Below are 576,716 nucleotides of genomic sequence, written 5' to 3'. Positions count from 1 at the left end.
TGCCAATCATGGAGGGGCTGCCCCAGAGGTGCCAGAGACCAGTGCCAAGAACCCAGCAATGGCTGGGGAGCTGCCATAATTGCCAGCTTCCCCTTAGATGGTACCGATGAGCAGACTGTCTGGCAAGTAGGCAGCTGGTGCGGTGCTGCATAGTGCACCTTAGGTGTTGGTGCTGGACAGTTCAACGGTACCAAGGGGGCTAATTCTTGTACCGCAAAGCAGAGTAAATGCCTCGCCACTGCAAATGCCTCCAGCGTAGCTGGCACTGAGATCATATCTTTGTAATGCAGGGCTGCTGAAGTTGACGGTGCCGTTTCTGGCACTGGACTCAACTGGAATCAACTCTGCTGACTTAGGCACTGATTTGGAGAAGTGCTTAGATTTCAGTTGCCCTTCACTCGACTCCCTTTCTCCCTGCTTCACAGGCTTGGGAGGTGGAGATCTTCCCCTGGTCAGACCTCTCTAGAAGAGGTTGGTGGGAGAACCCAGGCCTACCCACTACTCTGGGTTCCAATGCAGGGACTCTATAAAAAGCTGCCACATACCACTTGCTGCAATTCTCTACTGCTATTTCCCTGGGCCTCTTCCCACCTGGCCTCTTTATCATTGCCCCTTAACTCAGGGTTAAAGTTCTCAGGTCCTCTCTCTCCTAGCTTAAGCAAATGCAGCCAGAACCCGAACTCTGGTTATCCCTCAAGCTGCTTTAGCCAGAAAGGAGTAGCCTTCCTTGCTCCTCTGGTCCTGACCAGGAATGACCTGCTAAGGTCCTGAACTCCTTTTATCTGAGCCTGCTGGACTCTGATTGGCTGCAGGGAGCCCACTGCATGCTCCAAAGAATGCTTGCAGGCATCTGCTAGGTGTGCACAGTCTTGTCAAACCTCACCGCTAAGTCCCTGATACGCTTCCCTGGCTTTCCCCATGAGCAATAGGCTCAGAAACTTCAGCTTAGTGGATTCAGCCCATCCATTCAGCTCAGCTTCCATTTCAAACTGCTCATGCAGATCACTCTCCTCCTGTTGCACTGCACTGTAAGGTACCCGATTAAATAGGGACCGTGGTACCCTACCTGGAGGTGGCATATCTGACCCTACGGAGACTATACCAGCATAGCTGTGTCAGCACAAATATGCCAACATACCCTCATAGTATAGATGGAAGAGGTTTTTCCCATCAGTGTAGGAACACGCCTCCCCAAATGAAATTAGCTACTTTAATGGAACATTTGTCTATTGATATTGCTGTGTCTACGCTGGAGATTAGGTCAGCATAGCTATATCGGTCAGGGGCGTGGAGAGACACTGAAGACCATTCTGGAGCCCTAACTTCAGCTTAAAGGGCCTATTTCTCCCCTGCTTTGTACCTTGTGTAGACACTTACCCCTGTGCTTGTTATCAAATCAGAATGCAGATATTTTATGCTCCCTTTGCACCCATATAATGACTATACAAGATGCAAGGCAGTGAATAATCAGACCGGAAATCTGAAATCCTCTTTGCATGCTGTGAGAGTTTGCTTTTAGCCTGATGGGCCTCTTGGTTGCTGGGACAACACATATGCAAGTGTTTGCAGTATTGTTCCCACTGTGGTTCAGACAATTTACCTTTGTAATATTTGCCTAAGGATAACATATTTTACTTGACTGTGTAAAATACTGTTGTCTCATACTACGTGATTCTGCTAGCTACAGTATTCTTCTATATATTTGGCATACGCTTGCTGCAGAAGGCTTTTTGAAGTCAATAAGTTATTCACATGAACACGTTTACATGCTTGCAGAATCAGAGCCTGTATTACCATGTGAAGCATCATTATTTAAAATTATTACCTTATTAGACAAATTTGTCCTCTTCCATACTAGGCCCCAATTTATGACTCAACAGACAAATACTGGAGAAAAGGTAGCAACATGAACTGTTGTTGTCTCATTTTCTTTAACCTGAACAGAGGGAAGACAAATGAGGATACACTCTTCACACCCCAAATCGGTTCATTTATTTTTTAAACAGTTAAATAAAAATAAGGAAATTGAAGTTACAATAGCATTACTTTTTAAATTAGAATATATATATACTTCAAATGCAAAATATGCATTTTAAATGAAATATCATTGTTCCTAATTGTATAAACCAAACATAATTTTAATGATGCTTCTTAGATTAAAATCAGTTCACTCAAAATGATAAGGCGGTATTAACTATAGATTACCATAAAAATGTACACAATACTTCACAATACTTAAAAGACAAGGACCTTGCCCAAGGGGTTTATAGAACAAAACAGATATAGATCATCTATATATCTGATAACTGTTCAAAAACAAAGGGATTTAAACATGATTAGTGTGAAAAATCAGTACCAGAAATTTCACACAAGACATGTTCTCTGAGGAAGGATCTCAAGGAGGCTGCTTGGTGTAAAGGGAATGAGAGGCAAGCATATGGGGTGACCTTAAAGAAGGCATGAAGCAGTATTTATTTTATGCCAAATTCTGCCCTAAATTTTACCTTGTGTAACCTCACTGAAGTCAGTGGGTTTATACGGGATGTAAGTGAGGGCAAAATGTCTGTTTTGTAAAAGCAATACAGAGGCCTGGTCTACACTGGCAACGGAGGTAGATGTAACATTACTTATGTCAAACCGCTAAAGTATGCGTCTACACTGGCACATTAGTTCTGTCGATTCAAAGCGCAAAGTGAAAATACTCCAGGATAAGCCGTGAGGTATTTGTGATGCTCACAATGATTGTGCAGAGCTGAGTGGGCTCCATGTTTCTGCAGCAATGGTGTGCGTGCAGCATACAAAAATGGCATGAGAACCCATTTCCTGTTTATTTGGGGCAAGAAGGGAGGGGGAAGGAGTATTGCATCATGGGAGACGACAATCTTCCCAACACCTCCACAGCTAGTTGCACTGTGGGTTAGATACCCACAGTGCACTGCTTTGAATGTCGAACCAAGCGTGGCGAGTGTGGACGCACGAGCCCGGCGCAAAGAGCGTGGTGTGATCACGCTACTGCAACTTCTAAAAATCGATGGATGAAAGTCGATTTAAAGTAAGTCAACTTCACTCTGCAGTGTAGACATACCCAGAGATAGAATGGTTGCAAATGCAGTTCAGTATTATGCAAATGTATTTACTGCTGATTTAGTAGTTTTGTGAACAGAAATGAATCAAACTGAGAACCATATACTACCGTTGGTCCACATACACAGTTTCTATTGCCATCTCTGAGGGTTTAGTATATAGACAACCATGTGATCTGTGTGTCCAAACATAAAACAACTTTGTGATCTTTTAACATATTTTACATATAAATAAAAATATGCAATACAAATTACATATGCAATCACATCACTATCTAAATTCTTCACTTTTCATAGCTTTGCTCCTATGGGAAAAGAAGTTATTGCAGTTTGCTGACTATCCTCGGCTACCATCAATTTCAGTGATTGTTGAGGCAGTTTGGCACCTCAGAAACTGCTCGTGTAAGTAAAGCTACTCATATGTTTAAGAATTTGCAAGATCAGCCCCTAACCAGTGCAAGGAATTCATAATAGAGCCTTTAAAAAACGAGAGCTAAGATTAAGCTGATGCAGACTCTGTAATTAATTAAACTCCCACAAGGGAACTGTAGGTGAAGTGCAAAGATAGGAAAACTGAAAATGTGTTATGGAACTGCTATAGCACAATATTCCAAATAAAACAACATTTTATGCATTAAAGCTAGCTGACTGATTGTATCACATAGTGACTTATTATAGCTGCAAATTACCTTGGACTGAGAAAAGACTGAACAAAGGTTATGTAGAAGCAATCTGTTGTGGAAAGAATGGAAAGTCTGCTTTCCTTAATTCAATCTGAAGGTTCTTATTCATTTTCTCTAATTTTATATATTTTCTATCTACTTAAAGATTATTCATAAATTAACGTAATAGGAACTTTTTTAACACACAGACCACAGAACAATCATAAGATGGTAAACATTTTCGATCATTACTGATGTGGGTCTCTTTGAAACTGCATCCTGTTACAAATCTCCTGAGTACATCTCCCCTCAAATTTGTGTACATTTTTTCTTAATCTTATATCCTCCAATGTCCTTAGAAGTTTAGGTTCTGATTCAGGACAGCGCTTAAGCCTGTGTTTAACTTTAAACACATTTACTGTCAAGTGATGCTTTCCTGAAACAGGGCCTTATTGTATAAATACATATAATTGGTTTACCAGATTTTTTTACTTATATTTCAGAACCTCTCTCCCTACTTGATAATTCAGTTTTATGAACATTTTTTCCTACTTCGATGTCTTTTAGGTGGAATGGGGTTTTGAGGAGTTGGATACCTCCTTTGCACATGGTACCATGCTGCTTTATGAAAGAGCAGATATGGTCTGAATGAGGAATTCAAGGAGCTAATTGTTCTATAAGTGCCTGATATGGATGTTTGATGGATAGTAATAGGTCAACAGACAATACAACTTTTAGCATGGCTTCGCAATAAAGCAGGTCTTTGGCCTGGAGACCATGAGACTTTACTTACATTGGACAAAGCTAAATGGTTAATGAAATTGTCATTTGCTAGTGCTGATGAATAGATGCTATCTTGTTGACTTGATAGTGACATTGTCATAAATATATTTTTTAATATCATCCCATTTAGGACTGCAAGGAACAGCTTTAAATATGCTTTCATTTTTTCTTGATATATTTTTCAGTGTATCTTCAGCTGAATTTCTGGACTGAAGTAATTCCATACTTATGGTCCTCTGAAGTTTAGTAAAACTGCTAATTGGAGATCTCACAGCAAAACAGCTCTGAGGTTTGTACTTAAGTTTGGCCTGAGAAGGTTTCTCCTGCAACTGTAAGGTGCTATGGGGTCTGCCTTCCACCTGACTTCTGTATCCAAACCTTGGTCCACTACCATGTTTATTTTTTTTCAACTTCCTTCAGTAGACTGAAAAAAAGGCTAGATTTGCCAAGGAATAATTATATCTTTATGAATTACTCTATGAATTGGAAATTAAATAGAAACTTACCACTGGATTTCAAAGGTGTGAGGGTGATCAGGACCAAGAAAACGAACCCTTAAATCTAATGATCTCTTCAAAACTCCTGTTGCTTCTTGTTTAACTTGAAAGCCCGATTGACTATGTAGAAGTTGTCCTGGCAGACGTATGTAAAACAAACGTAATTTTTAAAAAAATATTATTTAGTTTATTCATACAGAAAATATTTAAAATATGTATACAGAAAATATATTATATTTATATATTATTATATTTATACAGAAAATATATAGAAATCTGATAGAAAATCTTCAGAGGAGAGAGAAGTTACAAGGAAAATAAAATTATTAAAACATTACAAACAATCATTTTATTAAAATGGCACAAAATAATTGGTTTGTAAAGTCTTTTTTTTCTTAAAATGGTTTTAAATTTTGGTACCAGCTTTTAAGAATCACTGCAATTATTTGAAAAGAATTCAAAAAAGAAGTCTGCTGTTTGTTTTTTAATCTCTCTCCCTGTTTGATTCCCCCACTTCTGTCACCACTATATATATACCCCTCTGAAGTGATCTGCTTTGCTGAATGTGGCAGAGTAGGAATATATGTATATTTTAACGTCTTATTCAACTCTGAACATGAAAAGACAGTCAAAAGCAGAAACAGTCTTTGTACTCTTTGGAATAAACAAACTCCAGGGGAAGCCATTCTATAAATCCTTGAATATATTACACGAATGTTAGTAGACTATTATAAAGGCTTAGCCAGTGTAAAGGAGCCAAAGATCGATAATGAATTGAATCCTTATATCCATTCAGCTTATGGTGCTATACCTGCGTAACAAGTTAGAGATTGTTTGCAGTGTTGTTGTAGACATGTTCGTTCCAGGAGATGAGAGAGAAAATGAGTGAGATAATGCCTTATTTGGACCAACTTCGGAAGGGCTGAAGAGCTATGTGGTGCTCGAAAACTTATGTCTTTCACCAGCAGAAGTTGGCCAATAATAGACATTACTTGTCTCTCTCAAGTTAGAGATTGTGTATGTGAAATACCATGTGAGTTCTGCTATGTGTATAAATACTGTGCCACCAGAAGTTCCCCCCTGCAGAGGAGTGTTCTTCCCTCAACTGGCCACATCAGCAGTGCAGTATAAAACAGACCAAAGGAAGCTGGGCCAGGACCTTTGACTCACCTGACCAGAGTTCAACAGACACTTGTTCTATGACCTAGCTTTCAAGTGATCCTTACAACCAGGCAAGAGACCCAAGCTAGACCATCAGCTGGCAGAGTTCCACTGACAACCTACACCATGTGAGGATCTGTCACCCAGTTCTCTGTCACTCGCTTCACTAGGAAGAAGTTATTTTAAAGCAACTAGGAAGAGTTTGAAATAAATGAATAACTTTCAAATCGTTAAAAAGCAGAAGCAAGTTAAATAATAGCTCTGCCTTCTTTAAATGCTATAATGAATCATTAGTTCCTCTGTAGGTCATTTAGGTAATGTCATCAATAAAATAAATTTCGGTTATTGCCTAGATTTTTATATCCAACTCTTACTTTTTATTGTTCTTAGAATAACTTAACAAGTCTGCCAAATATTCCTTTACTTCTCCAACTAGAAGATAACTCTGGCCATACAAACTGTGCCTAGTGTGCAAACATTCATGGAAACACTTCCCCGCCCCACAAAAATCTCCAGCAAAGAATCTAGAAATAATAAAAGGATGGAGAACAAGCAAATGAACACACACTACCCCAAACAACATAATAAACACAAGACTGAGGTTCACCTCCAAGAAATGTATTGCACATGAGCAGTTTGTTTGCATATATTAATATTACACACAAAAAACTATTATTAAAGGAGCATTAAGGTTGCAAAGTCAAGCACTCAAAACTTAGGAAATGGCAGAATTAGGGTTGCCCATTCAACTTCAATCCAGTCCTCTTGTACGTACATATTATGATCGTTTTTTATTACATGATCACATGCTATTTTTTCCACAGGACCTCATTCGGTATACAGAATGGACAATGTTCACTTAGTGAGCAGATATTCAATATTTTGTTTTCTCCTCCTTGTTGAATGTCTGGCCTCAGGTCTTATCCACTGCACACTATTTAAACTCTGTTCTGAAGACAGAATTTATTAATTTGCTCATGGACTTTTCTATGGACCTCATCACTATAATGTTTGAGCACTCAGGTGCTAATTAATTCATTTTCACAGCTCCCCTGTGAGATGAGGGGGTGGTATAATCCCCATTTTACAGATGGGGAACTGAGGCACAGAGAGATTAAGGTCAAAAGAGATTACTTCACTAATTTGGGATGCCCAATTTGAGACACTTAGGACCTGATTTTTCAGAGTGTTGACATTATATACCACTGTCTATGTTCAAAGCACATTTGCAGCTGTGAGTGCTCAGCACTTTGGGTTGGGCACCCAGAAAATGAGGAACACACAATTAGTGACTTCCTGTGAAGACTGGATTAAGGGACTTGCATCACATAGGAACCTGGTGGTAGAGGAAGGGATAGAAGCCAGTTCTCCTAAGTGGCATTCAACTGCCTTAACCGTGTGACCATCCTGTTTCTTTCTGCAATCACCTGCTTCATTCACTACACATCTTCCAACTGCTACAACAAATGAAGCTGGGGTCCAAGATAAACAGTCTCCTTCACTACACAACCACAATTTATGCCCAAAGCAAGTCCCTCCTGAGCTCTTGTGAATTCCACCTGTGGGAAGCAAGGCGCCCCCATGGGCAAGCTTATATTCCCCTCTGGCCAGAAAATCTGTCAGCGATATTAGTTGGTGGCTCTTTTATGGAGCCATGAGCATGGGCATGTGGTTGGCCCAATTTACTAATTCCACAGAGCTTTTCCCATTTTGCAGTCAGAGGGAAACCTGGTGCATGCTTACCTAGACAGTACCAGGTTGCAGTACGCTGTACTTTTTTTGTTGTTGTATGTTTGCAGGTTGCAGCACACTGTAGTTATTTTTTGGTGTTGTATGTTTGTCTCTTCCTAACATCTCAGGATGCAGAAACAAATTTAAAAAATAACATCAACATTTAGTTTAATACCTGTACTTTCCACAAAAATCTGTTACATTGTGGCTATGTTGCAGTTACAAGGTGTATGAAAAATAATTGCAATGTAGTTAAATTGGACCCCAATCCTGCAAAGATTTATCCAAGGGCTTAACTTTATACACTGTAAGTAGTCCCACTAAAGATTTCACAGGGTATAAAATTAAGCCTGTGGATAAGTCTTTGCAGGTGCAGGTCCTTAGTATGTACAATACACATACTGTGTTTTGCAAGTGTGATGATGATCCCTAGATAATATTGTGATTGACACTCAATAGACAGTGATGTTAATGAATACATAGATGTTAAAGCCTCTACAAACAAATATTTTTCAACTGGCTCTTTTAATTTTTAAGAGTTAATTTATAAATTGTATTAGAGAAAGTTAAGTACAAATAAACAACAATTAATATTTATGACACTCTTAATGGACAATTTCCAGATTGTCTCATGTTAGTTTTTTTAACTATAATAAAATATTATAAGTATTTTAATTTTATTTATGTAAATATATACAAATATTAAAAAACTAAACTAGGCATATAAAAAGAGGGGATAACTTATACAGTATATAATAAAATGTGAATTTCCTTCCAACTACAAACATTGGAGCAAAGTACAGTTCATGACTTCATATAACTTATACAACATAAAAAGAAACCTGCTTTGTATATAAAAACAAAGTCACATCTTCAATAGATTAAATATCTATGCACCAGAACTTCTAAGAAATCCATATTTTGGATGTTGTCATGCAATTAACAGGAATTTGTGATAAGGGCAGGTATTTTATGCCAAAGCTACAGTTGAGCTATTTTTCATGCATACTGTAACTGAGATACAGCTATAGTATGGTGAAAGTACATATATATGGTTTGCAAGCTCTTAATAGTTTTCTCAATTTGTTGAATTCCTCAAATAGTTCTACCAGGAACTGGACTGAGACCACTTCACTTCACAGAGGCCAAACAGACATTTTAATTTCTCTGTATTTTTTGTCTCCAGCGTATTTTCTAACGAGAGATTAAATATATTTCACACTTTATTCTCTTTGTGTTTTCTGATGCAGCAGTAATACTAAGAAGCAATGTTGCCTACAATTCTCATTACCCTTCAGAACTGAGCCGTATGTTAGAGACACCGCCTCCTTGTTTTTGGCTTAATGACAACAATCTGACAAAGAATCTCAGGGCAAATGCTATCTGTAATAACAGTCACAAGCAAGTAATTCTATAGTATTTGGAAAGTGAACATGGTGAACAGTGTCAAATATGAGTCATTCTGTGCTGCCCAAACCTGGTGAAGCATGTTACACACTGTACTTAGAATAGAACAGCAGCACCATACAAATAATCTGTCTGTTTTATTCTAGGAATTTCTCACCAATAAAGATTGTACACAAAATAGACACATCAGTGTAGCAACACAAAGTGTGGCTCTAGCACCATTTAGCAAGTTCACAAACAACCTTGTCTTAAATAAATGAATCTTGAACATCTCTGGGGAAATCTTCAGCTGCAGGAAACCACAATCACTCCACTGAAATCACACCAGAGGAGGATAAGGCGTAACCAGAACTGATTTTTTGGCAGGGCCTGTGGTTGACATGGGTGGGCACAAGTCTTGTGTCACACACAAAACCACCGTGCTAGCTACGTTAATATGCTATAGTTAGTTTACGATACACCAGATGCTATAGACTTGTAGGTAAACAGTCTGCAAATGTTCTCATACATCATAGATGATACTTTAAATATTTTTAACTATTAATGACTTAAAGCACTCAGCAAAACTAAATTGTGATGCTAAAACACATAACTTTTAAACTTGACACAGCAATTTCACTAGAAAACACATCAACACAATGACTTATAGGCAGGTTTTAAATAAAGAGAATACAAAATATTCAGGGGATTAGCTAAACCAGATTCTTTCTCAGAGATCTATAAATAATTCAATAGCTGTCTTATTAATTTGCAACAATAAACCAGGTAAATACTTTTGAAGCCATCTCCCTTCCCTAAAGAATGAGGTGCCAGGGCTTGCTGTTGAATACAGCAATTATGCTGTCGTAGTCCAATGAATTGCACAGTTCCCTTTTGAATGATAACAATGACAGGTGATTGAGGTAGCTGGTGAGCATTGATGTCCTTGTTGCTGTCTTGATCCTGTTTGTTGTAGAGAAGAGCTTTTCCACAGTGCAAGTTGTCATGGGAAGAGTGATCGGTGCTCTTAAAAGGGCATTGACATTAAGGAAAATGTCCAAATTGCAGTTGTCTAGCATTTTGATGAGAGAACCACCATTTTTTCTTTTGGCTACTTTGCACTTTAATCGCTGTACGAACACAATAAATTCAACCTCCTCCACGGTGATGCCGTACAGGCTGCACGGAGGCTGAAGACTTTCTCTTCGGCTGAAGGTCTCAGACGTTGACAAAAAGACAGCAGAAGCTTTCATTATACCATAGACATCGTCCTGAAAACGGTAATTCAGTTTCGCAATCTGACAGTCTAATATCTCGTTCCACAAATGTGTCAAATCAGCATTGCAATGAACGTGGATTTATTTCAGTTGGATTTTTTTAGTTTGTTATTTAAATTATAAGATTTTCTTTTTAAAAAATATCTATTGAAAATGAAATCTGAATTTAATACAAAATATGTTATCGTCTAAACTCATTATAATTTAGCTGTAAATGCAAAACATATTTTGATAAGAGGAGTTTGTGTGTCCAAAGTATTTAAGGTTATTTTGTTTAACAAAAATAAATACTATGCTGTTTTGTGTGTTTAATTAAATTCCAGTTACCATCCTATTGCAGCTTGACACAAATCATGAGCAAAAAGTTAATTATCTAGTAAACAAGCAATATATCACATTTTCTAATGTACTAAAAATGTGCAATTAATAAAATTCTGAAAACATTAAGCCATATAATTGCTTAAATAAATGTATATAGTTTTAGTGTACACCTTTAGGTAGCAAAAAGAGGAAACAAATCTACTGTAAAGACTCTATGTAGTTATAAAACAGCGTGTTTTAATGGTTATGTCAACCAATGAGAATGCACCTTTCTTCAGAAAATAACTGAAGCACAAATGGAAAAGTTTACTTAAATTTATGATTTAAACCGAGGCTTTCCACCTGTTGATTTAAATCAATTTCCTAACTTTTTGGGAGAATACACATAAATACAGACAAGTCCCCTTTTCCTTCCCATAGCTCTAGAAAACCTAACTCAGATATGACAGCCTTTTTCATCTTATTCAGTAGGTTGTAAAGACTTTTTTTAATTTGAACTTGATGTTTAAAGCTATTTTATAATTGTTCCTAGACACATTTCCCCAACTCATCATTTTTACTTGACTCCAGCAGGGCTGTCTGAATAATAGAAAATAATTATGGTTGCTATATAATTCTCAAAACTTCACTTTTTTAAATTCAGCCTTCCACGTCCATATCAGACCACAGTATAAATGAAGTAAATGTTAATGTACATTACTATCACATTGCTAAAGATTAGCTAGAATTTGAGAGAAAGTCACACAAATCTTTCCAGTTGCCACTCATTATCATATGCCATGGTAACTCGATACAGTCTCCAAAAATTGCTTTGATGGTGGAAGTACTGAGTTAAGACTCAATGTAAATGTATCTTCTTTTGTTCAGGGGGTTCTGAAAAGAATTTGAGGTGCTTTCTCTGATGGGCATGAGCATACCTGGTTACAAAAATAATCATATTTTAACCTGTTAGTCTTTTACACTACAGATATGTGCATAGTCGCTGTTGCAGTTCTGGCCCATAGGTAGTTTGTGTAGCCCAAGGTGGTTATGGGGTCTGCAGCTGGTCCCTCAGTTGCCGTCCCCTTTTCCTTTGCAGTGCCACTTAGCTTGAAAGATAAGTCTTTCTATTATTCCTCTCCTTTTCTACATGGATTACTCCTGAGGAAAAGGAAACCGTCAAATATATGCAACTTCATTTTTTAGTTAAGGATACTTTCAAGTTAACACTCTTGTTCCATTTAGTTAGGCATTTCCAAATGTATCTGTGACAGCTATTTTAAAGTAATTAAAATGCAAGTGGCCATATAAGACTCAGTTGTACATTGAAGGGATTGGCTTGCCTTGAGAGGACTGCTGATTTGCCAAGCCACAGTAGAAACTCCAGAAATCATTGTGCTGAGACAGTTCTGAGTGCAAGGACTGCTTCTGGTCCCCTCAGGACTGGCTCTAACAATCCCAAAACGAGAAGGTTGAAGGAGTTTTGCCTAAATAAGATTTGCAGAATCTGACCCCGTTTACTCAACAACACTGACTGCTGAAACTCCATCCTGATCTTGCCACACACCAGCCTAACCACTAGGTGGCATTGTTGGTGAATGCACAGCTTCTACAAGCAGCTATATGTGTAACCCAGACATGGAAGTTACTTATTATTGTAGGAATAAGAGTAATCTGCATGGATGATGGTGAGTTGTGCAATTGCGATTGTGGGTCAAAGGGTTTAAGCAGACCTAAGTGCAGGCTACTCTGCTTAAGCCATTGGCCTTGCCCTGAAATACCCTTTTGTTAGTACTATCACTGAGGGCCTGTACGGTGGTTTCTCTGGAGTTTTTGGTAGGAGCAGGACTCTTTTCATTTTCCTCCTCCATCGGCTGGTTTACTGGCATGTGCATTGGACAGAAAAAGCTGACCTTTCATTTTAAATATACATTTCACAGCTTATTCCCACTGAAAAGAGGTTATTTCCCTTTTGGATTAGTTGGCTATGCAACAAGGGTACTGGTGTTCCTTTGAATATACTTTTCAGTCTCAGAAAAGTGCATTATGAACGAGAGATGTTCTGAGGACACTTACTTTTGTAAGAAGCCTGAAAACCTGAAGATACTTCTTTACTTTTGATGCTCTTTTTTGTGTCTACTCTCCAGCTATAGTCTTTGATCCACCGCGTAAGAACAAAGAGCCATAGCTCTTGAATAGAAAGTGCTTCCAAATTTTCATTAAGATATTGATGCTCGTTTCTGTACGTTCCACATACACAAAGCTCAGTGGCCAAGATTGCTAGTTGTAATTGTCTCATATTTAACTTTTTGTTCATGATGTCTCTGACTTGACGAAGCAGGATTTCCTTGTGTGGCATTGATAAATGTTTCTGAAAGATTCTTATTTGTTTATCTTTATTGGGAGTATTACAAAGATCCACCATTTGGACATCTGGATGTGTGCTGAGTGATTTTCAGGACAGATCAGAAGAGACAGAAGTCATGATAAATTTGCAGTGAAGTGGTAATGTAGTGGATAACCAGGAACAATCTTTTACCTAGTAAAAAGATCTAGATAAAGAAATATATATTTAAACAATAATTGCAATGCTATATCAATGAACTGGCTCCTTGCAACCTTACCTTAATATATTCTTATGGTGATGTGTAGATGATGCAATGCATTCTGCTGGTGATATGCCCAATTCACACAGTTGTTAGCCCCTTCACATGCAACTCTCTCATATTTTGTTAAGAGAAGGTCACTAAATATAATAAATATAATACATAATATAATATAATAAATAAACTCCTTATAAAATAATATAATATAGTACTCTTTAGAAGTAATAGGCTATAACCAATTTGCTCAGTCTTCATTGCCAGAATTAAAAGGCATGATACCTGTGGTTTATTAATGGGAGAGCAATCTTACAGTCCACTAGGGTGTGCTGCCATCCCACAAATACCTCAGAGCTGATTTCACAGCATATTTTTTGCTCAAGTGTTCAAATCACGTGTAGGCTTTTTGTTAGAGAAGTAAAGATTGGGGCTAAGGGACAATAGAAGCCTAAAAATGGATTTGTGGTTATTTTTAGCTAGAGATGCTTCAGAATAAAAAGTAAGAATTCAACGACAAGCAGCATTTTGGTAAACAGATGGGTGTGAAAAGAAATCTTTCTTCCAACAGAGCATGTCATCATTACTCCATTATTCCCACATCAAACTATGTACAAATACAGTAAAAAAAAAAAAAGCAATTAATTGAGTTAATTGCTCTTGAAGAGAGACAACTGAAATTAAACATGAAATCAAGACTGCAAATGTCATGTATGAGTACTCAAACCCTTCTAGTTCTACAAGCAAATGCTACGTGTCTCACGGGAAAGCTGTAGAATTCCCCTCTTCAGTGCCTGTGGCTGATTTTTCCAATAATTTGCAGTAGTGTAAATCTGGAGTAAATCTACATGAAGTCAGTGAAGCTACACTGGTCTAAAACTGGTGTAAATGAGAGGAGAATTAAGCCCCGTTTTTAGCCTTCATAGTTTGTAAGATACCAGACTTTTTAAACCTATCACTAGCTTGGAACTGTATATAGCCTGTCGTGGGTCTTAGGCCAAAGATTTTTCTGTGGAGAGGAGGAGAAGGACTTTTCAAAATGGCAGCCTTTTTAAGCTGTTCAAGGTTTTAGAATGTTAGAATAAGTTCTGGTGCAAAGGGAGTAGTGAGCAAACTGCAGGTGCGCTAGTCAAAGGACCAGGATAAATGCCATTTGTCTAACACATGGCTATTACCATCACATATGTGGTACATATTCTGACATAATATGTGTAAGTCTGGTCAAAAAGAGAACAATGTGAGAGAGACTTTAGAATTCAAATATGGGAAAGTAGGTCAAGGATTCAGGTCTCAAATATAATGAAAATGGATAAATCACAAATGATAACATTGGTAACAGCCCCCACCAAGACACCTGTCTTCACAGCTGTGGCTGATTGTGTAGCAGCAAGCAAACCAGAATAAAAGAGGCATGATAAAGTTTTCCAATGCTGCTGTGTGTTTCTGGCATTTAAGTGCTTTCCATCAAAAGAAAACTTTTAAAGAACTTCATAGCGTCTTTGCTAAATTGGGTTTGTTTTATTGTTACCTCATCATCCCAATCTTCCTCCTAATCCTCACTTTTCTGTTTGTCCACCTGTTACCACCTTGACTGTAAGCTCTCTGGGACAGGGTCTTTCTGCCCCAAACTGTCTTGTGGGTGAAATTTTAACTTCACTCAGTAATGTAAGGAAGAATATTTGCTATATTTATAATTAAAGCAGGCAAACCTATAAACTATGTTGCCACAGCTATGTTGTGCTATACAAATAACTGTGAGCTAGATCCTCAGCTGGTGTAAAGTGGTGTAGTTCCATTGGCTCCACTGAGCTCTTGTGATTTATATCAGCTTAAGGGTCTGACCAAGATTTCGTAGGTAACATGTAAAAATAGTGCTTCTATTGCAACAGCTGTAGTTGCAAATCTGGAAAAACAAAAAACAGAAGTGATACTATTAAGCAATAAGAAGCACTCTTTGAGCCAAATTCTCTGCTAGTCCAAATGGGCAAAACTTCATTTAAGTCAGTGGAGCTGTGCTGATTTACATGGGCAGCATATGTGAATTTTTCTTTTCTTTTCTTTCTCCTTCTGAACTAAAGCCCCAGTGCAGTAAAGTACTTAGGCACATGCTTTAAGTTTGCGAATGGTCTCACTGGCTTCTATGTTAAGCATGCACCTAAGTGCTTTGCTGGTGTGGGGCCCTAAATGAATTAAAAAAAGAACAAAGTCAAAGCTGTTGTGGAGCCAAAAAGACTTTGCAGTGGATGCCACATCTTGGGTGCTTGCCATGGTTGTCCAGTCTGACCTAAAATTTCCTTCAGTTGTAGAGGAGGATAGAAAATTTGATAACCCTTGACTTACTTGAGAGAAATAATATTCTTTGCTGTGCATATTCTCATTCTCTCTCACAACAGCATGTCTGTAAATATATTGCTGCAGATGTAGGTAACCAGCAATACCAAAACATAAAGACTGTTTTTTTAAAAAAAACTTTGCATTGTGCAATTAGTGTATCTGTACTATAAATTATTCCCCTAGGTATAATTTATCTAAACTTCACAAATTTTACCTTCTGTGTTGAGACTTCTGAAAGGCCATTCATTCCAGTCATTTAATCTGTTCCATCTATTACAAGTACACATGACATTAAGCTGATAGATGTCATAAAGCAATAGCTGAAAAATCCCATACGTCTGAGTTTTCATTGAAGGTATCAGTTGCAGTATGAGCTCCTACATCCTAAGGACATTTAAAAAGTAAGCAAAAGCATATTGTATTTCTAATAAGCCTGTTAAAATCAGAACAACAACAATTGAAAATATGTGAAGCTGATGCACTGATTTTTAAATCAGTTTTTAACTTTTTTTTAAAGTTAGCTAATATAATGAAATATAACTAAATTGACAGATTAGGCATTTTCAATGGCTTCCAATAATATTATTTTATTCTTGCCATTGGCAGCAGACTTTTGAAATTAGTTAAAAAAAATCTGCATAAAGAGGTTAGTTGAAGTATTAACTTGGGCCCTGATCCTGCAAACCCTTAACTTTAATCATGTGAGCAGCCCAACTGATTTCAATGGAACTATTTAATGAAACAGTGAGATTACTTCTGTGCTTAAAGTTAAGAATATGTAAAATATCTGAAGGATCAGTCTTGAGGACCCACTCCTACAAAGTGTTCAGGGCCTTCTGGTAATTACTGAGGCCCAGATCTACAAAGGGATATTGGTTCTGTAACTCTGAGCGTAGAATGCATAACTTTTAGGAAACTAGAAAGTCACAGAAACAACACTGTGATCCCCAAAGCCAAGTTAGGCACAATGAATGGGGGGAGGGAGGCATCTCAGCAAGCAAGCCACAAAAGCTAGCATACAAGATGGGGAGCCACCTAAACTGGCCAATGCGAGATGCTGATGCAGGGGTATATCCTAAGACCCATGTCTCTCTCGGAGATAAGCACCTAAATCCAGGCTGCAGGGAGGCACCTCTCTCTTCTTAGCAATCCACAAACAACAACCCCTCATGTGAAGTCAGGTGGCTTAGGTGCCTAAGTAGTTTATTGTGGGAATGAGTTAAGGCACTTGCCTCACTCCACACAAAACAGCTGAAGGAGCAAGGCTGTAGTATATGTTTAGCCCAGTAGTTAAAGCACCCACCTGGTATATGGGAGACCCAGGTTCAAATTCCCCATCTGCCTGCTGGGGAGAAAGACTGTTGTTCAAATCCTACTATGCTTGAAAACTTAGATGCCAAGTGAGTTTAGATGCCTACAGTTTGCAGCAAAAGCTTCATGATAAGAGTTTCAAGACTGTGTTTATGGCCTTTATGTAATAAAAGAAACAATTAGGAAAGGTTTGCTTAACATTGGTGAAGACTAGTTAAGCAAAATCTCTTAATTTTTTCTTAAGAGATCAAACTGCCTTTGAATCTACAAGTACTTATATCATAAAGTGTAGGCTATTGTCTTTGTGCTGTACATTGAAGTGGAACTTTAATGAAAGTGAACTTCACTATGCAAACAATTTAATCTAAGGAAAGCAATCAACGCTTAACTACACTGTACTTCAGATTATGCCATGACCTCTATATAAACAGGACAAGGTCTGCCTTTATTTTCTAACAAACAGTAATTCCACTTTTGTGTAATTATCAGAGTTGGGTAAACCCACCTTTTTGCAAAACTTCATCTATGGTTTCTTGGTTTAGCAAATCCAATAATAGAGTTGGTTTGGATCTGGGGTCCATTTTATCTCAACTCCAAAAAATCAGAGAGGTTAAGATGAATGATTTCTATTTCCCATCTCAGAAGAATGAAGTGCAGAAACAAAACTCCCATAAAATTTGTTACAAATAGAATTTCATTCACAAGTAGATGAGTGCCACTTTATTCTGCTCTACAAGTTTTCACCTCCTTCAGATGCCTGTATGTACTCCCACTGTATTTGTACTCTTTATTTAGGAATCACACAGAAACATTTAGAAAGAATTCTATTTTGAAAGTGAGGTTTTTAACAGAGTTTGTGGAATATCAGGCTTCCTTTGTTCAAATTTCTGAATAACAACTAACCCATATTTTCAGGCTTCAAAGCAGGAAAAAGTTTTTCAATTACATCAAACCAATCTCTGAAAACTAACTCTCCTAATTCATGCAGATCTCTGTAAAATCTGACAGGTAGTCCTTTATTTACGATTATGGCCTTGAACTCTTAATCTTAATTCTTCTTAGTCACTTTCACATGTGATCTGGGAGAATATTCTTCTGTCTTCTCCATCTGCAGCTCTCCATAGTTTGTCATCGGTGTAGCAATAATCTCTGAAGTAAAAATATTGAAACTGAAAATCATTAGGAAAAACTGCATGGATTATTTCTATCCCAGTTAGGCTGCAGCATTGATTTCCTTCATGAAGAACCCAAGGATAACCATTCTTTGCTATAAAATAGAGATTCTTTTCTACTTTGGATAAACATTGAATGTCAAGTGGATTAGGAGGTAAGGACACTGTGTTTTCAGGGTGAAACTTGCCATATCTCTGGCCAAGCATGCAAATAAAGTAGAGCGATGAGCACATTATGTAGTCTAGGCAAAGCTTTAGCTGTTGACAGACTAGACAGGAATGCTGTTTGTGAAGTCTTGAGGAGGATGGATTTTGTATCTCTTTTGTTGACCATCTCAGATCAATAGCTTTGCAATATGTCCCTCATGAAGTGCAGAGTTTATTAAGTTGAGGGAGAATGTTTGCCAAGTAATCTTTCTTCTTGGAAATCCTTTAATGTTGAACACCTGTAAGGCTGAATAGATGACCGGTGAGTGAAATGAAAATAATGTCCCCAGGAATTAAAGATTAATATTTAATTACAGATTATGTCATGTGACAAAACCTCTAGGAATACGTCCAACCACAATTGGCAACCTCGACACGGTGCAAAAGGCAGGGCCAGGTCTGCAGTGGTGGCTGTGGGAACGTCACTGCTTTGGGACGGCAGGTGTTGAGAGCACATTTTCAAAGGGTTTTAGGAGCCCAATGATGCAGCTGGTGCCTAAGGAGCACTTTTGTCATCTTTAGGCACCTAAATACCTTTTACAAATCTGGCCCTAAACTACGGCAGAGGTTGGAACGTTTGGTCCAGAGCAACCAGCGCTGCCGGTCAGCCCTCAACCTCCACAGACCAGGCACGTCCCAGAGCCAGGACACTGCAGAGACTCCAGCTACCACCTAGCAAGGGGCACCGTGGGGTCCCGTGAAGCAGACAAGCAATAACTAGTACAGGACATAGGCTAGGACTACACCTCCCAGCATGCAACGCATCTCCCAGCAGTCAGCGCGCCCTGAGCTCGCCCAAAACAAGAACTACGATTCCCGTCACTCAATGCGGCGCCAGGACGCAAGCCCCGATACACAGTCCGGTGGAGCGCTGCATGCTGGGAGTTGTGGTCTATGAGGTGTCGGGGAGCCCGCTCCTCCCACGTTCCCTGTGACGGAAGCACCCCGCGCGCTGCCCTCTTCCCGCGGCAGCATTGTTTCCCCGGGCGATTCCCCGGGGTTCGTTCGTACTGGCCTCCGTCACTGGCCTCACCCCGTCCTCTGTAGCTGCCTCCGCTGAGGGTTGAAGCTGCCGGAAGTAAACGTTGCCGTAGTAACTGTCTCTAGTGCAAACATTCCGGGCGCCCCGGAAGTGCTTTGTATCGATCCGGCCATGTGGAGACTTTTCTCGCTTTAGGCCCAGATCTCATTCGTGGGTGAGCCACGTGGCCGCGGAGTCAAACGTTCCCGAGCATTTAACATAAAAAAATTAAACAAATAAAAGGCGGGCAGGTTAAACTAGCCATTAAAAATGATTGGCCGACTTCTCCTACCAATGACCAATCAGAGGCAGCCACGCTAGGGCAGCCGGAAGCCGCACATGGAAGGCTCTGATTGGCAGGGAGCGGGCTCCGCCCCACCCCTCGCGGTCCTCGGTTGGCTCTGTGTTTGGCGTGGTGCGCGCTGATTGGTGGCTGGCTGAGCGCCTTTCCCCACCCCGCCGTGCCGGAGAGTGATAAGGCTGGGGGAGGGCCTGCCCGCGGCTGCCCCGTTGGTCCGGCGGTTTCAGCGATAGCGGTTCTCGGGAGCTCGCGGTCGCAGGCGCTAGAGGCGGTTCTTTTCTCTCCCCTCCGGAGCCCGCGGACGCTGCCATGAAGCCGCTGTGGGGACTCGCGCTCCTGGGTGTCCTGCTCCTGGCCTGTGAGTCGCTCGCCCGCCCGCCCGCCTGCCCGCGGGTTCTAGAAGCTTCTGGGCGAGGAGCGGTTGGGACGAGTGGCCTGGGGCTGCGCGGCCGCCGGGCCCGGTGAAGTGGCGGGAGGGATCTGAGGCGCCCGGGAAACGGGGGCGCGGGCCTGTTTGAGTCCGGGTGGGGGGAAGGTGTGCCGGGGCGGGCAGGGAAAACGGCTTCGAGTCCGCCTCCGCTCCCCCCTCCACCCCCAGCCTCGGCCCGTGCAGCCGGCCGGTTCTCCCCTCCCTCCCTCCCGCAGGGAGACTGGCCCGGCGGGGTGCGCGCTGTCTCTTCTCCCTCAGCGATGGGGGGCGGGGCCGCTACCCGCAGTTGCGTTATCAACCCCTCCCCCCCCCACCCCACAGTTGGGACGCGCTGCCCGGGCCCGGCCTGGAGCTCCCCTCCCTGCATCTGCATTGCCCGACCCGTCATGGCGCTGGGGCTACAGCTCGGAAGCCTCCCCTCCTCCCTTCTCTGCCTCAGGCCGCCCGCCGGGGCTCCAGGCAGGCGCCTGCTTCGCCGTGCTTGGTGGGGGGGGGTGTCGCGCAGTGGGTCACTTCTCTAACGTCTCCCGGCCCCGTCTCTTCCAGCATCGGCTGGGGCGGAGGAGCTCGACGTGGACGGCACAGTAGAAGATGACCTGGGTAAAAGCAGAGAGGGCTCTCGGACCGATGACGAAGTTGTTCAGAGGTTTGTGCCTGCGATGCTTTAAAGAGCTGTCGCTCCCTACTCGCCAAAACACTGGAGCTTCATGTGGCGGCGACTGCCTCCTCCTCCCCCCTTTGGAAGACTGCATTGTGGTGGGGGAGATTTGCCTTTTAATGTAGTGTATTTCAGGGAAAACAAGAGCTCTGGCCTCTTCAGTCTTTTTGCCTCTTTAAAAAAAAAAAAAAAGCAATTGCCCATGTTTTGTGGTTCTTGTATGAAATGAATAACTTTAAAAGTGGGTAGGGGGTAAGTAAAACATCATAGCACTAGTGAAATGGTAGCTAGATTGCTTTGTTAATTTGAAGTCACACAGATTGACATGTCATTGACGTTATTCAGTGCCAGTCAGTGTCCTTTTTCTGATACTCCGTGGGGTTGTTGTACTAGGACACTGGCTTGAGATAATGCATGCAGTACATTGGCAATAACTCCTATTACAAAATAACTGTATACCTTATCTTGTATAGCGTAGAGGTTTAGGGGTTATTAAATATTTATCTTCAAAATGGAGTTTTTAGACAAGGGACTAGTAGGATTTTTTTCTGGATAATAGAGAGAAGTCCAGCTTTTAACATCATCTAAACAGTGCTCTCACCTGTTATCAGACTTTCACAGTAGCTTTCACACTTAGTGCTCCATAGTCAAAATCAAATCTTATCATTCTAAACTGTCATCCTGATGCCCTGGTTTGTAGAATGTCATAGTAACCTAAGATCTGTCTGTTGCTATAAGATCAAATTCAGTTGCTCCTGCCACTGGACTAAATATACAGTAACTGACTACGGTTTAATAAAATATCTGCTGACTTTGTTTCCACACAGAGAGGAGGAAGCTATTCAATTAGATGGTTTAAATGCATCCCAGATAAAAGAAATCAGAGAAAAATCTGAGAAGTTTGCATTCCAAGCTGAAGTTAACAGGATGATGAAACTCATTATCAATTCTCTGTACAAAAACAAGGAGGTGAGCAGTATGTTTATCTAGATAATGTCAACATATATAGTTCTAGCATAAACTTTATCATCCCTAAACATTTCGTTTCAGATTTTCCTGAGGGAATTGATTTCAAATGCTTCTGATGCACTAGATAAGATAAGGCTAATATCACTGACTGATGAAAATGCTCTTGCTGGTAATGAAGAACTCACTGTTAAAATAAAGGTAAGAGCTACTAGCTATAACAGTAATCTGATTTTTTTTCCCTTCCATTACTGGGAAATACTTTCTTTCCTTTGCCCAGTTTAGCAAATGTGCTATTTAACATTCTGCATATTCCAAAGCCTATGAACTACTTAGACTAAACTTGGTACCCTACCATTGGTTTGACCATAAAATCCTCACACTAAGATGTGGGGGTTTGGTAGCAAACAACATTAACAGCTGCCTCTGAGGACTCCATTTCTTTCTGTGAAGAGAGGCTGAACCACTATTGCTTCAGCAAGAGTGTCTTCCCTTATTAAGTTGATATGAATCCATACTCTAGTCAGAATTTTGCACAAACTTTCTTCATGAATCTTCTCAGTTACTGGAACACCTCATTCGCCATTTACAGCATGCACTGCATCATGTTAAAGCTGAATTTTAAAGTGTCATTTAACTGACTATCTTATTCATTTTCTAGTGTGATAAAGAGAAGAACATGCTTCATGTTACAGACACAGGTATTGGCATGACCAAGGAAGAATTAATCAAAAACTTGGGTACCATTGCCAAGTCTGGTACAAGTGAATTCTTAAACAAGATTACTGAAATACAGGATGATAGTCAGTCAACATCTGAGTTGATTGGCCAGTTTGGTGTTGGCTTCTACTCTGCCTTCCTTGTGGCAGACAGAGTTATTGTCACATCAAAGCACAACAATGATACTCAACACATTTGGGAGTCTGATTCAAATGAATTCTCAGTGATTGATGACCCCAGAGGAAACACCTTAGGCAGAGGCACCACCATAACGTAAGTATTGCCGGTGAGCCAGTAAAAGTAGTTTATTAACCTGTTTGATGTATACCTTGCTCATTAGCATGTTATCTGTTCTCTGCATTATGAATTCTGTGCATGTAACTTAGTGTCTGTAGCATGGAATAAGGCATTCAAAGCTAGTTATATGTAGAGACTTGAATTTGAATCTCATAGGCCCAGATTCAGGAAAGCATTCTAGCATGTAAGTGCTTGTCCTGAATAGGGATGACTTCCTGAATCAAAGCTGTGGTATAGGGACTTGAAAAATAAAACTACCAGCTAGAGCTGTTCAATTTTTGCATAGCTTAAGGTTGTGATGAGATAGTAACAGCTATGTTTGATTTCTAGCTTTACAAAGTTGGAATTTAGTAATTGAACTAATTAGCTGAAAAGTGCATACTAGCAGTTTAGCAAGAGCACTCAAGTATTTTCTAAAGTGGACTTAATGACTTGGAAAAAGGTGGACTAGATGAAACAAATGAACTGCCTGCATACTTAAGAATATAAGAATGGCCATATTGGGTCAGAACAATGGTTCATCTAGCCCAGTATGTTGTTTTTCAACAGTGTCCAATGCCAGGTGCTTCAGAAGAAATGAATATAACAGGCAATCAGGTGATCCCATTGGCCATTCACAGCCTCTGGCAAACAGCAGTTCCTGCCTATCCTGGCTAATAGCCATTGATAGACCTATTCTCCATAAACTTACCTAGTGCTGGTGTGTGGGTGGTGTGTTTTTTTTTTAACCCTGTTGTAGTCTTGGCCTTCACAATATCTTCTGACAAGGAGTTCCACAGGTTGCCAGTGCATTGTGTGAAGAAATACTTTTTGTTAGTCTTAAACCTGCTGTCTATTAATTTTATTTAACACCCTAGTTCTTGTATTATGAGAGGAAACAAAGGAGAGTCCTATCCTTTAACCATTACTGATCCAGTAAATACTTTAATAGCTGTACAGTCAATTTTGGTACACATAAACACAGGGTTTTTTGTCTATCTCTGATATAGGTTAATGCACAATGTAGAGAATAACTGTCAGAGTAGAACTCTGAACTTGTATTGCTTTGATTTGTAACTGGCTACTGTTTGTCCTTCCTGCTAGTACAGTTGGCTTGCTTTTCCTATCTCAGGCTTATCAAACTTCTGTAGCTAGAACTACAGAGAAACTTACACCATTTCCAATTTTCCCAAACTTTCCGGGCAAGTTAAACCTTATATTTCCCTGTCTGCTAATGATATTAATCGTTCAGTTTGTATTTACGTCACCACCTTATTTTTGCTGTTCATTTAATACATTTTAGATTTCACTAAAAATAAACCAGACAACTTTCTAGTCCTGTTAGTTTGATTTGCAAATACTGCTAGGAAGGCTTTCCACAACTTAATGTGGTGAGAAAATTAAACAAGTGCTAAACGTAGTAATTCCTCTTACATGAGGTCAAACCACCTGACAAAAATACCTCAAATTTGAAATTGGCTGCTCATATCTGTGGGACTGGCTTGGTGTGCAGCTCATGTATTAGTGACTCAACACCCTCCTCTACATCCTTCATTTGCAGTTTGCCTCTTTGCTGCAGCTAGTTTAGGTTTTGTCTTCGAGGATGTTATCCTTGTTGGGAAGTAAAAAGACTTTGACATTTCTCCATCTCATACTCTGAAGTCCAGTGAATGATGCAGATGGTTTCAAACAATGAGTTAGACTACGCTAATCTGATCTTCAGAGATGCTGAGTGTTATCTATGGCTTTAGTATTGTAGTTCTTAAAGCTGCTTTGTTGGGCTTTCATCATTGGGAAAGCTGCTTTTCCTCTGGAAAAAGGCAGAACAGCAAAGAAGCAGAGTTGACTTAATCCCAGTTTAGTGTGAACTTTCCCAAGAGACTGTACGCTGACTGTTTCCTGATTATACTAGGTTCTTCAAAATATTTATACATAAATTTAAATAAGAAAGTAAAATCGCATTGAAATTCTTGACTGTCTAACATTTGCACTGAATGGCTTGTATTGTCTTCAGTCTTGTCTTGAAGGAGGAGGCATCTGACTATCTCGAGCTGGATACAATTAAAAATCTAGTCAAGAAATATTCACAGTTCATAAACTTCCCCATATATGTATGGAGCAGCAAGGTAAATAGCTCTAACTATTAACTTAAGCTGTATAATGAATGTAATTTTGTAATAAGTTTCAGGACTTGAATAATCAACTTTCTGATAGGAGGCCCTCATCACACAGTTTCCTGAGCTGTTCTACAGAATTCAAGCTTCCTATGAAAATACTTATACTCATGGTTGCAAAAACTACCAGCCAAATAGGATGGGGAAGGAATAACTATTTCATCCTTCAGAAAGCTACAGGGTAGCACTCTATATCTAATAGCCAGAAGCAAAACCAAAAGGTGGAAGACTTCAAGCAGGGCTCAGAATGCATCAGTGGGGGGGGGGGAGGGAAATACTCTGCTTCTCACTAAAGTATTGTCTGGGCCTCGGTGGAGGTTCACATTCTGATCTTTTATCTGCCTCTGGTTAGTAAGTGTCTTGAGCTTATAGTATAAAATTCAGACATTAGTGGTTGAAAATCAATTTAGACAAGCTTGTTTCTGCTGCAGCTCCATTCCCATCTGTTGCTATTCCGATTTGAATTAGTACATACCACTAATATTCAGAATGCAGAATAATATCTTAAAGCATGCTTTTAGTTACTTTAAAACAACAGCTTCTTGTGGCCAAATAGTGACTGATTTGAAAAATCTATATAAGCCCTTTATGATTTGATTAAGCCCTTATCAATCTGATTGATAAGCCCTGTTTGATTCATGAGACCAAGGAAAGGCTGTTTGACCAGGTTCTTCTGACTTGAGCAAAGTGAGCTTACAGCTACGTGTTCCCACAGACTGAGACTGTAGAAGAGCCCATTGAAGAGGAGGAAGTAAAAGAAAAAGAGGAAACAGATGATGAAGCTGCTGTTGAAGAGGAGGAAGAAGAGAAAAAACCAAAAACTAAAAAGGTAAGTTTTTGGTCAGACTTCAAAGTGTGAAAAACTTGGTTTACAGTTCCTTGTTAAAGGGTTCCTTCATCTTCCCAATGTGCATGATATATTTTTAGCAACAGTGGTGCCTTCTAACTGTTGCCAGAACAGCAGAAAATGTCTTACAGTTCAGAAACACTGGTATACCTTGTGAATGGTAGCTCCTGTAAGGATTTCTTTACAAAAGGCTGAGAACAGGGCTAGGCATACTGTAATGTATTTCTTACATTGGCAAGTAAGCAGGGATCAAACTTGCAAAATCAGAATAATTCCAGCAACGCTACTAGAAAGCCTCTTCACCCAAACTCAAGGCTCAAGAGAAACTTAATATTTTGACTGGATATAAATCCATTATGCATGTTTTACTTTTACTTGTATTTCCACAATGGGTACAGCAACATAGCATTGAAATGGGAATGACATCATTCCATACTGCATATTAAACTTCAGACTGTAAACGCTTCGGGGCACGCACCATATCTCTAACGTTACTGTAAGCTTTCTAATATATTACTGAGCACTTAGTGTAGTAATAGTTTGTGTATGCAGAACATTACAAAAAGGTTGACAATACATAAACTTTCTAATTTGAGATTCCTCAGTGAAGCGGTAACTTCTATAAAACAGCAATCTCAAGTAGATGCAAAAGAGCTGAACAACTTGGAATTGCCTTTTTCATACACAGGTTGAAAAAACTGTCTGGGATTGGGAGCTTATGAATGATATCAAGCCAATTTGGCAGAGACCCTCTAAGGAAGTCGAAGAAGATGAATACAAAGCTTTTTACAAATCATTTTCAAAGGTAAATTTGGTGTGGGCTTCAAATTTCTATTGTAAACTTCTGGTACAGTACAAGTTCAATCTAAAGCAACATATCGGAGAGAACTTCCCTTACTGAGATGCTTGGTGAGAATGGGTGATCTGTTATTCCTGCAGGAAATTCTGTGCAAAATTCTGTACACAAGATTTTAGAAATCCACATATTTGTCAAAATAACACACTATAATCATGCCAGCTTCAACTATTTTGTTAATTTATTTCAAAATACCTGTCACAAGTATGTCTAATATAGATGACGAGAGTCAGTAAATGTCTTTTGACAGATTCTTTACGAGGCACGTATGTTCTGTATTAATATATCTGACATTTGTTTCAGTGAAATTAAATATTTCACTTAAAATCATTATACAAAAGTGTGTTATACAAAATTTTTGTAACTACCTGGCATAAGAGGGCACTAGCATCCTTTAAGGACTGTTTTCTGTCTTGTCCAGGTTCTAGCTTCTATGTGTATTGTAAGATATTTTTTTTTGGGTCATGCCATTATAGTGAGAGGGAGCTGGGTGAGTTAGCAGTAGATTAATTGTAAGATAGCAGGTGGTTAGCATGAGGAAGGGAAACCCAGGGTAGTGTGTGTGTCAAGGCAAGTGTTTGTGTGAGTTGGGTCGTGTACATGATTCACCAGCCCCAACCCCCTTTTGTCTCTAGAGGTCTGATGTGTGCCCCATGTCAGGTGCAGGTGGGAGTGCTGGGGGATGGGTGCAATGATGTGTTGGTGCAGAGTGGGGTGGGTATAGACTGGAAAGGAATATAAAAGGAGGTGCCACTAGTTCTGTGCACGCAAAGATGTTATGGATATACCTAGTATATGTATGCACAAAACTGGAATTTTGAAATGTGCAAAACTGGAAAAGCATTTTGGTGGAAAACACAAATTCTGTGTGGAAAAATAATTCACTCAGGAATATTGATTCTGCATAAATTCTGTTGTGGAGTGGTGCAAAACTCCAACAGGAATAATCTTTGCATCTTTCTTCATGTCTCCTTGCAAATACCAGTGAAACTTCAGTGTTTTGTGTAATGGCTGTTGTGACTAGTACATTGCTTAACCTTTCAATTTCAATATTTCCTCTGTTTTGGTAGAACAGACGGCTTAGTAATACATTAGCGAAGTACTGTTCACATGTTTAACATGGAAGTAAGCTACCAGAATCTGGGGTTTAAGGTTTTGGTCTCAGTACTTAATTGGCAATTTTGTTAATCTCATTTCAGAAGACTCTAGAATGAAATGGTGGTGGTAAATAAAATTTTCCTTCTAAAAGATAGAAGCATCTATGGTGGTTATGCAAAGGATACCAGCATTCTTATTTATCCCATGAATTATTTCTACATCCCTAGTCCAACTGTTCCTTCCACAAGTGCAAAATTTCTCACAAGAATAGCTTTCATACACAAGCTCTGGAAAGAAACACTGACTAAATAACTTTCCTTCCACAGGAACATGATGATCCTATGGCTTATATTCACTTCACTGCTGAAGGAGAAGTAACATTCAAGTCTATCTTGTTTATTCCCACCACAGCTCCACGTGGCTTATTTGATGAATATGGATCCAAAAAGAGTGATTACATTAAGGTAAAAACATAAGTGCTCCAAAAGCTGAAATAAACTTAAACATCCCTCAAACATTCCTAATTCTTTCTTTTCTCATGCAGTTGTATGTCCGGAGAGTGTTCATCACTGATGACTTCCATGACATGATGCCTAAATATCTTAATTTTGTCAAGGGTGTTGTAAGTATCTTAAAGAAGCTTTTTAACTGAAGTCAAGCTTCAGCTACTGTTGCTTCTGCTTCATAAACTCCCCTTCTTTCCTAATTAGGTGGACTCTGATGATCTTCCTCTGAATGTATCCCGTGAAACACTCCAGCAGCATAAATTGTTAAAGGTATCTTATTTAGACATAATTTAACAAGCTGCTTAAGCACAGAGTAGGTAAATCTTCTACTTCCCTGGTTAAGTAACACTGTCATAGCAAGGATGGAGAAACAATATACCCTAACTAGCTGTAGTTAGCCTAGATTCTTTCTAGCCCTATCCTATCTAAATTAGGAATAAAGTAAAAAGCAAGACATCAAGCTTACTTAATTTGGTTTCACTGCATTAAAAGTGAATGTAAAGTGCAGGATTTCATGAAAACTCTTGCCACAAAATCAGTGTTAGATCTTCATTGGAAAAAATGAAAGGGGATGGCTAGAGAAGAGGTGATGTGAGTACTGAGGTAGTACTTAGACCATTCCTTGTACCAGCTGGTTAACAGATTAGCTGTGCTCACTGTTTATGTAACAGTATGGGTGAACTTGGTATTTTGTCTCTGGAATCATTAGGTTATTAGGAAGAAACTGGTCCGTAAAACTCTTGACATGATCAAGAAGATTGCTGAAGAAAAATACAATGATACATTTTGGAAAGAATTTGGTACTAACATAAAACTTGGAGTGATTGAGGATCATTCCAACCGTACCCGGCTAGCTAAACTTCTTCGTTTCCAATCATCTCATCACGAAAGTAACACTACTAGTCTGGACCAGTACGTGGAGAGAATGAAAGAGAAACAAGACAAAATCTATTTCATGGCAGGATCCAACAGAAAGGAGGTAAGAATAAAAATCTTAGTGTTTTAAAGGAAAATATTCAAGCAAGAAACTTGTCTGAGTTTCAGAATGAAACTAGTTGTAATTTAAGATACATTACTGTTTCAATTCAAGGCAAATTACATTAGCAGTCCAGCATTTAGGTTAATATACTTGCACAACTGTCTGAAGAACTACATAGCAATGGAATTCCAGTAGTTTAGTGTCAAGCAATATTAAATTAGTTTCTGAATTAACTGTCTTTGTAGGCTGAATCTTCGCCATTTGTTGAACGCCTTCTGAAAAAGGGTTATGAAGTGATCTATTTGACTGAACCTGTTGATGAATACTGCATTCAAGCTCTGCCAGAATTTGATGGCAAGAGATTCCAGAATGTTGCTAAGGAAGGAGTGAAATTTGATGAAAGTGACAAATCCAAGGAGAGTCGGGAAGCTTTGGAAAAAGAATTTGAGCCACTCTTAACCTGGATGAAAGACAAGGCTTTAAAGGACAAGGTACAAATTCTATGTTCTGAATAGCATTATTTTGAGTTGCTTATTTTATATATATATATGGCATCTGACTAATCCTCCCTTCCGGTGTACACACTTCAGTTTTTACTTTTACAGTCTCATCGTCCATATACACTAGGTTTTCCACCTAGGGACAAACTTCGTTTGTATATGAATATAGATAGCTTTCTTAAAAGCGCTTTGCTCACCTCTCTGAAATGGCTTTTAGATGACAAATACTAATGGGATACTAGAACACTGATTTCCAATTAAAAAGCTCTGAAAGCCTAGAAGTATTTATAACAAGAACATTATAGGACTTTAGTTGAATTAGACAGAATTCAGTAAAACTAACTTGATCTCAAAGATGAGAACTGCAAATTTGATCTCTTAAAATTACTGCAGTAGGAATGAAGACAACGAAATTGGTAGACTCTTCTCTTTATTAGCGGTTCCCTCAAATCTCTGAACAGAAATATTTTTTTTCTAGATTGAAAAAGCTGTGTTGTCTCAACGCTTAACTCAGTCTCCATGTGCATTGGTGGCTAGTCAGTACGGCTGGTCTGGCAATATGGAACGAATTATGAAGGCTCAGGCATACCAGACTGGAAAAGATATCTCCACAAAGTAAGCTTTCATACTTGTCTGTTACTAGATCATGATATACATGAGCCACAGTTAGTATGCATTTATGACTCTCCCAACAGAGTTCCATATTGATCAGAATGGACCTATAAGAAATCCTACCTTTTTAACTAGTTTTAATCTCAAGGATTTAAATATGCACTCATTGAATTTCAGACATATTTGCAGGATTTAATTTAAAGGGATATAGTCATATGGTTAATGGCTTAAACTATGAAATCTAATACATGTGTATATACACTGAAATTTTCTTTTGTATGCAGATAGTCCCCTGCAGTGTTAATAGTGAGGTTTTAGATCCGATAAAACAATTAGAACTAATGGTAGAAGCAAGCCACTCAGATTCCAACAGCTCTCAGGCCTAAGCTTTAAGATAAATTGTCTTGAATACCTTTAAAAGTGTTTAAGTTTGACAAATCAGAACTTTGTCTAGTAGTAATAGTAAACACAACATCTGGTCTGTTACAGCAGCAGTGACTACAAGTTACTCAAATGATTTCGAAAGGTATTCAACCAAGTGCTTCATTAAACTGTTTAGAAAGGGAGGCCTACAGCAGATAAGAAATTAATTGAATCCATCTAGTTGCTAAGCCTTGAAAGTGTTCATTGGCTTGTGACGACCTCTGGTGGCTAGTGCACCTGTTTTGCTTCACAGACTGTTGCTATTGAAGCACAATAGAATGAATTGGGAATAGATGATAAACATCTGCCCAGCTTATAAGAGCAGAACAAATGAAAACAGAAGTAGCAACTAAATATTACATGTAAAGCTGATCTTCTGCACTTTAGTTGTCTTCCAGATTTTGAACTTAATGGACTGTTCTGAAGTAAGCAAAGTCTTAAATGTTAGAGCAAACTAAAAGTGGTAGCATTTTTTTAAAAAGCTAGCTACTGATGTAATCTTCTGTTTGTAGTTACTATGCTAGTCAGAAGAAGACACTCGAAATTAACCCTAGACATCCACTGATCAAGGACATGCTCAAGCGCATCAAGGTAAACAAGTTACAAAGCAATGATATGTTAAATTTGGCTGCATGAACCCTAGTTAATGGTTCTTCATTACTTTTCCAAATCAGGAAAATGAAGAAGATAAAACTGTTGAAGATCTTGCTGTAGTCTTGTTCGAAACAGCAACCATAAGATCAGGTTATATGTTACCAGACACTAAGGAATATGGAGAGAGAATAGAAAGAATGCTTCGCTTAAGTTTAAACATTGATCTTGATGCAAAGGTGAGTTGCCTTCACTTTTGGGTAATAGCTCTCAAAACATTTAAAAAAATCAAAACTTCCACTTCAGACAGCTGTGGGTGGGGGAATGCATGTGTGGGGAATATGGATATTTCTGTACAGCATTCTGGAGTGAGCTTCCTAGCCAGGTCAACAGTGTCTAAATATAGTTGTATATGCAATAGATTGAAGTTAGCCACAACTTTAAAGCGCCGTCTATATAGCTGTTTTTAGAGCACAATCCCTGCTAGCCCAAGTCTGTCAACCTTGGCTTGGAAGACTCATTCCCGAATGCTGTGTAGATGTTCTCAAAGTAACAGTTGGTATCATAGTTAAGTGCATGTAGAGTAGACCTGCTTACTGTATCCAGCTTCTCTGCACATAAGGGTGGATCATTAGTGATTCAGTTTTGATTTACTGGCCACATTGCAAATCTGCTTTAAAGTTCTGTCACTTGGCATAATCCCCCAAGTGACTACACTGTCTTCAACTGGTGCTGTGTGCTCTCATGCTCTACTTCAACCCTTCTTCCCCAGCCTTCCGCCTCCAAATTTGTAGTTGTATGGAGATCATGTAGGAGACAGCTGTACCCACTAGGGAATTGCCACATTTGAAGAAATCCACATGAGGCTGTGTAGGCAGATTTTGCTACTTGAATGGCATAAAGGCAGGTGAATGGGCCAGAAAGATGAGCCTCAGGACCACTTTCAGTCCTATGTCCTATCTCTGGAGTACACTACTTCTAGTGAAATCTTAACACTAAAAGATATTGCAAAACCATTAACTTCCAGTAGCTGGGTCAATAAAATAGTTTAAATCTATTGCCTTGTCTTTGCCTCACTAAAACTCATTCATTCAAGTCATACAATGACTTTCAACTGAATCTTACATATATCCTGTCTCTTACTAAGACAAATAAGCAAATCGATCCATTGAGGATTAACAGATTAATGTGAAATAAAACTCTCTCTCAGGTGGAAGAAGAGCCTGAAGAAGAACCTGAAGACACTGCTGAAGTAGAGCAAGATGAGGAAGAGGAAGTAGAAGCTGATGGTGATGAGAGCGAAACAGAGAAGGTCAGTTCTCAGAATAATACTTAATTGCTACAGTCTCTAATCCACTGATCTTGCTAAAACTCTAATGAAAGTAATAGATTTCAAATGAACAATGTTCATGGAGCAAAGCCTGGCTTCAGTGAGGCCTAGTACAGAAAAAGCTTGTGGAACTCTAATGTATACTGAAGATCTAATACTTAGACATCAAGTAAGCTGGTACTTGTTGATCTTGTCAAATTGGACTATGATGAGATGATGAAGTGATTTGTCCCAGGCTGTATCTAAACTAGGATTAAAGCAAGGCTACTTGCTGTATGCCTTTCCTAATGATTTTACTAAATATGAAGCTTCTAAAATCTTAAAGTGCCGAAGAACAGATTGGAAAGTCTCTTACAAGGAGATCGACTATTTAGCTAGTGACTGAACTTACTTCTGACCACAGATTCAGCAAAGTTATTTCTTCTTAGAACACTAGTACTTCTCAATAAGATACTGAGAAATGTTTGTATTTCCAGTTAGTTACATTTCAGGGTTAAATTTGATGAAATTCCATTTATTGGAGTTCAGTAAAGTAACCCTAGTTTTTTAGATGTCTGCAACTATTTTAATTTAGAGGTTCACAAGTTGTGACACTCCAGGACACTTTTTTCCAATACTGCAGTTCCCACTGCTTCATTCCCAATTCTGAGGACCAGCTGGAAGAGTTAATGAATGCAACAGATTGGATTATTGGCTTCTATGGATTTAGATGGGGGAAGGGCCTCTTCTGTTAATCTGTTCTCTTGGTGATACTAAATGGAGATTGGTGCTGATCTTAAGTCATCTACTTGGAGAGGTTGGCTCCTGTAGCTTGTATCTTTTGCCTTACAGCTGGAGATTACATGGTGGTGCTTGCTTAATTGTACCCAAGAATCTAAGGCTGTTTTTAGTGAAGTATGTACCCAGAATTAGGTTAGTGGAGGGAGATACGAAGTGCACTAGGTACAAATGATTTCCCTCAGGAACAGCTGCCTGTCTAGAGACATAACTGCTTAAATTTACCCGCCACACCTACTCTGAGCTGCTGCAGCTGTACTGCTATGGTAGGGAACTCTATTCTGTTTTGTCTTGCTAGTCCACACTGAGGTCCTGTTAAAAGCTATTGACAGTTATGAACCAGAAAGCCAGCATATGTCTCAGCATTGGCAGTGTTTTTTATTAAACATACAAACGGAGCCCAGATGAAACACAATCATAGCATTTCAAGGTGGCCTACAATGAAGTTGGGCTTTGTGCCCTTTTTGCTTTTAGGATCTATAAAGGGCCTGGAAAACTTGTTTTTAAATTATTACAGATTAAATAGCAGGTGCATTTTCCACTCCATTTGGACTAGCAGACAACTGAAGCTGCTGAAGGGACAGGATGGTCTTAAGATTGCCTGTCAATTTCATCACCTATTTGAGTTAATGGGTGTAAACAGATGTAAAATAGCTTTTTAGGAGGGATTTTTAGTCCCCTTTGTCATAGGCATTACAACTGCTGTGAAAATGAGAAATGCAGCAAACCTGGTACTGCAGAAACTGGCCTTTGGAAGCATTATATAATGCATGGAAGCTATAGTTGTCAGTATACAGACAGACCTATAAATTAAAATGAGTCTAAGTAGCCTTTTTAATTGTTTTGAGATTATAGACTTAACACTCCCTTGTCTTTGCAGGAATCCACAGATGTAAAAGATGAACTGTAAACTGCACTCAACTTGTATCCTGTCTGGGGTGAGGAGGGAATGTGAATTAGATTGTTCAGTTTTTCACTGTAAAATGTTTGGAGGGGGTGTGGTGGGGTTATGGGCAGAAGAGGATTTTTTTAAGTTGAATTTTTTTAAAACATTCCTCATGAATGTAAATTTGTACTATTTAACTGACTATTCCTGGTGTAAAATCTTGTCGTGTGTACAAAATAAAAATGTTCCCAAACACCATGTGTAAACATTACACTAAGTGGAATGCTCCTCTCTTCCCTAACCTAGACCAGAGCATGTAGAAGTTTTCATGGTTGGGTTGCAGGAGTGCCCAGTCAGTGTATTTGGTGGGTGATTAAGGGAAGGTCAGAAGGACCTGCTCACAATGCAGAGACTAATCACTGGTCAGATAATTTAGACTATTTTAACCTCTAAGGGACCATCATGTGATCTGGCAGTTAGGCTAGCACTGCTTGGTTCCTTGATTAATAGCTATGGGGTATATCCTGTGATGTAAAGAGCTCACCCAAAAAAGTCTTAACTAAAACTTTTCTGCTGTCATACTGTTTACTTGTTCTTTGGAGAGACGCAGCATTAACCTTTAAAGATTGTATGTTTGGGCAGTGTGGAAACTAGGAGAAATTGTACAGTACTCTTTTCAAGTACAGAATTACTGCATCTCATTGTCAAGGCTGAAAATGCAAAGCAGGCTTGTACATGCACTGGAAAGTCTTACCAGTCAGGGTTTAAAGGGTTCATTTCACAGATTTGTTCAAAGTGAGGTGATTAAATGGTTAGTTCATAGATTGTAGGCATCCACTATACAGCCCTGTTCAAAGTGCTGCAGAGGTGGAAGACATTTATACAATCTGTAATAGAGCATTTGAGTGAATTAAAACTTTGAATCTAAAAGACAATGCACAGCTCTCAATTATTGCCTCTTTCCCACATAATTTACACCAGCACTCAGTCTTCACACATTTATTAAATAGGGCTTTGGAACTATACAAACTTGCTTGAACCAAGATGAATATGCTCTGTATTGCCAGAATAACTACAGCCTACCATTTATCTTTGTTCTATGAACTACAGTAACTTGTTTCCACAGTCTCAACAGCAGTTGGTACCAACACACCATCCATCCATCCAGTTTGTACTTGAGCTATAAATGTGGAACATTTGTATTGGGCTCTGAAAAGGTAAACTAATCCTGAGACATACCTGTGAGGGAGGCAGGTGAGGTTGCTGAACCAGAAATCTGAGGAGACTTGCCTAAGGCTACATAGCAAATTGGTGCATGGATGGGACTAGAGTAAGACCTTGTCGTTTTTCCTCTAGCCCATGCTGTTGTCTGGGATGTTGATTATGTAAAAGCTGAAATAGTTGAATGTTTCTGCCCCTTTAAAGGTGGTGAATCACAATTTTGTCATAATTCCTCACATTGTCTTGTATGAGTGACTAAATCTGCATATGGGTAAACATTTATAACAAATACAAACAAAAGAGCTTTTTCTTACAATGTAGTAAGCTCAGAATTCACATGAGCTATAGACTGTGCAAAGCCACCTGGATCACTAAACAAAGAGCAATACCTGCCTGGGACTTTAGCAGCTATGTCAGAGGGCAGCATTTAGGATGCTTCTCACCTAGCATCTCCCATGAGCTAGCTTAGGGGGTTCCCTGCTTAGCAAGCTGGCTTTTGTTGCTTGCATTCTAAGGTACCCAACTCAGGGTTGGTGTTCCTGTGACATCTTTCTAAGCACCTAAAGGGGCTGTGGTGATCAGCATTTCAATGCCTAAAACCCTTCATGGATCCCACCAACTGCATGTTGCTGGTGGAAGTGCTCAAGGCAGCTAGTGCAGTTGGAGATACAGGGCAGACCTCAGATGTGCTTCTCTTAAGTGCTGCTCATGGAAGTTGGCTATAGTGTGGATGTAGCTTAGTGCCATAGTACAGCTGATGGCTTCTAATCTAATACCTTTCTGCAACTCCCCTCCCCATGACTTAGTGTTAGGTAACTTATCTGATTCTCAGGTTGGAAGTTACCTACATATAGATTTATTTTTAAGGCCAGAAAGATCTAGTTGGACCTTGTGCATAGCACAGGCCAAAGAACATCACCTAGTAAACAGTCAAAACCCTACTTTGTTTGAACTACAGCAGATCTTTTAAAGATAGTGTCTTGATTTAAAGACTGCAAATAATACAAAACCCACCCCAACCCTCTAAGTTTTTACAATGGTTAATTATCTTTGCTAAAAATCTACACCTTATTTCTCAACTGAATTTTCAGTTTTTAAGTTTGGGTCCCTGTGGGAATTCATTATGGCACATGTATGCTCTCTGCACATGAAATGGTAAGATTTGTCAATAGCAGTGGTCTGGGCCTGTGCTGTATGGCTCCTTGTGCTCTGAATTGAGGTTATAAGGGATGGCACAGACTGACTACTTCTCCAGTTCCTTTCTACGGCTCATGGTTTGAGATGGAACCCCTGTGTCCACATCTTTGCTGGCATGCCTAGTTTTTCTGTTTTCTTGTCAATCATTCTAGTCTTAGCTAATTCTTAGTTTAATGATAGTCAGGGGTAGCATGGTTGTCTTCTCCCCTCCTCTAGTCTTTATTACCCCATCATTTGGGGTATCTAGTATGCTCAAGATTCTAGGCTTTAAGCCCTGATGGGCCTACCCTCAGACATCCCAGTTGGAGACTCTCAGAGCTGCCTATACTGTCTCAGGGAAACGACATGTACTCTCAAATATGAAAGCTGTTCCTCCTTTCACCCTGGGACCCAAAATTCTTAGAAATTCCATTTCCATAGGCACTTAATGGAGCTCTCTATGAGGCCCCAGTCTAATCCTGGGCCTTCCTGCTCCCCTACAACACTGACACACCATAGCTCCAGATCCTCTAACAAGCCCAAGGTCCTATTTTAAGGAGGGTAAAGGTAAACACTCCCTTAAGAGGGATAAATTGGCCAGTGCCAAGTTCATAGGGAACATCTTTCACCATCACTGGTAATGAGAGCTAAGCTCGGTATTGACACAAGGGTTGATCTGAATGCTGCAAGAGAGAGAACCTTTCACTTCCTGTACTGGTGATACTTCACCACAAGAAGAATGCCTCACACAAACCTGCACCAGCAGGTGAGCTAGGCAGGAGTCCTTCCTGCTCCATCTGCCAGACTAGTGGATTCTTGAGGACCTGGGTATCTCCACTAGTCCAGAGTGCCAATCCTTTTGGGCTCAGTATTGCCCAGGTATATTCATACACCAACATCCTATCACATTCCAGTTCTGAGTACTGGCCATGGTGTTGATGCTCCTACAACAACAGTTCTTCGAGTGCTTGCTCATGTCCATTCCACTATAGGTGTGTGCATGTCTCCATGCACAGTTACCCGGAACTTTTTTCCCCTTAGCAGATCTCATAGGGCTGGCTCCAGGGCTCCCTGGAGCCCCACGCACATGCTGTGGTATATGGAGCGCTGCCAGCCTTACGCCTTCTCAGTTCCTTCTTTCCGCCCATGACTGTTGCTGGAACTAGCCTTGCTCTTAGCAAGTACTATTCCCCTTGTTTGGACTTGTTTGTTATTCTAAGTTAGTTTTAGGTAGTTAAGTGTTAAGAGTAGTTAGAGATAAGGCAAGTCCCTGCAGGGACTTAATGCGGCCAGGTCATGCCCCGGTTGCTGGAATTCAAGCCATGTGCCTCCTGCAGGAAGGCCTTCTCACTCAGCAACCCCCATGACCACTGCCTTAAGTGCTTGGGGAAAGCGCACAGAAAAGAGAAGTGTAAGATCTGCAGAGCTTTTAAACCGAGGACTCAAAAGGACCAAGAAATCTGAGCACTTTAGGAAGTCTCTGTTCTGTCTGCGATGGAAACAAATTGTCATGATGGAAGATGCTCTCCACATAGATTCACAAAATGGATTTCAGAGTCCGTTCTCTTCTGTGAGATTATGAAGCCCCTCCCCCTTGAGGTGTCATTGTACACATTGTATTGGAATGTTGTAGCATGGCAACTTGAGGTTCTGTTCACATCATTACTAGGAATCTCTTCATCTAGGATGCCTCCCTTGGTTCAGTGAACCTGCAACATGTGATGCAGCTTCCTCGCACTCTACCACACACCAGGAGTACTACTTGGGAGCCACCAACTGTGTGATTATCCATACAGCTCAGGACTCAAAGAAGAAATGGAGGTTACGTAGCATATAGTAACGAGTTCTTAGAGATGTGTGGTTCCCATGGGTATTCCATGATGTGTGCTCCTTCCCTGCTGCGGAGACCCTCACCTGATTCACAGTGGAGCAGAAACTGAAAAGGCAGTCAGTCCACCCCGCCCCCTTATGCCCTGAGTTGAGAGGAGACCCCAGGTATGAGGAGCAAAGGCGCAGACCAACAAACACTACTACTGAAAAAGCATCCAGTTGCAGGCATAGAAAGCACATGTGCACCCACAGTGTTTACTCCTGGGCATCACATATCTCAAAGAACTCCAGTTCCTATAAGGTAAGTAATCTCTATTTTCCAGCCACTGGATCTCATGCCTTTTTCTGCTAGATTAAAGAGCTCTCTACTATTAGAAATCTCTTTGCCACGCCAATGTTCAGTCAAAAAAATAAATATAACTCTCCCCCTCAAAATGAGAAGTTCATCTGCTCTTGTTTAAAAGAAAAAAGCATACATATCAGCAAGATACTCAAATCCACTGTGTTTCTGCCTTTCCCCTCCATATAAGAAGAGCAGCTACACTGAATATACCTAGATAGTATTATGAAAAGTATTATTTGCTGATAAAACTTCTGATGAGAAATCTAGCATAACTGCTCATAAAAGCAATAAGGGAATTCCTATTTAATCCCAAGGTGTGCAGATGTCTTGTATACCTGCACATACAAATAGAGAAAATATTTAAAGCATGAATCTGTAGTATTAAATATATACTGAAATAAAATTTAAAAATGCTTAAAAATTTCAAGCCACTACCACTAGAGCTCTGTACTAAAGACAACGACTTCTGAGTCTGCAGAGTATTCTGTAACTATAATAATTTTTATTACATTAATCGTAATCAAATTTCTTGTTAATTTTCAAATTCCTAATGACATTTCTTCAGACGAGCTAATTTGAATTATACATTACTCTGTAAGAATTGAAAGTATATCTACTGAAAACAAATACAAGAATTTTAATGAACAACTGGCTGGACTTGTGATAAACAGTATTCCTCATACAATTATTTCTTACACACAAGTTGTTTGGTTTTAAATAAATAGAAAAATAGATTTACAGAACTACAGCATTTCACATACGGGCTTTGGGTACAATTTTCAGAAGTGTGCAAGTCCCAGTGACTTGGGTTCCTAAATCACTCAGGAAAATGAGACTCAGGACCCTAACTCATTTAGGCACGTCTGAAAATTCTACCCTTCATGACTTCTGTATTCTGTGATCATTGCTATGATGAATTAACTTTGCTCTGTCTTTGTTTTAGACCCAAGAGTTCCGTTTTCAACTCTCCAGGCTTAGGTGGAATTTCAGGTATAGTCTGTAAAATACATAAAAAGAGGTGTCAGTGCTCTCTCAAAGCCTGTGACTAACATATAAAAAACTAAGCTAACCAAACAGAAAATTAAACATCCCCTGAAAGGCAAAAAGGAACCAACACTACATTAAATTTAAAATTGTATCTCCCTCTTTCTTGAGCTACTTGTAAACTGATCTCTAGCATCAATCAAATGTCCTTCCAGTTCAACTTCAACTTCTTGCATCTGGCTACATTTGACTTTAGTCCTTCAGAATGACTTGATTTTGAGGGAGGTGGGGAATACCTTGTCTTTTCTAAAGGACCCTTCCGCAGTATTAAATTCCATTCCAGGGATGGGGAAGAGACATTATCTGGGTATTTTATAGAATATAATAAGTGTGGACACCATTTTAGTTACAAAAGATCTGGAGTGAACTGTTTTTTCACCATCGTCCTTCATACTAAAGCTCAAACTGATGCATCTTTCCCTTAATTCTCATGTATTGCCACATGGTTTCCTGATAAACAGCTCTCTCACTTCAGTTAAGTCATCTGCCTTTGTAACTGCCATTCCAGTTAACCTGGTCAGGATGCATGTGCAGAAGGACTCTCAAAAATACAATTTGAAAATAGTGGGGAAAATGGGAGGAGCTTGGCCACAGGAACGAGCCCCTTCTACTCTTCAGAAGAGGAAAGTAGCTGTATTATATGGCCAGTATACATTTAAATTGCCAAAGGGAGCTTCAGTTTGCACTCCAAACCTGCAGGGGTGATATTGGAAATTCACATCCTCACGAGCCTTCACACTGATGATGAAGATGAAACACCTACACTGGGGGTGAAAAAAACACCTTCACATTATTTAATCTTTGCTCCTTTTAAAGCTATAAACCCTTAGAGTTCTCACTAGTTTAAATAACTATAGATGAGCATTTTGTACAGCTATCCGTTTTGTTTTGTCATTATATGTAACAGAAACCATTTTATAAAATTACTATATATTTCCTAATTGTCTACTGGTAGGAAAAGCATCACTGCTAAAATTGTGGATTATTTAAGTATAATGATTTTTTCTAAATAATTCCTGGTTTGAGAAGGGCATTGTGAAACTGGTCTTTGTTTCCCTTGCTACTAGACGGCAGATTCCTCCTCCCTCCCCCCCTTTTTTTTAATAAAGTTACACAAGTTTAAACAACAAAAGCTCTGCGGGGCGGGAGGGAGAAGAGAAATGGATAGCTTATAGGTTGCAGAGACTCTAGGACATTGGTTCAAGCCTAAACCAGGTCAGCAGTTACATCTGATGGCTTAAAATTGGATTAAGACAATCGGTTCAAATTAAACCACTCTGTAGCTAGTGGTTGCAATGTGGACACATCTTCTGTCACTGCAACTGTTATTCTTGTCAGCAGCCTTATGAGAGAAGCCAAAGATCTAATAGGCATGGAGACAGAAGTTACCCCTTCCCCCTAGGATTGCTTCCAGATCAGGGAAAAGTAACTTTGTGCTGGTATTGCCATAATATCTATTCTGTGGAGAAAACATCACTCTCCAGGAATGCGGATTTTTTTAAGTGTTAAATTCAGTTTCTTTTAAATAGATTTGCTTCGAACAGCAAAATTTTGATTGTTTCCTCTACTTTTTCGAGATAGATGGAAGAATAAATAGAAAGTGTGTAATATCACATTAAGCACAAATAGCTCTATCTGAGAAGCTAATAAAGGCTGTTACCACTGCATGAATAAGACAGCAACTGCTTACTTGAGAGCCACATAAGATACTTTATGCTCCATGTGGCAACACTTTGCATCTGCACTGCTGTGGTAGTAGTAAACTATGCTGGTGTATAAACAAGGCAACAAAGTCATATTAATTTCAACTCCATGTGGGAAGAGGAAATGTTTTACCAATGTAAATAGGACAAAGTAAGGAAAAAAGTTGTCAGAGTCAAAAGCTGGGAAAAATATGGAAGGTAAAAAGCAAGCTTCAAGAATCAGATGTCAAACCATTGCAATACTTTTTCCAAGATTTGATTTGCATGGATTTTCACCCTTCAATTTCTAGACAAAGTGAACTACAAACCTCTACCTAAACTATAGCATTTCACCTGGCTTAGGATTGAATCCACAGAAGTTTCACTTGCTTTCCACCCAAATCAAAAGTAGCCCCAACTTTGCCTAAGAGTTCACATCTGAGCTTTAGGTCTTAATAAAGCAAGGTAACTTTTGCCTGGTTCTGTGTCTATTTCTTTCAAAAATAAAGGTTTATTATATGCTATCAGGCCCTGAAAAAACTACTATCTCAGCATGGGTGTCATTGTTACTACTGCACATCTACTTCCCAATCACAGAGAAAGCACTAACTGCTGACTGAGTGATTTAAGCAAAAACATCCTGTAGCTATTACCCAGTTGTGATTCTAGTCTCTTCATACTAGTGAGCTGAAAATCTTATAACCCCAAAGAAAAGATAGCATATTTTGGTCAGAGAAAAGTTATGAGTACCAATTTGCACTGCACATACAGAATGTTTCACTAAGAGCATTACACTTTACTGCATGGAGAAAACATACAGTCACATCCCACAGTGAAATACACTAAATAAAGTATATTAGTTTTCGGTACCTCAGTTCTTTCTTTGTGACTAGACACTGAAATTCCTGGCTTCCAATCAAGATGACCATCAGAATCAGATGTCCATTCTCAGTCTAGTTAAGATAGCCCTTACGCCCACCCCTCCCAGTTTGACCCCCCAGAAAATTGTCTTTCCAAAACCTGGGCTTTTTCTGAGGTGTTTTACATTCTGGATAACCAGATATTTCTTTTCACTTCTGATGCACGCTGCTCTTCAAAACTGATGAAAAATCCTGAGACATGACTTTCTAGCCGCTTCACACATTTGCCTCTTTTTCCATATTATTAAACTTGACAAATGAGCATATCAACCTTTTGAAGTAGAAGTGTTTTGAAATAGAAGTTTTGCCCCAATGACACTATGTCTACTGAACGGCATTTCTGTAGGAGAAAATTCCACACACATATTACTTAGCAGTTATAAATGAAAACCAGAATCTTAAATCACTTACAAGATCCGGTCTGTAATATCTATGCACAACTTCTGCACCTGCAAACATAGCCAATGAACTTGCACCGAGCATTTTCAAGTAGCGAGGCCAAGATACTCCAGCAGGCATAGCCAGGAGCAAACAGCACTTGAGATTTGAGTACTGAGGGAAGAATTAGAAAAAAAAAAAAGTCACAATAATTAGTATGCCAAGTAACCCACTCTGAAATACAATTCGCCCTATTGGCATGTGTTAACAAGAAATGGTGTCTTTAGTTAAATCCTCGGTAGGAGACAGATATGGGGGAGATTTGCAATCAGGTGCTTCCCTTCACAAAGTTTAAAAGCAGGTGAGGAAGAAACCGTGTTTCTAACATGATCAAATCTCTTAAACGCACGACAGAGATAAGGCCTCCCCCGGTGGACATCAGCTGGAAGGATTCTTTGTCCTTATCCCAAGGGCAACTCCACAATCTCCCCACTGCCCAGCCATGCCACACCTATCAATCGCCCTCTGCGGGTGACTGAGGCATGGGAAACGCGCCCACTGCATGCAGCAAAACGCGGCTACGCTGCTCTGACAGCACCTGTGCTCTGCCCAGAACACGGGATGCTAGGAGGGGATCCCCGGTGTCAGGCTCCACGCTCAGACCCGCGCCAAGGGCTACACGGCCCGTCAGTCCCTCTGCAGACAGGAAGGCGGACGTAGCAGCGCTGGCGTGAGGCGGGGCCCCGGAAGGTGGGAACGCCTCTCAGCGAATCATGTGACTCAGGGCCTGGCTGTCGTGTGTCACGTGACTGTCTCCCTGCTGGAAGGATGACTCACCGGTGTTTTAAACATAAGTAGCCCTGTTGGCTGGGACAGGCCCCGTACCGGTAAGCACGGGTGTAAGCGTTCACCTCTTCAGAGCCCCGTGGAAACGCACCAGTCCTCCGTCGTCACCGGCAGTGGTAAGAGCTGCTACTGCGCAAAACAGCGGTGTTGTCTGCGGCAGCCTTTGGCAGGTCCTGCCCCGCTCGCTACGGACTGGCTGGTGGTGGTGGGATTCCTCCTCGCGCCTGGCGCTAGTTCACTTCTCAGGCACGCACCTGCCGTGACGTGCGCGGAGCGGTCCTACGGGCAGGTCAGCGGGAGTGCCTGGCAAACCCGCATCACACGGTCTGTCTGGACGGTCCCCGGCGCTTTGTAACGGCTTCTCAGCGATGCCTTCACAGTGACCAAAGCCCCGGCCTCTCACGTGCGGGAAATAAACCCTGCTTCCCGCGGGCTGGCCGGGCAGCCACGTTCACCTGCATCCGGCAATTCACCGACCACAGCTCGCCCCTCCCTAGCCGCGAGAATCTCACAGGCTGGGGGGAGGGGGTCGGTCGGTCTGTCTGTCTGTCCGTCCGTCCTCTATCCATCCATGCAGCAGGCTGCCGTGGTCCACCACCCCTCGGCGGTAGGACGAGGGAGCAGACAGGCTCCTCCCCCTTCCCTTTCCTCACCCTATTTCTCCTCTTCTTCCCCCTCTCCGCCAGCCTCATGACGCGGCGGGTGCCCGATCTTGATTGGATGCCCCTTCCCCCCCACGTGACCGGTCGGCGCGGCGCTGACTGACGCGCGTGACGTTGGCTGTGTGTGAGGCGGAACCGGAAGGCGCGGACGGCTGGAGCCGGGAGGGAGCGAGCGGCAGCAGAACAGCAGCAGTGACCGGGCTCCGCTGGCGCTCACTGCGGCCCGCTAGGCTGGACGCACCGGCGCCAGGGGATGGAAGCCGAGGAGCCGGGCAGGTACGCGGGCAACCGGATTTAGGCCTGGCCTGGTGTGGGGGGGCCCTGCCGCTGCTGCGCCTCTTTCTGCCCCCCCCCTCCCCGGTAACAGCGCCCCCCCCTCCCTGAGCCGGTTCCCAACGGCCGGGCCCTACGCCTGGTGACGTGAGTGTGGCGGGGATCGGGCAGCCCCAGGGATGGTGTCCAGGGGGTGCTCGGCCCGGCTGGGTGGGGGAGGGGGTCTGTGTGTAAATGGGGGTGTCTGGAGCAGGGGGCTGTGTCTGGGTGTGGGTGTGGGGGGGTGTCTGTGTGTGAATGGGGGTTTGTGGGTCTATATAGGGGCTTTATGGGGGCCACTGTATTTCGGGGTGATGTGTGTGCGTCTGGAGCAGGAGTCTCTGCATGCATGTGTGCGGGGTGCAGGAGTGTCTCTGAGGTCACAGGCGGGTGCTTGGTACAGTATTGCTTAACGATATTAAGCAGTGCACGCTATGGTTAATTGCCTAGGCATCTGCAACATCTTGCAACCCAAAGGGCTTTCACACCCTCTGTATGTGTTAGATAACATGAAGTAATTTGGTGCAAGGTTTAGCAAATTTAAAGTGGGCAAAAGTCAGTTAATTCTAATTGTTGTATGCAGTGTTGTAGCCGTGTTGATCCCAGGATATTTGAGACACATGGTGAATAAGGTAATATTTACTGCACCAACTGCAGTTGGTGAGAGGAACATGCTTTCAGCTTACACAGAGCTCTTCTTCGGGTCACAGAGCTCTGTGTAAGCTCAAAAGCTTGTCTTTGTCACCAACAGAAGTTGGTCCAATAAAGATACTACCTCATCCACCTAATTCTAAGGCTTGGTCTACACTACGGAACAGCTTATGTCAACCAAACCCTATAAGTGTCTACACTACAACGTTGCTCCCGCCAATGTAAGTCATCCTCTACACCGACCTAATTATGCCAAGTCTGTGGGAGGTGTAGTTCTTAGGTTGATGTAGTTAGGGCAACACAGTATCCTTACATCTACTGTTGGCTTTCAGCCCTGGGCAGGACTCTCAGCTGGAGCCTCCCTCCCCCAGGGCTGAGAGCTTGGACTGTTAGCTGGAGCCTCCCTTACCCCAAGGCCATCAGTGCACCACACAGTTAAGTCAGTGAAAGCACTTCTGGTAAGCACATGCACCGTGGACAGAGTGGGTGTAGTGTGGACTTGAACCACCACCATAATTACTGCAGTGGCTGTATGTCGACTTAAATTAGGTTGACATAATTTTGTAGTGTAGACAAGGCCTAAGTTAGTCGGTCAACAGCTTTAACTCAGCTAGATTGCCCACACTCTGTGTATTTGATGATATAATTTTACAAATGTAAAGTGTTATAGAAAAGTAGAAGAAAATAAGGTATATGTTTAATGTGGCTGTAATAATCTGAATATTCTGAGTCTTGTATGGTTAATATTAAATTAATTCAAAAGGAGGAGGGAGTGTCACTTCTGTGTTTAGCAATGTTTGATACCCACTATGTGATCAGAAGCATCCGCTTATTATTTAATGGAGTTGGATAGTCTATGCTTTACTGTAAATGCAGAGTATAACATGCAGCGTATGCCAACTCTGGTTTAGAATATCATGGTTTTATTTTGATTGAGTAATGTACTGAACAGGTTATTAATATTTCAGAATTTTCTTATATTTAGGATATATGGCTAACAATAGTGACTTTTTTCATTTAAGATATTATTCTCCTCTTCAGCAAGCTCAAGCATTTTATACGTTTCCATTTCATCAAGTGATGACTGCAGCTCCTAACATGGAAATTATGAATGAACAACAGACTGTAGAGAGCGTTCCAGATCCAAACTTTGCTCAAGAACCTATTCAAGGTAGTAAAATTTTGATTAACTAGGCTGAAAATGAAATTGATACTTAGTAGTTGATTTTCAAGGATGATTTGTCTTAATAACTTGCTTCTCTAGTCTGCTGGTTTTTCTTTTCTTGGCACTTTTTGAACAAGTGTTCAGAAGAATAACAAAAATATTGCTGCATGTATATAGGAAAATACAAAGCAAACCCTGGTTGTAGTTTTGATATAGCTTAGCCTTGCCAAAGTCTGATTTTCCGGGATGAGTGATACTTTTCGTAAGGGAGTAAACTATCAGTTGATTTTATGTTATGGTTTTTCTAAATAGGTCATCATGGTAAAAGGCAGGCAACTAGACTTTTTGCTTCAGCTAATAAATATTCATAGCAATTTTGTAAAATTAGCATAGAATCTTGTTTTACTGAAAATCTTTTATTAGGGTTACATATTTAATTACTGTGTGTTTGTGGTGCATTGTAATCATTGTACGTTTTTAATTACTACTGTACAACTAACTTTAAACCTCTAACAAATACGAGAAGGCTATAAACCATGCCTTCAGGTGCATTTAATGTTTATGCTCTGAGCATTTCTAGATAGCCCCTATTATCTTTTTTCTTTCAACCTCCTATATATCTTCTGTTTGTTTGTTAGTTTTGGTGTTAAGGATGCCAGAATGGGAGCCTGTGCAATATTGTCATCTTATTGCTTACTTCTTGCCCCACATATCACTCTCTTTTAAAAAGTCAGTAATGTCTACTATGCTCGAAAGCTAGTTTTAAATCTGTAGTAACTGCACTTTTCCACTATCTCAGAATTAATCCTTTATCCATATTTTGAATATAGGTGAGAGTCTCTCTGTACTAACATAATGCTAGAATGTTAAATCGGGGGTGATGGTATCCCATGCTTAATTGTGTGCCACATCTACATAAATATTTACTTTCACAGTAGTTGCTTTAACCCATGGCAAGATGAAATTGTATAGAGAATCTCCATTTTCTATTTCAAACAGTAAATGCCCTGGTCATTGTAACAGAGACACTATACTATTCACTACAGTTAATGCACAACTAGACTATTGTATTTAGTAAAGTTAGGCTTCTCTTGCATGGGGAGAGTTCCATGTTGCTGTAAGGAAACAGTGTCTATAATTACACTTCCATTTTGCTGTAGGTGTTCCAGTAATATTCCATTATCAAGCTATTCCAAGGTCTTGCTGTAAGCACTGAACTAGGTGAAGTCTCCACAGGCTCATTAGCAGGGCTTGAAAAACTTACCAGACATGCACTAACAAGAGGATTAAACCTACTCTCCAGAGATAGATATGAAAGACAAGGTGGTGTGACTCACTGGTGAGAAGCCCATCAACTCCCAGCCTTGGGAAGAGCGAGGTTGTTGGGATTTCCTGCTAGGATGCTGTCCCTGAAACTCTTCCTGGGGAGCTCTGTCTGTAGTGATAGTCTCTAGGTAGTACGTGTCTGATAAACTTGAAATTCAATCCTCTTTTAGCTGCTGGGAGTGAGGAAGAGATTGCTTTTCTCTCTTCAGAGTCTTCTGGCTCCTGGGAGTAGGAGTGGGTCTCTTTCATTCTATGACCACTGGCAAAGATTTCTTGCTCCTGCAATAAGAGCAAGAGGGAGATCTGTTTTGCCCCACCCACAGACTCCAATTTTTTGGGTCCTCCTTTCTTGTGAATAACTCAGTGCATGACTGCTGTTGCTGATAGCTTTCCTAAATAGCAGCGAAAGACTGTGAAACTAACATGATTCTTAGCAGTTTCACTGCTGTCCATTGCAGTTCTGAATAGCAGTAGTGAAAGATTAGTGTGGTGCTAATTTTGTTATGCTGCTGCTTGGCAAAGCACCACCGATGCCTGCAGACTCAGGAAGGCAATGCTGTGTCCATTGTATTTATTTCTCATCTAAAAAATTATCCTTATGTCAAAAGTTTTTAAAAAAAAGAAAAGCTTAAATTTTGCATTAGTTGATGGGTTAGGTTTGTCACTTGCCACTGTTAAATGAGTGTTTGGGTTTTTCAAGCCCTGTTCATTAGTGTCCAAATGTTAGGAGGGTGGGCAGAAAATCATCACAAATTACATGTCATGACCAAGGTAGTGTCAGAGCTGATAGTAAGTACAGAAATTCTGTGCTAGAAGTTCAAAGATTTTTTTTTTTTGGTCTCAACTGCATGAATTACTTCCTGTGCATATGTATCCTAGGATCTTAGATAACAAATTCCCTTATGGTCTGCCTTCATCAGATGGAAAGGTTTATGGTGCACTCAAGTTGCGCCTCATTGGAGGATGTCTCTGTTCAGAGAAGGATAAACTTGAAATAGATCATGCAGTTTTATTCAGATTTCCTGTGTATGCTGTTGGGCTGGGTTTTTGGTAGAGGCAAGCTTATACCTTACATTATGATGTTATCTTTTAGTCATTTATCTTCCTGCTTTCTTTTAATATACTATTCACCCAGCACCTTAAAGTATGCTAGGTGCTGAGAAACTGTGATCTCTATTCATAAGCCTTTGTATATGTAAACTGAAGTCCACTGTAACAGAGTAGAACTTGCAGTATTATTCATTTGAACTTAGGCTTTACTACTTCTGTCTCCACCCATAAAACAAAAGAAAAGCATATTATGAAATCTTCTTACCTCTTGAAGTGTTTCCAAGGGATTGGTGTATATGGCATGTTGATATAAATTATCTGTGTGACTACTGCCATCTTGATTTGTGTTCTATAGCCACAACGTTGTAGTTTCTTCAACTGTGAGAACTGAAGTACTGGTGGTTTGTTCAGGGTTTTTGGGGGTTTTTTTTGGTTTTTTTCCAATTTATACAGTAGTACCCCGTTTATCCAGTCTAACTGTGATCGGGGCCAGATCAGATAATCAAAATTCCAGATAAACCAGAGAATGGGGAAAATGCAATTCTGCATCGCCATCTAGTGCCCACAGGAGAGAGCGCTTGCTTCTGGCCCTAGAGTCCTGGTTGTTCAGGAAATGCGGAGAGCCATTTAAGGGAGTGTTGGATAAACGGGATTCTATTGTATTGACTTTTTTCCAAAAATAAGGAGGGGAGGGTGACACACAAGACACAATGAAGAGGAAAGGAAAGGGGATATGGAGGGGAAAGGAGAACATCTCAGTTTCCATCAGCTCTGAATTAATCAAGGATTTTTAAATAGTCAGACCAAATATTTTCAAATTTGTTTGAGATCCTTCTTCTCTGAAACGTTACCTGCTCTTCAGCTATTGGTCAGCCAAGTAATTGTGCCAAACTTCTATCCCTAGAGGCTATCTGCTCTGCCATCTAAGCAATATGAGCGTTTTTGTTTTTTAAATAAATTATTATACATTCACAGTGGCTACACTGCTCATAGGTATGTAGTTTTTGCTCTGCATGTATTTACAACATGGAAATAATTTTAAAGTTTGTTTGTTTTTTTAAAACAATTCTTAAAAAATGAGACAAGATGGGATGGCTAAGCACATAAGAAAATGTGAAACTCCCAGTATCTACAGTGGCTAGCAAGCATGTAACTCTTTAAGTCAGCTATCATAATTTATAGCAGAACTGTCGTGTGTCCGTAAAGGGCTATCTGCAAAACTTAATTTCTCTAGTAAAGTCCCAGATGGCTAAAGACTTAGTAATAGGCATAGTTAATTAGGAAGCATGGTAGGGAAATTGTGTGGACTTTTCTTGAGAACATCTTACATTTTCTGTAAAGTAACAGTGTATGTCAGGGGTGTCAAACATCCGGCCCGCGAACCTTTTTGATCCGGCCCGCGTCTGGCCAGTTTTTTTGAGACGTGCTGCTGCCCAAAGTGAGGGCATTGGCACTTAAAGGAATTTCTCTGCGTCCAGCATCGACACTTTAAGACTCTTAGATCGGCAATGCATTGGCACTTAAAGAGATTTCTCAGCAACATGGTCCCCCGCGAAATCCCGCTGCCGAAAAGGGCTGATGCTGCGCCGCTGAGAAGGAGAAGATGGCCCGAATTTTTCGGCGAAGGGTATTGCATGGCCCCTGTGAAGTGCAGTTTACAAGAATTTGGCCCGTCACCATCAGCGAGTTTGACACCCCTGGTCTATGTGTTCATTAAACCTGAACTCTGATTTTGATGTAGGTGATCCTATATATAATAATATTCCCAATGAGATAAAATAACATTCCATTGGACAGTGAGTCTAATTTCCATCAGTAGCAAATGAAACCAAACGCTCCCCTTTCATGTTCCCAGCATCTGTCAAAGCAAAATATGCCAGTATTGTCTGTCTGGTAGCGTGAACCTAAACCTCCACAACTTCACTTTCTGACATGGGCTAGTGCTGTTCATACAGAACCTGGAAAACAGCGCTTCATCTGAAGGCTGTTTCATGTAAGGATTATTTTGTATGAATATTTTGAAGATGAGAACAATTTTTGGTAGACAAGTTAAAATTTGACCAGCATATTTTTGTATTAATGTTTGACATAAAACATAAAAACAGTTCTACTACACTTTTAGAAAAACCATGCAAAAAGAAAACTATTACTTTGTGTTTTAGAAGTTTCAAAGGGAAGGAAGAGAAAAACCAAATCAAAAGAGCCAAAAACACCGGCTGCTAAAGCATCTAAATCAACTAAATCAAAAGGCAAGCAAGAGAAGATCACAGATAAATTCAAAGTCAAAAGAAAAGTGGACCGTTTTAATGGTGTGTCTGAAGCTGAGCTTTTGACCAAGACTCTTCCTGATATTTTGACCTTCAATCTGGATATTGTAATTGTAAGTCTTACACACTTACACATTTTAAGTAGCATTTTAAAGTGTAACTCATTAATTGTGATTTACTTTACTGTTTATCTAGCATTTTCATGGTGAGGTCTCCCAGGATAAAGTAACATCCAAGTTATTTGTGTACAGTAGCTTCACACTTTCTGTCAAGGATTATAGTAACAGCATTCTAGTTTATGAAAAATCCTGAATTTAAATGTATTGGAAGGTGGAAACTTCATATGTAGTCACCAAATACTACTATTCTTGATTCTTTCCTTATTGTTTTCCCCTAAGTACTAAATCAATGATTGTGAAGTATATGTTGAGATAGTCCTATGACATTACACCTATAAACTCAGATCTCATCTTAAAGTTTTAAAATCTTGAAATGATCATTGAAAATTTAGTTGAACTGTGATTAATAGATTTGACAAATGCATTATTATATGAGATTTGCAAGTTTGAGAAACATATTCCTTTTTCCCTTCATTATTTTAAAAGTTTTTGAATCTACAATTTACTAATCCTTTGCTCTCTAGATTGGCATAAACCCGGGTTTAATGGCAGCCTACAAAGGGCATCATTATCCTGGACCTGGAAACCACTTTTGTAAGTTTTTTTTCTTTTGTATTTATTGAGATTTGTCGAATTCTGTCATAACGTGACATTTTAAAGTAGGCTGTTTGTATTTTCAGTTTTTTAAACAGTCTGAGTGTTGTGTGTAATTTAATGACAAGCGCACAGTAATATGTTCTGTCATGTAAAGCCACATAAGCAAAACAAAGATGGATCATCAGTGATTCCTCTGATTTTGTTTATAAAAGCGGATTCAGAATTATGTAAACATAGTTACAAGATTATATCATTGAAAAAACAAATTTTGTTTAATCTTAGTTTATTACAGCATATAATTTAAATAAAAATCAATTACTAGTAATTGATTTTTTTCTTGGCTTTTTTATAAATCAACAGTCACCAACTTTCAGAATAAAAACAGAAAAAAACCCACCACCTTTCCCAGATATAGTTTTCTGAATGCCCTATTAATTCTATGTTTACCTCTTTATTAACAAACCTCTTAAATGTCTGATTAAAACACAAACCCCTTCCATCCCCTTTCCAGAACCCCAAACTTTTAGTTTCTAACATTAAAGGAACACCGTTAGAGGTAAAAAATATTGCCATACCTTTACAACTGCTTTATTTATTTTAAAAATTCTGGACGCTTTCCTTCTGAATGTTGCTATTGGAGTTGAAAGGAGAAGTACAAAAATTCTACTTAATTTGTGATTCACTGTAAACAAATTGGGGCTCATCCACCACTTCCTGTTGTAGGTGGGTGCAATAGCTTATTTACTGGGATCTTTATAAACAACTGTGTCTGTCTTTGATCTGTGTGAGCACCTGTTGATGTTAACAGGAATGACATCCAGATTAAAGGCTGGTTTAAAGACACAAGTCTGGGGCCTACATCTTGTACTGGGTTTTTGTTAGTGGACTTTTCACTTATTTTTCTCTGAAATGAGTGTTATGCTGTCTAGAGTGGTGCAAAACCATGAGCGCCTACCTCAGGGCAGACTGTCAAAAACAGGGCAGATACCTCAGACTGGTGATGTATTCTATAATTAGACTTCACCAAGCCAGTAACAAATGTAGTAACCCAGGAATTCCACCAGTCCTAGCACGGAGTTACAGACAGACCCCTTAGACTGTCCAGACTATCTTGCCACCCAGGCAACCTGGACTTAGTGAAAAATGGTCACTTACACAAAAAATCACACCACATACAGGTTGCTTCCAGTCCCATGAGACCAGTCACTTACCCCAGGTCAATTGGTACCCTAGATTTTATATCAAAGACGCCTGTAGCCAATCCTATAATAAAACATCTAAAGATTTATTAACTAGGAAAAAGAAATAAGAAAGTTATTTACAGGTTAAAGCAAGCAAACATATACACATAAATGAGTTACCATCTAAATTCTAAGAATGATAGAATTGTAGCGATCTGTCTATTTAAGGGGTCTTTCAGGGCAGACCACCGGAGGATCTCTGGCTTCAACTTAGTCTCTGGCCCTTCACAGTTCAAACAACCAAAAAGATGCAGTTTCTTGTCAGGGATTTTTATTCCCTTTCTCCAGAATTCAAGCTGATGGGACGAGTTCACATGCAGGTCTCCTCTTCATGTGTGGAGGAGGAGCAATCAAAGTCCTTTGTCGTCTGGGGTTCCACAATTGTTTGTCTGGTGTCTATGGGCCTTCTTTGGTTGGACAGGAGATTAACACCTGCTGTGCCAAACTGGTGTTTCACAGTTGGTAATGTTTCTTTTCTGACTGGGGGAGGTTTACCATTTCAGAGCAAACACTTAAATATTATCTTATAACATGGGCTATAGATATTATAAGTGAGATTAATACATGCAGCAATATACAAGCATTTCATAGAGTCTAAACACTAAATACATTCTTACAAGACTAATACCTATTTTAAGCAAAACTAATGTACAGGTGACCTGGTCTGCAGAGCCTTGTGCGGATGCAAAATTTGTATCCACATTCGATCTGCAAAAATGGTCCATGGATATCCACAAATTTGCAGGGCTCTACATACAAAATTTGTATTTGCATCCTATCCACAAACATGGTCTGTGGATATGATGCGGCTATGCAGGCTGTACTGGTCTGGTCCCCAACTATGAGGTTGTCACTTCTTAGCAGCCTGGGCAAGAACAGGCATCTGACATGCCAGCATCATAATGAGCATTGGACTTAGTAAAATACATATTATGCATCAGTCCAAATATGTGCATGCTGATAAAACCATTATGTAGTGTGAAGATGTTTGTTTACAGTGAGACAAACTAAACTTGTCATTTTAAACTTTTCATGCTACATCAAAAATTGGGGAGGGGCAGAAATAGTACTGAAATCCATAAGATAAGAACTTTAAGTACACAAAAAACGTGCATGCTTTATGCTGAAGAGTTCATGGCAGTGTACAGCACACGACATGACTCAAATACAATAAAATGTTCATCTACTTATTAACATTCAAACAACCCACGTCCAATACAAAAAAAGACAAGCGATGGCAGGATAAGTTAGTAAATTAGACTAACAATAGGCATACCACAAATATAATGGAAAAACAACTTCTGAAATGGTAAGAATTGGTGTGGGTTTTTATGTAGGTGGAGAATAATAGATGAACATCAAGAGGAGTGGCTTTCATCATAAAGATACGGTTGGGTTGCTGACTGTAAACATGATATCGAGATCCGTAAAAGTCGGAATGTGTTGAACATGTATAGCAATTCAGATGATCCTCAAGGAAATCTCAGATGCAGCCATGGCTTGCACCATTTTGGGTTCCTACCATTAACCGTATCAATTTCCTTAATGTTAGTATAGCCTAGATTTGTAAGGAGGACTTTCATTTAAGAAGTTAAATAACCTTTCAGTTTTTTTGCTTGACCAATATTGCTTTCTTTTCGTGCTCTTTGTTTTGAACCCCTGTCTGTAGGGGTGACGTATTTGAGTTTGCTTTTTGTTTATATCCTTGCAGGAAAGGAAGAATTGCTGAAAATGTGTTATCTCCAGCACCACAATGAATTCTCCTTGCCTAGGACAATGCTTCTAATGTTAACTTTAAGGTCCTGGGCTTCACGAGAAGAACCAAATAGAATAAAGTGAAAATAGATATTGATCAAAGTTATTCCATTTTTACATAAGTCATGAAATTCAAACTCCAAATCTAATTTTTAGGAACAAAACCCTTTTAATGGAGACAGGGAATCCGGTGGTTGCATTACATTTTTCATCAGGGATTTTCTGTCTTGAAGTACTGCAGAAACAATGCTTGCTATTGGCAATCTTAAAATAAATAAATGTAGATCAGGCAGTCATCTTCTGAAATAAATTATATTTGCTTAACATGGACTATTTAGCATTCCAATATTATATACCGGGCAGTCCTTTTTTTAAATAGCTTTCATGTTTTTCTTCATTTTAATATCTCCTTAGAAACAAATATTTCATTATAGTATTTTGGCATCTTTCACATGGCATCAATCATTCAGTATTTTAGAATGCATCTGAGCAAACTTATATCTTCTCTTCACAGGGAAGTGTCTCTTTATGTCGGGGCTGAGTGAGGAACAGTTGAACCATATGGATGACCACACTTTACCACAAAAATATGGTATTGGATTTACAAACATGGTAGAAAGAACAACACCAGGTAGCAAAGACCTCTCCAGGTAGGATGATATAGGATAATGCCATATTTTAAATAATGAGTAGTAGCCAAGGTCTTAATGTAGAATGCGATTGTTTTCTCTCATTTAGCAAAGAGTTTCGAGAAGGAGGACGAATTCTGATGGAAAAACTGCAAAAGTATAAACCTCGCATAGCAGTTTTTAATGGAAAATGTGAGACTCTTAATTTTGAATCACACTCTTTTTAGCGACCTTCTATGTGGCATATAATGATCTATCTTCATTTCATTTTAGGTATTTATGAAATTTTTAGTAAAGAAGTTTTTGGAGTAAAGGTTAAACGTTTGGAATTTGGATTGCAGCCCCACAAAGTCCCAGACACAGAAACTGTAAGTTCTTGCAAAGTTTGGTTATTTCAACACTAGTGAAACTTGCACCAACTTATCCCGGTGGTGAATTTTGCCCAAAATGTGTGTAGGGAAGTGAAGGTGTCTTATTTAAACTGAAGAGAATGGGACTGGGCAAATATTATTCTTTCCTCAGCCAGACTTTTCTATGGGTATAAAGGTTTGCTTTTGGAAATGGTGTATTTGTCAGCAGGATAGATGCCTTTTCAGCATGTAACTATAGTCAGAATAAAAAATGTACATGCCATCATGAATACCCCTAATTTACGCACATATAGGATACTACAACTTGACAAGTATGCCATTCAGAAACTCAAAAATCCAATTTAAATACTACTGTACAACCCCCCGCCCCCTGCCATCCCTCCCCAACACATATTTTGTTAACATTGGGGGACTGGAGGATGACCTTGACACTAGTCCAAGCGTGAGAGAAGGAACACTTAGTCAGGCACTGTGCTATAATTGCTAGGAACAAAATTGCTGTATCTGGGTACGCAAGGATATCGGTACTTTAAATGCAGCTTTCTAAAGGTGACTTGCAGTTGCACTTGTTGAATTTTGATGATTCAATAAAATTCTTTGAGGAAGAATATTTTAATGGTGGACTATAAGTAAGAGTGGACGATAAATTACTAGCATGTATAGAATGTTCATAGACTTGATCCGCTAACTGTTCTTAAAATATCCCTTTGATGGATTCCTTGAATTTTAATACTGTATCTGTTTTAAAGATAAATAATCCCGTGTAACCATGTGGGTTGCGTTCTAATTCATAAATACGGCAGTAAATACATTCATAAATACTATATTATTCATAAATAAGAATTATAATATGTTATTGGGCAAGTCACTTCATTTTTCTGAGTTCATTTTAAATCTGAGTTTCTCTAGGGCAGATCATCGGGTGCTATAAATTGTCATAGCTGGGTCAGCTGATCTTGCTTTTCTGTCTGAGTTAAGATCCTCAGCAGGTACAGGAAAACAAGGAAGTATGTATTACCCCATCTCATGAGGATTAACTAATCTTTATATAAAGGCTTAAAGACATACAGATGGTTAAGTGCTAAGTTATTCTTGAGGTTTTACATACTGTATGTTTTACTGACCACTAATTTAGCATTGCTTGCTTTTTGTTGTCTCTCTTGTAAAGCTCTGCTATGTTATGCCATCATCCAGTGCAAGATGTGCTCAGTTTCCTCGTGCACAGGATAAAGTTCATTATTACATAAAGCTTAAAGATTTAAGGGATCAATTGAAAGGCATTATGCCAAACACAGAGGTGCAGGAGGTGCAGTATACGTTTGATTTACAGCTTGCACAAGGTATAGTACTTTTTGGTAATCTTTTCTTACAGTTTATGTGGTAGCCATATCATCAGGCTTGATTAGATAGAATGATTCTATCTAACTATCTAATAGATAGAAGTAAATAAAGAATTATAGGAAACATGGAACTATATTCCAACTAATCTACAACAGATGGTATAGAACTAAGCATGTTACTTATGTTTTGTTAAAAGCTTAATTACCCATTATCTCATGGATGGTGGGATAAGAACTCGTTTAAAATAAAAATAAACGTATGCAGTGTTGTGTGATGTAATGTTTATGGTTCACTATTAGCCTGAAGATTAACATTTTTGAGGCCTTTTTCTCCAGAGGATGCTAAAAAGATGGCAGTTAAAGAAGAAAAATATGATCCAGGTTACGAAGCGGCATATGGTAGTGGTTATAGTGAGAAAACAACCTGTGAGCATGAACAGTGTAATTTTGCTTCAAATGGAACAGGTAAAATGAGATGCTTTTGGCTTTTAATCCACAAATCTTTAAGTGAATATACTAGGATTATTTTTCTTCATTTCTACCATTACAGGCAGCTTCCACAGCTTTTATTTAAAGTTTTGAAGTACAACAGTATTTAAACTGTTAAATTTATAATTTTTTCTGTATCACTTTGTCTGAACATTAGGGCTCCCTTTTCTTTTTTGGGGGAAGGAGGGGAGACTTTCTCTTTTCCTGGACACTGACTTGCATTTAAATAAAATATTTTCTGCAACTTCAAACAACTTTTGGATTTTAAATAACAGATTTTAGATAATTTTACACAAATCTGTTGTGTAAAAATAACTGTAATAATTTACAAGTCATGTGGAACCAACCTATTAGAGCATCATAATTATCATTTTTATGAAAGTTATAAGCAACAGAAAAAACACGAAGGGAGAAACAGAAGGAGAGTTGGAACTTTGTAGCAGAATAGTCAAAATTAGGGATTCTGGTTTTCACTTTAAACCAAAAATGGAGAAAGTGCCATCAGTCACAACTGAACAGGATTTTTATATATAATATATATATATATATATTCAAAAATATGGAAAATTGCCAACTTCTGGTAAAGGTCTGGAAATTTCGTGTCCTAATCTCTCTCTCTGATGTAGATTGCAGCCTATATTTCCTGTTCATGATTTTACAAATTCATTTCTTATTTTCATATAATAGCTGGAACACACTGGGGTTTTGTGTGGTGTTATGCAGTCTGGGTATGCAGGATGCAAACAAAATTGAGGATTTTTAAATGTGTTCTGTGCTGATCTTCTGCTCAAATTTACTGTCACAATTCAGATAAACCAAAGTTATATTTTAGGAAGTTAACATGGACTACAGTAACCAAAAGTAAAAGACTAAATGTAAAAACCGAAAACAAGTATGTCTTTGCACCACAGCTATTAGAGCTAACTGAAAAGTGAAAAAGATAATGCTTGGAAAATTTTCATCAAAATCAACTTTTTCTGAAACTTTCCTGCCGCTATAATGCCAACTAAACTATGAATACTTTTGTTTTGTTTTCTAGCAGCAAACAATCCAGAGTACAATGGGGGCTCATCCTTTGGTGATGTTCCTAATGGACAATGGATGATGCAATCCTTCACAGACCAGATTCCAGAATTCAATAACAGTGGGGCACAAGAGCACGCAGAAAGCCGTGTGTAAAAGCTGCCTCTGTGGCACCTCTGCATAAATGCTGCAGTTTTAATGCAGTTACCAAGAATGGTACCTCAGTTCTCTGACTGAAGCATTTTAATAGTATTTTACATCTTAGGTATTTTATTATAGTCCAAACCAATTGTGTGGTAGATTTAATCCTATGAAGTAGGTCATTTTTAAGGAAATGTCTAACATTTTAAAAAAAGAGCCCTTTTTTGTATGAGTTTTATATTTAACTTACACCGTTTCTTGCAGTTTCTGACAAACCGATTTCTCGTATGTGAAGACTGATTTCTTTTGGGGGTTACTTTAATTCTGTAATTTGTAGTGCAGTCGTCTATGGAATTACACTTTTTTTTACTGATTCCTTCATGTGTTGGGATATTTCATAACCCTTTGATATATAGAGAGGGGAAAATGGGAACATGAAAGCCACTTGATGGTTAAGATTACCACTGCTGCTTGACAGTGTAGCCCTGCTCTCATAGGGAATAGGGTTTTAAAGTCAATGTAGTTAATGACTTGTACATTTTCAAGGCTTGTCTTCAGTTCTCTGCCACAAGTTTCCCACTTTGCTTTCTGAGCTCCATTTCCATTCAGCTTATTAGCCTGTTGACCACCTGGAGCGCTAAGAGACTTGACTTCATCTCCCCCACATTGTAAAGGGAGGAGGAGAATCCAATGTGTTAAGTGGGGGCAGGGCTTGAAGACTCCTGCTTAGTTGTCTTGAGATAAGGCTGCCTAGTATCCACTTTCCCCTTTAAGAAATGAGGTGGAGGCTGTTGGGCTCTGGAGTTAAAGATCCCCCTCTCTCCTCCATGGCTGGTCCCAGACTTCTTACTTGGCTTATACTGAGCAGCTCCTTGTAGTGCAGCAACAGCACTAAATAGAGAGAGAGAACACCTTCATGCTGGCCAGCTTGGAGAGCAACCTTGTGGAAAATGGAGAGGCCATGCTCCCTGTAAAATCAAAGAGCAGCCACCTTATTTGCACATATCACCAAAAGGGAAAAACTAGCATGGGATTGGAACAGCACTGGGGATAATACTCCAGATGTTCAGCTCCCTTCCAAAATAGCTCTCAGTTCCTTCCTATCTCTAAGAGCTTATAAGGATTTCTCCTTCTTGCTGCCCCCCAAAATAATTATGGGATGAAGTTAAAGCCACAGGCTGCTGCTATAAGAATATAAAGTCAATCCTGGAAAATACAGTCTTCTAAAGAACTTAAATAGTTCATGTCTCTACACAAACTTTGACTTATGTGGCCAATGTAATATTCAGGGATTGAAATGAGTTTTCCATGTTTGTGCATAAAATATCACTCTTCCTTTCTTTTGAATAGAGAGGGGAAGCTATGGCTTGAAGCAAAAGCAATAAGCTATCAAAACATTGAACGTTTTAGTGATCTTTGTATACTTGAAATATGCACAAACTGTATCTTCATAATCCAAACTGGTCAAATATTACACTACCAGAGTTTTAAATCCGTTCTTCACACACTTTGGCAGTTGCCATCATGGTTTGAATGGATCCAGTTAATGTAGAACCTAAGCCTGCTAACAACTTTGGATCTCCCACACACAGGTAGCACACTGGCAGCTCAGTGGGAGGCAGGCATGATTACAGTTCTCTTCCCCAGTGATGTGGCTTAATCCTAGAGAACTTTTTATATCAAGACAAAATGTGCATTGTGGTTCTGATCATGTTTGTTAGCCTCAGTGTTCATTATATGGTCAAAGAGATGGAAATTGTTCATTTGTTATTTAAAACGTACTGTATCATGTATCACTGTTTACACGGACATGTTCCTGCAGGTGCTCAAAAGTGCCTTGCATCAGGGATTTGTAACAATTCAATTTATTTTTCAACAAAAGTGTGTGAAGCATGTCATTACTATTGCTGAGTAGATATTGCAATAGTACATAACTTCTGTAAAGGTGTCTTTTTAATTTGAAGGGAAAGCTCTGTTCTTTGCCAGAGGCACCAACTAGATTATGTAGGTATAAAGTAGAGTTAAATGTACAATAATTTAATTAAATATGGCGAGTAATGTGTGTGCATTCTCTCAAATTGGTGCTGTAACATGAAAGTTTTAAACCCATCTTGAAAAACTACTGTTCACAATAAAATCAGGACTTGGATTGGAGTATTTTATTGTGCTAAAGTGTGATATTTTTGCCCTCTTGCTAGTGATGGGATCTGATTATGATGCATGTAAACACCTGATGAATGATTTCACTGTAGTGTTTTGAAAAGAGGCACTAAATGGCTGCTCTGAATAAGAAAATTATACTCACTGATGTGTTCCGTTTCATTTTGATGTAATGCTGCTTAAAAAAGCGGGATTGGAAAACTAAAACATCTTGTACTCAAAACTGCAAGTACTGCTGGTATAGATTTTTTTCAGCAAGCAACTGGAATCTTCTTTTGAAGATACAAGATATTGCATTAAAATCCATTTTGTTTAGTCCTATGTTTAGTCCTAATATCCATTTTGTTTAGATCTTTGTAAATATCTTAGTGTGTTTTAATCAAGTAAACTAGTATCTCACAATGTTACTAGAAGCTCAAGTAATCTGAAGTTTGTATGTTTTAGCCCCATACCAGCACACTTAAGTCAAGTTTATTTTTAGAGCGAATTTAACAAGTATTTAGGATTAGTTTTGTAAAATCAGTTACACATACAGTTTACACAATAGTTATCACAGATTACACAGAAGGTAGACTGTATTGCAAAGTATGGTATAGAAATAGAATAATCCATTACAATCTTGCTGGAAACTGATTTATTTTTAAAAGCAAACATTTTAAATGTCTTTCAGTATTAGCTATTGGGACGAATCAATCTGAACTTCCCTGATGGGTCAGGGATAAACCAGTTTTTCCATAGGTCAGTGTGAACACTAGGATAATCCCAAGGTTTATACCTTCCATTCCAATGAAGTAATTTAGCTTCTTGAAGAAAATGCTCTGAATACCTGGCATTGGGACTCCACCCTGTGTGGTTTTTAAACATAAATAAATCTCTAGTTTTCATAAAGATCAGTATTGGAAGATATTATGCAATGAAACAAAACACAACTTTCAATAACATCAGTTTAAATAAATATGCTAAGTAGTATACTTTTTATTAGTACTAGACATGAGGGACTATTTTGTAAAAGTATTGATCAACTTAATTCACATTTGTCCTTAGGCCGAGTCAATTCTATTTAACACAATATTTTGGATAACAGCACTACCCTATTCTCATATTCTAGCATAGATCGAGTCATAAGGAACCTCAGGTGTCTAATCTAGTCCATTGCCTTGTACTTTGCACAACTGAACCATCAGCCCTCTGTCCAGGTGAATGGACATTGTCCACTAAAGCTAATTGCACAACCTACCCTAGTAGCTTCTGTTCTCTCCCTCTAGGAAAAGTTTGCCTTATTTTAAACTTCTTGCAGCTATATTCAAGCCTCTTACTTTTTCTGATCTTGACTAGTGATATACTTTAGAAAAATTATGTAATTTTCTTCTCCGTTTTTCTTTGCACTAAATATGCCCAGTTCCTAGCCTTTCTTCAAGCTATTTTAAAAAATCTTCATTATTGTAGTCTATCATCTCTGATCTGTCTGGTTTCCAGTACTGGTCAGTCACAAATGATATCCTGTACATGCTGCTTTACAAACAGGATAAAGTGGCCCCCATGCTTCTTTACACTCAGTGATGTTCTTGCCTCTTTAAAGAATGGTGCCCAAATCCTACACTGTTCTGAATACATCTTCATAATTATGGTGGGTGTGGAGAGTTATAGACAAGTGTTACTCCCACTAGTACATCCTAATGTAATATTTGCCCTTCTTCTAGAAAGATGACTATCATAAATCAATTAGCAACCTTAACTGCTAAATATTTCTCAATGGTTCTAGTATTCCCGTCCTATTTTTTTTTCCATTCCTAGGTGAACTGCCAGTCTCAAAAGTACATCTTTAGTGCAATTTTGGATAGTTAACACGAGATGAGTCTTTATTTTAATAGACTATTTTTGCACCTTACTGTGGGTTTCCATCTGATCCAAATATGAAGTTTCCTATATTTGTTGCCTGCCTTCATGCTCTGTAGGCACCAGTGTTTTGGCCAGGTCAGAGCCAGTTTTAGCTGCTCCTTCAGTTATATCTGTTTCCAGTATGAAATACTTTCCTTTTATACATTTCTGGCTATTTTTGTGTAAAATAGATATCCATCCTTTAACCCCAGCCCAAGGGCTGTTATAGGTGACTTAACCTGCAGCTGCTTCTCAGCCCCTGGCTTCATAACATTTAAGGCCAAACGGGCCTAACAGATCACCTAGTCTGCCATGTATTATCTCTGGCTGTTACATTTTACCCCTGTATTGAGCCCAATAACTTGTCTGGCTAAAGCATATCTTCAGGAATGTATCCAGGGAAAGAGAGGGAAAGAACCTTCAAATAAATAGCTATAGTAGGACAAGGAAAGTGATAAAGGGCTAATTTTGAATCTGGAAGGAAGGAAGGTGGATGAGTGTAGAGCAGTGGAAGGGATCTGAAGCATAAAGTAATGTACTGAGGATACACAGAATAATCCACAGAATTCTTAAATCTCTTACTGTATTTTGTTCCAGCCCAGAGTGTTTTGAAATGAAACAAACTTACCAAGATGTCGTACGTGCCACAAGGGATTAATGGTAGAATATTTTCCATGGAATACAATGAGCATTGGCGGGGTGGCCACACCTTCTCCAAGGGTGCTGCTGTACAGATTTTCTCTGTGAAAAGGCAAAAAAAGCAGCTCAAAGTCCTAAAATGAAAAGGATCTTTACTACAAAACCAGAGGCAAAAGCAACATATCCTAATGCTCTGCCTTATTTACTATTAAAATCTGCCTTGTGTAGACAGAAATGCTCGTTTGCCTAATTTTAAATATGCACCTTTTTACTGGCATTCCAACACTTAGATAGATATATATATATATATTTTTTTTTTTTTTTTTTGACTAATTCCAGACGACGGTTGGTGCTGTAGAAGAAACATGGCCAAATTTTATCACTCTTACTCATGGTGAGTAGTACCTTACTCTGCAAGTACTCCTAGCAAAATCAATGGGATGCTTCATGGTGGCAGAATTGAAATCCGTGGGATTCCTCTCAGCGTGAGGAGGCTACTCAATCTAAGTGTGGCAGAAGCTGACCTAAAATGAAGCCAATCTCTGTTTGGAAGTGCCTAAGGTCTAAATGACTGGTACAGACTTTACAGATGCAAAAGGGTTGTCTCCATGAGACCTAGAAGTGTTTTTATTGTGGGCTCTAATTCCATGTACAAAGAATGTGTGTGCACTTCAAAATGTAAAAGCCCTTTGTTATAGCGTTGCATCTATTTGCTGTAGTGTTCATGGGTATTTTTCTAAGCATTAAAAAGGGATAAAATCAAAAATTAAGACAAATGAGACACGGAGAATAAGTAAGTGAGGAAGGCTTTTATTTGCATTCCTCTTCTGTTCCTATACAGTGGAGCTGGAGCGCTCGGTCCCAGGATATTATTCTTCCTCCCCTAGTTCTGTGCGCTTCCTCTCTTGGTTTCATTTGCTATCCCGGGGCAGCAGACAACTGACAAGTGACCAACAGTGATCCATTTTAATTTTAGATCTGCTTTATTGCAGTTTGACGTCACCCTGTGCAGAGTACAGCAGGTGATATTCAAATTACCAATGTGCACTGACAATGGATCAATACCAGAAATACTTTGTGACTAGGCTCGTGTCATTGACCGTACATTGGTTTTTAAAGCGAATACTGTAACGTGATCCCTCTTTTCTCACAGCAGAATGGCCACTTTTACAGCTTTTTGGGGGTTGGATCTTTTTCTGATTTTCAGTGGTGTATGTAAATTAGGGTTCATCTTTTTAAGAAAAATGGGCTTTTCACTGGTATTTAAGAAGTGGTTCTTGAGTTACGTTAAAAAAACCAGTTTGGTTGACATTGCAGTTTGCAGGGCTCCAAGCAAGAGCCAAGGGTTTCTTTCCACTCTGATCCCCCTGCAAGAAGGAGAGATCAGCCCCACCCATACGTAGTCTGAGCCTGAATGGGGCTGATCAGCCACAACTGAAAACTTCATGCACTCAGCACCTCTCAGGATCAGGCCTGGCTTGCTGAGTCAACACAAGACTGCAGAGACCCAAGTGGTCGTCATTTTATGTTGTTCAGGCCTGCAGTTGGATTTGAACAGGTGGAATTGTGCAACATAAGGTTATTTTGCAATATGATCTCTGAAGGGAAGCACGTCTAAAGTAATGGACCTTTGAAAAATGAACAGAAAATTCAACTATAAACTGCACATTCAGTCAGGATAAAGTGAAGACTTCAATATCTGTACATACTCTACATTTCTTTGCATCCATTTTTCTAATTGCTTTGTAATCCGCTGGTGCTTCCATTCTGTCATGTTAGCCACAATTACACCAGGATTAAAGGAGCAAGTGCTGGGACTGATGCCAAGGTCTCTGACTGTTTGCTTTCGGTAGTCCAGATATCCCATATATGTGTTCTAGAAAGAAGGAAAATAATATATACGTCTACTGTAAATCTAATTAATGTCTAGATAGGTTTAGATGCAGCTGTATCTACATCATACACATGCAGAATACACAGGCATTGAACAATAAGATCTGAGTACTGGATTTCTGGATGATAATTACCTGCCTTGACTTCAGTGTGAAGCACAAAGCTAAAGGACAGGCTATTCTAATAATTTTTATGTGTTAGCAATATTTCTGCAGGGCTCTGTCTTTTGGCCCACTCCTTTTCTCCCTCTACACCTTTACTCTAGGTGATCTAGCATAAGACCAGCGTGGTTATCGTCAGGCTACTGGACTTTACTGGCAGTTGCAGATGCTCAGTACCACTCAGGATTTGGTTTTCAAACAATATCTTTTGAGCAGTCCACAAAGTTCAACCCTAACTCCTTCTGAGTTAGCTGAATGTCTAATATCAATCCTAGCAATACTCTCTTCTAAATACATTGCACGCATGACCTACTGAAACGAGGAGTTTGGTAAAATACAGAAAGTACTGCACAAGAATCAGGAGACAGCACATCATCAGATGATTACAGGAAACAATTTCCCTTAATAAACTATGTACCTAAATCCTATGCTTTATCCTGAGAAAACTTTCATTCTGGGATGAAGAAAATTGTATTAAATCTGTAGGTAAAAATCCATCAACAATTTGAATGTAAAACTAACAGCTTACCTGCATTCCTACACTTCTCACCATTTCATGAGTGGAAGGCAAATCACAGTCATCTGAAAAAGCTGCAGCATGGCCTCGAGCTAGCTTTGTGTCATACAGTTCCTGGATATCACCTGATAATACAGAATTGGGAGTTGAAGAATGGATGTGTTTCCTTGCCATGTATCTGTCTTTCAGACCGTTTAGGACAATATCTGTTCTAAGTTACATTGGTACCATCCTGCCAATTTCAAGGGATTGCACGGGTGTAAGGGGGGCACAATTTTGCTCCATGGCATTAGTTTCAAAAATGGGTCCTCTAATTGGAAGTCAATATCCTGTATTTGCATGTATTCATCTATGCTTAGGTGTCTACGTGCTGGTTTGAAGGTCCAAACATGAGACAGGCACTGTAGCCTGGTTGCACAGATGTGCATGGCTGTAGCTTGCCTCTGGATGGGGGACTGTGTCCCTTTCCACTTATGTCACACTTTGGCCCCCTGCACAATCTCCTTTTACCTGGGTTTTTGTTCACGGGATCAGATTTTCTCCTTAAGGCATTATTTCAATATATCTTATGATACTAGGCCTCGCTGTTTGTAAAGTTGGCTTACAATATCCATCGACTAACACCAGCAGCTAAAACGTTCACACTGCTTCTGCTTATACCAATGATGAAGTAAATCTGATCTCATTTGCAAGGAAACATAATAAAGCAATATTAGCATGAGCTAATACAAATCCTGGAAATGAGCAGCAACTACTTCATCATCTTGTTGGGGCAGCTCACCAATTTAAAAACCTGAAACAAGATTCATGTCTGCAATGGGACAAGGTTTGAATTAAAGGAACACTGTTAACTTATTTATGGTTCAAAATTGACCTCCCTTAAAATTGTTATGATCTAGGAAGGAATTTCCTCCAGATTCTAAACAGCTTCTGTTTTGTAAGATGTAAAACAACAAGAAAACCAAAAGCAACGCTTTTGGTGTGACACACCAAAATTCAATGTGTGTAGTATCTCTTGTTGCTTTGCACAACACACTTAACTAACAAATACTATTTCCATAGGGCTAAATCCTGAAATCCACATTCAGTGTTTCCTCTGGCAAAACTCCCATTAATTTCAAAGGGAGATTTGACTAGGTGAAGACTTCAGGATCTGTTCCACAGTGTTTAATATCCCTGCTAGCATCATTGATGATAAAAAAGGCAGAGATGTTGACCCCATCAGAAAGGTGTGTATGCATGTGAGTGGGAAATTTATTTTTTCCCCAATTGTATAATGTGGAAGAAACTCTATTATCAACCTTATTGTAAGTGAAGGAAGGCAAAGAAAACAAATCCAACTTTAAAAAGTGGTCAGCAGTGTCCCTTTAAGTATTGCTGCTCTGAAATCTACATCTGAATACAAGAGATATTGCAGAAAAGCTGCTGAAACAAAATGGACCAAATATTTTGCTGGTATAATTCCACTGACTTCAAAGGTGTTACTCCAGGGATTAATTTGACCCAATATCCTTAGCAAAGCAAAAACTTTCCTTGGACTCCCTACTTCATAAAGATTTTATATGGCTTAATTTAATTAACATTTGTAAAGTGTTTCTGAGATCCCTGGATGAAAGACACAATAAAATTAACAATGAAGTGGGACAGAGCTGAAGGGGGGGAAAGATAAAACAGGAAGGCAACAACACTAGCAAGAAGAAAGAACAGAGAAAGTGGCAGAGAGGAACAAACAGACTGAGAAATCCGACTGAAAAGATAACTGTGCGTCTACTTAGCTTGTGCTGTATGGGGGTGGAGGAATTTTCCAGCATTTGAACTGTCTCCTGTTCTGTCTTTATTAACCATGAGAGGTTAATATAAATGCACCTGATTCTGTGGGGTGCTGAGTGCCCTTAGCTCCCACAGATCTAAACAGGAATTGAGGGTGCTCAGAACAACAGGATCCAGGGTCTTTAACAACCTGATTTGAGTAAATTCTTGTCTCTCAAGAATAAGCAGTTATTTGGGGTAAGGATACTAGCATTTGAGGGGATTCAAGGTCATTGTCACATCTACCAAAATAGGAAATGGCAAGTCCTTCCATTTAGAGAGGAGTACTTGTGCCTGTGCCAGTGAAACTACTTTTATTGCAATTGCTCATGCACAGCAACTGATCAGATGCAATAAACACTGAACGTCACCCACACACCTAAGATCAGGATCAAACATCCAAAAGTAGAAATTTGATTTTCCTTTGCTAAATACTGTATAAGGGGAGGTGCGAAGCTGTCATAAGTGCAGCACTCCACACAACGTCCTCAACTGCAAATAGATCCCATATTTCCTGGTGAGCATTAAAGCAGCTGAATTTCCTGCTGCAACCTTCTGTGACTTTCCAAGAATTTTTGGATGACAGCTTACCTTGCACAATCACATCATCATCCAAATATATGACTTTCTCATGTTCGTGGATAAGCAGGGGGAGATAATAGCGAACGAAGTTCAGCTGTCAAACAAAAAAATAATCAAAATGACAGACTAAGTGGCACAGTGGCTTAATGTAGTCGTCTTGAATGTCTTTTTCCGGATTCAAATGTGATTTAGTCCTCTCATCATTGTACATTGTCCAACTCCCATGTACTGATTTCCACAATTTTAAACTTGCCTCCATATTTTCTTTAAAGCTCCAGAGGTGACTTCTTGGCTCTACTGAAGTCAATGGGAAATTCCTCCAAGTGACTTCATTTGAGCCACACTTTCACCCAAAAACTTTGTAAATACTAACAACAGATTCTCTGTCAAGTATTGGGATTATTCTAAAGCACAAGGGGGCCATATTCTTCCATGGTGTAACTCAGCTGAAGTCAATGGTGATGATACAATAGGAATGTATCTGATCCATGATGCCACAAGATAATGTAAGAGGAGCCACAGGAGATCACCTTTCTCCCTGTCTCAGACTCAGTCTGCTTGGTTGCTTATGTTCAGAGATTGATCCTGTTTCTTTAACTTTAAAAATGTAATAGACCTGGTGGATCAGTATTTATTCACAATGGCCCAGATCTTCTACTGCAGTGCAGCTGCTTTTCACAGTACTGTCAGTACAAAGTGTTCCTAAAGCCAGCATAGCCAACCATTGAAGAATCACCCCAGCATAGGGAAATCCTCCAGTTGCATAGCTTGGCATAACAAATCCTGCACTACACTATTGCAGGAGCAGCGGGCATGGCAGAGGGAAAGGGGTAGGGTTGCCAGTTTTGGTTGGACATATTCCTGGAGGTTTCATCATATGACATCACATTAATCTTTAATTCCTGGAGACTCTTGGACAATCCTGGAGGTTTGGCAACCCTAGAAAGGGGGCAAGTCTGCTGCTTCCTTGCATTTTAGCAATCCTTGTCTTCCACGTCAGTCAATAGCAGTTGCAGGCAGCCAGTGTAATTCAGAGTAGCCTTCAGGCTCTAAATTATGCCGGGAGACTAGCCCAGAATACAACCAGCTCAGGCTCACAAGACAGGAACCCCAGGCTTACGCTACCAAACAGATAAAGTCCCACGCAAGGAGATGGGTAAATTAGCAGGGACTTTGCTGTAGTGATCTCCTCTCGTTAAGTGATGTCTCGACATTTAGTTGTTGGTTTCTTTTCTGAGTGATGTGTAAGAAAAAAAATTTAATCTGTTAGGATTTATGGTCTTGGAGGGCAAGGCAGTAACACTGATTATTTTGATTACATCACTACCAAAGGGTTATTTTTATGGATGTTCTCTGAAGTGCTAGTTAAACTTGGAATCCCCTCTGACCAGCCCAAGTATATGGCCTGGCCAAGATTTAACTAGATCATACCAGGGTTTAATCAAGTCAGGTCATGCCCCTGGAAGGATCCCCCACAACATATAAAGGGGGCTGCACCCAAGGAGATAGAACAGAATAGCAACAATGTGCAGTAGAAGCACTTGCCATAGGAGGAGGGCTAGTCTAGTAAGAAAACTGTACCACTTTATCATCAACTGGTGTGGTGGCTCTAATGCCCCCATGGTTCTGTACGAAGGAGCAGAACACAAATATTTGAAGTCTTCAATGTGCATTACAATCTTGGAAACTGTGACAGTTCTATTTCATTGATATGTGGCGTTTGCTTACTCACAGGATGGAGTAACTCAGGGCGTGATGCATCGGGTCTGATTTTTCCTTTTAGTACCATAGGGTTGAACTCCACAATTTTATACTTTATTTCTTTCAGTTTGGAATTTTCAATCCATTTTCTGAGATGAAAAAGAAATGATAAAAATATGTTACAGAAAATCACAGAAATCTTCCGTATCAAATGGCAAAGTGCTTAATGGCAAATGCCCTGGCTATATTTAAGACTACTGGTTTTAAAAAAAAAACCCACACAAAAAACTTTCAATGAAAACAAATACAATTTTTGGTAGAATTTTCACACCTTTTTACCCCATTTTTTGACCAGTTCTATTCTACCCTCTTCTTGAGCCTCATCTTGACGGGTATTTGCACCTTTTAGAGATCCTACCAAACCTGGATTCAAGTCCCTGCTCCATCAGACTTCCTGTGTCATCCTGGGCAAGTCACTTACTTCCTCTGGCCCAGTTCCTCCAAAGCATTTCAAAGGAAGCTAGGAGCCTAAATACTTTTGAGGCTCTGGGCTTCAGTTCCTTATTCGTATAATGGTGCTAACAGTAATTCCCTACTTCACAGATGTGTTGGGAGCATAAATACATTAAAAGACTGTAAAGAAACTATAGTAATGAAGACTATATAAATATGCAAGAGAGAGGGAGAGTCCTGAGTGAGTATGTTTCTTTATGGTGGTGGCCCCTACACTGATGGACTCATTCCTCATTGGTTTGCATGTGGGTTCAACCGATCCCACTTTAAATAGTATCTACAATTGTTTATGACTGTGGTTGGACCTCTATTTATAACGCTCACCCTTCCTTTTTTCTTGTGTTAGCCCCACTCTACCTGTTCTTCTTCTCTGACGTTCAAGGCGCAGCCCTGAATGTGAAGCAGTGCAAAGCCACGTTTTCCCAGAGGGCGTTTCAGAGGAGAAAAACACACACCGTACCATCCTGCAGCATGTTCTCCCTTCCGCAGCTGATTAGTGCAGGGCAGAGGGGAGTGGCCATGATTTGGCCTAGATTAGTCCCATTTTGGGGAGGCTGGTGCCCCCAGGAGGGCTAGCAGGCAGCAGTCCCTACACCCAGGGGACTGCAAGATCTCTGACTGTGATGGCCTTTGCACAAGAGGGAGGAATGGCTCCCTGGGTCCTCCCCCAATCCCTGTGCACCATTGCAAAGACCAGTAACGATCTGATCCTAACGAAGCAGCAGAATGAATAATTTTTGGTAAATACTGTTACCTGATATGTGGAATTGTGTTCTTTAGGCCAACTATGTAGAACAAAACGTTAGCATCCGTGTTGCTGTAGATGCTACTGATTGCTGCTACAGCTGCACCCATTCTACCCGCAGCAGCACATATCACCACTGGAATTTCTTCTTCCATTTCCTCAGGACTCTCCAAATCAACTGAATATAGCAAAAGCACCAATTTCAGCTCCATTTTATAACAGACTGAGTCGCTGAGCTGTATAAACTAGAAACTAACAGAGCAAAAGTGTTACACTGTCAGGAAACTGCCAATGGGTGAAGAGCTGGGGAACATTATTAACAGCACTGAGACTAGGTGTACCACCAGTGAAACAAGCTACACTTTAAAAACACGGTTTTGCCAATATAACTGTCTACACTAGGGGCTTCTGCCAACACACCTATGTTGCTCAAGAATCACACTTCTTCACACCCTGACCAACATAGCTATGACAACAGAAGTGCGTAGCGTAGACCTCACCTAGGATATGAAGCCTTTCACCCTAAGGTCTGGTCTTCACTTAAAAGTTTTACTGGTACAACTATGTCATTTAGGAGTGTGATTTTTTTATCATCATGGTTACCTGGGAAAATCTCTAGTGTGAAAGCAATTATACCCGTAGAAGGGTAACGTACAATGGTACAGTTCCTGACACTTTTATACCAGTATAATTGCAACCAGTACAGTTTCTAGTGTAGACAAAGTCCTTAGTCAGTGGTTGGTTGGCTCAAGTTGGTTATTACCTGCTACCACTGTTTGATGGCCTATTGGAAATGAACTGGTGGTCTCAGTCTATTCCCAAATGGGCAGGTTCCCATCATTAGAAAACATCATCACTGTTGTTACCAATTGACTTCTCTGTTAATCTCTGCAAAAAATTGAAAATAAGATCCAGCTCTCATTGACATCAGTGGAAAAACTCTCGACCACAAGGAGAGTTGATCAGGCCCTGAATCACAATGGAGATTCTTAGCCACTTCTGATCTGGTATTATTCAAATCAGCTGATCTAAAAATTAAAAGTTCTGTGTCCTAAATCATACCAAAATAACATAAGTGATTCTGTTATAAATTCCTATATATCCTACAGTAAGAATAGAAGCCAGTGTTCAAGTACCATGAAACCTGAATAGAATAAAATATAGAGCTATTTACCTGTTTCATTCTTTAATGTAGATGGCACCTTGTGAACTTTATTATACAGAATGACACAGATGGTCAAAACAAGTAGGAATAATAAGATCTGATTAACTGAAATAAAGAGGACAAATGGTTAAAAGTTAGTATGAAAGCTAATACTAATTGCTCAAATACCTGTATTTTTACTTTACGAGCTCCATGACTACCATTTACTGTATTCCTGTATTTGTTTTGCTTATGAAAATCTCATCTCATCTGCTGTTTGACTGAATTCAAAACAGAAACCGCTTGTAAGATTTAGAAGTTGGCACTGCAGCCCGCCTTCAGTATAATCAAGAATCTGTGGTCAGTTCTTTCCAGAAGTTTTGGTTTTCAAGGATTTTCTGATTGCAACTACTTCCGAAATAGGAAAATTGTTAAATCATTCAGCATATTGTACAAGGGCTACTTACCTGTTGCTGAAAATGGTTGGATCCATAGCTTCTATCCCCATTTTCTTCTTAAATATTGTTGAAAATGGTTTTAACTGCTTTTGTAGATGAGACAAATCCATTTTCATCAGAGTTACAGAAAGCAAGATACAGGGTTGGTGGGACATGGTCTCCTACACGCTTTCTGTAGTGGTGCTGCAAACTGTTTCCATCACCAAATAACATACCATATACTTCATACCCATACAAGCAACCCCCCTCCCACACAGAGTGGTTCAGCTCCCTTTGTGATACTGACCTCAGTTCTTCTACCTTTCACAAAATGCACTCTATTGCCCAAACATGAGAGGAACTGGGTGGGCAGGAGAAGCAGTGGACAGTTGGGGGACAGGGTGATGTCCAATCATCCTCAGCAGATTTTGCTTGGAAAAGGTAATACAGCCTGAGGTATATGTGGTAGTAAGCGCTACATTCAATAATAACTCTGCAGAATCAGGTCCTAAGGAGGAACTGACAACATGGGAAGAGGGATGAAAGTAGAAGGATGAGGAAGAGGATGTGATTATGATGCGCTTGGAAGTCTAATACACATATCTAGAGGGTAACGAAGAAGTGTTCGGTTTTTCTTTATTTGTATAATTCAATGTATTGATTTTAAAATGTGTAAGAGAAGTATAGAAAGACACAAACTGATTTTGGAACCTTTTTCCTGGCTACCTTGTGGTTCTCCAATTGCCATCAGATTTCAGCATTAACCTGTCCCTTTTCTTTACCCAAACCTCCCTTAGATAGACCTTCAAACAGTGAAGCATTTTAGAAAATTTCACGGAAATAGTTCAAGGTCTGTTTGAGGATAGTTCTAAAAGCATTACAAAAATAAACTCGGCATGCCACAGAAACTGTGCGTGTTCCAAAATATTTGCAAAGGTCTAAATATTTTGATTCAAGTACTTTACTTAGCAAAATGAAAGCATGCAAAAAGCAAATGCCTTACTGTATATTTTGATTTTCCAACTTCTACCACAGACTGTCTTGGACTGAATTCTTAAGCAATCTAACATAAATCACCCCTGAGTGAGTAGGATGTTATTGGATAGGTTAGAGCAGTGGTGCTCAACCCATGGCCCACCAGAACATTTCAGAAGGCCTGTGGTGGGGGCTCCTGCTGTCAGTCCCAGGCAAGCGGGAGCTCCTGCTGTCAGCCCCGAACAGAGTATCTGTTTGGACCACAGAAGGCTGTGCTTAGGTTTATGTGGTCCTCCTGTATGATAAGGGTGAGCACCACTGGGTTACAGGTAAATAAGCAGCAGCAGCATCAATTAGCTTGCTGAACATCTTCAGTTCTATTTTATTAGTTATGCACCATCATAAATGTATTTTGTGTAGAATGGGCAAAATATACAAAGAACACAGAATTCTGCCTTCAGTTGCACCTGTAAAAATCTTTTGAGCCAGCTCATCAGCTGGTGTAAACTGGCATAGATCAAGACTGGGAGTGGAGCTATGCTGGTTTACACCAGCTGAGGATCTGACCCACTGACTTCAATGGGGTTGCATGGATCTAGTGAGGGCATAGTCTGGCCCACTTTTGCCTGATCCTTAGGGGTATTGAGAGCCCTGAACCCCATTGGGCCAAATCCTAACCATGGTGCTGAGCAGGCAAAGAACCCACCAGAGCTCTTCAGGAAAGCTGGATTCAGTCCCCAAAGGCACTTATCATGTCTTGAGTGTGGAGCCCTCCCCCTCAATAGTAACAACAGAGCTGCTCCATAGCCCAATAGATCCATCCATTCCCCCAGAGGAAGAATTCCAAGACTCCATCCCCTCTGCTATACTGGCAAGTGATACCAAATAGGAGGCAGTGCCTCTCAAGAGGTTCCTGCTTTTGGGGGGTGGGGGGAGGAGATGTTCCCCAGCTGACTGACAACATGGGAAGCAAGTGGCCTATGGAACCAACAGAGCTGTTAGCCAAGAAAGCAAAGGACTCATCCACCCCGAGGCTCTCTATGCTCCAAGAAAACTGGGACTTGGAGGCCTAGCATAGCCCCTTCAAACTCCCAACCATCCACCTACTAACTTTTTGAAAGGCTCAGAGTAAGCCCCAATCCCTGGATTGCTTCCTGCATACAATCCCCGTCTCCTTCCTGCATACTGCTTCATGGGGTTTAATATTGCCTCAACGCTGCAGTAGCTTCCAGGTTCCTCCATGAGGAAGACAGAAGGATCAGGATCTGCAAACAGGTATAAGAGGTGGTGGAACTGCTTACATGCAAGAGCTTCTATAACTCCAAGGGATCTAACTGTGCACCTGATGAGAAGCCATTCTACAGCCTCATTGTTCTCAGTGTCAATCAGGCCAACATGAAATGGCACCTCTCAGGATTTTCTCCACGGATACAAATTCAGAGGTGATGTGCAAGATGATGCAAGTTACACATCGGTGAGCAGATACAAGAAAGTCTACATTTGTATCATTTCCATACCAAAGACTGGAAGAGAGACAGGTAACAGAAAAACACATAAAGGGAAAATATAGGAAAGCTGTATGTTAAACTAGCCTCCTCCACAGTTTTTAATTTACTCCCTCCTAGATCTATTTCTGGACACTCAACATACGAATTACATCAGTTTAGACTCACTCACTTTTACTGACTTCTAATTTACAGCACATTAGACTTCATTTCTGAATCTGGCCTACTAGCTTCAGTGGAACGTGCAGGTGCTAAGCATGTGTCAGGATCAGATGCTGTCATGATAGCCTTTAATACAGCAAAGCACATGAGTATACCCACTGACTTCAATGAGGTTATGCACATGCTTTAGTGCTTTGCTGAGCAGGGAACGGGTTACTCATCGTAAATTTAAAGTTAGGAATGCTTTAAGTGCTTTGTAGAATTGGAGTAATAAATTAGCATGCAACCCTCCTATGCAATCTCCTGTAAAAGTTTTACATGATCTTTATCTGGCTGTTTAAAAAATATGTGAATCAAATTGATATTTGAAATGTTCTGAATCTTTCTTACTTTTTCTTAATAGAGCCATGGGTTCCTTTGGTTAAGAACTGTGATCTGTAGTTAAAAAAAAAAAGAGAGACAGAAAAATGATGATGATGAAACACAGTGATGAATATTTCTTCAGTATTTTATGGGCCCAATTTTGCACCAGTAGGTTTTGCCTTTGATTTGAATGGGAGCAAGACTTGATCCTAACTTTACAAAGCTTTTCATGGAAACATATTACATTTGTAATACTTTGGGCAACAGTTTATGGCCTTATATAATCCAGAAATTAAAAAGTAAATATGTTTTATAACACAGATTTTTCTTAATGTAAAACAGAAAATAAAACATATGCAAATATGTAAAATGCATCTGTAGGTATTTTAATCTGTTGAAAATTAACCTTGACTCCCCATACAGCAGAACAGCAAATGTAAACATCAAAATGCCATTTCTACATCGTTATAACTGAACACACAGCAACATAGATATTGCCATACTAGATGAGACAAAGAATCTTATCTAGCCTAGAATCCTGTCTCTTAGGCTGTGTCTGCATTGACAATTTTAGGGAACTCTTCCACCACTTTTTTAACATCAGTGTAATTTCACTGGTGACAGCAACAAGGGAACAGTATAATTCAACAGGTTGTAGCAATAAGGGGAGAGCATTGGTGTAGACTGGCCTCGAGTGTTTTTACCACATCATCTATAGTGCTGGAGCAACTGTGAGACGTTTCCTTAAAACTATCATTGCAGACAAGCTCTGAAAGTGGTCAGTACCAGATGCCTCTGAGGAAAGTGTTAAATCTCAATGAACATTTATGGAAAAATGCCACATTTCTTTGTATTTTGGAAGCCAAATTACGTTTTTCTTCATACTTTAGGCAATAAATATTTGGAAAATCTTAATAGCAAAGAACAAATTCTGATTTATTTTTAAATTTATGGGTCCAAATTCAGGCCTGTCACAACTCCCACTGATTTTAATCATGGGTTCATCATATGGCTGTTGTGTTGTATCACTAAATATATATATATATATTACTGGTCATAGACCTTTAAAAAAATGATTCTTTTTAAAAATAAAATACCACAATAGGCCCACATTTGGAAACAAAAAGGATTATTTGTTTGACACTCCTGCAAGGGCTCTCATGACAACACAGTGTGTTGTGTACAGGGAGCACAGCCCTGGCCTTTTTCCTGACCCACATCTAGCTAGTCAGAGCTGCCTTTGGTGCTACCCAGCCCACGTTCCCCAAGCTCCCAAGCACAAGAAACTTTCTTGCCCCTCTACTACACCTATGGAATCATAATCTGGAGCAATATGTTTAAGGGAAATTTCTTTTTACATTACAATCTCCTGAGACATGAAAGCAGACTGAAACTTCAGGAAACAAATTATTGAAGACATGAGATAAGAAAAAAATAAAATAAACAAGAATTACACAGCACCATAAGCAAAAAAGAAAACAATGTATATGTGTGTGCAATTTCTCCCTCTAGCACGGTAGCTGTTCATGGCCTCATAACCCCTCTTTCCCATATTTTCATACCTGGAGATACAGATATTATGTTTCTTATTTTTAAATATAGTTCATTTTGATTCATGAGGAGGGAGAGGAATCTAGAGTGGTATGAATTCTTGAAAGCTGAGTCACAAAATACAGTTATGTCTTATTAGTTAATTCTGAGTTTAAGGAAAGATCTTGAGTCAAGCTCCAATTTTGATTGACAAGTTAAATTGTAATTAGAAAACATAAACAGAACAGTCTAAATGCATGTAAATATTGCGACTGGTTTGAAAAAGTCAGATTAATAAACACAGTGTAAGGTAATACTTATCTTAGGGCTAAATTCTTATCAGGTCTGCACTGTTTATCTAGACTCCAATATTCTGCTCTCCCCATATGCACAGAATCCCCTGATTTACATATGTTAGTAAATCAAGAGATCAGTCAAGAGAAAAGAGTTTTGGTTTTAGAAATCTCCTCTCCTGTGCACAGCACACAAATATTGTTTCCTTTCTAGTCTGGAAATTTGAATCAGTAATTTTTATAAGTGGACAAAATTCTTACTTGTGGGGTGACATCCTAGCCTCACTGAAATCAATGGCAGTTTTGTCACTGATTTCAATAGGGCCAGGATTTCACTCTTGCAATTAGAATTTGCCCCCAAACTGCAAATGTAACTTGTAATCACTGAGATATGCAGCTGGCCTGTCAGAACCCCATGCTATCTCCAGAAATAATTAAAATAGTCCAAATGGCACCAAGTTTTTAATCTTTAAAATCCAAACCTAGAAAGATTCTCATATAATAAAACTTTTAGTTCAATATTTGAAAAGATCCTTAATATCAGTGGTCTGCTTTTTGTAGCTTTAGAAAAAAGAGGGGAACTTGACTTTTACTCTGCAAACATTTACCCTAGTTTTCCTGAACGCAGATTACTGGAATCTGACGTCTCAAGACACAATTGCCAGATCATATAACAAAATGAAGGGCTGCAGCAGGGAAAGCTGAACACAAAACAGTGACATTACTGTTTAGATATTTCCTGCTTAATTAGTGTTTACCTTTCAAACGCAGCGCAGCACTCACGGCTTCTTTATCCAGAAGAATTGCAAGGCGACAACACTTGGTTCCTAGCTGACCCAAAATGCAAGCACTCATGCCAAAGCTGCCTTGCCCATAACTCCCCTTGGAAATCCTAGGTAAAAGAGCCTTAAAAGGCCACAATAATGCTTTTAAATTGGGAATCCTTTTTCAAACCCTTCAAGTGTACTTTGGAGCGGTGCTGGTTTTTCTTTCCTTTTTTCTGCTGCTCAAAATCCAGACGTTGCACTGGCGGAGTGAAAGAGCCCCATAAACCACTTCCAGATGTGCTGAATGATGCAGCCCTAGATCTGGCAAACTCCACTCAGATCCTCATCCAGCAGATTGCAAATAAATCCCATAAAAAACAATAATCCAGATGGGGAAATAAAGCAAATACCTTCATAAGCGACTTCAGCAATCACTTGGTCTCGAGTTACATTTTTATTTAATTGTTATTTTTGGTAATCTTGAAGAGATAACTACTGGTACGCAAGAATCAAGCAAGAAGAATGAGCACAAATCCAATGTAATAACAGTTATACATTACTATAGTGAACATTAGTATGACATCAATAAGTATATTCATTCTTTGAAAATACTCACAATCAAAGGCAGGATGACATGTGTCCTTAACAATCACTGTGGATTAAAGGTTATTAGGCTGGCTTTTTTCTTAGCATCCTTATTGGCAGGTTACATTTAAAAAGAAAAATAAATCAGTTGTAATCTCAATAACAGCAAAGCCTGAACATTTGTGGTGAAATCCTGCCTCCCCCGCCCAAATGAAATCAATTGCAAAACTCTTATTGACTTCAGTGGGGTCAGGATTTCACTCTTGGAATTTTGCTGGAATCTTTACTACTGATACTTTGCCACTGGACTACTGTAACAAACAATTTATTTTTGTTTTTCAGATTACAGATTTTTCCTATTGTTTCATCATGGTTTCCATTACAGTCAAGATCAAGATGTAAACATTTAATATGGATTTCAAACATAAAGTTTTCAAAAGTGTTCACATCCATTATGTTGGTTTGTCCCCTTCAAAAAGTAGGGGACATTTACAAAATTCAGCTCTGAGCGTGGCTTACAATTTTGACCTCTGTCCCTCCCAAATCTTGGAGAAGTCAATGAATGGCGGTTTGGTTTGGAAACCAAGGCAATTTAGAATGTCAAAATTACTACTATATGCTGATATATCTTTCCTCCTGAACACCTCTTTGCACCTTTTCCTATTCTTTTTTCCATACCTATTTTTATGACACCTCTTCTGCTTCTGCCTAAGGCTGAATACCACAGTCCCTATCCAGGCAACAAACTAAAGATATGTGTAAACTTAAACCACTACAATGGCACGGCTGTAGCATGTCAGTGTAGAGGCTACCTACAGTGATGGGACGGGTTCTCCCGTCAGCACAGAAAATCCCATCTCCCTGAGAAGCGCTAAGGGAAGAATTCATCCATCCACCTAGTGCTATATACATGGGGGGCTAGCCCAGCCTCACCACATCTCTCCGGGGAGTGGATTTTTCACAGGTAGCTATGCCCATAGAAGTTCCCAGTGTAGATCAGCCTATGTGGGTGATTGCCCGTGAAGTGAAGGCACGGGGCAGGAAGGCTGGCTCTGCTTCGCTTCAAGCTTTTGACCTGAGCTGGAAAGTTGGTTTTTTGTGGGGTTTGTTTTGTTTGGTTGTTTGGTTTTGTTTTTTTTTTTTGGGGGGGGGGGGGGATTTCTCCAGAGTGGCGGAAAAATTTCAGCTGTTTGGGCCAAACAGGAGCAGGCCACGAGCCAGGCCCCTGGGCCAGGGACATGACATTTCCCAGGGCAGAGCCAGAGGGGGTCTGCCCAGGACCCCAGAGAAGATGGTCTGAGCCCCTTCCCGCTCCCCACACACTTGCAGCTGGGGGCAGCATATCCCCCTGAAAACACACCCCACTGATCTGTCTGTGGGTGGCTCCTGCCCTACCCAGACAGACAAGCCTCAGCTCCCTCCCCCCCTTGTAGCAGCCTGAGCTCTGCCCCTCGCCTGGGGACAGTAGCCAGGCGGCCCCAGGCGCCCTCCCGAGCACCCAGCTCTCAGGGCCGCCGCCCTGTGGTGTCTCCGCCCGCCACGAGGGGGCGCCCGCTTAGAAGGCGCCTTCAGCCACACGGCGGAGCCGAGGGGGGGGCGGGGCGCACTCGCAGCCACTCCCCCCTCTCACGTGTCAGCCACGCCTCCTCGCCGAGCACGTGACCCGTTTGGTTTCCCGTCGCGTCGCGTCCTCACCTCACCGCCGCCGCCCGCGGCTCATCCCTTCCCCTCCCCCCCCGCGCGGTGCATTGTGGTGAGTAGCGGCAAAATGGCGGCGGCCGCCGCTGGCCTAAGCTGGAGGCGGGTCCCTTCCGCCACGGGGCCGGTGCCCCGCTCCCGCCACGGACACCGGGCCGTGGCCATCCGCGAGCTGCTGATCATCTTCGGGGGCGGCAACGAGGGCATCGCCGACGAGCTGCACGTCTACAACACGGGTACGGGGCGCGCGCGCGGCCCGCTGCGGGGCCGCCGCCCTGAGCGCGCTGGGGGCCGAGGGGGGCCTGGGAGCTCCTCGCCCGGGGCGGTGTGAGCGCGCCGGGGGATGGGCGCGCGTGTGAGGGGCGGTGGGGACAGGGTTGGGGGGGGAGGGGCGGTGTTTGCCGTCTCTGCTGCGCTGACTGCCGTGGGGTCGTGGGGCTTCTAGCCCTGGGGGTCTCTGGCCGCGGCGGCCGCCGCTGTCTGGGCTGCAGGCTGCGGAGAAAGAGTCTTCCCCGGGATGGAGGGTCGTGCTGCCTTTGAATGCTGGGGCTGGATTTGCACCCGCCCCGCCGCTCTCTTCCAAGAGAGGCATGGGACGTTTTCAGATACCTTTGCACGGTTCCCATCCCTTCCAGCCCATGTTACTCATCCCCCGGCTGTGTGACTCTGTCAGCTCCTCTGTCGCTGCGGGAGGGTCGGGTGGAATTGGCTGAGAAGGTGTCAGTCGACTGACTGGAGACCGGCTTATCCCTCTTGTCTCTCCTTCGCCCCCCAAGCCCCACTCCTTCCTTCTGGTGGCAGCCCGAGGCATTGAATATGTAGACAAACCAATCCTGGTTAGAAAAGTGAATGAGTTTGCATTGGGAGTTCTTCCAGGCAGCAACTCCTGAAGACTCATTTTATTGATGGGAGATTAGATTCTGAAACACTTACCGCACAGGATCCTGTCAGACTGGGGAAGTTTTGTAGGGTTTCAGTGCTTGACATAAGATGGGGTCTAGCTAGGCTGTTCTATACTTATCAATTTTCACTACTGCTGGTTGGAATAAGGATGAAAAGGACGCACGAGTTGAGAAAGTGAGAGCCAGACCATCATTTTACTTCTCCAAATGTAAATACTCTAGAAACATGCAAATAACAAAGAAATGGTTGTACAATTTTTGTGACAGCATTTTAGCTAAAGTCAGGGACCGTGAAAAGATTTTTTTTAAGGTAGCTCATTCAGAGGAGTAAAGTTAGATTGTCTTGGAGCAAAATTTTGCAATACCAGTTTGCAGATGGGACTTTGCTACACTTAAACAGATGCAGTCAGTTTAAAACCCCCACTTTAAAAAATGTCTTAATCTACCAAATTGTTATAAACAACTCATGAGATTAAAAGAGAATTAAATTGTTTTGCATTTTCCTTTGTGTATTTACAGTATTTCTTGTAGAATTAGTTTCATAGTTCCCCTATTACTTGTGTGTATATGTGGGGGGTGGGAAATCTGACAGCAAAAAGGGATAAAAATATTTATAATAAGAAAATGCAAATATACATGTATTACTGGCAGGGATAAGTATAATACTGAAACTTTTTGACACTGACTAGATTTCAAGTTGACAGTATCCCTTTAAAACAGTATTGTAGTAAAAGGGTATGTGCCTTTGACTTTTATTTCATTGTGACTGTGGAAGATGTCTTTTCTTTGCAAAGAGTCCATGTAGAAGTCAATGAGTCTGACTAGTGTGAGAGACTTTTACTAGTTACCCAGGCCATGTCTTCACTAGAATATTTTTAATGAATTCCCTGCATTTGATAACATTAGTTCAACTTCTGCACCAATCCACTTACCCTTGCTCATAGCAGAGTTAGATGACATAGTGCTGAAAACAGTGTTAGTAACGGAAACCCCGTCTGCACGAAAGCTCTGAGTGTTGCTAAATTAGATTAATCTGAACTGGAGTTAACAATAATGACAGAGGTGCATAGAGAGTGTGATCTAGAAATTAGTATAACTGTAGAGAAAGCCAGAACTACTTCTGCTAGTGACACAGTGTATGAGCTTCAGCAAGTCAGTTACCCACTTTGACCTCATATGTTCTTAACATAAAGATGAGCACAAGAATGATCATATGGCGTCAGATTAATGGCCCGTCTAGCCCAGTATTCTGTCTTCTGACAGTGGCCTGTGGTAGATGCATCAGAGGGAATGAACAGAATAGGACAATTATCACGTGATCCATCCTCTGTCATCCACTCCCAGCTTTTGGAAATCAGAGGCTTAGGGACACCCAAGGCACAGGGTTGTGTCCCTGACCATCTTGTCTAATAGCCATTGATGGACCTATCCTTCATGAATTTACCTAATTCTTTTTTAATCCAGCTATACTTTTGGCCTTAACCTCCCCTGTCAACACATTCCACAGGTTGACAGTGTGTTGTATGAAGAAGTACTTCTTTATGTTTAATATGCAAAAGATTTAAAACCATTTCACTGGGTGATGCCTGATTCTTGTGTTATGGGAAGGGGTAAGTTACATTGCCTTATTCACTTTCTCCACACCATTCATGATTTATAGACTTCTTTCATATCCCTCTTATTCATCTCTTTTCTAAGTTAAATAGTCCCAGTCTTTTTAATTTTTCTTCATATGGAAGCTGTGTTGTACCCTTAATAATTTTTGTTGCCCTTCTTTGTACCTTTTCCAATTCTAATATATCTTTTTTGTGATGGGGTGACTGGAACTGTATGCAGTATTCAAGGTGTGGGCGTATCATGAATTTATATAGTGACATAATTATTGCTGCTTTATTATCTATCACTTTCCTAATGGTTCCTAACCATTCTCTTGGCTTTTTTGACTGCCTCTGCACATTGAGCAGATTTTTCAGAGAACTATCTCCAATTACTCTAAATTTTTTTCTTGAATGGTGACAGCTAAATTAGACCCCATAATTTTGTATGTATAGTCGGGATTGTTTTCCAATTTTGCATTTATCAGCATTTAATTTCATCTCCCATTTTGTTGCCCAGTCACCCAGTTATGTGAAATCCCTTTGTAACTCTTCTCAGTCTGCTTTGGACTTAGCTATCTTGAATAATTTTATGTCCTCTGGAAACTGTGCCATCTCTCTATTTACCCCTTTTCCCAGATCATTTATGCTTGTGTTGAACAGCACTGGTCCCAGTACAGACCCTTGGAGACCCCTCCATTTACCTCTCTCCATTGTAAAAACTGACTATTTCTGCCTTTTGTTTCCTATCTTTCAACCAATTACAGACCCATGAGAGGACCTTACCTCTTATCCCATTACTGCTTACTTTGCTTAAGAGCCTCTGGTGAAGGACCTTGTCAAAGGCTTTCTTAAAGTCCAAGTACACTCTATCCACTGAAACACCCTTCACCACGTGTTTGTTGACCCCACTCAGAGAATTCTAATAGATTGGTGAGGAATGATTTCCCTTTACAAAAGCATGTTGAGACTTCCCCACCATATTATGTTCATCTGTGTGTCTGATAATTTTGTTCTTTGCTATTGTTTCAACCACTTTGCCTGGTATAGGAGTTAGGTTTACTGGCCTATGATTGCCTCTGGAATCTTTTTTAAAAATTGGTCTTACATTAGCTATCCTCCAGTTATCTGGTACAGAGGCTGATTGAAGCGATAGTAATTAGTAGTTCTGCAGTTTCATATTTGAGTTCCTTCAGAACTCTTAGGTAAATATCATCTGGTCCTTGTGACTTTACTGTTTAATTAATCAGTTTGTTCCAAAACTTCCACAATCTGGGACACTTCCACAGATTTGTCACTTAAAAAGAATGGCGCAGGTTTGGGGATCATCCCTGACGTCCTTTGCAGTGAAGGCCGATGCAAAAAATTCATTTAACTTCTCCGCAATGGCCTTGTCTTCTTTGAGTGCTTCTTTAGCATCTTGGTCGTCCAATGGATCCACTGATTGTTTGGCAGGCTTCCTGCTTCTGATGTGCTTAAAAATTTTACTATTAGTTCTTGTGTCTTTTGCTAGTTGCTCTGCAGATTCTTTTTTGGCCTGCCTAGTTATACTTTTACATTTGACTGGCCAGAGTTTATGCTGAGTAACACCTGTTTCACAGAGGAGTGATAGCATTGTTTCCATCAGTTGACTTGCTTTTTATTTTAACAGCCCTTTACTGTTAACCTTTATTAACTATAGGTGGCTCTGAATGGGAAAGAAGAAAAAGTGTCTTTTATGTGTCTTTTGATGGCAGAGATATTAAAGGAGCATTCATTCCCTTTGTGGGTGTTAAAAAATAAAGTTTTGGTTTTTTTTATACTATAGCTACAAACCAGTGGTTTCTTCCTGCTGTTAGAGGAGATATTCCTCCAGGCTGTGCAGCCCATGGATTTGTCTGTGATGGCACCAGGATATTAGTGTTTGGAGGAATGGTTGAATATGGAAGATACAGTAATGATTTATATGAATTACAGGTAAGAAACACAATGAAGATCTTTCAGTTCTAAAGATCACACTGTTTATCCATTTTACTAAAAGATTCTGCTTCTATTTAAGTGAAATAATACATTGATTTTTGGAATGGTTTGACAAGCCAGGGCTCTTAGAAAGCTGGAGTGGATGAGCATAGTGTGTTGTTCTGTTGAGGGGAAAAATAACTAAATTTTGAAAATGGGTCATAAAACAAAAATGTTTTAATGTCATTAGGTTTTACTACTTCATTAATTATCAGTTATTTAACTTTATTCCTGTTTGATTTAGGAGGGTATCAGAAAAAATTCAATAAATTAATACTCCGCTAAAGATTATACAGAAAATAAACAAAGAATAGTCCATGTTGTCATCACCTTGACTCTCAGATTACACTTATTGGTAGTATCTGAGCTGATTTGATTTCTGAAGATCTCTTTTTTTCTTTAAGGCAAGTCGATGGCTGTGGAAAAAAGTAAAACCTCAGCCTCCATCTATTGGCTCACCACCTTGTCCTCGACTTGGCCACAGCTTTTCTTTATATGGTAACAAGTGTTACTTATTTGGTGGCCTGGCAAATGAAAGTGAAGATTCAAACAATAACATTCCCAGGTATGCTGATTGGGTTTGATCAAAATGTCTAAAAAATAGATGTAACAATATACAAACCAAAGAAGCTTCTAAACTGTTAAATGAAGAAGAAATTCATGTCCCAAATGATAATGATGGAAGTACTAGAAATGCATGTTTGATAGCCCTTTTAGTGTACAAAGGCTTTCCTATAGTCTTCCCATTAGGCTTGTTGCATAGGAAACTGGCTAGAAGTGCTGACATATTTGCAATGAAAGCTAAATAGATTGCCTTTTGCTGAACTCCAGGATTGGTTATTAAATTTCTGAACAGTAGTCTTTCCTTCAATCTCTTGTTAGAAAAACATATCTGACCTTATTGTGTATGTCTACATTGCAATTAAACACGTGCGGCTGGCCCATGTCAACTGTCTCGGGCTTGTGGGGCTTAGTCTGCAGGGCTGTTTAATTGCGGTGTAGGTGCCTGGGCTTGGGCTGGGGCACCTCGCAACAGGAGAGGTTTCCAGAGCCCAGGCTCTAGGCCAAGCCTAAACGTTTACACTGTGATTAAACAGTCCCTTAACCTGAGACCCATGAGCCCAAGTCAGCTGATATAGGCCAGCCACAGTTGTTTGTTTACAATATAGATGGACCCTTCAATAATTTTATACAGTGCTATTAGGCTTAAATATTGAAGCTCTAGCATGCTTTTAGTATTTTTTTAAATTTAAATTACTTTAATTGAAGTTCCTAGAGTCGTCTTGCTTCAATGTATTTGGGACGGAAGATTTTATTTACTAGAACATTGTAGGTAACCATGAAATGTGCTGCAGATACAAACACTTCAAAGTACAGTTAATTTTAAATCAAAATATAGAGGATATCAAAGCTGAAAATACTTCTGCATTTAAGACCACTTGCAACTGGCTAGCTGCAGTTAAGTGCCAAAACTCTCTTCCCTCTATGAAACGAGTTTTGGCTGAAACAAGTACCAGAACTCAAACAGTTCTCTAAAAGTAACTTTCAATAAGTGGATTTTATTTAATTAAACAAAAAATGGTGAATTCCCTTTCCACTGCCCACCCTGAGGGTATTCTGCTCAGATTTTGTTGATGCACCATGTCGTAGTATATTTATCATTTACAGCTTAGCAATTAGCTCTTCAATTGCCGAGGAAATTTGCTCAGATGTAGTGAATTATGCTAATGATCTTGGTGTCACATTTGAGCATGCCTTTTTTTGTGGAATGCCACATTATGAAAGCAGACTTTCTTAGATGTACAATTTGTGCTTGAAATTTGCCCTTATTTCATCCCTCCTTACTTTTAAATATCATGTCAGTATTTTTAAAAGCTACGTTTTAGAATGAATACTGGCCCTGTATTTAGCTTCCCTTTTTCTCCATTTTATGAATTGGACCCTCCTCCTTCCTTTTTGCTTGTGTTTTGAAACGGGTGTTGTTTTGTGGAGTTTGGTTTTATTCTGTTTGTATAGGCCCTACCCTCCAATGTTTGATTGGTACAGTAAAATAAATTATAGCCTCTGCTATGGTAAGCTTTTAAAAACACAGTATAAAGTGTTAAGTGAATTTTGGTTCCTCATGTTCCCTTTTATAATCCTTCAGTAATATTTTTCAATATCTTCCCAATATTACACTAGATATTTAAATGATTTCTATGAACTGGAGCTGCAACATGGTTCTGGAGTTGTAGGCTGGAGCATTCCAATGACCAAAGGAATCTTGCCTTCTCCTCGAGAATCCCACACGGCAATTGTGTATTGCAGAAAAGATTTGGGAAATCCAAAGATGTATATTTTTGGAGGGATGTGTGGCTGTCGACTTAATGACCTTTGGGAGCTTGACATAGGTGAGTTCAGTCAATGTGTAAATCAGTTCAAGTGCATATCTGGTGTTGAGGAAAAATGAAACCGTCTCATGATTAGTGATGTGCTATATAATTGCAGTTAACACATGATTTAGTTGTAGTCTTAACACCATTTTATTCAGGGAGACAAGATGTAGCCTATTTCGATGACGAACTGTACTTTTACCACTGGCGTGCTGCAGTATTCACTTGCATGCTGAGGTCATTAGTCTTACTAGGATATCTTAAATAGTCTTACCAAAATAATTAAAAATTAAGTAGCCTTAATGAAATTGGGATAGTAATCCCCATTTCAAATTGCTAAACAGTTTAATGTTTGTCAGCCTTTTGTATAAACCTGAAAATGAACATCAGCATAAAAATCCTCATAGTGTGAAGTTATTAAAGTGTAAATCTTAATATAGGTATTAACTTGAAGAGCTACCTTCTTGCTTTGCTGAAAACTAGCAGAAAGTAGGTATCATGCACATGATTTCCTGAAATCTAGGAAGTAATATGCACAAATAGCTATGTAGCTTATATTTATTATCCTACTGAAATGCTATTATCTTATTTTTTTAGAAACAATGACTTGGTCAAGACCAGAAACTAAGGGGACAGTGCCACTTCCTCGCAGTCTCCATACAGCCAATGTAATAGGAAACAAGTATGTCTGTTGTTAAAAGCTCAACTATAGAAAGGTACACCTAGTAGGAGAACGATGATATAGTGTTTCTTTATTGGATTACCCTTACCCACCACTGTACAATGTAAACAACTTTGGCCTTGTGGAAGCTCTTTTAGGTATTGTTGTGCCTTTGTGGAACTTATGGAGATAGCAATATGCCATGGGTGGCCAAACTTACTGATCTGCCCGCTGGGCAGAATTCTCTAGTCCCACCACCCTGCCGCAGGGCAGAAGCTCCAAGCTCCCAATCCCAGTCTGGTAGGTGGAGAATGCAGGGGAGTGGCATAGGGGATTCGTGAGCCACATTTTAACTGTAAAAGAGCCGCATGCGGCTCACGAGCCACAGTTTGGCCACCCCTGCAATATGCCATCATCTAAATTAAGGCTGTTAAAGAATTTTAGAAGTAGTATTACATTTTTCTCATGCCAATGTTGGCACACAGGGCAGAAATCAGTCTCTTCCATCCCTCTCTGTCATTAGCTGCTGTTTCCATCTGCTCTGTGGTGTTGAGATCGACTCTTCTGCCCTTCCTGCTAAAGGGTCTTCTTAAGGTTTCTTTTGGCCACTCTCGTTTTCCTCACATCAGTTGGCTTCCACTTGACAGCATCATGTGGGAGTCTGCATTTTGGCATCCGGAGTACATGCCCTAAATATGCCCAACGCATCCTTCTAATTCTAGTGGAGATGAGCTGCTGGTTGGTAATTTCTCAGATCTATTTATTGTTAGATAGTAGTTCTAAAGCTCTTTCAGTAGTGGACACAGTCTTCTGTATCAGCTTCACAGCTTTCCTCAAGCCATAACATTTAACAAATTTCAAAAACTCACGAAACGAGAGAGAGCCTTTAAAACATGTAAATAGCCATCCATGACTTTTTGCAGTTGCATAATGGTAATCCATAAAACAGGGTAATCTAATATTTGAACATATGATAACACATACAGGCATCTGAAAGATGGCTCATTCTATATCTTTGTAGGGACTTCAGTATTGTAATATACTGGAGTGGAAAGAAAGCAGGGAGAGAGAAACATTCTGGATACTGAGTGAGGGTGTGGGGGTGGGAAGTGTATGTTGAAATGCCAAACTTTAGAGTGATATTTTTAAAAGACTGATGTTACTTAGTAGTATAAATGACATTCAGCTTGAATAAATTTCTTCAAGTGATACTACTGGGAAGAATTTAGGGGAGAGTAGAGCTAGATCATTACTCGTACCCTTTCATGTCATAGGTCATCCAAGTGCTGTGGAAACACACACACAAATTCACACACACTCCCGCCCCATAAACTTCCATCAGCAGAACTGATTTCTGTATCCTGAATCATGTAATCAGACTGAGTCATGTGTGTATCTAATTCTTTCCCTGGTCCCTTTGTAAAACTATCCAAAATAACACTAAAACTTGGGAAATTGCAGTGTCTTCTTTTACTTTCTAGATTACTTTTCCACCTGCTAGCATAATTCAGTCCGTCAGATAGATTTAATAAAGTAAATATACTTGCTTCCGTTGTTATATCAGCTTACAGGTTCTATGTATGGGGTGTGGTGGGGGAAGAAAACAGTGCCTTCTGAGACATCACACCTTTTGATTTTTATTATTCCTAAAAAATATTATTGGATTGTATTTCATGCAACACATTTCTAATTCTGATATCTGACAATCTTTTAAAACCGTCTGTTGTAAACAATAAGTAGAAGGGCTGTATAAGTTCTGTGTAAATGTTTAACTTCTAAATATCAAGCTGTTTCAGATGCCTTTATTGAGAATACAAAATTAACACACCTTTGGCATATTTCTTAAGTGTCCTAGTGCATGATATGGAATATTTCTTGTAGTTATTTTCCTCAACACTTTAGACAGCTAGAGACCTGTAACAACACCGATTAGAAAGAGATGTGGGGACATATTTTACAAGAGTTTGTTTATGATTGAGACACGAAAATCTGTAAATATTCTGTTTTGTCATAAGAATATACGATGAGATGGAACAATGCAACAGGCCTGGGAAGGTGGTTAATTAGCTTTGTCTTTTTTCCATTCCTCTCTTCTTATTTTTAGAATGTATGTTTTTGGTGGATGGGTTCCACAGGCAGTGGAGGATGAGATTTCTGCTCATGATGGTGAATGGAAATGTACCAGTTCATTTTCTTACCTAAATTTAGGTTAGTGTTTCTGCCCTTTTTGATGATGATGATAAATTGAATGCTTGTTTTAACAGATACATATGAGTAAAGTCTTGAAAAATATTTTTAGGTGACTTTAGAACTAGACACCAGTTTCATATCCCACCTGGAACATGTTTTACTCTCAAGCTTGCCATTAATCTAGGTGCACATTTAATTCAGAAAACATACTTTTTGGATAATGGACATCATGTTGTAAACCAGTGGTTCTTAACCTTTCCAAACTACTGTACCCCTGAAGCCTGAGTCCCACCCCCACGGGGCTGAGGCATGTAACTTAGTTTCATGGCGCCCCTGTGGCTCCAGGCAATTGCCTTTCTTGCCACCCCCAATGCCAGCTCTGCACTTGCGACCCCTCTAAAACCCCAGGTTAAGAAACACTGTTGTAAACATTCAGCAGCATTGTAAATACAAAATAATGCTGGAGTAATTCCACAATAGGTTTTGTACTCTTATATTCCTGTACTAGAAGACACGGCTGTTGCCAGGAACCGTTTAGTTATGGACACAAAGCTACCATAGGACCCATACCTTACCTTTTTACTTTACATTTCCACGTGATACAACCAAAGATCAGGAAAATGGCTTCTACAAATTTATCTCCTGGCAAAAAAAATTGAATTGATCATATATGATACAAATCAATTTGGAGTGTGGGCTCAAATTACTTGCTTGCTGACTGTACAGGATATCTGGTCTAAAATTCAGAGGCTAGAGAATATTGGGAACATTAATAATTCAAATAAGTAAATGTAAATATATGTATATTCTCATAGATGATCATTTTCCCTTTGACTGACTAGTTAGGTGGATTAGTATCTATATTGTTTTGAGAACATTTATTTGAATGGTATTGATTAGTTCAAATTTCACTTACTAGATACAACAGAATGGATAGGTCTAATCTCAGATTGTCAAGAAGACACAAAGAACTTGTTACCAGGGCCAAGAGCTGGACACTGTGCTGTGGCGGTGGGCACTCGTCTGTATATCTGGAGCGGTAGAGACGGTTACAGAAAAGCTTGGAATAATCAAGTTTGCTGCAAGGACCTTTGGTATTTAGACACAGGTGAGTAAGAAAGTAATAAAAGTACTGTAATGTGTTACTACAATGTAGAGAACTTGGCATCAGACCTGCTCAGAAATTTTAGTCTGTAGGAAGTTCATTGAACGTTTAAATTTCAGATTTTTCTAGTAAAATACTGCTTCACTGTTAATGCATTTAAAGATTATTATTATAGCTTTCTGCTAAAAACAAGGATCTATTTCACAGGTCTCAAATTCCACAGGCATTCAATGAGGTTTTATGAGGCTAAATTCAGTAAAACACCTCTAAGATTCTTGGGTGCAAGATGTTAAGAGGGCATGTTATCTAAACATTTGTAAGTTTTTTCCTGATGTGCACTTTACATTTTCCTTAATTTCACTTGGTGGTGGTTCATACCTCTTTCACCACCCTAAACAATTGATATATTTGGTGTTTGCACACTTCAGGTACTTCCGAAGGTTGTGTTCCGCTCTTAGTTGCTTAATGAAATTATAAATATTCTTACGTTTTCTCATAGGGTGTCGTCTGCTGCTGCTTAGCCATTTTTGTTTTATTCTGTCCAACTGTATTCAGTTCTAAAGATACTTAGACCAGTCTTCTGGGTGCATTTTCAATCAAGCTGTCTAGCGAGCCTCTGTTCTCTGTGATCTTTGAAGTGATGCCTCTGCATATGCAGCCCAAAACCTCATTGTTTTTTCTGCTGCCAAATAAGTAATTAAGAAAAGGCATGAGACTTTAAAAAATATGCCTTGTATGGCACTTGAGAGAGACAATTTAGTATTTTTTCTGACTTTATTTTATAACCTGTTTGAAAAATGCTTTTTGTCATATGGCCTGTTACCATATGTACTTGGAGAAATGAGTCGTTGATGTGATGTCATTACACAAATATCATTTGAACTGCAATGAAAGAGTAACTTTAAACATTCCAATTGTATTTAATTGGTGTCTTTTAGATAAACCACCAGCACCATCACAGGTACAGCTGATCAGAGCTACAACTAATTCTTTTCAAGTTAAGTGGGATGAAGTTCCTACAGTTGAAGGATATCTTCTTCAGTTAAATGCTGACTCCCCAGCGCCTACAGTGACTGATGAAATACCAGTTACTGCGGTTCCTGAGACTGCATTGTTGAATTCACAAGGTAACGCTGCAATATTTCCCTTAGATAAAACTGCATTTCTACAAAGGTTCCTGTAGATATTTACATAGATACATATATAACGATACATTAAAAAATTAAGATAAAGACCCAGAGCTTGGCTAGGCCTACGGAGTGCACATAATGCAACTCAGGAGTTGAAAATTTGGCTTTAAGTTGCCTTTGTGCTTCCTGATCCTAAGTTGGCTGAATGGTGGAGTTGTTCCTTGATGGAGGCTAAAACTGCTTGAACCTGGAAGTGCCTTACAGAGTGAAACTTTGGATATGAGGCAGGAAAATATAATGCTCAGAATGGATTTTTTACTTTGATATATGATATCCTGAAATCTGGCTGTGATTTAGGCTAGTACATGAAGTAGTGGGAAAAGAGTTCCTATTTGTATGATTTAAGGAGAAAGTAGTGGGAAAAGGATTTCCATTGATTGATTGCTCTTACAGTTTCATTTCAAACTTAGTGCTACTGTAACTAGTAACAGGTCTTTTGACAATAAGACAAAGGGCCTAATTCTCATTTACACAAAAGCCCCTTCATACTTCTCTGGTGTCCACTCACTGGGATAAAATAGACTCCAAATAGAATCAATGGGTGTTTGTTTTTGTTTACCTGTAAGGCAGTTCTAGTCAACAGCAAAGTCTATAATCAACTACTATCATCCTTCCTCCAGGAATCAAGCTGGATCTTCACAGTCAAACAAATCACGTGGTTCCTAATAATGTAAGTGTAAACTGAAAATTGTCAAATCAAGATAATGTTTTAGTGATGGTCTCACTTTCTACTCTAATTTACCAATTTTAAAGAGCCAGAAATATTTTTAAACTAAAAAATTAACGGCTTAATTAGATTACTATTGTTGTAATGATACTACCTCACTTCCTGATGGAAAGAATGTCTTGAAAAGCCATTCCCGATGATACAAGAGGAAAGCTGCAGTTGCGTTGAATACTGTTATGGTAGCTGGGAGCCTGAAAATCTCCTTCATCCTCCAAGTCCCAGCAAAATAGGTACTGCGAGGCAGAAAGGATATTCTACTTTATTGGGGCCTTAGTGAAATTCTTTTCTTGGTAGCAGGCTCCTAATATGGCCTTTGGAAACCTGTGAACAGCAGTGTGTATACAGATGACTTCCTTTCTGTTCTGTTACCAGAAAGGGTCATTTAAAAAAAAGATTCTGGTTAAAAAGTCTTAAACTTTCAAAAATCTAGACTAGGTCATAACTGTTTAAGCCTCTTAAAGCAGGCAAACTTGTGTGGAATCAAATACTGAAGACACTTCAAGACTACAACTTGTTCCTCAAGACTAATTGGGGCTCTTAATGACATACAAGTTCTCTTTTAATACTATAGTTTCTTGTAGGAAACCTGTTGATATGAATACTCTGGGGGGTTTTTCTAATTAAGAAATTTTATCTTTTTTGGAATATAGTTGAGCCTACATAATTGTACTTTTCTGTGATTATTTGCAAATGAAGGAAATGTACAGGATAAATCTTAATTTGTATTTCCATTTAAGAATACCAACTGTCTCCAAAATAGTGCTTTGAATGTTACAGGAACACTATCAGATCAAATTTAGACTTTGTGAGAAGCTTGTATTTTACTGTTTAATCACATCCATCTTTATTTGAAATTCCAGTGAAAAGGTTTTATGAACAAACATTTCCATGCAATGTTTGCAGCTTAAATTGTAAACTTAACATTTATTGTAAACTAACAATTGCTTTCTTTTTGGCTAGGTACAAGTTTCATCTAATTTGCTGTTAAAACTAGAAGCTAAAGAAAATATTACTGAACCTGAAAACGTGGTTACACAAGAAACTACAAAGAAAAACCATCTAGATTCTGGAGGATTCAAAGAGTCAAATGCCCCCTCACTTTTGCCAGCTTACACTTCCGGTAAGAGTTTATTCAGTAGAGACTAAAGAAAAATTGAGGTTTAAAATTTTGCAAATATAGCAAAGTAAGAATTATTTGTATGTTACAAATACCCTGATATTTGTGGGGTTTTTAAAAACTAAGCCTTTCACAAATTATTTATTACTATACATATTTATAACAGTGGGGAAAGATGAAACCATTATTTTTCCCTAGTTCATTGCATTGAAGGAGGAATAAAGTGCTCAGTTCTGTCATTATGATGACGAATACAGGCTATAAACAGCTCTGTACAAGAAAAAGGTCTGTTTTTTCAAATAAAGGCTTGCAGAACAGACATAAGCAGTAGTAATGACAGTGATGACATTTTTTTTATAATTGACAAGTTGTCTAACCTGCTTATACTGGATGTTTACATTCATGTAGTTACTGTGATGTCAGCATTTTTGCTGCTTTCAGTGATTCTCCATTCTCTTACTGGTGGGTGAGAATAAATGATTGCTGCAGGTTAAAACTTGGCATGCCAAGTATCAACCCAGAAACTAACTTCTACAGTTTATAATCTTCCTAGTCACTTAAATTGCATGGACTGGCCAAAATTTAGGATTTCAAGATTGTGCATGTTTTTGCAACTAGGAATTGCTTTCAGATCAATGTTAAATTTTTGCCACCCATATTTAATGCTCAGCAGAATAACAGAATTTAATCAGATGGGCCTATTTTATCAATCCAGGAATTTAGAAGCCTCGGCTGTACCTGTCTGTAGTTGGGTATTTTTGTGTTTTGTGTAAATATATCAACTGGGCGGGGAATTGTTATTAATTAAATAACACCAAAGCTGGTAGTCAGTCTGGATTCAACCAGTTTCATGCTAGTCTGAATTTGGCTAGCATCAATTCCTATAGTAGACTAAAACAACTAGATTAGGTTGCTATTTGTCAGTTGACATCAATATTGAAGTCGAGTTAATATTTTCCATATTGCAGATCCTCAGACTTCAGCAAATGTAGGTGAATTACATGACCTGGACATACGAACTGTAAATCCTGATGCTTCTGTATCCAGTACTGTTTCCAGCACACAAACTATGGTAACCCAGCAGGCTGTTAAAACTGAGTCATCAAGTACAAATGGGGCAGTTGTTAAAGATGAAACTTCACTAACAACATTCAGTTCAAAATCTGAAGGTTTGAAATGTGTTTCACATACTGTATTTTGAGCCATATTTATCTAAGGCCATCCAACTTCTAGTGGGGTGGGAATTTTGTCATCTTTAAATAGTGGCTGGGATTGAAGTAATGTTTCAGACATTAATGATCTTCAGCAAACTGAATGATCTCTGCCCTGGTCTCACTTTAAAATGAGGATAATCCTCACACACCTTTGTAAACCGTTTTGATTTGTGTAGGTGAAAAGTGCTATAAGGGGTTCATTATGAGTTGACAGAAATCCACCTTTCAGATAATGGTAGCCACCAACTTCAGTGCCTTTGGCACATTTGCGCTCTCCAGTGTGTTGGTGTGCTTTTTTGTGTTTGTTTGCTAAAAAGGCAATACATTCAAATGGTAACCTCAGATTATCTTAATTTCTTTCCAAATTGGAGACCTCATATCACAGATTAAATTAATTAATCACTTTTGTTGTTTTAGACTGACCTCATAATCTATGATAGTAATGTCTGAAATGAGCAGTTTATGTACACTCAATATGCAAACAATGCCAATACAAAATTTCTTAATGGAAATGAATATGCAATATTTGCCATTGCCTGAGAGCAGTAACCACTGGTTGACCCTCTCTTGGTGATGTCTTGCATATGCAAGCATTATTCTAAAAATTTGACTTGTAAACACAGAATACTAATGAAATGGGATAATTAGATTTGTCTGAATCTTGAATATAATCATTATATAAATGTAGTGAATGTTATTTTTTTCTCTTCCAGTTGGTGAGTTATTTTTAAAATGTATTATTTTCTGTATTCCTATTTTAGAGTTCTCACATGATGTGTACTGATATGCATGAGCAGTACATTACAAATTATTAGAGGTTTAATGTTCAGGTTGTTCATATTGGGTGGGCATTATCTGCCCCAGTAGGATTTGTTTGTGTACGGTTAATATTGATATAAACAGAATTTATATACAAGTCCAGGCCATAACTCTTGATAATGCCGCTGCCTTAGAATTGTCGGTTTAGTCTCCTGTCAATGCTATCATTTTAACTGCAATGGCATGCAAGTCTAGACACTTTCAGAATTGTTCTGTAAATTTAAAACTAATAGTTTTAAAAAGCTATTACAATTGTCAGGTTGTAAATAGCAATGCATGTAAAACTTACCAAACTTGTGTCTGAAATATTGAATAGGCTTTTGCAAGAGAGATTTCTCACTGAAATCCATTTACAAATTTTATAAGATAGTTTCTTTACATGTCAATTGTTTTATGTGAACTAATATTTTAAATATAATTCTTGTTTCTAGTTGCTGAAACTACTTTTATAATGCCTTCCACCAAGGTCAGCTCTGGTCAAACAAATAACTCGACTGTACACTTATCTGTAAGTATGTGATCTTGCATAATCAAAACCAATAATTATAATTGTTCTTTGCCTCAGGCCTCTCCAGGTATTTAGTTACATTTTATCTGAAAGAAAAACCTGATCCTTTACTTAGAAGGTTGCAGTGAAAGTTATACATTGTATCCGTCTGTCAAAAAATAAGACCTATGTTGCAAACAGTTTAGTTTAAGAGAATGTGTAAATGAAACAACTACTCAGGAAAGGATCCCGTTTCTTATCACTCAGTAAAGTACAACTACACGTATATCTGGTGTGCATAATAAATGTGTTCTGTAAATAGTACTTTAATTAAAATAAAGTATGTATTCCTATATACTTTAGGTCAGGCATACTGCACATAGATAATTTAATTAAGTTCCTTTTGAACTCTGAGATGAGCTAGTATAGAACTACTTGCCGCTTTAGAGGTCACAAAAGTTCTAATATCCTTCCTCAAAGAACTCGTTTTCTGGGGCCATACTCTTAGAAATGGCATCAGAACATTAATCTTTTAGATATTTCACTAACATTAGAAATACAATCTGCATAGCTTCCACCTTTTTTGTTTGTAAGTATCAGTGTTTTTAAGACGTTTAACCACTCATTGTTTTAACTGCATTTCTGTAATAGATATATATTTCTTCTTTTGAAGTATAACAAAGTGTAACTTACTGGAATGACTGGGAGTGGTTTTTTCATACATTTTAGTCTTTGAATTGTGACTTTTTTATGTTACATTGAAATATGGGTGGTCTATATAACATGTTCCTCAAAAACTAGAAGACTACTCCACTGAGGCAGATGGCAACAGTGAAAGCAAGAGAACGACAGTGGTACGACGTGGGAATTTTTAAAAGTAACAGTGCTTTGGTGAACCAGTACTATTTGTTGCCAGAAGAAAAATCAAGCATCTCTAAAAAGGTAGGTGCTATTTGTGTGTTCTTAATTTTGGAATGTGTTGCCCATGTGTATTAACTGCTTGAGACTAAAGGTTTGGGAATTTCCTGGTTTGATACACTGTGGAGGGAACTAGTGCTAATAGGATTTCTGGATGCATAAGCAAAAAACTAATTCAGGATGCTGGCAGATATCTTTCATTCTTTCTTTCTTTCTTGTGATCTATTTCTGAGGCTAATTCTTCAACCAGCTGAATAAAATGCATGATTATAGGGACGGTGCACTTAAGTTTTCACTAGTTATTCCAATGTTCCTATTTATTTAGGAAATAGCTCTCAAACTGGTCAATTTTCAAACCATTAGAACTTTTTATATGTGATCTCTGGAGGTATGAAAACGTAGAAACCTGCAGTTGGATTTCAAAATTCGGAAATTGTGTGGCTTAGCTTTACATTTTTAATATAATACAGCCTTGAAACTTCTTCACTGTGGTCTCTTCTCCTTTAATTGTGACTCTTTAATACTCATTAACATTGTTTGACATTACACGTGTAAAAAAGAGACATAGCCAAGTGTTGTTTTTAAAAACTATAGTTACCATATTGTTTTGTGTCTAGGCAGCTTTTACAATGGATTCCTCTATTTTGTTTAACTTGTTTATGCATCAATTACATGTGAAACACATTACAAATTAAATTAGCAAAATCTGCAGTTTTGATGGCACGAGTGGATTAGATCCACTCATGAACTAGAAACAGAGCTGGTTAATATAGCTCTCATTTAAGCGGCTAGAAACACCTACAGCCCAGATATTGCTTCAGATAAGTAGAGGCTTTAATTGCATTCAGAACTAAAATCCATCATGTAGGCACTAGTTTAGCAATCAGTCATACATAACCAGTTGATAATGGCTAGATTTAATTTTAGTCATGCTTTCCTTTGGCTAAATACTGATACTATAGGTCGCATGGGGAACTTTGTGCCCTATAATGACCAGCTGCTCTGTCTTATACTTAGTGCCCCTGCTGTAAGTATAGCACAGGACAGGAGGGAATAAATTAAATAGCTCACTAATGTTTCGCATTTATGAATAAAAATTTCAAGTGCCTAATTCCTGTTGACTACCAAAGTATATTGCCAACTTTAACTATCTTCAGCATCAATGTTCATGCTTATTTGTGGCCTGAAGATCCCACGCCCCATTGCTACATCAACCTTCACTCTTCCTTCTTGTGTATGTCCATTACGCTGTCATCTTGTATAGTATACAGACATCTTTCTGGCCTTTATTCAGAAGGTAGGCAGAAATGAAAGTGAAGAGTCTAATTTAAATGTGAAGAATCGGTAAAATGTTAAGGACAAGCTCCAGCTTGTATTGGGAGGATTGACAAGTGGTAGGGAATGGTATCTAGCCTGTAAGGATGTGGGTTTTTGATTGAATATCTCATGAGTGGTGAGCAGGGATATATGGGGCAGAATTAATGTGTTTGTGTTAACTTGGAACTTCCTGGAGAGACAAGATGAGCCCTGGGACCAACACAGCTACAACTACACTGAATTGGAACTTCCTGACACTTTCATATGTTAAATGTGGATTAATTTTTTTGAGGGGGAGGCGTGAAGGAGAATTTCCTTAGCTCTGTGCTTTAATTTTCCTACCACCAAAACATTCACCATAGAGAAAAGAACAGCAAGATAAATTCCACTGCAAAGGGCTTTTTAAGAGGGGCAAAATCAAGGGTTCAGAATAGAACGGAGATCTATGGCAAGAAATCTGTGGCTCCAAGAAGCAGTCATTTAAGGTGTCAAGAAACTTTATTTCTGCATCATGTCCTGAGATGACATGTACCCAGTCACATGGGAATAGTTGAAATCCCCCATTATTATTGAGTTTATTTTTATAGCCTCTTTAATCTCCCTGAGCATTTCACAGTCACTATCACCATCTTGGTCAGGTGGTCAATAGTATCTCTCTCCTGCTATATTCTTATTATTCAAGCATGAAATTACTATCCATAGAGATTCTATGGCACAGTTCCAATTTGAGAACAGCTGGGAATGGCTGACAGGATGGATCATTTGAGGATTACCTGATCTATTCATTCCCTCTGAAGTACCTGGCATTGGCCACTGTCAGAAGACCGGATACTGGGCTAGATGGACCATTGGTCTGACCCAGTATGGCCATTCTTATGTTCATAATGCATCCTACAACTTTAATTGCAACAATGCTTTAATGACCATATAAATATTTCAAATCTTATGTAAGTTTTTTAAAATATATTTTACAATATTAGGCATTCACATTAGTATTTCATATATATATTGCAGATAATTCTGCTTGTGCATGGAAGTGTTTCCAAATGCATGATTATAATGTATAATAATTTCATGGATAGGTTAATACATGTGCATGGCTAATATATGCGTATACTAAACAGTACATGAATTACTAGGGCACACAGTGTTTTAAACAAATGCATACATTCCGTCTTGGTTAGCAGTACAGTGACTTTTAAGATTTATACAACTTTACTTTTATGAATGTCATATCAAAGCAATAGCTTATGACTATCTAAACAGCAACTTCTGAAATTAGAAAAAAAGCTAAGAGACAAAATATAATATCTTGGGCACAAGACTATACATTTTTTCAAATGTATAACTTAAAAAGCTTACTTGTTTAGTTCCCTTGCCCATTCTCTCCCCCCACCCCAAAAAAAAAAAAAAAATCACTCCACTGATGCTAGAAAGCAATCAAAAAGCATTTTTCAGGAAGTGAAAATAGGGATTACAATTTTAACTGTTTCTTACCTTTACTATCATTCCTCTACAGTAGGTCAATTAGTAGCTTTAATTAGTATGATTTTTGTAAATTACCAGAGATAAAAAACCATACTTTATTTGTTTAAAGAAAACGAATAGAATTGTGCCACTAATACAAAGCAATGTATGGCAACTCGTGTGTTTCCTACCAAAGCAAATAATTTCTGTTCAGTCAAGTATCCTGCCTTTGTCACTGACCTTAACTTAATAATCAGATGAAAAACAAACAAGCCATTATCTGCCGCATTTAATATAATAGAGCACGCTTCACAGTGAAACAGCAACTGAGAATTTCTCTGTTACTGATATGGATTATAATCTTCTCTTAGGGTTGTTAGCCCTTATAAAAGTTTGACCTAACTTCTTGGATTGTGTATATACTGTTCACTCACACTTCTAAATTCACTTTAAATTCTGTTTTTTCTTAAGCTGGTCTTGCTACCTGCTAATTTATTAGGTTAGGTGTGATATTTAGTGTTTTAAAAGTAAACTTATTTACTTGAGTTTTGTATTTAAATTTTCAGATGGAAAATGCAGATGTCCCAGACTACAGTTTACTTAAGAAACAGGATCTCTTTCCAGGCACTGTGTACAGATTTAGGGTTGCTGCAATTAATGGCTGTGGTGTAGGCCCTTTCAGTAAAGTCAGTGAATTTAAAACTTGCATTCCTGGTTTTCCTGGGGCACCTTCAACGGTCAGAATCACCAAGGTGAGAGACATGCTTAGGATTTCCATTTGTGTAGTGCTGTCTAAAGATCTATTCAAAAACCTAATTGATACTTTCTGGGTGGGTTTTTGTTGTTGTTGTTGTTGTTTTGTTTTTTGTTTGAAGTAAAAACTGTCCTAGCAGATAGTGTCAAAAGTTGATGGGTAAATTTTACTTACTTGAACAATTTTTGTGTGGCCTTATTGTTAAAAACCACATTAATACATCAAATAAATTAAAACACTTAATATTGAGATAGAGATGTCGACGACACAGTATTACCACCAAATAACAAACATTTTTCAGTTCTCTGATCAGTATAGACTTTATTTAGTGTTGTATTAAACCATCTCTGTCCTGAAGTAATTGCAGCCTAAAAGAAAAGGCCTGACAAAAACACACTGAGATCCAAAGAATGGTGGTGATTTAGAATGTTGTTTACAAATCAGGGCAGTAATGGTGTTAAGATGTTGGTCACTCTGAAAAAAACATTAAATCTCAATGTAATTTTAATAACGTGTCTCAATGACTGTATCAAATTTGTTCATTTACAAATAAAAATACGTTTTTTTCTAACTGCCAGCCCAACAAATTCAACTTGGGATCTGAAAATCAATCTTTACTTTTTCTGGCTTATGTTACATTACCAATAATACATTTTAAAGAGTTTCTTCCCTTATTTACACATACACAACCTCATTACCTCCAAAATATCCCCTCATTTGTAAATCTGAATTGCTATCAAGGGTAAAAGGTAGTAAATGCTTACTTTTGTAAGTAAATTAAGCAGCCATGATTCAGAACAGACGTAAGGACCAGATCTGAATAAGAATGTGCCTTTTCATTCTCTGCAGAATTGAACCATGCTTAAATGGTAACGGAACTTTATGCAATGTGCTAAATTTACAGCTGAGTATCAAGAAATTGTGGTACTACACAATTAATGTTTACATTTTTTTCTCCAGAGTGTAGATTGTATCCATCTTTCATGGGAGCCACCTGTTTCATCTTCTGGAAATATCTTGGAATATTCAGCTTACTTAGCTATTCGTACCGCGCAACTACACGAAAACCCAAATCAGCTTGTATTTATGAAAATATACTGTGGTCTTAAAACATCATGTATAGTAACTGCTGCACAGCTTTCAAATGCCCATGTTGATTACACCTCCAGACCTGCTATAGTGTTCAGGATTTCTGCAAAGAATGAGAGAGGATATGGACCAGCCACACAAGTTCGATGGCTTCAAGGTAAAGTGGATACCAAATGTAGTTTTAAATGGGATTTATCTGCACTATGAGAACTGTTTATCAGACTATTTTTCCGTTATTGAGTCCATTTTTCCTCAGCATCATGTCTGAAGTTCTTGAAAACCTCTTCTCCCTGAATAATCTGTACGGTTTTTTAGGTTTTGGTCATTAATTTAAGTTCAGCATAAAACTTCTTTAAAGAAATTTTGTTCTAGTAACTTGAATGCAAGTAAAAGCAGAAAAGTCTATTTAAAAAAAACAAACAAACCCCGAATCAGTATATTGGTTCACTCCACAGGTATGCATTAACCGAAAAAGAACCCAACCAAGCTTTACATTCTAATAAACTTCATTTCAACTTCAAAATTTTCATCCTGGTCATACTGACAACTAACGCAGTAGCATCCACTGCTTTTATTGGTTCCTTCCATCGTTTTTCCCCTTTAATCAGAGAGTAATTTGTTATCTTTGTGTGAGGTGCCTTGATTCTGTTCACTTTGCAGCTTCTAGTAAGGGCAATGAAATCACTGCTTTCTCTTAAGGTTGCTGACATTGTGTCAGTGTCTTGGCTTATTGCAGGGGTGGGGAACCTCTGGCCCGCGAAAGAATTTGATCCGGCCCGCGGGCGGGCGGGCAGGAAGTGCGCGCCGCCGAAACCCTGCCACCGTTTGCGCCTTTTCGGCGGCGGCGGGGGGAATTCGGCGGCGGAATCGGCGACATGGCCCGCGAATGGAGGCAGCAATATCAAAATGGCCCTTGGCAGGGAAAAGGTTCCCCACCCCTGGCTTATTGGGTCAGTGAGCTGCTCGTTATTACTTTCTAGCCTTTACATTTAAACCATCAAAATTATTGCAGGGCTTAAACTGAAGGTGAACTATCAGAAGACACTGTTGTCCACACTTCTACATGGGTTTTTCCCCATATTAGAATAAACAGTTTTGAAGAGTTCTGTTTGGTATGTACTATTCCAGCCCTGCTTTGAGGGTTTTGGCAATAATCTATATACTGAAAATCTATAGATACAAGCTTCAGGAATATGGTCTGTTTGAACATGTCAGACCACTTTAAATGTTCCATGACTGCATATAGATAATAGCATATCTTCTTCTTTTTACAGACATGAAAACATCAAGTTCAAAATAGAAGCACCATAATAAAATTCAAGTTATGAATGTAATGTTCAACACTTGTAACATTTTGTAAATGCTCCAAATATTTTATTTTTGCATTGTTTTTATCTTAAATTTATATGAAACCCCCCCCCCCCTTTTTTTTTTTTTTTAAACCTTTTAAACATCAGCATTATACAGCCTTGCTCAGGTTGAACTACCATGTATAGGATTTCTTCTACTGAAGGTAAATAATTAGATACTGACCATCTCTGCCAACCACCATTTTGATCAGAAAATTTTAACCATCACTGTCTTTTAAATCTGAAATTGACACTTGAAGCAGAATTTAAATTTGTAACAATTGCAGATGCACAAGATTATCTGCCACTTGTGCCAGTTTTCAGAGATTTTGTAGAGAATGTCTGCGTCAGAATGTTATTGCACAGATAACTTTGTAAAGACTCATTATGTGTGTAATTCTGTTCAGTTGAAGTTCTTATACCACATTCATCACTGTGGTATCTGAGTGCAAGGTGAACATTTCCATTTATTATAGTATCTTAAAATGTATAGAATATTTTAATATATATACTTTTTGTAAAGAAATGATTTTTCTACTATTTGTAATAAATATTTTAATCTTTAAAGGCATTCCTCTGAAGATATGCAAATACTAGGAAACTTAATCACTTCTGTTATGAAAAATATAAACGTAATGTAAATGCACTACTATTAGTTGGGATTGTCCTTTTGAAGTTGTACAAATCTTAAATCTGTAAATATTCTTAATGTTTACAAAAAGACCTCTCTGGTCTAATATTAAACCATTCATGGGGATTCATCCATTTTTTTAAATCCATGTTTTGCTTCCAGCATATGCTTGCTTTTTGCACTAATGAGAAATTAACTTACCTCATTCTTACATTTGTAATCACTTGTGTTGCTTCCATAACATTTGTTATATTTTAGTCTAAAAATTTAACCAAAGTTAAAATAAATGGTAAGCAATTTTGCACATATTATATGCTAATTCTTATAAAATATTTATTCCATTTAGTCTTCATTACTGCTTGTTTGCTTTACCTGTATATTCTACCAATCAATTTAATACTCCCAGTTACCTATCAGTCATTTTTTCATTAATTAGATAGCTATTTAGTTCAAAAAGCACTGCTGTTACGAATAGGTTGATCCATTTCTGTGCTAAAGAAAATGTTTGTTCATAGTAATAGAACAAATAAGCATTTTAATGCAATTTATTTAAAAAAACAAAACATTTGTTTACCAAAGTGTAGGTAAAATAGCTGAATTGTGAGGCTGCTAGGTGAATAGATTTTGAGGCAACTAATACTAATTTTTATAAAATTAGTTACTGCGCATGTGCAATGAAGTTTATACTTTGCACTTTAAATTTTTCCCTCAATGCCAAAAGAATATACATCAAGGTGGAATTACTTGCCTTTTTCCCTTAGGTTTTTGTTAAGAACATGCATTGTAAATATGTAATCTTAAACATTAAGAATATACTTCTGTTTTTGTTTTCAGGACTTTTTTTTTTTTTTTTTTAAAGTGGGGGCATAGATATTTGGTAAATCAAGAAGAGATTGGATAATCCAAATATGCTGGAGAAAATTTTATGGCCAAACTTTAGACCTCTAAAAGTCAGGGTTTATAACGGAAGTGCTGATACAGCCTTAACACAGCCACAGTCTGTGATGTTGTGAAAGTACTGGGGACTTTACAAATCTTCATTGTAGAATGATAGTAGTCTAAATCATTCTACTCATAAGAATAAAAATCCTGACAAGAAAAAAACTTGTGCTTATAGTGGTGATTTCACTTGAAGCTGAGTATTCACATTATGAATTTTTGCGTGTGCAGTTTTTTTCCTGCAAAGTTACACAGGCTTAAAAACATTGTGGTTCACTTCATCAGTTATGACCATGACACTATCCAGTAACTAAAATCTCCACTTACACACAAGTTGTAACTAGAAAAGTATAACTTAGCTTTTCTTATTAGTACTGTGAAAGATGCCTTTTAGAAAACATTTATGGCGTTGACTTTGTTGGTTGATATTATTTAAGAATAAAATCTCCTGGGTACATTTGTAGATGGAGTTTTTGCACTTGGTTTCATATACTTTGCACGTTTTCTTTTTAAAGGGTGTGTCACAATGACCAAAGGTAAAACCGTGGTGTTTTCAATCAAAATATGATTTCTGTGTAAGTATACTTACAGTTGGTCTCTTCCGTTGTTCTAGTTGGGTAATGTTCGAATAGTGAACATATGCAAATCTCCTGTTCCATGCTTCACAGTTTTACTTAACATTAAAGTATGTTGTACACTGAAAATGCACATTTCTGAGTACTGCTGCTCAGGACTGTACTTACAAAATGTCTAAATCCCACCCAAGTTTCATTTTAGAGAGAACATATTGGACAAATATACTGAGATGTCTATTCCAGTTTTTGAAATTATTTGAAATACAAATGAAATCAGCTGTTTGAGAAACTGCATCAGAAAGTCCTCTTTATTTCATATTTGTCATTGTTAAAATACATGTAAACAAAACATCCACATTGATCAGAGTACAATATCAATTTTGTAGAGATTTGTGGAAATGTCAAGGTTTAATAGACTTTTCATGAAAGTTCTCACTGTATAAATAGAAAAGTTATGCTAGCTATGGCAAATATTGCAACAACTTAAGCATGTTTTTATGAAATTGGAAATCAAATGAACGAGAACCAACATTTTGTGTTTAAAGTAATTATAGCAATATCTTTGAGTATAGTCTGAAGTAGAGCACGTGATGACCAAGCCATAAACTTTGAAGATATAATAAATGATACCATTAACTGGTATTTTAAGATGGTTAATTTGAGGTGATTATAGTCTTATGGCCTGTTACTTCAATGATCTCTACAAAGAAAACTGACATTTTGTACAATGAAAAAATAATTGATTATATCTTGTTTGAAAGCATTGTTTATTCTTTGTAATAAAGTGGTTGTCGTATAAAATGAGGTGTATGTCAGTACTTGAAATCCAGAACTACTTGTATACAGATTTGAAAGGTTAGTGTCTTCTGAAAGACTTGGTTCTTAGGTTTTAACTTAAGAATGTGCTTTAAGATGTTGCAGGAAGGAGGGCACTTTCATGATATAGACATAAATTTGTCAACAGTACCTTTCTCCAGATCAATTTTAGAGTAAGACATTTCTGGACCATTCAAATGCATCTCTGCTGCCTGTCCCAAAGAAAATTGGTTGGACAAGCAAAGACAGAACAAATGCAAGTAACTTAAAAAGGCTGGTTTCCTCTTCCTGGTCTTGCCTGAACTAACCTTTGTGACAGGGCCAGACCTGATGGCTACAGGAGAGTAGTGGAGGGGATCTATATTAGCCCCAGAATTAACAAATCCCTGTTCCCTGGGTGATCCAGCTGGGGCTACTCCAGGGCAATTAGGCCAATCAGGCCAGCTGAGGCCAATCAAGGAGCTTACCCCAGCAGTTAAAAGCCTCCCTGTCAGGCAGACGGGGGCAGGTGGCAGGGAGTTAGGAGGAGAAGCAGAGTGGAGGAGAGCTGATACAAGACTTGGAGCAACCACTGACACATACTACAACCCCAAAAGGTACCAGAGACAAAAGGGGATACCTGTCCGGCCACGGCCAGGGATCCAAGGCACTGGCCTGAGGGAGAACCCCTCCCCACCCAGTTCCAGGAAGTGGACTGCGAGCTGGGGGGCCAAGGACAGGCAACCCAGGGAAGGGAGTAAGTCACAGACTGGGCAGTTTGGAGGCTACTCCACACAGGGTCCCTGGGTCGGGTCCCGGGGCAGAGGGCAGGACCGGGCCCCCCTGTGCTCCCACCCTGGCGTATCAGAGTCGTAGCCGAAGAGGGCAGAGTACCCACAAAAGGGCTGAACAAGCCGCTCTCGCCACACCTTCTTAGAAAAAAGTCTCAGGTTATCTATTGAAAGCAAAATACTTCCACATTTGAATTAGTCATTCTTGTATAAGAAACATTTGTTTCTCAATGAACAGGTGTTCTATAAATGTACATTTTGCAATTAAGATTAGAATACCTTTCTTTTTGTTAACAAACTTCAGATATAACGATTAAAAAAAAATAGTTAGGGGATGATCCATAAAGTCATCTGATTCTGACTTGTAAGCACTGGCAGCAGTCTTCTTTTAAAATATTTGAACTGCATAGTTTAACCGTCAATGTATAAAGTAAGGAACAAAACACTGAAAGATTGACCCATCACAATGAGAAAAGATGTTAGTGTGAGGGACTCGGCCCAGTAATTGCATTGACCATGTGGATGTGAGTCAGTACTACTCACTAGATGTTCTCCAATCCCATGAGTGGTTATCACTGAACTTAAGTTCTCCTGGTCAATACTCATGAGTTTGGTCTTTATAGTGTTTATACTCTCTGAAAAACCATATACTTTAAAGCCATGCCCCCTTCCCCCCTATTCAATTGACATAACTTAATCAATGTACTCTGAACATCTGGTTGTTCTTGCTTCTGACTTTATGTACCTTTTAAAAAGCCTTGAAACTAACAATACCCACATGGGTAATTTAAAAAAAACAACAAAACAAGACTAGTTGAACAATACTGCTTTCAGCCTGTGACCTCAGTTAATGTTTTCTGATGCGCAAGCACAGCTTCCCTAGAGCCAGAAATTCACAATGATCACTTTAATCTGAGTCTTATTTTGCCTTGCCATCATTTCATAGACCACAGTGATAGTATGCAGAATGTGCCTTCCTGTCGCACTTGTGGTCCCCCTACCACCCACCCACCCCCACACACACACATGAAATTTGGAGGCAGTCAAATGCAGTTGTTGAGGCTCTGGAACTAAGCCTCGCCCTTCAACTCTGGTCACCACAGGAGTTCTTACAACCTGTAGCAACGCTCCAGCAACCAATTATTAGCATCAAAACTACTTGATATACTGTATTAATTAACCTTAAGAAAATTACATGTCTGAGTTTCCCTGGAAAGAAAAATGTCAATGTGTATTCTGGTGATTTATCAGACTACTGGTGAGAGCTGAATAAGGAGAAAAACTGCTAACAGAAACTTCTTACCTGCTTAATTTTCTCAGTCTGTTACACAACTTCTCTCATTCATTATTAATGGGAAGTAACAAGCAGTAAATCACAGAAATGGGGGGGAAAGGATAAGAAAGTTTAATTATAACAGAATAATAGGCAGGAATGGAAGTTCTCCATATAAAGCAAGGAATTGTAACCAGCCCAGAAACACGTTCCTACCAAAGGTTGCCTCTGCAAAAGAATGGAAATTTACTGTGCATGTTTTCTTCATGTGTGGCTCGTACACTTTCCCCAGTGACCCTGGGGAATTCTGTGAATAGTTTCCCAGATGCCTAGCATGCCAACTGATGGAGGATTTTAACAATTTTGTGGCCAGTGGGTCTTGGCATTTTGGCTAGAATGAGATGGAGTACAGTTGGTGTCTGTACTCTTCATAAGCTTGAGATGTATTTTAGAGTGCTACAAATGCCCATTTATGGGACAACCTGCTGGAAGGAGTGCTAAGAGTTAGAACAAAATGATGGAAGAACTTTTTCCCAAGGATTGTGGATAGAAGAACTTACCTTGAACAGAGGTTGCTGGATCTATAAGAACATCTTTTTCCATACATCAGCAGCATGATTCTTTTTATAGATGGGGAACCAATTCCAAATCCTGCTTGTTGGAGGTAACATCACCTAGAAAGGCCGCCCTTGCTTTGAATTCAGTGGTTTGCTGGGTTTTTTGTTTTTCCTTATCAAGCATCTGCTTTTAATATTTGACATGTTCACTAATAAGTAAGAGTGGCTGCTTTTTAAAACCCAAATAAAAATCTGTAAGGCTCAGGTATGTGTCTTCAAAGAAAAAGTAGGAACATTAGAACTTTTGAGCTATAGGGACTTAGTGGCAATGGTTTTGAAGGTCATTTTAATATCTAACAATAAAAATGTGAAAATATTTCATGCTCTCAGAGTAAAACTATTTCAAACCTTTTGAAAATAAGCAAACAGTGCTTGTTCCCTTATGAGGCGCACACTCACCTATTCCTTTCTTTGTAAGTACAGTGCTCCTGGCAAGCGATGCTATAATAAGACTAGGGAGGGTGTAGTAAGTGCATGTGCTAGATCCCAGCTTTGACATACTTATTAAAGAACCTCTTGTTTTTAGTAATAGCCTAGCAGTTATTGCAAGCAGTAGCTTGTTGTTTCATTAAGCTTTAGAAAGAGGTTTGAAATGGGGAATATTTAAATAAAACTGTTTTATTACCCTTTTTCAATTATATCAATTTTTCATATTCATAGGTTTGTGCCAACAAAGTTTGTCTGTTGCAATAACAGATGCCTCATTTACAGCTCTAACAGAAGGAGAGGAAGTATGGTCTCGTTTTAAAAAAACATAGCCCCATGTGCTGCTTTGCCACTGACTCACTAATTTTTGGAAGTAATTTAATCTCACTGTTTTCCCCATCCATAAAAGAGGTGTGGTGCACCTCAGAGGCGTGCTGGGTGGTTTATTTAATTGTTTATCAATTGCATTGTGCTCTAGTATTGCTTAACTTTACCGTGCTAGAGCGCTTTGTCAAAGCCTACTCTAATTTAACACCGCAGAGCCTAAATCTACACCAGAAGACAGGAGTGTTAAGACATTTATTTATGTCCTGATCTGAAACTGTTCTCAGATGGTTGATCTCACCAGGACCCTGAGGTTTCCTTGAGGCTTACTGTAGCTTTTTTATTCTTCTGTGTAAACAGCCTGTTCAACCTTCTTAAAAGTTCTAAAAGCAGGGGATGTAATAGAAACGCAAGTGCCATTTATCAGTGATTTTAGAGTTCTGTTGATATTGTCAAACATCTACAATAAATGTGTGTCTATTTGAACGTTGATGGAAGCTGGATTAATTCATTAAAATTCATAAAACTCCATTACAAATGTCCTTGGGCCTAGGTACAACGGCTAAATACAAACCAGTTCCAAATATCAATGCAACAGTATTCTCCCCAAAGATCAAATAAATGTAATAAGCTGCTGCTCCATCTTCTTAGGCACAAGCTGGGGAAAACAGATGAGCTTTGCACTGTGATCTGAAGGTCAAAAGAGATGACCAAACATCAATAACTCCCAGTCAAGAATTGACCCCTGGAAATGCTCCACCACAACCCACTCAGAATTAGGGCCCATAACCTGAAGTGCATTAACTGATCTCACTTGTTACTCCAAAGGATGGGGAGAAAGGCAGGCTTTCTTTCTGCAACAAATGTTCTAAATAGAAATTGAAAGTTCCAGGCAATCATCTTAAATTGCATCTGGAAGTAAACAAAATGCCACTGCAGCCTGAGGGACAGATATATGCTTGCTTTGGTCAGTTCTGCTAAGCATAGGGGCTGCTGTTTTCTCTCCACCAGTAACTTCTGAATGGTCAAGTACCACCCCAGGTTGGATTAGTGCAAGGAAGTGAAGCAATGGCACACTCAGTCCATATGAAGTCATGCCATTTATGCCCCCCTCTTGAAAGCTGTTTTGTTTAAAGGAAGAGAACCATATAATCTAATGTATCTGAAGGTGTGTGGAGGGTATTCTAAGGGTAGAAGTGTTCCTTAATGAAACTGGCTGCTTATGCTAAAACTCTCATATCAAGAACCAGAATGCTCTTTGGGGAAAGCAGCGTTCTTGTCTTCCATGACATACAAAACTGTAAGCTTTCACATGTTACTACTTTGCCAACGGTAATCTAAAAATCTCATTTGCTGTGGGCTGGCCCACAGTGATTGCCAGGGATGCAAAGGTTAAATTGCCAGTGTGAAAGATGTTTCTCCTTGAAGAACAGACTTAACCCCCTGAGAGTTTTGTTTCATACAAAGGCAAACCACGTATCATCACTTCTGATAAATGCATCATGCAGACTGCTGTACAGTAAGAGGATATTCCAGAAAATGACCCTGGCAATTTGCCTGGAAGCCTTTCTGAGAAAGAGCATAGCAGAATCACTCTCAACAGCACTGCATCTTTCTTCTAAGCGTACTGAAGCCACAAGTTGGAGGCAGTAATTTAATTTACTCTATGCCTCAGGCACCAAATTTCAAAACCATGGTATGTGGAGGGACCAGACTATGCTCCCTCCCCAGGAGCTGTGGCTTTATATAGCTGGGGGTTGAACTAGCACTGATCTTTCAGTAAGCTTTGCATTACCTTTACCTGCCAATGATCACGTACAGCATGCAGTTCAGTTCATGCTGGCCTTACAATTAAGTAGTTAATCAACATGTAATTGCCTAAGTCAGCTGTATAATTTATAAGCCTCGTGCAGGGCACAACTTCTGAAGAGGTGCACCCTCTGATACAAATGCAAACTATTTCTGCAAAAAGGTCTTTCCTTTGGAAAAGAAAGGAAAAATAGGGACTCCTGCTGTAACAGTATACACATACTGTTACAGCTGCAGTGATTGATTCTGATGTGTGCTATTCCTATTTTACTATTGTAGTTGCATCTGTCTTGGTTCAGTTTACCCCTCCAGTCTAAAACCAGTGGGGGGTGAGGGGAGAGAACCCACTTTTCCCAGAGTGGTAATATTAAAACTATTTTACAATGTATTTGGACCTCAAAATGAAGACTGCATCTAAATATTTTTTAAGATTAAAGTAATTTAGAGAATAGGAACAGAAATTAACAGTTAATTTCTCCTCTTCTCCTTTAATTATTCATGCTAGAAATATACTTAATGGTAATACTTTCCAGCCATGGTAAAAAACCATCTAATGATCAAGTAAACTGAAATCTATTAAGAAAAGTCATGCCCCTTCCCCTTCACCCATTGTACCCTGTGCTAAAACAGCTTTCAGGATTCAGTCTAAAACCAATACCTAATCATTGTAAAAAACATAAAACAGGATTACAAACCTGCACCTGGGATAAAGCATCAGAGGATAGGACCAAATCGATGTCATTTTAGGGTTTGGGTTTTGTTTTTTTAAATGGAAGAGCGTTGAGGGAGAGAGAGAAAACGTATCTATGCAAGTTGTACTATCTGTCTCTGTAAGTAGGGGCCCAGGTACTTCAATAACATTGAATTCATCCCTTGCAAGATTTGTTCTAGAAGCTAAGTTTTAATTTAAAATAAATGAATAAAATCCATCCCTGTCTGAAGAGGTAACCCTGAAAATATGCAGCCTGTGTCCAATGTGCAGTGTTGTCTTCCTGACTTCAGAAAGCCTAGCACTGAGACACGTGAAATGCTCCGTTCAAAAACTTAACTCTGAAACCTAAAGTAAGTTAGAGAAGTATCAGCACTGAAATATGTAAATCAATAATATCCAGTAACGTGCCAAAACCTCTGGCTTCTCACTCACCCCTTAAACATTCCCCTTTTTCCAATAACAAATTCTGCACATCAAGAACTGGAAATATGGGACTGATCTAAAATAAATGGAACATAAAACATACCAGGCTCCTGTACGGCTTGTGTTATTTATCTCCTATTTAATGAAAATATTTTTTTAATAAGTTTAGTCATTGCTGCTGCAAAAATGACACCAGACTGCCACAGCACCAGAGAACACTGCTACAGAAGATATGTTCATCTGCTACAGAATACAGTGGACCTTGTCCAAGGGCTTGCCTTGGCATGTTACTAACCTACATTTAAATTATGACATTATGTCAGTTACCAAAGAAAGACACACCACAACTTGTACCATGTACAGCACAGAATTCTGAGATTTCATTCTTTTGGTTGTTTTGTTTCAACCCAGATTTTCTAGTCCATTAAGGTTTTAAACAGTATATTTATCAAATAGCCACCAGGAAAATTATGGTACTAGATCAAAGGTTTGTTTTTGTTTTTAATATAAAAAGAGATGGGTCGCAGAGTGAGGGTCATAAGTTTCAGATCACTGAAATGCAAACAAATATAAAAAAAAATCTCTGAACTCAACCTGAATAACTGGAATGCTAATAAAGCACCACCCTTACACCAACACTGTCTAGGACACTGAAGTATCCAAGATTACCCACCCTATTACCTATAAAATAAACCAACCAGCAACATTACTAAGAATAGCTCACTAAGTATACAAAATTACATTATCTAGGTACAGTTTATTGCAAAGTCAAGAAGGAGACAGCAAACTAGAAATTTGAGTCTTTCATTTCAGATTTTATCACATTCACATTTCAGTCACTCACACATGCATGTATACACACACCCCCCATACACACAGTGTTTCTGAAACATTGGAGTGTTGTCACAGTCTTACAGGAAACCTTTAACATTTCAGTTTAAAAAGTTAAATTGAAGTCATTTACCACAGGACTATAAAATCCCCCATAACACTTGAGGAAACAGTTGAATTTTAGGATTTGGCTTTTCGAAAACCATGCATAAAAGGAAAGGGTATCATTTCAGTAGCTCTAAAACGACTTTAAATTTAACAAATTATTCTTCAGAAGTCTGTACAGAGTTTTTAGTTAATATAATTGAAAAAGTAGCTTAATGAATGCTTGCAGTAGCTATCTCAAATAAAGACTATTGTATCAGGCACAAACAGTGTTTTAATTACAGTAAACACTGTTGATGGGCACCAGATTTCTAAATGTAATATATCTAACAATTGTTTGCTTCTGGAATAACATTAAGTTCTAAAGTTACATTAAAAAAAAATCAATTGTAACAATTCTTTTGAGTTGCTAGAGTTTCATGAAAAAATCCCTTTCAAAATTTCAATAAATATGTCAACATTAAAAATCTAGTTAAGACATGCAAGACAAATTACATAACCAAGAACAACTCAATTTTTATAATAAAGGCAACTTGCATTCAAAATGAACTTTACCCTTATTTTATTCAAAGGGTAAACAAGAATTAAACTCAGCTGTTTACTTGAATTACAAAAGTAACATGATTCAATATGAAAATAAGAAACTGTCTACAAATCTGACAGTAATAAATTGCAATATACAATGCATACAGGAGTTATACAGAGCAACAAACTCTTGTACAAAACAAAAATACTTTAATACCCTTAAAATCCAATTTTTTTAAAATTCATGAAAAAAGATTTGAGTCAGAATTCACACTTCCATTAGTCAAGTCTCAGGTAGCTACATTACAGCTATTTAATATACAAAGAGACAACCCTCTCCTCTGTCATTTTAAACTAACATCTTTTCTCACAAGTTGTACAGCTTTCTTGTCTCTCCCATTCTCAGATCCAAAGCCTTCTTCAAATCATGAGAACTGAATCTGTTGAACACCAGAGATCTAGAGAGGGGGAAAAGAACGTAAGCTTAGTCTCAAATTTCCCTCCTCCGAAACTGTATCACATTTAGTAATCTTGCATGGTCGTAGTGTCAAAGTCATGACATAGGTCTAAACAGAAATCATTCTCATCTCTTTCAGACTGGGGGTGCTGAAGTAGGGCTTTGAATTTTAGCAACGGACGGAAGAGAGTGGATGAGAGGGTACTGTACCTGTTGATAAGATGTTGTATAAACCATAACATTTTGCTGCTGGCCATCTGTAGTTATTAAACCTGCTGGCAACTGGTTAGCTAAAAGAAAGAGCATTTTAGTTAAGGAAGTTAGACAAAACTGCAGGATACATAGAACCTTGTTTAAAGTGTATAGTATAATTCACAACAGAAAGTTAAGTTATGGTCAGAGGGACTATGGCATAGTCTTCCTAATCATAGCTACTCCCCGGTACTAGAAAGTCACATCTGTTTACTAACAAAAACAAGTTAACTCCTATTAGCAATGCAGAGCTGAAAGATGTTGTTCTGCATCAAATCATTATCTGAAGTCAGGTTGCAAAATTTTTACTGCTCTTGACGTGTGAAGGCAAAACACAGCTTTACTTTCAAATGTGAAGTGGAGAATACCATGCTGGCCACCTAAATTCTAAAAAATTTGTTAGAGCACTGAGCAAATAGTCTGTGCTTTACAAGATACAATGGGAGACTGTCCCTGCCTGAAGGGGATGGGATTTGTTAGTGGAGAAAATGGGGCAGTGATAAGGGTAATGGTAGAAATTAGAGTTGTGATGTAGTCTTGGATGAAATTGTACAGCACTTTGAAGGACATGACAAAGAGATTGAATTTAACACAGGAAGCCAGTGAAGTGAATAAAAAAAAAAAAACTTTTGACTATAAAACTGACCAAATGACGTATGGAAGTCAAGAGAATAAATGGAGAACCTGTTAAGTACACATTTATTGTAACTGTAGATTTAAACCACGTGACAATCAAAGGGTAGAATAAATACAGAAGTCATTGGGGAGCAAAATGATAAACATTAAATTATAACTTTGATATTCTTCATTTGGAGAGAATAAGTGAGGGGATTTTTTGAAAATCCAGCCATTTCTACATAAGGATGAGACGAAAAACAGGAAAATCTCAAAACAACCTTAAATCTGTTTCCCATGTAAAAAAGGGTGGGGGGACCTTTCATTGAACTAAATTGTTCCCAAACTAAAAGTTGCATGCAAAGTGTTAAATCTAAAGTTAAACTCTTCAGGCAAGATATCCTGCATATATGTATGCTACTCACAAAGCACAGTTTTTATAAGAGATCGTGGTTTTGTCTCCTCGTCCTGCCTCTGCTGGGGCCTCCTGTTCCCTGCTAAATTCTAATAGTCTTCTCCAGAACGGCCTTTTTAATGCTGGCATTAAATCACATGTCTGAAGCAAGTTTCCCAACCTCTCAAGCATTGCATCATAGAATGCACTGAACCCTCCAGAGACAGGGGAAATTTGAAATATGATTGGTGAGCAGGTGCCTAGGCATTTCTTCAGCCTTCTGCTCCCAGATTAGGGAGCATCTCCCAGAGACCAAATTTGGGAAGTAGAGAGGGGACCCACACAGTTGATAGGGGTATGCTATCCTCTGCAATCTTCACATCAGTTCTTGAAAGTACTATACTAGTACTTCTAGTAAGCCCACACATTAAAGGTGCTGTTAGAAACACATTCCTCCTAGAAGCATAGGAATGTTTCCTGTGAGTAACACATCAGTGCTTGCATAAAGGGCTCATCCATGTGGTTGAGTTAGCTTTCTCTCCTCCACCCATTTTTCTTTAAATGAGTCCTTGGGATGTTAGATAGGACTCTTGGGTCACTGAGTCCAGTCCCCTGCTACAGCAAGCAATACAGTTAGGGGTAAAAATCCTAAAGGTTAGATCCGAACAATCAGGACATGTAAGAGTTAAGGTTTCTATAGCAATGTTAAGTCACATCACACACACAGTATTTTCTGTTCCTGTTTACCTTGCTAAATATACAGGTCTATAGATTACTGTTTGTCTTTAAATGTATGACAATATATAGAAGGTGCAACACGACTGAGTTAATGTTGCTGTTGGAAAGTTAACCTTTGCATTTGTTGACCTGACCTTAAACTGTGAACTTCAACATTTCATTAAGTGGGAGAGGGGATGCATTTTATTAAAATAACTTGTAAAATTCTACCGCAACGTCCTCATTTAAATTCTTAGAATCATGAGGCCTGTTAGAAACTACCTTTCCGGCCAAAAGAGCCTCCACAGGCTTTCCTACATTCTGTAGAGCCAAAATAGGATTGTAGGTGGAGCAAAGTGCATCTCATTGCTTGAGCAGGTCACCACCCGTCCTCAAGTCTGTAGCTCATCACTAAAACATTAGTTTACTGGTATTTTAATAGAGGTGTTTACCACATATTTTTAAACTGGTATGACTCTTGAAGGTGGTGAAAGCTCTCCCTAACTCCTCTACAACAGCTTTACGTCACCACCCTTTGGTACTCAAAGCAAGAAGAAAAGACTCCATTGTTATTAAGACCTTAATACCAAATTAAAAAAAATACTGAGGGGCCCCTATGAGCCTTCAGGCCCTACTGCAAGATATGGGGAAGTAAGTTACAATGGAGCCATAAAGAATAGCTTCACAAAGATACTTCTCCCCTCGACCACAGCTGCCTTTTCTCCCGCACTTCCATAAAGTCTATGCATTCTATTTACTGCAAGAGAAAAGGAGTGTTTTAGGAAGACAGGAGCCAGAGCGGAGACTCAATTTCATTTTTGGCAGATTCTATGGCTCCAACCCACAAAATGTGATTTACTTTCTTCCCTCCCATGCATTTTTGCAGGAAGATTGCATATGGACTTGAATGTTTAGCTACTATAAGAAAACTTGCAACATTAGCTACAATGTGTGTGCAGATTTTCTTTAGATTTTAAAGAATATAGCACAATTACAGCACTAGTTCATGCTCTCAGCGACTCAAGACACTTCACATTATGATTAGAATTTAACACTATGGCCATCAGATATGATTTACCAACTGTAAAGTTAATATCAAACAACTGATGGATAAATGCTTACCCTAAGCGCACAAAGCTCCCATCGACCCCAACGAGCACATCCAAGTGCAGGTTATTCCCAACACTTCCCAAATGAAATTCCAATTGATTCTAGATCCCACCCAGCTTGTCTGACCCAGGCTCAGCTGCTAAGAAAAAAATTCTGATAATTAACATTTCCTCCAGTCTGAAATCTTAGAGGATCTCTAAATGAAGTAGTAATGAGATTTGAATTAGCAATTTAAAAGTTTACTTACTAAATGCTTCTTCTGTGAGCTCCTCACTAAGACCGTCTGCAGTTGTAACTGTTCCTCCAATCCCTTTCTCTCCTTTCATTGCCTTGAATGGAATATAGAAAATGTTTGCATTAGAATAATTACCTTAGATTGCTCATGATCCTAGTTTCCTAAAACTGGAACTTTTGCAACTGCTTACAGAGCCTCTGTGCAGCAATGAGAAGTTTGACTCTAACATTCAAGGACTGCAATGTTAATGTTTCTTTAAAATGTTAATACATGTAGTATGTGAGCTTCCGAATAGCTGGTTTTAACCTTAGCACTCCTTACATAAGAGATTTGTGCAAAGTATAAAGACTGCATTTCCATAGGAAGGCCTTCAAATTCGGCAAAAGTAAGAGTTCTGTGGTAACTCACAAGGAATAGTTAGGTCTACATGTTGCACCTAAAACAACGAGAGTCCTGTAGCCCTTTAAAAAGACTAACAAATTTAATTTCTGCAGGCGCAAGCTTTCGTGGGCTATAACCCACTTCGTCAGATGTAAGGAATAGAAATCACATAGGAGGTATACTTGGATATGTGTATATATATATATATATACACACACACACACACACATCTCCTATGTGATTTCTATTCCTTACATCTGACGAAGTGGGTTACAGCCCACGAAAGCTTGCGCCTGCAGAAATTAAATTTGTTAGTCTTTAAAGGGCTACAGGACTCTCGCTATTTTTGCTGTATACAGACTAACACAACTACCCCTCTGGAATTTTGCACTTAGAATCCCCAGCAGACTGCAGAATTCCAGGAATACTAGAAACGAGGCAAACATATGGTAGCTGCATAAGCAATCTGTTGCACTTATATGTGGATATACACACTTTCTAGTACAGTTCTTGGGACATAAAGTGGGAAAGCGACAAGATCCCGTGTTGGGTTATTCCACTAACCTATATGCTATGGCTTTAATGCTTTTTTTAATAGCTGTGGGAAGTAATTATGTACAGTGCCAATGTCATACAATAGGAAGGTCATATTTAAACCCAAGATATTGGATTTCTTCTCCATAGTATCCAATATAGCCAGAACCTGAGGTCAGCATGATGAGTTGAGGCACCCAATGAAGTGTGCACTGTTTTATCAGCCATGCTTTTTGTGAAAACATCAAGGCAAGTAATAAAGTGATGACAAGTCCATACATTTAATTTAAAAAAAGTTGAAGCAGCTTCCTTTGTATAGTACCCTGAAGACAAGACTGAGATCATCATTTACAGCTGACAGGCAAAATCAGAACCACCAAATCCAGATTTAAATGCTAGCTCCATTAGCCTATTGGCAAAGTAAATAGCGTAATCTATTTCCCTGTAAAGAAGTAAGTTTGAGGCCAAATGGGTTTAAGAATTTTCTGAAAAGGTACTGCAATATACAAGCTACGATTTGCCATCTTTGATGCAAGCTAACCCAGTATTCAGACACAGGTACAGCTGCTATATGAATATGGCGAAGATGGGTAGTGCATAGGATGTTTTGTATACAGCATGTGGGGGTGGGAGGATGTTGAGGAGGGGAGAAGCAGCTTATTAGCTGAAAGTGCTTCTAACTTTTTTGGACAGACTCAGAGTTCTTGAGTCAGTGTCTCATAAGGAAATTCCCCATCCTTTGGCATAAATTGTCTCAGAAGGATGGTGGGTGAAGGAATAGAATATACATTAATCCCTTCAACCCCCCAGGTGGAAAAAAGCAGAGGAGACAGCTCTATTTTGAATTAAACTTAGGTTGCTGGAAGGAAGAAAGAGAGGTTGCTCATGCTAGATTCTGAGAAGACTAGAGGATATCTTGAAGTATCTTCTGCAATAAGAAATGCAAATCTTAATGCCAAAACAGGGTATTGGCAAGGATTTGACAAGCAAAGCAAAAGAAGTTAAAACAAGCATGTTGCAGACAAGTTTTCATGCCACCAGAATCATGTGTTAAAATACCTTCTCTCTGCAGATTAGAAATGTAATCTGACAAAATGTAGTGGGCTACCCCTCAGCTGGTGTGAGTAAGCATAGCTCCATTGAATGCAGCTGAGGGTCTGGCTGAGTTGTTAACAGGAGCACAAAACTGATTTTTACCATAATATTAGAAAGGGTTCGTTTAAAAAAAATCAGTTGGACAATTTAGCTAGTTTAGAATAGCAAATTTGCCAATACTCTTAATTATGTTTAAGTGTTTTTTATCCCATGTCATGTTCTATTCTGATGTATAAATGTATGTTACATCAGTCACTGGATAGTAGATGCTGGGGTACAGTGCAAATGAACTATTTTCAGCTGTATATGGAGATAATAAAAAAAGCCAACACTAAACAGAGTAAGTTTCTCTAAAACTGTATGGAAAATATAGACTACCAACCTCTCTGAATTTTTGGAGATATAGCTTCAAAGGTTCAACATAGCTATCAAATCCCAAGGTAGACATGGCAAAGAGAATATCTTCTCCATTGATAGTCTTTCGTTTCTCTTGATGACACCTCTCACTTGCTTCAGATGTTATAAAGCTGATGAATTCACTTACACACTCCTGCACACACTCCTTGGCATCTTTAGCAATCTGGCAAGGAAAACCATTACTAAAGTCACCTGAAGTTTGATTAAGCTTCACCATTTTATTAAACTGCAAATTAAAGCTCTACTTATTAAGCCTGTTTCCAAAGCTCAGTTCACAGATCTGATCCTGAAAGATGCTGAACAGCTACAATTCCCCTTGACTTCACTGGAAGTTAGAGGTGTTGAGCCCTATTAGTCTGGAGAGTTTTGCAATATTACGCTAAAAACTTGTAGTACCCCAAACTCTTACTACCAGAATGATAAACTAGAAGATGAGGGGATGTTCCCATAATAATTATCCACAAGTTATATGCATGTTAACTAGCAAGCATATGCAAAACAGCCACTGGATGTCACCACTGCTCCACATAAAATACAGATAAAACAGCATTTTAAATGAAGTAATGTTAGACTATTATGTTACTACTTCAGGTGGCACTGCAGACCTTCACAATTTCTGTAATACTTCATAGTTGCATATATGCATCCAGTTTATAGACACAAGTTGGGTGGCATGCTTCCCTTTCTTCTCTTTGGATCCAAGCCATTCATTATAGTCACAGACCTGAATTCTTAAACTGTAAGTATAAGTGAATCGCATAGTACTATAACTCTCTGGAAATGGAAACTAAGAAAGGTATGAGATTGGAGTCATCATGATGAACCTGACTGGACAGCACTTGATGATGTCTTGTGGGACAAAGCATCTTCATGAATTTCTATTCTCCTTTAAATTGCTCAATTTGCCATGGAGCCTATATCTTAGGCCTTCCAGGACTAAATTTCTGCAGCTCCACCAGGGATATTTTATCCTAATCAGATTCATAACCAGTGCTTGATCCATTTGCCTGGCAGCAAGCCTCTCTAGTGGCTTTTAATATTCTAAGTTTTCTAACCAAGCATTCAGATATGCTCCTGGCAAGAATAAATTAGGTGAGTTAGAATAAAATTCTTATCCTGTTAAAAATAAATTAGGTGATTTAGAATAGCAGAGGATTGCTACACCTGAGTATTTAGGAAAGTAAATAAGCAGGAATCCACTGAAGGATTATCCTCATTTGATGCTTATTCATATGTGATGCATTTATTCCAGCTGGAATATGAAGATGAAAACTTTGTAATAGTAAAAAAGTAATAGCAATCTTTATTCAGAAACCCATTCTCTCTCTCTCTCATAATTTTCAAACATCCAGACACTTAGGGCCAGCAGCTCCCATTGTGACATCTATGGACAAAATTTCAAGACATCTTAGCGCCCACTGTGCCGAGTTCTTTTGAAAACTTGGCCTCAATTGTGGGTGCTGAACACTTTTGAAAATCTGGTGTAAAGAAAAGATTCATAACTAGAACAATTCTAAACTGCAACACTCAGGGCTTTTGAAAGCATCCATGACAGCCACGGCTTACCTATGGCAGGTTATACTTTAAGACATATTAATGTCTTGCTAGTTGTCTAATTATTTTGTAAGCAGTACAGACACAAAGGAAAGTAAGCAGTACTCCAAGTCCTATGTAATATTAGATAGGACTCAGACAATGATGGGAGAACCTCAGAATGTTTGGTTAAGATAAGTAGCTTAGAAGGTTCCAATACTAAATCAAATCTCAAGTCTGCAGAACTGAGTAGAAGTCTCATGAGAAAGACTTCTCATATCTCGTATTTCTGGTAAGGCCAGAAATTAAAGCCATTAAGACAGCCTATTTTACGGCATTTTGCCATCTTGTTTCTGGAAATACAGAAGTTCAAAGATGAAAAACTAGATTTTTCCTTAGATGATTGAGATGGAAGTTCTTATTTAATCCAAACTGGTTCACTCATCCCAATTTCCCTACATCCCAAGTAAAAAAATGAAGAAATCTCTTTCCTACAAGTTGCACAGTTGTCAATATTTGATTGCCATCATGCCTGACTTATCAGGACAAATTTTGGGAGTGAAAGTCCAGTGGCTATTTTGAAAACATTCTTTGTCTATGTAAAGCATTGTAATCACTAGTTAAACACACAAACTAATTTATACCCTGCTAAATCAGTAATTTACATTTGTCATACCAATTTAACTTAATCTCATCAGTCTAAGTGTGTCCACAGAGGGGCTTGCACTAGTTTAAATTGATTTTAAAACAGTTTTAGTTAAACTGCTGTAATCTTTGTGTTTAGATAAGGCCTAAGCAAGCCCACTCAAATATTGGCCTCTATTTTTGACCGAATAAGTCCACTTCTCTGTGGCAGTTATGTATAATCTGGACATCTAGAAAAATACTACTACACATCACAGCCATAGATTCCATAATATGGATGAATAAATAAGCAGTTTTAATCTTTAATCTTTTAATTGTTGGATTTCTGTAACTCAAATACAGTTCAAAATAAATTTTGGAAAACCTGACCAAAAAAAATTTCTCTCAAAGAGCAAACATGCAGTTTCAGCAACTGAAAAAAGGGATGTTGTACTGAAACCCAAGTTTGCCTAACAGAAGAATGAACGTAACACATGAATATGTTCTCATTAGCTGAAAAGCCCTGTTGGATTTAGCCATGGATATTACCTTTCCTGTCTGGGGTATGGCATTTTTCATTATCCTTGCCACATTTGCAATTGGAAGATATATATCTTGTTCTCTAAAACTCTCTTTTGAGCCATTTGTGTCTTCATGATCATTCATACCGTCCTCAGTGTCTAGCAAAATAAAGAAAAGTTAGTACTGGGTGCATTTGTCAAGCACCTTTGATCACCTTACTTGTATTCTACATATTAATCCAGGACCACTAACATTCCAAACCTCTGATCAACTTCAAATAGCTGCCATTAAAAGAAAGCTTACCACAGAAATGTTCTTTCTCATCCACCCCATAATGTTAAATTTCAAACCCCACCTCACAACAGCAAAAGAAAATGGTACTGGTCTGAAACGGATGCCTGGCAATATTCAATGACGTTTAAGATTTAACAACCAGGGTTGAAATGAGAGATTCCCAACTTCTAAGTGAGTATCACACTTGCTTACAGCCCTGGAAGGTCCAGAGTTATTAAAAATTAACCCACATTCCCATGACAGTGTCGTACCTAGAAAAGTTGTTTTTTATCACACCTCACCAATATGTATTCTTTTTATACATTATACATAGACGCATCCAATATTGCTCCTCCAGATACCAGAGCTTCACAAACACGAAGACTTAATTTGTCTGAACAGAGAGTTTACAAAGTTATAAAAAAAATTTTAAAAAAGAGACATTCCTCTTCCAGCAAAGAGGCAAGCAATATCCTTTGATATTTAACACATCCCACCCCACTGAAAGTCAACGTGGAGTAGGTTAGTGTGGATTACTTCTATTTCCCAGAATACTGGAGTGCTTTCCAAGGGGCTCTGATGCTAACACTGAATGTTGCAAACTCATTTTCAAATTGATCAAAACTGAATTGTAAGCAGTGAGTCATTATGAATCCCCATAGATACCAATACTTAGCTTTGTGGATGATGGGGAATTAATGGAAGAGCTAGACGTGAAGTGACAAACTTTATCATACTTAATAATATCATGCTAAAACAAACTTCCACTTTAACTGATAGGTTTCTTACCATCATGAGGCTGTATTACAAAGTGACTGCCACCAATGTAATCTCCAGCAATTCCTAACTGAGAAGCATCTGTTGTAGAACTGTCACCATCCATCTATAACAAAAAGAAAAGGAAAAAATTTTTTTTCCCCCAATCGTCTACTCTCGTATATCACAAATGCTACTGCTTAGTATTAGTTTCATTTAAGTTACCTTTAAAGTAAATTCAGCTCTGGCATAAACAAGCATCTTCCTATTAAAAACAGTGTCCACCGCTCTTCAATTAGGGCTGAATTTGACCTAAGATATTTGGGCTTCAGTAGCTCCTTCACATTTAATTTTGTAGGAAGGAACTTTTAGTGTAATACAATATTATTCATGAAAAATATTAAACCAAGGAAACATCCTTTATCATTCAAAGGGATGCTTAATGTAGTCTATGAAAATGAAAGCAAACAATTCCTCCCTCTAGACCCCACACAGGATTATACACAAAGACTGAATATTCTCCTTTTAGATTATTAAGCAAAACACAGGCAGTCACAGGTTAAACTACAAGATCATATTAAAAAGCTGAGTGTTTAAAAAGAATTACATTGTTTATTTTGAAAAGTAACCAGGTGCACTTTTGTAGAAAAGAGGCATGTATGTTAATATATTTCTTTTACATTTAGGTCATGATCCCTATATTAAAGGTCTGCTAGCACTTCACATAACCCCAATTTTCAATTGCTTATAACTTTGATAAACTTTTAACTGTGTTGGTTGATGTTTTTCATGCTTGGCCTCTGCCTCAAGCTGAGTTTTTGGAGGAAAGTTTCAGCAAAAATTATGCAAGCATTTGAGAATGAGAACAGGGAAACATAGGTAGTTTTGCCGATTTTAGTTTTTAAAAAAGGAGTTCTAAAGCATTGGTTCTCTATCCTTTGAGCTCAGGACCCATTTGTAAATCCTGATGGCCTGTCATGACACAGTAAATAGTTTTAGTGAAAAATATCTGGCGTACTAAATATTTCTAACCCATGATATATAGTATACATATTAACATAGTAAGTATGTTCACTGTGCATGCCACAGCAGCAGCTCCTGTCCTGCAGGGCTAGCTGGGCTGAGCTCCCTTCTCTGGGGTTGTAGCACCACTCAGGTCTGGCCCAGCCCTCCTGAGAAGGCCAGCTAGGCCAAATTTGCAAAAGTGGTGCTGTGACCTTATTCACAGGGTCACAGCACCACTTGCTCAAATTTGGCCCATCCAGCGTTGTCATCATGATGGAGGGGCAGCTCAGTCAATGATGCAGTGGCCCTGTGCACCAGGTTGCAACTCAGTGCTAGCTGGCTAAACTGGCCCCATGAGACCAGAGCTGCAGAACCCACCACTGCAGGGTGAAAGCTGGGCGGGATTTGCAACTGCCTAACTCAGTACTTCCCATCCTCTAACCCTGCACCCCCCGAGAAGCAGGACCCGGCCTCCTCGCCATCCTTTGACATATAATGGCAAACTGATTTTGGGCTGCAACCCACAGGTTGAGAAACCCTGTTCTAATGCCTCAGTGGTATGGAGTAGGAACTCAAAATTTGGTTGGAAGTTAGCCCTGGAGCTACAGAGCCTTTTGCTATCCCCATGAAAATATGACCAGATTTGGGCAAGTCACACAGAAAATTGCCATTTGCTTGTAACTTTCTAGATGCTCTGTCTATCTGCACCACATATGCTTCTTAGTCTCAATGACCTTCTGGCTTCATTCTGAAGCAGGCATGCAGATCAAACGGTTTCACCTCCATTTCTGTCATCTGCTTACTGAAAAAAGTAAGGGAAATTTCTGCAAATTCAGAAGCTTCTTTCATTCTGTTGTAATGGTTTGATTTTTCTGCAGAACTGCTTTTAAATAAAGTTTTCAATGATTTTTCAACTGTGGAAAAATCACAATGCAATTAAACTTTGCCTGTTCAACACCAGTGATACACTCTTCTCCTCCCAAGACAACATGCCAAAACTGGAAAAAAAAGATTTCTGAAAACAAGCAAAAAAATATTTTTTCCATTTAAAAGTTTTAATCGGAAGTTAAAAAAAAACAAAAAAAACAAACAAAGTGTTTTCATGAAAAAATGCTGTTTACATAAAAGGCTGAATTTCAATGAAAAATGTATCTGAAAAAGGTCGGTGCTAACAGCCATGACGGTAAGATTACATCTGCAATATGACTTACACTGCAAACTATGTATGGTCATTTTAATCAGTATTAATAAAATATGAAATTCTAACATTTAATTTAGCATTATTTCAAGAAATCCACTTTACTAAAGTGCACAAGTGGTCACCTGAATAACATTGTTGTACTATGACTTCCCCATTGCTTTCATAGCAGGGAAGCAGCAACAGTCATCTATCACTACCTTGTTATTTACGAATAACTGAGTTCCAGGCAACCATTTTAGAAAAAGTGTGATAACTGGGATGCAATCTATCATATTCACTAAAAAATTAATTCCAGTTATTTAACAGTTCAGCAAGACACATATTGTATTACCATTTCCATATCTGAGAATTAAGGGAAATTTTTCCTACCTTTAGCAGTTGAATTAATCTTATTTGTTTTTTGTCTGTTTCTTGTTTAATCTTACATAGTCACTGGCTACCAAAAAAACCAACCACTCACATCTGGATTTGTCCTTAATGAGAGAATGAAAAGCATAGTCTTACACCTGATCCTACAAAAGGGATCCATCTCATGACTCTTTATGACCACAGAAAGGGTTTTCTTCAAGGGCATAGTCTACACCAGAATAATGAGTACCCATCTTACTGCAACCCACCAGCAATACTGCAGATACACTAGTGAAAGCAACCAAGTGACTTATCAGGATGAAAATGCTAGAGACTGGTCTACCCTACTGGCTTAGATCAGGTTCAACTGCACCAATGCTGGCTGTTATCCTAACATGGGTGCTAGTAGAGTGTGGATGAATCCAAGTTGAACACTATACTTAAAAAGTGTTATAACAGAAGCCCCTTATGCCAGTTAACTGCACACTAGCATGGTTAGAGTTGCAGTACAGACAGGCCCTAACAACAGAAATTTTCTTTAGGGCTGAGTGGCTTAGTATGAGAGTGCTGGGGGATAGCAGAGAGAATCAGACACAGTTTCCATGATTTTGCCTGTAGGGCTTTTTTGGGGAGGTGGAGATGGGGAGAAGAGATTTGTGTTGGAAAGAATCAGAGCTTACACAGGCTATTTAAGAAAGTCTGTGCAGGTCTACTGCCTATGCAGAGACTGAAACAGAGTTGAAGGGGAAGCAGCCCCAGCGGCTCTCTGTACTGTCTATTCCATCAGCACACATGCTGGTAACCATATGAAGTGTTTTAAAGTAATTCAATTAATATTTTTAAAAACAGTCTTAGTACCTTTACTTAAATAGAAATATCCCTCATTTTATACTGTGACTCAAGACTTTTGGCTTTTTCCCCCATAAATTAATTACAATTTTAAGTCAGGGCAGAGTGTATTTGTCCTCCCTTTATCATATTCAAAAATATTTCTCACACTTACAAAAAAATAGTTTAAAAAATAGTAGCTCAAGCAAAGAGCAACAAGCATTTTACCAGACTAATTCAGGGTAGTTTTATTTTTGGCCAATACCAGATATCCTAACATGCTGATCCAATCAGTTTAATTCTAACAGTGTAGCTTATACATTTTAATGAATTATTTAGTAAATAAATAACTTTCACCTATTTTATGTGGCATTAATTCTAAGAAGATAGGCACTTTCTAAATACCATAGTTTCAAAAAGTAATGTAAAAACAAAGGGTCTGAAAAATGCAACCACCTAATTGATTAACCACAAAGTTTTCAGATCATACCAAAGAATTTATTTTAAGAATATTAAATAAAAACTAGATTAGCAATTTTCTCTTTTAAAATCCTGATTAAAACAGTTAAATTGCCTTGGTTAAAGTCAGGGATTCAAACTTTTTCTGCAGCATAGCCTACATCTCAGTAGTCTCCTAGACCACGGTCCTCTTGCCATTCACAGCTGTGTAGAACACCTTCCCCTATTTACAATCATACAGACAGCCTTCCTCTCCCACTGGCAATCAGATATAAATTTATGTGGCAACTACTGCAATTGTTCATATTGAAAGATAATACCAGGATATTTATTTTTAGCTTCTTTTAGTATAGTTAGCAGCTGAAATGCCAGCGGCCAACACTACATAACCAGCCAGCTCTCTCCAGAACATCAACAAATGGTTGATATACTAGCTTGGAAACTAATGACTTAGGATCAGTCCACCCTGAATTATCCTGAGCATTACAAATGGCATTTTTCCTAACATATTAAAACAGATGCAATCCAGACTATACAGACGGGATAATCTATTATATAGCAGAGTTTGGCTGGCATAGTGATAAAGTGTACACACTGTACAGGAAATCCCTTCTACCAACTGCACATGAACACAGTTCTTGCACGTATAACTACAACTATACCATGGTAGTATCCCAAACTGCTCCTTCCATTTCACCTGTCAGCTACTGCTCTGTTTGAGAGACAAGGTGTAAAGAAACAAGCTTAAAAAAAAAAAAAAAAAAAAAAAAAAAAAAAAAAAAAAAAAAAGCTAATTTTGCATCCCAATTAGTTTTTTAAAATAGGTTTTCCAATCAGCAAAGCAAAGGTCATTATGAATAAAATAAGACATTCAAGGATGAAGGCCAGCTTAATTTATCTGACAGTCTAAGACCAGTCATGTAATTGGTGACTAAATATATCAGAAATCCCCTCCCAAAAAATCAGCCGTCACTCCCACAGCTTTCTAAGACTTCTACACTGAATCTTATTTACAAAAGCAAAGGCTTGCATGTTAGTGAGACATGGCCACAAAAAAATAAAATAAAATAAAAGCAGAACTAATTTTCTTTGCAGTTTTACATTTTTGGTGTGTTCTACAAAATGCACATGCTTGAAGAGTTACCTACAGTACTAGTCACCGATATGTTACCGGAACTTTACATTTATTTTCTTTTCCAAGTTATTCTTAGGCAGTCTATTGCACTGTGCTCTTTCAGGGTCAACAGCCTGGATTTGTTTCAAAATGGAAGCAAAGGCTAGCACATCAGAGGAGCTAAAGACAGGGGGGTACGGCACCTTTAAAATGTAAGTGTGTAAAACCATTTATAACTGATTATTAAAAATGGAGTGTTGTAGCCATGTTGGTCCCAGGATATTAGAGAGTGCTTTCCAACCTATACAGAGCAGGATGTGAAGAAGAGCTTTGTGTAAGTGAAAGAGACAAGTTTTTAAGCTAACAGAAGTTGGTCCAATAACAGATATTACCTCACCCACCTTGTCTCTCTCTGTTTAAAAAAAAAAAAAAAAATCAGATCTAGGTTACTAGTCACCATTTGTTATTAGTTATTTTTACATTTCACTCAGATTTGTCAGCCTAATCAATTTCACTTCCCTCTTCTTATGCACTTGAACACAGCAATGCCCAAGTTACAAACACAAAAGGAAAATCTTTAACTTAAATAAGCTTTGTGAATTAAACTTCATGAAAACATTTTAATATTAAGTTTTGTAAGGCACCCACAGCTAAAATCCCCTAAACCCATGATCAAACCTGCTTCACCAGACATCTTTTCTTGTCTGTTGGCAGAAGTTCACATAAACTTTCAAAGGTGTTCAGAAACTTTATTTTTATCAGCTTGTTCAGAAGCAGACCAGTGCTAACTGTAAATGTTGACAGGCACACCTGTAGCAATGGAAAGTCCCTTCTCTCCACCACTTACTTTCTGGTTCCAAGGGAAAGGTTTGCTCTCAGACTTGAGATACCATCATTTTGTCAATGAGAGGTGTGTGTGTGTGTGTTTAAAGAAAACAAACACAGACTAAAATCCAGGATTTCCTCTCTCAAACTGAAACGCCACCGCCTCGCTAGTGCGGAATCAGATGCTCCTGCCTGGTTACTCAGACACTCTCACCACATCCTGGTGTTTTAGGGCCTCACCCTACACTCCTCCTGGAGTCTCTTTCAAGGGATTTTTGCCTCTGAGGGGGGCTGCACGGTTAGCTCCTGCCCTGGGTGCCGCCGATGTCGAGGGGACGAGTGGTCTCCTAGCTCTGACCCCAGGATGCCCCATTTGCTGCCCCACCGCGGCTGGCTGGGGCAGGAGGGAGCAGCTGTGGCTGCGCTCGGCAGGGGCTCGGGCTCCCGACCCGCACGCTCAGCAGGGGGAAGCGGCGGTGGCCGGGCCTGCCCGGGGCAGAACAGGTCCCCCCCGCCCCAACTGACATCAATCCCGCCCGCGGCTCCCGAGTCCCATCCGCCTCGCTCCGCGCCAGGGCGGGAGAGGAAGAAGACGGAGCAAAGGGGGCGCGACCGGCGGTTGACCGAGGACGGGGGGGATCCCTGTAACCACCCCACAGCGGCCAGGGGGGCGGGCAAAGGGGGGCTCGGGGAAGCGCCTCTGCCCCGGTGGGGCCCCGCGCGGGGTCGGGGCGGACCCTGCCTGAGCGGCTGCCAGCCCCCGCTGCGGGGCAGGCACAGCCCGGGGAGGGGGCCGCGCTCCCGCCGCCCGGGCCCACAAAATGGAGCCGGACCAGGGGCCGCGCGCCCCCAACGCCCGGCCCAAGTGGCGGCGGGGGGGGAGGGGCAGGGGAGGGTCGCTCCGGCCCCATCTCCCCCCCCGCCCGCCTGCCCCGTCCCCGCCCGTCTGCTCCGGCCGCACAAAGAGGCGAGCCGAGCGGGCGCTGCTGGCCGCGGCGGGGCCCGGGCCGGGGCTCCTCTGTCTCCCCCACTTCCTGGTCCCCTCCTCGGCGGTGCCGAGGCCCGGGGAGGGAGACGGACATTTCATTCGAGCCTGCGATGGAACCGGTTACCAATCATTGGCCGGAGCCAGGCACAAACCTCCAGTGCGGCCCTGGTTGGCTCCCTCCGCAAATCGGCTGTTTGGTTGGACAGAAAATGGCTGCGAAGGAACCAGTCCCAGCGCGGAGCCCCGCTTCCCGCAGCCGGCCTGCCCTCCCTCCGCGCCGCCTCCCTCCCCCCGCCACACACGGCTCTTCCCGCCGCGCGGACTCCCTCCCGCCGCCGCCTTCCCCTTTATAAGCGGAGCCCAGGGGCGCCTGGGGGAGGTGGTTGCTCCTTCAAACACGCTGTCACCCCCCCATCACCTCACACAGGGGGTTTCACTGGGGTTAGGCCCTGTTCAACTCTCTCCTACATCAGTTTACACACATGGACTGTTGGAAGCCGAATTGTCTGCTGGGCATGAAGAGTCTGTGTAAGAGGAGGAAGGCGTTGGTCGCTGCATCTGTAGGATGGAGCTAGTATTTATGTATTAGGTGTTGATCTCTAATAATTACACTACCTAAAGTTGTGTGAAACTCCTGTTTTACTTCACAAGGGCGTTTGCTAACATTTTCTTTTGCATCAGTCTTGGGAAAATTCAGACATACGAAGGCATGCGAAACCTCAAAGCAAAACTCACCCAAATCCACAAATTTCCACTTGGAAAAAACATGGTTTGTGTGTGTGTGTGTATATATATATATATATATATATATATATATATATATATATATATATAACACCATAACGAGGAGTTGGATTCACTCACAAGGTTCATGGATTTGGTCTCAGTTTCAAGTTATTCATGAAACCAGATCAATTTTGCCTAGCTTCAGGTTTCATTGCAAACATTTTGTGCAGCTTGAACTTAATTCTCACAACACCCAGCAGGTAAGATAAATTCATTAATTTTTGGAAGGTTTTTTGCAAGTAGTATCTAAACAGTCAATAACTTTGCAGCCCTCCGGAAGGTATTTTTTCTCCTCTCTATTTATTTTGAAGCTTGTTTTATCACTTGCTACCACATTACTGTGAGAATGCACTATTAACCTTGCTCTGCAGCTTAAAGACCTTTATTTGGATTCAGTCACACCACCCAGAAATTTCACAAATAAATCAGTGAGTGCACATTGAGTCAGGTACAGAGTTTCTTAAACCTTCGATACTGAAGTTAGGGCCAGATCCCACTACCATTTAAGTCAATGGCAAAATTCATTTTTACTTCAATGGGAACAGGACTGGGACCTGAAACACCTGAATTATGGTCAAGTCACAGCAGGAAAGCTTCAGTGAGCAAGTAGTTAGCTATAAAATGAATGATATTGAAAGAATAAAGTGCTTTAAAACAACAGCTCAAACATTTTCTATTTTGAACACAAACATTTTTTGGGTGAAAACCTACTGTCTTTTAAAAAAATACTATATTATTTTATAGAAATGGCCCAAAGCTTTTTCTAGGGGCACTACAGTGTTTTATACCATTAATATAGCATTATACACACACACACAAAAAACTATGTTAAAAGAACATTATTAAGGTTGCAAAGTCAAGCCCTGAGAAGTTAAGAAATGCCACAATTAAATTTGCCTCTGCAACCTTATTTTGGCCCCCTTGTGTGTATGCACTATGATACATCTTTTCATTACACAATCACATGCTATTTTTTCCATAGGACCCAAGTTTCATTCACTTAATGTTGGAAGCTATTCAATATTTTGTTTTCTCCTTATTGTTCAGTGAGTAGCTCCAGGCGTTTCTTACTACACACTATTCAAACCCTGCTCTGAAGACAGAATTATTAATTCCCCCCTGGGCTTTTTTATGGTACTTATCACTATAATATCTGAGTGCTTCACACACAATAAGGAATTATTTACTGTAAGTAAGGCAAGGAGGTGGTTATGACATTACCTAGGGTACAATCTGGACTGATGGACAGCTGTGTCCCCTCAAATTCCCCAACCTGGGTCATTTTTTACAGTGCTTCGCTGTGAGAACAACCATTCTTGGTCTACTCATGCACAGCTTCAGCATGTAAGTCACTCCTAGCTATATTGTAAGAGTGTGCTATTGCCAGCCACCTGTGAATTATACTTCAGGGCAACACCAGCAAACTCCCAGTCCCAGACTTTCCCTTAGAAATGTACATCTTGTATTGCCCAGCACCCTCCTGGACAATACAAGCGGATATAAAGTCCATCATTTCATTAATAGAAAATGATATGCACAAATCCTGTTATCCCACATGGAGTTTCCCAAACTCTTCAATCCAAACACATAGGTTTAGATAAAACAATAAAACAAATGTATTAACTACAGAAAGATAGATTTTAAGTGATTACAAAGAATGAGGCATAAAAGTCAGAATTGGTTACGAAAGAAATAAGAGGTAAAACACAACTAATATCTAATTTAAGCTAAGTGAAATCAAAGCAAAGGTCTCTTTCACCACAAATTCCAACTGTCTTACTAGCTAAGTCTTTCAATCAGGATCTTTCAGCAGTCCACTGCTGCTTCCTTTCTTTTTCTTCTTCAGGTGTTGTTGATGCTGTTGGGAAAGGGATAGATGATGACTTGGGGAGTTTGTTCTCTCCTCTATAGCCCTTTCTCTTGCACAAGAATTATCTCCAGTTGATGTTCAGGAGACAGAAAGTCTGTATGATAGGATCCTTAAGCTGCTTTTTTTCCAAAATGTAGATTTTTTTGCCCACACCTACTCTCCTGCCGAAAAGTGGCCACTTGATCAGGTGTTCAAGGAAATCATGAGTGACTGGGATACCAGAGAAGGCACATCTGGTGAGTATGTTCTGTAAATTGCATGTCTTTGGTTATATCCCCAGCACAGAATCTTGTACCAGCAGGAAAAAGTGGTGTGTGTGGCAGTGGGGCTGTGCCTCCTCATACTTGGCGTACTTAAGCAGTGGGTTCACCCCAGAAAAGATTATTTATGTGCACAGGGATGCTCCGAGAATCCTCCATGCATATCTCCAGGAAGCTTTCATGTAGGTACTCTGCAATCCTTTGCAGAAAGTTTTTGGGAGGACAGCCTTATTTCTTCCACCACGATAGGACACTTTCCCCCGCCACTCCATTATTAATTGTGCAGGCATCATTGCGGAACACAGAATAGCAGCCTAAAGGCCAGGCCTGTAGCCAGATTCTTGTAGCAAATCCTCCCTTTCCGCCTGTGTGACCCTCAGCAGGCTGTTATCACTCATGGTTACCTAGGGAAAATGGCACACATGTACAGTAGCCACCCAAGAACATTTTTTAAAGTGTGTGTTATTCCACAGCTGGGGATGGTTTCTTGGTTCAGCACACTGCAAATCCCTAAGCAGGAAGTTGTTGCTATGGGCCTTGGGCATTCGCAAACGGGTTCCCATTTTTTTACTCCAGAAATGGTTAACCTGTACCCACCCCTCACCCTTTCTGTCGCCTGTTAAAAGCCTGATCAATGGGAGCCCAATATCCATGCTGCTCTAGGGAGCATGGACTTGTGCGGCATGGGCAGCAGGGATTTCCCTAACATAGCACTAGCCCCTTATTTACCATGGCTGGAATGGCACTCCGACCCCTGCTATAATTAGGCAACGGTATGTGGGTCTAGCCTTCCCTTGGGAAGGCTAAGGAGAGTTATTTATAAATTGTAACCTTGCTTTTCGTCCATGGGACGAGTTAACAATGGGTACCTTGTGCTTTGCTTCCCTTACAGTGGACAATGTGGCCTTCAAAACACGGTCTCGTACTCCTGCAGAGTGCCTATCGCAGATAAGAAGGCAAAAAAAAAAACAACTCAGGAAGACATGTTTAATGAGAGAATGAATGCCTCCACGGCTGTTGACACAGAGCTAAGCGTGTGTAGGATTTCATTATCTGACAGGCTGAACATGGACATGGACAACAGAAAGGCAGCACAGGAGTATGAACGTTCAACACAAGGTGATATGCTGCGTATAATGCGTGATGAGTCAGACATGTTGAGGTGTCTGGTTGAGCTTCAGGAAGCTCAGCGGCAAGACAGACTTCCTCTGCAGCCCTTGCAAAACTCTGAGCTAGCACATTCTTTCCTAGCCCCCACCCCCCAAGTGGTCTAGGAGGAGGTTGAGCAGGGTGCAGTATGTGCTGCACTCTTCGCCAGTTGAGGGGAGCAGAAAGAGGTGTCGGCCCCTTTAAAGACTGGGAATGTGTTATGTTGAATTCCTTTTAATTGCTTGTATTCAGAGAGAGAGAAACCAGCACAGGGACACAGAGAGATGCAACACAGGGAGCGTCTTTATTGAGCTAACACTAAAACCAGCCAGGACTGGCTGAGCTATCCCCTCATAGTCCAAGTCTATTGCTATGGCAACAAGCTAAACTCTGTTGGTATGGCAATCTAGGCAATTAGGCAATACACAACATATTCCTCCCCCCTTAATGAAAACGCCCATTTAACAGAACAATCACTAAACTAGGGAATGAGGGTAGATTGCCTCATTTCCCAGCTAAACCCCAGGGATTATTCTGGCCTGTAACATGGGTTTTCCCCAGTGGTGTACTGAGGGAGGGGTGGGGGAGCCAGACCCCTGGGCGTTGGCCTGCAGTGGGGGCACTGGCCCGGCCCTTCATGATGCGCAGAGGCCTGGGGGTGCAGGAGGCTCTGAGGGGTGCAGAGCCTCCTCTGCTCCCTGCCATCCATCCATTGTGAGGCTGGCCCAGAGCGCACTGAAAATACTGCGGAATAAGTCATGAGGTGTTTGTGATACTTGCAATAATAGTGCAGAGCTGAGTGGGCTCCATGCCTCTCAGGCAATGGCGTGTGCACAGCAGAGAGTGAAGGGTTTGAAAAACTGGCACGAAAAGGCAATCGTCTGTTTGTTTGGACTGGGACAAGAAGGAAGGGGGGGAGGGAGTATCATGTTGCATCATGGGAGGACGACAACCTTCCCAAAAGCATCTGCGGCTAGTAGCACTGTGGCATAGCTACCCACGGTGCACTGCTTTGATTGTCTTGGCTAGTGGGGACGTAATCCCCCAACGCAATGAGCGTGGTGTGATCACACTCCTGCGACTTCTAAAATTTGGTGGGTGAAAGTCGATTTAAAATAAATTGACTTCACTCCTCAGTGTAGACATATCCTCAGTGTCCCTTTCTCCCCGGCTTCTTATCCAGTCTCTTTCCCTAGCCAGTGCAATTTCTTATCCTGCATCCCAGCTCCTTGTCAGACCTGTCTTTCCTTCCCCTCACCCCATTGATTCTTTGTCTCAGTGTCCTAGCCCAGCCCGTCCTAGTCTCCCATTGGTTCCTCATCTGATCTCAGTCTGCCCCTCACCTACTGACTGTCAGTCCCTCCCCCATTTCCCTTTCTTTTTCCAGTCCGGGACTCCTCGCTCAGCCAGTTGCATCCCCTCCTCTCCCAGTCTCAGTCTCCTAGCCCAGAGAGACAATGAGGGTGTGGTAATGTCTTTTATTGGACCAACTTCAGTTGGTGAAAGAGGCAAGTGTTCACGTTTACACAGAGCTCTTCTTCAGGTCTCCTTGTCCACTCAGTCCCAGCCTTCCCTTCACCCCAACTTCCAGTGCCCATTTTCCTCTTCATCTGCCTGCCTCCAGTCCTACACCCCCATGCCCAGCTCCATTGCCCATTCTATGCCTCCTGCACATATGCCCCTCAGACTCCTGAAGTTCCAGCTCTTGTCCCAGCTAAATTGGAATCAGGTGGCTTTCTGCACAGTGTTGTCTGGGTTCATCGGGGAGAAGGAGGGGGAAGTGTCATTAAGAGCACAGGAGAGACACGCTCTGTGCTCAGTTCAGGTGTCTGAATCCAGACCTGGCCCATCCTGCAGCAGTCCAGAGCTGCAGTAGCAAGGAAAGTCCAGCTCAGTGCCATACTGCGGTGTGCCCAGTGCGGATGGACTTTTTGGGAAATTTAGCTATTAAAATCTTAAAAGTCTCTCCTGAGCATGTGCAAACTGTGATTATTCAGAGGTTTATAACCTGGCCAAATTTGGGCAGATTTTCATAGGGATGGCAAAATATACAATCCTGACACAAAGTTACCCCTCCACTCCATGCCAAATTTCAGATCCCTCTTCCAAAGCATGTAAGAGCAAGGGCTTTTCAAAGAAAAGATCTCCAGATTTATTTTACATGGGCAGAACAACATAGTTTTCCTTTGACTTTCTTCTTGGAAACAGCTGAACTGTTTTGGCTGGAACTTAAACAAAAAAATCAGCCTGAGGCAGACACCTCACCACGGAAAATTTCAGTCCAAACAGTTAAAGTTTGGCAAAGTTATAAGCATCTGAAAACAGAGTCTTATAATGGGGAGTATCAGAGAACCTCAATAGTATGTGGTGCTACCAGCCTTGCTAACAATACTGTAGATTAAAAAAAAAAATTCTAAACTGAATTTAGTTTTGGTGAAAGATGCCAGATTGGTAGTTTATGAGACTGAAGTCCTCTGCCTAATCTAAGACAGATACTTGAAACAGGGCATTTGACTGACAGGCATTTAATTGACATATTCCTCCTGAGCTTGAACCTTGAAAGTTGGTACTCTGATTTCTTATGGGCAAGATACATCCCAAAATGTGAACTTTGACCTTTCCATCATATCATCAAAGGGTTATCAGCCTTATTGGATTTCAACTATTGTCCTTTTGATAAACAACCTTGACATTTGATACATTTGTTTTATTATAGGCTGCCATAATCTGTCTCTCCATATAGAACAGCTCAGATGCTGTCTAACTAGAAGGACAGAGGAAAAGAAGGTTCTATGGCAGAATGAGGGAATTGACTGGAGTAAGGGGTTGAAATGATGGGATGAAGTTCAAAAAAATCCAGGAAACATCCCAAATATTAATGTATTCTGTAAAATGGTCAGTTGGAGGAGAAACTTAGGTAATGAAAGGTGGCCAGTTTTATTGAATAGCTGTCAGAAAGAAAATTATCAGAAGTGCAGGAGTGTGCCATACTGATCCATCCTTCCAAACAGAACAGTTACGTCACACTGCTCCATTAGAGTGCTGCAGTCATGAGCTGGATCTGGTCACTCTTTAAAAACATGTGCTTTTAAAAGAGGAAATGACATCAGTGGTGAGAAATGAAGGCACTGGTTGGCACTGAAGTTTGATAATAGGACATAGAACCTTTCAAATCTAGATGAGTAGTGGTTGGGAGTTGGTTGCTTAAGACAGATCTCTTTATTAGAAGTTCTGAGTGTGACACACGGGATACGGCTGTGTCAAACTGTGAACTCCATGTAAATCTTATTTTGTTTCAGGGCTCTACTTTGTATTGTAACCTATTTTGGAGTGTGGCCTTCCTTCAGTATTGTAACCTTCTTTGTGGATTACTGCATCTGTTTTGTATCCAGGGTTTGATCTCTAGTGGAAAGACTATGCCTGAGAAGCTATGACAGAGCCATCAAGGGCCATTAATGTTGAGTAATTCTCCCATACTGGAATAATAGATTTTCAACCAGTAAGGCCATTTACTTTGAATGACTCTCTACACAGAAGATGATGATTGGGGAAGTGCTGGTGCCCAGAACTCCCCTAGAAGAAGCACAAAGGGCTGCTTCTGTAAGCAAGAGGCCAGACCAGTACTGCATGCAAGAAGACCAAGTTAAATTTTTTTTTGTATGAACACAATTTATTGCATGCTTTACTACACCAGCCATACTGAATCATTTTAGATAGATTCTGAATTGCCTTTGAAAAAAAGAGGTCCTTTATGGTTTATCATTGTTACTGACAGGTACACCTGTAGTCTAGCTCCAAGAATGACGTGCAAATGAAACACTTCTTGCTTCATCCTAGTTTGGGATTTTGCCACTGTCACTAGCAGTCTTGTTCTCTTTTTGGCCATGAAATTCAGGAATAATTCAATATATCTATTCTGCACGGGTGACCTGTTCCAGGCAGGGCTGCCCAGCCTAAAGATGCTGACCAAACGCAGCGAGGTCAGACTTGTGTTCTGACTTGTGTTGTTTTAAAATGATCCATAACTCTCAAGTGTGATTTAAGAGTAAATTGTGCTTTTAAAAAGCTCCATAACTCTCAGTTGTGTTAAAAGTAAATTGTGCTTTCCTGCCATGTTGCCCCTGGACAGGTTAATTGGGAAACCAGGACTCCCACAGCAGGTAGACTCTGGGGGATGAATTGGGGATGTGGGAAGGCTTGGGCGCAGGTTTTGGTGTCTAAATTAGCAGGCTGCAGGGTTCCACTGCCCCAAAAGGGTGTCAGACACAGGGTTTGTGCCTGGGAGTGTTCCGGAGAGACCCAGAGCTAGGACCAATTGACCAGTCACTACCCGGACCCAAGGGGCTACCTCCTTTCTTGATCACTGTGGACACCACCACTATCCTGCCTGTCACTCAGGCCCAACGTCATGGTGTGAACTTTGACTCGGACCTCTCGCTAGGTCCTCATCTCCAGGCTATGTCCAAGGGTATGTCTATGCTAGAAATGCTACAGCAGCACAGGTGTAGCTGAGCCCTTGTAGCATTGTAGTGTAGACACTTACTAGAGTGATGGAAGGGGTTCTTCTGTTGCTGTAGTAAATCCACCTGTCTGAGAGGCGGTCAGTTCACTGGTGCAATAGGCATAACTATGGCTCTCAAGGGCATGAAGGCTGCTTGAAGTGGGACTTTGCACAAGGTGGTGTGTGTCACTGCTGACAACATCTCACTCCTCTCTTTCTCCAGAGGCTTCCTCTTCTCTAGCACATCAAACATAACCAACTTGTCTTTGCTTTCTCGGCCCTTCATAGCTTATCCCCCCTCCTCTATCATCTCTGATTCAGTATCGAAAGATTGACTCCTGCATCTGATTGGCCCATGATGCTTCCATTGCCCCCTTGTTAAATTTTCAAACAAACACCTTTGTGCATTCTCCCAGGCTGTGCCTTGTGTCTGAGAGACACTCCCTGTGAGCATCTGCAAAACTAACTCATTATCCTCTTTTAAACCTTCCCTTAAAACTCTCCTATGCCATAAGGCCTATAAAAATTTGACAATACTGCTGGAGGGCTGACACCACTGCTTATCATGCTGACTAATACTGTCTCATTGTTTTCTTGTACTCTCCCATCTGTCTGTATTCATCTGTTCTCTCTCATCTTACACTTCAGTTGTAAGATCTTTGGGCCAAGAGCTGTTTTTGTCCTGGATTTGTACTCTGTCTAGAACAATGGGCTCCTGTTCCATGACTGGAGCTCCTAGCCCTATGATAATACATATAATAAAGCATGGGGATCCAGAAGTCAGGTTCATTTGCAACAGACGGTTGTCTTTCCAGAGAGGGGGACTGGGCAGGTTGTGAAACTGACATTACCATAACTCATCTGAGAGGAAGGGTGTCCTGGTGGTTAGGGTGCAAACTTGAGACTTGGGAGATCTGCGTTCAGTTATCTGTTCTGTTCCACCTTAGATTTATTGTGTGACCTTGGGCAAAGTCATTATGATCTGGATTCTCAAAGGTATGCAAGATTCCTAACTTCCTTGAAAAAAAATGGCTGCTAAAAGCCTAAATACCCGTGATGATCTGGATCTTAGTCTCCGTGTGCCTCTGTTTTCCCTTTGTAAAATGGGTATAAGAGGACCTCTGTACTCCCAGGATAATGTGAGGATAAATACTTTAAAAGAGTGTGAAGTGTTCAGATATTACGGTAATAGGGGCTGTATAAGTGCCATAGATCGAAATGGTAACTAATCTTGGTTTCACCAAGCTCAGCTCAGCTCAGCAGCCAGCTCAGCAGCACCAAGGGCATATCTACACTTGAAACTTAGTCCAGTTTTAACATGTATTAATTAACCTTAGACTGCCCAGGATTAAACATGGGTAGCAACAAACCGTTTGTGTTATGTCCACACTAGAACTGACTTACTCGGGTAAATAAATGTTTTAAAACATGACTAAAAATTCTAGTGTAGCACACCTACCACTAGAGCAGGGGTTCTCAAACTTTTTTTGCTGGGACCCTCTTTGAAAATATTTTAGGCTTTGATGACCTCCCAAAAAGTGACATACCCCACCCCACCCCACGCCTTGCCACCCTTACCAGCATGTGGGGGGACTAACAGCTCACGACCCGCCCATAATAACCTTTCGACCCCCTGAGTGGTCCTGACTCGCATCTGCTGGAAGAAGGTGTAGAGCAATTTGAAGGATTTATTAAAGGGAGATTATCTTAATGGAGCCCCTCCACTCTGCCCAAGAATAAAACAGCAACAGTTGGAGATGATGCGGTAACGATAGCCTCATCATCCTTTATTCAGCAGAGCCGTCTTGTAATTTTACTGATGCACAATCTGACAGGAGCCCTGCTTTGTGATTGTGTGGGAGCCTACAATTGCAGCTTAATGAACAAAATCATTTGCGGTAGTCTTAGCTCCATTTTAAACACAGAAAAAAAATCAATGCTTATCTTAAATGGAAAATATAAAAGCATCTTTATTTGCAAGCATTGTGAGAGTATAACGAACAATGACTATGAAATTAGAAACTAATAGTTCTTTTAATTGTTAATTTTTATAGCTCTGTTTGTTTGTTATGCATTTGCCAATAAAGATCTCTTATCATTTAGGGATTTTTGTTGGTGTTAGTGTTTAATTCAATGTATTCCATTGGCTTTTTGGTCATTCTCAGTTGCATGTGGGTAAATTTCACCCAGCAGAATAAGAACTGTGACAAGCTTCTTATGCGGTTCCACTGGTCTAAGGGATGAATGGCTGTGCAGGGGAACACTACATCCCCAGAATGTGGTGGAACTGGGATCCATACCAGTTCTAGTTAGGTGAGGATGGAGGGAGTACTAGAGGCAGGACAGGCGAGCGGGGATGAGGGGCATGCACTCTGGTCTGGGCCAGTGATTAGAAGGATTCAATGGTCACAGAACTCTACACAGGTCGTGCACTGGAGTTGTGGGGTAGTAGCCATGGAGGGCTGCAGAGCTGTCCCACATCCTGTTTGTGGGTTAGGTGATGATTCCTTCTCCTTCCCATCCCTGCAGAATTCCCTTGCCCAAAACCAATTTTCTCACACTTTGTGCATAGGGTTGAATTTCACCCTTCTCATGGATTTGAGGACTTTATTTTGTTCATGCCATTGAAGGGATTCAGGACTTGCCACAACATGACAGAGCTGTCCAGATCCTCTGGTGTTGGACATCTTTTGTAATTTACATCCTGTGTAGGTTACTATGTGGGACACTGGAATGCACTGAGTTCAGGATCTGTCTACACAAGTACAACCATGTGAGCAACATGGTAAAAACAAAGTTGTCCCCTAAGTCAGTTACAAACATGATTCCAATTAGTAGCATCAGCTGGATCTGAACTGTCTCCTAAGTATCTTGGTTCTTTGACATGGTTGTATCTGTAGTGTAGACAGAGCCATAGATTACAGTATGTTCTTATTTTCTCCTGTGGTCCTAGACACAAAGCTTGCAAAACTGACAACCTATTTTAATGCCATTAAAATCCAGGACATCCATAATTGTGTCAGCTTTAATAGTGCTAAGATATAACTGCTGTTGCAATCAGTGTTGAGATTTCAAACTTTAAATAAACTAGCATTACAGGATCTTGACATTACTGAGACAAGCTTTTCCCTTCTAATTTAAACGTAAGAGCTATCTTATTAATTTTACCAGCAGGAATTGTTAAAAGATAGGAAACAAAGGGCAGGAATAAATTACCAGTTTTCACTGTTGAGATGGGTAAATAGTAGGGGCTCCCAGGGCTGTTTACTGGGACCTGTGCTATTCAACATGTTCATAAATAATCTGGAAAAAGGGATGAATAGTGAGGTGGCAATGTTTGCAGACAATACAAAATTACTCAAGACAGTTAAGTCCAAAGCTGACTGTGAAGAGTTACAAAGGGATCTCACAAAACTGGGTGACTGGGCAACAAAATGGCAGTCAAAAAAGCTAACGTTAGGAACCATTTGGAAAGGGATAGATAATAAAACAGAAAATATCATAATCCCACTATATAAATGTATGGTATGCGCACATCCTGAATACCATGTGCAGTTTTGGTCTTCCCATCTAATATAAGGATATATTAGAATTGGAAACAGGACAGAATAGGGCAACAAACTTTATTAGGGGTATGGAACAGCTTCTATAAGAGGAGAAGTTAAAAAGTCTGGGACTGTTAATTTTAGAAAAGGGATGACTAAGGGCAGGAGATATGATAGTGGTCTATAAAAATCATGAGTGGTGTGAAGAAAGTGAATAAGGAAGTGTTTATCCCTTCCCATAACACAAGAGCTAGGAGTCACACAATGAAATTAATAGGCAACAAGTTTAAAATGAACATAAGGAAGTACTTCTACACACAACGCATAGTCAACCTGTAGAACTCATTGCCAGGGAATGTGGTCAAGGCCAAAAGTATAACTGGATTAAAAAAAAAAATTAGATAATTTCATGGAGGAGAGGTATATTAATGGATATTAGCCGAGATGGTCAGGGACACAACCCCATGCTCTGGGTGTCCCTACACTTCTGACTGCCAGAAGTTGGGACTGGATGACGGGATGCTCATTTCCTCTGTTCTGTTCATTCCCTCTGAATTATCTGGCACCAACCACTGTCGAAAGACAGGCTACTTGGCTAGATGAACCATTGGTCTGACCCTGTATGGCCATTCTTATGTTCTTAATGAGAAACTTGGTGGGAAAAAAGGATCCCAATATTTCAGTGATCACACTAGCTCAGTCGCTGGTCTGGGAGTCAATCATCTTAAAAAACACTGGCCACTTTCAGAAATGTTGGTCATAGTTTCCCCTTTTGTTTCTGTGGGTCTTTCTCATTTTTTTTTTCTAATAAAGGAACGTGATTGTGAAACCACAAAAATAATCAGGGCAGGTGCAGTATCTTATGTTACTTTTAACTTATTTTTCAAATTGACTAACTGTCCATTTGATGGTGTGTCTTTGAAGACATTGACATGGGGCTTGGTGGAATAGAATGACTTCCCAGAACCGGTCCTGAGTTATTTTAATATCCCTAATTCTGAAACCAGAGTATTCCTTGAATGACTTCCAGTTATTACCCTCTATAATAAGTATTGCTATTATAGATGAGTGAATGCAGATATTAACTGTAAAATCTCAGTGATCATTCTCATTACTAGATCACAGGCACTGCTTCATTTATAAGCTCACTGTAATAAAGTCGTCTGAATTAAATGGAGATAGCAGTTTATGCATTATTTTTATGCATTAGATTTAATTATCTTAACTTCACTCTTTTGCCTTAGAAGTAATTTAACAGTGTGGGCCAGAGGTTTCCATTTCATAACTTGAAAAATGTGGCTTTGGTCAAAATATTTTGCCTGCTGGTTTATCCACTTTGTGCAAAATGGTGTTGCATTAGATAAAGGTCAGCATACTTACATACCAGATTTAGGCCCCAATCCTGCAAATCGGCACTTGAATACCTTTATGCATGTGAATACTGCTGAGTTCAATGGGACTACTCATATGTGAGATGTTATTTACATGCATATCTCTTTGTCAGATTGTGGCCTTAGGCAACAAAAGTATTTCAGAAATTCAAGTGTAACTTTTTGGTATTAGAAATTGCAATGAATGCTAGAGATTGGATTGTAGGATGGGAGCACTGTACAGCATTTGTAATGGGAATGGTCCAAATCGTCTGTATAAACCTACTGGGCTTCTGAGAGGTTATACCCCTTGAGCATGGAGGCTATTCCGCCACCTCTGTGGGAGTATATAGAGGCACCCCTATAGAGATCCCTACTGTTGTTTATTATTTGTACTACGGTACTGCATAGAAGCCCGAACTGAGAGCAGGGTCCCATTGTGCTAGGCTCTGTACGAACACATAGTGAGCGAGAGTCCTTGTGCCAAAGGGGTTATAATCTAAGAAGACAAGACAGGTATAAAGGTGGGGGAAAAGGAAGGAGAATTATCTCTATTTTACAGCTGGAGAATTGAAATACAGATAATTGGAATTATTTGCCCATGATCACTTAAAGTGCATGACCAAGCTAAGAAATGAACCTAGATCTTCTGAGTCTCAGGCTAGTGCCTTATCCATAAGGTCATTCTTCTGCTCAGTATGCAGCTTTCCTCGTTTCCCCCCAGCACAGCCCATTAATCAACCTACATAATGGAAGAGAGGATTTGTCCACAAAGACAGTAAGCTTTTTTTTTTAAGCAGATATTGATCATAAGCAGCAGTAGGATATCAGCTTTGATGGACTTATTGTCTGAGCTGGTTTGGCAAATCATATATTTCCCCACAAAAAAGAGAGGAAATGCACAATTTCAGCGAACAATAAGAAAACCACATCATGTGTGCTGTTTTATTTTTACAGTCATGGATTTTCTCTCCTGCCTTTTGTCTGCCTTGTCTCTTTACACTGTAAACTCTTCAGGGCAGGTGCTCTTTCATGTGTCCATTCAACATCTACCACTAGGGTGTCCCAGTTTTGTTTGGGTCTTCTAAAAAGCACTTTAATATAATTAAGAATTTAAGACCAGAAGAAACCCATTCTCATAATCTAGCCAAGGCCACTGAATTTCAGTTGGATGCATACAAAGTCACGTTTTCTTTCTTTTATAATTTCTCTGTTGGAAATTATTGGTTTTGGAAAAAATGACATACTGAAAATGGTCCCATATGGAGATCTTTATTTCAGAATCCATCCTTGGGTTTTTTTTAATCCAAATGTTTCCAAAAGCTAAACAGCATATAAGGAAACGATTTGTGATTTACACGTCTGTGATTTACTTACAGTTAGTCAAAGTTGTCCTCTTTTACCCCTTTTTAATATTTTCAAGCTCGAAACATCAGAAATCAAAAAAATATAATATCTAGCTCTTACATAATGCTTTTCACCTGTAGATCTTAAAGCACTTTACAAAGGAGACAAGTATCATCTCCATTTTACACATGGGAAACTGAGGCGCAGACAGGTGAAATGATTTGTCCAACGTCAGCCCTCAGGCCAGTAACAGAACAGGGAATAGAACCCAGTCTCCTGATTCCAGTCCACTATTCTATCCACCAGACTGCATTGCATCCCCATGATGGTGGACACTTACAGATAAGATTGCAATAAAGGGTAAGTGATATTTTTAATTGTTCACTTAACTACTTTGCATGGTTTCACAAGGAAAAAACATTAGGGATTTTTAACTTTTGCCATGTACTCTGCCATGTACTCTGTTCTAATTCCACTCTGTCAGTCTGCAATATGCTACTTGAGTTGACTCTGCTACATCTCAGTTTCAGTAGTGGTTTCAGCTTGTTATTATATTGAAGGAAAAGAAAGAAAACATAACCACCTTTAAGCAATGTTTTCAGAACTTATTTTAGCTGCATAGGCCTTCCACGGAAATTAAGTAATGTAATATCTTTTACTTCTAAGACCCCTCTGGTTTCAGCTATAGAATATGCAGAATAGTTTGAGGTCTGTCGATAAAAATCTATCTATGGGTTTTCTACCTGCCCATCACCGAGCCATGGCCTTGATTTTGCAATCATTCAAGTATGTGTAATTTTATTACCTCACCTACCTTTGTCTCTCTAATATCCTAGGACCTACATTGTACATTTATGCCGTAGTCCCATTGAATCAGAAGTATAAAGGAATCAGGAGCATAAATGTGCACAGAATCCAGCCCCTAGTGTTCCCCGGGTATATGAAAAGTGCTAGCACCACTGTAAATAAATAAGGCTAATGCAATCTAACAAACGATGCATCACACAATAATTAACCATGATAAGGTCACAAGGGAGCGGCTGCTCAAGCCTGTGGATCTGGGCACAGGCCAACTCCCTCAACAGCTGCTGCGATCCTCCTCCACCTTTCTCCTTCCAGGGGGCCAGATCGGTTTGGCTCAGGGCTGACCTAAAACAAACCACAGGCGAGCCAGGAAGTGGAGGAGCATCTGGTCTCTCGCCCTGGAACGCAGCCGCGTCCGCCGCCAGGGGTCGCCCCGAGCCCTGGGAATAGCGCCGCAGGCACGCGGGGCTGGGTTGGCCGGGGGGGTTCTATTGCTCGCGCGTGCCGGGGCCCGGGCCTTGCAGGGGGCGCGCGTGGGTCCCTCCCGCGGGCAGCCGCCGCCTCATGGTCCGGCAGAGGGCGCCGCCCCCGCCGCTCCCTCCCTCCCCGGGAACTGCTCAGAGCCGCGCCATGGGGAGCGCGGTGCGGAAGGGCAAAGCGGTGCTGCCGGCAGAGCAGGCTGCCCGCTCCCGCCGGGAGCAGCCCCCCGGAGCAGGTATGCACCAGCCGGGGGGGAGCTAGCGCGCGGCGGGCAGGGAGCCGGCTGCAGACAGGTCGCTCTATGCCCATGGCCTGCCCGCCTTGCCTGGCGACCTTTCCTCCGTGTGTGGCTAGTGATGGGGGGGCGAGATCCCTTCAAGGGGGCTGGTGTGCAGAAGGCGCCAGGCGCCCGCCCCAGGAAAGCCCGAGCCCGTTGTCGGTGCTCCCCCCCGCCTAGGAGCACCCACAGCCCCCAGCTGCTTTGCAGACTCTTGGCCGCGCACACACAGGTGGGGCGCGAGTCTGGCCGTAGCCGGCTGTCTGGCGCGCTGCACCGCCTCTCACAACACCCCGCACCCGCAGCCCCCCTTGGCAAAGGCCGCTTCCTCCACCGCTCCAGCCCGCGAACAGAGAACAGCGCGCGCTGCTTTCCCGGTCAGAGAACGCCCAAGTCTCCGGAGCTGGAGCTAAACATGGAGGGGAGGGCGGCACACAACACCCAGAGCTCTCTAGCTCTCTCTCTCTGCTTGAGTTTCCTCCTCCATCCCTGGCGTGGGACTTCTTAGCTTTGTCGGCACCGGAGTATGTACGTGTTTTTGCAGTGTAAACCTGTTTAATGACTATGGAGCACATGGGTGACTCCAGACAAGAAGGCTCCAGTAATAATAGGTTTCTAACATTTAACCGAAGACATTGAGCTGTTTTCTGTGGTTGCTTATACTTGCTACATCCTTCTTTGTCCGTTTTTGATCTGGTTTATGTGAAACAAAGATGATGTGGTTGGTTCAGTTTCTACCTGTTTATGGACTGATTCTGATAACCTGTTTTCTTGTTCTGTGTCTGTACAGTACCTAGCACTTCTAGGTGCTCTTACACTACAAGTAATTGATGATGTTGATGAATAGTACTTTACTCCGTTAATAAACTAACTTAAATCAGTGAAGCTAGTCAGGGAGTACAATGCCGATGAATAAGGATATCAGAATCTAGCAATTGGGATTTACAAGCATCAGTCACCGTGTGCAAGATTCCTAGAGTATATGTCCATTTCACAGAAACTCTCATCACCATAAATAGCACCCTTGATACTAGCACTAGCAGAAGAGAGGGCAAGTTTTTGAAGTGGTATGAAGACTGAATTGTCCTCTCACCCATACAGTTAGTCCCTCCAGGTTAGGATTGAGGCCAATAGTAGGGCAGTGTGAAGAAGCTTGCACTTGAGCTGTCCATTTTGTACTCGTTCTATGGGTAAATCAAAGCCAGGACTTCCATCTCCGGTGTTATCAGCTTGGCACTTAGCATGAATAATACATTCACTGCAAAACTGTAAGAAGTGATTTTAAAAATGTAAAGGGTTTGAAATGCCAAATGGATGGGAATTTAATAATATAAAAAAAATAAATAAATAAATAAAGCCAAATATAGTAAAAAGGCAAACCAGCAAAGCAAAAGGCATTTTTAATAGGACATTCAACATTGCATATTTTTGGATTATGGAAAGTTTTTAATCCACAGCCCTCTCCCTGAAGTTGGATAAGGGTTGTTTTGTTTTTGTTTTAAATACTTGTTGCCATAGAGCATTTTTATATATATGATACTTGGAGAAACATCGGGACTAAAACACTTTTGTAGTTCTGTAAAATAATGTAAACCACTTTACATCTGTTTTATACAGTACATGAAGCTTCACAGGTTCCCCAGAAACATAATGCAGAGAGGAGATTTACTGAGTGTGGAAACTCTCAGATTAAAGACCAAGCAAAATGCTACTGGCTACATTAAGCCTTTAGGATCCATTCTGTAGAAGAGGCATTGTGAAGGTGTGCTGCTCAGAGAGCCACAATTCCTCCATCTTCTCTTGTTTCCCCACTTGCTCCAGAAAGTGGGTGATTTACTGCACCCCTTTCTGGGATGCAGCAGACCTCTCTCTAATCCTAGCAAACTCTTCCCAGATGGGGGTTATGCTTGTAAATTGTGATAATTGCTACTGAATGGTGAAGAATTGCACACATCCTATTATATTTTTTTACCTTGTCTTGTCCACCCCCACCCTGACCTGTTTGTTAGTCTCCTCCACATGTTATATCTTTTAGGTTCTAAACTGTTGGAGTGAAGGACGGTCATTTATGATGTTTATACAATGCCTGGTGCAATGAGGCAACTTGTATATGGTCATAGATGCTATCATAATATAAATGTTCAATAATAATCTGCTGTCTGGGGGATTTGGGAGTGGTCAGACAGGTCCACACTGTATATTTCTCCTTGCTATAATGGGGTGGAGTGAGGGGAATATTGGATTTGCAGCCTCTACTCTCTCCACTCACACTTGCGATTGCAATCCAGGTGGGTCCTTACTGCCTTGGGTGGCTGCATAGGAAAAGGGCACAATCTAGCTCTAAGATAAAATTCCACAATACAAGACCATGGATGCCGAGACATTCAGAAAAACAGCACTATAGGAATTCTAGGTACCTCCCTTGGTTTTGACAGCAGAAAAACAGATGTCGCAAGTCTGAATTGATTTAATCTGTGCAAATTTTCATAATTGTATGATTAAATCCATAGGAATGTGTACATATATTTCTTCTTCCTTTGGGCCAGACTTTGCCACTATTACATCAAGTAGTACCTTATTATGTGAAGAGCCCCACTGAAATCTGGTGAAGTGCTGCTCATTGTGAGCCAGGGTGGCAGAATCTGGCCCATAATTCAATAGATCTGCATGGCCGTTAACAAATAAATTAAACTGGCAAGTCCCTTCTCCATGGAGCAACAATGGAAGGGTTGACCAACACACGGAAATTGCACTGGTTTAACTAAATCTGTTTCTAAATCAATTGAGTTAAATCAGTAATCAAATTAAGCTAAATCTGTATAAGGCTCCCTTAAACCAATTTAAGAATGTCCATACAAGGAGGTTGCACTGGTTTAGATAAATCACTGTAGAAACAGAATTTAGTTACATTGGTGCAATTTCTGTGTGTAGACCAGCCCTAAAGCTCTGATCTTGCACACAGATGTGCCAGTATATCTGCTTACAGGATAGGAGCCTACAGAAGACACAACATAGTGGGGGCTGATAAATGGAAGGATGAGGTTTATTACAGTAAGATCTCATGAGACGTGCCTATTGTTGTGGATGAATCTCTCTCCGTACCATTTTAAAAAAAACATACCAAAATCTGAGCTAATGTGTGGAATTAAGGGCCTGGCAGAAGTCCACATTGGAAGTTTTTATCTCAACTGGAGTAATAAAAAACTATTGAACTGCTTAAGGTGATGCTGTCAAGCCAGCCCTGTTGTGCTCCTACTTGCAAAGCAGTGTTCCCGCAGCACTGATTAGGAAATCAAAGGAGTACTGCTGAGGGTTCTTACTGCTCAGGTTTCTATTAAGGTATGACTTGACAAGCCAAAACAATCCCACCTAGACTACAACACTGCCAGTTAACACAACTTCAGACATGTTAGCCTGACTCTAAGGGCTTGTCTACACTCACCTCGGAGATTCGGCGGCAATCGACCGGAGTTACGCAAACTACGCAAAAAACTTGCGTAACTCCTGTCGACTTCTGTGCTTCTCTTCTGCGCACTGTTTTCACTGCACTGCGCTGACGGGAACCGTGTTCTCATCAACTCAGCGCTACGCCACTTGAGAAGGTGGTCTTAATACGTCGATTTCTGGATCGACTGAGCAGGTCTTCACTGACTGCTCAGTCGATCCAGATAAGTCAATCCGACGGCAGCGAATTTGCCGCGGTCAGTGAAGACCTACCCTAAGCATATGTCTGCACTTCAAGCTGGGGCTGTGATTCCTAGCTCAAGGAAACATACCTGCTAACGCTGATGGAACTAGTATGCTAAAAATAGGGTGTAGCCGCAATGGTGGGAGGGGCTAGCTTCCCAAGTGCATGCCTTTGGTCACAGACAGGTACGTACTTGAGGTGGTTAGCCACCGCGGCTACACTGTATTTTTAGTGTGAATGTGGCTCCTTGAGCTAGGAATCACACCTCCAGCTCAAAGTGTAGATATACCCTTACCAGGACTTTTTAACAATGTTAACATGATTGAAACACCACCCCCTTTGTATCCACCAAGACAGGGCTGCAGGAGTGAGGGGGGTGGTGAGTAGCATAGAATAGATAAGGTAGATTAACGGGCAACTCTTTTGCATGACAGCAAGTAGGGATAATTTATTTGAATTTTGCATAACTTTTCAAAGAAATAATCTGATTATTCTTTGTTTACCTAGCTTTACTTGCAGGACAACTCTTAATCTATTTTTCTTCTTCTTTTGCATAAGCAATCAGAGCCTAGGGCAGTTAGCTTCTTCCATACTCTTATCGCTTCATACACTTACCATTTATCATACCACTTACCACTGTGTATACAGGAAGAGCAGGAAGTGAAAGCGTGTGTATGTGTGTGTGTTTGCTTTCTTGGAGGAGATTGTTAGGGTGGGTGTTGGGCGTGAGCATTCCTTTATTCCCTTTCTGTTCCAAAACCCTTTTACTGTTGTCATGGAAATCGAAGTAATGTTCAAATGGGGAATTACTGTCTTCCTGTAAGATCAAGAAGGATATTTAATAAAACAAACAGTGCCAGTAATTAGCAAAATTGGCAAGGAAAATTATGTACACATGAAAGGTAAATTGATGTAAGAAAAAAGTGTTTGTACTAGTAAAATTATAATATACTATAACACTTTTTCTTAAAGGCAGATGCTCTTTTCTTTACTTATGCTTTTATACCAAGGTATTGTAGAGTCTTCAAACAGTAAGTGGCTTATTGTAACACACACGTGTGTGATTCATTTTGTAGGTGCAAAGGGGTGACAATAAAGAAAAAGTGCCACCATGGACTCCTTATGTTCCTGATGATTTTCCTGGCTTTTTGTTGTTTAATGCAATTTTCTGTTTTTATTTGCTTTTTAAATAAATAACCTAATACATAAAAACGCTCTATATTCAAGGAACATGAAGGTTGCAAAGTCAAGCACTCAAGAGTTATGAAATACTAGAATTAAGGTTGCCTGTACAACTTTAATTCAGCTGCATTGGAGTATGGACTGTGATAGTGTCTTTTAATTACATGATGTCACAGCCCTGATCAAATTGATCCTGCTGCACACTCACCCCACTGCTGCTTAGACACACATGCTGGGCCTGTGTGCTTTTTTCTAAGCTCCCTTGTGTCCCAGTGAGGTTTCAGCCCCTCTCTCTGGCCTCTCTAGCGCACTTCCTGGGCACAGGCACTATCCCTAGCTCTCCACAGACAAGCTGGAGGATGCATTCAGGCAAGATCTGTTCAGGTGCTGATGGTCTTTAAGAACCATCCTGTTCAGAGACACTCAGGCACCCTTCCCTGTCTCCTTGGTGTTAAAGTGTCTGAGGCAAGAATACAGTAAGGAGAATCATAAGGACTTAAACATACAGAGTTCATAATCTCAAACAGAATTCCTAAATTGCACAGAGACAGATTCCCCAAATTGTCACACATGATCGCATACTGTATTGCCCATAGGATCTCCCCCACCAAGCTTCATGTCCTCATCCCAATCTGGTTGCCACCCTCTCCTCCACATCCCTGTCCAATTGTGTGGTGCTGAGAGTCTTTTGTTCCCAATTACTTCAGTAGGAGTTGAGGATTGTGCTCTTGGGACTCGATTCCTTCTCACTGAGGTGTATGGAACATTCTAACTGGAATCTTGGAATGAATTTGATGTCAGGCCCTTTGTGGGTAGAGTTGCAAAATATTGTTACCATTAAAAACCATTGTTGCAGATTTTCTTGTACGAATAATAGCTGGCAGAGCCACAAAATCCAATACAACTTCATGGTATAAAGATAAGGGGCCCAAATCACTGCTGTGTTACACTGGCATAAGCCTAGAGTAACTATACTGAAATCAGTGAAATTACATCAGCATGAAACTGGAGTAACACAGTAATGAATTAGGCCCAAACTCATTTTATTTCTCTTTGTACTGTTTCCTGTAGACATTTCTGCCATATTATTGTATGTGTAGACTTTTAAAATATAACAATAAACAATGCTTCATCGCTGTGTTCACATAGCATTACTGTAGATAGATTCAAGTTTGCAGACTCTGGGCTAAATTTTGCCCTTGTTTACATCAGTGCAATCTTAGGTCTGATCTACATCTAAAATTTAGGTCCATTTGGCTATGTCACTCAACGGTATGAAAAACCCACAGCCCCGAGAGACATAATTAAGTCAACCTAAGCCCCAGTGGAGACACCACTAGGTTGATGAAAGAATTCTTCTGTTGACCCCTCAAGGGGGAAGGTTTTCTACAGCAACAGAAAAACCACTTCCATTAGTGTATCAAGTGTCTATGCTACTGTTGCATAGCTGCAGCAACACAACTGCAGCACCGGTAGTGTAGGCATAACCTTAAAGACTTCAGTTGTAACTGAGAGCAGGATTTGTCCCTTAGTATATGAACTGTCAGCACATTTGCTTTCCAGCCTTGTGCTCATTCAATATGCATGGTTTTTTTTATTCCTATCTATTTTGTTCAGCCTTGTTAAAGTTCTTCAAGAGTTTCGGTTATTTCACATTTGTATTAACCTAGATAAGTCACTTGGCATATCATCTTTTAAATGATTTCTGAATAGATGCGTTTTGTAAGCTGGATGATGAAGTAATTGGAGGAAACTGTTGTGACAGCGCACCTCTTCAGTCATGTCAAGGCTCAGCATTTCTCCCTCTGGCAGTGGGGGACGGGTGTCTTGGGTAAATCAGTCCTACTCCGGAGGCTTAGTTCTTCACATTGGTTTATTTTCAGAGGAAGCCCTAGGGATTGCCCAAAGGGTTCTTTAAACAAAAGCCACAAAAAAAAAATTGCATTTCCTGATTCACTGCTGTATGCCTCTTCATATGCTGGCTGCCAGTCGCCAGCCCCATCTCTAGCCCACTAGGCTGGGAACCAAAGCCCCCTGTCAAAACAGAAATAAACATAAGATTTCCCTTATAGAGAAAAATAGATCTCTACCTAGGAAAAGCCTTATTGCACACAACCCTTCTGCAGCTTGCTTATCATCATCCCTCCTCTCCCTGGAAGAGGTTTTCAAAGGTCACAGGCTGCCCTTAATTAGACTCAGGTGCCCATAATTAACCAGAAGTAACCTTTCAGTTAATAGGAGAAAGGGCTTTAACCGTTCTAAGGCTGATGAACTGGCCTTCAACCATCCTTCCAGAACTACCAGATCTGATTTTGTCACATATTCCCCACTTTCCTCAACTCTGGGCTTGGGGCAGGAAAGAGTGTATTCTTGATAGACCATCAGCATTGCCATGTCTGATTCCAACCCCATGCTGTACACTGAAATGGAAGGATTGTAGTGAGAGGAATGATCTTTTTCTCTTGGTTCCAGTGCATCCACTTCAGGGGAGCATGGTCCATAACAAGGGTTAATCTCCAACTGAGCAGATGGTACCGGAGGGTTTCCATGGCCCACATTTTGCTACGGGGCATTCTTTCTCCACTGTGGTGTATTTGTGTTCTCTGGGAGGAAGTTTTCTACTGAGGTATGAGACTGGGTGTTTTTCCTCTCCTACCACTTGAGGGTACAGCTCCCAACTGTACTTTGGAAGCATCCGTTTGAAGTATGAACTCCTTGAAATCTGGGGCTATTAGCACAGGGTTACTGCAGTGGGCTGCACTGCACTGGATCTTTTTACTATGTCTAGGCCTTTGGCCTTTATCAGATTTGTTAGAGGGTATGCCTGGTGGTGAAGTGGGAAGTAAAGCATGTGTAGTCACTTGCTATCCCGAGAAATGCTCTGACCTCCAAAATTGAGGACTGTGTATTGATATAAGCCTTTTGGCATAGAAAAGGTGGTCTTCCCTTTAGCAATCTCTGCCAGAGGGATTTGCCAGTATGCTTTGGTCAGGCTGAGGGTTGACAAGAACCTAGCTTTCCCCAACTGGTCAGTTAGCTCATCTATTTGAGGTATGGGGTAAGCATCAAACTGGGACACCTCATTTAATTTTTGGAAGTCATTGCAGGACCTCATGGTATCATCTGGCTTACATACCAGAGCGATTGGGCTAGACCACTGACTGTGGGACTTTTCAATGAATCCCAGATCTTAACTTCTTAATTTCTTAACTTATCTCATCCCTCTTTGACCTCAGGAATCCCATATGGTTTAATCTTCGTATTCACTCCTGGGTTCATGATGATGGGCTTCCGTGTTTCTGTCTGACTTCTCTGAAAAGCATTTTGGTTTCACTTGATCATTTTCATGACTTTTATGCGCTGTTGAGGGGTGAACTCTGGAGATATTTTTACTTGTCCCTGAGGTTTATCTTCCTGGGGTGGTGTCTCTAGGGGGACCATATAAGCTTCTCTGTCTTGCCGGTGCTTTAATAGGTCAATGTGGTAAATTTGCTCCTTCTTTCAGCAATCAGGCCGTCGAATCTTATGGTCAACCTCCCCAGTGGCTTCTAATGTTTCGTATGGCCTCTGCCATCTGCCGAAGAGCTTGCTTTCCAATGTGGGCACCAACACCATTACCCAGTCACAGCCTGGAATTTCCAAACCCTTGCTTGTTGCTCATAATAGCCTTGTTGGGCCTTCTGTGCTTTTTCCATGTGTTCCTGCACTATTGGAGTGACATGGGATATTCTGTCCCATATCTGCATCACATGTTCAATGACATTCATTCCTTGAGTAGGATGTTTCCCCAGACCCACTTCATGATGTCCAATATGCCATGGGGTGGTGACCATATAACAACCTGAAGAAAGAAAACCCCCATGGAAGCCAGGAATGCTTCCCTTGTAGCAAACATCTGTTAGGGTAGCAAGGTATCTCAAATGTTCCCTTCTTGACTCACTACTTTCTGTATCATGCTCCTCAGTGTTCTGTTGAAGTGTTTGACAAGGCCAGCAATCTGTGGATGATGAACCAAGGGGCTTGAGGCCCATATTCAAAGCATCGCACACAGGTCCTTTATCAACTTTGACATGACGGGAGTCCCTTGATCTATCAGAATCTCCTCTGTTGGGATCCCATTTATCTTGACTATTTCTTTTCTAATATTTTGATACAGAGAATCATTGGCCTGGTCTTGTCCCAAATTCTCATACGAGGGTCTGATATGTCCAGACTTGAGGGGTTCTATTTCAGTTTCACCTACCGTATTGGTCTCTTGGTGGAACTTGGCTCAGCCTCAAGTTTGGTAACTCTCTGAGTTGCGTTTCTGCCTGTGGGATGAGACTGCTTACCCACGAGCACCACCTTTTCATTCTGGGCTGAGATTTTGGTCCCCAGTATTTTGACTGCTCTTCTTTCTCGTTTAGTCTTCTGGGATTTCCCAGTTGTTGAAAACAAGATGGAATCTAATTCAGAGAAAATGAGAGGAGGGCTATTTACTGGGTCACAATCTCAGCCCTGGGATTACTGCTTTCCCCCAGTCCTTCTTCTAGGAATAGATTTCCAAACCCTGGGAATTCTCATCCTATGAGCATGGGGTATGGAAATTTAGGGATTATCCTGTCCTCACCCTTGTTTCCCTGAACCTCTTTTTGTACAGGAATTGCAGCATAGTAATTAACTGTCCCATATACGTAGGTTATTCCTGTGTGTTTGGTTTGAGACAGCGGGTTCCACTCCACCACTTTCCCAGAGATCAGCCTGACTGCACTCTCTGAGTTTACTAAAGCAATAATCTCTGTATTATTCATTCTAATCAACTGTGTTTATCTATGTGGAGTCATAGCAACTCCTGCAAGGTTGATTAAGCCACACAGATTCTCACTATTACCTACGTTGCACTACATTGGTTCCTCAATATTAGGACACTGAGCTGCTAAATGCCCTAGTTCCCCACAAGCATGACATCTATACACAGCCCAGGGCATCCCCCTTATTCTTTGAGCTATTAGGTGTTATCCCATGGCCTTCTCTCCCTGATTCCCCAAGTCCCTTTGTAGGGCCTCATGGTGCCCTTCAGCATCCCTTCTCCCCAACTGAGTCCTACCCAGACGTTCAGAGATCTGGACCTTGAGTACTGAGACTGGCTTCATGGTCCAGCACATCTCTTCTCTGGTGGTCCCGAGGAAGTTCTTTGGTCATTAAGTGTCTCTGTACGAGGGTGACCAAATCATCATAAGAGGAAGGGTCATTTTTGGCCAGACCATCCTCTTAAATCTGGTGCTAGTCCTCTCAGGAATCTGTCCAAAACCAAGAGTTCCATAATTTTTTCCATGCTGTTGGTCCTGGAATGCAGCCATGTGAGATGGATCAGGTTGAACAGTTATGATCTTGATGCTTTGCTCTTTGGGTATCTCCACTTGTGGAATCTCTGGGCCCTTATGGCTGTAGACACACCAGATCTTGCCAGTATTTCAGTTTTCATCTGGAAGTAGTCTTTAGCCATTTCTGCTGGCACGTCATATTATGCCTCCTGGGCCTCCCCATGTGGGAAAGGAACCAGGAACGAGGATACTGGCCCTCTGGTTTCGAAGCCAGGCCTCAGGTAGGGCTGTTCTTTCAAATGTGAGGAGATATGCCTTGATGTCATCCTCTGCCATCATTTGTAGATAACTGCTAACCAAGTTCCATTGTGGCCAAATCCCATAGGAGTCAGAGTTTTTAGTTTATTACTATTTCACGTAAGGTGACTTGTGTGACACTGTCTGGATTAAGGGTACCATTTATGATATTATTTAACATCAGTATTTCAAAATGACAATCATTCGTATGAGATGTGCCATGTCAGGTACCGTTAAAGGTTATAATTTGGTAAATACTATGATATTGTTTATGTGTATGTGTCATATTTGTATTGGAAGTTATGGATATGTTTGAAGTATCTATATTTCAGCTTGTGTTGTGTTTCTGGGTGACACCCCAGACAGGATGGCTGCAGTACTAGCCTGCTTAACGGTCCATTAAGGGAACTCAAAGGTACAATAAGCCCAGGGAAACAACCCAGGGGCTACATCTTGTGAGTCACTGGGATTTACTCATATGACCTTAGACTCCATCTTGATCTTATTTCTGTAAATTTCCACAAGCAGCATGGCAAAGGGACATAAAAGGCAGCTGCACCACATTGTCTTTAGTCTTCAGTCAGTCTTCATGCCTGCTTCCTACCTCTGGATCAACTCCTCTGTGACTGAGACCTATCCAGGTACTGGATGTACACCAGAGAGACTATACAAGCCTTCAAACTCCTCAGTTCTCCTGAAAACCTGATATATATGGACTTTCAAATCATTTTTATGTATCTGATTGCTTTAATCATATAACACCTCTCACTTTATTTGTTTCTTTTCTTTTATAATAAACCGTTAGTTTTAGTTACTAAAGGATTGGCTGACAGCGTGGTATTTTGGGTAAGGTCCAAACTTATATTGATCTGGTGCTGTGGCTGACTCTTTGGGGTCAGGAGAACCTTTTTGGTAAAGAGCATAGAGTTTTAAATAACTTATCTCTTTACTGGACCTAGTGGCTGATTTGGGAGCCTGAGGCTGAAATGCAGTAAAGGGGGCTGTGTACATTTTGTTTTAGCTTCTTGATAACCAATGTGGGGAATCAGAAGCACTGTTTGTGGCTGATTAGGAAGTCTGACTTCAGTGTCACCCACCAGCGCCGGGAGAAACTTCTCTTCTTTTGCAGCCTGCCCTCACCTTGGCATTTTCAGGTGGTTTACCCTAGGCACGGATGGGTACTGGCCCACTGGTCTCAAAGCCAGGCCTCATGCAGGGCTATTCTTTCAAATGTGAGGAGATACGCCTTGATGCCATCCTCTGTCATAATTTTTTTTGTAGATAACTGCTAGCCTTCAGGGATCGAGTTCCATTGTGGCCAAATCCCATAGGAGTTGGGGCTTTTAGCTGTATCACTATTTGACGTAAGGTGACTTGGTCCAGTGCTGCCTGGTTTATCAGCAGTTGGTTCGTCTCTTGCTGTGTTCATACAGTCTCCTTCTGCGCAGCCGTCTGGACTTTGGTAGACCGTGTTGTTCTGCAGTGGACATTCTTCGTCCATTCTTCTAAATGGTTTCCCTTGCCCCGGGATAGTCTGCGGTGCTGAATCCCACCTCAACACTGTGTGTGACGACACACTTCTTTCATCACATCAGGGCGCAGCATTTCTCCTCTGGCAAGGGTGCAGGGGTTGGGGTAAATCAGTCCTACTCCAGAAGTTGATTCATGATGGTTTATTTACAGTATTTACAGAGGAGGCCCTAGAGTTGGCCCAAGAGCTTCCTTAAACAAAACCAAAAAAGATTCATTTCCTAACTCCCACTGGAGTATGCTCTTCATATGCAGGCTACCAGTTGCCAGCCTTCCTCTCTAACCCACTCTGGGTGCAGCTATGCTGGGAACCAAGACCCCCTCCCCAAACAGAAATACAACATTTCTCTTCTAGAGGAAAAACAACTTTTATTTGGAAAAGCCTTTTGCCCTCACTGCACACAACCCTTCTAAAGCTTGCTTCTCATCCCTCCTCCCCTCTCTCCCTCACTCCACCTGGAAAAGGTTTTTAAAGGTTACAGGCTGTTCTTAATTAGACTCAGGTTCCATAATTAACCTGAGGTAACCTTTTTAGTTCATAGGTAAAAGATCTTTAGCCATTCTAAAACTGATATACCTGCCTTCTGAGGAAGAGGGGGACCTAGGCGATAATTTCTCATGCACCACAGATACACGTTACAAAATTCTAAGCAGTCTGATATTTTTTGTACAACCCTTCCAGAACTGTCAGGTGTGCCTTTGTCACGCTGTTAACATTTGACAGCTTCCACATTGCAAATCTCTAGGAATTGGACTCTCTTCTACTTCAGACTCATTTGACTCCTAGCCTCAAAACACTTTCAGAGCTACTGGGAGACTGCCTAAGAAAACTTGGTTTCCTTTGATCACGTTCACTTTTGATACCTGGTTGATGGTACTCTGCCTTTTGTTCAAAGTACTTTCCTGTGTTTGAGAATCTACCGTGACCCTTGGTAATAGGTCCAGTGATTAATTATTCTCATTCTTAAAAAAATGTATGCCTTATTTCCAGGCAGAATTTGTGCGGGTTCAATTTCCAATCATTGGGTAGTGTTATACCTTTCTCTGCTAGTTTGAAGACCTCATTATTAAATATTTGTTCACCAGGTAGATTCTTATAGACTGTTATCAAGTCACACCTTAACCTTCTTTTTGTTAAGTTAAATAGAGACTGAACTCTTTGCGTCTGTCACTATAAGGCATGTTTTCTAATCCTTTAATGATCCTCATGGCTCTACTCTGAACCCTCTCCAATTTATCAACATCCTTTTTGAATTGTGGGTACTAGAACAGGACATAATATTCCAGTAGTGGTCGTACCAGTAACCTTTCGCCTCCTACTCAAAATTCCCGTTTCTGCATCCCTGGCTCACATTAGCTCTTTTGGCCACACTGGGAGCTCATATTCAGCTGATTATCCACCCATAGCCACTAAATCTTTTTCAAAGTCATTGCTTTCCAGATTAAAGTCATCCATCCTGTAAGTATGGCCTACATTTTTTGTCCCTAGATGTAAACATTTACCCGTATTAAAACACATACTGCTTGCTTGCATCCAGTTTATCAAGCAATCCGGATCACTGTGAATCGGTGACCTTGTCCTCTTCATTATTTGCCACTTCCCCAATTTTTGTGTCATCTCCTGATTTTTTTCAGTGATGATTTTATGTTTTCTTCCACGTCATTGATAAGAATGTTAAATAACATACAGCCAGGAACCAGTTCCTGAGGGACCCCATTGGAAACACACCTACTTGATGGTGATTCCTCTCTTACAATTATATTCTGAGAGCTATTAGTTAGCCAGTTTTTAATTCATTAAATGTGTGCCATAAGAGCTAGTTGTTGTCAGGGTTGCCCCAGATTTGTGTTGACCACAATCATTATGAGCAGCAAAGCAGGAAGCCCAGAAATGCAGGTCATCTCAAACAAGTGACTGTGACTAGTCCATTTAGAGTCTGTATTGTTTGTTTATGCCACTTACAGTATGCTGCATCTTATTAGTCATGTTAAAATGATCTTCCTTTGTTCAGAAGTACACTTTTTATATAAAAACAATAATTGATAGGGGTATGTCCAAAAGATCATGAAATGTTTTATATAGGTTTGAATTTTATTAAATGTAAAATATATTTATATTTTAACATTTGTATCTATATGAAAGATAGGGTTTTTTCCTATTACACCAGAAATGTGTGTAATGCTTTATAAAATACACAGTCCGAACCATTCTAGGACCTGATCCTGCAAATCCTTACTCGTGTATGTAGTTCTTACACATACAAGTAATCCGTTTTAGTTTGTGGGATTGGGTTCTAAATTCAAACATGACATTACCAGGCAAAAATAACAAATATTAGGGAGGTAATGGAAAGACAGGACAAAGGATATCCTTAGTTAATGTTTGTACAGTGTTCTGAAAATAAAAAACACGATGTCCCAGATCCATAAAGGTGTTTAGGCTCCTAACTACCACTGAAATTAATGGATCAGAGCTTATGTGCTAAGAATCATTGTTGTTACTTCTAGGATGGTTTTTATAACCTAATGTGTGCTATGAAGCTTTTTATGAGACATATTATTGATATGTGTTATAATACAAAGCTACAGTAGTTTTATATTTGTTTATTTTAACCAGTTTTGTTTAAAATAAAATAAAATAAAATAAAATGGAAGATGGAAATGTCCAGATACTGGAGTAAATCAATATTAGTAAATAAAATAGTAGTACATTCTATCATTAAGAAAGGGGCATTACTGAAGGTTAGGAGCTGTTGAATTAATTGCTACAGTCTTGTTCTATACTAGGCTTGTGTAATTTATGTTGTGAATACTTTGGAAACATTTAAGATTAGCACATAATTTATTTACCTTCATGTAAAACATCACCATTAACATTAATTAAAGCCTCATGACTAAATCCCCATGTGCTTCACTGAAAACGTGCCACAGTCATGTGGGAAAAGAATCTGAAAAAGGCTTGTCTCTCTCTTGGAAGCCTGATGCTCAGCTGTTGATGATGAAGATTTCGATTCAGCAGTGAGATCTGAATAGGTGGACCCCAGTAATTAGGCTCTGCAAGAATGCTGGGATCTTCCTGCATGGGTCTGATTTGATTGCAGGAACAGAGCCAAATCCTGAATGCTTGCCTCAGCTGTGATTTCCAGGGCAAAAAATACGACTGGTAAGGGTTTTTCATAAAATGTCATGCATTGAAATCCTGGCTTCATTGGAGTCAGTGAGAATCTTGCCCATGGCTTAAGTGGGTCCAGGATTTCATGCTCTGAGGCTGCATCTGTACTTGCAGCTAGGGGTCTGATTCCCTGCTCATGTAGACGTAGTCGTGCTAGCTCTCATTGAGGCAGCGCACCTGAAGTGGTGATATGGCTGCGGTAGCACCAGCAGCTGTGAGCGGCAGCACAGGCTAGCCATGCCCAGTATGTACCCAGGGGATTCAGGTGGGTTGGTACTCAGGCAGCTAGCCCATACTGCCACTTACCACCGCCTATGCTACTGCGGCTACACGACTGTATTTTAGCACACTAGCTTGATGAGAGCCAGCACAAGTACATCTATGCAAGCTGGGAAACAAACCCCCAGCTCCAAGGATAGCCAGACCCTTAGACTTTGCCTGCGGGTGGGTGAGAGGGGACAGAGAAGGAGCAATGGAACAAGGTGACTAAAAACAGGGAATTGTTTTTATAAAAAACCAAACCTTTTGAAATAAATCATTAATGTTTTATTTTCATCTGAACCTCTTATCAGCATGTGATCTTTATTGTAAGCCATTTTACAATCTGGTGTTTGGTTACTCTACTTTGTTTTAATTTCTGATAGCCACAGAAGATTATCACCATGAAGTTCAGCATGCAAACAATGGAAAAGCCATTACCGCTTCCTGCAAAAGTAAAGATGTAGACCTGCAGTTTAAAATACAGACCTACATAGATAAAAACACTGTGATGATCTTCAGTAACACAGCATGCAGTCTCTCGGCTAAGGTAATGTGTTAATTTTCAAGCAAAGATATACAGGATTTGTCATATCTAGAGTTGCCAGATCCCGTTGACTTCAGCATAGCTCCAGATGGGCCCTGGAGTCTGTCCGTGTGAAGTCATTTGCAGGATCAAGGTCTTGCGTGTTGTTTCCTCTACTTTACTTTTCCTACTCCAGCAGTGGCCAGAACCCATTTACTAATTTTTTCCCTGTAAAGGGTCTGTCTGGTCTCTCATCCCAGCTGCAGACTGCTCCTGCATCTGGCACCCATCCCACTGTCCCTGACAAATATCTGGACCTGCCATTCCAGCTCATAGGCCCCAATTCAGCAAAGTACTTAAGCATGTGCCTAACACGTTTAAATTCAGTTTACTTCAGTGGGACATACTTAAGCACGCATTTAAAGCGAAGCATATGCTGAAGTGCTTTGCTGAGTGAGGGCCATAGAATGCTCTGTTTCCAGAGTTTTTCCACCTGGAAATTAAGCTGCAAGGGCTGAGTTTTGGTTCTTTATCCCAGCCCATTTGTTCAGGGCCTGATCCTAAATTGGTGTTTTCCTATTGGCTTCAAGGCTTTGGATTAGATGACCCAGATGAGATTTCTTATGCACTCTGGTGTGGAATCTTTCATCTCTTTGTCAATTCTTCAGCTATCTTGCTTCTGTAGTCCCCTTGCTGTGCTATTTAGAGATTTCTTGAAAAGTTATTAATTTATCTAGTTTGTCTTTTGGAGAAGCAGAGCTGTGAAGAGTAGTGTCTGCCTTTTTTGTGTATTCATTGGGTTTGATTAACTAAGAATTATCTTTCTGTTAAAAGATGACCATTTTTTCTTTCTGTTATTGATGACTTATGTAACTCTTATTCACAATGAGAAGTTCCCAGAAAAAAATTCACATCTACATAAAGATATTCCGCCACTTTTTATGTCACTACCTGCATATGCCTCTCCCACAGTAATTGTACATTTTTACTCTATTAGATGTAATTAAAAAAAGAATTTACATTTTCTCAAAGGGAAACAGAAGTTTTATTTCAAATTAATAAATTACATTTAAAAAATGATGGGCACATGGAATAATATTTTATACATGGAATCATAGGGCTGGAAGGGACCTCGAGAGATCATCTGGTCCAGCCTCCTGCACTCATGGTAGGACTAAGCATTATCTAGACCATCCCTGACAGGTGTTTGTCTAACCTGCTCTTAAAAATTTCCAATGACGGCAATTCCACAACCTCCCTAGGCAATTTATTCCAGTGATTAACCGCCCTGACAGTTAGGAAGTTTTTCCTAATGTCCAACCTAAGCCTCCCTTGCTGCAGTTTAAGCCCATTGCTTTTTGTCCTGTCCTCAGAGGTTAAGAAGAACAATTTTTCTCTCTCCTCCTTGTAACAACCTGTTATGTACTTGAAAGCTGTTGTCATGTCCCCTCTCAGTCTTCTCTTCTCCAGACTAAACAAACCCAGTTCTTTCAGTCTTGCCTCATAGGTCATGTTTTCTAGACCTTTAATCGTTGTTGCTCTTCTCTGGACTTTCTCCAATTTGTCCACACCTTTCCTGAAATGTGGAGCCCAGAACTGGACACAATACTCCAGTTGAGGCCTAATCAGTGCAGAATAGAGTGGAAGAATTATTACTCATGTCTTACTTACAACACTCCTGCTAATACATCCCAGAATCATGTTCACTTTTTTTTTTGCAACAGCATTACAGTGTGGATTCATATTTAGCTTGTGGTCCACTATGACCCCCAGATCCCTTTCTGCAATACTCCTTCGTAAGCAGTCATTTCCCATTTTGTACATGTACAACTGATTGTTCCTTCCTAAGTGGAGTACTTTGCATTTGTCCTTATTGAATTTCATTCTATTTGCCTCAGATCAATTCTCCAGTTTATCTGGATCATTTTGAATTATAATCCTATCCTCCAAAGCACTTGCAACTCCTCCCATCTTGGTATCATTTGCAAACTTAATAAGTGTACTCTCTATGCCATTATCTAAATCATTGTTGAAAATATTGCACAGAACCAGACCCAGAACTGATCCCTGCAGAACCCCACTCGTTATGCCCTTCTAGCATGACTATGAAGCATTGATAACTACTCTCTGGGAATGGTTTTCCACCAAATTTTGACCCACTTTACAGTAGCTCCATCTGGGTTGTATTTCCCTAGTTTGTTTACGAGAAGGTCATGCGGGACAGTATCAAAAGCCTTACTAAAGTCAAGATGTACCATATCTACCGCCTCCATTAGAGCAGTGGTCCTCAAACTTGTACATTAGAGCAGCGCCCCCCTTTACCCACTCTGTGCCCGACTGGGGATGGAGCTGTGGCTGTGGTCAGGAGCTGTGGCCAGGAGTGGGGTTGGGAGCTGGAGGCCAGAGCTGGGGCTGGAGCTGGGGGGTGGTGACAGAGGGGGACTGGGTGGTGCTTGTTGGGGACTACTGCATTTGAGTCTCAAGTCTAGGCGTACATTAACAGAAGGATCTATGTTAAAGCACAGCCCCCTGATTCACGTTAATTACGGCTTCTGTTTTTCAGGGTTTATTTTTAGCTGTTTTTGATTCATTATTTTTTATTTTAGCAGTTTTATGTAGATGTCTAAAAATCAGGGGACTTAGGGGCTTTCTCTTTGTATTATACCATCATGAAAAATCTCTCTAATGTTCCGTAGCATTGTTTCAAACAGCACTACATTTAAAGCAAGCTAGGGAATCTTTCGTGTGCACCAGCAGGGTTTAAATGGACCAATTAATGTGCAGCATGTTAGAGTGCATTAGAAATCACTGCTGTAGTGTGCATTACCGCTCCGTGCAGACAAGCCCTTCGATACCAGTAACCATTTCCAGAGTTTTTCCAGTGTTTATTGAATAACCACTGATTTCATTTTTTATATCGGTGGTGGTTTTTCAGTGTTACCAGTTATAATGTATACTGTTAATGTACAGTATTTTTAACTGAATGCTAGATCAAGTCATCTCGCAATCTTGCTTCTACCTAAAACTGTAAAAGTCACAGAGCAGAACAACCACAACACAACTAAGATTGTCATTCTAGTTTTTGTGGTCAATACTAAAATGAAACTTATAATGGATAGATAAGGTAGTGTAAATGTCTGATTTTCTCAGGGCATTGAATATAAGAGCAGAGTGGCAAAAAATGGAGGGAAAAAAATCAACATTTTGAACTTTGGTGTTCACCTCTATTTTTAAGGTGTCAGAATTAATGAATATCTTGCAAGGACACAATGAGGCAATGGCAGAGCCAGGAAGAGAACCCAGGACCTCTGAGGTTTTTCTCTAGCCATTTGTCTACATTGCCTCTCAGTGGGAGGATTCTTATGGGCTAGATGTAGATAGCAAAGGGAATCACCAAATAAGAGGATAAATGGGTGGTTTAGTAGATGGAAGAGTTCAGGGTCCAATAGCTTTGTATTAATCCCAGTATTTATACACTGTGCTTTATGCAGGTGAAGGAGCTGTTCAAATCCATGAATGTTCCCTATTGTTCACTTGAACTAGACCAAACAGGTAAGGCTCTTTTGCATCTGAGTTTCTTGTATGCAAATAAATATACTCTCAGTCTGTGAGCACCACACAGTCTGTCTTAATATTTCCGGAGACTTACTTCCTCACTGGCTGTTTCTGCAACAATGAGATTTCTGTTCTTCCTTGTTGTCTAAAGACAACTTTTTTTTTTTAGTCTCTTCCTCATGGGGAGCATAGATGATCTTGTAAAACAGGTGAAACATTTCCCCATCTCTCTCCTCATTACAGCTACGGAGGATGACTCCTGCCTGACATGTTAAAACTACAACACCAAGTGAAGGTGCACCATTGCTGTTGTGTGTTTCATTCTGCTATACTTATGGCTGGGATTTAAAGGATGGTGTCTGAAAATGATAGCAAAGCTTCCTCATTCTACATATATATTTTTTAAATGTTTTAGCCCCTATGAGAGAAGGTGAGATCAGAGTAAAGTTGTTTTTACATTTACAGTGCTTCCCAAACACATTGAAGACAAGTAGTTAAATTGAGAGGTGAGGCTAGTGAGACTGTAAACTGACGTAACTTACACCTTCATCCACACCCACAGGGCTTGATTCTGATCTCACTTACGGTATTACAGTGCTGCAACTCCTCTGACTTCAGTGGTAATCACTAACTTACACTGAGGTCAGTGAGAGGCAAATAAAGTCCCTTGTGTGTGTCCATTTCACCCATTCAGATTATCTTTGACTGACCAACTTGCTCACTTTGGCACAGTCAAGGATTGAACACTGACTGGGGAGGAAATGTGACTATAAGCCACCTTCATGCTTCCTCTGATCTCGGAGGAGCCAGGGTTTGCATCATCCCTTGACACAAGTTAAACTATCCATAGGACTGCTCTGATTTATGCTGGTTTAGGCTACTGTGGTCCTTTGGCCTGGGAGCAGTACAATGGCACTGCACTCTGGCCCCACCCAAGCCAGCCCAGATACATCTGCAGTGGGGCCGAGGAGAGGCAGACGCCACTGGCATAAAGCCAGCAGAGCTGTCCTCTCCAACAGCACAAAGTGAGACTCTTGGGGCCAAAGATCTCGTCTTATGACTTACGCACACCGATCAAGGTGTAGCTTATGCACATCACCTTTGAATCTGGCCTACTGAACCTGTGTGTATTGGGGTCTAAGCTGATGTCACCCATATTGCTGACGGGCTAGAAGATAGGAGAAAAGCAACTGACACATCATTGTTAAAAACAAAACGAGGCCTTTGTTTTTAAGTTGTCTCTTCCAGATTGTGAGAGTAGTAATGACAGCTGATTTTTTTTCAGTCAAATTCTTGCTTGTAGAAAGGTTGCCTTGCTGACGCACAGCAATGCAAATCAGCAGTAAGTTTCTGTCTTGTGATAGGGAGAGCAAATTTGTCCTTAAATCAACAAAGACCTTTGCTTTGAAGTGCAGATCTTAGATCTGCATGGCAAGTACTTAAAGGGTTTACACCTGCCACGCTTTCTTAGGTAAGCAACAGTTGCTTTCTTTTTCTTACAGCACTAGAAGAAGTTATACAAACATTCGTCTGAAGTTCTCAGGCGGGACCTTAGTGTAAATGAGAATCAGGCCCTCTGTGTATTACTCCCTTTTACTCTTTCACTTAATACTGAATTTTGTTTGTGTTTTTTAATACTGTAAAGAGTTTCTTGGTATTTTGATAGTATCAGATTGTTAATGGCCCCTCTGCGGGGAGGGGGGAGAGGAAGGGAGAGAGGGAGGAGGAGGAGGTAGAGTCTGTATGGGCCAGTAGGTGAGCCAAGGTGTGAGGAGAGCACACGCTGTATGTGAATGGGTGGCAGAGCTGCAGCATACACTCTCTGGAAACCCCAGGAAGAATTCCTCCTGGACTACCACTGCAGCATAGTCCCTCCTTACCCATTCAGTGCAGGGTTATGCCTCTAAGACACAGTCCATCTCATAGTGCTGTTTCCGTTAATGTATATTTAGCGAGCAGGCGGGGGGAGTTTCATATTTTCTTTATTGTTGCATTGTGCCAGATGTAGCCCAACATAGTGCCCCAGCAAGCCTTTTATGGGCTTTCCTAATGTTGAGGGCCATATATTCACCTGGTGTAAATTAGCACAGCTTCACTGAAGTCAGAACTTTGTTACACCTATGCTGATTTATACTAGCTATGAGTGGCCCTAAATGCCCTCAGTCTCAGAGAAGGATCCAAATCTGTTAGATGTGAGACCTTGTGTATGTTGCCCTGAAGGAATCTGCTAGTTTATCTGAGGGAAAATATTGATTCACCAATTCTCAGCATTATTGTAATTACCATTAATGGAAGAGATTATATTGAGTGTTTTGCCAGAACAAACACAGGATCTGAAAAGCGCTGCTTTGCTTTGTCATTCGTCTCTGGCAGTTTGCCCAGTGCAACTAGGGAGTGGCCAAAAAGCTCTGAATTTATGACTGAGTTCTCCTGGTAGATACTTAGGGTGACCTAGCGCTATTTCTAGACAATTTGCCTTGTCCAGCCAACAGATTTTTAGTATAGTTATACATGAACATTCTTGAAGCTGGTTAAACTTGTTATAGGAATACAGTAGAAGGTTCATTTGTTTTGTGTCTGCAGAACTCTGGCTTTTAGTAGGGTGGTTTTTTGGGGGGAGGGGATGTTTGGGGGAAATGTTCTACCTCAATACGAATCACAGCAGGTATCCAAAAACTGTGTCCCAGCGTTCCTCCATATGTATTGATGTAGGCTGCTGTCCCGTCCGCTCAGCTCAGGAAGGATTAAACACCACACTTTGAGTCTGTTCAGGCCCTTTCCTTAGAGCATCGTTTATTGGTTGCACTGACAATCTTTAGCAAACCCCAAAATCAAACAGTTCAACATATATCCACCAGCCGCCCTTCCCTCGAATCGGGGGCTTTCTTGCCAGAGACTTTCTGCACTTAGCAACTCTTCCCCAGTCTTCCTCTAGGTTGTCTTCCCAGGAGTCCCCCTGCCACAGGAGCCAACCTGCTGCCTGGAGCTTTCCCTCTGTGGAGCTCTTTCAGCCTTGCTAGGACTCAGATGCTCATCTGGCAATCACCTAACTCCTTCCCATATGCTTCTGATAATTGCCTCTACCAGGCCCAAACAGCTGTTCCTGGAAGGGCTCTGCCTCAAAGGGGCAGACTTCCCTGTTACAACTGTTCATTCATACACAGTGATTCCCCACAATAAAACAAGTTAAATCTTTTACATTATTAACAGAGACACCTAGTGCTTACATAACGATTTGTATCTTCAGAGCACTTTACAGACATTAAATAATTATTTTTCATGGTAGCCTTGCGCAGTAGGTGAGTATTATCCCTCTGTATTGGAGCAGAAAATGAAAGCAGTGAGGTTAAGACCTAATTTTCAGTAGGTTGGTCTGTCTGTATTTGGGTGCACAATTGCATTTCTCCTTTGTGTGTTCACAACCTGATGTATATGCACATATCAAGGATAGGTGTGTGCCTAGCCATGTGCCTGTGCAAACCAGAATTTGCACTGTACATCCTGTAGTAAGCAGGTGAAGTGTATGCCCAACTGAATAAACGCAAATGCGTGTTGATTGACTTACTGAAAATCAAGCCCTAGATGACTTGACCAAAGTTACATGGAGATTCAGTAGCAGAGCTGTTAATAGACCCTGTCGTGTGCAGACCTTGCCTCTTCTCTGCATTCAGTGCTGTGCCAGATCATAAATCATCAGGATTGGAGAATGTTAGTTTTTGTTTCTGCTAATTTGTTACACAGATCTTTTCTATAAACATAAGTGTGTAGATTTTTTTTTCACATTGATGTCCAAAAAGGAGGTGCAAATCTCCCCAGCCTTCTGAAAAAGTATTCCACAGTTGCTCACATAATCTTTGTCTGTGATTAGGAATTCCAAGATTACACGTGGCACTTTATATTTGAAATGATTTTGGCATTTGAATTCTATGAAGTCAAATTTTTTTTTGTCATATTAACAGATAAAATTGAAGGAAGGGTTTTGAAGAAACTAACCAGAAGATAACCTTACAAAACTTTTAATAAGTTTTCATAAAATATGAGCATGAAAAACTAATGGAGAATAAGGGTTTTTTTTTTTTTCTGATGTGCTGAGAGAGAAAAGTATTGGTAGCAATTTTCTTTAAAAACTGCATGTTAAAAGCTTAACCACAGAAAATCTAATTTCCCTATTTTGTTCCAAATATATTGTTGAACTGGCAGCAACCCTAGCTGATCAGTTTATGGAATTTCAGCAGGCAAAAATATAGCAAGTCATCCTAACGTTGCATGTGACTCATCATTGCTTTAGGAAACAGGCTTCCATTGAAGTGTAAGCCAGTTCAAGGGGAAGTGAGTGATCATTCTTGTGAAATAGAAAGCCACACCTCCCTGTGATTTCACTCCACAGTGCAGCCTTCATAAAGGAAGACTTTAGACTCTGTATTTTTATACTTTATTTCACAGAGGATGGACAGAAGCTGCAAGACACATTGTATGAACTAACCATGGAAACTTCAGTACCAATTGTGTTTGTGCAACAGAAGCAAATAGGAGACTATGACAAAACTTTAAAGGTAGGAAAAGAAACAACATAAACAGCTCTTTATAATTTTTTAGCTTTGTAAGAATTAGTTCAGATGCAGCTTTCCTTTTAACATTATGTAGTATGGGGGTCTTGCCTCAGGTCACAATCATGCTTCTTTTCCCCTATTACTAAATGGGAAGCAGCTTCTTGCAAGATCCCAGCTAGATTAGAACAAAGTGCTGAAAGGGAAGGGGTCCTGATATGGAAAAAGTTGAGAACTGCTGATGTAGTAACATTTCTAAAGAATTTCATAACCTACACGATGTAAAGTGAAACATATTCTTTAAGAAAAAGAAATTCAACGCGTAGCTTATAAAGTATGGTCTCCAGATATGTTATAAGTAGGTGTTACAGTCTCTTATGATGTGTGCTTCATGAAGGATGCTTTTCTCACTAATTAAGTTTGATCGTTATTTGGTAGCTATTTTTGTGATGGCTGTATATGCTCAGACAGGGCCATCACCATCAAGCAAATGAAAGGATGTGTTTTATGGGGGGAAGAGAGGTGGAGAGAAGCAGCACACTTCCTTTTTAAACTTATTTCTGTAAGTTTGAACAGTGTGAAACAGTATATCACACAGTGAAATAAATACTTCCTTCTTAAGCTGTTCTAATAGAAATAGAACTTGAACCCAGCCATTATGGCAAAGGACATGTTGTAAAAAGGGAATTGAGTCCAACGGTTTAGATGAAATGTTCTTTTTTCTGTGGGTTCCTATTTTTTTAAAGTACATGTTCCCTGCCTCTGATGCTGCTGATGCTTTAAGTGTTTTGTTTCTGTTTTTTAAAAGCTGTCTGCGATTATGAAGCGATATCTAATGCTTCTGATTTAGCTTTCTAAGGCCAGGTCTACACAACTGACTTTTGCCAGCATAGCAATGTTGGTCAGGGGAGCGGATGAAGTGTGATCTGTGACTTACAAAGCTGTGCTGGCAAATGCCCCTAATGGTGATGGTGCAGCTTTCACGGTATAGCTTATTTCACTTGGGGTGGCTAGAATACGCTTTACTAGTAAAAGCACGGTTTTGCAAGTGTACGCTGCATCCACCCTAAGAGCACTTTGCTAGCGTAGCATACTGGCATAGCTCTACTGACACAACCTTCCAAGTATAGACCTGGTCCAAATAATGAGATGTGGCATGTGTAATTTCAGCGACGTTATTTGTGTTGAGGCTAGCAGGCTGAATTTAGCTAAAAACCAGGAACTACTTTGAACCTCAGCTAGGGAAGCCGCACCATCACCTTCATAATGCACTACATGTGACATCCGTTCAGCGTGAGAGTCAGAATAGTTTGTATGGGGTATAATACTGACTTTTTGGAAGATATGATATAGTCATTGAATGAAACTCCAAATAGAGGGAGATTTGTAGTGATTTCAAGGAGGCTTTAACGCATAAGGCAGATTGATATAGAGTGATTTGTGATATGAATGATAGCACCACAATTTGTTGAGATACTTGCTTAGAATGGGTTTTGGGCGGGAGGGGGAGGGAGATGGGTGGAGTTTTGCCAGATCTGTTCAGTCTTTACTTCCTGATTTTGTTCTATAAATTAGTATTTCCTTACTATGTTTCTTTTTCTGGTGCATTTGTTCTTTTTGTGTACTTTCACACTGTGATCCAAGGAAGAAATAACCTCCCACTGCAGTTCAAAGAGCTAAATGAACAATAAAAATATGCTTGGCATGTAATTGTAATAGATACTTGAAGGTGTCTTGAAAGTTCTCAGTTTAATGAAGTGAGTTAAAGGTGTTTTCAGGTGCTATTCTTGTCCCCTGAATCCCCCTGCCAATTTTTGTGGTTTTGCGATCAGATTTTCCTGTGTTCTCTTTTGTTTTTCAATTATTTTCTCTCCTTGCTGTCTGAAAGAAACAGAACAACAGAAGAGGACACTGACTGACTGTGAGCTATGTCTTCTCCTTTCTCTCCACCCTGCCTTGATCCATGCATGGCTCTCAATCCTTTCGTACTGAAGAGGGGCTCATGCACCTTTCCTTGCCCTGGACACTGCAAGAGGTTTCTCTGCTCAGTCTAGGGTCTGTGCAGAAGTATACAATGGGAGTAGAAAGATGCCTATCATTCCCCCTCTGACCTTGCAAAATTTATCTACAGAAGGCAGTTTAGCCTCAGCCTGGCTGTGTTACCTTTACGTGGAGCTCTCTATTCTGAAATGAAATTTCAAAGATTTACGAGATGAAAATTTTCAGAAATAAATTTTTTTTTAGTTTCACATATTTTTTTTTCGGTGGGAATGTCTGTCAGAATAACACGTTTTTCTAAATGCTTTGGCTTAGACAAAAATGGTATTTCCTGTCAAAAAGACATTTTGATGAAAAATTTCCTTCCAGCTCTACTTGAAGCAACAGCAGCTAAAAAGTTCTCAGAAAGATGTGTGGTTTCAAAGGTGGCTGTGTCCGTTTAACATACGGGGATGTTATTTAGTATGGAAAGCCATCTGGAGCTATGTCCATGTACACCAGCTGAAGATCTGGTCCTTGCTCACTAGACCAGAGGTCTTATCCTGCACCACTGGAGTCCATGAAGCCTGGGACATCAAGTGTCAGGACTTGTGGGCAAAATCCTTCAGTTTTTACTTAGTCCTTAAGTTCTATTGAAGTGGGGCCCCACACATTTAATACAATGACTGATTTTGGACAGAGGGATGTGAAAATTTAATGGAATGTGCTTTGTAAACTACAACTGTCCGAACGCTTGACTATTGGAGCAGAATAAAAACAGCTAATCCACAAAAAGAGAGCAGAGGCAAATTCATCACTGGTGCAACTCCAATGACCTCATTTTACTTTGTTGCATTTGGTCCCACATTTCTGGAACGAAAGCTAAAAGTATATCAAACTTCAGCAAAAGCCATATGCAAAAAATGTTAAGTGTAGTTTAAGAGACAGACTAGTTTATGTAGTTGGTAGATTGGTAACTGAAGTTTGCTTAATCACTTTAGGGGATGTTTTCAGGGAGTCCAACATTGCTGAATTTTCCTGCTCAGACATGCTGGGAAAAAACATTATAGAAAAGGGTGGGGTGAAATAATTATTTAAAGAACCCCAACAAATTATAGACTTGTTGCATTCACTCTGTGTCAGCGTATTATATAGTATGAACAGGGACTAGTGCTGATTTAATGCAGTGCATTGAACTGTTCAGACCAGACCTACGCAAAAGCTGCAGGTTCATATAACTGGGAACAGTATTAGCAAAATCCAAAAGCACCCATTCTTCCCCCCCACTCCAACTCCCAGCAACTGTTTCTCCCTGGAAGTATTAATTTTGTCGTCGTTGATTCAGATTTGAGCGCTATGGATAATAGCTTTTCTTTGAACAGATTTTCCTCTTTGTTTTCTTCATTCAGGCACATAGGGAAGGAAAGATTCAAAAACTACTTGAAACAAATGGACATGATCACGTGCTGGATTCCTATGATTATGATCTAATTGTCATTGGAGGGGGGTCTGGAGGTCTGGCTGCTTCCAAGGTATGAGTGAGAAAATACAAATTCATGAGCCACTGATAACTGAGCAGAATACATCCTGAATTTTTCAGGCCTGAGTATCTCTAATACTGTAGTCATCAAATTAATTCTTGTTCTTTTGTGGATCTTTGGATGCTAGTCCCAGTAGCACGATATCCCCATTTACAGAGACAGTTGTTCTGAAAATGGAAAGTATGAAAATGTTACAAAGTGAATATAAAATAAAACTTGACCTTTTTTTTTTTTCCTCTTCAAGTGATGTTAGAAGACACTTAGCATTCGGATTAAATTGCTGAGAATATTTTAAAAACTATCTTGAAATTATTGTAAAAAAGTTTTTATTTTTTGTTTGAGATTAATATCTACCTGGAAATCTTTCTCTCTCCATACATTTTTTTTTTTCATTTTTGGATCAGTCATTTTATTTTTTAATGGGAGAAGTTGTATAACTTCATAGTTTCATAGGATGAAATCCTGGCCTCGTTGAAATCAGTGGGAGTTTTGCTTAACTATCCAAGAGCTCATCATAGGATGGAGTGTAATCAATAGCACATGATACAGTTTTGGTTATTCAAAATGTGAGGTTGACTAGTTTGTAAAACAAATGCCACTCCTGACATCTACAGATCATGGGTTAAATTCTGCCTTCATGTACACCTGCATAACTACACTGAAGTGCAGGGGATATGCAGAGATGTAACTTAGGGTAGAATTTGGTGCTATGATCCTTTTATGCTGTTACAGGGCATGTCAGATCAATGCAGTAGGAACACATTTTAAAAAGGAAAACCAGATACAGTAAATAAGAATGCTGTTAGATGAATGTTAAAACAAATGAAATGTTGAGAAATTATTTAAGCAATATGACTGGCTGAAGTAGAGAGCATCAGTTCTTTAGCACTGCCCTCACCCTATCAAGTGAAACTGCATCACCTCTAGAACAAATCTACATGCCTGTTCCCCTCTCTCCCCCCTGCCCTTTTCCATTTTGAGCATGCAGATTAATTCTGAAGATTAATGATTGTCTGGCCATGCCCTTGCAACTCAATTGTTATTGCATAATTAAAAATGACATCGATTTTTCAGCAATGTATGATGCTATCATGTAGTACGGATATAAGTTCTAATATTTAGCTATTTGTGTTGTTTAATTTGCTCTCCAGGAGGCTGCCAAGCACGGCAAGAAAGTGATGGTGCTGGACTACGTTACTCCTACTCCTCTGGGAACTAGATGGGGTAAATGTCTGCTGACTACCGACGATGTTATAAAGGGGCATTTCTTATTGAAAGACTTTGATTCTGTTTTAGGACACAGCACATCCAGACATAAAATGTATCCTGTTCCTCTCTTAGGTCTTGGAGGGACGTGTGTCAATGTGGGTTGTATACCGAAAAAGCTGATGCACCAGGCTGCTTTGTTAGGACAAGCCTTACAAGATTCGCGCAAGTTTGGATGGCAGTTTGAGGAGAAAGGTATAGAAATTTTAAAAACATATTTTCATGCTCTTCATTCAGAGCTCTGTCCTGCATGGTGCTGAGCACCCTGGCGTCCATTCTGCAGAGGACTTCAGCTTGTGCTCGCTGTAAGAACATGACTCGTGCCACTGACTTCAGTGGGATTACACACCTGCTTTAACTGCTTTGCAGGATCAGTACCAGGAGTGCAGGGCATTGGGTCCTCAGTGAGGTAGCGTGCGTTTTTATAGCCCAGTGATTACTTCCAATGTTTAATGTAATAACCCCTACATACCCATATATGTGGGTCTGGATTTGATGTGGGCACGCTCCTGTAAGAGAGAATATGCAGAGGCAATTCTCAGAGACGTAATCTTTTCATGTTTTAAGAGACCTGCTCACAACAGGGTGTCAGCAGAATAATAATGATATTGAGATAAAGCTAAAAACTAAAAGCTTCAAGGGTTTTAAAAAAATAGGAAATGATAACAAGATCTTGAGTGGCTTGGTCAGAGCCCGCTGATAGCAAAATAATACCTTCCACTCTTGTTGCAGCCTTGTAAGCACTGTGGGTCAGACTCACCATTACCTTACTCCAACTCTTTGGTGGTATAACTCATTAGATTTCTGGGGGGTTACACCAGGAGTAGCACAGTGGTGAATCGGGCATTGCGTGACTACTGTTATGTGAGAATCCCACTGGAAACACCAGGAAGGCTGGGGAAAACAAGGGACAAACTGGTTAAAAGCTGGACGTGTTTTTGTTTCTTCAACAGTCAAACACAGCTGGGAGACAATGACAGAATCTGTTCAGAATTATATTGGCTCATTAAACTGGGGCTATCGGGTGTCTTTGAGAGAGAACAAGGTCACGTATGAGAATGCTTACGGAGAATTTGTTGGGCCTCACACAATTAAGGTACTGAATAGCAAGGCATCCCCTATCCATTCTTTACTATTTTTGGACAAAGATGCTTTTTTGACGGAACAAGTTTCTTGCTGGTAAGAGTGTGAAATACTAACTCTGTCTTGTTGCTTTGCCTATAGGCAACAAATAACAAAGGAAAAGAGACATTTTACACAGCAGAGAAATTTCTGATTGCCACCGGTGAAAGGCCGCGCTACCTGGGTGTCCCTGGAGACAAGGAATACTGCATTAGCAGGTGAAAATGGGCAGGAATGCAGAATAATCCACTATGCCTATTTTAAAATGGTCTTGGTTGGTATCAGTTCTGCAGGTTGTAAGAGAATAGGGCTGCTGAGCATGGTGCCTCATTACTCATGGCCCTGTAACGTAACACAAGCTGAGGAGAATGGCCATGGCAGAATAGTGGCCCAGAAAGAACTTCCTATCACCATACATCATGAGGCTGCAAGCACTTACTATGAGACATGTTTCATGCGATCCTTTGATAGTACTGCTCCTGAGTGACAGCAGCAGTGGCAGAGAATGCCATAAATGAGAGTGCCAGACTGCCCATCCTTCGCATTAATTCATCCGCTCTATCTCCATCGCACCAATTTCCTTCCTATTCAGCTGTGCCTAGTACAGTGCAGTTCTAGTGGTTTGTTGACATTGAGGAACACTTTGAGTGAAGCCTCTGTGCACACATGCTGAAGAAATGCTGAGTCTGAAAGCATTTCCACTTCTACAAGTCTGCAGTCTGTATAAAGACATGCAGAGAGCTGAACTACTATTGACCCAAGAAATGTATTTTATACTAGAATTTTTGTTGTGAAACCACATGAAATTTGCCTGTCTTGTCTTGTTACAACCTTGAAACTCAACCCAGTTTCCCCAGAAACGTCCTTGAATCTTATGGGAAAACATGAGCTGATTTATGACGCTGCTAAAGCCATGCAAAACTTGTGGTTTTGCCTGGTTTTTTAACACGTACCCAGGTGAAATGCAGTGGTTTCAACTGAGTTTAGCTTTTAGGTTCTTTGGAGCATGGAACCAAAGGTAAAAATTATGGGCATGCAAACCTCTGTGAGTCAAAACCAAAAAAGGTTTGAATAAACGTCTCTGAACAGAAACAGACAAATATCCCACTGCTCTACTAACAGGAAGTGATCAGATTGGACAATATTACACACACAAAACTGTTTAAAAAGAACATTAAGATTGCAAAGTCAAGCAAGACACTCAGAAGTTAGGAAATGCCAGAATTGTTTGTCTATCAGTCTCACTTCATTCCCTTTGTCTGCTTGCCATATGATACAGACTTTAATTACATGATCACATATTGTTTTTTCCACAGCAGCTTTTGCAGGGAGAGTCCTGCTCAGGCCTTCCAGTCCTGGGCTGTAGCATGCTCATTATAGATGGACTCCTTGGAGAATTTAGCTGCCAAACTCTTAACAAGTCTCTACTAAGCATGTGGAATGCACCCACTGCCAGATTTCAAGCCATTGCTCTAAAGCATAGTTGGGCTAAAGCCTCTCCAAAAAACAGTTGGAAGAAATTTTTTAACATGGGCAGAACAATTTATTTTTCCCTACAGTCCTCCTTGGAAAGAGTTGAACTGTATTTGCTGAAATATAAAAAACAAAAAACCAGCCTGAAGCAGACACCTGGGTTGGAAAACTTCAGCCCCAAACAGTTAAAGTTTGGCAAAGTTATGTATAACAGTAAATAGGGGCTATTAATGGGAAGCATCAGGAAACCTTAACTATGGGTGGACCTAATAGCCTCATCTATAGTTATGGTTTGTGCACATTGGTTATATTGTCTTATTTGCATATTGGTTGTATTTTTAGTATTCTGTACAACACTGTTTGATTAAAATAAAATCTTCAAAAAAAAGTCAAGGTTGTACATTTATCTACATACTGAGTCTTCTTCCTTGTGAACAGTTAACTTATTACACCACCATTTGCAAAGGGATTCAAATTAAGAAAAGCAGAGACTAAGATTTCGGCAGCTTCTTATACTTTATTATAAAAAATCCATAACTTTTTTGGTAATTTGAACAAACGGAGAGGCAAATTAGAGTGTTCCACACTGATTTTTGATGTTCCTAATTAGAACTTCTCTGCCATTTGTTATCAGATTCCAATTTGTGTACATAGTTTATTCCTAATCCTAAAGATTTTCTATTTCTCCTATAGAAAAATAGCTGTCAAATGTAAAGAATTGTGTATTAAGTAGTCTCTGTCTAATTTAATATATTCTATTTTTTTCAGTGATGATCTCTTCTCCCTGCCTTACTGCCCAGGAAAGACCCTGGTGGTTGGAGCTTCCTATGTTGCCCTTGAATGTGCTGGATTTCTTGCAGGTCTTGGTTTGGATGTAACTGTAATGGTGCGATCCATCCTTTTAAGAGGATTTGATCAGGAAATGGCAAACAAAATTGGTGAACATATGGAACAACATGGAGTCAAGTTTATTAAACAGTTTGTGCCAACCAAGGTAAGCCTTTGCATTGCAACAGTTGAAAGTGGTACATGAACATATATGAAAGCAATCTTCAGATTATAGTATTTTTAAAAACCATGGATTCTCTATCTTAATGACAACAGAGATGAATGCACATTATTGGATCTGCTAAAGCATAAGTAAAGTTAATTTTATTGCCTTGTAACTGATCCTGTAAACTTTATCTAATGGAAAACTACAATCTAGTTTTATTATTTAAATTGCCTGAGGTTTTAAAATTCTTTGAGAATTAGATTCATTAGCCTCCTGTGCTAAAAATGTTAGAAACTAAGGTCCTGATTCTGCAAACATTTAATGCACATGCTTAACTTTTTTAGCATGTGAATAATTCCTGTCAGGGCTTAAATTCAGCCAGAGCTATCTGGAGTGGAGCTCTGGTAAATATTTTCAAACCCGCGGGGCCCCGGCATGCCCCACAAGGCTGAAGCCCCAGCGCCCCCAGCCACCCTCGTGGGGCTGAAGCTGGAGCCCCGAGTGTGGGGGAGGCAGAGGAAGTTCTGAGAAATAGTTTCTGAGAATTTAAGCCCTGGTTCCAGTAAAGTTACTGGCATTGCTCACATGGTCAAAGTTAAGTATATGCATAAGTTTTTGCAGTACCAGGTCCAGTGCCTACTACCCAGTAAAGTCAAGAGAGCTGTCCTTAGATAGTAACCACTAGTATGGTAGTAAGTATTTGCAGCATAATGCCTTAAATTTGCAAGGTGGAAAGTAAATTCCTGTGCAATAAAAATAAGAAGAATGTTTATCTGATTATTTTATTGAAAATAGTGTAAAAAGTCAAATACCAACTTTCTTGCACGATTAGTCCCCAATTGTGCAAATAATTACACATATGCATATATGTACTCACATGTAGTTTTTGCAAGATGCAGGCCCCCATGAACTCCTGCACCTGTGGCTTTAATGGGACAACATGTGGTCATTAAGATCCATACCATCAGATCCCAGTGCAGGACTGGGGCCTAATTATGTGTTTTCAAAAATAAAATAAAATATACAATTATATCTTTACAGTGTAAGATAATAGTTAAAATAAGGCAACAAAAAGGCCCTGATTTGGTGAAGCACTTAAACACATGCGTAACTTTCTTTGACCTTAACAGGCTTACTCATATGCATGAGGTTAAGCATATTCTTAAATGAAGTAGGGCCATAAAAAGGACTCTTTATATTACATATAGAGCTTTTTTTCCTTCATGTAAATTTCCTCTCAAAGACCATGGTGGGTGCTAACAGCATTTGTCTTAATGATTAGGGTTTAATTAGTATAAAGTGGGAAAGAAATTACAAAACAACTTCCATTAGGTGTTAAGCCAATACATTATAATGTTTAAGATGTTCAATGATTAAAAATTAAATAAAATGCAATCCATTCTTTTCACTCTTAGCACACCAGGGGGTAGGTTTAAAAAAAAGGCGGGGGGAGAGCTTTGCCAGTTTCTATTGTGTGAACTCGCCCTGTTCTCCTAAAGCATAAGAGATTTATCCTGAAAGGTTAGAGTGGAGATTGCAAGGAATTTTATGTTCTTATTCCTGCATAAACTGTAGCAATCCCTATGTGTATGAAAAAGAGAGAGCTGAGTGTCTAACTGCTCCATGTTTAGTGCAGCAGTTTTTATTGGGCCTGATCTTACAAGATGCTGAGTTTTCCTGCAAAGTGCTGAGTACTCTCCACTCCCATTGAAGTCAGCAGGAACTGAGGCTGCTCAGCACCGCACAAGTGCTCAGCAGACTGCAGTATTGAGCCCATCCTGCATTACTTGCAGAATATATTTTTGCCTGTTGCATACTGTGTCTCTACTACCTTGCCATTGACTTCAGTGGGGGCAGGATTCAGCCCTGTATCCATTCAGGAATATCCTTTGATATTAAGTCTCAGATGGCCGGGCATATTTTCAGCAGGCCACCTTCCTTTGTTTTTCTTTTTGCCATTGCTTTTGAAGTTACATGCATTCCATTTAGTACCAAGCCTCATGTTGAATGTTGTGAGACAGCAGATGCATCACCCGAAGTAACACTGTGTTGCTTCAATGCCTGGCAACCAGTAAAATGAGTCCAGTGGGGGCACAAAGATTTTAAGAATTGTTAAGAAAAGAGTCTATTTTCTGTGTCTAAATAATATAAAATAATCACAAGAGCAGTTGTTACAGTGTACTGTTCTGCGTTGCTAGGTAATTATGCAGTACAACTGTCCCTGAAAATTTCATTCCATGATATATTTACTTGTAAGAGCTAGACGGTGTGTTTTACGCACCACCCCAGGTGAGAGGCAGTCTGGAGCCTCACAGCCTCTGGGGAAGCACAGGAAGAGATTGTACTTGAGGAGGTACAATCTCATTCACGTGGCTCAGAGTGAAAAGGAGGTGTGACACTACAGAGAACTGAGGGCAGGGCTTTGCAACCTAAGTAGATTCAGAGTCTTTTCTTTATTTTTGTTTGATTAAATGTTAGTTTCCCTTTGGTGGGAGCAGCTCCTGTGAATTCATCAAAGGAAAAAAAGTGCCCTGGAAAAGATTGGACACTTCAAAAGCAAGAGAGATCACATAGAATCGTTCCCAGTACAGAGACCTAGCTGCAATTAGATTAAAAATTTCTGTCTTTCGCTCTGTTATACTAGGCTGAAAACAGCTGCAGCCTTGGTATTTTACTCCTGCATATCTCTGTTTTGAAAGGAAAACTTCATTTCCAAATATTGTAGGTCGAACAGATTGAGGAAGGAACTCCCGGCAAATTAAAAGTCATAGCCCAGTCCACGGATGGCAGTGAAGTAATTGAAGGAGAATACAACACTGTAAGTAATTCATAATGGTGCCTTCACATCCATAAAGAAGAGCATAGAAAAACCTTTCAGTGAACATTATGATTTTGTGCTGCTGGAGAAATCTTCCAGAGACTGAAGTGGTTTTCATTATTTATGGTCAAGAGATGTTTCTTGTATAGCTGCAACAGATGATGAGTAAAATTTGCAAAAGTACTTAAATGGCGTAAGAGCTGAGTCCCACTGACTGTCAAGAGAACTTTGCCTACTGAGCCACTTAGGTGTTTTTGAAAACATTACCCTTCAGGTTTTAGAGAGTACAGGGGTCTGCATGTGTGGAGCCATTTGCAGGATTTGGCCTTAAGGACCTACCCACGATAAACTATTGGTAAAGGAGGATACATAATGGCTTCTACTACAGCTGCAGCATGTTACTGCAGTGTTAGCATAAAACAGATGGACCATATAAAAGCCAGACACAAATAAAGATGGTCCCTTCTCAAGACCCACTGGTGAAGCAACACGTAGGTGAAATCAGGCAATGCCTAATGGCAAGGCTGAATGGCACTTAAGGAAAGCTATGCTTATTTATATAACTACAAAATTAAAATAATGTATTTGTGTGTGTGTATTATGTATATTTGATTGTTGCCCTTTTCCCCTCACCTTTTGCATGCTACTCATTTTCTGAGGCCCTGATCCCAAAAAGACATATGTACATGAATCAATGGGAGTACTTACAGTGCATAAAGTTAAGCCTTGTGGATTCAGGGTCTTTGATTGTAAGTGTTTGGGGGCAGGGACTTGCCTACCTCAGTGTATGCACGGAGCCTCGCACAACGGTGTCTCTGAGTACTACCATAATATGAATGTTTAATAATAATGGTGTTGTGTGACATTAATTACTGACTACCCTTTTTTTCTGACTTATGCTAATGAGAGGACCCAGATCTCAGAATCTGAGCCATCTCTTCATAAAGAAGGCTGCTGATTTCCCACCAAACCAATACCCCTCTTCTGATTATATCATCTTGACCTCTCCTCCCAAGTGCTGTCATCCCATTTAGGATCAATGAGCTGATGTGCTGGCTCTGTTAAGAATGTAATCGGTTACTCTGCTGGAAAACTAAATTTAGGTGAACCATCTGTATAGCAGTGGGAACTGGTAGTATTGCAGATCTGATGTGCTCAGTCACCCAGAAGGGGTGAAAAGGAGTTTTTGAACTTGCCTGCAACAGCTCTTAGAAGTTCAGTGGCATTGTATGGGCTGAAGCAACTCCTTGACCATGATTGCAGACCATAAGAGACCTTTTTTTGGAATCTACCATGCTCAAAGAGGTGGCCAGTTGGTGGATAGGTGAAGAATTTCACCTGGCCTGGCCAACGTTCTGAGCAAATGCTTGTGGAGATAAGTCCTCTTTGACAACCACCTCGCTTAGGGGACAGATGGGTAAGTGATACTAGACGTAGCTGCTTAGCGTTCCAATGCCAAATCAAAAAGAGGTGATAGTTTTGCACTCCTCTTATTTGTCAAGGCCTTTGAGTTTCCTTATTAAGGAAGTCTTTCATTAAAAAGCTGTTGCAGACTCAGATCTTGATTAAAAAAGTGTTGCAATACTTCTGTACCACAGATGAGAGAGTGGAGAAACGAGACAGGATCTGATATGCATTTGGGGATGTTTTCTTGAGGGAAGATGTTTATCTGGGCTTAGTGCTAGAAATATCAGCTGGCACCATTAGCTCATGGAAGGGGCAAGGACTGTTTCTAACTTTGTGCTTGCGTGATGCTTAGCACAATGGAATTCTGGTTCTGATTGGGCCTCTGGCTGCTACCATAATACAATTGGTAACAAATGAATGGCATGCAAATGCCCTTCCATGCTCTTAGGAAATCAGTAATGAGTGCACTGATGTTTTTCAGGTGTTGCTAGCAGTAGGAAGGGATGCATGCACAAAAACAATCGGCTTAGACAAAGTTGGAGTGAAGATCAATGAAAGGTAAGGACCAACCTCTTCGCTTTAATTACTGTGTTGATGTGATTTACTGTTGCAACATTAGTTATATAAGACATAAATTTTAATTTGAGACCTTTATTTTTCTTTCCATTTCACTTATAAGGCAGTAGAAGACGTCTTAGCAGATAGCCGCCCTTTACTAAATACAATAAAAGGACAAACTCAGCAGTAATTTAAAATGTCAGTAGTTGTAAACATAATCTGTTTCATCTAGATTCTTATATCACCCTCGTCACCATGGTATCTTCCCACCTTCCAATAGTGCATTCAGTAGCATGACTAGTGTCTGCCACATGATTCATTCTTTCACTCATCCTCTCCTCAGGGGGAGAATTGTGTGTGCACTCTAGTGTTTTAGTAGGGTTTTGTTTATTAGGGTTTTGATTTCTTTTTTTAATGTACATACCGCTGTGTGTTTAAGTGAGAAAGCAAGGTTGCAGAAGTGCACCTTGCACTTGAAGTGGGAGGTGGTGAGGTTTGTGGTGGTCCTTAGTTCCTGCAGGAGTTCATTCCACAACCTGGGACTGGCGTCCCAAAATATTCTTTCTCTTGTACAGACAAGCTTCTCCTTCAGTGTAGGGAGTGCATTTGTGCCAGGGGTGGAGTTGTCAGCCATGATATTCATCCTGAAGCTTTAGTTGATCTTTTACGTAGTCTGGGTTCAGGCCCTGGAACACCATAAGGAGAAGGACTGCAACCTTGAACTTGATGCAATATTCCACGGGAAGCCATTGGAGAGAGCAGAGGACAGCTCTGATGTGCTCACAGTAGCCCATGTTGCTATGGAGGTGTGCTGTAGTGTGCTGAACGAGTTGGAGTCTCTCTACACCTGTCGTGCCTCCAGTGTTGTTTTCAGGGGAACAGCAAAAGACAGTTCCCTGACACCAGGACCTTCCCCAGCTCCATTCTAAAGTCCTAGTGTATGTAAAGTCATGGAGGGGTGGAGCTCTTAAAATAAAAGGTTGGAGAATTTTTATAATGTGAAGTGACCTTAAAAAAGGAGTCCATAGTGGATGGATCCCACTATAATCCCTTCAGTACATACTGCTGGTTGTTACCATGAGATCTACATCTGTGCACAATTCCTTGTTATCTACCTTCCCCTCCCTGCAATGCCTACTGCACTATTCACTTATTAACAGCCTGTGAATTATTAATACTTTTAAAAAGTAATAAATATAACATTTAAAAAAAAATCCTGTGAATTGCCCTAAAATGGTTTGATCTAGAAGCTTGAACTGAATGTCTGGCTCTTAAAGTCGAAGACCAAGATGCTCTGCTTCTGCTCCACAGCTTATGTGGGAGAATATCTCCTGTTTTGGGTTCCCTGCACTCTATGCAGCTACAGGGTTGGGTGCTGAGAAGAGGATATGGGTCCAACTGCATAACTCTCTAATTCAGCTGGCTAACTACTGCTTTAAGAGCTCAGGTCCTTCTCTGGCATGTAAATTGGTGTAGCTTTGGTTGGAGATACACTGGTTTGCACCAGGTTAGATTCTGGCCCAAGATTGGACCGTAGCGTTGTCTGGTTACTTCAAGTGTCTGAGAGAGATGCAGTATGTGTCCTTCTCCCAAAGCTGGAGGGCATTACTTCCACAGGTTATTAATACTTTACTTCTCCAGCCTCCTGTATTGAGTACTTCATGCCTTGTCTCTTGTTAATCTAACTTGTAGATCAGGAAAAATTCCCGTCAGTGATGAAGAACAAACAAATGTGCCTTATATTTATGCCATTGGAGATGTGCTGGAGGGCAAGTTGGAGCTCACACCAGTGGCAATCCAAGCAGGTAGATTGTTGGCTCGAAGACTTTATGCTGGTGCAACCTTAAAGGTAAATAAGTAATTATCATGTCATTGTACTAACCTTTAAATGCAGTATATTAGACTATATACTCTTAGCATGTTTTTTAAGCATTAGTTTTGTGGATCCTCCCCCTCCTTTACAAAGATATTACTGCAAACATGTTCTGTCTGTAGTGCAGGATAAAATTAATACCTTAAGGATTCAATATAGGTCTGATTTTTATTTAGTATGACTGGGTTTTTTCTTTCTCTCAGAGTGTAAAACAAGAAAATGAACTGAGCTCATTTAAGTAAATGTTAGTGCTATTCTATACATGTCAGCAATAGCCGTAGTTTCATTAAACTAATTCACAAGCAACTTAATAAATCTGCTTATTGTCCCTAAGTAGACTATAAAAGGAACTATTATTTTTAATTTCCATTCTTTTGTGTGTTTTTCATCATAGTACAGTACTCTGTCCTTCAGCATTTTTAAATTTATATAGAAGTATAGTTCTAATACATTAATAGAGCAACATACTGTCACCCATAGGGTCTGGATCACCGCTACATATTTCCATTTTACATCAGTGTAACTCTGTTGAAACCAATGGAGACACTCTGGCATCATATTGGAGTAACACAGTGTTCAGTTGCCCATGTAATCTTTATATGAAAAGGGGAAAAAATGTGCCCTTAAGGTGCTTTTCCATCTATCTAAGTACTTGTATTGCCCCATAACCACTGAATCTGGGCTCAAGGGTTTTGTCTTGTGAAGACTTCTGTGTTCATATCCGGTTCAGTTATTAGCCAGTCTTGGTGCTGAATTGTTTGTTTTAGGTTGGCCAGTATTGCAGTAACAGAAGTCTGAACCAATGACCATAGTGCCATTACCTTAGCCAGGCAAATTTTAATAAATCCGTGACAAAAGCCACATTTTTTATTGCAGTACAGGGGAATGTATCTTAATTTACACTTCCTGCCAGATTGCTCTATTTTAGTAAATTGACATTAAGAACATAAGGATGGCCATACTGGGTCAGACCAATGGTCCATTTAGCCCAGTATTCTGTCTTCTGACAGTGGCCAAGGCCAGGTGCTTCAGAGGGAATGAACAGAACAGGTAATCATCAAGTGATCCCTCCCGTCGCCCATTCTTAGGCTGCCAAAGTGAGAGTCATCCTGGTCAATGATTCTAGGAAACTAGTTGTATTAGACAGTGTCCTTGCTTGTGCTACTTATTTTCCAAGACTTTAGAAGGGTGATTTGATGGGACATAAAAAAAAGCGTGTGAAGGGGGGAGGAAGGTAGTCAACAGAATCTTTTTGGTGGTTTGACGTTCCCCTTTGCAATCTGGACTGGTGTATAACTGTGTCACTCCAATCCCTCACTCCTGGGCACTGCCTGGCACCTGCGCTGTATGCACAGCCCCCTGCAAGCAAGTGGTCCCTGACGTAGTGAATGAGTGCTTCTGGCTAGCCACTTGTGGAATTATGCTATAGAATGACCCAGCAGATACCCCCAGATGCAATCCTAGGAACTGCCGTTTTACAGAGTTCAGTACTGCCCACTGGACTCTGCAAGCTCATGGTCCATCAATGTATCAAAGAAATTGATATACACCAGTTCTGTCACGCTAAATGAAGTCTCTACACACACCCGAAGCACATGCACTGCTCTAGGTAAAACAAACAAGTAAGTTTATTAAGTACAGAAAGATTTGAAGTGATTATAAAACAGAGGAATATAGGTCAGGTTTGATCAGGAAGAAATAAAATCGCATTCTAAACTAAACTTAAGACTTCAGTAGCCTTACAGTGTTTAGGTGGTTCTCACCACAGGCTGGTTGGTCAGCCTCCAACCAGGCTCTCCCCCTGTGGGTAGTCCTGATGTTTTCTTGTAGATGGATTGCAAGAGAGAGCTCTTGGGAGCAAAATGTCTCCCCTATTTCAAATGTCTCTGTGCCCCCCTCTAGGGCCTCATGATCCCCCCCCTTCAGGGTCAGGTGACCTACATTATTCCTGCCTAGTCTTCTCCATGTCCAGAGACAAGGATCATCACCCTATCAGATGCTTAGGCCAGTCCATTGTCCCTGGAAGAATTGGGCGGTTTTATGCATGCCTTAGCGAGGCATGAATTACCTTCCTGCCTTTAGTGTTTACCTGGATCTGCCTCAAGCCATGTGAGACACACGTTTGGGAATATTAAAGAGCAGAACCTCATAACCACACAGATGACACTGCAAGAAACATACTACCGTAACAATACTGTTCAGTATGCCACGAGCATTCCAAAAACATCTGATATGACATACTTTGCATTAAGCAATACACAGTTCCACTATAAGGGTGAAATAAGAATGATACACAGTCACATCGTAAGGGTGTATATGGGGTGCAGTGTGTCACAGGTGGTCCCTCACCACGAAGAAAATTTGTTAAGAAGAACCCTTAATCAATACAATTGTTTGCAAAAAAGACCATTTTCGGTCTGAAAATGAGAGTCAGGATTTCTCAGTGGAAAGGGACAGAGGGAAGAGCCCTGGATCTAAGGTACATCAGGGCCAATTTCTGCAGTACGACAAAGGAAACTGCATCTTATTTTACTACAATTTTGCCTGTTTCCTTATTGGACTCGGCAGTATAATTTAAAAGTTGCATCCCGGTAACTTTATAATCAGCAACAGAGATGCTCTGTTAAGAATACTTGCCTTTGCGGGGAGGGACGTTTCTTGCTGTACCTGGAATTCTACAAAGACAGGACCTGCTCCTACGCCCATTGAAGTCAATGGCAAAATTCTTAGTGGCTTCAGTGGTGCAGGATCAGGCACATAGTGCCCTCTGCAGTTCTAATCATACCCCAGCAAGAATTATAATCATGTTTTTGTTCTTAGATCATGATAGGTGAAAAATAGCCCAGGTTTTGGATGCTGCTGTGCACCATATATGCAGAGGGGTTTGCTAGAAATTTTATTTTAATGAAGTTTGAGAATTTACCATTTATCTTCAGTGTGAAGTGCAAATCTACATGTTTAAAGCAAGGCACTGAATTTCCTCTTCCTCCCCAATCCATGCATGTTCATTTCAATGCATCTTAAAAAATTAGTTTAATCTTTCTTGTCCGTATATCTGTGTAGCGCCACACCCTTAGATTTTGTTGCCTTCAAATTGAAATCTTCAGTTATGAAAATTTTCATCTCTTCTTCCTGCGTTCCAACTCTATCTGAAATGTTAACAATGCACTGATTTATAATTGGTATGTTGCTGAACACGTTGATGTAAAAAAAATTTAAATCCCACACAGTGCGACTATGTGAACGTTCCAACCACGGTGTTCACTCCATTGGAATACGGAGCCTGTGGATTCTCAGAAGAGACAGCATTGGAGAAGTTTGGGGAGGAAAATATTGAGGTAAACTGTTCATTTCTGCTTTCTGTAATGAAAAGAAAGTTTATGTGAATTAAATTTTAACTTCCTTCCCTCTCTCTGATGGAGGGTACGTCCACCCAGCAACGAGATACCCGCAGCTGGCCTGTGCCAGCCGACTCAGCCTCGTAGGGCTCAAGCTATGGGGCTGTTTCATAGCTGTGTAGACTGCTAGGCTCTGGCTGGAGCCTGGGCTCTAGGACCTTGTAAGGTGGGAGGGTCCCGGAGCTTGGGCTCCAGCCCAAGTCCAGAAGTCTATACAGCTATGAAACAGCCCTGTGAACCCGAGTCGGCCGGCATGGGCCAGCCACAGGTTTTTCTTTGCTGTGTAGACATACCCTTAAAGGCAATAGGATCCTAAGAACATTTTTGTGCCTTTGGTTAGACTCTAATACCTGGTGTAAACATTAGTCTGCAATTCTGGTAAACCTAGCTGCAGACCTATTCTCTTGTTGGCAAAAGGGGTTTGTGCATTAAATGCTTGTAAAAATTCAGTCTTCGTCTCTAGAGATAATTAGGGGATCAATTAGTGGAGGAGTGTTGAAAGGCAATAAATGGTTTTTAGTGCCAAAGCTGAATTATTTTTGTAATCACAAAGTATGGCAATGTACTCCTCTGCCATGGTTATTATTCCTGTTAGGCACTTTGGGCTTATCTACACAAACACTTAGCTCATGGCAGGCTGGGATGTAAATCCACTTTACGCTAGCCTGCCACCCACTGTCAATGTGGATCCTGCTACCATGCACTAATAGTTCCCTAGTGCCCTTTGATCTACCTCTGTTTGAAATGGCAGCAGGCTATGTACGGGCACTTCAGTGTAGCAGGCTGGTCATAGGTAAATTTACACCCCATCTTGCCACAAATTAAATGTTTGTCTAGACAAGCACTAAGGCCCTGATCGTACAAACACACATACTTAATTTTGCTCGTGTGAGTAGTCCCACTGAATTCAAAGAGATTACCCATGGGATTGAAATTGAACATGTGTAAGAATTCGTAGGATCAGGCCCTAAAACAGTAGAATATTCTAAAGACCACAGGGTAGAAAAAAGAAAAAAAAAAACCTTTGCAAGAAGCTGGCAGTGAACAGTGTCTTCTCACTGATGTCACTTTGGGAGCAAGGCTTGGGTGAATGATTATGTAAGGTCTGGTTCATAAATCGACAAACTTTTACTAGAGTAAAGCTAAGAGGCTGTTTGTTTTGGGGTTTTTTTTAAAGAGGGCTGTGTTGAAAAAGAATATGATATGATTTGACACACACAGCCATTTTTTTAAGGAGTCTTAACTGGCCACTGGAAGAGGGCTAAAATTCTAATTTGTGCGCACACCTTCAGTCTGTGTTCAAAAAGTACCGAAATCTTGTGGACCCTTAGCTGAGAAAAATGCACTTGCAGTTTTAGTAGTCTTTTTTGAAAATTTGCTCCACGGAGGCAAAAAAAAAAAAAAAATCCATGTCATTTGTGATCTGACTGAATTGTAATTTGGATAATTACAATTTCCTTAGTGCTTCAGTTGCACCTGTATTCTCCTTTGCTTTGTACTCTAAACTTTCAATGGTGGTCTTGAGCTGCCTTTTACCCCTGAGATGGCTAAATTTCAATGTTGGGTGACATCTTTCTATATATGTAGTTTATAAAGTGCCTTAGAACCCTACTTATGTGAAACACGTTAAACTAGCTTTCTCCTGGTTTGTTGAGAGGCATATGTTCAGTTTTTCTCAGTCGGCTGCAGCTAATTGAAAACTCTTCTCATCTAATAATTCATTTACGGTTAGCTGATGGTAGAGCTGTACTGCTCCATGGGGAGCTCCAGGAGGGATAGTGCCTTACAAGACACAACCACTCCCAGAGCTTCAGGGCAGACAGGGAAACCTGATCCCCTCTTAGAACTCAGCCAGCAGTGCAGGCTGTTGTAGAGGAGGGACAGGATCATGGCCCACTCACCTCCCACCCTTCCTGATTCAGGTTGATGTGTAGGCCAAGTGAGTTTGGAAGGCGCATTCCCCAAGCACAGGACTATATATTCCTTTCCGTTGTACCTGGTGTGCCTCCCCTGATAACCTTTGTTAGGAAATCTTGCATCTGTATGGCTTAAAGTATTCCAAATTTTGTGCGCTTGGATAATTGTTAATTAAAATAATCCTATTAGTAAATGATTTATGCTTGCATTGCACCACAGTTTGTACTCCTTTTTAAGAGCCATAAGGGTGGGAATTGCAAAAGTGCCCGTTGTCACCTTAACTCTGTTCCCACTGGGGTCAGTGGCAGAACTCCCCATTGGCTTCTATGGGTGCAGAGTTAGTCCAATGCTGAGCACTTTTGAAAATCCTACTCTGGTACTGTAAACTTATAAAACGTGTTTAATGTCCTTATTATATTTCTAGGTTTACCATAGTTATTTCTGGCCACTGGAGTGGACTGTCCCATCTAGAGACAACAACAAATGCTATGCAAAGATAATCTGCAATATTCAAGATAATGTAAGTGCATTTTTTTCCTCATGGGAAAACAGGAACCGGCTGGTTGTTTTAGGGGCGACAGTCAAAGGGAGAAATAAGTAGAGTTCTCTTTCCCAGTTGTTAAAAAAGAAATATTCTTCAGTTTGTCACTAATCTACTTCTTGTATTTTATTAAACATGTCTAATAATAAATACCAAATGTTTATGATTATAGAAAAATGGCCCTTTAACAGATAGTATGACTGGCATTTGTACCTATCAGTTTTCCATGAGGATAAAAAAATAAATAAATTGGTGGTTACCACTAGAAATGTTCATTACATTTCAGAAGTAGATAAATAAACTAATAGTAATGCTATTTATTTCTTACATTTAAAAAAAAATCTTCCTGTTCTTCCTTTAGGAAATGCATCTCCCTTAAATCAAGGTCAGCCAGAATTTAATCAAATTTCATCTCCTTACAAAACCATGGGTTAGCTAGGGATGATTATAACAGGATTTATCTGTCTTGCCTTCACAAATCTTATTTTAAATGATAATGCTAAGATTAACCTGGCATAATAGGGATAAAGCTACCCCCCTCCACTACTACAGACATCTACAGAATCTGCTAAATCATTAAGTGGATTATAAACCATTTAGAAGAATCCGCATTTCCAGCTGTAAGTGAGCAAGACCTGTTTAATAAGAACTGAGTTGGACTTTAATTATTAACAAGTCTCTCCCTTGCTTTTATCTTTTGCGACTATGACAGTATCTTTGTTACTACATATTGGCACCTAGCAACCCATATTAACAAATGTCTATCAAATCTGTTTGATCTAGCTACTCTCATCCATGTTGTCTAATCTGCCTATGATAATTCTAAGGATCCTACCATACACTTTATGGTGTTTAAATACCTATCTCATTTCTAAAGTGCCCATCATCATAGTATTTTGGCTCCACTTCTTGGAGATCGCCTTTACACCCATGTGGATCCTGTGGTAGAACTGGGACTATACGGTCTGATCCAAAGTCCATTGAAGTAAATGGAAAGACTCCCATTAACTTCAGTGGGCTTTGAATCAGGGCCTTAATTTGTTCACATTTTATTGTCCTGAAAATTGTAAATGAGTTTAAATATCTGTAGGGCTGGAGGTTATCCAGGATGAAATTTCAGTGCGTTAAATATTTACGCTTGTACCTGAAACTCTTTTATTAACACAATGTCATAAAGAAAAGAAAATTGAAAATAGATCTAATTCAGGTTTTACCCATTATCTTGTCCTTGAAATAGCCTCTCGGTAACTAGCAACCCTGGTGCTCACTAATGAGGAAAAATAATCTTAAACTCTAATCACAAAGTCTGTGTCCTGTAATTAGCAGAAGTAGATAGCCTTTGATACCCACCAGGATTGCTAAAAGATGAAAACAAAGGGACGGACAGAACCTTAGCTATCATAAATCAGCATAACTCCATCAAAGTCAATGGAGCTATGGCAATTTACACTGGCTCAGGATGTGGTCTGAAATATTTAATAAAATCAGATTTCTTGTTCTCTCGGTAGTACAGAAAGGGGAGATACTAGAATGTTTCCAGATATTTTTCATTTGGACACTAGCATATGTCAGGGAAGCAGAGTATGCAGTGATAGTTGTTTTCTTGTGAATATCTGTCTTGTCTGTTTCACCAATCACCAGAGATGTTATCTATTGATCATAGTGAAGGCTAAGATTTTGGCATGGGTGTTTTTATGAAAAGTCACAGACAGGACACAGGCAATAAACAATAAAATCACGGAAATGTAGATAGGACAGGCGTTAGGGGATCACAAGCAGGACAATTGCGTGGGGCCCCATGCTCAGGGCTGAATTAATGGAATTTGAAGAAGTCGTGGAGGTCTCATAAAATCATGGAATCCGTGACCTCCCTGCCTGACTCGTAGTCTTAGATGTAGTGCACATTCTGCACCACAAATAGTCTCCTGTTAACCCTGACATCACATCCATGAGCCGGTGTTATGATCTTTTGCACACAATATGTATTACTTGTCAGTGAATATATTTTCCCAGTAGTAACCATTCAATTACATCAATCCAATTAGAAAAGTTAATTAGAATTATTTATAATATTTCTACCATTAAGTGTAACAATGTTCCTTAAATAACTGCTAAACTGGGAGTTTATTGTAAGATTTGTTTTTTATTCAGATGATTCAGAACAAACACATAGTAAATGACCACCTAACACTGGCTCTGATATTGCAAATACTTACACATATGCCTATCTTCACTCAGATGAATAGTCCATTGAAGTCAGTGGAACAACACATCTAACTAAAAGTTAAACACTAACTTTAGTAGTAAGAAAATTTTCAAGATTAATGTGAATAGAATAAATGTGTAAAGCTTCTTGAATGAATTTTCTTTATTTAGGAGCGAGTTATCGGTTTCCATGTGCTTGGGCCAAATGCCGGAGAAGTTACCCAGGGATTTTCAGCAGCCATCAAATGTGGACTGACAAAAGCACAGTTGGACAACACAATAGGAATTCATCCAGTTTGTGCAGAGGTGTGTATGTGATGTCAGAGTTTTCACAGTCTGTTATTGCGTGGTATCGCTAAACAAAAAGAATGCATAAGGCTAGGTTTTCTTATGCAGTGCAGCCACTTTGCATTGCAGTGTCAGATGACATGATCCTAAAGCTGGCACATCTAGCCCTAGGGGAATCACCCCAGATTATGGCATTTTGCTACGGCCAGCAAAGGGGGTCTTCTGATAGAGTAGAGCAGGCACCCCCCTCGTCCCCACTGCCAGCAGATGAAAGGAAAGAGTGACGTAAGAGCTCCCAGACCTGCTGTACTCCCACCAGAAGATCCCCCTTTCTGATCCTCAGCCTTGCAGACTTTAACAGCCATCATAAATCAAAGTAGCTTTAAGATGCTCTAACTCCTTGTACAGGGACCAGTCTAATATAGAGTGTCAGCAGGATCAGGATAGTTCAAGAGTGAACTATAGCTATTTCTACCTTTATCTTCCCCAACTTGCCCTATGTGCATTTTGGCCATAGTGGAGAATCTGTCCCATAATCTTCTATTTTGGTGTCTCAGGAGAAGATGATGGAAATCTTTGAATACTTAGGGTTTATAAAATGAATTTTGATTTCTATACAAAGTTTTTATTTGAATTTTGGATGACCAGGAGTTTCAGATATTAAAGCTTTGCCTGTTTATATAAAGAGTCAGGGTTTTTTTTCCCCTTTGCTTAATTCTTTAACTTTTTAATATCAATGGTCTTTCCTGATGTAGTATTTCTGCTGTCCAAGAGTAGAGAACTCTTCTCACGCTCTGACTCCTGGAAATCTGTACATGAAGGCTTCAAATATTTATTTCTGCTAATTGGTTATCAAGGCTAACATCTCAGGTGGATCTAAATACTTAAAATAGGCTTATAAACTGGTATTCTAGAGTGAGATCAGCTACTGAATGATTTTTCTATTAAATTCTGCCTCTCCAAAGGTTTGGTTTTTTTTTTTCTTTACTCTGCTAATGTGTCTGACTCCAAGTAAAGAAGCACAGAAAGAAGCAAAAGCATTTGCTGGTGTAAATCAGTGATACTCCATTGGAGTGTGCCTGTTTACACCAGTTGAGGATTTCCTATAAGGGCATGCCTATGCGGCACTTAAAAATCTGGTCCATGCCAGCTGACTCGGGCGAAGAAGTTAATTGCAGCGGAGACGTTTGTGCTTGGGCTCCAGAACCTGAGAAACCGGGCTGCAGCCTGATCCTGAATGTCTACGCTGCAATTAAACAGCTCCTTCGTCTGACCTCTGCAAGCCCACGTCAGCTGGCCCAGGCCAGCTGCAGGTGTCTAATTGCAGCGTAGACACACCCTAAGTCATCTTAACTCTTGAATCTCAGTCAGTGGGTCTTGGGTTCTATTGGTGTCCTTATGTGCCTATTTTAGCTACAAGCTGTAATATTATAGAATACCAGAAGTCTGCAAAAGTAGCCACATCCACTTGTCTGTACTATTTGTAAGTTGTGTTTGCAACATAATGCAAGGTAAGCAAGATAACAGCCTTTGTGAAGGTAACAGATTGGCAGATACCTGAATCATTTCAAAGCATCAACAGCAAAAGCTTTACCTTTCTCTGAAACATCACGTTATAATGGTGTTCTTATAAACCCTCAAAGACAGGAAAACAAGTTCTCATTTTATCAGAGGCGCTTTCCTGATCGACGGCTGAGTGGGAGTCTTCACACCTGTGAATTCAAATGGAGTATTAGCATATGCAGTGTGAAGATAGAATGATAATCATAATTTACTTTGGACATCTGAGCTGCTAAAATTGAAAATGAATAGAATGATTAGCTATAACTTGGTGTGGTAATTTCAGCTAATCCTGTTTATTTGGGGAGGACTGCAGGGAGAGAATCGGACATGTAAATTAAAGCCCCAGAGGATTGTGATGATTTTGTAGTGCCAGCTTTCACAACGTTCTTTGCTCCTTTTACTTTATCTCGTCTCTTGTTCAGCCAACAAAAAAATTGAAGGGCAAGGATAGTAGTCTTAGTGCTTTTTTGGTTTTTTCGTTAAAGATTTGTCTAAAAATGGGTTGGCATTTTGTAGGTACTGAATGCACTGGAATGAATAGAGTCATGAATGACCTCAGCATGCTTTCTATGCTATGTATTTGTAAACATGCTAAAGGAAAGGAAATGGGTATCTTTTTCCTGCACAGATGTATCGCATCTGAATTTAGGACCAGATACTGCCACCCTCCGTGACTTCCAGTAGTACCTCACTTCAGAAGCAGTGTTCTGTCAAGTAGAGTGTTGTTCAACATGAGTAAGAGTGGAAGAATTGGGCCCTAATTTATTTGCTTTTATAAATTAGAGCCAGATATGGCTTCTCTTACTTAAGCTGAGTAATAACTCGCTCTGCAAAACAGTCTCTTGAAATAAATGAGACTACTTGCAAAGAGAAGTGCTACTCAGCGTGAGTACAGGTGGGCCTTAATGAGAGCTGATCTTTTTTTAAGAAAGACTGTATTGTAGTGATTGAAATGTTGGTATTTACAATTCAGGCTAATCTTCCTTTAAAAACTAGCATGACTCAGCTAGTTCACTAGTGAATGCTTTCCATTTATTGGATCTATAGCCTTGTCTTCATTTGACATGCTAACAAGCTGTCAATCAAAAAATCACATTTCCAGTAACTCTCAGATGGATCCGAGCTAGTTTGCTTTAGTCAAGAAGCTGCGCAGAGACCACACAGCAGTTAGAGCTGGCCAGTACATGCAGAAGTTGGGGTTAAGACCAAGAAGGGAAAACAGATGAAGCTAGCACATTTTAAGCTTAATTTTCATTTCAAAGTAACTTCAACAATGCAGCGCAATCGAAGTCCACTTGAATTGAAAATGAAGATTTAAGATTCTCATATAGTGTCTGTCTGTGGGCCAGAGCTAGAGAATTAGAAGCCTTATTTCAAATCCAGTATATACTTTAAATATATCCTCTTTCTTTGCAATATACTTTAAAGTAGTTTCCTGCATGTATCTGTATTCCTTATTATTGGGTGGTGTTTTATTTGTGTACAGAAAGAAGCGGATGTGTGTCATTTATTGCTGCTGTTCTCCAAAGGGATGTTAGCAGTCTGTATACAGCAAGGCTTCAGCTTACTGAACTTTAAGGCTTTTAGATCCCTATTAACTGCAGACATTTCAATCTTATTTGCATGGCTGAAATGTGCAGATACTCTATTCTGGTTTCAGTTTATTCTTCCTCAGAGATGACTTTGATGCCAGCTAATTACCTTAGCTTTGAACCATTTAGACAGAAGTGGTTTTGATTTCCTGTCATCCTTCCTGTATTATATGTGTGCAAAACAACACCATTGGTTGCGTAGTAAACCTCAGTTACAAACTGAGGTAATTTGTTGGATTTCACACAATTTATTTTTCTTCTACAATTTCAGTATTTCTTTATTTTACAATTTTACTCTTGAATATCTTTATTTTTAATGCGTGTCATGAAAGTACCAAGAGTCTTCATTTTGTACGCTAGATCTACAAAGGTTTCTTGGCAATTGTCTGGGGGGGGGGGGAAACCTTTAGAAAGTGCATTGAGAATATTTTTCCTAGCAGTTTGTATCTAAGAGAACTATGTTGGAAGAGTTGTACTCATGGATTTTTCATTTTATTTTGATATCATTTGAGCTCCTTCAGTCAAAGACATGATTAAAAAGAGCCTGGTTCTAAAATGTGTGGGGTACCTCCATTGACATAAACTATTATTTTATTTGTATTACAGTTGTTGTGTACGGGGCCCAGTGTGCTAGGAACTGTATTAACACATAGTAAGAGAGAGTTCCTGCCCTACAGATCTTATAGTCTTAATAGATAAGACAGACAAGAGGTGGGAGGAAGGGACAGATACAAGCAGAAGATTGTAAACTGAGGCACGGAGAGGTTAACTTGCTCAAGATCACACAGGAAAAGTGTGTCAGAGTAGGAAATGGATTTCCCAGAGCCTTTTCCTAGTGCCTTCACCACAAGATCATTCTTGTACTTCGACAGGCAAGTTGCTGGGTGAGAATTTCCTCAGTGCAGACACTGTGTTGCGTCACTATAGGTGTCCCTACACTGGCCCTTCCCCATACAAACCTTTGTGCCATGGGCAGTGGTGGTTGAGGCCGTAGTGTACGTTCCTATGGCCATTCTGGCTTAGGTGACCAGATAGCAAGTGTGAAAAATCGGGACGGGGTGGGGGGTAATAGGCACCTCTATAAGACAAAGCCCTGAATATCAGGACTGTCTCTATAAAATAGGGACATCTGGTCACCCTATTGTGTGCTGCCATAATCCCAAGGTATGCTGCCATAATTTAGAGCAACCTCCAGGGAGACACAAAGGTAGCTTAAAGCCATTTTTGTTTTCTCCTTGCCCTGGGCTTCTGGTTGGTGACCAGATAGCAAGTGTGAAAAATCAGGATACTTTTTTGGAGCGGGAGGAAATGGGGGTATAGTTGTGTATACAAGACAAAGTTCCTGATGTCAGGATGTCTGGTCACCATGGCTTCTGGAGACACAGCACAGAATCCCAGTGTGTATGTTGGAATGGTAGCCACGTCTCCTCCACGCTTCTTAAAGCAGGCGTTCCAAGCACTGGATCCTTGTCAACACGAATGCTATAAATCCTAATCCATAATATCTAGAGCTGGAATTGGTTCCAGAATGATATTTGATTAATTTACCACACTTAGATAAATGTGGTACATAGCCACATGACTTTCCTTCAGTCATTTCTTCTTGACCACAAAAAGAAAAACCCGCAGAAGAGTGGTGAAGACGAAGGGTGTGTGTAGCAATGAGGATGTTTAATGTATCTTTGCCATTACAACATACTATTTTGAATAAGAAATGATACGGTGGTAGTAGCATTATTCCTTGTCTATAGCTGAGTGCCATTCTTCTTGGGATTCATTTCAATATACTGAAAACATTCTTCTTTCCTTCCTCTTAGGTATTCACCACGCTGTCAGTGACTAAGCGCTCGGGTGGAGATATCCTTCAGTCTGGCTGCTGAGGTTAATCACCCCCATTGTTGTTGCGTTTGCCAGAGACTGACTTTCATCACCATGGCTGACTCGTGCAAGATAGAAGAAAACATCTCAAAACAAGCTGTCGTCATCTTCAGCAGCAACGGGCACCCCCTTGACCAAAGCATTCCCTTCACTGAATGAGGAAAGCTACCCTGGGATTTGTTAGTCCCTCGTGATGATTGGATGGCAATCGGCAAAACAGTGGGAGGATTTAATATCAAGCTGCTGCATGGCAAAGCACCTACAGGATGCATCCATGAAGTCGCAGCCTAAACCCAGTATTTTCTGGTAGGCAGCGATGGAAGAACTGCTGGCACAGTTTGAGAATAATCTTTTTTCTCCTAATAAATGAAGAGCTTCCTAACTTAAATGTGTTACCACAAGTACTGATAGTTCTATGGTATCTCTATGTACTGCATTATACAACCGTGTGATGGTGACTCTTCCTCAGTGAGCCTGCATATCATCAGATCACAGTAATGCAGCAGGTAAAGTATGTATATAGAGGGGTAATCTTATCTTACATTTGATTCTGAGTCACAAAATACAGATCCTTTAGCCATAAGTAGCAATATCCAGAATAGCAAGTCTTTTTTGGCTTCCAAAAATCCTAAAACCAAATTTGATCCCTCATAGTTTCTTATTCTTGAGACAGATACTTGTTACCATGGTTGCCTCTTGTACTAGCCACTGAGGGAGGAAAATGTTTATCTTGGTAAGGCCTTGTCTACATGGGAAAGCTTTTTTGGGCTATCTTTAGTTTTTTTGGCATAAACTGCCTTCAATCCACACTCAAATGATCCTTTGGGGCATTCTCTAGCATCTTATCCCTCTGTAATTAACCCACTTTGGAAGTGAAATAATTCTGTTTCGGAATGAGTTATACCACTGTAAGGTTGGTGCGGACAAAACCCCATTTCAAAATTGCTATTCACGTCAGGTAGTTCTCCCTCTGCTACCCCACACTACATTACTTCATGTCTGGATTGACTTGTCGAGTTGTGTGTGCACTCTCCGCTAGAGCTAGGTGAAATTTCTTGGCCAAAACATTTTTTTTGGCCAAAAAATGCGTATTTGGGTCTCCCAAAACATTTTGAGAATTCTTGTTGAATTCAAGGAATCGTTTTGGTTGGGGAAAAAAAATTCTGAAAAAATCAAAATGCTTTGTTTCAACATTGTCTGAACAAGATGTTTAAATTTATTTTTATTCAAAATTACTTTGCATTTGGAATTTTACCTCAATTTTATTTAAAAATGTTGGGGGGAAAAAACCCAACTCACATCCTCAAACAACACATTTCATTCAACCTGAAACAATTCCCCTGATTTTATGGTTCAGCCACCAAACTAAAAAAATCACTTATTTGCACAGCCCTACCCTCCACTGTATCTGATATTTAAAGTGTGTGTGTTTGGTAGGGAGGACACACTAGGCTAAGGGAGGGTTGCAGACCTGAAAAAAAAAATTGAAAATCAAGCTGGGGTGCTCCTGAAACACCATTTACCAAAGCTGCTGCTTCCAGATTATGATGGACGCCCGACCCCTCCATACACACACTTTTTCAAACCACTTTAAGCACTGCCTGCATCTTGACTGGATGTCCCTATCTCTATTTAAATACCGTCAGACACACAAGCACATTTGTCTCCAGTTCATGGCAAATTCACAAACCCTGAGTCCATTGCAGCCCCCATGTGGTGGCATCAGGAGATTGAGGAATTCCTGGTCTTACAAGAAGAAGAATACATTCAATCTCATCTTTCCAGTAGTCACTAGAATGCCAGGATTTACCAGCAGCTAGCAGAGCAAATGCAGGAGAAGGGGAATTCACAGGTCACGTGCCGGCGCAGCTCCAAAACCAAGGAGCAGTGGCAGAATTATAAAAACCAAAGTCCCTGGTAATGTCCCCAGCACATGTGCATGCTGTGAGGAGCTGGACTGACGTAACTGCTTGGTTTCATCCTCCTGCCCTAGCAGCATCCATATGTTGTCACGGGGTGGTGATGATCTTCCATCTCCGCCAACACCACCTGCCTATGCAACATACTCATGGAGCACCCTGTGTGTATTTATGGTGGTCAGAATTGCTGTATGCAGCAGCGCTTCCTCTGTGCTGCCTGAGAGCAGTTTGAAAACTTGTTTTTAACTGAAACAGTTTTTGAAAATGGGGTTGGCTAGTAAAAAAACAGGCAAATTATGGGATACAGTGGAAGGAATCAAGGGAGTCTGAGCACGTTCTAGTATTCCGATAGATTCTGGTAGGTATCCCACCATCCAAAACAATAAACAACCCACCGTGTATTGAGTCTAGCAGCAGAACACAGTACCCTGGGACACCTGCCCAGACAGCTTGTGCGCTTATTTAAAAAAAACAAACAACCCACAGTGTAGCATGGACATCGTGATTCACAAAGGAAGTTCCTTAAGCCACTTTAGACCAAGCAGAGTGGAGGCACTCTTTCAGGTTAGTTATATTTATATTGTTATACTAATTTTTTTTTAAAAAAAAAAGCCCATCAATCTTTCCTGTGTAGATAAGGCCTAACACTGTCCTAATTTTCATGTGTGCATTGTTTATATTGGATTAAGAAAATTGTATTTTAAAAAGAGACTGTTTAAGTGGTGTATCAGCCTTGCACTGGGCTTCTGCACAGGGATGAATATCACCATTTTTTATTGAGAAGCTTCTAATAGTGTTGTAAATTATTTTTATAAACTCTTGCATAACTGAAGGATTTTTTTATGCTTTATGCCATATAAAAACAATTTGTATTTTTTTCTGGCCAGTTTATTGCAGCAAATCGAATGTTTACATGAAATGTTATTCATTTTGGAATGAAACTTCATTCCTAAATGAAGAAACTATGGCTTAGCAAGACATACATTTTTAAGACCAGAAAAGGCCACTTTGCTCATAAACCCTTGTGTCATTTATTTCAGTCTTTTGATTTTTTAGTTAGATGTTAGAAATTTTCAGAAAATGTAGGGTTTTTTCCCCCAGTGCATATTAAACATGGACAAATTTTTAAAATGTAAGGAATGAAAAACCAGGGGCCTTTTCACTAAAATTAGGAACATTTCTGTTCCTAATGCTCCAGATGTCACATATATAAGACTTCAGAAAAAAAAGTGAATACAATTTCACAAGGCTATGTAGGTCCTCAAACTCAAACATTTAAGCACATGGGGAACTACTTAATATGTGTCGCCTCCCTGAAAATAGACTTTTAAGTATATATGTAAATTACATATGTACGCAAGCATTTGCAGGATTGGGCCATAGAATATAAATCCTCCTTCAGCTGACTAATGTGCTAAATAATAAATTTTGGTGTACGTTTTCAAAGCTGCTGATTTTTATATTTTCAATAGGACAACTGAACTGTGAAAACAGTACTTTCTCCAGATTTTTCTCTCCAATATTATTTTATATTGTGGGTCTATGCATGGTGAAAGAGGCATATAATTTATGAAGGCATCATATAAGGCTATGTTAAAGACCAAAACAAAGTCCTTTGAATTCATATCAAATTAAATGTACATTTTATTATGAAATCTTTGGAAATATACTAGAATATGTAATAAATTAAACAATATTTATATTCCGCTCATGTCCTGCTTTTTATTATATTAGTCATGAACATTTTTGGATCTCTTAAATGAATACAAGCCAAATTCCTTTGAAGGTATTTCATATAAAAATGTAGAGAATCAGCATTTTGTGAGGTTTCAAAAAGTGCTTAATTAACAGGCTTTGTTATCTGATGAGATTCAAATTTTTACTGTTTAATTCTCTTACACTTATCTTTACCCATCCTGGTGTGACCTGTTAGGACAATCCTAACTGGTATATGACCATGGTATTCAGAGAGATCTGCTGATGGGGATACCTCAGTCTTTCAGATCAAAATACTACAGTTTTTTTCCATAATCTGAAGGCTGTTCTTTTGGGGCTAAATTGTCAGCTGTCCTGTGGCCCCTTTTAATTCCCTGTGCAGATTGACACATCTTCTGGGGTGAGAAGCTGCTGCGGCAGGCAGAGCAACTAACTCGCTCACACATATGGCCAAGGAGTGGACAAGCAAGAGTGGAGAATTGGTAGAGTATTGGCTTCACACTGCCATGCACCAGCCAGCACAACTGGACTGGTGAAGAGGGAATGCAGGTGTTACCAGGTGTAGTGCTGGTGCACTTCTCTCATAAAACAAGGAATAAGCAAGGACCCTCCGGTAGCTGGGCTACACACTGCCCCTTATGAAGGGCTTTGGATAACTCCAAATCACAGTCAGCTGGAAGTTTAGCAATTGCAGATAGCTATTGTCTGAGTAGAACACTATTCTTGGAGTGCTTGCTCATATCGATTCCATGTTAGGTGCGCGTGCCCTTCTGCATGGCTGTTGGAGATATTTTGCCTTTGTGGCATCTGTAGGGCCATCTCTGGTGCCCTCTGGAGCCCTGCGCTCATCCAGCAGTATATGAAGCATCACCGGCCAAGCGCCCCCTCGGTTTCTTCTTTCCGCCCATGACAGTTGTTGTAATGACTTTCTCTCTTGCGTTGACAAGTGCCTCGTGGTTCTTTTCATAGATAGTTTTTAATAGTTCTTGTAAATAGTTGGTTAGTAAGTTAGAGATTGTGATCCTGTTGGGGACGTTCGCCCAGGGATGGGACATGCCCTGGTCCCCAGGCTTCAACCCATGTTCTGCTTGACATAAGCCCTTCCTGCTTAATGACCCCCATGACAGTTGTTTAAAGCGTTCAGGGGAAACACACGTGAGGGATTTGCAAGGGCTTCAGGCCTCGGACTAAGAAAGACAGGGACATTCACCTGAAAGTCCTACTGATGGAGGTAGCACTCAGACCAGTCTCAGAACCTTCCTGTTCAGACTCAGCACCGAGTCCTTCAGCGTCGGTGCGGCGCGCCCCGTCCGCACTGAGCCCTTCTCGATGCCGTTCGCCCTCGCTGGTGCCAAAGAAGCAGTGCGCTGATCGAGGACGTTCCCCTGTGCCAAAGAGGGATAAGAAGGCGGGGTCAGGCAAAGGACCCAGGTCGGACAAGTCACCTGCTCTGGAGCGGCTAGAGTCAGCCTCTCCTCCTAGGGCTGCAAACCCTTTGACGGAGCCACCTCCAACTTCTGGGAGCAGATGGGGCCCCTCCACCAAACGGTGCCCTCTATGCCAGAGGCCTTTCAAGCTGCCAAGGACATGATGGCCCTCTCCGTGCTTGCCACTTCGCTGACTTTTCTCTCAGCACCAGAGCTGGTAAAGGCACCTGTCTCCAGGGGTAAACCATGGGGCTGCCACAGTAGTCAGTTAGTCACAGGGTTCCCCATCTTGGTACCAGTCCACAACACTTTGGCCAAGATCTCCAGCGTCAGAAGGAAGTCTCCTCCATCTTGATTCCGGTCCCCAGTGTCACGCTTCCAGTCTCAGACCCGGAGGAGAGACTCACCAGCTGCATATCACTGATCTTGGTTTCCCTGGTACCAGTCATAGTCCTTGCAGTGCCGGTCACTGGTAGCGTGGCAATGGTTGCAGGACCCCTGGCACTGATCCCCAGCACCATGTGGCCCGACGCCCTGTCGCACGCGGTCATCTCCGCACCATTCCTCTCCAGCGCCACTCAAGGGAATCCCGTCGCCAGTCACCATCTCGCTGGCACCACCGCCCAATTCTGCACTGCAGCTGACTGGAACAGCCACCGTTGGCTCCACCCTGCTCCCCGAGGACTTCTCTCAAGGACAATGGCTTGTCTAGTGGCCATACTGGAACCAATGAGGGATCTTGATGGCTCCAGGACCCTTCTCGCTCCAGTCCTCCACAGCCAAGTCTGGAAAATGATTCATGGCACCGACCAGCCCAGTGCAGGACCCAGACTCGGGGTCCGATACCGCCCCTGAACCGTGGGACCCTGAGGTAGAGACAACTCCCTTGAAGAGGAGGAGGCACCATTCCCTCCCCCAGCATTACCATCGTCCTCCTCATCCCTGGACAAGGCAGTGGCCAGCCTAGCTCCCCCAATATCGCCAGATGATTTTCTGGCCCACCAAGAACTCCTTATAAGGATCGTGTCCAACCTGGGCTTGGAGGCTGAGGAGCTCACAGAGCCTATGGATGGCCTCTTTGACATCCTGGTGCCCATGGCATGGACCAAAGTCACATTGCCAGTGCACAAGGGGGTGCTGAAGATTGTCAGAGCCCTTTGGCAGACTCCCCCCAGTCAATATCCAAAATGCCGAAAAGAAATACTATGTTCCAGCCAAGGGATGTGAATACCTGTTCTCCCACCCACCCCCTGGATCCCTGGTAGTGACTGCGGTGAATGAATGGGACAGGCAAGGTCAACACCTAAGAACAAGGACGCTAAGAAGCTAGACGTGTTTGGAGGAAAGATTTATTCCACACCAGTTTTCAATTCAGAATCTCCAACCAGCAGGCATTGCTGGGGAGATGCAGTTATAACGTTTCAGATTCCGTAGCCAAATTCAAGCACTCTCTGCCACAGGACACCAGGCAGGAGTTTGTGTCCATCAGTGGCTAGAACCTCCCTCCAAACAGCGCTGGACGCTGCCAATTCCGCGGCCAGGTCGATGGCTTTGGCAGTATCCATGTGACAGTGTTCCTGTCTGCAGTCCTAGGGATGGTCTCAGGAGGTACAGCAATCTATACAGGAACGCCCCTCTGAGGGGAAACGCCCTATTTTCGGAGCATGTGTAACTCCCGTCGACTTCTGGGCTCCTCTTCTGCACGCTGTCTTCACTGCACTGCGCCGACGGGAACTGTGTTCCCGTCGACGCAGCGCTGCGCCACTTGTGAAGGTGGTCTTAGTACGTCGATTTCTGGATTGACTGAGCAGGTCTTCACTGACCGCTCAGTCGATCCAGAGCAATCGATCTGACGGCGGCGACTTTGCTGCTGTCAGTGTAGCCGTAGCCTCAGTCTGAAAGCTTCTCTTGATAGGAAAAATGAGACAGATTCTCGGGGCCCTGAAAGAGATGCAGAAAAATTCCCGTAAGTAGTGCTGGCCAAAGGGTTTCATTCAGTGAAAAATGCAGATTCAGTGACACAACTGTTTTGCAAATGTATATCGTTTTGTCAAATTGTGTCTGTTGGGAGATGGGGTGGGGGGGACAATAACATTTCCAAAGAAGTCTAAATGTTTCATTTGGACCTTTTCAAAATTTCCTTTAATTTTTTTTTTTAAAACCAGAAACCTTTTTAAAATTGCTGAAATTGAAACAAAGTAGTAGTTCTGGATTCGATGAAACATTTGTTTGAAACAAATTTTAAACACGTTTTTAATTTTGACTTTTTGATTTGCCAAATATTCTTCCCCCTCTCCCCCCCCCCCCCCCCCCCCCCCCCCCCGCAAAAAAAAATTATTTTTGGTTTGGACAAGTGTAATTTTTTTTTTCTGTAAAGGAATTGCCAGTGAACTGAAAAATCAGTTTTTCACACAGCTCTACTAAGAAGTGCAATAAGGAATCTGTTACACACAAGTAAGAATTTGCTAGCAGGTGTGAATTCTTAGCTTGTCACTCACTGTCTCCACTACTCTTTTCTTTAAAAAGTTAATTTAAATGCTTATGGCATTATTCTTATGACTGTGATTGTTGTTTTTCGGGAAATCTCTTTATGTATCTTAATTCAAAGGCAGCAAGTTATCCTGTTGAGTCTGTGATGTGAGCCAATGCCCTTTTAAAAAAAAATCCTCAATCTTGGCTGTTCTGAGGATTAAGAGAAGAGCTCTGTGTAAACTCTAACGCTTGTCTCTTTCGCCAACAGAAGTAGGTCCAATAAAGATATTACCTCACCCACCATGGATCTCTGAGGATTAACTGGCAGTTTATCAAGTCTGGGATTTTGAAGGGAGTCAGGTATTCAGATCTCATTGAAATTCAATTGGAGTTGTTCACTAGTGCACTTAGGACACTTTTAAAATCCCCACCCAAGTCTTCAACGTGTTAAGGACATGCCAGACAGTAACTTATTGTTACTCCTTTTGACCCAAACAGCTAGCTAATTTTCAGTGTTGCGTATTAGGAGCAGACACTGATGATGGAGTCTGTTATTTCTTTGATGCAGTCCTGTTAATGTAGCAAGGATGTACAAAGTCCTGGTTCCCTGAAGGCAGCAGGATGCAGTTTCTTTGCTCACAGTCCCGATCCTCTTTCCAGCCAGTGCTTTACCTCATAGCTCTTTCTCTTAGCAGGAATTCTCAAACTGGGGGGTCAGGACCCCTCAAGGGGTCGTGAGGTTATTATGCGGGGGAAGGAGGTGTCGCGAGCTGTCAGCCCCCGTGCATGCTGTGGCTGTCAGCTCTGTGCATGGCTGATAGCCAGAGCCCTTCAGAGCCGGGTGGGTGGAGAACAGCTGCTGACTGGGTGCTCTGAAGGCAGCGCCGCCCCCAGCAGCAGTGCAAAAGTAAGGGTGGCATGACATGGGGGCAGGAGGGGTGTGTAGCATGGGAGGATCATCACTTTTGGGGTGGGGGGTCATCACAGCCGGAAATATTTTCAAAGGCGGTCCCAGCAAAGGAAGTTTGAGAAGCCCTTGGTAGACTTCGCTTATATCAGGCTCACCCTCCAAGAGCTTCTCTGTCTGTGTGTTGGCTTTCTTGCTGCCTTCCATGGTGTCTCTGGTGCCTCTCTCCCACTCACACAGACTCATAGCTGCAACCAAATCAGCCCGGTGCCCCTGTGTTTATCAGTCCCCCAGGAAACCCTATTGACGTCATGGCCCAGTCACCGCCTAGGCTTGCGTGTGCCTAGTCCTCGGGTGGTGATTTCCTATTGTTTCAGCTATCACTAAACTCAGGGACATCTAATTGTTTCCTCATTTAGCCTGAATGGAAGGCAGCTGTCATGCCCACCTGCTTTGAGTCGTGTGATGCCCAGCCCCCTGCATAACACTGTCGTCAGTGCTGGTGAGCATTTGGATGTCTGGCCTCCGTTCCAATAAGCACAACAACATTTGTATCTTTATACAAATTGTCTGGACCTCAGGGTCTGTAATAAAGAGCCTGGGAATATCAAAAGATTACGTTTCCTTGTGGTGTTCCTTCTGTGCGTCCCGATGCGCTAGATATACCACAATAGTAGACTCCCTTGCAGTATTTGGCACCTGCCTCTGGTAGGCAGTAGTGCATGGGCGTATAAATTGGTGACCAGGATGGTAAAAGTAGGCAGATACTCCTCCCCCCGCACCCCTTAAACTTCCCCTTACTTTTTCAAATTTTAAATTGTTTGATTTGAATTTCACATGAACATTCCTGGTCATGGGGCAGGGAGGTTCCTACTTTCTCACCCGATTCATCCCTTTTTCTGATCACCAGAAACAACAATAACCGGTCCCCATGTGGTTTCCTTTAATCCCTTGGACAGACTTTGAAGAACACTCAACATCTAGCTCAGTAGAACACTCTGTTGATACTTGCAGGTCTTCCAGTTACACAATCGGCTTTTATATTCAGTGGATTAGTGGTGATGGACAGAGTGGCATTGGGGGCTTTTATCACACGGAGATGAGTCAGAATTGTAAAGCACTTACAAAATACCTATTTTTTAAAAAATATTTTCCTATTATGGCAGCAGCTAGAGACCCCAAGTAAGATTGGATTAGCATTGTGCTGGGTGCTGTCTGAACACATAAGAAGACATGGTCTTGTGCTTTCTAAATTATATGGGGAAAATGTAAATCTTAAGCCGTGTTAAGGCTAGTGCCAAATTCATTGCTGTTAGAAGGCGCAGTTGTGTTACTGCCTGTGCAATGTGTGTGGGGGGTCAGTTACCTCTCTTGGTTCATCTGCTGTTATGGTAACAAGTTGATGGTTTTTGTTGTTGTAGTACCAATGCTAGTACCAACTGGCCCCTTATTGGCAGGGCGGCCAAGTATGCAATGGCTATTGGAACTGAATTATCCTCTCACTTAGATAGGCAACCCCTCCAGTTCGGAGCAGAGGCGGACTGGTGAGGCAGTAAGGGGAAGGCCGAATGGTTCTGTGAATGAGCAGGCCAGGTGAGGTAGTGTAAATCAGCGTATCTCCACTGAAGTCATTCCGCATCTGAGGATCTGGCTCCCACCAGTCCCCAAGGGTGCCAATAAGGCATTTTTCATCGGCAGTCCGTTCAAAATAGTACATACACATCTTTAAAAGCAACTTCCCATGGACAGGGCTTCCCTCCTCCCGGGCATGGAATTAGAGCTCTGCTTACAAAATGGAGGAAACACGTCAGCTTGAATGTTGATCTAGTAGAATGAAATCTTATTTCATAAAGGACATATTTGTACGCATTTTTATTTTAAATAACGGTACCACAAACTGCCTTCAAAAGGAGAGAGAGAAGCCATTGCTATTCAGAGTGAAAAATGTCATTACTATGCTGATGACTGTTGACAGGTACGTGTCATGGATGTGTGCTGTGATGTGCTAATTATTCTGTAGTTTGAGCAGATGGCACTTTGTGTTTTCATTTCAGCTGTAAAAACACAGTATTTGTGACACGTTGACAGTGCATGTTTAATTGCTCCATGGATGTCTTCCAAGCTTGTCTTTTCCACTCACTTTCAGAAGAAAGATGCATAATTAGCTCCCGGGATATGGGGTATGTTGCTCGTTATCATATTTTCATTTGCTCCTCAGTGATGAATGAGGACTGGTGTCGCAAATATTAAAGCCTACCTTTGATGCCGAATGCTGCCGCTGCAGAATTGTCCAGGTGGATTCCTAGCCAATGTTATGAATCAAGGAGACAAGCAAAGTACATTGTGATCCAACTCCTCCTCATAAATTCCCCCATAACAGGGCTAGTCTCAGAAGAAAAGGGAATCAAATTAATTAGCTATTTAAAAGGTCACACAAAACATACCTAGGGGCACTGTTCTTGGCATCAGGACAGATTATATTTTTGACGTTTAATGGCAGTTTTAAGTGCCTTTTCTGCTCATTTCTCTGCTGGTGACTTTGCTTACTTTTTTGGTGTCAGGATTATGATGTACAATTGTACAGCGGGCCAAATTCCTCAGGTGCACCAGTGCAGTACAGCTGAAGGCAATATGGGTGTACTGGGAGATGGGTCTGAGCCAAAATCCCAGATCCAATGTCCCTCTATCCCTGAGCTTTGGAGGAGGTTGGAGCTTCAGGATCTGGATCCGAACTTCTTAGCAGGCCCCTCTCTATAAATGGACCAAAACCCCAGATATGGACATCTATAGACTTAGGGGTTTGAAATCCAGATCCAGACTTGGTTTCTAGGGCTTATCTCTTCGGTTAAACTGGGACAGAATTTTGCCCAGTAATTTCTATCAATATCCTTGAAGCTTATTGGATCTGCCCCTGATGGTAGAGACTTACAGAAAATCCTAGACATAAGGCATGGTAATGAGACAATTCATGGAAGACTGGCCCCAGTGTAGGAAGTGATTTGCACTAGTGAGAGTTGTCGCTGGAGAATAAAGTTTCCACACTGAATTCCATGGTGCAGAGCCCTGAAAACCTACTAATCGGGGGGAGAAAAGAAAAGCATGAAACTTAGGTGCTGCCCATGGTATTCTCCAGTTATTCCTCATAAGCAGACAGAAGAGGCCTTAGGGCATGAGGAGGCTTTTAAATGTGCATTAACTTGGCATCAATCAAGACACACTAAAAATGTCTTGGCCATAGGAAAAATAGGTAGTCAGTAAGACTACAGCATGATGTAATGGTTTAGAGAGAATAATTCATGTAATTTTTTTCTACGAAGAACATTTTAGAATATTTTTGAGGCAAAAGAGACAAATCTCTCCCCTCTGTAAGGAATGATACAATTTTAAATTGGCTTAAATTCTATTTGCTATTTTGTAGATGTGGCCCCAACCTAAAACCGCAGATCGAGGGGGGCACAAATTCTCCTGGGCACAGCAAAATGCCCCCTGAGCCACCAATTTACTTGTTTTAGTCCCTTCAGCTTTTTCCTTTCATGAAATAGACCATTAAGCTCAGAAGTATCAAATGTCCCGCTGGAAATGAAGCATGCAAAGTGGCAGTCTAGAGGGCTTAGAAGTGATGAATTTATGGTGAAATACTGGTCTCGTTAGAACTTGCCCTCTCTGCACTAGATGAACTAGTTCTGCCCTAGTGCGTTTGTATGGCTTGACAAGCTCTCCACCATTCTCCCTCCATATTTTGTCATCGGCATGTCGGTTGGTTAGTTTCTGTCTATCTAGGTTTCTAGAAGGCTACCCAACACTGTAGTATCTGAGCACCTTCTGTAGAAAATACATTGAAACTTGATCCTTTGATGAGGAGACTGGCTTAGTAGTGACAGTATTAAATATAGTGGAGGACATTTTTTATACTACCACTATCACAGCTTTCAATGATAGGAAAGTTATGCTTCCTTAACCTTCATTTTATCTGGGGTTCAGAACAACCAAACTATTTTGGAAGAGTGAACTTTTCAGCTCGGAATATCTTGAGAGAAGAAGCACCCAGCCACACCCTGTGTTCCCTAGCCACGCCCCCTCCACAGAGGCTGGGATTTTGGAGGGTGTGGGGGTGTGGCAGGGAATGTTCAGGTCTGCTCTGTGCTGCTCAGAATTCTCGTCCCACAAATGAGATTTCTAGATAACTGGTTACGCCTGCATTGCACTGAAGGGGCCAAAATCTGACCCTAAATTTCAGCACTTTCCTCCCTGAAGCTCCTGGGAAGGGAGAGCTGTCATTCAGGTTGCAGGATCATATGACATCATGGTTATCTGCTCCAATAAGCTTGTAAGGGCGTCCAGTAAAGAGTGAGCAGCCAACACTTAATATTTTCTAGCACAAAAAACAAGTGGGGGGGACTCAATTTAAAAAAATGGAGAGTCTATATACACAATAAAAAAGCAGCCATGGCAAATCCAACACAGTTTTGCTTTGGAGTTTTCCTTTAATCTTACCAGCAATGGCTGGTCCTTTACAATGTTCACATTTGAACTTTTTATTGTATTCCAAAAGTGACCATCCAGTTATTTCTTTCTGCTTTTCTGTCTCTTAGTGCTATTCCTCAAAACACAAAACAAAACAACAACAAAAACTTTTCTCTTCGCAAGCCTGGAGTCAAATGGTTTAGATATGTGGGCTTTTAGACTGATACTAGAGGGGAAATGCATTCATTTGTTTTCATAAACTGGTTTATTGGCAGTGATCACATTATGAATATGTGTGCTATTCCCTGCTTCCCTTTGCACTGCAATTCTTTTTGAGTATACAGTAATAGCTATTGAAATGAATGTCTTATGGTGGAATTAGGAGACACAAAAATAATTACCAATGCAGTTGTCTTGCCTCTCATGTGGCATATGTACTTTCATTTCTTTGGCTTGTGCAAAACTGTTTTACAATCCCCATTTCCTAAACTGTGTATATGAATTTATTAGGCAAATAAAAAAGCCAAACTAGATATCTGAATACAGAATGAGCCACTTTGCTTTCCTTTCCCTTCCCTCCCTGTGGATTGAAGGAAGCCAGTTCAGAAGAAGTTGAGGCAGTTTACCTATATCTCCATTCTGAGTTGTTTGTTTATTGCAATGCAAACGGTGTACTTCCACCGTTCTCCCTCCAGGGTACTAATGTGAGGAGATGGGTAGAGGTGCCCAGATTTCCACGTATACATGAACAAGTCACCAGACAAAAAAGCCATCAGTTAACGTAGCTATTTCTCCAACAGGCTGGAGGAAGAAGAAAAATATTATTTATATTTTGAAACCCTCAGGAAGTGCTCACATACTATGTTGAGCGGGAAGGGTTTCCAGAAGTACATAAACTGAAGCTTGCATTGCCGCTGTACCTTTTCTGCTGCTAGATGGAGAACTTGAATCCGTAGGCTTATCAACTGGGCACTTTTCATACATTTAAATATTACTGTGCCAACCTTTCATCTTTCCTGAGTATACTTAAAATACTTAAGTATCCTGAATATACTTAAAATTCACAGTGAAAATTGCAAATGAACAGCAAAAGAGGGAGGTTCCACTTCTACCACTTTCTTCTAGTTTTTGTGTGAATGTTTTAAAAATGCACAAACATAGATGCTGACAAACATTTGCCCATTAAAAATGACATGCCCAGCCACAAACTTGCCTTCCTGCTTGGTGGGAGTTAATGAAAGAGTTAATGAATCACCCAGCCTCTCCATTGTGACTTCTGACCCTGGGGCCTGTGACCCACCCTGTAGTGGCCACCTTGATATTTTGACTACTCAGCTGAAGTCACTGGAAACTTTGGATGCTAAACACTTCTGAAAATCAGGTTCCCTATGAACAATTCATACCGAAATACCAGATGTGTAAGCCAGTTCTTATTAGATATACTTGCAGTTTCTCAAATATGTTTCTATACTAAATAGATAAGGCTTTATCAGTGTGTGCGCATTGTATGGGAAATATATATACAATTCGGCCTTGATTTATGTGATTTGTAATTTATTAGATCTACTTCTAATGCACCAGGCTCTGCAAATTTGGCTTTACAAGGGCCAAATTCTGCGCCTCGGTTACATGCATGCAGTTCCCTTTGACATGCAATAATTGCACTTGGACGCATACATTTTAGGGCAAAAGTGATCTCATATAATTACCTTGACTATTTCCAGTCCATTTTAAAGAGACCTAGCATACCCATAGTGAAGGTTGTACCTCTCTTGAATATTTTTTTCCCTCAGAAATATTTACAATTTCTTTCCTTAATGGATGTAGTATTAGGAGATACCTTTGTCTACTTCTTACGTCCCAAGTTGTTTACAGAAATATTTGTAACAGAAAAGGCTTGTTTGACTTCTTCCTTTTGGAAAATGTTTGCTGTAAAACCAATTAGAGGCCTAGTCTCATTTTATTAGATAAACAAGTTCAAGTGGTTTTAGGGGGTTGCGGTGATAATCCCCTAGCTGTATCACCATGCAAACATTAAGGAAGAGAACAGCGGCTATTATTATTATTATTTATTATTTCATTCTAGCAAAATGCAGCTAGAGTTCTGAGGACTGAAAGTTGGAAGGTCACATCCTATCCACACTGGGCACAGACCTGTGCGAGGTAGACTATAACCCTGTTCAAACATAGTTGTCTGTGGCAAGGTCTAACTCTAGCTGCATTTGTAGTTGTGGAATAGTGGGAAATGAAAAGAAAAACGCTAATTTAGACAAGGGCCTGCAGATTCCTTGTTGGGCCTTTGGATCCCTCAGTGCAGGGGTTCAAACCGGATTAAGGAACTTGGGTTATATATGATTCCAGCTACAGAGCTTTCTCAAATGGTTTGATCAGTGACTGTGGCTGAGGACAGTCATTAAAACCCTGCTTAAAAGCACTGTTAGACTAGGACATTGTTAACTGGCACTTGTGTAGGCTGGAAGCCTGTTTAGCTGAGTCATGATAATCCAGTTTAAATCCTATTCCTTCACAGAGGCCTGATATACTCAAAAAGTGGTACTAGCATCATTACATTGCTTATACCAATATAAGGTGCTTTATAAAAGTACAGCTTTTTTTGCCTCACTGAACTGGAATAAACTATACGTGTATAAACACTTTTATCCCAGTATAACTGCATTTATGCGGTGGGGTAGTTGACAGTTAAAAGTTTTGCCGCTCTGTAAAATGGGGGCAATAATACTTCTCTACTTCACAGACGTGTTGTGAGGATAAATACATGAATAATTATGAGGCACTTGGAGATCTACTGAGGAAAAACACCATGTAAGAGCCGGGTGTTTATCTATTAACAACTGTCAATCAGGTTAAAACTTGGGCTCTAATTTAGTTGGTGAACAGGATAGACAGAAGCCTAACCCAATCCGTTTTAAGTGTTGTGTAAGTGCACAGACCTGTAACTTCGTCCTTTGACTCATTTGTAACTGTAGCCTAGACACACTCTTGGAACCATGAAATGTTATGGTCAAGGAAAGGCTCAATTGTGGCATTAAGGGAGACAAAGAAAAGTGCAGATGACTTGGAGACGAGTCTTAGGCAAGCACAATGCGTCTGGGATCTCTAGAGGCGCATGGCTACTGCACCATCCTTATTCGGGGTCATGTTGGTTGACCTGGTACTGGATGGAGGGCAGCAAAGACCCATCGTTTCTAGGGAGGTAGTACCAGCAGTGGCACCCTCTTACATTCAGAGGAGTCCAAGGAGTGCCAATATATCTGGCTGCTGTCTAAGGTGCTCAGACACTAAAATAATGGGAGCTGTATAACTACCCAGAGGGCAGTAGGAGGAGCTCGCTTGTGCTTTTTTTCCCCCCACACCCTTTCCCCTCTCTACCTTGCACATCCATATAGGACTGAGCACAACTGACCCTTAAGGGGTTATGACATTGATGTTTAGTAGAGAACAGGTGCCAAAGTAATAAAAAATGATGGATGTCTGAATTAGCAGTTAATCGCTTAAGAAGTGGCTCATTAATCTTTGGCCCTATATATAAATGATAGGTCTATTTATAAATGGCATGGATGTTAGACAGTTTCCAACGTCCTCCACTCCAAAAATCCTCAAAGTCACACACACAAAACATCCCCATTTACACCTCGCTGGGCCAGCTACTCGGAGAGGAGGATTATCCTGGAATTCAGGCAGTGGCCTAAGACTGAGGAGATCTTGGTTCAGTTCCACGTTTCTCACAACTGTCCTGCATCGCATCACCTTGGACTAATAACATAAGCACCTAAATGTCTTTGAGGATTGGGGCCTTAATCTCTCTGTGCCTCAGTTCCCCATCTGTAAAGTGGGGATAATAATCATTCTTTGTCTGCTTTGTTATTCAGATTACAAGCTCTCCAGGACAGGGCCTGACTCTCATTATGAGTTTGGACAGCACCTAGGACAATGTCAGTTGTGGTCTTGAGCTGCTGCTATAACACAAAACAATTTAAAAAAGTAAACTAATGGCTACAGGCCATCTTACCCAGCTGAGGACCAGGCCCTGGTATTTATTAGTTGTTTTTTTTTTTAAATGAATGGTGAAAAATAAGAATCTAAACATTTCCTTTCACTTTCGTTTTCCCAGAAGACGTTAGAGAAGCCAGCAGTTTGCTCTGGTGTCCTGTGTTTTAGCACTTCTGTAGAATTAAAGAATATAGGCCCGATTATCTGGTGTGTTCTAATCCCTTTGCGCTACGCTAGCCGCGCAAAGTGTCTGGAAACCCACTGGATCTACCTAGCTGAGAATTACTCTGCTGTGAGGGTGCAGAGCCACCATACCTGGCTCTTCTGCCATCCCCCCACACGCCCCTAGCCTCCCGGATAGGTATGTTGGGATGGTGGCCAGAGGACCATTGCCAATAGACTGTCTCCAGGCTGCTCTCACATACACTGGGACAGAAGCTAGTACAGATGCACTCAGGCAAGGCAGCGTAGTTCTATGGCTAGGACACTACCCTGGGATTTAGGAGACACAGGTTCTTGTCCCAACTCTGCCATTGGCGTGCTGGATAACCTTGAGCAAGTCACTCCATCTCAGTTTCCCCATCTGTAAAATGAGATGATGCTGTTGACCTCCTTTGAAAAGTAATGGAAAAAAACCCACATATTAACAGACTCCCTGTGTGCAAATATCCATTATATACACATGATGGAGTTGGTCTCTAGCAAGCTGTGGTCTTTTATTTCTCTAAGCTTAGAACACAGCCAGAGGTTGCAGACAGTTGTTGAAATATTACCCCATTTAAGTAATTGCCTAACATACTTTCAGATCAGCTGAGTGGGCCATCTGATTTTTCCAAGGCCTAATAATATTTCAGAAATGAAAATGTTTGGGAAAGGCTCATTACAAAGCACAATGAAAAAAAACCTGTTCCTTGTTCACTCACTATGGAAATTAATTCTGTGCAGAAAAGTTGTTCTTGGCAAATGGAATCTCATCTTCCAAAGGTTTCACAGTGTAGCCAGTCACTAAAGACAGAATCTGCCAAACCAGCAATCTACCTGTAAACAGCTTGGAGTTAACAGAGAGCTTTTTAATATCCCCCCACCCCTGCCGTTCTTTCTTTCTTTAAGCAAATAAACAGGGTAAATTTCTTTGCTCAGGGTAATATGGGACTGTTAGTACTTGAGAGATCCAAGCTTAACAGTGGCAGGACGTGAGGAAAATACACTCATTTCTACTAATGCCTTACTTACCTGACCTTCAGACCTTCTGCTATTTACCCCCCTGGATCATTGTCCCTCATACAGAACCCTTGCTGTTTCACTCCTGGATTACTCCTGAGTGGTGGTTTTGGGATAAGATTAACCATCCACCAAAGACAGTGCATTAATTCATTATGATATCTGGCTCCCAACAGAGAGGATATTAGTTCAGTTTATTGCACTGCATATGTCAATGAACAGAGATGGGGACCACATTTGGCCCTGAGCTACACCCAAGCAACCTCATAGACCCTAGCTTTGACCTCAGTTTTTTTGTTTTGCTTTTTTATTGCAGAGTCTATGTGTCAGCAACAGTTGTGATTAATAATGCTGGGTTGTTAATGTTCATTGACTAGGGGAGAGATTACTCATTTTAGACATGTTCGTAGCTTTTCACACCAGTACTACTCTGGAGGGTCCCCTCCGACTGCACCAAAAGGTTGAATAGGAAATATTTTTCTTTATAAATAAGGGGACTGTGTGCACAAGTTCATAAGGCACTGGATGGAGGGTCAGGTTCTGTGTCTGTCAGCACCAAGCAGAACAGCGTCCTGGGCCATGATTAGGACTCCTAGATGCTATGGCAAAATAGACTTGTGGGCTAGTTGCAGCTCTGACACTGACCTGCTGGGTCACCTCACCCCTCTCTGTGCCTCTGTTTCCCTTTGTCTGTCTTATATATTTAGTTTGCAAGTTATTCAAAGAATAATAGGGCCTTTTATGAAATAGTAATAAAATATTTGAGTCATATGTTCAGATTGGCAGCTTTTAAAAATACTCTTATTGAGCCTAGCCTATTATGATGTTTATGCAGTTATCAGAAGTTGGAAATGGAATCTGCCTCAGGCAGAAGAGCCGTGGACAAAAAAAGTGTGGTATGTGACAGAGATAGAAAGGTGTAATTTGGACTGAAGAAAACAGTAAAAATTTTGCCTACTGGAGTCTATTTTACAGTTTTCTCTAGTGCTTATTGCTGCTTTCAAAATAGCTAAGGACATTTAAAGTGGTGCTTAGTTATTGCATATAACTGACCCTGCATCCTTTATATATCGGAATGGTTCTTACCCACTATAGAAAGGCTATGATCCCCATGCACTCTAGGGGACAATTCACAGACATAAGAGCTGTAGGCTCAGATGGTAATTACATAATCAACTTGCACTCTTTTTGTAGGGATGTATAAATTGCTTGAGGGCAAGTATGATGAGTCATTAGAGTTGGTAACTCTGTCTGACACACTTTCCTCTCCAAAATTTAATCTCCAAGGAAGCAAGGCTCCTGGAAATATAATTTAATCTTGTAGGTTGGTTAATTATTTGATCGTGCAAGTATTGGATGGTTAAACCAGTAGCTCTCAATCAGGGGTACATGTACCCCAGGGGTACACAGAGGTCTTTCCAGTGGGTACATCAACTCATCTAGATATTTGCCTAGTTTTACAACAGGGTACATAAAAAACACCAGCGAAGTCAATACGAACTAAAATTTCAAAAACACGACTTGTTTATACTGCTCTATATCCTATCCACTGAAATGAAAGTACAATATTTATATTCCAATTGATTTATTTTACAATTAGATGTCAAAATGAGAAAGTAAGCACTTTTTCAGTAAATGTGTCCTGTGACACTTTTTGATGTCTGGTTTTGTAAGTAAGTAGTTTTTAAGTGGGGTGAAACTTGGGGCTACACAAGACAAATCAGACTTCTGAAAGGGGTACAGTAGTCTGGAAAGATTGAGAGCCAGTGAGCTAAACAATTTACTTTCCCTGTAGGTCTGCTGTTAAAAATATACCCTCCGAGGGTCATCAGTTTAGAGTTTAAACTGAGAAGCTGTAGCATATTTCACACTGTTACTGGACATACTCCCACACCCATTTCTCAAGGAACAAGGAAGAAGAGACCCGTCTAAACATACAGAAGCATACAGCTTTCTCTTTTCAGATCTGTTGAAAGCTACTTTGCTGAAGGATAAGTGAAAGGAATGATATGGTGAGAACAATAAACTTGTTAATACTGTGTCTCTCATCTCAAAAGATCCCCACACATTACCCAAACTACATACATACTGTAAATGTATAGGTAGATACAAATGGCTTCACTTACCACTTGAGTGTGGCAGCATTACACTAGAATTCAGTACAAGAATACGATATCCGTGCTGTATTGAAAACTGGGCTACAATTAGAAACAATCATTTTTAAGTGTTAAGGGGTTTGCTGGACCAGCTTGCAGGCTCGGGAGCTCTTTAAGGAAGTGTGCAATCTGGGTCTTCAGCCCAGGCAATCTGCAAAAGAGCCGATCTGGAGCAAGCTGGGCTGATTTATGCCTGCCCACCGTAGGGAGCAGCCTGGTAGAGCTCTCTCTGGTTGTTGTGTGTTAGTTCTCGATTCTTAGACCTAAAGTAGAACTACCCTGCAACCTTTCAGGAAAAGTATTTGTTTTGTTGCTAACTCTCTCTGTGGGTGCACCATAAGCATAAAAATATCCAATGGAAAACACAGGGGGAATCTCCAACTGTCCCGTACCTACCCACTACGGCTAGGAAGTTCAGCCAGCAGGCTCATCACGGAGTACTTTCCCAAAGAGGCAATGTAAAGCCTGGAAAAAGCTTCCCCTCACTCCGAGCAACCCTCTTTATCACCCGTGACTTGATCTACACTAAAAACTGATGCTGGCTGAGGTGTAAAAAAACCCACATCCCCTATTGACACAGCTATATTGACAAAACCCTCCGTATAGGGTTTCCATCGGCATAGCTATTGTCATTTGTGGAGGCCGGGTTCTTCCATTAGCAGATAAACTTTCCGTGGGTATACACCAGCTAAGCTGGGCCTATGCCAGCATAGCTAGACAGATGCAGGCTCTGTCATAGACATAGCCTGTGTCATATTCCCTCTTGGGGTTTGTCTACACTTCAAAATGGGGGTGTAATTCTGAGCTGAGCAAGCCAGCATACCAAAAATAATGTAGCTCCATCTACCTCTCTTTACAATGGGCTGACTCAAAACCCTGGGTGAACCAACCCTCCTTTCCCCTTCAAACAAACAAACAGATTCTGCCGCCCCGCCTCCCCCAACAACCTAAGTTTGTGGCAGGGCCTGTGACTTACTATATGTTTGTACAGTGGTTAGCACAATAGGTCTCTGACTGAGGAGGCCCCTCAGTGCTACTGCAATATAAATGTTTATTATTAATAACTAGAATGTTAGAACTTCAGATTTGATTTTAACCACTAAAGCCCAGCTCTAATAAACACCAAAAAATCTCCCACTCAGCCTGAACAGTTGGCAGGTATTGTAGGTACTCAGCAACTTGGGGGCTCAATATCTACAACATGTAAGAAAGAGAGAGAAGCTGGTGTCACAGAAAAATGTTGCCTTCTAACCCATGGACATTCATAACTCTTATTCCTAGCTTGCTAAGTATTAGGGCTGTGCAAATACCTGACATTGGTTCAATGGTGATTCCAAAAAAAATGGAAAAAAAAAATATTGTGGTCGATTGACCCCTACTATTTTGAAGTGTTTGGCAAATCAAAAAGTCAAAATAATTCATTTTGGGCTGAAGGAAATGTTTTATTCGAATGAAAGCAAATCTGTTTTGATTTTGAGTGTCTTGTGTTTTAATTTTTTTAAAATAAAGTTGAAGGAAATTTCAAATCAAAGTCCTATCAAACAAAAAGTCAAAACGTGTTCCAAAAATGTTGAAACAAAACATTTTGATTATTTAAAAGGTTGTTTTTCTTAGTTTAACCAAAACAATTAAGCAAAATTGAGACAAAGAAGCAAAATGCTCCTGTTGACCAGAATCTGCATTATTTTGGGGGAGGGAGAAAGATGGGTGGGAGGGAGGGGTGAGAATTTTGGGTCAAAAGATTTTGCCCAGCTCTGCTCTCTCTCTCTCTCTATATATATACACACAATGTCAAAATATTATCAAGAAACATTACTTTTATTAAAGGTAAAACTACATTTTCCCTCAGAATCCAGCCTGCTTCACCTTGCACAAATACATTGTATCTCTATCCCCACAAGGTGGTGCTCCAGATGTACTTTTTGTTCTCCAGGTAGCGTGTAGCTGACAGAAAACATGACAGACACAGCACACCCTCTCCGCAGGCTTTATCCAATTAAAAAGATGAGGAATTAGATTAGATTCATGAAGCCTGTGGGTTTTCTATTATGCCCCTGTTCACCTGTAACCCACAAATGGATAGCTCCCCTCTCTGCCCTGTGGGAGGCTCAATTAGGAAAAAAAATCAGCTTAAAAAGAGAGGCTTGTTCTAAAGAGAAACATATGGTGCTAAAAATAAACAGCCAAACATACACTAGAGCTGTTCTGCCACATAGTGAGTTCAGATGAATGGGCCCTCTCAGGTTTGCAGGCTTTCCACGCCTTTCACCTGTCAGATTAAGTCTTCACAGTAGTCCTAAATGAGACCCATTAGCCTTGATGCAGAGAGCACAACAGTATATGCTTGTAAAGTGTGAGAAAGAAAGGGAAGAGTTCCCCCTCCAAATATTTTTAGAACATCCTTGTAGAGAGTTCCTGGTATCTTTTGTGCTATGCTGATAACCACTGTAAATCTATAGTTATGTGGAGAGCCAGATTTCTAGATCTCACAGTGTCTGGTGCTTCCTAAATACCTGCCACAGAGAAACCATTATAACTGTGAAAGGAAGGGTGTGGAGGCTCCTCTGGATGTCATGAGAGGAGAAATCTTTAGTGAGCAAAAAAAAAAAAAAGGGGGGGGGGTGGGGGAAGCTGGTGCATTGAACAGAGTCAGTGGGAATGGGCGGAAGGTGGATAAAGAACTCACCACTCAAACAGACAGAGCTCATGGGTTGATCTTTTATCTGCAGCAGTGAACAAGGCAAAAAGCTGCAAGAGTTTCTCCTCCCACTATGACATCTGTCCCTCTTGTCCAGCCGAGATGACTATTGTCTGGTTCCTCTAGGAAGTCTGACTCTATTGCTTTTGTGGTACCTACGCGGTCGGACTTGGCCAAAGGAGGATCGCAAACTGGGAAAAGAGGCAAGGCAAAGAGAAGTGGTTATTGCTAAGGAATGAGGTGAAGCGGGGATTTCAGTCTGCGTTTAGCCTAGGAGTGAAATTCTAAACTTAGCTGTAGACTCAGAATTTTTTTTAGATTTACAGAAACTAGATTTTTCTGTTTAGTCTTTGGGTATCTAAAAATCTAAACCAAAAAATCACTTAGTGTTTGGATCCGTTTGTGGGTGGATTCAGCTCAGCTTGTTTGTAATTTCTGTAACAAACATCATGCTGCCTTAAACCTGAGAAAGAAGAGCTGAAGACCAGTTACCATCCAAAAGGAGGGCTCTGATTTTTGGATCTTGATTCTGTGATCGGTTCCATGCAGGCAAACTCATTTCCATGCTTCAAAGGGGACTCTGAGAACAAGGATCTGCCCCCATCAATTCAGTTGCAAGATTAGGGCCTTATTTTGTAGTTATTAATCCTAAGGTTCTTTGGGTTCCTTTAGTTGCACACCTTACAAACAGAATGGCCTTTGGGGTCTACAAAATCCCCATTGGACTCTGGAGGTATCTAGAAAAGTCAGGGCTATTCTCCTCTCCTCCACCCCTGGGCTTTCCCCCTTTATTTATTTCTAGCCCTTTTCCTTTTACTCTTTAAAAAGGTAGACCAGTTGCTTAGGTTCGGAGTTTGGCACTTCTCTTTCTGGAAGACCATCAGTTAGTTGTGGTTTCACCTACAGTTGCTCAGTGTTGGCTGTTGAGGTCCAGGAAACCAAGAGTGAAAAGTTTCTCAGTTTCTGAAAGAACCACATGTCATTTTGCAACTGAGGGTAGGAAGCTGCTCAGACAGTTGCTAGGGGATCATTGGGAGGGAGGAGCACAGCTCCCCTTCCTTAGGTTTAAAAACAGCAGATCTCCAGGACTCTTAGCTCCCCCTTCTCCATGGGTGGCATGGTCAGAACTCCCACTCCTCTTTCAATCTGCTTTCACCATTGGTGGCTGCTGCCGCCGCAAGCTCCTCCCTTGAGGTGAGCAGTTCATGAGCTGTTAGCCACGCTCCACAGAAGCAGTGCCTCACGGGGAAGGTAGGGCCAAAGCCGTCTGGAATCTTGTACGTCTAAATCTGTGCTTGATATACGTGAGGAGAAAGGGGGATTTAACCAGGAATGTGGAATGTTTGGGGGAAAAATATTAAATTCAGTTTACAAATCAGAATCCTCTTATGGCGCCCTTGTCTGTCTGTGTCCACCTATTGTTTCTTGTCCTATACTCACGTTATAAGCCTCTTGGGACAGGGACCGTCTTTTCATTCCATGTCTACAGTGCAAAGCACAACAGGGCATGGATCCCTGATGAAGGTCTCCAGATGCTACCACAACACAAATAACTATTAATTGTAAAACGACAAAGCCTGGCAAGAGCACAGCTGGCAAGTGCACCAGTTCCATGCAGTGTGCCAGTGGGTGGAGATAGGCCGCACAAACAGAGAGTGCTTATATGGTTAACGATACTACTTAGCGCGTCTAGAGCTCACAATGTTTTACAAAGGAGAATTAGTGTTATATGGCGAATGTTCAGTTACCATTAATGATAACACTTTTTAAAAGGGATATTGAACCTCGTGCTTCAGGGGTTAAGACGCTCCCTGCCTATCAGATCAGTCTGAAACTTAATGTGAGGGGCAGATGATCCTGTGTCTGCCTACCTAGGCGTTCCTACATCTTCCTCTGAAGTATCTGGTACTGGCCATTGTTGGAGATAGGATATTGGATTAGCTGGGCCTGGAGTCTAATACAGTATGGCAAAGCCTATGTTATCCCCATTTTCTAGGTAGGGAAACTGAGGCATGGAGATTAAATAACAAATTAATAGTGGAGATGGGAATGGACGTGATGTCTCCCAGGCCAGTGCCCTACCCATTGTATGATACTGCCTCTTCTTTAAGAAAGACAAAAGAGTACATGATAGTAGTACGTTGCTCAGGGGAGGAGATGGGCTGATCGCAAGCTGGTTGGGGTGATGCAGTGTAGCCCTGTTTTTTTTACACCTGGACAGTTAGACATCAATAAAGGGATCTGGTTTTTGACCATGAAGCTGAAAATAGGAATCACACAGTAATTATAGAACCTGGCTGAAAAATCACAGCACTTACACCAGATCTTCTAAAATTGCTGGGAGTAACGGGTTCTAAAACTGAGCTGCCAAATTAGTCTCAAAGGGAATCTGTGACCGCCAGTGCCAAAGTGGGGGAAATTGTATGTAAGAACTGGACCGCTGGCATAGCAGGATGTCTAGGGAGCAGCTATACTGTAGCGGATGAACTCATACGGAGTCTGGATTTCATTACCGAGAATAACCATGTAAGAAATGTTGGTAAGGGAGCACTACAAATTCAGCCTAGGGAAATTCCCTTTAAATATATGACCCAGGTGAAACAAATGCTTTTCAGGCAAGTAATCTGCAGTGTGCAAACTATCCTGAGCCCCAAGGGCTGCAACCGTAATTGCAATCACATGTCTGGGTAACTTTCCAGTAAAGGAAAGAAAAATGGAGCAAACTTGCTTTGAAACATAGGACTAGGGTAGGATTTTAGGTCTTGATTCTGCAAACGCTTACGTATGTGTAAAGTTACATGCAGGATTTGGTCTTACAGATGAACTGAGCTGAAGCCGGAAAACCCTCTAGTTAGGTTGCTAAAAGATTTTGACAAATAACTGATCCTAAAGAAAGGAACAACAGTGGAATCTAGTAGATTCTGGCACAAGAGAAATCATTGATGGAAAAGGTGAAGGTAAGTTTTTCCAAAGTTTTGAATGGATTTTGTCCAGTACATTTTAAATGAGAAGCTGTGGGAAAGTTTGAAAAGTTTTCTGGTAAAGAATTTAGGCTTTATTAATGCCTTTCTAATTTCAGTTTCCTGTAGTCACTGAGCGAAGGAAACAATCAGCATTTGCCCAATGGCAGAGGAAACAAAAATCACAAGTGACATTTTCTAACCTTTAAGGCCCTGATCCTGCAAACACTTCATGTACAGGGTTTTCTTTCAGGACTGCTCATGTGAGTCAGATTGCTCATGTATTTGTTTGCAGGGTTGGGACTTAAGAGGTATTAAATCAGTGGAGAATAAATGGCCAATTAAACTTTACAAAATTATTGAGTTTCCTTATCAAACTGATTTTTCTGCATGAGTGTTTTATAAACTTGGACTGAGTATCTTGGTGCAGTGGCTCATCTGAAATCAAAGTAAAATCTATTCTTGGCTCTTTGGAGAACAGCGCAGATCCCATGATCATTACACTTTATCACTCTGTCCACTAGTTTCTGTAGTCATATGTTATATTAAGAGCTTCTCTAGAATGTAATGGTGGTTCTTGACATTGAAATAAAATGTAGTTTAAAAAATATTTACTGATTGAAAATTGTTGTATAATGTGTGTTCCTCTAGGGTAGTTCAGTGAAACATCTTGGTAACCATGCAGGTAATCCTTTCCCTAAAATATGACATGAGATCAGCATTAAATTGTATTCCAGATTAGAAGTTCATCTCTTTACTGTTGGCTCCACTAAGCAGAGGAAGGATGAGCTAGTGGTTAGGCAGCTATCCTGAGACTCGAAAGCTGGGTTCAATTCCTTACTTTGCCACAGACTTCCCATGTGATCTTGGGCAATTCACCTTTTCTGTATTTCAGTGTCCCTTCTGTAAAATGTGGATAACAACACTTTCCTACCCCACAGAGGTGAGGAGAAATGCATTAAACCATGTGAGGGGATTAGATACTGTGGTAATGGGGCATGTGCGTGTCTCATAAGTACCTATGAGTAGGGCACTACCAAATTCACCTCCATTTTGGTCAGTTTCATGGTCTCAGGATTTTAAAATGAACAGTTTCAGATATTTACATCTGAAATTTCACGGTGTCGTAACCGTGGGGTGTCCTGACCCAAAAGAGGGTCATGGGGCGGGGAGGGGTCGCAAAGCCGTTGTAGTGAGGTCATGGGATTGCCACCATCACTTCTGTGCTGCCTTCAGAGCTCCTGAGGGGAGGTACCTGGAGGTGGGTCTGTTCCCCTCCGAGAGCAGCCGTGCAGCGGAAGAGGAAATCCCATCCATCTCCAGCCCCGCCAGGACTAGCAGCTGGAGTCTAGTGCATGGCAGCAGCCCACATCTGGGGCAGCACCCAGTTCTGCCCCTCCCCTCCCTAGATTTCACAGGGGAGATCTGATTTCACGGTCTGTGATGCGCTTTCACAGCTGTGAATTTGGTAGGACCCTACCTATGAGATGGCTAGCTCAAACAGGTACTTATCCAAATGGTTTCTTGGCATTAACTGGCCCATGCTTCACCTGTAATGCTGAAAGGGGTTAATATTCAGATGAATTGGCTAATATCTGTCACCTTGGAACATTAGGAAGATTTTATTCACAAAGGATATTGTAACAGGCCGCTATCGTGTGTGTCCTGTACTACATAAAACCCTATTTTCAAAGGCACTCGGCAACCAACAGCTTCCATGTAAGCATCTAAATGGAGTGGCCAAATTTTCAGAAGCGTTCTGCTCCTGTTGAGAGCAATGGGAGCTTCTGGGGGCTGGGCACTTCTGGAAAGCCAGCTTCATTTAGGTGCCCAAATGGACAGTATGGGGAGGGGGGAACATGGCCTTAAACATATTGTAGCAGCACCCCCTCAGCCTACGAAACTGTTGAGTAGTATAATGTTGTAACACATCGTATTGCGGAGAGAGTGAATTTTAATCCATGGCTCAGTCATCTGACCTAGGTCAGGGCTACAAAAGGTGAATACCTCTGTCTTAGGACGGGTTGGTGTCCACTGACTAGGGGCTGCAGTTACTCGTCACAGCTATTTGTTCTTTCGAGCAGTTCTATATGCTTCCGCGCGACAATGTGTCTCTCCAGCTGTGCGTGTGACTTAGAAATCCTGTTCCTCCTCTGCACGGGGCCAATCTAATTCCCCTCCCCCCAGTTGAGTTTCATTCTCTTCTTAAATGCACAGAACCAAACGACAGGTCTTTCCTTAAAACATTTCCAACATGACCTTAGATCATAAAGAATCTAGGTACTACAGAGATTGGTGTATTTAAAAATCCACACAGACTTTTCTCTTTTTCAGTAGCCTCCCCCCGGTATCCTTAGCACATCTATGTGGTCTTTCATTCCATGTGGGACCAAAAAGACTTGAAGCAGTCGAAATGATCAAATTTCTTCTGTTTCTCCACTGGAGCTTTTGTATCCTGCTGTGAACAAGAGACATGCTAGAGTTCCCCAGCTCAAGTCCCAACATGAATGGCAGCTCTATTTTGGACTCTCTCACTTTAGTTCGGTAAGCCATAAAAAGAATGGAATATGCCCATCCTATTCTCTTAGATGGTGTTTTATACAGGTATCCAGCTTGAACCACTAGAGTCCAGTTAACTTTTTACCATTCCATCAGATTGTAGTTGTGCTGCAGTGGTGTGGATGTCAAGGATCTCAAACTGTGATTACACACTGTATTCAGAGATTTTCCTTGATCTGCAGGCCGGGACCTCAAATCCAGAATAGTTGGTTTATTAGAACATCAACTATAGTTGATATTTTATTGGGTGACTGTCAGACCACATACTCCATGATAAACAACAGGAATAGACTGCAAGACCTCAAAGACTTCTTGTCTCTGATAAAAGCTAAACATATGAACAGCCTTGCGTTCCCTGGATGATCCCATAAAATACAGCTGCTTTGTCACTCTTCTGGGATACGAGAAGTCTGTCTCTCTCTCCCTTGCTACTCAAGGGTTACATTTTCTGCCCCAGTCTTACATCTCTTCTGTTCTCTCCAATAAATATTCTCCTTTTGTGTGTCTAGGATTTTCACAACACAAAATATCCAGTAGTTTTGAGATCTTGGCACAATCTTAATATTTTTTCAGTGATCTGGTTCAACAATCATGGGATAGTTTCCCCTATTTCTTTCACAATTCTATAGATTTTGAATTCCACTCTCACCCAGTGTGTCCATAAGCCTTTTTGATGGCATTCTTAGGGAATGCCTGTTCTAGTGTGCTTGCAGATGCTACGTGGCTTTGTCAGACATCATTCTAATGTCTGTATCATCCATTTGTTTCCACTCTTTCAGTTCTGCCTCTGTCTCAGTGGTGAAATGAAGGACACTCCCACTGTTTCAGTGCTGAGCATTCTGGTGGGTGCTATTCCTTCATTAACATACTCCTTCACCCTGCTCAAGCAGTTCTGTGTTAGAGCAATCTTTGCAGTTGTCCTCCCAGCAGGGAAACCTGGACAAAGCACCAGTGCTACCACCCTTTTCTCCAGCTATGTGTGACTTTGAAATAGTTTTTGCAGCCAACTGCTACTTGGCATTCTTGAGTCTAAAGAGCCATTAGAAAGATGAATGAGCTGTAAATTTACTCCCTTACAAATAATGATAAAATTGCCCAGTGGATTCCTTTCTGTTGGCACAATAATTGCATTCTGCAGTACAGACGCATTTCATGGCACTTACCTCCAACTCTTCTAGTCTTTCTCCTTGTGTGGGCCCAAGCACTTGCATCTGTGTCTAACAGGACAGAGGGATAAAAACAAGGCTAAATTAACAATAGTCCCAGGCGTCCCTTTAGCTCTACCAATGGCAAATTGTACTCTGGTGACTACATACAGGCCTTCGCTTCCTGCATAGAAAAAATATGGCATAAATTAAAACTCATATTAAAGACCACTTTTTACTATACAACCATGTGTCACAGCAAGACATGCCAAAGCATTTTACAGTGTTAAGGGCCAGGTCATGGCCAAGCTTTAGATGATGGCAAAAGGGAGTAAAGGAGCCATCTTTATATCCCCTACACCTTTGTTCGGGTAGTAGCATGGAGGAGAGGGGAATCCGGCTACTCAGAGCCTCTACATGCCCCACCTTGTGCAGATGGTCCATCGTGCCCTAAGGGCAGTCATGATCTAGCACCAACGCCAAGATCCTCAAAGGTATTTAGGTGTCTTAATATCATTCTGGATCTGGGGCCACGTTACTTGTATTATGAGAAACCACCTCTCCAGCCTGACCAGAGACTACCCAGAATTGGTACCAGATTTAGCAGTATGCCTGCACACAGGCAAAGGAGGCTCTGCACCTCATGTACTCCTCTGTGTTGCTTTAAGTTTTTGTACTAAAATGCCAGCCAACAATTAAACACAATAAAACTGCCATTATTTCACTTCTGTCTAGTGTAACTGGCAGACAGATCAATAGTTTTGGCTGCGTGTAGCTTTGTATGTTAAATCTCTCTCTCCTTCTGTGTTGGTTGAGAATACCAGACATGTCAGAGACACTCTTTATTGTTTAATTCAAACTTTTATTTTATTTTTACGTTTTATTTATTCATTCAAGTTTATTAATTCAAACTTTTATTTTAATTGTTTTTATCGCTTTTAAATAGCATTCTGTTTTATTAAGGACATTCCTAATTTAAACAGTGCACTAACAGATTCAATCCTTTTTTTTTCTCAGTGCTGTCCTAGATTTAGGACTATTTCAGAATTCCTTTATGAATTTCTCTATACAATTTTTCCTACTTGGCTTACTTACATATGTCAGTATGTTCAACATTCCATTGAGAGATATTAAGAATCATGAGACCTGGAAACAATGTATATTATGATATAGTACACTGACTGGGATTTTTAATTTACTTTCTGGTCCTGGCATTACTGTGGGGCAACTCTGGAGGACTCACTTTTTACACACATGTAGAGCACCAATTTGCAGTGGTATCAAATTTCAACATATGCTGGTAATCAGTTACGTTGAGTGGTACCAACTTTAGAACGCTTTTAGTTTTATTCACATGGTTATGCCAATACACATCTACATATTGGGGATCTCAAAACACGTCACCTCGCCAGATGCACCCTGTCAGGCTCCATTAGATTGAGACCCAGATGGTATCCAGTTACAACTGTTATTTTACCAGGTTAAGTAATACAATAATTTTGCATTGTTTACATTCCGCAGATAAAATTTTGGGGGTGCTCCAGGTAACTGATTTTCCCCTTTAGGTAAGGTCTGTGGACAACACACTCAAAATCTGAACTATTTTTTAAATACATAGGGTTATATTAAATACCTAACTTCCATTCTCTTCAGCTGATCATTTTTAATGATGCTTTTACACTGGTCTTGGGGGAGGTGTCAGAAATCTTCCCAGACTCACTTGGCCATTCTGCAATTCATTGTGACCTTCCTCCTCTTAACCTGTTAAGCCTGGGTTTCTGTGCTTTGGTACGTGTGCATCCAAAAATCTCATCTCTGCAGTACCTGGATCTATCAGCATCAGATTGATCAGTTAAATAAAGAGTGAACTTACTTTGTCAACATTTACTCCTCACCACTTTTATTGAAACTTCCACCCCCAGGGTGCACGAGGCATCATAACTGTAATTCCACCTAATTCTCCTCATTTTGCCTTTCAGGGAATACTGTCTTCCCATCAGATCCTGGTAGTTCCCTTTTATACTCAGAATTCATCTGTGACCCCCCCCCCCCAAATAAACACAAGGCTACTTACAAGTATGCACGTGGGTTTGTCACTGAGTCTTGGCACTGTACTAGGAGGATTGTGATGTTTCATACAGTTTTCTGGCATTCAAATGACCCGAGCGAATAAAACCGTTCTCACAAATACATTAGTTTCCTTTATATAACTGTGACTGACGAAATACTATCTCTGAATCTGTTTCCTTTCCTGATCAGTTTGAATGTCCGAGAACTGTACTGCAATTCCTTATCTTCTGGTCCCTGCTCAAAGGAGACCTTCCAGGATATTGTATTTCCTAACCCTTCACTCAGACTAATTGTCCTGGATGATGTCTGCCACCCCCTCTAGAGCTTCCCAGATCAATGGTGCTGCATTAAGTACAGTGAGGGACCATGGGTGCATATGACTAAGAATGCAGACTTGGAGTTGTGGGGGGTGTGACAGATATGGCAATTACTGGCAATATCTTTGGGAGATCTTACTGGATTGTTTTTATCACGGTGGGCCAAGGACTGTATGTAATTCTCTGTGGGAGGGTGACTATAGCTCCTTCAGCAATTAAGAAGAGTGCTGGGAGGTTAGGCAGATTCACACAGGTTATCACATCTCAAGAGGGCTACTATCACCTGGAGATGCTCGCATATATGGTTCAAACAGGATTTTCCAGAGACCAACAGACAAAGAAAAGACTTTTGGATAAACAGACTGAATTTAAACTGGCTCAGGACCTTCCTTCTGATCCAGAACAGGGACAAGACCTTCTGTCCACAGGGATCCCCGATCCTTCCTGGGAAGGGTTGGAAGGACTTTGGCCTGCTGAGACCCCATAAGACTGATGGGTGACCTCTAGTAAACTTTTAGCATCTGTATAAGAACTTTTATTGTTTTCTCTGTAATGCTTTCACCTTAAGCATAAATGTGCTTTCTTATAAAGGGGTGAGTTGGCAATTATGCTGTTCATAAGCCTTCAAGGAGAAAGCGCAGTGCAGACACTGGCCTGGTTAGGCAATCTGACTGCGCTAGGGATATCCCAGTGTAGGCAGGGAGCTTCACAGCCTGGAGTTGAGTAGCCAGCATAGGAGCAAGAGAGACAGGAGTCTCTACCCAAGAGAGGTGACAGCTGAGGAGCCAGAAACCTAGGGTGGGTGCCCTTACTGGACCACAGGGGCAGAGTAAATACCAGTGCAGCGCCCCTGGAGTGTGATGGGAGCACAGAGAAAAGGATGGTGGTGTTAGGGAAGAGTGACATAATGTTAGAATACCAATCGCAAATGGGAATATGAGGGGGATGCAAACCTCTTCCAGGGGGAGAGCTCAGCTTCTGATTCCCCACACTGGTTATCAGGAAGCCCCAAAAAGAAATACACAGCTCCCTTTATTGCATTTCAGTCTCTGGCCCCCAATCAGCAACTGGGTCCGGTAAAGAGAGAAGTTATTTAAAACTCTGTTCCCTTTACCAAAATTTTCTCCTGATCCCCCAAAGGGTCAGCCACATTGCCAGATCAATATTCGTTTGGATCTTACCCAAAATACCATGCTGCCAGCCAATCCTTTAGTAACTAAAACTAAAGGTTTATTATAAAAGGAAAGAAACAAACAAGATGAGAGAGGTTAAATGGTCAAAGCAATCAGAAACATAGGAATGACTTCAAAGTCCATATCTAGCAGATTCTTTGCAGGATTGTGGAGTTTGCAGGTTGGTACAGTTCCTCTGGATCACATCCAGTACCTGGATGGATCTGTCAGTCCTTTGTTCAAAGCTTCAGATGTAGAGAAGGTGTTCCAGAGGGAAGAAGCAGGAATGAAGACAAGATGGAGATGGTGCAGCTGCATCTGGTCTGCCATGTGGCTTGTTTCAAACACAAGCTCACAGCATATGGGCAGAGAAAAACACTTGCAGTCCCCCTGACCACAAGCATGTTCCTTCATGTCCTGATGACTCATAGGAATCACCCTCCCCCTGGCTTCTCGTTCTCACCCTGGGCTCATTGCATAGTTGATGGCCCTCGATGAGTAATCAATGCTGACACTAATCTGCCTAGGGGGTGTAACCCATTAGCACAGCACAAGTTTTTGGCTACAGATATATCACACATATCCATAACTTACAGCACAAAGATTACACATCTACATAAGCAATATCATCATACCTAACAAATTATAACCTTTCCAATGATACCTGACATGGCATATCTTGCAAGAATTATTGCAATTTTGTCATCTTGATATTAATAGTATTATAAATGGTCCCTCATATTCCAGACAGTGCCACAACCTGCTTCTGAAACTGCTCAAAATTCTTTGGGTTCAGTTTCAAATTGACCCCCTTAAACTTGCCTTTGCACACAATAATTGGTATCATTGCTTGTCTACAATATCAGAGTGGCACACAGGGATAACAAGCAGGCTGAGAGACACATGTCCAGACATAGCCTTTAAAAGTCACAAAGGTATGGCATGACTTTAAATCCCCTCAGCCATTTCATTGCCGTAAAAGCAGCTATCTCCCTGTCATTTCAATCCACTTCCAGCTATTACTATTCCAGCATGGAAAATTAAACTGACCTTGTTACATCTGAAGCATTCAGTGAATTGTCTATTTGGCAAAAGGTAGGAATCTTTCTAAAGAGACTTCGTTTAACTTTCTATAACTTGCATAGAATTTAGTACATTCCATATTTTTTTCTTCAGCAAAATTATGGATGAAACCCATGAGTGACTCAAGGCTCTGTTATCTCTTCCTGATGCATTTTATTAATAGCCTCTACACCTATAACCCCTTTGAAATTGGTAACCAGTGGGGTGTCTGTAATAGGCTAATCATCTCCGGAGTCCGTTGTCCAGGAGCCAATTGTTAATCTCCCAGTGTTAATTGCCAGGAGCATGAATAATCAAAGCATGCAGAGCACACAGGAGCTGCATGCATATTAGGGATCTGTAGTAATACTCAGAGGGCTCAAAATACTCGTAAACTCCACTCCTGAATGCCATTACAGAGCTCAATACTTAGGGAGTGTCTGCAGAATGTGAACTCAGAATATTTTGCTATATTCCATCCCCATTTTTATCTGTACTTTCTCTGTTTAAATTACTCTCTCTTTGGGGCTGGGATCTTCTCTTGATATTTTACCTATGCAATGGAAAGGGTGAAATCCTGACCCGAGTGATATCAATGGCAAAACTCCCATTTGTATACAAATAAAATCTCAATAGGTGTGAGGAGAACAAGGATTGAGGAACAATAATTGCATAATACAGTTCTTCACCTGGCTGGGGCTATATGTTTAGCTAGAAGATGGGTTTTAATCCTGGAGCTACTTTAATCTCTCCAGTCACTCCATTAACTTCAATTGTGTTGAACTTGCTTACACCTGGCCTTACACCTTAGTGTGGTATGTGTTGTGTTGCTCATGATGTTGCTGTTAACATAATTGTAACATATGGTGTAGTTCAATGAAGAAGGGGTATTTGCACTATCTTTCTGTCAAGACATTCGGTAACAAAATATGTGAGCAAATATGAAAGTATACAGCATGAAAAGTAGGCCAGACTTTAGCCTAAACACATTGTAAAAACTTCACTTTACTTTACTTGTAACACAAGTAAAAACAAGAAATGTTTGACCAGATTTACATTGGCATGTGTCTGAGAATTCTGTGATAGAAACACCCTGAGGAGTTCCTCTTCCAGTCTATCCAGCTAGCGGCCTCTGAGCAACCCAGCCTAAAGCCTGTCTCTAGAACACAACTTGACCTTTGGTTCCCTTTGTCAGACAGTGACTTTCCAGATCTTGACTCTGCTGCTGAGGGCTGGGGTGTCTCATTAGTCTGAGAGGCAGAAACATCTGCTGGGAAAAAACCTTAGGTTGCTCGTCTGGATGCTTCAGTGAGAAGAGAGTCTGGCTAGGGATGTTTGCCAATAAGCGCGACAAATATTTTATCCCCAAGCTCACAACATCATGTAATCCTTCTAAACAAATACAGATTATTTTCTTGTACATACTAAAGAGTCATTTTATATAGGCACCCGGGCAAAAGGAAAAGAGGAATCCTTGGAGCCTGCTGAATATTTACTGTGTCGTTTTGCAAACTCAGTGGTGCTCTACTTTACAATGATTCTGTCCTGGATACTGTCTGTAAATTCAGAGGTGACAAATACTTGGAAGGCTACAAATCTGAGGGTATCTACAACACACACAATAAAATAAACTGAGGAAAATAAGATTGCTACATTGTTAACGCAGTCCACTAAAGTTAATAACATCATTAAAATATTTAAAGGGTGATTTTTGTAAAACTTTTCTTTTGTTGCAACTTTCAGTCCCGGAAGGTGACTGCGGATGGCAGAGCTCGAAATCTGTCATCAGCAAAGCTACGTTCTTAAACAATTTACCAGCTATGTATAACTGACCAATAAGACAGGCCAGGATGTGTTGGGGGGGAGGAGAGAAGGGCTTCATGATTTATTTTTATGAACAAATCACAAAGCTTAATTCTGTGGCCAGATCATTGTATCTGCTGTGTGTTGTGTGGAGACTCAAACTGACACCAGCCCATGGACCCTGAGATATAGAAATGTATTCAGCACTTGCTGATATTATGAGGACAGCTAGAGGCAGTTACAAAAATTAACATAAATTACAAGTAACGCTTCTAAAAAGGCTACCCGAAAGCTGCTGCCAGAGGAAGGAGCTGCAGCCAGTTTGTCGTCATTATAAAGATAATGGGCCAGTTTTGTCTCCCTTTTCCCGCAGCCCTCCCGCCCCCAATTCACTTACACCACTTTTACTTCAGTGTGACTCCACTGACTTCACGGGAGTCACCATAGCATAAAAGCCATGTAATCAAGGGGACACTGAAGCTGCATGTATTTTAAGATACATTCCTTTTGTTTCTTAACACCACCCCCTTGGTTTCTGATGCATGATGTGAAAAAGAGTTTCAAAGGGGAAGCCCAGCCCTGTAGAAAGCTTTTTCCACCAGTCCTTGAAAATTCAGTTCTAGGGAACTGTCAGCATAACCCTACCTATCTGATATTAACCTTCACTACTGTAACAGGATAAGAGGTGCTCTTTTAGTGAGTATCTGAGACCCAACCCATTCAGAACTTTCAATCAATGCCTTACACTACACCCCAAAGTGAATAGGTGGCCAACCGAGATACTTACGCACACTATTGTGGTGTGCTCATAATGGCCCGTGCCACTCAGAAGACAAGTTTCCACATTCTGTGCTAGCTGAAGCTTCTGGTTGGCCTTCAAAGGAAAGCTAACCTACACTAATGCACTCTTCTTAGAGCTATCGTAAAGGGGTGCCGAAGGCATGGACTGCTGTCCTTATTAGAGGGAAGTTTGCAATCTCTTGACTAGCTGCAGATTTAAAAGGATGACATGGGCCATTGTTAAACTGAACATCCAGTGGCAGCAATGGATCCAATAAAATGAAACATCGATCAACCTTTTCAGTCCAAGTTAGCCATGCACACTGACCAGTTCCCACGCTGCCAGCATTCATAAATGCGTCCCAGTGGGCCTGGTTTCTATCTATCAGGCATGAGTCACAGATGTTTCTTTCATCTGTTGGCTAGAAGCTGGGAAAGTAGCAAGCCTGTAGGTTCTGAGTCCAATGAAAAGGAGCTAAAGATGAGTATCAGAGTTGTGATGATACTGTAGCCCAAATTATCTCAAGACCTCCCCTAGTGGCTCTATATAAATACAGAACAGCAGGGGTAATGAGATGGAACTGTGCAGGGTCCCACCATAAGGTCCCTCCAGGAGAATGAGTAGTTACTCAGTACTCCCCTCTGAGATCTCTCAGAGAGTGGGTCAAAGGCACTCAATGGCAAGGTCCAACAGACAGTTCAATTCTACCTCCTGGTCTCTGTAAGTAGGCCTTGATATAGCTAATGAAATCAGCATGGATACCTTATCTTAGTCCATTTATAGGATGTTGATACGTAATTGGAGAGGATTCAGAGAAGAGCCCTGAGAATGATTAAAGGAACAGGAAATGTGCCTTATAGCAAGAGACTCTATTTAGTCTAACAAGGAGAAGGTTAAGGGTGACTTGATCAGTCGATAAGTACCTACATGTGGAACAAATATTTGGTAACGGGCTCTTTAGTCTAGCAGAAAAAGGTATAACACAATGTAAAGGCTGGAAGTTGAAGCTGGACAAATACAGATTGGAAATAAGGTGTAAAAACAGTGATAGTAATTAACCAAGGGTTATTTTTTTCTAAAAGCTATGCTCTAAGAATTATTTGGGAGAAGTTCTGTGCCCAGTGTTATACGGGAGGTCAGATGCTTTCAATGGTCACTTTTGGCTTTGAAATCAATGAATTTAAAAGCACAAATCCCATTGACTTTCAAATGCCTTGCCCTGTACTCCTAACTCCCTTAGGCACTTTTTAAAATACCCCTCCCTCTCTACTCCTACTTGAGATTCCCGTTTATGCCTCCCAAGAACACTGAATCTGTACAAATGTGTCTTTCCTAAATGGACTTATGACCCACATGTGCTGGAGCCAGTAGCGTTGGTGAGAAACGAACACCAGCTCCCCGTGCAGGAGGTGGAGATGGAATAACCCTCCAGGCCTAGTGTGGCTGCTGTGATTTGCACCTCCTGTACTCCACGTGTGTGCTTGGCTGTTCCAAGCCTCCCGTGAGAAGCAGGGAGAACTGCCCTGGACCTGTTAGTGCTGTGCCTTCCTGGGCTTTCCGTGCAGCATCTACTCTGTCTGCTCCAGCCTCCCGTGTGCTCATTTCAATGGTGAATATATTTTCAAGCCAATTAAAGTCCAAGTGCCTTGCTTTCTTGTGGGTGGCTGGATTGTGTCCTGGTGCACAAAGTATCTACTGGGCCTGCATGCTTTGTTCATTCTGTCCCACCTGCCAGGCTAGAAGCTCTGGAAACTGCACCAGGGATTCTGTGTTTCACCCCCACCCCTGCCATTTGTGTGTAACTTGAGAGCAGAGGCTGCCATGCGGAGTCAGACCAGGGTCCATCTAGCCTATAGCCTGTCTCCAACAGTGGCCTGTAACAGGGCTTCTGGGGGAGTGTACAGAGCAAGGCATTTGGAGCGATCCACCCGTCTTCCCTTCCTGGCAGTCAGAGGCTTAGGGTTGCCTTGGGCATGTGGTTGTTTCCCTGACCATTTTGGCTAATAGCCATTGATGGACCTGTCCTTATCTAGTTCTTTGTTGAACCCAGTTATACTTTTGGCCATCAGAACATTCCATGGCAATGAATTCCACAGTTTAATTGTGTGTTGTGTGAAAAAAGTACTTCCCCTTGTTTGTATTAAAACTGATGCCTATTTGAAAAAAAAAATACATTAGACCTTTTGGCCACAGAGTCGCACTGGAAACTCAGATTCCACCACAACCCCCAAATCACTTTGGTATTTCTGAAAAATCGCCCTCAAGTCATTTTTGTGCATGTGAATAATTTTGATGATATTATCTAAATGAGTCTTTAAAGGCTTGCATTGTTTGCACTCCTAAGTACCTCAATCCCTTCCCATTTGCCCTCATACTGGCTCTCAGTGGTGGTATTAAAAAGGCAAACAGGGTGAGGTATGTGGCTGAGTAACTTTTATTAGTGTAAGAAATTTTAATTTACAACCTATAATCCCAATTTTAGCCTCCAGACTATCATAGAAGATTTTAATCCAGTACATATACACATTCTAACGCTGAAAAAAGAGAAATTGCTTTACTAGGGACTTGAAGTCAATAGAAACAAGGCAAAGTCCCGTGTCAAACAAAAATTACATGCTCTGTGCAGCCTTCATTCTGGTTTACACATGCAGCTACAAAATAATGGCAACTAAACCTGGTGTGTGCTCACACATATGCACACAAGTCCCATTGTGGCCTAATTCAGGAAAGCATTTAAGCACATTCTTGACTTTAAACATGCACTTAAATCCCCTGGACTTCCATCGGACTTCATGTACATACATAAATACAAAGTTAAGTACTTTCCTGAATAGGGATGTCTTCACTAAGTAGAACAGAAAAAATTAAAAGTTCTCCAAATAATGCTATATTTGCACCAATTTACCTTTCACTACCAATCCCCAATAAAGATATTTAATTTTTCTAAATTAGTAAACATATCAAGATTCAGATGGAATGGGAATAAACCAAGAGTAAAATACAATTCATTGCTCTTGAAGACAAATCTGACTTTTGATTCTTGGATGGCCACACTTGTTCTTCTGTTCAGCTGGGTGTGTCAGAGTGAACGTGTTTAGTTTTTGTAATGGGAATGAGCTTTGCATTGCTCTGGTGGCAAGCCGCTCCTGCTAGTCAATTGATATTGGCACCCTGTCTTCCTGACTGGTGCATGCTGCTTTAGTGTCTCAAGAACACTACGCATGGAACAGCAGTGCTATATCCTAAAAAGCACAAGTGAGAGTGAAATTAGAATGAGCAGTGCTCATTCGCCCTTATAATGGAATGTGCATTCTGAGTCAGGTGATGGCAACAGCCCATGGCTAGTGGAATAAGGAGAAATCAGACCTGGAATTCAAGTTCAGCTGTGGGTACAATAATATCACCAGGAAAATAGTTATTTATTTACAAGTACTTTTTTACAAGTATGAACACAACTAATTTTGATGCAGAATGGAGCTGGCATAGTCAGAAAAGCTTGCAGAGAGTACTGGTTTGACCCCTGCAACAGAGATGCTCATTGGTTAAACTCTACTCCAACAATTTCACTTTATAAAAGGTGTTCTGGCTTGGCAATGGAAAAATGGCAAAAGTACAGCACATGAGGTAAGAAAGAACTGAACAGTGATGGAGCTTGGCAGATATTTTTGTTTCTGCCCTGCCCCGGGAATTTGTGTTGGCTGCCCTGGTTATAAGTGTGGTGTCTGGACATTTCAAAACTTTCCTTGGACCTGATTTTCCACCTGTAGCTACTTTGGCTTCCATCCTGCAGTACTGTTCCAGGGTTTCTTGATCCTTTTGAAGCAGCTGGTATTGGTCACTGTCAGATCCAGGATACTGGATTAGATGGACCACTGGTGGCAATTCCTGTGTTTCCTCTGACTACAGTGGAAGGAGTTATGGGTGTGCAAAACCTCTAGAAATCAGGCTATTTGAAATTTTGATCAAATCTTTTCTAAAAAAAGTCTAGAAACACTTAGATTTTTGTTTGTTTATGTTGCCAATAGCCATCGTTGTACTTTCTTAAAAGCATCCTTGCAATCTGCAACTCAACCAAAGCCAGGTTAAAAATACTGCAGTGCCCATCTTCTCCAACGCCTGAAACTAACACACCTGCAACTGCTATTTTAACAATCTTGCAGGTGTTCAGCTTCAGGTTTTCTAGCCTGATGGTACTTTATTCTTATAACTTATGTAGTTGTTTTTTCCTTCTCCCACACAGAAGCCTGTTTAAACCATATGAATGCAATTCTTGCCATGTATATCTTGTTTATTTTAAAAGTGAACCTTCTGCCCCTCTTAAAATAGGCCAGGTCTACACTAGAAATTTTTGCTGGAATAGCTATATCAGTTAGTAGAGGGTGAGGGTGTTTCTTCCCTCCCATGATATTGCGACATCTGCAAAAGCTTTAGTGTAGATACAACGATGCCAGCAAAAAAGTACTTTTGCTCATGTAACTTATTTTGCTTGCAGAACTGGTATAAGATATACTAGCAAACTTTTTTTTTTGGCAGCATAGTAGGAGGGTGTACTGGTATAGATAACATTTTCTAGTGTAGAATAGGGACACGTCTACACTATGGAGACTATACCGGTGTAACTGTGCTGGCATAGCCCTGTAGTGTAGATGCAGCCTATGCCAACAGAAAGCATTTTTCTGTTCATGTAGGAACACCAGCTCCCTGAACACAGTTAGCTATGTCAACAACGGCTCTCATCCATTGACATAACTGCATCTGCACTGGGGGATGTGGGTGGTTCTGGCATAGCTACATTAGTCAAGGGTGTACTTTTTCACACCCCTGATCGATGTAGCTATGTCAGTACAGCTCTTCCAGGCAGACCAAGCCTCGGCCATAGAGATTAGGTGCAGTATGGTCTATGTTCTTTGGAGCAGTGGTTGCTGCTCCATAGTTTGAGACTGAAACTAACTTGATGTAATAAGCCTGGATTTCAACCCCTCTAATTCCATCCAGAAACTTTACCTGTCACATCTCATCTCAGGACAAAACTTTAATGGGAAGTACGTGTTGCGTTTGGGGAAAATATCAGCAAGGCCCTAATTCTGCAATGGGTGCCAAGTGATGGACCCCTGCACCCTGTATAGAGCCCGTTGCAGGGTCAGGATTTAAAGAAGTTATAAAAATCTTAAGGTGTTTTAAAAAATGTTCCTGTCTATTGTGTTTAACATTGTTGGCTCAGAGGATTTCATATTGATGAATTGTTAATGGGGAATTCAATTCAAAGACATGGGGCCCAATCCAACTGCCACTGCAGTCAAAGGAAAAACTCTAGCTGATCTCAATGGAAATGGGATCAGACCCAATGAGGAGCCATTTTCTTACATACACAGAGTTGTGCTGATAAATATAAGATGGCTTGTAGCAGATTCCAGGCTGCAATCCTACATCTGCTAGACTATGTGAGAAATGTGGGGCAGAAGTAATGGGTTGGAGTGGGTAGGGGACGGGACAGGACAGGAATCTGAGAGGGAAGCAGAGGACTGGGAAGGAGATGAGCTGGGTGTGTATGGGGCAATACAATGGAGCCACTAATTTTGGAATGAGGGGTGTCTCTGGTAGGCAGAAGATTGGTTGGGTGTTCATGCAGGATGAAGGGAGTGCACTGGCCTGGGTGGCGTAAAGAAAGGGCATGGTAAGGGGTCAAGGGACTGGGAAGGGGTATGGAAGATTTCCCTGGAAAGTGCATTACCCATTAAAATACTGTATATTTCCATTTTCATTTTATGCGGTGTTCATTATTGCTCTTATAAGGCATTTTGGGAGGGATCAATGATTGGCTTGGACTATACCATTGATTTACTTCTATCAATGGAAAAAATGAGATGTGGCTTCCCTAATGTATGATCGCTGAAGAGAACAGAAGGATGTCTGTTCTGATTTATGGAGGAGCACTGCTGAAGGAAATTTACCCCCAAGAATAAAAATAACAACAAATTTCAGCACAGGATACAAACAGAGATACTTGCAGCAGCTCCAGAAAAGCAAGATGACCTTCTAGTCCATTGGTCTAGATAGCTGCTATTTTAAATTAACTAACACTAAGCAAAGTAACTTAATCTGTAACTAAAGAATTCTAATAAATTGTTAATCAAAGATTTGTATGGTGTTAATGGCCCTTCCTTTGTTTTGTTGAATATGCCTGTATTAGCTTCTTTGCTGTTGCCTGTGGTAGACTATTCTGAGAATTTACTACCATCTGTGTGGCGTTTTGTCTGTCTTGTTTTTCATCTGTGGTTTTGTTATGTTTAGACCTTATCACTGAATGCTGGGTTTTTTTAATTGCAGTTCAAAGATACGATCGATGCAGGATTCTTCTGGAATCCCACTGATTTCAGTAGGCTTTTGATCAGGCCTTGAGTCACTATCTCTTTGAGCATCTTAAAGACTATTAGTCTAATTTTTCAAAGGTATTGAGCCCTTCTAGCACCTGCACGCTTCTGTGTGATGGTGGGTGGTCAGCACCTACAGTGCAGTCCAAGCTCTTCCAGCTGCTCTGCACTTGTTAATTTTCCTAGTGATAGAGGGTAAATTTCCAAAAAGATGAGCATGTGCAGTCTATAACTGAATCCAACTGGAAGTGCAATTTCATTTGCATGCTTGGGACCATGTGCTGCCTCTTTCCTTCCATATGCTTTTCTGTAAGAGCCAGTGAAAAGAGATCTGTGGCATCAGAAGCTTGGCGAATACGCTGCCTTGTCTCATTTTAATTAGCACATCAGACGTCTTGCCAGAAGGGACAATGGATGTAGCTTGAAATTTACACAGAGGCTGCAGGTTCGCAGGTAAAGACATGTGAAGCCTTGTGGTGATAGTCAGTATACGAGTGATTCTCCTTTGCCTGTGCGCTGTCCTTCCCCCAGAACTGGCAGCATAACTGGCATTCTTGTCATGCTGCCTGACAACAGATGCATGGGTTGGACCCTACCCACTGAATGGGGTTTTCAAAAACATATAAAGCAATTTATCTTTGCCTCTAGCAGCATTAATTTTCTCTCTCTTCCCATATGTTTTGCTTTCAATTTTGGGAGAAAGCATAGAGCATGTCTCTGTTGGTCTACCTCCTCCCACCACGTTCCTGGCCATGGTCCAATTCTCCCACTGTGAATGTACTGTACTTGCTATCATAATGCAGCTCATGTACTGATGGGTGTATATTTTAAAGCCACACTAGCTATTTGCTGTGGCCATTTGTAGTAACTTAATATGAATTTCTTCCTTCTGCTCTGAGTGTATGGCCCTTGCATGTTTTCAAGAGGTAGCCCTTAAAAACACACAATCTACTATGAGTGCAAACAAATGCATAAAGGTAATATGTGGGTGGGCCGTGGAGCATGGCTATCTAGTGTGCAAGTGCGTTTTCAACATAACCACACCAACCAAGCAACTATGCATAGGGAATGGATCTTCACATTTAAGGTAACTGGAAAAACATGCTGGGCCGGGTCGTCTCTCACACAATTCTGTGTTAACCTCCAATTACTTCAATAGAGTTGTACTGGTATAACTGAGAATTTAGCCATCTGTTTTGAATGCTTTGATCTCAATTTCCTATAGATCTAATTTTAGGGAGGTGATGGTGCTGGGAAATGTTGTGGTCGAGCGTGTTTGTTTATAGCACTTAAACTTTGGCCCTTATTCAGCAAGGTATTTAAGTAGCTGCTTAACTTTTAGCACCTTAGTGGGCCCCCCCTAGAATCAATGGAACTATTCAAGTGCTTAGAATTAAGCAGGTGTTTAGGTGCTCTGCTGAATCGGGACCTTAAAAACTTTGGTTTAAATTTTTGCTAGCTGATTGAATGTTTTGTCATTTTGATCTGTTACAGATTAGGAACTATTTATTTCTGTTTACTTGGTTTTGTAGGATGTTTTGCATTACAGCCTAGCTTGGATGTAAAGGCTTGAAAAAAAAGAAAAAAATCTGTTTTTTTTCCCTCTTTATATTTAAGTGTCACAAAATAGAAAAAGCTAGTGGCCACCTACACACATGCACAAAACCCCTCAATCATTGATGATAAAATAAACAAATGAAAATATAGTAACTGAAAGCTTAATAAAGCAGTAATGAACTATAGAAACAATAGAATCATAGGACTGGAAGGGACCTCGAGAGGTCATTTAGTCCAGTCCCCTGCACTCAAGGCAGGTCCAAGCATTATCTAGACCATCCCTGACAGGTGTCTGTCCAACTTGCTCTTAAAAATCTCCAATTATGAGGATTCCACAACCTCCATAGGTAATTTATTCCAGTGCTTAACTACCCTGACAGGAAGTTTTTCCTAATGTCCAATCTAAACTACGCTTGCTGCAGTTTTGTCCATTGCCTCCTGTCCTATCCTCAGAGGTTAACAAGAACAATTTTTCTCCCTCCTCCTTGTAACAACCTTTTATGTCCTTGAAAACTGTTAATCATATTCCCTCTCAGTCTTCTCTTCTCCAGACTAAACAAACCCAATTTTTTCATTCTTCCCTCATAGGTCATGTTTTCTAGACCTTTAGTTATTTTTGTTGCTCTTCTCTGGACTTTCTCCAATTTGTCCACATCATTCCTGAAATGTGGCTCCCAGAACTGGACACAATACTCCAGTTGAGGCCTAATCAGCACGGAGAAGAGCAGAAGAATTACTTCTTGTGCCTTGCTTACAAGATTCCTGCTAATACATCCCAGAATGATGTTTGCTTTTTTTGCAACAGCGTTACCCTGTTGATTCATATTCAGCTTGTGATCCACGATGACCCCCAGATCCCTTTCTGCAGTACTCCTTCTTAGGGAGTCATTTCCCATTTTGTATGTGTGCAACTAATTGTTCCTTCCCAAGTGCATTTGTCCTTACTGAATTTCATCCTGTTTACTTCAGACCATTTCTCAAGTTTGTCCAGATAATTTTGAATTTTAATCTTATCCTCCAAAGCATTTGCAACTCCTCTCAGCTTGGTATTGTCCGCAAACTTTATAAGTGTGCTCTCTATGCCATAACTAAATCACTGATGAAGATATTGAACAGAACTGGACCTAGAACTGAAACCAATGAGACCCCACTCAATATGACCTTCCAGCTTGTCTATGAACCACTGATAACTACTCTCTGGGAATGCTTTTTCAACTAGTTATGCACCCACCTTACAGCAGCTCTATCTAGGTTGTATTTCCCTAGTTTGTTTATGAGAAGATCATGCGGGACATTATCAAAAGCTTTACTAAAGTCAAGATATACCACATTTACCGCTTCCCCCCCATCCACAAAGCTTGTTACCCTATCAAAGAAAGCTATTTGGCTGGTTTGATACAATTTACTCTTGACAAATCCATGCTGACTGTTACATATCACCTTATTATCTTCTAGGTGTTTGCAAATTGATTGCTTAATTATTTGCTCCATTATCTTTCTGGGTATTGAAGTTAAGCTGACTGGTCTGTAAGTCTCCAAGTTATCTTTATTCCCCTTTTTATAGATTGGAACTATATTTGACCTTTTCCAGTCCTTTGGACTCTCTCCCTTCTTCCAGGAATTTTCAAAGATAATCACTAATCTCTGAGACCTCCTCAGTCAGCTCCTTGAGTATTCTAGGATGCATTTCATCTGACCCTGGTGACTTGAAGACATCTAACTTGTCTAAGTAATTTTTAACTTTTTCTTTCCCAATTTTAGCCTCCGATCCTACCTTATTTTCACTGGCATTCATTAAGTTAGATGTCCAATTGCTACTAAACTTTTTGATGAAAACTGAAATAAAAAAGTAATTTAGCACTTCTGCTATCTCCACATTGTCTGTTATTGTTTTTCCCCTTCATTGAGTAATGGGCCTAACTTGTCCTTGGTCTTCCTTTTGCTTCTAATGTATTTGTAGATTGTTTACTTGCTACCCCTGATGTCTCTAGCTAGTTTAATTTTGTTCTGTGCCATGGCCTTTCTAATATTTCCCTACATACTTGTGTTATTTGTTTATATTCATCCTTTGTAATTTGACCTAATTTCCACTTTTTGTAGGACTCTTTTTTTGAGTTTCAGATCGCGGAAGATCTCCTGGTTAAGCCAGGGTAGTCTCCTGCCACACTTCCTATTTTTCCTACGCAGTACATAGTTTGCTCTTGTGTCCTTCATAATGTCTCTTTGAAAAGCTGCCAATTCTCTTGAACTGTTTTTCCCCTTAGACTTGCTTCCTATGGAATCTTACATACCAACTCCTTGAGTTTGCTAAAGTCTGTTGTCTTGAAATCCATTATCTTTATTGTGCTGCTTTCCCTCGTACCATACTTTAGAATCATGAACCTTATCATTTCATGATCACTTTCACTAAAGCTGCCTTTCACTTTCAAATTTTCAGCCAGGTCCTTCCTATTTGTCAACATCAAATCTAGAATTGCTTCTCCTCTAGTAGCTTTCTCCACCTTCTGAAATAAAAAATTGTCTCCAATACATTCTAGCAACTTGTTGGATAATCTATGCCCCACTGTGTTATTTTCCCAACAGATGTCTGGGTAGTTGAAGTCCCCCATTACCATCAAGTCATGTGCTTTGGGTGATTTTGTTAGTTGTTTATAAAAATCTTCATCCACCTCTTCTTCCTGGTTAGGTGGTCTGTACTAGACTCCTATCATGACATCACCTTTGGGTTTTTTTTTATCCCTTTTATCCTTATCCAGAAACTTTCAACAAATCTGTCTTCTATTTCCATCTCAACTTCAATCCAAGTGTATACATTTTTATGATATATAAAGCAATTCTTCCTCACTTTTTTTCCCTGCCTGCCCTTCCTGAGCAAGCTGTGCCCTTCTATATCAATATTCTAGTCATGTGCATTATCCCACCAAATCTCTGTTATGCCATGTCATAGTGGGGTTTATTAACTATTATTTCTAGTTCTTCCTGCTTATTCCCCATACTTCTCACATTAGTATTGCCATACTTCTCACATCTAAGATACTGATTTCCCCTATGTTCTCTCTTGTCTCTTCCTTATCCCTGCTATAATGGCCCATGGTCCCCTGCAGATTCCGACCCTTCTCCCAGGTCTCCATGTTTATCATTGGAGCAAATGGACTTCTAATGGGAGTATATCATCCATGTCTGATCTACAAACACAAACATTCTGATAAATTATTTATCTTTGGTGTCAGTAATGATTTTCATGTACCCCAGTTCTTGGGCATCCAACGTAAACCATAATCTGACATTCTACCCCAGCCATGGCTGCACTTCCACAAAAGAGGTTATAAATTTTGCTCTGTTGCACTTCTTCACTCCTACGGATTTCAGTGGGGCAATGTATAACAGAGAGCAGGATTTGTGCCCTCCTCTTCAGATGCTAATGCGTTTGCATGCAACAGACAAAAGACCCTTAATTTTCAATTTACTGATTTTTACTGAAAAAATTTCCAAGCTTTACAAAAACTACAGTTTGGTTCTTACTGATTTTTCACCTAAATTTTGGACTACTCAAGTACATGAAAATACTAATTATGTTAAGAAAATCTGATCCATTACATGACGTAGATGTGTTAGGTTAATAAGTTAGTCTAAGTGTAAATACGAGGCTGTCTGTTAAAGTAAAGCAATGTAGTGGAAGACACCCAATATGTACGCACAGATGTGTGTGTGCTGTTATTGTACAGTTCATGAAATAAATGACCGCATTAAACTGCTTTACTTTCAATACTCTTACTTTTCTCTGGTTTTTTTCTGTCTTCCTATCTGCCACTATTAATCCTGATATTACCCAGAAAACTGTAGTTTATTTTTTGCACTGATTTTCATCTGTTTTTAATTTGTGTAATAAGTGGATACATTCCCAGGAAATTTTAAACAAAATAAAGGAAGGGCCTTGAACACAGCGTAATACTTAGCCCTATTTCCCTTCACCTCACTTGAAGCCTGCAGGGGATGAACTGCTGAAAGTCCAGGTAAGGGGTGGCAAGGCAAGGCTGCTTTCAGGGAGAGGTAGTGCATTTGGAATGCTCCCCCCCTCAGTAGGGTGCCCATCACCATGATATCTGGGTTGCACATCATGGAATTTTATTTCCATTTGAGCTTGTCTGTCCTGGTGGGAATTTATTTGCAGGCGTGTGTCCAAGTACAAATACCCCAATAACAGCTCCTAAATCAAGGCAAATAGTTCCTCAGTAGGGAACTCCCATTATCTTCCCCCTCCACCAGGAATTGAGGCTCTCTGGGCAGGGAACCCCTTCCTTCCTCCAGGTGGGGGGTCTCCTCTCTCCTTCCTAGGGTGATGGGCTCCCCATAGGGAATCATCCTCTTCTCCCCTCCTCTCCAAACTCCCTCTCTCTGGAGATCCTTTTTCCCCTGCCCAGGAGCTGCCACGTGTATGTCAAGCTGATTTGCGCCCCCCACCGCCCGGCCCTCCTTGTAAAAAAAAAAGCCTCTCTGTGAATGCGGGGTTCACGTTTACCTTGTCCTGGGAACTGACACTGCCTGAACCCCGTGCAGCGGCTGGTGGAGACGCGAGTGGCTTTGGGACCGCGAGGAAGCCCCGAGCCCGCCCGGCAGCCGCCGGACGCGACCATGTTCCTCGCAGGGTACTGCGCTCGGGCTGGCTCCTTGCCTTGGCGCAGAGCCTTCCTCCGCCCCTCCCCGGCCCTGCGGCGGAGTGGTGGCGCCCAGCCTAGGACTATCACCCAGCCCAATGAAGCCGCCCTTGTGCACTGCTGCTGCTGCCACCAGCCAGGCATCCTGCAGGCGGGCAGCCGGCCGGCCGGCGTCTGGGCATCCCCGTCCGCGCCGCGCGCTCCCTCCCTCCCCCCCACGGTCCCTCCGCCAGCTCGCAGCCGAGCGGAGCAGCTGCCCGGCCCCGGCCTCCCTGCCCCGCAGCGCCGGGAGCGAGCCATGAAGCAGGCGCTGATGGAAGTCATGAGGATGAACAGGGTGTGCAGGATGGTCCTGGTGACTTGCTTAGGCTCCTTCATCCTGGTCATCTTCTATTTCCAAAGTATGTTGCAGCCAGGTAGGGGCGCTTTCCCTTTCCCTCCGGAGCGGCCGGGGCTCGCATGGGGGGAGTGGGGCTGGCGGCCGGGGCACGCCTCCCACCCAGCGCCGGTGCCCGGCTGCCGGCGTGGGCGGTAGTTTTTTTTTTGGGGGGTGGGGGGGTAAAATGCTTTTTTTGTGTCTGAGATACGGGGGTGGGGGTGGGGGTGTGTGAGATAGTGGGGCTCAGTGGGGGGCTGGGCTGGGGAGAGGAGAGGGGGCGCGGGGGGGATTAGCAGGGGATGGCAGAGGGGGCGCGGGGGGGATTAGCAGGGGATGGCAGAGGGGGGGCTATGAGGGGATTGAGATGTGGGGGGATTAGGAGGGAATGAGAGGAGGGGCGTTCGGAGCGGGTGGGCGCTGGCCGAGGAGAGATTAGCCGGGATGGGAGGCGGGGGGGGGGGGGGGGGGGGGTGAGAGCGGGGGTGGGCTGGGGAGAAGCGGGTCCGGCTGTCTGGGGATCAAAGCAGGGGTGCGGACAGCGCCGGGCGCGGCTGCTGTGGAACCGGTGGTCCGGCGCTGCCGCTCGGGGCGGGAAGGTGAGCTGCGGCGGCCGGGGGCTCTCTGCTCGTTCGCCCCGGCTCCGACCCTTGCCACGGGGAGACGGGGGGGGGGGGGTTAAGCAGCTCCGGCTTGCGCTGCCGCAGAGGGGGTGGGGGGCGGGACCGGCACGGCGGGGGGCTGATGGACCGCTCTCCCCGCTTCTCCCCAGCCGTGGGGATCGGGAGGCGATTGGGGGGGGGGGGGTTTGCTGTTCCCGATCCTGCCAGCCCCGATCCTGCCAGCCCCGATCCTGGCGTCTGCTTCCTGGGAGGGGGGCGCGGGGGGTGTGAATCTGTGCTGGGGCTCGGGGCGGTCCGGGATCCGGGCTGGGGGCGGGAGCGACGCTGCCCTTGGCGGGGGGAGCAGCTGGTGGGGACCCGAGCTCGCGGGGCGCAGCCCGGCGCTCGACTCCCAGCCGCCGCCGCCTGAGCTCGCCTCCTCCCCGCCCTGCGCTTCTGGCTGCGGCGCCCATCCCCTCCCCTGCGCGGTGTCCCGCGGCTGCGCCGAAGCCCGCAGCAGCGCCAGCCTCCGCCGGGCGCCCTGCCCTCGGGGCTACGCGGAGGCTGCGCCCCGCCGCAACCGGCCGCACAGCAGAGCTGGGGGAGCCTGAGAAGGGATCGCCGCTGTCTGCCTGCTGCCCCCCCCCCCCAATCCCGCGGGTGTTTGTAGGTTCACAACTTCGCGCTGCACTTGTGGAGTAGGACACGCGTCCCCGCGGAGTCCTGGCTTCCCGTTGCGCAGCGCACGGCGAGGAAAGCTCTGCAGCGGGTGTGACAAAGTTCGGGTGCAATGGGCACATGCACAGCCCTTGACTGTCTGGTGCGGTCCGTCGGTCCGATCCTGCTGCCCCGGCAGCGAACGGCAGGAGCGGGCCCGGTCTTTCATTCATCCGAGCTCTCCGGGTAGGGTTGGGGTGGCGTCCTTCCCATCGGCCGGGTTCTGGTCTGGCGGCAGGGTTTACTCGGGGCGACGTACAGGCAGCGTTAGAGCCACTGGCGAGTTGAGAGCCGGTCCTGTGAAGGTTCAGGGCAGGTGTTTAACTTTAAACGCGAACCATCCTCCTGAAATCAATGGGATTGAGCACTGCTGGAAGTGAATTACCTGCCTACATCACTGAAGGGGGTGTGTGTTAATTTGTGTGTGTGTGTGTGTGTGTGTGTGTGGCGGGGGGGGGGGGGATCCTTCAAGGGAATACATCGTGGTTTATTCAGCAAAGGTGTGTTGGAGGCAATGGCAGACGCGGGGCTTGCATTTTGAACTGGCAGGGAAAGTCCCGCTATTACTCAGCACATGCAGAGCGACGGTGAAACGATTCCCGCTGGTGAACGGGGTTGTGTCCTGAACCGTTTAGGTGCGGGGCTGGTGTATCTGCGACCAGTAAGTCGCCCGAGGAGTGCTGTCGGATGCCAGGAGAGCTGGTACGGCGCCTTCTCAAGGGCTATGGTACGCTGTGATCAGACGCGAATGATCAAAATATCCTGAGTGAAAGTGTTTGCCTTGAAACTCGAAATTCTTCCAACGAACTGCAGTTAGTTGCCCCAATGCAAGGGGGGGGGGGGGAAGATGTGAGATCGACACCAACATACCCCTACCAGTGGGCAGTGAGGAGACTACACGGAGTAGTGAAATACTCCGCACTTGGGGCCGGATCCAAAGTCGATTCAAGCCGGCGGAAAGGCTTCCAGGGACTGCCGTGGGCTGAGCTTCGGGTCAGGACCTAAAAGAGAAAGTGACCAGGTTCGATGATGCCGCTAGCAGGCCAGTCGTCGTCGTCCGTCCGTCTCCCCCCCCCCCCCCCAGCTGATTCTGTGACAATACTCCGGAGGGGACTGGAATGTTTGCACGATTTTATTTGACATTTGGTGATTGGATCCTTAAAATATTACGGCTCTGTAGGTTAGCGTCTGGTGACACAGATGGACCACTCCGGCTTTGCTCCTAAGGTTTATCTTCTAAACAGAAACTCTCCATAATAAATGCCCCGTGCAGTTAAGTATAGGAATATGCTGTATGTACATGCCTGTGTTGGAGGGCGTGGGGGAACTGACCCTGCTCCTAATGAAATCAATTGGTAGCTTTGCCACTGGTTTCAATGGAAGCAGGATCGAGCCCTAGGAAATTAGTATTGAGTGAGGCTCTGCAGTTGCTCCATGCACAGACCTTCCTTTGACTTCAGTGACAGTTCTATGTGCAGACTGACTGCAGAATTGTGTCTGTGGGGGCAGCAGAATATAACTTGCATTGACAGTACTCTGAGGTTTTTGGTTTTTTTCCAACATGAGAAAAGATGGGGAAGCTGAAATTCAAATAGATATTAGAAGAATCACTGAAAGATAGTTAAATTAAAACACGTGTTCAGCATCCCCCCCCCCTTTGATATTGTCACCATTAAACTACAGTTGATCAAAATGATCTTCCTTAAGGCTTTTGGAGTCATTAAGCATTTACATTGTGAACTGATAGTATTATGATGCAATCGATCTAGGCTTCTGTGGTGATGCCTAGTTCTCCTGAGTATCTCCCTATCAGAACCTCTTCAGCTGTTTGCTGCACAAAACTTGGCATCTGCCTGATGAATTTATTGCCTGTCTGGGTTCATATCTACCAGTTCCTCTGAACAAATACAAATTATCATATCATATATTTTTCCTATCTGCTCAGTGCCCTCAGCTCCCACTGACTTCACAGGAAATGCTCAGCATCTGGCAGAGTAGGACAGGCCCGGCTTTAGCCATAGGTGAAGTAAGCAATCACCTAGGGCCGCAAAAGGTAAAGGGTGTCTGTTGGGCTGCAGCCACCTGCATCCCGCCAGTCCCAGGACAACCTCTACATTGCTGCAAATACTCAAATTATTCCAGGGGGGGGCACACATTTTTATTTTGCCTAGGGCAGCAGAATATGTAAAGCCAGTGCTGGAGTTGGGGCCCCAACTGCCAATCATGTATTGGAAGGGTTCAGAATACACTGTAAAGGGGATGGTGTGTCATTCACAACAAATGTAATTTTTACAGTGGTTTCATCCAGTGGGCAGCATCGGTTGTATGTTTATTCAAAGGTAATTGGTCACAGATTTGTTTTTTCTAGCTTCAAATAAAATATAGTATTAAAACCTGGAATCTGAACTCAACAGACAAGAGATGAAAACACTTTTTGGAATGAATTTTTGAATACCTCCAAAAAGTACTTAATGCATTTTGTAGGGACAGCTGAGGATTACTGTTTATATTCTAACTTCTTTTAAAACTGCATTTAAGTTGAGATTTCAAAGCAGTGCAGAGGATTTAATTTAGAGCCTTAACCAAAGAAAGTCATATGGTAGAACCATCATTGGCTGGATAATGTGAACTTGATTCCTGTTTCAGACAGGTTTAGATTGCTGTAACTGAATTAACATCAGTGGAGTTGCTCCTGATTTACCCCAGCCAAAATGCAACTGGAATCTAACCTTCTGTCTCTAAAGCACATTTAGGATTGTAACTGGTTCTGCTTTGTGTGGTATATTTCTGTGATGTAAACTACTAGAGAACTTTCATAGACTTTAAACTAGGACTAATAGATATAGATATAAGAATCTAATTTATCTAATCTATCTAAAGATTGCAAGCCAGGTGTAAAGAAGTGAAAGTGTAATGTGCAAAAAATCTGTTCCAGGAGTTACCATCTATTTATTACCTTACCTTACCATAATGTAACATATGTCATATATGTTGTGATGCAAGTGTATGCTGGCCTACGGTTCCTGTGAAAACTTGTGATAGGGTTTTTCAACTCCACCAAGTTTGGTTTGTCAAGCAAGAGGGCATTGTGTGATTACACAAATATCACATACTAGAGGTACTGATATGAGACCAATTTCAGTGGAGTTGCCCCAGTGATGAATTTGGACTCAAAGGGTCCAAAGGCACACTCTGGAGGGTATTTATGGGGAGCTGGGATTGAAAGTATTAGGAGCTTTCAAAGACCTGGCTTTTTTTTCTTTTTTCAGAGTTTGTCTTTTTATGCAAAAGTCCCTCCGTCTGAGTTCATGCAATGAGAAGGCACAATAAAGTGACCTGTCTCTTTGTCCCATGGTTTATCTTTCATGTCACTATTATTATTTATTTTTATTATTACAGCGCTCTGTGTGTTATGGACTTCAATTAAGGCTGGTAAAAAATTTTCCACCACATTTTTTTTCCAATGGAAAATTGGGGTCTTAACTAACTTTTTTTCACAAAAAGTGTCTTTCCATGGAAATTGTTGTTAGTTTTCATCAAAATCTCCCCAAAATCAAAATGTTCTGAGGAAGAGAGGGGAGAAGCAACCCATTATCCCACAAAGTCATAATAGATATTAAAAGACACATTCCTTGTCCTTAAGGGGCTTTTAAAGTAATTCTAGATGTGATGCAAAGGAGGGAGAAGAGGCTGGGGAAGTGTATGGGTGACAGCATTAAGATTCTCCAGTTACTCGGCAAAGACTAGCATATATCATTTTTCTTTTTTGAGTTTAAATAGAGTTTAAGCTTCAGGTCCAAAATACCTATTTCCTGGAACCACAAGCCCAACCCCCAGTGGGACAAATCAGCCCTTCAGCTGTCATAATAGATGCACTGAATTCCAGGATGTTTAGTTGTGGATCTTTTGAATGGGACATTTAAAAACCAAGGTTATGAGACAGATCATTTGCCTAGGATGAGTCTGTGGAAACTACCACAGTAATGAGAGCTTTAAAAAAACCCAAACAACCCTAGATAGGTAGGTATGTCTCTTGTTGTCTTCATGGAAATATGCAGTGCACATCTTTGGCATTGCAGCTCATGTCCCCGTGTGCATGGAGAACTGGAGTGCTTTGCACTCATTATTCTCTCTGCTCTATGCGTCTCTCCTACCCTGGCAGCCAATAGTAAACTGCTCTGAGTTAATGCACACTCAGGTTTTATTAACTTTGGCACAAAATCCCTCCTTGCTGTGGAACGTGCCCTTTAACGAAGCTTCTCAGGGCAGCTACTGGCCAGGGCAGTGGAGCAGTACTGATGGCTGGGGAATAGCTGCAGGGGATTGATTGCAGGGCATTGCGGAGACAAAAATCCCGATGACCCTGGTTTCTGGAGGATTCCTGAGATCTGTGGTTTCTGGTGAAGCTGAACCCCCTACCTGTTCCTCTGGGAGGAAATCACAACCTCTGACAGAACAATCTGGTGGAAACAGAGGGAAACCTGGAATTTCCCACTGCCTACATGGATTTTTTGATGTAGCAGAGGAGTCTGCTCTTTTGACTGTTCTGTATGGATATTGAAGATCACAGAGCATTTTTGTAGCTATTTAGGATTTATTTGAGTGTCCTCCTTCAAAATTTTTCCTTTCTCTACTGTTGTTCAGAGAGCTATATGCTGGTTGACTTTTGCTCTCCAACCCTGATGTTGCTGCATTTCATTGCGGTACTGTCTGTTTATGATCTGTTGATCTTAGGGTTTTATTCTACTGCCCATCACTATGGTATCTGAGCTCCTGTGTATAATTCAGTGTTCTTCATTGCAAGGCCTGGGAGCCAGTGGCGGCTCCCATCAATCTAAGTGCGGCTCCCTGACTAATTGTTCATATTCCAATTTATTTTATTTTTAACATTAGAATATGTACCAAGCCTATCAAAGTCCACCTTCTTTACATGTCACGTTGATCACATGGTACGATGTGCGCCAATAAGTACATCTAAGTATATCCGTTGTATAATAACCGTAATATTACCATAGCAACCAATGTAGAACTTGGATTATTCAACCGTTTGTGTCCTATATTATTTTTTGGCCCCAGTGAGTTACTGGAAAGAATGGATAGATTCTTAATTCTGTTGAAGAGAAAATCGGAAAGTGAAAGAGGTGAAAAAGCAGATAATAACGTAACTGTGGATATTAATGAAACGAACAAACAAAAGTTTTAGGTACACAAGTCGCTCTGTAATGTTACATCATTAAGGAGTAACAAGCAATGTGTTAATTTGGTAGTTGATGTGGCTCTCACATTGAAGGTTTTTTGCCAAAATGGCCCTTGCTTGAAAAATAGTGAAGATGGCTGGTATAATCTGTAGCATGGGCAACATCCCTAATGGACTTCATGGAGTCCATAGCACTTTCCCCCTAATATAGCCCTAACCTGCAAATGCATATTCCCATGTGTATGCTCTGAATCCAATGGCACTGCATAAGTGCAGGAATAACTTTGCAGGATTGGGCCCATGGATTGTGAAGTGCTTTGGGATTCTTCAGGATGAAAGGCTCCATACAAATGTAAAGTAACATTATTATTTTATTATACTTGAAACCTGCTATGGAACCAATAACTTCAAAGTCCATTTTAATCAAAAGGCCATGATGAAAGCTCCAGGTTTCCTATCCTTCTCTGGAGACAGACCTGTTTAAATAATTCTTTATTCTACTGTTTGTCTCAGTTTGGATTCCCATTGTCAACCCTTTTAATAATGCAACTGTGGTTAACTTCTCAAACTGACCACCTGTCTGATGATACATAGACGGCTGATGTTGTACAGGAACGCCACCAACTGCCCAGTTATTAATATCACTATTGGTACTAGTCTGTTGCTTGAACAAATACGAGGTCTACCCTACTTTAAATGTCAAAATATGGTCCACACTGTACCAGTGATTGGCTTTAGAGCGTCTTTAAAAAAAAAAAAAAAATCAAAACTCACCACTGGTTTCAATGGGGGGGGGGGAGGGGCGGGGTCTGATTAAGTGTGCAATATTCCATCTTTCTTTTCTCCCTTGCTTTTAGAGAGGGTCTCTAGTAGTGGAAGGGTTGGGAATGTAAAACTCAGTGGGAGGACTCAAAGTTTGTTTAAATTGTTCTACTTGGGGTATTTTGTAGTCAGAAAAATTGGGGAAGCGTGTTTTGTCTGGTATATTTGAATTAAGAGTCAGATTCTGATGCAATCACATGGAGTGAAATCCTGTCCCCATTGGAGTCAATGGCAAAACTTCCGTTGACTGACTGCAGTGGGGCCAGGATTTCAGACACTGAGTAGTCTCCTGCTCTGTCAGCCATTCCATTGATTTCAGTAGGACTACTTGAGGAAGTTAGTACTACTCGATGTGAGTAAGCATGTCAGTCTGACCCTATGTATCAAGAACACCTGTAGTCTGGGAATGCACTGAGCTGGGCATCTCACTGCCCTTTTGTTTCCTTTGAGAATCTCCCTCTTTATTTAATATTAGCCCTCACTTTTTAGAGGGTAACTTTTTTTCATGTGTGTAGATATGAATATGGCTTTTTGGAAAAACTACTGACTATTTAAACTTTAAAAAAAAAAAAGCGCCTGTTATTTCTGGAAATGTTGAAACCAAACTTACAGGGTACCACCCATGGCTACTTTCCATTAAATTTTAAATGGTCAGAACATCTATGACTCCATAATTACTATTTCCATAAGGTAGATTGTATAAGTTTTTTTTTTTTTTTTTTTAAATTAATGATCTAAAAATGTTAGTTCTCATTAGTACAGACATTTTCAAAATACCTTATAAACATTCTGGAAGTTTGTGCTGACTTTCATAGTATTAATGCTCTATATTACAGACTTAAACCTGTCATGATTTGGCTCAAACCTCATTTTTTCCAAGACATAAAAAAATCATTCACATTAAACTTTTATTTTTTCCATAAGAAATAGTCATATAAATAGATGTACAAAAACAGAAACACATAGTACAGTTTATAAAAACATTTATAGGCTTGGTTAACTGTAACCAGCATGTCAACAACTTCATGTCTGTGCTGGGTGGACATATTTTCTGAATGCTTAAATTGTTTCCATTACTTTTTTGCAGTGATGGAGTGGTTAATCTTGTATGATACATGTAACTTTAAAGGCAGTTCAGAGAAGTGGAAGAAGCTGGATCCCTGTCAGGTTTCCCAAAGCCTGCACTTCAGTCCAGTAATTTAATTTGATTTTTATATGTAGCCTGAGATTCTGTATGAAATCTCTGCCTCTGATGCTGCTTCGTTCGTCCTTATGTGAATATCATTATAATACTGTCACACTTGTCTCTCTCAAGTCTTTTGAGCTAAAACACATGTATTATGTATCAACTCAAAGGTAATTCTGAGACATTTAACTAGAGGGTTGGGGATGGGGACACATCATCTTAAATATGATAGTTTTACTTGTAGATAATTTACATTGTTCCAGGCAGTTGTTGGGGTTCTTATTTAATTAGTTTAAGTATCAATAATTTATATAAAATATGGTGAATGTGCAGTTTAAGGGCCTAGTCCAAAGCCCATCAAAGTAAATAGGAGTCCTTTTATTGATTTCACTGAATGCTGAATCTGACCCTAAGAAAATAAAAATATTTTAAAACCAAAAGAAATTTTTGTGTAAATCATCATCACAGAGTTAAAGGCCAACAGACAGACATTTCTAGGATGTTAGATTTGATAGTTCATTGACACACAAGGATAAAGTCAATTAGAGAACCTATTATTTGCACTGAACTTGCGTGTTCCTCATGCAGCTCAATTGTCCTGTCTCTTTGGGGGTGGAGTGGATTTCATCCTTTATAGTGGATATTCAGATTCCAGGGCTTTGGCTGATTTCCCTTCTTCTTATTTATATTTAGTCAAAGATCAGGGCCTCATTGTTCCAGGCACTATACACACATCCAGCAAAAAGATGGTTCTCTGCCACAAAGAGCTCACAGTCTAAATAGCAAATGATAAAACAGACAGATGGAAGGCTTCAGACCCCGGTTCCATTCCTACGCCTGAAGAGAGCAAGTTTTTTGGGCTCTCTGTTCCCTTCTTGTGGGTATAATCATGGGTGCATATGCTCTGACCCTTTTTATTATTGGTTGTTTACTTTGGCATCTGAAAGCCAAGGCTTTAATGAATATATCATGACTCCATTGTAGAGTCATTAACATGTGTACTCAGTATGACTTGCTGTACAAACAATTTCAATTTTCTCTTCTCCGTCCTCTCCTCCCCTCCTCCACTGAAGCCAAATCTAGGCTTCTTAGATCAGGGCCCTATCTTGTAAACTTGTTACAGGTTTTAACTTAATGAAAATGGTTGTAGTGACTTTATGGCTAATAAAATGCACTGATCCTACTGATTTATAAACATAACTTGCTCACTACATGCCGTTCCCTTGCAGCTGCTCTGCTGCCCTGGGATATCGCCCCTCCACTGGAAGTTGGTTTGGGGCTATTGGATCCATATAAATGTGCATCCTCTGTCCTCCCCCTCTGTTGGCCTTTTTTGTGATATTCTGCCCAACCAATGAAGCCCTGTATGCAGCCCCTTTCTCGGGATGTAAAGATTGCACAGGCAGCCAGCATAGCTCCAGCTCCTTTCCTCTGCGCATCCCCAACACTGGTCTTAAATGGGGTGCTAATCCCACACTGTCCCAAAGCAGAGCTGGAGTTGATTGGAAGGCTTTGAGTTGTCTTTCGGCACCCAAGTCCTTCTGACTTGCTAATTTACAAAGGAACTTCTTGATCATATGAATCAGGTAGAGTCTACTGTGTTAAATAAACCAATGTCCTTAACTTAGATTAACATGGAAAGAATATTAAATACTGCACTTGCTTACTTCCTTTCTGCTTGCTGTTTGCACTGCACTCAGCTTAGACAACAAAAGCAGACTATCGGTTCACTTTCACCTTTTATTAGTCACTTTTGCACACTTTTTCTCATATCCCAAGCGTGAAGCTGTAATATTTAGCTTGTAGGCACCAGAAAGGAGTATTCATGAATGAATGAATACATTGTTTCCATTGAGAATTTTAAAGTGTCCTGATGATACTTCTGCTGATGCTGAGGTTAGAACCAGGTTGAAAAAATGGTTTGTGTTATTTTTTCTTGGGGGGGGGGGGGGGGAATCATTGAAAACTTTGACCTTTTTCTTCAGTGAAATTTTGATGGAAAAATACTTAACAAAATTGTTTAAAAACATTCAGAAATGGTCGATTCTAGTTAAACTTCTGTAAAAGGTTGCATTTGTTCCTCTTTTCCATACAAAAGTTATAATTTGGGCCTTAGCTCAAATCTGCTAACCTCTTCAAGGCATACAGTTTTTAGGAGGGCTGCTGAAGAAGCAAATATTGTTCAGGTGTGAGGTGTTTAGGGAACATGGGGAATTTGTTTTATGCTGGTTGGTTCTTTGGTAAGATCATGCTCTTTGTTTTGGTTTGATTGTGTTTTGAAAATAATTGTCTGAGGTAGTCTTCTATAATGGTCACTTGTCTTTATGCTTGCTGAATAAATTTATTCAGCAATGTTCCTTTTAAGCTACATTTCATTTAGTCCGTCTCAGCAGATATAGATATTTGAAGATGAGCTGCTCAGAAAAATTAAAGGCATTATAAATTCTTCCAGGGCAAGAAAGGAGAGTGCCGTTTTGTAAACTACATTAGCTTAAGCAAGAAGAGATGGTATCTTTCAAGGTAGTATGAATGTTTATTTGTGCCACATTATAGACAGAGAAGGATCAATTCACATCCTTCAGCTTTCAGCCATCAATCAGTGATGCGGTGGTTTCACACTTGTATGAAGGAACTTAGCAGTACCTAATGGGAAAAGTGGAAAGTGCAAACAGTACACTTGAGCAGAATTTCTCACTGCAATGTGAATCCACTAGTATATTTTGTGAGACAGTACCTGTGTCCAGAGTGTAGTGTAAAGGGAACTGGACTGGTCATGGAAGAACAGACATAAGTCCTGATTCTGCAGACGCTTAGATCTTGTTCTTAATTTTCCTCCCATGAGTAGTCCCATTGATTTCAAGGGGATATTCATGTGACTGAAGTTAAGCATGCTTGTTTTTGCAGGATTGGGGCCTGGGCTGGTTCCTCCGGAATCTGAGAAAAGGGCTCAGTCTTTCTCAGCCATGCCGGTTCTGCGAAGGAACCACTTCTCCTTTGAACCCTATGCACAGGCTGGCAATCATTGTCTCCAGTTGAAAGATGCTGTTCTTCGTAATCTTCATATCAAAAGATCGCGCCTTTTTATGTCGCTTGGCTTGGCTGTGGGAGACTGTCGTTTTTAATTGTAGAGCCCATACAAGAAATAAAAGGCTCTGTTGGGTTTCAATCCATTTCTCAAACACATTGTGTTCAATACAAAGCAGAGAACTATGTTCTTTTACCTTTTTTTTTTTTTTTTTTTTTTTTAAACCAGCACTTGCCATTCATTTATAAAAGGTCCTGTTATTGGTGCTTAAAATATATGTATTCTAAAACAAAGAAAATTGGTTTTTTCTGTTTTTGTTTTTTTGTTTTTTGTTTTTTAAGCAAAGATTACTCTTAAAGAGTTTTAATTCCCTTAACAGATGGTATTCTTTTGTAGTTGGTAATTCACATACTTCATCTTTGCCAACAAATCTGAATTGTGTAAGGTGGGCAGAAAGCATTTAGTATTTTTAAAATGACTAATTTGTAGGGATTTGGGGATTGTGGAAAGATAGAGGTATAATTAATAAGGTATTTATAATAGAATCCTTCAGATAATCTCTACTATCATGCCTTATCTTAAAACAAAGAACTCTAGGTATTTAGAATCCTTTAAACGCCATTTACATTACTGTATTTATTTTTATTGGTATGCAACTGGGACAATTTTCTGTCTGTATTATCATGGTAAACGTAAATGGAATTGCACATTGTGCACACATACTGTAGTGTCAGGAATTGATTATACATCCTTCTGGTAATCCATATTAAAACAGCCCTCGTTGGAAGTGGGAGAGGAGAACTGATATGAGCTAAGGGGGTTGAGGAAATGGTTTAAATATTAAGACTGCTAGTTAGTTAATAACAACTTATGTGCTTTGGGTTTGTAAGTATGAATGGGATAATGCTGGCCCATTTTTTGATAGTGCACTCAGTATTGGTTATGCTTGGTTAGCTTTGAAAAATTAGACTTCTACGTTTCTACGTGAGGATCAAACTACATTTAATTTAGGTGCTACAGTCTGAACAGTGGGGTTTTTTGAGGGTGGGAAAAGGATATAGGTGAGGAGAGAAGGGAAAAGTGGCAGAACTACCTCCCAAATGGGTGCACAGATATGTTATAAAATCAGTGTTAATATTCACATATGTTCTGGGTCTAAGCATTGCCATATATCACACCCTTTGACAGAAAATTCCTGCAAGGGGGAGAAATAATATTCCAGAGTCTCCATTGCCAGACCAGGAGTAATCATGCAGAACATGCCTGCTGCTCTTTATCCTACATGTCCTCTCCCTACCCTTCCTGAATGCCCATCCACAGTCCCTGATGTGGAGGTACTACAAAGTGTCCCCTCTGGTTTTGGGAGAGTTAAATAGGGTGGACACAATCTGTCTAGCAATTTGCAGCTATATGGTTTTGATTTATGTTTTTATCAGGCTCCTATGCACTGTGTCATCCAGAAAGGGCCTAGGATTTTAGGGCTGTCATGCCAGGGGTGTATTGATGGGAGGGTTGAGTTTGCTGGAGTGGTGACTGCTTATGGTCTGATCTATCGCCTAGTGAAGTCAATTGGAAGACTCCCATTGACTTTGGTGGGCACTGGATCAAACCTTTGGAGATGGAACAGAGGTTTTTTTTAATTATGTAGAGGGCATATATCATATACTGTGATGGGTACATTGCAAGATTGGGACAAATTCAGTTCTGTTTCACTGGTGCAAATATGGCAAAATTCCAGTGATTTCAATATATTGATTCTGGATTTACACCAAATTTACAAAACTGCAGAGATTTTCCCCTTTGTGTTTCTCTCCCACTTTTACAGGATAATAGCCTTGCTTCTCCTCTTCAGTGATTCGTTTAATTTGCTTTCAGCAATACACTTATTAGACCTCTTCTACATTAAAGTGAACCCTGGCTTTTTCCATAGAGGTATGTGTTTTAAACTAGTGAAAGTTGCACTGTCCTCTATTTATTAATTTCAGTGGAAATAACACTGAGAGATTAAAAATATATAAAGTCTGCCCACATGCCATCAGTATTATCAAAGTGCACTGGTCTTGCCATAAAATTGCACACTCAGGCAGAAAAGGCTATTAATATTTAATAGGGGATGGATCACTTGATGATTAACTGGTCTGGTCATTCCCTCTGAAGCACCTGGCATTGGCCACTTTCAGAAGAGAGGATATTGAACAAGATGGACCATTGGTCTGATCCAGTATGGCCATTCTCCTGTTCTTATGGTATGATAGCAAAAGTTTAATTGCATTTCAGCAAAAATTACAACAACAACAAAATCCTCCTCGGCTACGATTTCAAAATATTAAGTAGATTGAACTGGTTAATGGTAAGATGGACATGACTTAATTAAAACAAGGTTTCTGTTTTGTCAGTCTTGATCCTGTTTTGGTTTTTAGAACGCATCAGCTTTTCTGGAGAGTCTTTCAACACTTATTTTATGCTTTCTAAACATTTTTCTGAAAACGTTCCAGAGTGGAGAATGAAGAATTTTGCAGATGATGCCAAGCGTTTGTAATGGCACAGTTAACAAAACAAAAATGTGCATAAGGCCATTGTGTCTAAACAGTTAGTAAAGCACAAAGCGTATGCACTATAGGAGGCTGAAAGTTGTTGAGAATGAACTATCAAGGATGCCATATAACCAAATGTGGTAGCACATTACTGTGAGAATTCTTTGTACAGCTAAAAATGTGTCTCAGTCCCCTTTTTCTGTCTGATTGGACACGAGGGGAACAGGCAATAATTCTTGCTTGTCCAAAGTAGCCTGGGTCATTACCAATCACCACTCTCTGCACTGATTTTTCTTCTTGCTTTTCTTTGTGACTTTCAGGTCCTTTGCATGCCTCCGTATTCACTGGGGCCTGGTGTGAAAACAGACTAAAGGTGTCATGTTAAACACCCTTTTTCCAGATACAGAATCTCTTTTAATTAAGATTATTATTTCAACCAATTCTGCTGTTACAGAATAATTTCTCTCCAGTGTATTTCTATAGCCTACTATGAGCTGGAAAATGTTGCTACATGTAATATAACCGGTGTATTAATTAGTGACTATTCCCAGTTCATTCCCTTCATATAACCATTGCAGCCTGACCACCTTCAACCAAATAGCCACTTGTTGCATGATATTGGTCTTAAACAGTGACCACTTAAGAAGGAAGCAACAGTTCTAGAAATCCTCACTGGTAGTTTTGCCCGAGTATGAACAACAGAATCTTGCCCTTATATAATAATTAATATAATAATCTTTTCATCCATAAATCTCAAACCACATTACAAAGGAGATAAGTATCATTATCCCCATTTTACAGATGGAGAAACTAGAGGCCCACAGAGGTAAAATGACTTACCCAAGGTCACCCACTAGGCTAATAGCAGAACTGGGAATGGAACCTGGGGTCTCTAATAAGTGTTGAAGTAGGGAGTACTGGTGTCTAAGTTTTATGCCAGCTTTCTGGGGCTGCCCCATGGGCCACAGTGGAATCTCTGCAGTGCTGAGTGCTGTATTTCCTCTGGCACACTGCTAGGGCTTGTGAGGGGGTCCATGGAGGACAGCCTGATGGCTATCTTCTGCAGTGCCAATCTGAGTAGGTGCCTCCAGACACTGCTATAACACAAATAGCTACTGAATCCCCATTTACAGATGAGAAAATGGAGATGTATTGAGATTAAGGCCTTGTCTATTCTAAAAAGCTCCGCTGGCATTGCTAGACCAGCAAAACCCTCCTAGTGTAGACACAGTTGTGCCAGGAAAAAATGTGCTTTTGCCAATATAGCTTATCATTTGGCAAGTAAAAGAAGTTAGGCTGGCAAAAGTGCTCTTTATCTGGCATGACTGCCTCTGCACTACAGCTTTGGCATCAAATCTATATCATAAAAGAAATGGCAGCCCTAGCCAGCGAAACTATTAAGTGTAGACCTGGCCTGAGGAAATTGATCTCATAGTCCCACTATGCTACTGAATCTGTAATACTGTGTGCATTACCAAGCCAGGCATGATGGATAACTTAACCATACATTAAATCATCCTGTTATGGAAAAACAGATTGGTGTAAAATCTCTGCAGTTTTGCTCACTCAGCACTTACTGCAATTTAAGAGCAAAAGTCTCCAGTCCAGGTTACACATGCTGATCTCAGAATGGTAACATAACTCAAATATGAGTTATAGGGTTGTGGGGTGAAACACTTGACTGGTGCTTTTACAGATTCTTCCATTCTTTTAGCTGTGGTCAACACTAGACCTGCTTGTCTGGCGGGTTTTAGATATTGGCGCTTTCTAAGTGGATGTGCTCAATAAGACAAATTCTTAACATCCCTTCTTGCTAATGCATTTTCTACCAGCTGAAAACAACACAAATTACATTTGGTATTGTGGAAAAATCTTTGTTTACTGGCCTTCAGCAGAAACATAATTATACTTCAGGGGATGCCATTTCAATATGTGAAATTGATCATTATAATTACAGCTAATGAGACGACAATGGAGAACATTTGGGCCTCAATCTTGCAAATGCACCTGAGAAACTTTCTGTGTGTGTGCGCGATCCCACTGAATGTGGGGAAAGTTACTCACATGAGTAAGTGTGTAGAGGATTGGGGCCTTTGTTTGTAAAGCAGGGTGTGCTATTTAGAACAAATGAAATGCACTAAGTGCGGCCCAAAGACAAGATATTTATGAACCCTTATCTACCTCCGCTCCCCGAAATGTAAATATCTAAGCCCCTTCCACTGCCAGATGTGCACACTGGGAGATATGCCTTTCTGCAGTAGATGATCACTCAATAACCATCATAGAGTCTCCAAAATCAAAGAACATAAGATTTGCCATATGAAGGGGGACGAGGGGTTCCATTTATTCTAATAGCCAGTCTCTGCCAGTGGCTAGTACTAGATGTGCCAAAGGAAGGTGCAATAAACCTTGAAGTTGGGAAGTGGTCAGCTGAAAAGAAGCTTTTTCCTAGCTTCACCCCTCCCCTATCATTTAGAGGTTGGCTTCTTCCCTGTAGCATGAAGAATTTTGCTTTGAGCGTCTTGAGATGTTGCTGATACCAGAGTGTCAGTATATTGTTGTTGCATTTTGTTGCCTGATCTATTGATTCGATATTGATTAAATAGTCTTAATTAATACTTTGAAATTTGGTATGTTCCTTTCCCAGGCCCAGGCCCAGTGTTGTCAGAATTACTGCTTTGGGAGCTCTGTGGGCACGGCAATGGCAACACCGCTCACGCTCCCGGGAAGACCTTTTCTAACTGTAAAATTTTTAAGATTATTACTACACTGATTAGTCCAATAAGTAAAACAACCCAGACAAACCAAGTGAGGTAATGCAGCACTGTAAGAGCCATCTGCGTCATTACACTCTACTTACGCTGTCCTTGGGGAGAGTGCTAAAGGTCGAAATGGATACTTATCTGACTCTGGCATGCTGATGAAGAACTCCGGTGACTGTACCTGAGAGCAGATGTTTTATAGGTCTTGATGTCCCTTGTGCACATGTACGCATAGCTCTTTCCTCCTTTACCTGACCCTCATAATGTTGGGCAGACTTATCCTATAGGTTAGTATATTAATTAAGTTAAGCTCATTAACATATATGTCAATTGAATTACCATAGTTACCTGCAGTTAGGCATCTGCTGACATTCCCTTCCAAAAATATCCTAAATTGGTACAAACTGCCTTCTTGCAGTCACTTGTCAGCACTTTTCAACACCTGTGATTGTGAAAAATAACACAAAGCCTTGTGCCATCTTGTGACTTAAGATCACCGTTAGTTTACTTACTTATGCTAATTTATTGTGTAACTACTTCTACTCAAGCTATAAGGCCTTATACTTGTGGTAAGTTATTTTTACAGGTCTAGGCCTATCGCTCTCTTGCACTTTTGCTATCCGTTCCACACCCTTTTATCCTTTAATTCCTGCTATGAATATTGCATGGTTACAATTTGAATTTTCAAGATGGACTACTTCATATGTTCAATTATAACCTAAAAATATATGGAGATTTTTTTAACTTCCTTGCTGAAAATAGCAGAGTGGTGTGATGTTTATCTTCTCTTGTAGCTGTAAGTATTTTAAAATGCTATATGGTTACATAGTAAACTGGAAAAATGTAGATCTACCATCCTAAAGGGATGGCATGTCGAAACTGCTCTACAGCCACATCAAACACTGTGTATGTGGAAATTAAAGAAGCTGATTTTGAGCAGAAATTGGTGTTTACACATTGAACTTATATAGTAGATTTTTTTCATTTTCCATTTGTTCTTGAGCTCTTTGGCAAGTGGGTTTACCATTTTTAGCAAGCAACCTCCCCCCAAATCCTCTCAAAAGGCAACCTTCTCAAAAAACCATATTTTTAAATGCAGCGAATCACAGTTGGATTCTCCCTTGTCACCCTCTTTTGGTGGCTCAGTAAGGAAGGAGGAAGTTAGGGGAGAAGAGCCTGGCTCAAGGAAGGCAGATTTTCATCAGGTGTCTTCCTTGTCTGCCATTATTTATTTACTTGTTTATGTATATTTATTTTTCTGTTTGGAATTCCATCCCTTCTTCCCTCTCCTGTATTAAACAGTTATCGGCAAGGATCCCAGAAATCTGTTTGCCATGGAAAAACATGGAATTTGCATTTTCACATTTTGTGAAAAAATAAAAATAGTACTGGAAATACCAGGGTCATTTATTCAATGCACACAACCTCCCCCTCTTGTGGTTTATTTTTGAATGCTCTTTAATTGTACATGGCTAAACATACCCCAATAAACTGCTTCCAGGGTATAGAAGTTACTCAACAGTGTACAGGGGTTTGTGTTTTAATGCATCTCAAATTTCACTTCAGCCTCCAATTGTGGGTAATTAAAGTTATGAAAAGATCCTGACAACTGAAAAAATCACTTCTAAAGACGGTGTCACTTAGTTAGGCAAGGACAGATGTCACGTGGATGGTAATGTGCTGTTTTGTGCTGTATACAGCAAAACTGCAGATCCCGTTAGAAGGCAGGCAATTGTAGAATACAAGGAAAGCACTAAGCATAAACTGAATGAAAAGAAACAAAAACAGGCTAAAACAGCAGAGCCATTGGCAACAGTAAAGAAACGATGCACTGAGACTGGATCACTTTATTAATTTTATTTTATTATAATCATTGATGGCACTGGTAGACTTTGAACTTGCTTTAAAATTGTAAATATATCAATAAAACATTCAGTTCATCTGATACCTATATATATTGTGGCTAGGGAAACTGAAGTTCAGTATTTCATTTTAATCACAGAAAAATGCATATTTTACTATTTTTATGATCAGAAAATTTTTTAATTTTTTATCATGGGAAAACTAGGATCCCTGGTTATCAGTTTGACCTGTCCCTGTAGCTTCTATAGTTTGTTCTTGTGTCCAAGCAATGCAGCTATTCATACATAGTAAAGAGTTATTCACATAAGATGGTGTATGGTCACGTTCTGCAAGCACAACATTGTATATGTTCTGTTTATGCATCAGTGGCTAAACTGGCTTTCAGCCGCAACCCTCAGAAGGGGCAGGTGTAAAGGGGGCACCTTCTCTCTGCTACTCCGTGGGACCTTGTGTCTGCCTGTTAAACCAGGGCTGCTGTTACACCCATTGCTGGGTGGAATACAAGCTCCGGGAGCAGCTCCGTTAACTAGAGGGGAGGAGGGGCAGTGCTACAGCCCTGTCTTCATCTCTGCTCCTGGCAGGGGGCCTTGGAACACCACAACACTTCCCTCTGTGGCCAATTTGCTCTAGCTAAACTAAGCTGGAACACAGCGGCCAAAACACAGAGGTGGATTTCCCTCCTGAGCATCTTGCCCAAGGCCTGACAGAAAGTCTATGGCAGAAGTGGGAACTGACTCCACCTCTCCAGTATCCCAATCCTATGCCTAAAGTGCAAGACCCCCCTTCCTTCTGTAGTTAGCGTATCTTGACTCCAACATTACCTGTAGGCTGCTGTCTTTGATTGGTACACTCCAGGCTTGATAGGTTGAACAGACCTTTTTGTGAATCTGAAGCAAATTAGTAGTGAGACCAACCTGTATGATAGTTTGTGATTAAGCTGGAACCATAAATCATTAGCATGACAGCTGGGTTTCTCTCTTTTTTTGTTTGGGTCAAAAGGGTTTTCACTTCCTGGCCAGAATTTCACAGTGGTTGATGTGTTCTTTACAAGTTTATGATGTGAGTTGGTTTTGGCTTGGTTTCCATTTTTTTTTTTATATTGGGGATGCTTACGAGGTATATCACTGTAGAGCAGTGAGTGATGCTGATTCATCAGGTTTTGAAAAAAGGGAAACTGTTCCGAAGGGCATCACAAATATCTTTGTGTTTATAAAATAATCTAAAGATGATGAACACTGGACAATGGGAAGCAATGAACTGTGCAAATTATCGATTCTAGGAATATGTTCTCAGCTGTGTAGCTTCAAGTTTTCTCTGAGGATAAAGTATTCTCGTTAATCTGCTGTGTTTTTAGAATGTCTCATTTTTGGCAGCTAAATGTTAAGATGCTTGAGAAGCACACATAGGTGACCTTGTCCTGAAACACCAGGGTGAATTTCCAGCTGTTAAAGCTGTTGGTAAACACTGTATGTGGAATGGTGGATACTTCTCCAGAGCTGAGGAAGCAAAGTTTGTTGGCTTAATCCAGTAAGATGCATGATGCTGTCATTGTCCTGGAAGTGAGTAAAGCCTTGATTTATGTGAGGGAACTAGGAAAGAGATGACAGTAAGGAGATGTGGTTGCTCCCACATCTCCCTTTAAGCAAAAGGGGAAACAGATTCCTTGCTAGAAGCTAAACAGTAGTCTCCTTAGAATAAATGCAGTATAGTTGTGACTGCTATCCTCTAATCTAGATGAACATTTATACTCCTGGAACATACAGTGAAGTAAATTCTGCCTTAATATGTAGATATGTGGTTCCTATTGAAGTTACTTGGTGAGACGTGTGTTCATCTAAGGGCAGAATCTGATTGATTGACATACCCAGTAGGATTTTCATTTCATATTTAAAAAAATACCAAACTTGGTATTTATATAGCAAATGTTAGCATTCAGGAAAGTTAAAACAATATTATGTTTTAAAGGGAAACTATAAGATAGTTTTGATTAAGAATTTAGATATTAAAAATTACAAAATGAAATGTAACAGAAATGCTTTCATTAAATAAATGTACCTATACATTACACTAATACATCTTGAGAATAGGTGTAGTAAGGACTTTGGGTAATAGTGCAAAACACAAGGTTAAAGCATGAGAAACTTGTTTTTCTAAGCAGAAAAACAGGAAGAATATTAATCAATCAGCACCAAATTTTTTATTTTATTTTTATGTAGGGTTGACCCACAGAACTATCAAATTCACTGTCAACAGATTTCATTGGTATGTGAGGATACTATACAGAGATTTTGTGTAATGTTGCTTAACTTATTAACTAATTAGGATACACAGTAATCCAATACCCTCTGCTTGGCTGTCTACCAGATTTTTCTTTTGATCAGTCCCAGTTTTAGTGTTTGGATTATCAGTGTTAAGAAATGCTTTAAATGCAATTTGGAGACAATAGTACAAACAGATTAAACATGTTTATTGCCAGTTGTAAGAACAAGTTCCACATTGCAATCATGTCATTAAGGAAATAATTAACCTCCATATTACACACACTTAAGTATACTCGACCAGTCCCCACTGTTACATGTTTCATTTTACAATATCTTACTACTTATTGTTTGTATATTACTGTTTACTTTTTGCTTCTCTCTGCATCTGCAAGTTTTGGCTGAAACTCCGGCTAAACTCTATTGTTCTGGCCTCTTTCTTTTCTTTCCTTTTTTTAAAGGACTGTATTATGCAAGGGTGGATGTTACATGTGTTCTAGGGATGACATTCACTCCTGTGCAGAGGGCCAGAAAATGACCTGTTAACTGCTTAAACCCTCTGTTGCTGAGGCCTTAAGTGGGATTTAAGTGCTGCTCAGAGCTTGTATTGGTCCACAGAACAGAGATTAATTTCATTCTGTGGGAATTGTAGTCAATTTTTTTCTATTTTAAACCCTGATTCTAATAATTAAATTACTTCAATATTACTCTTTCAAGAGGAAGTTTCATTGTTTAAATAGCTTTAAACATAAATATGGTTATTTCACTAATAAAGTTCTAGTTGTTTTGATCTTTAAAATTGTCTAATCTCCATATATAAGTGAGTTGCAGTGAACTCACAGAAGTAATTGTATGTTGGAATTTTGGTTACATCTTGTACTGGGGGGAGCTTTCTGATTCTAGCAATTGTGATACTTCCAAGAACTCCAATGGCCTTGTTTGTCAGGATTGGCAAATCAGATTGGATAAAAATCCAAACTAATTCAAGTCTTTGAGTTTAGAAAAATGTTGGATACCTTCCCCCTCCATCCCTCCTGCATTTCTTGTTCATAGCCTCTGTGTTTTTGGTTTGAGGAGAGAAACAGAAGAGCCAACATACTGAAATATGGGCTGCTCTCATGCATTTTCAACTTATCCCAAAGCAGAACGCACCAAATATTTGCAGGAGAGTCTAGTCTACTGACATTCATACCTAGTTGGGCTGGTCCAAAAATGGGATGTGTGCTGGTTTTTTGTTTACAGAATTGTTGTGAAAACTGTGTTCCCTACTTTGTCTACACCACTGCTATTTTGCATGATATGCCATCATCTGCCCTGGCAATGAGAAGTACTACCTAGAAAGGAGCTGCAATCTACTGATCTCTATTGTATCAAAGGGAGGTGAATAGCAAAAATAGTTATCTGCAACCTATGTAAAGAAGAGACTGCTTGTTGTTCATCATCCTGTAGCATAAAAAAGATTCCACCAAAGATGCATTGAGGGCCTGGCTCAGGATAGTTATCCCTGCAAACTAGAAATGGGCAGAGGATGTGGGGTTCAGAAGTTTAGGCTGGAATGTTGTTAGTCTTACAAAAAGCACAGCAGAGTTACAGGTCTGTGCAACACAAAAAACTCCTAAATGCCACCCCCCGGTCTGATCTCACTCCGGTGAGTCTTGGGTTTGGCCTGAATTCTTAGAACATGTAGCTCTTCCTGCCTGCTTGGTCTGGCTTCTGGTGTTTGTCAGCATCTTTTGCTTAGAGAAGAACCCCTTTTGAAACCTACTCTGTCCCTGGCTTCCCATGTGCTGCACGCTGGGTGGAGGTCCAGGCTTCCGCCCCTCCCCGCTACCCGTTGGCTTCTCAAAGTCAATGACCCTGCTGGTGGAAAACCCATTGTTCCAGTAGGGAAGAATCCTTCATTGTTGATGGCCTTTGATGGCTCTGCCACAGCTTCTCAGACCTAGTCAGTCCACTAGATGTCAAACCCTGCTACAAAACGAACGCTCTAATCCGCAGTGGAGATTGTGGATCACAAATGATATCCACAAAACTAAATGGCATTCAGAATTTGACACAGGCATCTCTCCAAACTGTCACAGGTGCTACAACTAAGGGTACGTCTGTACTTTGGGGTGGGGGGGGGTGATCGATCTGATCGAGCTAGCATGCAAACAATAGAGTGTAGCTGTGGAGGCATGAGATCCAGGAGGGACGAGGCGCCCTGAGTGTGTGCCCGTCAGAGGCACTAGTTAAGTACTCAGGGCAGCTGACCTTTCCCACCATTCGTGGTTGCACTCTATCTTTAGTGTAGTAGCTCCATGAGAGCGAGGGCAAGTGTATCTCCTTGAGCTGGGAATCGCACCTTCCCCTGCTTGAGGTGTAGACATACGTCTTGTAGGGGTATCGCTGCTTAAAGACTTATAGATGCTTCCTTATAGTTCAGGAAGCTGCTCCATAGGTCACTTAGAATCGCATTGGTCAGTGCAGTCTTACCACTGCTCTATGGCAAAGTACTCTCCTATGATAGATTGAAGGCAAGGGAGTGTGCCCTTATGCTCCTGGTGGTGCACGTTGTATGTGTATAAAGACTTGGAAATGCTGCATTATCTGAATTTAAAAAACAAATCACCCTCTCCACAGGCTATTCTCAAAATCATTTAGGAGTAAATGCTGTGTATCTTCTGCTTTACTTCTTGGTATGCAGTGCTAAGTTTAGTTCTTCAGTCTGCTGCCCTCCACGTCTGTTGATTGCAGTTTCCATCAGAGGTTCTTTATCGTTATGATGAGTGCCCATAATGGTTGCAGGAGTCCAGGGCTCCCCAAGATGGATGGTCAATCCCTCCCTGCTGTACTGCTGAATCAAACGTATAAATAGTATATGCTTAAGTATTTTAGGGAATAGGTTTATTTTATTTAAAATGAAAAACAAACATCCCAGATCCAGCTGGGCAGAAGACCCCTATGGCACCTGCGTTCTCTGGAGAATACGCATAGTAAAACTTCCATCAAAGCCAATGAGAGCTTTTCTGGAACCAGAATGGCAGGATTAGGCTCAAAACATATATACAATGAATCAGAATAAAACAAAAAGGGTCTTTCCTTAACATGCCCTATTAGAACTATTTCAGAACTGTCAAAACAGTGAGTGTCTCATTTTTCAGCCTTTATTTAATGGTTGTATCCAAAAATAGAGGGGAAATACCTCACTTTATATAAGTGTGTGTGTATGTATAATATAAGAAAGCAAAACTAAATAACCCCCAACCTAACCATCGGTAGCATATTGGGCCTGCAGCTCATTTATACACTCTCCTATCAATGGAACATCTACAAAACTGCACAATTATGGGAATCTTCTGTACATGCCTTACAGTACATGTAACATGGGGGAGAGGTATACTGGAGCCAGTAGCCTTGTGTGATTATACCAAAGGGTGCATTACAGTGGTGGTCCTACCGTACCAATTAATATTGGAGCCAGTAGCTGTGTGTGATTTATATCAAAGGACACATCATAGGGATGGTCTGACTCTACCAATTAATATTGGAGCCTAAGCAGAGTGGGGAAAGTATACATTAAGCAATACACATAGCATAGTACACAGTTAATATGTTTGAAGGATTTATCCCAATCCCATTGAAATCAATGGAAACCTCTCTACTGAATTCATTGGGGTTGGATTAGGCCCTTAATTGCCCAGGAACAAACATTTTCATTCACATTTTAACAGCATATTTAACACAATAGTATTTTCTTTTATGGGCTCACTTCCGTTCTGCATAGAAAGTCAGGCACCTTTTTAACTGTAAAGGTCTCCCCAGTCCTGTTCCTTCATATACATCCTACACCCTCAGAAGACATTCTTGCACGAGAGTAGCTGCTGTTAAGGAGTCTTACTTTCTCACTTATATTTGGCTCTTCTTCTGGTCTTGCAGGTTCTACTGGAGACTCACGCACTGATCAGCCACCACCATTCGTAACAATAACCCCAGTCTTTACATTTTGAGCCAACGAGCTCCGCTATTGTTATTTTTTTTGGCGAGGGCTCATTATAAAAGAGAGCAACCTAATAGCAAAGGGAGTGGAATGTATTTTAAAATGACTGATTTTATGAGGCAGTTCCATTGCAATGTTGGGTCATTTGGATCTCAAATTAAAATGCAGTTCGCAGGCCTGGATTTCAGCCTCGACATGCTTTCAATCTGTGCCACATCACTGCTAGCTTGTGGTGTGCCACAGCCCAAAAGCAGATGCGTGCCATGCTTTCAGTTCTATAAAATGATTGCCACAAAACACTCACTCTGTTCTTTTTTTGGCCTTTCAGACATGATGTTTAAATTTTTCAGGAAAATGTTTACCCGTTGTGCTCATCCTAAAAATCTGATATTTTACAAGAGGCTGGCACGAGTCCAGGGTCGTTGCTGAAACTGGCCTTCTTTGGTCAAACCACAACTCCTTTTTGGGCTTTGCCATCTGAAGGGGTTTCTACACTGCAACACATAAACAAACAACAAAACAAACCCCATAGCAGTGAGTCTCAGAGCCTGGGTCAACTAAGGCTTGGGGGGATTCATGCTACAGGACTAAAAAATAGCAGTGTAGACATTCCTGATCGGGCTGGAGCCCAGGCTCTGAGAACTGGCAAGAGGGGAGGATCTCAAAGCCTGGGCAGGATCCTCTGCACTGCTATTTTTAGCCCCATAGTGCAAGCCCTGCAAGCTAGAGTCGGTTGACATGGGCTCCGAGACACGCTGCTGTGGGGTTGTTCTTTGCTGGGTAGACATGCTTTGAGATGAAAAAGATGAGAATGGACGTAAGCACATTCTGGAGTATATCAGAATCTCAAAGATCTTTTCAGAGGTCTGGTTGTAACAGTAGGTTTTACTGTAAACAACTATTCTTTGCCACTGTGAAGATAGTATTATATTTATATCTTAGTATTTATTTAGCTATCTCTTTGAGAAATCCTTTTTTGAGCTGTCTGACACTACTAGGTGTTTGTACTTAGTCCTCTCTGTCTCAGGGCCTTGGTCCCATTCTAATTAGTCCATCGAAAGATTCCCATTGACTAGGAGTCTGGTCAAGCCCTCAAAGGGCAGTCATTTTAACAACGGAGCCTCGTCCGTCTCAGGAGAAGCAGGACTGGGAGAATTTAGATTCCATTGGAAAGCATTTCAGTTGGGAAGTTGGTTAATTTCACAATTGGTTTCAACATTGTTCAATTGAACTGATTTTTTCTTCTCGACTATAAAAATTGGCTTTAACACTGTTAAAATGACCTACTTTTTTAAAAGCTGCTTTTGAAAGTCTCTGCTTTCCAGTGGGTTCTAAATCTCTGATCCTTGGAGTGTAAGTTCTTTAGGGGCAGGGACTGTCTCTTTGTTCTGTATATTGTACAGCATCTAGCACTGTGCAGTCCTGGTCCATGGCTGGGGAGCTTACGTGCTACTGCCATACAAATAACAATGATGTTGCTTTACCTTAATCACGAGTCATCTCATGGACTTCAGCGGTCGGCCTTTTTGGTGGGATGAATGTTTCTTCTTTAACTTTCATTGTAGTTACTGTCTTCTTTGACCTTAATAGCTGCTTACACATGACCGTCTTATGTCACTGTCACCTTGTCAGTGTAAGGCCAATTCGACATGATACAGTTTAAGAAATTGAGCCATGTGAGACTGCAGCATAGTAGAATAGTTCTTTTTAAATTGCTGTTCATCTTTCTTTCCCTCTCCGTTTGGCAACGGAGCTGGTATGTGTAATTCATGCAACAACAGGATATTTTAAATATTGTACTTCAACTTATTAGCCCTTGAAGTACAGAGTTACAGCCTGCTTGGCTATTTTTGGTCTCCGATTTTGTGTATCTTTGAAACAACTCCAATAAAGTGAAATTCATTTTTGAAAAAAAATCTAGTCCCAGAATAACCCATCATAAAATAGGGGTATAAAGGGCCAGCAATTTTTTTTTTCCCAGATTGCTCCGTATCAGATTCTGGTATATGCAACATATTTTATGGCCCTCCCCCTTTCTTGTAGAAACTAACTAAGGATCTTTTCTTAACTCCACTTCCTCTGCTTCGTTCCTTTCCATTAGAATTTGGAGTTCTTCCAGTGAGATGAGGGGATTTCAGACATGCCCTGTCACTTTAAATTTAATGTAAGTTGATCTATGTATAATTTCATCATGGCGACTGTGGGCTCAATCCTACTAGGTAGGGAATCAATTCCTAGAGGTTCTGAATCCTCTCAGGCTTCAGTGGGAACTGAGGGAACCAAGAGTTGCCCAGCACCTTGCAGGATCTCGTTCTATATACCGTTGGCTACATGCATCTGCTGGAGAGACTCCAGAGTTCAGATTGCAGAGGGGTTTGTCGTTTATTATCAAAACACTAGAGCAGCTGAGACACTGACTCATCTACCTCCTAATGAGTCACAATATACTCCACTTTTACTTGGTTTCTTTTTCCCAGTAATATAATCATTACTTTTCACCTAACAAACAGTGCAGGGAGCTAATTTATGATCCCAGTTCACACCTCACAATATTTGATGTGTTTACGCTTGCAACACCCTTGTGAGCTAGGGGAGTGTAATTCTCCTGATGTTAAAGATGGGGAATGGAAGCACAGAGATACACTAAGAGCATATCTGTGCTATGAGCTGGGGGTGTAATTCCCAGCCTGAGGAGACATATCTGCACTAGTTCGGATTGAGCTAGCGTGCTAAAAATAGAAATGTTTTGAAACAAAGTCATTTTGACTAAAAAAAACCCTAAACTTGTATTGAAAATGTCTTGAATAGGGAGATTTGGTGAGGCCAGTCCTGTTTTGCTAACAGTTTTGGCTTCAACAAATCAGCATTTTTTTGACAAAAATAAATCCCCCCCTATTTAGAGGGGGGGGGGGAATTCCTGACCATGCTAGTTCAAATGTTATCAGGGTATTCGGGGGCCCAGGGAAGACGAGCCATGTCCTTTATTCCCTGGCTTTGCGTGCCAGTAGCTGGAAGGACGGTTGATGATGGCCTGTATGTGGGCTTTGCCACTGGAGGACCATCTTGTGCTGGTGTCTTTCTCCCACAGCTGGCCATGAAGTTTTTGGGACTGTTTTGCACCAGCATCATGGCACAAAGCAGCTGCAATGCAGGGGAAAGTCTGCCCTCACACCTTTTAACTCCATTGGAATACATTAGCCTAGAGGAAGTTTTGAGAAAGCTAGAGTGGAAAATGGTGAATATTTTGCTAAAGGATAGGAACTGTCCCTTTTAAACAAGAATGGGGAGCATGGATGCTGTTTCTGTACCTTATAAATAATCAGGGCTTCCAATTGGAACAACTTTTCCACTTGACCAAAATGACTGCAAGGTAAAGTAGCGGAGGCTGATTTGATTCAGGTTGTGAAGGCTGATGCATTTCTTCTGATTAGGTGCTAAAGTGGAACAGTATCTGGACTGTGATAGTCTTTGTTGGCACAGTAAAGATGATTCTTGGCTTACATGAAACCTGTTTCCTTTCCTACTCCACAGGGCTCTAGTTCTCAGACTGGAGTGCCTCAACCTATTTTCTAGATTGCTAACTTTCTTTCAGAATAGGAATAGAGTATTTTCTCATCCTACAAAAGAAACAGTGTTTGTGCAGTAAAGATAGATAATCCTTAGGCCTGGTACACTAGAGAGTTTTGTCAACAAAAATCACCTTTTGTCAACAGAACAATCCTGGTGTACACACTGCAATGACGCTCTTGTCGACAAAACCAAACCACCTTGACGAGAGGCATAGAACTTTTTGTGACAAACTTTTAGCAACAAATTGTCAGTGTAGACACTGCTGTATGTTTTTGTTGTGGTAATCGGCCTCCGGAAATGTCCCACAATGCCAATCCTGACCACTCTGGACATCCGGTTGCACTCTGCTGCTCGGTAGCCACCTGCGCGTCTCCCTTTGTAGTCGTGGTAAGTTTGAAATTTTTATTTCACTTCCTGCTTGGTCGGCATGGAGAGCTTGCATCTCATCTTCCCAGCTGACCATGGCAGCTTCCTGCAGCAAACGCTCTCCCGCTTGGAGGACACCGGAGCTGCTGGACCTGATCAGCATTTGGGGGGAGTCTGCTGTGCAGTCCCTGCTCTGCTCTAGCTGAGGAACTACAGCCAGATGTCTTGTGCCATGGCGGAGAAGGGCTATGAGCAGGACACGCTGCATTGCTGAGCTAAAATCAAGAAGCTGAGGCAGAGCTACCACAGGGCCAGGGAGGCAAACCGTTGCTCTGGTGAGGAGCCAATGAGCTGCCACTTCTACAAAGAGCTGGAATCCATCCTTAGCGGCAACCCCACATCCATCCCCAAGACAGCCGTAGACATCTCTGCGGCCCGGGGCCACCGAATACTGGACTGAACCCCAACGAAGAGGTCATTGATGAGGAAATGGAGCTGGAGGATGATCCAGAGCTGGGGAACAGTCTGGTTGCTGAGGTTGGGAGTCAGGAACTGTTCTTGACCCCAGAAGGCTACAGCCAGTCCCAGCTCTTCAGCTCAGGTGCTCAGGAAGCAGGAGAGGGGAGCTCTGGTAAGTGTTTGGAAGATGCTGCTGCTTGTGTACTGGAGGCAGGGGGGTCCTTAACGTGGCTAAAACATACAGGTTCTTGAATGGATAGAAATGCACAGGAGTAGCTGTGTGTGCATGTGCTTTGCTGTTCCCTTGCACATCTAGGCAGTACAGCTGAGAAGCACATTAATGCACGCTGAGATTTTGTGGGTATCCTCCGGTGTGACTTCTAGTAAACGTTCTTGGAGGTACTCCCCGATTCTCTGCCTCAGATTCCTGGGCAGAGCAGCTGTGTTTCTGCCCCCATTATAGGTCACTTTCCCACACCAACTGGCAATCACTTGAACGGGCGGCCAAAGCGGCGCACAGTCGTACAGCACAGGGACCTGGTTTGAAGCTGCTGTCATGGAGGAGATGCATCCTAGCATCCTTGCTGACTCTAAGGAGCGAGATATCTGCTTCTGTGGCCCCTGCCTGTGGAGAATGGTGGCACAATTTGAAATTTGTTTTCCCTATATACCTGCATTTATGCCCCAAGCGAGCACCCACCCAGAACCCAGACCTACTTGTATGGTCTTGGGGTCCCCCCATCTCACAATTCTCAGGCTGATTAAGGAGCTATACTCTGCACATGGGGACAGTGAGAATGAGGTGTGCTTCACGGTGATTTGTGTGTACTGTTAGGGCACTCACAATGATGGTTTCGTTCATTGTTTCTTGTTCTTACACAGATGTGACCTCCGCAGCCAAGGCCCCTATGCCGGCGGACCGCCTACGACTGATAAGGAAGTGATGCCGGAGGAGCAAGGAGGGGCTGTTCCAGGAACTCCGCCTGTCCCCTGAGGCATCCAAAAGACAGAAAAGGGCATGAAGACAATCTATGTCAGAATCTCAGAAGATGGACAGTCAGGAACGGAAGGAAAACCAGGAGAGAATGTTAGCTGGCCATGAGCGAATGATCAAGGCCATGGAGAATCAAACAGAGCTTCTAAAGACAATAGTGTCATTGCAGACACAGTTCATGCAAGCTCAGTCCCCCCTTCAGTCACAACAGAATTTATTTCCCTGCACTCCACCGACTCCCCCTACACATTCCTACCAAAGTCAAAGACTATCTCGGTACCCCCTTCATTCCATCCCCTCAGACAGCTATGAGAACAACAGGTGGACTTACACGCAGCTGTCATAGCTGGCACTGCCCCCCCCCCCCATAATTTCCCCCTTCTAGGATTTGTTTGTGTTGTGTGCTGTTTTGTGTTTAATAATAAAAGTAAGCTCTCAGAACAAGAAGCACTCTTTATTTATGTGTTGAATATGATATGTGCACCTACCACCAACACATATGTACAGCTGTATAGTGATCATAGACTGTCACAGCACGGTTTTAAAAAAACACCTGATGGGTTCTCATTGTCAAAATGGGCCCTCAATGCCTTTCTTATGTGTATGGCCCCCCGTTGTGCCCCTCTAATAATACCCCCTGGCATCTGGCTGCTCATATTCAGATGCAAGGTGATCTGCCTATGCAGTCCACCTAGGGGCGAACTTCTTGTCCTTAGCATCACATAAATTATGGAGCACACAGCAGGTGGCTATAATCACAAGAATATTGTCCTCATTTAAGTCCAGCCTGCCATAAAAGCATCTCCAGCACACCTTTAACCTGCCAAACGCACATTAAACAGTCATTTGGCCCCTGCTCAGCCTGTTATTGAAACACTTCTTGCTGCTATCCAGGTTGCCTGTGTAAGGCTTCATGAGCCATGGCATTAGTGGGTAGGCTGGCTCTCACAGGATCACTATGGGCATGTCAACATCCCCCACTGGAATCTTTTCATCTGGAAAAAAGGTCCCTGCTTGTAGCTTCTGGTACTGGCCAACGTTCCTGAAGATACGAGCATCATGCACCTTTCTTGACCAACCCGGATCGGGATATCACACAGGAAGATCTGGATGACTTTTTAAACTGGAGTAATAGAAATAGGATGAAATTTAATAGAGGAAAGTGCAAGGTCATGCATTTAGGGACTAATAACAAGAATTTTTGCTATAAGCTGGGGATGCATCAGTTGGAAGTGACAGAGGAGGAGAAAGACCTGGGCATATTGGTTGATCGCAGGATGATTATGAGCCTCCAATGTGATGTGGCTGTGAAGAAAGCTAATGCGGTCCTAGGATGCATCAGACAAGGTATTTCCAATAGAGATAGGGAGGTGTTAGTACCATTATACGAGGCACTGGTGAGACCTCATCTGGAATATTGTGTGCAGTTCTGGTCCCCCATGTTTAAGAAAGATGAATTCAACTGGAACAGGTGCAGAGAAGGGCTACTAGGATGATCCGCGGAATGGAAAACCTGCCTTATGTGAGCAGAGTCAAAGAGCTTGGCTTGCTTAGCCTAACCAAAAGAAGGTTGAGAGGAGATATGATTGCTCTCTATAAATACATCAGAGAGATAAATACCAGGGAGGGAGAGGAATTATTTAAGTTCAGCGCCAATGTGGACACAAGAACTAATGGATATAAACTGGCCATTAGGAAGTTTAGACTTGATATTAGACACAGGTTTCTAACATCAGAGGAGTGAAGTTCTGGAACCTTCCAAGGGAAGCAGTGGGGGCAAGAAACCTAGCTGGCTTCAAGACTGAGCTTGATGAATTTCTGGAGGGGATGGTATGATGGGACAGCGTAGTTTGGCAATTGACTGATCCTTGACTACTGGTGGTAGATATGCCAATGGCCTGTGAAGGGATGTTTCATGGGGTGGGTTCTGAGTTATTACAGAAAATTCTTTCTTGGGTGTCTGGCTGGTGGGTCTTGCCCACATGCCCAGGGTTTAACGGATTGCCATATTTGGGGTTGGGAAGGAATTTTCCCCCAGGGCAGATTAGCAAAGACTCTAGGGTTTTTTTGACTTCCTCTGTAGTATGGGGCACGGCTCACTCACTTCTCTGTACCTTAAAGTCTCTAAACCATGATTTGAGGACTTCAGTGACTGTCATAGGTTAGAGGTTTATTACAGGAGTAGGTGGGTGAGGTTCCATGGCCCGCTTTGTGCAGGAAGGAGGTCAGATTAGATGATCATATTGATCCCTTCTGACCTTAGAGTCTAAGAGTCATCCCAGACCTGCAGAACGATTCGATCCCACCACTCAGTGCTTGTTTCACGCCCCCAGAAGCGGCGGTTCACCATGTGCAGATACTCCGTGAATGACAACAGTAATGCAGTGCTGTTTGTCTGTATGTCACTCAGCAGGTCAGGCTCCTCGGATTCCTGTTCTGATTCAGAGCTCATGATGTACTGCGCGACCATCCGTGATGTATTCAGAATGCTGAAAGCCACCTTGGAGAGTAGTGCGGGATCCATCTTTTCAGACAGAGATGGTGGGTGCGCAGCAAACAGTGGGGAGCCATTGAAAAAATGGCACGAGTCGCTGCCAGAAAAACAATGAATGACAGCACGGAAACGCAATGCACCATGGGACATTGAGCCAGCACCCATGCTGCTCCAATGCTCCTCTCCCCTATCCCAGAATTCTTAGTGGCAGAAGCTGCTGAGTTGCATTGTGGGAAAGCTGCCCACGATGCACTGCTCTCACTGACGATATTATAGCACCAAGTGTGGATGTGTTTTTGCAGCAAAATGAGTGCTGTGTGGATGGGCGTGAGCGCTGTAATTATAGCGCTTTTTTATCACTTTCAAGTAGATAAGGTGCTAGTTGCAGTAATTTTCTTGTCCACTTCACCCAGACAAAATTCCGTTTTAAAATCAATAGCTGATTTATTTAAGGTTTGCAATGTGGTATTGACCTTTTAGTACTTCATAGTTATTACATGTCAGGCTAGTTCTCACAAAGTTAAGTGTTTTTCAGTTTGAGTTTTCATGCATAAACCTTGCATCATTTTACTAATCCTAGTTTTTGGTTTTTTTCCTTAAGAGCTTTTCTTTGTTTGTTTAGAAATTAACAGCTCCTATCCACAAAAGTCACCTAGGAGTTAGTTTTCTTTTGAGTTTCTGTTTAATTAAACACATGTAAGAGCTTTTTTGTTTCAGATGCAACTTTTATCCATTTTAATTTACAATTGTCACTGAAAAATTTCACTCCCTCTTTTTTATTTTATCTCCAGAGAAAAGTACATCCCTGAAACCTTTCCAAAGTAATAACTGTTGGAAATGCAATAATATATAATACATGTAGAGTCAAATTTTTCAAAACTGTTCTGGGCCAGATTTTTCACATGTTCAGCACCAAGAACTGGAGCCAGATTTTTAGAAATACTCAGCTTCTATTTAGGTCTGTTTTAAAAAATAAAAAAAATAAATAAAAAAAAAAATCAGATACTCCTAGCCTGATGAGTTATTTCTACAGTCTGACCACTTATTTTGATGCCTAAAAAGGAGCTGAGCTCTCTTGAAAATCTGGTCCACATTGGGGTTCCTGAGCACTTTTGAAAATTATGGCCTCAGAAGAGTAACTTCCATCTGAGGATGTCAAAGCACTTTTCACAACAACCCTGAAAATTAGGAAGTAGTACCAGCTCCATTTTATAGATGGACAAATAGAGGCACAAAGTGATAGCAGCAGGGACAGAAAACTGAGACGAGGACACAGAGGTCCTGACTATGAGGCCTCTGTTCTAATCACTAGGAACCCAGCATGTAGTGAAATGTGTCTCTCTCTAAAAAAAAATATTAACCGCACCTGTCCCCCCAGATCCTCAATGTGACAGACTGTGTATCTTCTTTTTGACAGCCTCTCCACTCGACTCTGCTCTACACACAGTCTGACCAAATAGGGTGCGTGGGAAAGAGAGCGCAGTTTCTCCCAGTAATTATTTTTTGAGCCATGTTCAAGAATTAATGCTGAGGTTGAAATCCTACCGAGCAGTAAATCTATAGTTTGCACATTATCTATTTTAAATTGCTTTTTTACACAGCGGGAGGCTGAAGTGAGTGGCTGCCATGTAGTGTCTTTGCTTGCCGTGCTGGAGGCAGAAAAATTCCTTTTGTAATGGGAGATGAGGAGGAGATTGGACTGACTCTCAGAATCACTTTCATTTGACAGTGTCTACTCTGGGGTACAAAGGAGAAGTTAAAAAAGACATTGCATTCCACCGCAGTCTGTGCTAAACTCAGACTTTAAGGCCAGAAGGGTGCTAAACTCAGACTTTAAGGCCAGAAGGGACCAGCGTGATCATAGTCTGACCTACTGCACGTCACAGGCCACAGAACCTCACCCATCCACTCCTGTAATAGACCCATAACCTCTGGCTGAGTTACTGAAGGCCTCAAATCATGATTTCAAGACTTCCAGTTACAGAGAATCCACCATTTACTCTAGTTCAAACTAACAAGTGACCCATGCCCCATGCTGCAGAGAAAGGTGAAAAATTCCAGGGTCTCTGCCAATTTGACCTGGGGGGAAATTCCTTCCCAACACCAAATGTGCTGATAAGTTAGACTCTGAGCATGTGAATGAGACCCACCAGCCAGATGGGATGGTTTTTTTCCTCATTATTTCCTTCCCCTTTATCTGTGGTTCTCTGCACCTGTCCTCTCCACCCTGCCCCAAATCTCTCAGCTCAGAGTTGCCGTGGGTGGGGGGAGTTAGAGACCCTGCAGCCCAGAGCTGCCACAGGAGATTCTGCAACCCAGAGCTGCCGCAGGTGAGGGGAGGAGATTCTGCAACCCAGAGCTGCCACAGGTGAGGGGAGGAGATTCTGCAACCCAGAGCTGCCGCAGGTGGCCCTGCAGCTCCCAGCCATGGCGGGCAGCTGGGGGACCCCCCCAGCCACTGCGGTGGCCCCGCAACCGTCTGCCACCGTGGGCAGTGGGGGTACCTGCAGCCATCCACCACCGCTGGCAGTGGGGGACCTGTAGCTGTCAGCCACTGCAGGCGGCGGGGGGACCCTGGAGCCCTGAGCTGCCACAGGGATCCCAGAGCTTGAAGCCACCGCATTCGGCGGGGGGGACCCTGGAGCTCAAAGTTGCCTCAGGTGGCAATTGCTGGCCCCTCCCCCACCTGCCGTGGGCTAGAGCTCTCATCCCTCCCTCTTGGCCTTCAGTATTGCCTGGTCAGCCCATTATTTTTAGTAAAAGTCACGGACAAGTCACAGGCTTCCATGAATTTTTGTGTATGGTCTGTGACCTGTCGGTGACTTTTACTAAAAAGAACCATGACAAAATCTTAACCTGAACTAGCGTGATGATGAGAGGAGCTGAAAAAGGTTTGGAGGTTTGCTGGCAAAAAACTTAGCTCTGGAAAGTGAGCTGGAAATCTTTCAGAAACTGGCTTTTTGGGTGAGATTTCCAGCACTTCCTGGTGCCGGCTAGGGTGGAAATACCACAAAACTAACCTTCACTGCCTGACTCCATAGACGTCCCCTTCCTCTGAGCATATTGCCCAACCGCCATAGCCTTACCATGTGTTCTGACATATCCAGTAAGTGGCATTTTGGTGAGGTGACCTGGGGCCAGATGCCTGTGGCATTTGGACTATCCGTGAGTGCAGCTGTGAGTGAGAGATGGCAAGGCAGGAGGGGAGTGTGCCCCAGCCTTGCAGAGACAAGACTGAGGTTGCGAGGGCAGACTCCACAGCTGACAGGGATGATTATTGATGGGGTTTTGTCATTAGTCTCAGTGGGCCTGGGTGTGTGACAAGAGCAGGTGAAGACAGTAAGCAAACAATGAACTGAATTCTAGGCCCTGCTTACGAGCAAATGGGTTGTGTGCTAAGGAGTTTCTCCCTGGTGGCTCTGGGTGCTGTAGTTGCCTGTGCCACTGGGGCTTGATCTGCGGAGCCACGCGTTGTCAGCTCTGGGACTCTGAAAGGGGCATTAAGCATCATAAAGAGTGTAGCAGAGGGGCTGACCCCACAGAGGTACTTTTAAAAAAAACACCACCTTTTATTTTCTATGTAGGGTATTCCACTGAAGCCCACCTCTGTCCCTTGCTGCAGGCGTTCCCCAAGGATTAACACTATCCCTTTGCAGGCCTATCCCCTCCCCCCCTCGGGAGAGGAGGACAAACATCTGCAGATGGCTGCTTAGAACGGAGAGCACATTTGCATAGCTTCCCTACCCACCCTTTGTTTAAAGGCGCTGCACCCCAGTTCCATACCTGGCCTGTTTAAAACTGGTGGTTGTCCCAGTACCTAGCCAGTTTATGTGGTGCTACATAGACCTTCTGCTCTTTACTACCGTGTAGATAGTGATTGGGATTGTTGTATAGAAATGGGGGTCCCATTGTGCTAGCGTTGTACCAAATGCATAGCCAGAGACAATCCCTGCCCCAAAGAGTTTATAGTCTAAGTAGTCAAGACAGAAAAGGCTGGGAGAGGAAACAGGCATAGAGAAGTGAAGTGACCAGCCCAAAGGATGCAGCAGCTCAGTATGAGGAATAGAACCCAGTTTTCCTGGGTCTGTTTAGTGCTCTACGCACTAGAACACACTTCTTCTTTAGCTGTCTCTTAAAGAGCTCCGCTCTCTAAGAACTAACTTTTATTTTAAATTCTACATAGAGCTTGATATTTTGTCATTTACACATTATAGACTTTTAAAGACGTTACAGTAAGCTGCATTGTAACTTGCTCGTGAGTTTAATGCACTGCCATTTTAATTTTAGTGTCTGTTAAAGCAAACACCTTTCTAGAACATTAACCTTAATTTACTTCCTTTAAAAAGCAAAAATACAGAACATATGTTCTTAGAGCTGTCATTTGCCTGCAAATTATTATACTAAAATAAAAATCTTTCTGGATTTTTGTCCTAAATTTGCAAAAAAAAATTGTGAGGGAAATGGGTATTAAAAACAGAAAATTGCTGAGTGCTTCAAATCTAACACCTGATTGATATAGATTTTTAAGGACGGTTTAGCTGTTTCTTTGATTCAACTGTCTGGCATTCATTCTAGCCTCCAGTGTGCTGCTGCTGCTTGTGTATAAGTGGCCATGAGTCATATAGGGCCAGAATGTCAGACTTACTTACAATAGGTATTACCTTATTCCATGCATAGTCCCATTGATTTCAATGGAACTACTTTTGGTGGAAGGTTCTATTCAGCATGACAATTATTTCTATCTGACCCATAGTTAGCAACAAAAGTCCAGTGTCCAGAATAATTGCTTCTTTTCTGCATTCACAGTATAAGTGCTTTATACATAGCAATATTGGACATGCCCCTTTGTTCCTTAATCTCCTATTAAGACTTTGTATCCCTTTTACTAGTAGTGGTGTCAGTTTTTCCCACAGTAAGCCACATTACCACCAGATCAGCATGTCACATGCATTTACCTAGCTGTGCTTGAACATAAATTACAGGCTACCAAAAACTCCCCATGGTAAGTCTCAATCTTAATAGACAATTATTTGTCCTCTTTCTGTTTTCATACTGCTCTCATGCAGTGTGCGGGCCCATAGTGCTTGATTCAAATAGATACCTTCATTCAACAAGACATGCAATACTGTATACAAGTGCAATTGGGAAGCAATAAATTGAATTTAGAAAACTGTAGTGATCAGTGAGGGCATTCTCCCTTTCGAAGAGATTACTGTGAGCAACAATGGCAGGTTTTATGGCAGGACAGCTTCTATCTTAACAAACCTGCAGGCACTAAACAGTTGGTCTATTCTTTGGCAGGCTTCCATGGTCACCAAAATATAGAAATATCGTGTGATGCTCTCTGCTTCACAGCATTTGATGTTGGGTATGTGCAAGCAGGTGTCTATCTCACCCTGCTTTACAACAAAGCCACGCACTATGTAGAATCTAAAACTCACCCCATTCCTGGTGTTTGGCTTTATTAACACAGTCAGTAATATCTCCATCCCAGGCTTGGTGGCAGCTGTTGCTGCTACAGCTCTTACCTCGTGACCGCCGAGCCCAGACACTAGATCCTCTTTCCCCCAGAGAACCACTCCCACATCTTTTATACTAAGGTGGGGTAAAAAGCCACCAGCAACAGTGATTAGCAGAACCCACTTAATTCTTTTCTCAGCAGGCTCAACACCTGCTCATAGGATAGGAAACATTGGCAGCCGGTTACAGTACAAAAATATCAGACTGCACTTAAGGACCAAGCATGTTATGTTGGCCCAAATACAATTTGTGTGCTCAGCAGTGTTTCTAACTCTAAATGTCACGATACGCCCGGTTGTTGTACCAATGTGAACAGGCTATAGCCAAGTTTAACTGTCCTAGGGATTCACGTTTCTCTTTGCAATTTAAAGAAAATGGACCAAGTTCTACCCTGATGCCTGTGTAAATCCAGAGTGTCTCCATTGCTGTTAGTAGACTTACTCCAGTTTCTCTTCCGTGTAACTGAGAATAAAATATGGCCAAGTAACTATAAATGAGGCTCCCCTCACTCCTATCTGAATGAGGTCTAATAAATATATAAAGGAGCGTGATCATCTCTGGTTAGTGGAAATACTTGATTGACAGTCCGATATTTACAGTGCTCCTTTCTGCTGCGGTAACCTTTGGGTTTTAGGAAGAACAGAACAAGACCCTGATAACACAAAGAACAAGCCATGTAAGTCCAGGAACCTTTGCATCCTCCGTGTGTGACTAGAGTCTGTGTACCCAATCTCTGTACTTTATGGTACCTTTTTAGTATGTGTGTGTTTGCTTCCTGACTCTGACATCTTGTGTCAGTAATTCAGGAAAACAAACACACTAATTATGGAAGTAGGTGGCTTGTGCAACTTTCTTGTTTTAAAATTGGAGTACGGTTTATATTTGTGCAGCTTACAAATAAGGGACAAGTCATTCATATGAAATTAAATATACTGGTTGGGGAATGGTAGACTTGAAACTGATTGCCTCTTCCATCTCAATTAACATAATGTCTGACTGCAAACTGCAAGGGATTTGCTGTGTCTTGGGTTCAGGTTGTTTGCACTTTCAGGTTTCACCATGCCTTTGAAAGGTGGATCAAGGAGATAGGCTGGTGATGTGGTTACCACACCAAGGTGAAATTCACTCCTCTCTGCATAGAACCTATGTAATTAGGCTTTGTGAGTGCAACTAAGCAGGATTTTGCAAGTGGAATTTAACTTCACTCTGGGAGCGTGGTGCAGAGTACCTTCTCTATAGACACTATTCCAGTCCTGGAATAGCAGCCACTACCCCTTTGCGCCTACCAGGTGCGTGTTTTGGGCCCCTGGATGTACATATAAACCATGGAGATCCCATGATCCGTACTGTGGTCCATCCCCTAACTGGGGTCTGTAGGGCAACTCCTTCTTCCACACACTGGGTATGGAGGCCCCACTATACAGCTTATCCCACTGGCATACCACAGCCCTACTGTGGAGCTTACACACCATGAGGGATTAATTCTGTGCATGTGGTTGAGTTGAATTTCACTGTAAGGCCCGCTCCTGCTCTGAGCGCACAGATCCCAGTTCTTGAGGCTTCATGAGGTCTGTGCACAACAATTCATCGGACTGGGACTTAAATGCTTCAAATTATGGCTCTTAGTGCACCTTTTTCTTCCTTTCCCTGTCAACAGAGCTGGCTGAAATGTGGAATTTCTGTTCCATGGGAAATTGTGACATTTCTGGGGAAAAAATCATTATGAAGTGCAATGAAAAGTCAAAATGTCAAATCTTCCCACAAAACAAAATTTCTGAAAAAACTTCATTTCGGGTCAATCCAAACACTTCATTTAGATTGTTTTTTGTATTTTTAAAATTAGGGTTTAGTCTTTTTTTTTAAACATTTTGAAACAAAAATTCAAAAAATTGAAATGTTCCATTTTGATAAGGTTCAAATGTTATTGAAATGTTTTGTTTTGATTTTTTTCATAATGAAATTTCAATGAAATAATGTGTTCCCATGGACAATTTCAGTTTTGACAAATTGCCTGTTGGATATTTTATCTCTCAGAAAATGCCAATTTTCAACCAGTTCCACTTGTCAATGGGTCCATATTCTGGAAAATGACAAACAGTACTTTTCTCCAGAGTTTTTCTTCTGTAGCATGCTTGGGCATTTTACCAAAATGCTTTTCTAAAGCTCTTTTTATAATAAGTCTCATTACTTAAACACCAGTGAAAGTCTAGTCTGCAGAAGAGAAGAGTGAGGGGGGGATTTGATAGCGGCCTTCAATTATCTGAAGGGGAGGTTCCAGGAAGGATGGTGGCAGATGACAGAATAAGAAGCAATTATCTTAAATTGCAGTGGGGGATGCCTAGGTTGGATATTAGGAAAAACTTTTTCACTAGGAGGGTGGTGAAGCACTGGAATGGGTTACCTAGAGAGTTGGTGGAATCTCCATCCTTAAAGGTTTTTAAGGCTGAGCTTGACAAAGCCCTAGCCGAGAGGATTTAGTTGGAGTTGGTCCTGCTTTGAGCAGGGGTTGGATCTTCCAATCCTAATATTCTATGATTCTATGAAAATAAGCTTTCTTAATAGTGGGGGTTTATAATTTATTCCAAATATTTCTGTATGTTAAAATGCTGCAGAGGTTTAAGAATTCTGCTTAAGAAACTTACAGCCCTCAACTAAACAAATTTGGAGTTGTAGATATTTGTTGTTGGAATCAGTATTTTCTTCTTGGGAACTGTTTTTAGGCTGACTCTTTTGTTTTGCTTTCTTACATTCACCTCTTCCTTGTTAAAATCTTTCTCTCATTTTCCATCCATCCTTAAATCCTCTAATCTTTCCCTGTCATCTGGTCTTTGCTTCGAGTCACTGTCAGCTTGTGTGCGTGTGTGTGTGTAAAGAAAATACAAAGAGGGCAGCTTTCTCCACATTTTGAAATGACCAGTTGCAATCGACAGTTAATGTCTGATCCTTTACTAGCAAGGGATCAGTTCAGCAACCATCATGCGAGCACTCTGCTAGCAACATACAACACTTGCTTAACTTCCTTTATGCTAGCAACATACAACGTTTGCTTAGCCAACTGCATAAAGAAAGTTATTAGCCTTTGTAGTGACGTTATCTTTCCTGACTGACTTCTCTCCTGCACTCAGACTGTGCTATGTCTGTAATACGCTTTGAAAATAACGGCCAGTTGGAATCGTTGTTATGGTGAATGCAGGATTCTTTATACTTTTTCTTCACGAGTTATGATTATATGTATTTAAATGCCACAAACTTATTACTGTCTCTATTCATGCCATGAACAACCAACTCATTAAGCACATTGGACTCCAATCTTGTCTTGTCTCTGGTAAAACTCCCATTAGCCACAACTGGTGTCTTTGTTCTAGTCATAACTGTAGTATTGGCCTCAGTTGTCTTGGGCCCTGATCCTGCAAAGATCTAAGCACTTGCTTAACTGTACACACCAAGAATAGTCCTGTTCATTTCAAGAAGACTAGCCACAGAGTATAATGTTAAGCATCTGCATAAGCCTTTGCAGAATTGAGGTATAAATTCCTATCCTCCCTAACCTTTATTATTGAATTTCTGAAAGTAATAGACTTAGGGCTTGTCTACACTTACCTCGGAGATTCGACGGCAGTCAATGGGAGTTACGCAAGCTACGCAAAAAAAACTTGCGTAACTCCCATCGACTTCTCTGTTTCTCTTCTGCACGCCGTCTTCACTGCACTGCGCCGACGGGAACCGCGTTCCCATTGATGCAATGCTACACCACTTGCGAAGGTGGTCTTATTAGATCGATTTCTGGATCGACTGAATGGGTCTTCACTGACCACTCAGTCGATCCAGAGAAGTCGATCTGACGGCGGTGACTTTGCCGCTGTCAGTGTAGCCATAGCCTTAGAGCCTGATCTTGGTTTCCTTTTTCCTGGTGTATCTCCATTGATTTCATTGCAGTTATTCCTAACCTACACTGGGGTGTGTGAGGTCTGAATCAGGCCTATTCAGTCTAGTTTGTGTGGGATAGGGAAAAAGGAACTTTGTGACCAATTTTAAAATCAACCTTATCCTTTCCCCAGTCACCGCAGCAGTTCTTGTCACTGATTTAGCTGAGGATAAATTTATTTATGATTTATGAGGATAAAACTGCTTGTTAGCAGCAAAAGGCAACAGAGATGCTCTCTAATGGCCTGCTCCAAAGAAAGCCCAGTGATTTCAATGGGCTTTGGATCAGGCTCTAACTGTGCAGTTTCCCCTTGCAAACTCCAATATGTTCTTGGTTAGGGGAAAGGCAGATAAATTAGTGGCTAGATTTTCAGCTGGTGTAAATAGATGCAACTTCTGAGGATCTGGCCCTCAGTGGTATGTGCTGATGTAGAAGAACAGGCATGAGGTAATAAAGACAGGCTCAGGGAAATGACAAATTGACTAAACTAAAGTTAACACTTGTAAATGCACAAGTATTTTCTTGTACTCACAGTTCAGTGGAAAACTATTCTGCTTAGGATTGTAGTTGCTCTTAGATGCATTTTCTCAACTGCACGGAATATTTTACAGCTCAAATCTGGTCTAGACAGTTCAGCCACAAAATTTTAACATTCTTTTGAGATTATTAAAATTTGCCAGTCACATTTGAACAAATGGTCTTTCATTGAATAACCACCCCAGCCTCACCTCTAGGAATAAAACTAAACATGTTTTGTTTGCTTTTTTCTTGTGGAATAGGTGGCAGCGTACAGGAGGATTATCCTGTCCAATGCCTGCTCATTTATTAATTCTCAGAACAGCTACAGCTTTGGGTAGCCTCAAGCAGACTAAATACGTGCAGAGTCTGGGCCAGTAACACCACTGTAAATCTGGGGTAGCTCCACTGATGGTGGTGATGATACTGGTGGTGGAAATGGCACCCCTAGAAAGAAATGTCTAATTCAGAGCAGGCAGCATATACATTGTGTCTGCCCTGGCTTTGAATCCTCTGCCTATGTTTCAGAGTGAAAAAGAAATCAGCAGAAGGCTAGGATCTGATCCTGCAGATCCTTCCATGCATGTTTCCCATTCCCTTTAGTGGGACAATTCACATGCTTGATGTTAAGTGCGTGTTTAAGCATTTGCAGGATTGGGGCCTAGAAGAGGGGCACAACCCACAGAGAATAGTAATGCTGAGTTAGGTAGGCCTACCCTCATTCAGATTTTGCCAGCCTATGTTGGCTCCATTCATAGAAGTGTAATTTCAGTACTGAAGTTAGCAGCTGGAGCTGGCTGATTTTGTGTGTGTGTGAGTGAGTGAGTGAGAGAAATGCCTCTCCCCCCCAAAGAAAATGTAATGAAAAAAGCATTTTTATAAACGTTTGTTTTAAATAAATAAATAAAAACAGCAAAAAGCTTTGGTTCCCCACCCTCCTCAATTTTTTTACCTCTCCCCCTCATCCTCCATTTCAGTGACAAAATAGAAAAAAAAAGGAGCCTGGCTAGGGGGAAAAAAGGGGACAAAGGGGGAAAAACCAAAATATTAAATATAATTTTAGAAAATCACGATTTTTCATATCTGTTCTCCGCCCCCCCCCCCCCCCAAACTTTAAAATGAAAAGAGGTGTGCTTTGTGGTGGAGTAAATTTTCTTCCTCACGCTCACCAAGCAACATTATACAAGGGGTCATGTTCAAGTTGGGTAGAAAGTAGGTTTTTTTCCCCAAACAAAGCACAGTGCTCCTGAGCAATCACCAATACTAACCCAGGGTGTGTGTGAGACAGGGTATTATAGCCTCATTTTATGGGGTGAGGGGGGACTGAAGCACAGACACCTCGTTAGGTGTCTTGCCCAAGATCACACAAGTAGGCTGGGAATTGAACCTAGATCTACTGAGTCTTAGTCCAGTGCCTTAACCACAAGACCCCTATTCCTCTCTAATTGTTTAAGGTCTTTCAGTTTTCACAATCTTAGCAGCAGCATGAGTAAATACCTTTGTTCTTTAGAAGCAGAACTCAAGATTTTTTATCCTGACAGAGAGCCTTCAAATTTATTTCTTTACATGGGGCTATCTAAAGTAAGGCTGGTTAAGGGCTCAGTCCTATAAAGCCTCATTCTTGCAAGAGGTCCTACGGGTAGTCTCAGGCTATGGCTACACTGACGGTGGCAAAGCGGCGACTTTGCCGCCGTCAGATCGATTGCTCTGGATCGACTGAGTGGTCAGTGAAGACCCATTCAGTCGATCCAGAAATCTACCTACTAAGACCACCTTCGCAAGTGGCGTAGCGCTGCATCAACGGGAACACGGTTCCCGTCAGCGCAGTGCAGTGAAGATGGTGCGCAAAAGAGGAAACCAAAAGTTGACAGGAGTTGCACAAGTTTTTTGCGTAGCTTGCGTAACTCCCGTCAACTGCCGCCGAATCCCGGAGGTAAGTGGAGACAGGGTCTCACTGAAGTAAACGGGTCTGGAGTATTTGCCTGAGTAAAGATTTCAGATTTGGGCCCCTTGTTTAGATCTGGTGTACTCGAACGCTGTCAAATGCCTTTTTTTCCCCAAAGAAAAATTTAGCAGCCTCCGGTCTGAAATATTTAGAATGCTAGGTTCCAAAGATAGCTTTAAGATGAAGGGTTAGCATATATAGTTTTATTTTCTGTTTTCGTAGGCATTCCCTTTCCAGGAACATTATGAAGACCATTTGGTGAAATAACACACTTTTTATTTTTTCTGGACTATCTCCAAAAAGTTGTGGCCAAAATTTTCAAGTATAGGTGCTTAAAGTGAGGCACCTGCTGGTAAATCAGTGGTCTGATTTTTCCAAGGTGATGGGGATTTACTGATGCCATTGAGTTCAGTGGGTGCACAGCACCACTGAAAATCCGGCTGTTATCACATAGTAGATAAACATGGATATGCAAAAATGTTGGTTTGTGTTTTTAGTCATGGAGTGTACAGTGAGTGTTTGCATGTATTGATACTGAACTAATCAGTGTTTTGATTTGTATTGTACTGCTTTGATAGTCTTTTTAAATAGTTACAGATGTCTTGTTTATCAGTCAGGAAGAAAAGCAGAGCTACAGAAGCCTAGCTAGTTCATACTGTAACTTGTCTGATCTCTTAAGAATCAGTCTCTCTCTCTCTCTCTCTCTCTCTTTCTCTCTCTCTAGTAGAGTTAAATGTAACTTACAGAACTTTACAAGTATTTCAAGCTAACTAACACAGAGAGTGGAGTTACTGTAACTGGTGCAGGTCTTGAATTCTGTTGGAGTTCTGTATGTGTAAGGATTGATGAATTAAGCTGTAATGTTCTAGGAAGGCAGACATCAGCGAACATTCAGTGCCAGTACAGTAATTATTGATCTTGTTTTTATCTTTATTTAAAAAACAAAAAACCTAAAGACCTGGCAACACAACCCCTAGAATCTTAAAGGATACTGCTATTTTCAAGTGTTATTACAAAAGGTTAAATTAAAAAAAAAAAAAAAAATCCCACGTCTATATTTAGGTAACTAAATAAGTGGCCTGATTTTCAGAAAGGCTTCTGAGCATCTGTTGTTCTCAGTGAAGTCAGTGGGAGCTGTTGGATACTCAGAACTTTTGAAAATCAAGTCCTTCATTTAAGTGTCTAAATATGGACTTGGGAGTTCTAAATGTGGACATCCATTTTTTAAAATCCCAGTCTTAGGTTTTTATTTTTGTTTTCACCAGTCTTTTTTTTTTTTTTTTTTGGGCTAGGGTCAGGAAATGGCTGTCGTCTTACACATTATAAACTGTTGCATATATTTACACTAATATAGAAATGATTATTATTAATGAAGTAGAATAATATGTCAATATTTAACATCGTACAACCAGAACAGAAAGCAAACTAGCTGGTCCCTAATCCACAGAAAGACTAATATTCTAAAAATTGCTGTGAAAGGAGTCTCTCTTCTTCAGGTACATCCAACAGCACAGAACACAGAAGGAGAAAATTCTTAAAACCCCAAGATACAGATACTTAATAATCAAACTTCTGACAATCTTTGCTAGGTATATCTGAACCTTGGGCTTGATCCTTGCTGTTTCAGGCTTATCTCACTTCAGTAGGAGTTATGTGCCTCAGGTGGGTCTGCAGAATTGGACTTTCTGTTCCTATAACTGTAGTTTTTACTGACTTTAGTATATATTATTCACACTCAAATATATATAGTACAATGATACACTGTGAGAGATACTTGGCCAAACTTAACCCTCAGTTACACCCATACAAACCCTACTAAAGCCAGTAAGATTTGTACCGGAACAGGCTCCACTAGAATTCAACAGGAAACAGCTGTTCTAGGATTGGGAACTATATGATCCGGGGGTGCTGAGGCATATAATATTGCATATGTTAATGCAGACTAGGGAGGCTAGAGTTAAGGCACTGGACTGGGTTTCATGAGATATGGGTTCAATTTATGACTTTTTCACAAACTTTCTATTACACTTTGGCTAAGTTAATCTCTCTCTGCCTCAGTTTCCTATCTGTGAAATATGGATAACAATACTCCCTTTCTCCTGCCCTTGGTCTGTCTGGTCTATGTAGCGTGTAAGCTCTTTGGAACGAAGGGCTGTGTCATATGATTTTACTTGTACGGCATCTAATACAAAGAGGTCACAATCTTTGTTGGGATCTCCGGGCACTAGCACAATACTGATAATAAAGTATGTAAAGGTTAATATTATAAACATTGGAAGTTATTCTACCATAAATACACTTAGGATTAGGGTTCAGAAGTTAATACAATACACATGCTGGATCACATTCTGCCCTCATTGACACCCGTATCAACCTCACTGGCCCTACTGGAATTTCCATGGATGTAACTGAGGGTTACATTTTTGGCCAAGTATCTCTCTCACAGTGTACCAATAAACACTGAGGGCCAAACTCACTGTGGCCATAAGTAGAGCAACTCTGTTGACCCCAAGCTAGTTGCACCCACTTACATAAGCTCCGAATTTGTCTCTGAAATATAGTGCGTGTGCATCTTGTCTGTTATGAACTCTGTGTGCTAACTTAGGAGGTCATACTTTTAGCTCTGGAAGTCCCTAGTTAGTCCCTTGTCATGGCCAAGATGGCCGTCATCACAAAAGAAGGGGTCTCTTCAAGATTTGAACTGTTGTGGGCCTTAGACGCTAGGGATGAGCTACCTCTGTCCAGGTGAAGAATATAATCATTTGTACAATCTGTGTTACATGTCTCTCTCTCTGCCCGGACCACAGAGGAGATGAGTCTGTTAAAGCGCACATTTCCCCACCTGACTTCCATGATTTTTGGAGTTAGAGGATGATTCCCAATGCTTGCCTGGGTTGTTGCTCCTGTTGTATCTATATGTAGAAGTCTGGTTTGTTTGTAATAATGGATTTGTAGCAGACCCAGAATTTGTGGAAGGGAATAATTAATGATGAGGGCATATATGCATGTGTTGTGCAGTTTCTTAATATTTTTTTTAGTCCTGATGAAACACTTTTTTTTCCCCCTCTGTGCCATTGTTTGTTTTGTTTCTCACTTTCCTCTGCATCGGGACAGACATCAGCAATAGTTCAGCTAAGTACTCCACCTGGAAAACACACCATAGGCATAGGTCAGAGAGTAAACACAAACATATCAAACCCCAGCCACTGGAGGAAACCAAACACTTGAATATGATGTAAAAAATGTGTACATAATGAGAAAGCTGAGAAGTAAAAACAAATACACACCACAACACACCTGGAATGGTGGTGTGTCTCTGGGATGTGCAGAGCAGTTCACATAATCCTGTGGAATTACACATAAAGACGAAAGGAAATACAGACTTTCCCTTAAAAAACCAACCAAACAGAAGAACCTCTTTAAGAAAAAAGAAATCCTTAATTACTGAATCAGCTTACTAAGGGATGTGGTAAATTCTCTGTCACTTGGTGACTTTAAATTAAGATTGGATCCCTTTTTAAAAGCTATGCTGCAGTTCAATCTCAGGTTATTGGGCTTGATGTAGGAATGACATTCTGTGGCCTGTGTTATGGAGGAGGCCAGACTAGGTGATCATCCCGGTCCTTTCTGGCCTTAAAATCTCGGTATTCCAAAATGTAGAAACTGCCTATGTGCTCCTCCTCAGCCAAACATCCTCTCTGATTCCATCCTCTCTAACGAGAGGATTTCTGCTTCTTGGGGGCTTTGTGAAGACAGGTTTTACATACATTTATGTGGTGCTTTATAGCTTCAAAGCCCCTTCTCACTAGATAGCTGTGAGATAGGTAAGCAAATATTTCCATTTTACAGTGAGTCAGGGACCTTTTTAGAGTACAAAAACAAGTGGGCTAGTGCATGGTTGCCCACAGTTGAGGGCACATATAATCCTTTTTTTTTTTTTCTTGCCTGTGTGCCCAGAAATAAGTGTTACAACTGTGTTGATGAATGGTCTTGCAGGGTAGGCTAGGGTTTTATATCTGAGGCCTAGCCTGCTTGCCCAAGGTCTCCTCTCAAATCATTGTTATATACTGAAGGCATTTTAAGCTAGTATCCTCATCTTGGTCTTCAACCTACTCTGTAGAATCGTTGACTTGAATCTTGACATCTTTACAGTATGCCTGTACCCATAGTGCCTTTTGTTGTAATCATGTCAGGTCTCCAAGTTAAGCAAGGTAAATATTCTTTTTATTTCCCTTTAAGTCTTGACTGAGTCAGTGTCAGATCTCACAGTAGCTTTTGTAAGAGTACGAGTATCTCTGCCGTGCTCTAGATTACATTCCGTTTATCTAAATTCTCCCTGCAGTTTCCATTGGAAAAGGTTTTCTTTACTTCCTGTCGTAAGCTGTTGTGTTCTCTGCAAAACTCTGCCTAAATACAGGGACAGAGATGTCACATCCTAGTATTCTCCCTTATATTTTTCTCAGTTAGGAAGAACATAAGGCCAAATTGCAAGCTTCTGCTCAGCGATCCCCTAACACCTTTACAGTGCAGCTGGAGAAGACAGTGAAGTGCCTAGAGACAACACCCACAGCAAGAGGTGACATATCTGACAGGTTCATTGTTGAAGTAGTGAGTCTAGAGTTAAATGATCTACGGAAAGAAACCTCTTATATGGTGCTAATATCTCACAAAAATTAAAATGAATAGGGACTTGTTTATTAAAATGTCAGTTCCTCAGGGCAGGAATTATGGCTTATTTTTCTCTAAATAATTCCATGCACACCTGTTGCTCTATACAAATGTTAAGTAATAATTAACTAGTGAAGAAGGGATTGTTTTACTGTCACTTTCATTGTCAGAAAACCATATGCAACCAATTTACTGTTTCATTTTTAATTAACCCACATCACTTTCATCATTGGCCTGTTTTCTCCTCTCTTGTCTCAGATACGTGTCCCAGAGCAAGATACTAATATTAGTGACCTCCACTGGGCAGAGAACAACGTATATGAAATGCAACAGCATTCTGACCATATCATTTACCTTCCTTCACACATCAAGGCAATTCCCCTTAAAAGAGGGGAAGAGAATAATTAACAAAGCTAACATCTTACATCTTCTAACATCTTAAAAACACACTGTTTATTTAACAGCCAAATTCTGCTGTCACTTACAGTAGTGTGAATCTGGAATAACTATTGAATTCAGGAAAACATGCCCTCTAATGAGAAACTAAAAGAGCTCAATCTATTTAGTTTATTAAAGAGAAGATTTAAGAAGAGACTTGAGCATGCTTTATAATTATTTACACAGGGCGAACATATCTGACACTAAAGGGATCTTTACTCTTGCAGTCAATGGCTGGAAGTTAATGTCAGAAAAATTCAAATGAGAAACAAGGATGCAAATGTAAACAGTGAGGGCAGTTAACCAGTGGAACAGATTACCAAGAGAGTAGGTAAATTCTCAATTACATGGAGATTTTATTCAAGATTGTATGTCTTCCTAAAAGGCATGCTCTACTTCAACCTTGAGCTTAATTCAAAAATCACTGAGTGAGAACTATGGCTTGTTCTATATAGGAAGTCAAACTTGATGATCATAGACCATGCTGGCCTTAAATTAATAGATTGCAGATTGATTTTATGTAGTCAGTGTTGTTTTTTGGGATTTAAATTTATGTAGATGACATCAGAATCTGGATTTTGGTCTTTGATTTATAAACTGTATTCGGAGGGAAGGAAAATAATGCTACGTTTGTTGTTTCATTGTAGCAAAGTCTGCCTGTTCGATGCTTTGGCCTGTCTTTTTTAAAATCCTTGGTCTGTTTCTTAAAATCCTAACTGTCCAACTCTCTGGGCCCAGTCCTGCAGTCCATATTCATTACTCTGTTAAAACTCCCATGGTTTATGTGAGGCCTGTGTGATATGGTTCTATTCTTGATCTGAAAGTGCTCATCTTAATGTGGTTCCATAGCTTGGAAAAGCTCGTAGCTTTGACTATTTTTAGGTGGATCTGACACTAAAGGAAACCAAGATTTCTCCTTTTGAAATATGTATTAAATTGTGAGAGACCAACTTGATCATTCCTCCTGATCTGAAAGAGCTAGAAATGAGAGTAATCTGTGCAATTATTATGCAACAGTGGCCAATGACTGAACTTGCATTCATTCTACCCTCCTTGACAATTATAGTATTTTTCAGGAGGTTGTTATGGTGTCTTGCAGTAGCTGGTTAGCTAATGGAAGGCTCCTGTAAAATGCTAAGCACCTCTTAGACCAGTTTCAGCTCCCTGGACCTGAGCGCCTCTTGAGATGCCCAGAGGTTTTGGCCCTAACCTGGGACTTGGGTCAGTTCTCCACTCTGCCCAGGCTTTGGACAAGTCACTTAATGTCTCTGTGTTTGTTTCCCTGCTATAAAATGGTAATAATGGGACTCCCTGTGAGGTAGGCAGGATAAATGCATTAAAGATTGCCCAGATACAGTAATAAGGACTCATCGAAGTACCTTAGATAGATACATAAAAGCATTTAGCATCTCAGAGAGACAACATTTTCCTTAACTAGATTAACTGTTATATTCTTTTAATGAAAACAAGGACATTTTATAAACTCTGGGAGAGAAGAAATATAGTGTCTTTTACTCCTGTTCAGATTATTTGTAATATTCATTTTGTGGAACTGCCTTAATTTGTTCCATAAACCATGGAAGGTAATTGTCATGGAAATTTTAGGGGTAAAGCAAATTGCTGAATGAAAATGAAATGATTATGATTCCCCATAGCAGATTAAGTAGCTTAGTATGAAACATTAATTAATATTTATGGAGATTGGTAGTGATAGAATAGGTTGTGATAGGTAGTCCTTGTAGCTTTATATCCATTACAGATATAATTTGTTAGCTGTGTAAATATAAAATAGCAATGCATACAGGACATGTTAACACAGTTCAAGAGATAAAAATACCAGGCTGTGTTTATGCTTGTACAGTTTATTCAATCAACAATTCCATCTATTTTGGTAGTGGAGTGAAGTAAGCAAAATGGGACCTATCTTGTTCTTACGGAAGTCAATTGCAAAATTTCCAGTGACCCTAATGAGAGCAAGATCTGACCCATTACCTACATTGTCAAATAATCTTTTTCCAGGTACCAGTATAGTAAGGTTTATAATATATCTATTTTGATGCTTGGTTAAATTTATATTTTGATGTTCACCTTCTCAAAATACAATTTTTAACAATTTCAAGTACATTCCATCATAAAAATGGCACTTGAGTAATGGTTAAATGGATTCTGCTTTGGATAGTAGCAAGAACCAAAACAAACCAACAAAACCCCCCTACAACTCTCTAATACTTTCTTTTGTTTCCTAACAAAGAGGCATTTAGCATATAATCCATTTATTGGATGTATTTCATTTCTATGTTGAATGATTCATAGGCCTGTTGCTCTGCCAAATCTACCGGAGATGAATGACTTCAGTGAGCCTCTGTTTTGATTCTGAAGATTTTTGTCAATTTAATTGGTGTGTCTATCTTGATTCCCCCCCCCCCCCCCTCCCCTACATGTTCTTGCTGTAGCTCTTAATTATTCTTAGCCCAGGCAACTAGTTTCTGGTTGTTTTCTTGGGTCTACAAAACCTGGGAACTATGCTATGTATTCTTGAGCACCATCTACTGGCACCTTGTCTGTCTATCTGTAAATAGTTAATAGAGAGCTCTCTTGTAACAAGGCTAAAAACAGGAAATAGTTCTTTTCCCATCAGTTACATCCATCTATCCTCTCAACCTGCAAAGCCCTAAATATGGGACACAATGTGTGAGAGACTCAGGGTCAGACACACAATTAGCTTAGTGGGACAAGGGGGGACGATGACGACAAACGCAGAAAACTGAATTCGTTCCTGTAGTGTAAATAATTCTATTGCATCAGTTTCATGTAAATAATTTTCAAACATAAAAGGGTGCAGGTACCAAATTTGTGTGTCTTTAACATAGCATTAGCATCTTACTCAAATTACAAACCACTCTAAAGGACTATTTAGATAATCGTTCTCAATACACGACAGCAAGAAGATTCCATTTATTTTACATGTACAAAACCTAAGCTTTCACAATGCTTTCCCTTTAGCGTACTAATAGATGCAAATGACTATGCATCTTATCAGTGCATTTAGTTGCTTAGCACTGAGGTTCTGCGCATTTTCTCTTCCTCTGAAAATTGTTGTTTGAAACTATTTCGTAAGGAAGCATTTAGGTGGTTTTAACTGACTGGGAGCGTTGCACAAATTGTTCCTGTTTTTAAAGGACTTATGGAGAAGCACAATCTCCAGCAGCTATTTAGGAGCCTAACTCTATGTATTTTGTTCTTTGAATAGGAGAGCAACTGGGAGAATAATAAGAGAAAATGAATCTAGAGACTCTAAGGGCAGAAAGATAGGTGCAGTATCATCTATTGCCTTCAGTAAGCAGGCTACTATAATAGCTCATCATTACAGTTGTTCTCACAGAGGTCGTCTGATAAGGTATTCACAGATGGGGCGAAGCCATTTATAGGGGGATGTGCAAGAGAGCAGAATCGAAGGAAGCCGATGTGAAGAAATTAAAAATAATAAAAGAGGGAAAAACCTTTTGTAAATACCTTATTCTTTGTCATGCATGTTGGCTGAGAGAGTGGGAGATGCCAATCTAGGGCTGATGGAACAAAGGTTTCACCTGCAGGAATTCCCACTACAAATTCTGCCAGCATGCAGAATGGAGATTACAGTTCAGGGCTCTCCTGCTTTCCCTTAATCTGTTGCTTTTTTGCCTTGAGGCAGCAGTGAGATTTAAAAAAAAAAAAAAGTTTTTTTTTTTAATTTGGTTTAGCTTCCCTGTCCCCTCCTCTCCCCATTATCAGTGTCTTCCAGGTCCCTTGAAACTGTCAATTTCCTATCAGTACACCTTGGAGTGCTTTTTTCCAGTCTATCCCTTCAGCCTGGCTCACGAGATTTAAAAATGACAATGCTTGGAGCACAGTTCTTCATCTCTGGATAGACGAAATTAAACCTTTATTCTGTGCTAAGAATAAGTCTAATGCTTATCTGTTGGTTGGATTCTTCAAACAGGCATAGATTAAAGTTAGATGTAACCCAGGTAGATCAAAATGTAGGGTCCCCAAACCACTCTCCAGGTAGTAGGAGTAGTAGTAATTAGTCAGAGAGGCAGGGCTGGAAAAAACTCAAGCAGTGTGTGTGTGTGTGTGTGTGTGTGTTGGGGGGGGAGGGAGGGGAGGGGGTGCTAGGGGAAAAAATGGATTCCCTGCTTCTTGGAAGCATAGGCAACCCATTTCACCATGTATTCAGGGAAGAAGGATTTCTGAACTGGAGGGCGGCCAGCATGAAACATGTAGGTTTCCCTTTCTCATTTGCTAGTCAAGACTCACCAGCAACTTCAAGGTCCCGATTCAGCAAAGGACTTAAGTATGTAGCTAATTTTAAATACATGAATAATCAGGATGATTTGTATGCTTAATTAAGTTGAGTGAAGTCCTCATTAAGGAAGCTGAACAGACCATTCATCTTCATAGAAAAGAGCAACACATTTCAGAATTTTCCAAGTACTTCTACCAGAGTTACAAGAGAACTTGGTGTTAACATAGGTCTAGTTCTACTGCCTGTATTCATGATGAGTAGCACTTACTCATAAGTAGTCCCACTCAGTGCAACTCAGCACAGAGAAAGTGTGTGGAATAAGGCTAAAAGATCTGAAGTTGTTCAGGGCAGGGGCATTGTCTATTTTATACCCTGTCACGTACATTTCTGGTGCTGTATAAATAATGATTAACAATTCCCTACTAAAGTAATGAGCTGGGCACTTTCGTTTCCTCTCAGAATAATGCCCTCTCAAATCTCTGAAATCAATGTAAATTATCACTGACTGATTAAATACATTCTGCACATTACATATTCACCATAATCTTTCTATATAAGGAAGCAGATTTGGAGCATTTGTAACTTTGTGAGAGTTCTGCTGATAAAAAGGGTGTTTAGGAAATGCAAGGAAAAGAAAAGTAACTCGAAGATTTTGGCTCCTCCCTTCAGAATCATCATGTTTCTGCACTAGGAAAAGAACTTTAGCATTCTGAAAAAACAATCCAGAGAGCCAGGGAAATCATGTTCCTGTGGAAATACCTGAGTCCATGATTAAAGCTCTTGGTTTTCAGGCAGCTGGGGAGGAGGAAAAGAAAACAAAGCAAATTTTCGTATTAAAAATAAAACCCCGATATGTTGCAGTGGGTTCCACTGTATTCCTCTGTATCGTTAATGCCAAGTGAGAGCCACCAGATATGGGCTTACATCTGAACAGGAGACATGCAAAGTTTTAAAAATATAAAGAGAAAAGTCAAACTGATGTCTTCCAATTCATTATAAGTAATATAATAAATTGGTCTATTTTTGTTAGCAGTGGTGTTCCTATTATGTGTGCAAGTACGGTATCAGAGTTGGACGGCATAATGGAATAAGGGCAATTTTGCACATTTCTCCAGGATGAAGTAGTCTTCAGAACTTCACTGCACAGGATTTTCAAATCAACTCTTTTATAACAATTTATCTTGACTACTGTTTTTTGTCCTCATCCAGAAAAATAAAAAGGCAAAATGTGATTTTGGTTAAATGATTGGAGGATAACAATAAGGATTCATTTAAACAGAGCTAAATATTATAGACCATTTCAATTTCCTTTCACCCTCATTGTAAGGGTTATAAAGATGCTTGAGCCAGATGGCTAGAGTTGAATCATAGAAGCATGCACAAAGCTATGAGAATTTCCTTGAGAAATTAAATCCCATTCCAGTAGTTCTTTCCTCTTACTGAGCAGAGAGAGCTTGTGTGTCATCTGATCACATTTGCAATATGACAGTTTAGTCCACTGTGCACATTTTCCCTAAACACAATGGGTTAAATTTGTGGATTTACCTCTATCTCTGATTAAGTGGCAGTGTATATTTGTGTTAGCCCAGGCTCCCCTCTTACTCCAGGGGCAAATAATCAGTGCCTTCCCTTTTCATGGTTGTAGTGTTCGGTATTTTTATCTCGGTGGCGGATTGGAAGCACACTGGCAAAAGGATGTCAAAAGTGCTTATTTATTACCTGAGATAGCATAAGAAAGACAGACAGGAGCGGGAGTCCTGTACCATACAGAAACTGCAGCTCCGGCACAAGCCTTAAGGTGAAAAGTGCAATGAAAGTACAATTAACCACAAGGATATAAAGTAGCAACTTATAGGCACAGGACTTATTATTATCATAAGCTGAGCAACCGCAGCAGCAGCTGCAGTTAGTGAACAGAGAAGTGAACCTTAAGCAAGGAAGAGACCTGCCAAGAGGATACCTACAGCAATATACTCCTGGGGGCCCATCGATGTAAGAAGCTAGCCTTATTTAAGCGTGTGCAGGGACGCTTATCACCAAGAACGAGGGAGACCCATACTTCGTTCTGATAAGCGGGTGACGTACGGGAACTGTCCTGGCCGAGGCATCCGCTGTGGCTTCCACGGAGTCTCGGGGAGTCTCAGCTTGGGGAGGCTCTCGGGGGACTGATATACCCTTTTCCCCCCTCACCTTGCAGCAAGCCTTACCCAGTAATACATGATGTATATCTCAATCCCAGTAGGGATTGGGCCTGAACACTTAATTGCTTTTAGTCTATTGGTGGTTAGTTGGGGACCTTCTGGAATAAGATGATGTTAGTTGTTTACTTCAAAGAGAACTCCGTCATAGTCTTACTTCTCCTTTATTATTACTAAAATAGGAACCTTTTAGCTTAGCAAGCATTAGCAAATGTCTGTGGTCGTCTCAGGATGCTCCAGACCCCAAGGCACTTCCTCCTCTGGCCTAAAGTCAGGCAGAGGGCAGCGTCTGGGTTTTGCTCCTGAGAGGTCTTAACTCTAGCTTTTCTGGCTTAGCATTGCTTTTAGGGCCTTGCTCTTGTCAAACTATACTGATTTCACGTTACAAAGTCTTGCGCGCCCTAACACTGGTGCAGATTACTTCCCCTACATGTTTGCTCATCTGTGCAGGTTAGCACATTGGGGGTTGTCAAACTTCACCCACCTGCATAGCCACTCATCCCCCGCCCCCAGCTGTGCAGAAGGGAATTGTAGCCCAACGGACTGATCTCCTGTCACACTCTGACACACGCACGCTTGCTATAACTTGTGGTGTGGGAAGTCTATGCAAGGGTGTAACAAGCCACTTAATGCTCCCTTACTCCACTGTTTGGGCACCTAGGGCAAGCCAACAGCCATGATGTTCTGTCTTGATTGGACAGATAGGTCACATGTGTTTGTGTCCTAACCTAATTCATAAAATCTGGTGCAAAGACTGGTGATTATGAATTCAAATTCTGCAGCATTATCCTCAAAATGTGCTGTAATCTCCTTCAGGAGAACGCTAATGAAAAATGAACGCAGACAGAGCATGTTTGTTTTAAAAACTCAAACCTTCACAGATTTTGTTCAGTATTCACCCAGCTTTATTAATCACATCATATCTTTTCATAAAGTGCATACTACCATTTTTATATGCTACACAGGCTCATAGCATAGGTTGTTTTTGGTACTTGGTGGCAGTGGGATAGACTTTCCACTTAAAAAAGAAATTGGGAGTGTATGTACGTATGTGTATAAAAAATATTATCCTTTTCTCCTACCCTTTGTCTTTCATGTCTGCTAGGATTAGATTCTTCAGGGCAAAGATTGTCGTCTACTCTGTTTGAACAGTGCCTACTGCAGTAGAGTTCCACTCTTAGTTGGTCATTAGTCACTCTCAACCATAATAAAATAATAAATTTAGGTATATGCTTCCATAACACACACACACACACACACACATGTATTCTGTATATAGGATAATGCAACCAAATGATCAATATTTGATAATATGTATGCTCCATACAACACTTTGAGTTACCAAAATAGAGATTTGTGTGCAGTAGCCAGTAGAGAAGAGTACATGACTCGTTGTATTCTGGCTGATGTACTCATTTGGTATCCGATAGAACTAGTCAGGGGTTGTTTTTCTGATTAGTTATGAGTCTGCTACAAACTAAGAGCTCATTTAAGATGGAGAGGGAAAATTAACAACCATTTATTAAATCTCAGCATTCTAATCTTCCTCAATACACATGAGTGGAAGAAAGCAAATGGTGATTTTTTTCCCCCATTATTGTCTTTAATTCTGTCAGATGTACCTGATCACCCTGGTTGTACCTTGTTTATATTTCTTCAGTCCTTATGCATTTTATCCTTTCACACTATAAGTGGGAAGGCCAATCATCTATTTGAAACTCCAAAACTAGACATACAAAATGCCTAGAGGTAGCAGATGCACTGTCCCAGCATGGATGGATTTGCTTTGTGGTCTCATGACTATTTATTTTGTGCAATAGGAAAACACCTCCTAAAAATAGTGGGCAGTGGAGCTGCCTTGATCTGTGTGATCTGAGGATTTAGCCCATTTATTTAATCTGAAAGTCACTTTTATCCATGAATGGAGAGCAGCCAGACGAGAGGCAGCTAGTGATGGAGGGGAAATGGAAAAGAGATTTGAAATGAAGGGGCTGAGGAATTGGAAGAGGGGGAGGGGGAAAGACAGAAGGAACAGAAATACAGTAATGATTGTGTCAGTTCTGAAGAGACAGAGGCTGAGTGTTTGAAAGCTGAAGGAGAAACAACAGGGATTATTCTTTACCAGAAAAACCATCCGACAAGAGAGGGAGAGGTTGAGAATGTATTTTTGTTTTAGAAAGACTACACTGGAGAAGTGCTCATCATGCTTTCAGTCTGTCTATGGCTAGAGGGCCTTTAGGGTTAACAAAGTGCATATATAAGCACTGCTAGTTTTTTATAGGGGAAAGGAAAACACAATATTCATTCTAGTCAAATTGGCAAAGGTGGGAGTGAAAGCCCCATGGGGATTTGCTGCAAGTGGAAAGTTGATTCTTCAAACCACTTTCTTATTTTCAAGAGATTAATGTATTTTTCCATCAGTAAAACATAGTAATATGGGTGAAAATAATAATGTTTACTTGCATGTGTCCCCCCCAGCTAAGTAAGAGTGCAGGCTTGTGATGCACTCAGAAGCCTGCAAGATGTGTACAGTCTTGCTCAGTCAAGACCGCTTCTGAAAGCCCTTCTCTGACCTGGAAGATTAATTTGGAGAAGTTAATAAAATAGTAGATAAAGTTAACCCAGTGGCCGTAATTTACTTGGATATTCAAAAAGCTTTATATAGCCTAAGCTTCCTCGGCAGAGACTATTACAGAAAATAAATAACCACAGGTAAAGAGGCAAAGTCTTGTCTTAGATTAGGGACTGGTTAAGTGATAAAGGGATTAAAGTCACAGTGAGCAAGGAAAGAGTCCTTGGGATGTTGATGGTTGGTTACCGTAGGGATCCATCTTGGGCCAGTGCTCATTAAAGGTCTGATCCAGCTTCCTTTGGAGTCAGTAGAATATTTCCATTTACTATCATGGGAATTGGGTCATGCCCCAATACAGTAAAGATTTGAAATAGGAAGCAGACAGCAAGATGGCCAAGTTTGCTTATGGCAGAGAGTTGGGCTGGCTAGTAAACACTTGGAATGATGGTGAGAAATTCTGAAGTGGTATAAATGCTTCCCAAAGAATCAGACATGATGGTAGATTAAATGTAATGGGGATAAAGTAATGTCTGTTGGGAAAAATAATTTAAAATTCTCCTGGATAAAAATAGGCTCTGGAACGTACAGTGATATCTGGGGGAAGGGGAAAGTGAAAGTCTTGGAACTCTTGTGACTAGCTCACTAAAGATGTCTGGCTAATGCGAAGCAGCAGTTAACAAAGAAAGAGGCTTAGGTGCCTCTCCCCCTTTCTTTAAAGAGGGGCAGAATAGAATACAGAAAATGTTATGACATTGATCATTGTGTCCAGTTGTTGTCCCTGCATTGTAAGAAACTTCCAGCAGAAACAGAAAAGGTCTGGGGAGAGAGGAAGAGAGAGTCAGCAAAGAAGTTTAGAGGAATGGCAGGCCCTATATGTGAAAGAAAGAGCACAGGCAATTTTTTATTTATTTTTTAATCCTGGAAGTAAGAAGAGTAGAAAGAACTTGATTGAAGATCAAGATTGTGACCTGGCACATTGAAAAGACTGGTCACTCTTCCTCCTGTTAAAGCAAAATCTTATGTGAAGTGTCTCTAAAAGGTAATCTCTGGAATTCACTGTCACAGAAGGTTGTCTTGTCAAATATTGCAGCTAGATTTTTACCAAGGGTTAGATGATATTATGATCACTAATAACAACTGTAGCTGTGCAAATGAAGATATTACAGTCAGTCAATTCTCATGCTTTGAAAGACTGTGGTGGGAATTAGAAAAGACTAAGAAATGTTCAGCATTGCACATTTGGCACGGTGCATAGTGAGATGTCTTTATCTTCAGAAGCATCAGGTGGCCACTGCAGGATATCAGATACCCAAATGAATGAACTAATAATGTGCTTTTCTATGGCAAAGTCTGTATTCATAGCCACAATTATTTTACTTGTGTAGCTCTCCTGTCTGTATTATGGGGTGCCATAATTATGCATGATTATGAGTTTACATGCTCGATTTGGACCTTAGTGAGTCGTCTTTCCTTCTTCAAAAGCCTTCTTTCAAAGTTTCAAAGGCCTTTTGGATCACAGTCGTCTTTATCTCTGCTTTACAGGCTCTGCCCTGATGTACAGTATCAGGCTTCCCAGACCCCTTCGCCTTTGTACTATTGTACTGTAGCTCTGTGTATATCTGCTGCCTATCTCCTTTTCATCTGCTCATTCAATCTCTGCTTCCTCTGGTGTGTTGTCCTAATATGTCATTTCATTCCTTCATAATGACAGCAGGCTTTTTTTCATGTCTCTTATTTCCTCTCTCTGTTCAAAGGTTGTGATTCAGAGACACAGAAAGTACTTGCACTTCCTCTGATCTCTGTAAGTTCACTGAATTTGTCCTTGCCTACCTTTTTCTATACATCTCAGTTAACATATCTTCTCTTTGCTACTGTAAGCCTTTTCACCAATTTGAAGACATACTTGCTCACATTTATAGTCCAGTCCATTCCTTGTGTGCTAGCTACCTCCATCTTATTCTCCTTGATCATCTCCTCTTTTTCTGTATCTTCATTCATTCTTTTGCTTCATCTTTCTCATAGGCTTTTTTGTGACTTAAATAGTTAGGGGGAGAGAGAGATGCCTCTTGCTGCCACTTGCTAGACTCTCCTCACAAACTCTTTTCAGTCAAGTCAAAATTTGTAACAATGATCTCTCAGATGCTATGGACTAGTACATTTTGGTAAATGCTGACTTTTTAATAGACACCACTATAGATCTTGCCTCATTGGTTGGTTAGCACTACAAATCCTCATGGGCAGGTTCCTTGTCTGACTCATGCATCTATTCTGATAATCACAGTGGGAAAAACTTAATCCAATTCAAATCATGAAGGCAAAATCCAATTTATTTCCATTTCCCAACTCTTTTATGAGTTTGATGGCAAATTTCGACAAGGGAAATTAAATTTAAAAATTGATGTATTTTAGCACACTAGTTTTACTACCTAGATTACTAGTAACATCTCAGATTATTAAAGGTGTTAAAAATTTAAAAATCCTATTTATTTTTTGCTGCTTATGACATTGTTTACTCTTTACATTTCTCTTGGTTTGTGCTATGAAAGTCAACAAAGTTGGTTTCTTTCTGTTCGGGCTCTGATTGAGGAAAGCAGATAACACTTAAGCACATGCTTAACTTGAAACATGATTAAATGCTGTCCTGAATAAAAGCCTTCTTCGTTTTCCTTTTCAATTTGATCATTCTTCCATGTTTGACTTGCAAGCTAAAGAGAATGTGTCTTGGAACTGAAGTGAATCATTTTTCTTGATCCTAGGTATTCTAGAAGTTTGTTTACAGAGAATCTAAATTTGGGCCAAATTTGAGATGTGTCCCTTTACATATCCAACTAGATTATTGATATAAATCCTGCCTCCAGCACCTCGGCTGACTAACAGCTGGGTTCTGGTGATATCTGTGGCCCTGGTCCAACACACATTGAAGTGAATGGATTGGCTCCCATTGACTTCAATGAGCATTGGATCAAGGCCCTATGTGGGAAAGCATTTCAGCCCCAGATTTGTTGGATGGAAGTGGAACCACTCTACAGCTCTAACTCTAGCTAATGGCTGGTGTAGGCGCCGTGATCTTGAAATCTCTTCTGAGAGGAAGGGGAGGTGCAGAGGATCCTTGCTGCAACCCCTCCTTCCCCATCCCCAAAGAACTATTGTGCATGGCAGTGGCAGGATCCTCAATGGAGCTGGGTTTCATATCATACAAGTGATGTTTTCTCACCACAGAGAGATGCCGTGAGAGGTCTCCTAACATCCTATACCTCCCCTCAGTAAAGCCCCAGGCACTTCACTGCTGTGAGCTCTCTGCATTCTAAGAGGAGGGGATACAATTTTATTCCAATGTAAATAGTTTGAAGGACAGTTCTGCCCGCAGTGTACATGTGGAATTTCAGTGATTTACATTTCGACTGTTGTGCTGTATCTTGATTAAAGCATGATTTACGTAGCCTATGTGCTGCTGTAATACCTAGGAAAGCTGGAGTTAAGGAAACGTTTGCAATTGTAACTGCAAATAGTTTTTCCTTTTTGGTTTCTTACAAGCTTAGTGCTATTTTGGGGACATTTTTTGTGGTGTTTAATTCATGGTGGGTATCCTATTTATGGAAATGAATTGGAAGTTTCAAGGTGGGTGAGGTAATATCTTTTATTGGACCAACTTCTGGTGGTGAGAGACACAAGCTTGTCTTTCTCAAAAGAAGTTGGTCCAATAAAAGATATTACCGCAGCCACCTTGTCTCTTGAATATCTTGGGAGCAACATGGCTACAACTTACGCTGTATACTGGAGGCTTTAGTAATTTGTGGGACTTCCAAGAGAAGCTGCACAGCCCTTCTCTGTCCCATGTGTGTTCTGTCATTGTGGTTTCAGCAGCCTTCCAAATTTAAAAAAAAAATACAATCCTGATTTACATAATTTTTCTAAAGACAATGATCAAATATTCTACCTATCATCCATATGTGCTTGTTTTTCAAGTTAGCATAACAGTAAGGTTGTTTAGAGAGTGTGAAATGAATGAATTTTTTAAACAACAATGTTATAAGCTAGCTGTGTGAGCTTGGTAATGGGGCAGAAAGCCAAAGGTTTTCAAATCGGGGTGCCTAAACCTGGGTTCAAAGGTCCTGGTTTTCAAAACTGTTCAGAAGCCCCCAGTGGACCAGATTTTCCCAAGAGCACTCAGCTCCCACTTAGATACCTAGATGAAGTAGCTGGGTTTGCAAAAGTGCCAACACCCAGCAACTCCTGCTGAGAATAAAAGGATGCTGAGCACTTTGAAAGTCTGACCAGTTCATTTAGGAACCCAACAATAAGCACTGAGTCTTGGAAAATCTTTGCCAGTTTCTTTGTGCTCGGATACCAGTTTAAACTTAGTTTAATTCCTGGTTGACAGCTATCTTTATCACCACGCCAACTGCCATGCTTGGCAACCTGAACAGAGGGCCCAAGATTTAAATGGGCTGAACTACCTCCTCCTCTCTACAGTTGGTCCTTTAACAATAGGGCTGAAATGTTTTTTCACAAGGTGGTAGGTAGAAAGCTTATGCTGCTGTTGGCCATGCTATTTCTTTGTTGGATGAATGAGTGTGATCCTGATGGTTGTTTAATCAAGCACCTATCAGGAACACCAAAATCACTAAAAACTAACATTAATTGACTTGTGTGCTTATGTAATTTCTCTCATTTTATATTTAAGAATTTTCCAAGGAAATATAGACACAAGATAAGATACACAAACTATTTGTCAATATTGAAAAGGATTAGTAAAAATTATTTTGTCTACTGTGCCGTATGACACACGAATGTGTGTGTTGGAGTAGAGAAGGGATACTTTGATCACACTTGGGTAAGAATGAAGCTGAGTTAGTCCAATCAGTATTTTCATGGAGTACTATTGGCTGATTTTGAAATGGGATGCAAACATTAGAATGTTAATTTTTATTGTAGCAGTTAAAATTTGGGGGGCAGATCTGTTGGTGTAATGTAGCTCTGCTGAAGTCAATGAAGTTAGTGGGATTTACACCAAGAGAGGATGTGGCTCTTTTTGTTTTTAGATAGTCCTGGCAAGAAATATTTAAAAATAAAAATCCTTTTTTCCTACAAAATTACAAGCACTTCCTCACTTCTTAATGAAAAGGAAACCATTCCTTGCAGTTGATCCCTGGTGCGTGGTCTGAATAAAAATACAGAAAGCTCACACTGTTCTTTGCCCCCTCCAGTAATAATCATAATTACCCTTCCAGTGGAATTACTCTGTTGCTCTGTTAAACAAGTCTCATGGCAGAGATGTCAAATGGCTCTTCCTGAAGCTATTGTTAAGGCTGTTACATGCAGCGTAGATCAGTCAACAAAAGGTTGCTCCTGTGAGAGGTTAACAAACACCATCTCAGCAATATTATCAGCCCATTGCTCCCAACAGCATCTCCTAGCCCCAGCACCATGTGGGTTAATGAAATGAACATTGGTTTGGTGATGTATTGCTGAAGGAATTTCAACAAGATGGGTGTGGAGGAAGGGAAATCTGCCATGCTTTACTATTTATGCTATGCTGTTGACTTCAGTGGAGTTGCTCAGGGTATAAACCAGGGCAGATTATTGGTAGATTTTTTGCTGGAAGGCTAGTACAGTAAGCAAATTTAACCAAAACTAATATCACAAAGGAGAAATTGTCTGAGCAATTTATACCAAATCGAGGTAGGCTCGGCTGATCTGGCAAAAACAATCTGTAAAAAACGTACACCTATGTCAGCAGGTTATATTGTTACACACTTTGCAAAATCATATAAACAGGTATATAAGGATGAAGTGTACTTTTAGAACTGATTTAGTACACTTGAAAATACAGTTTTGCCAACACAGGCCTCTCAGAATGTTACTGTTGTGTTGAAAGGTGCTAATTGCTGCTATCAGGTGTGCATTTGATCCAAAGACAATCACAGATTTAGGGCTTGTCTGTGCTGGAAATTCACTGGCATAGCTCCAGCAAAATAATTATTCCGTAAAAGCTCTTCCAGAATAACGCCTCATGTTGAGCCACTGTTCTGAAATGTGACTTTATTCTGGAATAGTGTCTACAAGGACAGTTATTCTGGATTAGCTGTACTGGTGAATTTCCCTGTGTAGATGAGGCATAAAACACATGGCAGCTCAGAGATAAGTTGTGTGAGCTGAGAGGTTTCCCTGATAGCAAACACAGGGGCGCTAGGACCTTGATTTTGCTGCTTGTGTACATTAGAGGCAGAGAACCCGAACAAGCAGTTATGAGCATGATGTTGACAAAAGGCAGAGGGACATAGCTGTTTGAGAACAGAGTTCACTGGAAAGGCACAGATGGAAATTTCTGACCAGCCAACTGCTTGCTGTTTGATTCTGCTGTGTTCAGGAAAACAGGATGTGGTGTACATTCTTTGTAAATAATTTAGATTATCTCAACAATACACCTGGATTGTGTCATCCATATCTCTTCCCATGGAAACAACTTTGCAAGATCCCAAATACTGGCTAACCACTTGGGCCAAAGGATCGACCTAATGCTGGCTCCTATTCGTATTCAATCAAAATCTCTTTCCTACAACTCTGCCTACCTGACTCATTGTTTATTACTAACAAAACAGACAGAATTATTTGACTTACTTTATTGTAGTTGGTGGGTTCCATCCTTTACAAATAGTTTGGGTTTTTAGTACTAAGAAGTGGTCATTGTCATCCTGGGACTGTACTTTTCACCTTGTGTCTCTTGCTTATGGGAAGTCCACTGATCTTTAGCCTAGTCACATGGGTATTGCTGGCAATGCTTTATACTGTCATGCGCTCAGAAGGAAATACATTAGAAATGTGGACTGTTTGTATCTTTGGGAATCGTCTGTTTGACAGAAATACTGAAGGAGGGCATCCTTCCTATAGGCCAGTAATTGCTTAATGGTGAAAAATGGCTGCAGATAGACAAATGTATTGGAAAAAAGAAATACCTAAAATACAAAAGTGGTACTAATGTGGTTAAATTCATAACTGGTTGCTGTTATAAGTCTCCTTCAAGGATCAGACTATCTTATTCTACCCCCAATGGCAAGTGATTTAGTTTGAGAGGTACTGTACCAAAGGTCCCTAACTAAAGTCAGGTGGTTTGTTTTACCTTGGCTGATCTGCATCCATTCTCTCATGCCTTCATCTGGCAGAGCAAAATAAGGCTGACTGGGCTAAAGGCACTGTATAAATGCTTTTGTCAGGGTACAAAAGTTCATATGTTAAAAATGTATTTCAATGGAGGCTGAAGTAGCATTTCAAAAATTTAAATGGGTAATTTATGTAAAGGGAATTCATATTGCTTCATAAAATGATCATTTCTCACAATTTGGGCTTAGCATTTCCATATCCAATTTATCTAAAGCTTTCATTCTCTGATTATTCCTGTTCTCTCACTTTAACTCTCTGCATTAATATGTTTTTGTTCATGTAGGTCCACTGGTCTGTATACTAAATTAATTACAGTTGTCCATCATATTTGATTACTTGTCCCTAGATTCAGTACTTTTTTATGATCTGGGAGTGGGGGACTAGGAATTAATGTAACAAACAATGACAGCAGCAGGACAAATTGTACACTTTCCCGGAGCACTAAGATGATTCAAAGACCTGACCATTTGCAGATTAACAACTTTGTGTGGTACCTCAAGTGAGTGTGGTTTAGTGGTTAATGATCCAGACTTGGAATCAAGAGATTTGTGTTCTGGTCCCAGTTCTCTCACTGATTTGCTGTGTAACCCTGAGTAACTCACTTAGACCTTCATTCAGCAAGATACTTATACTTAAATTCATTAGAGCCAACCCATATACTTACGTAAACACATGCTTAAGTACTTTGCTGAATTGGGACCTAAGTGATTTGTCCAAGTTCACACAGGAAATTTGTGGCAGAACCCACAACAGTGCTCAGATCTCATGTCACAGTCCCATACCTTAATCATCTGTCCTTCTTGTGTAGAAATTTTGCCTTGAGCATCAGGCCCAATAACGCTTAGGGAAATGTGTACAGATTAAAATCACTCTATGCTATTCTTTGGATTCAATTTTATTTTTTTTTATAAAAGGTCTAATTCAGCCAAACATACTAGTATTTTTTTCTTTTCCTTCATCATTAAATCTTGCCTTACAAATGAGGATTTTTTTTTTTGCATCAATAAAGAACAGACACATGATGGGGGAAATTTATTAAACATTATTTTTAAAAATCAGACATCTGGAAAGTACTTTAAAGTGAATTGCTGCTGTTGGAGCTGGTTGTGAAAACTCCAATTTAGACACAATTAGTAATAAAACAAACCATATTCGTTTATATTTTTAAATGCCAGAATCTCTCTTCAGAGATATTTTTCAATAGCGTAATTCACTACAAAATTCTACTGGCCAAAATGAAGTGTGTTGATTTCACTTGAGGAGGATAGATCTTTGCATTCATCCAACGCTATACTGATGGCCTCACTTGAACGTATAATTCTGAAAAGCTGCTTTTCCAGGTCGGCAGCTACGTTGTTCACTCTGCGACTCAGTACGCCTGTTGAGTTGCAGACATTTAGCATGTCCGATAATTTCCTCTTGGTTTTTAAATCCATCGAGTAAAACATCTGAGGATTCGATAAAGCATTGTTCCACTAATTCGCCATCTGAGAATGGCTTTCCATTATTTTTTTTTTTGTAAGTAACCAAGCAATACAAAAACTAGCCAAAATCACTGCGTCACTCTCACTTAATGCTCATCTAAGTACCTGCTTCTGTGTTTTCGTGGCTTCCTTCAGATTTGAAAGTTGTCGAACACGTTGGGGAGAACCTACCGGAAAATTCGCTATATGAGAGAAATGGCATGTTTTATAATGTCTCTGAACATTATATTTTTTTTGGGAACTGATATCACCTCATTGCAAACTAAGCAAAATGGCTTCCCTTTCTGTTCAATAACAAAATAAGCCAGCTCCCAGAGATCTTTTACCGTTATGCCCTCGTCACTTATTTTCCTCTTTTTGGCTACAGCCACTATGACTACATCTTGCTCCTCTACCCTTTGATCTTGCACTTGATTCTCCTCCTTCTCTATCACACCACTTAATCACAGAGCGATCCATGATAAAATTAAGGGCAGATTACTGGCAACAGTAATATAGGTAAGCACAGCCACTCAAGACACGACCAGCAGCAGTAGCACACATTGCTGTGCTTAGTAGATAGTGTTGCCATATTAAAAAAAAATACTGTTTGTGTAATTATGTAATTAATATTAATGACATAAAAATTACAAAAATACTTAATTGTCAAAAATTTGACAAATTGTCAAATCAGTGCACTTCTTGTATGCTTCTTTCATGCATGTGAGCAACTTTTAACAAAATATCTCTTGGGCCGCACTCAGAAGCCTGATGGGCTGCAGGTTGCTCACCACAGATCTAAATAGTGCTGGCTTTTGGTTCTGTGCTTTTTGCCTATGCTTATTAAAAGTAAACCCGAAAGCTAATTTTGCCACTTATCTTGACTTTTGGATTAATTTTAGTGCAACAAGTAACTTTAAGGAATGCAGTTATTTCAGATTGACAGGTAATTTTACCCTCACCCAATTAATCTTTGTTTTCACTTATCAATGTGCTGACTAAGTTTGATCATGACTTCCATCAAAGTGAATCACTCCTGTATTCTGTACAAATGTCGTCCCTTGCCAAAAGTGATGGGTTTTTTTCATGCTATCTCAGGTCTTCCCAATGGTTTCTTTGGCCCAGAGTCAGTTTCTAGACATAATTTGTGTATTCAAGCAGTTTGTCTGGAACCAGGCTAAAAATGTTTGCAGAGAATAAGGAATCTGGATGTGAAACAGACTGGCTATGCCGTCAGCAGCTGCCATGGCATGCACAGTCCTATTTGCTGCAGTGTGATGCCCTCATTGTTCTCCCCCCCGTGAGACTGCATGCGCCTGTGAGACTCCGCTTCATTGGGCCCACTTCATTATCTGAGTGGTCCTATTTGGTATGAAGCCAACTGACTTCATAGAAAGTTGTGATAATTATTTGCAGCAGTGATCTTTTGCCACTTACATATCTTTGTGCTGTATTTAAGGATTCTGGAAAAGGGAGTAATCTCTGGGAATAGACCAAGATAGAAGCCAGCTTGTTTTCTTTGTAGTCTGTTATCTCTAGTAAATGTCTGCACTTTAAAGACTGTGGCTTTGTATATTATATGACAGAAGAAGAAGCTGCTGCTGCTTGTTGTGTAATTTAATTTTAGAGCAACAGAATTACCTCAGTTCAGTTGGATGCCAATTGTCAACCCAGCCAAGTGGAACTTTGACAGCATCTTGTGTTAGAGTAGGTTGACAATTTAAAGAAATATGTATTTAACTTTTGTCCAAAGCACCCAAGGTGTTGAACTGGCACTTTGTTTTTATTGGTAGTGTAACTCAAAAGGAAGAAAGACGACAATAAAATCTTCTCTGAACTCAGAATCTGCTTTGAGCATCTCTGTACCGGCAGTGCCACTTTGTCACTCTTGATGTTGAATCTGCTGTGTAGACTGACAAACTCCTTTTTCCAGATGACATGACTGACCATGCATTTTGCTACAATTTGCAATGCGGTAGCAGGCCAACATAATTCAGGAAGGCCCTTGCATTCTGTGGCAAGTTGGATAACCTATACTGTGGGTAACCTCCTTAGAATGACTGACTGCATGTAAACTCAATGACTTTGCATAATGTCAGTCCAATGACTTCTGAATCACAAAGCTAAGTGACAAAGAATATCCTGGTGAGTGGATGATTCTTTAGTACAGTGGTTGCCTTAAAGAGTAAAGTTAGTTGAAATTTGGGAGGAGAGGCTTACAACTTTTTTTTTTTTTTTTAATTTTAATTCTTCATTTCATTCAAGATTAGGCACTATTTTTTGTTCATGTTTTGGCAAAAAAATCAGAAAGAATGGAAATTTTTGAAATGGCATGAAAGTCTTCATTTTCAAAAATTGTATTTACGTTTTTGTCTTGTTTTTCCTTTTTTTATTTCCAGTGGGGAAAAGGGAAAGAAAAACTAGTTTTAAAAAAAAAATAGGTGAGGAGAAAAGCATTTTCTTCCACTCTATTACCACCTGTCATTCAGGCCCAGCGATGTCATTGGTTATGCGGTTTCATAACAATTGGAAAATGCTTTTATTTATTGATGTCCTTTGTATGTAACACCCCCCCCCACAGTGGTTGCTTACAGTTGTATGCAGTATGGTTACATATTGCAAGTATGTTTTGATGGACATAATATGCCTTAAGAGACCATCTGAAGGATTAGGTTGTTGGCTGAACAGCTTCACTGAGTGAAAAGGAAGAAACAGATTGTCCATGAATATCGTGACAAGTGCTTGGTTACTTTGGTAGGCATTTTAATAGGCACTATGGGCAACTGTGGTGGGTCATATTTTATCATCAGCCCTACCTTATTTGTTAAGCTTGATGTAGCAATACAAGCCATTTCATGCCTCAAACACTTTTTCTCGTTGTTTCATACATAACCTGTGTCTTTAGGATGGAAATCACGCTAATTTGAAAGTGTGTGGTAGAACAAAGGAGTCGTTTCTGTGGAGTGAGATTCCCCGGCTTGGATAATTCGTGCTCAGCTATTTCCATGTTATGACTATTCACTGTCGCAGTTGGTCGGAAAAATGCTGTTTAGGTTCAGCATCATCACTTTGGTCATTGACTTGCTAATATTAAGTCTGTCTGAATATTTAATCCTTCTGTTTAAAGTCAAGTGGTTTTCCTCCAGTGCTATCATTGCAATACAAAACCATTATGTAGCCTATTGATTGACTGATTTTTTTTTTATAAGGGAAATTATTTGGCAAAACCCTATTCCTGCAAACACTAACTCATGTGTAACTTTATTTTTGTGTCTTGAGTATAAGAACAGCTCCTGGATGAAGGAGAGAGCGCCTTACATTTGGTTACTTTTTATCAATTTTTGTTTTGTTTCCCTCTCCCCAATGGCCAAAGTGTTTTGTTGGGGTTGACTTGGTGATGGGAGTTGGGCACGTCACTCCTTTCATCCCCTTGGACGATCTCAGACCAAGTGAGATGCATCGCAATCTGGGAGACGCAAAGGTTTAATGCCATGGTTTGGGTGGGACTAAACCGTTTATCAGGAAACGTCTGCATAACAAAGTGGAAGAGTTTAACTAAAGACACAGTGATTTCAACATATATTTAAATAGGGATTTCCTCATTTGGGCCAGCTCTTTTCTTTTGTATTTTTTGCTTAAAGCTCAATTTACTGAAGTGCTAAGTGTATTTAGAAAGGTTCTAGAAAGCTTTAACTCCCACAATGGCATATATGGGCCTGGAGGCCTCTCTGCACCTATCAGGACTAGGCTCCCCGTGTATACAACTCTTGCAGAACTGAGACTTTACAAAGGCAAAACAGGTTCTGGGAAAAAGGCTGCTGACTCTGCATAATTCAGCTAGACAGATGTTTAGCAACAATTGTTTTGTTGTTAAAATGATATGAAAATGGGAAATGCACATGCCATCCATACACAATAGAACCTAAGGAGTGCAAAACAATCACATTATCTTTATATTCCAATTTAAAAGAAAATGGTAAGTGAAAACATTCAGATAAACTGACACCAAATAGATAACAGTATATTAATCCCAGGGGCTTGAAGTATGTTTAACATGAGATAATTTATTTGAATACCAGTTCTTAATAGTACTACACATATGATAAGGTGGTGGTAGTAATGCAATATAAAGACTGGTTGTTAGGGAAAGCAGAACCTTTCATATGGAGAAAGCCGTTATTTTAAAAAGGGGAAGGCATTTCTTAAAGGGACTTTCCTCAGCCAGACAAAAGTTAAAGGAAGCCCCTGAAGTAGGGTGACCAGATAGCAAGTGTGAAAAATCGGGACGGGGTAGGGCGGGTAATAGGGGCCTATATAAGAAGCTCCAAATATCAGGACTTCTGGTCACCCTCCCCTGAAGTCCCTTTGCTGGTGGTGCAGCTCTCAGAATGCCAACTCATCAAAGCTCTTCTACCATGTTTAGAATGAAGTAGGAGAGCTCAGACAGTCAAACTGTCATGACATATTGAGCAGAGTATATAGCAAACCACCCTATACTTTAATTTCCCCGTGGTATAAGTGCAATACAAAATGAACATCTGTGGAGCATAGAATTAATTCCGTTCATGTGGGAGGATCTAATTAAATTCACTGGTTACCTTCTCTGTTCTCGTATTACAATTAACTTGCTACTCTTGAAGACAGAGGTTTTTCAGATTCTATTTTATCCACACCCATGCCTTATGTATTCTCCATTATTTCTGGAACAATTTTTTTTTTAAAGTGGGTTTGACTAATTTTGCTGGCAATGAAATGATGCATTATCAGTGCTTTCCTTTCATTAATTTGCTAAGTATCTGAATATTTGACAGTTACAAAAAAGTGGGAAAAATACTTTTTAAAAATAAAAAGAACCTTGTTGATGAGAGCACATTACGTGTGTTCTCCTTTCTCCAGATTTGAAGGACTAGGGAATCACTGGTCAGCAAATTAAAGTGGTCTGTGGTCCCTCTGTTCCATAAAAATATTAAGTTACACAAATAATAAGAAGTCTGTAACAGGTGATGCAAAGGATGCTGTGTACTGCACTATCAAGACTGGTAGGTCCAAAATTTCAGCAGGCAAAGAATTTCTTTGAGAAAGTATGGGCAATTGAAAAAGGGACTTAGAATAAATATGCACTTTCCATTCTAATGGCAGTGTTCATTACTAACAACTTCTGTAATTCAGTGGCGATTACTAATCATCATCACAACTGTAGCCATTTTCATAGGCATCTGATCTGCCAGTGCACTGCAGATGACATGTTCATATCCTGCAAATTTCAGATCTCTGTTGGAACGGTTCCTTATAGGTCTGATGATCATTTAGGCTGAGTCACTTATCAGTTTATGAGAATTATTTTATACCTCAGGAATAAAATGAAGATTTGATTTCAAAAGTCATGCTTTACTGTAGTCGAATGATAGTGGAAATACTGATTACAATCTCCAAAATGTACTATACTCCAGGCATAGGTATTAATATGACCCCTATCTGAAGCAGTTTGTATGAACTATTTGAAGGTAGATAAATTGAAAGTGTATTTTATACATGCCAGACATAGTCCCCAGTTTATTGTAAACGTGTCTGTAATATAAATGGGTAAAATCCTAATAACCTGCCTCTAGGGGGTGGGTGGCTGTGTGTGTGTGTGGCGGGTGGTTTTTTAATTAATGTTGGTAAAGTACTTTGAGATTTCTGGAGGAAAGGTATTACAGAAGTATAAAGAATTATTGCTGCTGTTTTAAACCCACTGCTGTTTTGTTAATAGTATTGCATTTCATGTAAAGAGTGGTTGGGATTTGGTTGTTCTGCATGCTGATTTGTTGCAAAGGAAGCCCCCCTCTCCTCAAGTATGTTTTTTGAAAATAGAGACAATATAGCAAATGAAACTGTTGACGTGATTTTGTGGCCAAACCCATATTCCTGGCACAGTTCTTGCAAATGAGCTGTAACCAAGGAAGGTCTATGGAGGTCAAGAGGAGGAAGGCACCTTCTCTCCTAGCCTCAGAGTAACAGCAGAGCTGTTTCCATACTTCAATCTGAAGAAAGGATCTGTGGCTGCTGCACTAGTCCCTGCTTTCATCGGGGGGGTCTACAGAGTGGCACGTTTAACAGCCATGCCCTCCTCTCCCCTTCCCCTGCATCCCTTCTCGGTGCTACAGCGTATCAAGCCCCTGTAGAGTCCTGCCCTGAGTCTCCATATCTTGCCACCCTGCTCCCATGGCAGCGAGACTGTATTTTTGTCACCGGCTGTGGGAAGATTTGGGACCAGTGATTGACCCTTTGCCTGCCTTCGAAGTATCCCAGAGAGCTTCTGCTGTGGAATATCACTTTCTAGCAGAGAAACTTCCTAGTTCTTTCTTCCCGACTGCTGGGCTTAGCACAGCCCTGTCAAGCCATTGCCTCCTCATACTCCAGGGCAGCCCATGGGAAAAGTAAAAAGCAAATGCAGTAGGTTCTTGATCCTTCTTCTGGCTACCATTGCAAATTAATGTTTTCCTGGTTCACAGCCAAGGCAGGCTATAGGGAAGGGATTTTTGAAACTCTGGTCCCTCTCCAGCCTCATTTTGCCTAAAACCAATCAAGTAAAGGATTCTTCTCACTCCTAGCCAGGTGTACAAGCTCAGTCTTCTGCAAGCTGCCCAGCCAAAGAGTTTATACTGAAAAGATCCTGTGAAATGAGGGCTGTTCACATGTTCACATGCAAGAGCAAACTCCAGAGATACTCTCACCACACAACTGGTGTTTTAAAAGTAAATCACCTAACGTATACTAATAAACACTACAGTCTGTTCAACCCTTCCTCCTCCTCCTCTCCTGACTCCCCAGTCTCCCCTGTATCAGGGCCACTCGTTTTCTTGGGCTCCTGCCTATCTCTGCTTGAGTTGGGATCCCTGCCGTTCCAGACAGTCATCCTTCTGCCCACTGCTGTGGTGGGGCCCACACCAGACTTCCCCACTCCCTCACTTTCTCTTGATTGAGCAATAGGGTCTGCTTTTAATTTCCTACCTTGCATGTATGACCAGTCACCTGATCGACATGAGTGTCTGGGCGCTGACTGCAGGTAGCTATGGCTCTCTCTGAGCAGAAGAATAAGAATTTCCCTGTCAGTCCAGGGATGGGATTTGTGCCCCCTGTCACCAGGATACACTTGTAATTGCACTTCATGGCTAAACCAAGCCCAGGTTCATTAGCATCCTGCACGCTACTGATGGAGGGCAGAGAGAGAGAAATTGGACAACTCTGACTCAAACCTAGAATTAAACAGTGTTGATCCTGAGTTAGTCTATTTATAATGGGGGCGGGAGGATTGTTTTTTATATTTCATATGGGAGTATCAAGTCTGTGGTCTTTTTGGTTTTTGTAATTTTTATGTTTTGAGTTTGGTCATTTCAACAAAACAATGGATAATGTAGGGATAATGACCACCCTTTGTTAGTTGCGCTTCCTTTTAAAATCCATTTGTATTTGCTTGAACCCCTCATCAGTTTTTCTGTTGCTGATTAAATCTAGGGCTCATCATAAATCTTTAGTTCTAAGGCAAAGTTCCCAATGCATTTGTTAATTTTAGATTTATATAAACTTCTTTGTTGTGTTTTCAGTACCGACCACCCTTACTGTAACTGTATGGATAATTATTCTCTATTTAAACTCTTAGGAGATGAACTGGAAATGATTGGTTTTCCCCCTTAATTTGTATACAGCTTTTTGAGAAATAAAACAAATAACCCCACTTTATTGCCATACCGCACTGTCACTATTCTATTCATACCTCTTTGTGATTAGGATCCTATCAAAATTTTCCATCACTGACCTCCAACCCTGTCTTTTTTTCTCAACTCTGTGTTAAGTAAAATAAAAACAAAGCAGTAACTAAACACTAACAAGATGCCGAACAGGCCTATTCCATGACGTCAGTACTGTATCTCGTCCTCCCCTACCACCTCTCACACCCTTTGTTCATCATCCTTTTTTTCATCTATTCTATCTAATGTAGGGTTGAAGCGTGGATGAGGCTTGTTGGGAGGGAAGGAAGGTGGTGCACAGTCTGAGTAGCAGTGCCTGAAGGAGGTGGTATTCCTCTGGATGCCTTGTGGAAGACATGGAAGAGCACCACTTGTTGCCTTTGTTGAACAGCTGTAGCCTGCATTTCCTTCAACACGGCTATCCTTGCGTGGGGCTGGACCATTGTTCTGCTCTCCACTCCTCCAGCACTGGATACACTGTTGGCAGGGCTAGCTAGCCAATCTCACCCAACCCTTGTGCTCCCAGCTCTTGAAAGCTAGATGGAGGGGGGATTTATTGTGGGTGGCGGATCAGGAAAGTAGATGGAGAGAAGAGAAGTACAAAAAGGTGCAATGGAACATGAGGGAGCACCAGAGAACCAAGGAAAGATAGAGATGTGTGTGTGAGTGTGTGTGTGTGTTTGTGTTTAAGGGCAGGAGCAGAGGATTAAGGGGAATAATTGGGGAACAGAGGAATTGGAGGGTTTGGGGTGTGGGAAAGATAGGAGAAAAGTTTAGGGATGGGAGGATAAAGTGGGGGAGGGAAGAGGGGAAAGAAAGTATGAAAATTTTATTATATTGAAGGGGGAGGAAGAATTGGAAAAGAAATGGGTTCTGAGGTAAAGGGTATATGAATAAAGAATGGTATTAGAGGAAAAACTAAAGTGAAATTTTTAAAGAGTACTAAAAACTAGTCCAGTTTAGACGTGAAAGAGCCTGGGAAAAGCTGTAATAAAATACAGGGAAAGAAGTAGAGAGGGGGAGAGAGAACCAAAACAAAGGAGACCATTAAAATTTATATTTCAAAATGATGCAAATATAGAATAATAAAATACAGTTGTTTGATTTCAGATTTATACACAAGACATAATATTTTATGGTATGTATAGCTGTCACTCAAAAGGAAATCTCCCAGTAAAGCAAGTGTCACCTTAAGTTGTCGTATTCACCAGTTGTCGGAAAGGAATGTCATGGTGAAATAAACTTTAACTCAATCAGTATTATGTTCTGGACAAGACTTTCAGAAGTGACTAGTGATTTTGGGCAGCCAGCTTGAGACACTTTTTAAGGGCTCTGATTTTCAGAAAGAGCTGAGCATCTCCCCTCTAAAAATCCCCTTTAAGGGGTCTCAGAAATGGAGGCGTCCAAAATCACTGATCACTTTTTAAAATTTTGGCCTCTGGTAATAAATGAACATATTGCCATGTTATATTCATGTCAATATCGTATCAACATTCCCTTCATAATTTCCACTGTAAAGACACATCAGCACATGCGCTATCTTTTCCAATGTGACCATTAGTCATGGTGCTTCTGAGGAGTCATATAGGGAGTCTCAACAAATCCCTCCTTTGATAAATTGAGAATCTGGCCTGAATTGTCTTTGTTTAATGAGCAGAGATCCATTTACATCAGTGGAGCTGTGCTGATTTACATGAGCTGGGGGATCAGGTCCCTAATTTAAAATGTGAAGTCAAAAAAGGTTTTTCATTAGAGAAATAACACCTAACACAGCCCTTCTTCACATATGTCTCCCTAATGATCGCTGATAAATATTTAATCAAGACAAAAGGAATTTTCAGCATAAAGATTGCCCAGAAGTGATATATTATGAGATTGCTATTCAAAGGTCATTTATACCTGCCATTCATGTCAATGGTTGACACAAAGCACTAATTAAACGATGATTTTTATAATGTTTTATGTATTTGAGAAAAAACGATACAATTTTTCAGTTAAATGCAGTTTCCTTATTTCAAATCACAAGGACCATGGACAAAACCAGCCCCAGTGTAGAGCACTGCAAGGGCCTATTATACCACATAAACCTTGAGGAGAAAATCTTGCCCTCTCTGACATAGACTTGGAAATTTAGAGTCAGGCAAATAGTGCAAAACATTTTTTTTCCCACCCAATATGCACTCAGATTTTAAAATGAATGCCCCTTACCCTTGTTTGCATTCCCTTTGTGTTCATGTTCCATGAATAGTTGAATAGCTGAGTGTTGTTAATACAAATGGTTGTGAAAGGTGAATTTCAAAGTCTGTAAGTATTCGAGAAAAATGAAAGTGAAGCTGGAAAATGCATGTACTTAAACATTTAGGGCTTGTCTTCACTTACCCCGGAGATTCAGCGGCAGTTGACCAGAGTTATGTAAGCTACGCAAAAATCTTGCGTAACTCCCGTTGACTTCTCTGCTTCTCTTCTGCTCGCCATCTTCATTGCACTGCGCCACTTGAGAAGGTGTTGTTAATATGTTGATTTCTGGATCGACTGAGCGGGTCTTCACTGACCTCTCAGTCGATCCAGAGAAGTCGATTTGATGGTGGCGAATTTGACATAGCATTAGAAATAGGGCTTTGCATCTGCCAAGGGCTTAAGAGCCCAATCACTGAAGACAGGAAATCTTTTTTTATGGTCTCCTTGTTGCTGATCTGACTGTTTGACTGCCAGGATTTGACCTGCTACATCATCTTTGGACTCTTGTGAACAGTTTCCAAACTGGCCAAGAATATGCACAGCCAACCTCTGTACATGGGGTCTATGCAGCGACCCACTTTGTCAACATGGCCTTCATCAATTCATGGCGCATGTTGCCAATGAGTGTCAACTAACCAGACTTCATGGTGGGCTTAAAGCCCTTCATGCTGCTGCTGAAGCTGTTGTCGGGTGGCTCAGCTAGCACAGCAAACGCTAGAAGAAGTAGTGGAAAGAAAGAGCAGTATCCAACTGCTTAGCCACTAAAGTGAGGAAGGAGGTTAGGGTGGAAGAAACAAGGCAGGCAGATTTGTACAGGTGCTCATGATGGATGGAGAGAATTCAATATCACTGTTGCTCTGCTACCCTTCTGATTTGGTATAGTTTTACAGGCATTGTGCATGGGTGTACATGACTAAACAAGGTGAATGGCAATACTGAACTAAGCCCACAATATAAAGCTGACTTGCATGAGCCCAGGTAGGGGGACTGTTGATTCTGGACACTTTGTGATCAGTGTGGATACCAGTGAGACACGTACGCCCAATTTGCAGATCAATAAGGTTTAATGTACAAGGTTTTCTATAAATATACTAGTTAGATACAAAGCCTAAAATTAACTACAATATATCATACTCACTAAGCCTGGAGAGCTAAGCAGTCACTCAGAAGGCTGTATACGGGAATGACTTTCTTCAAGGGCCCCGCCAGGGAGTCGGTGTATCCGCTGGTCCAACCGGCAGCACCTCCCACGGAGTCAGGTGTTGATGGAGCGCTCCCCCTTTGTCTAAATGGTGACTGTTTATACCCTTCCATAAACAACCTTCACCTAATTATCTCTCTCTCATTATCATATATGCTAATTATCTACATTGTGTTTCCACCCTTAACTACATTCCATTCTCACCATGATAATTGGGGTCATCAAAGCAACATATAGTGATAGGAGGGATGGAGTAAAAATATGCCCATTGGCAATAAAACAGTGTACCCCAGATGTTCAAAGATAATTTGTTGTTTCCTTCACTGTTATCTATGTGCAGCTGCAAGCAATACTGTATCTGTATTTTGCCTTATGTGCCATGCTGTGCAGAAACTGAGATATCTATAAGGTTATTCAGTCTCTGCCAACTGGAAGATGTCATGCTACAGGGGTCAGAATAGCCAAGCAAGCAACCGAAGCTATGCTAGGTCTGTAGGACAGTGATCAAGCAACTCACATTGTACTGGGCCTCCAACAGTGACCAGATGTCCCAATTTTTATAGGGACAGTCCTGATATTCGGGGCTTTGTCTTATATAGGTGCCGCCTACCCTCAACCCACTCTCCTGATTTTTCACACTTGCTATCTGGTCACCCTAATCCCAGATAATAAGAAAAATATCCTTGGGGAACTTCTACACTGCAGCTGGGAGGTGTGATCCTAGTGTGGGTAGAAAGATGCACAGTAGCTCAGCTCAAGCCAATGAGGTAAAAATAGCAAGTGCGGATATTGTGGAACTTGATGAGCCATCCAAGTCTCAGCTAGCCTAACCCAGTCAGTTCAAGATAAGGTTGTCACCCTTAGCCAGCACCAGTGCCACAGCGTCCACACTACTATTTTTAGCATTTTGAGCTGAGCTAGCAAGAGTGAGTCTGTCTGCATTGGAAGTCATGCTTCCCAGCTGCAGTGTAGACATACCTTGTAGACTCTACTCCCTCCTTTCTCTTCTGCACCCCTGCAGTGGCTCAACACATATGGACCTGGAGTTGTGTGCATTCTAGATTACCTTGCAGTGGAATTCATGTCTGTGTTAACTTAATTTGGGATCGGTGGACCAGCTGAGATGAAAGAAAAACAGATCTGAACCGTCACCCAAAATGAACCTTCCTGAAGGCTGAAAGTATTGAGTTTACTTTTCTTTCCCCTGTTTTTCATTCAGTGTGGACTTCCTGCATATTGTCAGGATGTAAAAAAAAAAGCCAGATGGTCACAAGAGAGACAGTGATCTTAGTATGTCTGGCTTGACTGCTATCAAGGAGTCCTTTCTGGTCAGCTCATATGGGTGAGGTGGGTGGGGGGCGGTGTTGGAGAGAGAAAGCACACACCTGTTCCCCTCAGATTTGTTAATGTTCATACAACACTTTATATAGCAATTTTCATTTTAAATGCTATGTCTTATTGTTACAGTCTTGCAAAACTCTGTTTGCCTTGGGTGGGTAATCCTTTTGGATGAGTGACGAATATATAATGGGCCAAATCATTCCTTCACTTGTGAAAACCCACAGGAAGGGTCTTTTGGGGAAGGAAATCTCCCCAAGGAGCCCTTTGCAGAGATTCACTCCCTTCTCTCACATGCACTTGCACACTAAGTAGATAGGGTTTGCCCCAAACCTGAAGGATTCTTGGGATCCTTGCTATGCTTGGATCATCTGTACAGAGGCTGATTGCCAAAGCATTAACTGTACCAAACCCCCTTGCAGCACAGCTCCATTGGAGTCAAACTGCCAGGGACTCCCCTGACCTTGACTGCTTGCAGGATTCCCATGGGGAAACAGGAACTCCATGGAAAGGTGAACGATGGGTTATTTTTTCCAAGAACTCTTTTTGTGGGGGTGGATGGAGGTCAAAGTGAGTCTGTCCCAGATCTACCCATTCCTCCCTCTGGCCTGCCCAGGCTCCTCCCACTGCCAAGACATGGATCCTAGATGCACAGAGAGGCATCTGCAGGGTCCAGGCATGTGGTAGAGTGGTGGGAAGTGAGACAGTGTTGTGAAAGTGGCTAAGCCTTCTTTCAGTCCTGAAGGGCGAGATCCACACATCTGAAGGCCCATTCCACACATGGATCAGGGAAAGATGATCTGGCCCAGTTAGATTTTTGAGGTCAGAAAGGACCATTGTGATCATCTTGTGGGATCTGCTCCATAAAGCAGCCCATAAACCCCATCCAGTGATTTCTGGATCTAGCAAAGTCATCTATCACCCCACCATCATAGCAAAGAGGTGTTTCACAATTTTTTGAGTGACTCAATGATTTTTTATGTTTGTTTTTGTGCACTAACGATGAAATGTGGGTAATTCAAATAAGATTTGGGTGGGCACCCATGCTTTTGGCAAACTGAGCCTCCAAACCCATTGAGGTTCCCTGTTCTATTTAATGCATAAGGAAACTTAGATACATAGTATGTGTGTCTGAGGGGCAGAATAGAGCCCTCGGTCAGTGTCAAATTATGAATCTACTCAGCGTCCAACAGGTGTTGATATCAGAAAATGGGCCTCTCATGGTGGCTGCTTTTTTGATTTCCCTCCGAACGGTCATATAGAAATGAAAATAGCTGTAAATGCTTTCAGATCTCGTTTTATTCATTCATTTATTTAATCTCAGTTGTGCCTTCAGGACACAGAATGATATATTTGGCCCACCCGTTTGTGTGCCTGTGAGATATGGTAGTGTGGCATCTATGAGGAAATGCATCACAAGATTTTAATTGAACTCATTGAAATGAAGGGGGCAGGAGAGGGAGATAACGAAAGGAAATAGAATTGCTGAAAGATAAGCAGGCACCAAAAGCTAATGCAGTCTAAGCAAATTAGTTCCGAATGTTTTCTCTGTATTTTTTCCAAGTCCCCCACAACCCAAAAAAAACAAATCCAAAGTGTTCAGTCCATCACCTAAATAATGCTGTGTCCCATAATGGAAATACAAGTTCTACTCATTTAGATGAATTTTTATGGTGCTAATGTGAATCTTAGTCTTTTTATGCAAGTTGACAATGTGTTATTCATATAGAGAAACTGTGGTTTGTAATATTTCAAAGCTACTACATAAGGGGAATCCATGATCATACATAGGAAGACAATATGATTTTGTGTATGGCTGGATGTTAAAGAAGATAGAGGTGAGGGTGAAAACGTCTTCCTCATCTCAAATTCTGAATCTGGATTTTCAGGATCTACTGGAAAAAGCAAGGGAATTAAAGAGCTTTGGTGTATTATAAGGGGGAAAAGAAAAGCATGTTAGGCCAAAACCCTCAGCTGGAGTAAATAGATATAACACCATTTTTTAGTCCATGGAAGTATGCAGATTTACACCAACTGAGGATCTGCCTCATTGTTTAGAAAAGAAGTTCAGTCTTTACTTCATGTAGGGTTTGATCCTGCAAGGAGCTGAGTGACACTCAATGTCCATTGACTCCTTGGTGATAATGGAAGTCGATTGTGCTCAACACCTCTTAAGTATTCAGGTATCCCATGGGGTTGAGCATGGTTTAAACTCCTAGGTGGGAGGCTCTGAACACTTCACAAGATCAGGACCTTAGGGCTGGTCTACACTACAGAGTTTTGTACACAGTGGAGGTATACACACTGAAATGCTCCTCCCACCGATGTAACTCCCCTGGTACGCCGATATAATCAAACCACCTCAATGAGAGGTGTAGGGCTTATGTCCGTGTAGGTAGGGCAACGCAGTGTCAGTGTAGATGCTGCGTTCCTTACATTGGCTGTTGATTGTCATTCTTGTCCATTTCACCGCTCCCCTGCAGACATGAAATTGACAAGAAAGCAGGCAGCTAGAGCTCAGTGACCCCCATCCCCCCCACTTCCCTGGAAAGCTGAGTGGCTGGAGCGGGCCCGGACAACTGGACCCCACTCCCAGTCTGGAGTGGGGAGGGGAGAAGCCCTAGTGGCTTCTCCACCGGCTCCCTGCCACAGGGCAGCCTTATCAATTTCATGGCTGCCCAGCTCCTATGGAGAGTGGGTGAGCGAGGAGCCAGGGCAGCTGGACCCCACTCCCCAGAGGTGAGAAGCCCTGGGCAGCTTCCCTTGGCTCCCGGTGGGGACGAGTGAAGGGAGAAGCCCCGGGTGGCTTCCCCTGGTGGGGAACGGGGAGTGGGAGGGGGCTGCCTGCTGGGAGCCCAGCAGCCTGTGGGGCAGCCGGTGTCCCAGCAAGGAGCTGCCAGCGGAGCTGAGAGACCCGGCTCTCAGCTCCCCACAGTGCCCCTCTTAGATCGGTGGAAGTCACATCACTGATGCAAGGAGGGCAGTGTGGACATCAGGCACCGCAGTAATTAATGCAGTGGCTGTAAGTCAACTGACCTAACATAGGTCAACTTATCTTTGCAGTGTGGACTAAGCCTTACTTTTTGCAGCCCTCTTCTCATTCTTTGATATCTACGTTCGGTTCTGACTTTAGCCAGGAAAGTAGGATCCTTGTTTCTTAAGAGTTCATCTGCTCCTGCTGCTTATCCCCCAAGCTGCAGCCATAATCCTCTTTGACATAATGAATGATTGCTCTGGAAGTGATTACTAAAGGATTTAATATTTTATCTTTCCGCCTTTATAAAATGTTTCATTGTTTTAAAGAAAATTCTTGTTGGTTTCTTTTTTTAACCACAGTAAGGTTTGAAAAGAGTGTGATGACACTAAAATAACAGAGGTACAACATTACATTTGCCATGCCTTTGTATATCTGAATACAGTGCAGGCGTGCCATTATTATTGAAATTACTTGTAGTATCCTCATTTCTTGTTTTGCTTTAAGGTTAAGTCAGATGAGCAGGATGTGCATGTAGGTTAGAGGTCTGTCTCCGTGGAGCTCCTACCAAAACCAAAAGGTTTTGGACATGGCTCTGGATTAAAATTACCAGTGCAGCTTTATTCCCTTTTCTGTCTGACCCAGGAGAAGCTGTGCTGTGCCTTTTATAACTGGGTAAATATATTTCCTGGTTTCATCTTGGATTCACATCTGTTGAGAATGAGCAAAACGTAGTAACTCAAACAGGGTGCAGCTGGAACAGCCATCTTTCTCAGTTTGACCACATTTCAGCATGAATGCTCTTAAGATTATAGTTCACCAAAGAAACCCCCCTTTCTTTAAAGTTTTTTCTCTCGCCTCTTCTTAAGTGAGTTCCACTCATCATATTTTATAGCCAGTCTGGCAGTTCACGGTGATTAATGTGATTGCTGAGGAAGAGGAAAATGAAACATGCAAAACACTGTCTGTCTCTGTTTTCAAAGACCCAGTGCCAAATTTAGCTGTTGTAATAGTAGGTTCAACTCTACTGATTTCTGGTGAATTGTGTCCTTACGCCAGCATTGAACTTGGCCCACAATTTTTATTTAAATTGACATTGCCGAGTGGCGTATAATGTTTCTTCATGGAATTAAAAACTCTTGCTGGATATCACCGATAACAAGAACAGAGCGGAATATTAAGCACTTTGTTGTAAAAAGATTCTGCAGTCACATCTGTCTGCATTTGCTAATAAGAAGTACCTGGAATATTTAGAAAGAAATGCATAGAAATCTATACATCTCCAATACAAATTTTCATGCCTGTCCAGATTGTTGAACCTCTAACCAGAAAAAACAAACAAACAATAATTGGCTTGTGGTAGCTTGCATTGAACAAGTGGAGAAAAACTGTAATGAACAGAGAGAGAATTTTAATGTATACTTATGATATACTAGCAATATTCTGACTGTAAATTGGTATAATTTTGTGTCTGTTTGTATAATATATAGATTAGCGTTGGCTGGAAAACAGTCTTTCCCTCCCATGAAAAATATAGAATCTTTGGAAAAAAAAACCTTTTATCCTGAATTGGGACAAAAAGTCAAAAAAATTGACCTGTTTTGGGAAAATCGAAAAGAATTTTTCAGCCAGCTTCCCATGCTGCCTTCTTATACCCCAAGAATGCAGCTGCCAGGGGAGTTGGGGAGGTGAATGGGCAGGAAAGCAGGCAGTTTTCTGTCAGAAATTGCTTGGATTCCATCGAAAGTTTAAATGAAATCGACACATTCCCACAGAACCTGTTGATTCTGACGAATTTGTGTTTGCAACAGAAAACTTCTGACCTGCTCTAATATAGATTACATAAAAACCCCAAACCCCTACTTTAAAAGAACATTATCACAAAGTCAAGCACTCAGAAGTGAGAAAAGGTCCAAACTATGTTATGGTGTGTCTGCTCTGGTGACCATCTGTCCCTGTGCCTTAGTCTATGTCTGTCCCTTTCTGCTCCCATCCAGCATGGCACCTGCCCATCTCCTCCTCTATTTCTATCCATCCTCTTCCTCTGCTTCTTCCATTCCTCTACCTTGGCTCCTACCTCCTTCCCACTCTGCTTCCATCCCCACCCCTCCAACCTGGCTCACTCCCCTTCTGTTCCTATCTACCACCCATCTCTTGGCTTCAGTCCCCCTCTCCACTTGTTTTTCCATTGCCACCCCCCATTTCTGACCCCTTGGTATGCAAGTAAGGCTGTTTCCTCCTCCCCCTCCCCACTGCCGGGATGCCAGCAGGGGGAGCATTGACAGCCTCCCTATTCTTAGTTCCCTCGTGGCCGGGAGGAGCAATTACAGGAAAAGTACTGTTCTGTCCCTTCATGTCTTGGACCGGAACACACTCATTTACTCTATGAGGATGCTGCATGTACAGTCCAGGTGGCGCATAGCAGCTGTGAGGATATGGAGCATGCTCAGTGCAGACAGAATCTCTGGAGAATTTAGCTGCCAAACTCTAACAAATAAGTCTCATAATTATGTGCGATTTGGACATTTCTTTAAGATGACAGCAAAAGGCACATCCTTGACACCAGATCACTCCCCCTACAGAGTTTCAAGTCCCTGCTCCATAGAAGGGAGGCACTACAGCTTGTGAACAAAACAGTTGAATGATATTCTTTGACATGTGCAAAACCTTCTTTTCCTAAGATCATTCTTGAAAATGGCTAAACGAGGAAATCTTCAACCTGACCAATTTAAGTTTGTCAAAATTAAAAGCAACTGCAAACAGGCCTTATAACCAGAAGTATTGGACAGCCTTAATAGCAGGCATGTTACCATCCCTGCCTATAATATTGATTGCTTCCCAATAGAAGGCTTTATAGGATGATAATACGCTTATATACAGGGTAGTGACTGGGAACTTAGGGCAGGGCTACCCTACCGCTTAAGTTGATACAACTTACATCGTTTGGGGGTGTGAAAAAGACCCTCTCCTGAGTGACACAAGTTACAGCAACCTAAGCACTGTCTACATTGGCACTATGTCAGCGGGAGCGTCCACCTCTCGTGGAGGTGGAAGAATTATGCTGATGGCAGAGTGCTGTCCTGTTAGCAAACAGCATCTTCACCCGATGCACAACAGCGGTGTAGCTGCATCGGTGCAGCTGTACTGATGTAGCCCTTCTAGTGTAGACTTGCCCTCAGAGAACTCTACTTTCAGAGAAGTGACTGATAAGAGAGGACTGTGTGTGTGCAGGAAGGAATAAAGCCTGAATGTTACACTGTCTTAGATCTCTCTCTTCTTCTATTTGAATACTGAACGTGTGTGTGTGTGAGAATTCTATTGTTTCTCTCTCTCAATGTGAGCAGCTGAGTCTTCTGGGATGTCCTAGGCTTCAGATTGATGGATGTTTTGGTGAGCCGTTAAAGAAATCTCTTATGGATTAACAGTCAAAAGTTATTGGGAAATGTACTCATTGTTCATTAAGGAGGCAAATGTTGTGTTAATTCATGCCACGTGCAAGGCTGTGTAGTTTGACCCACATATATAAACTTCCCCACTGTGCTTAAATAAATCTACTCCCCTGCAAATCTCAGACAAACAACACAGGATAAAATACAAATTAATTTATGGAAAAGCGGCCAACGTGAAAAGTAATGAAATGATGCTTTATTCTTTGGAAGGTGGTCAGAACATTTGCAGTTAGTGATAAGAGCTTAGAACTGGCATTCAGGGCCAGTAGGATCTATAAGGCTTAGCTCCTCAAAGATATTTAGGCATCTAATTCCTACTGATTTCAATGGCAGTTAGGCACCTAAATACCTTTGAGAATCTGGGCCTACTTGACTAACTTGCTGAGTGACCATAGGCAAGTCTCATCCTCTGTGCCATAGTTTCCTCATCTGTAAATTGGAGTTAATAAATATGTCTCTCTCATAAAGGTGTTGCAAACCAAAATTAATGACTCTGTGACTTATACCAAATATAATTATTTCACTAGTACCTTGTACTCTTTTTTCCCTTCATTTCTGTTTTACCACTTGTTGTCTTTTGTCATATACTAAAGCAAACTCTTGATTTGTTTCTTTTGTTACATGTACATACAATGTCTAGCACAAGGGGGTCTTGGTCCCTAACTGAGGCCTCTAGGTACTGTTGCAATAACGTTGGCAGTGCTTTGATATATTTTTGTCACCCATTCTTTCACTGAGTAGTACCTTACGCCCTCGGTGGTAAATCACTGTTCGTTGTGAGTAAGAATGACAGAATCTGGCTCTATATAAATGCAGATTAAAAGTGTAAACTCACAATATGCCTGTAACACTTTTCTATACAATGCAGTGCATAGCATTTTTAATTTTTTTTCTACAAATAGGTCTCTCAAGCCCCAAGAAGCAACTCTGGCACTGCCTTTAAAAAAACAAAACAAAAAACAGGCTAGACAGGCATTTAATCATAAATACCAGTACCTATATTTTCCAGATGAAGGGCCAATATTTTAGACTAAAATCGTGGATTGAAAGTAACAAATCATGAAGACTGAAATTTTATTGTTAATAAATCTTAGCAAACTGCTGCTGAATTATGAAGTGCTCTGATTCATTGTGGGGAAAACAATATAAAGCTATGTTACTTAAGCACTAGATTTATGTACAGTAGCAATACTTAATGTGTTCAGCCACAATGCTTGAGGTTTCTATTGCAAAATAAACACTTTAAAAATGTTCAGCATCCTTAATGCCATGTGTTTTGTAAATGGGCTCTGGGAAAGTTTAACAAAGCTTGATATAAAGGTGGTCTTTGTATTGGCTTGTTTCTGACTTTCTTACTGGTAAGTTTTGGAAAATTCTTTGCAGTTGGCTACCAACTGACTAGAGTGAAATCTTACAGAACAGTTTGACGTGTTTTAGTAAATTATTAGGGAGTACTTGTGTTTTGCTGCAGCAGAGAGCCACTTACTAATAGCAAGCTTGTTCAGCATGATTTTAAATATTTATCTGAGAAACAGACGATATCTACGGAATTGTCTAAAATGCAGCATATTCAGTCCTTTGAAGCTTTAACTAACTTTATGAGAAAATTTCAATTCCTGTGAAACTTCCTTTGAAATATTTTTGAGTTTCAGTTCTGTAGTTTCAAACGTCATGGGTGTTATGCATACAGAGTGCAGCAGGATTGACCCCTATAGCCTTGTGTATGTTGGGCAGCTAAATGGCCCTTGAATCTGTATTGAAAATAGTTAGTGTAGACCGAACAGTAGTAGAGTTCTCAATACCATTTCCAAGAGTGATACTGAGACTTGTTGAAGTTGTGAGTTGTGGGTGGTTAGCATCTCTGAGAACGTCCCCACTTAATCATGGACCAGGACCTGATTGTGCAAGGCACTGTAGGTGAATGTGGATTTGAGTGCCTTGTGTTAGCCATCCAAGATGGAAAACTTTGCCTTGGCTAGTTCAAGGTCACAGAGGCGGTCTGTGGTAGAATTGTGAATAGAACATAGGTCCATGCCTTAGCCACAAGCGCATCCTTCTTTCCTGACCCGTCAGTGCTGGCGTAATTGGTTTATTATTTTGTTTTAATGGTTGACATGGAAGTTATTGATGAATATTGTAGACTGTGCAGCTGAAAATTTCAGTCACTTTCTTGGCCCCATACCATTTTAATGCCACTGGTTAGTGTAGCCCAAGTTAGGAACAACCAGTTGGGTTCCTGGACTGATGGAAATCCAGTAGTCCTAATAGTTAATCTCCAGGGCTCAAGTGCCTAACCTACCTTCTCTTCAGCAGCTGCCAATGACTGTTCCATAGAATGACATTAACACTGACCATGAAAAAGATGGACTCAGGCAGTAATGAGAGCTGGGAAGAGAACCTACTTTCTGTCAAATGAAAAGCACTGCTAACTTCCAGTATTTTGTAGAGAGTACAATGCAGTGAAGAAATCCTTCAAACTGTCCTTAATTATTTTCCTTTAAAACTGACCGTAAGCACCTGTGTAGGACCCGATCCAAAGCCTTTTACAATTAACTGAAAGACTCCCATTGTCTTCAGTGGGCTTTGGCTCAGACTGAATAATCACTTATTTGCTGTTCATTCAAATTTATGTTGAGGATGCATTTTTCCCTTGTAGATAATCACTCTAGATTTAGTATTTTTTCCCTCACAAGATAAAGTAACTTGTATTCAACACAGATTTAATAAATGAATGAATTATGCATATCAGTTTTAAGCAATGCTGTATTAGGGTATTTTGTCATCGTACTTTGATGAAATTTAATGAAAAATTAAATATTAATATTTTCTTAGAACTTTTTTCAAATGTTTGTAATATGAGATGCAGTTAATTTTAGAAACTGTGAATAGCAATAACTTCCTCACATTTGTTTTGCTTTATGTTGCAAATAGGGAGTAATTAGACTGGTGCAAACAATGTAAATTAAACATTAGTAGAAAAAAGTCACTAGATAGTAGTGTGAGAACGGAAACATTTGATATTTACAGTATTATATAATGGTGGCAACATAAGTGGCTTCTGAATGGAGAAGCGCAATATTTGAAATGTCAGTTGCTCACTTCTGAAAGTAAAATAGTAGAAAGAGCCATTATCTTTTTCAGTTGTTTTGCCAAGGTATCCTTCCATCACCGATCTGCAGAAGGCTTTTGACAAATACATATAATTATTTTCACCCATTTTTCTGACATTTCACAAGGAAGTGGACTTTTAATTTTATTTTTAAGATGCTTGTTGTTCTATTTCCTTTTATCATTTTTCTTTTTATCTCTAGCTTTTCTTTCCTCTTGTTTTGTTTGTTGTTCCAGTTACTGGCATAGGTAGGCATAGAACTCAGAGACATCAGTGGCTATTAGTCAAGATGGTCATGGATGTAACTCCATTGTGTCTCAGACTGCCAGAAGCTGGAATTGGACAACAGGATGGATCACTTGATGATAGCCCTATTCTGTTCATTCCCTCTGAAGCATCGGGCACCAGTCACTGTCAGAAGATTGGATACTGAACTAGATGGACCATTGATCTGACCCAATAAGACCTTTCTTATGTTCTTGTTCTTATGAGCCAACTCATAACATTTGGATATAGAGCTGAATTTCTGCAAAGTTTTGGTTCCGCAGTTTAATTGGGACCCATCTCTAATTAAAGGCCCCAAATCAGCAAAGCACATACCTAAGCCTCATTGTTTTCCATGAGATTTAAGCATGTGCATGAGTACTTTGCTGAATAGGGATGGACTTAAATATATGCTTAAAGTTAAGCATGTGCTTTGCAGATTTGGGGTTATACTGATAAAATTGCGAACTTATGAACATGTGCAGTAACTTGCCTGGTGCTTGATGTTAAACTGTGCTTTCTTTAATGTAATATGCTGGACAAAGTAATGCCCCTTTTTATGTAGAAGGGGCAAGTGGAAATTTGTTTTGAGGATTTATTGTTAAATTATCTTGAGGCTTATTAATATGAGGATGAAAGGGAAGACCCTGGTAGTGCAATAGACCATTGGGATACATATCATGAGTAGACAATCAAGTGCGACATACATTACAGTGCAAAATGTTTAATTTTCTTTGGTTAGTATTTTTTATGGCAGTTGGCAGGTTTTGGGTTGGTTTTTTTTTTTTGTCTTCATCTGGTATTTTGTTAGAGCACTGTAAGATATCTGTATCTACAGAAATGGCTTCTGCTTGTGTATCAGACCTTCCAGCTGTAACTGATTCAGTTTATAGAAAGATATCTAGTAAATCAATAAAACGGCTGGTAAAGATTAAGGGCCTGATTTTTCATTTATACTAAGACTCTTTACACTCCTGTGACTGTAAAGGGGTCTTAAAATCAGTGTAACTGTAATTTACACCCAATTTATGTCCCCTTTGCGCTACCAGAGCTGTGTAAAGAGGCTTTAGTGTAAATGAGGATAGGCCTGAAGAGATCGTGACACACATAATAAGAAATGTTGTTTCAGGGAAATTATAATGTTCCACACAGTAGTGGACATGATGTATTTGTGATCATATTGTGCCAGCTACACCAGGAATGAACTTGGCCTTTGATAGATGGTGTGATTTGCTTTGGGAGATGACAGGTAAACTTGAGGTAAATCATGTTTGTAAATATTTCAGATTTCCTGTTGTGCCCTTAGTACAAACATACCTCTGATCAATAAGAAACTTATTTAAAATATAAAGACCCAAACTGAGGGGGGTACTGTCACACTTCAGGGGTGCAGTCCAGACTAGTGAGAGGTTGTATCCCTGCCTGCCCAGTAACCCTGGGTGCCTGAAATGCCCTGCTGTTGTGACTCACAGCTGGGACACCAGCAGACAAGCATGCAGGTCACAATCTGAGAGTCGGTGTCCTATACATTCTTGTATCAGCAGCTCTGATTCCAGCAGCCTGCGTATAGCACAACAGCCCAACCCTTGCTTCCACCAGCCTTGGTCATGACTTGCAGGGTGATCCTAACACACCCCAGTCCCGAATTTTCCCAAAACAGTGTATCCTGAAGTGTCCAGCCCTCTCCTGGACTACTCAAAGAAATAATGAGGTTTGTTTGCTCTTTTAAAGAGACAAAAGCACATTATAGCTTATTAACTTAACTGTGATAAATAGATCCTTCTCTTCAAACACTGCATGGAGTTGGTTTATATTATTAACAATAGGACATAAGTTAAATGATGCCATGTAAAAGAAATAAAAGTAGAGATGGTTACGAGCAAGTAAAAGTGAAAACACACATCTAAAAGTCTAAAACTTAATCTAGCAAGGTACAGGCTTTGTTCAAGATGTTTTTTCTCACTGATCATTCTTCTTCCCAGCCAGGGCTGACTTTCTCTCAGGCAGGATCTTCCACAAGACCTTCCCTTGTTGGCCTAAGTGAAAGATCTTTGCCTAACCAGTTTCTCATCTAGACTCAGTTCCCAGAAACGTCAACCCCCCTTGGTTGAAGGACCCATCTTTCCCAGCTCTGGTGTCTTGTGTCTGTCTACTGATGGATGCCATAATGGCTTTCTGTCTCTAATTATATCTCTGAAAGTTCAATGGCCTTGTTTCAAGAGGCAGGATGACCTGACCTCATTCTGTTCTTTCTTTTCTGCGGTCCCCCCCACCCTCCGGCTGATTTGAATGTAAATGGAGCCTCTGTTGTTTTTGGTCACACCTTGCTTAATTTCATTGGAAAGAGGTAGAGAGCTGCTTTCCCTCCTGTCTGAAAGAGACCTTCTTTCTCCCTTTCTTTGGTGAAGCATAATATTAGTGAGTATCCAGAATTCCTTATGTAGTGTTAATACATACAATGCACAATGGTATTAATCACCACTGTGTCATAGGCTTTCATAAAACACACACATTATACCTTTATAATACATTAATATTATATACAATCAGTTGATTCAGTTGCTTATCAATTTAAGATTCAGATCCCCTGTCTTTATGGCCCAGATTAAGGGCTTGTCTACACTTGCCTCGGAGATTCGGCGGCAGTCGACCGGAGTTACGCAAGCTACGCAAAATATGTGCGTAACTCTCGTCGACTTCTCTACTTCTGTTCTGCGCACCGTCTTCACTGCACTGCGCCAATGGGAACCGCGTTCCCGTCGACACAGCGCTACGCCACTTGAGAAGGTGGTCTTAATACATCGATTTCTGGATCGACTGAGCGGGTCTTCACTGACCACTCAGGCGATCCAGAGAAGTCGATCTGATGGTGGCGACTTTGCCACCGTCAGTGTAGACATAGCCAAAGTTTCTCTTCTCTGCTGTGGTGTAGATGCCAAGCTGTCTTCTCCCCCTGCTCGTTAGCTTGATAGCTTTGTTGACTTGATATGTAAATAGACCTTCTTTGTCTCTGCCTGATGACTCAGGTAGTCAGAGAAGCAAACACATTCCTTTGTCTAGGGCAGATCTGTTTACCAACTCTCCCGACATGCCTGGTTTTAAATACACTTTAGTCATAATTCCAACATATATCCAGAGCTCTTAATACACGCCGTGTACATAAATTACGCAAGAATATTAATGATCAGTGAGTCATTAGTTTTCAATGCTATATTAGATACAAATTATAACATCAATGAATTGGGGTATATTGAACAGATCAGGCCAGAGGAAACTTGTTGCGTGATACCAGTGAGTGTCTTGCCTTCTGGCATTTGGATGCTCATAGGGTCAGCAGTGACACACACAAATTAACGTAGGAAACTTAAAATCCAGTGGGATTCCTTCTTCTAGTGTAAAGGACTCTTTCTATAAGCTCAATTTTGTCATTCCTTATTTTTGATGTTAATAATTTTCAACAATGAAATTGAGAGGGATGCCAAATTGGAGAAGCATCACTTATTTTGAGAGGAATAAGGCTACGAAAAGTGTGCATTCCGTTTTTGGTAAGGGACACGTGTTATGGAGAGAGCTGTTTTATTCAGCTGTCAAAGACCAATCCCAAACAGATATTTCCAAGGTATGCACAAACAGCTGTATATAACCATGCGAAGCATAAGCACGTTCTGTTACTGAAACTGACAAACCGGGAGTCAAGCCCTGTGTTTAAGATGCCACGTTGCTGTGCTAATTCTGCAGTCTCGGTTTAAAGACTTTATGGGAAAAATAAATCAATTAAATAATTTTGCAACTCGTAAAATAAAGATTTAATGGTTTCAATGGCTGAAGTCCCACACTGGCATTTTTCTGTTGCTGGAGAGTGAAATTTTTTGTTGTTGTTTGTATGCATCTGGAAATCAAATCTTGTATGATGTGCAAATAATTATTTTTTAAGCTTTGTGACTGTTGCTGCTTCATATAAGGTGTTGCTGTGTTAAGATCTGCCTGTTAAGTTAACCAGGGAGGGTGACATTTATGTGTTTTACTGTTAACCATAATTAATGGAAATGAAAAATGAAGTAATAAATTAAGGAACAGCACACTGCAATTATTTTTCCTGTCCAGTGCGAATGAACGTTTTGGAACAAGGAATCTGTGTCTCAAATGCTGGTTAATCAAAATCTGATCACTTGGATACATTGAAACATTCCCTTCCCCTCTGCTCTGCTATTTTAAACATAAATTAAAGTAGCTTAGAGAGGGAAGGCTGTACATTGGATTGGCTCTGTTTTGGGAAGAGTTCCTGGGCAGATGAGGGAGCTACAAAGTGATTTACAAAGGATTTGCTAAATTGAGCTTCCAGCACAGTAATGTTACTGGGCAGGGATACTATAGTTATGAGGATTGAAAAGAAAAGGGATGGGAGGAAGGATACCAAAATGGTGAAAGCAGCGAGAAAGCTGCAGAGTTTAAATGCTGTCATGTTTGGCGACGGAAGAGGGAAATATGTTTCCTTTTTAATTTACCTGCTGCTTGGCTTCCAGAACCACTGTTTGATGCCAATCTCTTCACTTCTTCATCCAGGTATACAACAGAGTAGCAAGGACAGGATTTTCCCTTAAATGTTTATGTACAGGGCACCTGTGAATCTGGACAAATCCAGCATTCATGTTTGTGATGCATCTAGGTTTCTTTGCCATTCAGTACTACAAAGTTTTACAAAACTGATAGAAATGGTTTTCACTTTTTAAATTTCAGTAAAAGCTTTATGGTGTTTTTAAACCTTCCCCCACAGGGTTTGCAGTGCAAACACTGAAGCACTTTGCTTGTACAAGAATGTCAGAGTGTTAAATTGAAGAGACACCAACTAAAAACAAAGCTGAAACAGACCAATCTATTTTCAAAGTCCAGACTGAAAGAAATGCCAACTACAAACAGCAGAAATGGTGAAAAGGCATATTCTAAAAATGCATTCAGTTTTAACCATCTATCGTATTACACATGGGGAATTTTGCTTTTAAAGATAATGTTTAACTCTACCTTTTAAAAAAGAAAAAATTTAGCAATTAAAATATTTAGCTGCATGACTAAAAGTATCTGGAAGTTAGTCAGGTATATAATATGTAAATTAAAATTCTAGCCTGTAGTAACATCCAATATTTCAATTGTAAAGACAAATCAAAACATTTAGCATGATTTGTTTACTAGACACATCTGAATCTCATTACAAAACCCACAATGTCTTACTGTGTTCAGAGGAAAGGCAGTATGTCATTTTATTAGATAGTTACCTTTTAATTTAAAAATAAGTACCAAGTGGATGAGGACATCTATTTTCTTTCAAGACCGAAATTGTATGTACTATGCCACCTCTGCAGAGACTCTTCCACTGTTCATACTACTTGAAATATTAATTACGATGATGCGTTAAGTACAAGTTCTACCTCCATTCACTGAAAAAATGCACTACTGTATTCTACAACTATTTTCCCAAAGGCTGCAGTAGAGTAATCATTGTTGTAAGATGTGCTGTTCTGAAGCATTTCTGGAAGAAACTGTTGTCCTTTTATATAAAGATTGCACATAACATAATACTTTGTCTGACTCTACTTAATGCTATTGGACTCTCCTCTTCCAATGAAGGCACATTTTCATCTGGTTTTTGCATGTCCTGCAATCCTAGTCCTGCAATCAATTCCACATAGAGTGGACACTTATTGACCACAATGAGTCAAAGCTGAAGTAACTGGGTTCTGCATGGGTGCAAGTGTCTGCCTGTGCATTCCTGCATGCAGGATCAGGGCCCAAGTTAAGAACCTTCCCTGGAAGCTCTTGTTGTACTAAAACCACTGCAGTTAAATATAGTAAGAAACTCATTGATCAGATCTTTTCCAAACCTGCCTGTCCGCAATTGGATAAACATACCGTTATTGGTTTGGATGGTTCGATTGGCATAGTCCAGGAGAAGACGTCAAGCAAGTATCTATCTGAGATGCAATATTCAGCGCAAAAATCTGATTCTGATTGAGCCAGGGTGCATGTCATACATGCTACTTACTGCCTCTCTAGGGTCACAAGAAACTGAAGTTATAGGCCAAAAATTTTACATCCAGGTGCTTAAAGTTAAGAGGCTATGCTAAATCCATAGTCCGGCATCAACTGGAAATGACCTCATTTGCAGAGGTGCTGGACACCGCAGAGCCGTCCCTATGGTATGGCAAATCGGGGCGACTGTCCAGGGGCCCACGCTTTTGGGGTGCGCCATGCTTTGACATCACGAGTGTTGCCAAGCCTGCCCTAAGAAAAAGCAGAAGTACATCCAAAAACGTGACCAAACCCACCCAATTTTTTTTACCGCAACAAAGACGGCGGATTTCGCATTTCCGGCTCCGGTCACGTGGCACTGGAAGCCAGAAATTCCAGAAGCAACCAGGCCCATAACATGTAAAAACGACCCGTGATGTTAAGGGGGGCCCACACAGAGTGATTTGCACTGGGTCCCGCAAACCCCTAGGGATGGCCCTGGGGCACCGTGAGTAATTTGGCCCTCTGGAAACAATGAGAGATGCAGGTGCTGGAAACAGGTGCTTTGAAAATCAGGCCACTTCTGTTTAGATGCCTAAATGTGACTTTAAAAAGCCTAACTTTAGGCACCCAGGTTTGAAAAATGCTGACGGATGTCTTTATTTGATGGGGAAGGAAAGGGAAGAACCTCGTTTTGGAGAATCCAAGCCCAGACTATTCCAAGTGCACTTTGCTCTTAGATGTTTGCTGGGGAGGTGAAATGGATGTTTAAGAAACAGAATCATTTCTAGAATTCCATGGTATTTCTGGAAATCCCTTTCCTCAATGTATGTATTCTGTGTTCTTGTTTGTTTGGTTTTTAATTCAACTGTTGCTAATCTGTATTCATTTCCATTTTACCTTGTAGTAATACGTAGGAATCCATTTGGAATGGACATCTGTTGTCGGAAGGGGTCAAGAAGCCCGCTACAGGAACTGTACAATCCCATCCAGGTGAGTGTCTCAACTTCGCAGCTCATTGAACGAACAAACAGTCTGTATTTACTTGCAGACTTGATTGGTGTGTTTTGGTTTTTCTTCCCCATCGCATAATCCCATTCATTTTGGGGAACTGACCCTGGAACCTGCATAGCTAAATCAGAAGCTTTTACAGTTTGAACTAAAGGATTAAGTCTCCTAGCTGGAAGCTGTAGCAGTTTTATCCTCGGTAGATCAGGTCACAGTGGGTTACAACAGCATTGCTGTAAGACGTTTGATTTAGGGTTCGAATGTGGATGGATTTCCAGCTAGCCCCGTTGGTTTTCCAATCAAAGCTGATTGCAGGTATGAAATCCAAGCAAGCCGAACAATTTTCAGAGAAGCAGGTCATAATACCTTTGCACTGAATGCTACTTTATCATAGAATCATAGATAGATAGTCCCACTGAAATGAATGAGGCTACATGTGGGGGAAGATACTACTCCATGTGAGTAAGGTAATCCTGAGGTCTTCTCACTGTGATACCCAGAGCGAAAAAGCATCTTAATTTCAGGTCTCCAGTTTGAGCAGTACTTAACTTATTCCCCTCGTACTGGCTGAATTGGCATATTCAAGCACAGTGTTTCCTGTTGGCAACTGAGAGAAATGCTGCCATTGAGGAAAAAATGGCAGCTGACTTTTAAGCATATTTATTAAGGTTTAATAGCTGCCTATTATATATTTATACCTCAGTTAATATATTTTGCAAAACTCAGTTAGCTATTAAGGAAAGTGACTATCCTAATAAATCTAACTAATTAGATTTAACAAGGCAGTAAATGTTTTAAATACCAGTTGATTATTAAAAGAATCACTATACAGCATACATAAGTGCCAAGTTATTTTCACACACATTTATAAAGGATTGCCAACAACCTAAAGATGCACAATATCTATTATGCAAAGGGGTAAAGTGCGGGCATCCAATAATTTTGTTTTCAATAACATATGTTAGTTTCCTAATTAAATCTCAATTCTGTGTGTAGCGGAGAACACTAAATTACCAGTTTTTGTAATAACACATGTTGCTAAATGGAAAGTGCACTTAAAACTCTCAACAGGAACAAATGTGCTGCAAAGGAAATATAATAAACTCTTGAAAAGCTTTTAGAGAGAGGCTGGTAGGGAGAAGAAAGTTTTGTCCCTCAGTTATTGTCTCTGGGATCTGCTGTACGTCAATGAAAGCTCCTTACCGTTTAATAGTCCCATTGCTAAAGGTCATCCCATAAGAAAAGAACAGATGACTATATCAAAGGGCGTTACTCTCAGACCCCTTGTAAACTTGGGGAACTACAGGTTTCCTAACCTTTTGCAAGCAGTGAACCCAGCTGACAACTCCCTGAATGCCCTCCCCTTCCTTTCTACATCTTGACCACGTTTTCGGCAAAGCATTAGAATTCCTTCCGATCTCTCTGGTGGAGGGAGCCAGAAAAGTCTATGTTTGAACAAGTACAGCATTTCTTGCAGTCAGTGTTGAACTAAGCAGATGACGTTTTTCACGCATAAAAAATTTCCATCAGTACACTGGCATCTTCTGTTCTTCGGACGTAAAAACGCAGAATGTTCAGCTGCTTTTTGGATTGGATTTTATGTGCAGCGCATGGTTCAACAGTATTCCACTAGACACTTTACTGTTACCATGCAAATGTATGTATTTCTGGGAAATGATAACAGCAAAAGACAGTGGGTGGAGGGGGAGATATTAATAACACAAACTGATTTGGGGGTATCCACTGAAATATTTCCTTGAGCCTCCCCCCTTAAGTCATTTATTCATAAGGAGGAAAAAATTATCTCCACTGCCTTTAAGGTGCCAGATAGGAGACGGGACTATGGTTTGGGACAGTGGTTCTCAAACTGTGGGTTAGATTCCCCCAGAAGGTCACCAGCAGTTGTCAGGGGAAAATGAGCCCCTCTATCCTTTCTTTCCATTCCTCTGCTGGGGCAGGTATGATCAGTGACTTACAACATACAACTCAAAAGTCATGACAGTTGGAAGAATAGAAATGTTTGGCCAAGGCCAGCAGAACAAACCTCATTCTCTTCTGAAAAATGACATTGGATCTTTAATGCTGTCCGGACATATCATAAAGGATTGCAGGTGTTACGGGCTCATCCAAAAGATGACACGTGCAAGCACCCAAAGCCCCAGTAATCTGTTTTGTATTCAGTTTAGCTACCTTGTAAAATGAAGTTAACCCAGCAGATACTTGTAGCTTCAGGGAGTCTACGTAATTCAAACACCAGACTAAAGTGAGAGAGCTCCTGCAGCCATCCGGTTTGGATTGCTACATGCTAGATATAGTTGTAATTCTTTCAGAGCTTGTGACTTTAAATATTTAATTTGTCTAACTGCATGTTTTTATATGACCTAATAATAAGAGAAACCCATTGGCTAGTTTGCTGCCTTCAGCTACAGAATGTTGATGTGCAGCTTTCAGGATTGTCCATCCTAGTAATCTCTTAGCTGCCACAGGACCTGTTTAGTATTGTACCAGGCACTGCTCTCATCGGAGCTGGTGCGAATGCTGCCATCAACTGAAACAGACGCAGAATTGAGCCCTGTTATTACCAGAGTGATAACTTTACTGCTGGGTTGAGATAGCATCATAGTCCAGGAGAGTGAAATTCCTGTAATTAATACAATCATGCCATTCTCAAGAAAGTTTTCTTGTTATATGTTCGGCACAGAGATTGCCCTGTATTTATAAAGCCAGATGGAGATACATTGATCTGCACCAGCTGGGGGTCTAGCCTGTAGTATCTACTATACAGATATACAGTAGTATCTTTGGTCTGCCCTCTTCTTTCTTCTTTTATGGAGTTGCTAGCAGATGCTGTCTTTTCTCCGTTGAATCTCTTGGTTTGGTAAATGATTGTAAAAATAGTTTAACTTCACCTTGATCTTATGGAGACCAAACTTTGTTGTCCTCTAATGGATGTTCAGTGGCCCACGTGAACCGAGTTTGGAGGTTTTAATCCAGTTCTCAGTGGATAGGTGCCCACATGACCAAAGGTCACCACCAAAACTGGCTGTAATTGACACCCTTTGTTAATAGCCTCACAACAGAAGAAAAAGATGTAATGGATAGAGACTGGCTAAATTCACCGCTTAGTAAAGGGGCCAGCACAAAGTCCTTGCGCCACTTAAGTCCCATTTACTTAAGTGGGTACACAGCCTTGTGCTGGACCTACTGCACGACCCCTGGACAAGAACAACCTTCTTGCCCCTATACATGATCCCTCAGTGTTGGGGTTGAAGTATAAAAGTAGGGCAGTGCGTGGGAAACTTGCACTGCCTGTGCTGTATGTATTCTGTGGACAGAGGACTTCATTCTTTTGGCCTTTCAGTGCAGAACCTTCACATGCACTAGTATCATATTAAGGCAATATAATCAAACTTTAGATGGATTGACTAAACAGAATATACTTATTCTGTCAGATGGCTCCAAAGGGAAAAGGGAGAGGATCCAGCATGCCGTGACTAGTGACCTTGTACTATGAGTGTGTCTGGATGGGGGAGAAATGTAGGTGTAACTGAACAAGGACTAAAAGCCTTGCATAAGTGTGACACAAACTCACTTTGTAGCTTTTCTTTGTATTTCAAATCTCAGGACTTAAACACGGGTAAACAAATATTTGCAAAGCATATTCTTAGAAAAATGCCACACGCCACAGAGTCTTGTAATTTGCATGACTTCCTACAGACCCACTGCTCTAAAAATACAAGTTAATTGTGGATCAGCCCATTGAGCTCAAGTCACTGAAAGTTCAAAATGTGCCAACAACATACTTGAGCTTGAGCACATCAGTGGGCAACACTGATCTATTCAGCCTAGTTTAAAACAGTACCAAATTGCGAGCAATTAGTAGCTGAAATGGATAAAGTGTCCATTGTGGGGAAATGCAAGACCCTGCATTCCTGTGCAGGCAAAATTGATACTGCATTCTAAGGGAGTTTGGCCTGCATATAGTCTCATCCAGCTATCAGGTATTTATTCTTTATTTCTCACCTTCAGAGCGGAGCACTGGGTCTACACAAAGGCTGCAGGATCAGGTCCTGGAAATGTCCGTGCTTCAATTTCTAATCTTAGATCTCCTAACTTTCATTTGAGAATCATTTGGCTAGTTAACCATGGGTCAAACAGTTAATGAGTTATTTTTCTTTTCAAAACATGAGTCCATCCATTGAAAAGATGATTGCGAGGAGGTTACGTTTTGGTGAGGCCTAAGTTGGGATGCCCAACCATTAGCCAAAGCTGGTGGAACTTGCTTGTGTCCTGAAATTTTATTGGACTACTATTAGAGATGAGCAATTTCTTTTCCTTTTTGCTGCTGTTTGTATCACATTCTGCCAAATGGCCCAAAGAAAGCAAGCTGATGCCTTGGAGACCATACAGTGATTATGCAGCCTCAGTTACCTCAGGCCTCAAGTGTTCCCTTTCTGGAGATGTTACATTATCACCCCTGGATCTGGCTGTCTGGGTAGGATCAGTGTAAGTCAACCCAGACCAGCCAGAGTCACTTCATCTGAGTTAGTAATTTTCTGGTCTGCTCTGTTCCACCCACCACCAGGTGACTCCACAGGTACACAGACCTGTTGCTGGATGGATGATAGGTTAATGGTCTAAGATTCATTTCTAGAATACCTTGATGTCTTGAAAACAAGTTCATATTCCAGTGATGTCAACTCAGCCCCTCATACTTCTGAGGTAGATGAATTGACTACCCCTGTAGTTTACTATCTGTGGTAAAGCTCTGGGTCTTAAAATGCAGGGTTTGGAATCTGGAAAAAAAGCCAGGGTTCTCTGGGGGTATTTGAAAGGTCTTTTGGTGAGAGGATGGGATTCTGTCAGTGCCCTTAGCCAAAATTTTTCCTCTTCTCATTTGTATATGGTGTGCTGTGCATGTGGTGGCTGCTGTGTTCCACCTCAGAGGTAACGATGTGCCAAATCTTATTATAAAAACCCTGAGATGGGTACTGCACAATGCAGAGAATTATAGAAGTTAATCTCTTTGCTAAAAACCAAGAAATTAAGCACTAAGCATCCATATATTCAAAGACAAATTGTCGTAAATCTGCATGTGCATTTGTTGTGTGTAAGCTTTTATATGCCCAGTTTTTTTTACTAGCAATGCTAATTAGTACAATCACAACGCGTGCCCATAAGAAACAGGCTAACTTCTTGCTCCTGTTTTTATATGCAGATGTGCTCTTGCAAATAATAGTAACATGGTGAATGCAGCTTGTAATAGTTGTTGATTGATCACATATAAAAATTCAACAAGGGGCAAGAAACAGAATGGGAGCTAGTAAAAACAGACAGCGTACAATGCCAAATGCTGCTCGCTTAATCCTATCGCTACAGACCACCAGGTAAATGATAGCAATGCATCTAATTATCCTTTGTTGAAGTAGCAGATGTCCATCAATGAAAGAATAATTAATTGATTTACTCCAAGGATGACTCCTTATGCAAATATATTACTTACCGTCATGCTTGCAAGACGTAGAACAGCAGCTGGTTAGTAATTAAATACTACGTTAACCTTAGCATAAGAATACTTTATTAATTACAGATTACAAATAAGAGCTTGCTGGAAGGTAGGGAAATCACTTGGGAGGGGGGTTCTGGTGCAGTGCATTATCTAGATCGTACATTGTGACATGATGAATGCCTATATAAGATAAATTAATCAAACAAGTATGTACAGTAGCCTCCACCAGTCAGGGGGCCAGATTCATCCCAAGGATAAACCCATTCAAGTTATTGGAGTTGTATCAGGGATGAATTTTTGGCTGCTTGTCTTAAATAAAAGGCTCATTACCTCAATGGAAAGTACATAGCCATCTTTTAGTATATTATTCGATCCTTCTGATATAATTCTTCATTAAAATGAAGACATCTGTTCTTCATTTCTCTAAATTGTTCCTTGTTTTGCTACATTGTATTATTTTAGTACCATACCAAGGTGTAGGCTCTATGGAAGCATAAAAGGAAGTAGGCAAAAGGCCTGATGATTCTGAAAGGTACAACCAAACAGAAAAGAATGGCATGGGGCTCCGTTTTCAAAATTGGACACTTAGGAGAACGCCCAGATTCTACATCAAACCAGTGCTTAGGTAGGGCAAAGATCAATTCTTTTCATTTGCTTTAATGGGCTTTGAATCAGGCCCCAAGTACTTGCTGTGGTAGGCATTGCTTGATCATGCAAAGCACCCCTCTAAATGGAGCTGTGTTTGAGCAAGACACTTGCCTCATTCTCCAATTGGTTTGGTTTGGTGTCTACTGTTTTACTTGCAAATTATATACCAAGCTGATGAATGCAGCAGGTTTGGATCATCATCTCTCAGACTGTGGGCAAAGGTGGCAGTCTAGAGGCAAAGGGCAATCAGAGAAAAAAGCCATAATAGAGGCTCAAATTAAATGTATATCCCAATTTAAAAAAAAAAAAAAGGTAAGAGGACCAAAAAAGTGCCACCGTGGCTTCAACAACGGAGTAGAAGAGGCGGTTAGAGGCAAAAAGGCATCCTTTAAAAATTGGACATCAAATCTTACTGAGGAAAATAGAAAGGAGCATAAATTCTGGCAACTCAAGTTAAAAGTATAATTTGGCAGCCCAAAAAAGAATTTGAAGAACAACTAGCAAAAGACTCAGAAACTAACAGCAAATTTTTGTTGAAGTACATCACAAGCAGGGAGCCTGTCAAACAGTCAGTGGGGCCACTGGGCAATTGAGATGCTAAAAAAGCACTCAAGGAAGACCAGGAGAAGCTAAATGAATTCTTTGCATCAGTCTTCAGAGGATGTGAGGGAGATTCCCACATCTGAGCCATTATTTTTAGGTGACAAATCTGAAGAATTGTCCCAGATTGAGGTGTCATTAGAGGAGATTTTGGAACAAATTGACAAATTAAACAGTATTAAGTCTCCAGGGCCAGATGGTATTCACCCAAAAATTCTGAAGGAACTCAAATATGAAATTGCAGAACTACTAACTGTGGTATGTAGCCTATCACTTAAATCAGCTTCTGTACCAGATAACTGGAGGATCGCTAATATGATACCGATTTTTTAAAAAAAATAAGACTCCAGACGCGATCCTGGCAATTAGGTAAATTCATCAAGGATAGGTCCATCAACAGCTGTTAGCCAAGATGGTCAGAGATGCAACCCCATGCTCTGAGTGTTCCTAAGCCTCTGACTGCCAGATGCTGGGACTGGACAATGGGGGATGGATTACTAGATAATTGCCCTGTTGTTTTCATTCCCTTTGAAGCATCTGGCATTGGCCACTGTCAGAAGACAGGGTATTGGGCTAGAGTTACCCTTAGTCTGACCCAGTATGGCCATTCTTGTGTTCTTAGGAGATTACCTGTGGGACTATTTGAAATGTCCAACATGCAAAAGCTGCAAATTGCTGACATGAAGACAGATCTCTGTCACGTCCTCCTCCAGAGACTGAGTACATCCTCTGTGCTCTGTAATAAGTGCTCCAGTACCCTTAGCCAAATGGCTGCATCCCAGGCTCATCTTCCAGCTCAGATCTCCTAACTATTCATGCAGTAACCTCTCCTGGTTTGTTTCTGGCAACTTTCTCCATGGTCTGAGGGGAATGAACTGCATTTGTCATCTTCAATTTCTTCTGTACATTTTGTTATAAATGATGTTTTAAGTCTATGCTCCCGATTCCTAAGTCTCACGCAATAAGGAAAAACAATTCTCTGTGTCTCCAGGGAGTCTGGCTATCCCTAATGGTCTGTAATCGGTCCCAATAGACTCTATTAAGAAAACAAAGGAAGAAAGCCATTCAAAAACTATCTACTGAAAAGAGTTGCAATTTGCAGTTATCTAACTCAATTTTGGTATTAAAGATGAAAAACCATGTATGGTTACATTTGCCATCCTGTCCACAATGTCAGATTCCGCAATTCCCATTTTTACAGATATGGCACATGTAATGTGCAACCTCAGGGGCTAAGAGCTGACCTTTTAGATTAGTTGATGGACTTCTTTGCTCTATGCAACGTAAATTGTCTCAGTAATATAGCCAGCTGTGTCTGACTCAAGCTCTCTATGGTAAGTGTGTAGCGATAAATATACGCCCACTTCTTTGTAAACACTACAGACACAACCCAGCTACAATGTTGTCAGTGACCCCTGCAAATTACCTGGCTGCGTAGGTTGCTGTGCATTTGGCAGTACTGTCCTATGGAAATAGGTGGTATCGATGCCTGAGGTGGACTGCATCCAGACGGATGTCTTGTGTTCGTTGATTTCATTTTAAAAGTGCTGAAATCACTTTCTTTGAGGAATGCACAACAATTACCTTGTTCTCTGTGTTCATCCATATCCACATTTCAAAAGAATCGGGACACTGTGGACAAAATGTTTGTACAAGTTTGTATAATCATTTGGTTTTTTGTTTTAAATTTAACAGAGCTTATGCAAGGGGAATTCCTAGGTAGCCAATTAAACCATCTTTCCAGCAGCTTGTGCTACTGAAGAGGTGCGAAGTAGCCAGAGCAGAATGCCAGAAGCTGATCTATGTTATTTAAAATGACAGTGTCATTTTAAACACTGTTCCCTCTAACACAGGTTCTACCATAGTTTACAGGGTCAATGTGGACCATGTTAGAACCATTTTTATTCATGAGTTTTAGATCTAGATTCCTACTGAACTGGAAAAGTGAAATAAAAGTCTGTTTCAACCTGGTTTTAGCCCATCGCTACCATGTGTGAACCTGATCTAGCAAGGTTTTCAAAGATAGTTCCTCTGCAAATGCCGAATGAAATGAAGAATTAACCTATGCTACAATAGCACCCATTTTGGGAAGGAGGGCACCTGGTTAGACTATTGGTGTCCCTCAACATGCTTAAAATACAGTTCTGTCCCATACTGGGATGGGACCTAATCATTATTTTATCTGTGTCACCAAATTATGGTACAGTGTTAGACGGAATAGGATTGAGGAGGAGATTAGTGACATTGTTAAAACAAGATTGTCTCATCTATACTCCAAGGCAGAACCATGTTTTAACTGGGTGACAGTCATGTTGCAACCTTAATTTCCCAACATGGTGATGGTTGTAGTGTAGCCCAAATTGTCTATTCAGAATGCAGAGAGAGGGAGATAGGAATGGAGGGTGAAATTCTCACCCACTTGAAGTCAGTGGCAAAACTACCATTGACTTCAATGGGGCCAACCTTTCACCAAGAAAATCTAATCAGGATCTCCTATCTGGCAAATGACAACACTAAAGACTAGTGGGAGTCCATTACAACAGTTATTTTGCCTTTCTTTTTCACAGTTCATGACATATTATTGCACTAGAAAATGTGGAAAAGTTTAATTCTGATGCTGAAAAGAAGGTTCCCAGTTTTTTTCCAACTAGTAGTGAGATTATTGTAGCCAAACCAAAGAAACTTGGCAAGCTTACAATGCTCTGAAGCACATGGGTTTTTCCAGGCAGTAGAAATACCCATAGAGGGGTGTTACTTTCTTTCCAATTTTAAATCACCTCTGAGCAATATTCAGACTGCAAAGTACTAAAGTCCATCACAGCAAATCAAAACTTTCTGTTCAGGTTTTGGGATGCCTTTAAAGAAATACAGTCTGACTGCAGTCAAAATTACATTAAGGGAATGCATAGTCATTCAGCAAATTAGCAGGACTCTGAAGTTAACTAGCAAAATGATACCCTAATGTGATATTCCCCTCCTTCCTCAAATGTGGAATGCACCTTTAGATCATTTTGGACACGCATTTGGGGATAAGTAAAAGGAAAATGGTATTAATTAAATTAGATGATAAAAGACAAATATGCAAGGTGCCATGGGGCATTGACATCAGTTGCTGAAACAAGAATAGAGATCTATAGCCAAAAGAAGTCTTTTTAATCTATTCAAGTCATGCTTGGCTTTTGTCATGCATATATTTTACTTATGAAACATCAGTTGAGAGGGTTGTATTTACATAGCAATATAGTTAATGTCAATTTCGGGACTGAAGCCTTGATGTCAATAGATGGATGGAATGCTAGAGAACAGATGCACAGTGTTAGCTTTCAGTTCATTTTGATATATTAAATATTCATAAGCGCCCAGGAAGGAGAAAAGAAATGTTTCATTGAACTAGTACATTGAAAGATAAAGCTCTGGAACATCTCCAAAGTATAACATCTTACTTAATGTAAATTGAATGAAGGTCTCTGCGGTGAAGGTGAGATGTAATATTCGTTAGTTCCACAATTGCTGCCTTCCTGTCTTTGATGGATTGTGTTGCCAGTGACATCACTCTATAAAATAATTAAGAATTTACTGTTCTGAGTAGTTTATATAAGCAGAGCATAGTTTTATTTTCATAGCTTAGGACATACAAAAGTCACCCCATGCACACTTTCATACACATTAACAGACACTTTTCAATGTTCTCTGCAGTGCACACATTTACAGGTGAGGAACAGAAAATCCTTCCACAGCCCATGAAACATGGGCACCCTAATAAGATGTTTTATCTCAGATTTTTGGATGCTCGCTTCACCACTTTCCCGTGTACATTTCCATTTTACATGGCTTGGTGCCAACCTGAGAATCCAAATGCAGGCTGGAGATGCCTTATCAAGCCTCCACCTTTGACACGTTACCACACTGTGTAAAAGATACATGTATTTTACATGCAGATGTGTGTGTCTCTGTATTAATGTGTGTGAATATTTCAGGTGGTATTCTCAAGGGTAAATAATGTCCTAATAAGCCGCACCAAGGATTGCAGTAATAGGGCTATTGGTTCATTGTGAGGAGCCAAGGCCAAGTTACCTCAGATACACACAGATAACCTGCTACAGCCCAGCAAAGCACTTAAGCAAATGCTGAACGCTAAGGATGGGAGTAGTCCCACTGATTTCAATGGAGCTTTACTGATCTACACCAGCTGAGGACTCCCCTGCAGTGTTTACAGTAGATGGTGAGTTAAAAGAGACAGGAAGACCACAGATAGTTGTTGAACAGCCTTTGTGGGGAGAGGACAGGTTAAAATGGTCACTTTTTTTGTTTCTGGCCCCCGTCTCTTTCCCCCAACTCTGAAAGCCACCTCTGTTACCTCCCCCAACCTGTAGCCTTTTTTCTCCAATCATTTAGCTTACTAGGAGTAGATATTTTTTTTTTTTGCAAATAATGAGGTGCCAGCTGTGCTTATGGATGGAACATGATTTAAAAAAACACAAAAAACTGTCAGCCAGTGAGAAAGTGACTTTTGACAATCAATGTCAAATCAAGTAGGAAGGAGAGAATCATCCTTCTCTAATGTGGTGGTCTTGGGTTTTTTAATCCACCAGAGCAAAAACAAACCAGATACAAAGTTTTTATTGCATCTGCTGCATAAATACGGTGGTGCGTCATACATTCCTTCTGCCCTACCCTCTGTCCCCTGTTCCTTTCCTGTGGCTTGTGGAAAATGATGTTGGTTTTCCTGGGAATATAGCAAAAATCATATTTACTGGGTGTGCTTACAATTTTGAAGGCACCCTGATTGTGCCCTGTTTTGACAATCATAGTGTCCAGGACTGACAATGCCACTTTAATTTGGGTTATTTGTGTCAATAAAGATAAAAATTAAAGAAAAAAGTTACCTTCTTACTGAAGCATAAATGATCTTGAAACAAAATACACAGGCTAAAAAGACTGAATCCTTAGCCAGGTTCTATTAATTATTAATTCCTACTCCTCCTGACATTATCAATGTAATTAAATCTGTGGCTGAAGAAGTGATAAGATAGAAGGTATCTTCTGTTAAGACACTTAATCTCTCTAAACAGCCATTCACAAATACTGCCATTGGTTATTAAGAGCTATCCTACTGACATGCAACTTCAAATTCTATCTTTGGTTAACAAACTGATGCGACACAATTAATAAGCCAGTAAAAATCCATATATGCATCCAGTTATTTGAATACAAAAATGCAGCTCTTAACCAAACCCAAAAGTAACTCATTAAGGTATTGGGTAGTTGGCTGTTCAGGAGCTATATATTGCAATTGTGTTGAATAGACTAGGAGTTTGTACAGTCAGGCTCTGCAGGACACATCGTATAGCTCCGTATTTATGTGACTAATCAAGCAAGAGCGATATTGCGCAAGGCATTTGCAAGGGATTGATAACTGGTTCAGCAGAGTAGACTGCTTGAGGCACTGCTGAGGATCATTAAATTCAGTCAGTCACTAATCCCTAGAAAGTACTCTGTGCCTCCGTCATTATTGCTATTTTAAAAGCTTGTTAAAATTACCTTCTTTTAGCATGGCAGGAATTTAAGAAAAACAAAAAATCTTGTGGCTAGAGCATGCTTGTGACCTCAGATTCTAAGACCCAAAAGGCCTCAACTGCTTGGGCTTTCCGGTGGACGGAGAGAGTTCATTCCATTCCATGCTACGGCTAGTGTGTAGGAACACTGTATTATTCCTTTTAGTAGTTTGTGAGCACCACAGCGGTGCTCTCTGTGTTGTAGAAATAGCCAGAAATGTGTGGAGCAGCAGTACGTATGGAGCTAATCCTGGCATGTTTCTGTCTCTTTAGAAATCACAGTTATTGGGACCCAACTGTGCCTGTGTAATTTTTTTTTTTTTTTGCTATTATTTTTGTTGGGTAAAGAGAACAAAAGACCTAACAATTGGCGATGAGGCTGGGATCCTAATCCAGGAATGCAGTGGAATACAGAGTGACTGGAGAGGCCAAGTGAAACTAAAAGGAAACTGCAGCCACTGGGACTGTCAGTAAACTGCTCATTTAGGAAAAAATTATAAATGTTTTACTGTCAAGACTAGCAGCAGTAAATGTATAGCATGTTACAAATTACACCTGCGAACTGATTAACGACTTTCCTCTGGATAATGTCTCAGAGGCATCACAAAAATATCTGGAACGGTCTGTACTTCCTGCCATCTTCAACAGCCTAGAACAGAGAGTGTAACTAGATGGCTTACCAACTATTGAAAGGGTTACTATCCTGTTCCTCATACACTACGCTACACTACTTGAAAGTTTTCACTTGGAGGCATGAAGGCTGAATTATATTCTGCTTTGGGGATCAACTGGCAAATGTATAGGTCATTGGGTCTGATCCAAAGCCCTAGGAAAGTCAGTGGAGTCTTCCCGCTGAGTTTAAAGGATACAGGGTCAGGCCCTTCATGCCCTGTGCAACAGGAGCCTGATGCAAAGGCCATTGAAGTCAGTGGAAAGATTCCCACTGATTCAAATGGGCTTTGGGCCCAAAGCGATCAGAGCTGAGGAAATGTTCCATTTGTGGTGTTAATATTTAACATGTAACAATGGCTGCTGCCTTGATCCTTAAGAACTAATGGCCATTTATTCAGGTTTAGTCATAGGTATTGTAATTTAAATCCTTTAGTATGGAAATATTAATGATTTAGTTGACTCACCATGATGGTAATATAATAATGTGCACTTAAAAGGATTTTTAGCAGAGCACAGTGCAGTTTTGCGTCATCTTATTAATTGCAGCCATAGATATCACCGGAACTGTTACTGTGAATAAGTAAGTATAAACCTCATCTTAGGGGTTGATAAAGAAAATTAATTGAATCAACACATAAATGGCACAATGAGGTGAAGAGAAAAAACAATTGTTTTTAATTGTCAGAAGGTTTTAAAAATGTTTCAGTTCTGATATTCCTGCTTGGGATCGGCTTCCACAAATGGCAACTTAGAAAAACTCTAATGCTATCTTTGTCTCTGTGTCATTCTGTGCTCTTTGGCAAGTCCTTACACTTGTGTCTGTTTCCCCATGTGTAAAATGGGGATAATACTATTTACCCACCTGCCTCCCATGGGTGCAGTGAGAATTTAATTAGTTAGTGCTTTCTAAGTACAGATATTATCAAAAATGTAAGTGTAATTATGGTTCTGGGTATAAAGTGCATATGTACCAAAACTCAACAGTTGGCTGCCCTTGGATGTCTCTCGTAAGTACTTTATTGCATGAATGAAGGCCAAACATTTGGGACTTGCTGTTGTGAATTGATGTCAAGAGATGCCTTCTTTTATATTAGGACACATAATGATGTCATAGCACCAACCAATCAGTATCTGAAGAGGCTGTGATCAACGTTATTCTAAGAAACATCTCTTAGGAGGGCAACATTAATATTAAAGACTTGGACAAGCACCACAGAAATAAGGGAATACACTCAAACTACCTACAGGCTTTGTACCATGTGTGTGTCCAGATCGGAGAGCATCAACAAATTGGACACTCTTGAATGAAATCTGGCAGCCTCTTCTCACCTTGTGCTAACACAGATAAGTTGCTTTAAAGCAATATGAGGTTATTAAAATTAATTGATATTTTGAGTGTATTCATCTACCCTTGATTTTTGTCATCCCTTTGACTTAAAATGTCTTGTTCTAATGTCAAAAGTGACGCTGTAATATACATACAAAAATGTGTGTTAATACAACCTGACAGTTTTAATCTACAGAGCACCTATCACCTAGCTGGATATACAGGCTAGCTTTGTTCCTGTATTGCTCCAGCAATCCAGCTTTGAGCTGGAGAAATGCTTCTGGAAAGACAGAGTAATTGTCTCATCTTAAAATTAAGAGGTTAGTTGCTATTAATTCATTTGGCATGAAGTGCAATAACGTTAATCATGATAAATGAATGTGTCATTAATGCGGATGTAATACTTACTCTATTAAAACTTGCTAATTAATGTATGTGGTGTTATTTGTAAGGTTCAACCCTGGGATACTGTTAAGCAAAATGTGGAAATGTCCAGTGCTGTGAGATTCTGGATTAAAGTACTTATTAGTAATGGCTAAGGCCCAGAGTCAGGAAAACAGCCTTTAACTTTAAATGCTTAGGTGCTTGCCTGAATTGGGGCCTGAAAGACTGCCCTATTTATGTTTATCTTACATGGAGGGATGTGATTTTGGTGATCACAGAGGACAATCTTAGGGGGACGAAAAGTAGTTTGCCTCATGAGGACAGACTTTTAGACACAGACTTTTTGCTACATCAGTGTGGCCATGCTCTGTGCCTACGGAGAGAGGAAGGGCTAGGAGACGGCTTGTGCAGTGTTATAATAGTGTTACCTCAGAAATATTTTTTCTCCTTATTCATGCAAAGCTCTCATTGATGTTAATGGAAGTTTTTCTAGAGTAAAGAGAGCAAGATTGGACTCCTCTCATGCTCTCGTCTTAAAATAATTTTAAAACTTTTTTATTTATTTATTTGCCAAATTCTACCAAATTGTGTCCTTCAAAATTTGCAGATTTGTGTCTTGGGGGACCCAACAGAACAATTAAATTGATTTAACAGCATGCATGGAACTTCATTGATTTGCTGTTCATAAGCATTCAGGTGGATTTTGGTCACATGAAGTTTGGGGGAAGGTTGCTTTGTGCAGTTATGGATCGTCACATGAGAATATGTTTATGTGCAGGAAACTTATCGTCTGGTCAGGCTGCTCTATAGTACCAGGTGATGTCAGAGACCAATCACACAGCTCAAATAATGAATAAAAATGACAACTAAATAGTTGAGACAGGCAGCTCATAAATAACCTAGATACTGAAATTTGTTCACGAACAATTGTGAATAATCAGCAAGTTCATAAAATTCAGTTTGTTCCCTAAAAATTCACTTAAGAAGTCTGTGTTTGTCAAATTGTTCAGTGACACACACAAATGCATTGATGGTGGAAATTTGTAAGTAGTAGAGGAACAATGTGTGGGTTCAGAATAATTTGTTTAAACACATAAAATAACCATATCAAACATATTTACATAGAAATATAAAACAATACATATAGTTAAGTGAAACAAAACCATCTTCTTCAAGTAGCGTCCCTATGGGTGCTCCATTCTAGGTGCGCTTGACCCCATGTGCCTCAGATCGAAGATTTTAGGTAGCAGTGTCCATTTGGCCCGTGCATGTGGCCCATGCAGCCTTTTGCTCTTCACCAAGGCTATATGGAGCTTTGTGGGCAAAGTGCTCTCAGTTCCTTCTCAACCACTTCAGCAACGTCTGAAATGAGAGAACCTGAACTGTATTTTTCTCTTATTCTTACTAATTAGTTAGTGTTAGTTCTTAGAGTTTCCTTCATGTTAGTTAGCTGTAGTAACTTTATAGATTTAAAAACAACTGCCCCCCTCTGGTCCCACCCTCCACCTAAAATATAAAAAAATTTTACTTTTACTTTTTTTTAACTTATTTATACTTTTAACTTTATACTTTTAGGATAAGGACCCTTGTCCCTTCACCTGTTTTTCTTTGTTTCTCCCCCTAATGGAAACATAAACCCTGGGAGGATATGCCTGGTTTTCCCAGGATTAAATGCTGCCTTTCATGCCAGGAGGCTACTCCTGGTGTGTCTATTGCCTTGGGGAGTCACACATTCCCCAAAAGTGTAATTTCTATCTGCAATTAAAATTGAGGGCCAGAAAAAAATGGGAACTTAAACTATATCTCCTCATGATGGAGAGTTTGCTCTGACCAGCTTCTGACACCAGCCAGTGGACTGCCCCCTATACAACGGTCTCTGAACCAGTCAACTGCTTTAACCGCCTCGGTGTAGCACTCCTCTAGAGCATCGAAGAGAGAGTCTCTGGAATCCTCTCAAAAAGACTAGAAAGCAGTCTTCAAGTCCTCTGGGTAGAGAATCTACCTCAAGCGTCTAAATTGGAGACCATATCTTTACTTCGGCACCTACCGATCACTGACTCGGTACCCACAAGTCTGCTGGTTCCTCAGGTATTGTGATCATCAGCAAGCCTAAGGATTCTGGTTCTGAAAGACTGGTACTACTGTGGAATGATTGGGGTGGCAGAGAGAAAAAGACTAGCTCTTCTAAATCAGTACCAATAAATTCTACTCTGCTAGGACTGTGGTGCCCAGCACTTTGGCTCCACAAAAGACCAGACCAACACTTATTGATCATTCACAGGAGTGCATGAGAACTTCAGGACTGTCAGTGCCTTCTGCCATAGTTACCTCTGCCCAACTTACCTCATTGGTACCCATCTGCTGTTTCGGTACTGTTTTCTTGGGAATTGGCAGTGACACACACACACCTGAATCTCCCCTGTTCAGCACCAACCCATTCTCAGTACCGAGCACCTCTCCATCGCAGGAGATTTGCCTGATATCAACAGAGTTTCTGCCTATCTCTGACTGCTCCACCTCTACCAAGTGCGGATGAGGAGGAAGACGACGGGGACTTCCACATTTGTGTCCACAGCTCTCCCTTCCATTATTAAGGAACCTTCATCCCTGAGACCTCTAAGGAGTCAGGCTACCCTCGTGAAAGACACTCTCCACTCCTGGTAGACACCCTTGGGTTACTCCACCCATGCCTTATGCACTACCTCAGTGGCCGTACTGGGACCCTTGGGTGGCTTTCCGCCAGCAGTTCTCCAGACCCTCTATTGTTCCTCACCAAGAGAAGAACAGACAATCCCCACCAGTCCCTCTCTGTCTCTAGGGCTCTTGATCCACAAAAGAAGAACTTTGAGGAGCAGAAGTGACACTGGACAAAGAGATTACGCCTACAACTAACATTTCTTCCTCCTCCCCAAATGAAGTTGTCATGCTTTCTCCACCATCCTTGGCTGACTATTTTAAACAGTTCCAGGACCTCATTAAAGAGAGAGCAGACTCCTTTCAAATTCTACTGGAGGAAGATAGGGAGTCTCAGCATAAATTACTTGACATTCTGCAAACTTCATCCTCTGTCTGCATCATGCTACCTGTTAATGAGGCCTTGTTAGACCAAGCAAAAATAATGTGGTATATCCTGGCTACAATATGACCCACCTGTAAGAGGGAGGGCAAAAAGTATTACATTCCCTCTGAGAACTCTGAATTTTTATTTTTGGATGCATCCCCAAATTCCCTTGTGATCAATGCTGTAAATGAACATGGCAGGTAACACCTTGCTAAATCAACTCCATACGATAGAGACCTAAAGCGTCTTGATTTATTTGGCTACAAGTCATATCCATCAACTAACTTACAATTTAGGATCGCCGATTATCAAGCCCGCCTGATGAAATATAGCCATACTAACTATTCAAAGTTGAATGCCTGTATTGAGCATCTTCAAACAGACCAGAGGGAGCAATTCCAGGCGATCATTGCAGAGGGCCAACTGCTCACAAGAACATCTCTGAAGGCCTCCCTGGATGCTGCTGATACAGCTGCTCATTCTATCTCTGTGGCAGTAGTCAGGAGGGAGGGACTCATGACTTCAGCTCTCAGGTTTTCTGAGGGAAGTCCAAAATACAGTTGAGGACCTTTCTTTTTGACAGATCGAAGTTGTGTGTGGAAAAAACTGATGAATCTCTGCATACCTTACAAGACTCTAGAGTCACCTTGTGGTTTCTGAGTATTTACATCCCTGCACGAAAAAGGAAGTTCAGTAAGTCTCCAGATGGCACAGAGATCTTGTCTCCCCCAGTTTCCCACCTCCCTGAGACATTACTAGCCTCAGTATAAGAGGCATTGATTACAGAAGAAGAGAGAAGCTACTTCTCAGGCATCAATTTCATAATCGACAATTGCCATCTTTGCTCATTCTACAATGAGGAGGTTTCTTAAGTGCTGGGCTGCCAGCTGGGGCCCTGGCTGGGGGTAGGGTGGAAGCGGAGATGCCTCCAGGAGCTGGGGCTGGAGCAGAATTGGAGGCAGGGCGGGGCTTCGTGGTGCACCCTCCCTGCCCCTCATGGGCACTGGCCTGGGCCCTGCCATGCCCCCCATATGGGGGGCAGGGAGGGTGCACCACTGAGTTCATAAGAAATACGATCTAATATGGTACATGCTTTTATACCTTTTTACATTGAAAGTACAGATGCCTTGTCCTCTCATTCTGTGTGTTGTTGCTACTGACAATACTACTCCAAAACGTTTTCTTTGCAGGCTGTTGCAAATTATTGAAAATATGGGTGACATAACACAAACGTTTTTAGTCATTATTATTTATTCTTAATAATTGTGACATTGCAACCTCACGCAGTAACTTTGGAACCATCGTGTGTGAAGTGTATGAATGGTTTCTGTGCCACTGTGTGTCAGGGATTGTACACAACTCCAGGGGGGATGGTTGCCACAGCTCTCCCAGGAACGAACACTGGGGGGAAACTCAGGAGAATCACTCAGATTGTAAACACCTCTTAAGAGGTACCATCCCCACGGGAGACTTATATAGACTGGTTTAAACTGGGTTTTCCAGAGACCAACAGACAAAGAAAAGGCTTTTAAACTGGCCTTTTTGATGCAGCAATGGACAGGACCTTTTGGCCAGCGGGGGCCCCCAACCCTTCTACCAAATCTTGCTTATACTGGTTAACTTCTGACAACAATACTGCAGTCTTCCTGCATTTTCAAACCAAATGCACAAAGTTCTCCAGACTCTATTCAAGAGAACCTTGAAGACTGATATGCGAACAAGTTATATTTGTATCCATAGATACTAAACAAAGGATGACACAGAGCATATATCACTTCAAAGCATGTATAATTCTGCTTCAGAGACGTGTACTACCTGTAAAATAATCTGCTTTCCATCTCTGTCTTGACCTTGTAAAACGTCCCTCAAATGATTACCAGTCAAAAAGCTGTATATGCATTCTTTCAATTTATTTCCCAAAACTGCAGTCAGGCAGCATCTGCATAATAAAAATTGGAAGAAATAACTAGCTGGAATATCATTCTTTTATTGTTATTTAAAAATATATTAATACTCCATTATCAAATATTTCCATTAACCTAATTATTCCTTTTCCCAAAACTATTTTTTAAAAAGGGATTCTTAAATATGGCTGACAATCTAGAACCATTATTTAATGGTCATAAAGGAAAAAATGCTTGATTTATTGTTTTTGTGATAAAACTAGATGTGAAACATAAAAATCTGTTATGATGAATGACTTGCCTTAATTTTGTGTAAACAGAGATAAAAGGTTACATACACTATAAAGTATTACAGCATATGAGCAGGATTATCATGTACAATAATGCAGTGTAAAGGGGTCTTACTATAAATGTGAATACGGCCTTGGGTAAAATTTTCAAAAGAGTTTAAGTGACTGAGGGACCTCAGTCCCATTTCCAATAGTAACTTGAGCCCTTGGGATTGAAAGCCATTTGCAGTGAGACTTGGGCTCAGCGGCTCATTTGGAAATGGACTTTGGCTACTAAGTCCCTTTAAACACTTTTGAAAACGCTCCCTCCTCTATCTGCATCCATGACAAAAGAAATGGAGGACTCAATCTTTTCTGCTACTGTTGAGCTGCTCCAATTCTAGGACCCAGTTCTCCTTTGTTCTAGAGCGTGTGTAGTCATTTAAACCTGTGGAACAGGAGTGGAAAGGGGTGTAAAATACTACCAAATTAGAATGGTAGCATTTTGAATTCACTTTGCACTGATGTGTAAAGGACTACACCATGGTCCAGGGCAATGGAGAATCAGGCTGTCACAGTCTTGGCTGAGTTCCACCTCGTGGATGCTCACCAGGCAGCATCTGGATCTGTGTACTTCTGAGTTCCCTTCCATCTGGGCTGGCACCAGCCACCAGCCACAATCTCTGGCTCTGAGGCACATTTCCTGAGCACCGACTGCCTAGTGCCACTCCTAGGGAATGGGACCTGTGATCTAGCGAGGGCAGCAGGAGAGTATGCCTATTTGCAAACCGGGAAGTGGGCTCGCCCACTGCTTCAGGTCCCTCCCCCAGCCTAAGGGGAGGAGCCACTGGACCCAGAGTGCAACTGAATGCTTGGGACAACAAATGAAAAACCAGGAAGGGGTGTGGGGGTCACAGGTGTAAACGAAGGAAACCGGAAGGGGACACCAAGCTGAGAGCACCAGACAGCGTCCACTGCTCCTGGAAGGTGTCAAGGGAGCCAGCGGACGCTGCCCAGAAGAACTCTGCCTGGATACGAGAGTGCACAAGGGAACAGAAGTATTCCCCACAGTCACAGAGCACCCCCCACCGGCCCGGCCCCCCCCCCGCCAACTTCCTCTCCCTGGTCTTGTAGATAGCCATTTTGGCCAGGGCCAGGAGGAGGTTGACGAGGAGGTCCCGCGACTTTGTGGGGCCACGGATGAAGGGAGGTATGTAAGCCCCAGAATGATCAGGGCTTTATTCCCTGCAGCCTAGCCAGAGTCAGTAGAGGGCAATCAGGAGCAGCTGAGGCCAATTAAGGCCCAGCCAGCTGCCTTATAAAAGCCCACTGCTCCAGAGAGACAGAGCACAAGCTGGAGGAAGTAGGTGTGCTACGCTACGAGGAGTGGAACGGAGTATAGTGGAGGTGTGGAAGAGCGGAGGAGTCCCCAGAGGGGTACTAAGCCCAGGAGAAGGGGGATCCTGCCCCTGGCCAGACTGAAACCCTTCCCCAGGCACAGGGGTCTGGGTCAGGAAGCCCAGCTTGGGGCAACAAGGAAACAGGGCCTGAGAGGCCAGAAGGACTGAGGGGGAGGAAAAGTAGCCCAGGGGAAAGACTGCAGCTGCAAATACAGTGCCAGCAGCTCCCAGCTGCTACTTATAGGGCTCCTGGCCTAGGACTCGGAGGAGCGGGTGGGCCTGGGTTCCTACCTCCCTCCCCAGGGAAGACGGGGTGACGGGCTACTCCTTGGCTCACTACACGCCGTGAAGCACGAGACCCACTAGAAGGAAGCCGGCCGCCTGCCACAGACCCCATAGCCTGGTTGTCCTGGGGAGAGCTGGGTGAAACTTTTGAGATGAATAGTTTATTTGACAAAAAAATTCAGTTTGTCAACTTGAAACCGTTTGTGAAATTGAAACACAAATATTTTCAGCCCTTTATAAAATGGCCAGAGGAGGTGCTGCTGCTGCCCTATTCTTTCTCACCACTCCCCCTTTAGCCCAGTGGTTAGGGTACTCAGTTAGGCTGCAGGAGACCTAGGTTCAAATCCCTGCTGTTTTTCAATTCACCAAAAACTCTGGTAAATTTCCGATTTTGGTTCAACCCAAGCCGATTTTTGTTATCAATTTTTCAGAGCTGCCACCAAACCAAAAAATCAGCTTTTCGGCCCGTTCTAGCTCTGTGCCCTAGGACCATTGTTGAATCCCCCAAATCTCTCCAGGTTTACGTATACCTTCCCCAGAGCTCCATCCCACACGGCTTTATTGTTTAGCCCTCAAGGGACAGGTGATAGTTGAAGAAAGAACACACAGATTTTGCAGAGGGATTTCTGAACCAAACACACTTTACTCACAAGTAAATCACCAGAGATACACAGATCTAGGCAAAATAATGATCACCTGTACCCAGTTCTCTCCTTCAGTCTCCTCCCCACTGTGGAGTGTCCTTTGTGTTTTGGTCAGTGCCATCAGGGGTCCTCAGGTCCCCTCTCTTGGATCTCATTCCTCCAGCTCAGTGTAGGCGGGGGGTAGCACAGTGGCAGTTTGGACTAGCTGTCTGAGTACAAACCCACCCAGAACCCCTAGATACATATTTGGGCAGGTAGCCCAAGCAGCTGCACATGCTACTCCTGGCTACATTGCTATTTTTAGCATGCAGAGCTAGTGTGTGTCTGTCTACTTGTGCTGGGAAGCATGGTCCTAGCTACAGTGCAGACATACCCTGTTAGAGAAACTAGCTCAAAGCAGACCTAGTACGTTTATAACTTCCAGTTCCCTTTGTCACGTGACCCTCCTGGTCAGCCTCAAAGCCCCATGCTGATGGTCAAGGTCCCTCCTCAAGTGATCCGGTGCTTGGTTACTGCCCACCTGGAGTCCAGGCTGAAAAAACTGGTTTCTTGCTGCTCTGGCCACACTCTGTAGCATGCTCGTTGTATTGCCAGAGCAGAGTCGTTCAAAAGTAATGACCCTTCATTGTTCGCGCCGTGTCAACGATTTTGGAATTTCAGTCCAAGATGGAGGTAAAAAGACAATAGGAAAGGTCCGGTCCAATCTTAAAATCAAAATGGTCCTCAGAAAACACAATGGAGTTTGTAGATACATAGTAACTTACTAAATCATTACACAAGCACTGAAGTTTGAGCAGACCAATAATAATATTTTAATCTTGGAGTTGCAATGACCCACTCTCTGAGAGAAGTATTAAGCATTTTGACCATAGGTGGCTTAACTATTAAAATGATGTAAGTAATTTACCCATAAATCTGAAAAATTCATTTGGATAATATGAGGCAGAGTTTGGAAAAGGTTCCAAAAAAATGGAGGGATATATATTCATTCTTAAAATATTGGACCTAACTGTAAGGTAGTCTTGATGCAGTGTTAGAGTTGATAGGTTATTCCCAGGAATTCGTAGGTGTAAAACAGTGGGAGAGCCAAAGACACTGGGTCAGATCCTCAAGCTGGTAGCCCCAGTGAGGTCAGTGAAGTTACGCTGATTTACACTAACTGAAGATCTGGCCCACCAAGTCCAGACCCAAATTTCTTCAATATTTGAAGTGTTTTAATCTGAGATTTTGCTTTGGGCCCATCACTGCAAGCTATAGCCTGTAGGTATGCAGGGTTGTTGTATCTGTGTCGGTCCAAGGATATGAGCGAGACAAAGTGGGTGAGGTAATATCTTTTTATTGAGAAAATGGTCCAATAAAAGACGTTACCTCACACAACTTATAGCTCTTAGGTGGCATTTATATACAATATCAATCTGAAACTGAATGGAGTAGAACAGAAGAGAGAATTTCCATTTATGATAGTTGAATATGATACAATGGCTATACATGATGTCTGTGGCCCATCTGCTTGGTCTGGGGAAAAAATTTAAATCTTTCTTCGGTTTAAGAACTTTAACTAGAAGAAGTGTGTACATTTTTCAAAAGCACCCAAGTCCTGTTGACTTTCAATGATTCTGGGACTCCTGAGTGTCTAGCTAAGTTATGTAAACGGGATTTAAGATTATGAGTCACTTAAGTGTTTTGAAAATTTTACTCAGTGGATCTAAGTGACAGAGTTGGTTAATGGATTAGCCTCATCTTAGTCCCTGATGGACATCCAACAACGTAAAACCAGCACCATAATTTTGCACAGGTAGCCGCATCCTACTTAGAAGAGACCCATAGCTAGCAGGGATGTTGTATTCTAGGATTGAGATACCTTGCCAGATCTGCCCATGCCCATACTATGCGACATGTACTGTCATTGATCCACAGCAGTGGGAAACCTACCCTGTGTACTGAGGGCAGTATTTGGCCTGATACAGTATATGGTTCTAGTTAGTACCAACACTTAGATGCTTTTATAATCACCAAAACTTTGAAGAGAACAAAAGGCCTGTTAAGGTTTTCTTTTTTGTATATAAATAACCAGAAGCACAGGAAGATATAAAAGTATGTGCAATAACTGAGATTTCAAGACTGTTTCATTATCTGAAATATTACACAGACTTTATTTTAATATGCCCCTGCAGATATATGAAAAAAGTCACTTACAAAGACAACAGTTTTGGGTGAATACAGTATGAGAATGATAAAATGTGCTTGGACTGCTAGCTACGGATAAAATTAAAAATCTGTTATATTCAGTAGCTAAAGAAACTACAGGCATAATAGTAAAAATCCTGCTAATATTCCCTTTTAGAACAGAGCTAACATCAATAATTCTTGCTTTGCACATTAAGTTTTAATGTGTTGACAGGCTCTCTGTGCATAGCAGAGGGTCTCTGGAATCATCAGTGAAAGCTAATAAATGCCTGTCATATGAAGAATACATTAGCAAGAGAGAGCAAACTAAGTGAATCATTTAGTTCTCCTATAACCATTAGTCATTTTTCATTAATATTTTTATCTATAATAACATAAAAATAAGGTCATTTCCATCATGTGTTATAATTTGTACCTAAAGATTTCTTCCAAAATCCATGGTAGGTGCAGGGATTTGATCTTATTCAATGGACTGTGCTTCAGCTGTGATCTCTCCAGTATGTCTCTTACAAGATAGTACAAATCCAGGTGGCAAGGGAAATAATTTCATTACAGAGCTTAGGAATTAGCCAGAGACTTGTCATTTACAGTAATAGGAACTGAGTAGTAGTAACCATGCTGAAAGTGAAATATGTAAGCGAATTTACCAATACGTACAAAAATAGCATTTTTAGAAAGGAATTTCTTCCAACTTTTCTAATGTAACTTACAAGAAGGGCTAGTCCTCTGAAGGCCTTAGTTCCTGTTGGTCTGTTGCAGCCAAATCTTCTTGAGCTGTGATCTTGAAACCTCCCATGTGCTGAGTAGAATTGGGAAAGGTCAGTACTTAAATGGAAGGACTCCAAGGAAAACCTGCAGCAAATGGTATTTGATTACATTCTTCACTCTCACTACTGAACAAATCTCTATGTTGTGGTGTATGACTTCCTCTCTGGATGCAATGTGAAGCTGACCTCTTGACTGTCTGTGGTCATTTTAAGAGCCTGTGGTACTTTGGAGAAGAATATGATGTATTTAACCCCATGTGTCCTGGTTAAATTTCAGTCTGGATGACATACACCTGCCTACTTAAATTCCTTCTTGCATTTCAGTTTGTTGTTCTTGCTCACTCGCTGTTCTAAACTCCTGTGTATTGCAGCAAGCCGTTTAACTGGTTGCTGTGTTCACCTACCACTGAAGTCTGATCATCTCTATGGTGGATGAAATCCCTGTGTATATACAAGAGTCTGTAAAGTATTTTGGGATCAGGGTTTCTGAGTTAGTTTATTAACCTAGTGTCTTAGCCGTAGGTCATTTCTCATGGATAATTAGGAATAAAAGGCGCTACATGTAAAATGTTATCATTCAAAAAAATCAGATATTAAAATCCTTTAGCGTAAATAAATTACTTGCTTCTTTGGGTCTTATCTCTTTGTAACAAACTATAAATATTTATAATGGAAATCTTGGAAAATAAAAGTGTAAATAATTGTATTTTGTTATATATTCAATAGTGTTAATTGTTGGTTTGAAAATGTGCATTTATGAAAGTGGGGGAAAAGGTAAACTGTGTATTCCAAAATAAAGGGATGTATAGACATGTATTTATAATGTACCATTCCTGGGATGGTATTGGAGAAGAGGGAGTGTTTCACTTATCCTGCTTCACCTATTTGATATGGTGTAAAGATTTGTAGTATGAGTTGGGATTGCCACAGTACTCCCAACTAAAGTCAGTAACATTCCACCAGTAGAACCTAGCTTCCTCCAACTGCCTTGGAGAGGCGGAGAGACAAATAATAACTAATACAAGTATAAGAAATATCTACAAATCACCTAAAAGAGTTTTTCCATGCATGGAGAAATTGGGAATTTGACATCCAATATCACAGCCCCAGCCAGACCTAGAAACAAGTGCTTGATTCTCATTGGAAAACTGAGAAATCTCCCCTTTCCAGTCATGTAAAGCTCCAATTCTTAGTCCTGATGAGTCATGAGGTATCCAGTCTTAAACTTGTAGCTGGTCCAGCACTAAATTTAGCCTGGACTCCTCCTCAGACCAGAGAAATTTTGTGGGTGGGAAATCCACATTGCGGATGAAAGAATGAAACAAGAAAGAGCAAACTTCTTCACTAATATTTTTTGTGTGTGCATTTATTTTATCCCATACATTCCAAACATTATTTTGTCTGTTAGCAAATCTTGTGGTGTTTAAAGGTGCTGAACTGACAGCTCTGGAGAAGGAAGCCCTGGATTTATCCACAAAATGGATAGTCACAATTCAAATTCCCCCTATGTGTTTCTGTGCTACAAGGATCTCCTCCAGGGGAAAGAAACCAATTCAGTCATAATCCTCTTTCAAAACTTGGTCTCTTTTCTGGGAATGTCCACAAGGCTGCCGGGTGGTGCTCTGTTTTTGTGATAGGGACACATGTCCATTGAGAGCTGGATTACAACCACCGAATTTATTTCACACAGGCCACTGAATAGCTTTCAAAAGAGAACTATGGGTGTGGACTGAAACAAGGAGATGAAAGGCCTTGTACCTCATTACCACTCCTACGAGCTATTTAGGCCTCTTGGTTTTACTGTCAACTTTTTTTTTTTTGCTACAACTTTTATATTTTTTAACCATTGCAAGCTGCATCAGAATGAACCTACCTGAGGGCTGACAGCTCCCAAGAAAGCTGAAGTAGCATTTTAAGGATAATAAAGATATCATCAAATCTGGAAAGCCTTAGATGGTTTACGGGAGAGAAACCCTCAGGAAGGAATTGGCATCTCTTTCTCTTTAGCTAAGTGTTGCATTCAAATTTTGAGGGATTTGTGCAACTTTGGCTGTAACACTACATCTGTTTGTGTAAAGCCACCTTTACATGTACCGCTCAGTTGTGTAATCAGCTCTGAACAGGTGGACCACAGAGCTCCATTGAGGTCAATGGGCCTTCACGTGGACACACTGCATGTTGTTGTGCAGAGCAATTTGTAGAATAGGGGCATACATCTTTGAGGGGGTAAACTAAGGAGGGCAGATTAGGGGATTATACCAAATTTTAGTCTGTCTATAAATAAGAAAAAAATTAAGAGAAATGAATGGGGCACATCAATCAATGTTCCTCCTTTCCTTGCTGTATCTGTATATTTCTATCCAGCACCAACAGTTTTTTTTAATGAGAAGAAACCTTTCACAATTCCACAATCTCCAGGGTTTAATTTTTTAAGTGAACTATTGATGCTGATTCATAAGTCTGCCTCGCAAATTAACAGTTTGACAATAATTCAGGGCTCAAAACATGTCTTAACTACCTGCTATTTATCAAGCAAGTAATTATACTGAACTGCACATCAGTCTATAAGCGATATTTAAATTCTTCTAATTACGTCTTAGAAGGCAATATCAATTTCTTTTTTTAACTCTGTGACTTCGAATATGTGAGTTTTCTGTTGCAGGTTGTTTGTGACACGTCTATAATTACTGTACACATGTTTTTATGACTCCTCATGACAGCATTTCCTTTCAACCTCTTCTGAAGGGTGAGGCTTAATGGCAAAGTCATGAGTTTATTGCTGCTGATTTCATAAATTGTGCAGCTACATCCAATGTTTTTATTTTTCATTTGGAAAAATCAAATCCCCCCCTCCCTTCCCTTCTGTCTCCCCCTCATTTGCACACAAAAGCAGCCAATGATTTATTTTAGGTAAGTATTGCTATTCCAAAGCACATTGTAGGTGCTGTCATCTGGGTTTCCCTAGACCTTAAAAAGTTCTAAGACACAGGGATTTGCACCAGCCAACTGAAATGTAGTCTGTGACCCTAAAGCTCGCAGGAAGGAGCCGCATTTTGTCACCAATGACAGTTCTAGCACCACTCAGATCAATTTTTTGAAATCCAGCAAATTGCTCTATCCAAACCAGTTGTTAATGGGTGCGCCCATGCTGCTGGCACAGTGATCTTCTTGGTTTTTAGAAGCTAAACAGGACATCAGTGTTTGGATGGGAAACCTCCAAGGAAAAGCCATGTCCTATGGTGGTGTTGATTCAGTAAGTGGCGTTGTTCTTCCGATGGCCCGTCAATATTGAACCATGTCCCCGCACCGTGTTAGAGGACACAGAGGTGCTTCAGGTGCCATGTTTCAGATGAGAAAGCCAAGGTCCTGAACACTTCTTCCTATCATGTTGTTATGGTTGATCAAACAATACTCTAACCAAAATACTGGAGTGTGTCATATTCAAGTGTGGTTCTACTCTGAAAAAGTGACTTCGTAAAAATGGCATTGTAGGTTTCCATGGAATTGATTGATTGCCAGATCATATCTATCTCGGTTGACAAGGAAAAAGATGCCATCCCTGAAACTCAGCCTGGACTCTGAAAATCAAGCTAATCTCTTTCCTTCTTTTTCCTCCTCCTCAACATAATCAGAAATAACTAGGTCCTCAATGACACCTCTGCAACCCTCTTGTCTTGAAATCATGTCTTTAGCTTCACTCATGAGATATTATTCTCTTCAGATTATGACCTCAGGGACAGTTATGCACTTATTGCCTCCAGCTTGTTTGAACAAGTATAACTGTTCAACCCTGAAATCTATGAACACTTCAGTTGATGATGCAAAAAGAGGAATAGAATCCATCTTGTTTTCTTCTATCTGTGCTGGATACGCAGGGATAATAGGAGTAAAAAGCAGTAAAAGCATTTTCTTGTCACTAATGCCAGCAACTCTTGACTACAGTGAGCAGATCTGTTGAGTTGCCATATTTACTTGTCACTTTTCATAGAAGCAGCACATTTTAAAGAAGGGAACATCTTACCATAGAAACCGGTTGCTTTTAGTTTTTGTAAATGCACCAAGATATTGCCATGATGGAGATGATACATAGTGATCGCCATTAAAAAGTCTACATTTACCAACCAAAACTTCATGATGATATCAAACATTGCAGTGTTGTCTTACACTTACATGAAATAGTTTTGGCATCTCAAATACTGCTGTGTGGTAGCTGGTGACCTTTCTGGGTTGTAAAATACATTTATTTGGCAATGTGTGATTTATACAGAGTTCCCTGGCATGACAATTTTGATTAAAATCCTTGTAAAAACATTGGCTGGATACCATTTCACATGTCATTGGCTTTGTTGTTTTTTTTTTCCCTAGGACTGCAGACATCCTGGCAAAAATAAAATTGAACTCCTAAAAATTGTATTATGCTGTCAGCCACCATGTCACAGGAGTACAATAGCTTTCTTTTATCATTGGCAGCCGCTACTGTAAGTAATGACTACCAAGCTAACCCCCTGCATTTGAGCAGTTTGCAATAAATTGCGCATCCTAAATCACTTTTAAATGAAGCCAGCAGTGATGAGATCCTTGCACATTAAAAGTGAGACTCGAAAGGGATTAATAAAACCTAACAAAGAATCCGTTGTGGCAGCTGCAGTCGTAAATAAGCTTTATCGTTATGTCTCTCCACCAAACATCAAGAAAACTCTGATCGTGCAGTGCGGTAATTTTCAGTCTTGTTCTTTTACATTACAGAAATTGAATTGGATTTGCCAGGTGTTGTTTCTGCTGTCTGCTTCCTGAACTCTCTTTTTTTTTTTAAAAAAAAAAAACAACCCTTTTTTGATGAGATGATTGCTTGTAAGACAACTGCCAATTACTGCTCTTTCAAGAGCCTGGGTGCATATTAACAGATTAGAAGTTTTGGAGATGTGTCACTAGGTGATTAGGTATGTGCACTACAGAGCTATAGTGATATATATTCATATGTAAGTGTCACAGGGCATGGCTCCTCTCTTGCCTTCTCCTTGCAAAAACTGCACAGGCTCCCGTGGCTGTGCCTTCACCATGTCCTTTTATTATGCGTTCCTCCCACCATTTTCACAACAATCCCTGTGCAACAGTCGATTTACAATGTTAACTTAGCTTTTGGCCTTCTCACCAGGGCCTGAGAGGAACAGAAGTCTCCCTGCTCTGAGCCTCTGCATGGCTAGGCTTGGCTAACCCTGTTCCTCTCTTTTTCTCCTCCCCTTCGCACTTCCTTCCTGTGCCTATTCTAATCCTGCCTGGGTTGATGGTGTAATTGGCTCAGCTGGCCATCCTGATTGACTAATTGGCTCCATCAGCTTTGTTCAGGGGAACTAATTAATATTGGAGTGATCAGAGTGCAGGCTCCGCTGTTTGCACCCTGCATTCTGTATGTAAAAAATAGTGATATGTACCATAAATAAAGATCACAGCATTTAATGTTGTCCTGTGAAGTTTAAAAGGGATGGATTCGTTGCTAATGTACTGTTCCTTTGTTAAACATATGATTAAACTGAAACAAATAGCAAGAAAAGTGTGAGTCAGTCCCTTTTAAATATTTAGCTGAGTTCAGAGGGCATTGTGGCCTATAAATTAACCTCTCTCAAAAATATTTGGATTTGTATCTAATGCAGTGCAGTACAATGGGACCTTCGTTCAGCTCAGTACTTAAGCAAATGCTTAAAGTTAGGCACGTGCTTAAGTTCCTTCCTGATCCTGGGCCTGGAAGGGGAGTGCTATACTTCTGAGGTTCCATCCATTACATAAGATGTTAGATAGCGCTCCCATCTGCCAATCTCTGGCTGTATGGGTGAATGGTGAAAATGCAGCGATTAGGGTGATTGAACTGTCAAATAGTTCATGCTTTACTCGCTGAGTTTCAATATTCATTGAAGCTGTTATCTCAGTCATTTAATAATTCTTTACACTTCTGTACGACTTTATAGCGTAGGATCTCTAAATGCTTTGTGAATATTAACGAATTAACACCCCTGTACCGAATTCTTTTGCTCTTGGTGCCATGTCTGACGTCCGTGGGATTGCATTGGGTATGTCAGCTATGAGTTGATTCCTTTAGGCTCAAGAAAATGGCACTGACTTTTGTTTTTGCTGGTGGGTGCCGGCGGACTGTGGGGGCTCAGGGGATAAGAATAGGCAAGGGGTCCCTAAATAAATAGCCCCCGTGCCCCACCCCAGAGGGGCTGCATCTCAGTGCCAGGCGAGGGTCCCTGTATAAACAGCCCCCAGATCCAGCTTCATCCTCACATTTTGCCCCTCTCCTTCACTTGCTCATTTGCCAAAGAGCTGCTGGGTGCAGGCCTGGTTGAGCCTGGGCTAGAAAGGAAGCGGAGGTGGGGATCCCCCATTGCCAGCCCTAGTTGTGCCCTGGAGAGAATGGACCAGACCTCACTTGCCTCCCACAGCTGGGATAGAACCCAGGAGTCCAGGGAGATTAGAACCCAGGAATCTGAATAGCAGATACCTCCTCCAGAGCCGCCTGGGAACCTGCATGGCACATAAGCAAAGCTTCTGAGTGGTTAATCAGCTGAGAGGGGCTGTGAGCGGAACAGCTGATTGGGGGCACTTGTCCCTTTGGGTGCTGAGCACCCCCTATTTTTTTCCCCTGGGAGCTAGAGCCTCAGAGCACCCCCAGTCAGCATCTAGGACACTCAGCCTGTAAATTACGCTAACATAACCCACTCCACTTTAAACTCAAATCCCATGCACCCATGCATAATTTACATGCTTGGCACATCACTTCTGAAACTGGTCCACTGACCCTAACCAAGTCCAATAGAATCTAAATGGGGGTAATTTACGAACCAAAGGGTTGGAGGAGAAGCGTGTAGGAGAAAAAGCAATTAACTGAGGGGCTTTAAAGTAGCTTCAAGAGCAAAAACAAAGATTTAAGTTTAAAATCTTACATTTGCATCCTCCTGGTAGTTGTTTTTCTTCCTACACCCATCTCCTCTAGCCTCTCGATGGGTAAATTACACCATCTTATGTTTCCTTAGGCTCAGTTAGGCCTAGTGGACCAATTTCAGAGGTGATGTATACGGGGGTTTATGTTACACACGTGTGAGATTTGAGTCTGAGGGAATCAGGTTAGTGTAATTTACATGTTGAGAGGGCCGGAAGAAGGTGTAAATTACACCAGCTGAGACTTGGCAAGCTTCACCTAGACCTACCTCCTGAATTTGCTCAGAGTCTCCTCATTTAATCACTGTACCTGCTACCATTCTAATGAATTCAAATGTCTAAGCAGCCCAGGAAGCTGGATCCAACTTTTATATTTTGAGATGTGAGCCGCAGCTAAGAAAGCAGCCCAGCAAATTCTAACCATTAAAAATTCCAGCAATTTAGTTGATTAGTTTTATGTATGTTACAGTGCTGAATTTCAACTGATGGGTTATGAATATGACTGAGATATTAAATCCTGAAAACTGGAGTTTGCATTGGAGGAGTTAATCCAGGTTTTGCTTATAAAAGAGCTACTCATTCCATTGTAATATCTTTGGCTATTTATATGTGGATTTAATTTCCAGTGTGCTAGGGGAGAGGCATGATCCAGTGGTTGAGTATAGGATTGAGAACCAGAAATCCCTGAGTTCTAATCCTGGCTCTCTTACTGCCTCTCTCCTCTTTATTGCATTGGGCAGTTCACAAGCTCTCTGCCTGACTATTCCTATTTACATCCCTCCGTGTGAATGATTTGAGGATGTAAGCAAGGTCTGAGTGGCACTCACCCTGCTCAGCAGCTGAAAGGGGGGCATGTTATTTGCATGGGCTTTGTATTTGCATGAGTACAATTAAGTACTCAGTATATTGCATAAGCACACTAGGTGTTCAGCATGATGGGAAATGCTCAATGTGTCTGGTATTGTGTTACAAGTCACTTCTGTGTTAACTGCAGAGGTAATGAAACGTTGTCCTTCGATTGTATGAACAAATGGCATCAGATCTGTGTTTAGCCTGTTCTGATAAAAAATTTGCTCTCACCCAAACAGAGCCCAAAAAGGGTGGCGGATGGACGTTTCAGCATTGCAAGGAGAGAGGGAAGGGTGAGAAGTCTCCTGTTGAGACTGCTCTAGCCCTGGCAAAGGGCTACCCTCAGGCATGGATTGATGATCTCCTCGCACTGTTAGATGGTAGAATTAATGGTTCCTCTCTGAGTCTTTTGTTTGTTAAAAGCAGGGACATTGCTTCTGTGTCAGTAGAAGGTTTTCCCATGAGCTGAAATTCACTAAGAGCTGAATCACTGGAGGGACTGGGAAACCTTGACTGACAACCCCCAGAGAGGTGCCAGCAGTGGGCAGCACCTGCAGACGGTGGGATTGGTCAGCGGCAGTAGATGCCAGGATCGGTTAGCATCTGTAGACAGAGGGGCTCCAACAGACAGCGGGAACCAGGAGCGGGGACTCGGTGAGGCCCAGAGGTGTCAGGAGGCTGCAGTGGAGGAGGCCTGGTCAAGCCTGCGTCCAGCAGGAGCCTGCAGAGGGGGACTGGCTGAGCCCAACCGAGAGGTGGACATGGCAACTACGATGGTCAGTACAGGGGAAAGCAAGAAAGGAAGGACGAAGGACACGCCCCAGTACTCTGGGCTGGGTTTGGCTCATTGAGTTCATGAATGCTGTTTGCACTGTTTCCCAAACCAGTGCTGTGTTACTTCCCTTCTGTTATTAAAAGGTTTACTTTCTACACTCAGACTCGGTACTTGCAAGAGGGAAAGTATTTCCCAGGGACGCCTAGATATAGAACCCGGCCCTTGCTGCTGCCGAGTCTGTCTGGCAGAAGGGTTACAAGGATTAATTGATTACAACTAAACATTGAAGGTTAAATGTATGGTTATTACCTAATTTGGGAATATTGGACCTGTTCCAATGTCTACTGAAATCAATGGGAAATGTTGTATTGACTTCAGCGGCCTTTGGATGAGGGCCATAGATTTTAACAATAGGTTTGGATTATAATCTGATATTTCAATGAGAAAGTATTATGTGGACTGTCAGAACAAAATTCAACAGAGGTTTGCCCATTCACCCCAGCAGAGAATTTGGCCTTCTATATCTAATCCAGGTTTACCCTAGTTTAATTCCAGTGACATCAGGGGAGTGTACTCTGGGTTTCTAGAAGTGTAATTGAGAGCAGAGTTTGGTCAATAATCTAGCTGCATCTCCACCTGACATTTACTTCCATTCAATGGTGACCTTTGCCATTTCTCAAGGCACATGTTGTACAAATGAATGTCTATCTTTTTATTTTCCTTCCCCCTCACCTTTTTCTGCAGCAACCTTTGTTCAGTCCCTTTTGCAAGATAGCTTAAATGCTACTCGAACACAAATCTTACAGTTGCCTTAATCAAATAAGGTACTTCCAGATGTCACATTTATTGAGATATAGCCCCATCTTCTTGATGTTGACCACAGTCAATTTGCAAGGTGATGTGTTTAGTGATTCATTAAATGCCTGATACACACTAGCCCTTTTCAAGATTGATGAAATAGGTATGGTGAAAATGTCAGTAATCTTCCCTGTAAATGTCAGTCATTTTTCTATCCGAAGGGTACTATACTCATCTATTGTATTTGTCTCTTCACTTCCCCTGCGCACTGCTTTCATAACATAGGAGAGTCCAAGTAGTCCCTGTAGTTTTAGTTTGCCATTTTCACACTGGAGCTACAACTACTTTACAGTTTTCTTTTTTGAAGAGGCTGTGGCTAACAGCCTGATCCTGTTGTTAGTCACTGGGTTAATTTTGGAACTCTTATCTCCCATTGAAGACAACGGGACTGCAGGGTTGGGGTCCAATGGCCAAACTCTTCCCTTTGGGATAAAATGTGCCTGCTGCAGCCTTAAGCCTGCAGTAGCGACCCCATAGTGGCTCCAAGAGCACTCTGTAGCATTAGTGTAGAGACAATTCTGTCCCCTCCAATCCTAGTGAAACTCCCTGGTTCAGCCCTCCCTCTCCCTACCTCCCCATTTACATGGGCTGTATGCGAGGACCATGATTTTTCCCACAGGGAATTATGGATGTGGGTTCTATCACACCTGTTGGTATTCATGTCCCAGTGATGCACTTTGGGTTTGTGGGGGTTTTTTTTAAACCTCCTGCAATATTAAATATATCACAAACAATTCCATCACAACAGATTTCTGTATATTGCAGAAGCTGAATCTAGTGACTGCCTTCCTCCAGGGCTTGAAGTCTTGTGCATGAAAAGAAAATGCAATTGTAAATAAAATAGTTGAAATGAAATGTTTTTGACGGCTGCCTTGAGTTCTGAAAGAAACCACAGCAAACACTTTGTAAGTGGCAAAAGCTTAACGTAAAAGATACCAATCACTGCAGTTCTATTTTTAAGTCGTCAGTTTTGCATAAATCTGCTACTAACCAAAACACACGCAAGTAAAATAAAATTACCATTAATAAAAGCTCCTTATTGTGGAGGTTTCACAGCAAAAATAAATAGGGCCTGGAGGGTTATAATTTTTCCTTTCACATGTATGCATGACTCTTGTTTCAACACTGGGTTGTGTAATCTCCTGAAAACTGTGGGCCAAATTCTACCTTTTGGATGTGTTTGTGTGAATCCCCCTGAAGTCAATGGAAACACATGTGCATGTGAGGACAGAATTGCCTCTTCTTCCCCTCTCCCCCATTGTTATACTGTCTTATTGCAGTAGCTAAACTACTATACATTAGTCAGGAGTAAATATTAATGGGTCTATCCCATTACTCCTTACGTAGGCAAGACTCTTGTGGGGAGTGAGAGCTTTGTCTGTAGAACAAGTACAGGATATGCACCATAGCCATAATGTATGTGAGTAACACAAGCTAAGTTTGGGGGCATACCATCTATCCAATATATAGACTACAGCAGTTGAGGAGGAGGAGAGCTTACCGTGAAGTAAAATTCACACTGTTGCCAGGTAATTTCATCCCAGCCAATGGAAAACAGCCAGGTATGCATCAGGCGCCCTACAGCGGGAGAAGGGAAAGGCAGGCTGTTCTGGTTAGAATGTGCATGGCCCCGGGGGTATGCTGCTTCTTCAGTCGTGTCCGTGGATGTCCGTCTCAGAATGCTGGTTTTCATAATGTTTTGGAAGAGAATGAAGGCAATAGATGTCAGCTAGGAACCAGTCCAGGCCCTTGCGTAACTTGGGGTCGTTCAAAGCTGTTGCTGAGTAGTTGGTAGATTTAGTTTTATATAATGTGAGATTTTATTTTCTTCTGATTTTAAACATGAAGCAAAAAGGGCAGCTTCAGGAAAGCCCTCTTCTTAGATCACATGGAATGTAATGGCTCACTACAGTGGAACACTGCCGCTGCAACAGATATTGTAGCAACTAGCATGGGGTCTTGCAGTTTCGCTGCAAGAATGCAGAATTCAGAATGCAGAATTCTCTGCAAGAATTACGAATGTCTTTCCTGGAAGCACCACTATTGGGTTTTCAAACAGGGTGGCTCCTCTTTTGGTCTGGAAAACATAGTGAGTAGCAAATGAGGTGCCCACGCATTTCCAAAAGTGCTTTAAGTATTGTTTCAACCCCGGATTGGCCTATTGCTGTCCATAGTGTATGCTACATTTTTACTTTTGCTGGAGCTGTTCTAAGAGGTTGTTGGTGCATTGTTGGGAGCAGGTGCCTTTTCCCAACCTGTTCTAAAACAAATTCCACATTCCATTCAAAAACTCATCTACTTCCTGAGGTCTGGCTTAATTTCTCTTTTGATAAACATTAACGTAATGTAAAACTCATCTCAAGCCTTTGCCCTACGCCAGCATGGGGAGTGTCGTTATGCCATTTCTGCTGCCTATAGACTGTAGCTCCAATCTTTCTTATAGCAGAGTGGGTTATCGAGACCCCAGTGAATCCCTCTTAACTCTAGCAAAGTCAACACATGCTAAGAGGGTGGTGTGTTTCAGGCGACCACCACCAACCTATTCCAGTTGAATTATAAAAGAGATAAGAATAAAGAACCACATGCTCAGCTGGCATAACTCATTGTAGTCAAAGTGTAGCTGAATGCAGAATCTGTCCTCTGATTTTATGTTCAATTTCCCCCAGAGGGTATTCTACCTTCCTCCATCCCTGAACTTGGAGCCTTAACATGATCTTTCTGCCTGTCTTCTTTTATTATTCTTATTGATTATTATTTATTTTATTTATTATTGTGTAGTTACACTATAATAGTGCTTAAAATGTGCAAAGTAAAATGTGGAAACCAGGTAGAAATGAGCGTAATCATGGAAAATGCTGCATTGAGAACAAGAACCAGAGTTTGGGCATGAGCAAATTCCACACGCAATGTGTCAGGCAAAATTTCAGAGGATGCTTTGAAATATGGGCTTTTACTAGTCTGCCGAATTTAAATTTGTGCAAAACATTTAGTCCAAACATGTGCTTGCTGGTTTATCAGACAGCTATTTCATTGTAACTTAACGTTGCTCAGGGGTGCGGATCATTCACACCCCTGAATGACGTAAATTACACCGAAGTAACCTGTGGTGTAGCTATACCCTGAGGCTCAACATCACTGTTTTGGTCACTTGAGATAGTTTTCAACTTTTGTCAAGCCCTTCAGGGCTAGAATCAGAGTGCATGATTGTCTGACTCTTGATCTATGTGAACTGGCAGCATTGTTTGCTACTCAGCATTTCATAAAGATGATACTATGAGGGCGGGTGACGAGTGGAACTGGCTGTTGGATTTTAAGTGTGTTTTTGTGACATGTTAATAGGCTACTTGGTCTATTTTAATATTCCATCTTTTAAATATTACCATAGGCACCAGCAGGAGCATGAATTGCTGATATTCACACCAGAAGGCAAATAAAAAAGGCAGTTAATGTCAGTATAATAAAATGTAATCATTTATAATGTATAATGCTAATAAAAAAAAAGTACTACAGCTCATGTCAATTGAAAATGGATTGATTCCAGAAGACCACTTCATTGTTATGCTTGCAGAAGTTTGTACTGCAAAGTGGTATCTCTAGTCTCGCACTGCTGAAGAAGGAATGAACTTCGGAGGGTTATGCACCAATAAAACTGCAGTCTTCTAACTTCTCAGTTGCTGAGAATGAAGGACAGCTGTGTGGCAAAGGCACTCAGCTGGGAGATAGAAGCTGAGTTCTTGGCTCTGCTACACATTCTAGCATGTCCTTGAGCATGCCGGTGCCTCAGTTCCCCATCTGTAAAATGTTGATAGTACTTTCGTTGCCTGTCTTGTAAAATCTTTAGGGCAGGGCCTGTCTTTTATTATATGTTTGTGCAATGGGCCCCTGCTCTCCCTGGGCCTCTAGACACTCCTGTAATATAAATAAATTCATATTGACTTGTTAGGTGCAAAAAGCCGCGACTTTTCAATCAATACTCACCAAGCCATCTCTTAAAACTCAACTTTCCCACTGTGTGTAATTTCCATGCATGACCAGCAGTTTTTTCCAAAGAAACATCCCGGACTGTACAACCAGGAAGGCTGACTTATCTGTTGCCTGTATGAAGAATAATCCTTACATTTGGGGTTTTATTAAGCACTAGTTAGTCCTTGATTTCAGTGGGAGATAGACCCAAAAGGGGGTCGGAAGGCTATTGTGCAGGTGAGGGGGTCATGGTATGGCCACTCTTTCTTTTGCACTGCCTTTGCAGCTGAGCAGCTGGAGAGCAGCTCTGAAGGCAGTGCTGGTGCCAGCAGCAGCAGCAGCAGCACATAAGTGAGGGTGGCAATATCATGACTGCCCTACAATAGCCAGATTTCACCGGGGAGACCAAATTTCACAGCCCATGACATGTTTTTCAATGGCCATGAATGTGGTAGGACCCTAGTGATAAGACATGCAGTAGGTTCTTAATGAATTTCTATTGGTTTTTCAAACACATACGCTTCTGGTATGATCAGGTCAGTGAAGAGCAATGGCAGTAAACAGAAATAAGCAGGACATAAAAGGAAACTAGACGCAAATCCTGAGAGGGCCTCAGCAACTTTAAGTCCATGTGACTTCAGTGATGATTGAGCTTTGTGACAGAGTGCTGACTGCAGCACCCTGGTCATTTAGGTAATTGCATAACAGAGACGATCATGGGTTTAATTGGAATCAATTAACCTGTAATGGTGGGGATTGTTGACACTTGGAGGTAATGATTGGACTAATGAGATAATTAGCTCAGTTAGGGGAAGATATATAATTGTCAGCGATAGGAAGGAGAGGGAGAGTTCAGAGAGTGAGCTGGTGTAGTAGAAAAAGTTGGGTAGAAGGCTTCTCCTGACACATGTCTGTATTAAGTTCTGTAATGCTTGGAATCTAAAGATTAAAGGTACACGTGGGAAAAAGAAACAGACTGAGTGTATGCTGTGAATTGGAGACCCCCAAATGGGTCGGGAAGCGTGGTACACCAGATAGCTGAAGGAGCCCCTAGTGACAAGGATGTCATAAGCTTCTCAGGAGGTGTGCATGGCATTTTGCAAGATCGGGCCCTAAAAGCATAAAATGAGAATAATTAAGAGCTGCAGGTTTTTAATTTGGTGACAAAAAGAAAGGCTTGATGTAAACCCTATTGAAGTCTATAGGAAGTCTCCTACTGACTTCAGTGGACTTTGGATCAGGCCCTTGATGTGTTACTGAGGAATTTAGGTAACCCGATTGCACAGTCTTCGGCTATGTCTTCACTGACGGCGGCAAATTCGCTGCTGTCAGATCGACTTATCTGGATCAACTGAGCGGTCAGTGAAGACCCGCTCAGTCGATCCAGAAATCGACATATTAAGACCACCTCCTCAAGTGGCTTAGCGCTGTGTCGACGGGAACGCAGTGCAGTGAAGATGGAGCGCAGAACAGAAGCACAGAAGTTGACAGGAGTTATGCAAGTTTTTTGCGTAGTTTGCGTAACTCCGGTCGACTGCCGCCCAATCTCTGAGGTAAGTGTAGACAAGCCCTTAGAGTCGTCATAGCTACTTCTGATAACAAATGTGTCAGAAAATCAGTGGTGGTAGATTGTGCCTTCAGCCTCCAGTTTACAGCAACCACCTAATGTATCTGAACAACTGAGAAATCCTACAATGTGCTTTTCTAATATCTCTTGAAATCAAAACTATGTCTTTGCAGTTTGTATCTTCTAACTTCCCGGGTTGTTTTTCTCAGAAGACGCCATCCCTAGAGCTTTTTTTGGGTGTGACTGTTTTTGTGTTTGTTTGGTGTGTCATGGGGGTGTGGTGTTTCTTTGGTTTTGTATCAATATGCTTTTCTGACACTGATTGCTAGGCTATAAAAACAGCCTTATCAATCAAAGTTCCATCACTTTAGGGCAATCTAGTGCAATGGGCTCGGAAGTGCCCTTTGAGTGAAATCTCCATGAAAAAAACCGTGCAGGCTGGGTTTTAAAAACACCCAGTTTATTCAGATTTCTGCATTACAATAATTTAAAAAAAAAACCCAAAAAAACCCTACATCACGTGGGTTAATGGATATCTAAAATGCCAAATATTTAGTCATTTTTCTAGTTTAGGGATACTTCCAACATGAGCGAATTAAAATTAATGCTAAAATTCATCCATTTCCACTACTGTAGTTTGGGCTCATTTTTTGTCTTTTCCTGTTAGCTCCAGTTAACTTGGAACCCTTGACTGTGAATGAATGGTTCTGCCACTGTACGTTATCTTGCAGTAGTAAACTTTGACGTTTATCTGCCATCGGGCTGCCCATTCACTTAGCCTTGTTTGTGTGGACAGTTGTAATCATTTAGTGGGTGGTGAAGGTAACAGCTTCTGCTCTTTTCTGTGGAAAGCTGTGCGCCAGCTCTGAGCCCTGTTCTGACCTCAGATATACAGTTCCATTGGGCTTGGATATTCTGGGAGGATTTAGACAACTCGCATTGAAATGAATGGAAGTTGTGCATCTGCCATGGGAAATTAGCTTTAAAAACTTCAGGCTCTATGTATCTAAGGACTGAACTTGGCTCATACAGCGTACTTGATTTTCAAATAAATTGCTAGCAAAATCAGTTATAGCTGCAGGGCCAACACCAATTTGCCAAATGTTCAGATTTCCATCCTGAATCTTCATTTAGAATAAAACAGGTCACTCACCTTCTACTGTAGCCCAGGCTTGGTCAACTCTCACTCTCCAAAGCCAAAGAGAAGACCTTTTTCAGTCACTGCAAGGCCACCCAGTACTATGAACAGCAGCAGCTAAATGACTAGCTATTTGTTCGTTCTCCTGGCAGGGGAAGTGAGATTTGGGGGTGGGGAATGAAATCACTCATGGACGCATCTCTAAATCTTTTTCCACCCTAGACTGACCAACATGGGCAAGAATGTTCTACTTTGTACTGCACCTCTGGCATAATCTGCCCCTAAAATTGTCTTACCCGGCTAGTGGAGCATCACTCTAATTAAATGGTGATTGTGCAGTGGTGCAGAGCTGATGTTGGCACTGGGAGCTGGTGGGAAAAAAATAATTTCCAAACTTTTTTTTTGATTCGAAGTGGCTTTTGGACTAAATGGAAATCTTCACCAAAAATTGGTCAGGATTTTGTCAAAAAGCTGACCCCTTCTCCTCCCTTACCACCACCCCCTCAAAAAAAGTTTTGAAAAAAACCCAAACATTTCTGGAAAAAAAATTGGATGAAAACAAAAATGCTAACTTAAAAAAAAAAAAAAAACTCCGAAAATAAAATCTTCTCATCAACTCCACTTGTGCACCTCTCCCCCATTCCCTGCTGCCTGCATAGCATGGGAAGGAGGGAGTTGTTAGAGAAGAGCAGGCGTGATCAGGGCTCATCAAAGCCACAATCCTGGTTGCCAAAGGTTGATGTAAATTAGAACAGCTCCTCTGATCTATCGGAAAAGGAATGAGCGTGTAAAGAACGGTCCCATGATTGGGTCTGTACAAAGAAAAGATTTTAAGCCACTGTTGTCTACTGCTGCCTGACCTGAGATCTGTGGACCCAATCTCCGCAAAACATTTAAGCACGTGCTTAAGTCTGTCCATATTCAGGAAAGAACTTTAGACAAATGCTTACGCTCCACTGACTTCAATGGGACTTAACTATGTGCTTTTCTTGAAGCCACTGCTTAAGTGCTTTTCTGAATGGGGCTTCTCAGAGCAACAGTAGGTTGATGCGTCTGTGGAAGGGAAGTTTATATACTGATGTGTTAATTTTCAAAGCAATTTGTGGGGCAAGTCTAATTGTTTTTAATGGGTGTTGAGTGACCAAATTGCCCATGTAATGCCTTGAAAGTTAGTTCCTGATGTCCTAGAAAGAATCTCCACTGTGAAAAGGGGTGGACTATAATAAATGCATTCTTTTAAAAAATAAGTGGATGCTCTGGAAAATAGCTGAGTTTCTACACCCAAAAACTGTAGAAAGATGCCCAAATGAGAATCCTCAATTATTTCATGCCTGTCCGTTTCCAGTGGTTCAAGCCACCCAGTAAGTAGTTGGTACACATGCACTACCAGAGAAAACAGAGCATAATCTCAGTCATTGTGTTTGCATTATGAGTTCAGCCACGAGCTGTAGAAATTATCAGAGGAATCAGTCAGCAGAATGTAAGTGTTTGCTTGTCATTTGTCTTTGGGGATTCCTGTCTGATAAAGGCCCCTTGTGGAGGTGACATGCCTTCTGACTTTCCTGTGTTTCAGTATTGCATACAAATTTGTTTGGGGAGCAAGGAGAGACTGAAATTCTTGATTCATTTTTGTTTATTTTGTCTTGGTCTTTTTCCTTTTCACCACCAAGTTCAAGGACAGGATCAGTCCTGGTTGAAATCCTGTTTTAAAACAAGGACCTGAGATGTCGTCATAGTAATGTTTTTGTACAGCTCTTAGCCCAGTGAGATCCCAGTCCAGATTGTGTTCTTTTGGCATGACTGTAATGTAAATTTAACTAATTCCAGCTACTTTAATTGAACAGCTTGCTAGGGAATAATGAAAATACGACACAGTGGTTTCACTGCACAATTCCTGGCCAAGAGTCAGCTGTAGGGCAACAGAGAGAATCTGCTGGCCTGATCCTCATTTGGTATGAATCGTCAGAGCTCAAATTAAGTCAGCGGAGCTAGACTGATTTTTTTCACCAGCTGAGAATCTGGCCCTGTAAATGTTCACCTTCTGTCTGAGATGTAGTGTAATGTCAGTTGAATGTCTGATACATCCTCTGTGTTTGGAACTACATTGTGCACTTGCAGGGCAATGAACTTCATGATATTGTAGTTCTTTTCCAGCTCTAGCTACTGTGAATTAGTGGTAAAATAGAGAAGGTGGACCTCATCCGGCATTCTAGTGGTGAATCTGGCACTGGGGCTCAGCGTGTGTGTGCTCTAGGCTCACTGAGATGGGCAGCACCACCTAAGTAATATAAGCATATCCAGAGGAGGGAAGTGCCTCATGGTGCTCTGTAGTGATTTACTGATGGCATGATGTTGGAAGCAGCTACCCACAGCCACCTTCTGATTGCAGAACCGTTCCCATAATCCAGGGCTTTTGAGGAAAGAGAGAAAATAGGAACATTATGGAGAATTGATAGCCCCAAAGGACGGTAGAATCTGGGCAGTATCTACTTCCTGAATTTATATTGTTTACATTTTGAAAACCCTGTATCAGTTTCTTGCCAGCTTCAGTCTTTTACATTTTAATTCTCACATATTTAAAAGGAAGAGAGACAATAGTTTTGGCAGATTACACTGATTACATGGGCTGTATATTTTTCATAGGTGATTTGGGTTCTTCATTAAATATAAAAGCTTTTTGTTAGCTATCTTTTTTTTTAAAAAAAAAAGCTGTACATTTTCCTTACCCTTTTGTACTGTTGTCACTGTTCTTGTTTTAAGCACTCAGTTTCAAAAGGGAACATGAAAAGGCATTGCAAATTACTGGTGTGTGCAAAATCTCAGGGATATTTTGGGAAACTAGTAAATGTTTCAGATTAGTTGACGCAAAGATCCTTAACCGATTCTCCTTCAAGTCAGTTCTTGTACTGGATGAAAGAACTTGCTTTATTGTAAGCAACTTTCCAGGTGCCATGCTCAAATTCCTTGATTTAAACACATAGCCCCTCACTGATTCTTTACATTATCTTCCACCTCACAACACGGTTTTTAATTCTTTCCTGTCTTCAGCTGTCACGGATTTTTGAACATCTTGTTGTGTAACTTAGATTTTTCCTCGACTGTTAATGAATTCCTATCTCATTCTTAGACATATTTATCTGGAAAATGGTCAGCTATTTTCTCTGAAACAGACAGTCTTTGATTTTCAAGAGTATACAGAGAGCAGGGTGAGGGACAAAGGAGAGGGTTCACTTAGCTTTTACTTCTGATTCACCTTTCTCTGATTGTACCTTCCCGATGTCGTACTTTTTTCACCCACAAGCGATGATATATGTTTGTACTTCACAGCCCATGAGACCAATTTTCAAATATAGGTGCCTTAACAGAACATAACTTCTGCAACTGGATGCTGGCACACAAAATGTATATTTTACAAGTATATGTGCTGATTTGAGACTCTACTAGTTGCGTTTGAGTGACCTGTTATGGTGCCCACATTTGTGAATTGAGGCTCTGAATAGGTTTTGCTGGAAAGCCAAAATAATTCTATACTCATGATTTAAAGTAGTGCTGAACATATAGCATCTGATACAAAACTTACTGAAGTCAATGAGAATATTTCCATATACCTTAATGGGCTTTGGATCAGGTGCATGTTCTTAAGAGCATTTCAATAGGTAGATAGGGCCAGATTTGTAAATGATCCTCATGTTTTTTGTTCTTGTAGAATTACAGATGGAATTCAGGTCATTTGGGTGTCTACAAATCAAGTACTTAGACATCTAACTGGTCTACATTGTGCCCACATTAGTTTGCATCATTGAAAATGGAAGGCCAGTTAAGTCCAAGCTAAAAATTAGGTGCAACTTCACCAGTAGAGCACAACTTCTTTTAAAATGAGTTTACTAATATTTTATAGAAAACAGTCTAGCAAGAGAAGAATAGGCCCTGTATGGCATGGGGAACAATACACTCAGCAAACATAAATATAGAGCTCAGTTTATTTTGTATTGTGTTTCAACACGGTGTGTGGGTAGAGATGTGAAATAATGCTTAGATAGCTTTTATTCTCCTGCCTGCTAAAATGCTACAGAGACTGCCTCTCCTGGAGTGCCACAGATGCTGTAGCTTTACTAGCAGAATCCCTACAAAACATGCCAATAAGTTTCTCTGAGTTCAAAGAAAATCAACCAATCTGCATCACTGCAGATTGCAGTGCACTACCAATCTGCATCACTATGTTGTCGATCTTTCTAATGCAAATAGGTTTATTACTCTGCCCACACAATATATTTGCTGCAAAAACAATTCCTCACATTTCTTGTCCTTTTAACCTCACCCTTGACTGCAGAAAATGTTCTTTATTTAATGCTTCAGCTTTCCTGGAACTTGCTTTTCAGCAAGGTTATGAATCAGCACAGTCAGGAGGACCTTGAGTACAAGATTGTGATATATTTAGGGTCAAATGTTCAGTGGTCAAAAAATTCTCTGTGAGTGCAGCACAGATCAGGTAGCTAGATAATGGAACTGCTAAGTTTTATGCCTGAGATTCCATTGTCAGTGCGAAAAAGGGAGGTGTATTTTTTTCCCTACAAGTGCAAACTTCAAGCAACATCTCAGCCAGCCCACCCTGTGAATCTTGACTTGGATATTCTCTCCACCTACGTACATGTGGAACTCTTTTTAATAGCGATGGTTTTTAACATGCATGAAGAACAGAGTACAAGAGATGGGATCTGGAATGTGGATAGCAGAGCAGAATGTTGCCTGTTGCTTTCGTATCTCTCAATTGTGGTTCTCGTTGAAAAGAAGGAAAATAAACTTTCAAAATTCCATTGACTCTTTTGGAAGGGTGGGGAGAGATGTCAAACTTCAAGACATTGGATAAAAAAATTCTAACAACTCTACTTAGATGTGGCTTGCACAAATTAGTTTAGTTTTTTTAAGTCCAGATAAGTCCCTTTCTCAGTTCTGCCACAGCATTGCAATGTGATGTTAGACAAATCACTGAGGCCTAAGGACCAGATTTTTCAAGGTATTAAGGTACCTGCCATTTTTTCACTTTTTAAAGGTGGGTTTTGTTTTTAGCTTGCAACAATCAGGGTGGCTTATTAAAAGCTTAACTTATATTGTGGTTTTCAGTTTGCTGGGGGTATTCTGCATCCCAAAAGAAAGCGTATGGAGAGCTAACAATAGCAAATACTGTGAGAAACTAGACACACTGCTTTATGTACATCCTTGGAATCTGGGGATGAGATTCTGTGCTGTGCTCTGAGAGGTGCTGCTCCGTCTCCCAGGGCTGTCTAAATTGCACTGCTCCAGCCCTCCTAGGACTGCCCTCTGGGCACCAGCACTACTCATCATTTCTGCAGACTTATTTTCCTGTATTTTTTTCCTCCACTTTCTCTCCTTTTTTCTTTACCTTCTTTGTACTGGTAAAGCTTTCACCCCGTTCTAGTTCCTAGTCACACGAGAAGCCCCACCGGTGCCCTTGCGACTATTCTATCCGTGTGACTAAAGTCTGTTTATACAAGGCTTGCACAATGAGGCCTCTGCTACTGGCAGAGCATGTCTCAGCCTTCCAAGGCCTGAATGTTGGAAGTAATGGAGGATGAAGACCCCAGAATTAGGGAAATGACAGCAATTATGCATACAGAAAGCTTAAAATGCTGTGGGATTCATTCCCTCACTGTCTGGAATTTCCTGAAGCTCTAAATAACTCACTTTCTTCATTCTTTATTTCTGATGTAAATAATTTTCAATAGTAAAAGTGAGGAGATGCCCAGGAAACTTTGGGACTCAAATGAGCAACTTCCCTCTAACTGAAGGACATTTGATAGACATGGGGCAGTGCTTTAAATAACTTAGCGGTCTTGGGATAGTCTTTTGTCCGTCCTCTCTTCTCTCCCTCAGAGAGAGAACCCGTCCACTCTGCAGCTCCACAAATGCTGCTTTGCTTCGGTTTTATTTTTAATTACTTATTTACATAAATCACCTTTTTTTTTAAAAAAAAAAAGATCTGATCACAGCGCATCCATGTATTTTTAAAGAGCTTTTAGCTAATTTTCCCGTGTGAATGCTAAATTGATTAGAAGAAGAAAGAGCCGTTAAAGGAGAGAAGTAAGAGGTCATTCATTAACACACACTCCCCATAGTGCTCAGCTTCCAGTGATAAAGAATAAATGAGATGCAGGGCTGTGGTAGCTGGAGAGACAATCCTCACTTTTATGCTGGTGTAGACAATAATCTGTGTAATTTAACAGTAGTCCCAAACGCCTACTAGCATATTACAGGTTCCTTTTTGAAGCATGATACTGCTAGAGATACATGAGATACAATGGACATTAAATTTCACTGCTGTTAAATTAGAAGTAACTGGCTCCATACCGTTCAGTTTTATGTTAGCAAAGAACTAAGTAAAATTTCAAGGGCACTATATTAATCAGAGCTTAATCAGAGCACCATGTAACGGAGCAAGATTTAGCCATCTGTCATGTTTCAACAGCTATTTGGGATTTTTAGGTATTTATTTATTCATTGTTAAGGATTTGGAGGGTTTCCTGTGACCTGTCGGAAACGTGTGGGAACCTCTCTCAATGAGCAAACTGTGACTGCTTTGGCCTAAGGTAAAATTTAGCATCCAAGCAAAGCTGTAGCAAAATAAAGACATTCTTTCTTTCCGCCTTAGTTTGGAGAGTCTGATTTGGAAGGTAACGGTAGAACAGAGTTAACAGTGTTCTTTGACACCAGCCTTACCTCCCTTTGGTAGTTTTCCACAGTGGCAGAATTGGTTGAGCAATCTGCAGAGGAGATACATGATTTAAAAAAAAAAAAAAAAGCCTATGTCTAAAGGAAAATAAGGCTAGGGAGTGGCTACCAAACGTGTCTCTGTGCTATGCCATACACTGAGTCCCCTGGACTAAAGGACGCAGTCTGTCAGACTCAAGCATTGGTTTTGCTTTACCTTAATACAAATCGTCTGTATGGAATGTTAAGGGGCCCAATCCATCTCTAAATGTCAGTGGGGAGTTTGGATGCATATGTGATGCCCTACATAGTCCATTTCAGTTTCTGGGCCAGATCCTCAGCTCGTGTAAATTGGTGTAGCTCCACTGGAGAATCGGATCCTCTCTCTTAGGTAGCAGTTGTCGTAGATTACAGTTAATTTGTCAAATGCTTAGCACACTCATTTTAATTTTGCAAGGCTCAGGCATTTTGTGCTAAATCTGCTCTTCCACCTCACATGGATTTGCAGCTTCTCTGGGCTTTGAAAGATAGATCATTACCCACTGCTGTACATCTTTGTGTATGAAAAGAGGCGCCTGGACTTCGAGTGCTTCCACGGAGCACGGACGGGGGTGCACGGTATGCTTGGATTTATTGGCCCCATTTTCGTGGTGATGTTGGCAGTACCTGTGTTTGGCACAGGTGAGCACTTTGCTGAATGGATGGTCTTGATGTCTCTGCTGCAGCCTCAGACAGCGTAGCTTGCTGTTTAGCTGGGGGAAAACACACTGTGGTAGTTTCTTCTATTTTAGGTGCGTCACTGGGGCCAGCTCAACACAGATATAATAAAAGAACACTTTATAGCAGGGAGGAAACTACTGAAAGAGAATCTGTTAGAAAAAAAAGCATGAAGGAAATTTCCACTCGTTCTATGGGCCCATCTAGGTATCAGCCTTTAAGCGTTTTGTTTTGAACTGCAATTTTTAAAAAACTGTCAATATTTATGTAATTTCTGCTTTAAAATCAGGAGACTTTGGGGGTTGTTGATAACTATACTCCTTATTAATCTTATTTTTCATAGCTCTTGGGATAAATAGGAACTTTTTACAGTTTGACCCAGTACGTTTCCTTACTCAGGGTCCTGTGCTTCCCACCACTGGGTGGCATGAAGGGGAGCAAAAGAACAAAAACTCCAAAGGGAAGAAGGCTAAAATGACACAAGGTCGAGAGTGTCCATCATGAAATGGAGCTCCACAGGTTTGGCATGTGTGGTTGTCTTCACGTGGTGGGCACAGGGCCAGTGGCTCTTGGTGTCATAGAATCACAGAAGATTAGGGTGGGAAAGGGCCTCATGAGGTCATCTAGTTTGACCCCTTGCTCAAAGCAGGGCCAACCCCAACTAAATCATCCCAGCCAGGGCTTTGTCAAGCCGGACCTTAAAGGCCTCTAAGGATGGAGATTCCACCACCTCCCTAGGTAACCCATTCCAATGCTTCACTACCCTTCTAGGGAAAAGTGTCATGCTCCCCTGGGAAAATGGCAAATTTCTCTGCAGGAATCTACCTAGAAGCTAATATTGATCAGCACAGCATTCGCTGCTGCTCCTTGACTGAGGTTCTAGAGATACTGCAGAAGACCTGTGGTGGTAGGGCCACTGAGCCAGCTGGGTTGAGCTCAGAATGGTGCAAAGAGTGCAGCCATTCTGCATGGGTGAACCAATTATCTGTAGAACTGAGCCCGGGAGTCTCTCTGAAGTATCAGGCTACACACAGTGAGACCCTGTCTACACTTATCTGTGAGATTTGGCAGCAGTTGACGGGAGTTACGCAAAGTACACAAAAAACTTGCATAACTCCCGTCAACTGCTGAACTTCTCTTCTGCACTCAGTCTGCACTGCGCTGTGCTACTTTTGTAGCTGGTCTTAGTATGTCGATGTCTGGATCGACTGAGCAGGTCCGCACTGACCGCTCAGTTGGTCCAGAGAAATCGATCTGACGGCGGTGAATTTGCTGCCGTCAGTGTAGCCGTAGCCTGAGTGACTGTGATTGAAGGCCCTTTGGTGTTTTGTAGATTGCATCAGAGTTGTTTTCTCTGCTCTCAGGAGCTCTTGTTGATGGGATCAAGACTACAGACCCTAGGGAGAGGAGAGTTGAGGGCAAAGATAATAGGCAGCAAAGCTTTGTTTGTTTCTATCCTCCATTTTCTTTGATTTGGGAACAACGGCCTCAGGGTTTGCAAGTCTAGCGATGACTGAAGAATCGCTGTAAAACTTGTTAGTTTCCAGACCAGATGGAGATGCCTGGAGTTGAGACTCATGCAGTATTCAGTATACAACATGTCTATAAAGGCTTCTCTTAGCAGTAGATAGGGATCTGAGCTAACGAGCTGACCCTACCCAAGGTGCTCTGAGATGGTGATAACCACGGTATCTGCAGTCCTGCTTAGTCAACAGTTCAGTAATGTTATAATGAGAGCCTGAGATGCAAGAGACCCACTGTTTCATAGAAACCACCCCCTGCAAGGTATAGTCCTTTGACAAAACCACAGAACTTAAGGATGGATAAGATCTAGGCCCTGATTCTCCTTGTACACCAGTGCAGCTCTATTGGCTTCTAAAGAGCTTTATTACTGTAGTGGAATGGTGTAACCAAAGTGTCTCTGGCCTCTCTCCCAGCCAATGCAAGATTGTTCCCTGCATTACAATTTCTAGTGCCTCATCCCCTCTAAATATAAATGTCCCTACTGATGGGATTCCAACCAGTTTGTGAATTTCATCCACCAGGATGACTAGGGGACATGCCAGATGTTAAACTGATTTTATAGTTAGGTAATCTGCAGTGGTGCTGCTCTTGAAGCATTGCATTTTCACTAGTTCAGACCGAATTTGATATTCACTTGCTTAATAGTTTGAGAATCTTTTTTTGTTTGGAGTCCTGGTGCTGATCTTTCAATCTGCTGGAAGGAAAAGGTTTTTTGGTTTTTTTTAAACTTTGTTTTCCCCCATTTCTTCCCTCCCCGCCCCCCCATTATTTTCCTTTTACTCTAGTCTACACGATCGATAAAAATAACCCTATGTCTCCCCAGTACTTGCCAAACCAGTAGCTATTCTAAACTAGAAGAAAAAGCTCTTTTCAAATTGTTGATATGCAATGTTTGTTTAATTTCAGTATGGCTTTCTAAAGGTGTAATGCCAGTAGAGTTTATTACTACTTGAGTCTTTAATTGCTATACTAATATTTTTTACAGCTCCTGTTTAAGGGTCCCCAGACACTGTGATTTATTGGCATTGGTGATTGACTGATAAATGATTTAGGTTAAACAGAAAAACTGGAGGCATTGTATAAAGCATAAATGGTGCCAGAATGACCATACAGGAACCACTAATATATTTAATGTGATGCATACTATACAGCTGATGCTAACCACAGCCAAAGCAACTACAAATATCAACTGTTCCCTGGGAAGGAAAAAAAAAATAGTAATAACAATAAAGAGGCTTTTCTGCAGATCAGGATAAATTCAGCTTGTTCTGCTGAAGCTGAGCTTTTCATTTTAATATCTGATGACATTATTTCATGATGATATTTGATAAATAAAGATTCAGGTTGGGATTTTCAAAGGTGCAGAAGAGAGTTGGGCACCTAATTCGTATTGAATTTCAGTGGGAGTTGGGTGTCCCTCTCTCTGACTCCTTTGCAAAGCCTGACGTAAGAACCCAGTCTTGCATTTCTTGTGCACATACAACTCCCATTGACATTAGTGGGAATTTTGCTTATATAGTGGGTTTAGGAGCTTAATGCATAAAAAATAAAATTTCTGAAACCTGAATGATTTTAATTGAGCAACAAAGCAAAACAACGTGCCATGATGGGTAAACACTGACAAAACTCGCTTAGCTGAACGCTTCTGTTGATAGCCCTGTCAGGATGTAATGCAGCATTTGTGCCTTACCAACTTCAGGTCATTAGTGTTTCCTGATGCGTTATAAAACACGGACAAGTGATTGCTTCTGGAGGGAAACACACACAAGCTCAGAGCCCCTGTATACAAGTGTGAGCTCTCAGATATACTGGGAAAGTCGAACTGTGAGCGCTCACTGTGTGGTTTTGAAATGTCCATAGGTTTGGTCATTTCCAAATAACATTTGTTTAGACAAACGTTCTCACATCGCACATCACGTTCAGCAGTTCGAGTTATCCTCGTGAAAACATTTGGAATATTTTTTCATAGCAAGGGAAAAGTGAATGCACTCATAATATGCAACTAAGTGAATGCTTTATTAGTCAAGCTTAAAAAAACACCACTGTTTTCAGAGAACAAACTTGGCATGTTTCACCCACCCAAAGGATAATTTTTCCAAAAGTTATGTGTGGGTAAACGGGCGGTTAGAATGATTTTTTTTTAGAAACCAGCCAAACGCTTTAAAAAAAAAAAAAAGTAAAGAAAAAGATAGAGTGTGTATGTACTATTCTTGTTCTTTTTCTCCTTCTGTGGAAATGAAGCTGGAAAGGACACACCAGATCCTCAGCAGGAGTAAATTATCATAGCACAATTGACTTCAGTGGCATTGTGCCAATTTATATCCGCTGAGGATGTTGCCACCTGATATGTCTAAAGTAAAAATATGCAGCTTCAAGCTGATGGCCTTGATGCAGGAAACATTAGGTGAAATTCTGTGCCCCCTGCTATGCAAGAGATCAACTAGGTGATCACAATGACCTTGATATCCATGACTCTTCAGAAACTGGAAGACTAGCTGTTCGTTTGGTTGGCTATTCAGTTACCTAATCTCTAGGGGATGATTCATCTTCTAGCAGACTTGGCACAGTTGTGGTCTGGACTTGCTTTATTCAGAATATCATCTTTATCTTTTTAGAGAGCGGTTTTATGGAGCTCAGAAAAAAGAATAGTTAACTTTGTTTCTGTGTTAATAATAAGGGTCAGATTCCACTTGCTTATGCAAGCACAGGGTTCCCATGATTTCAGTATGCCAATTGGTGTGTGGTTAAGATAATCATGCCTTGAAGAGCATTCAGTTCACCTAAGGCAATTTCTGCTGAGCAGGGCTTGGCTTTTAATGACTATCACCTTTCCAGCGGTTCATGTAGAGCAGTTGGTTTCTCATATTCCTGTGCTAGGGCCAGATTCTGTCCTTGGATGTGCAAACTGGGCTCCCATTGATTGAAGAATGGGAAGGGGTAGACTGAGGAGTGTATGCTTCTGTGACATGCATATCGCTGAGTGACAAAACATAGCAATTTGCTACAGATTCCACTTTAAATGTGTGAGCGCCAGCTCGACCTCTGACTTGCTCTACTACTTGAGCAGTTTACAGAAGAAAATCCGTAGCTGATAGATGATCAGTAAACAGCACAAAGTGGGAGTGTGGCCTATGGGAACGTGGGATGAACCAGATCAAAACCAGGTTACTGCAGGTATGTACAATACCCTGGAAACAAAAAGTAACTCCTCACAAAAAAGGCAATGAGTTAGACGCAGCAGTGATTTGCTATTGGCAGCCACACTGACCCCTTGGTGGTACATCACTGAAATGTCTTGCTGGCTTTCTGGAAACCAAGTGCCACGTGAAAACATGGTGGGTTTCATCCTAGATTTCCAGGGACTCAGAATTTCCCACTACGTACTTCTGCACATCTTAGCCATCTACTACGATTGCAGGTGCACCTCTAGATGCTTTCCATGGGTTTAGGCTCTTTCTAATGACTTCATGGGCATATGGTTGTCTTCATCCTGGCTCTCTCATGACACAGATAGCGTGTGCTACGTAACTAAAGTTCGCTATGTCCTGTTCTGCAGAATGTTTTTGTGTCGTTTGGTATCTGCTGGCTCTCTTTCCAAGGAAACAGATAGCCCTCAGTTGGGGTGGAGGAGAAAAGAACAGGCTGACAGTGAATGGGAGGGGGAGAGGGTGAAAGAGGAGCCCTGACTATGCATCCAAGGGACTGATTTGACCCCTGAGAACAACAATGAAGAAACCAAATTGTTAGAAACTTTTCTGCAGCATGAGAAGGTTTGGATGAGTGAAAATCATTAAGCTGCCAAGCGCTACTCAGAGTCCAGCCTTAGATAAATTAGCCACTCTTGAAGGCACAATTTTGTTAATGGCGTACAATTATACACTTTGTTTTTACATTAGGCCAGCTGTGCTGAATGTTCCTATACTGCTGGGGCATTTTCCATTTTTTTAATGGGCTGGTACTAAGCCTCCACAATCAGGAGCTTGTTTTTAAGTCAGAAAAAGTTCAGTGTGTGATCTTTAAAATTAACTCGGTAATTTTAGATATCCCAGCATTATTTGCAGAGGTTTGCTTGGCTTTTTTAGTTCCTTTTTCTTCCTTTTTGGTTTTTCAAGTAACTTTTTTTTTTTAGGGAGGGAAGGGGTTAGGTTATTTTTACACAGCAAATGGTTACTTAATCCCAGGGAAAGATGCTTCTTTTTGGTTTAGTCTGAAAAATTTGATCTGAAAGATCTGAAAAATCTGAAAAATGTACCCTTATACATTTGGAATATTAAGTAGTTTGAGGTGTAAAAATAGGCCTCCTTCGCTGACCAAGTATATACAGTGTAAACTAACTTCTGCCTTCACTTACACTCCTGCAGTCAGTGTAACCTCTACAGTACATAAAGTTACTTAGCTTGGGTGGGCAAAGGCAGGAATTTACCAGCACACCCATTGTTACCGTCGCTAAGAATGTGGGTCTTAAAATCCAGGATTTATGAATATACCCAGTATGAAAGTTGCTTTTCTTGACAATAAGGGATAGTGGCTTAAATGGGAGGAGTTAAACCCCATAAGCAGAGTGTGACAGCCTGACAATATCGTGCCATACATCCTGCAAAAAACTAATGGAATTAAGTTAAACCTTACTGAATTAGCTTAATCCCTTCGGAGTCCATTGTATTCAAAATGTGATTGTGTATGTGTTACTGTGGAATTATATGTAATTCCTCTAGGAGGAGGAGGGGGATCCTAATGTAATTCCTCCATTATCAGCCCTTTGGAGCCACCCCTCTGGAGGGGCACATATACTAGTTCAAACTGAATTCTCTAGGGACCAACAGACAAAGAAGGGATTTTTGGATAAATAGCCTGGTTTTAAACAGGCTCAGGGCCTTCTTCCTGAATCAACAAACATACAGGAGGACAGTCCCTGGAGGACCCCAGTCCTTGGGGAAGGGTTAGAAAGACTTGGCCTACTGAGGTACCATAAGACTCAGGCTTGGTCTACACTTACCTCGGTGATTCAGTGGCAGTCGACGGGAGTTATGCAAAGTACGCAAAGAACTTGTGTAACTCCCATCGACTTCTGTGCTTCTCTTCTGCATGCCGTCTTCGCTGCACTGCGCCAACGGGAACCGCATTCCCGTTGACGCAGCGCTACGCAACTTGAGGAGGTGGTTTTAGTACGTCGACTTCTGGATCAACTGAGCGGGTCTTCACTGACCGCTCAGTTGATCCAGATAAGTTGATCTGATGGCGGCGACTTTGCTGCCGTCAGTGTAGACATAGCCTGAGTGCTAGTTCTGAGCTGAGGTTGTTATGAATGTATGACCTTAGAAGAGCCCCATTTGGGGGCAAGCGGGGGGTTGAAGGGCTACTCCTTCCCGAGCCCACATTAGGGTTGATCTGTGGTAAGCTTATTAGCTTATGTGTAGGTTTTTATTGCTTTTAACATGTTTTCACACGTTAGTAGTGGTGCTTTTATCTTCTGAATAGGCTTGTCTAAAAAGAGCTGTGTGGTATCTATAGCCTGGGGCAGTCGCACTGCTAACTGCCTCTGAAGGCGTTTGGACAGTTTGTCTGTGCTGGGGAAAACAAAGTGAAGGCAGGGAACCCTGCAGCCTGGAAATGCCTGGTCAGAAGGGGAGCGATGCAAGTCTCCAGCCAAGACAGGGTGATGGCTGGGGAGCCAGACACCTGAGAGCAGGCCCCTTGACTGGACTGTAGAAGGGGAATACAGGTGCAGTTGCCCTGAACTTTGACACACAGCTTCTGGTTTTCTTTTTTAGAGAGAGGAAGCATTTTACTTGGGAAAACTTCAATATTGTATTCTTCCCCCTAAAGTGCCTGCCTCTGGTTAAATGAGGCTGGCAGCAGCAACATAAATAAGACAGTGAAGGCACAAAGCTGGGAGGTGCTGAGCACCTTCTTTGAAGAGCTGAGTATCCTCTACTTCTGTTGATTTCAGTAGGAGTTTGAGGCATCTCAATGCCAATTAGGAAAAAATCAGTACCTTGCAAGATCAAGTCCCCAAAGATGCCTGTCCTGAGTTACTACTGGAGTATGATAAAAGAAATGCATGTATGCAATAAATATCCTTTTCCCATTAGGGATGGTATATTCAGTCTACCGTTTGTATATCCTAGGAGTCCAGCCCTCTATTCTCCCACAATCTGCACCTCTGGGTGCAAAAGTGGCAAAGGAATTTTCATCAGTAGTTTACGCAAACATAGTTGTGACTAACCGAGGACAGTGATTAAGATGAATTAAGATACAAAGATACGTTTGGTCATACTGCCCTCATGTCAGAGGTATGAAGCCAAGAAAAGGTGCGGGTCACCTCTGATTTTTAGTCTGCTAGATGCTCACAAATAAAATAGTTAGCTACGCACGCACGGTTATTGAGCAGATAAAGTGGACTCTCGGTAAACGGTATACTAAAATTAGGAAGTTGGAAAGTGCAGGGACATAAAGGCCCTGGCCTCTGGAAAACAAGTTTAAATCCACACGTGGCTCAGAAGCGAAAATGAGCTTGGTATTCATATCTTAGTCACCAGTCATCGTGACGCAAAGCCACACTGGAATTTGGCATGACTGGTGCCTTTTTGATCTAGAGAGGCTTAGAACTGAAGTAGCAGGTGTATGGTAATGTAGAACTGCAGTGAATTGGCTAAGTTGGCGGAGCTCCTGTCCATGCTGTCCTTGCCTTTCACAGGTCAGATTAGGTTCTCACTCACTTTCAAGAGCACTAAGTTCACTTCCTTGTATTCACCCTTAAAAACGAGAAAAGCAAAGGATTCCATAAATATTTCACAACAAAGAAGGGAGCGGATTTGTCACTTGTTGAGGGGGAGGATATGCCTGGAATAATAATCGTCATGTGTCGTCAGCTTCAGCTCTGAATGGGCTGGCCAAATTGCATGTTGTGGGTCTCTCCCCATAGATTGTGCCTCAGAATGCATTTCATGCCAGACCCTTCCCTCTCCACAAGAGCTGAAATCTCCACGGGGAGAGACCTGGCATGCGGCGCACTATTTGTTGGGTAAGGTCCAGAGCATGCGGGGTGGACGTAGCTAGCTCCTAGCCCAGCTGAGGGATTAGAAAACTGCTTGATTCCTGTGATGGAATTTTGAGAAGTACAATAATTGGGTTGCGGGAAAGGCTGCAGAGCTGACTTCCCTGAGGACAGTGGAGGAGGAGGAATGAGGCTTGTTTGGAAGGATGGTGGACTGGCTGGCTTTTTTGAGCTCCTGGGGCTGGGAAGCAAAGAAGAATTCAGATGACTCACGAAACCACAGGACTGGCTGGGTCTGGGGAATAATGATATCTAGAACTTTTCACGACTAGCTCGGTAGATGAAAGCCTACCCAGGTGGGAATTGACTAAAATTGATCATCGAAGAGGCTTTTTGTGGGATTGGGGTTTGTAGGTACGTAAAACTGACCTCAATCCATATAACTAAAACACCCATTGTGACGGCTAATCGGCAGCTTTTTGTTGTTAAGCATAGAGAGGCCAGGGACTGAATGGTTATGGAGAATTAATTACCCACTTACTTCTAAAGTATCTCCAGGTGATGGTAGAGAAACTGTGGCATGGTAGTGCCGGGAAATCTGCATTGCTCATGGGCCTCTACTGTGGGAAATGGGAGGGTTTTGGTCTCCAGGACTTGCCAACCCAGCGCCTTTCATAAGAACTAAATCCATTCAAGAAACATACATGAAATTGATAATCCTCCTAATATGTGGGAGCTTGTCTAAATTGAAACATTGGAGCTTCATTCCTCACCAAAATGACTTTCATGCCTTTATGCGTCATTGAAACCTTTTGCTTTAACATCAGATAGGAGTTGATTCTTTTTATTTCTCTGTATTGCATTTGTTTCCTTTCTGATACGCTCCATAAATTGAAGCACAATATGGGCCTAATCCAAAGCTCATCAAAGTCAATTGAAAAAACTCCTGTGGATTTCAGTGGGCTTTGGATCAGACCCTATAACTTGCAGTGTGTTACAGACGAACAGAAAACACTGCTTTGCTACTCTTGGAAACCACTTTGTACTTGTATTGCTTTTAAAGTTGCCCTTGTGAAATGCTCTACCATGTCACAGGAAAATGGAGAAATCATCTCATTGAGTAAGTGAGTTCATTCAATGTATAGCCAGGGGAGGAAAAAGTGCACATGTAATCCGACAAAAGCAACTGCTGTGTGAATAATATCTGGCATTCATTTATAATGTATAGTAGTGCACAAACATCGGAAAAGCAGTACCAGTAAAAGGGAGCTGATCTATGAATCATTATTGTCTACTAGAGCATGTAAACCCCAACCCTTGAAACTTTTTAAAATGTTTATACATGAATAATTTTTTCCTTCCACTCCAGTTCTGTAATGATCAGTCTGTTTATCTATTGATCTGCTTGGTGTAAGGCATGTCACTTGAACAGAATGAAAGGGACAGCTTTCCTTTTCAGAATTAAAAAAGGTGTAAAACTGTTTTCTCTCTTTTTCTGTAGCCATAAGTGGCTTCTGGAAACACTCACCAGAGATCAGAACACATTCTGATGACAGGACATCTTGTTTATCGTATTCTGGTCTCCCAACATGCACAGAGCTTTCAGTCCTCAGTTCTACACACACACACACAGGCCCTGATCATGAAGTGAGCTCCATGCTGGTCTCTGTGCCTGCACAGAGCCTCGTTTAAAGTCATAGGTTGCACAAGCTCACTGCACGATTGGAACCAAGGACAAAGCAAAATATTGGAGTAGAGATCCACTGCATGACCCAAGAACTAAGTTTTGCACTTAGAGAGTCACATGCTGATCTCAACTTTATCAGTATAAGTCTGGAGTAACTCCATTGATTTCAGTGGAGAGATCTGGCAGAAAACATTTGAGAATAATACAATCCGATCCTGTTCATTGGAGCTGATCTTCCCTTTCTACGGTGTCCACATAGAAGTAAATATTTAACTGTTTATTGGACAAACTCCAGCGATCTTGTCTCAACAAACCTTCTACCTACTCCTTGGCCCCTCCATCAGTCACCTCAGAAAGCTAATCTCTAATGACTGAGTTTCACTGAAATGCAAAAGTGTTTCCATGTATGTGTGAGAGGGAGTTGAATCCTCTTGCTTTTAATTTCCCTTTGTGGCAGATGGTCTAGCATCAATTCTGGGTCAAGGCACTAAATCATGTTAATATTGCAATCTGACATCTTATTTACTGTGCCATCAGTTAAATCACCCCTTTCATGTAGTCTCTTTTTCACTGAGTAAATGGATATGTAAAACTCTATGCGTAACTCTTTTCTCTGCAGTTGGAATTAGATTTTGAAAATATTCCATATTTAAACTTATTTCATGCGTAAGTTCTGTGCAGTTTTCAAGAACTCTGCTTCTGTTTTTACAAAATTGTGTTGGTCATGCATCAGCTCTCTGATCTAGCCAGAATACTCTAATACTTCTGATTTTTCTTTTTCTCCCCCCCTCCCCCCCCCCCATTGATTTCAGTGGGTTTTGGAACACATGCTTTCTAGGCAGTCTGGGGCAACTTAGAATTCTATAGTTGTGTGCATTATACAGACCTCCCTCCCACTTCTGGTACACTCCCTGCAGCACAGCTTGTGAAGGGGCCAGTATAGAACTACCCACAGCAGCTCTGTGCCAGGGGAATACTCCTCCAGCCCCTGTATATCACTGCAGTGGTGAGTGGGAGAAACAGTCTTCTCACCACCACCCTAAAGTCCCAGTTGCGGTGTCTGATCCCTCTCTTCCATGAGTGGGAATTCTGTAATATCTATATAAAGAGGATTGATTCCCTCTCTGTAAAACAGGGATAATAATCCTTCCCTTCTCCCACTCTTTGTCCATCTTTAGATGCATTTTAGACTAAGCTTTTTGGAGCATGGGCTGTCTCTTACAATGTGTTTGTACAGCACCTAGCACAATGGAGTTCTGATGATGGCTTGGGGCCTCTTGAGGCTACTGTGATACAATTAATGAATAATCATCACTGGTATCTTTCACGTTTTAAATCACGCAACTTAACAAACAAATCTACCATAAACTGAAAGGGTTTGGAAATTCTTTTCCTGCTGGTATCCCCTGGTTATTCTCAGACTATATAATTTAGTATTTTTATCACTGTAGCACCCAGCAGCACCAGTCATGGATCAGGACCTCATTGTGTTTGGCACTGTACCAACACAGAACAAAAAGAGAGTCCAAAGAATTTACAAGCTATGTATGCTGCTATTTGGTTTTTCCAACACTTCAATTGGTCCTTTCTAAAAATTACATTGCTTTTAATTAGTAGTGTTTTAGTTTTGGAAGTACTCTCTCCTACTCTGTTAGTACCATATTTTAATCTCCTTTTCAGCCTGTGCCCCATCCTATTTGCTCTCTCATCAAAATTGTTGAACTGAGAAGTCATTGCCTCCCATTTGCATTCTGGAAATGTCACTAAAGCCTGCAAGGCATCACATTTTGCAGGGATTTGTTCAAACATTTATTTCACTCACTCCCTGCTCTGGGGAGAATCAGGGTTTTTGTTGCTGTTGGCAAAAATGGCACTGGCAGGCTGCCCAAGTCTACTGAAGGCTGCAGTTTGGAAACGTCCTCTGCTGTCTTCATTTGTGGACTTCAGCATCCTTCCAGTTTGCCACCTCTATCCCTGACTAATAAATATTAAAATTCTCCAGGATTTGTATCCTCTCTTTCTGTTTCAGTAGAGTTGTGTAAGCCACAGTAGTAAAAGTCCTCAGAAGCAGGCCTAAAGCATGGTCTCCATTTCAGAAATTAGCCACCCCGCTCCCCTGGTGGACAGCATTTTTGCCTGAGATCTAGTTTAATGTCAGTATAATATCCGACAGCTCCTCTGTCAGTGAGTAATAGGTCTCTTCCCATGGAAGGCATTACTGTTTAGTGGTCTAAGGCACTTCTGATCCCTAGTGTGGTCTTGGCAGCAGTCTCTTTGCCTCAGTTTCTTCACCTGTAAAACGTGAAAAAGAATATCTAACTTTTCAGAGGTGTTGTGAGAATAAATGAATGTTGCCAAAGTTCTCTGAAATTGAAAGATGCTATGTCGGTCTTACTTCTATGAGCTTTAACTGTCTGTGCTGTGATTCTGTGTATGTGCTAAATATTATTATTTTATTATTTAAAGTCTTAAATTGACCTTCCCAATACATCATCAAACAGATTGTATAAAGTTTTATGGGTGTTCCCTCCTTCTCCCCCCAGTTTTCTGAAATAACATTGTTTCTCATTACTGGTGCAAATCTTAAAAAGGGAAAAGCACCTACTGGATTCTTAATCAGACAGTAGGATACTATAGTAGTAATGCTATATATCATTTATATGGCACTATAATGTGAGGAATTGTAAGTTTCCCCGATATTGATGAACAAAGTTTTACAACCCCCAGTGGGTAGGCAAATGTTATCCTGATTCTATTGCAATGGAAATGGAGACATGGAAATGCCCAAGTCCCTCTGAAAGTTGTGATTGACCCAAGAATTAGAACCCAGATCTTCTGGTTTCCAGTCCTATCCTTTAACCACAAGAGTATATATAGTGACTAGCCTCTGCCCCAAGGAGCTTACGGATAAGTTTATCAGTTCTTAAACTTTTCTTTTTGGTTAACATGTTGCCACGTACAAATTTAGCTCTGGGCAAAAGACACTTTAAACCACTCCTTGGAGAAGTGCAGCAATCCGGTCGTTCTGATTTTGTGTATATTGGCATGGTAACTATGATCATTTCTCCTTTGATTGCCCTCCCCCCCACCTTAACTTTGTGCCTGTAATAAAACGTTGTTTGAGCATTAGGAGATGTTGCAGCAGTGACGCACTCGGAGCTCTCCAGAGGTGAAACCAATAGAAGATTTATCTCGCCCCAGTGTTCACTTGCTTTCTGGGGAAAAGGCTTGTGCTGCAGCACTCTTGTATCATTCCCTACTGCCCCCTTCTCTGTTTGTAAGTGAATTCAGCGCTTATGGGAGTTATGCATTAATAGCTGGCTCGAGTCAAACGTAGTGTGAGTAAGCACTTTGCCTCCTTCTGTCTGGCGCACAAATTAGCCTTATGCTGTCTTAATACAGTATAGTCATGCCTCATCTATCCAAAGGCTGAAAACCCTATTGTGTAAGACAGTCATTTCCTCAATGTAGTTGCAGGAGCTGTTCTAATTTATGGTGTCTTCTCCCCCTCCCCCCTGGTGCTCCTATGGGCTGCTTTGCAGACAGCCACAACAGAGCTGTGTATGCTATATTCCCCCTACACCAGATCTTACTGGGGGGTATGGGTTGAGCAGGGCAGCCTACAGATGTCCTATACACTGCCTGGGCTGGGGAAATTCTCCACCAGCTAGCTAAAGATGTTACTATACAAAGGCTGTAGTGAGAAGGAGAATCTCACATGAGTTCCCTTTCTAACTCCCCTTGCCCACTGAATTCTTCTTTAGGTCCTGTGACCTCAGGCCCAAATCTTCAAAGGTATTTGGGCCCCTAACTCCCATTGATTTCAATGAGAGGTGCCTAAATACACTTTGAGGCTCTGGGCCTCAAATGCTGTGTTGGCTCTGAAAGACCAAGAGGCTGTGGTATAAGGAGGTTTGGGGATGACTCTAGATTCACGTATAGCATCTGTTGTATTAGAAGTTCTGCAGTCTGGTATGGGAAGCCTTGCCTTGCCTCTTCCAGGGTTTTCTATCCATCTGCCAACAGCTTTCAGTCTCTTGGTCTTCGAGTCTTACCACCTTCCAGCACAGGCTCTTATTCAAGCTTCCCAGTCCACGTTCCTAGCTCTGTTAGCGCCAAGTGTTCAAAAATCATGATTGATTTAAAAATCATTAGATTTTTTTATTTTTTTAAAAAAGTTGTTCTTTGTATTTACCTTCTAGTTTCTAAGCCTTCAGGGTGCATTTTCTTCACACTTTCAAACTTTTCACTCCAACCAGGAGAGCTAACATTTTTTTTAAATGAAAGCTGAAGTTCTCGAGTCACTTAATTCACCAGCTGGGGCTATAAGTAAAACGTATATTGCAAGACTTGCCGATAAATCGCAAGGGTTGGCAATGCTGTATTCCCTGGGTAAACCTGACCATCGCTTAGGGACTTGAACTGCGATGTAAACATGTGAAATGCACATTAATTCAAACCCAGATCTTCTTAGACTTCAGAAGCACGTACAGACTGGTTCTGAGGGAGAGAAATCGCCTTTGCGTTGTGAACAGAATTTAGAGGGATTCCCACAGCTCTAGGTGCTAAATCATGACAGCGTATGTTTTTGAGCAAGCTTTAACAACAGAATTGGGTTCAGAAAGGTTATATTTGGTTTTATTTTTTGGTCTGTGAAAGAACGACCCAGTGTGAAATGGCGAGATCTTTTAGTAATTCCCAAAACACAAAGACCCGTTCTGTAAAATGCAGCCCTGGACAAGATTAAGGGAGCACAGAGCCAGATCTCCATCCTGCACCCACTGAAGTCAGTGGGAGGTCTATTCTGGACTTAGGGGCTACTCACACAGTTACACCTTGCAAGAGGATCACTCTGTCTGCACAGAGCTCAGCTGAAGACAATGGAGTGCAGTGCAGGCTCCGAGTGTCTGCCTGCATGGATATCATTCCAGGGTCAGGCTCTTAGTGGTCTGCAGACACTACTGAGTGATACATGAATGGACTGCAGAGACTGGTGCTGGTAGAGTGTTAGGTGCTGATGGGTTGGATTCAAACAAGTGACACACTGACGGCCTCTGAGAAGAAAGATTTCAGACCGTCTTGTTTCTATTTATTTATCTTTTTAAAAAGAAGAATGTATCTTAGTGCTCACGAAAGTGTGCACCTGGTAACACTGAGTACAGCCAGGCGCAGTGCTGGGAAGCACGGTGCAAATTTCCTCACGCAGCTCGGCCAAAGCACCTCAGGCTTCACCTACAACATCCCTACTATTCCCCTCCCGTGCCTCTCCTGAGCAAGGACTCTGAATTGCAGCTCCAGTCTGTCTTTTAATATATAGCCGGGAGTCTCTATTAGCCAAAAAACAGTAATGAAACAACAAAGAATGAAGGTTTTGTTTCAGGGAGTGTTAAACAAATGATCAAGTCTTCAGCTGGAGAAGTAAAAATAGTGGTTACAAAAAGCAGATCAGAAAATGTACAGAATTGCTTTAGAAAAATGGAGACAGTGGGAAACAAAGAGTTATTCAGTTGACCAGGTGATAGGTGCAAATGGAGGGGGCGCTGCGTGGAAGCCTTCGTGTCAAACAGTATTTCACTCTAAACACCCTGGATTAAGCCTCTTTATTGGAAAGGAGTTTATATTAAAAAAGGCAGGATATATTACCACACCTATCAACGGCGACAGGGCATAAAGAGCAACACTGTTTGATCAGGTTTCCAGAGGTAATGTAATGTTTCCACTAGGAATTAGGCATAATTTTTTTACGTTTTATAATGAGGGGGTCTATAACAAATAATTCCTTAATGGTTGTTCAAAACTGAAAGCAGCATACTGAATATAGATACAGGGACAGATCCTCAGTCAGTGTAAATTAACATAGCTAATGAGCTGTGCCAATTTATAACAGCTGAGGGCTGGGCCCCACTTTGTATACAGATAGAAATGTTAAAAACCAGACTATTTGTTTTTGAAGCTTTTTGACTATTCTAACTATATTCTTAGTATTAATAATGCCTCACTCTTATACGTCACTTTTCATCTGTAGATCTCAAGCTCTTCACAAAGGAGGTCAGTGCCAGTAGCATCATCCCCATTTTACAGATGGGGAAACTGAGGCACAGAGGCCACGTGACTTCCCCAAAGTCACCCAGCAGGCCAGCTGCGGAGCTGGGACTAGAATCCAGGTCTCCTGAGTCCCAGTCCAGTGCTCTGTTTTCTAGTAGGCCACACTGCTCTCATTTGCAAAACAAAGAGTAAAAAAAATTTCTCAGGTGGGTGATTTGAGACTAAATCATTGTTTGCTAACGGGATTTGAGATGCTTGGAGAGAGGGTGTGACAGGAGAGTAAAGCATTAATATTGTAAGTAAAACATTGGTTGCTGCCTCTAGTCTTTCATTGATGATTGAGGCAGGTTTTAGGATAACTTACTTGTTTAATTAACAACAAGAAATACCAAAGGAAACAGATTTCTGTAATCTAGCCTGGCTGTGCTCTGTCTTCTGCTCCCTGTCTGGGTGTGTGGGAGAGTCCCAGGACATGGCAGATGTCCTGCAGGTTGCATGGCAACTTGAAACTTCCGGCTGTAGCGTAACCCTTTAACGCTCACAGCCCGCCAGTGTCTCTGCAGCACTTTGCACATTCTTACTGCACTCAGATCACCTAGCAACTAACCTGCTGGGTAAATCAGTGTCCCCTGTACTGTGGTCAGTGTTGCTGGAGTATGGGGTCTGCTTAAGGGGAACAGGTAGTTTAAATTAAAGGGTCAGGCTTTCCCCATGTCAAGACTTGGTTCTCTAAAACTAACAGTGATTACAATTGTCACGAGCACAATGCATGCTGGGGCATGGAATAAAGTAATATCTCTGACTGCTGTTTTAGGGAGGAGACTGCACTTTCCAGAGCTGGGAAACAAAAAAGCAAATTACATTAACTATTGGGATGACAACATACCCATATTAATCTTTGTTCCAGTAATGCTGGGTGGTTTTTAAAAACATTCGTTTTGGCTTTTAAATCAGGATTTCTTTTTCAACTGAGGTTATGTGACAAAGAAGGAAGCATGGCCTAGTGGTTTAAGGTCAAACCACTTGGAGGGAGGTACTCCTAAATTCTAACTTTCACTCTGACATTGACTCCCTCTGTGACTGCAGGCAAAACAATTAACTGAAGATGAGCCTGAATTATTTCTAAATGCCTCTTTGGATTCGGATCTAAATCCACATCTAAACTTCATGGCTCAGACCTTTCTCAGGTCCGTAGATACAGGGGAGACGAACACTTGCCTACGTAGTTAACCTTTCTGATGTGGGCCAAATTTGAATAGCCCTAAATATTGGGGATCTTGGATGAGCATGTGAATCAAAACAGTGTGGCTCATGCCCATCTCTGCATTTAACCTGTCTCAGCCTCAATTTCCTCAGCAGTAAAACTGGAATAACAACACTTAGCTACTGTACTGCAGAGAAAAATTGTGAAGATCGGCGCTAATGCCAGTAGAACCTAAGTATTTTGTTATATTATTAATGGACATTTCTAAGTTGGCATTATTGCATAGCTTCTGGGTTGCCAAACTCATCTTTTGACACTTGTATGTTAGCTAAGATTTTTAAGTTTAATGTCAGAGTCTTTGAGCTGGCATTTGAATTCCATGGAAGTATTTTGGTAGGTATTTTTAGTTTGTCAAAGTCACTTACCTACAAGTGAAAAAAGCAGAAATGGAAGAAGTTCTGAAAGAAGGTAATTGGCCACAAATCAGGAAAGAAAACCAAACATGAAAACTCTTCCTGGACTGAGTTACTAATCAGCAAAACACTTAACCATGGACTTCACTGGGATGACTCTCATGCTTAAAGTTAAGCACCTGCTTAACTGATTTGCTGGAGCCTAAGTGAAGAAGAAAAAGACCTGGGAGGTGGGGGTGGCTGTTGATGGGTGAAAAATTAAAAACACTTTTGCCTCAAATGGAGTCATTACTGTTCATATGCACACATACAAAACATGAAAGGAAATTCCTGCTAGACAGGAAAACATAAGCAAAGCCCTAAGAATTACCACACTCCAACTGTGTTTATTTCGAAGAACCTTTCCACACACTCCTTATAAAATCCACTCGAAATCACTTTTCCATTTTTCCTCTCTTAAAAAAAAAAAGTCTGTGTTTCCTTAGGGTTAAAAGTTGTATCCCTGCTTCTCTGTCCAAAGAGTTATATTTATAACTTATGAAATATTGGCAAGTGTTCGAGATGATGTAGGCTGAATTACAAAAACCAGCATGTCATTATCAGCCAGTGACCACTCAGAAACCTTAAATTAGAAATGTTACTAGCTTGTAATGGCTGAAGACTAGGTCTGGAGCAGTTCGTATTAGGAAATCTCAAACCTTTTCTGTTTCACTCGCAAGCATAATGTGTTTCCATATCCATTCCAGTCCGTTCTGTTTAACAAGAGGATACAGGTGGATTTTAACCATTTCTTTTACAACACCTGTGAATTTAAAGCAAGGACCAGTCAAGAGGATTCATCACATTGTTGTGTTCACTAATTTAGGCTCTGATCCTGCAATATGTGCAACCTAGATTCCCCCTGAAGTCAGTGGTTCTCTGTAATAGCTTAGGGGTTCACCTGCACAGTGCCAGGTGCAGGATCAGGCCTTGGTGTTGATGAAATAATCCTAGCGCTGTAAGAGTTTTCAAAGTGTGATGGGGGAGGCACTGAGTCTTTTTTAAGACCTGATTTATTTAGGTTAGAAACTTAAATATTTTCCCTTTAAAAAAACAAAAGAAACCCACCATCTGTTTGCTAAAATGACTAAAATATTGGAATTCAAATATCCCCAGTTCATCTGTGTTTTGGTGAGCGACTCTCCTCTTGTACAAATGAAGCGGTATATAGTACATGCTGACACACGCTCGCAGCTCACATGAAAGATATTTGGTGTGTGTAAATGCTAATGAATGAAAATCTGCAAAGCTCTGGAGTGGAAAGGAGGGTGGTAATACAGTGAATTTAATATGAAAATAAAAAGCAATAAGGGATATTGTATAAACTGTCCTGGACTGATGCAGATGAGGGGCAGTGAAGGGAGAGTGGTTGGGTACTGTGCCGCATAATTCTGGGTTTCCTGCTTCATAATTTAGGTCTGGAACTGGTTTTAAAAAAAATTGGAATTCTTGAATTTTTTGGTGAAATTTTGGACGTAATTTCTGTGAAAACTCTATCTTGTCTTTTTTTTTTCCTCCTCCAACCAGTTCAATTTAAGTTTATTGTATGGCATAGGACATGGGACCTTGTTTATTTCATTTTCTTTCAGTCGATAAACACTAACAATTTTAGAAGCAGAGTTCTAACATTGTAGGCTAGGCATTGAAAAAAGAAATGTTCTAATTCCTCAAGACAACGACATGCTCTATTCTGTAACTTCTAACATTTTGGCCCCCGCCATATGTGGAAGTTTTCCATTAGATTTATTAACTGTAGTTATTTAAGAAAATCCAGCATTGTACAATTTGGTGTAAAGATTGCATCAGAATGAGTGAAAAATTAACTGGCGGTTTAAAGTTCAGAATTAAATCCAGTATTGCTAACCCCAAACACACACGAGTCAAGCCCGCAAAGTCTTGAGACTGACTTAAAAACCATTACATTTAAAATAATAAATATGGGGTTGTTTTTCTTTGCCTTATGGTTTTCTAATTTTAGGATGGACGCTGGTCACATATTCAGTCCTTTCTCCATGACCAAGAGGGCTAGAAACTGTTTTTTTTAAATGAAAGCTGACGTTTTCGTGTAATCACTTGCCTCCTGGAGTTGAGACTTTAAGTAAAACGTCAAATATCACAAGACTCGTAATAAATTTGTGAGTGATGACAATGCTGTAAAACACTTAGTCAAAGGGACTGCTCCTTTGCAGAGTGAGAAGTTCTGAAGTGCTACCAAATCTTGGACAGCGGGAAAGGGCCTAAAGGAACGCTGCTCTGATGATCAGCCCATGACAACCGTTCTTCTGCCAAGGGTTTGAACTTTAAGCCGTTTAGTGAGGGGGGGCGAGGGGGAAAAGGAGGATAAAGCAAACCAAGAGACTTGGGACATGTTTTCAGGACTAAAAGCAGACTACAACAATAATATGATTCAGCAATGTGAATAGGAGATTGTTCCTACATTTATACAGATCAGTGCCCCTAGTCCACTTCTTGCAGCATGACAGAATAAATGATGTTTAGTCAGGTACTTATGTTTAACCTTCTCACTGCACTTTTACTATTTCACAGCAGCCCCCTGTGCTGCAGAAATGTTATGATTTGAGGGCTGAAAAATGTCAGAATGTTAACAACTCTGTGGTCACCTTGGAATACTTCAAGCAAACTGTATATGGATTAACAGAGCATGTACCTTGTCGTCTTCTAGTTTTTATATAGTGCCAAGCACTCCATCAGGGTTTGACAGATAATAATTCTAATACTTTTCTTAGCATGCCTGGCAATTTACTTTGGTGCCTGTGTTGTGTGAGTATCTTCTTCTTATTCTATTTATTTGTATGGTGGGAGTACTTAGGGGGCTGCAAGCACTCAAACGGGGACTATGACCCCATTGTGCTAGGTGCTGTACAAACACAGAACAAAAAGACGGTCCTTCAAAGAGCTTAAAACATTTAGGCATGGTCTATACATGGGTTTTGTACCAGTAATAACTATTCAGTTAGGAGATGTGTTGGTTTTGTTTCCTTATTTTTACCAGATTAGTTAGACTGGCACAACACCTAGCGTGGATGCACTTATATCAGTATAAAGGTGCCTTGCTGGTATTACTTGTTCCCCTTCCTGTATGGGAATAGCTTTATGGGTTTAAAGTACCTTTACACCAACATACCTGTACAAATATAGTTCAAGTGGTATCACTTTTATGTATAAACCAGGCATTCGCCTAGTCACCAGCCAGTTTACAGTCTTATCCTAGAAACACAAAATTCCACCCAAACTGTTAACAGGTTTCAGTACGTCTAGCTCAGTAAACAGTAGATATGGGAAATATCCTATTTTAATGTTGCTGCTGCACGTTAAATCCTATACATTTCTAGACCTTAATGCTAAAGCCTATTTCAAAGATCCACAGAAAAATATTGTAGAAGTGTATTTGCTCATATCACATTAAGGACTTTTAGGTCATTCTGTTTAAGCCCATCAAAAGGCTCAGCAGGTTATAGTTTGGATTTTAAAAAAATGGAAACTTGACATTCAATGTGCAACCCCAGAAGGCAACTTTTATTGAAGGTATTAAAAATCTATTGAGCATGCAGGTGTATAAAACCAAGGAAACGACTTCATCCTTAAAAACCAAAATTTGGAAAGAAATCAGTCATAAAATGCTGATGTATTAGGTGAAAAAACATTAAAATAGTTGATACTGAGAGAATTTTATAAGCAGAAAGTGAGCCTGGGATTTATAACGGATTGTTTTCACTGATATAGAGCTTCCAGATTTATTAGTTATGGGCAACAAGTGTAGTCTCCACTCTCCAGGGTGCGTGTGTGTTGCTGTGTAGTCTCTGTCCCCATCCAGTGTGGAGAGGAGGCTGGGGAGGTGTGGGGCAGGGACGACTGGAGAGTGAACTTGCCCTGCAATGGTGGCCTCTGTCCTACGGAGCTATGCCAGGCATCTGGCTCCAATGGGTTGGCTCTTGTTGGTTGTGGATTTAGAGAAGTCTGCTACAGTGTGACGTGATGTGCACATAAGCAGGGCCTGCCCCCCGCGGCATTCTGCCCTCTTCCTCGACCTGGGGATGCTGGATGCAGGGTTTTGCCTGCCAAGCTGGAGGTGCGTGCGGGGTGGCTCAGAGAATGACAAGGCAAAGCTGCCAGACCGTAGCTTTCTGAAGTGCCAGTGTGTAACTCTGTCCCGGATTTCAGGTGCTGGAGTGACGCTCTGGACTGCTCCCAGCAGCACCGCTCAGATTTGGGTGGGCCTGGGTGCTAACGGCCCGTCCATGGTTGCACTCATTTTTGGTCTGTCTTTTCTGTGGTTGTAGGAACACACAGGGAAATGTGCATTTCCAGCCCTCTTGCACCCATGCAGTATTTTGCTCACTGTATATGCTGGTAGCTTTTCTGACTTACACTCAAACCCAGAGCACAGTGCCCATCCTGAAAGATGTAGGGAAAGAATCCCCCACCCTCCTTAGGTTGCAGAACTCCACATAGGCTGCTGCAGCCCAGGGTAGCCTGCCTGGCCCTTATGCGTTGCCCTGCACCAGGTGGGGAAATGGGAGGATTTGCGCAGCAGTGGCTCCTCTGTACCATCTGGCCTACCTAGTCCCTTGTGTGTGGCCATGCAGGGTCCTCACACAGAGCAAGACTGTGCAATGCCTTCACTGCTTCCCTGCATCTGCCTCGTTCTCCTTCTGCAGCAGAGCTGCGTCTGTTCAGTGTCGAGGAGGAGAGGTCAGGATTTGCCCTTCAATGCATGTATCTGAGTAACGAAAGCTGTGTGAATAATAGCTCTGACCTGTGCACCATTGCACATCTCACAGCCTTGTCCTGGCTGGATTGTCAGGCATCCACCCAGCAAAGGCTGCAGGCAGGCAGCTGATATCCCCTGTCAGTTTGTCCTCTTTAACACTAGGGGTCACTGATGCTGCTCTGCAAGGGGCATGTGATATATTTCCAAAATGGCATGGTGTTGCTACAGGCAAGGATCGGGGCGGGGCGCGTCATGGCAATGGCTATCTACCTCCCACCCCGTCAATACTGTAAGGCAATGGGGGATATCCTGGAGGAGAGGGAGCATCAACTGAAAAGGGGACCGAACAAACGGTGATGCAAATGGGGCATGGGACAGAGCAAAGGGAAGGTTAATGGGGTGGGACGAAGGGGGATCTAACAGTAATATGTACAGGACACAGGAGGGCTATTCCAGGCCTATTCCCACCTTTCACCGCATGATCCTCTGGGCTCCAGGGTCTTCCATCCCTACCCTAGGCTACCACAGACACTCCAACCAACCACCCTCTCCCACAACCCCAAAACTTCCATGCGTTAAACATTTCTTTCTTTTTCAGTTTTTTGGTGGTTGGTCTTTTTACATGCTTCCAAAAGCAAATTTTTCATTCCTCATTGAGACATGACAGGTCTGAACTATTCAAATGAGGGTATCTTGAGTTAACAGAGCGCAAAAATGTCTCCGGGGAAAAAATGTAGCTTTTTTTTTTCCTTCATTAAAGTGTCACACTAAAATTCACCCTTGGGCTGAGAAACAAATATGATAAATTGCAGCCCAAAAGGTAATTCTTGTAGAAAGGTAAAAGTATCTGAAAATAGCACCATCGTATGAAAGTGCTTCATTGAGAAAAACTACAGACTTGCCACAGTGATGCAGTAAAAAGATGATCATTGATACTTAGCCCACCATAAAGCTGTTCATTTTTTCCCATGGAGATGTATCAAGTGTTAGCATTAATACTTAGATCCAATTTTTGCATTATATTCCACTTATCTCCTTTTTGGAATGTTTTTCCATTCTGTTCTAAAAGTAATTTGACATGCAGACAAATGAAACCCCAGCAGAGAAAGCACTGAAACAAAGTAAATTGATCAGCTATCTGATCTGTCCAAATCTTCTGTGCTCTGCAGTTTGATACCATGTTCTTACATCAGAGTGACTCCCACGGAGAGCAGCAAGCCTTTGGTTGGAAAAAGGCTGAAAGATAAGCAGAATGGCTCTGTAAACTGTTTACAGAATTTTGCAGCTTGCAGCAGACAAATAGTTGAAAAGATCAGAGCAGTGATTTAACTCCTTTCATTTCAACATGTTGGAATTCAACTTCTATCATCTTTTGTAATCCCCGCAAAACAAGGTAATACAAATCCTACTGTACTTTGTGAGAAGTTTAACTACATATTTTTTAAAAGCATAGATAGAGCAGTAAATATTCCGTTCCCTTCAGCACATTTTTGTACCTTTAAAAGAAAGTTAATTTTACTTAATGCATCCTTTTTTGTTTTATTTCTGCTCCATCAGCATCACTTCAGGTCCAAGTCCAGAGCTTTGGAATGCAACACCTCACTTCCCAAACACTTGTGATTCTACAGACTACACTTTCAGGCCAAGATAGCTTCTCAATCACCTGTGCAGCAGCTAAAACCTACTTATCTGTCTGTCTCAGGTATAATTAGTAAAGGGCTCTGTTTTTGTACCAGCTGCATCTCAAGTATAATGCATGCTCTTGGTTATGGCCCAGTTGCATTGTGGATGATTCTAATTTCTCTATCAAATAGTGTGTGTAATTTGTGGTGCTTTCCTTAGACAAGTGAAAATGATGTTAAATACAGACAAAGTACTGTATAATATAATTTACTTTTCCCAAAGAGTCTGGAGTTTGCCCGTCACAGTATAAACAATATTGTATGAACCCGAAAGAAAAATATATCCTTGTCTCCTTAAAATTTAGGTCAATCTGTAACTGGATATAGAGTCCTGTCTTTGACTCTCTCCATGTTGACTTTGGGTTAGGGCCATTTAAGTGCAACAAATTTGCCTCTATATGTACCTATCCCCATCTAAGAAGATTCTGTGTCTAAGCAAGTCATCTGGATCACATGCTTCAAGAGATGATATAATTTAATTTGCAGCCATTTCAAGCCAGGAGCTAATTTTATGGAGGATAATTTAAGAAGCAGCTGCCTGGTGTCCTGAGCACATGAAATGTTAGGAGGCAAATAAGCACTGCTTTACAGTTTTGAATGACTTTTTACAGCTTTGCTTCAGAACAATTATTGGGCCAAATATTTTGCTGGGGTCATTCCCTGAATTCAGGTGGGGTTACGGCAAGAGAGACTTGGACCGGTTATGTTTTTTTTAAGGAAGAATGAAACTTGGTGCTGGTTGGGATGATTAATGCATGATTTCCTTCATAACACTCTAGTAATAAGGAGGAATCCGAAAGTAAAGGAAAGTAAGGGTTTTTCATCCCCTAAATGGTAAGATAATGATGCCTTTTACCATTGATGAGTCACTGAGTGAAAGGATTCAATGTACAAGAGCATTACATGAAGCTTTTCAGAGGTTTTTTTATGCTTTCCTTCACAAATTTGTATATAGCGTATTGCTCAAAGTATGAAAAACTGTGTTAAAAATGTATTAGGACTTAAGCCAATGACAGACCAGATCCCAGTCATTGACGCTAATGGAAAGACACCCGTTGATTGTCGTGGGCTTTGGATAAGGCTGACAAAGCAGAAAATGCAAGCATAGGTCTTTCTTAACACATCCCATTCTTCATGCTTCAGACAGGCATCTCCTGGGGCTGTAACTGAGAGCAGCATTCAAGCCTCTGAATGGAAATTGATGCAGCTTTATTTTCTTGTCTGCAGATACTCCGATAGGAACAATATCCCATGTTCATCTGTGCTGCAATTCCATTGACTTTGGTGGACTTATAGCTCTTAGAGAGAATTTGACTAATAGCGCTGAAAACTGTGAAGTGCCTGTACTCATTTGAATAGAGTTGTTGATTCTGAACCATAATGATGGCAGATTAATAGCAAAATTTATTTCACTGCTAAAAATTTAAGCAGAAACATCAAGGTATCCTAGTATTGTGGGCAGAGCTTAAGTACCTTCACCCTCCCCTCCACTGAGCTGGCTGGGACTTACAATACAGATTGGTAGCAATGGACGTAACCACAGACTTTGCACAGTCATGTGGGTTAATAGCTTTTTTTGTTTCTTAAATGAAAACTTAGTCCTACAGAAACAGACGTGGCCACCTGAGAAGGTGCCAATAAGAGGTAACATCAAGTATCATCTCAGAACTGGTCTACACTAGACAATTAGGTCGACCCAGCTACATTGCTCAGGGGTATGAAAAATCCACATCTCTGAGCGACGTAGTCACGCTGATCTAAGTCCTCATGTAAGCAGCACTTAGGTCAACAGAAGATCTTCTGACCTAGCTACCTCCTCTTGGAGAGGTGGATTACAGTATAGACAGTATTGTAGAACCCCTCCCAACTGTAGGTAGTGTCTAACATTTCAAGTGTAGACAAGCCCTCCAGTCTGACTCCTGAAGCCAGGCAGAATCAAGAGAGACAATTCTTCTTTGCACGTCACTTCATCTGGTATGGCTTTTCCGTGTACATATAACTAAGATTATCATTTTATGAAGAAGTCATAATTGGAATCTGCTGGGAGCATTTTCTTGCAGTCATAATATTAACTGAATAATTTGATTATATGAGAGAGAGAGAGAGAGAGAGACTGTATAAATGAATGATCCAATCCTTCTCATTCTGGAGAAAGCAAACACTTGAGGAAAAGAAGTCATCAGAAAAACAAGGTTACTTACCAGTAACTGATGTTCTTCGAGATGTCCCCACTGCCGTAGTTGGCAGAAAGAAGGGAGTGAGGGGATGTAGGGCTGGCAGTGCCTCATATACCGCGACATGCACGCGGGACTCCAGGGGGCAACAGAGCTGGCCCAACGGGGTCTGCTAAGGGGAAAAAAGTTCTGGGAACCGTGCAGGGTGGTGTTCACACACCTATAGTGGAATGGACATGAGCAATCACTCAAAGAAGAACCTATTTATTTTGCCTCTGCCTGATAATACCTCTGAATACATGCAATATAATGTTCAATTCCTTGAGAATCCCTTGGAAGTATGTTAAATAACCGTCTGCATTTTCCTAATGATCTCCTGAGTGTCCCATTGAGTTGCGTTGATAGTGTATCATTCCTCTGTGTTTTGGCTTGATGTGAGTGAGTTTGCTTTGCAAATGACCATCCTGCAGTGTGGCCTCTTTGCTCTCCTGTCTAGGCTTTGAAATAAAATCATATCTAAAGATTTATAATGAATACTGTAGCTTGCTTTTGAAGTTTGAAAATGTGTCTGAAGCTGAGGGAGTTGAATGATTGCCCAGCTAAGGGATTGTATCTCTATACGAGGACTCAGGGGCTCTTTGTGAACCAGCAGCTGAGGAGTTAATTCCCAACCCTGATATCTCAGAGGAGTACAGAGAGGAGTAATTAATTAAGCAGATATGGGGACTGAAGACCCAATCAGGTATTCAAAGGAAAGCCAGGAAACTCAATAGGTGAAATTCCCCTGTGCCCATTTAAGACCCTCTGAAGTTTTATTTTGTGTGACTTAAATGGTGGACAGGGGACTTAAATGGTGGGGTGCACAGGCCATGTGCTTTTCCCTTGCACATCTGAAAATGTCACTGCATAAAGGAAGTTCCCTGGTTGCCAGATGGGAGAGGAGCTTCTAAGAGAGAGAGCCCCAGATCCTCATGTTAGAAGACTGAGATGTAGCCTGGGCTTGGGAGTCTTCTGTTTGCTTCTCTGGTGTCATAGATACTTCTGCCCTCTGTCGGTGCATCATAGAGTTCAGACATAAAGCTTTGGAGGGTGGGGGAAATTTGCTTGATAAAAAGATTTTGCTGTTGGATCACATGGCCCAACACACCAGCTCACAGTCACCTTCACTAGAACTTCCCATCTTACTGAGCTGATTTCTTTTTCACTACTTGGAGTGAAAATGTGGGGGGCGGAGGGGAGGGAAATAACCTCAACCCCTTTTTGTCCACAAGAAATGCATGAAGTGTGTCTGCAATGTATTAGGAAGGGAGACTGTCCATGGCCAATGTCAATTTCTACCATGCTCCTGTACATCCCATTTTTAATTTTATTAATAGGCTTGATTTCTTTCTTTCTTTCATTTGTGCATTTTTTAAAAACAAACAACAAAATGACACCATGCTCCCTGCAACTGGCAACATCAGAAAGGTCTTCCTCAGACTCTGCTTAGGAAACATACCCTGATCCCATCCACCATAAAGTGGTGCACAAGCTCTGAACATCAGTCTGCTCAGGGTCTGGCAGTTGACCAACAGAAGAGAAGTGAAGCCAGAGTCAAACACCTATCAAGGAGAATGACCTATCCCAGTCCCAGCAAGCCTGACTTGGTTCTGAGTTTCTCTTCCTGATTCTTCTCTCTGGTACCATTTCTTGCTAAGGTGTGGATTCTGCCACCTTACTTGTAGTAGTACCGTATTCTAGGAGTAGGCTGATTGAAAATAGTATGACTATTAGAGCAGAATAAGGTGGTAATCACAGTGAGTAAAGGTAACAAAATCTGGCCCTCAATAAGGCCTCAATAATGGGTGTCTTTCCATTGAATTCAGTGAGCTTTGGATCAGGTTCTATTTTCTCATTTTACTTCTTACACTAGTAAGCACCATGGTCAGTATTAAGTGTTTGCAGTATTGGACCCATAAAATGTGCTAGCAGATCCCATCTCATTTTATGTCCAGAAGAACCGAGCTTCTGTGATATCTCAACAGTAAAAGGGGACTTTCTACATTTCACTCAAATGTAATCCATATTTAAGTTCCCCTAGATTTGTTACCAGATATTGAAGTGCTTTATAAATAGTGATTTTGCAGTACCATTGTGCAGTGTAGTTACAAGATTTATTGTGTTCATGTGTTGATGTTCAGGAACACGCAGAGAGATGTCCTTAACTATGATCTCAACCTTGCCCTGAAAAAATAGTACCCTTTCTCTGGATAAGATGCACTTGTTAATTACTAGTCTGCCTTTTAACAACTCCTGTCAGCTGCACTAAATAGTCCCCAATTATGTGTGAGATATCATCCCTGAGTCTTTGTTTCCGGCATTGAATTACTGTAACAGAGAGCTGCAAGTGCGGTACAAACTGTAGGCTGAGGTTTGTCATCACTGTGCTATTATCTTGGGCTCTTGCTCATCTGTTGCCCGGAACCCAGCTCTTGTTCACACGCAAAACCATCTCATCCGAGTTGGGTGATGCTTTCAACTCAGGCTAGCTAGAGATACAGGCTAGAGCTTAGGTGCTGCTTTCACTTGTGCTGATAACCCGCCTCTTTGCAATGAGGATGCAGGCTAAGCCACTGAGTGCTGATAGTCTGCCACTGCCTTCCCTGTGTTGCCCCCCGCCGTGTACTCAGAAGCATAGACCAGCTCTTCCACAATTCACTGGGAAAGTGTCATTCAGTGGCTTTGCTCGCTGCAGCACAAAGAACCATGGGATATGTCCCCAGAAGTCTTAGCAACACACTTGCGGGAGGGAGAGTGCAGCAACAGTGAGGTCACAATAACGCTGACGTGGCTTTGCAGTGCGGCTGCTCGCGCCTCGGCTAGACTAACCTGGGTGCTCAGACCTGGGGGGCGGTCACCCACTGCTGATTAACTCTGCAGTGAAGACGTACCCTGAGAGATCGAATCCAGTAACTGCTGCTTTATTGTCTTAACCATTGCCCGCTGGTTAGTTAAAATGCCGCGTGTGAAATCAGGCAGTTTAAGATCTGCTACCTTCCCATGGAGATGACCATTTTTTAAAGAGCATGTAAGTCGTTCTGTTGAAGACTCTGAACTTAGACTTACACACACACTGCACTGCAGACTTATTCGGTAACACAGTGAGCTCAACTAAGAGAGAGCAACAAAACGAGGGCTCTTTAGACATATGAATGTGCGTGTGCGTGTAAGAATGTGCGTGTGCATCGCTCACTACCACTCGGCTCCAGTGAACACCACAAGTAGTGCAGGAGGAGCTGCTGCAGGAGGTGTGGCACATGCGCGGTGATTTCGATGGGTCAGGACACTGCTGGATTCACTGCCCAAGCCACAGACTGGGTGTTGCCTCCAAGTGGACCTATGTAAGTGTGCTCTAGGTACCTAGAGCATGTCAGCAGGGTGCATGGAGGGTGGCTGGAGCGCAACACGCAGTCTGCGGCTTGGGTGGTCAATCCAGTGCCCCAAGCTCTACTGACACTCGTTGCAGCTTGCCTCCTGTCAGACCTTCCCGGCCCAGTCTGGGGGGGAGGAGAAGCCGGAGGGGCAGGAGGAAACAGTGGCAGCAGAGAAGGAGATAGGGAATGCAACAGATCAGGGAGGAGAATCATCTCAGGAAGGAGGTCCAGGCCTGGGACTAACCAAGGTAATTAAGGGCCCTAGGCGGCATGAGGGGGCCAGCTTTCCTCTGGCCAATCCTTCCCTTCTCACTGTTTGGGGCTGGGACTCCAGCCCTCCCCCTTTGGCCATAGACAGGGAGGGGAGAGAGGTCCCAGTTTCTGTGGGGAGAGCATTCCAAGCAACCTCCCTAATTCCTCTCTACTTTTCATAGACATTCCTAAATGTCTGAGTGAAGCTGTCCTCTCTGCTACCGTATCTGAGCGCTTCACAAACCTGAATGAATTCATTTTCACAATGCCTCTCTGAGGTGCAGGACTGGTATTCCCGTTTTACAGGTGGGCTACTCGGGTACATAGACACTAATGTCAAAAGTATCCACTAATTTTGGGTGCCCAATTTGAGACACGTAGGACCTGATTTTTCAGAGTACTTAGCACTCAAAGCACTATATGTATGTGTTCAGAGCAGAGCACCCATTGACTTCAGCTGCAGCTGCGAGTGCTCAGTACTTCTGGAAATCAGACAGCCTCTGCCCAGTATCTGAAGTTGGGCGCCCAGAAAATGCAGAATTCACAACTGGTGACTGCCTGTGGAAAGTGGCAGAGGCAGGGATGGAATCCAGTTCCCCACAGCAGCATTCAACTGCTTTTACCATGAAGTCATCCATTCCCTTCCCGCAACCCCCTGCCTCATTCACTATACACCTTCTGCAACAAATGAGGCAGGGACCCTACAGAGAACAGTCTCCTTCACTATGCAACCCTGGTTCAGCCCACAGCAGTTCCACTTTGCACTGAACGAGGTAGACGTCCTATGGAAAACACAGCGTGTGACCATGAAACTGAAGAATATCATAATTGGTCCTTTCTGATGTTCTTGTATCGAAATAGGTTTTGGTGTGTCATTTACCTAGGTTTTAAAGAAGCAAACTGAAAAAGCAGCAAATCCATCCTATGGCCTCACAGTGAAATCCACATGGCTCATCAGCTGGTTCAGAAACTTTAGACCCACTGCACAGCCCTCTGCTATTTGAGCTAACGGAGTAACAGATAGTAGTCCTAGGTTGTCATCCTCTGTCAGCGGTGCTCAGACTTTTCCAGTCGCACCCCACCTGACCAGTAACAGAATCTGTCTGTGCCCTCCCCCAGCCCCCCACTACTGCACAGCCAAGGCTTCCTCAGCAGCAGAGCTGGGGCTGGAAGCAGAGAGGAAATGAGGTCAGAGCCGGGCTCGGGCTGTGGCTGGGGGCGGAGTTGGTCTGAGGATGGAGAGGAAATGAGGGCAGAGCTGAGCCCAGAGGCAGAGCGGGACAGGGTTGAGGGAGGAGTGAGGCTGTGGAGGGAGCTGGTCGGGGGGATGGAGTAGAGTTGGAAGTGTGGCACTGCCCTGGCCCAGCTGCCCCCCCCCCCCCCGAACATTCCCCCACACCTCCCTAGGGGGGCGCGCCCCACACTTTGAGAACCGCTGCTCTGTGTGAATTAGCACTAGCCGGGAATAGGTCACCGTGCCAGTAGGTTTCACAGGTATTTGCTGCCAGCAAAGGAATGTATGTGATTTGTTAGCCTGACTTAGGCACCCAAGTTTGAAAATTGAGTCATGTCTATTAGATGGATGATTACATGTTGTATATATGGTTACTTAAAAAACAATCATTTAAAATCACATAATTTTAATACAATTACCACGGAGGCTACTTCCCAGTGATCTTCCTTAGGAAGCAGCCCAGTGTAGTGCTCTCTGAACATGGAAGTTAGAATGTAACTTACGAAGTGAAACGTCCATAGAGAAGGACCAGTTTCTTTTTGGACTGTTTTGCTGAGTGTTTCAGATGATAGCATTTTTAGCGGAGGTGTAAGTTTTCTTTGTCTCACTGCAGTGGAATCTCAGAAAAGACACACCAAGGCATTGATGTAAATCCAAAGAGGCATTTAGTGGGCTACCATAATAAACATCCAAGAAATTATAATGAAGAACAAAGGAAACGAACCATTTCCTTGGTATGCATAGAGGAAGTGTAGAGCCTGCACTTACTTACGCAGCAAAACTCTCATTGACTTCTGTGTTCATGGAAGTTTGCCTGGGTAAGGACTGCAGGATTGTGCCTCTGATTTATTTCAAGTATGTGTCTGTGTAATTTCTGCAAGTGCTTTGATTAAAGTTCTTTCAGGGCTTATCTACATGTCCCGGCAGCTCGGACTATGGGGGTGTGAATAGCAGTGTGCACCAGAGTGCTGCACTATAGCTCTCCTGTGTGAATGCTGTGAGTGTGAACTAAAAGGTTCCTAGTTCTCATAAATGTCAACCTCGTCGAACAGGATTACGTTCATGTGAAGCATGAACCTTTTACTTTGCACCCGCAGCATTCACACAGGGCAGTTCCAGTGCAGTACTTTGGTGCGTACTGCTCTTCACACCCCTGTAGGCCAAACTGCAGGGCGGTGTATACATGCCCTCAGACTCAAGGTCTAGGATACTGAACTGAACTAAACTGGTGCCTGATATAACTTGATTGAAGCCAATGGTGTTGCATTAGGCATGAATTTGATTTGTTCTTTCTCAGGCCCAGCTCCTGCCATGTGCTATGTTCGTGTGCTAGGCATGGGAGATGCTTTAGGGAGATAAACGGAACAGGATGTGCTCCAGCTATTCTGCCTCCAACATGCCCCCTGGCACTGAGAGCTGTGGGACCTGGCCTTGCCGGCGGCATGCCTGCTGGGCATTTCTCTGTATCAGTGGTCTGCCCTGCAGGGGAGTTATGGAAGGTTTCTGCTCCCTTTGGAAGTCCTGAGAATCTGCCCCCATTGTGTTTGAATGTATTGAGAAGATGCCAAAACAGTAAGGGTAGAAAACAGCGTCCAGCGTTGTTATCCCTTTCTCTTCTTTCATACAGACAACAAGGCCTATTTTATCATGCATAAAGCATGAAGCAAGTTTAATGTTTAGGAGAATCTTAGGACAAGGGCAGCCCATTAATAACTGACTCAGTAACTCCGAATTCTACCCGTCTCATCCATAACCAGCACCATTCCCAACCCACAAGCATGGATCTAAGATTAACTATAAATTACAGAGAGAGACACTGGTGACCTATAAACCCATCTGAAACAGGCATCTGTTTGAAACTGACAACAGAGCTTGCACTTCCTTCCCTCTGAGGAAGTTAACACTTGAGCTCCATATGAAATTAATTCTTCTGTTAAACTTTGATTTCTTTTTCTATGCAGAATTCAATTGTGGGGGCAGCCACAGTTCCTCTCGGCTGTTTTTTCCCCAAAAAAAGCCGCTTTCTCTAGTGCAGTGGCTCCCTAGCTGTGGTCCATGGAGCACCGGTGGTCTGTGGAACACTTGCTAGTCGTTCATGGAGAGCTGGCTGGTCATGTGATGCTGGCACTGCCCCTCGTTTCTGGCTGTTAAAGGGGCAGTAAAAAAAAACTAAAGCTATGTGAGCTGCTGTCCGAATATAACTTTCCCCTGGAGAGAATTGCTGGGGTTGCCAGAAGGATGGTATCAGACTGGATCACATTCACTCCCATTGGCAATCTCTATGGCTAACGCTATGTCAGAGTGGGAGAACCTTCCGGTCTGGTGGTTAGTGCCGGAGACTGGGAGTCAGGAGTCTTGGCTAGGGCAGTGCGAACCCCGCCAAATTTGATTCATGAACTAAACATTGCAGTTTTTTGTCTTTAGGGATTCAACTGACTTACACCTCGACAGTAGTCCCTCTCTACCGCGCCTTGAGACAGCCCCCCCCACACACACACACATACACACACACACCTCTTTAGCTAAAGAAGCATCTCTGGGCGGGTTTGGGGGAGGAGGGGCTCTGAGCAGAGCAGGAGGTCAGTTGGGAGGACAGGTTCACTGGCTTCCCAGCCGCACAGACGGCCAGAGATAAAATGAGCCAAACTCTCTCCAGCATGAAGGGCAAATCACAACTGCGTAAGCCCTCGCTTTGAGAGGACATGAGATCTGGTGCACAGTTCTGGGTCCTAGTCTCAACACCAGCCTTGATTCACTGTGTGACCTGGGCTAAGTCCACATCCCCACTCTGAGTTGGTTTCCTCAGCTGTTAGATGGAGAGAATAATATTTGTCTCTTAGGGATGTTGTGAGGTCTAAATAACTTGCTTCTTCAGGGAAGGATGCTCTTACAACTGAAGGATGCTCTGGTGGTCAGGGTGCTAACTTGGGATCTGGGAGGACAAAGGTTCAGTTCCCTGCTCCACTGTGGATGCCTTGTGGGACCTTGGGCAAGTCACTTGGGTTAAGATATTTAGGTGCCTAATGATACCGATAGCCATCTAGTGGGATTTTCAGAAGTTCCTAAGCAGGTTAGGAACCTAACTCCAATTGATTTCAATGGAAATTTGGTCCTTAGTCTTTCTGAGCTTCACTTCCCCATCTGTAAAATGGGGAGAAGAGTACTTCCCTATCTCCCGTGGTCTTGTGTGGATAAACATATTAAAGGTGGTGAGGCAGTCTGATACTATGGTGAAGGGGACTAGATAAATAGATAAAATTAAAAAGCACTTAGAGATCCTTAGCTCCTTAGAGGTGCTCGATATATTATATTATTTGTAGATATAGCAACTGTTTATGAAGCAAAGGCCTCATTTCTGCAAAGTACTTAAGCATATGCTTGACTTTGACACTTAAGCATGCACTTAACGTTAACTATGTGGTTAAGTGCTTTGGTGCATGGAGCTAATCGGTGGAATTGGGGCCTGAATGCTTTATCTAAAATAGACATATTCTTTAACATGTTATCTGTTCAAGCCACACATCAAATCAATTGAACATCTAGCACTAGGGGCATGTTCTGAAACAGACTGCACCCTGTAAAATCCATCCATACAAACAACTCTCTACTCTTTCCTGAATGAATGGAGAGGTCTCTTTCAGTTTATGGGATGATGCCAATTGGAGCAATGGTTGTCTAAGCTGGAGCCGTGTGACTGAGCGAGCCTCTGATTTGGTTCTAAATCAGTTGTTATCGAAACAATTTACCTTTAAGATACAGACGCTAAATGAAAATCTATAATTGTTCTTTGTAAGTAAGACTGAAGCAGAAGCAGTAAAGGATTAAATCTTGGAGTAGCTGTTGCTTTCCTTGTGAGGGCTTGGATGGAATTTGTACTGATCAGTCTACAATTTGGAGAGAGTTCCTGGGAGCAGAAAAACAAAATCAACTTGTAAAGTGATTAGTCTGTAAGGTTGGTATTGTCTGCTAAATGCTACAGTGATTAGGGCAATTTAAAAAAACAAAACAAAATTCAACAGAGATTTTTTTAATATTTATTTTTGTTGACAAGAATCCAGTTTGATCAAGAGCATTTCACATGTGTTATTTTGCCAGACAAGGCACATTGGGGTAGACTGTGGATACCGCTTCATGCTCCAGGTCTTAGGATGGACGATTCTGTCCCTTCCCTATCTCCTCAGAGTATCCCTGGGCAAAGCCACTTAACTCTGGTTTTTCACCAGTTCAGGGTCTGGTCTACTGTCAGTTCTGGGATACTCTGCAGGAGGAATATGAATGATCAGACATCTCAATGGGGTAAAAACACAGGAGCACTGAATGAGTTGGCGCAATGAAGCTCAGGAAAGCAGCAAAAAAAACAGGCCTTTTTTCTGCTTTATTTAAAAATACTTTCACAGTGGAAAGCTACAATTCAGCAGTTGTCAGTCAGTCCTTGTTGGTATTCGCTGACGTGAGTAAGTCTTGGATGCACTAAACTGCAGCTTCTCAATTGCAGGACATCAGAGGTTAGCTTTTTCCACCTGCCTACAGAAGGAAGCAGTAACGCCTGAGGCATTTTGTTAATGATGAAACAGAGTTTGGCAGAGCCATCAGAAAGGAGAGTGCTCTGTCAGCAAGTGTTATGTAACTGTCATGGATTGTTAGAGATGGTCATGACAGTTTTTAAAATAAACTAGGACTAGAGAGCAACATGAACAGATCTGGATCATTATATCATGTAGCGCCTTGGGTGGTGCAGTCAGATGTCCCAACACTTTTTTTTCCAAGGACAGCTTGTGCAATTCAGTGACAAGGTCACTGCAGTCACATCTGTGTGTGGATGTGAGAGAGAGCTAATGCAAGTAGCATGAGAAGTCCCTGACTTGACTAAGTGTGACGAGACATTCTACTACAGCATGTTAACACACCAGGCAAGAGGCTGTTGACTGCCTACTCCCTGTGTGTGATTTGTTTTAAAAGTGTAACATCCAAGGCCTCAGTCCTGCAATTGCATCTGTGCAAGTGAATATCTGATGGAGTCAATGGAACTCTGCATAGGCTCAGGGGTCTACCTGCATGGAACCAATTGCAGAATTACAATCTTACCATTTAATGTGGTATTCAAACAGGATGAATAATTTTGTGTGGCCCACAGAAAAAGGAACGGAGAACTATTTGCAATAGTAATTATAGAGGGTGTTTTTCATTTTCAAAGAGCTGGGCAAACATTTATTAATCCCTGTGTTGACTAGATAGATAGGAATCATTAACTGTATTTTATACATGGAGAAAACTGAGACCAAAGGTTAAATAACTTGCCTGATGCAGGGAGTGAATCAGAGTAGGACTCAGAACTCATGAATAATCTTGACACCCAGTCCTATGCTCCAAACCACTAGTCTGGGTCTAACAAATTCAAATGGAGGGCTTCCCAGGTTTATAACCACATGTAGCCAGAGTCCCAAATACATTGAGTTGTTGTAGTTAAATCATTTGTTTCTTGTAGCTGGACTGTTCATTAAAAGTTCCCAATGTGGGTTACAATTATGATCATATCCTTTGTTGTGTCCAATTAAAAACCAGATTGTTGATTCTCAGGACAAATTAAAACAATCCCAAAATGGACACATTCACGCCATTAAATTTTACATTCTCAAAATGAATGTGTTTTCCTTTCTGAGGGGTGAAACTGGAGCCAGTCATGGTGAGCCAACCTCATCACACTGCAGCTTTATAAAGAGAGTGCAGCGAAATCCTCTCTGAGCTACATGTATCAGAGATCTCTGTCAAGGCAATCAAGTGTGATATTTAGAAAAGAATGCATTGTTTAACATTAGTAGTATCTCAGCTGATATGGTTACATCAGAACTGAGCTGCTCTTTGGAACATCTCTGTATTTATTTCAGAGTTCGGTACATGCATCATTGCATGTCATTTTCAAGTTGCTTCTAATTATAAATAATGGTGTCATGACCACCATGGTTACTGGCATTTTTTGGCCCCATTGAAGTTAGTTAAATGGCCATAAGGTATCAATTTTCCAGACAGGTGAGGAGAGATTGATATTAAAACTTTGTTTCTAAAGAAATGCTGTCTTAGTTAGCGAATGCCAGCTGCTAAAGCTTCTAATCTAAAGTATGTCCAAAGAGCATTTTCGTTTTTGCCTTTTGAGGTTGTGATTTTAAAAGGACCCTGTGCACCTCATTTATTTAAGAATTCTTAAAAGCAGAGACTTGATAAATTGACTTTGGAGAATAAGTCATTGGGGTGTGTACTCAAGTATGATATGCTGGGGTTAACTGGCTGGAACCAGGGAAGTATCCGCGTAATGCTTCTGTAACTCCCTTGACATCATTCACTGCTGTGACGGGCAGTGATTTACAGTCCCGACTTATTCACATGGCTCCATAAATCATGCCATTCCATTCCTACTTCCTCAGAGGCCTTCCAGTAATACTTCACTTGCTTCCTGCGACCCATTTCCTTAACACCTAACATTTCCAGGCAGAAAAGTTCAAAACTTCTCCTGCGTTTCTACAGCGAAGTGCCTCCCATGATTCCTGTAGAAACCTGCTGGATTTCCAGGTTATCAGAGCCGAAAGCCTGCTATAAACTGTAGTTAGTTTGTAACTAAATTAATTAATTTTTAAAAATGCGAGAGCAAGGTTGATAGTCCAGTCAGCTTACCCCAGTCATCGAGCTGTTTTTGCAGGTTCCGCATACTTTACCCATGCATGAGATAATTTGACTCCGGCTCCCAATGCTCTACTGCCAGAGCATTTTTATATGTTATACTTCGACACAAAGAAAACTGAGCGGATTTGGATGTTTATTTACAAGCTTTTAAAATTGTTCTGGTGCACTTACTGCTTAATAAGACAAGGGCTAGCTCCACTCACAGCCCAGGGAGGCGCTGAGTAGGTTCTCTCACATAACTCGGCCAAACTCCCGCTAGCCTGATCTGCATTGTGCCTGCTGTTACAGTCCTGGGCCTTTTGTGAACAGAGATTGCCAAGACTGCCAAATAGAATGGTAACTCTGGTGTGTGGACAAGTCTGCAGAGGAAACGGAGACCACCCGAATTGTGACCCAGTCAAGATTTCAACCAACTTTCTACAATTGAAAGACTAATGCATTAATCTACTGAATGACCGAACTTCACCAAACTTTCCCCATATTTAAATCAGTCATGCCTTTTACCATACCTGTGGTGTGGCCATGCAGGATATGGCATTTTGGTCCGGAAGCACCTCTCCAACTATTTTTTTCTTTGCTTTTCAAAGGAAGAGCAAAGTGGCATGTACCTCTCCATTTATCTCAATTTTGTTTATATTACCAGATCAATGTAATCTAAGGAAATCTCACAGGACTGTAACTGTATGCAGTGTACCAGTCCATTTATACTAAAAAAATACACGTAACTAACAAGTTACAAACCGTGTTCAATGTTGCTCTCAAGCAGCTGACACTAACAACGAATGCCAGTGGCGGTGAATAAAAAGTTGAAAAAAGTTCGGTTTTTGATCAGGCGCTCAATTCCTGGAGTGATGGGCGGCATTATGAACCCCTATAACAGGTAGATTATATTATATTGGGAAAGAGACTCTGAAAAAGTCAACTAGCAAACCTACATCTGAGGAGATTTAGGTCATAGCAACCTAAGCCGCAAGGAGACAAAAATAAACTAATACAAACATGGCAATATGGCCATCACAGTTCATTGATGTTTTCAATAGGGCTGTCAATTAATCACAGTTAATGCCTGCGATTAACTTAAAACAAAATTCATGTGTTAATTTTTTTAACATATTCTTTGCATATCTCTGGGTGGGGAGGGATGTCTGGAGGGGGCTGACATCTGGATGTCTGGAGCTCCAGGTCGAACCAGGCAGGAGTACTGGGGGAGCATGGGGGGAGGGGGGTGGGGGCTGAAGCTTGGAGCCGGGCACCCAGAGGGGGACTGGAGCCCAGAGCCCCGAGAGCGGCTGAAGTCCTGAGCCCCAAGTGGCTGAAGCTCAGAGCCTCCAGCCCCGAGCCTACATTTGAAAACATAGAAAACCTCCAAAAATATTTACATAAGTGGTAGTCTAGTATTGTTTAACAGTGCGATTAAAACTGTGATTAGTTACAATTAATTTTTGTAATCACTTGACAGTCCGAATTTTCAATAATTTCTTGTGGTCCATTGAATGTTGACCTGTGTGGCTCTAAAGAAAAAGGGATTTAAGGGGATCCACTTCCATTCTCTTGTCCTCTTTCTCAACTTTTTTCCTCTCTCATTTTTCCCTTTGCAAATTAATTGAATTTCCTACCAAAATCAGTTTCACTTAAATGTCTATTTGTTCACCTGTTTTGGCAAGTAATGTTTTAGGCAGCTGAGTAAAATATAATTAGTGTTTCCTTTCTTTGCCCTCATGTCAATGGTGGGTGAATAGATTTTGCATCTGTGTTGGTTGCATCAGGGTTGGTGCAGTTTCATGAGAGTTTTGCAAACTCAGTTCCTGTTAACATCTGCAGGAGTTGCATACATGCTCCCAAGAGCAGGATGTGGTTTGGTGCCTGTTGCAATGCATTTTTGCTTAAAATAATCAAAATTGTGTCTGTTGGATGTCTATATAACTGAAACGACTGAACGTTTATATTTGGCTCTCGCCTTTTGAAGCTGACTACTTTTGCTGGATTCATATTTTTACTGGACATTGAGTCCCCCAGGAGATGAGACTGACTGTTAAGTGTTGCATGGGTTTTAGCTGGACTAGAGAGATTTTAATCTTGGACATGTTTACCTACATTTTCAAAAGTGACTAGAGATGCCTCTAGATATCCAACTTGGGACAACCTAAAGGGGTCTGATTTTCAGACAGTGGGTGCTTTTTGAAACTCAAGTCCCTTTAATGTAACTCAAGTTGAGACACACACAATCATTAGTCACTCTTGAAAATGTAGGTCATTGTCTCTTGCAAGATAAGCATTGTAGAAAATGTCACATTTAATATAAAAACGTGACCTGTCCTCTCAGCCTTTTATTAGGAGTTCCATGATTTCTAATATTTTATTCATGATATATCTTTGTTGAATATTCATTCAGTATATTTATTCTGTTAATGCTAAGATATTTTGACAAATTCAAAAACTAAATGTTCTGTGCTTCAAGTGCAAATATAACAAAAATACAGGGAAACACTCTTTACACTCCGAGTACTAAGTGCATTATTGTAAGGTGATAACTCTGATGCTTATAGCCATTGTGCGCAGTGGCGTGAAGACCCAAGTTATGATTCTGTTTGTGATTTTTATTGTTATAACAAAAATAAAAATCAACAAACAGGCTACATACCTGCCAAGGACTTATTTATAGACCCCATTCAAATGAGTGGAAGTGGAACAAGCGGTCAGTTATAAATCAGATGAACCTGCCAGTAGCTCAATGAGACATTGGGATAAAAGTGCAGCAGTTATTTGCTGTTGCTTCAGCTATCCTTTCTAGCTGCTTTTTCTGTCTCAGTCACCTTCCCATCAGAGAGAGTACGGCATTGACTTGCTTTAGAGCTGAAGATCAACATACCTGGTTTCCTCAATTGAGATGGTAATGGAACAAACCCACGAAAAGGGGGAGAGAGTAGGATTTTCAAAAGTGCTCAGCATTGCCTTAATTCTGCTCCCCCTGAAGTGAAGGGTTAGTATCCCGTTGACTTCAGTGGGAGCAGAGATGAGGCCAATGCTGAGCACTTTTGGAAATCCTACATAGAGAGATGACACATTCTAAAGAACACGTAAATCAACCAGTAAATCCTGTTGCTAAGTAATATGAGCAATACAGGAATTAGTTGCTAATTACAGGCCTGATCCAAATGCCATTGAAGTCATTGGTGATCTTTCCACTCATCTGACTCAGTATATGGCAGCTTTGCATATTTTTGGTCCGATAAACTGCAGTAATGCTCACTTATTCTCTCTCCTGTCAACACTGCAGTTGGGTATTAACATAAATATACAGAGGTGACGGCTACACATTTCCTATTAATATGTTAGCTGGTACGGAGCAAGCTACTCTGAGCTACCCTGGCAATAGGGATATTCTGTATTTAATAGAGATATACAAGTACACAGATTGGGCCTGATATTTCCTCGCTTTGCGTCTTGTATAGTCTTTTTTGCCTTTGCAAAGTGGGTGTATAAAATACTATCATTCTGATCTGGTAGCAGTTTACACAGGTCTTACCATACAAGGTGCAGGACAGTGGAAAATCAGGCCCCATGACTATGAAGTATTCAGCAAAGAGATTGATGATGCCCTCAATCAATCAATCCTTTTCATAAAGCTCTTTTCAACGTCAGGGCAAAGTTCCTGTTCTCAGATCTGCACTGCAAATGAAAGTGCAGATGTCACATCCTTATTCTGTATTTAGTCCCCAGGTGGAACTCCCATTGACACTAACTGAGATTCTGTGTATTATGGAACTAAATACAGAAATCTGTCCTCAGATTGTAAGGCAATATGTAGACATGAAAATAAGATACGTTTTTATAAAGTTGTATTATACTATGTTAGAATCAATAGCCTTTTGATTCTGGTTTGCCATTGATCAGCCATCCAATTGATGTGATGTGGTCATCAAAGACTAGTGTAATGATTCATGCATTCTTAGATGAGAATAAGGGCAATAATGTGCAGAATATGTGTAATAATATAGACATTTTCAGCCATACAGCTTTTTCCTGGTGCTGATTCTGCTTTTTTTTTTAGTGTAAGTAGTCTGTCTCATCTGAATCTAAATATACAGTCAAAGCAACTTACATTGTTTTCTCCAAAGTCCAAATTAAAATGTTCCAATAAAAGTATTGCTTTTTAATTTTTAAAAATGGCATATTTCTGAATTGTATTGAACAAGGTGCTGCAGTACATCAATTATGTTGAAGTATGTGAAGTGCAGTGACACAAAGAGCAATTGAATACATTCCCAGATGTCCACATTTTATCACAATAAGTTAAAAGCACATGTCTGTCTGCTAAAGGGGGGAAATAAATGATTTGAAATGAAAACCTATTGAGTTGTTGGCTTCCTTGAACTGTAATTAGGGGTCTGCATTGCCATATGAGTGATGTAAGATTGAGTACTTAGTCCTTTTGAAGTAAATGAAAGGAAATTCACTGAAGATATCATCAGACATGATATCATCTTGATCAATTTTATCCTTTTCTCCCAGCCTTTTATGTCAGTTGTATTTTTAGACTTTTGGGGCGGGAAACATATCTTCTGATGTTTGTATAGCACCTGTTACAATGGGACACCAATCCTGGGTCTAATGCAAAATAATCAGCTATGGCAGCTTTGGAGACCGCACGCTGCTTCTGATGGGTGTACGTGGAGAAAGGAGCTTGCTGCTTTTGCTTTACAGTAAATCTGGCTACACTTGGAACAGTGTTGAAGAATTCCAAAGGAAGTTCCATGCATCTGTGGATGGTCAAACAAAAGGCTGTGGCAACCTGGAGAATTAGGAAAGTGGGGTATAAGTTGGGGTGAGGAGGATCCCTCATACCGCCCAAAATAAAAGCATATTACAGACTTGCTCCAAATATCTGATTAAAAAATTTGATTGTTGGCACGAATACAAAATATTGTGCTGACCCCAGAAGTCCCCTTTGTACTAATGGAGACAGAAAAAACTATGTGTGAGGATGGAAAAATAAATTCTCTTCAGAAATGAGCCAGACCATCAAAATCTGTGTGCGCATATGCATGTTGCATGTATGCACGCAGGTGTTCTAAGAAAAGAAAAACTAAAAGAAATTGCAGCTGAGCTGGATGCATACAGGGATCAGTGTCGGTCAGTTGAACATATTATCACTTTTTATTTTTTTAAAAACAATCCTGCAGTCCTCACTCAGGCAAAACACCATTTAAATTCACAGGAGTTTTGCCTGAACAAGAATTCCAGCACGTGGCCCATTTTTAGAAAGCAGAATCTTTTCCCCAGACATTTAAATACTCCTGAGTGAATAGTATGGCATGAAAACTGCCTAATAAATCAAGAAAGAAATACCTCTGACCTTACATTCCCCATTCAGGTTAGGGGATCATCTGTTTGACCAGGCACTATAGACTATGGTGCAAAAAGACAGCTTCCAAATCTATACCCTAGGGGGACATTTTAATCAGATGTACAAAACAAGTGACATCATATGAGCAATGATGATAAAATGGAGCAATCATGCTGATGTACATAGTCTTGGAGGATCTGTAGATTAATGCACCCTTTGTATTTCAGCACTACAAAAATTGTGGCTGTTCTCAAAAACTCCTGCTGAGGCACAATCTGAAGTCTTTTGGAGGTGAACTTTCATCCTGTAGCAAGTTTTAAAAGAGAAAACTTTTCCACAGAAAGAAATGCACTTTGCCAATATTTGTCTATGTTCCCTTTGTTCACGTCCTTTGCTTTTTTAATTGGGATCTGCTCCTTCACAACCAAGCTTCTCCTTTATTTATTATTTGTATTGCAGCCGCACCTAGGAACTCGAGTCTGGGATCAGCACCATATTGTGTATGTGTACACATGCACACAGCGAAATCCTGACTTCATTGATGCAATGGGAGCTTTGCCATTGACTTGAATGGGGCCAAGATCTCACCCGCCATCTTCTTCATCCAGTGGTGAAATCACATCCTGTGAGCACCCTTCAGTCTTTACTCACACACAACTCCTAATGAGGTTACTGGCAGCTTTGTCTCCGTAAGACTGTCAGGGTCAAAGTCTACTTATGGATGTGTAAATGCCCCCCTTATTGAATTCAATTGATTTAGTGCATATATTTGAGGGCAGTCAGTGGACGAGAGTAGAGCTGTTCAGAAAATTGGTTTGTCTTCCACACAATATTTTGACACTTTGGCTGAAAACTCAAATATTTTGGTTCAGAAATTCTGTCATGGTGCCTCAGGGGAGTTGTAGTTCAGGTGCCTCATGCTCCCATTGTTCTCAATGGGCCAGACTCTTTGCCCAGACAACATCTCCCGTGATGCATCACAGTCTGTCCTCTTGGGGAGTTCTGAGCTGCATCATGGGAGATAACCATTTTGTTTTCTGGTGTTTGGTGCATTTTTTGACAAAGTTAACTTTCTGAAGTTAGGGGATGCTTTTCATGCAAAATTTCTTTTAGTGGAGAATCCAATTTTCTGTCAAAAATAGTTTCGACATAAGATTTTTGACCAGCCCTACCAAAGAACCACACTAAATAGTAAACTAGGTAAGAAAACCCAAGCGTATGGTCTGCAGAGAAAAGCATAGGACAGGGAGGTATGCGCTCTTAGATCTGATTCTCCTGTCACTTTACACCAATGTAGCTTCTTTGACTTCAGTAGAGTTACTCTTGATTTAAACTGCTATAAGTGAGAGAAGAATGGAACTGGATTCTATTCCTGGCTCTGCCACTAACTCACCATGTGAGTTTGGCCAAGTCAATTCCGCTTTGGATTGGTTTTCCAGTCTGTAAAATGTATTTGCCTACTCCACAGGGACACTGAGATGCTCTAATGGTGAGCACCCTATCAGTTGCGTGATAAAATGTCCGTTGCTTTGAGATATTTGAGTGGAAGGCATGATATAAGGACACTGGTAAACTGGATTATGTGGGAATCTGATATATTCGTATTCTTATTGGTGCATGTGTTTCTGACCCGTCCATTTCCATACTGAGTGCTCTTACATCCTCTAGTTAAGGAGTAAGTATTTTCCACAGTCTGAAACTATTTTATTTTTATATGTTAGGGTGACTAAGTGTTGTATGAATTACCATTGTCTAGACTATATTTTTAAGGATCCATGCTGGGAACAGTCTGTGGTTTGTCTAGTTTGTTGAGCCTCCGAAGGAGAGAGTTTACATCATATGTGGTGACCACAGCTATAACCAGTTGAGTGGTTTCTTTGAAATAATTAGAGATTGCTTTTAGTTTTAATCAGTTGCTATTTAAAGATCTGTGCTGGTAACTGATTTACAAGACCTTTCAAAACTTTGCATCCAGCTTCACTAAAGCCACAAATAAACAGAAAACAAGGACCATATAGAAAGTCAAATGAACTTATCAGAAAGTTTTTAAAAAGTCAATTCACACAAACTCTCACCCAAAATAACATCCCGTTCTTCATAGTACCCAGAATAACTAATAGTCACTTGTTGAATGACTCCAGTGTCCTCCACTCCAAAACTTTGCTTCAGTGACTGTTGCAGACAAGTAGTTTCTTATAGTACTAGTAGAGTGTGTTAGTCCTGAACTTATTTAAACTTTACATTCTATGGTGCTAAGTTTTAAAAACCTCATAAAACTCAAATAAATATGATCTGTCCGTCTGTATTCACACAGATTTACACATCTATACATTTGTTTATTTTTTTAGTACTTGGTTTAATTTGGATACTTCAGACTCGGCAGCAAAATAGATTGACAGGATCTGAAGAAGCCAGATGGTAGAACTGAGCAAGAGAATGTCTGAGTCGTAGAGTCAATTTCTGCCCCAATTTTCTCCATGAACACTGTTTAGGGTTGCACAACATTTAGTCCTGCCTATGTAGCTGTAATGAAGGGATACGTTGTTACAACTCTTTCCCCCAATCCTGGGGCTGGCTGGAGGCCAGTGCAGCCTCTGGCTCAAATTAGAGCCTCAGGATTGGTTCGACTTGTATTGACTGGTAGTGGCTCTAATGGGGCCTTTACACCAGTCAGGGATTGCCAACATGCAGCAGAATTCTGGTCACACTTCCTCCTGAGCCACGTGCTGTATGTGAAAGTCGGTGAGGTGGAATTGACTCAATGCCATCAGGGATTGCCGCGCTGTGAGAATTCTCAGCTGGCTGGTCAAGCTAGCTGTGCGGCCCTTTTCGTTGCCAAAGTGGCACAAAGGAGCTGTGGTTGGAGCTGACCAATTGTGATAAACAGGTGTAACTGAGACCTTTTCTCCTCTTTTGCTGGACCAGATTGATGGGCATCTGAACTGATCCCGAACCTGCCTTAAACGTTCATTTCTGTGCCTCCCTATCAGTGTGCAGAAGTATAAAGCATTCATGACCTGGCTCCCAAAAAACAAACAAACAAAAAACCTTGTCAGGAGTTGAGCACAGTCCGTGGTTTCTATAAAAACTAATTATAGACTTTATTACTAAGGGCCAAATCCATTTCCCCTCTTCTGGGAGTCATTCAATAAACTTCATGTTCTGAGGTTGAGCAAAACTGCTGCAGCTTAGTGCAGTGTTTTATTCATGTTCCCTGGTCCTCTAACACCCGATTATTGCTAGCGTCCCTGCGTTGATTTTTTTTTCTTGCTGAATTTATATTAAAAAGCCGGGAATGCTGCATGAGGGGCTCTTTCTTCTAAGAGAAGAAGCATATATTTTTCAAAGCAGGTTTATAACTGTATCATATTATAACTGGCTCGGCTGAATACAGGGATAGGCTCAGTGCAGACTCATTTCATAGCACAGGGGCTCATTCTGAATTGCAATAAAGACATCATTTCCATGCAAACCAGCTGGTCAGCCAATAAACATTATTGGCATTGCAATCACCTGCACAATGAGAGAATAGGTTGAAATCTGGGCATTAACTGATAGAGGGATAAAGAAAAAAGTATTCCACTGTTCCTTAGACAATTTTGGACCTGATTCTGCAACCCTAGCTCACGAGACTAGTTCTAGTGAAGTCACTGGCGTTGCTTGTGTGAGTAGAGACTACTCACATGAGTAAAGATTGCAGAGAGGAAACTAGTGAAATCTGTCTGCAGTATCTTCTGGTGTGTGTGTGCTGACAGGGTCCTTTGGCTGAAACACATTCTTCCCTTTGAAGATCAAACACTTCCAAATATATGCTATGGTGCAGAGGACACAGTGATTTACATTGTTCCTTGCGCTCTGGGTCTGGGGAACCTATTTTCTACTACATTATCAAGAAGCTTTTATCAGTGAAGTTCTGTGAAGAAGGCAATGTAATTAATCAGCTGAAGTTCTCAGATTCTTAGTATCCATATATACAGCTCTGTCACAGTAGCCTTAGGACTATACTACCTCAATTTGGCAGGGTCAAAACAAGAGGAAACCATGTCTAGAAACTAAACATACCCCTGCCTAAAACCGAAGTCACATCCAAAAAATGCACCCACAAGAAAACAAATGCAGAACTGAGGCTGTCACAGTGGTTTTAATTTAGCCCTTCTTTATTTGAGGTATTCCAGCATTTAAAGTCTTCTATCCACAGATCTCGCTCTTCAATGTAAAGAAATTAGGAAAGAGACCAGTTAGGATGAATATTGGGAAAAATCTCTTGACAGGGAGCTGTATTAGGCTGTAAAATGATCTGCCAAGAAAAGTATTGGGACTTCTAAAAACTAGAATAAACAGCACACTAGAGATTGTACAGTAGTGCAGGGAACAGTGCTGTATGGCAGGGACTTGGACCAGGTGACCAAATAGGTCTTTCCCATCTCTTATAGGAGATATTTGCATAAAAGGCGGTTAAGGACCTAACTCCCATTGGAAGTTGAGTGCCTGACTTCCATTTGTGCCTTTGAAAATTGCCCCCTATGATTCTATTAGCATTTCCAAAGCACCCATAACTACAGTATCACGGATGCCCCCTTCCCCCATCAGCATTCCATGCTACTGAGACAAATAAGTACCTGTTTCACTGCTGTCCAAATCTGTGGGGCTATAGAAGTGTGGTGGGCATTCAGGCAGTGGACAGTCTGTCTGTTTGGGATCATGAAGGAGAGTGCTAGCCCCCAAACCCTAATAAGAGCTGAAATTCATATAGGGCTGGAGCTAAAGCCTGCGGAAGTCAATGGGAATCTTGCTGTTGACTTTGGATCAGGCCTATATTACATTTTTTCTTCTTCTTCTTTTGACATTGTTCGGTACAGAGACCTCAGGGAGGGGAATTAGTTTCTTGGCAGAACAGACAGACTGCAAGTTTTATATCTGTCTTAACTCAAATCATCCTCCTTTCATAAGTTTGTGTCAGCTTTTATTTTACCATAGTCTTTTATATTTCATAAATATTAATTCCCCAAATATTCCCTATTAGTTAATAGTTCACATCTATCACAGGCTTTTCTGCTTTCCTTTCCCCTCATCACACACAGATGTCATTTTCTGTCATCAAAAGCATGAGCATTTTCAAAAGAAGCTGTTCAGCCCAGAGATGCATGAGCAATATTTTACTGCATGTATTATTTATTGTGGTTCTTTATGGTTCTTTTCCTTCATTTTCTAATGCATCAGTCTGCCCTCTCAGGCTCTTGTTCACCTGCTTCCTTGGAGAGGACTGCTATGGTTTTTTAATCAGTTAACCAAATCCTGTCTCTCTCTTTCAATAGGCCAGCATTTCAGAATATTTAATCGTATTCACCAGTGTCAAAGTGACATAAAAGTTATTTTTGGTTAGCTGCCATTTAAACCCAGATAGTTACAGCCTGCCTGGGAACAACTGAGTTACTGATTTTTTTTTTTAATTGGATCACTAACTGCTTACCTTCCCACCTACAATGCATACGGAGCATCGAGAGATGTTGGTGTCTGGATTAGTAAAAACTTGCATGTTAATTTGGACTGTTAGTAATATTTTATTTTGCCTTCACTCACCGACATGCTTCATTTCTCACAATTAATGTTAGTTCTCTAAGCTGGCCACTTTTGCCCTACTATTCCACAGAAACTGTATCCCTCTTGTGTCTCACTGCTCCTTATGAAACGTGCAGTACTTTTCCAGGAAAACAACACTGCCTTTTACATGTAACCGGGTAAAAAAAGGACATGTGGATGGGTCAGTTATTTTTCTGTAACATACTGGTTCATTTCCAGTGAGGCGCTAATAATTTATATTACCACATTTAAACAAACATGAAACTCTTCTTTGTTCGTGCGTACGAGGTTAAGTGATTTTCTTCCATTGCAAAACATTTTGAAACTGAAGACTTTCACCGAAGTAATGGCTTTGCTGACTTCCAATCAGATCTCAGTGATTCAATGATCCATCAACCCAGCTACACCTACTGCTAGAACATGTGCTATGCATTTTAACAGACAGGTTCCTCGGTGTCACGGATTTAGTTTGGAAATTAAACCAAAAGGTGGTGAGTTCGCAAGAGCTGTGGTGAGAAATGAACAAGTGGCAATGAAGGTAGGATGCACCTCCAAGGGATACATTTTGGCCCCTCGTCTACTACCACTGAAACCCTCCTCACACCTATCATATTCGCAGTGTAACTAGCATCATTTCAACCCTGGAACCTGTTTCAGGAAAGCCGCCCTATTCAGGAAAGCATTTAAGCAGGTGCTTAAAACCCAATATCTTCAATGACACTTTAAGCATGTGCTTGCTTCAAGTGCTGTCCTGAATTCAGTCCAGAGTGGGGAAGGAGCCTTGGCAATGCTTTGAGCCACATCCTGCCAGTGTCTCATTCCCCAATCTCTGCTGCTGGGGCGGCCCCGACGGGCCTCACCAACAGAACTATTTTTTCTGTGCAGTGTGACACAGCATCTGAGGAGCCCAAGCAGGTGGTTAGCCCGTACTGCCAATCCCATTCATTCAGTAATCATGAGTCACGACCCCCCAAAATCGTGAGGCTTTTCACAAACAATAAATGTTGGGTTAATTTTATTTGTCTCCGGGTTTTGGGGTCTCTGGGGAGTATCAGTCAGGAGGGCTAAGAACTCAGAAAAGCTGAAATTCTCTCACAAAATACCCGATTCTGGGAGCTGGGACTGTTAAGAAAAACCCCCAGGCAATGAAGTTGTGAGAGCTGGCCACGCTGGGTAAGCGTGCCTTGCCCATGTTAGAGCTGTGTTCTGTAAGGACTTCTTCCATGCTACTGTGCCTTATGGCAGTGTGGATCGGCTGGCAGACTCCCCCTAATGGCAGAGGGGGAGAAATGCAGCAGTGCTGGGACACCTCTGTGGCTCAGTTTCCACATCTGGAAGTGGGGAAAATGTAAAGGCCTTTGATGTCTCCAGATGAAAAGTACCATATAAATGCTAAGTGTTATTTTTATCCCAGACCTCAGTCTGCAGTCGTGGCTGCAGATGCAGCTTCAGGAGGAGGAAGCCATCCTGTCACCCCCTGTAGCGCTCCCTGCCAGAAATTTATTTATTGGGGCTTAAAATTGGAACCAAGATTTATTCCTATTGTATGTGTCTATCTGCTACCTCAGCCCTTAATATTGCAGCTTATACCTACGATCTGCCCAGACTTTAACACACTTGTGCCTGATCCCATGTGCATGGTAGTCAATGCTGAGACTCCCATTGACTTCAGTGAGCTTTAGGTCAGGCCCATAGTTGGGTTCTTAAGCATTATTGGGTATAATCAACCCTGGCATAGAAAAATCATTGAGGGGCGGCAAGGGAGGTAATAATTCTGTCTAAAGTGTTTGTGGGGGGTGAAGAGGAGACTAAACTAGGTCCATAAGCTGCAGGGGGTGAAAAGAAAATGCAGAGAGAGAGCCAACTCGGAGCCGGAAAAAAGGACATCCTCTTTCTCCATGTGTGGGCTTTAAGTCTCCTCGCTGGCTGCTTAGTGGTTCATCTCTGCTCAGTTAAGCATGGCCAGGATTCTCTCTTCCTAGCAATGGGATAAGCTAACCTGCTGTTTATCTCCACTCAAGTGTTCCTTTACTCATTGTAGATGCAGGCAAGAGAATATGAATCATTAAAAGCTAAACAGGAGCAGATGTTCTGTATCAGGTTTAAAGTAGCAGTGTGTGGTAGCTGCTTTATCTTAATCTTCTAAATAGTATGTATGTTTTGGAGCAGCCTCTTATACATTCTGTTTAACATTTGTGCCTTCCTTTGAAAATGTTTGCATCTTTTTTTTAACTGCGGGTTTGAAAGTTCAACTTGAACTCAAACAGTACTGGGTTCAGCGTCTGCATAGGAGAGGTTAAAAAAAGAGCAGAAGAAGCTAGAAAGAGAACAACTAGTGAGACACCAGAGTGAAAAAAGTCAGAGCAGAAAATAGGCAGAATGAAAAATAAATGCAAACCTTAAACTATAAAAATGCTACAGAATTCCAATTAGCTCTGTGCACATTCCTGCCAACAGGAGGGGCTGGAGTTCTTTCAGGACAGCCAAAATGCTGTGGTATTGCTAATGTGAGATGATGTGCTTTGGATCAGTATAGGGTGTTTTTTATTTATAAAGGCAAAAAGATGATGGGAAAAGAAAAGAACGCGATGGAAAAGAGGAAAAACTAATAAAAACCAGCATAAATATTCTGCAGGAAGGTCACACCCTTGTATCATTGTAGCTTTGGTACGTAGGCAGGCTCTTCTATTCTGAACACATGGCACAGATTTCACTTCGGCTAGGAAAAGAAGGTGTTTTAGGGTGGGGTTTATTTTAATGAACGAATCATTGGAGAGCTGGGAAAGAGATGGATCTGGCCTGCACAAACCTTATTGCTGATGAGGATACATGAAATGGGAAAAACAAACACGTTGTGGCTCTCAGAGCTCCACCCGTATTTGCAGGGCTGGATGTCAGGGGTGAGGGTTGGGTTTAACTATTTCCGTTTGTAACCTGAGAACATTTGCTCTTGACATCACTGAGAGTGACAGTGAGTGAAACCTTCCCATGCTGTCATCTTAGTCTCTTTTGAAGGCTAAAAAGGAACCGGTAGAGAGTCACACCTCCCTACAGTGCTTAGTTTGTGCCAGGACTTGCTAGGATGGCCGTGTCAGTTACGAAAGTAAAAACATTGCTCGAGCCCCTGCACCTCTTTCCTTACAAATGAAGCACTGCCTCACTAGCTAGAACGACTTGAAGTTGTGCTGCTCTGAGCACGATGTCTCCGGGGGCAGAGAAAGCGACCGCTTTGCAGAGCCATCTTTCTGGGTTAGCTAGTCCCTGCAGCAGCAGTGGTGCATAGAAGCACTGGCATGCAGGAGAGTTGTCGTGGCTGGTCCTGGTGTGGATGCGTGCCCTCCCCACCTCTTGTGTGGGGACTAATCAGTCTCTTCTTGCTCTATGTCAAAAAGAGAAAGTGAGCAAAAACAGAGTATCCAAAGTGTCTAAAGACCACCAGCATGAGAATTCCAACGGAGAGAGAACTGAACTCTACCCACCTCTGTGAAACGCCCACCAACAGAAGGGCTGAGGCCTTGTCCTGCTACTGTCTTTAAACAAGTGTAATCACCCAAGTCACTAGTTGCACACTAGCCCCTTGATCTGGAGCTGCTGCTACTCTGAGACGAGCATGCATTTTGCTTCATTTTCTAGCAGTGGAAGATATTGTAATTCCTGCTCTAAGCCGATACATTCATTTCAGTGTAATAGGGTCACCCAGTCTAAACCACTACACATAATTTAAACAAGAAAGGATAAACCTCCTTAATGTAAATCTGTTTGCATTTGAAACTAAACATGAAAGGGATCTTGAGGGATTTTATGCCTGTGTTGTTTTATATGGTTAGGTCAGCCACCTTACCCTAGATGTGTTAGCATCAGTGGGCAAAGGGCAAATTCACTGCCTAGAAGGCCACCGTGCTGTGTGCCATCGCAACGCTGTGGGACCCTTGAAGGGGTTTCATTGGCCCTCTGCGCTTCCTTGTGTACGGGTCAGGAGGCTTCCCACACTCAGCAGCACAGAGAGGAACAGTGCAAGTGGGCCAGAAGGGCCGCTGGCTCCTTACGTATATGAATCCAGTGGTTGGAAATCCGACATGGAGGGTACAGAGGAACGCATCCTCTAGCTGATGCCAATAATTTAAAGGGTTGCCTCTCCTGGCAGATGGACCACATCTTCCTGGAGTGCCCTTTTTATCATTACTCTTGTAAAACAGTGTGTGAATTTAGTGCTGGGCTAAAGTGTCAGACTGATAGCTCTGGGTGAGGACATCTATTCACTCACTGTCCAGGTGTAGCACGGGCAGTGGCAGCATGCGTAGCCTCCACCCTGGCCTACCAAAGTATTTCAGTCCTGCCCTGGAGGGACCATCTCTAGGCACGAGAAGGTAGGTCAGCCTCCAGGCCCTCTCAGTCCTTAGGTAGGATCTGAAATACGGTCTCCCGATCTTTCAAAACCCACCTGTCCATCATGTATGGATTTCGTTCTTTGCCACGTTACTAGCATTACTTGTTCAACCAAGAGCAAATGAGCAGTTTCCTTTCAAAAAACAATGGCGAGCAAGTAAAAAATGTAAATGCGAGTAAAACCCATTTTGTGTGTGTGTGTAATTATAGTGGAGTTGAAGGAGTCTCTTCAACTAGTCCTTTTCCAAGGCTGTAATATGGAAAAGAAGTGCAGCAGGTTAAAACCACATGATATTGATCTCACTTGCGTTGAAGGGGAAGCTACAGACACTACTACTTTAAGGCAAAACGCCCCATGCTCCCATTGGAGAACCACGCAGAGGGGAAGGGTGCTGGCTGTCCATCGGGGATGGAAGCCATGATGCCAGCGCTGGGCAGACTGGCACAAGGTGGGCAGATTAGAGGCTATGCCAGGCCTAGTTTGCTTTGCCAGTGTAAAGGAGAGTGCACCTCCATCTAGTGCATGCTGTTGATCCCAACAATACACAGCTGAGTGTCTGCACTTGCCCCTGATTAAACACTGTGCCTCTCTTGGGCCATTATATCGCGGCTGGCACCCTCTCCTACCACTTTTTGGATCCTGCACTATCCCTATGACCCCACAGAGCCGGTGAGCAGGAGTTAGCCTTACATAATGTAAAGGTTTTGTCCAGCGCTTGTAAGGACTTAGCTGTTCAGGGGTTTACATGCTGACAGCTACAGCCAGGCAGATGTTTGAAAACTTATTCTTGGAGCTCTGTTGCTTCCCATTCTCGATGGAGTCTTCAAGCAGCCGGTGAAGCAGGACCAGGATGTGAGCGCAGCAAAAGGAGTCAGCATTTTAACCAGATCAGTGGAGGAAAAAAATTAGACCCTGGCAAGTGTTCAGAATCCATGAAAGGCACCTAATGCAAGGCAGACAGAGATTGTCTACAGACTGACCATTCAGGAGCAAACAGAAAGCAAACCTTAAGAAGGGCTTCTTCCGTCCCCCTCCCTCCCCGAAGTTTTCCAAAAGAAATGAGCTAAGAGTGAGAAATTGGAAAAGGATTATTCGTGATGGTCGCTTAAAAATAAAATTGAGCTAGGAGGTATAAAAAATAAAAACTGAGCATTAGTTTCAAAGGAAAAAACTCCTGATTTTACTGTAAATTAAAATTTAGTACCCTGCCCCCCAGAATCAATGAATTATTATATTGGTGTTATGCTGTTAATACTACTAATTATTTTTAAAATTTCCCATGGATTTTAACATCAGAAGGCTTGATTTGGCAATTAAGGGGCTTAAAAAATGTAACACGGAACTCACTGAATTATTTGTCACATGGTTATTTGGGAATTTTTTTTGTCACCATGCTCTTACAGTTGTACTTAGACCCAGGGAGATACAATCTTTTCAAACTGCACCCTGTGGGCAAATTTGCAGAGCATTCAAATGGTGTCTTGTGTATTTTTGGCATTGTAGCTGGATCATGCTGGCATCTGGGAAGGCACATTGAGGGAAAGCAGTTGCGGCAGCATTTGTGCCAATCATAGTTGCTACTTAAGGAAGCCTGCGGTGGGGTTGTTTGCTGCCTACTACTGCCAGTGGCTTTCTCTTTGTGCACAGGAACTGAGATGCCTTTGAGGGCAATTTTCATTTGAAACCATTCTTCATTGTATATTGGCATTGTTCTGTCTTGCTCTCTCTTTCGGCCTAATCCTGAGAGAGGTGATAAACCCCAGCTCCAATAAGGATGGAGTTCAACACTTCTTTGAGTCAGACACTCTGATATTTGTCTTTAATCAGAAGAAAACAAAAGTTACAAAGAGATAGAGGCAGCACCGTTTTCTTTCTTAACCTAACAAATGATATTTCTGTACCAGTTGATTCTGCTGCAGAAATATCTTCTGGAAAGTCCTATTGTCATTAAGTTTATAAATGGCTGATAGCATTTTAATAAGATTTTTTTTGAATGTGGAGTCACACAGTTCTTTGATAATTAGCAGGTAGGTGAGAAAGCAAGATGCTGTGCAACTTCCAGTTTGCCGCCATTAAGATGGTAGAGAGAGGGCAACGTAGGCCGGTTACCTACCACGCACATTAGTGAGGGATGGTTACAGAAGCACAGGGGAAGCCTTGCCCTTGGCGTATCCAGGTTATGATCTGAGCAAAATACAAGCGCGCAGCGGGAAAGTAACAGAAATCAAAGAGGAAATGGTAACTTGCAGCAGTTCAGTAAGAAAATGTCATTCTGCCAAGGAGTTAGCTGCATTGCTTTTGTTTGTCTTGGCAAGTCCATTTAAATCACTGTTAAAGAGAAATGTAAGTGAGATCGACACTGTGGTCTAGTAGGGCACCGGATTGGCACTCAGGAGACTTTGGGTTCTATCCCCAGCTCTGCCAATGACCTGCTGTGTGACCTTGGGGGAAGTAACTTCAGTTTGCTGTGTCTCTGTTCCCCTCCCATCCTGGGGCTATATTGTTTCTTTCGCTTGGAAGGTCTTTGGGGCAGGACTTTAACTGCGGGTTTATATAGCATCTAACAGAATGGGGCCCTAATCTTTGTTGAGGTCTCTGGGCACCACTGTTATACAAAGTGGAGTAGGTGTTTTGTGGAATCTGTTCTTTGCATCTAATCTTATTTAATTTTTTACCTTAACAAATGCAGCGAGTGTAATTCCTTGGCAAAAGCTGGCCTTTTTCTGGTTCTACATCTCTTTCTCATGTGAGCTGAGTTCAGCAGAACTGTTTGGATGGGTAAGAATAGCAGGATGATGCCCGGATCTGATCCTGCCACCATTCCAGGCACAGAACACCCCTTGCATGCAGAGGTGTGTCCTGACCATTTAAACACATGCAGGATCAGCCCCAAAGTTTGGGGTTTTTTTTTAAATTACTAAAGCCAGGAAAGGGTATTAAGAGAAACCAGATAAGCAGCAGTTAGCTTTTGAAAACCATATAGAAAAATAAAAGCTGCAGAGCAATATTGGTACACACCATCCTGAGTTAAAAATTGAAAATGGAAGACTGATTTAGGATGGGACTAAGTAAATTATATTCAGGCAGGCAAGTAGTTATCCTGCTGAGAAGAAAATGGGGGAGGGGCAGGTTCTATTTGGTTATATGACACTGAAGCTGTAACAGAGGTACAAAAGCAGGTTACAGAGAAATCCATTAACATGGATGCCAGGCCAGAGCCATCTGGGATGAGAGGGAAGCATGGGGACTCCAGACTTAGAGTAACTACTGATTTATTCATCTCTTCTATTGTACTGCATTCAGGCTCTTAGATGGTGTCCATCATTGCGGTATCTGAGCGTCTATTAAGCCTTCAGCCTGCCCTGTGAATTTGAGTTTGGTGCATTTTCTTGAAGTAAGTGTGATAACGAATGTCAGTGGCCTTATAGTGCATTATGGAAGCTGCCTTGTTGGAGTGTGCAAAATACCAGCTGTTCCACTTCAGTAAAAACGGGCTTGATCAAAAGTCCAGGAGAGCCTTTCCCTTTACGTCAGTGGTCATTGGATTAGGACCAATGTGGAGTTGCAGTTGGACCGCATCTTGAAAAAGAGAGGTGCTTGAGCCAATCTTTCCACCGATTCCCTGTTGCCCACTGCATCAGACTGAAACTCCTTGTCCTCCCGTTTAAAGCCCTATGCAACGGCTATCCCAGTTGGCATCAATGATTTCATCTCTCATGATGTCCTCCACACACACTCTCCCTGTGCCGGGCCAGGAGCGCTACTCTTAATGCATCATTGGTCTCATCCTGTCCTGTGGTGCTGCTATATATGAAATGCCCACCCAATCCGAGTTTCCCTAGGCCGCTCCCTGTCCTCATTCAAGTCTCGCCTAAAGACTCTCTTCTTTCATAGAGCTTACAACAGGGAGCTAACAACATAAAACAAAACTTCAGGTAACTCCCTCTGCTGGGCATCCTAGCACATTCTTCCTCTCTGTAGTTAAGTTCTTTAGGCTTGGCCTGGTCTGCTTTGTCTCGTCAGTGCTTTGCATATAAATAACTAGGGGTTATTAGAAGTTAAAAAAGTTAAGGGGGAGGGCTGCAAGGAAAATTAAGCTAACCGTTCAAAAGCTGATGGCTTATGTAGATCAATTACTGTAATGACTCAAGGCCGAATTCTGCAAGCCCTGCACCTGTCAAACTACCATAGACCTCAGTGGGAGTTCTGCACACAGAGGGTTTACAAGATCAAGCAGTAAAATCTGTCCTCACTCAGCCAGTAGGTCCTGGATTCAACTCCTGAATCAGGCTGTAAGCTCGTGGTCATACTGCAGTGTACCGTAGGCATGACTCGGTGATAGCACACCGCAACATGAGTGGCTGAGTCAGCTCCTGATGAGACTGCAACACTTTCTGGGTAATAATCAGTCATAATCATCAGGAAGAAGAGGGGCAATATGAAGGGGCTACAGTGGTCATTCCCTCAAGACCCCACTGGGAACAATTTTGGATGAGCAGTATCTCTAAGCAGATTGCAGCGTAATTGCATTCCCCTTGATTCTTTCTGTATTGAGCACCTCTTTCTGTTTATGGAATACAGCAATGCGTTAGCATTAGCGTAACGGATACTGGAAGCATGTGGTGACCTCTAGCAAGGTAGATGAGACAGCAGGAATGTTTTTCCTTTTAAATTAAACTTGGAAATGGCAGAAACTTTTAATTTTTAACATGAACAGTGATTTATGGCAGCACTTAAAAACTGAGTCAGAAGTGGTCAAATTCATCAAACACCTTGTCCTTTTTAGTCAAAGTCATAGAAGGTGAAATTCACATGATTGTTAGATGCCTGGGGCCAGATCTTTAGCTGCTATGAATGAGTGTAGCTCCACTGACTTCAGGAGAACTACACTAATTTACACCAACTGAGGTTCTCGCCTTTGGTTTCCTTATTTTTGCTATTGCTTTATGAGACAATGAATTGGAAATCTGCCAAATTAATTTTTCCTTTCTACAAGCCAGTTTATAACACTGAAAATATTATACAGAATATTTTTAGTACATGCAACTTGAGACACCAAGTTTCCCTTCTGTATGTTAGGTCCCAAGAAATGCTGCAGCACCAACATTCCTCTTCAAATTATCCTTGGTTCATGAGCCTTTGTCCTTCCTGAGGCATCCCTCCATCACCCAAAAAACCCTGTATTTAAATTGATTATTTTAACCACACCTTTGTCTTCATTGTTCTCTGGTGCCAGTCAGTGCTTTTAGGCAACTTCCAGAACCAAGTTGTATTTAAAGGGTCTGTCTGAAATCCCTTTATATAAAGCCTGATTACAATGTAGGGTGTGATGTCATTGATGCTTACATGCTAAATGGTCTCTAATAGGGAGTCTGGGCATGTGGGTCCTTCTAGGAAAATGATGGTGCTGGAGGAAATGGTGTTGATTCAGAAGATGTCTCTCTCCTCTTTGAATCCATTTTTTCTCTGACCCAGCATAGCAATATGGAGACCTGTGCTGCTCGAGATGCTAGGCCAGAACCTCAGCTGGATGCGAGTTGGGTGTAGCAACAAGGATTTACAGTAGCTGAGGATTTGGCTGTTGTCTTCCAAATGAGATGTAATACGGAGGCCCTGACCCTGTATGCTCCTAAGAGGCACCATGCTACGTCCCACAGGAGGAGAATTGTTACTGTAATTTGTAATACTACTTGTTCTACATTTGGAGTTAGTCCGTGATGATCATTGTACCTACATTTCCTTTGCTTTAGTTTGAGTGGGTTCCATATTTTCCATTTCCTGCACTATCGCCTAATTCCTGCAGTTAGATGCAGATAGGTGAACCCCTGACTTTAATTCAATAGCATGGGGGGGGTCTGTCCTCATGTTACTTTCATTCTTAAACTACTCTGCCCCTCCTTCACCTTCAGTGATGGGGAGGTGATCCGTGTGTGAGAGTGTAAAAAGCACTTTGGGATCCTTGAAGATGAAAAGTGCAAGATACCAATATGAGGGATTTAAAAAAAAAATTGATTCCCCCCAAATTATATATAACGAGATTAGAATGATCTGTACCTGGGGTAACACTAACGAGATTTATTTTTTAAAAGTTCACCCATAAGCTTACTGAAAGCCACAGATCAGGTACATGGACAGGAGAAAGGAAAAGCAACCACCCATTATTTTAAGAAACCTTTAAGTGGGTTCAGTTGCTCATTTTCTGTCAATAGTGCAAGTACTCTTACACTAGTAGTATACCATTATCCAACCTCTGTGTCAGGATTGTGGGACAGATTTGTAGACAGACCGAAACATGACATACAATCTCTCAGAGCAGATAGCAACCCCTTTTATGCACGGGCTTTATATATTGTCTGATGTGTTTTATTAAAGATTGTGGGGGGAAAATATATTAATTTTGAAGTTTTGTTGTGGATTTCATGTGATGCAAATTCTGGCACTTTAAAGAGACCATCAGACACGAGACTGCTGTGCTATGGAAGTGCATAATAAATGCAGTCAGTAGAGCATTCTGCAATATGGATTGTAAAAAATTACTAAACTGTTTTTCAAAAAGAGTCACTGCAGACCAAGTCAGTTGAACTAAATCTCCCTCTTATCGAAATCTCTTCTGCTCTCCGGCATGAATCATGTTCCCAGAAATTATCTGAACTTCACTTATCTGAATTTGTATCAATCTGAAGCATTTTGGATAAATGGGGCTGTACTAGAGTTGTTTGTATTGCTAATGACCAACATTAAGTGTCGGTAAATCCGCCTCTGCTTTCTAATGGAAAACGGGCAGTACTGGCCTTTTTGATTTTAAGAGCACAGTGTGGTCTTTCAGGGTATGTCTACATTGCAATTAGACACCGGGGCTAGTCTGGGCCAGCTGACTCAGGCTTGCAGGATTCAGCCTAAGAAGCTGTTTAATTCCAGTGTAGATGTTCAGGCTCAGGCTGCAACCAGAGCTCTGGGACTCTCACCCCTCGCTAGGTCCTAGAGGCTGGGCTCCAGCATGAGCCTGAATGTCTACACCGGGATTAAACAGCCACTTAGCCTGAGCTCTGTGAGCCTCAGCTAGCTGGCACAGGTCAGCCGTGGGTGTCGAATTGCACTGGAGACATAACCCTCAGTATCCACTGTGCATTTGCCAACTATCCCTGATTTTCCAGCCAACAATAAAGCATTCCCATTGAATTGTTTTGGATCAGGCCCTACATCAGGTCAAATAATGCTTCTTTTTCAAATAATCAAAAGGCAATGTCATCCTACCTAAATTGTATGCTCCTAGAGACAAAGACATCTGGTTTGATTCTGCTCCCAGTTATGTTGATGTAAATCAGGAGCAATTTCACTGAAGCCAATGGCATAACACTCTGGTAAGCACAAAGAGAATCATGCCCAGTGCCTTTTCTCTCTCCAGAGCACCATGCATACCTTTGGGAACTGTATATAAATGTGTTAGTTAATGTTGAGGAGATATAGAAGCAGTCAAATTCAACCTTGACTTCAGTAGAGCTACCCCAAGGCAGTGTGGCTACAAAAGGTAGATTTGAAGAGTCTATCATTAACAGATTTGCCATGGGACTAAATAAAGCAGAGTTCTGACAATACCTCCAAATCCACTGGGTCACCTTTAAAATCGAACTCCCAGCTAAGTTTATTTAAGGCACAGCTCTACATTTTTAACCTACACATTCCTGGTCCAAAATATTGTAAAGTCTACACCACAATAGAAGTTGGGAGGTTAACCAGCACTGAGGCATCTCTGAGGAAAATCTATGCTGTGGACAAATAGTTATGGTGGTGGCTACAGCCTCGAACTTGGACACTCAAGAATTTAAAACATTGCATAATATCCGCGTGAGGGATTAACTTGCAGTTACAACACAAAGTTGCAAGAGTCAAATTCATGTTTCTGAGCTGAAAATAAGATTGGAAACATTCTGCATATTTTTCGACTGCAAGGTATGCATTTGGGAAAATAGTAAACATCTTGTATATTACATTTCTAAGCAACCTCTACTGTGTGTGTTGGTATCTAGGTTTTTTTATTAAAATTGGCGATGTTTTCTGTAGCTGAAATATTTTGTGCATGAGAATCACACAGGCACAACTGGTCATGCCAATTATAGTTAAGGCTACCCAACACTGTCCATTATAAGAGCCTGTTTTTAATTGGTCATACTATGGACCTGCTGTCAGCTTCCATAATTGGTGTGTATCTCTTTCAACGGTGTAAAACATCTCCAATTTTAACAAAAATTGGTGGAGATTAGTTTTGATTTATACTAATGATGCTGGATAAAATTCTGTGTTCAACAGAACCACAGATAACTAGTATCTAGTTCAGCAACCAAGGTAGCTACCACAGTGATACATACAGAATAAGGTTGAGCAGAAGATGACCTTCTACCACAAAGTAATTCAAAGCAAATCCTCCAGTCCTCGCTAAGGCAAAACTCAGCTATCCGACTGCATTGAACAGAGGGCATTCCACGTTACTGAAGGCATGGTCCACATGCCCGTGTGTGCATCCCTCCACCTTGGTAACCGCTCCTCTCGCATTATTACTGCTACTAACTGCTTTCCTACTCACTGCTCAGATTATTCATGATCCTAGCGGCAATGGTCTGCACAAGGAGTCGCAGCTACAGGGCAGAAGGCTATGGAAGCACAAAAACACTCTTTTCTACAGTATGTGCGTGCTTGTCTGAGTCCCATTGACAGACAGAATTTAGCCCATGTTTTTGTTTTTGAGTGACACAGGCATTTCCTCAATCCCCCTTTAGGGAAATGCCTTCAGCGCCAATATCTAAATGAACCGGAACAATCCAAATACCCATAAAGCCTGATGTATAACTCTATGCTTAAGGAAATGTTTTCAATTAGCAGGTCTGATTCTGAACATGCTGCTTGACTACGAAGCTGGGAAAGGCCTTCAAAGATTAGCTCACCCTGCTGTGCTTAAGTAGCCAGAAGAAAATACCTCCCAGTGAATTACTGTAATTTATATACTGGCAACAAATCTGTAGTTGTCCGGGTTGTAGGCTGATGGCTGTCAGTTAAGTCAGCAAATGCAGGTCCAGTTAACATGTACCCCTGCAGAGAAAAGCACAGAGCCATGACACATGCCTAGCTATGGGCATGATCCAGCAAGGGGCTGAGTGTCCTGAAGTGAGACAAGGGATGATGATCAGCATCTTGCAAGAGAAGCTCAGCCCCCTCCCTGGATCAGGCCCTGACTTTGCAAAGCACTGGATGAGTTTAGCAATCAATCACACACGGGCAGTTTCTCTTTCTGTTGATTTTAGCCATGCTTTAGGTATTCCATCAAATGTCACTGCCCACCTGGTCATTTAAACATAACTAAAACTAGTATTCAGCACGTGTACCCTGCCAGTCAGTTTCTGCAGAATGTAAGAGCATGAAAAGCAGCTGATTTGTTAACCCTTAAAACATTCAAGGACCCATCTATGCTACACGCACAAATCCCTATGTGAGCAGACCCCACTTTTTTAAAATGGGGCTTTTTTCCCTTGTACTTTATCTGAGGTCTAAATAAGGCCAGGACCTCTGTTACCAGCTATTTCTGAATTAGACTGTTGGCTAACGATTTGTTGTTGCTGCTGCTGCACTTGGTGGGATTGAGAGCTGACAAAACTATTCCTGGTGTGTTGTCCTGCTTCACCTTGATGCCAAGTCAGGAGAGTGAGATACTTTACATGTTTTTTTCTCTGTCTCCGGTTACAACGCCAACAGGAAAGAAAAAGTGACTGAGTGTGTCAGTCTCATCAGGCTAGCACTGATGCATTTTAGTGGATGTCTTCAAAAACTGTATTGACTACTTTAGGTCTCGATTCAGGAAAGCACTTCACTTAAACATGTTTTATTTTATCTTCTTCTCCTGCCACCCCTGTTCCCACTGCCGCCATTGACTTCCATGGGACTTACTTAAGCACATGCATAAAGTGCTATCCTAATCAAGGATGGATTTAAGTGCTTGCTTAAGTATTTTCCTGAATCGAGGCTGGAACTGATAAATCTAGCAGTGAATTTAAGCAAACCTAACAGCAGGATCCAGATTATCCTAGCAGTTGCATTTGCACAACTGCTACTGAAACCCAGCATATGATGACTTCACTGGGAAGCATGTGCATGCACTAGCTGGTTGATTTGCCTCTCACCCCATCCCTGGTATCTATCAGCTTGTTATTTCAGCACCTAGCGTAACTGTTCAAATAGCCTGTGGGTACATTTTCCTCTGCTTTGCACCAACATAGCTAACCTTAGAATCACAAGCATGTCTTTAAAGGAGACTAAATGTGCAGCTTTAGAAAGACAGACTTGTGGGGTCAAATTCATGCCTAGGTTAGGTAGATGCAGTTCCAGAATCACCAACAGATTTGTGTCTATTTTCCACATTGAACCAATGAGGTCAATAAGCGACTTTGTCCCTGCACGTAACAGAATGAAATGCTGGTTCTCAGCAACAGCACAAGAAATTTCAGTTTTTAAAATAAGTGTATTAAATATTAAGAGTCTGGGCACGCTTATTAGAATTGCATTGTATGTTATCCTAGGTCCTGGGGTAGATGATATATGTCATGGAGTTCAATTCAGCAGGAGACACTGCGGTATCTCCCCATGAATTCAGTCATTGGCTGCACTACCTTAACTAACCTCTGGGCTACACAGCAGCAGTCCTTTGATGTCTCCCTCCACTTTAGTTTGAGGCCTATAATTACCTCCTATGACTAGATGTATGCCAGCAGCATGCTTTTCCACTGGATAGGAAGCACGTGGCGTCTTCTCTAAGCTTCATTTGATATGTGGGTCAGCCACCGAAGAACATCAGCTTTACTAGTGGGGAGCCAGCCTGTCCCTAGATGCCAAGAACAGGAACACCTTCTTCACTGCTCAAAGAAGGTAGCAAAACGATTGATTTCACTTCAATTGCACCCCCGTGCAACAGCAGTGAAGTTAGTGCGCTCTTCAAGAAGCCTGACCCAGTATGCAAAAGTCTAGAGTAAAGCTCTCAAACCCAGGTTTCCCACATGGAAACTTCCAAACTCTGAGGATGGCTGAATAGTTCAAGTGCTGGAGTGTATATTAAATAACAGAGTGGGGTTTTTTAAATAGTTATTGAGGCCTCCAGTGGCATTCTTAGAATCCACCAGAAGCCAGTCAGACAGCAGTATAGAGGTAGCAAGGTCTGACATACTTGTGTATTTTTAGTAAACATGGTTACTGGGACCTAACTATACCAAGGTAGTAAATATCCTGCTCCGCCACCAGTCAATGGAAATCAATTTTGCCATTGACCACAGCCGGGGTATTTCTTTCTGGATGAAGAGCAATGTTTTGACAGTACCGGGAGCAAAATGAATCTTTGGTGTAACTCCAGTTAATTTAATGGATGAATGTTGGCCCTGTAGCTTTGTGAAGAGAGCACCAGTTTCAACTGTTGAATTTCTTATTTCCTCTCCTCTACCCCCAGAAAAGACTGCAGTATGATCCCTGACAACAGCATTTAGACATCCTACTTATAAATTCCCTGCTAGTCGGCTTCCATTGGAAATGTGAAGCAGATTGTACAATTGGCTTTCCATCTCCAGGACTGTCACATCAAACTGCACTTTAAATACGCCTGGCTAACATTCCGAGGACTGTCACACACAGGAGACTATCCAGACTGTCTACACTGCTCGTGCTAGGCCATTGTGTGTGAACTAAAAGGCTGGGAAAGGGGCAAAGAAGGTAGAGGAGGGAGAAGAGATGATTTCATTTTATTTGTGTTACAGTAATGCCTGGTGGCCCCAATGATGATCAGAGACCCATTGTACTAAGCACTGTCCAAACACATAGCCAGAGACAATCCCTGGCCCCTGCCCTGCCATCTGACAATCTAAATAGTTAACACAAAGAGTAGGGGGAAAACAGAGGCGCAGAGAAACAAAATGACTTGCCCAAGTCATGCAGCGAGTTAGGAGGGCTAAGATTAGAACACCAATCTCCAACCTTCCAGCCCCATACTTTTTGCAAAGCCAGGGTTCGTTTGTTTTTTTACTGTAACAAACAATTGACATTTTAAAATAGTTATTGTTTGCTTCATCATTAATATTCTATTTTTTCAAAATCAATTCCAAAGCCAGCTTGTCTCCTCGCCATAGACACTACAGATTACACAGCACTCGATAAGTGGGTCAACAAGCTCACTTAAATCTTCAAACATTGATATATTAATCACAGCCAAGATTTTCAGGAGGAGGAGGTTAGGCTAAATCCTTATTTAGGTGTTTAAATGAGCAGCCTGCTCTTCAAAAGCAGTGAGCACTCAGCAGGGTCCACCAATCTCAGTGGCGCTTGGGGAAAAACACAGGCCACTTATTTAGGTGCCTGAATGGGGATTTAGAAGCCCATCTATAATCTCCTATTGTTAAAAAATGTGGGCTGTCCGAGGAGATTTGCATCCGTGTCCTAGGCCAAGTTTCCCCTTCTTTTCTCCATTGCTATGCAGCATGCTATGTGCCCGTTGTTGCCAGCACCCACCTTGCAGAGGTGACAGCATTTCAGTGGTGCTTTGGGATCCTTCAGGGTGAAGTTTACTGTATAAATGTAATAATGTCCTAGCAATTAGAATTGCAGTGAGGGGTCACCCTCATGACGTGATCAACTCTGAAAAAGTTACCTTGTCCTGCAGCACCTAGGATAGTCTTTCTAGCAATAAGCAGTAAGTTTCTGGAGGCCAGTCATGCATTAGTCCGTGTGCCTGTTACATAATGAGGGGAAAGTGGTTTGGTTTTTAAATGTATTTATGTTTGCAGAGGCCAAATATACTTATACCAAAGTTAGGCCTTGATGCTTAAGTCCATTCCTGTTCAGCAAAGCACTTAAGCATGTGCTTTACCAGGGACACTGAGCCAGACCTCCTCACATACATTAATGGTGTGGGTCAAGTTTTTCAAAAACAAGAGGTTTAGACAGACTTTTAAATAGCGCTTCTATTGAGGAAGTTATCGTTAGGCATCTAATTGACTTAAATGGGACTTACGCAAACACGTGACTGCTTTGCTGAACAGGGCCTTAAATGCGAAGGTTTGGGACGTAGCAAATCAGAGCTCGATTTCCAGCTGTGGCGCTGCATTCCTCTGCGACCTGCAGCAATTCACAGCGAGAGAAATTCTCCCCTGTGCAGAGAGCCAGAATAAGGCCTGTTCACCATTTAGGCTTTAGGGGTGCGTAGGCTTTGCACTGGCCTTCTACACTGGGGAGAATTTCACCAGCTAGGGCTTGTCTACAACAGTTTTGCCACTCCAAATGTCAACAACTTAACAATAAAGGGTAATGCCTTCACAGTACTGGTGTGTTACCACTTTCTTTACCACTCTCTACTAGTGGTCTTTACCACTCTCTACTAAACACACATCAATAGATAGGAAGTTATAGATAGAATTCTCTTCCTGCTCCTCAAGATATCACGTCAGTGACTGCTCTCCTTGGGGAAAGCAGAAATCTCCATGGGCTTTATTTCGCCTGCCAAGGTCATACACAAGAAATGAGCTCAGGTTATTAATTCTGTAGAGTGAAAGACATCTGCAACAGAGCACATACTGTTTTTGTTTTGGTAAACTGTCTGACAATGGTGTTCTCCAGTCATGTCTCAGCAGCAAAGATCAAGCTGGGTTCTGCACTTCTCTAGAAATGAGTTTGAGCGCAGTGGTCAGGAGAGATTCTTTTTCCTGTAACTAGGAAAGCAAGGACATTTCAGGAAAAGAACATGGCAAATAAATTTGCTGCCAAGATAAGTAGGACTACACAGTCCCTTACCCTTTTGCCAAAGGGGAAAGCAGTAAATGATTAGTGACCAACATTTGTATCAGCTCAAATCAAGAAGTTTAGAGTCAAAAGGTTATCCTTTAACTTTGGAATGACTGAATTCAGCCAGAGAATTAAGTCATTCAAATACGGTTCATTCACTTGCAATGGTCTGTTTTTCTACAAATGCAGTAGTTAGGATTAACCTACTAAGTAAAAAGGTATCAAGAATTTCCAACATGTGCTGAGTATTTGTATCTGTGTTTCTTTCCAGTTGGAGTTGTCTAACACAGCCATCCTTCATCAGATTAGGAGAGACCAAGTCACAGATACATGTCGAGCCAACAGCATGTCTAGCAGGAAACGCCGCGTGCTTACACCCAACGATCTCAAACATTTGGTGGTGGATGAAGACCATGAAATGATCTATTGTTACGTACCCAAAGTGGCCTGTACAAACTGGAAGAGAGTCATGATGGTCTTGACAGGAAGGGGCAAATACAGTGATCCCATGGAGATACCTGCCAATGAGGCCCATATATCCTCAAATCTGAAGACCCTCAACCAGTATAGCATTCCAGAGATCAACCACCGCTTAAAAAGCTACATGAAGTTCCTGTTTGTCCGTGAGCCTTTCGAGAGACTGGTGTCAGCCTACAGGAACAAGTTCACCCAAAAGTACAACACCTCCTTTCACAAGCGATATGGCACCAAAATTGTGAGGCGCCAAAGGAAAAATGCCACCCTGGAGGCTCTTCGCAAAGGTGATGACGTGAAATTCGAGGAGTTTGTGGCATACCTCATTGATCCACATACCCAAAGAGAAGAGCCTTTCAATGAGCACTGGCAAACTGTCTACTCCCTCTGCCACCCCTGCCATATCCATTATGACCTCGTAGGAAAGTACGAGACACTTGAAGAGGATTCCAATTACATCCTCCAACTTGCAGGAGTAGGCAGCTACCTGAAGTTCCCCACCTATGCAAAGTCTACGAGAACTACTGATGAAATGACCACAGAGTTCTTCCAGAACATCACCTCCGAACACCAAACACAACTCTATGAAGTCTACAAACTTGATTTTTTAATGTTCAATTATTCAGTGCCAAGCTACCTGAAACTGGAATGAGGGAGAGGAGGATGAAGGAAAGCCTGTTTTATTTAAGATTTTTATTTGTCATAATAAATATGGAGAATAGTTATTTTGTAAATTAATATTTACTTTTTGAATGATGCTGCGAGCAGCACAGTTGAAATTATTTAAATCATCTGCAAGAAAGGACAGTTCTCTTTGCAGGGTAACAGGATGGTGATGATCTCGCTTTAGAAATGAATAATACTGCTACACTGTTTATCAACATTGTGTTCTGGTGAATTTCATTCATCTTTGCATTCAACAAATTCTAATTCATGTTATTTATACTTATTTAAAACATGGTCTCTTGATAGGTTTCACTGTGCAGCAGATATACGATAATATTTGGACAAAGGGAATCTGGGTTTGTGCTTTTCTCAGCTGAATTTTGTCTTTGATTATTAATGTTCTTTCATTAACCTTTCATAGAGGTAAATGGGGGAGAATAATTTTAAAATAATGGGATTGTTTATTGTTGCTAGCCATGTGTTTTGGAAACCCTAGGAGAAATAATTTCTTCCAAGATGATACTGCACTTAAAGCTAAATTAGAAAGTTACTTTTCTTTCAGGGGTGAGAAGATACAAAAACATTTTGTTACAAACAATATTTAAAATCCAAAATTAAAAGTAAATTGAATTCATCCCTCAAAGAGAGAAAACATAATCTTTTCTTACCTGGACACAGTAATTTATTATCACCAATATCATTTGTGTCCTACTACCTGGCATTTCCAAGCCTGCCAGCCCAATGAATGCTGATGGGGATTTGTGCATGTTATATACAAATAAAGTATGGGCCAAGAGTTTCAAAACTAACTAGATTTTGAATGGCCAACCTGAGCCACCTTAATGGAGGCCTGATTTCAGGGGGTGGATGCTTAGCCCTTTCTAAAACATCAAGTCCCTTTAAAAGGATCTCAAGTTGGGCGCCCAAAATCACCAGTCACTTCAGAAAATCTTGGCAATAACAAGTTTGTATATACTATATATGCATCCAAAAAGATCACCTTCATGTTGATCTGAGCATAGGAGCAATAAAAGCACTCCTGTATTCTTAAAATATGTTGGTTTCATGGCCTCTTGCCTCCAGGAGTAGTGTTGCTTTCTATCTATTAATAAGTATTTAAACACCATTGGTGAGAGTGTTTCTAATTTCCAGTGGTTTAATATTACACCTGAGTTAAGTCTAGTATGAGAACATGACCCTTTTATGCAAGGTGAATGTATCAGTAGCAGTTGCTCTGTATATAATGCTTGTTGAGATGGCATATTGTGCTAGGAGAAGTAGATTATTTTGTTACCTGGAGAATGTTTTGAACAAACAAGTAAGAAAAAAAAAGTATTCTAATCTAGAACTATTAGCAAACTCAGTGAGAAGAATACAGACTTCTCCAAGTGCAAGATTTGTTTAATTTTATCGGCATTTGGTGTAAATGGGATCCACAACCAAGATGGCAGTGCTATTTATGACATATTATGTACTCACTACTGACCTCTCTTGGGGAGGCAGCACAGTGAACTAATTCAATACAGTGCTTTACAGCTTTCTGCTGGCTAGTTTACCTGTAGCTGAAAATGGAACAGAGGAATTTGTCTGAACAGGGTGTTGATAAAGTGCTTTTCACTTGTCAAAATGAGAGCCTAGATTGTCACCACCATAAAGACGATGTAGAGATTTTCAACATCAAAAGGCTGCTATTGATTTTGCAAACATTCATTGGGCTGGGATTTTGTTTGTTTTCAAAATGTGCCTACCTGATTTAGGAGCCTACATGTGATGCTTTTTTAATTGTCTAAAGTCATCCCTTACTATAATCAAGTACCCAACGTTCAAAAAGTTGTGAGGAGTAGGTAAAAGAGCTCTGCTTTTGACCCAATTTGTCCGTCTCTGGGCTAGACCCAGGAATTACACAGATTTACAATGATAACAGTCATCGGGAACCACACCGATATTGCTGACTGTTACAGGGAACTAGAACTTGGAAGTAGGATTTAGGGCTTGTCTACACTTACCTCTGAGATTTGGTGGCAGTCAACCGGAGTTACGCAAGCTATGCATAAAACTTGTGTAACTCCAGTCGACTTCTCGGTGCACAGAAAAGAAGCAATCTTCACTGCACTGCGCCAACGGGAACCGCGTTCCCGTTGATGCAGCGCTACGCCGCTTGAGGAGGGGGTCTTAGTACGTCGATTTCTGGATCTACTGAGCAGGTCTTCACTGACCGCTCAGTTGATCCAGAGAAGTCGATCTGACGGCAGCAACTTTGCCACCATCAGTGTAGCCATAGCCTTAGTCTTAATTTGCAAAACTATTGCTGGACAAAAATCTCAGTCAGGGGCAAAGTAACATAGCTAACAAGAAACAACTAACATACTTTCACAGCAGAAATTTGGCCTTAAAAAAACCAAAAACCAAAACAAAACCACACCCCTCGTCCCTTTTGAAATGGACTTTTATATATAAAACCCAGATACTCTTTGGGAAGGAGGGTAGCAGCAAGGCCAAGAAGCAATTGGCTGTTTAAATCTAGTGAATTTATGAATTCCTAAGTGGTTTCTGATTGCCTACACTAATTGTTAGTTGAAAGCAGTTGTGTCTTGGATAGAGTGTGTGATCTGGTGCGGGTGCCTATCACAGTATGTGCCCTGTCTTTCTTTTATTCTGTAGTTCAATGGTTATATATGTGCTTTTTTAAAACCTCATCTACACTGATGGTGGATTTTTTCCAAGTTTTTCTACAAGTTATTTATAAGTTATATCCGCTTCCTCAATGTTGTGCCTGGCAGTATTAGTATTTTGGTCCAATTTTCTCTTTTATTGTCCAGTGAGTGTTTTTTATTTCCTCCTCTACAGGAAGTGATTTTAAAAATTTTTCATTTAAGAAAAAATGCTGGTCTTTAAATATTTAAAAACCAAGGGATGATGCGTTTTCCCCCTGTATTTTCGTTCTTATCCCTTCCATCACCACAATTTCATCTGTTCATAAGTATTCTCTTTAGTTTGACTGTTTTTTTGGACACAAAAAATGTATTTAATGTTTTTGGTAAAAAGTGAAGAGTGTTTGGAAAATGCCAGGAAATTGGATTGTATGCTATTAAAAGAACCAACATTTTTCCAACAGTGCCTGGTGATTTGGATGTCAAAATTTGAGGCACTTTAAAGAAGCCTTATATTAGAGGGCAGGTGCTCAGCACTTTCTGAAAAACCTTATAAAGACATCTCAGATTGGGCACCAAAAAATCACTAGTAGCTCTTGAAAAAGTTTCGGTTCTAGATTAATCACAGACAACATTGAGTATAGTTTTAAAAAACGATTGACAAAATAGCATATGGCCTTTTAGCATAATGCCTATCCTGCTTGCTAATCCCCAAACCCTATTTAGGACTAAAGAAGAGGATCTATTTAGAACTACACACTACAGGGTGAACTGATTTGACTGAGCCAAATTTTCTTTTGTCTGATCCCAGGCAGGAAGATGCTCAGAGCCATATCTCTATATTCAAAAGGCACCATCCTTTCACAGTGAAAAGACTGGCAGAAAAACAAGATTTCTCTCTGTCTCGTCCACAATTTCCCAAGCCCAAGATAAAAGATTGAGTCCAGCTGTGGAATTCAGATCATCCACTTCCCAGAACTAGGGTTAGCCTAGCCTTGTCTAGCAACCATTTATCTTGTCTCAAGATGCCTTTTAGCATAATGCCTATTAGATACTCTGTCAGGTACCAGTGAAAGTAGAGCTGCAGACTGTTCTGATCCTTAATTCCGCTAATTCATGACTAGCTAATAGTTGCTCTTGAGACCACTGTAAACTTTACAGAACAGAGGTTTCCTTCCAATGGTTAGCCAAAGTGGCCACAGCTGAAAAATGAGAGCATAAAACTAAAGTACACAAAATTGATACCAAGCAGTACATGCAAATCCTGAGGCCATGTCTTCACACTCAGATCATTGTTACCAGTGTTGCTACAGTAGTTTATCTACAGTGGATCCACGCCTGTAAGTTTCCGGACTCCCCATGCTAGTTAGTCCACATGAACTAGATGCCATTTCCTGGAGTTCACAGAAATCTGAATTCCTCCATGCTTCAACCTCCTAACACACACACATCCATTATTTCAAAACAAAACATTTTTAGAGACTTTTTCAGACTGTCTAACCAAGTCTTATACACTGCAACAGCAACGTGCTTTTTGGAGTAAATTGACCCCTGCTGTTTTAAGGTTAACTGTAGTCTGCTGCACTTTTCAGGTACAAAAAAGGGACTGTCCTTACTATTACTCTTGTTACAGAGAGTGTTATTTTCTTACATGCATGCACAATACATGTACATATAATTTAACATCGATGTGCGGTTTGATTTTTTTTTTACCTCTTTGTGTATGCAGTAGAAGGCTTGTTGTAGAAATGCATCTCCTCATATCTGAGTATACTGTTAATAAAAGAAACAAACAAAAAAAAAAAGCTAACTTATACATTGCCAACAAAAGTGTGAACTGCTCATGAATCTTTCCCTGAAGGGGGGAAAAAAAAAAAAAAAAAAAAACCCCATTCAAACCTGATTATTTTTCTAAGTAACTTCAATTAAATTGAAGAAAGAGTTGCTCTGTGTGTTTTATTTCTGTCTTGCATTCTCATACACAGATGAAGGGGGTATTTTTAAAGCAAAAACTTTGAGGTAAGCAACAGATTTTATAAGATGCTAGTGCCAGCAGGGACAATTATGCTCATCTAATCCGACCTCTTGCATAGCAGGCCATAGCACCACGTACTAATTCCTGCATCAACCTTATAACGTGTGTTTGAGCTACAGCCAATCTTTTAGAAAGGGCTTCAGTCTTGGCTTTGGGACGGCAAGGAGGCTCCAGGCCATTACCAACAGCTGCCTTGTTTTGGTCTTCAGCATGGAAAACTAGTTTTCACCCCCACATTAGTAGGGCCAGGAGTAACATGACAGTAGCTCCCGCCAGGAGGAGTGCACACAATCACTTGACTGCAGTGCTTTTGACTGTGCCACAGCCGAAAGACCAGGACTGCATTACAAAGGATCGATGCTAGCGGCCCACTTCTCATTTTCACTAGGGTCCCTTTGCCTCACTCTGGCAGTGTAAAGAAGTTTAGTAGAAGTGAGATAAGTACCTAAAGATCTTTGTGAATCCCACCCCAGGTGTGCCTTACCAGTATACGCTATTGGCAAAGTCCTCCAGGTGAATGCAGCATTTACTCAAGTGAAACAAATTCTATGGCTAAATGCATACTTTGGCCAGTATACCTGCATCTGTACGAGGCCCTATGGCTGGCCAATCTTACCCCTAAGTGACATAGCCATGCCAGCAAAAATGTATAGTATAGACGTGGCCTTAATCTAAATCAGAAAAAGGTGCTAGGGATGTAAAACAGTGGAAAATGTTGGGAAGGGGACAAGTGTCCTTACATTCCCACAGACACACAGGGCTTCTAGCAGAAAGGTGAGCAAAGGCCCACAAAACTAACAAAAGGAAAAATTAAAACAGGAACCCTGGAGATGAACATTTTAGATACAGTTTGCCCATGCTTTGTTCTTAGGCCCACGTTTGGTTTATATCAGGCGCTGCTGAGAGGAGCAATGGTATGCTAAAGATCCTGTACCAGCAGCACAAAAGTAAAGCCTCCTAAAACTCAGACTGTGGAAGGACATACAATGAAACCACTCCCTGGCTATATCTACACTGCAATTAGAAACCTGGGGCTGGTCCGTGCCAGCTGAATCAGGCTCGGGCTACAGGGCTGCTCCATTGCAGTGTAGACTTCTGGGTCAGGCTGGAGCCCAGGTTCTAGGACCCTGTGAGGCGGGAGGGTCCCGGAGCTCAGGCTCTAGCCCATGCGCGGGTCAGCTGGCATATGCCAGCCACAGGTGTCTAATCGCAGTGTAGCCACAGATAATGAGAAAGAAAACATTTGTGGATTAAGCATGTGCATGTCTTTACTCCAGTACATTTATCAGCTTTTCTGTGCACATTGCAGAGCACTCGCCAAGCTGCACTGTACACAGAGGGCTCACTTCACCCACACTGCCTTAAATTCACCTCTGCACTGGAAAGCAGCAGCTGTCCAACAGCACACACACAAACTGCATCATGTACTTCCAGCTAGTGGCAATACGTTCCATACATCCTCATTAAAAACAGGCCCTGGAGGGGAGCCATTTGAGTGTTAAAAGATGGTTAATATCGTTGAGTCAGCATCAAGTATAGCATGTTTTCCCCGGCAAGCCTACTAAGTCTCCTCCTAGTGTCTAAGTGGATGGCTACATCCCCTCAGCCCTGAAGGGCTTTTAGTTACAGGAATACTCCAGCATTCACACTCGTAGTTATTCAAAGTTAATAGAGGATATGTCTATACTGATGACGGCAAAGTCGCTGCCGCCATATCAATCTTTCTGGCTCAATTCAGCAGTCAGTGTAGACCCGCTCAATCAATCAGGCAGTCGACTGAGTAAATCCACCCCCCTCAAGTAGCGTGGCGCTGCATCTATGGGAACGCGGTTCCTGTCGGCGCAGTGCAGTGACGACGAAGCATGGCAGTCGACGGGAGTTATGCAAGCTACTCTGTGTAGCTTGCGTAACTCCTGTCGACTGCCGCCGCCTCGCCCAGTAAGTGTAGACCAGGGCAGACGCTCCCAAACTTATTTTTCGAGTCCCTTCTCCAATATCAAAGGGTCTGGCTACTGAGTGGAAGCCAGCAACGTTAATTCAAGGACAGGTGACACTGACGGTACATGCCACAAACGTCTGGGCTCAATGCCATGCTATATCCACACAGCATGTAACACCGGCAGGCCCAGCTCAGGAATAGACAATGTGCACCCCCCTCCCATGCTTTACATCACCCCCTACTAAAGCAGTCTTAGGTTTCTTTATGAAGATGGAGGTGGTGTTATAGTATCGTCACATTAACCGCAATGAACTAGAAGTAAATGTTTTCATTACAAGTTACCTTAAGAATAAATAAATGCAACAGACAAGAACCAAAACCAACATACATGGGGATGGGCTACAATGAAGGCTGGTAATAAAATCTGTTGCAGGCAGATATAACTGACCTCGCTAGTTCAGTCACCTTTGCTACAGTCAACATCCTTTTCTGTCTCCAGGAACAGGCTGGGGGTCTAAAATGTATGAACATTGTACATTTATAGAGCATCTTTCATCCTGAAGACTCTCAAAGTATGTTACAAATTATCCTTCCCATCCCCTTGGCAAAAAAACTGCAGCTTCACTGGGAGCAGGCCCAGGCATTCTATTTATAGAAGACTTGCTAACTCCACCACTGAAATAGAACGACTTGAGGGGTGAAACACAGCAGTTGTTTAAGAGCACACGCCAACACAACACACACATTTAAAGCAATCATTGAAAAACACTATTTCCAATTGAAAGTGCTTAGGGAATTTAGGTGAGCAGAAAAAAAAATAAACACACCACAACAGTTACTAACCTTTCATAACTGTTGATCTTGGAGCTAGAGGCCTAGTCCACTCCTGGTGTGTGTACCCCATGCACAGAAATGTTTTTCCTCTCAGTGGTACCCTTCAGGGCAGCTCAGGCAGCAGCTGCTCCCTCCAGCATTGTTACAAAAGGCCCAGCTGACGCTCAGTCCGCTCACTGACTTCTTTCCAGAAATTCCACTGCAGAGGGGTAGGAGAGCAGGTCGTGACATGACCATGTGCAACACATCCCAAAGACCCCAGTTACAAAAGGTTAGTAACTCATTTGTCTTCTTCTTCGAGTGGTTGCACACGTGCATGCACTCTTGGTGACAACCAAGCGGTTAAATAGGTAGAGAGACTGGAGTTCCTGTACACACAGACTACAGTACAGCTTGGCCAAATTTGGCATCATCTCTTGAATATTGAGTGATGAGGAGAAAACATGCACCAATTACTACATTGCTGCTTTGCAATTGTCCAGGAGAGGGATTTGTGCTAGGAATACCACTGAGGATGCGTGCAATCTTGTGGAGTGGCCAGTCAGCTTGTCTGCAGGCGAGATGATTACCAGATCATGACGTGGCTACAAGAAGTTATCAAAGATGAAATTCTCTGTGTGGAGACTGGAAGACCTTTAATTCCATCTGCTATGGCCATGAGTAAGCAGCTGGACCACTGCAATGGTTTGGTCCTGTCTGTGTAGAACACCAGTGCTCATCTAATATCCAATGTGTGTAGCCATTCCTCGTCCCTATTTGTCTGTGGTTTGGGCTAAAACACAGACAATAAATTGATGGATATGAAAATACCTTGGTGAGAAACCTCTGCCGAGGATGTAAGTGCAACTTATCTTTAAAGACGACTGTGGCTGGTGGTTCGGCTGTGAGAGTGTGCAGTTTGGAGACCCTTCTGGCAAAAAACATGATAGCAACTAGGAAAGCTACCTTCCAGGAAAGGTATAAAAGCTCAAAGGGTGGTCCCATGAGCTTAGGCAAAACTAAGTTCAAGTCCCAAGGGGAAACGGGCTCCATTAGCGCCAATACCTGTGCTCAGCCCTCTTTGACATTGGGGACAGGGATGCAGATGTCTGCCACAGCCTCTTAACTGGGTCCACAATGGCCTCATTGAGAGGCAGGGCCACTCTGGAAGGACCTGCACTGTCTAAAATACCAACCAGGTGGGGAGAGGATTATTTTTACTTCCTCCATCTGCATGTCCAGTTTTAAGGGAATTCCCAGTGTGCCTTATAGTTATCTGGGGGAGGCAACACGCCCCCTCCTGAGAGTGCCGCAGCATGGGAGGAGGACGAAACGGCCAGCACTGGCTGTGGATGCCCTTCCTCTCTTTGTTGATCTGCAGGGTCTTGCAGCCTGGTACTGGGCTCAGTACTGGAGTCGGGAATGAGTGCTGCCTGGTGGGTAGGTACTACAAGCCTTTCCAAGGTCACCCAATAGGAGTGCCTGGAATACAGTCTGGAAAGTGGGGTAAAACTCCACAGATTCCAAGCAGGCCACTGGACAGGCATAAGCCCCCAGTAACCTCCTGGCCAACCACTTGATGGCATTCCTATGACAAGATCCATGGAAGGGTGGCAACGTCTAGAGGGGGAATAGCAGGAGCAACTCCAAGGATGGGAAAATGTCGGGCCAAATCTCCAATTTGGAAGACGATGACTCTCCCTCGACCACACAGGTGCAGCTCCAGACGGTGCCAGAGACTGGGGCCAAGGTGGAGAGGCCTGCACAAAAATGAGCATTGTGGGTTTCCCCTTTGACAGTACCAAAGGGCGAGCCGTCGGGTATGTGAGGCTGGCACGGTACCACGTGTTGCAGTGGTCAATGGTGCCATCTTCTGTGGTACCGAAGCGAGGCGCACGCTATACTCTTACCCCCACGCCTAGCAGACTTTGGTGCTGGGGATCTCCCCCTTTCAACAATTTGCTTCTCATGCCTCCTCTAAGGCACCAAGGATGGTGAGTGGTGTCGGGACTCTGGTACAGCAGAAGGCACACTTCTTGCCAACGCCGAGACACAGAACGCCGAGTCTGACCGACCTGGCTCAGATGGAGGTCTCAAGGCCGCCTCCACAAGTAGCAGCTTTAGCCTGGCTTCACGATCTTTCTTCATGTGAGGTTTAAAATCCCTGCAAATTTGGCCCTCTCTCCTGTAGGAGCTTCCCCAAGGCACATCAAGCAACTTGAGTGCGGGTCACTCACGGGCATAGCCATCTTGCAGGATACGCAGAGCTTGAAGCCTGGTGACCAAGGCATCCCTCAGCACTGGGAATCAACCGAAACCCTGAAAAATTCCAACTAAGTCATTACTAATAACCTTAACAACAACACTAACGCTTTGCCATACGAAAGAACACAGTCCACCGCCAGAACTTGCAAATGCAAGAAGAGCAGTTCCAGCGACAGTCACGAGCAGTAAGTAGGCACTGATGGGGCTTGGACTTGGCTGGGCCCTTTACAGCAGCATGCCGCAGCACGGCCTGCTGGAGCTGCCCCGAAGCGTACCACTGAGGGGAAAAGATTCCAGCAGCAGTGCGCAGGATGCACATGCACCAAAAGTGGAATGAAGATGTGCAATCACTTGAAAAATGCAATTGCCCATGCTGGAACTGAGCCAGGACAATTGTGTTAGTAACCCCTGACTTTTCTGGAGTGGGGGGGATGGGGTCCACAAGATCTCTAGGTTCTTCACTGCATCCCAGTCATCTGGACATTGGTTTTACATCTTGGCAGGATTGTGGCACCTCCTGGAGCACAGCGCCCCCTACCGGCATGCTGTGGCACGGGTTCTGTATCAATGCTGATTGAGAACCATTACCGCCACCTGCTGACTAATCAACACCACTTCCTTCCACCATCCTTCCAATGCTCCATAGTTCTCCTCCGTCTGCTTCTTCTTCCTAGGAAAGAACCAATCACCATCAGCTGAGTTGCTGTGATTTGTGTGTGTCCAGGCTAAAGTAAATGCCACCTATCTGACGACACCCCTTGTACCTAGGGAGTGAGCCCCTTGCTCATTCCAGACACTCCCCTCTGACTAAAGGTGTCCCTGTAGCACCGGTGTGGAGTGCTGGGGTCAGCCTTGTCGCTGTAAGTCTTCAGGAGGCAGCGCCCCTCTGGCAGCACAACAGCAGGCCAAAAACAAACAAACAAGAGGCCAGCAAAATAATCTTGCAGCACACAATGCAGTCTGGGCTCACGCTGCCAAAGGCTTCGGTGAAGGGGGCTTGGTTCCTAACCCCTTGAATGTTTGCAGCTCAGGCTGAGCAGCCGGGGCTCTAGTGAAAAGCGAGGCAAAGATGGCATTCCTCTACCCTCTCCAGAGGGCCCAGGCAGCAGAAACTCTCACGCAGCTTTCTGTGTAAGCAATGCCTGCTCTCTGAGGGGGTAAGGATCTCTAGCTGTGCTTCCCTCTGAGTACCCACCCACCACTGGGCTTGGATCCTCCTTTTTAAGGAGTCACCCCTCTCCAGGTGCAACAGCACCAGGTTGGGGCTGATTTTGTCCAGAGAAGCTCTTTAACCCCTGCCTGACTACCACCCCCTCTTCCCACCCTGGTAGAACAGGGCTTTTAACAGCTCAACCAACAGTGTTTATCCAAAGGTATTTATAGCGACCATCACTGTAGGCACCACCACCACATTTCAATGTGTGTATTGGGTGTATCAGTCACTGGAGCCAGGAAGGGACTGATTTCAATACTGATTCTGATTGCAATCTTCTCAACCACTAGAAAGCACTTTCTGGTTTTCAGCACTTGAAATGATACAGATCAAAAGGCCTAAAAAAGGCTTTTGCTTAGCTAAGAAAAAATATTCATAGGTTTCCAATGAGTTTGCAAATGCATCAGTTTCTTTCTAAAAACATCCTTGCTATCCTTTAACTGGCTGATTAAGAACAATAAATGCCATGTTAAATCATCTCTGAGTCACCCTGCTGAACTCTCAGAGTCCAGATCTTTATTGTATGTTCTACCGTCATTTTGCATATGGAACTCCCATTGGCATAAACAGGAATTTTGTACCAGAGGAAGGATGGTCTTGTGGTCAAAGGCAATGAACTCGGGGTTTCTTGATTCAATTTCTACCTCTGTTACAAACTTCCTGTGAGACGTTGGGCACATCTCATACCCCCTCTTTGCTTCAGTTCCCCATCTGTAAACTGAGGATGGCAGTACTTCTTTTCCCCTCATGCTTTGCCTGTTTTATCATTTACATTGTCTGTGTCTGGGGCAAGGACGGTCTCTTAATAGGTGTACGTGTAACGCTGAGCACAAAGATTAGAGCATTTTGGCAGTCATAATACAAATAATAATGTACGTTGAAAGAATGCAGAGCTGCAATTGCGATCTGTGCTCCAGATCAGAGAGCTGCCATATGGATTAGAAACATTTTTGCCTGGCATTTGTTGCTCTCAGTCATGAACCAGTGATGCAAATTTTTTTCCTAGAAGCAGTTATATTATGCATCATCCAATGTTCCCGTTTTAATAAAGAAAGGGGCAACCTTAAGCCTATGTTGTTATTAAAAGGTGCAAGTTCTGATAGCTGTATCATGACCTGTTCAGGAGGTCAATTTACCTATCTTCTCTCTGGTCCAACAGTGGTGCCAGGACACAGGAGGAAGACTATTTTGATAGGTTCAGGGATAAGAGAACAGGCCATGGTAGTAAAGCACCCAATAGAGTTTGCTACCCCTTCTTAAAAGGCCATGGTTGAAACAGCTTTGTAGGTGGGGCTAAAGCCTGGCCCTGATGGATACATTCAAAGAAAAACACAATAAAATAGATGCAGTATCCTAAGGTGAGGCACTCTGAGATAACTTTAGAAAACCTGGAAGCACCAAATGCGTTTCATATAATGTTCTTTAAAAAAGTAAGTTCAAACTAATTTCCATCCTGAATGCCACCTCACATAGCCTGGTTAGTGGGGCCCATAACCATTTTCATTTTAGTTTCATCGTGCACCTTTTAAAGTTGCACTGACAACAGAAGTATGGCAATATAATTCTACAGCTGTTGTAGAACGTTAAAAACATTACTTTGCAATACTGAACTTGCAAAATAGCACATGGTTCTATTTCTCTGTAGCATCGGTTAGGAAGAGAAATAATTAAGGTGGTCTAGTTTATCTGTGTGCAAGATGTAACAGTAAACTATTACCTAAGCTCTAGCTGGTATACCAATTACTTTGCTCAGTCTTTCTTGGCAGTTAAGAATGGTACGGATTACATTACAAAACAAAACATCTGTGTGTTCTGTCAGTATATAGGTCAAAAAAATCACCACTCAGCTTTAAGTGTCTATCAATTTCAACAACATCTGCAGTCACAAAGATCAATTGCAGTATCTATCACACAGGAGGGAAAGCTAAAAAAATATTTGCACTGTATCAAGATCAGATCAGACAGTGGGTACACAGAAAACAAACAGGTACAGTCCAGTTTAGTATTACTGACAATGTAGAGGGTAATCGGTGTCTGACGGTTAGATCACCTGTCAATTCTTCATTTAACTTAAACCAATTTACCCAGATTTGCATTAGAGAACATAATTTGCTTTATACTCCCTGCGGTATCAAGAGTTCAGGTAACTCAGGAAACAATCATCATCTATGGGGGACACAGCTTGATAGGGCAATCTAGGGTATAGTGCTGAATTAATAGCACATGCATTCAATTTGAAACCTTTCTCCTCCATGGCTATGTGTATCCCGGATCAAGACTCATCCTATAATGGGAACAGCCTCTCTAACAGGCCATGGGCTAGAACGTGGACTGTCTTTCGGCCGTGCAGTCTGCAGTGAGTGGGGAAAGCGGATTCTGCTCCCTAGCCTTCCATGGAGATATTGAAAGACTGAGTAAACCAGGCTTTGCTCAAGCAGAGGGATGAGCATTTGCCCCTTTGTCTCTCTGTTTCTGTTGCATGAATGGAAAACTCTGTAAACCCCCCTCTTTGTTAAAACACCTTTACAGTCATATAGTGCGCAACTAGAGGTGTCAAAATATTTTGACTTTTAATATTTCAACATAGATTTTGAAAATAAATTCGGAAAAGGTCAGGAAAAAAGTTAATGAATTCCCCCCACCCCCTCCCCCTGCTGCCATCCATGTTTTTGCCAAATAGAGCGCTGGGGTAACATTTTCAAAAATACCTCATTGACAAGGCAATGTAGGCCCCTAAATACTTAAATCACTAATGAAAATGGGACTTCAGCACGCTTCTGAAAATTTTGCCCTAATTAAATATTTTTGGAGTTTAAAGAAAAAAGCACAACCAGAAACTGAAAATAATTTCAGGAAATGTTTGTGAACAGAGGGGAGTGAATAACTGATTTTTAGGTTCAGCCCCTGTACAGAAAAGTCACCCCCACCACCAACAAAAAGTCAGTTGGGCCCAATATGACATTTTTTCAGTTTTTCATGTGTGGTCATTTTGGGGTGTTTTTCACCACCCCCCTTTTAAAAAACAAATCAGCTAAATTTAAAGGCAAAGTCAAAACGTTTTGTTAGGGTCACAACAAAGCATTGACTTTTTTGAAACTCCACCTCCATTTTTAATCCTGCCAAAACTATTCACTGAATTCACAGATAGTTTTGATGACCCCCCAAAAATGGATTTTTGGGGCAATTTTACTATTCACTAAAAATATTCACCCAGCTTTATTCATGGACCCCCACAGCCTCCCTCTGACCACCTCAAATAAAACCATTTATGTTACTCAGATTTGCACTATCAATGGACTTAAGCCGTATAGTTTATCCCTTAGAGCACACAGTATCTGATGTTTACAAACGAACATTGTACTGTGGAATTCAGGGCATTTAACTAGAAAGAGGACTCCCATGTAGCTATTAGACATTTGTATTACTGTAGCACCCAATCAGTATCAGGACCCTATTGTGTTAGGTCCTGTAAAAACATACATGAAGGAGAGAACTGGCTCTTTACACAGGGGAGAATTTCACCCATTACCCAAACACACTGTAGCTTAGTAGATCAAGTGAATGTGCTTTTGTAAGTTCAAATGTGGTTAGTTCAAGCTTAAACATGTAAGATTTCTCTTTTTCTATTTACTTTGTTGCATCAAAGCAGTCAGTTTAATTGTTACCATTTTTCTAAATTAAAAAAGCAGAAGCGCAGGAAATGTGTTGTCAGAAAAAGCATAGCGCATGATGTGCTCCGTCTACAAATAGGCATGTAAGAAAAGGGTTAGGCATTTAAATGGTCAAGATAAACAAATGGGGGAGGATGTGTCCAGGTATTGTACCCAGGCGGGATTAAGACATTTGCCTTTAGTCAGATGGAAAGATATAACTGCTCAGACATCATGCATTAAATATGCAATGCACATTACTATAAAAGTGTTATTACAGTATATGCAGTAAGATTGTGTGTAATTTGTATTGCTTCCACAGCAGATGCTTCTAACTCCCCATTTTTACTATGAAAAATAAAATTTACAATTCCCCAGTTTTTTTTTAATTGAAGTTAGCAGTCCAAGAGTTAGAAACAGGATCAAGAGTGTGAAATTCAAAACAGAGGAAAAATTAAATTAGAATAATAAGCAGGAGGCAGAAGAGCCTTCAAGCTCTGAGAAATACTAGACTGTGAGTCTCCCAAAGGAAGTGTTGGAAGCTTCATCACTAGATATTTAAAATTAGACTAGAGAAAACACTTGAGGACACAGTGAAGTGAATAATCATGCACTGACCTTTAGAACATGTTTTAGGTCACCTGATGAGTCTTTTCCAGAAATACTGGAAATTTGTAAGCGCTATTAATTGGAATAGGAGCATTTTGACACTGAAGAGTAGGGAATGTGTCTAGTGGCTAGTGCAGGGGCCCGCGAGTCACGACACCAGGGTTCTGTACCATACTTCTTCTGTCTGTGGATTTGGAAAACTGGACATGCCATGCAAGTGGTGCAATATCCTGATTTGTATATTAAATATGCATTACTTGGTTTACATAAACCCATATGAAATCCTTTAATTCCCTTTCTCTTCCCTGTCAAAACCCATCACGGCCCCCTAGAGAGTTTCCTCTTCATTCCTCCATCCCCATATCCCCTCTTAAAGTTTCTCCCCTCCCAGTCTTTGGCTCCCCCCCTTGGATTTCCCCCATCCCCTGGTCTGGTGCTCCCCTACATCAGCCACCATCCACCCCCACATCTCTGGCCTATGTAAGCCTCTCCCTGCCTCCAGCTTCCCCTTCATCTAGAGGGTGTTCCCCAATATGGCCTCATCCAGAAGGATGGAACACCCTACATCACTCTGCTCAGTGTCACTCTAGCCATAGCTCTATGCCTGTGACAGGTAGAGAGCTATGCTCTATTATTGTAGTCTTCCAGCTGGGGGGTGTTGCTATGGTTACAGTCACCCTAGCTAAAGAAGACTGTCTCAAGTGCCTCTGCCTTAGTTTGCAGCTCTGCCTCTTGGGAGAGTAGGTAGCTGAGCAGGTCATGTCTCCAATTTATAGACATACAAGGCCTCTGTTCTATAGACTTGCTGTATGTCCTTGGGCAAGTTACTTGGGCCAGTCTTCTTAGAAATGGCCATTAATTTTTCCAACTTAAGACACCTTAGCCCAGATCCTCAAAAGGGATTTATAAGCTTATCTCCCACTGAAATTTCCAGGGGAGTTAGGCGCCTAAATGACTTTTGAGAATCTGGGCCTCCGGGCCTGGATTTTTCACAGTTGCCAAGAATCCAAGTGAAGTCAGTAGGAGCTGTGGGTCCTTTGCATGTCTAGACAAAAAATAATAGTCAGACCGTTGTGCCTCTAACCAAAGGTACCAAGTAGGTTTTACTGATATTTCTCCCTCACCCCCAAGTAGCACTCAAAATGACACCACAATTCTGAAGTGCTTTTATGCTCCTTTCAGGTTAATGGTGATTTCCAGTCAGTGATTAGCGATGATTGGCTTGCCTTCTAGCAGAACGTTTCACTAGAACAGTCCAACCAGGTGTACTCCCTCTTTAAAATAAAGTTTCAATAAACAAAAATATAAGTGATGATAAGGCAGGATATGGGGGGAAAAAAAACAAACTGAAGATGCCAATTGAAAAGAACATAGTTACAGCTAACAGCCTCATACCACATCAGAAAAGGAAAGTCTACCAACATGGTTTGGATACACTTCATAATCCAGGCACACTAGTGACAGTGTAGTAACATCTATTATGAAGTGTGATCCATATTTTCAAAAGCTGTTTTACAGAGAGGAAACATTTTAAAGTAGGTGAGGGTTCGGTAACCCCAACTACTTCATATTACCAAATGACTGTTATAGGCGTGGCAGAGCAAGAGTTGCTCACTATACTATTTGCCCCTATCCCGCTGTCCTTCGACTCAGACAAAACTATTTAATTAGGAGCAATTTTGACTAAAGAGTTGAGGCCATGTGTTTTTCATCTTTTCCGTGAAAGGAATCAAAATATGGTCAAGCTGGTATGGAGAAGACTGGCCGTGTGGCATGTTCTCCCCTCTCCACCCTAAAGGCATGGAAACCCGTCTCCAAGTATCTAGATCAGCTGGTGAGGAAGGCATGGGGAGCTTGTACCTCTACCAAACTCTTTCTTCCCAAAATCCAGTGGGTAAATTGGGCTATATACTGAGACTAGAGTTTGAAGTACTTTTCCCCTCCCATCTCCTATTATTACTTCTGGTGAATGGGGGAAGAGAAGGGTAGAAATGATCCGTGTTGTCCCGGGGCAACAGGAAGCTGAGTGGAGACAAAAAGACAGTGGATCTATATGGATCACATAGGATCTATAGATTTAGAGTCAAGATCCCTCACCCCATCCACAGGCTGCAAGTCCTGCTCTCCCAATAGAAGAATTTAAAGGAAATTCGAGGGAGTTTCTTCTCCCTCATGTGCGGTGTTGCTGCATATGCAAGAATGGGGCCCTGAGTAAGGACTACCAGATTTGGTCTGTACTGAAGAGCTGCATTTTGACTGTCTGAGACCAGATTTGAGTGCCTCAGTCTATAATAGCCTAGTTTCACAGGTGTCCTAATGTCAACAGGATCTACCCTACACCTCTGGAAGTCTCTGATGATCTGACTATCTTAGTAACTACAGTTCTGCAGTACAATGTGTAACATGGGTTTAGACTGGCTGAATTATTATTGTTAGAACTGAGCTCAATTAATAATGGCCAACCAGACATCTGATTAGCTGAATTATCACTATTAGAATAATTTGTACAACATTAATACATGCTGTTGGGCTTATGGCATTAAGGCATCATTCCATTTACAGTATGGGTGCCAGAAATGCCCAGATCTGCTTCTCTTACCATTACTGTTCAGAAGACTACACGTATCCCAAAGCTATTAATTGATATGAGTGCCCAGCGTGCAGATTCTATATGTATTAAACATTAATGTAATGTAATATAATAGTCTTCTAGTTGAAAAGTTTTTAAAATATTTATTAAGATGTGTAAATATTTAAAATTCAGTTTTAATGCCACGCAACTGAACGGGATCTGTTGGGTGCAAGCATGCATTAAACACCTTTCACAACAACCAATAAGACGCTATGCTTGAGGATACAGAGAGACCTGACTGCAGTGGGATCAGTGTAGTTCCCTCACATGGGGGAGATAATAGAACAGAAAAGCCCAAGCAGTGGTAGAGCACAACTCCCCAGGAGCTCTCTGTCCATAGCGAGGCATGGAGAGGAGAGGTCACGAAGACTCCAGTGACTTCAGACCAGCAAAACAGAAGGTATAAATGCCCTTGCATTGACTCTACAGGAGTGGCTGTGAAGCTGCCTAAGGTGGAGAATCCCACCATAGCATCAAGCCTGTTTATTACCACTTTGTGCAGGCCAGAGGATTTAGTCCCTGGTAGCAGTCTAGTGTAGTAATAGTTTACTTTAATCCTTTCATCACCACCCCTGCTCCATACCCTCACACACGCAGTGCACAAGCAGACATGAGATTATAAGTGTGCAGTGTTTAATGCTATATGGCATTTTATTCTTGTAATGCCTTTTAAGGAGACTTTGCACAAAGAGACAATTGAAGCAGCATTCTAGAGCAGCACTCAGACAAAGGCCATATGGCAACGAAACCCTGGAGGGAAGACCTCCATTATCCGGACCACTGTAGAAGTGTTTCCAGATTCTTCATGTTGCATCGCTTCAATGCCGTAAGAGGGATGTAGATTTCATATGCATGGTATTATTTATACTACAGTAGCATCCAGAAGTTGCAGTGAGCTGTGAAGGCACTCACTAAGTGAAAATCCCAGCCCTAAAGAGTTTACAATTTAAATTGACAAACGAAAGGGTGAAAGGGGGAACAAATGCACGGAGCGGTGAAGTGACTTGCTCATGATCACACAGCAGGTCAGTGCAAGGCTGGCAATAAATCAGAAGTACTGTGTTTCCCAGTCCAGTGCTCGATCCACCACATCACATTACCCAATGATTGGTGTAAATAACGAGCCAAAACAGGTCATAACTCTATTGACTTAAATGACAAAATGGGCACACGCAAAAAGTTGATTCCTCTTTTAAAGACATTCCAGATTTCAGAAGTATTCTCTATATTTAACATGAGGGATATCAATAACATCTTTACAACTGGAATTAATTTAGTGTGTGTCCACTGTACTCCAAACACACCCCAGTGGGTGAGTGGAAATTGGCTCAATCGTTAGTACAATTGATATGTAGTGCCCTCTTAATTCTACTGTAATAAATTTGGATCCTATAATAAAAGAAAGCTGGATGCCTCAACAAAAGGGAAAACTGAACATGTGTTTTGGATGTTTCAAGATGAAACTTTTAAAGAAAAAAATTGGAATAATACTGCAGTAAACGACACAGCAGCTTACACTATACAGCAGAGGTAAAAATCCAGGGTGCCACTTGGTCATAAAACTTATCCAGGAGATAACATTTTAGGAGAAAGTTACACCACAGAAATGCATTATGAACCTTAGAAAAGGATTGCTTTTTTAGAGCTTTAAATTACAACTTGGAGATAAATTACAACTTTAAAACTCTAACCATTAAAGTTAAAACCACAGGATGACGAGCGTACAGCTGGATTCTGAGACAAATGATAAATATGGTCAAGAGCTGTTGCATGTACTCGTTAGATTTATCAAGCAAGATTAGTATATATAAATCAGTTCTCTCTGAATTTGTCATTAGACCAGGCCCACAGCACATACATTCAGAACATAAATCAGATGTCATAAGAATACCCCAAATCAATTTGGAATAGCTATTATACTCCAAATGGAAGCTAGTAACATTAACATTCCTGAAGACGTAATAAATAGAAATTAAGCCTTCAAAGAAATACTCTATGAAAAACATTATGAATAATATATTAATCAAACATGTAGTAATCTTTTTCTACAGCAGTGGTTCCTCCTCTGGGGTAAAGACATCTTTCAGGAAGGCAGGGTCCAGTTTTGGGCCCCCCACAGAAAGGATGTGGACAAATTGGAGAGAGTCCAGAGGAGGGCAACAAAAATGATTAGGGGGCTGGAGCACATGACTTATGAGGAGAGGCTGAGGGAACTAGGCTTGTTTAGTCTGCAGAAAAGAAGAGTGAGGGGGATTTGATAGAAGCCTTCAACTACCTGAAAGGGGGTTTGTAGGAAGCCGCTGTGGCCTCCCCTGGAGGAAGAGCCCGAGGAAGGGCGCGAGCGCCCTGATTGGACCACCTCATGTCCTGCCACGGAGTCTGCCCGGCAACAAGGGACCCGGGCCGTGATAGGACCACTCAGCCAGTCCAATCAGCGGCAGCGGGGCGGAGCCCCGACAGGAAGGGGAAGTATAAAGGCCAGGCCCCTGAGCTCAGTAGGCCCCAGACTGCTGCCTGAGACAGAAGTGCGGCCCTGCCCGCAGAGGCCTAGGCCAGAGCTGAGCCGCCGACGGACCCCGGCCCCGCCTGGAGACTGGATAGGGCCTTCACAGAGTTGGACCAGGCAACCCGGCCAGGACGACTGGGCCAAGCTACCCTGACCCCAAGCCTGGGCCCGTGCTCCGGAACCCCCGGACTGGGCCGAGACCCCGGAGCAGCCCGAGTGGCGGGCACCCCCGGAGGCTGGGCCGGATCTGGAGGAACTGCCGGCTGCTGAGCCCCTCCCTGAGGCGGGGCAGGACCTGGAGGAGCTGCCAGAGGCCGAGCCTCTCCCAACCTACAACGACCTTGAGGAGCTGCCCCCTGAAGAGGAGCTCCCTGCCTTACCCCTGGTCGATGAAGAGGGACTGACGGTGCTACCCCAGGCGGACTATCCTCCCAGCACGGAGGAAGCAGGTACTAGGGTCAGTGGGGAGGAAGTAGCCCAGGGACAGCCACTGCCTGTGGCTGAAGCCGCAATATAGTCAGTGTGTTGTGGCGGGAGCCCCGCCGACACAGTGGCAGCCGCTTCTGCCACTACTAGGGCCATGGGCTGGGACGCAGTGGAGATGGGTGGGCCTGCGTCCCCCTCCCCTTCCCCTTTTCCCTAGCCACCCTCAGGAGAATCTCTCTCCTGACTGCTCCTGGAGCCATTGCCTTGCTTGCTGCTCACCCTGCCTAAGGGTTGGAGCAACTGACTCCTTGCTCGCTCGCCCAGATTGGGGGTCTGAGCGATAGACTGGGTGCCCACCCTGCCTAAGGGTGGATTGCTAAAACTGCTCACTCGCCAAGCGTGAGCTATTCCCCTATCTGTAGGAAGCCGCTGTGGCCTCCCCTGGAGGAAGAGCCCGAGGAAGGGCGCGAGTGCCCTGATTGGACCACCTCATGTCCTGCCACGGAGTCTGCCCGGCAACAAGGGACCCGGGCCGTGATAGGACCACTCAGCCAGTCCAATCAGCGGCAGGGGGCGGAGCCCCGACAGGAAGGGGAAGTATAAAGGCCAGGCCCCTGAGCTCAGTAGGCCCCAGACTGCTGCCTGAGACAGATGTGCGGCCCTGCCCGCAGAGGCCTAGGCCAGAGCCGAGCCGCCGACGGACCCCGGCCCTGCCTGGAGACTGGATAGGGCCTTCACAGAGTTGGACCAGGCAACCCGGCCAGGACGACTGGGCCAAGCTACCCTGACCCCAAGCCTGGGCCTGTGCTCCGGAACCCCCGGACTGGGCCGAGACCCCGGAGCAGCCCGAGTGGCGGGCACCCCCGGAGGCTGGGCCGGATCTGGAGGAACTGCCGGCTGCTGAGCCCCTCCCTGAGGCGGGGCAGGACCTGGAGGAGCTGCCAGAGGCCGAGCCTCTCCCAACCTACAACGACCTTGAGGAGCTGCCCCCTGAAGAGGAGCTCCCTGCCTTACCCCTGGTCGATGAAGAGGGACTGACGGTGCTACCCCAGGCGGACTATCCTCCCAGCACGGAGGAAGCAGGTACTAGGGTCAGTGGGGAGGAAGTAGCCCAGGGACAGCCACTGCCTGTGGCTGAAGCCGCAATATAGTCAGTGTGTTGTGGCGGGAGCCCTGCCGACACAGTGGCAGCCGCTTCTGCCACTACTAGGGCCATGGGCTGGGACGCAGTGGAGACGGGTGGGCCTGCGTCCCCCTCCCCTTCCCCTAGCCACCCTCAGGAGAATCTCTCTCCTGACTGCTCCTGGAGCCATTGCCTTGCTTGCTGCTCACCCTGCCTAAGGGTTGGAGCAACTGACTCCTTGCTCGCTCGCCCAGATTGGGGGTCTGAGCGATAGACTGGGTGCCCACCCTGCCTAAGGGTGGATTGCTAAAACTGCTCACTCGCCAAGCGTGAGCTATTCCCATATCTGTAGGAAGCCGCTGTGGCCTCCCCTGGAGCCAACGCGCTTACAGGGTTCCAGAGAGGATGGAGCTAGGCTGTTCCCAGTGGTGGTAGATGACAAAGTAGGAGCAATGGTCTCAAGTTGCAGTGGGGGAGGTCTAGGTTGGATATTAAGAAAAACTTTTTCACGAGGAGGGTGGTGAAGCACTGGAATGGGTTACCTAGGGAGGTGGTGGATTCTCAATCCTTAGAGGTTTTTAAGGTGTGACTTGACAAAGCCCTGGATGGGATGATTTAGTTGGGTTTGGTCCTGCTTTGAGCAGGGGGTTGGACTAGATAACCTCCTGAGGTCACTTCCAACCCTAATCGTCTATGATTCTATGCAAGTGTCTCTCACTCATGGGGGAACCCTATGGGATGAGTCCTGGGTCTTTGATGTTAAGGGCTCCACTCAGAGGCTTGTGCTTGGAGGGGCACTGCTGATTGGCTGAGTCTGATGTACAAGGGGGTCTCCTGGGCCTGGGTCTGAGCGGGGTCTCATAACCTCTTCCATCAGAAACTTTTTCAGTCAGAGCTCATGAGCCTCTCTAGTTCTGGGTGAAAAGAATTTACAGATACTGCACCTAGCAGAGATATGCGCCTCATCCAGACAATACAGTCCCCAGTCATGCTCACCATTGATATAGGAGGAGTGAGGGCAGCGGATGCAATTCTTGATTCCCCGGGACTCTGGGCATAGTCCCAGGACTGGGAGAATTTCCCACAGCTGGGGTGGTGGAGGGTCCTCTATTCTATACTAAACTATATACTTTCTAGAATTCCTAAGCTGACATAAGCTATTTACAATTAACTTTTTACAAGTTCTGCAGTAGCAAAGGAGGATACAATCCCAATTCAGGCCATGCGGCAGTAAGTAGGAATTGGAGAGGTGCTGACTTGTACTGCCTCATATCTTCAATCGGTAGCACGTGTGCAGGTCAACAGACCCTGCTTTGAAGAAATTCTGGACTCAGGCGCACGGTGCGCATATGTACCACATGTGGAACATACATAGGGACCATCACTCAAAGAAGAAAACTAGGTTATCCAGACAACATTAGTGCAACTTCATATTTCTCAAGTCTCAAAGGTAATGCAAAATGCTCAAGATTTTTGCCATTGCTTTTTTTTAAATCAACTCATCTAAAAAATTTTTAAAAAAATCAAACCACTCATAATCAGAAATGATATACTCCTTTCCACTTCACTTATTAACCAGCTAGATTTCCATTAGCTGCTTTTTTTATATGCAGTTGAAGTTTGCAGCAATAATCTACATAAAGCAGTCCTAGTGGCATTCCTAATGTTTTCCTTCCATAAACAATCTAATGCTAATTATTCAAAAAGGATAGCAAAGATCAAGTCCAATTGGACAGTTATCTCTAATAGCCTTGTCAAATAGTAAGTAAAACAACCCGAAGGTTCTATTGAGGGCTTATTCTTGCCTGGCATTTCTTAAAATGCATGTTCTTGATAGCTGTTCAAATCACAGAAGATATTTCATACCCTTACAATTTGATGTGCAAACTTCCCAGAGATGTGTATTTCCTAACCTCAGTGTGTAAAGCAGATGTGCTTCTTTAGGATAAAAATCTTGGACTATAAGAACTCTAGGACATTCTTAAAGAACACACATTTGCCTAGCTAAGTGTCAATGAGTACTGCTAACAGTATACCTATCCATTACCAGTAAAAGGACATTTAACTGGTAATGAATAGAATGCACTATGAATATTTTAGGCATTTCTGAAAATTTGCTGTGAGACTGAAAATATTTTAATACATTGGATTTAAAAGACTCTATTGTCCAATATTTACATTATGGCACATATAAGATCTCTGGGGCAGGGACCAGTTTTTTGTTGTGTTACTATCAGTCCCAGCACAGTGGAGTCCTGATACTATAGGCACTACCATAATACAAATAATGATGCTGATTAAGGGGGAAATTAACCTAATGAAAGAGTGGAAGTCAGATTGCCTCTCAAGTACACACTCATTTGGGACATCCAATACCTTCAGATTATTTTAACATTTTAGACTCTCAGTTCTATTAAAGACGTGTTATTTGAGCTAAAACATGCCAACAGCAGTTAGGATACGTATACAGAAATTTACAGAGAAGACTGAAAAGACATTGTAATAGACAAAAACTGTTTAAGATCCTAGATCAAAAACAGAATGTGGTGCAGGGCTTAAAATATAAATATCTATAATTTTACAAGACAAATATTGGAAAACTCAGTTACTACTTTACATATCTACCAAGAACATCATTCAAGATCCCATTTCACCAGCAAAAACATCATTAAATAAAAATTTCCCAAGCAAAATATTTTCCTGAACTCTCTGGATCACTTTAGATTCTTGATGCCATTAACTCTTGCAGAGGACCTCCCCACACCCCCAAAACACCCACCCCTCCACAACAAAAGACACATGAGCATAGGTTTGGGCAAGTTAAATAAAGGAGGAACTAATTTTCAAGTACAAGACCAAATTCTCAAGAGGAGGCAAATATAGTGCAGTGTTTCTCAATTGGTGTTCCCGCGGGAATGCTGTTAGGGTTCCGCGAGCAGCTGCTCTCCGCGCCGCCAAAAAAGGGAAGACGTCTCAGATTTTCTGGCGGAGGGTATCCAGTGTAAGTGTAATTTAAGTGAGAAATGCTGACCTTCGCTTATTTCGACATTTGAAGACTGCTAAGAGTTTGGGGGGTTCCGCAATTATTTATGGAGTTCTAAAGGGTTCCGTGGCCAAATTTAAGTGAGAAACACTGATATAGTGTAGTCTACACTGCACCCCCCACCACACAAAGTAGGCTGCGGCAGGATATAAAGTGAGAGTGGACGTAAAATTCCCCTATTGCAGAGCATCTAAACTCCATCCAGTGCAGTCCTATGTTCACCCCTTTCGTGTCCACTGCCCGCTTTGTAAATCCAGTTGTCATCTTTTACTGATACCACTGAATTACTCTGGGGTGCATTACCCGTCTTGAGCACTCAAAGAATTTTAGATACCCCTCCACATACGGCACTTGTATCTTGTGTTACAACTGCGATTAACTTAATAGAGTATTTTGTACTTGTATCTTACAGTCCCTGGAACATCAGAACAGCATCAGGCTGATCCAACACCCGCTAAAATCAATGAAAAGATTTCCAAGAGTATTAGATAGAGCTCTTTATGCTGAAATGCACCATTTCTGATTAAAATCTTTCCCCCACCACTTATAAATACAGAAGAGTGATCTATAACTTTCTGAACATGGACGAGTAACTGCTAATCATAAGGAAACTTGGAGGGCAAACACTAGTCTTGATTAGAAATTAGAGAGCTCAATCTCATTTATTTTTTCCTACCTCTAGTGACATGCTTTCTCCTCCCTTTTTAACAGCATTTTTTCTTTATAACAAGGTATTTTAAATTCTCCATTTCATGGAGTTCTCATGTGTATGGATACAGATGCACATATTTTAAAATGTTAAGCATAGGGGACCTGTTACTATCTTTTGTGATATAATTTACTCTAATTGTGAGCTCCACTGTACAAAGTATGTGAAAGTTCATAAAATAACACAATCTACAGATTTTGATGTGAAAAGGTAAGAAAAGGAAACAGAAAAGCTGAATTAGTCTTAGCGAAAAAGGCCTGCTGATATGGTTCAAGGACTATTTGAAATCATGGGTGGTAAAAACAGAAGATGTGGGACCAGAAATTAATGAACCAAAATTGTGTTTGTCAAATATTAGGCCTAAACTGGTGAACAAAATAATGAGGGGATGGGCTATTCCATCCATCACTCCATTTTTGGGTTCTTAAAGAAAGAGACTTTGAGAAGAAGGGAAGAACTGATGAAGGCTACTGGAGCATGCTTCACCATCATGGCTGCTACCCACACTGTTTCCTGAGACTCGGCCTACATCATCCTAATCCTGAGGGATGTCTTGATAAGACCAGGCCAAAGAGAGGGATCCAGATAAAATCACCACCCCTACACCAGCTCCACCTGAATCCAAACACAACCTCAGATGAAGCAGGATCAGACCTGAACTGCAGCTGCTGCAGCAGCTCACGTCCACTAACCTATTTTCTTTTACCCAAAAGGAGTTATTACCATCTCTGATTCCATATAAGGGACTGCTGAACATGAGCTTTTTTCCTTCTAAAAAGGGGAAGGAAACAAGGGATGCTGTTAAAATGAAAGCCTTACTTAATACTTTACATTTCAGATGCTTTAACTGTTTTTTCTTCTTTTGTATCTTTAATAAAAGGTTAAAAGGATTTTTAAGGGTGTGTTTGCCATAGTATTAAGTAGGATGAGATCTAGTGTATACAAACCCCCAGGAACTGGTTTAACACTGTTGAATGTTGGACAGTGACAGTGGACAGGGTTACATACAGTAAACACCTTTAGCTCATTTATTTCATTTAAATTAATACAATGTAACAATACATACACCTAGATTGAGATACTGGTTACTATTTTGGGCCCCAAGCCTACAAGCTCCACTATGATGGCAGATCCTTAATTCTAATGCAGTTTTAATCCTTATAGTAGAGAGACAGCTTGTTCTAAGTAGTGAAGTGACATGAAAGCAAGAGAATCTCTCTTTTCATACTTTTAAGTACTCTAACCTCAAAAGATGGGACAACATTTTATTATCAATATGGAAGAGAAAAGAAGGGGACTTTAATAAAACAAAACATCAATGAGTAACAACAAAGCCTGTACTTAGGATGGCAAAAGGAGATGGCTGTTCCAACTAAGTCAAAACATAAAAACTGTCTCAGTGTAGCGCAATGCATAGAACTGACCTAACCCAATATTTACAAAGTAAACACTGTAACCATAAAATAAACACTAATTCAGTTATTGAAAAGTATTTAAAGATAAACTTTAAAGATTTTAAAAGAAGTAATCCTCCCCCATAATGACCTGCTTTTGATTTTAATTTTGTATGTAAAAAGATAGCTAAGTGCATTTAAAAACAAAATACTTTCCCTTTACTTACCAAGATCATGTGGCAGGAAGGTTCAGAGATCCACTTAATTCTCACATCAGTTCAGCACTAGCCACTTATTTTTTACACTAAAAATAACTACAGAAAAGTTGCAGGCCACAGGGAGTGGTCAGGGAGAAACAGCTGTGTTCCTCTCTTCCCAGGTTTATTAGGCTGAAAGGGGGCAGCTGTGCGTCTGACCCTATTAGCAGAAACTAAGAGGTCTTGATAACATGATCAGTGGATATGAAAGACTGGAAACAAAGGCTTATTTCAATTTTTTTAAAAAGCAAAAAAACAAAGCAGCTTGTCCAAAACACTGACCAAAAAAAAATAAATTTCATTTGGTTTATTGATTTAGCTGTTTAGTAAAATGAATGGCTGACTGATACTGTGTTTTAGTTGAGTCACTAAAATGTCTGAATAAATTCAGACACCTGAAAGGGGAATCCTACTAGCTTACCCCCCAAAAAAAAAAAAAAAAAAAAAAGTGGGACTTGTTTGTTTGACTGAGGTCTACTACCTAACTGATAAAAGCACTACTATCTGCTAGGACAGCAATCTTTGCAGTTTCAAGTAGCTGTGACTTCAAGTACTACAGGGGAACTGCAGAAACTAACAGGAAAATTTCCTCAAGGGGGAAATGTACCACTTTTTAACTGTTCCCTTTGCAAAATAAACTAAAATTTGAAAATAATAGGTGTGTACCTTTATGGCTACACATGTATTCGGTTATGTAAAATATACAGGGTTCTCTGCAATTCTCTGGCCATTCATGAAATGTTCACTCTAATGGGATCTTTTCCCTTCTGCTCAACCCTGCATCCCCATTCCCTCTATCAACCTAGAATGACCTCTACCAAGTGGAAAGCAGTGATATGCTATGTAAGTGGGCAGTAGAATGAAACAGGAAAAAGGACATGCAATGGAGCTACAGGGAAGTGTTTTCTGCATGCCCGGATAGAGAAACAGGGGAGGTAAGAGATATGGCTGGGAGTAAAGGAGTTGTGGGAAAGAGACCCATCTTAAATTATATAAAAAACAAAGACTGTAGCGGAGATTTTTTTTTAAGTATTTATTATTGGGATGTGGTTAAACACAAAGTGTAGTTGTGTGATGATTTGGAGAACTTGTCTGTTCGGTTTATGAATTGTGTGAGATTATGAACTCTTGAATGTATATTTACCAAGTTACAGATTCCAGTTTGAATGTGTAGGCCCTTCGGCCTTCTTTAATGGCTGTCTCCCTCAATGTTGGGCTGAAATTCCAAGGGTAGTGGTACAGGACTGATAACAGAAGGTTGTTAAATCTGGATTGCTCTCCCGCTGATGTGGACCAGATCTATGCAATGGACTGGTTTATCAGGGGAGAAGTTACCTGGCAACAAAGGCACCTGCTAGGGGTCTCTCATCACCTGGGGAGGCTGATCCCCCTGGCAGAGGGACTGGAAGGTTGTAAAAGGACTGGAGCTGCTCCATTTGCAGTCTTCCCTGGCCATTTTTCTCCAGCTCATGATGAGGGAGAAGCAATCCAGCACCTAAGAGCCTGATGAGGCTCCCAAATATAGTCCCCTTGAGGACTCCCAAAGGAAGGGTGAACTAGTGAGGGGCTTGCATTAGGATGTTTAATGTTTTCTAAATGATTAACCTTGTGTGTTATCTTTTAAGTAAAAGAGCAATGGATTTAGCAGCATCCTGTGCAGTTTTCTTGCTATATGCTACAACTACCATATGCCTCCTGAGAGAGTTCACCTTCAGTGGGATTCCAAAAGAGCGTGTGTAAGCCGAGGGGGAGTCTGAAGGGTCAGCACTTAGCCCAGAGGGTTCCAGCCCTCAGGAAAAGGTGCTAATCATAATGTCCATACCCCAAGATTGTGTCTAGGGATCCCCGGACTGGGGCCGTGGCTTGGGCTCCATTCAGGCTTCAGGAAATTGAAACACAGGGAGACCTAGTGGCTGTGTTCCCTCACAGCAGCCTAGTAAGTGGCCAAGAGGGGGCACTCAGTGGGGACCTGTAACAGTGGGGTACTGCAGAGCTGTCAGTTTCCTACCACAGAATTCAACATTACCAGAGTTAAAATGGGTCCTTATTGGTGTGGACCCTGAAAACTTTGTTCCTTTTTCCATGCTGCCGCTGTGCAGCGGAGTAATTTTACTCCCAAAAGATAAGAGGATAAAGACTCTGTGTCAAAACTACCACAAGCTTGCCTGAGGTCCCCATGCTATATATTTTTACCTCACCCCTGCCAGGTTCATGAATCCTCCCATTCACCACAATCATTTCCTCCCCGTCTCTTGCTTCCAGATCTCCAACTTTTCCTCCCTCTTAGCATAATCCTCTTAATCCTTCACTCTCCCCCTCCCTTTCCCCTAAAGCCCTCATTTTTCTTTACACATCTACCCCCTTGCTATCTCTCACCCTATACCCGTCATGCGACTTCAAAACCCGCACTCCTTCTCCCCATGATGCCCTCATTCTCTTCTCCTCCATCTGTCTTGCCTTCCAAGCCAATTCTCTTTTCCTTTCTCTCTAGAAAACATTGCAGTGGGTCCCACCTTTTATTCCTCCAGAATTTTCTTCTTCCCCAAATAGCTGCCTTCTATTTACTACAGCAAGGTCTTTGTTGCTCCCTGGCACTGCCTCACCTACTGTCTCTCTGAACTTTACACTCACTGCCTCCACAAGATACTCATTTTGCTCTCTGTTACCCCACTACCCTCCCCTCTGTCCCTCAATGTACTTAGTTCTTCCTCTGTCTCTCTCAGCTCCCCTTCAAATCCTTTTAGGTCCCATCTTCACTGCCTTCATGCTCGAGTTTCTCCACAGTCTTTGCTTCAACAGCTCCCCTCCCCCAAGTCCATTCACTGCTTCTGACCCACCTAATTACCCAATTCCCTATTCTTGAGAGTCAGCTGCAAGGTTTATACTGCTGTTTTAGCACAGGGCTGTCCCCCCAGGCTGGGCAGCGCACTCCCTGCTGCAGTGCAGATTATCTTCTCTGTCTCTCCCTAGATTGTGTACTCTTCAAAGCAGGGATAATTTCTTCTTGTTTGTCTGGAAAACACTTAGCACATTATCAGCAAATAATAAATACTGCAATACACACATACCTGAATGAATAGTACTGATATAATGTATCTCAAAGCAGAGAAGAAACTATTTTTTATTGTTTAAAGAGCTTTGCAGTTCATTTATGAAGAATTTTAAAATCCAGTAATTCCTCCAATAAAAAAGTTTGCCATGACAAGGTAGTTCCACCAGAATTAAATTCGGTAATTATTTCTAGATCTATAACCTCGAATAAAACCAGCATTTTAAACAAGTGAAACAAAAAGTGAGTTAACCAACCCATTTTTAAACAATTTAATAAGAATATTTCTCTCAATATATATTACAATAAACTAATTTAAATAACAGTAATACAGTCTATCAAAAGCCAGGGAACTTAAAATGATATTCATCTTTACCTCACATAAGTTGAAGACGTATAACAGTATTATGATCCTTTCCAATCTGTTAACTAGGTATTCATAATTTAAGAAAAAGCTTAAGTAAAAATTTTCAAATGAGGGTGCCTAACGTTAGGCACCTAACTCCATGCTTAGGCACCCAAAAAACTGGCTTGATTTTTGGAGTTGTAAACACCCTGTTTTTCCATGAAGATGAGGGAGGTAGGCACCTTTGAAAGTCAGACCAACTTTAAGTGTCTAATTCCCCAATTCTGTATAAATTTATGCACAAATGTAACTTCATGAATTTGAATAATCCCATTATATTCAGTGGGTCTACTCGTATGCATAAAGTCATATATATAAATGTTTGCAGGATAAGGATATATGCTGATTTAGGAGTCTAATTTGGATTTAGGTGTCTAATTTTAGGCCTCCAAATTTGAAATTTTTGGTTATAGTATTTATACAATTAACCAGAATGGTTCATGTAATTATGCATTTAGGATGTCTGCTATAATTTTTAAATTTTAGCCAGTTTTCAAAAGATTATCTGGATAATTTAATATATTTTTTAAAAATAATAATTAGACTAATCATTTGCCAAACTTCATGTTTTAAGCTTTGAGTTAAACAAATAAGAAAGCATTCAGCCAGTAATTTCTTTTTCTACAGCCCATACTCTGCCACAGCTTTTAAACCAAAATCACCATTGTTGTTAATAAGGATTTCTGTTTAAAAGTTGATGGCTCAAACTGGCCCTATGTTTTTGAAAGTTTATGTAAACTTTCAAATAATCCAAATACATTTTAAAAAATTCTAAGAAGCAACATGATCTTATACACCCCAAGTTTTGATCGGTGTAATATTTACAGCTGAACCAAACACCTGAAAACTGATCATTATAATGGGAACACTAACACAACCTTAAAATCCTTAATAAATGTCAATGCCATGTCAGTACTTTTAATATTAATACTAAAAGATTCTCCAGTTCCCAACTAAAAGTACATTTTTCAACAGAAAAGAAGCTTCATTCTAGCTTATCCTCATAGATCAGTGCAGTACCATGCTAAATGTGCTTGCTTACACCATAGGTTTAGATAGGTACAGGGACAAAAGAAATAGGTTGCTTCTCTTGCTATACAGTAGAAAGCCCAATCATGCAAACACTACTCTAAGTGCTTAACTGGACATATGCAAGTAGTTCCTCTGAGGTGCATAAAGTTAAGCATGTGTCAAAATGTTTGGAGGATCAGGGCCCAAATCATTACAATAATTATTATTCTTGATGTACAGCCTGTGGCAACTGGAGAAATCCTAAATATGGCAAAGTTAGCAACACATCATCAGTTAATAGTTGTGTCCGTGAGAAGGAAATTATTGAGTCAATGAACCCTTTTTGCATTGTAACATGAAATACCCACCCCATTTGTGAGGACAAAAAAGACCTGATAAGTCACTGATCTGTTTTCATCTCCCTTCTTCATGGTCCATTTATTATCAATTAAAGACAGCTCTGGTTTATATGATTTCCCATGATTTTCCTTTTTAAAAATGCCCCATTTTTTCCTAATACAAAACACTTGGCAAACAATCAGTCTACACTTCATTGTATCTGGTCAGATGTTTTCAATTGGTAACAGTCTTCCTCACCTTCAGAGTAAAAATCAGGTAATATCCTTCCTGTTCCACCTTTCATTTATAAAAAACAAAGTTAAGGCCATTTAATATCTGTCCCACCTTAATTACCCATACTAAATTGAACAATTATTTTGAAATCCTTCTACTGGAATGATAAACAGTTTTCTCCTATTATTCTTCTGAATCTACTGGAACAAATAATATGTCCATCTGAATGATTAGTCTCCAACATCCCCATCTCTATCACCAATGAGCCACAGAAAGTGAAAACTCATAGCTAATAAAGCAGTTCCAAGCAGATCTCCCAACGCAGTAAGGTAAGGGATAGAAAAACTATCAGGATCTTTTCCTTTTTTCCAGAAGTGGTGCACCATCCAGTCAGCAATCCATAGCAAAATAAATACCTGTGGCAGAACAGTAAACAAAAGATAATCCAAAGTCAGTGGGAGCGAAGTTAGAATGCTTAAGAAAATTCCACTGATTATTTTAGCAGAAACATTAAACTAACAGGCCTGATTTCTAAGATGTGCTGAATATCTGGGATGCCCAACTGAACTTCACCAGGAGGTGGTGGATGCTCAGCACCTCTGAAAGCCATAATGTGTTGGGTGTAATGGAAGACACTGGGGTAGGGTAAACTGGGGCAGTTAGTGCCTTGCTGGTGTGGGAAATGAGCAATTCAAACCGTTCTCTCCATAAACTCAAGATCACTTTCACCCCTGCCTAAAAGGTGGAAGGAAAGATAAGATGCATCCTCCCCCCAGTACCCAAAGTCTCAACTACTACCAAAGTTCCAATAATCAAAGTTGTCTCTCTGGTGTCCACACCAAAAGCACACTTTCCCCACACCTTGTCCTACAACACAGTTATGTTCAATACAAAAATACATGAAACACTGACATTTTAAGGTTTAATTAGTATCGAAATAACCAAATGCCACAAGGAATAATCTGACTGAAATTGGGAAAGTAAGTGGGAAGACTGGCTTTTGGGGAGCAGTGCTGTACAAACCCAGGTTTAGTGTGATGCACAGGAGCACTTGTTAATTGAAGAATAATTTCACCCAGGCAGTAGGAGCCAAGGCAAATGGCCTAGAAACGATGAAGTACCAATTTCAATCCTGGTGTAATCAGACCCAATTCCCATGGGCACTGTGTGGCTGCACTTTTACACCAGGTCTTAATTTGGTTCCAAGTGTTGTATTAAAGACTTCATTCTGCTGTGAATAGCTATACACCTAAGAAACCTGAATTTAACGCTGAAGCTATGTGTGACTAGTAATCCAGTTCTAGCAGGGATTCATTTAAATGATCTAGAGATTAAAGCCAAGTTTACAAAAAATCATGTTAAATATACTAAAATGATTAAAAGCATTATAAAACTTCCACTCAACACTTTTTTTTTTAAAACGTAAAAAATTCATGCTTTACACTACAAAAGCATATTTTAAATCTAAATTTGTGGATTTTTAAGAAAAAATTACCAAACACTCTCCCTGTTTTTTCTTTATGAAAAATGCATAACTTATTTAGATAAACACATCTTCTCAATAGGCAACTCTGTAGTCTAAGCTAATTATGCATGTACTAGGTGTGCTTACTGGAATCCAAACAAATATATTTAAAAGCAGATGTTTTCTTTGGAAGATTATGTCAGATTCTTTCAGTCAGCTCCTTCTTCCACACAGACAAAAAAGGTCTGTATATGGAGATACTGTACATAAACATCCCTTTACAGGCCCTACACAGCAGACTCCATAACTTAAATTGATAAACTGGTATAACTATTGTCTATCTAATGATGCAGGAACTCTTTTTAAGAACAATTTTACTGCTTACTCAGAAAAGAGACATATGATTAATTAGAAATACTGTACACAGTACAATGTAAAGCATAGTGCGGAATGTGACTTTTTAAAATGAAAGATTTAAGAACTCCAAATTTTCGCTATATATTTCCATTCCTAAAATATATGGCTGACGTGGGTTTGGGAGAAAAGTAGTCCTTGAATTCTACAAGACTAAAGGGAGGATAAACTGACTGTCGTATTCCAGAAAGGTCAAAGAAATAATTGCATATGTAGCTGCATACATAAAAGGACTGGCCTCAGAATTGAGAGACTTTAAAGTCATTGATCAGGGACAAAGATAGGATAATACTTGGAAAGATGCAGACTGGTTAAAGAATAACATATTGACATTTCAAAAGGAAGGTCAGGCTGAATTAATCTGATACATTTCTTAGCGTGAATGACAACAGGAATTGACAGAAGTGAAACAGATGACATAATCAACTTGGACTTCAAGAAGGCTTTTGTATTTAGTGCCACAAAAAGTAGTATGTAAAGTTAGTAAGTGTGGTGTTGATAAAACTCAATTTGATAAAAATATATTGGCAGCTGAAGTCAGAGGGCAGTGGAAAAAAGTATAATGGAGAGGTGGCAAAAATAGACTGTTGAGAAGACATCTTGTTCAGCCTACACACGGTACTAACGATGCAGAGAAGGATCATGAAGTAAATAGTACATATGTACATATAACATGAAACTGGAAGGGATAGTCAGTCATTAAACAGAGAGGAAATGAGTGCTTTTTGAGAATGAAGTTTGTGGCAGCCATCTCAGATTCATATTAAAACTGCATGCCAATATTTTCAAAACTAGGTGCCTTGAAGTCCAATATTTCATGACTCTGCAGAGCTAGAAATGGGTCTTCCTTTTCTAAAGGAACTCAGAATTTGCTTCTCATCTTTGTAGGCCTCGGGATAAACTTTCAATTTCTGATTTTCAGTATAGAAAAGCTATTTTTGGTCATTTTAAGATATTTTTAGTACCTCTGAGCCCTCTACAGTTGGACTCTTGATAATTAAGGCACCTGGCTTCACAAGCAAAAAGGAACAAAAATATTTCCAATAAAAACCAACATTTTAAAAAATCTCTTAAACATTAATAAAATAGTTTTCCTGTGTTACACCGTATAGAAAAAAATACATGATGGTATTCTGTGGTATACTATAAAGCTTTTATTGGTACAGTATGTCCATTTAGGATTTTCTTCATGACTGACTCATGGTTTCACCATTATGATGCATGCCAAATACATGGTGATAAAACCCAGATTAATTCTTGCTGATGAAAGTTTTATAACCACACCATATTAATTATATTATATACATATACATTATATTTTTATTTATATGTAAGTAAGAGATTTTAATCTCTTTCATGAAGACATGTGGCTTATGTAATCACAACAGCAAGACTAAACCATAGGAATGGGCAAAATTTAGCTACATAGTTCTAATGTACCTCTCATTTAAATATCCAGGTCACTTCAACATTCAGCCATAAATTTGGGTCTGGAGCCAGGATCACTTGGGGTTTTACCGGTGCTGAATATTCTTTAATGCGGAAGGTGTATTGGCAGCATTTGTTGCGGCTTGCTGCTAGTACTAAATTAACTGCTGTTCCATTTTATGCTTTACCCGTGTTTCAGTGTGATAATGTTTATGAAATACAGTTTTATTATCCCATTACTATTTCATTTAGTTATTGCTAGGAAATGGGACAGTGGTTGTTTACACGTGTATATTTTTCATGGGTGAAACACTGGATATTATGTTCATTTGTAGTATTCTGAATGAATTCTGGGAGAAAGGTAGAATTAAGGTCACAAATACGTATCATATTGGGTAAAATTAATTAAATAGATGATATAATTATCCCCAAACCAACATTTATAAACCAGAATATTTAGACTTAAGTTTACAGTTAAGAAATCCAAACATGTTAATACAAAAACTGTACAATTAAAGCATCAAAACAACCACAATGCTGACCTATAAGTGATGTCATGCAATAACCACAGGATTTTGATTAAAACATGTAATGTCTGTGGTCCCAGATGAAATTAAAATGATTTTTAATTACACATTAGATTTCTCAGATTTTTTCCCCCTCCTGGCATCCCTATCAGGGGCTTCGTCTGAATAGTAACTGTAAATTACCTATAATGGTCTCATCCTGTAAACCTCCATATATGGAGTTTCCATTGACTGCAATGAGAATTCTGCATTCAAAGTACTTGCAAAGCAGGCTCTGAATGCTCAGAGAATACGTTGCTGAATATTCAGATACCTCATTTTCCCCCCCAAAAAGTGGACTGTTCCATTACATTTTAAAACAATACAAAACCCAATCTTCTCTGTTGGCCACTAAGTCAACAGTTCTGGTTCTTTCTGATTCATAACCAAGAGAATCAATCCACTGCCTGCATCAAATATGGAAAGAATTTCTACCATTTCTGGCTTTCCAGAAGAGTATTATGCCCTTTCTTCTCTAAGAAGGACCTTGCCACTGTCATCTATGCCTTAGTTACTTCCAGGTTAGAAAAGTGCAATTCACTCTGCTTGGGGGTGAATGTGGACACCAAACACACAAGCTATAATGCATTTATTATTCAACAGACTGCCTCTTAAGCAACAGACACCAGCATGGGTATATTCCACTTGCTCCTTGTTTACTTATGGACCAAATTCAAAGTGGTAAACAAATTGATATATAACACACTTAGGCTAGGTCTACACACAGAAGTTGCACCAAACTGATTTAGTTAAACTGGTGTGACTCTCTGTATGGATAATCATATCTGTTTAAAACTGGTTATAATTTCAGTTTAACCTGCATCTGTAAATTTACAGGCATATGCTAAACCAATATAAATGTTGGAAAATCTCTAAGCGGCATCAACAGATAGCCAGCTCTGTGTGCTCCTTGCCTCTCCCTCCCGATCCTAGCATAGAAAGTGTGTTGGAAGCAAGGTTAGGAAAAAGGGGACATTGCTGAAGACTACTATGCTTTGATGACCCCTGTTTATTTCATAGGATCAGGCATTAAAATTCTTAAAATGTATCTAAGCAATATGTATAATTACATGCTAGCTATCTAAAGTGCTTATCACCATGGTATCTGAGTACCTAGATGAGTATGATATAAAACCTTGATAGACAAAGATTAAGGCCTGGTCTAAACAGAGAGCTGCAGTGGTTTACTAAAGGTAGGATTCCAAATCAATTTAATTAAACCAGTGGAACTTTGGGTGCGGATACCTTTATATAAGCATGACCCTGGAATCCTCAACTGACTTTCCAGCTTTTTTGTGCTGCCCGAGTGGCATAAAGCAGGCAGAACCAGGGACAGGATTGGGCTTTTATTTTCACATTTCCTTAAATCTTGAGAATTTCTGGTATTGGTACATACTGTAGATTTTGGAAGTCAACTTTGGATAATATAAAAAGCAGTCTTTAAAATTCAGCAATATTCTCCTTGCATATAGACCTTACTGTCCTTATTCAGGCAAAACGTGCATTGAACTCCATGGCATATTCTTCCCCTCTGTGTAAGTAGTACAGGATAAGGCCATTAGTAAACATTCCCAAATGATAAAAATAAGGTACTTTATGGCCTTAGGTTATTGTAGAACCCACATCTTTTCATTGTAAAGAAAGGGGTCATCAAAACACCACTGAATTCTCTGGTTTACAGTCAAATAGAAAACAACTCTGGAATGTTCAAAATATGTCGCTCCAAAAGAATACTGTTCTGATTTTTACTGATACGAGTAATTGTGTTTTATCACGGCAAATTTACTGGGTGATGGCTTCTAGAGTTTCCCATTACTTGTTTATTCCCAGAATCCATAACACAGCTGCATGCTGAGATTTGGTTGGTAGGTGTGAAAATTCCTCAGAGAGCTCTTTATTGGCTCAGCAGGAACCTGAAGCACAGAGGCAGCCTTTGAATGTTCAAAGCAGTGTGCTGTAAGACTGATGGTTTCATTACTCCAGTTTTGCCTTCATTTTATTGCTGGCTGACAAAGCTGAAAATGAACCTTAATGCTTAGCTGCGAATAGTTAAAGCATGCTGTGCCTCAAAACAAAAAAACCGAACCTTATAGCTATTCAATCATATATGCATTGCTGGCCCATAGCCAGACTGTACCTTCATGAAGAAGGTATCAAAAGCTTGGATTTGTATACTTTTCTGAAAACAAATGTGTTCCCGCTCAACAATATAATCCATACCAAACCCAATCAGTCTGCCATCATGTTTGATTTTCAGCAATATACAATTGTTTGCTCAGACAATGTATGCTGTATTATTTGCATCTTTCATAAAATGAAGTAATGTATAGGTCTCAGTAGATATTTGTACATAATATAGACATCTTACAGTACTTATTTTGCATTACCTGCGAATGGTACCATAGATAAGCATGTGCCAGACATTTGAGTGTAAAACCTCAAACAGTTTTATAATATAATCTTTTAAAAAGTATCCCTGCATGAAAATTGGTATACTTTTTCTCTGACATAATTTAAATAAAATGATTGAAATACTGACCTCATTGAAGTTAACAGAAATTTTGCCCTTGAGTTCAACAGAGACAGGATTTCATGCAATAGCTCCAATTAATTAATTTATTTTAAAAAACACTGTACATTTAAAGTTAGAGGAACAAAAAAGTTATTTGCTGGTTTTTTTCAACTTCTAAAAATCAAAACAGTTTTGTTTATAAAAATGATCATAATACTGACTAGTTCAAACAATTTTCAAAATCAAACCTAGTATTTAAAGAGGTCAATGGTTAAGATTAAAATGTGATTGTAGATTCAGTGACTTTCTACAAGTTTTTCTTTTACTATACATAGCATGCTATAGATTAGTAAATAACCAAATCTATATTAATGCTAATGTACACTTATGTAAACATATCAAAATTACTCTATTCCCATAAATGTTTTCAACTATACTACACAGGCGAGCCAGAGAACATCATCTGGGAGACAGCAGAGATACATGAAGTGGACTGAATAAAGTAGACAGTTGAAAAGAGTGCAAAGGTATCACAAATAGGGAAGAAAGGAGAGAGATGAAGACAAAATTAACAATAGTAGATCAGGATAGGGGAAAAAAGTCACACTATGGAAATGCTCCAGAGTCCACTGAATTTAATAGAAGCCATTGACTCTGTGGGCTTTGAATCATACCCAAAGAGGGAGGGGCAATAAACGGAGACACATCACATTGGTGATGAAGGAAAAGAAAGACAAATTGATGAGATACTATTGGGGGACTACTCTGGAAAATAGAGCGGTGTTGCTGTGGAGAGATCAGTTACATTAAGCTGGCAGTTCCCATTGCAATCAAAGCTCTGTTCTCCTTTATATTTAATTATCTTGAAAATGTCAAGTTTTTAGGGCTAGAAAAGTCATCCATTTTTCTTTATTAAGCAGATTTTTAATATATACCAGAGGGAGATTTTTAATATTTTTAATAATTTTTAATATATACCAGAGGGAACATAAATAGATTCAGTATGTAGCCATGATCACCATAACAGAAAGAAAATACAAATATACAACAACAGATTGTTGCCCTAAACGAATATAATGAATAAAGCAATAGGATATCAAACCTACTCAGTTTAGACTGCCCATAACTGATCATTGCCTTTGGATATTATTGTGCTCTGGCTGTCTACAGATATGCATTTGCTCCTCAGATTTAAAAAAAGAAGAAGCACTTTTAGTCTTAAAATGTTGATCTTTCATAAAACAAGAAGTATATTGATTTCAACATAAAGTGGAAATAACTACAAGTTTTGTAATTCAGAATGGAATAGGACAGCTCACAGATTCATCATTGCTCAAATTACTCATTTGGGTGATAATTGAAATGACAGTAATTAGCTGTGAGTTTTTCCAATCTTACTATGTAGGCAAGAAACTAAATTCTTGAAAAGACTAACCATGAAAGGATAAAAATATAAAAGTCCCAGGAAAAATAAATCAGAGCAAGATTAGAGACTGTTGATCTATGCACATCTCTAAAGAAAGCCAGCAGAGGATTGAATTTGTAATTTCAAACTATTCTCACTATTATCAAGGTGTCTAGATTACATCACTGGTGCTGAGCAGAAAATGAAAGGCAAGAAGCAAATTGTTTTAATGTTAAAAAAGAAGAAAACTAAGAAATGTGCAATTTTATGGGAGGTCCACACTCTGAAGGTCGCAAAGACAGTAAGAAAAAGCACCAGCATAATCGATTAAGGTGATACAGATAATTACATCTTCAATCATGACTCGAGTGGCATATGAAAATCTGAAATCTGTTAATTAAAACTATATAAAACCTTTCTATATAGCAGCACTACATAAATGTGATTATAACTGGTATAATGAAAAGGGAATAAAGGAAGAGAAAAGAAACCACCAATGTAGTGGAATATTTTCACAAGGTGACCAGAAATATGGGGTTCCTGATCGCAACTTTGCAAAAACCCTTGAAAAATTATAGTGTGCAATAGTTGTGATTCAGCCACAAAAGAACAACTGCAAAATGTCTGTGATAGCCAGAGATAGGTAGTGGTGGTGGTGAAGGGAAAATCAGTCACAAAAGGAAAAACTGCAAGCCTCCTCTCACTTAGGTAAGGTAAAAAATCAGGATGGACTCCACTGAAGTCAGTGGAATTATGCTGCTGTAAAACTGGCATAAGTGAAAGATGAATCAGGCCTTGCAATTTTCTTGCATTTTTTGAAAATCTGCTTTAAATGTATACTTGTGCTGATGCCAAGCCTTTTCTACCATTCCATTCTGAAAAGCCCTGCCTCTTCTTAGCATCTGAAGTTAGCAGCAAAATGACCAGAGAAACCTGAGATTTTCCAAAAGGCCGATTCAAAACTGAGGGAAATGATCGCAACAATGCAAATACTATGCTAATATAATTATAACTGAAAAAATATAAAATCAATTTTTCCAACAGTTCTTGACATATCCATTGCTAAGTGAAATCTGTATCAGGACAACATAAAGTAAGTCCATAATAGGGGGATGGAGAAGTAGAAATTAAATAAATCATGGTGATCGAATGGGAAACAACAAAAAGTACGAAGAAAAAGAGTTAAAAATAATGGCATAACAATTTTAGTATGAGTGACAGTTATATGCAAGCCTTGAGTTTTTCAATTGTATACTAGGTGAAAAATATGAGGTTCTCATATGAAATCAAATGGTAGCAGTTTGCAAAATCCATCTTTTCATCACTCAATTTCCAACTTCAGCATATCAAAAAAAAAACAAAAAAACCATATCTACAATATATGATCCAGGTGATTTTTTAAATCCATTTATAATTATAAAACAACACCAGTCCAATAAACACAGAAAAAAATGTTCAGAACACCGAATTAAAGTTTTTATGTAAGACTTGTCTTTGACGTAAGTAACAGTTTTAAAGATAGCTATTACCAAGTTATTTTAGACGTAAGATCAACACTGGCCATATGGATCTTTCAAGTATGTCCTTATTTTTTAAAAAGCAGAACTAAACATTTTATTCAACTCAGCAAATTTTTAACTAAAACTTGGCTGTGAATAAAACAATTCAATGTATAAGCTTATTATTTGGAGTGATTTCAGCTTAAGCTATGACTATTTCAAAGGCTTCTTTCAACTGCTGCTATTGCTTGGACTAAAGAGACTTAGATAAAGCCAGGAAAAGTGATGCAAGACTGTTTAATAAAACAACGGATGCAATTAATTATTATTCTGGTTACTGCTAAACTGACAATCTTTAATGAGTTTTTAAGAGATGCACACAAGCATGCATACTTACCTATTACATTTATGGGTTGTGATCCATTTTATTTTAATGAAATCAGGTTGAGAAACTTCCTTAGGAATTTTCCTTGGCCTACTTTCTATTAATAAAGGCCATATTCCTTTCCCATTGATTAACATGATGCTTACTAGCTTGGGAAAATGAAACCCTGTCTACACTTACCTCCGGGATTCGGCGGCAGTCGACAGGAGTTACGCAAGCTACGCAAAAAACGTGCAACTCCCATCAACTTCTCTGCTCCTCTTCTGTGCGCCGTCTTCATTGCACTGCACCGACGGGAACCGCGTTCCCGTTGATGTAGCGCTACGCCACTTACGAAGATGGTCTTAGTATGTTGATTTCTGGATTGACTGAGCGAGTCTTCACTGACCACTCAGTCGATCCAGAGAAATCGATCTGACGGTGGCGACTTTGCTGCCGTCAGTGTAGTCGTAGCCTGACACACAGTGATGTATCTGCTGAGAAACACGCAAAATGCAGTTGTAGAAGCTGTTGGGCATGCGTGGGAATTTATTACACCAAGAGTGTGTGACAAACCACGACATGGACAAATGCGCCTTATTGTTCTACTTTTCACATATCTAAAAGCAAGTATCAAACATGGAATTATTTGAGAACTAAAACATAATAGAATAATTGTTTATTCTTACCTGTAGCAGGGCTGCAAACAAATAAACTGCTATAAAAATTGGAGTCAAAGAGGTATGACCACTTTTCATTAAATGAATGGTGTACAAGAAAATTAAATGCCCAGGAATCACCAAAAGGAGAAGAACTTGGGCTGATTTGTTATTTACTCCTGTAATACAAAAACAAAATGCAGTTTAGCCTTTTGAAAGCTGGAAAATATTTTTATCAATTATAGAAGGGGGGAAAGTACTCCATTCAAGTAGGCCACAATCACCCCAGACAGTGCAGACAGATGCAAAGCGTACCCTTCTGGAGGGCAGGCATGATTTTCACCATCAAACCCTCTCAAAGTTTCTTCTATATTTAGGGTCCACCCGAGAATTAATAGGACCCCTGCCAACAGAAACTGCTGAAGGTCTGCTCTGAATCAGACCATTCCCTAGCCATCTTGATTGGGTTGCTTATCTGAACACTACCACCCACTTTGAGTTGCATGAGGCTCCCATGTACTCCCTCAGAAGAGGGGAAATTTTGGCCACCTCTACCTTCTAAATAAATCTCCAGAGGGCTTTTTATATTGCTAAGGAGTAACTTCACATTCACCTATTATTTTATTTATTAGTTAGAAGTACATTTAATAAATACCAAGAGCAACAGATGCTACTGAAAAGTCAACTCTTGCCAAGGACATCACATAGTTACAAAAGGTACCTTCTGTTCTAAATTTAAGGAAAAACTGTGGAAGTCAGAGCAACTATTGTGTGGCATGATGAGAACATGACTGAAAACATCCCATTACAGTATCATCACATGGAAGGATTAAAACCATTATGACTTAAGCTAACAAAGTGAAGCAGGGAATAAAAAGTTATTGGCAGCTGGGTAAAGTGTCAACTACAACAATATCTGCTGGTTTATAAAACAGCACTAGATAGCTAAAGGATACTTTTTCCAATTAGTAGTAAACAGGATGGAGAGAGTCGGGAAACAAAACAAGTTCTGGGAAAATCAAACCTTTGCCTTAACATGATTAAACTTCTCTAGAATAGGCTGACATATTGCTGAATTTACACTTGTATGAATGAACTTCCTTGTTAACCAAGCAAAGCGGGTCTCCACACTCAGTTTGATGGCATTTCTTTGGCTTTCTGTACAGAATGTGATACATTTGGAACACGGCATCTGATCATTTTCAAAATTTCAGGAAGTGGACAGAATCTTATTGATTTTTGGAGAAAAGTGGAAAACCATAAAAGCTCAGCTTAGAGGGAAGTCAGAGTACCTGGTGCTGCAGGCAGAGGAAGCTGCTACTGCCTACATATATCAGAAGCTTAACTTGCTGTATGGGGAACTGAGTAGCTAGGAGTCTAACAGACATGAGAGCCTGGGAAGAAGGATTTTTTGGGAGGGGAGGGTGAGAAAAAGGGGATGGGGAAGGGAAGCAGACACATGGGGTATGTACACACTGATGGCGGCAAATTCACCGCCATCAGATCGATCTATCCGGATTGACTGGGCGGCAGTGAAGACCCGCTCAATCAATCTGGAAGTCAATTCAATTAAACCACCTCCTCAAAAGGCATAGTGCTGCTTTGATAGGAAAGCATTTCCCATAGGTGAAGCAGAGACGGCATGCTAAAGGGAAGTTAGGAAGTCGACAGGAGTCAGGCAAGCTACTCTGCGTAGCTTGCGTAACTCCTGTTGACTGCAGCCAAATTTCCCGGTAAGTGTGTACTAAGCCATGGAGGGGAGTGGGTGGGTGATAAAGTGGAGTTGGGAATGGGAGGGAAGCAGACATTCTGGAGAGGTGAGTGGGAGGGGAGCGATGGAGAGGAAGCAGGGATCAGGAGGTGGGAGTGATGAAGAAACAAGGACCCAGAGAAGAGGGGTGGAGAGAGTCAGTGGGTGCATGGGTATGGGTGGGAGGAGGGGAGCAGAGACTGTTTATAATGAACCCAGGATTTAATCGGCACACCTTCCACAAATACTGAAAAGAGAAGGACATTGTATATGTGTGTTGATTCCCAACCGAGATTTGATGGTGAGGATAAAGGGAGTTTTGGTGGGGAAAGGGAGAGAACCTCTGAGGTTGGATGAGAGAAAGAGGTTAACGAGTTACTGGAGGGTAAAAGGACAAAGCAGTTCTGAGTGCAGGAGTTTGGGGGTGGAGGGTGTATCTGTAGCCCCTCCTGACTTCCATCTCTGCTTCCCTGTTGCACTTCTCCCACTCCAGCCCTATATACCATCTCCGTACCACCAGTTGCTGCAGATAGAGGAATCTTTCCTTTGTTACTGCCTAATGCTGCTCTCTTCCATTGGATGTACAGCTCGACCTATAGGAGCACAAAAGTGTGCAACATCTAGTTGTAACAATTAACAATCACCAACACATACCTGTACCATAATAGGTTCTGCATGGGTAATAGCAACCCTTTGCTTCTTCTGGCAACTCTCCAGGAATGCTATGTAAATGAAGGTAGGTAGAAATTCTGCTAGCTTGAATTGCCACTAAATTACCACCAATACCTGAAACAGAAAAGGAAATTAAGACATCTTTCATTGATTCTTCTGACAGATAACAATTTAATCAAACTTATCAACTTTTATTATGCCCACCACACAGGTATAAAGGTCAAAAGGGGAAACAACATCTTTACCATGTAAATTGATTATTCTGCTTCTACGCAGGCCAACACTAACCATAATGTGACTGGAAGCCTCAGAATTGAACTGAACTCAGCTCTTGCCCAGATTTGATTTTCATAGATTTTTAAGGCCAAAAAGGACGAATATGATCATATAGTTTGACCTCTTGCACAAGCCAGCCCATAGAACCTCAGCCAGTAATTCCTACATCAAACCCATTACTTCTGTTTAAGCTATAGCACATCTCTTTAAAAAGACATCCAGTCTTCATTTAAAGACTAAATTGTTTTTTGAACCAATACAACATGATACCTTTAAATGCATGAAGAGGACTGCATGCTGTTGAGGAAGTTTAATGATTGCAGAATTCTATGGTCAGACAATTCTTACTATTCACCTCCTGGAGGCCTGGATTCAAGAATTTAGGTCTATCATCTTAATAATTATCTCTGGAGAGTAGGTACAGGTAAATAGAGAAGTTTTCACCTGGTTTTATATTATCCATCTTTATATTAAATTTTTCCAAATTATCTAATTTTTCATCATTTTTTCCCTTTAAGGAATGAAAGCTTGATTACTACAAAGTCATATATACTTATGTACTGGATAATAGAGTAGAATGTACCACTTTAAACCTTCAAAGATCACTCAGAATAATAACTACAATGAGGGAGGGAGCAGAGAGTTTGATTCCAGCAGCAGACAAAAGATGAGAGTCGTATTTATTGTGGAGGCTCTGGTCAATAGTTAAAGAGCTAAGGACCCCATAAAGAGAAAAATATGATAAAAGCCTCTTGTTATTAAAAAAAAAAATTTAATCTAAACTAGGACCACACACACCAAATGTCTTAAGCATAATCAGATGGTTTGGCTACCTTAACTGTGCATATCCATACTCTAACATGTTTGGAATTATTTTAAGCGAAATCTTAATTCTGAATTTCCTGAATTTGTAATGCTTGGTTTAGAGATAAAGACAACAGTTCTAAATTTTTTCACCCTTTTTTTCAACCTTAACACTCAGGACTGAGCCCAGACTCTCCAGGTCTTTAGGCAGCGTATTTACCTGCTGAACCATGACAAGAACACTTAAGCACTTCCCTGACCAACAGCCTTAGTGCTAAAGGCCTACAGAGTCACAGCCTCTGATTGGATGGACAGGCAGCACTCTCATTGGGTGCCTGAACTATACAAAGGTCCCAACAGGAAGAGGAAGCTGTCTGAGCAACAGACCATTGCCTGCTCACTGATGCCTAGACTACTTTGCCTGATCCTGCCTTGCCGCCTCTCCCTACCTTACCTGACGCCACCCTGTTGCTCGGCTTCCTTGCCCGACCTCACTTCCCTAACCCAGACTCTTGCTAACCCAGACTCTTGGACGAGATCTTCTGGTTACTGACCCCTGCGAGAACTCCAACCATTGCCCCAGACTGCCCTGATACCAATCAACCTCTTGGCTAACCGACCACCTGCAAACACTTGACTATTTGTCTTGACTGGCCCCTACTTTGCCTCTGTCACCTGGCATTATAAATACATAGACCCTGGATACCATAATAGGTATGTTAGAAGATATTACATAAGATTATTCTAAACTTGATTTTATTATTACTGTTTGCCAAAACATTTTAAAATAGAACAATTCTTATCAGCTACAGAGTTAAGGATTTTCAAGTTATTTTTACCTTAATAGTATTACTTTCAAATGGAAAGATATTTTTCTGGAGCAATATTCAATTCGTTTCTTCTCATAGCTGCTTTTTTACCATGCCCATGAAATTACCCAGGCAGTACCAGACTAATTACGTCACTGAGGGTAGCAGAAAACCATTAAAAGATATAATTGTGTAGATTAACAACATTAGAAAAACAACAGGTTGTCAATTCACCAAATTACTGGTGTGAATCCTTAGCTTTTGAATGAACTCTTTTTAAGTGCCTAAGGCTATAGGAAGCCCTGTAATTGATAGCATTAAGAAATTCTCTGCAGGCATGCCTATAGACTGCTTCAAAGCACAAATTCATGTTTATTTTAAATCAGAAATATGTTTCCTGAAAAAATGTATTGCTCTCATCATGCTATAGCCTCCCGGTTGTTATAAAGACTAATTTTGCTAGTTTCTTTTTAGTCACATGGGAACCATAATACATAATGACATTTTCTTTTAAAGGAAAATCTTAAAAATTGACTTGTATCCCTCACAGCAAAACAGATCTGATTAACTTCTGCATAAGAATATTACACTGTCGGTAAGGATAAGAGAAGTTAGCTCTCTTGTAGACAAAAATGCCATCCCTGACTTTCATTATTAAAAAATACCCCAAAAATCCTGTCTCTTTACTGAACCATTCTATAGCTAAATGACAACCCCTTTCCTTAGGATAAATATTTCTACAGAACAGCTGTCAGCCTTGTTCTTTCTCATTTAACAAACATTCTCAGCATGTAAGACCCTGTCCGTGGTACAGCCAAAATCACGCCAGCTATATCTGTGAATACGGCTGCTAACTTAATTTCAGCATCCAGTATTAGAAATAATTTTTTTCTGAGAACTGTGCTAAATGAGCTTTGCTACAGACTACACTGAGTTAGTCTGTTAGCTTGCCTAGGTAACGTGGATATAACATTTCTCAAAGAATACATACCTGTCCTAATTTATCACAGAAACAATTATATGTCCTGGCTACGCTATCATTAAACATGCTTGTTGATAGCGTAGTTCTAAGTATTTGAGATATTTTAAGTATGTTTGACATGTGTTGCACTAATATATATTTGCCATCTTCAGACTCACTGTATTTGATTACAAAAATATGTTGCTCTACAACTTATATATATTTATTTTGCGTGTGTGTGTAAGTATATATATATTTTTCCACCAACCCACCATCTTCATTTTATTGTACACATGCACACTCTTAAAAGAACAATGTTGCCCCCCGACTCCTGGTCCAATCTATGTCTCACCCCTCCCCATCTCCAGTCATTTCCCCCCATCTGCCTGTCCCCTCAGTGGTTCCTTGTCCCAGTCTCTTTGCCAAGCTAGTCCAATTCTTCTCGCACACCCTTGCTTCTCATCAGATTTGCTGTTCCCAATCAAAGTCTGCTTGCCTAGCAAGTCCAAGTTTACTGAGCTCTTCCTTCAATATCAGTCTCAACCTCCAGACCCACTGCCTCCCAGTTCCCTCCAGCCTTCTTGCCCAACCAATCCTAGTCTCCCAGTCCCAGTCTTCCCCTTCTGTTCAGTCTGTCTCCCCACATCCCAGACTACCTATGATGGCCTCTTGTCCCAATCTACTCCTTCCTCTGCCCTCACCCTGGTCTAGCTCTTAGGTCCCTGTATCTGAGTCAGGCACCTTCCTCTTCCACGCTGCCTGGGCACCAGCTGCAGGGAGTGGGGTGGAGATATTGAGAGCACAGGGGAGACAGTCTCTCTGCTCTCTCTCAATGCTGGTGTCCAGTCCTGCTCTGGACCGCAGCAGCTAGGAGCTTAAAGTTTAGGGAAAGTCCTGCTGAGCCTCTATACCCCATGGATGGACATGCTCAGTTGCTATGTGGGGATGGTACATGCACTGTCCATCATATGAGACCTGTGAGATACTGGAGCATGTTCAGTGTGGATGGAATATTCCAAGATTTTAGCCATGCAGCTTTAAGTCTCTACTTAGCATGTGCAAACAGCTTTTTAAACTTGGAAAATTTGGGCAGATTTCCATAGGAACAGCAAAAGGCACATATCTGACACAATCATTATCCCTCTGTCAAATTTCAAATTCCTGCTCTAAAGTATGGGGCTGCTAGAACTTCTCAACAGAAATTTTAAAATAGTTTTAACATGGCAAAACAGCATATTTTCTCCTAACATCATTCTCTGAAATGGCTGCACTGTTTTGGCTGAAACTTTCCAAATACTTTGAGGCCAGAGACAGATACCTGGCACAGAAAGTTTAAGCCAAAACTATTTTTATTTGGCAATGTTATAAACAACTGAAAAGGGAAATGTTGGGCAATCTCAATGTATATGTTTAATCTCCCTTCCTCAAGGATCTGATCCTACAAAGTACTAAGCACCACCATCAAGTCAATGGGAGTTGAGGCTCATGGGGCTCAGTCTGCAGGGTTGTTTCATAGCTGTTTAGACTTCTGGACTTGGACTGGAGCCTGAGCTCCAGGAGCCTGAGAGGTTGTAGGGTCCTAGAGCCTGGGCTCCAGCCCAAGCCCAGAAGTCTACACAGCAATAAAACAGCCCTGCAGCCCAAGCTCCATGAGCCCGAATTGGCTGGCACAGGTCAGCTGCAGGTTTTTCTTTGCTGTGTTGACATACCCTGAGAACACAGGAGAGAGCCCACCTGCTCTCAGTTGTGGTGCCTCATGCCACAGTGGCCGCCAGCAGCCAAGAGAAGAAATTGAAAGGAAAAGTTTGCTCAGTCCCTAAAATCCTGGTATGGAACATGCCAGGTCACTTTGTGGACACAGCACATTTGTAGTCTAATCATAGGAGCTGTAGGGGCATGAGCCATGCTCCTTGCAGATGGAATCTTCTGAATGTTTAGTTGCAGACCCTTAACAAATCTTTACAGAACACGTACCAACAGATTTTCAGAGGATTATTAACTTGACCAAATTTGAGATTTTGAACAGGGACAGCAAAAGACACAACTCTCACACTTGGACAACTCCATCACCAAACGCTGAGGCGATGCTATAACTTCTCAGTGAAACCACTGTAAAAGTTTTGGGCAAAACAATGTACTTTCCTTGCCTTAGAAATGGGCAAACTATTTTAGCTGAAACTTTCAAAACAGTGCAGCCTGAAGCAGACACCTGACAAGGAAAATTTCAGCCTGACTGGCTAAAGTTGGGCAGTTACAGGCAACTGAAAACAGAGCCTTTTAATGGGACGCATTAGTAAACCTTAACTACAGGCATATCTACCAGCTCCACCTATAATATCAGTTAATATTAGTGGGCATACTGAATATAAATAATGTACAATTCATCCCAACTTTTGTCCTTCTAGAAGCACCCTAATATTTATCATACTTAGTATTGAAAATCTAAAATATTCATCTATCTAGGAACATTTCTGAGCTAAGAATTAACCAAACACAGGGTATGAGATGTGTTATAGTCATACCTACTATACCATTTGTACAACAGGCCAAAGATTAAATGAAGCCAGCACAATAAGGAGAGAACTAACTTAACACAACTCTCAGATGAAATGTGATTTTGGGTATAAAATATTATAAAATAATATATATGGGACCTGAGAAGTTTCCTACCTCTGAACAGTGATTTTTCATCAGCACAGTTCACAGTAATAAATTGCGCTGATTAGTCCATTGGCATTCAGCCAGATATTCTGATTTCTCATGCAATTTTTATAATAAAAATAACCATCAAGGACACAAAGAGGAGAAAAAAATTCTTAATTATAGTAGTCAATGCGGCTCTACAACTCTGTAACAAGGGAGACCACTAAGAAATACAACCAAATTATTTCTTCAAAAATTCAAATTGAAATGCTGCCATGGAGATTTGATTTCATTAAGTTACATTTTATAGAAGTGAAGTGTTTAAGACTAGCTCTCTTATTTATCTTACTACCTACATGCACTGTCCTTTCTTCCGAATTTCTTCTGTCTTCAGATCTGCATGTTGTTGTATGCATTTATATTAAAAGTTAAGTGTTTTGGGGAAAATAGGCAGAATTAGATAAACTATTAGTGTTTCCTATGCAGTTGTCTTTCCAGAAGAGCTTTTTAGTCAGCATTGTATAATCAAGTTATTACTTTTTTATAGGAATAATATATATTTGATTTGGCTAATGCATGTAGCCAGGAAAATAATGTATTTCTAAAATTGCTGATTCATTTCTACTAAAAAGGTGAGAATATTTTGGATACGATTAACAAATTATGATGTGGAAACTAATAAATCCTGAAATAATCCTGTAAAAATTTACAAGCAAGACTTTTAGAAAACTCAAAGCAGCACAGAGTAGATACAATTTTACTTATACAGGATAACAACTAAGAAAGAGTAAGAACCATCATTCAAAAATATGTCAGAATTCCATATCCATAATCAGGATCCTCAACCTCTTTCTATGCCAAAATAAAGATTGAACTGTGCACTTACTCATACAGAATAGGTGTCATTCTGAGACCAATATATTTACTTCCAATTGAGGATGCAAATAGTCCACTCGCTGCCCAGTCAAGTCACTCCACTACCAAATAAATTTAGGAATATATTTTCATTCTGATTTGTAATGGCATAAGATTTCATTGTTGAATAGTCTGAGGCTATCTAATAGTTAAAGCACTTTTGTGTTTCTGAGATCTCCATGCACAGTTACTCTATTTTAGAGCAAAATATATATATTTATTAAGACACGTTACTCTTCTGAAAGGGAATATTTTACAATTTTTAAAATAGGGAATGATAGTAAAGGCGACAATCCCCCCCAAATACACATTAGCACCATCCCACCTGAAAACAAATGCTTCCATTTATGATAGGCAATTGCCATATACAACTGCAAAATACTTGTGGAAAAATAGAGGGTCTGTTGTTCAACTTATCAGACTAATGTGAAAGAAAAAGATATAGTTATGGCATGTAATATGTGATCTTAGCTTTCATCTCCTTGACAATAGAAAGACAATTATAGTTTTGTATTAAAGTTCTCATATTGAATTCTACAAACCTTTTCCCAGTCACCTTGATCTCTACTTAAATTTTCTCTCCAGAGATCTGACCATAAACAAATAAACAAAACCAGCTAATGAGTAACTATAGCTCTGTTTTATTATTAAAGAGGGTGGTTTTATGCCACCTGTATAATGTGGTTTTATTATCTAACCCTCCAAAGCATTTGTGAATTGCAGGAATTTCCAGATTTTGTAGAAACATCAAATTTACATAACACACAAATGGACACCATATCTACAAATATACAATGTTATATATAATCACTTCTAAACCTCATCTATTTCCAAAGTACAAGATTATGTTTTGTTTGAGCATTATACCAAAAAGGAAGCATAAAATAGTTATTTCCAGTAGCTGCACCTTATTTCATGTCTGCAGCACAGTCTGAAGCATATAATTGTTCAGATCATTATTATCTTCCTTTTGCACAAAAAGAACTCTCTTACTAGAAAATTGCAATTTCTGAATACAACATGTGGAGATACTATAAAAGGTTTTGAAGATTTAACCAACTGCTCCATTAGAAAACAAAATTTCAACTCAGAATGTCTAGTCTCAGGCAGTCGATTGTAGATCTAGTGATTTTATTCAGAACTTTATTACATTGAAAACATATATATAGACCAGAGGTGGCCAAACTTACTGACTCCCCAAGGTCTCCCCTCCCCACTGAGCAGAATCCTCTAGCCCCACCACCCTGCCTCAGGGCAGAAGCTCCAAGCTCCCCACCCCAGTCTAATAGGCAGAGAATGGGGGGGAAGTATAGGGGGCTCCACAAACCACACTTTAACTATAAAATAACTGCATATGGCTCATGAGCCACGGTTTGGCCACCCTTGATATAGAGCCTCATATTGTCTGTAGATATAACGAAAATTGAAACCATAAAAAGCTACTATAAAAACCAGGGTTTTACTCAACAGTGAAGTAGAAATAATTATTCTTTAATTAGAATATAATAAACAAGGAAAGATGATTTTTTAAATCTCACAGCTATCCATTGCTGGTGATCAGAAGAGATCCACAGATTCAGAATTATATTATTTTTGGCAAATACTTATAATGAGGCAGGGTTACCAGCCCTTTAAGGCTGCTAAGGAAATCCTTTAGGGCCTGCATTACTCCATTCAGGGTTTTGCAGGAAAAGTCCTGTGGGACAGAGACTGAGCCAAAGGAAGGAGTGTTGGAAGCATTTTGGGATTTTGAGGGAGAAACTCCCAGCTGCTGTCCTTGTTTAGGGCCCAAGAGAAGAATTCCAGGTATACAGAAAGCTGGAAATCCCCTCAGTAAAGAAGGATTCAGCTGGTGCTATGCATGCCCATACAGTCTCTCTTTTACACCATACCAAGGGAGCAGGGTAAGTTAGCAGTTTTAGGTTTTACTTATTTGGGCCTGCCATAAGACACACTTTGAAGCAGACTTACTGATGAGGGGCCCTGCCATCTTCAGAGAAAGACAAGAGAAGAAAAATCCCTAGTATGCGGAAGTGTGTTTGTGATATTCTTGTTGGGATTTTTGTTTTTTTGATTGGTCAGCAACAGTGATATTTCAAAAGCTACCTATTATGTAATGCACACTTAGGATCTTTGATAGTTAACAAGGGTGTGTAGATATGTTTGTGTAAAATAATTTCCTAAATTCCAGTTCTACACTGCACAGCAATAATCAAAAGTCACCAGACCATCTATGAAGCACAGGAAAGCCTACACTGAATAAAAGCAAATTACTTACCTGTAATCTCCTGTCTCAGAAGGCATATTATAATATAGCCACACTCTTAGCTGTCTGTGGCCAGTATGTGACTAGCAGAAATTCCATTAGCTTTAGAATTAGAGGGTAGCAAAGCTCATACCCTCTCAGCAAATATTATGTTCCCCACTGCTTGGTTGAAGGGTAGGAGGGAAAACCAGCAGCCCTTGGTACCTCTGTGCAATGGTGAACAGTAGTAGTAATTTGTTTATTTATTTATTTTTGAGGAAGAGGTAGAAGGTTTTAAGGAACATATTCACCCAACTCTTTGGGAAAGTGGATGAGAGAGAATCAATGAACACAATAACTTCAGAGAACAAGAATTACATATAAACTTTTCTCTGAAGGGAGATGTTATAACAGACTCATTCTTAGCTATTAAAAAGCTCTATGAAGTCCAATCACTAGTCAGAGGATGTTAAAAAGGGAAAAAGAAAATGAAGAAATTAAGGTTTCACATGATCATAAATGTATAAAGCATCTATCTGTAAACTAGAATGAAAGCTATAGAAGATAGCAAGATACCTTGTGCAAGTAAGAGGACTCTGCAAGATCAGGCAACCAAGGTTTTATTTAATACATACCTGAGTCTTGTAGCTCATAACCCTAAAAACTTATCTAAGAAGAATGTTCTGTTTCCATGAAAGAGAATTGCACCGATTCATCACCTATACCTTTGTACCCACAGGGAGATGAGCAATATAACCTGTAATTCTTATGTTAGATGTATAACAAAACAAGAATTACAGAACCACTCTCTGACCCCTCAAGCTCAAGGATCTAATGATATTCTACTATGTATCTGTGTGCTCCCTTTCCTGAAGGGAAGTGGATCCAGGATTAGTTTGTGGATCTCAGTCAGTACCACATCTGTAGGGTTTCTCTGATGCAGAGGAGACTCAGTCCCTCTGTGTTTATTAATGCAGAGTTATCCTGTCCAATTGTGTGAGAAAGTCAGGACAAACTCTAAAATTTAAAGTGATTCTTAAAATCCTAGTATGTCTTCAAGACACCACTGTAGACACATTCTTGGATCCTGAATTCCAAATCAAAGAAATTTGGGAATCATTTTTTATTTAACTATTTCGGACTGACTCCCTACCACTGCATCTCAGATATAGGTTGCCATTTTGACCCCATGAAAGCCTGTGTGACCGACTACCAGTGAGACACCAGAATCTACCGAAGTGGCATAAAGTAAATGGATCAGTTGGATTCCTTAAACATTGGGATGCACCCCAAAAGAAGTTGCACCTTTTGGGAAACTGCACCTCTGCCACAAGACTGCTTATCTACAAGGTCCCACAATGGTCAATTCTATTTCTGGTCCTCTTTAATATCTCCATACAGCCACTAGGGGGAGTTGGGTAAGAAAACATAGACAAGTGCCAGCAGTATGAATGCCAACAGCTCTAATTATCCTTCATTATATATGACTATACCACTGCTACCAAGATGGCTTAGTGCTTGGACAATATCAACTTATGGATGAAGAACATCTGTCTGAAGCTGGACACAAGCAAGACAAAGGTGATGCTGGTGAGCAAAAAGCGAGGTGAGGAGTTAGCTGCCATTGTGCAGTCTCCTTTGCTTGAAGGTACTAACCCACCAATTGGTCAATTCAGTCTGCAGTTTAGGTAAATTCCTGGATTAATTTACTGACACTAAGCTCTCACATAGTAACATCTACAAGTAACATTTTCTACCACTTCTGGTTGACTAGGCTAACGCAGTCTCATCATAGTGGATGATTACCTGGCCTCAATTATATATGCCTTCCTTACCTCCTGGCTGGACTACAACAATGCAATATACCTGGGCACAAACCCATCAGCCCTTAGGAATTACCAATTAATTCAGAATGTAGCTGCCCGTCTCCTCAGCAATGCAGGCTACCATGAGCACATCAGATCTCTCTTCTGCTCTCTACACTGACTTCCTCTAAAATGTTGACTCAAATTCAAGGTGTTGGTCCTTAGCCTGGGCCAAGGATATCTAAAAGACTGCCTCTAAAGGTCTGGGATGACGACTCTACTCAACAGGAACATTCAAACTTTCTACCACAAATGTAAAGGTAGTCTCTGCAGGAAACAGAGTCTTCTCCAATGGGTGGTCCCAAACTATGGAATGAGCTTCCACCGGAACTAAGAATTATCATCTACCTTATCAACTTCCACTCAAATAGATACAAGAACCTATCTACAATGGAATTAATCTACTTCAACATTTGAACCATGGCTATGCTGAAACTCCTGACTGTGGCAAATCTTTATAGCTAAATCACAATCTTGTCAAGAACTCTCTCTCCTGAACTGTTGCAGAAGAAAAGGGGACTTTAAGACCTAGTGGTTTAGTTGAACAGCAACCAAGTGAAAATGTCTCAAAGGCAAGATGAGACTTTTGTCGACGTAGACATGGTGAAACCTCATGTGAAATCAAAATTTGTTTCCATTCTTGTATGTGGAAATATGGTTTTGAGCCCAAATATTACATAGCAGGACTCCTATACACTCCCAGTATCCCAGGTGAGCAAACAGGTACTTGGATGTCAGTATGGATTCAGATGGCTATGGCACCTCAGAGCAATGTTGTCAGGTCCTTCAGTCTTTCAAAGAGAAGAAGCCTGTGATGCATCCAAAAGGGGAAAGCATATGATACTATTATATCAAGGTACATTATGACTTCTTTACACCTCACTTTAACATAAGTGGCATCAACTGAAAAATTGGAACCTCCCCAGTTGCAGTTTGTTCAGCTTGGAAGTTCAACTGAAGGAAAAATCTCACATCTGGAGCACTGAATGCTCAAATCTCAGAGATTGGCTGAAATGAGAAGTCATTGATGCTTAATGCCTTTGCAATACTAATTAAAACAATCACTGGTTTCTTATCAGGCCAGTTTTTCTCCTTGGTGAACACTGATTTGCCAAAGGAGGGAAACTGTCACAAAAACCTGTGCCAAATCTTCCTCACGATACACGAGAGGTTGCCATGGGGACCTAGTGACCTTTCTTCTTGATGCATTGACGGAGGTTGTCGTGGCAACCACTGTCAGCAGCTCTTTAGCATTTCTGCCCAGTGTAGGGACACATTAGTGGAGGGACTCATCTGTGGCAGTCTTGATGTAGTGTTCTGCTTCAGTGCAAGGACATATCTAAGACAAATATACTGCCAGTTCTCCATCTCACCATTCCAAATCAACCACTGTCCTACACAGATAGTTGGAAGTATTTTGTACTTCAGTACTTTGGCAAAAACTGTGAAGGCTTGATAAAGCTGGATATTGGTTCTTTGATGTAAGACTTCACTTGGCACAAAGCTATCTGAAAGGAAACTCTTGAATATTTTGTTATATTGATCAGAATTCCAGCTGACAGTCCAGTTGCATCAAAGCCTTCAGCTACTATAGTTTCTTGCTACTATGGTAAGCAGATGGTACCTTATACAGCTGTCATCATCTCTGGTGCTTATTAATTCCAGGATCTTGTTGCATAAAGCTCCAGAATCGAAAAGCTTACCATCCACACAACACAGGAAAAAGAATTAAGGCCAAGATTTTCAGAAGTGATGTGATTTTGGATGCCCAACTTGAAAAACCTTAAAAGAGGCCTAGTTTTCAGAAAAATGCTGAACAACCATCCTCTGAAAGTCAGCTACCTTTAAGGTGTCAAGCAGGGGAACCAATTGACGCACATTCATTGTCTCTTCTGAAAACCCTGGCTTAAGTGCTTTGAGGAAAGATTAATTCAGAATGAACATTTATATTAATTCAGCAGAGAACATCTCTATCATTAATGGTTAAAAACAAGGTACACATGGGAGGAACATACTATCTAGTAGTATTACCTGGGGGTTTAGTTGCCCTAATATTTTAGGGATATGTGAGTCACATGCTGAACTTCTGTCTATGCTCCTAGTTTACAAAACCAATTCCTTTCAATCTTTGGTCAGACATAGCTCAGGTCTGTTGACCCTCAGAGTATGCTGCAAGGCCTATTGATTTGGGACTGTGCGGAATGAGGGGAATTGAAGTTCAGGTGGGCATTTGTGTTGAGGATAGAGTTTTTTGGGGGGTGAGGAAGGGAATGTTAAAGGGTTAGCTGCTTACTGTAATTTGTTTATTAATGCAAAAGCATTAAGGGGTATGTTACACTAGAAATGATACAGCACCACAGCTGCAGCACTGTAGCATAAACACATACTAAAACAACAGAAGGGGTTGGTCCATCCTGCAGTAAATCCACCTCTCCGAGAGGCGGTAGTTAGGTTGATGGAAGAACAGAGGTGTCTATACCAGGGCTTCGGCTGGTTTAACTACATTGCACAGGGAGTGTAATTGTCCATAGCCCTGAGCAATGTAGTTAAGCCAACCTAACTTTGTAGTGTAGACCAGCTCTAAGAGTGTTAGGCACCCTTTAGTATATTTTTATGAATGGAAATGAGCAGAGATTTATTAGAATATCTATATTTAGAGAGATTCTTTATACCTTCCACACTTGCTACATAGTAAGTAGAAGACCTACTGCATGTTATTCATCATAATTTTATTTCATAAAACATAACTCCATTAAAAAATTAAAAAAGTCCTGTGTCTAATTACTATGTGAGATTTTTTTGCATACTGCAAAGTAGACCAATGAAGAATAAATCTGAACTAGAAAACAAATATTTCTTACAATAATTAATTTTTTGATTTAAAGTTTAACATGCAGAGAAATTAATGCAACATTCCACACCTATGCTTCAAGAATTCACTCAGAGACAGGAATCTGGGAAACATCCACCTTTAACTCATGGATATAAATATATACCAGCATGGCTGCAAAATGTTTGATTTGTACATGCTGTTGCACACATAGACAAGCATATGAATGAACATCCAACTTACGCTATGATTTCTATATTTTGCCTGCACTATTATCAGTTAATACTTGCACATGCATATTTTGCACATGGAGTTTAAGTGACTGTTTTGAAAATTTGCCCATATGTCCAAGAGAAAACCCTTGAAGAATTACATCTTCAAGTCCTATTTTTAACAGCCATAATAGTATCGAAACAGTGTTTTAATATGTTTTCTTTCAACTTTCCCCATTTCTTACACAAATTTTAAATATGTACACCTAACTTCCTGATTTTCCTCTCTCTCTCATATGCATTTTGATGTTTCTGGTACATAGACCAGCAGTCACTACTACTATTTTCAATTAACCTGTTTCTGACACCAAAGTTACAACTTGAAATTAATGTAGTAGATACCCACCCACTGCATCTGAACTTTAGTATACTAGTCTTTTATAAAACATGTATAGAGACTTGTTGATATTTATTATAAAATAATCCTATTACAGCCTTACCATTGATTACTGGAGTATAAACCACAATCCCGACCAAATTAGGATCAGAAACAGTTGTGTCCAGAATAAGGCCACCGATACTGAAAAATAAGAAGTAACACATTTAAAGGCAGAGACAGGTGCACCAATATTTATTTTTCAAAAATTCTATCAACCAACATTTAAGTATACATTATTCTTAGAAACACTTATTTAAAAAGTAACCTGAAAATATTCCATGCTTGATCACTCTCTCTATCTGCCCTTTTTTTAAAGGAAAGTTTGAGCAAACAGTTCCACTGCTCTTGAGGAGATTATTGGTGAAAGAAAACACGCAGTTTTATCAATGTTCCTTTTAAAAACAGTTTTTTCACCTGAGAGATTTGATATTCAGAAAAGGGTGGTTCTGATGTCAAAAAAGTGCCTTCATTGTCCCTGCGAAAATCCATTCAGATTTAGCAGATTTATAAATCATGGAGAATTACTATTTTAATATATACATTAGAATTACCAGCATCATTTATTATTTGTATTATAGGAGTGCCTAGAGGCAGTGATGGAGATCAGGACTAATGTACTCGGCACCGTGCAAACATAGTATAAGACAGTCCCTGCCCAGTCAGTGAGCATGTGTCCCTTTATTTTCTGAATGCTCCAGTCACAGTCCACATGTTCCCAAAACCCTGACATGCCAACTCTTGCAAGAGACATGATTTCTAAGTAAAATTCAGCTTCACTCATGATCTCACCATAGAACTCACAAATGTCAGGATATTTTTTTCTGCATGGGAAGTGGGAAAAAGGACCCCACTGCAGCCCCACCCCCAGGGCTGGGGAGGGTACAAAACCCTAAGAGGAGCATAGATGAGGCTAGGAGGGCTGAACCAGGGCTTGGGGGGGTTGAAGTGAGGAGAGTGGGAGTTGATGGGCTGGGCGGGCTGTATTGATGGTGGGTTCTGAGTAGATGGGGTGAGTGCTGGAAGGTGACGTGAGGGTGGTGGGGGTTGATGGAATAGGGAGGCTGAACTGATGGGATGGTGATGATAGCGGCTGGGTGACTTAACTAAGGGGGAACTGAATTGAGGGGGTTGGGTGGGGACAGATCTGATGGGGGACAGGATTAATAACTGGGCAGGATACGGGCAGATGTGTGGGTTAGAGCTCCCGCACCACGGGCCAAAAATCACCTTATCCAGTCCATGTGGGAGAGTGGACAACATTAACTGTCACATGCACACACCCGGGGACAGGGCGAGTTCAAAAATAAAGAGATTATACTGTGGTTTTAGGTCAATTTTTTTTTTTTAAATGTCATGATTTTTTGGGCCAATCTCATGATTTTGGGGGGTCCAACTCATGATTTTTGATCTTTTGAAGTTGGCAATATTGAGAACACGCTGCATCTCCTCTACTGTAGCCAGACAATACATAGATCTCTAGCTACAGACAGGATATAGACAAAAATAGATCCTCTCTTCTGACCTGAGCACTATCTCCCTGACAAATTTTAATTTCCTGCAGAGCTGTCAAGCATATGGCCCACAGGCCAGTCTTTCCTCCAACCCTCAGTTCTCTCTTCATAAATATCCAGTCCATAATTGCTGCACTTCAAAAGGGCCAGAGCAACAAGTAGGAGGACATGAGGAGGGAGCTTGTGTCCATTTGGTCACAGGCAACCGAGCTCTTTCACCCTTGCCCTTCCTGAGCAGCTGCCGTTGTCACAACCATGACGCCACAGCTAAGGTTTGAAAAGAAGTCTTCTTTCCATCCTCTTTGCTGCTCCTCTCTTCCTCACTTGGGATAACTAACATGTATGAACTAACCCCAAGTAAAAGCACAGTGAAGACCTGGCACTTCAATTTTACCCCCACGTAAACAGCCCTATACCCTCGCTAGTGGTTCACCTTGGCTAGGCCTACCTGAGGTGCACTCACACCTTCGACTGCAGTACAGACATACCCTGGAGCCTGAAACACACAAACAACCCCAGTTTTGCTAAATGTTACTACCCTTTCACCCTTGTCCGGAGGAATCCTTCTGAGACATTGTCTTTACTTACCTCTCACTAAGCCTTGGAGACCACTGTCATGTATGCCACCAGATTGTTGACAATCCCCATGGCAAGAAGACTGCTACTGACACAACCCACAAATTCAGTGATGAAATGAGGCATACTTGATCTCTCAAGGTACACATGCACCTCTGTTCACAGCACAGTCACAGATCGGTACGCTGCTCCAACTAATCCCTCTACCATTCAGAACGGCTACACCTAACACAGTGAATGCAAGAGCATGTATGCAAGTAACTGTTGGAATCCAAATGTGTGGAGCACAAAATAAACAATGGCACAATTCCCTTAGTCTTTCCTCTTATCTACTAATGGTGGCTTCATACATTTTAAGGCCAGAAGGGACCATTAGATTATCTAGTCTGACCTCCTGTTTAACACAGGCCATAGAATTTCATGTTTTGAGCCTAATAACTTATGTTTGACTAAAGCAAACCTTCCAGAAAGGCATCTAGTCTTAATTTAAAGACTTAAAGAGATGGAAAAATCCACCTTTTCCCTTAGTAGTTTGTTAATCTTTACACCATCCTTACTAAACCATTCTCAGTGACTATTGCCAGCTCCAGGAGATCAGAGCTAAGGCTGCATACATTGCAGGGATGGGGTGTACCCTAATTCTGTATATCCTGGTTTTCAAAGTTTTAAGTTTAGCAACTCTCCACATTCTGGAAGGGCACAAGGCATCACTGAGCAATCTTTACTCTGCATTAATTAAGTTTGGCGGGTTTTAATAAGACAAGAGACAACAGCTAGACAAGAGACAACAGGCAGGCAGGGGGAGCACAATGAAACAATTAAAAAAAAAAAAAAACTTACCTGCTTATAACCATAGCAGTTATAACAGGCTCCCACCCCGAATAAAGAACAGTTCTTGTAGCTGGATGTTTGGCAGCTATTACAATCCACATAGGAGTCAGAGCCAAGAAAAAGGCACCAACTAAAGGAGATATATAGTAATATGTCTCTAAAATAAAAAACAAAACATTGGTTTAGCCTTTTTAGGATTTCTATAAATTTTCCCCAATGAATTTACACTTTAACATGGAATTCTGTTCTATATATTATCCATTTTATACTGTCCTTATCACCATAGTATCCGAGTATCTTCCAGTAGAGCACTAAGTGACATGATTGAGATCTGTCATGTGTGGTATTTCCTTCTTGCCCAAAGGGGAATCATGTGTGCAGTACAGTGTTTTGTTTTGGTAAGGGTTTGGGTTTTATTTTTTTAAGTGTACACACTGCTGTGTATCTATGTTAGAGAAGGCAAAGAAGGCCTGGAACACAGAATATACTTTGTGATGCATTTCTCTAATTTTTTTTTTTTTTTTTTTAAAGAGAAGTGGGAATCAAGTTTTCATTTATTAATATTACTGAAACAAACAAACACGAACACAGTCTTCCTCTTCCCCCAACCACAGATTGCAAAGTAAGCTCTACTGAAAAAGCAAGCCTTAACTGATTAACTCATAGTACTTAATATTACGCATATAAATCACTCAAGCTAGGGTTTAAATATCTAGGACACGTCTGAGCAAAATACCGAATGTCTACTTTTGTTTTTACTTTGAGTAGCTCATTTTTTTAAATATATATAACCAGCTTGAAAAGTGAAATGCTTAAAAACACAACAGCAGCAATTCCATCAAAATTATATCATAATTCACAGAAAGACAGCAGAGAACAGGGACTTCACAGTAAGGTAATATATTTATGAAGCAGAATTGCTTATACAAACTATAGTCTGCATAGAAAGAGTACAGTTTTTCTCCATAAATGAATTTAGGATTCAGTCCTGTAGTCCTTCCCCACATGAGTTATCCCATTGATGCTATATTTCCTAATGCAGCAGCAACATAAATAATGGTGTAAGTCTCTTAATGACAAATAAGTGTAAATTACACAGCAATGCCCCAATCTTACTTTTGCATGTGCTTAATTTTATGAAAAATATAGCACTGTTATTCAGTATTAAACATTTGGCCGTATTTTGCCCCCATATGTACAGAATTTGGCAAAAATCTTATCCCTAATATCTTTTGAATGAATGTGCTCAATTTTTTTTTTAAATGTAACTACATGTAAAACATTACAAAACAGAAGAATCTTAGTTTTTAAGTGTAACCTCAGTCAAGCACCAAAAGATATCAGTATGATATAAAATCCATGAACAGCAAGTTTCTTACTGCAGAATCCTTCAATTCAAGCAAATGCTACTTTAGTGGCAGTTAGAAAAAAAGCTGCTCTGAAAGAGTTTCAAAAAATGATGCTGCCGTGGCAGTATTTCAGGGCATGTGAGAAAAAGACTGAGTAGACAAGATGAAGGGGAAGTGAGCAATTAACATTTAATTAGTTATAAACAAGAATTTGTCCTTCAGGAGAAGGAAATGTGACCTGAGGTAAGGTTATAGGTATGTCTACACTCCACAAAAAAAAAAAAAAAAAAGACCCACAGCAGTGAGTCTCAGGACACATCTACTCAGGGATAAAAGACTCATTGCATGGCTGCGGCCGGCCTGGGTCAGTTGACTCTGGCTCACGGTGCTCAAGCTGAGGGGCTAAATTTTGCTGTGTAGTTATTCGGTCTCAGGCTTTAGACTGAGCCCGAACATGTACACTGCAATTTTTAGCCGCATAGCGCAAGCATCAGTCAGTTGACCTGGGCTCTGAAATTCGCTGCTATAGGTTGTTTTTTGCAGTTTACATATCCCTAAGTGCTCATACCATAACATAGGATAAAGGAAAAACTTTGTGGAGCAAATACCAACATAGTAGCACAACAGATAATATAATTAGAAATGGCAAAGGTGAAAAAAGAGTCATCACAAAAGAGCTGGGGGACAAAAAAGTAAAGAAAGTTTCATATTCCATCAGCTCAAAACTACAGGCAACAAAACCCCATAACAGTTCATCAATATCAAACAACAAAGATCATCAGACACAATCAAAAACTGAACAACATTCTGCAAGGACTGTCCCAGAGCAGAGACATTTTTAAAGAAATGTTTTCTCAAGTTCTCAGGCTGCAATTTTGCCAACCTTTGGGTTTTTGTATGTGTCAATTACTGTCTAGTTGTTCGTTTCATGGATGAGTCTGCAGAAGCCAAATGATAACTCAGTTAGTGAATCAACATTTGGCTGCCTTATGGTCTCACACCTTTCCTATTATATCCCTGTAGATTCACACTATTTTAAGACAATTTAAACTGTGCTTTAGTAGTCCAGAAGACCTTGTTTCTCAATAGAATTTATTTTCAAAAGTTATTTGGCAGATCTGTTCCAAATACTTAATTTTGTGAAACTGAAGTGAACAATTGCTCCTAAAAAAAAAAAGCGGGTGGGGGGAGGGAATAATTAATCACAAAACATACAGTTCTTGGGTCTTTTATTTTGACCACTATAGATTAGTATTAGTAATACTTCATAAAGAGAAATGTAGTATTGCAGAGACTTTTCAACTTTTTCATCATGTGGATCACACCTTTAAAAACACTGTCTTGTGAATCGCCTTCCCATCTATATGTTATATGATTACAAGTGGAGGGGAGAGGATCCTAATGTAAGACCCCACTGACTACTACAGAAATTGCTTACATGGAAAATTAGTAATTTATGTATTTTTGAAAGTCTTTAGTGCAATAAATGTTTATCCTTTTTTAAAATTAATCACAGTGTCTACTTTTGCTCTTCATTCCCTTGCTCGCCCCCACCCCCAATCTGTTCTGTTTCTCTCTGCAGACACCCCAGTAGGTGGTTTGTGGGACACAGTCAAGGGAACTTCTGTACTATAGGATATTTTGTAAGAATATTGAAGTCCTAATGAGGTCACTTATTTCTAAGATACTCTGCTGGTTAAACTATTTGCTAAGGGGTGTAGAGTGGCTGCCAATTTTGTGTAGAAGATAGCGTCCACAGACTAGTAAGGGTTCACTGTAGAATAAAACACTAATATTAACAAAAAGGACAAAAATATTGAGCTGAGAAAAGATACTCATATGAATTATGAAAGCCTCTTGCTTGTAATACATCAACATTTAGCTCATTGCCTTGGACAACCTGTAATTAAAAAACAAAAACAACACACATGTTCTCTGTCTTTCTCTCTCTCTAAAGGCAACTAAAACTCTAAAGTGAAGCCACTTATTTACTATAATAAAATCAATTAATAAATCTTTGTAACCCAATAAACCAATATATGAACCTGTTGGAACATATTCACAAGGAAAGGAAGAGACACATTGAACCAGTTCTCAAGGGAAAGTGGATAAAGAAATTGATTACTTATTGTTTGTTGTTCTCTCTCCATTCCCCACTCAGAGTAAAGTATCTGGTATAGATCCTTTCTTTTGAAAGGCACAGAGAGAAAGAGAGGTTCCTATCAGGTGAAATAACCTTTACAGTTAACTAAGACAATTACATGAACAATATTAAATAAGAATGATCAAATGTTTTCTTTCCAAATAAAATACTAATACTTCAAAATAGTAAATTAGAAACATTGCATACAAATATCTGACACTACCACAGAACTATCCTATTATGACAACACAAAGAAAAACTTTTAAGAGTTGGAGTCTCGGCTACAGTACAAATGATTCATGAACTACAGTTCAAACAAATATAGATTGTCTCTGCAATACAAGAAGACAGTAATATTTCAAAAGAGCTGTGTAATACCCAGCTCCAGGGGCTGCCTCACAAATCTCAAGAAGCCAAACTAACCCACAACTGACAATCAATGCTCTCACAGGTTCAGTTGAGTAAATTTTGAAGTTAGCCCACAACAATTGTATGGAATAGATATGCAGCTATACAAATGGACACAGGCTGGCATATGAAGTTTATATCCAACAAATCAAAAACCATGATGAAACTTCAGAAAGGTGTTCAGAACTGGCCTAACTTTGCTCCCACTAACATCACCAGTAAGTCTTCAAAGGCAACAGAATTAGGCCAGTGCTGAATGCTTTTGAAACCCTACCCTTATTCCCAACTTTTTAGTATTCACACACACTTCAATTCCTTAAATAGAAGGGAGGGGTCCCGGGGGGAGGAATATGAAACATGGTCTTTCCTTGCTGCATATAAATACACAGGCATAACAAGACTGTGTAGATTAATTATTTACTAGAATACCATCTAAGAAAGAAAATTCCAATGAGAAAACAATACAATCAGTTCCTAAGAGAATGAAGTCCAGCATAAGATACAGTCAGAGCCTAGAACTTTTAATTTCTGCTTCAAAGCTTCATTAGTTCATTAGTCTCTCTTTAGGGCAGGGGTCACAACTAAAAGTCAGGACACCACAGTGACCTTGCCCTTCCCATATTGCTAAATGGGAAGGAGTTCTCAGCTTCCTTTTAGTCAGTTTTCAAGCTTTAGGCTAGCCTACTACAATTCACTTACTTGGGCTGAAGGGCAAAGACGATGCAAAAATTAAAGCAAGTGGCTGCCCACTACCAATACTCTAAATTGCACTGGCTCTCTATCTATTTAATTAGAAGTCCAAATACACAAGGCATTGAATAGGCTAGAACAAGGTATCTCAGAGACTATCGGGATGGGTTATGAATAAATAGACTATGATGCTCTAACAATGACAGTGCAGCTACACAGGTCCAGATTCAGACTTTTGGAAGCTGAGAGCAGAACATTCTTTGAGAGACTTTCAGGTACACTTAATTTTACCTTTAATAGCTGTCTAGTTCATAGATTACATGGTGATCATTTAGATTACATACTCATTAGATTAAATGAGTTTTAGATAAAGAAGGAACAAGGAACCCAAAGAAGTTTCATATGAGCCCTCAATTATTCTATACATTCATTCATTCACAGCACAAAAACTGTGATCTCAGTCAGCCTTCTGTTACAGCAGCGGTTCCCAACCTTCTCGAGCGTGCGGACCTTTTTCAACCTCTAAACATTTCGCAGACCACCACATGCTACTAGTTTTATTTGAAATTGTACATTTCCTTGGTGAGGATGTTATTTTCTTTTCCACTGACCCCCTATAGAAGCCTCACGGACCACCAGGGGTCTGCAGACCATAGGTTGGGAACTGCTGTGTTACAGAAACATACACTTCATATTTATCCAATGTGCAGCATATCTATAGGGACTTGAATAACAAATCTAATGCCACTCAAAAAAATGCAACCTTTATTGGAAGACAAATGTGAACTGGAGATATTATACTTCTCAGTACAGTTACAAATCTTCATAGGATAATAGGGGCCAATATTATTTGTCTTCTTGATATAGATTTGGGAAGGTTAACAGACATCATTGAATTTTCTATCTTTAATAAAAGAGAAGCCAGTGTTTTTGAGGTTCACAATAGCACCAGGATATGTACATGTACTTTTTAAAATTTAATACAAAATTCTTGAGGAAAATCCTTATTTTCGGAAGATTATAAACTGTATTTCCAAATCCTGAAAAATGAATTTACCAGAGTTTCAACAACACAAATACACTTTTCACTTTAATAAATTAGGTCTTAGAATTTCAACGTATTTGCATACTAAAACTTTTGTAGTCAATGAGGACAGCCTTTATTCCCAATTATGATCCTACAGAGCCCTCTAGTGTTCCAAAAGGGGGTATTACCATTCACGTGAAATAAATTACACTGGATCAAGACAGCTAATCTAGCCTGTTACTTAATAGAAGTAATACATCTTCCTCAGAAGAATACAGAGCTTCAGCGCTATTTAACTACCTTTAACTGATCATATGAACAATTACAATATTAGTTAACATGTTTTATAACACCACTCATTTGCCTAGTGTAGACAAACCCTTAGGAGGCTTAGGGATTCTAAGCATTTATGGTGGCAGGATATTGAAGGCTACTCCAAAGCTAATTAAATGCATAAGCATCTGATGAGAAATTTTAGTACCTAATAAGTATCTAGACACATGGGTATATTTCCTCTTAGTTAGCTGAAGACATGCTTTTTATATTATATAAAATCCAATATAAGAGGATTTATATTGACATATTGTCTTGATGGGTCCATATCTGAAAAAAAGTCAGGTGAAACCTTGAAAGCATGTTGATTTTTCACGTTATTAATTCTCAGAAAACAAACCCTCCCCAAAGTATCACCCTTATTATTATGTTTCCATGAAGCATTCCGAGTAAAAAGACTTCACCCAACTCTATATTTGTTCTGCATTGTATCATCATTCTCATCATGCTTCACAACAGGATAGTGTGACCAAAACATGGTGGCACTTGCTCCAGCACTGTGGTAAAGACAGCATATGTTTAGTCCCTCCTATCACAGAGCAGGATGACCAATCAAACTGGGACCACTACCTTCCACAGAACGGTATGCAATCGCCACTCATTCTTTCTCCCTTCACAGTCTCTTCCTCCTAAGACAACTCTCCCTATGCTGATGAAGGTCAGGAATTTAAGCCTTGCTTCAGAAAATTTCTGCAGTCAGCCTAATAGGTTGTAGGAAAGGACTGTATATTCAGAGGAAGATGGAGAAATGAATTCACCCTGCTTTATTACTACCTTGATGAGCATGAGGTTCTTTACAATGGGACAACTTAATACTCCCAATTCTTTTTGCTCTGATGTTAAGATTTCATAAAAGACAGGAGGCCAGTAGTGGACAAAAGAAATCTTAGGAAACAAGGCTATTGCACAAGAACACTAAGACATTCCTGACCCTCAGGCCCATAAGAGTAGAGAAATTAGTCTTTTCAAGAAAGACTCTACCAAAACTAACAGCTGAGAGCCTGAAATTAGAAGAAGCTAGACATTACTACTCTTGAGAAATTCAGCTCTAGCAGTTCTGCCATGGACTTTATAGTATATTGTCATATGAGACAGTAACAGTGTGTGGGATGTATCAGACAGGAATTCCTCACCAGCAAATTAAAACCCTCTATATCCCCTATAAAAGTCAAACTTAAAGGCAGCGACAAAGAACCCAAGGATAGATGCATTCATGTCAGGAATAGTCAGATTGATTATATGTTCCATTAAAAGGACAGTATCTCTGAAGAGGCTCTATGGAAAGAAAGATGGAAATGACTCAAATGCCATTTGAGTACTCTAGAGCATCCTTTCAAGCTTACTCCTCAATGTCAGTGGTTGAATGCAATGTAAGCAAGTGATTTGAATGGCTGCAGAAGCAGAGAAACAACAGTTAAAATTAGCCAAGATTCTCCTTTTTTAGAGTTCTGCTATATTCCCGGCCATCAATGACAATCAGAAGAACTTCACAAGCCATGGTTGTGTACATCTCAGCTAGAATCTAAGGTTAAACTATCAGCACACGCCTTTAAAAAGGAATCTGCAGTCTGGAGATCAACATGACACTGAGCCTTCTTCAGTACGAGTTGACTCTATTTTTCTCATTCTAACAGACAGTCCAGGTCCTAGAAGCCAGTGTAATAGGGTATGTTTACACTGCAGAGTGAAGTCGACTTATGTAAAATCGACTTTCACCTGCCGATTTGTAGAATTTGCTGGAGCATGTCCACACCATGCTCCTTGCACTGGGCTCATGCATCCACACTCGCCACGCTTGTGTCAACATTCAAAGCAGTGCACTGTGGGTTGCTATCCCACAGTACAACTAGCTACAGTGGCTGTTGGGATGAGTTTCATCATCCCATGATGCAACGCTCCTTCCCCCTCCCTCCTTCCCCCAAACAAACAGGAAACTGGTTTTCACGCTGTTTGTTTATGCCACGCGCTCGCCATTGCTGCAGAGACATGAAGCCAGTTCAACTATGCACTATTATGGTGAGTGTCACAAAGACATCATGGCTTATTCTTGAGTATTTTCAAAGGAGAGCGAGAACCCGAAGCACAGAAAACAGTGATGTCACCGAGGCTGCCCTGCTACAAGACATCGAGAGTAACAATTCATGATTGCTGCAGGCCATAACGCATCATCTGCAGTCTGTGGAGCGCCGGTTCTGGTCCCAGGAAACAAGCACAGGCTGGTGGGACCGCATCGTTATGCAGCTGTGGGATGATGACCAGTGGCAGCAGAACTTTCGTATGCGAAAGGCCACTTTCCTTGGACTTTGCATGGAGCTGTCCCCCTCTCTGAACCGCGTAAATACTCACCTGAGACAAGCTCTGACGGTGGAGAAGCAAGTGGCCATCACTCTGTGGAAGCTGGCAACCCCCGACTGTTACCGCTTGGTTGGGAACCAGTTCGGAGTCGGTAAATCTACAGTGGGAGCTGCCATGATTCAAGTGTGCAGAGCCATCAATAGACTTCTGCTACTAAGGGTAGTGACTTTGGGAAACATGCAGGACATAGTGGATGGGTTTGCTGCAATGGGGTTCCCAAACTGCAGGGGGGCCACTTATGGCAAGCACATCCCTATCTTAGCGCCTGATCACCTAGCAACCGAGTACATAAACCGCAAGTGGTTCTTTTCAATAATACTGCAGGCCCTTGTGGATCACAGGGGTCATTTTACTGACATCTATGTGGGGTGGTCTGGAATGGTGCATGATGTACGCATATTTAGGAACTTGGGGCTGTTCTCTAACATGCAAGTGGGCACTTTCTTCCCAGACTGAAAAATTAACATCGGTGATGTGGAAATGCCAATAGTGATCCTGAGGGATCCTGTGTATACCCCTTGCTCCCTTGGCTAATGAAGCCATACACCAGGCACCTTGACAGCAACAAGAAGCGTTTTAGCAACAGGCTAAGCACTTGCAGAATGGTGGTGGAATGTGCGTTTGGGCATTTAAAGGCCAGATGGAGATGTCTCCTTACTAGCCTGGACATGAGTGAAAAGAACATCCCATCAGTTATATCTGCATGCTGTGTTCTTCATAATGTGTGTGAAGCAAAGGGGGAAAGGTTCTCCACCAGGGTTGGGCTGTGGAGGCAGAAAGACTGGCCGCCAATTTTGAGCAGCCAGATGTCAGCAATATGCTCAGAGCTAAGCTCGGAGTGTTTCGCCTTCGGGAAGCACTGAAAACCAGATTTTGCAATGAGACGCAGTAATGATTTCTGTTTCTGTATGTTTTGTGCCTTTGCTTATCATCCCCCCACCATCGATATCTGTACACTCCAAAGCCCTCCCAAAACAAGCTATGAATTAATAAAGAGACATGTATTGAAATGATGCAAACTTTTATTTATGAACATTCAAGTCAGTGGGGGTGGGGGGTGAGTTTTCATTCAGTGTCAAGGGGTAGCGTGGTTGCTTGTAGGACAGCTGTCAGCGTGGTCGCTGCTGCTTTCTGCTTGCCTCCATGGGGTAGAGTGCACCACGTACTGCAGCCTGGCCATTCTCCTCCGAGACCGCTTGGGGGTGGGGAAGGGCAGCAAAGCCAAGGTGGAGGAGCATTCTGGAGAAGCTGCAGCAGGACTCTGTCCAGCTACCGCTCCTCCTGAAGCTCCACAAGCTGCCTGAGTATGTTTGCTTGATCGCGCATGATTCGCAGCATCTCCTGCTGGGTACTGCGATCATGCTCCTGCATCGCTCTTCGATTCTCCCTATCCATGTCCATGTTCTGGGACAAGGTCAGCCGCCATGCTCAGAGCTCTGTCTCAGCGGCCGCGGAGGCGTTCATGAGCTTGCCAAACATGTTGTCCCACGATTTTTTTTTCCTCTTTCTGATCTGCAATAGTCTTTCTGCAGCAGTTCTAGAGGAGGTGCCAAGGCCAAGGTATCTACAGAAGGAAAAGAAATACACAATGTTGCCATTGTTAGCAGACCCAGGAAAATGAAGCAACTGCAACAATGTATAAAATACTTCCCTTAGTGTGCACAAGGCTAAGCCAGCCCCGCATTCCATTCCGGACATCTCAGAAGGGTCAGCTCACTGTGCCGTTACAGAGATGGTAAGCCAGGGGCACGTTACTCTGCTATAGAGAGGATTAATGATCTCTAAAAAGCTCATTTTAAATGCCCTTTATGAGAGGGGGTTCCGGGCGCCACGGTTTAATTAGGATGTCCGTTTTGTCACGAGGTGGCCACAGTGGATCTGAGGACAGCGCGGGCGGGTTAATAGTCTCGTCAGATACCGTGGCAAAATTATTTAAGTGACTCAGTAAGACGATACAAAGGGGAATAGAGAGGTACAGGGTATCGGCTGTATAGCTCGGGTACTTTAAACATGCGCCGTCTTCCCTAGGTGACCATGAGTGATATCAGTCTCCTGAGGGTAACGCATGAGGAAAGCATACCGCTGCACATAAATAATCTGTTCCAGGAGTAACCCCCCAGTAAAGTCTGCTAAACCCCTGAAATCCCCTCCCCTCCCCATTTAAAAGGGCATAACTGCTAAGAAGAAAAAAAAAAAAAACACCTCACCAGATGTGCCTTTCCCAGGATCATAATTGCTGTCCTGTGTGCTGCTGGACTGCTCTGGGGTCAGTAATAGGTCCTGACTGTCTGGGAGAACAGACACCCGCTCTCCTGCATTCTGCTCTCCTCATCCTCATCCTCCTCCTCGTCCACGGAGTCCTCATTATCCCTGGACTGAGATCCAGCGGAGGTATCAATGCTGCATGGCGGCACCATGGTGGGGTCACCGCCAAGAATTGCACGCAGCTCCTCGTAGAAGCGGCATGTTTTGGGCAAGGAGCCAGAATGGCTGTAAGCGTCTCTGGCTGTTTGATATGCCTGACATAGCTCCTTGATCTTCACAAGGCACTGCTGCGCATTCCTGTTGTGCCCCTTCTCCAACATGCCCTGCGAAATCTTCCCATAAATGTTCAAATTTCTTTTGCTGACTCTGAGCTGAGCCATAATGGACTCCTCACCCCACAGACCGATGAGATCTAAGACCTCTGGTCGACTCCATGCTGGAACGCGTTTGGGCCTTGCAGTAGCCGTGACGAGTTCAGCTACAAAGCTCTCTCCATGCTGGCTGCACAGGAAATGAAAATTCAAATTTTCCTGGGGCATGAGGGGAGGGGCCGTTTCCGGTTTGCATGGCCACGTAACAGCAGACCACAAATGTCCAGAGCGGTCACAACAAGGCATTATGGGACACCTCCCGGAGGCCATTAACATCAAATTACGTTACACTCTGTCTACATTGAAGCAAAATCGACCCATGAAATTCGATTTACACGCTATGGCACTTGCGGAGGTGGTTTTATTACGTTGACTTTTGCCGTGCTTTAAGTCGACGGAACTATCATGCCAGTGTAGATGCAGGCTTTAGGAGATCGATGTAAGTGACATTACGTCGACCTCCGTCACCAGTGTAGACTAGGCCATAGTTTCAAGAGCCACACAAACATCAGATCCCTAGTTCTGCCACAGAAGTAGAAAAATAGGCAAAAACATGACCAATCCACAAGCAAAGTGAGTTGAGAGAGGTGGATGTGCGATTCACGTTTTCATGCCCTACCAATCTCAACTGCTAGATGACTGAGAGGAAACAAAGATTATCAGGAAGCCAGACAAAATGCATATCTGTCCAACAGTCTGACAGTGTTTAACACTGTCACTTGAGGTTAGTAGTCAGTGTAGGATTAATTGTAGGCCTCTTATGTGGTGGGTCTAATCGCAGAGTAGTTCTCCACTTTTCATCTTTTATGACTAAATTAGAAAGTTATCGTTGAGCAGTCTTTGCTGCCATATACAGGGCTATTACTAAAATTAACTAGTTTAGGTTCAGAAAGAAATTTTCTATTTTTGGAAGCCAGGCAAAACACAGATAACAAAGGAAAAGTAGTGCTGTTCTCTGGAACAGCTAGCAACAATCACACTATTTACTGTTGAGCAGTGGTGGGTCCCAGAAGAAAAAAGCTAAGACCAGACTGATTATGCCCACAAGCTATTTCATGTTTATAATTTAAAAGCCCAATATTTTTTTGTAATTTGGGGAGTAACAAGAGTCCTTTGTGATTTTAATGGATTAATTTTTCCAATTAATTTTAGTTTTAGTTTTATCTAGATATTTTGATTTGTATGCGTACATATACAGCCCTTAGGCACTTTAACAATTAATAAAACCACAAACCACCATTCAAAAAACAGCAGCAGATTTCTCTACACAAAAACAGCTAGTTAACAAAAAAAGAAGTAATCACTAGAACAAGTGTGACAAGTCAAAAAATGGTCTGGAAAGGGCTACAGTTTGATTTAAAGATAGACATTCAGGAACTCTAATAAAGCTAGATTCTTTTTCACAGGAAGAGGAGCTAGTTCCAGAGTTCCACTGACAAGTGCATGTGCTGAGTGAATGGGACACTTTTGGACTGGTTAGTATAGTAACAGATACTGGGAAGGGGAAAATAGGGACTTTAACCGATTTCAGCAAGTGGCTTTGAGATAACTTGTTTATCTTTAAAAAAAAAAAAAAAAATGTGGTCTAATGTTTCAAGCAAAGATCTATCATTTGGTGGCAAAAACAATGCTTATACATTTAAATATTTGACAACAACAAAAGAGCCTCTCAAAAGCATATGTATAGTAGAACCTCAGAGTTACGAACACCTCGGGAATGGGGGTTCTTCATAACTCTGAAATGTTCGTAACTCTGAAGAAAATGTTATGGTTGTTTTTTTCAAAAGTTTACAGCTGAACATTGACTTACTACAGCTTTGAAACTTTAATATGCAGAAGAAAAATGCTGCTTTCCCGTTATTTTTTTAGTAGTTTACTTTTAACACAGTACTGTACTGTATTTGGTTGGGGTTTTTTTGTCTCTGCTGCTGCCTGACTGCATAATTCTGGTTCGAAACAAGGTGTATGGTTGACAGGTCAGTTTGTAACATTGGTGTTTGTAACTCTAAGGTTCTACTGCAGTTAGAAACATACTTACCAAGGCAATCATAAAGACCCTGACTTATCCAAGCTAGTATAGCAAGAGTGATAAGGTCTCCAAAACTCGCGGCAATAGGTGTGGCAACATTGTCTGGATTTATGCCAGTCTTCTTTGATCCAACAATAACTCCAACCATTATTATCCCTAGATCAAAGGTAAGAAGAAAGCATGTCAATCTTACCCACATTATAATCCCACAGGAAAACTATGGAAATCAAATCAAAACCAGAGCTCCTGACAAATACATGCCTGTGCCTTTGTCCTAAGATCATGCTTCCTCCCACTTGACTCAACAAAATTAATTTTATTTCTTCCATTTTTTAAAACGAGTTATTTAATTAGGTATAGCGCAAGCACCAAGATATCCACCAAAGATGAGCTCTGTGCAGCAATCCATTTTCATTATGTTTAGAACCAACAAATGGTAAAAACTGCAAAACCAAACTAAGATCTTGTGTCACCATACAGTCCTGCAAAATATGAAATTAGGATAGCTATCTACAGTACAGTCTAGCTGAATTTGCATTCATTAATGCAGACCCACTAACAGTTCAAGATTTCATCACTCAATAAAAAGGCATAAAAATGCAATATGATCAGAGGGCACAAATTTTTTCATGATGTCCTGCCAGAAACTTGGCCACAAGTCATTAAACTGTGTAATTTTTTTTTTAATTTCACTACTAGATGCACAGTCAATCAAAACAACATTTTACAGAGGTCAATGGTAAACAGCAACACTGAACTTCCTTTTAAGAGAAATTTCCCTATAGTATTGAAATGGCTGCAAGAATGTTATTCACCGTGTTACATTAGCCATATTATTTGGAACTGAAAAGAATTTTCCCTCCCATCATCCAGTTGACCTAAGGGAGAAGAGAAGGTCTTAAGATAATTCAAATGTGTTTATTCTATTATTCTTAACTTATTTAAGAATTTTTTAGAATTTAAATATTTTTAGAATTAATTTCTTCTCCACCTTCACCTTATTTGTATACATTATTTATTGAGATTAGGAGCTTACTCTCAGCCCTGTTTAAGGTGCAGTGCCTAATTGTGTCACCCCAGGAGAAACTCTCAAAAGAAATTGTGATTTAAATACCCCTTTGAGTCACAGTACTTCCTGAGCTCTTGTAGGAGTTGGAGGTTTAGGAAGGAATATGCTATGTCAGCTCTCTATCAGACACAGAAAACTTCCCACTCATGTCCGCCAGTACATAGACGGGGGCATGCACAGCCATAAGTCTGTTCCCCATCCCTACTCCTGCTGCCACCCTGCTTCTATGATTGGTCTCCATGACTGTATATTCACTAGAAAAAGAAATGTGTTCTTAACTTGAGGTAAAATCTTAGTGAAGACAAGGCAGTTTGCATATTTTCACATGAGTAAGCAAGTCCAGTTAAAGACTATGAGGAAGCCTAGTGTTTGAAAATGACAAACTATCTTGTCTTCACCAGGAGTTTGCTTTAAGTTAAGAGCATGCTTTTTTTCCTAGTGAAAACAAGGACAATATGAATCAGCCCTGCACAGCTTCACAGGGCATAAAGCTCCCTCCAACACCTTCTTACTCCCCTATTTGGCCACAGAGGTGGAGTCTTCTTCTTTAGTATGGCTTAAAACCAGCAATGTTAAATGTCCAGCAATGTTAAATTGGTTGGCAATCCAAATGATTGCCTCTGGTGAAGCTGAGTGGACAGCAGAGATACCACCAGGACAGCAGCAGAGATACCACCAGGATATTATTATCTGAAGAGATGTTCCATTGTTTGAAGTCTGTTTCCACAGTCACAAATAGGATTGTGTCTCAGTACCCATTCATGAAGGAGGTAGGCCCATCTGCTATATGATATGCAGATGCGGTTCAAAGTGGTTTCTTTGGTTGGGTCCTGGACAAAATGTCAGAACATCTCAGAAGAAGATTATTGTTGGATGCATGGATAATTTTATTGGCTTTTGGGATAACCTGTTTCTCCATACAGTATCAAAGGTGACATGTAAGTCTTAAAAATCTGCCCCAGTCTTGAGATTTTGCTGGAAGCCCACTTCAGTGTGTGTTAAGGCTAATATTTGGTCGCTCAGTCACAAATAAGCACTGACAATGTATATTGTACAGTGGTAAATTCAAAAATAAAGACATAACCCATCTTAAGAGTTCTAAAGCCAACCCTTTTTGTTCTGAGATAATCTTGACTGGAGTGACATGTGATTGATAACATAGGACCACTAGGATTTGGTTTTTACAATGTTTCTTTTGCTGTGGACACATTTAGCACTACACTTTTTCAAACTTGAACTTAAACATGGTTTCACTAAGAGATTCAATAAAATAAAATAATTCTATCACTAGATGGGTGATAGAAGACTACTCAACAGATATGGTGTAAGGTTTCTTTTAAAAACTCCTTCAAAGGATATGATAATCTATGGGTAAGTATAATGAAGAAGTGAGCCAGAATTGTAGTCATAATTCAAAACAAGTTGAGCAATGATAAATAGAGGAAGCAAATTTCAACACTGCTGTTTCCCCAAAAATTAAACATCTTGGAAAAGAGATATCCAGGAAAATTAATGCCTACTTTCTTTTTGTGATCCTATTTCATTACTGTGATTCTAATTTTTAGCATGAAGAGTGCAAAGGGCATCCTACTGCTATCTGTCTGCTTCAGACAGATTGTACTTTACTGGGATTTATATCTTAAGTAACATTGCGACACATATGCATAGCCCATATTTACTGAAGAAAAAGTCACTGTAGAAAGTTAAAAATATATTTTTACCCTGTAGAAGAGATGCTATGAAGGCAGTTGCTACACTGCTAGAACACAAAAGGATTGAATGATCAAGGTGGTATTTGCCCTCTGGAATCCAGCCCAGTGTGACTGCCGCCACTGCTGCTAGAAAACCAACTACTGTCGCCTGGACCTAGCAGAGCAAAACAAGAGTTCATTAATATTGAAAAAATTCACCCACTTAAAATAATTGCTAGACATAAACAAATTGCCACCAATCTCTGTCTCTCGTGTCTCATGCTTGGAAGGATTCAGAGGAAGTACACTCAGCCACTATGGAAAGGGAGCATTTGTATAGCTCAATTGTGATTTCCCTGGATCATCAAGAAGTAGAATTTATGGAGTCTGAAGAAAGAACTGTTCACTCTTCTTCAATAAGAAAGGCTTTAACAATGATTTAAAGTCTCAAATATGATGAAGGTAAAAACAGAAAAATGACTGGGGGATTCTCAGGAACCTAAAAAAACATACACAAACAGCTATGTCTGAAGGAGAATGGGAGACTACATCGGAGTCAAAACATGGGTATTTTATACACGTTCTTAGCACTGTATATATTTAACTATAATGTATAAATATGAAACAGTTATTCAAAATGTATTTAAGCAGCTGTTTTGAATTTAAATGCAGTCATTTACTCAAATGTCACAGTCACTTTAATACTGTTTATTATCTAACAGCTACTTCACAGTTATTTAAATATTGTAACCTGTGAAAGTACAGTATTGAAAGCATTTGAGAGGTCAAGATTAAATGGACTTTGCTGGCGATGGAACTATTCTTTAATCATCCCTAGAAATAATCTCTTTCAAAAAAAGAGTTGAGATATATTTGACAAGGCAGGTTGGGAAAATTTACACTGATGTTATCTGTAGTATACCTCTTATTGATAAAACCACTCTATTCTTCTGCAAATCTGTATTGCTATAGAAATTGACTATGTACTACGATGAGAAAATAGAAATTAAAGTGAAGTAAATTAAATCTGAACTGATAGAATGTTGTGGTGTTTGTATGCTGTGACTATTTTTCTATTGTTAGCGTGAAAATTTGTGCTGAGTACTTGAAGTAAGTCTGTTCTTGAGAGAGTCTGCCAAAATGAATAAATTGTACTTACCTGTTTTAAGGCCAAATTGCCAATTATTAGGTTCCACTTCTCAATGGGAGAATCCATTTTCCCAACATTTACCTTTCAAAATGAAAAAAGTGAATTTTAGACATTGGGATTTCTATTTATGGTACCATTTCTTAACTTTAAGATTTAGCAGTAACGGTCACTGATAAGTCAATTGTCATACTAGAAAACAGTTGCCGCAGTACCCATTCCTTAGATGAATACAAAGTCAATAACATGCCTGCATAATTTCACTGAACACATCTGGTAATAAGATATTGATAGGACATGAACAGTATTTGATGGAAAAGATTTTCAAGAGGATTAATGCTTAATTTCAGCTATTTTAAAATAATTAAAAATTAACTATATTTTATAATGATGTGGCTGCTGTTCTGTTAAAATAGCATCTACAAGGACTATCCTAAACTGATGAGGTTTGATGAACATTTTAGCCAATTGCATAATGAATGTTATTTAATTTCCATGAACATGCCCAAATACACCAGCTATTAGATGTTGGCAGAAATAAGAACTGTGTCAATGTTTAATGTTTAAGGACAAAGTCAGTCTAAATACTCCCAAGAAGTTACACTCTAGGGGCCTCATCCTGTATACATTTATGCACACATCTTCCCTTCAACAGAACTACTTACATGAGTTCAAATGTGTGTGCGAGTGTTTACAAAATCAGGTCAAATAACCGAGAGCAGAATCTGGCCCTACAGCTCTGGATTTATACCAATGAAATTACACTGCTGTAAATGATTTTGCAATCCAGTTCTCTGAGGCTGGAACTGAGAATATCCAATATATTTCAAATGAAATTAAAAAACAAAAACAAAAAAACACACAAAAACACACAACAACAAATACCCTCAAACAAGGTCTTCCACAAGGTATTTCGTATTTCTTTAATATTTACTCTTTTGATGACAGCAAAACTAAAACAAAATGTGAAGACTTGTACAATCACTGAACACTGTCTGAGGACATTTTAAAAGTCTTTTGAGTATATTGGCCAAAGCTCATGTTTTCTAACCAAACATACTTTGTTGCTTAAAGTTTTCTGAAGTTCATTAATTTATATGTTGATTTTTTTTTTAGTTGATTCCTACTTCTGTTTCTTTTCTATTTTGTTCCTGCTGCTTGTAGTTTAGGAGGAGTGTAGCAGATCAGAGGGAACACCCAGCTAAACTCACTGAAAGTTAATTATAAGGTACTTTATCACAATCTATGATATAAAGTAAATATTTGAGTGTTCAAAGGACACAATAAACTTCATAAATAATTCCACAGGGAAGTAGAGCTCTCAATTATTTCTTATTGTCATTCTTAATAATTATATCCGCTAAATCAGCTGTATAGTGGGTTATGGGTAAAATATGAGGTGTTCCTTCCTTCCTTTGTAGGAGGAGTCCTTAAAAGACATCCAGGGTTCTGGGATTGGACATTAAAATCCCATAACAATTGTAATAAATATAGGTGTTTGTCGTACAATCTTTTGTTCTGATACAGAAACCTAATTATATTTAGTCCAGGTCTACACTTTACAGGTACGGTTGTACCAGTACACTATGCTGGGAAAGCGTTCTTAGTGTGGGAACAGTGTATGCTAGCAAAAGGGCACATTTACTGGTATAGCTTATTTCACTAGGGAGGGGAGAGGGAGGAGAGTGGTTTAATGGAATAAGCTACACTGGCAAAACCCTAGGGGCTACTGCCAAAATAGCTATGTCAGTCACAAATTACACTTCATCCACACTCCTGACTGACACAGCTATGCCGGCAAAAGTTCTTAGTGTAGACATGTCCTTAGACTTTACATGGTTTCCAACTGACTGAAGCCTCCCCATATTTCAAACAGTTTTAATCACTCACGCCCTGAAAGATTTGAAGAATTTGGGAAAATCTAGCTGTCATTCAGTTCCATTCAGTATCTTAATCGAACCCATCAATATTGCAAAATAATACCCTCTTCTCTAGAGGAGTGAATAGATGCAAAAGGTTACATGTATCTTATCTGCTTTATCATAGTGCCCATCTTCACAGTGCCCATCTTCAAAAAAGGGAAGGAAGAGGATCCAGGGAACTACAAACCAGTCAGCCTCACCTCAGTCCCTGGAACCAAGGTCAAGGATCCCAGTAGAGCACAGAGCATGCATGATCATATCTGGAACTCTACTCAATCTACTGTGAGCAGTGTCTCATTTTGGTGACTCACATAGGCAGAGATTATTTTGTGGATGAAGTCTGGAGGAGTATCACCATTTTTTCCCCTTGCTAATTCAACCCTTGCTATGGGGACTTCCTGCAACAGGAAAATAAACCAAGCCCGGTTCTATTCCAGAAAATTAATTTTGTCTTTTTATATTACAAAACATGTGAGAAGAGGAGGAAAAAAAGATTACTTACTGCAGTTGATAGTCTAGATGCCAAGGTCATTTCTAAATTGCCTTTGAGACCAAGTAGTGCAGGAACCAAGATAAAAACTTCAGTCACATTTCTGAACACTTCCCAATGCTATTTAAAATGCAGATAAAGAAAAAACAACAACTTAGTTTTAAAAAAACAACACTGTTTTAAGGGCGATGTAGTATTCTGATCTCAACAAATTTCGGAACCCTAAGGGTAATATTTACAAAAGTACCTAAGTCTCATTTTCAAAAGTGACAGGCACCAAGGAACCTAAGTCTCATTGAAAGTCAACGGTCATTTGGAAATTTTTCCTAGGTCAGTACTTGGGATAAGAGATCTCTACTAAAAATTTAGGATAAATATTGGCAGTTCAGGTCATGAAACCCTTCTGAATGAGTACAAAACGAACTTTCTTTTATGGTGTTTGGGGTACTCTGCTGCTGTCTTTTGGGTGAGACAAAACTGGATTCCTTGCTACATCTTGTCATTAAAGCATGCATTACAATTATACTAGGAGTAGGGGTATAAAAACTTACCTTGACCAAATAGCAATTTAGTTTATTACATTTTGCCTCCCTACAATTCCCTGGCAAATTCAATTCTACATAGTATTTTTCTTTACTTCCTGTCCTAATCCACTTAAGCCATTCAAGATCTTTTAATGAAAGGCACTGAAGTATTAATAAATAAATAAATAAATAAATAAATAATGATGAAACAAAAAGTCAACGTCTGTCTTTATCAGTTCTGAGCTGCCTTCACATAGTCAGGGAAAGGTAAAGCTGATCTTCCGGTGAAGTGTATCTAGTGATTACAGATGGGGATTGGGAGACTACATTCTATTCCTGGCTATGCCACTGACATATTGTATAATGTTGGGAAAGTCACTTAACTCGACCGAAAAATATCAATCTCCCTTAAAGAGCATTGTGAGGCTTGATGAATTAATGTTTGTAAAGATTTTTGAGATCATCAAATTAAAGATTCTACAGGAAATGCAAAATAAAATAAACTGAGGTCATTTAACAATTTAGGTAACTTTACTCATGAGTGTTAAGATTTGCAAATATACCCAAAGGAGATGCTAATGAATGTGTCCTACTCAAACATTTTAATATTTATAGTTCTCACTGACTTCAACAGGGGATCCACATTCATGTCTGAAGTCATCCTGCGGTTCTAGAAGTAAATCTTTTATCTGAATACGCTTTTCACCATCGTGTTGCCATCATATATGCTGACACAATGCTAACGGAATAATACACTATTATGATTAAATAGGTGACCCAGGAAGTGTGAAAAGGTATGTACTGTTATCACAAAGGCAGAGAGGTACAATTTCTTCCCTGAATTTTTAGGGCAAAATATCTTTTTGTGGGTATAAGAGGAAGGGCCATATAAATTTCACCCTAAGTATTCTCGCCACAAGAGCAGCAAATATGCAATGAAGCCCGGAAAACTAAGACAGTCAGTATTAATAAAAAAAGCCATTTAATCAGAAAGGGAGTTGAACAAATAACATTCTTTATACAGATTCATTTCTTGGCAAAACAGAGCTAGTTAGAGCCTGAGAGAAAAAACTCAAATAGCCTTTTTATACATCTTACTTATAAAAACCACATTAAGTTCCTAAATTGATACAGTTGGCATTGATGCTTTGTTTTCTCGTTTTTAAAAAAGATAAAGGCTGAACTGAAGTAGTTAGAACATTCTGTCTGTCCTGCTTCATTGTTCTTTGAGTTTATTTTATATTCTTTTTACATAGATCTTGAGGGGTTTTTTAATAGTATGTCATTTCCATCTGCACTGTATATAATCAGAATTAGTTTTCTAACATTTCAATGACACTGCTGGTGAGTCAAAGTTACCATTAGAAACTAATAGCTTGGCATAGAAGTTACTACAATCATGGTTTAAAAGGATATTATCAACCTGAAATCTAGTCAATTTTTTGTAATGAGTTAAAACTAGTATCAGGTACACCTGTCCTTGAGTATCATTGTCAATTTTACAATCATATGGGTGGGGTTTTTTTTTTTTTTTTTTTTTTTTTTTAAGATTCTCTCCCCAGTTACTGTATGAAAGACCAGCACAAAGCAAGAGAAATTGTTGACATAACTAGAAAGTGCTGTCAAATGCACCAAGTACACAACTGAAAAAAATTATCCTCTAATCTCTTTCAATTATAGTAATCTTAGGTATGGCTTATAACACGAGGTATAATATTCAGACAGAAGTATAGTTTTTCAGTTGATGACAACTTCTTACGTCACTTAGATCTCAGTCTGACAAAGACTCGAGTCATGTGCATAATTTTATGCAAATTAATGTTCTTGGACCACGTCTGCACAAGGAAGTTGCACCAGTTTAACTAAAACTAGTTTTTAAATATTTAAACCAGTTCATATACTTATTTGAACTAAATCAACATAAACCAGTTGTAAATGGTCTGTGTGTGTCCATGCAGGCCTTTGTATCAATTTAACTAAATGCATTTAAAAAAGTTATTTTAATTAAACTGGAGATACTTTTATGTTTGGACAAGGCTAACACTACATATGTGCATGAAGTTATGTACGTGCTTTAATCTTTGCAGATCAGGAGTTTAATCTTAAAGTAAGCTTTGTACGAATTTGAGTTTAAAGAAAATGTAATAGTTTTTTTTCTGGTTTAAATTTTGCTTTGAAAATGTGTTCTCTGTCAAATTTTAAGTACTTAAAAAACACTGCTTGACTGAATTTAAACTACATATTGTAGTAATACACTACAAGACCACAGTATAAGGAAGCAACAATATTTGCATACCAGTTTTGGTTCCCTTTTACTGGTTTTCAAGACAGTCCTTTTCTTTAGTGTAATTGCTTCCTGATTGAACTTTTGAGTCCCAGCTTTATTTGCTCTCATTTTTGAGATCTTGAACGACAGAGACTATCACCTTTTGTTTGTCATTATGTGCACTTTATGACTTGTCAAATAATATTTAGTTTCGAATATAAATAAACCTCTCTATTTTTCCCTTGCAGGTAAGGAATTCAGTTCATTCATATCTGTTAAAACAGATTTCTGTGAATTCTAAGTGCGGCTGGGGTGGGAGGGAGAAGGGAAAGTGGTTAAGTTTTTATTTACACAGAATTTCCAAAACTCCACCAACTATGCAAAATAGCAACTGGACAGAAAAAAACAAAGTAACCCTCAAAGATGGAAGAGAAGGCAAGAAATTGAGCTAATCCAGTTGGATTTTCTTGGGTTTTAGCTTCCACTGAATTTTTCTGAACATTACAGTACAAAGAAACATTGCATAAACAGTCAGCTGTAAATCACAGAACTATAACTCCACTGAAGTGCTTCTGGTGACATCTTCAACTCAAGTGCAAATCTAGGGTCCAGTCTCATGACCTTCATCTATTTCAGTAACTGTCAATTACAAGAATACTTCAAATTAGGATCATGAAGCTATATGGAAATTCAGCTTTCAAAAGTGAGAGACAGTCTATTTTCTCAGTCTGAACATTCTCCATGAATTGAGGCTCTTTCCTCAAACCAGTGGGCTCTAGCTTTGGGGGATCCTGACATACTTCCATCACAAGGCAGAGTGCTAGAAGTGTGATTTTGGTCCCTGTCTATATTATTAAAGTTAGTGTGTAGTTCTGATAGATGCACACAATAACAGATTCATTACACAAGAACCATACTCTCACCTCCACATACTGTAAATACTCTAAAGAGCCCTGTATCATAGAATCATAGAATATTAGAGTTGGAAGGGACCTCAGGAGGTCATCTAGTCCAACCCACTGCTCAAAGCAGGACTAACCTCATCTAAATCATCCCAGCCAGGGCTTTGTCAAGCCACAGCTTAAAAACTTCTAAAGATGGAGATTCCACCACCTCCCTAGGTAACCCATTCCAGTGCTTTACCACCCTCCTAGTGAAAAACTTTCTCCTAATATCCAACTTAGAACTTGAGACCGTTGCTCCTTGTTCTGTCATCTACTACCTTTGAGAACAGCCTAGCTCCATCCTCCCTGGAACCCCCTTTCAGATAGTTAAAGGCTGCTATCAAATCCCCCCTCATTCTTCTCTTTTGCAGACTAAACAAGCCTAGTTCCCTCAGCCTCTCCTCATAAGTCTTGTGCTTTAGCCCCCTAATCATTTTTGTTGCCCTTTGCTGGACTCTCTCCAACTTGTCCACATCCTTTTTGTAGTGGGGACCCAAAACTGTACACAATACTCCAAATGCAGCCTTACCAATGCTGAATAGAGGGGAATAATCACTTCCCTCGACCTGCTGGCAATGCTCCTACTAATGCAGCCCAATATGCTATTAGCTTTCTTGACAACCAGGGCACACTGCTGACTCATATCCAGCTTCTTATCCACTATAACACCCAGGTCCTTTTCTGCTGCTAGGAACTGCTGCCTAGCCCGTCGGTCCCCAATCTGTAGCTGTGCATGGGATTCTTCCGTCCTAAGTGCAGGACTCTGCACTTGTCCTTGTTGAACCTCATCAGATTTCTTTTGGCCCAATCCTCCAATTTGTCTAAGTCCCTCTGTATCCTATCCCTACCACTCCCCCTAGCTTATTGTCATCTGCAAACTTGCTAAGGGTGCAATCTATCCCATCCTCCAGATCATTAATGAAGATGTTGAACAAAACCGAACAAAAACATGTAATTCCATATGTACCTTTACAGATTGTATGAAATGAAGCAAGGTTTTTAATACTCTCCTCTAGGTATCATATACATCCTCACAGACCATATTCCACATAAATTTGCACAGGATATCAGATACATCAATGTGGGTCATACAAGAAAGCTAGCTAAAGTGAGAAATTTCCCTCAACTTTTCTACCATGCATACATGCAGAGCCAATGGAACATTGAGCATTCATATATTAAATGAGAATTTCCACTCAGCTACATAGGCATACATGCATCAGTACCAACATAATTTTGAACCAATCCCCATGTGGACAATCAGGGTCCAGACACCATAAGGGAAGAACAGGAGGTCTGAACCCCAAAGAATAAGCAATTGAATCAACTGGTTGTATACAATGTCATTGTATATACAAATATGTTTAGTAAGATCTTTTATGAAAGCTGTTGATGTTCTGAATTTGGTGATTATGAGATATGTATATACACTGTGCTTATGAATTTATGTATATAAAAAACTCTGCTCATAACCTGTGCTGCAACATTCAACTCACCCTGGCTTCCACCCTGCCATAGAGGGGATCCAGCATTCACAGACAACCTCAGCCTTCAAAACTGTCCCTCCCTTCTGGATGAAGATTTCTGTATAAAGCCTCCTTTAAAAGGGCTTTTTTTCTTTTTTTTCCCTCTCCTTCCTCTCTTCTGGCATGGTGACTCATGGTTATTTAAGGTGGAAAAATTCTAGCCAGCATGTCTTAATGTGTTCCCACTTCCCCTAATGGCCCATCATTTCTCCTTTCCTGGGTTGTACAATGTTATGTGCTTAGCGCTAGTTTCATCTGGCTAGGGAGGCAGCCTCTCCTTGCCTGGTTAACCAGGGCCCTGTTGTGAGGTGGAGCTGAATGCTGCAGCACAAATTATGAGCACAATTTTCTATATACATAAATTCATACACAGGGTGTATACATATCTCAGAATGACCAGTGTGTATAATGACTACCGAGTTCAAATTCAAAACATCACAAGCTATCATAAAAGACATTGCTTGACATATTTGTACACACAATGTTGTGTGCAACCAGTTGATTCAATTGCTTATTTGAGGTTCAGACCTCCTGTTCTCCCTTTCGGGGTGTCTGGACCCTGATTGTCACAAGATGCATTAAGTAATTTTTAAAACTTTTTTGATTCAGCCAATGTCTGTGTTTATACAGTGCCTAGACTAGACTAGAGCTCCACGGTGCTACTGCAATACAAATAAATAAAAATAATAAAAAAATAGGTTGTCACCAAACAGCTGTGACATAGTGAGCACACCCCAGGCAAATTTCAAGTTTCCATTACCTCCTATTGAAAAATAGGAGCTGTTAAATGTTTGCAAGAGTGTATTACTCTCTTGCTACCTAAAATTGGCTGAATGTCAGTGACAGTACAAAATAAAGCAGTATGTACTGCCACACTTGAATGCATTGGGAAAACTTTAGATTATCTAAAAAACATGTAAAGTGAATACCAACCTGCACGATATCCAAAACCATACCAGCAGAAACAGTTCCAAATCCTGCTAACAAAAATGGTACAAGTATCTGTAATGCCATAATACTACTGGATTCCTTTGGCTGCTTTCTGCTCCCTTCTACAATGATGTCTTCATCACCATCACTAGACAGGTTGTCATCCTGCAATATGGCATCTGTTTCTGAAGTCTCCATTCCATCACAGTAATTATAATTGGCAAAGTCATCATACTTTGGGCTACAGCTAGCTGGACTGTGTCCACTACTACCATGAAAAGTTGGTTCTGAGAAGTGATGGTAATCCATGTGTTGATCCGATCGAACATTAAAATTGTGCCCTGTGTGTTGTAATCCATCTTGCCAGACACCATTCATTTTTTTGTGTCTCTCTTCCTGCTTTTTGTGGTAAACAGTTGGAACCATATTCAACAGCAGGTTCAGAAACTTGTCAGACTGAATTGTATTTAGATTTGTAGTCCAATTTATAAAACTTTCTCCATCATAAACGTTACCATTTGTTTTCGTAGTGGTAGATCTTCCTTTACAGTTAGTCATAGTGTTACAAAAATATTACTGGGAAGATCACTCTGTTCTTTAAACTTCAATGAAAAGGTGAAGTAACAACAACCACACAATCATTGATTTTAAAATCAAATACATCAAAATGTTCACTTTGTTACACAGAAAATGTTCTCTTCATGGATCTTAGATCTTGAGCAATTCCACAACTGAGTTTGGATCTGGAAAAAAAAAATATTTCAGTAGCCTGACTGTGTGTATACATCTATTATAATTATTCCAACAAATAGAAAAGACATATCATAGCCTACATTCTCATGTAACTACTGTATCATCTAGGGCAGTATGTTATGAAATGAAGGAATTTGAATACAACTTGGTCCTTCATAAGCTGAGAAGGAAGAGGTTAGGAACACTATAAGGACAAACCTCTAAATTCTTGGATTGCATTGACCTGTTACTATACTGGTGCCTGGTTAAGTTGGGTAGGAAGCAGTCCTGCTGAAGGTTTGTGTCATCAGATGAAGATATGTCAGTATACTGGTAGAAAGATGAGCAGAGACATACCTGCTACATGGCTCATGCTATACCTTGCACAAGAATAAACATTCGGAAGGAGTGGGGTAATAAGAGTAATACACCTTTAATACAAGCTACACTTGTAAATCTGGCTACACTTTAGACACTACCATGCATGACAAGGTTTAAAAAAGTTACTTGTTTTTTAACAAGCTCTCTGGAATTATTTACTCAAGTTTTATGATTAGGAGAAAGGTAACAAATTTTGTATTCTCCCAAACATTTGCTCTTGTTCTCAGAGTTGCCTTCACAGATCCACACTATAGGAAGGAAACATGCACCTAGATATGCACCTAGATATAGATCCACTCTCACCCCAATAGTCAAGAGGCTCCAGAGAAAAGAAGGGAGCAGAAGAGAGACACAGAAAGCTTTTTCTCCCTGTAGGCAGAATAAGGGTTAAAAATTTATCAGACCTACTATTCAGAGGCCAATATGAAAGATTACTTCTAACTTCTGTTCTAATCACCCCACTCCTCCTCTAACTCTATCCTCTGAACCAGGGGTATTCAATAGGTGGCTGCGGATCAAATCAAGATTGTGAGACGCTTTTGAATAGACCCTGAAATCTTTTTATTTACTTGTTATTATCATTATTGTTATTATTTCCTCTGGAGTCTGGATCTTGATCAAGAAATTTGGACCTTGACAAAAAAGAATTGACTATGCCTGCCCTAAACCCCTTCACTCACTCATTTTCTCTCTCTCACCATTCACTCTCTCTTCTTCTCACTCACACTCGCCCTCACTTCCACAGACAGAGACACCAAGAGAAAACATGGGAACAAGCTATACTGGTTTAAGTACCTTTAAAATGGTTTGACTGATCCACACCAGGGCTAAGAGGAGCAGTACCATTTTAACTATACCAGTATAGTTGAAGTTGTACAACTTTTGTGTTTAGACAACAACACAGAGAGACAGAGACCAAATGGAGTGCTGGATGTCCTTTCTCTAGACAGGTAACAGCAGGACTGCTGGAGTGTCTCCTGTCCGTGCAACCATCCACCTCTATAAGCAGCACCGGAGGGCAGCTCCCTTGCATGACCAACATTTTGCGAATACAGTGCTTACCCCTTTGGGTTTGGCTGAGCAAGCATGTAGCACCAGGGGAACTCTGATAAAAGATTAAGCTCACAATTAAAGAGATAACACTGTGATAGGAATCCCCACCACCTTTCTACTGTCCAGCAGTTGGGTGGGTCTTGGGCTTCTGACCAGGACTTCTTTTTTTAAAAGAATTTAAAAAACACTATTTTTTTTTTTAAACTATTTTAGATTTTTTATAACAGTCTAAACCCAAAGCACATATACAATTGATACGAAACAAACAAAAATTAAACAAAAGTACCTAAAGAGAGCATTACTACCCATCTGAATTCTTAATACCGACCACTTCAGAACCATTTGCCCCTCTCACATCTTAAAACTCTGGGAAAAGTAATGTGTCTTACAGAGTGCCCTGAAGAGCAAGAGAGTAGAGTGAAGTGAACTAAGACTCAGTCAGTGCACTCATTGAGAACACACTAGCAGCAGCTCCTTCTTGCTTAAACCAGGGGCGTATAGGTTTGAGTACTTCACCTGATCTCTGCAGTGATACTATATGAGAGGCAAGATAACAGCAGTAGCCACTTAAGTCCATAGATTTTGATCCTGTCATGTGATACACTTTGTCACTGGCTCATGTCAAATGTCTGGAGCCAGGAAATACAGATTAGTCTTTTACAGGACTCCTGGTTTATCCATGTTTGACTATATAGTGTCAGAAGTAAACTGAATTTTTGGCAGAAATGCACCAAGTGAAAACACCTGTATCCCAGTCGGGAAGGAAATCAAGTAGATGGTGGAAGGAAATAACAGCTTTTCTACATTTTCCTGGAAGCAATTGGTATTTCACAGAAACCTGGGAAGAGATTTCCCACAGCTACATGTGGAAAGCCCACACACATTGAGATCTACAATACATTCCAAGGAGAGCATGAAGAAAACTGCAGGTGCTAGACAGCCATTGAAAACTTTAAAAAATATAGAACTCCACAAGAATGTCACTTGGGAAAGCATATTTTCTTTACAAGAAACCCTGTCAGATGAGATAACTGACCATGATGATGTTACACAACTATGTATTAAAGCTGAAGTCATATAAATCTGAAATCTTAGATGGATTAAGAGCTTGTCTATTCAGTTATTCCTGAACAACTCCATGTGTAGATAAGTCCTAATTAGAGAGCAATTTATTTGTAGTATAACTGATAACCTTGCTTTGACCTGGTTATTGGGAGAAATGGACTTGACTTAGTAAAAAATTGTAAAAACTGTGCTTCCCAAGTGAAAGTGCTAACAAGCAGTGAAAGAACAGAAGTGTGTTTAATTAAAAATGCATCCCAAGGCAGAGTACAATGGTAAACAAATGGTGGAGACTATATTTGTTTGTAATGAACATGCAGGCAATCACAACTCAGGGTAAAGGTGTCCAAACACAACAGTTGCAAGTTTTATGAACACAATAAAAGCAACCACTTTCCCAAAGTTTGTCACTCTGCAATTTTTGCTGAAAGTAACACAAAAGCAAAATATATCTAAGAATATACAAATGAAGGACAAAGCTGTGATAACACAAAAATTAAGTTTTATTTGGAGCTGAATAAGTTTACAAAGCAAGATTTTACAAAATTTGTTTGTAACACTGGAAACATATGAAGAAAACCAATTTCAAAATAGATACTGGAGATGAGGGCAACATAATCACAGCTAGAACAGAGAGAGATTAGTGTCTGCTTTTAAAATCTAAAATTAGGTTTGTTTAACATTGTGGGCACAAAAAGACTCCATATGGCAACGTTATTTGAGCATTACTGCATAAAGGACAGATAACATTCTGAATCTGAAAGAGTAGAACAGCAAGTCCCATGTGTGCTTAAATGAAGAGCAGTTTGATGATACAGATGCTTTAAAGGGTGTATAACTTGGCCATTATATAGGATGCAAAAGTTTGTGTCTGTTTGTTTTTCTTTCTCCACATGATATTTAACAGGCTAGAAATGCATAAAAGGTATAACTGATCTAGATCCCCATTAGCAAGAACAGAGATAGCCATATAGATTACAAAGGTTTCAGTTTAGGCCATCATATAAGAATCTCCAATAACAGTCAAGATTACAACTTCTAAATACAAAAGTCATTTCTGTTTTGGAGGGAAGCCTAGGATTTTGACAGGTCCCACTTGACAGAGAAAGTGAAAACTTTATTTCCTAATTTAGAAGATGCATGTTTAAATTACTTCCTTTTGGACTGCCTGAGCACCAGAGTTGAATTAAAGCGTCCCATGACCAGAATTTTGAGGAGCTGGCTGCAGAAAAAGTAATTTTTGATGATCTGCTGATTTGGGGCAAAAGTGATCAACAACACAGTGAAAGACAGTATTGTTCTGTGGTGTGACAAAGAAAAGAACCTTAAAATAAACTGGAATAAGTGCCAGATTAGTTATGTAGGATACCCAATCAGTCACTCTACACATGGAGTTATTGCTGGTTAGTTCCATGTGTAGACACACTTATTCTGGAATAAGAATGTCCACATATGGAGTTAATCAGGAAAAGTTATTTAGGAGTAACTCTATGTGTAGTCAAGTGGTCGGTGACAAAGAAGTTTGATCAGGTTCAAGTAAGGTGAGGGCAGCTGGGAAAATGGAAAGATCCCTAAACAAGGAGACTCTACAAAGACTTGTGGGCATATTATCATATCTGAACAAGTTCACCGCTAAAGAAGGTGCTCTACTCAGCATGCTGCTTGAGGACAACACAGAATGGCACTGGGATGATTGGGAAGAGAATAATTTTTGGCGATTAAAAATGCTGTCAGAGAAGCACCAGTACTAATACACTTTAAGATTAACAACGAGCCTAAGATCTAGGTCAACGCAAATTTACATCATCTTGATACACCTCTGCAAGCCAATTGCCTAGTGGCATAGGCACCTGCTAAAAACAAAACAGAACTATGTTCAGATTGAAAAAGAAATGTTGGCAACTGGTTTTGATTGTGTGCGGTTTCATGAATGTCTAAGGTCAAGGAAGAAATACACTATCAGCCATTGGAACCCAAACTACAGAAAGTACCACCCAGACTTCTGAAAGTGATCACGAAATAGCAAAAGTACTAGCTAAATGTGAAATACAGGCCCAGAAAGGAACATCATATATTAAACATGCTTTCAAGAGTGCCTATAAATGGCAAAAGCAAGAAGCTATCTGAAGAGAAGTTGGAAATAAATGTGACTAATTACTATCCATTTCCTAAATAAAATTTGACAAGCTCAGACAAGAAACACAAGCTAACCCACAGCTTTACCACAACTTGAAAGAGTATTTCTGCATGGACAACCCACAGAAAAAGCCCAGGCACCTCCAAGCATGAAAACTTATTTGGACCACAGAAACTGATGCATGATAGGATTCTGAACAAAGGGATATTACACAGCAGGAAGTCAGAGATAAACATTTCTGCACAGCTCATCTGAGTATTGTGATTGTGAAACATAGAAGAAAAGAACAGATGTCCTATTCTGGCCAGGAAAGAATGCTGCCATCCAAGGTAAGGTATCTAAGTGAGAAATCTGCAACACATACAGGAAACAGAATGAAAAAGAACCACATGAGAATCCTGCTTGCTTTCACAAGTTGGTGTAGATCTATTTGAACTAAATGAGACAAAATACCTCTTATAAGTGGGGTACTAAACATTTTAAAACTAAACTTATGCACAGCACATTGAGTAGCAACATACTATAAGTTAGTTTGCTCACCATGAGATTTCAGATGGGTTAACAAATAATGGCCCACAATACAATTGGTTCATTTTGGTAATTCTCTTCCAACAGACCACTAACGAAGGTACTGTTTTGAAGTGGTCATGTGATAAAAAAGCCACCGAGTTTCAGAGAGAGTTACTGACATATGTCCAGTGAGATGAAGAATCCTCTTATCAGTCAAGGGGTTCAAGCTATCCTTACCTCAAGTCTCTGTGTCTTTTATTAACTGGTGGTATTAGTTAACAGTTGTTTTTGGTTGACATTTTATTTGCATATCATTAAAAAGGGATGGGAAGAGTTATAACAATAGCTACCAGAATTAGTGGATATACTGATCCCTACCATATGACTGGGGTACTACTTTTATAACACTGACCCATGTTTTGTGATTGGGGCAAAGAACAAAGATCAGTCTTTTACAAGCACACCTTTAAGTCACAACTTTACTAGAGGTGATTTCTCAGACTACCAGGTCCCAAAGCATTGACGTAATTGTAGGTCACTCTCAATACCTTGAAATATACCAGAAGCTAAATGAAAGCCAGTGCTGCACTTCCATCTTGCCAGAGAACCTCCCATTTTAATCTTTCATATTGACTGCTATAGCAAAGTTTGTCCCTCTCTCTAGTAGGTGTGAAATTTTTAAAGCCTTGAAGAAATACAGAAGACATTTGGGAATCAAACTGCCATGTAATTTTATCAAAATTTGAATTTTTTTAAATGAGAGTCCACCAATAGGGGGCTCACAGTACAAGAAACAATTGTTGTAGATCCCATGGTATAACACATTAACACAAATATTTTTCAGACGCAAAGGCTATGATAAATTAAAATCCCAGTCCTTTTCAGAGGCTGGTTAATAAAAATTAAAAGACCACATATTGAACCATCTTGTGGACTTTTGCAGCAGTCACTACCTTTTCACAGCACAGACAAAATCACTTATGCCAGAACCTGATACATTTTCATTTATCAGGAAGTGCCCAGACTAGTTCTGTCATATTAGAAAGGAGGGGATCTTGCAGAGCAACTTTACAAACCAATTCATAAGAATGCATCATATTGCTATATACTAACTGGCTGCTTTTAAAATATTTCTCTGACACACAAAATAGAAGTGGAGATTTAGTGTAACTATGAGATTTGTGTTGATTCTGACACTTAGAAGCAAGCCTTCCAATTTTCAGGGGGATAGTTTTTGGCAAATAAATGCAAAGTAGCAAATCTAGTAATATAACCTTGTAAATAGCATACAATATTCTCTACAATCCTTTCTGACTGCACTGTGTTTCAAAGGAGTTCACACTTAGCATGTCTCTGAAAGGCATTTTAGCAGTATATAATCACCAACGGCAGATCCAGCCTTTAACTTCTCCATTCCTCAGTCTCCAATTGGTAAAATAGGAATATTAAACATTTATCTGAAGTAAAAATAATATTATGGCATAAGACCCCAACTCATCAAAGCATTTAAGCATGTTCTCAACGGGCTTTGCGGAATTAGGGCCTAAATTACATTTTTTTTTCTTTTACATTTTAAATTTAGAATCAGTCTCTCAAGCCATCATTTAAAAAAAATCAAAGTTGGTCAGTCTCCATTTTTTAAAATAAGTTTGCAGGTATTTTAAAAATAATGGTAAGATCCCAAAGTAAGTACTTTTGTACTAAATGTTTGCATTGCTCTTACAGTATATACCCTTTGAAAATACTTTAACACAACCATAACAAACATACAAAAGGATAAACATAGTAATGTAAACATACTTATCTAAGAAACTCTACCACTTCAAAACACAGAATCTAGCCTATGTACGTTTATCTAAATATTACATATGGGAACTACAAAAGAAACATTTAATTTTTGTAGTTTTGCCAAAGTATAAAGCTATCCTAACTTATGGTTTAATTTGTCAGTCTTAAAAAAGATCAGTTAGTTTGATGAGAATCAGGGCATGTTGTTTACTGTGTATTGTTTTCCATGTTGTAAACATCGGCCTCTTACATTTGGTAAAGACAGTTTATTTCCTCTTTTGGCCTTCCAATAGCCCTCAACCTCACCAAGCTGATCATTACAAGCAAGCTCCCCACAGACCAGGACACACCAACTCAAAGATCCTGCCAGAACAACATATGCAAAACATGCAGACATATCTCCACTGCTACAATGATCAATAACCCCAAGATTCAGGGGTCCTACACGTCTATCACAACAGGTGGTGAACCTCATCCAGTGCATCACATGCCCCAGCAACAATTATGTGGGTGAAACCAGACAATCACTACACTCTAAATGAACTCATGCAGAAAAATGACAGCAGACAAAATTCCCTATCACGCATGGGCAAACATTTTTCATAAAGCGATCACTCCATATCTGACCTCTTAGTCCTCATCCTCAAAGGAAACCTGCATAACACCTTCCAAAGATGAGCTTGGGAACTTAAATTATTAACTCTGTGGGATACTAAAAACCACAGACTTACCAGAGACTGGTTTTATAGATTATTACAACAATTTGTAATACACCTTACTGCCTGCTAACCCTTAATTGCCCACTTCATTTTAAGTAGTCTCTACATCATGTCTGACCCCTCATGCTTAATAATTTGTCGCACCTTTTATTTAACTCAGAAACATTGGTTACTTTCCCCACACCCAAGGAAGAGCTCTGTGTAACTTGCAAGCTTTTCCCTTCCACCAACAGAAGGTGGTCCAATAAAAATATTGCCTCACCTACTTTATCTCTCTCCTAGTCAGGAACCCACCCGGCTACAACAACACTGCATACAACCATATGGCTATTTCTACGCTAAAGACCTATGTCATAAAAATTGTTTGATTTTATTATAAGATCAATACTAAGTTACAGCAAGCATAATATTAGAAGTGAAAGTGATATCTGATGTCCCCAGTTCATATACTAAGTGATGCAACAGTTCTTAAATTCATTGGGCCCATATTTTTGTAGGAGTGAGAAGATCAAGCAGATAGGTGTGTATTTCTTTTTGGTTTGTACTTTTGTATATATAGCAGAAATTCACTAATTCATACTAATGACAGGAAGGCTTGTAAATTACTATGTGTTATGTGTGCTGACCCGTTCAGTGAGATGTTTACTGTAAGATCATATTGGCTTAAATCCACAAGGCTGCTGGAAAACAGACATAAAGGCAAAAACGATGACTTTAGATCAGATACCACCACACACAGCAAACACTTGAGAGTTGTTACAGGATAATAGCAGAGCAATTGACTATGAGACAGGCTCCACTTCCCATTGAGTCTACCAACCTGGTTTTGGACTAGCATAGCCAAAAAGTCTGCAAACAGAGAAGAAAGAACTCCGACTAATTTTGAAAGGGCACATTTCCTCAAGCAGGGAGAAGGACAGTTAAGGTAAACAGACTGACATCCAGACATGAGAGGTTAGGGGTGAGTAGGAAAGCGAGGCTAGTTTAGGGCATCTATCAAGGGATGATTGGACAGTAGGTAAAACAGACATACAAATAGACCTTTTGTTGTTTTAAAATCCTCTCTCTCTGATAGCTTGTTCCAACTGTTAGGATTAAACAATACATTGGTTTAAACAAGTAGTAGATGAGGGGAGGAGGTGGTGGATGAAAGGAGGAGGCTCTGGGGGATAGACAGGCAGTGTGGGGCAGGGGGTATTATGGGGATAGACAGGTGGTGGATGGGGGGAGGGCACTGTGTTCCCTAGACCAGTGGTTCTCAACCAGGGATACGTGTGCCCCTGGGGGTACGGCGAGGTCTTCCAGGGGCAGCTCAGCCAGGTATTTGCCTAGCTTTACAATTGGCTACAAAACAAGCACTAGCGAAGTCAGTACAAACTAACATTTCATACAGGCAATGACCGGTTTACACTGCTCTATCTACTATACACGGAAGTGGAAGTGTAGATTTACATTGCAATTGATTTATTTTATAAGGATATGGTAAGAATGAGAAAGAAAGAAAGCTTTCAGTACCAGTGTGCTGTGATCCTCTTGCATTTTTATGTCGGATTTTTGCAAGGAAGTCATTTTTAAGTGAGGTGACACTTGGGGGTACGCAAGACAAATCAGGCTCCTGAAAGGGGTACAGGAGCCTGGAAAGGCGGAGACCCACTGCCCTGGACAGGCTGTTCACAGGCAGTGGAGGGGGGGGGGCTGTGTGGGGTAAACTGGCTGTGGGGGAGGGGCGCTGTGGGGAGTAGATGGGCAGTGAGGGTAGGAGTAGATGGGAGGCGGAAGGTGTTATGTGTGGATCCTTGGAAGGGGCAAGGGTGCGAGGGGACTAGATCTGCATTGGACGGGGGAGGGGGCTGTGGGGGTGAATGGGGGAGGGGATTGGGGGGGGTAGCTGGGCGGTGGATGGGGGAGGGGTGCTGGGTCGTTCGTCTCATTCACTTGTTTAGAAACTTTCCTGCTCGCAGCATCTTCCCCGGGCCCCGATCCCGGCAGCGCCTCCCTCCCCCGGCGGGTGCCAGGCATCCCCTGCCCGTGCTCGGCTGCCTCGCTGCTCCTCCTTAGGGGACCCTGACGCGCCGGCTGCTCCCGCTTACCTGGGCGATGGCGGCGCCGGCAGCCCGCAGCCCCTCGCCATGGCCGCTGGCTCGCTCGCTGCCTTGGGTCGCTGCCCGCTCTCCGCACGGACCAGCCCGGCTGCAGCGGTGACAGCTCCCGGCAGCGGGCAGGGTGAGCGGCGCCTCCACTGAGCAGGCGCGGAGCCCGCACGGAGAGGGCGGGGGGAGCCCCCTTGATGATGTGGCCCGTGAATGACGCTGTGAGCGCGCGGCAGCCGTTGCTCCGGGTCCTGCTCCGGCTCTGCGCTCGCGGGGAACCCCCCGCGTGGGGGGGGGGGAGGGAAGCTGAGCGCTAGGAGCAGCCGCCACCGACCGTCATCCTGCCCGAGCTCCGGCGCGTGGCAGCTGCTGCCGGGCCGGGGCCGCCGCGTTCTAAACCACGCGCGTTAAACACAGGGGAGGGGGCCGCTCGGCTGTTCTCCCCAACGCCCCCCTTCCCCTATAAAGGGGGGGGAGGGGCGATTACTTGGTCACAGCCCTATGCGGGGGCGTAGGGAGACACCCAATGACTGAGGACGGGGTGGGGCTGCGATGGCAGCGATACCCCTGACATCCCCCCTCCACACACACAAAGGGGGGGTATTGGGGTGGAGCTAGGGAGAGCTTCCCCAGGGGGGAAGGGGCTGAACAAAAGGGGCACTGATTCCCCCCTGTGCCCTCCCCACAGCCATCCTAGTGGAAGGGCTAAAGGGGCACTTTAATCCCCCCCCCCCCACACACACACACACACATGCAGAGGCTAAATGGGGGGAAGGGTAGCATCGGAGTGATGACATTGACAATCTCCCTCCCCAGCACCCTGAAGAGCGGAGCTACAGGGGCAGAGAGAGCCCCCACCCGCAATTATCCCCTCAGAAAAACCTAATCGTTTTTTAGCTAGGTACCCTTTTAAAATAAGTTTCCATTTGGAGCAGCTATGCCTCCAGGCCACAAGGAAAGATGCCCTGTCAATCCAGAATATTAAACCAGGGCAGTCCAGAAGTCACATGTGGTTACCATCCAGTTTGCAATTCAATGCTGTAATTAAAAAAAAATCTCTCCAGAAAGCCTCTGGTTTGAATTACCTAGGCTCCCTGGAAGCATACTTTCAAATCCTGGCTGTTCTGGTTCAATTCTTCATCCCTTCCAGGTAGATAAACTGAGATCCATGCTGTTTACTGGGTGCAGGTCTAGTGAATGAGTCCATGAGGTGCTGTCTGCTCTGAGGGGACATCAGAGATGAACTTGCTAAATCGTGCTCCACAATTCATCTTGCCAATGACATACTGGTCTCTTCCTGTTTTCACATGTCCCCTACTGATTTCACAAGTGCTGGTTTCGTTGATTAAAAGTGTGTGGGTGGCCTTATACACTTTGCTGTTTTGAGCAACCACACTGTGGATTTGCAATGTATGAATATCAGAAAAAGGGTGGAAAGCAGAGTAAGCACCAAATGTATTCCTGGCAGACTATGATGATGCTTTTGCTTTCACCTGTAAAAGCTTTATTGGCAACAAAGCACAAGACTCAATTATTTCTACTTATCTGAGAATCTTATACAGAATGCACTTGAACCTTTTCTTTCTTTTACCTTGATTGAAAATAATTCCATTAAGAAGTCAACTTATTACATTAATTGATTCAATAAAATAAAAAATGTATATTGCTGTTTGAAAACTTTTCTCTTTAGACTGGCTGATTTTTTTTAATTGTCCTTGCCCAAGCACTCTCTGATATGTACAGAAAAGTGTAATAATTAAATCCCTAATCCTGTAAAGACTTACACATATGCTTAACTTTACATACTGTGAGTAGCCCCATTAAAGTCAATGTACTAGTGCATGTAAAATTAAGCACATGTAGGTTCAAAGTCTAATTAAGATATATATGTAGATTCTTTGTTAGAGTTGATACATAGAGAGGTGAAGTTCAACTATATTTCCTTTGTGCTGATAAAAAAATATTTTAAATTTAAAATGACTAATTTTTACATTCAGAGTACTTTGTTAACATTTGTACAACACATTGAAAATACATGTTGTTTTCTAAAAGAGCAGTTCCTAAATTGATGCTCTGTAATTAATAGCAATGGAGAAATCTGAAGTGCAAAAACTTTTTAAAACATCTATACATGAATTTAGTGTTGGTGAAATGTGTCAAATTGACAACTTTGGAATCTTTCCCCCCTTCTAATCCACAGAACATACACAGCATGCACAAAACACCAAGTATCTGCAACAAGTTGGAGCTAAATACTGTGAGCATATGTATAAAAGTTTAAAGTTAAGCATGTAGATATGGGTTTCACAGGATCAGGGCCAAAATAATTTGCACTGAAATACTTCACAGTGTTGACATTCATGTCACCATAATTAGTTTTCAGAGTGAACATGTCACTGAGATGAACATGACACCTAATGTTTTAGACCTAATGTTTAGGCTGTTTGCAAAATTCAGAAAGCCTTGCACCTAGTCCATGCTATCAAAGTTATTTTCAGAGTCATGTGAGATAGCTATATATATTTGTAAATGAAAGTTTTGATTCTAGAGCGAAACTGCAAGGAAAGGAGTGAATTCTGCAGCAAATTCAGTGGCTACAGAACTGTGGAATATACAGAGCCCAAGAATGAGTGACAGCAGCACTGGAGGCTTCCCCTCCTTTGGTCACGCCCTGATCTTGACAGACCACTTTTAGGGAGGAGAAGGCAGTTCAGTCTCCAAGTTAGTCCTTAGCTTTTCTACTAAATACCTTAATTCTAATGAGTTGTTTGTTTTTTGTGTGATCTGAGTATGTGTCCACTAGAAACTGAAGAGAAACATTTGACATAATCTACTATACAGCATTTACAGGGTTGACTACATTTTGACAAGAATGGAATGGACTGGACTGGTTTGGATTCAGTGATCTGGAAATGAAATGTCCACATCCCATTACCAATTCCTTGAACTATCTAATCCCTCTTTACAATTTTCAAGGTCTAAATTGTAATAACTTGACAGCAATAAAAATTAACAGCAAATCCTGTATAACAGGTTGATCAGAGTCAAATAAAGTTGGCAAACATGTGAGTTGCTTTGCCAAAAGATAATTTAGCTCCTTTCAGGGCGAAAATTTAAACTCAGATGCACTTACCAGATTTTGACAATTAACACGGGGAAGGTTTAAAAAAATAGTAGCTATTCATCTGGCTGCTAGGTTTCAGGCACAATTACTTGCTCAGTTTAACACTGTAATTCTTCTAAAAATGATGTATTTCACGCCAAAGTATGACAGAAATACATACCAAAAGATTTTTGCTTTTTCCTTCCCTTTCCTCATATTTTTAGCTCCTGATTTATATGATCCTAGAGAGCTATATGCTACTTTCAATTTGTGTGTACAACTCTAACTGATATTGATGGGACTGCCACCTGCAGACCACAGGTAATGTACAACCCAAAGAGTGAAATGGTGACGGCCCTACTGTATCTTTTATTACTTTCCCTGAAATATTGTTTCATCTTTATATGCTTAGTTTGTTGTCACCTTAAACTATGTAAACTGTATTTATACGATTTCCAAACTTTTTCCACTTTTGAGGTACACAGTGAGATCATTTGTTGATTTGCCTGAAATCTTGGTAGAAACCCAGATTTTGGTAAAACAGTTGTATTCACCAGTGAGGTAAAGAAATACACACTTTGTAATCGATTTTTATATATATCATTAGGCAATAAATAATGGTTTATTATATAAAGTTATTTGGCAGTACTCCTTAGAGGTGCAATATATCTGACTGAAATACCTAACTTCCACTAGGGCATTTTGTACTATACCCCTTTAAAATTGCTTGCTTAAAAAATTAGGATACACAAAAGAATTACCCTTTTCTTTTTCTGTTTATTTAATTATATTTGGATTACCAGTCACGTGTCTTTGAAATATTCAAATTGCATTAGTGATTTTATTTGTTTTGTTTGATTTTGATTGGTTTAAAACTGCATACTAGAAGAATTCATCTAAAGTTGATCTAAGAGATTACAAGAGTCGTGTATTGTTACCAAAGTAATTAATTTTCAATCTGATTAAAGAATTTTAGGGCCTGTGCACTATGGAAATTGGGGGCCTCCCACTTTCTCTTGGGTGAGAGGTCCTGGGGAGGTGTTTAGGTCATGTCCCCAGGGGTGTGTGAGAGTGGTTGTAAGCAAGCCCACACCACACTCACCCCACAGTGGCTCTTGTCCTGCAGAGCTGGCCTAGTTCCCCCTTCCGCTTTTATCTCTTGCCTTAACATGCAGGTGGGGCCCTCCCCTGCAACACCCTACCTCAGCCTGTGGAGTGTAAGTTTTGAGAGTTTTTTTAAATTATTATTATTTTATTTTGTGTATGTATGTGTGTGGAGAGAGGAGGGGTCCTGATAGTCAAGGGGCCCCCTGAGATGGGGGCCTGGTCCAAGTGCAGAATTCACATTGGTTAATCTGGGCCTATGTCCTGGGAGTAGGTATTTTATTCAACAGTAATGGATACATTTAATCCTAGCCACTATATGTCTCACTATAATGTCTTAGGCTTATACAAGACAATATGACCTAATATAATATCATATTAACATAACTGCAATAAATTAAGTTAATATTAAGGTATATCAATACCTAATTAATACAGTTATAAATCAGAAAATTGCTCAGTGAGATTGCCTAACTTTCTGTTCTCTCTCTTCCACCTCCTGTGTTTATCATCGTTAATTCTTCCCCACCGAGAAAGAGTTAAAGTTGCCTTGATCCTGTAGAGATTTATGCATTTGTTGATAAATCTTTGTGGAACCTAGGTTATGTGATACTTTATTCCATGATTACATAACACTGCACCTATAGAAAATTTACAACAGTTAAGCTGCCGGTGTGCTGAAACTAGTGGCTATCTTGCTGACCAATATTGTTGCATTGTTTCCTGGTGTTAACCTTGCAGTCTGTCTTTCTCTGTCTGTTGTCTCTTGTTTTATACTTAGATTGTAAACTCTTCGAGGCAGGGGCTGTATTTTGGTTTTGTTTGTACACCACCTAGCATAACAGGGTCCTAGTCCATGACTAAGACTCCTGGGTGCTGCCGTAAGCCAAATAATAAAGAATAATGACATTATTTGACAAACATGGAGCAATTATGGGGAAGTATACAAACATTTCACACCCTACTTGTAGTATTTTATCAGATTACACAGGCAGATTGAAATTATAATTAGTCAATAAGGCAGGAGGTTGTTTTACCTTCCCCCACATCTCTGCATGCTCTCAGTGTTGGAAGTCCCATCATGGAGATTTCAGAAACTCTCTGTGCTTCAGTCTCATAAATTCTCAGGAATTTAAAAAAAAAAAAAAAAAAAAAATCGGCAGCAGCACCCCCCACTGCCAGGTCAGTCAGGGCTTAACTGTCTCCCCGAAATGCTAGGTTTGTCCTTGTCCAAATCCAATCAGGACATTTCATTGATTGGACAACGTGTGTCAACAGATTTATAATCAGGCATCTGTAGTTGTAGCCCGGTACCTCTGCCGCCTGACTGGCCAGGGCCGTGTAATGGGGCCCACAGCAGTTTCTCAGGGTGGCTCCGCAATGAGGACCATGCCCCATGGAAGGCCTGGCTGCAGGGGCTGCCCCCAAGGGTGTGTGTTTACACTGCAATGAACAGCAGTGGCTGCGTTGTAAAAACTGCGGTGTAGAGCAGGCTCTGGGACCTTCCTCCATGGAGCAGTACTTGAGCAGGAGCCTGAACACCCACAACTGTCTGCAATTTTGCAGCCTGCCAGCCGGTGTAGACACACCCTGACAGTCCTCCCCCAGCTGCGTCTCCCATTGACGTCAAGGCTTCCCCGGGGCCGGGCAGCGAGCAAATCTCCCAGCGCTAGGGGCTGCCTCTTCCCGAGCTGCGCTGGCCCCCCTCCGGCCTCCAGGCGGCGCTGTAGCGCGACCCGAGGCGGCAGTCCGTGGCTAGGCTAGAGCGGCCCGACTTCCGGGTCCGAGTCTCCTCCCCCTCCCGTCCTTGGCTTGCCCCGCGCGCACATGGATGGACGGGAGTGAAAGCGGCGTGGCTGGGCCCAGGCGCCCAATGGCGCGGAAGGACGGTGCCGCGGGCGCCGCTGCCTCCAGGGAGTTGCTGTCCGTGGGGAGCGGCGGAGGTAGCCGGCCCCGGCCCGAGCCGCCACATCTCCGGGCTGCGGGGGAGGGAGGGAGGCAGGCTGCGTCCGCCTGCGAGAAGCGGGGTGGGCGCGGGCTGGGGGTCGGAGGGCGGCGGTTTGCTCGCGTGCTGCGCCGGTTGGTTGCCGGGGCCCCGAGGGGGGACGGGGCAGCGCGCGGGGCGGGGCGTGGCCGCGCGGCCTGAGCAGCGCGCGCCGCAGAGACCCGTTGGCGCGGCTCGGGGGGAGGGGGGGGGGTAGGAAGGCGCCGCTCCAGCTCTCCGGGGGGAGGGGGGGGGATGTTAGGGGTGGAGGGCCCAGATGTGTTTGAAAAATCCATCTCCCCTCGCCCTGTGCTGGACTCCGGGCCCTGGAGACGGCAAAGCACAGACAGACAGACAGACTCTTGTCCTTTCACAGCTCTGCCAGAGACCATGTTTCATCTGCTTCGGATCTGTGATCCGGATTCTGCCAACATGGTCCGTGCGTGTCTACTCCGCACTAGGTTGGGTTTGCCGCAGGGCTGTAAGGCAGGGCTGTCAAACTCCTTTGCTATGGCAGGCCGGATTTGAATTAAATGTACTTCCGGTGGGCCATACATACCATACATCGAAATCCTAGGCACAACCATTTCTGTGTAGCATTATACCTTATTTGCTAGATATCAGCGATATAAAAATTGCAGTAAATTCACTTCTACAACTCTTTTATGATTAAAAGAATCGATCAATGATTAAGAATTATAGCACTGCGCGATGCCCCAAGACCACGCTGTCCCTCTCCCGCCTTTTGGAGCGCTGTGTCTCGTGCACACAGCGCTCTATGCGCTGCTGCCATAGCACACAGATCTCGCGGCAACGCGTGACACTGCGACATCTCGCAGCGTTGCACCCTCTGGCGGCAGCGTGCGACACTGCCAGAGAGTACAATGCAATGAGATGTCACTGTGTTGCACGCTACCGCCAGGGGCCAGACCAAAAAGGTTGGTGGGCCGTAACCATCACGTGGGCTGGATGTTTGACACCCCTGCTCTAAGGCTTGTGCTGGCTCTTTCATAGGGAACAGGAAGGCTGCACCAGCCCCACTTCCCTGGCCTGGAAGCTGCCAAGCCCAGACCCAACCCATCCTGACTAGAATTGGGACAGCTTTAATTGGCAAATAGTGCATTTCCCACCAGATGCATTGTTTGGCGGCACCAAAACTATCCACCAGTGGTGGGTTGAATTTGGTGGATAGTTTTGGTGGCAGAGAAAATCCCCTGAAAACAAAATTTTTGCCTGTGTTGAAATGATCCGGTTTTGAAAATGTCAAAACAAATTATTTTTCTTTTCGTTTTCCATCTGTTTTCTAAATGGAATGTTGATTCAAATATTACCACCCCCCCCCCCCCCCAGTTTCTGATATGGGGAAGAATTGGAAACAGTTTTGGTTTGAAACCAAATGATTTTTTAAATTGTTTTTTTGGTTTGGCCACCTGATGGAAAAACCAGGTATTTGTGGAGATCTGATCCTGATTCTCCATGGTTTGTGGGATCTGATTGGATTCTCAGCCCAAGGCACTATGAATACTCATATATTATTTTCAAGCAAAGGCTTTTCTGTTAATCTCTATATATGTTCTGAAGGAGAACAATTAACTATTCCTAGTATTGCTGACATAATGCTAAGTAAATAAGAGAAAAAACACTAAAGAGGTAATGTCAGATCTTCAAAGGACAAAACTATTAGGGAAATGTCAAACTTTTGATGAGGTAAAAAATCATCCTAAAATAAACACTTTAAAGTCTCATTTTAATGATAATTAATATCCTTAAAATTGGTAATCCAGGTTGCCGTATTAAGAGTTGATTTGTTAATTTGTCCAACTAATGAAAACTTTCATATTGTCTGTTTTCTGGTGCAAACCTAGGGAAAGATCTAAATTAGGGAGCTAGCATCACGTGGGTAAATAGTGAAATAACCTATGTAATTTTTCTTTGTAGGTATTCATGATACACTGTTGATTAACTCAAAATATGCAAGCAAAAAGGCCACAAGTTTAGAAACAGTTAGGATACCAAGGAGTAACAGTAAGTGCATCTTTTCCTAATGGGGACTACATTACTCACGGTTTAAGTTACTTTGTGAGCACGAAAAGCACATTATACTAACACCAGTATATCCTACTGCTGAAGTAGTTAGCATTTAAAAATGAATTAACAGCATATATTAAACTTTGAAACCTATTTTTGCTGCTTATGAATCTGCAAATTTCTCTTCTGCATTTGCAGATATGGATGTTTCCCCCTTCTATTTCTGTTGCCCCTTGAAACTAATTAGGCCTTTTTACTCACCAGATGAAATGGGCACAGCTCTCAGAATATTTCACATGTAATTAATTGACTTATCCTGCAGAGGGAGCACAAAACATTAATTCTGCTTAAGTTTTTTGTAAACATTTGGAGTTTTAGGGCTTAAGAAAACAAACCTAGCTTTGGAACTCCCATTGGTGTCAGAGGGAGTATTTCTGTATGCGGAGGGCTTGCAAGATTGAACCTTTGGTGTTACGTTTCAAAGTAGTGTAAAAATGGACTTCTAAAATTGAAATTACTTTCTTAACCTCAGATTTTAAGAGAGCACTGTCAAAATAATTAAACCAGATTACTATTCAGTGATCTCAGTGAATGGCTTCAGAGAAGATATTTCCTTTTTGCAGTTGATCCATGCGCCTTTTCCCCTAGTCAAAGACACAGCGTTAACTGGCAGTGTTGTCTGATTGTGGTATAAATTGACACATCTTTAGGATTTGTATTCTTTTCATAGAAGACAAATTATTAGTGATTTACCAGCCTTGGATTGCATTTGCTTATTGTGCAGAGGGCTTCTGCTTTTCATATGACCATTTTAATTTCTATATTCAAAACCAGTTTTCTATTATAAAGTATTTGACACTAATTTATCTTTTTAAAATAGTCACTCCTTTTTAATAACCGTTCAAAAGTAATTTATACTTGTAATTGAGATGAGATAAAGGGGGCAATGTGGAGTTCTTTCTTTGACAGAACTCTTTGGGGAGGAGAGTTGGTGGTGTGGCATAAATTAGTAGTATGTAAGAGACTTCACGAGTTGAATCAGAATAGTGCAGCCTTACTACAAAGAGAAACATGGTTTCAGCAAAAAATGAAAGCTAGGAGCTAGATTATCTCCTCCAGTGCAAGAGAGGGAAAGCTATTTGAAGAAACTGGAAGTATAAGAAGTTAATCTGTGAGTGCAAGGGTTGACTCATCCATGGGGATATGGCCATGACCCACCAAATAGCAAATATATCCCAACATTGGTGGGAAGTCTCAAGGTGCTTGGAGACATCCCTGCAAAAGGCTAGTTCCTTCATGTTGTTACCTACACTGCTTATCCACCTAGGCTGCCGCCCTCTTGACAGCATAACACACTTGGTAGAAAGCTACTTCTGAGGTTGCTTTCTCTCATAAGCAGCACAACTTTTTTGGTAGTTGTGCCATCACTGGCCCCTCCTTCCCCCCGTGACCCTGTCCAAGAGGCAAGAAGGCAGGCTGCAATACTCCACAGGAACTAATATTGTCATGGAGCAGTCCTGAGTGTTTCAATTTTTGCCATGTATTTAAAACAATAGAATTTTGCTATGGAGCTTCTGTTGAACTTGCTGTATTTTAGGTTTTTTTTTTTTTTTTTTAAAGCTTGCATAAAAGCCATGATATGACCCCTTAGTGAACCATTTGGACTGATGTACAAGATCCAGGATGTTTTGCACTGTATGTGCCATGAAAAGTTGAGCAGTCTGGTTAATATGTAGTAACTCTTTTCCTCAAATGAACTGTTAAATATGGTAGACAACTTGAAAGTTCAAAATTAAAACAATTAAATCCTGTATTAATGAGAGATTCATGCATTTTTACTGCAAAATCTAAATGCATCTGTGGTATAATCTCACTATTTCTACCTTAGTTTTGGACAGAGTTCAGAGCTTTCTACCACAGATGGCCCATGCAAACAATGAGCTAAGAAGAGAAATGGCAACTGCACCAGCTCAGCAGTTTGATATTGAAAATCTAGACAGCTGCCTTGAAAATATTATAGAGATGGTAAATGTATTTCTTACGTTTTGCTTTTGTAAAGTAAATTTAGTGCTGTGATGTTAGATCCTTCACTCAATCTTAGAATGGGTTTGTTTGAAAAATAAAGCTCATGGTTTCCTCCTTTACATTCCTTTATAATTTTGATGCAAAACTATACATTTAAAGCAAAGTGTGCTACTTGCTCTTCATACCAAAATAATCTTGTCCACCATTGAAACTTGAAGGTAAACTGCAGAAAATAAAGTAGTTTAAGCCCAGAACACTAGCTGCCTCTAAAGTTCTAATCCTGACAATGAGTGTAACTTTTGTAATTACAAATACAGTAAAACCTCAGTGTTATGAACACTTTAGTTACAAACTGACCAGTCAACCACACATCTCATTTGGAATCAAGGGAAAGCAGCATTTTTCTTCTGCATATTAATGTTTCAAAGCTGTATTAAGTCTTGTTGTAAACTTTTGAAAGAACAGCCATAACTTTTTGTTCAGAGTGACAAACATATCAGTGTTACGAACAACCTCCATTCTCAATGTGCTCATAACTCTGAGGTTCTACTGTAGTAATTTAAATATATTAAGTTTTTGTATTTAAATTAATTTGACTTTTAATAAATTGTAATTTAAGACTGTATAGAAAGTGTAACAATAACCAGTGTTCAGTTATGTTGAAGGGACACTTTTAAGTAGTTTAAGGCCCAAAATCGATGTCTTGGATATGTCAAGTATAAGAAAACCTTAACTACAATCTCTTAATTTTAACGGAAATGCTTGTATTTATTTCAACATTCCCCCTCCAGTGTTTTAACTGAAATACTGCAGCATTCTGCTAAGGTCTGAGAACCCCCAAGAGAAACTGATCATATCCAAAATACGAAAATAGCTTAATCTAGTTTCATTTACTTAGGCTGAGACAATTGCAAAATGTAAATAGTGGAAGAGTGAATTAGATTCTGGAAATTTTGTTTTAAAAATTTCATGTGAAATTAGTAATACAAATAAGGGAATTGATTTTTTTAAAATTTTTCTGTTCAAGCTTTTTGTAGAAACATTTGTAATCATAGAATTTAAGGCCAGAAGGGAACACTGGATCATCTAGTCTGACCTCTTGTATGTAACAGGCCACCAGCACCTACACACTAAACTCAACTGAAATGACTGAAGCATTGCAACCCACAGGAGATTATTAGACTATTAGGTGCCACAGACAGAGAATAGAAGTGATCAAGCACCAGTGCTTGAGGCCACCACAATGTCAGGGAAATAAGTGGGATATTCCCAGATAATCCTGGCAAGCACCCTGCACCCACAGACTGCAGGGGAAGGAAACCCCCTGCTTCAGAATCACTGCCAATCTGATCTGGAGGGAAATTCCTTCCTGACACCACATACAGTGATCAGCTAGATCCTGAATGTGTGAATAATAACAATCCAGCCAAGCACCTGACAGATTGCTAGGTGCTACCTCAAAGTCCTGGTCCACCCTTCTCAATGTCCCATTTCCAGCCATGGCCATCCCTGATGCTTCAGAGGAAGGAGATTTAAAAAAAAAAACCCTTCTAGAATAGGGGGTGGTGAGGGGGGGATCCCTTCCTGACCCTTGTAGATGGCAGGCTGAGCTCCGAGCCCTGGGGGCATGAGGGACCTGCAGTGCTGAGCTGTGGTGGGGGATCTCTTTGAACTCTGAGCAGCTACTGCGGGTGGGGACAGACTCTGGAGCTCCAAGCTGGGGAGGAGAAGGAAGACTGGAGCTCTGGAGCCCTGCAGACTCAGAGCTCCCAACTCTGGTCCCCAGCTCCCTGCCTCTGCAGCCAGTAGGGAGGGGGAGACACCCCCCCCCCCCCCGTCCAGCCCCATTTTGCTATAGAAATTTTTAGTAAAAGTCAGGGAGAGGTCAAGGCTTCTATGAATTTTTGTTTATTGCCCGTGACCTCTCCTTGACTTTTACTAAAAATAACTGACAAAATTTTAACCTCACTCATAGTCATCTGGTGATCAACCAATACTCTCTGGTCTCTTTCCCCTGTTGCTTCCAGCTGATAAGCCCCCAGTTAGTAGCAGAAATTCTTATTAGACCCTAAGTGCGTGACCTTGCACTTATTACTATTGAATTTCATCTCATTTCTGTTAAGTTTATACATTCTGTTCTTCATATTTAAACTTTCATGTGGTTTATAGTGGTCCCTAAGAAACTTGCAAATATTTCCAGTCTACCAAGTTCTACCTATTTTTTGCATAGCACATAATTGCTGACTTAATGGTAAGGATGTTCATGGATATTACGGTCCTGGTATTTTTTAGAAAAATCATAAAAGCAATATGTAGATATGCTTGTTTATTTTAAAGAATTGTTGTTTCTTGCAGAATGTGGCCTTGGTTGAATTGAGTGATTCTGACACAAATGAAGAGGAAGTAATTTCAGAAGATAGCTCAGAATCTGAAGAGGACAACTGTGCGACTGATGAAGTTACCATAGACACCATTAAGCTTCCTAAACAAAAAGGAGAAAAGGATGGCAAAATAGAAATTTTGGACAGCAAAGTGAATGAATAGATAGTTCTATTTTCAGATTTCCATTTTTGAATGCATCACGTGTCCTAATTACTTTGAAGGCTTGACCCTTAGAAAACTAGCTAATTTCTAGTGATTTATGTCACTGGGAGTTCTGTGTTTAGCAGGACAGAGAGTTTTTTATGGCTGGGAGGTAAGCTGGTGCTATTAGGACTAAGTGCTGACCTATCCCCCAAGATATACAGAAGTTAGTTGCATTAGGAGGTCACGGTGGAGAAGAAAGCATAAAACTTACACTTGAGAGGTTACACTGTAAAGCTAGGTAAGAAGTATGGCCTTTTTCGCCTGTTGCAAGGTGAAGAAAGGGTTACTAGGGTGTAGAGATATTTGCTTCAGGGGAGGGAAACAAGTAGATAGGAGGAAGACAAAGCTTGTGTTTTGAGAAGGGAATAAAAAGTTAAGATACTAAAGTATATAATACTTGTCTTCACTACCTGATACTAAAGGTGAGCACACTCAGTGTTTTAAGTCAAGTCTAAGGAAAATATGCCTAATTTATTCTTGCCTCCTTAATTTTATAGGAAGCAATTTTACTGTACTTAGTTTAGTCATGTTTTGCTTTACAGATGCTGTATCTGAATGCCTTTGTATATTATAACTTGTTTCTCAAAGAAACAGTATTTTGTATAATAATTCAAAGTTATATTCTTACTGTATTTACTCAGCTACTGAAGATTGACTGGAAAGCTTCAGTTAAGCACAGGATTTAAAATAAAAATATAATTTTAAATAATATCTGTTTTCCTTAAAGATAATTGTAACATTTCATCAAGGTAACGATCAGTATCGTTTCCAGTCTTCGTTGAAGAGCATGTCCTCTTATTTTTCTTTACTAATAGGAAAAATAAAATCTTATTGGCATCAATTGCTGTTGATTCAATTTATGGATTATTTTTAGGTAAATTATTAGCCCAAAGCAGTTCCTTTGACTCGTGTTGCTAGTAATCAATCTTTCTGAAAAGCAGCAGCACTTGGGAAATTAGCACTATAAAGACACAGTGCTGGAAGTGATTAGTTTCCACTTTTTAATTCTGGTACATTAGAATTAAACTGTTCAACCAGTTTTAAATCTGGAGGGAAACTAGCCTAAGATGTGACGCTGGACTGCTAGTGTCACACCACTTTAACATTGATTTCCAGTGGAAGGAGATTTAGACAGGCCAATTTAACTCAACACAACTATTTAATAGCCTGTATCTATCTGAATTATTCCTTGTATGTCTGACGTATCAAAGTACCTCCTAAATATTTGTCAGCTGACAAAATCCATAGTGGTTGGGGAACTGATATGGTTGTCTGTTGAAAGTACTGTTTGTATGGTAAATTAAACACTTTAAGATACCTTTATTTGGTTCGGCTGGATACTGTTTTTATACAAAGGTGTGCAGTGGCATTGTTATAGACTAATTTTACTCAGTTGTATTTCAAATACACTTTGTCTACATTCAGAGTGAAGGACTTATGCAGTGATTTACTGGTACATTGCACAATGTGGATATAGCTTGTTTATAATGTCACACTTCATAAATCTTGCTTAATGGGTATGTAAACTGTGTCCAGAACTGAATATTTAACTTTACTGACCATGTTGGCATGGCTGATAAA

The 576,716-nt window shown here is 41.0% G+C and overlaps 10 protein-coding genes across 21 annotated transcripts; 6 read left to right on the top strand and 4 right to left on the bottom strand.

Annotated features, from left to right (window-relative positions):
* The first annotated feature begins 20,027 nt into the window (after positions 1-20,027).
* HSP90B1 (heat shock protein 90 beta family member 1) lies at positions 20,028-34,726 on the top strand. The gene is made up of 18 exons (XM_067536238.1): positions 20,028-20,184; positions 20,803-20,902; positions 21,742-21,883; positions 21,965-22,081; positions 22,542-22,873; positions 24,891-25,002; positions 25,766-25,879; positions 26,586-26,702; positions 28,178-28,315; positions 28,396-28,473; positions 28,562-28,627; positions 29,067-29,336; positions 29,582-29,827; positions 30,315-30,451; positions 31,384-31,462; positions 31,546-31,701; positions 32,673-32,774; positions 34,450-34,726. Exons 1-18 carry the CDS (start codon positions 20,136-20,138, stop codon positions 34,477-34,479), a joined length of 2,385 nt encoding a protein of 794 aa, XP_067392339.1. The 5' UTR covers positions 20,028-20,135; the 3' UTR covers positions 34,480-34,726.
* A 4,911-nt stretch (positions 34,727-39,637) lies between these two features.
* Positions 39,638-43,223, bottom strand: UQCC6 (ubiquinol-cytochrome c reductase complex assembly factor 6). Its single transcript, XM_067536335.1, has 2 exons — positions 43,083-43,223; positions 39,638-40,022 (listed from the first exon to the last, which is right to left on the bottom strand). Exons 1-2 carry the CDS (start codon positions 43,188-43,190, stop codon positions 39,933-39,935), a joined length of 198 nt encoding a protein of 65 aa, XP_067392436.1. The 5' UTR covers positions 43,191-43,223; the 3' UTR covers positions 39,638-39,932.
* Positions 43,224-43,451: 228 nt separating this feature from the next.
* Positions 43,452-61,187, top strand: TDG (thymine DNA glycosylase). Of its 2 annotated transcripts, none has more exons than XM_067536332.1 (11): positions 43,452-44,011; positions 44,582-44,833; positions 46,543-46,691; positions 51,224-51,441; positions 51,972-52,041; positions 55,555-55,690; positions 55,779-55,861; positions 55,943-56,037; positions 57,209-57,380; positions 57,717-57,845; positions 58,912-61,187. In XM_067536332.1, the coding sequence occupies exons 2-11, from the start codon at positions 44,811-44,813 to the stop codon at positions 59,046-59,048; spliced, it is 1,212 nt and encodes a 403-aa protein (XP_067392433.1). In that variant the 5' UTR covers positions 43,452-44,011; positions 44,582-44,810; the 3' UTR covers positions 59,049-61,187. The 2 variants fall into 2 exon arrangements, with proteins under 2 accessions (XP_067392433.1, XP_067392432.1); XM_067536331.1 differs by having other exon boundaries at positions 58,909-61,187.
* A 485-nt stretch (positions 61,188-61,672) lies between these two features.
* Positions 61,673-81,058, bottom strand: GLT8D2 (glycosyltransferase 8 domain containing 2). Of its 2 annotated transcripts, XM_067536334.1 has the most exons (11): positions 81,023-81,058; positions 79,424-79,501; positions 76,245-76,289; positions 72,806-72,901; positions 71,641-71,809; positions 70,405-70,522; positions 68,682-68,766; positions 66,294-66,406; positions 65,420-65,586; positions 63,700-63,812; positions 61,673-62,038 (listed from the first exon to the last, which is right to left on the bottom strand). In XM_067536334.1, exons 3-11 carry the CDS (start codon positions 76,261-76,263, stop codon positions 61,866-61,868), a joined length of 1,053 nt encoding a protein of 350 aa, XP_067392435.1. In that variant the 5' UTR covers positions 76,264-76,289; positions 79,424-79,501; positions 81,023-81,058; the 3' UTR covers positions 61,673-61,865. The 2 variants fall into 2 exon arrangements, with proteins under 2 accessions (XP_067392435.1, XP_067392434.1); XM_067536333.1 differs by lacking the exons at positions 79,424-79,501; positions 81,023-81,058 and adding an exon at positions 78,799-78,922.
* Positions 81,059-81,160: 102 nt separating this feature from the next.
* Positions 81,161-107,297, top strand: HCFC2 (host cell factor C2). 2 transcript variants are annotated; one of them, XM_067536170.1, is made up of 16 exons: positions 81,161-81,326; positions 85,395-85,543; positions 85,990-86,150; positions 87,767-87,975; positions 88,555-88,639; positions 90,723-90,826; positions 91,728-91,916; positions 92,852-93,040; positions 93,724-93,773; positions 94,791-94,950; positions 95,916-96,116; positions 97,412-97,488; positions 98,269-98,409; positions 101,736-101,921; positions 102,884-103,169; positions 104,287-107,297. In XM_067536170.1, the coding sequence occupies exons 1-16, from the start codon at positions 81,161-81,163 to the stop codon at positions 104,310-104,312; spliced, it is 2,379 nt and encodes a 792-aa protein (XP_067392271.1). In that variant the 3' UTR covers positions 104,313-107,297. The 2 variants fall into 2 exon arrangements, with proteins under 2 accessions (XP_067392271.1, XP_067392270.1); XM_067536169.1 differs by lacking the exon at positions 104,287-107,297 and having other exon boundaries at positions 102,884-103,769.
* Positions 107,298-113,816: 6,519 nt separating this feature from the next.
* Positions 113,817-132,072, bottom strand: NFYB (nuclear transcription factor Y subunit beta). 3 transcript variants are annotated; one of them, XM_067536166.1, is made up of 7 exons: positions 131,973-132,072; positions 125,086-125,179; positions 124,051-124,181; positions 121,310-121,507; positions 118,930-119,011; positions 115,805-115,884; positions 113,817-115,595 (listed from the first exon to the last, which is right to left on the bottom strand). In XM_067536166.1, exons 2-7 carry the CDS (start codon positions 125,177-125,179, stop codon positions 115,563-115,565), a joined length of 618 nt encoding a protein of 205 aa, XP_067392267.1. In that variant the 5' UTR covers positions 131,973-132,072; the 3' UTR covers positions 113,817-115,562. The 3 variants fall into 3 exon arrangements, with proteins under 3 accessions (XP_067392267.1, XP_067392269.1, XP_067392268.1); XM_067536168.1 differs by lacking the exon at positions 131,973-132,072 and adding an exon at positions 130,855-131,863; XM_067536167.1 differs by lacking the exon at positions 131,973-132,072 and adding an exon at positions 127,628-128,064.
* Positions 132,073-148,015: 15,943 nt separating this feature from the next.
* TXNRD1 (thioredoxin reductase 1) lies at positions 148,016-204,302 on the top strand. 3 transcript variants are annotated; one of them, XM_067536066.1, is made up of 17 exons: positions 148,016-148,167; positions 164,032-164,189; positions 167,657-167,717; positions 172,164-172,273; positions 175,654-175,776; positions 176,937-177,009; positions 177,127-177,246; positions 178,005-178,147; positions 178,276-178,391; positions 180,415-180,640; positions 183,366-183,458; positions 185,347-185,423; positions 187,116-187,272; positions 190,527-190,634; positions 193,036-193,131; positions 195,529-195,663; positions 200,618-204,302. In XM_067536066.1, exons 1-17 carry the CDS (start codon positions 148,017-148,019, stop codon positions 200,678-200,680), a joined length of 2,010 nt encoding a protein of 669 aa, XP_067392167.1. In that variant the 5' UTR covers position 148,016; the 3' UTR covers positions 200,681-204,302. The 3 variants fall into 3 exon arrangements, with proteins under 3 accessions (XP_067392167.1, XP_067392166.1, XP_067392168.1); XM_067536065.1 differs by having other exon boundaries at positions 164,026-164,189; XM_067536067.1 differs by lacking the exon at positions 200,618-204,302 and adding an exon at positions 197,837-197,965 and having other exon boundaries at positions 164,026-164,189.
* Positions 204,303-226,493: 22,191 nt separating this feature from the next.
* CHST11 (carbohydrate sulfotransferase 11) lies at positions 226,494-468,994 on the top strand. 4 transcript variants are annotated; one of them, XM_067536154.1, is made up of 3 exons: positions 226,494-226,626; positions 347,230-347,315; positions 463,531-468,994. In XM_067536154.1, the coding sequence occupies exons 2-3, from the start codon at positions 347,253-347,255 to the stop codon at positions 464,383-464,385; spliced, it is 918 nt and encodes a 305-aa protein (XP_067392255.1). In that variant the 5' UTR covers positions 226,494-226,626; positions 347,230-347,252; the 3' UTR covers positions 464,386-468,994. The 4 variants fall into 4 exon arrangements, with proteins under 4 accessions (XP_067392255.1, XP_067392253.1, XP_067392252.1 ...); XM_067536152.1 differs by lacking the exon at positions 226,494-226,626 and adding an exon at positions 250,136-250,522; XM_067536151.1 differs by lacking the exon at positions 226,494-226,626 and adding an exon at positions 250,136-250,537.
* Positions 468,995-494,772: 25,778 nt separating this feature from the next.
* On the bottom strand, positions 494,773-552,502 carry SLC41A2 (solute carrier family 41 member 2). Of its 2 annotated transcripts, none has more exons than XM_067536161.1 (10): positions 551,837-552,502; positions 545,656-545,763; positions 543,244-543,315; positions 542,115-542,259; positions 539,334-539,480; positions 526,364-526,511; positions 523,498-523,577; positions 509,420-509,551; positions 507,046-507,194; positions 494,773-497,119 (listed from the first exon to the last, which is right to left on the bottom strand). In XM_067536161.1, exons 1-10 carry the CDS (start codon positions 552,389-552,391, stop codon positions 496,934-496,936), a joined length of 1,722 nt encoding a protein of 573 aa, XP_067392262.1. In that variant the 5' UTR covers positions 552,392-552,502; the 3' UTR covers positions 494,773-496,933. The 2 variants fall into 2 exon arrangements, with proteins under 2 accessions (XP_067392262.1, XP_067392263.1); XM_067536162.1 differs by lacking the exon at positions 494,773-497,119 and adding an exon at positions 501,949-502,107.
* Positions 552,503-567,956: 15,454 nt separating this feature from the next.
* NOPCHAP1 (NOP protein chaperone 1) lies at positions 567,957-575,976 on the top strand. The gene is made up of 4 exons (XM_067536261.1): positions 567,957-568,455; positions 570,435-570,521; positions 572,413-572,549; positions 574,905-575,976. The coding sequence occupies exons 1-4, from the start codon at positions 568,344-568,346 to the stop codon at positions 575,091-575,093; spliced, it is 525 nt and encodes a 174-aa protein (XP_067392362.1). The 5' UTR covers positions 567,957-568,343; the 3' UTR covers positions 575,094-575,976.
* Positions 575,977-576,716: the final 740 nt, after the last annotated feature.

The sequence above is a fragment of the Emydura macquarii genome, unplaced genomic scaffold (genome assembly GCF_026122565.2).
Source record: "Emydura macquarii macquarii isolate MOO-44397 ecotype Brisbane River unplaced genomic scaffold, CSIRO-AGI_Emac_v2 contig_3530, whole genome shotgun sequence".
Classification (NCBI taxonomy): domain Eukaryota; kingdom Metazoa; phylum Chordata; order Testudines; family Chelidae; genus Emydura; species Emydura macquarii.
The sequence above is the reverse complement of the archived record's forward strand: the minus strand, read 5'-3'. Positions and strand labels throughout refer to the sequence as shown.

Coding starts and splice junctions, on each gene's coding strand:
- CHST11 (XM_067536151.1), top strand. CDS start 250,420: ATGAAGCAGGCGCTGATGGAAGTCATGAGGATGAACAGGGTGTGCAGG. Junction 250,538..347,229: donor CCAAAGTATGTTGCAGCCAG/GTAGGGGCGCTT, acceptor TTTACCTTGTAG/TAATACGTAGGAATCCATTT. Junction 347,316..463,530: donor AACTGTACAATCCCATCCAG/GTGAGTGTCTCA, acceptor GTTTCTTTCCAG/TTGGAGTTGTCTAACACAGC.
- TXNRD1 (XM_067536065.1), top strand. CDS start 148,017: ATGGTCCGGCAGAGGGCGCCGCCCCCGCCGCTCCCTCCCTCCCCGGGA. Junction 177,247..178,004: donor ATGGCAGTTTGAGGAGAAAG/GTATAGAAATTT, acceptor TTTCTTCAACAG/TCAAACACAGCTGGGAGACA. Junction 193,132..195,528: donor TCTGCAATATTCAAGATAAT/GTAAGTGCATTT, acceptor TTCTTTATTTAG/GAGCGAGTTATCGGTTTCCA.
- HSP90B1 (XM_067536238.1), top strand. CDS start 20,136: ATGAAGCCGCTGTGGGGACTCGCGCTCCTGGGTGTCCTGCTCCTGGCC. Junction 21,884..21,964: donor CTCTGTACAAAAACAAGGAG/GTGAGCAGTATG, acceptor ATTTCGTTTCAG/ATTTTCCTGAGGGAATTGAT. Junction 28,316..28,395: donor AAAAGAGTGATTACATTAAG/GTAAAAACATAA, acceptor TTTCTCATGCAG/TTGTATGTCCGGAGAGTGTT.
- NFYB (XM_067536166.1), bottom strand. CDS start 125,179: ATGGATGGTGACAGTTCTACAACAGATGCTTCTCAGTTAGGAATTGCT. Junction 124,182..125,085: donor TGTAATACAGCCTCATGATG/GTAAGAAACCTA, acceptor TTATTTTGCTAG/ACACTGAGGACGGTATGAAT. Junction 119,012..121,309: donor ATCTCCAAAAATTCAGAGAG/GTTGGTAGTCTA, acceptor ATTCCATTCAAG/GCAATGAAAGGAGAGAAAGG.
- UQCC6 (XM_067536335.1), bottom strand. CDS start 43,190: ATGCCTGCTGGAGTATCTTGGCCTCGCTACTTGAAAATGCTCGGTGCA. Junction 40,023..43,082: donor GATATTACAGACCGGATCTT/GTAAGTGATTTA, acceptor TGTATTTTACAG/ACTATACCTGAAATTCCACC.
- HCFC2 (XM_067536169.1), top strand. CDS start 81,161: ATGGCGGCGGCCGCCGCTGGCCTAAGCTGGAGGCGGGTCCCTTCCGCC. Junction 93,774..94,790: donor ATCACGTGGTTCCTAATAAT/GTAAGTGTAAAC, acceptor CTTTTTGGCTAG/GTACAAGTTTCATCTAATTT. Junction 98,410..101,735: donor AATCAAGCATCTCTAAAAAG/GTAGGTGCTATT, acceptor TTAAATTTTCAG/ATGGAAAATGCAGATGTCCC.
- SLC41A2 (XM_067536161.1), bottom strand. CDS start 552,391: ATGACTAACTGTAAAGGAAGATCTACCACTACGAAAACAAATGGTAAC. Junction 545,764..551,836: donor TGGTTTTGGATATCGTGCAG/GTTGGTATTCAC, acceptor CATTTTAAATAG/CATTGGGAAGTGTTCAGAAA. Junction 507,195..509,419: donor CAGAACCTATTATGGTACAG/GTATGTGTTGGT, acceptor TTTGTATTACAG/GAGTAAATAACAAATCAGCC.
- GLT8D2 (XM_067536334.1), bottom strand. Junction 71,810..72,805: donor TACATTAAAGAATGAAACAG/GTAAATAGCTCT, acceptor TGCTATATTCAG/TTGATTTGGAGAGTCCTGAG. Junction 65,587..66,293: donor TGAGAAGTGTAGGAATGCAG/GTAAGCTGTTAG, acceptor CCTTCTTTCTAG/AACACATATATGGGATATCT.
- TDG (XM_067536331.1), top strand. CDS start 44,811: ATGGAAGCCGAGGAGCCGGGCAG. Junction 46,692..51,223: donor TGCTCAAGAACCTATTCAAG/GTAGTAAAATTT, acceptor TTTGTGTTTTAG/AAGTTTCAAAGGGAAGGAAG. Junction 51,442..51,971: donor TCAATCTGGATATTGTAATT/GTAAGTCTTACA, acceptor TTTGCTCTCTAG/ATTGGCATAAACCCGGGTTT.
- NOPCHAP1 (XM_067536261.1), top strand. CDS start 568,344: ATGGACGGGAGTGAAAGCGGCGTGGCTGGGCCCAGGCGCCCAATGGCG. Junction 570,522..572,412: donor TAGGATACCAAGGAGTAACA/GTAAGTGCATCT, acceptor TTTCTACCTTAG/TTTTGGACAGAGTTCAGAGC. Junction 572,550..574,904: donor TTGAAAATATTATAGAGATG/GTAAATGTATTT, acceptor TGTTTCTTGCAG/AATGTGGCCTTGGTTGAATT.